Source organism: Calonectris borealis, chromosome 28, assembly GCF_964195595.1.
Source record: "Calonectris borealis chromosome 28, bCalBor7.hap1.2, whole genome shotgun sequence".
In the NCBI taxonomy this organism is placed as follows: Eukaryota; Metazoa; Chordata; class Aves; order Procellariiformes; family Procellariidae; genus Calonectris; species Calonectris borealis.
Genome location: NC_134339.1, coordinates 6238213 through 6801142, shown reverse-complemented (window position 1 = coordinate 6801142; position 562930 = coordinate 6238213). Strand labels below are relative to the sequence as shown.

The 562930-nt window shown below is 51.1% G+C and overlaps 19 protein-coding genes, 1 long non-coding RNA gene and 2 other non-coding genes across 62 annotated transcripts; 8 read left to right on the top strand and 14 right to left on the bottom strand.

The window, feature by feature from the left end:
- Window positions 1-91319: 91319 nt before the first annotated feature.
- LOC142093702 (signal-transducing adaptor protein 2-like) lies at window positions 91320-97447 on the bottom strand. Its single transcript, XM_075175097.1, has 9 exons — window positions 97331-97447; window positions 96807-96878; window positions 95898-95993; window positions 95346-95402; window positions 95086-95238; window positions 94880-95037; window positions 94202-94271; window positions 93435-93531; window positions 91320-91441 (listed from the first exon to the last, which is right to left on the bottom strand). Exons 1-9 carry the CDS (start codon window positions 97445-97447, stop codon window positions 91320-91322), a joined length of 942 nt encoding a protein of 313 aa, XP_075031198.1.
- A 347-nt stretch (window positions 97448-97794) lies between these two features.
- Window positions 97795-103408, top strand: MPND (MPN domain containing). Of its 2 annotated transcripts, none has more exons than XR_012677551.1 (13): window positions 97795-97849; window positions 98763-98989; window positions 99081-99311; window positions 99395-99557; window positions 99629-99713; window positions 99816-99912; window positions 100039-100111; window positions 100186-100262; window positions 100345-100513; window positions 100593-100663; window positions 100738-100827; window positions 100986-101164; window positions 101244-101379. XR_012677551.1 is itself a non-coding variant. In XM_075175425.1 (13 exons), exons 1-13 carry the CDS (start codon window positions 97843-97845, stop codon window positions 101328-101330), a joined length of 1470 nt encoding a protein of 489 aa, XP_075031526.1. In that variant the 5' UTR covers window positions 97795-97842; the 3' UTR covers window positions 101331-103408. The 2 variants fall into 2 exon arrangements, 1 of the variants encoding a protein (XP_075031526.1); XM_075175425.1 differs by having other exon boundaries at window positions 101072-101164; window positions 101244-103408.
- On the bottom strand, window positions 101833-131515 carry SH3GL1 (SH3 domain containing GRB2 like 1, endophilin A2). Of its 8 annotated transcripts, XM_075175428.1 has the most exons (12): window positions 131366-131454; window positions 120195-120423; window positions 118595-118800; window positions 112307-112375; window positions 112122-112194; window positions 111233-111376; window positions 109341-109474; window positions 108461-108619; window positions 107798-107901; window positions 106048-106172; window positions 105528-105584; window positions 101833-103786 (listed from the first exon to the last, which is right to left on the bottom strand). In XM_075175428.1, exons 2-12 carry the CDS (start codon window positions 120250-120252, stop codon window positions 103590-103592), a joined length of 1326 nt encoding a protein of 441 aa, XP_075031529.1. In that variant the 5' UTR covers window positions 120253-120423; window positions 131366-131454; the 3' UTR covers window positions 101833-103589. The 8 variants fall into 8 exon arrangements, with proteins under 8 accessions (XP_075031529.1, XP_075031527.1, XP_075031528.1 ...); XM_075175426.1 differs by lacking the exons at window positions 120195-120423; window positions 131366-131454 and adding an exon at window positions 120464-121294 and having other exon boundaries at window positions 118595-118758; XM_075175427.1 differs by lacking the exons at window positions 120195-120423; window positions 131366-131454 and adding an exon at window positions 120464-120993 and having other exon boundaries at window positions 105528-105581; window positions 118595-118758.
- Window positions 131516-132816: 1301 nt separating this feature from the next.
- Window positions 132817-148450, top strand: CHAF1A (chromatin assembly factor 1 subunit A). 3 transcript variants are annotated; one of them, XM_075175223.1, is made up of 15 exons: window positions 132817-132977; window positions 133392-133442; window positions 133682-134505; window positions 137103-137159; window positions 139308-139549; window positions 140155-140215; window positions 140636-140704; window positions 141124-141347; window positions 141849-142017; window positions 142217-142297; window positions 142375-142464; window positions 142716-142977; window positions 143591-144078; window positions 146358-146451; window positions 147957-148450. In XM_075175223.1, the coding sequence occupies exons 2-15, from the start codon at window positions 133394-133396 to the stop codon at window positions 148052-148054; spliced, it is 2808 nt and encodes a 935-aa protein (XP_075031324.1). In that variant the 5' UTR covers window positions 132817-132977; window positions 133392-133393; the 3' UTR covers window positions 148055-148450. The 3 variants fall into 3 exon arrangements, 2 of the variants coding, with proteins under 2 accessions (XP_075031324.1, XP_075031325.1); XR_012677525.1 differs by lacking the exon at window positions 132817-132977 and adding an exon at window positions 147462-147589 and having other exon boundaries at window positions 133036-133442; window positions 147957-148041; XM_075175224.1 differs by lacking the exons at window positions 132817-132977; window positions 137103-137159 and having other exon boundaries at window positions 133036-133442.
- Window positions 148451-149011: 561 nt separating this feature from the next.
- UBXN6 (UBX domain protein 6) lies at window positions 149012-154472 on the bottom strand. Its single transcript, XM_075175230.1, has 11 exons — window positions 154314-154472; window positions 153691-153845; window positions 153277-153338; window positions 153001-153132; window positions 152299-152396; window positions 151806-151881; window positions 151635-151719; window positions 151150-151369; window positions 150915-151045; window positions 150126-150271; window positions 149012-149616 (listed from the first exon to the last, which is right to left on the bottom strand). The coding sequence occupies exons 1-11, from the start codon at window positions 154394-154396 to the stop codon at window positions 149488-149490; spliced, it is 1317 nt and encodes a 438-aa protein (XP_075031331.1). The 5' UTR covers window positions 154397-154472; the 3' UTR covers window positions 149012-149487.
- Window positions 154473-157013: 2541 nt separating this feature from the next.
- HDGFL2 (HDGF like 2) lies at window positions 157014-168854 on the top strand. 4 transcript variants are annotated; one of them, XM_075175229.1, is made up of 16 exons: window positions 157014-157182; window positions 160136-160212; window positions 160295-160433; window positions 162315-162494; window positions 162914-163030; window positions 163199-163270; window positions 163511-163658; window positions 163881-163956; window positions 164055-164340; window positions 165025-165119; window positions 165643-165713; window positions 166084-166154; window positions 166386-166487; window positions 166585-166798; window positions 167561-167684; window positions 167912-168313. In XM_075175229.1, the coding sequence occupies exons 1-16, from the start codon at window positions 157111-157113 to the stop codon at window positions 168003-168005; spliced, it is 1938 nt and encodes a 645-aa protein (XP_075031330.1). In that variant the 5' UTR covers window positions 157014-157110; the 3' UTR covers window positions 168006-168313. The 4 variants fall into 4 exon arrangements, with proteins under 4 accessions (XP_075031330.1, XP_075031326.1, XP_075031327.1 ...); XM_075175225.1 differs by having other exon boundaries at window positions 157024-157182; window positions 163487-163658; window positions 167909-168854; XM_075175226.1 differs by having other exon boundaries at window positions 157024-157182; window positions 163487-163658.
- Window positions 168855-171709: 2855 nt separating this feature from the next.
- Window positions 171710-174443, bottom strand: LOC142093806 (perilipin-3-like). 2 transcript variants are annotated; one of them, XM_075175328.1, is made up of 8 exons: window positions 174378-174443; window positions 174127-174184; window positions 173735-173930; window positions 173391-173473; window positions 173008-173305; window positions 172675-172865; window positions 172470-172592; window positions 171710-172386 (listed from the first exon to the last, which is right to left on the bottom strand). In XM_075175328.1, exons 2-8 carry the CDS (start codon window positions 174175-174177, stop codon window positions 172042-172044), a joined length of 1287 nt encoding a protein of 428 aa, XP_075031429.1. In that variant the 5' UTR covers window positions 174178-174184; window positions 174378-174443; the 3' UTR covers window positions 171710-172041. The 2 variants fall into 2 exon arrangements, with proteins under 2 accessions (XP_075031429.1, XP_075031430.1); XM_075175329.1 differs by having other exon boundaries at window positions 174387-174424.
- A 917-nt stretch (window positions 174444-175360) lies between these two features.
- On the bottom strand, window positions 175361-179452 carry LOC142093804 (perilipin-3-like). 3 transcript variants are annotated; one of them, XM_075175327.1, is made up of 8 exons: window positions 179386-179452; window positions 178119-178177; window positions 177846-178041; window positions 177645-177727; window positions 177337-177568; window positions 176599-176786; window positions 176401-176514; window positions 175361-176103 (listed from the first exon to the last, which is right to left on the bottom strand). In XM_075175327.1, exons 2-8 carry the CDS (start codon window positions 178164-178166, stop codon window positions 175612-175614), a joined length of 1353 nt encoding a protein of 450 aa, XP_075031428.1. In that variant the 5' UTR covers window positions 178167-178177; window positions 179386-179452; the 3' UTR covers window positions 175361-175611. The 3 variants fall into 3 exon arrangements, with proteins under 3 accessions (XP_075031428.1, XP_075031427.1, XP_075031426.1); XM_075175326.1 differs by having other exon boundaries at window positions 176401-176786; window positions 179386-179449; XM_075175325.1 differs by lacking the exon at window positions 179386-179452 and having other exon boundaries at window positions 177846-178281.
- A 735-nt stretch (window positions 179453-180187) lies between these two features.
- Window positions 180188-181768, bottom strand: LRG1 (leucine rich alpha-2-glycoprotein 1). Its single transcript, XM_075175330.1, has 2 exons — window positions 181663-181768; window positions 180188-181500 (listed from the first exon to the last, which is right to left on the bottom strand). Exon 2 carries the CDS (start codon window positions 181489-181491, stop codon window positions 180478-180480), a length of 1014 nt encoding a protein of 337 aa, XP_075031431.1. The 5' UTR covers window positions 181492-181500; window positions 181663-181768; the 3' UTR covers window positions 180188-180477.
- Window positions 181769-182412: 644 nt separating this feature from the next.
- SEMA6B (semaphorin 6B) lies at window positions 182413-191246 on the bottom strand. Its single transcript, XM_075175323.1, has 16 exons — window positions 191117-191246; window positions 190578-190707; window positions 190208-190268; window positions 190051-190113; window positions 189572-189673; window positions 189316-189406; window positions 189109-189228; window positions 188917-189005; window positions 188593-188810; window positions 188325-188456; window positions 187167-187316; window positions 185768-185962; window positions 184998-185138; window positions 184669-184746; window positions 184405-184463; window positions 182413-184305 (listed from the first exon to the last, which is right to left on the bottom strand). The coding sequence occupies exons 1-16, from the start codon at window positions 191244-191246 to the stop codon at window positions 183317-183319; spliced, it is 2748 nt and encodes a 915-aa protein (XP_075031424.1). The 3' UTR covers window positions 182413-183316.
- A 39290-nt stretch (window positions 191247-230536) lies between these two features.
- Window positions 230537-238240, top strand: TNFAIP8L1 (TNF alpha induced protein 8 like 1). 3 transcript variants are annotated; one of them, XM_075175337.1, is made up of 2 exons: window positions 230537-230767; window positions 236798-238240. In XM_075175337.1, exon 2 carries the CDS (start codon window positions 236800-236802, stop codon window positions 237358-237360), a length of 561 nt encoding a protein of 186 aa, XP_075031438.1. In that variant the 5' UTR covers window positions 230537-230767; window positions 236798-236799; the 3' UTR covers window positions 237361-238240. The 3 variants fall into 3 exon arrangements, with proteins under 3 accessions (XP_075031438.1, XP_075031439.1, XP_075031436.1); XM_075175338.1 differs by lacking the exon at window positions 230537-230767 and adding an exon at window positions 232856-232921; XM_075175335.1 differs by lacking the exon at window positions 230537-230767 and adding an exon at window positions 233918-234490.
- Window positions 238241-240164: 1924 nt separating this feature from the next.
- Window positions 240165-244757, bottom strand: MYDGF (myeloid derived growth factor). Its single transcript, XM_075175334.1, has 6 exons — window positions 244196-244757; window positions 243297-243347; window positions 242509-242570; window positions 242105-242186; window positions 241428-241500; window positions 240165-241056 (listed from the first exon to the last, which is right to left on the bottom strand). The coding sequence occupies exons 1-6, from the start codon at window positions 244667-244669 to the stop codon at window positions 240977-240979; spliced, it is 822 nt and encodes a 273-aa protein (XP_075031435.1). The 5' UTR covers window positions 244670-244757; the 3' UTR covers window positions 240165-240976.
- Window positions 244758-244764: 7 nt separating this feature from the next.
- LOC142093808 (procathepsin L-like) lies at window positions 244765-249651 on the bottom strand. 3 transcript variants are annotated; one of them, XR_012677538.1, is made up of 8 exons: window positions 249296-249651; window positions 247302-247427; window positions 247028-247150; window positions 246690-246839; window positions 246213-246437; window positions 245897-246127; window positions 245641-245755; window positions 244765-245433 (listed from the first exon to the last, which is right to left on the bottom strand). XR_012677538.1 is itself a non-coding variant. In XM_075175332.1 (8 exons), exons 1-8 carry the CDS (start codon window positions 249296-249298, stop codon window positions 245334-245336), a joined length of 1011 nt encoding a protein of 336 aa, XP_075031433.1. In that variant the 5' UTR covers window positions 249299-249651; the 3' UTR covers window positions 244780-245333. The 3 variants fall into 3 exon arrangements, 2 of the variants coding, with proteins under 2 accessions (XP_075031433.1, XP_075031434.1); XM_075175332.1 differs by having other exon boundaries at window positions 244780-245433; window positions 245959-246127; XM_075175333.1 differs by lacking the exon at window positions 249296-249651 and having other exon boundaries at window positions 244782-245433; window positions 245959-246127; window positions 247302-248971.
- A 533-nt stretch (window positions 249652-250184) lies between these two features.
- DPP9 (dipeptidyl peptidase 9) lies at window positions 250185-271373 on the bottom strand. Of its 5 annotated transcripts, XM_075175307.1 has the most exons (22): window positions 271223-271373; window positions 269130-269217; window positions 266182-266284; window positions 266031-266085; window positions 263153-263265; window positions 261922-262095; window positions 261526-261694; window positions 261254-261367; window positions 260824-260952; window positions 260251-260312; window positions 259622-259722; window positions 257993-258170; window positions 257044-257209; window positions 256856-256935; window positions 255154-255306; window positions 254802-254937; window positions 253951-254096; window positions 253512-253658; window positions 253207-253359; window positions 252499-252641; window positions 252048-252159; window positions 250185-251547 (listed from the first exon to the last, which is right to left on the bottom strand). In XM_075175307.1, exons 2-22 carry the CDS (start codon window positions 269183-269185, stop codon window positions 251455-251457), a joined length of 2583 nt encoding a protein of 860 aa, XP_075031408.1. In that variant the 5' UTR covers window positions 269186-269217; window positions 271223-271373; the 3' UTR covers window positions 250185-251454. The 5 variants fall into 5 exon arrangements, with proteins under 5 accessions (XP_075031408.1, XP_075031407.1, XP_075031409.1 ...); XM_075175306.1 differs by having other exon boundaries at window positions 266031-266284; XM_075175308.1 differs by lacking the exon at window positions 271223-271373 and having other exon boundaries at window positions 263153-263290.
- Window positions 271374-271754: 381 nt separating this feature from the next.
- Window positions 271755-271826, top strand: TRNAG-UCC (transfer RNA glycine (anticodon UCC)). The gene has a single exon. It is a non-coding gene; the product is annotated as a tRNA-Gly (tRNA).
- A 286-nt stretch (window positions 271827-272112) lies between these two features.
- TRNAV-CAC (transfer RNA valine (anticodon CAC)) lies at window positions 272113-272185 on the bottom strand. Its single transcript has one exon. It is a non-coding gene; the product is annotated as a tRNA-Val (tRNA).
- Window positions 272186-305161: 32976 nt separating this feature from the next.
- On the bottom strand, window positions 305162-311130 carry LOC142093811 (uncharacterized). The gene is made up of 3 exons (XR_012677539.1): window positions 311010-311130; window positions 309656-310073; window positions 305162-307248 (listed from the first exon to the last, which is right to left on the bottom strand). It is a non-coding gene; the product is annotated as an uncharacterized LOC142093811 (long non-coding RNA).
- Window positions 311131-311322: 192 nt separating this feature from the next.
- Window positions 311323-315546, top strand: FEM1A (fem-1 homolog A). Its single transcript, XM_075175324.1, has 2 exons — window positions 311323-313661; window positions 313835-315546. Exon 1 carries the CDS (start codon window positions 311559-311561, stop codon window positions 313605-313607), a length of 2049 nt encoding a protein of 682 aa, XP_075031425.1. The 5' UTR covers window positions 311323-311558; the 3' UTR covers window positions 313608-313661; window positions 313835-315546.
- Window positions 314271-375195, top strand: UHRF1 (ubiquitin like with PHD and ring finger domains 1). Of its 10 annotated transcripts, none has more exons than XM_075175315.1 (21): window positions 314271-314349; window positions 325605-325708; window positions 326652-326751; window positions 336400-336482; window positions 337294-337368; window positions 345279-345441; window positions 348263-348526; window positions 349279-349451; window positions 349899-350114; window positions 350999-351105; window positions 351289-351475; window positions 352221-352344; window positions 352432-352539; window positions 353310-353414; window positions 354296-354402; window positions 355225-355387; window positions 355490-355627; window positions 356011-356122; window positions 356243-356400; window positions 356741-356839; window positions 357565-359039. In XM_075175315.1, the coding sequence occupies exons 5-21, from the start codon at window positions 337346-337348 to the stop codon at window positions 357709-357711; spliced, it is 2394 nt and encodes a 797-aa protein (XP_075031416.1). In that variant the 5' UTR covers window positions 314271-314349; window positions 325605-325708; window positions 326652-326751; window positions 336400-336482; window positions 337294-337345; the 3' UTR covers window positions 357712-359039. The 10 variants fall into 10 exon arrangements, with proteins under 10 accessions (XP_075031416.1, XP_075031415.1, XP_075031418.1 ...); XM_075175316.1 differs by lacking the exon at window positions 314271-314349 and adding an exon at window positions 322499-322579; XM_075175314.1 differs by lacking the exon at window positions 325605-325708 and having other exon boundaries at window positions 314281-314349.
- TICAM1 (TIR domain containing adaptor molecule 1) lies at window positions 319769-322458 on the bottom strand. Its single transcript, XM_075175322.1, has one exon. It carries the CDS (start codon window positions 322456-322458, stop codon window positions 320275-320277), a length of 2184 nt encoding a protein of 727 aa, XP_075031423.1. The 3' UTR covers window positions 319769-320274.
- On the top strand, window positions 361552-455672 carry KDM4B (lysine demethylase 4B). Of its 7 annotated transcripts, none has more exons than XM_075175300.1 (23): window positions 361555-361787; window positions 375105-375267; window positions 377413-377588; window positions 378469-378583; window positions 380679-380872; window positions 397598-397647; window positions 400773-400876; window positions 405235-405372; window positions 419212-419408; window positions 419909-419941; window positions 423940-424109; window positions 430058-430575; window positions 432121-432241; window positions 435526-435704; window positions 436855-437077; window positions 439755-439831; window positions 440017-440072; window positions 440567-440675; window positions 446500-446685; window positions 446832-446996; window positions 447791-447910; window positions 450761-450853; window positions 452602-455672. In XM_075175300.1, exons 1-23 carry the CDS (start codon window positions 361555-361557, stop codon window positions 452866-452868), a joined length of 3687 nt encoding a protein of 1228 aa, XP_075031401.1. In that variant the 3' UTR covers window positions 452869-455672. The 7 variants fall into 7 exon arrangements, 5 of the variants coding, with proteins under 5 accessions (XP_075031401.1, XP_075031402.1, XP_075031403.1 ...); XM_075175302.1 differs by having other exon boundaries at window positions 361557-361787; window positions 452683-455672; XM_075175301.1 differs by lacking the exon at window positions 419909-419941 and having other exon boundaries at window positions 361556-361787.
- Window positions 455673-477801: 22129 nt separating this feature from the next.
- PTPRS (protein tyrosine phosphatase receptor type S) lies at window positions 477802-556903 on the bottom strand. 2 transcript variants are annotated; one of them, XM_075175814.1, is made up of 30 exons: window positions 556576-556903; window positions 548259-548447; window positions 538497-538607; window positions 525532-525801; window positions 522779-523360; window positions 521756-521889; window positions 521442-521586; window positions 515150-515455; window positions 513518-513711; window positions 513050-513076; window positions 511135-511252; window positions 507017-507607; window positions 506244-506341; window positions 505487-505740; window positions 504972-505065; window positions 504528-504743; window positions 502566-502723; window positions 499605-499717; window positions 492835-492932; window positions 489993-490116; window positions 486942-487117; window positions 486239-486358; window positions 485955-486109; window positions 483663-483948; window positions 482423-482601; window positions 481344-481470; window positions 481138-481263; window positions 479896-480050; window positions 479057-479192; window positions 477802-478550 (listed from the first exon to the last, which is right to left on the bottom strand). In XM_075175814.1, exons 1-30 carry the CDS (start codon window positions 556757-556759, stop codon window positions 478482-478484), a joined length of 5535 nt encoding a protein of 1844 aa, XP_075031915.1. In that variant the 5' UTR covers window positions 556760-556903; the 3' UTR covers window positions 477802-478481. The 2 variants fall into 2 exon arrangements, with proteins under 2 accessions (XP_075031915.1, XP_075031914.1); XM_075175813.1 differs by lacking the exon at window positions 513050-513076.
- Window positions 556904-562930: the final 6027 nt, after the last annotated feature.

Here is a 562930-nt window from a genome sequence, read left to right as displayed (position 1 = left end):
GTGGGCACACAGGGACTCCCAGACCATCCAGAACCCCCACAAGCACCCCAAGACCCCCACGAGCACCCCGTGGGCATCCAGAGACCCCCCAGAGCACAAGAACCCCCAGAAGCACCCCAAGACCCTCAGGACCATCCTCTGGGCACCCAGACACCCACGGGACCACCCCAAGAACCCCCGGCAGCACCCCAAAGGCAGCCGGTACAGACCTCAGAGTTCTGCACCATCTATTTGCATGGACCTTAACAGACCTCATGCTTTCCCACAGGAGACTTCTCTCACCTTCAGCCCTCTATCTTGTGATGCGCAGGCCCGGGCCGTTTACTCGGCGTCTCCCGTCACTTTGGGGTTCCTTTAGACTGGCTTTCGAGGATTCCTTTAGCAGGGGAGCACACATAGGCTACACAGACTATAAGCAAGGGGAAAAGCAAGCACTTCAGTCACTACAATCATGCCTTACGCTAAGGGTATTTTGCAAAGCCAGTGTCTTACCAACCCGACGACCAGCAGAAAGACGAACCATCCCTACATTCTCGGATCGTCTTGCGCCGCAAACTCAGCCCCAGCAGTCGGTAGGTGCCAGCTTTACGTGGGCGTCCCCACGGAGGCAACGGTGACCTCGCTGTACACCGGCCCACTGTTCTTCGGGAAAATCCCGGTATTTATACATTTGCCAAGGAAACGGGTTTCGACACACGTGGCCAGCGGGTGCCGAAACACGCCTCAATTGGCAACTCTCAACATAGGGAGCCTACGGCGCGTGCGCTCGCCGATCGAGCGCGCTGCACGAGCCGCAGCCACCCCGTCTATTGGTTCCTAGGCCTTGTTCACGCGACATATTACCATAGTCCAGCATTTACGTATTAACCTATACTCAAGCCAACAGCAAAAGGTAACAAAGCAAGCAAAATTATACCTTGTACTTTATATTTCTTCGTTACGGCACGTCTTCCACGTCCTCCACGTCCTCCCCTAACATTTTCTCAACCTTCCTTCTCCTTCTGTATTCAGCATTTTCACACAATAGACCATGAACCGTCTGTTTTCTATGCTGACTGCCGTTTTCTTAGCTATCTATTTCTCACTCAGCGTCCAGCCACGGACCAAAAGCCCATCTTTTAACCCTTCCGTATGCGTGTGTATCTCCCGTCAGCTGCGGACAGACTAAAACAGAACAGACCTCATCGATACCCAAATCCAACTGCAAAACCCACCTCAGTAAGGCTCGTGAACACACCTCCCTTTCCCAACCAAAAGGTGCCCTGGTCCCAAAAGTTTAGAAACCCCTTCTCTTCTCCTCAACCGTCAGGGAAGGAACCCCGCTCCTTCCTGACAGCTCCTGCCCTGGATTTGCACCCCTGAACCCCCTGTGTCGCCCACTCCCCGGGAGCTGCTCTTCCCAGCTATGCCCAGGCTTCTGCGAGCACCTCCTATCTTCCACCTTCCCACACACTCTCACCTCTGCTACAGCCCCACGAAATAAGCAAAGTCCTGACGCTTATCATCTACGAGGGGCTGGCCGCAAGCTGCATCCGTTCTAGGGACAACATGATACTCTGTGGGCGAACGGGAAAGGCCATGAGCCGTTCCATACGCTGAAAGGTACTAGGCCTTATATGTCCCTGCTACTTTCTTGAACAATGCTAGAACTCCGTCTACAGATGCATACAAGATGCTCACCTCAACCCCTGCTAAATACTCTCACCATTGCTCCCATCCAGAGACGATGTCAACAGCTTCTGCAATATACAGCAAGTCTGGTGGAAAAAAAAAAACCAACAAGGTTCCATCTTCAATAAAGTCAGGAATTCCAAAACAATACAATGCACCTGGAATAAAATAAAAACCAAAACCATACTATTAACCAAAACCATACTATTAACCAAAACCATACATCTTGCCACCTCTGAACACCCAATACAAATTTACTAACCTTGGGGGAAAAAAAAAAAAAGCTGCATACAAGTGTGCTTTCTTCTACACATGCAGCTGAACCTTGACTGGTCCTGAAGCCCTTACCTTAACCAGACCCCCGCTGCTTCTCTAAATATCAAAACAAGACTACCCAAAGAGCTTAGGCAGCTCAAAAGCTGCAGTCAGCTGCAGGAACAGCAGACCACCACCTCCAGAGAAGCCCAGCAGCAGAACGAGCTGCCTGAGGAGAGGTTGTAGCTCATATACCCCGGGCCCCGCCCACCACCCTTCCCACAACCCCCTGGAAAAGGGGAGGAGCGAACCACCAGAAGCCCGGGGAACAAAACCAGATCCCCGGGAACAAAACCAGAGCCCGTGAGAGAAAACAAAGGACCATGGGAACAAAACCAGCGCCCCGGGCACAAAAGCAGCGCCCCGGGGAACAAAACCAGCGCCCCGGGGAACAAAACCAGCGCCACGGGGAACAAAACCAGAGGCCCCGGGGAACAAAACCAGAGCCCCGGGAACAAAACCAAAGCCCCGGGGAGGAAACCAGCGCCCCGGGGAGGAAACCAGCGCCCCGGGGAGGAAACCAGCGCCCCGGGGAGGAAACCAGCGCCCCGGGGAGGAAACCAGCGCCCCGGGGAGGAAACCAGCGCCCCGGGGAGGAAACCAGCGCCCCGGGGAGGAAACCGCAGCCCGCGGGAGAAAACCAGAGCCCGGGGAACAAAACCAGGGCCCCGGGGAACAAAACCAGGGCCCCGGGGAACAAAACCAGGGCCCCGGGGAACAAAACCAGGGCCCCGGGGAACAAAACCAGGGCCCCGGGGAACAAAACCAGGGCCCCGGGGAACAAAACCAGAGCCAGCGGCAGAAAACCGGAGCGCGGGGAACAAAACCAGTGCCCGGGGAACAAAACCAGTGCCCGGGGAACAAAACCAGAGCCCGGGGAACAAAACCAGAGCCCGGGGAACAAAACCAGAGCCCGGGGAACAAAACCAGAGCCCCGGGAACAAAACCAGAGCCCCGGGGAACAAAACCAGGGCCCCGGGGAACAAAACCAGGGCCCCGGGGAACAAAACCAGGGCCCCGGGGAACAAAACCAGGGCCCCGGGGAACAAAACCAGGGCCCCGGGGAACAAAACCAGGGCCCCGGGGAACAAAACCAGGGCCCCGGGAACAAAACCGAGGCCCGCGGGAGAAAACCAGGGCCTGGGGAACAAAACCAGGGACCGGGGAACAAAACCAGGGACCGGGGAACAAAACCAGGGACCGGGGAACAAAACCAGGGCCCCGGGGAACAAAACCAGAGCAAGCGGGAGAAAACCAGAACCCCAGGAACAAAACCAGCGCCCCGGGAACAAAACCAGGGCCCCGGGAACAAAACCAGGGCCCCGGGAACAAAACCAGGGCCCCGGGGAACAAAACCAGAGCCCCGGGAACAAAACCAGCGCCCCGGGAACAAAACCAGCGCCCCGGGAACAAAACCAGCGCCCCGGGAACAAAACCAAAGCAAGCGGGAGAAAACCAGAGCCCCAGGAGCAAAACCAGAGGCCCGGGAAAAAAAAAAACAGAGCCCGGGGAACAAAACCAGAGCCCCGGGAACAAAACCAGAGCAAGCGGGAACAAAACCAGTGCCCCGGGGAACAAAACCGCGGCCCGCGGAAGAAAACCAGGGCCCCGGGAACAAAACCAGGGCCCCGGGAACAAAACCAGGGCCCCGGGAACAAAACCAGGGCCCCGGGAACAAAACCAGCGCCCCGGGAACAAAACCAGCGCCCCGGGAACAAAACCAGCGCCCCGGGAACAAAACCAGAGCAAGCGGGAGAAAACCAGAGCCCCAGGAACAAAACCAGAGCCCCAGGAAAAAAAAACATTGCCCGGGGAAAAAAACCAGCGCCCGGGGAAAAAAACCAGCGCCCGGGGAAAAAAACCAGCGCCCGGGGAAAAAAACCAGGGCCCGCGGGACAAAACCAGGGCCCGCGGGACAAAACCAGGGCCCGTGGGACAAAACCAGGGCCCGTGGGACAAAACCAGAGCCCGGGGAACAAAACCACAGCCCCGAGGAACAAAACCAGCGCCCCGGGGAACAAAACCAGCGCCCCGGGGAACAAAACCAGCGCCCCGGGGAACAAAACCAGGGCCCCGGGGAACAAAACCAGGGCCCGGGGAAAAAAAACGGAGCCCCGGGAAAAAACCCAGAACTGCGGGAACAAATCCAGAGCCCCGGGAACAAACCCAGAGCCCCGGGAACAAAACCAGAGCCCGTGGGAGAAAACGAGCGCCCCGGGAACAAAACGAGCGCCCGGGGAACAAAACGAGCGCCCCGGGAACAAAACCGCGGCCCGCGGGAGAAAACCAGAGCCCCGGGAACAAAACCAGGGCCCCGGGAACAAAACCAGAGCCCCGGGGAACAACACCAGAGCCCCGGGGAACAACACCAGAGCCCCGGGGAACAACACCAGAGCCCCGGGGAACAACACCAGAGCCCCGGGGAACAACACCAGAGCAAGCGGGAGAAAACCAGAGCCCCGGGGAGGAAACCAGAGCCCCGGGGAGGAAACCAGCGCCCCGGGGAACAAAACCAGCGCCCCGGGGAACAAAACCAGCGCCCCGGGGAACAAAACCAGCGCCCCGGGGAACAAAACCGCGGCCCGCGGGAGAAAACCAGGGCCCGGAGAAAAAAACCAGGGCCCCGGGAACAAAACCAAGGCCCCGGGGAACAAAACCAGAGCCCGGGGAACAAAACCAGAGCCCCGGGAACATAACCAGAGCCCCGGGAACATAACCAGAGCCCCGGGGAACAAAACCAGAGCCCCGGGGAACAAAACCAGAGCCCCGGGGAACAAAACCAGAGCCCCGGGGAACAAAACCAGAGCCCCGGGGAACAAAACCAGAGCAAGCCAGAGAAAACCAGAGCCCGGGGAACAAAACCAGCACCCCTGGAACAAAATCAGAACCCCGGGAACAAAACCAGAGCCCGTGGGAGAAAACCAGCGGCCCGGGAACAAAACCAGCGGCCCGGGAACAAAACCAGCGGCCTGGGAACAAAACCAGCGGCCCGGGAACAAAACCGCGGCACGCGGGAGAGAACCAGAGCCCCGGGAACAAAACCAAAGCCCCGGGAACGAAACCAGCGCCCCGGGGAGGAAACCAGCGCCCCGGGGAGGAAACCAGCGCCCCGGGGAGGAAACCAGCGCCCCGGGGAGGAAACCAGCGCCCCGGGGAGGAAACCAGCGCCCCGGGGAGGAAACCAGCGCCCCGGGGAGGAAACCGCAGCCCGCGGGAGAAAACCAGAGCCCGGGGAACAAAACCAGGGCCCCGGGGAACAAAACCAGGGCCCCGGGGAACAAAACCAGGGCCCCGGGGAACAAAACCAGGGCCCCGGGGAACAAAACCAGGGCCCCGGGATCAAAACCAGAGCCAGCGGCAGAAAACCGGAGCCCGGGGAACAAAACCAGTGCCCGGGGAACAAAACCAGTGCCCGGGGAACAAAACCAGAGCCCGGGGAACAAAACCAGAGCCCGGGGAACAAAACCAGAGCCCGGGGAACAAAACCAGAGCCCCGGGAACAAAACCAGAGCCCCGGGGAACAAAACCAGGGCCCCGGGGAACAAAACCAGGGCCCCGGGGAACAAAACCAGGGCCCCGGGGAACAAAACCAGGGCCCCGGGGAACAAAACCAGGGCCCCGGGGAACAAAACCAGGGCCCCGGGGAACAAAACCAGGGCCCCGGGGAACAAAACCAGGGCCCCGGGGAACAAAACCAGGGCCCCGGGGAACAAAACCAGGGCCCCGGGAACAAAACCGAGGCCCGCGGGAGAAAACCAGGGCCTGGGGAACAAAACCAGGGACCGGGGAACAAAACCAGGGACCGGGGAACAAAACCAGGGCCCCGGGGAACAAAACCAGAGCAAGCGGGAGAAAACCAGAACCCCAGGAACAAAACCAGCGCCCCGGGAACAAAACCAGGGCCCCGGGAACAAAACCAGGGCCCCGGGAACAAAACCAGGGCCCCGGGGAACAAAACCAGAGCCCCGGGAACAAAACCAGCGCCCCGGGAACAAAACCAGCGCCCCGGGAACAAAACCAGCGCCCCGGGAACAAAACCAGCGCCCCGGGAACAAAACCAAAGCAAGCGGGAGAAAACCAGAGCCCCAGGAGCAAAACCAGAGGCCCGGGAAAAAAAAAAACAGAGCCCGGGGAACAAAACCAGAGCCCCGGGAACAAAACCAGTGCCCCGGGGAACAAAACCGCGGCCCGCGGAAGAAAACCAGGGCCCCGGGAACAAAACCAGGGCCCCGGGAACAAAACCAGGGCCCCGGGAACAAAACCAGGGCCCCGGGAACAAAACCAGGGCCCCGGGAACAAAACCAGCGCCCCGGGAACAAAACCAGCGCCCCGGGAACAAAACCAGCGCCCCGGGAACAAAACCAGAGCAAGCGGGAGAAAACCAGAGCCCCAGGAACAAAACCAGAGCCCCAGGAAAAAAAAACATTGCCCGGGGAAAAAAACCAGCGCCCGGGGAAAAAAACCAGCGCCCGGGGAAAAAAACCAGCGCCCGGGGAAAAAAACCAGGGCCCGCGGGACAAAACCAGGGCCCGCGGGACAAAACCAGGGCCCGTGGGACAAAACCAGGGCCCGTGGGACAAAACCAGAGCCCGGGGAACAAAACCACAGCCCCGAGGAACAAAACCAGCGCCCCGGGGAACAAAACCAGCGCCCCGGGGAACAAAACCAGCGCCCCGGGGAACAAAACCAGGGCCCCGGGGAACAAAACCAGGGCCCGGGGAAAAAAAACGGAGCCCCGGGAAAAAACCCAGAACTGCGGGAACAAATCCAGAGCCCCGGGAACAAACCCAGAGCCCCGGGAACAAAACCAGAGCCCGTGGGAGAAAACGAGCGCCCCGGGAACAAAACGAGCGCCCGGGGAACAAAACGAGCGCCCCGGGAACAAAACCGCGGCCCGCGGGAGAAAACCAGAGCCCCGGGAACAAAACCAGGGCCCCGGGAACAAAACCAGAGCCCCGGGGAACAACACCAGAGCCCCGGGGAACAACACCAGAGCCCCGGGGAACAACACCAGAGCCCCGGGGAACAACACCAGAGCCCCGGGGAACAACACCAGAGCAAGCGGGAGAAAACCAGAGCCCCGGGGAGGAAACCAGAGCCCCGGGGAGGAAACCAGCGCCCCGGGGAACAAAACCAGCGCCCCGGGGAACAAAACCAGCGCCCCGGGGAACAAAACCGCGGCCCGCGGGAGAAAACCAGGGCCCGGAGAAAAAAACCAGGGCCCCGGGAACAAAACCAAGGCCCCGGGGAACAAAACCAGAGCCCGGGGAACAAAACCGGAGCCCCGGGAACATAACCAGAGCCCCGGGAACATAACCAGAGCCCCGGGGAACAAAACCAGAGCCCCGGGGAACAAAACCAGAGCCCCGGGGAACAAAACCAGAGCCCCGGGGAACAAAACCAGAGCCCCGGGGAACAAAACCAGAGCAAGCCAGAGAAAACCAGAGCCCGGGGAACAAAACCAGCACCCCTGGAACAAAATCAGAACCCCGGGAACAAAACCAGAGCCCGTGGGAGAAAACCAGCGGCCCGGGAACAAAACCAGCGGCCCGGGAACAAAACCAGCGGCCTGGGAACAAAACCAGCGGCCCGGGAACAAAACCGCGGCACGCGGGAGAGAACCAGAGCCCCGGGAACAAAACCAAAGCCCCGGGAACGAAACCAGCGCCCCGGGGAGGAAACCAGCGCCCCGGGGAGGAAACCAGCGCCCCGGGGAGGAAACCAGCGCCCCGGGGAGGAAACCAGCGCCCCGGGGAGGAAACCAGCGCCCCGGGGAGGAAACCGCAGCCCGCGGGAGGAAACCAGAGCCCGGGGAACAAAACCAGAGCCCGGAGAACAAAACCAGAGCCCGGGGAACAAAACCAGGGCCCCGGGGAACAAAACCAGGGCCCCGGGGAACAAAACCAGGGCCCCGGGGAACAAAACCAGGGCCCCGGGGAACAAAACCAGGGCCCCGGGGAACAAAACCAGAGCCAGCGGCAGAAAACCGGAGCCCGGGGAACAAAACCAGAGCCCGGGGAACAAAACCAGAGCCCGGGGAACAAAACCAGAGCCCGGGGAACAAAACCAGAGCCCGGGGAACAAAACCAGAGCCCGGGGAACAAAACCAGAGCCCGGGGAACAAAACCGAGGCCCGCGGGAGAAAACCACGGCCCGGGGAACAAAACCAGAGCCCCGGGAACAAAACCAGGGCCCCGGGGAACAAAACCAGGGCCCCGGGGAACAAAACCAGGGCCCCGGGAACAAAACCAGGGCAAGCGGGAACAAAACCAGTGCCCCGGGAACAAAACCGCGGCCCGCGGGAGAAAACCAGAGCCCCGGGAACAAAACCAGAGCCCCGGGAACAAAACCAGAGCCCCGGGAACAAAACCAGCGCCCGGGGAGGAAACCAGAGCCCCGGGGAGGAAACCAGAGCCCCGGGGAGGAAACCAGAGCCCCGGGGAACAAAACCAGAGCCCGTGGGAGAAAACCAGCGCCCCGGAAACAAAACCAGCGCCCCGGGAACAAAACCAGCGCCCCGGGAACAAAACCGCGGCCCGCGGGAGAAAACCACGGCCCGGGGAACAAAACCAGAGCCCCGGGAACAAAACCAGGGCCCCGCGGAACAAAACCAGGGCCCCGGGGAACAAAACCAGGGCCCCGGGGAACAAAACCAGGGCCCCGGGGAACAAAACCAGGGCCCCGGGGAACAAAACCAGGGCCCCGGGAACAAAACCAGGGCCCCGGGAACAAAACCGCGGCCCGCGGGAGAAAACCAGAGCCCCGGGAACAAAACCAGAGCCCCGGGAACAAAACCAGAGCCCCGGGAACAAAACCAGAGCCCCGGGGAGGAAACCAAAGCCCCGGGGAGGAAACCAGAGCCCCGGGGAGGAAACCAGAGCCCCGGGGAACAAAACCAGAGCCCGTGGGAGAAAACCAGCGCCCCGGAAACAAAACCAGCGCCCCGGGAACAAAACCAGCGCCCCGGGAACAAAACCAGCGCCCCGGGAACAAAACCAGCGCCCCGGGGAACAAAACCAGCGCCCGCGGGAGAAAACCAGGGCCCGGGGAACAAAACCAGGGCCCCGGGGAACAAAACCAGGGCCCCGGGGAACAAAACCAGGGCCCCGGGAACAAAACCAGGGCCCCGGGAACAAAACCAGGGCCCCGGGAACAAAACCAGGGCCCCGGGAACAAAACCAGGGCCCCGGGAACAAAACCAGCACCCCGGGAACAAAACCAGCGCCCCGGGGAGAAAACCAGAGCAAGCGGGAGAAAACCAGAGCCCCAGGAAAAAAACCAGAGGCCGGAAAAAAAAAACAGAGCCCGGGGAACAAAACCAGTACCCGGGGAACAAAACCAGTACCCCGGGAACAAAACCAGTGCCCGGGGAACAAAACCGCGGCCCGCGGGAGAAAACCAGGGCCCCGGGAACAAAACCAGGGCCCCGGGAACAAAACCAGGGCCCGTTGGAGAAAACCAGAGCCCCGGGGAACAAAACCAGGGCCCCGGGAACAAAACCAGAGCAAACGGGAACAAAACCAGTGCCCCGGGAACAAAACCGCGGCCCGCGGAAGAAAACCAGGGCCCCGGGGAACAAAACCAGCGCCCCGGGGAACAAAACCAGCGCCCCGGGGAACAAAACCAGCGCCCCGGGGAACAAAACCGAGGCCAGCGGGAGAAAACCAGGGCCCGGAGAAAACCAGGGCCCGGAGAAAAAAACCAGGGCCCGGGGAACAAAACCAGGGCCCAGGGAACAAAACCAGGGCCCGGGGAACAAAACCAGAGCAAGCGGGAGAAAACCAGAGCCCCGGGGAACAAAACCAGAGCCCCGGGGAACAAAACCAGAGCCCCGGGGAACAAAACCAGAGCCCCGGGGAGAAAACCAGAGCAAGCCGGAGAAAACCAGAGCCCGGGGAACAAAACCAGCGCCCCTGGAACAAAATCAGAACCCCGGGAACAAAACCAGAGCCCGTGGGAGAAAACCAGCGGCCCGGGAACAAAACCAGCGCCCCGGGAACAAAACCAGGGCTCCAGGGAACAAAACCGCGGCACGCGGGAGAGAACCAGAACCCCGGGAACAAAACCAAAGCCCCGGGGAGGAAACCAGAGCCCCGGGGAGGAAACCAGAGCCCCGGGGAGGAAACCAGAGCCCCGGGGAGGAAACCGCAGCCCGCGGGAGAAAACCGCAGCCCGGGGAACAAAACCAGAGCCCGGGGAACAAAACCAGCGCCCCTGGAACAAAATCAGAACCCCGGGAACAAAACCAGAGCCCGTGGGAGAAAACCAGCGGCCCGGGAACAAAACCAGCGCCCCGGGAATAAAACCAGAGCCCCGGGAACAAAACCGCGGCACGCGGGAGAGAACCAGCGCCCCGGGAACAAAACCAGCGCCCCGGGGAGGAAACCAGCGCCCCGGGGAGGAAACCAGCGCCCCGGGGAGGAAACCAGCGCCCCGGGGAGGAAACCAGCGCCCCGGGGAGGAAACCAGCGCCCCGGGGAGGAAACCAGAGCGCGGGGAACAAAACCAGAGCGCGGGGAACAAAACCAGGGCCCCGGGGAACAAAACCAGGGCCCCGGGGAACAAAACCAGGGCCCCGGGGAACAAAACCAGGGCCCCGGGGAACAAAACCAGGGCCCCGGGGAACAAAACCAGGGCCCCGGGGAACAAAACCAGGGCCCCGGGGAACAAAACCAGGGCCCCGGGGAACAAAACCAGGGCCCCGGGGAACAAAACCAGGGCCCCGGGGAACAAAACCAGAGCCAGCGGCAGAAAACCGGAGCCCGGGGAACAAAACCAGAGCCCGGGGAACAAAACCAGAGCCCGGGGAACAAAACCAGAGCCCGGGGAACAAAACCAGAGCCCCGGGAAGAAAACCGAGGCCCGCGGAAGAAAACCACGGCCCGGGGAACAAAACCAGGGCCCCGGGAACAAAACCAGGGCCCCGGGGAACAAAACCAGGGCCCCGGGGAACAAAACCAGCGCCCCGGGGAACAAAACCAGCGCCCCGGGGAACAAAACCAGCGCCCCGGGGAACAAAACCAGCGCCCCGGGGAACAAAACCAGCGCCCCGGGGAACAAAACCAGCGCCCCGGGGAACAAAACCAGCGCCCCGGGGAACAAAACCAGCGCCCCGGGAAACAAAACCAGCGCCCCGGGGAACAAAACCAGCGCCCCAGCATCAAAAGCCGGGCCCGAGGCTCATTACCCGAGCTCCGAACAGCGGAAGTGGCGCCCCGTGAGCAGCAGAACCGGCACCTAGAACCGGCACCTAGAACCGGCACCTAGAACCGGCACCTAGAACCCGCACCTAGAACCCGCACCTAGAACCCGCACCTAGAACCCGCACCTAGAACCCGCACCTAGAACCCGCACCTAGAAACCCCAGAAGCCTGCTGTGGGCACACCGGGACCCCCAGCAGCACCGCAAGAAGGCCCAGAAGCACCCCAAGACGCCCAGAAGCATCCTCTGGCCACCCCGACAACCCCAGGAGCACCCCGTGGGCACACAGGGACTCCCAGACCATCCAGAACCCCCACAAGCACCCCAAGACCCCCACGAGCACCCCGTGGGCATCCAGAGACCCCCCAGAGCACAACAAGAACCCCCAGAAGCACCCCAAGACCCTCAGGACCATCCTCTGGGCACCCAGACACCCACGGGACCACCCCAAGAACCCCCGGCAGCACCCCAAAGGCAGCCGGTACAGACCTCAGAGTTCTGCACCATCTATTTGCATGGACCTTAACAGACCTCATGCTTTCCCACAGGAGACTTCTCTCACCTTCAGCCCTCTATCTTGTGATGCGCAGGCCCGGGCCGTTTACTCGGCGTCTCCCGTCACTTTGGGGTTCCTTTAGACTGGCTTTCGAGGATTCCTTTAGCAGGGGAGCACACATAGGCTACACAGACTATAAGCAAGGGGAAAAGCAAGCACTTCAGTCACTACAATCATGCCTTACGCTAAGGGTATTTTGCAAAGCCAGTGTCTTACCAACCCGACGACCAGCAGAAAGACGAACCATCCCTACATTCTCGGATCGTCTTGCGCCGCAAACTCAGCCCCAGCAGTCGGTAGGTGCCAGCTTTACGTGGGCGTCCCCACGGAGGCAACGCTGACCTCGCTGTACACCGGCCCACTGTTCTTCGGGAAAATCCCGGTATTTATACATTTGCCAAGGAAACGGGTTTCGACACACGTGGCCAGCGGGTGCCGAAACACGCCTCAATTGGCAACTCTCAACATAGGGAGCCTACGGCGCGTGCGCTCGCCGATCGAGCGCGCTGCACGAGCCGCAGCCACCCCGTCTATTGGTTCCTAGGCCTTGTTCACGCGACATATTACCATAGTCCAGCATTTACGTATTAACCTATACTCAAGCCAACAGCAAAAGGTAACAAAGCAAGCAAAATTATACCTTGTACTTTATATTTCTTCGTTATGGCACGTCTTCCACGTCCTCCACGTCCTCCCCTAACATTTTCTCAACCTTCCTTCTCCTTCTGTATTCAGCATTTTCACACAATAGACCATGAACCGTCTGTTTTCTATGCTGACTGCCGTTTTCTTAGCTATCTATTTCTCACTCAGCGTCCAGCCACGGACCAAAAGCCCATCTTTTAACCCTTCCGTATGCGTGTGTATCTCCCGTCAGCTGCGGACAGACTAAAACAGAACAGACCTCATCGATACCCAAATCCAACTGCAAAACCCACCTCAGTAAGGCTCGTGAACACACCTCCCTTTCCCAACCAAAAGGTCCCCTGGTCCCAAAAGTTTAGAAACCCCTTCTCTTCTCCTCAACCGTCAGGGAAGGAACCCCGCTCCTTCCTGACAGCTCCTGCCCTGGATTTGCACCCCTGAACCCCCTGTGTCGCCCACTCCCCGGGAGCTGCTCTTCCCAGCTATGCCCAGGCTTCTGCGAGCACCTCCTATCTTCCACCTTCCCACACACTCTCACCTCTGCTACAGCCCCACGAAATAAGCAAAGTCCTGACGCTTATCATCTACGAGGGGCTGGCCGCAAGCTGCATCCGTTCTAGGGACAACATGATACTCTGTGGGCGAACGGGAAAGGCCATGAGCCGTTCCATACGCTGAAAGGTACTAGGCCTTATATGTCCCTGCTACTTTCTTGAACAATGCTAGAACTCCGTCTACAGATGCATACAAGATGCTCACCTCAACCCCTGCTAAATACTCTCACCATTGCTCCCATCCAGAGACGATGTCAACAGCTTCTGCAATATACAGCAAGTCTGGTGGAAAAAAAAAAACCAACAAGGTTCCATCTTCAATAAAGTCAGGAATTCCAAAACAATACAATGCACCTGGAATAAAATAAAAACCAAAACCATACTATTAACCAAAACCATACTATTAACCAAAACCATACTATTAACCAAAACCATACTATTAACCAAAACCATACTATTAACCAAAACCATACATCTTGCCACCTCTGAACACCCAATACAAATTTACTAACCTTGGGGGAAAAAAAAAAAAAGCTGCATACAAGTGTGCTTTCTTCTACACATGCAGCTGAACCTTGACTGGTCCTGAAGCCCTTACCTTAACCAGACCCCGCTGCTTCTCTAAATATCAAAACAAGACTACCCAAAGAGCTTAGGCAGCTCAAAAGCTGCAGTCAGCTGCAGGAACAGCAGACCACCACCTCCAGAGAAGCCCAGCAGCAGAACGAGCTGCCTGAGGAGAGGTTGTAGCTCATATACCCCGGGCCCCGCCCACCACCCTTCCCACAACCCCCTGGAAAAGGGGAGGAGCGAACCACCAGAAGCCCGGGGAACAAAACCAGATCCCCGGGAACAAAACCAGAGCCCGTGAGAGAAAACAAAGGACCATGGGAACAAAACCAGCGCCCCGGGCACAAAACCAGCGCCCCGGGGAACAAAACCAGGGCCCCGGGGAACAAAACCAGAGGCCCCGGGGAACAAAACCAGCGGCCCCGGGGAACAAAACCAGCGGCCCCGGGGAACAAAACCAGCGGCCCCGGGGAACAAAACCAGCGGCCCCGGGGAACAAAACCAGCGGCCCCGGGGAACAAAACCAGCGGCCCCGGGGAACAAAACCAGCGGCCCCGGGGAACAAAACCAGCGGCCCCGGGGAACAAAACCAGCGCCCCGGGGAACAAAACCCGGGCCTGGGGAAAAATACCCGGGCCCGGGGAAAAATACCAGGGCCCGGGGAACAAAACCAGCGGCCCGGGGAACAAAACCAGCGGCCCGGGGAACAAAACCAGCGGCCCGGGGAACAAAACCAGCGGCCCGGGGAACAAAACCAGCGGCCCGGGGAACAAAACCAGAGCAAGCGGGAGAAAACCAGCGCCCCGGGAACAAAACCAGCGCCCCGGGAACAAAACCAGCGCCCCGGGAACAAAACCAGCGCCCGGGGAACAAAACCAGCGCCCCGGGGAACAAAACCAGCGCCCCGGGGAACAAAACCAGAAAGCCCGGGAACAAAACCAGAGCCCCGGGAACAAAACCAGCGCCCCGGGAACAAAACCAGCGCCCCGGGGAACAAAACCAGAGCCCCGGGGAACAAAACCAGAGCCCCGGGGAACAAAACCAGAGCCCCGGGGAACAAAACCAGAGCAAGCCGGAGAAAACCAGAGCCCGGGGAACAAAACCAGCGCCCCTGGAACAAAATCAGAACCCCGGGAACAAAACCAGAGCCCGTGGGAGAAAACCAGCGGCCCGGGAACAAAACCAGCGCCCCGGGAACAAAACCAGCGCCCCGGGAACAAAACCGCGGCACGCGGGAGAGAACCAGAACCCCGGGAACAAAACCAGCGCCCCGGGGAGGAAACCAGCGCCCCGGGGAGGAAACCAGCGCCCCGGGGAGGAAACCAGCGCCCCGGGGAGGAAACCAGCGCCCCGGGGAGGAAACCAGCGCCCCGGGGAGGAAACCGCAGCCCGCGGGAGAAAACCGCAGCCCGGGGAACAAAACCAGAGCCCGGGGAACAAAACCAGAGCCCGGGGAACAAAACCGAGGCCCGCGGGAGAAAACCACGGCCCGGGGAACAAAACCAGAGACCCGGGAACAAAACCAGAACCCCGGGAACAAAACCAGAGCCCGTGGGAGAAAACCAGCGGCCCGGGAACAAAACCAGCGCCCCGGGAACAAAACCAGCGCCCCGGGAACAAAACCGCGGCACGCGGGAGAGAACCAGAACCCCGGGAACAAAACCAGCGCCCCGGGGAGGAAACCAGCGCCCCGGGGAGGAAACCAGCGCCCCGGGGAGGAAACCAGCGCCCCGGGGAGGAAACCGCAGCCCGCGGGAGAAAACCGCAGCCCGGGGAACAAAACCAGAGCCCGGGGAACAAAACCAGAGCCCCGGGAACAAAACCAGGGCCCCGGGGAACAAAACCAGGGCCCCGGGGAACAAAACCAGGGCCCCGGGGAACAAAACCAGGGCCCCGGGGAACAAAACCAGGGCCCCGGGAACAAAACCAGGGCCCCGGGAACAAAACCAGGGCCCCGGGAACAAAACCAGGGCCCGGGGAATAAAACCAGAGCAAGCGGGAGAAAACCAGGGCCCCGGGAACAAAACCAGGGCCCCGGGAACAAAACCAGGGCCCCGGGAACAAAACCAGGGCCCCGGGAACAAAACCAGGGCCCCGGGGAACAAAACCAGGGCCCCGGGGAACAAAACCAGGGCCCCGGGGAACAAAACCAGGGCCCCGGGGAACAAAACCAGGGCCCCGGGGAACAAAACCAGGGCCCCGGGAACAAAACCAGGGCCCGGGGAACAAAACCAGGGCCCGGGGAACAAAACCAGGGCCCGGGGAACAAAACCAGAGCAAGCGGGAGAAAACCAGGGCCCCGGGAACAAAACCAGGGCCCCGGGAACAAAACCAGGGCCCCGGGAACAAAACCAGGGCCCCGGGAACAAAACCAGGGCCCCGGGGAACAAAACCAGGGCCCCGGGGAACAAAACCAGGGCCCCGGGGAACAAAACCAGGGCCCCGGGGAACAAAACCAGGGCCCCGGGGAACAAAACCAGGGCCCGGGGGAACAAAACCAGGGCCCCGGGGAACAAAACCAGCGGCCCCGGGGAACAAAACCAGCGGCCCCGGGGAACAAAACCAGCGGCCCCGGGGAACAAAACCAGCGGCCCCGGGGAACAAAACCAGCGGCCCCGGGGAACAAAACCAGCGGCCCCGGGGAACAAAACCAGCGGCCCCGGGGAACAAAACCAGCGCCCCGGGGAACAAAACCAGCGCCCCGGGGAACAAAACCAGCGCCCCGGGGAACAAAACCAGCGCCCCGGGAAACAAAACCCGGGCCCGGGGAACAAAACCAGCGGCCCGGGGAACAAAACCAGCGGCCCGGGGAACAAAACCAGCGGCCCGGGGAACAAAACCAGAGCAAGCGGGAGAAAACCAGCGCCCCGGGAACAAAACCAGGGCCCCGGGGAACAAAACCAGGGCCCCGGGGAACAAAACCAGGGCCCCGGGGAACAAAACCAGGGCCCCGGGGAACAAAACCAGGGCCCCGGGGAACAAAACCAGGGCCCCGGGGAACAAAACCAGGGCCCCGGGGAACAAAACCAGGGCCCCGGGGAACAAAACCAGGGCCCCGGGGAACAAAACCAGGGCCCCGGGGAACAAAACCAGGGCCCGGGGAACAAAACCAGGGCAAGCAGGAGAAAACCAGCGCCCCGGGAACAAAACCAGCGCCCCGGGAACAAAACCAGCGCCCCGGGAACAAAACCGAGGCCCGCGGGAGAAAACCAGGGCCCGGGGAACAAAACCAGGGCCCGGGGAACAAAACCAGGGCCCGGGGAACAAAACCAGGGCCCGGGGAACAAAACCAGGGCCCGGGGAACAAAACCAGGGCCCGGGGAACAAAACCAGGGCCCGGGGAACAAAACCAGGGCCCGGGGAACAAAACCAGGGCCCGGGGAACAAAACCAGGGCCCGGGGAACAAAACCAGGGCCCGGGGAACAAAACCAGGGCCCGGGGAACAAAACCAGGGCCCGGGGAACAAAACCAGGGCCCGGGGAACAAAACCAGGGCCCGGGGAACAAAACCAGGGCCCGGGGAACAAAACCAGGGCCCGGGGAACAAAACCAGGGCCCGGGGAACAAAACCAGGGCCCGGGGAACAAAACCAGGGCCCGGGGAACAAAACCAGGGCCCGGGGAACAAAACCAGGGCCCGGGGAACAAAACCAGAGCAAGCGGGAGAAAACCAGGGCCCCGGGAACAAAACCAGGGCCCCGGGAACAAAACCAGGGCCCCGGGAACAAAACCAGGGCCCCGGGAACAAAACCAGGGCCCGGAGAACAAAACCAGAGCAAGCGGGAGAAAACCAGGGCCCCGGGAACAAAACCAGGGCCCCGGGGAACAAAACCAGGGCCCCGGGGAACAAAACCAGGGCCCCGGGGAACAAAACCAGGGCCCCGGGGAACAAAACCAGGGCCCCGGGGAACAAAACCAGCGCCCCGGGGAACAAAACCAGCGCCCCGGGGAACAAAACCAGCGCCCCGGGGAACAAAACCAGCGCCCCGGGGAACAAAACCAGCGCCCCGGGGAACAAAACCAGCGCCCCGGGGAACAAAACCAGCGCCCCGGGGAACAAAACCAGCGCCCCGGGGAACAAAACCAGCGCCCCGGGGAACAAAACCAGCGCCCCAGCATCAAAAGCCGGGCCCGAGGCTCATTACCCGAGCTCCGAACAGCGGAAGTGGCGCCCCGTGAGCAGCAGAACCGGCACCTAGAACCGGCACCTAGAACCGGCACCTAGAACCGGCACCTAGAACCGGCACCTAGAACCGGCACCTGAAACCCGCACCTAGAAACCCGCACCTAGAAACCCGCACCTAGAAACCCGCACCTAGAAACCCGCACCTAGAAACCCGCACCTAGAAACCCGCACCTAGAAACCCGCACCTAGAAACCCGCACCTAGAAACCCGCACCTAGAAACCCGCACCTAGAAACCCGCACCTAGAAACCCGCACCTAGAAACCCGCACCTAGAAACCCGCACCTAGAAACCCGCACCTAGAAACCCCAGAAGCCTGCTGTGGGCACACCGGGACCCCCAGCAGCACCGCAAGAAGGCCCAGAAGCACCCCAAGACGCCCAGAAGCATCCTCTGGCCACCCCGACAACCCCAGGAGCACCCCGTGGGCACACAGGGACTCCCAGACCATCCAGAACCCCCACAAGCACCCCAAGACCCCCACGAGCACCCCGTGGGCATCCAGAGACCCCCCAGAGCACAACAAGAACCCCCAGAAGCACCCCAAGACCCTCAGGACCATCCTCTGGGCACCCAGACACCCACGGGACCACCCCAAGAACCCCCGGCAGCACCCCAAAGGCAGCCGGTACAGACCTCAGAGTTCTGCACCATCTATTTGCATGGACCTTAACAGACCTCATGCTTTCCCACAGGAGACTTCTCTCACCTTCAGCCCTCTATCTTGTGATGCGCAGGCCCGGGCCGTTTACTCGGCGTGTCCTGTCACTTTGGGGTTCCTTTAGACTGGCTTTCGAGGATTCCTTTACAAGGGGAGCACACATAGGCTACACAGACTATAAGCAAGGGGAAAAGCAAGCACTTCAGTCACTACAATCATGCCTTACGCTAAGGGTATTTTGCAAAGCCAGTGTCTTACCAACCCGACGACCAGCAGAAAGACGAACCATCCCTACATTCTCGGATCGTCTTGCGCCGCAAACTCAGCCCCAGCAGTCGGTAGGTGCCAGCTTTACGTGGGCGTCCCCACGGAGGCAACGGTGACCTCGCTGTACACCGGCCCACTGTTCTTCGGGAAAATCCCGGTATTTATACATTTGCCAAGGAAACGGGTTTCGACACACGTGGCCAGCGGGTGCCGAAACACGCCTCAATTGGCAACTCTCAACATAGGGAGCCTACGGCGCGTGCGCTCGCCGATCGAGCGCGCTGCACGAGCCGCAGCCACCCCGTCTATTGGTTCCTAGGCCTTGTTCACGCGACATATTACCATAGTCCAGCATTTACGTATTAACCTATACTCAAGCCAACAGCAAAAGGTAACAAAGCAAGCAAAATTATACCTTGTACTTTATATTTCTTCGTTACGGCACGTCTTCCACGTCCTCCACGTCCTCCCCTAACATTTTCTCAACCTTCCTTCTCCTTCTGTATTCAGCATTTTCACACAATAGACCATGAACCGTCTGTTTTCTATGCTGACTGCCGTTTTCTTAGCTATCTATTTCTCACTCAGCGTCCAGCCACGGACCAAAAGCCCATCTTTTAACCCTTCCGTATGCGTGTGTATCTCCCGTCAGCTGCGGACAGACTAAAACAGAACAGACCTCATCGATACCCAAATCCAACTGCAAAACCCACCTCAGTAAGGCTCGTGAACACACCTCCCTTTCCCAACCAAAAGGTCCCCTGGTCCCAAAAGTTTAGAAACCCCTTCTCTTCTCCTCAACCGTCAGGGAAGGAACCCCGCTCCTTCCTGACAGCTCCTGCCCTGGATTTGCACCCCTGAACCCCCTGTGTCGCCCACTCCCCGGGAGCTGCTCTTCCCAGCTATGCCCAGGCTTCTGCGAGCACCTCCTATCTTCCACCTTCCCACACACTCTCACCTCTGCTACAGCCCCACGAAATAAGCAAAGTCCTGACGCTTATCATCTACGAGGGGCTGGCCGCAAGCTGCATCCGTTCTAGGGACAACATGATACTCTGTGGGCGAACGGGAAAGGCCATGAGCCGTTCCATACGCTGAAAGGTACTAGGCCTTATATGTCCCTGCTACTTTCTTGAACAATGCTAGAACTCCGTCTACAGATGCATACAAGATGCTCACCTCAACCCCTGCTAAATACTCTCACCATTGCTCCCATCCAGAGACGATGTCAACAGCTTCTGCAATATACAGCAAGTCTGGTGGAAAAAAAAAAACCAACAAGGTTCCATCTTCAATAAAGTCAGGAATTCCAAAACAATACAATGCACCTGGAATAAAATAAAAACCAAAACCATACTATTAACCAAAACCATACTATTAACCAAAACCGTACTATTAACCAAAACCATACTATTAACCAAAACCATACTATTAACCAAAACCATACTATTAACCAAAACCATACTATTAACCAAAACCATACATCTTGCCACCTCTGAACACCCAATACAAATTTACTAACCTTGGGGGGAAAAAAAAAAAAGCTGCATACAAGTGTGCTTTCTTCTACACATGCAGCTGAACCTTGACTGGTCCTGAAGCCCTTACCTTAACCAGACCCCGCTGCTTCTCTAAATATCAAAACAAGACTACCCAAAGAGCTTAGGCAGCTCAAAAGCTGCAGTCAGCTGCAGGAACAGCAGACCACCACCTCCAGAGAAGCCCAGCAGCAGAACGAGCTGCCTGAGGAGAGGTTGTAGCTCATATAATCCCGGCCCCGCCCACCACCCTTCCCACAACCCCCTGGAAAAGGGGAGGAGCGAACCACCAGAAGCCCGGGGAACAAAACCAGATCCCCGGGAACAAAACCAGAGCCCGTGAGAGAAAACAAAGGACCATGGGAACAAAAGCAGCGCCCCGGGCACAAAAGCAGCGCCCCGGGGAACAAAACCAGCGGCCCCGGGGAACAAAACCAGCGGCCCTGGGGAACAAAACCAGCGGCCCCGGGGAACAAAACCAGCGGCCCCGGGGAACAAAACCAGCGGCCCCGGGGAACAAAACCAGCGCCCCGGGGAACAATACCCGGGCCCGGGGAAAAATACCCGGGCCCGGGGAACAAAACCAGCGGCCCGGGGAACAAAACCAGAGCAAGCGGGAGAAAACCAGCGCCCCGGGAACAAAACCAGCGCCCCGGGAACAAAACCAGCGCCCCGGGAACAAAACCAGCGCCCCGGGGAACAAAACCAGCACCCCGGGGAACAAAACCAGAAAGCCCGGGAACAAAACCAGAGCCCCGGGAACAAAACCAGAGCCCCGGGAACAAAACCAGAGCCCGTGGGAGAAAACCAGCGCCCCGGGAACAAAACCAGCGCCCCGGGAACAAAACCAGAGCCCCGGGAACAAAACCAGAGCCCCGGGGAACAAAACCGAGGCCCGCGGGAGAAAACCAGCGCCCCGGGAACAAAACCAGCGCCCCGGGAACAAAACCAGGGCTCCTGGAACAAAACCAGCGCCTCGGGAACAAAACCGCGGCCCGCGGGAGAAAATCAGAGCCCAGGGAACAAAACCAGAGCCATGGGGAACAAAACCAGGGCCCCGGGGAACAAAACCAGGGCCCCGGGGAACAAAACCAGGGCCCCGGGGAACAAAACCAGCGCCCCGGGGAACAAAACCAGCGCCCCGGGGAACAAAACCAGAGCGCCCGGGAACAAAACCAGAGCGCCCGGGAACAAAACCAGAGCCCCGGGGAACAAAACCAGAAAGCCCGGGAACAAAACCAGAGCCCGGGGAACAAAACCAGCGCCCGGGGAACAAAACCAGCGCCCCGGGGAACAAAACCAGCGCCCCGGGGAACAAAACCAGCGCCCCGGGGAACAAAACCAGCGCCCCGGGGAACAAAACCAGCGCCCCGGGGAACAAAACCAGGGCCCCGGGAACAAAACCAGGGCCCCGGGAACAAAACCAGGGCCCCGGGAACAAAACCAGGGCCCCGGGGAACAAAACCAGGGCCCCGGGGAACAAAACCAGGGCCCCGGGGAACAAAACCAGGGCCCCGGGGAACAAAACCAGGGCCCCGGGGAACAAAACCAGGGCCCCGGGGAACAAAACCAGGGCCCCGGGGAACAAAACCAGGGCCCCGGGGAACAAAACCAGGGCCCCGGGGAACAAAACCAGGGCCCCGGGGAACAAAACCAGGGCCCCGGGGAACAAAACCAGGGCCCCGGGGAACAAAACCAGGGCCCCGGGGAACAAAACCAGGGCCCCGGGGAACAAAACCAGGGCCCCGGGGAACAAAACCAGGGCCCCGGGGAACAAAACCAGGGCCCCGGGGAACAAAACCAGGGCCCCGGGGAACAAAACCAGGGCCCCGGGGAACAAAACCAGGGCCCCGGGGAACAAAACCAGGGCCCCGGGGAACAAAACCAGGGCCCCGGGGAACAAAACCAGGGCCCCGGGGAACAAAACCAGGGCCCCGGGGAACAAAACCAGGGCAAGCGGGAGAAAACCAGCGCCCCGGGAACAAAACCAGGGCCCGGGGAACAAAACCAGGGCCCGGGGAACAAAACCAGGGCCCGGGGAACAAAACCAGGGCCCGGGGAACAAAACCAGGGCCCGGGGAACAAAACCAGGGCCCGGGGAACAAAACCAGGGCCCGGGGAACAAAACCAGGGCCCGGGGAACAAAACCAGGGCCCGGGGAACAAAACCAGGGCCCGGGGAACAAAACCAGGGCCCGGGGAACAAAACCAGGGCCCGGGGAACAAAACCAGGGCCCGGGGAACAAAACCAGGGCCCGGGGAACAAAACCAGGGCCCGGGGAACAAAACCAGGGCCCGGGGAACAAAACCAGGGCCCGGGGAACAAAACCAGGGCCCGGGGAACAAAACCAGGGCCCGGGGAACAAAACCAGGGCCCGGGGAACAAAACCAGGGCCCGGGGAACAAAACCAGGGCCCGGGGAACAAAACCAGGGCCCGGGGAACAAAACCAGGGCCCGGGGAACAAAACCAGGGCCCGGGGAACAAAACCAGAGCAAGCGGGAGAAAACCAGGGCCCCGGGAACAAAACCAGGGCCCCGGGAACAAAACCAGGGCCCCGGGAACAAAACCAGGGCCCCGGGAACAAAACCAGGGCCCCGGGAACAAAACCAGGGCCCGGAGAACAAAACCAGAGCAAGCGGGAGAAAACCAGGGCCCCGGGAACAAAACCAGGGCCCCGGGGAACAAAACCAGGGCCCCGGGGAACAAAACCAGCGCCCCGGGGAACAAAACCAGCGCCCCGGGGAACAAAACCAGCGCCCCGGGGAACAAAACCAGCGCCCCGGGGAACAAAACCAGCGCCCCGGGGAACAAAACCAGCGCCCCGGGGAACAAAACCAGCGCCCCGGGGAACAAAACCAGCGCCCCGGGGAACAAAACCAGCGCCCCGGGGAACAAAACCAGCGCCCCGGGGAACAAAACCAGCGCCCCAGCATCAAAAGCCGGGCCCGAGGCTCATTACCCGAGCTCCGAACAGCGGAAGTGGCGCCCCGTGAGCAGCAGAACCGGCACCTAGAACCGGCACCTAGAACCGGCACCTAGAACCGGCACCTAGAACCCCGCACCTAGAACCCGCACCTAGAACCCGCACCTAGAACCCGCACCTAGAACCCGCACCTAGAACCCGCACCTAGAAACCCCAGAAGCCTGCTGTGGGCACACCGGGACCCCCAGCAGCACCGCAAGAAGGCCCAGAAGCACCCCAAGACGCCCAGAAGCATCCTCTGGCCACCCCGACAACCCCAGGAGCACCCCGTGGGCACACAGGGACTCCCAGACCATCCAGAACCCCCACAAGCACCCCAAGACCCCCACGAGCACCCCGTGGGCATCCAGAGACCCCCCAGAGCACAACAAGAACCCCCAGAAGCACCCCAAGACCCTCAGGACCATCCTCTGGGCACCCAGACACCCACGGGACCACCCCAAGAACCCCCGGCAGCACCCCAAAGGCAGCCGGTACAGACCTCAGAGTTCTGCACCATCTATTTGCATGGACCTTAACAGACCTCATGCTTTCCCACAGGAGACTTCTCTCACCTTCAGCCCTCTATCTTGTGATGCGCAGGCCCGGGCCGTTTACTCGGCGTCTCCTGTCACTTTGGGGTTCCTTTAGACTGGCTTTCGAGGATTCCTTTACAAGGGGAGCACACATAGGCTACACAGACTATAAGCAAGGGGAAAAGCAAGCATTTCAGTCACTACAATCATGCCTTACGCTAAGGGTATTTTGCAAAGCCAGTGTCTTACCAACCCGACGACCAGCAGAAAGACGAACCATCCCTACATTCTCGGATCGTCTTGCGCCGCAAACTCAGCCCCAGCAGTCGGTAGGTGCCAGCTTTACGTGGGCGTCCCCACGGAGGCAACGGTGACCTCGCTGTACACCGGCCCACTGTTCTTCGGGAAAATCCCGGTATTTATACATTTGCCAAGGAAACGGGTTTCGACACACGTGGCCAGCGGGTGCCGAAACACGCCTCAATTGGCAACTCTCAACATAGGGAGCCTACGGCGCGTGCGCTCGCCGATCGAGCGCGCTGCACGAGCCGCAGCCACCCCGTCTATTGGTTCCTAGGCCTTGTTCACGCGACATATTACCATAGTCCAGCATTTACGTATTAACCTATACTCAAGCCAACAGCAAAAGGTAACAAAGCAAGCAAAATTATACCTTGTACTTTATATTTCTTCGTTACGGCACGTCTTCCACGTCCTCCACGTCCTCCCCTAACATTTTCTCAACCTTCCTTCTCCTTCTGTATTCAGCATTTTCACACAATAGACCATGAACCGTCTGTTTTCTATGCTGACTGCCGTTTTCTTAGCTATCTATTTCTCACTCAGCGTCCAGCCACGGACCAAAAGCCCATCTTTTAACCCTTCCGTATGCGTGTGTATCTCCCGTCAGCTGCGGACAGACTAAAACAGAACAGACCTCATCGATACCCAAATCCAACTGCAAAACCCACCTCAGTAAGGCTCGTGAACACACCTCCCTTTCCCAACCAAAAGGTCCCCTGGTCCCAAAAGTTTAGAAACCCCTTCTCTTCTCCTCAACCGTCAGGGAAGGAACCCCGCTCCTTCCTGACAGCTCCTGCCCTGGATTTGCACCCCTGAACCCCCTGTGTCGCCCACTCCCCGGGAGCTGCTCTTCCCAGCTATGCCCAGGCTTCTGCGAGCACCTCCTATCTTCCACCTTCCCACACACTCTCACCTCTGCTACAGCCCCACGAAATAAGCAAAGTCCTGACGCTTATCATCTACGAGGGGCTGGCCGCAAGCTGCATCCGTTCTAGGGACAACATGATACTCTGTGGGCGAACGGGAAAGGCCATGAGCCGTTCCATACGCTGAAAGGTACTAGGCCTTATATGTCCCTGCTACTTTCTTGAACAATGCTAGAACTCCGTCTACAGATGCATACAAGATGCTCACCTCAACCCCTGCTAAATACTCTCACCATTGCTCCCATCCAGAGACGATGTCAACAGCTTCTGCAATATACAGCAAGTCTGGTGGAAAAAAAAAAACCAACAAGGTTCCATCTTCAATAAAGTCAGGAATTCCAAAACAATACAATGCACCTGGAATAAAATAAAAACCAAAACCATACTATTAACCAAAACCATACTATTAACCAAAACCGTACTATTAACCAAAACCATACTATTAACCAAAACCATACTATTAACCAAAACCATACTATTAACCAAAACCATACATCTTGCCACCTCTGAACACCCAATACAAATTTACTAACCTTGGGGGGAAAAAAAAAAAAGCTGCATACAAGTGTGCTTTCTTCTACACATGCAGCTGAACCTTGACTGGTCCTGAAGCCCTTACCTTAACCAGACCCCGCTGCTTCTCTAAATATCAAAACAAGACTACCCAAAGAGCTTAGGCAGCTCAAAAGCTGCAGTCAGCTGCAGGAACAGCAGACCACCACCTCCAGAGAAGCCCAGCAGCAGAACGAGCTGCCTGAGGAGAGGTTGTAGCTCATATACCCCGGGCCCCGCCCACCACCCTTCCCACAACCCCCTGGAAAAGGGGAGGAGCGAACCACCAGAAGCCCGGGGAACAAAACCAGATCCCCGGGAACAAAACCAGAGCCCGTGAGAGAAAACAAAGGACCATGGGAACAAAACCAGCGCCCCGGGCACAAAAGCAGCGCCCCGGGGAACAAAACCAGCGGCCCCGGGGAACAAAACCAGCGGCCCCGGGGAACAAAACCAGCGGCCCCGGGGAACAAAACCAGCGGCCCCGGGGAACAATACCCGGGCCCGGGGAACAATACCCGGGCCCGGGGAACAAAACCAGCGGCCCGGGGAACAAAACCAGAGCAAGCGGGAGAAAACCAGCGCCCCGGGAACGAAACCAGCGCCCCGGGAACAAAACCAGCGCCCCGGGAACAAAACCAGCGCCCCGGGGAACAAAACCAGAAAGCCCGGGAACAAAACCAGAGCCCCGGGAACAAAACCAGAGCCCCGGGAACAAAACCAGAGCCCGTGGGAGAAAACCAGCGCCCCGGGAACAAAACCAGCGCCCCGGGAACAAAACCAGAGCCCCGGGAACAAAACCAGAGCCCCGGGAACAAAACCAGAGCCCCGGGGAACAAAACCGAGGCCCGCGGGAGAAAACCAGCGCCCCGGGAACAAAACCAGCGCCCCGGGAACAAAACCAGGGCTCCTGGAACAAAACCAGCGCCTCGGGAACAAAACCGCGGCCCGCGGGAGAAAATCAGAGCCCAGGGAACAAAACCAGAGCCATGGGGAACAAAACCAGGGCCCCGGGGAACAAAACCAGCGCCCCGGGGAACAAAACCAGCGCCCCGGGGAACAAAACCAGCGCCCCGGGGAACAAAACCAGCGCCCCGGGGAACAAAACCAGCGCCCCGGGGAACAAAACCAGCGCCCCGGGGAACAAAACCAGAGCGCCCGGGAACAAAACCAGAGCCCCGGGGAACAAAACCAGAAAGCCCGGGAACAAAACCAGAGCCCCGGGAACAAAACCAGAGCCCGGGGAACAAAACCAGCGCCCCGGGGAACAAAACCAGCGCCCCGGGGAACAAAACCAGCGCCCCGGGGAACAAAACCAGCGCCCCGGGGAACAAAACCAGCGCCCCGGGGAACAAAACCAGGGCTCCTGGAACAAAACCAGCGCCTCGGGAACAAAACCGCGGCCCGCGGGAGAAAATCAGAGCCCAGGGAACAAAACCAGAGCCATGGGGAACAAAACCAGGGCCCCGGGAACAAAACCAGGGCCCCGGGGAACAAAACCAGGGCCCCGGGGAACAACACCAGGGCCCCGGGGAACAACACCAGCGCCCCGGGGAACAACACCAGCGCCCCGGGGAACAACACCAGCGCCCCGGGGAACAACACCAGCGCCCCGGGGAACAACACCAGAGCAAGCGGGAGAAAACCAGAGCCCGGGGAACAAAAGCACAGCCCCGGGAACAAAATCAGAACCCCGGGAACAAATCCAGAGCCGCTGGAACAAAACCAGAGCCCCGGGAACAAAACCGCGGCCCGCAGGAGAAAACCAGTGCCCGGGGAACAAAACCAGTGCCCGGGGAACAAAACCAGAGCTCCGGGAACAAAACCAGAGCTCCGGGAACAAAACCAGGGGCCCGGGGAACAAAACCAGGGGCCCGGGGAACAAAACCAGGGCCCGGGGAACAAAACCAGGGCCCGGGGAACAAAACCAGGGCCCGGGGAACAAAACCAGGGCCCGGGGAACAAAACCAGAGCCCGGGGAACAAAACCAGAGCCCGGGGAACAAAACCAGAGCCCGGGGAACAAAACCAGAGCCCGGGGAACAAAACCGGGGCCCCGGGGAACAAAACCGGGGCCCCGGGGAACAAAACCGGGGCCCCGGGGAACAAAACCGGGGCCCCGGGGAACAAAACCGGGGCCCCGGGGAACAAAACCAGGGCCCCGGGGAACAAAACCAGGGCCCCGGGGAACAAAACCAGGGCCCCGGGGAACAAAACCAGGGCCCCGGGGAACAAAACCAGGGCCCCGGGGAACAAAACCAGAGCAAGCGGGAGAAAACCAGGGCCCCGGGAACAAAACCAGGGCCCCGGGAACAAAACCAGGGCCCCGGGGAACAAAACCAGGGCCCCGGGGAACAAAACCAGGGCCCCGGGGAACAAAACCAGGGCCCCGGGGAACAAAACCAGGGCCCCGGGGAACAAAACCAGGGCCCCGGGGAACAAAACCAGGGCCCCGGGGAACAAAACCAGGGCCCCGGGGAACAAAACCAGGGCCCCGGGGAACAAAACCAGGGCCCCGGGGAACAAAACCAGGGCCCCGGGGAACAAAACCAGGGCCCCGGGGAACAAAACCAGGGCCCGCGGGAGAAAACCAGGGCCCGCGGGAGAAAACCAGGGCCCGGGGAACAAAACCAGGGCCCGGGGAACAAAACCAGCGCCCCGGGAACAAAACCAGCGCCCCGGGAACAAAACCAGCGCCCCGGGAACAAAAATGAGGCCCGCGGGAGAAAACCAGGACCCCGGGAACAAAACCAGCGCCCCGGGAACAAAACCAGCGCCCCGGGAACAAAACCAGCGCCCGTGGGAGAAAACCAGCGCCCCGGGAACAAAACCAGCGCCCCGGGAACAAAACCAGCGCCCCGGGAACAAAACCAGCGCCCCGGGAACAAAACCAGCGCCCCGGGAACAAAACCGAGGCCCGCAGGAGAAAACCAGGGCCCGGGGAACAAAACCAGGGCCCGGGGAACAAAACCAGGGCCCGGGGAACAAAACCAGGGCCCGGGGAACAAAACCAGGGCCAGCGGGAGAAAACCAGGGCCCCGGGAACAAAACCAGGGCCCCGGGGAACAAAACCAGGGCCCCGGGGAACAAAACCAGGGCCCCGGGGAACAAAACCAGGGCCCCGGGGAACAAAACCAGGGCCCCGGGGAACAAAACCAGGGCCCCGGGGAACAAAACCAGGGCCCCGGGGAACAAAACCAGGGCCCCGGGGAACAAAACCAGGGCCCCGGGGAACAAAACCAGGGCCCCGGGGAACAAAACCAGGGCCCCGGGGAACAAAACCAGGGCCGCGGGGAACAAAACCAGGGCCGCGGGGAACAAAACCAGGGCCGCGGGGAACAAAACCAGGGCCGCGGGGAACAAAGCCAGGGCCGCGGGGAACAAAGCCAGCGCCCCGGGAACAAAGCCAGCGCCCCGGGAACAAAGCCAGCGCCCCGGGAACAAAGCCAGCGCCCCGGGGAACAAAGCCAGCACCCCGGGAGAAAACCAGGGCGCGGGGAACAAAACCAGGGCGCGGGGAACAAAACCAGGGCAAGCGGGAGAAAACCAGCGCCCCGGGAAACAAAACCAGCGCCCCGGGAAACAAAACCAGCGCCCCGGGAAACAAAACCAGCGGGCCCGGGGAACAAAACCAGCGGGCCCGGGGAACAAAACCAGCGGGCCCGGGGAACAAAACCAGCGGGCCCGGGGAACAAAACCAGCGGGCCCGGGGAACAAAACCAGCGGGCCCGGGGAACAAAACCAGCGGGCCCGGGGAACAAAACCAGCGGGCCCGGGGAACAAAACCAGCGGGCCCGGGGAACAAAACCAGCGGGCCCGGGGAACAAAACCAGCGGGCCCGGGGAACAAAACCAGCGGGCCCGGGGAACAAAACCAGGGCCAGCGGGAGAAAACCAGGGCCCCGGGAACAAAACCAGGGCCCCGGGAACAAAACCAGGGCCCCGGGGAACAAAACCAGGGCCCCGGGGAACAAAACCAGGGCCGCGGGGAACAAAACCAGGGCCGCGGGGAACAAAACCAGGGCCGCGGGGAACAAAACCAGCGCCCCGGGAACAAAGCCAGCGCCCCGGGGAACAAAACCAGCGCCCCGGGAACAAAACCGAGGCCCGCAGGAGAAAACCAGGGCGCGGGGAACAAAACCAGGGCGCGGGGAACAAAACCAGGGCGCGGGGAACAAAACCAGGGCGCGGGGAACAAAACCAGAGCAAGCGGGAGAAAACCAGCGCCCCGGGAAACAAAACCAGCGCCCCGGGGAACAAAGCCAGCGCCCCGGGGAACAAAGCCAGCGCCCCGGGGAAAAAAAACGGAGCCCCGGGGAAAAAAAACGGAGCCCCGGGGAAAAACCCAGAACTGCGGGAACAAATCCAGAGCCCCGGGGAAAAACCCAGAACTGCGGGAACAAATCCAGAGCCCCGGGGAAAAACCCAGAACTGCGGGAACAAATCCAGAGCCCCGGGAAAAACCCAGAACTGCGGGAACAAATCCAGCGCCCCGGGGAAAAACCCAGAACTGCGGGAACAAATCCAGCGCCCCGGGGAAAAACCCAGAACTGCGGGAACAAAACCAGCGCCCCGGGGAAAAACCCAGAACTGCGGGAACAAAACCAGCGCCCCGGGGAAAAACCCAGAACTGCGGGAACAAAACCAGCGCCCCGGGAAACAAAACCAGCGCCCCGGGAAACAAAACCAGCGCCCCGGGAAACAAAACCAGCGCCCCGGGAAACAAAACCAGCGCCCCGGGAAACAAAACCAGCGCCCCGGGAAACAAAACCAGCGCCCCGGGAAACAAAACCAGCGCCCCGGGAAACAAAACCAGCGCCCCGGGAAACAAAACCAGCGCCCCGGGAAACAAAACCAGCGCCCCGGGAAACAAAACCAGCGCCCCGGGAAACAAAACCAGCGCCCCGGGAAACAAAACCGAGGCCCGCGGGAGAAAACCAGGGCCCGGGGAACAAAACCAGGGCCCGGGGAACAAAACCAGGGCCCGGGGAACAAAACCAGGGCCCGGGGAACAAAACCAGGGCCCGGGGAACAAAACCAGGGCCCGGGGAACAAAACCAGGGCCCGGGGAACAAAACCAGGGCCCGGGGAACAAAACCAGGGCCCGGGGAACAAAACCAGGGCCCGGGGAACAAAACCAGGGCCCGGGGAACAAAACCAGGGCCCGGGGAACAAAACCAGGGCCCGGGGAACAAAACCAGGGCCCGGGGAACAAAACCAGGGCCCGGGGAACAAAACCAGGGCCCGGGGAACAAAACCAGGGCCCGGGGAACAAAACCAGGGCCCGGGGAACAAAACCAGGGCCCGGGGAACAAAACCAGGGCCCGGGGAACAAAACCAGGGCCCGGGGAACAAAACCAGGGCCCGGGGAACAAAACCAGGGCCCGGGGAACAAAACCAGGGCCCGGGGAACAAAACCAGGGCCCGGGGAACAAAACCAGAGCAAGCGGGAGAAAACCAGGGCCCCGGGAACAAAACCAGGGCCCCGGGAACAAAACCGAGGCCCGCGGGAGAAAACCAGGGCCCGGGGAACAAAACCAGGGCCCGGGGAACAAAACCAGGGCCCGGGGAACAAAACCAGGGCCCGGGGAACAAAACCAGGGCCCGGGGAACAAAACCAGGGCCCGGGGAACAAAACCAGGGCCCGGGGAACAAAACCAGGGCCCGGGGAACAAAACCAGAGCAAGCGGGAGAAAACCAGGGCCCCGGGAACAAAACCAGGGCCCCGGGAACAAAACCGAGGCCCGCGGGAGAAAACCAGGGCCCGGGGAACAAAACCAGGGCCCGGGGAACAAAACCAGGGCCCGGGGAACAAAACCAGGGCCCGGGGAACAAAACCAGAGCAAGCGGGAGAAAACCAGGGCCCCGGGAACAAAACCAGGGCCCGGGGAACAAAACCAGGGCCCGGGGAACAAAACCAGAGCAAGCGGGAGAAAACCAGGGCCCCGGGAACAAAACCAGGGCCCCGGGAACAAAACCAGGGCCCCGGGAACAAAACCAGGGCCCCGGGAACAAAACCAGAGCAAGCGGGAGAAAACCAGCGCCCCGGGGAACAAAACCAGCGCCCCGGGGAACAAAACCAGCGCCCCGGGGAACAAAACCAGCGCCCCGGGGAACAAAACCAGCGCCCCGGGGAACAAAACCAGCGCCCCGGGGAACAAAAGCCGGGCCCGAGGCTCATTACCCGAGCTCCGAACAGCGGAAGTGGCGCCCCGTGAGCAGCAGAACCGGCACCTAGAACCGGCACCTAGAACCGGCACCTAGAACCGGCACCTAGAACCGGCACCTAGAACCGGCACCTAGAACCGGCACCTAGAACCCGCACCTAGAACCCGCACCTAGAAACCCGCACCTAGAAACCCGCACCTAGAAACCCGCACCTAGAAACCCGCACCTAGAACCCGCACCTAGAACCCGCACCTAGAACCCGCAGAAGCCTGCTGTGGGCACACCGGGACCCCCAGCAGCACCGCAAGAAGGCCCAGAAGCACCCCAAGACGCCCAGAAGCATCCTCTGGCCACCCCGACAACCCCAGGAGCACCCCGTGGGCACACAGGGACTCCCAGACCATCCAGAACCCCCACAAGCACCCCAAGACCCCCACGAGCACCCCGTGGGCATCCAGAGACCCCCCAGAGCACAACAAGAACCCCCAGAAGCACCCCAAGACCCTCAGGACCATCCTCTGGGCACCCAGACACCCACGGGACCACCCCAAGAACCCCCGGCAGCACCCCAAAGGCAGCCGGTACAGACCTCAGAGTTCTGCACCATCTATTTGCATGGACCTTAACAGACCTCATGCTTTCCCACAGGAGACTTCTCTCACCTTCAGCCCTCTATCTTGTGATGCGCAGGCCCGGGCCGTTTACTCGGCGTCTCCTGTCACTTTGGGGTTCCTTTAGACTGGCTTTCGAGGATTCCTTTACAAGGGGAGCACACATAGGCTACACAGACTATAAGCAAGGGGAAAAGCAAGCACTTCAGTCACTACAATCATGCCTTACGCTAAGGGTATTTTGCAAAGCCAGTGTCTTACCAACCCGACGACCAGCAGAAAGACGAACCATCCCTACATTCTCGGATCGTCTTGCGCCGCAAACTCAGCCCCAGCAGTCGGTAGGTGCCAGCTTTACGTGGGCGTCCCCACGGAGGCAACGGTGACCTCGCTGTACACCGGCCCACTGTTCTTCGGGAAAATCCCGGTATTTATACATTTGCCAAGGAAACGGGTTTCGACACACGTGGCCAGCGGGTGCCGAAACACGCCTCAATTGGCAACTCTCAACATAGGGAGCCTACGGCGCGTGCGCTCGCCGATCGAGCGCGCTGCACGAGCCGCAGCCACCCCGTCTATTGGTTCCTAGGCCTTGTTCACGCGACATATTACCATAGTCCAGCATTTACGTATTAACCTATACTCAAGCCAACAGCAAAAGGTAACAAAGCAAGCAAAATTATACCTTGTACTTTATATTTCTTCGTTACGGCACGTCTTCCACGTCCTCCACGTCCTCCCCTAACATTTTCTCAACCTTCCTTCTCCTTCTGTATTCAGCATTTTCACACAATAGACCATGAACCGTCTGTTTTCTATGCTGACTGCCGTTTTCTTAGCTATCTATTTCTCACTCAGCGTCCAGCCACGGACCAAAAGCCCATCTTTTAACCCTTCCGTATGCGTGTGTATCTCCCGTCAGCTGCGGACAGACTAAAACAGAACAGACCTCATCGATACCCAAATCCAACTGCAAAACCCACCTCAGTAAGGCTCGTGAACACACCTCCCTTTCCCAACCAAAAGGTCCCCTGGTCCCAAAAGTTTAGAAACCCCTTCTCTTCTCCTCAACCGTCAGGGAAGGAACCCCGCTCCTTCCTGACAGCTCCTGCCCTGGATTTGCACCCCTGAACCCCCTGTGTCGCCCACTCCCCGGGAGCTGCTCTTCCCAGCTATGCCCAGGCTTCTGCGAGCACCTCCTATCTTCCACCTTCCCACACACTCTCACCTCTGCTACAGCCCCACGAAATAAGCAAAGTCCTGACGCTTATCATCTACGAGGGGCTGGCCGCAAGCTGCATCCGTTCTAGGGACAACATGATACTCTGTGGGCGAACGGGAAAGGCCATGAGCCGTTCCATACGCTGAAAGGTACTAGGCCTTATATGTCCCTGCTACTTTCTTGAACAATGCTAGAACTCCGTCTACAGATGCATACAAGATGCTCACCTCAACCCCTGCTAAATACTCTCACCATTGCTCCCATCCAGAGACGATGTCAACAGCTTCTGCAATATACAGCAAGTCCGGTGGAAAAAAAAACACCAACAAGGTTCCATCTTCAATAAAGTCAGGAATTCCAAAACAATACAATGCACCTGGAATAAAATAAAAACCAAAACCATACTATTAACCAAAACCATACTATTAACCAAAACCATACTATTAACCAAAACCATACTATTAACCAAAACCATACTATTAACCAAAACCATACTATTAACCAAAACCATACTATTAACCAAAACCATACTATTAACCAAAACCATACATCTTGCCACCTCTGAACACCCAATACAAATTTACTAACCTTGGGGGAAAAAAAAAAAAAGCTGCATACAAGTGTGCTTTCTTCTACACATGCAGCTGAACCTTGACTGGTCCTGAAGCCCTTACCTTAACCAGACCCCGCTGCTTCTCTAAATATCAAAACAAGACTACCCAAAGAGCTTAGGCAGCTCAAAAGCTGCAGTCAGCTGCAGGAACAGCAGACCACCACCTCCAGAGAAGCCCAGCAGCAGAACGAGCTGCCTGAGGAGAGGTTGTAGCTCATATACCCCGGGCCCCGCCCACCACCCTTCCCACAACCCCCTGGAAAAGGGGAGGAGCGAACCACCAGAAGCCCGGGGAACAAAACCAGATCCCCGGGAACAAAACCAGAGCCCGTGAGAGAAAACAAAGGACCATGGGAACAAAACCAGCGCCCCGGGCACAAAAGCAGCGCCCCGGGGAACAAAACCAGCGGCCCCGGGGAACAAAACCAGCGGCCCCGGGGAACAAAACCAGCGGCCCCGGGGAACAAAACCAGCGGCCCCGGGGAACAAAACCAGCGGCCCCGGGGAACAAAACCCGGGCCCGGGGAACAATACCCGGGCCCGGGGAACAAAACCAGAGCAAGCGGGAGAAAACCAGCGCCCCGGGAACAAAACCAGCGCCCCGGGAACAAAACCAGCGCCCCGGGAACAAAACCAGCGCCCCGGGAACAAAACCAGCGCCCCGGGGAACAAAACCAGCGCCCCGGGGAACAAAACCAGAAAGCCCGGGAACAAAACCAGAGCCCCGGGAACAAAACCAGAGCCCCGGGAACAAAACCAGAGCCCGTGGGAGAAAACCAGCGCCCCGGGAACAAAACCAGCGCCCCGGGAACAAAACCAGCGCCCCGGGAACAAAACCAGAGCCCCGGGGAACAAAACCGAGGCCCGCGGGAGAAAACCAGCGCCCCGGGAACAAAACCAGCGCCCCGGGAACAAAACCAGGGCTCCTGGAACAAAACCAGCGCCTCGGGAACAAAACCGCGGCCCGCGGGAGAAAATCAGAGCCCAGGGAACAAAACCAGAGCCATGGGGAACAAAACCAGAGCCATGGGGAACAAAACCAGGGCCCCGGGGAACAAAACCAGCGCCCCGGGGAACAAAACCAGCGCCCCGGGGAACAAAACCAGCGCCCCGGGGAACAAAACCAGCGCCCCGGGGAACAAAACCAGCGCCCCGGGGAACAAAACCAGAGCGCCCGGGAACAAAACCAGAGCGCCCGGGAACAAAACCAGAGCCCCGGGGAACAAAACCAGAAAGCCCGGGAACAAAACCAGAGCCCCGGGAACAAAACCAGCGCCCGGGGAACAAAACCAGCGCCCCGGGGAACAAAACCAGCGCCCCGGGGAACAAAACCAGCGCCCCGGGGAACAAAACCAGCGCCCCGGGGAACAAAACCAGCGCCCCGGGGAACAAAACCAGCGCCCCGGGGAACAAAACCAGCGCCCCGGGGAACAAAACCGAGGCCCGCGGGAGAAAACCAGCGCCCCGGGAAAAAAACCAGGGCTCCTGGAACAAAACCAGCGCCTCGGGAACAAAACCGCGGCCCGCGGGAGAAAATCAGAGCCCAGGGAACAAAACCAGAGCCATGGGGAACAAAACCAGAGCCATGGGGAACAAAACCAGGGCCCCGGGAACAACACCAGCGCCCCGGGGAACAACACCAGCGCCCCGGGGAACAACACCAGCGCCCCGGGGAACAACACCAGCGCCCCGGGGAACAACACCAGCGCCCCGGGGAACAACACCAGCGCCCCGGGGAACAACACCAGAGCAAGCGGGAGAAAACCAGAGCCCGGGGAACAAAAGCACAGCCCCGGGAACAAAATCAGAACCCCGGGAACAAATCCAGAGCCGCTGGAACAAAACCAGAGCCCCGGGAACAAAACCGCGGCCCGCAGGAGAAAACCAGAGCCCGGGGAACAAAACCAGTGCCCGGGGAACAAAACCAGTGCCCGGGGAACAAAACCAGAGCTCCGGGAACAAAACCAGAGCTCCGGGAACAAAACCAGAGCTCCGGGAACAAAACCAGGGGCCCGGGGAACAAAACCAGGGCCCGGGGAACAAAACCAGGGCCTGGGGAACAAAACCAGGGCCCGGGGAACAAAACCAGCGCCCCGGGGAACAAAACCAGCGCCCCGGGGAACAAAGCCAGCGCCCCGGGGAAAAAAAACGGAGCCCCGGGGAAAAACCCAGAACTGCGGGAACAAATCCAGCGCCCCGGGGAAAAACCCAGAACTGCGGGAACAAATCCAGCGCCCCGGGGAAAAACCCAGAACTGCGGGAACAAATCCAGCGCCCCGGGGAAAAACCCAGAACTGCGGGAACAAATCCAGCGCCCCGGGGAAAAACCCAGAACTGCGGGAACAAATCCAGCGCCCCGGGGAAAAACCCAGAACTGCGGGAACAAATCCAGCGCCCCGGGGAAAAACCCAGAACTGCGGGAACAAATCCAGCGCCCCGGGGAAAAACCCAGAACTGCGGGAACAAATCCAGCGCCCCGGGAAACAAAACCAGCGCCCCGGGAAACAAATCCAGCGCCCCGGGAAACAAATCCAGCGCCCCGGGAAACAAATCCAGCGCCCCGGGAAACAAATCCAGCGCCCCGGGAAACAAAACCAGCGCCCCGGGAAACAAAACCAGCGCCCCGGGAAACAAAACCAGCGCCCCGGGAAACCAAACCAGCGCCCCGGGAAACAAATCCAGCGCCCCGGGAAACAAATCCAGCGCCCCGGGAAACAAATCCAGCGCCCCGGGAAACAAATCCAGCGCCCCGGGAAACAAATCCAGCGCCCCGGAAACAAATCCAGCGCCCCGGAAACAAAACCAGGGCCCGGGGAACAAAACCAGGGCCCGGGGAACAAAACCAGGGCCCGGGGAACAAAACCAGGGCCCGGGGAACAAAACCAGGGCCCGGGGAACAAAACCAGGGCCCGGGGAACAAAACCAGGGCCCGGGGAACAAAACCAGGGCCCGGGGAACAAAACCAGGGCCCGGGGAACAAAACCAGGGCCCGGGGAACAAAACCAGGGCCCGGGGAACAAAACCAGGGCCCGGGGAACAAAACCAGAGCAAGCGGGAGAAAACCAGGGCCCCGGGAACAAAACCAGGGCCCGGGGAACAAAACCAGGGCCCGGGGAACAAAACCAGAGCAAGCGGGAGAAAACCAGGGCCCCGGGAACAAAACCAGGGCCCCGGGAACAAAACCAGGGCCCCGGGAACAAAACCAGGGCCCGGGGAACAAAACCAGAGCAAGCGGGAGAAAACCAGCGCCCCGGGGAACAAAACCAGCGCCCCGGGGAACAAAACCAGCGCCCCGGGGAACAAAACCAGCGCCCCGGGGAACAAAACCAGCGCCCCGGGGAACAAAACCAGCGCCCCGGGGAACAAAAGCCGGGCCCGAGGCTCATTACCCGAGCTCCGAACAGCGGAAGTGGCGCCCCGTGAGCAGCAGAACCGGCACCTAGAACCGGCACCTAGAACCGGCACCTAGAACCGGCACCTAGAACCGGCACCTAGAACCGGCACCTAGAACCGGCACCTAGAACCGGCACCTAGAACCCGCACCTAGAAACCCGCACCTAGAACCCGCACCTAGAACCCGCACCTAGAACCCGCACCTAGAACCCGCAGAAGCCTGCTGTGGGCACACCGGGACCCCCAGCAGCACCGCAAGAAGGCCCAGAAGCACCCCAAGACGCCCAGAAGCATCCTCTGGCCACCCCGACAACCCCAGGAGCACCCCGTGGGCACACAGGGACTCCCAGACCATCCAGAACCCCCACAAGCACCCCAAGACCCCCACGAGCACCCCGTGGGCATCCAGAGACCCCCCAGAGCACAACAAGAACCCCCAGAAGCACCCCAAGACCCTCAGGACCATCCTCTGGGCACCCAGACACCCACGGGACCACCCCAAGAACCCCCGGCAGCACCCCAAAGGCAGCCGGTACAGACCTCAGAGTTCTGCACCATCTATTTGCATGGACCTTAACAGACCTCATGCTTTCCCACAGGAGACTTCTCTCACCTTCAGCCCTCTATCTTGTGATGCGCAGGCCCGGGCCGTTTACTCGGCGTCTCCTGTCACTTTGGGGTTCCTTTAGACTGGCTTTCGAGGATTCCTTTACAAGGGGAGCACACATAGGCTACACAGACTATAAGCAAGGGGAAAAGCAAGCACTTCAGTCACTACAATCATGCCTTACGCTAAGGGTATTTTGCAAAGCCAGTGTCTTACCAACCCGACGACCAGCAGAAAGACGAACCATCCCTACATTCTCGGATCGTCTTGCGCCGCAAACTCAGCCCCAGCAGTCGGTAGGTGCCAGCTTTACGTGGGCGTCCCCACGGAGGCAACGGTGACCTCGCTGTACACCGGCCCACTGTTCTTCGGGAAAATCCCGGTATTTATACATTTGCCAAGGAAACGGGTTTCGACACACGTGGCCAGCGGGTGCCGAAACACGCCTCAATTGGCAACTCTCAACATAGGGAGCCTACGGCGCGTGCGCTCGCCGATCGAGCGCGCTGCACGAGCCGCAGCCACCCCGTCTATTGGTTCCTAGGCCTTGTTCACGCGACATATTACCATAGTCCAGCATTTACGTATTAACCTATACTCAAGCCAACAGCAAAAGGTAACAAAGCAAGCAAAATTATACCTTGTACTTTATATTTCTTCGTTACGGCACGTCTTCCACGTCCTCCACGTCCTCCCCTAACATTTTCTCAACCTTCCTTCTCCTTCTGTATTCAGCATTTTCACACAATAGACCATGAACCGTCTGTTTTCTATGCTGACTGCCGTTTTCTTAGCTATCTATTTCTCACTCAGCGTCCAGCCACGGACCAAAAGCCCATCTTTTAACCCTTCCGTATGCGTGTGTATCTCCCGTCAGCTGCGGACAGACTAAAACAGAACAGACCTCATCGATACCCAAATCCAACTGCAAAACCCACCTCAGTAAGGCTCGTGAACACACCTCCCTTTCCCAACCAAAAGGTCCCCTGGTCCCAAAAGTTTAGAAACCCCTTCTCTTCTCCTCAACCGTCAGGGAAGGAACCCCGCTCCTTCCTGACAGCTCCTGCCCTGGATTTGCACCCCTGAACCCCCTGTGTCGCCCACTCCCCGGGAGCTGCTCTTCCCAGCTATGCCCAGGCTTCTGCGAGCACCTCCTATCTTCCACCTTCCCACACACTCTCACCTCTGCTACAGCCCCACGAAATAAGCAAAGTCCTGACGCTTATCATCTACGAGGGGCTGGCCGCAAGCTGCATCCGTTCTAGGGACAACATGATACTCTGTGGGCGAACGGGAAAGGCCATGAGCCGTTCCATACGCTGAAAGGTACTAGGCCTTATATGTCCCTGCTACTTTCTTGAACAATGCTAGAACTCCGTCTACAGATGCATACAAGATGCTCACCTCAACCCCTGCTAAATACTCTCACCATTGCTCCCATCCAGAGACGATGTCAACAGCTTCTGCAATATACAGCAAGTCTGGTGGAAAAAAAAAAACCAACAAGGTTCCATCTTCAATAAAGTCAGGAATTCCAAAACAATACAATGCACCTGGAATAAAATAAAAACCAAAACCATACTATTAACCAAAACCATACTATTAACCAAAACCATACTATTAACCAAAACCATACTATTAACCAAAACCATACTATTAACCAAAACCATACTATTAACCAAAACCATACTATTAACCAAAACCATACATCTTGCCACCTCTGAACACCCAATACAAATTTACTAACCTTGGGGGAAAAAAAAAAAAAGCTGCATACAAGTGTGCTTTCTTCTACACATGCAGCTGAACCTTGACTGGTCCTGAAGCCCTTACCTTAACCAGACCCCGCTGCTTCTCTAAATATCAAAACAAGACTACCCAAAGAGCTTAGGCAGCTCAAAAGCTGCAGTCAGCTGCAGGAACAGCAGACCACCACCTCCAGAGAAGCCCAGCAGCAGAACGAGCTGCCTGAGGAGAGGTTGTAGCTCATATACCCCGGGCCCCGCCCACCACCCTTCCCACAACCCCCTGGAAAAGGGGAGGAGCGAACCACCAGAAGCCCGGGGAACAAAACCAGATCCCCGGGAACAAAACCAGAGCCCGTGAGAGAAAACAAAGGACCATGGGAACAAAACCAGCGCCCCGGGCACAAAACCAGCGGCCCCGGGGAACAAAACCAGCGCCCCGGGGAACAAAACCAGCGCCCCGGGGAACAAAACCAGCGCCCCGGGGAACAAAACCAGCGCCCCGGGGAACAAAACCAGCGCCCCGGGGAACAAAACCAGCGCCCCGGGGAACAAAACCAGCGCCCCGGGGAACAAAACCAGCGCCCCGGGGAACAAAAGCCGGGCCCGAGGCTCATTACCCGAGCTCCGAACAGCGGAAGTGGCGCCCCGTGAGCAGCAGAACCGGCACCTAGAACCGGCACCTAGAACCGGCACCTAGAACCGGCACCTAGAACCCGCACCTAGAACCCGCACCTAGAACCCGCACCTAGAACCCGCACCTAGAACCCGCACCTAGAACCCGCACCTAGAACCCGCACCTAGAAACCCCAGAAGCCTGCTGTGGGCACACCGGGACCCCCAGCAGCACCGCAAGAAGGCCCAGAAGCACCCCAAGACGCCCAGAAGCATCCTCTGGCCACCCCGACAACCCCAGGAGCACCCCGTGGGCACACAGGGACTCCCAGACCATCCAGAACCCCCACAAGCACCCCAAGACCCCCACGAGCACCCCGTGGGCATCCAGAGACCCCCCAGAGCACAACAAGAACCCCCAGAAGCACCCCAAGACCCTCAGGACCATCCTCTGGGCACCCAGACACCCACGGGACCACCCCAAGAACCCCCGGCAGCACCCCAAAGGCAGCCGGTACAGACCTCAGAGTTCTGCACCATCTATTTGCATGGACCTTAACAGACCTCATGCTTTCCCACAGGAGACTTCTCTCACCTTCAGCCCTCTATCTTGTGATGCGCAGGCCCGGGCCGTTTACTCGGCGTCTCCTGTCACTTTGGGGTTCCTTTAGACTGGCTTTCGAGGATTCCTTTACAAGGGGAGCACACATAGGCTACACAGACTATAAGCAAGGGGAAAAGCAAGCACTTCAGTCACTACAATCATGCCTTACGCTAAGGGTATTTTGCAAAGCCAGTGTCTTACCAACCCGACGACCAGCAGAAAGACGAACCATCCCTACATTCTCGGATCGTCTTGCGCCGCAAACTCAGCCCCAGCAGTCGGTAGGTGCCAGCTTTACGTGGGCGTCCCCACGGAGGCAACGGTGACCTCGCTGTACACCGGCCCACTGTTCTTCGGGAAAATCCCGGTATTTATACATTTGCCAAGGAAACGGGTTTCGACACACGTGGCCAGCGGGTGCCGAAACACGCCTCAATTGGCAACTCTCAACATAGGGAGCCTACGGCGCGTGCGCTCGCCGATCGAGCGCGCTGCACGAGCCGCAGCCACCCCGTCTATTGGTTCCTAGGCCTTGTTCACGCGACATATTACCATAGTCCAGCATTTACGTATTAACCTATACTCAAGCCAACAGCAAAAGGTAACAAAGCAAGCAAAATTATACCTTGTACTTTATATTTCTTCGTTACGGCACGTCTTCCACGTCCTCCACGTCCTCCCCTAACATTTTCTCAACCTTCCTTCTCCTTCTGTATTCAGCATTTTCACACAATAGACCATGAACCGTCTGTTTTCTATGCTGACTGCCGTTTTCTTAGCTATCTATTTCTCACTCAGCGTCCAGCCACGGACCAAAAGCCCATCTTTTAACCCTTCCGTATGCGTGTGTATCTCCCGTCAGCTGCGGACAGACTAAAACAGAACAGACCTCATCGATACCCAAATCCAACTGCAAAACCCACCTCAGTAAGGCTCGTGAACACACCTCCCTTTCCCAACCAAAAGGTCCCCTGGTCCCAAAAGTTTAGAAACCCCTTCTCTTCTCCTCAACCGTCAGGGAAGGAACCCCGCTCCTTCCTGACAGCTCCTGCCCTGGATTTGCACCCCTGAACCCCCTGTGTCGCCCACTCCCCGGGAGCTGCTCTTCCCAGCTATGCCCAGGCTTCTGCGAGCACCTCCTATCTTCCACCTTCCCACACACTCTCACCTCTGCTACAGCCCCACGAAATAAGCAAAGTCCTGACGCTTATCATCTACGAGGGGCTGGCCGCAAGCTGCATCCGTTCTAGGGACAACATGATACTCTGTGGGCGAACGGGAAAGGCCATGAGCCGTTCCATACGCTGAAAGGTACTAGGCCTTATATGTCCCTGCTACTTTCTTGAACAATGCTAGAACTCCGTCTACAGATGCATACAAGATGCTCACCTCAACCCCTGCTAAATACTCTCACCATTGCTCCCATCCAGAGACGATGTCAACAGCTTCTGCAATATACAGCAAGTCTGGTGGAAAAAAAAAAACCAACAAGGTTCCATCTTCAATAAAGTCAGGAATTCCAAAACAATACAATGCACCTGGAATAAAATAAAAACCAAAACCATACTATTAACCAAAACCATACTATTAACCAAAACCATACTATTAACCAAAACCATACTATTAACCAAAACCATACTATTAACCAAAACCATACATCTTGCCACCTCTGAACACCCAATACAAATTTACTAACCTTGGGGGAAAAAAAAAAAAAGCTGCATACAAGTGTGCTTTCTTCTACACATGCAGCTGAACCTTGACTGGTCCTGAAGCCCTTACCTTAACCAGACCCCGCTGCTTCTCTAAATATCAAAACAAGACTACCCAAAGAGCTTAGGCAGCTCAAAAGCTGCAGTCAGCTGCAGGAACAGCAGACCACCACCTCCAGAGAAGCCCAGCAGCAGAACGAGCTGCCTGAGGAGAGGTTGTAGCTCATATACCCCGGGCCCCGCCCACCACCCTTCCCACAACCCCCTGGAAAAGGGGAGGAGCGAACCACCAGAAGCCCGGGGAACAAAACCAGATCCCCGGGAACAAAACCAGAGCCCGTGAGAGAAAACAAAGGACCATGGGAACAAAACCAGCGCCCCGGGCACAAAACCAGCGGCCCCGGGGAACAAAACCAGCGGCCCCGGGGAACAAAACCAGCGGCCCCGGGGAACAAAACCAGCGGCCCCGGGGAACAAAACCAGCGGCCCCGGGGAACAAAACCAGCGGCCCCGGGGAACAAAACCAGCGGCCCCGGGGAACAAAACCAGCGGCCCCGGGGAACAAAACCAGCGGCCCCGGGGAACAAAACCAGCGGCCCCGGGGAACAAAACCAGCGGCCCCGGGGAACAAAACCAGCGGCCCCGGGGAACAAAACCAGCGGCCCCGGGGAACAAAACCCGGGCCCGGGGAACAAAACCAGCGGCCCGGGGAACAAAACCAGAGCAAGCGGGAGAAAACCAGCGCCCCGGGAACAAAACCAGCGCCCCGGGAACAAAACCAGCGCCCCGGGAACAAAACCAGCGCCCCGGGAACAAAACCAGCGCCCCGGGAACAAAACCAGCGCCCCGGGGAACAAAACCAGCGCCCCGGGGAACAAAACCAGAAAGCCCGGGAACAAAACCAGAGCCCCGGGAACAAAACCAGAGCCCCGGGAACAAAACCAGAGCCCGTGGGAGAAAACCAGCGCCCCGGGAACAAAACCAGCGCCCCGGGAACAAAACCAGCGCCCCGGGAACAAAACCAGCGCCCCGGGGAACAAAACCGAGGCCCGCGGGAGAAAACCAGCGCCCCGGGAACAAAACCAGCGCCCCGGGAACAAAACCAGGGCTCCTGGAACAAAACCAGCGCCTCGGGAACAAAACCGCGGCCCGCGGGACAAAACCAGAGCCATGGGGAACAAAACCAGGGCCCCGGGGAACAAAACCAGCGCCCCGGGGAACAAAACCAGCGCCCCGGGGAACAAAACCAGCGCCCCGGGGAACAAAACCAGCGCCCCGGGGAACAAAACCAGCGCCCCGGGGAACAAAACCAGCGCCCCGGGGAACAAAACCAGCGCCCCGGGGAACAAAACCAGCGCCCCGGGGAACAAAACCAGAGCGCCCGGGAACAAAACCAGAGCGCCCGGGAACAAAACCAGAGCCCCGGGGAACAAAACCAGAAAGCCCGGGAACAAAACCAGAGCCCCGGGAACAAAACCAGCGCCCCGGGGAACAAAACCAGCGCCCCGGGGAACAAAACCAGCGCCCCGGGGAACAAAACCAGCGCCCCGGGGAACAAAACCGAGGCCCGCGGGAGAAAACCAGCGCCCCGGGAAAAAAAACAGCGCCCCGGGAAAAAAACCAGGGCTCCTGGAACAAAACCAGCGCCTCGGGAACAAAACCGCGGCCCGCGGGAGAAAATCAGAGCCCAGGGAACAAAACCAGAGCCATGGGGAACAAAACCAGAGCCATGGGGAACAACACCAGAGCCATGGGGAACAAAACCAGCGCCCCGGGGAACAACACCAGCGCCCCGGGGAACAACACCAGCGCCCCGGGGAACAACACCAGCGCCCCGGGGAACAACACCAGCGCCCCGGGGAACAACACCAGCGCCCCGGGGAACAACACCAGAGCAAGCGGGAGAAAACCAGAGCCCGGGGAACAAAAGCACAGCCCCGGGAACAAAATCAGAACCCCGGGAACAAATCCAGAGCCGCTGGAACAAAACCAGAGCCCCGGGAACAAAACCGCGGCCCGCAGGAGAAAACCAGAGCCCGGGGAACAAAACCAGTGCCCGGGGAACAAAACCAGTGCCCGGGGAACAAAACCAGAGCTCCGGGAACAAAACCAGAGCTCCGGGAACAAAACCAGAGCTCCGGGAACAAAACCAGGGGCCCGGGGAACAAAACCAGGGGCCCGGGGAACAAAACCAGGGCCCGGGGAACAAAACCAGGGCCCGGGGAACAAAACCAGCGCCCCGGGGAACAAAACCAGCGCCCCGGGGAACAAAGCCAGCGCCCCGGGGAAAAAAAACGGAGCCCCGGGGAAAAAAAACGGAGCCCCGGGGAAAAAAAACGGAGCCCCGGGGAAAAAAAACGGAGCCCCGGGGAAAAACCCAGAACTGCGGGAACAAATCCAGCGCCCCGGGGAAAAACCCAGAACTGCGGGAACAAATCCAGCGCCCCGGGGAAAAACCCAGAACTGCGGGAACAAATCCAGCGCCCCGGGGAAAAACCCAGAACTGCGGGAACAAATCCAGCGCCCCGGGGAAAAACCCAGAACTGCGGGAACAAATCCAGCGCCCCGGGGAAAAACCCAGAACTGCGGGAACAAATCCAGCGCCCCGGGGAAAAACCCAGAACTGCGGGAACAAATCCAGCGCCCCGGGGAACAAATCCAGCGCCCCGGGGAACAAAACCGAGGCCCGGGGAACAAAACCAGGGCCCGGGGAACAAAACCAGGGCCCGGGGAACAAAACCAGGGCCCGGGGAACAAAACCAGGGCCCGGGGAACAAAACCAGGGCCCGGGGAACAAAACCAGGGCCCGGGGAACAAAACCAGGGCCCGGGGAACAAAACCAGGGCCCGGGGAACAAAACCAGGGCCCGGGGAACAAAACCAGGGCCCGGGGAACAAAACCAGGGCCCGGGGAACAAAACCAGGGCCCGGGGAACAAAACCAGGGCCCGGGGAACAAAACCAGGGCCCGGGGAACAAAACCAGGGCCCGGGGAACAAAACCAGGGCCCGGGGAACAAAACCAGGGCCCGGGGAACAAAACCAGGGCCCGGGGAACAAAACCAGGGCCCGGGGAACAAAACCAGGGCCCGGGGAACAAAACCAGGGCCCGGGGAACAAAACCAGGGCCCGGGGAACAAAACCAGGGCCCGGGGAACAAAACCAGGGCCCGGGGAACAAAACCAGGGCCCGGGGAACAAAACCAGGGCCCGGGGAACAAAACCAGGGCCCGGGGAACAAAACCAGGGCCCGGGGAACAAAACCAGGGCCCGGGGAACAAAACCAGGGCCCGGGGAACAAAACCAGGGCCCGGGGAACAAAACCAGGGCCCGGGGAACAAAACCAGGGCCCGGGGAACAAAACCAGGGCCCGGGGAACAAAACCAGGGCCCGGGGAACAAAACCAGGGCCCGGGGAACAAAACCAGGGCCCGGGGAACAAAACCAGGGCCCGGGGAACAAAACCAGGGCCCGGGGAACAAAACCAGGGCCCGGGGAACAAAACCAGGGCCCGGGGAACAAAACCAGGGCCCGGGGAACAAAACCAGGGCCCGGGGAACAAAACCAGGGCCCGGGGAACAAAACCAGGGCCCGGGGAACAAAACCAGGGCCCGGGGAACAAAACCAGGGCCCGGGGAACAAAACCAGGGCCCGGGGAACAAAACCAGGGCCCGGGGAACAAAACCAGGGCCCGGGGAACAAAACCAGGGCCCGGGGAACAAAACCAGGGCCCGGGGAACAAAACCAGGGCCCGGGGAACAAAACCAGGGCCCGGGGAACAAAACCAGGGCCCGGGGAACAAAACCAGGGCCCGGGGAACAAAACCAGGGCCCGGGGAACAAAACCAGGGCCCGGGGAACAAAACCAGGGCCCGGGGAACAAAACCAGGGCCCGGGGAACAAAACCAGGGCCCGGGGAACAAAACCAGGGCCCGGGGAACAAAACCAGGGCCCGGGGAACAAAACCAGGGCCCGGGGAACAAAACCAGGGCCCGGGGAACAAAACCAGGGCCCGGGGAACAAAACCAGGGCCCGGGGAACAAAACCAGGGCCCGGGGAACAAAACCAGGGCCCGGGGAACAAAACCAGGGCCCGGGGAACAAAACCAGGGCCCGGGGAACAAAACCAGGGCCCGGGGAACAAAACCAGGGCCCGGGGAACAAAACCAGGGCCCGGGGAACAAAACCAGGGCCCGGGGAACAAAACCAGGGCCCGGGGAACAAAACCAGGGCCCGGGGAACAAAACCAGGGCCCGGGGAACAAAACCAGGGCCCGGGGAACAAAACCAGGGCCCGGGGAACAAAACCAGGGCCCGGGGAACAAAACCAGGGCCCGGGGAACAAAACCAGGGCCCGGGGAACAAAACCAGGGCCCGGGGAACAAAACCAGGGCCCGGGGAACAAAACCAGGGCCCGGGGAACAAAACCAGGGCCCGGGGAACAAAACCAGGGCCCGGGGAACAAAACCAGGGCCCGGGGAACAAAACCAGGGCCCGGGGAACAAAACCAGGGCCCGGGGAACAAAACCAGGGCCCGGGGAACAAAACCAGGGCCCGGGGAACAAAACCAGGGCCCGGGGAACAAAACCAGGGCCCGGGGAACAAAACCAGGGCCCGGGGAACAAAACCAGGGCCCGGGGAACAAAACCAGGGCCCGGGGAACAAAACCAGGGCCCGGGGAACAAAACCAGGGCCCGGGGAACAAAACCAGGGCCCGGGGAACAAAACCAGGGCCCGGGGAACAAAACCAGGGCCCGGGGAACAAAACCAGGGCCCGGGGAACAAAACCAGGGCCCGGGGAACAAAACCAGGGCCCGGGGAACAAAACCAGGGCCCGGGGAACAAAACCAGGGCCCGGGGAACAAAACCAGGGCCCGGGGAACAAAACCAGGGCCCGGGGAACAAAACCAGAGCAAGCGGGAGAAATCCAGGGCCCCGGGAACAAAACCAGGGCCCCGGGAACAAAACCAGGGCCCGGGGAACAAAACCAGAGCAAGCGGGAGAAAACCAGCGCCCCGGGGAACAAAACCAGCGCCCCGGGGAACAAAACCAGCGCCCCGGGGAACAAAACCAGCGCCCCGGGGAACAAAACCAGCGCCCCGGGGAACAAAACCAGCGCCCCGGGGAACAAAACCAGCGCCCCGGGGAACAAAACCAGCGCCCCGGGGAACAAAACCAGCGCCCCGGGGAACAAAACCAGCGCCCCGGGGAACAAAACCAGCGCCCCGGGGAACAAAAGCCGGGTCCGAGGCTCATTACCCGAGCTCCGAACAGCGGAAGTGGCGCCCCGTGAGCAGCAGAACCGGCACCTAGAACCGGCACCTAGAACCGGCACCTAGAACCGGCACCTAGAACCGGCACCTAGAACCGGCACCTAGAACCCGCACCTAGAACCCGCACCTAGAACCCGCACCTAGAACCCGCACCTAGAACCCGCACCTAGAAACCCCAGAAGCCTGCTGTGGGCACACCGGGACCCCCAGCAGCACCGCAAGAAGGCCCAGAAGCACCCCAAGACGCCCAGAAGCATCCTCTGGCCACCCCGACAACCCCAGGAGCACCCCGTGGGCACACAGGGACTCCCAGACCATCCAGAACCCCCACAAGCACCCCAAGACCCCCACGAGCACCCCGTGGGCATCCAGAGACCCCCGGAGCACAGCAAGAACCCCCAGAAGCACCCCAAGACCCTCAGGACCATCCTCTGGGCACCCAGACACCCACGGGACCACCCCAAGAACCCCCGGCAGCACCCCAAAGGCAGCCGGTACAGACCTCAGAGTTCTGCACCATCTATTTGCATGGACCTTAACAGACCTCATGCTTTCCCACAGGAGACTTCTCTCACCTTCAGCCCTCTATCTTGTGATGCGCAGGCCCGGGCCGTTTACTCGGCGTCTCCCGTCACTTTGGGGTTCCTTTAGACTGGCTTTCGAGGATTCCTTTAGCAGGGGAGCACACATAGGCTACACAGACTATAAGCAAGGGGAAAAGCAAGCACTTCAGTCACTACAATCATGCCTTACGCTAAGGGTATTTTGCAAAGCCAGTGTCTTACCAACCCGACGACCAGCAGAAAGACGAACCATCCCTACATTCTCGGATCGTCTTGCGCCGCAAACTCAGCCCCAGCAGTCGGTAGGTGCCAGCTTTACGTGGGCGTCCCCACGGAGGCAACGGTGACCTCGCTGTACACCGGCCCACTGTTCTTCGGGAAAATCCCGGTATTTATACATTTGCCAAGGAAACGGGTTTCGACACACGTGGCCAGCGGGTGCCGAAACACGCCTCAATTGGCAACTCTCAACATAGGGAGCCTACGGCGCGTGCGCTCGCCGATCGAGCGCGCTGCACGAGCCGCAGCCACCCCGTCTATTGGTTCCTAGGCCTTGTTCACGCGACATATTACCATAGTCCAGCATTTACGTATTAACCTATACTCAAGCCAACAGCAAAAGGTAACAAAGCAAGCAAAATTATACCTTGTACTTTATATTTCTTCGTTACGGCACGTCTTCCACGTCCTCCACGTCCTCCCCTAACATTTTCTCAACCTTCCTTCTCCTTCTGTATTCAGCATTTTCACACAATAGACCATGAACCGTCTGTTTTCTATGCTGACTGCCGTTTTCTTAGCTATCTATTTCTCACTCAGCGTCCAGCCACGGACCAAAAGCCCATCTTTTAACCCTTCCGTATGCGTGTGTATCTCCCGTCAGCTGCGGACAGACTAAAACAGAACAGACCTCATCGATACCCAAATCCAACTGCAAAACCCACCTCAGTAAGGCTCGTGAACACACCTCCCTTTCCCAACCAAAAGGTCCCCTGGTCCCAAAAGTTTAGAAACCCCTTCTCTTCTCCTCAACCGTCAGGGAAGGAACCCCGCTCCTTCCTGACAGCTCCTGCCCTGGATTTGCACCCCTGAACCCCCTGTGTCGCCCACTCCCCGGGAGCTGCTCTTCCCAGCTATGCCCAGGCTTCTGCGAGCACCTCCTATCTTCCACCTTCCCACACACTCTCACCTCTGCTACAGCCCCACGAAATAAGCAAAGTCCTGACGCTTATCATCTACGAGGGGCTGGCCGCAAGCTGCATCCGTTCTAGGGACAACATGATACTCTGTGGGCGAACGGGAAAGGCCATGAGCCGTTCCATACGCTGAAAGGTACTAGGCCTTATATGTCCCTGCTACTTTCTTGAACAATGCTAGAACTCCGTCTACAGATGCATACAAGATGCTCACCTCAACCCCTGCTAAATACTCTCACCATTGCTCCCATCCAGAGACGATGTCAACAGCTTCTGCAATATACAGCAAGTCTGGTGGAAAAAAAAAAACCAACAAGGTTCCATCTTCAATAAAGTCAGGAATTCCAAAACAATACAATGCACCTGGAATAAAATAAAAACCAAAACCATACTATTAACCAAAACCATACTATTAACCAAAACCATACTATTAACCAAAACCATACTATTAACCAAAACCATACTATTAACCAAAACCATACTATTAACCAAAACCATACTATTAACCAAAACCATACTATTAACCAAAACCATACTATTAACCAAAACCATACATCTTGCCACCTCTGAACACCCAATACAAATTTACTAACCTTGGGGGAAAAAAAAAAAAAGCTGCATACAAGTGTGCTTTCTTCTACACATGCAGCTGAACCTTGACTGGTCCTGAAGCCCTTACCTTAACCAGACCCCGCTGCTTCTCTAAATATCAAAACAAGACTACCCAAAGAGCTTAGGCAGCTCAAAAGCTGCAGTCAGCTGCAGGAACAGCAGACCACCACCTCCAGAGAAGCCCAGCAGCAGAACGAGCTGCCTGAGGAGAGGTTGTAGCTCATATACCCCGGGCCCCGCCCACCACCCTTCCCACAACCCCCTGGAAAAGGGGAGGAGCGAACCACCAGAAGCCCGGGGAACAAAACCAGATCCCCGGGAACAAAACCAGAGCCCGTGAGAGAAAACAAAGGACCATGGGCACAAAAGCAGCGCCCCGGGCACAAAAGCAGCGCCCCGGGGAACAAAACCAGCGGCCCCGGGGAACAAAACCAGCGGCCCCGGGGAACAAAACCAGCGGCCCCGGGGAACAAAACCAGCGGCCCCGGGGAACAAAACCAGCGGCCCCGGGGAACAAAACCCGGGCCCGGGGAACAAAACCAGCGGCCCGGGGAACAAAACCAGAGCAAGCGGGAGAAAACCAGCGCCCCGGGAACAAAACCAGCGCCCCGGGAACAAAACCAGCGCCCCGGGAACAAAACCAGCGCCCCGGGGAACAAAACCAGCGCCCCGGGGAACAAAACCAGAAAGCCCGGGAACAAAACCAGAGCCCCGGGAACAAAACCAGAGCCCCGGGAACAAAACCAGAGCCCGTGGGAGAAAACCAGCGCCCCGGGAACAAAACCAGCGCCCCGGGAACAAAACCAGAGCCCCGGGAACAAAACCAGAGCCCCGGGAACAAAACCAGAGCCCCGGGGAACAAAACCGAGGCCCGCGGGAGAAAACCAGCGCCCCGGGAACAAAACCAGCGCCCCGGGAACAAAACCAGGGCTCCTGGAACAAAACCAGCGCCTCGGGAACAAAACCGCGGCCCGCGGGAGAAAATCAGAGCCCAGGGAACAAAACCAGAGCCATGGGGAACAAAACCAGGGCCCCGGGGAACAAAACCAGCGCCCCGGGGAACAAAACCAGCGCCCCGGGGAACAAAACCAGCGCCCCGGGGAACAAAACCAGCGCCCCGGGAACAAAACCAGAGCCCGGGGAACAAAACCAGCGCCCCGGGGAACAAAACCAGCGCCCCGGGGAACAAAACCAGCGCCCCGGGGAACAAAACCAGCGCCCCGGGGAACAAAACCGAGGCCCGCGGGAGAAAACCAGCGCCCCGGGAAAAAAAACAGCGCCCCGGGAAAAAAACCAGGGCTCCTGGAACAAAACCAGCGCCTCGGGAACAAAACCGCGGCCCGCGGGAGAAAATCAGAGCCCAGGGAACAAAACCAGAGCCATGGGGAACAAAACCAGAGCCATGGGGAACAAAACCAGGGCCCCGGGGAACAACACCAGGGCCCCGGGGAACAACACCAGGGCCCCGGGGAACAACACCAGCGCCCCGGGGAACAACACCAGCGCCCCGGGGAACAACACCAGCGCCCCGGGGAACAACACCAGCGCCCCGGGGAACAACACCAGCGCCCCGGGGAACAACACCAGCGCCCCGGGGAACAACACCAGCGCCCCGGGGAACAACACCAGAGCAAGCGGGAGAAAACCAGAGCCCGGGGAACAAAAGCACAGCCCCGGGAACAAAATCAGAACCCCGGGAACAAATCCAGAGCCGCTGGAACAAAACCAGAGCCCCGGGAACAAAACCGCGGCCCGCAGGAGAAAACCAGAGCCCGGGGAACAAAACCAGTGCCCGGGGAACAAAACCAGTGCCCGGGGAACAAAACCAGAGCTCCGGGAACAAAACCAGAGCTCCGGGAACAAAACCAGAGCTCCGGGAACAAAACCAGGGGCCCGGGGAACAAAACCAGGGCCCGGGGAACAAAACCAGGGCCCGGGGAACAAAACCAGGGCCCGGGGAACAAAACCAGCGCCCCGGGGAACAAAACCAGCGCCCCGGGGAACAAAACCAGCGCCCCGGGGAACAAAGCCAGCGCCCCGGGGAACAAAGCCAGCACCCCGGGGAAAAAAAACGGAGCCCCGGGGAAAAAAAACGGAGCCCCGGGGAAAAAAAACGGAGCCCCGGGGAAAAAAAACGGAGCCCCGGGGAAAAACCCAGAACTGCGGGAACAAATCCAGCGCCCCGGGGAAAAACCCAGAACTGCGGGAACAAATCCAGCGCCCCGGGGAAAAACCCAGAACTGCGGGAACAAATCCAGCGCCCCGGGGAAAAACCCAGAACTGCGGGAACAAATCCAGCGCCCCGGGGAAAAACCCAGAACTGCGGGAACAAATCCAGCGCCCCGGGGAAAAACCCAGAACTGCGGGAACAAATCCAGCGCCCCGGGGAAAAACCCAGAACTGCGGGAACAAATCCAGCGCCCCGGGGAAAAACCCAGAACTGCGGGAACAAATCCAGCGCCCCGGGGAACAAAACCAGGGCCCGGGGAACAAAACCAGGGCCCCGGGGAACAAAACCAGGGCCCCGGGGAACAAAACCAGGGCCCCGGGGAACAAAACCAGGGCCCCGGGAACAAAACCAGGGCCCGGGGAACAAAACCAGGGCCCGGGGAACAAAACCAGGGCCCGGGGAACAAAACCAGGGCCCGGGGAACAAAACCAGGGCCCGGGGAACAAAACCAGGGCCCGGGGAACAAAACCAGGGCCCGGGGAACAAAACCAGGGCCCCGGGAACAAAACCAGGGCCCCGGGAACAAAACCAGGGCCCCGGGAACAAAACCAGGGCCCCGGGAACAAAACCAGGGCCCCGGGAACAAAACCAGGGCCCCGGGAACAAAACCAGGGCCCCGGGAACAAAACCAGGGCCCCGGGAACAAAACCAGGGCCCGGGGAACAAAACCAGGGCCCGGGGAACAAAACCAGGGCCCGGGGAACAAAACCAGGGCCCGGGGAACAAAACCAGGGCCCGGGGAACAAAACCAGGGCCCGGGGAACAAAACCAGGGCCCGGGGAACAAAACCAGGGCCCGGGGAACAAAACCAGGGCCCGGGGAACAAAACCAGGGCCCCGGGAACAAAACCAGGGCCCGGGGAACAAAACCAGGGCCCGGGGAACAAAACCAGGGCCCGGGGAACAAAACCAGGGCCCGGGGAACAAAACCAGGGCCCGGGGAACAAAACCAGGGCCCGGGGAACAAAACCAGGGCCCGGGGAACAAAACCAGGGCCCGGGGAACAAAACCAGGGCCCGGGGAACAAAACCAGGGCCCGGGGAACAAAACCAGGGCCCGGGGAACAAAACCAGGGCCCGGGGAACAAAACCAGGGCCCGGGGAACAAAACCAGGGCCCGGGGAACAAAACCAGGGCCCGGGGAACAAAACCAGGGCCCGGGGAACAAAACCAGGGCCCGGGGAACAAAACCAGGGCCCGGGGAACAAAACCAGGGCCCGGGGAACAAAACCAGGGCCCGGGGAACAAAACCAGGGCCCGGGGGAGAAAACCAGGGCCCGGGGGAGAAAACCAGAGCAAGCGGGAGAAAACCAGGGCCCCGGGAACAAAACCAGGGCCCCGGGAACAAAACCAGGGCCCCGGGAACAAAACCAGGGCCCCGGGAACAAAACCAGGGCCCCGGGAACAAAACCAGGGCCCCGGGAACAAAACCAGGGCCCGGGGAACAAAACCAGGGCCCGGGGAACAAAACCAGGGCCCGGGGAACAAAACCAGGGCCCGGGGAACAAAACCAGGGCCCGGGGAACAAAACCAGGGCCCGGGGAACAAAACCAGGGCCCGGGGAACAAAACCAGGGCCCGGGGAACAAAACCAGGGCCCGGGGAACAAAACCAGGGCCCGGGGAACAAAACCAGGGCCCGGGGAACAAAACCAGGGCCCGGGGAACAAAACCAGGGCCCGGGGAACAAAACCAGGGCCCGGGGAACAAAACCAGAGCAAGCGGGAGAAAACCAGGGCCCGGGGAACAAAACCAGGGCCCCGGGAACAAAACCAGGGCCCCGGGAACAAAACCAGGGCCCCGGGAACAAAACCAGGGCCCCGGGAACAAAACCAGGGCCCCGGGAACAAAACCAGGGCCCCGGGAACAAAACCAGGGCCCCGGGAACAAAACCAGGGCCCCGGGAACAAAACCAGGGCCCCGGGAACAAAACCAGGGCCCCGGGAACAAAACCAGGGCCCCGGGAACAAAACCAGGGCCCCGGGAACAAAACCAGGGCCCCGGGAACAAAACCAGGGCCCCGGGAACAAAACCAGGGCCCCGGGAACAAAACCAGGGCCCCGGGAACAAAACCAGGGCCCCGGGAACAAAACCAGGGCCCCGGGAACAAAACCAGGGCCCCGGGAACAAAACCAGGGCCCCGGGAACAAAACCAGGGCCCCGGGAACAAAACCAGGGCCCCGGGAACAAAACCAGGGCAAGCGGGAGAAAACCAGGGCCCCGGGAACAAAACCAGGGCCCCGGGAACAAAACCAGGGCCCCGGGAACAAAACCAGGGCCCCGGGAACAAAACCAGGGCCCCGGGAACAAAACCAGGGCCCCGGGAACAAAACCAGGGCCCCGGGAACAAAACCAGGGCCCCGGGAACAAAACCAGGGCCCCGGGAACAAAACCAGGGCCCCGGGAACAAAACCAGGGCCCCGGGAACAAAACCAGAGCAAGCGGGAGAAAACCAGCGCCCCGGGGAACAAAACCAGAGCAAGCGGGAGAAAACCAGCGCCCCGGGGAACAAAACCAGCGCCCCGGGGAACAAAACCAGCGCCCCGGGGAACAAAACCAGCGCCCCGGGGAACAAAACCAGCGCCCCGGGGAACAAAACCAGCGCCCCGGGGAACAAAACCAGGGCCCCGGGAACAAAACCAGGGCCCCGGGAACAAAACCAGGGCCCCGGGAACAAAACCAGGGCCCCGGGAACAAAACCAGGGCCCCGGGAACAAAACCAGGGCCCCGGGAACAAAACCAGGGCCCCGGGAACAAAACCAGGGCCCCGGGAACAAAACCAGAGCAAGCGGGAGAAAACCAGGGCCCCGGGAACAAAACCAGGGCCCCGGGAACAAAACCAGGGCCCCGGGAACAAAACCAGGGCCCCGGGAACAAAACCAGGGCCCCGGGAACAAAACCAGGGCCCCGGGAACAAAACCAGGGCCCCGGGAACAAAACCAGGGCCCCGGGAACAAAACCAGGGCCCCGGGAACAAAACCAGGGCCCCGGGAACAAAACCAGAGCAAGCGGGAGAAAACCAGCGCCCCGGGGAACAAAACCAGAGCAAGCGGGAGAAAACCAGCGCCCCGGGGAACAAAACCAGCGCCCCGGGGAACAAAACCAGCGCCCCGGGGAACAAAACCAGCGCCCCGGGGAACAAAACCAGCGCCCCGGGGAACAAAACCAGCGCCCCGGGGAACAAAACCAGCGCCCCGGGGAACAAAACCAGCGCCCCGGGGAACAAAACCAGCGCCCCGGGGAACAAAACCAGCGCCCCAGCATCAAAAGCCGGGCCCGAGGCTCATTACCCGAGCTCCGAACAGCGGAAGTGGCGCCCCGTGAGCAGCAGAACCGGCACCTAGAACCGGCACCTAGAACCGGCACCTAGAACCGGCACCTAGAACCCGCACCTAGAACCCGCACCTAGAACCCGCACCTAGAACCCGCACCTAGAACCCGCACCTAGAACCCGCACCTAGAACCCGCACCTAGAAACCCCAGAAGCCTGCTGTGGGCACACCGGGACCCCCAGCAGCACCGCAAGAAGGCCCAGAAGCACCCCAAGACGCCCAGAAGCATCCTCTGGCCACCCCGACAACCCCAGGAGCACCCCGTGGGCACACAGGGACTCCCAGACCATCCAGAACCCCCACAAGCACCCCAAGACCCCCACGAGCACCCCGTGGGCATCCAGAGACCCCCCAGAGCACAACAAGAACCCCCAGAAGCACCCCAAGACCCTCAGGACCATCCTCTGGGCACCCAGACACCCACGGGACCACCCCAAGAACCCCCGGCAGCACCCCAAAGGCAGCCGGTACAGACCTCAGAGTTCTGCACCATCTATTTGCATGGACCTTAACAGACCTCATGCTTTCCCACAGGAGACTTCTCTCACCTTCAGCCCTCTATCTTGTGATGCGCAGGCCCGGGCCGTTTACTCGGCGTCTCCCGTCACTTTGGGGTTCCTTTAGACTGGCTTTCGAGGATTCCTTTACAAGGGGAGCACACATAGGCTACACAGACTATAAGCAAGGGGAAAAGCAAGCACTTCAGTCACTACAATCATGCCTTACGCTAAGGGTATTTTGCAAAGCCAGTGTCTTACCAACCCGACGACCAGCAGAAAGACGAACCATCCCTACATTCTCGGATCGTCTTGCGCCGCAAACTCAGCCCCAGCAGTCGGTAGGTGCCAGCTTTACGTGGGCGTCCCCACGGAGGCAACGGTGACCTCGCTGTACACCGGCCCACTGTTCTTCGGGAAAATCCCGGTATTTATACATTTGCCAAGGAAACGGGTTTCGACACACGTGGCCAGCGGGTGCCGAAACACGCCTCAATTGGCAACTCTCAACATAGGGAGCCTACGGCGCGTGCGCTCGCCGATCGAGCGCGCTGCACGAGCCGCAGCCACCCCGTCTATTGGTTCCTAGGCCTTGTTCACGCGACATATTACCATAGTCCAGCATTTACGTATTAACCTATACTCAAGCCAACAGCAAAAGGTAACAAAGCAAGCAAAATTATACCTTGTACTTTATATTTCTTCGTTACGGCACGTCTTCCACGTCCTCCACGTCCTCCCCTAACATTTTCTCAACCTTCCTTCTCCTTCTGTATTCAGCATTTTCACACAATAGACCATGAACCGTCTGTTTTCTATGCTGACTGCCGTTTTCTTAGCTATCTATTTCTCACTCAGCGTCCAGCCACGGACCAAAAGCCCATCTTTTAACCCTTCCGTATGCGTGTGTATCTCCCGTCAGCTGCGGACAGACTAAAACAGAACAGACCTCATCGATACCCAAATCCAACTGCAAAACCCACCTCAGTAAGGCTCGTGAACACACCTCCCTTTCCCAACCAAAAGGTCCCCTGGTCCCAAAAGTTTAGAAACCCCTTCTCTTCTCCTCAACCGTCAGGGAAGGAACCCCGCTCCTTCCTGACAGCTCCTGCCCTGGATTTGCACCCCTGAACCCCCTGTGTCGCCCACTCCCCGGGAGCTGCTCTTCCCAGCTATGCCCAGGCTTCTGCGAGCACCTCCTATCTTCCACCTTCCCACACACTCTCACCTCTGCTACAGCCCCACGAAATAAGCAAAGTCCTGACGCTTATCATCTACGAGGGGCTGGCCGCAAGCTGCATCCGTTCTAGGGACAACATGATACTCTGTGGGCGAACGGGAAAGGCCATGAGCCGTTCCATACGCTGAAAGGTACTAGGCCTTATATGTCCCTGCTACTTTCTTGAACAATGCTAGAACTCCGTCTACAGATGCATACAAGATGCTCACCTCAACCCCTGCTAAATACTCTCACCATTGCTCCCATCCAGAGACGATGTCAACAGCTTCTGCAATATACAGCAAGTCTGGTGGAAAAAAAAAAACCAACAAGGTTCCATCTTCAATAAAGTCAGGAATTCCAAAACAATACAATGCACCTGGAATAAAATAAAAACCAAAACCATACTATTAACCAAAACCATACTATTAACCAAAACCATACTATTAACCAAAACCATACTATTAACCAAAACCATACTATTAACCAAAACCATACTATTAACCAAAACCATACTATTAACCAAAACCATACTATTAACCAAAACCATACTATTAACCAAAACCATACTATTAACCAAAACCATACTATTAACCAAAACCATACATCTTGCCACCTCTGAACACCCAATACAAATTTACTAACCTTGGGGGAAAAAAAAAAAAAGCTGCATACAAGTGTGCTTTCTTCTACACATGCAGCTGAACCTTGACTGGTCCTGAAGCCCTTACCTTAACCAGACCCCGCTGCTTCTCTAAATATCAAAACAAGACTACCCAAAGAGCTTAGGCAGCTCAAAAGCTGCAGTCAGCTGCAGGAACAGGAGACCACCACCTCCAGAGAAGCCCAGCAGCAGAACGAGCTGCCTGAGGAGAGGTTGTAGCTCATATACCCCGGGCCCCGCCCACCACCCTTCCCACAACCCCCTGGAAAAGGGGAGGAGCGAACCACCAGAAGCCCGGGGAACAAAACCAGATCCCCGGGAACAAAACCAGAGCCCGTGAGAGAAAACAAAGGACCATGGGAACAAAAGCAGCGCCCCGGGGAACAAAACCAGCGGCCCCGGGGAACAAAACCAGCGGCCCCGGGGAACAAAACCAGCGGCCCCGGGGAACAAAACCAGCGGCCCCGGGGAACAAAACCAGCGGCCCCGGGGAACAAAACAAGCGCCCCGGGGAACAAAACAAGCGCCCCGGGGAACAATACCCGGGCCCGGGGAACAAAACCAGCGGCCCGGGGAACAAAACCAGCGGCCCGGGGAACAAAACCAGCGGCCCGGGGAACAAAACCAGAGCAAGCGGGAGAAAACCAGCGCCCCGGGAACAAAACCAGCGCCCCGGGAACAAAACCAGCGCCCCGGGAACAAAACCAGCGCCCCGGGGAACAAAACCAGCGCCCCGGGGAACAAAACCAGAAAGCCCGGGAACAAAACCAGAGCCCCGGGAACAAAACCAGAGCCCCGGGAACAAAACCAGAGCCCGTGGGAGAAAACCAGCGCCCCGGGAACAAAACCAGCGCCCCGGGAACAAAACCAGCGCCCCGGGAACAAAACCAGCGCCCCGGGGAACAAAACCGAGGCCCGCGGGAGAAAACCAGCGCCCCGGGAACAAAACCAGCGCCCCGGGAACAAAACCAGCGCCCCGGGAACAAAACCAGCGCCCCGGGAACAAAACCAGCGCCTCGGGAACAAAACCGCGGCCCGCGGGAGAAAATCAGAGCCCAGGGAACAAAACCAGCGCCCCGGGGAACAAAACCAGCGCCCCGGGGAACAAAACCAGCGCCCCGGGGAACAAAACCAGCGCCCCGGGGAACAAAACCAGCGCCCCGGGGAACAAAACCAGCGCGCCCGGGGAACAAAACCAGCGCGCCCGGGAACAAAACCAGCGCGCCCGGGAACAAAACCAGCGCGCCCGGGAACAAAACCAGCGCCCCGGGGAACAAAACCGAGGCCCGCGGGAGAAAACCAGCGCCCCGGGAAAAAAAACAGCGCCCCGGGAAAAAAAACAGCGCCCCGGGAAAAAAACCAGGGCTCCTGGAACAAAACCAGCGCCTCGGGAACAAAACCGCGGCCCGCGGGAGAAAATCAGAGCCCAGGGAACAAAACCAGAGCCATGGGGAACAAAACCAGAGCCATGGGGAACAAAACCAGGGCCCCGGGAACAAAACCAGCGCCCCGGGGAACAACACCAGCGCCCCGGGGAACAACACCAGCGCCCCGGGGAACAACACCAGCGCCCCGGGGAACAACACCAGAGCAAGCGGGAGAAAACCAGAGCCCGGGGAACAAAAGCACAGCCCCGGGAACAAAATCAGAACCCCGGGAACAAATCCAGAGCCGCTGGAACAAAACCAGAGCCCCGGGAACAAAACCGCGGCCCGCAGGAGAAAACCAGTGCCCGGGGAACAAAACCAGTGCCCGGGGAACAAAACCAGAGCTCCGGGAACAAAACCGGGGCCCGGGGAACAAAACCGGGGCCCGGGGAACAAAACCGGGGCCCGGGGAACAAAACCGGGGCCCGGGGAACAAAACCGGGGCCCGGGGAACAAAACCGGGGCCCGGGGAACAAAACCGGGGCCCGGGGAACAAAACCGGGGCCCGCGGGAGAAAACCGGGGCCCCGGGGAACAAAACCGGGGCCCCGGGGAACAAAACCGGGGCCCCGGGGAACAAAACCGGGGCCCGTGGTAGAAAACCAGAGCCCGGGGAACAAAACCAGAGCTCCGGGAACAAAACCGGGGCCCGGGGAACAAAACCGGGGCCCGGGGAACAAAACCGGGGCCCGGGGAACAAAACCGGGGCCCGGGGAACAAAACCGGGGCCCGGGGAACAAAACCGGGGCCCGCGGGAGAAAACCACGGCCCGGGGAACAAAACCGGGGCCCCGGGGAACAAAACCGGGGCCCCGGGGAACAAAACCGGGGCCCCGGGGAACAAAACCGGGGCCCCGGGGAACAAAACCGGGGCCCCGGGGAACAAAACCGGGGCCCCGGGGAACAAAACCGGGGCCCCGGGGAACAAAACCGGGGCCCCGGGGAACAAAACCGGGGCCCCGGGGAACAAAACCGGGGCCCCGGGGAACAAAACCGGGGCCCCGGGGAACAAAACCGGGGCCCCGGGGAACAAAACCAGGGCCCCGGGGAACAAAACCAGGGCCCCGGGGAACAAAACCAGGGCCCCGGGGAACAAAACCAGGGCCCCGGGGAACAAAACCAGGGCCCCGGGGAACAAAACCAGGGCCCCGGGGAACAAAACCAGGGCCCCGGGGAACAAAACCAGGGCCCCGGGGAACAAAACCAGGGCCCCGGGGAACAAAACCAGGGCCCCGGGGAACAAAACCAGGGCCCCGGGGAACAAAACCAGGGCCCCGGGGAACAAAACCAGGGCCCCGGGGAACAAAACCAGGGCCCCGGGGAACAAAACCAGGGCCCCGGGGAACAAAACCAGGGCCCCGGGGAACAAAACCAGGGCCCCGGGGAACAAAACCAGGGCCCCGGGGAACAAAACCAGGGCCCCGGGGAACAAAACCAGGGCCCCGGGGAACAAAACCAGGGCCCCGGGGAACAAAACCAGGGCCCCGGGGAACAAAACCAGGGCCCCGGGGAACAAAACCAGGGCCCCGGGGAACAAAACCAGGGCCCCGGGGAACAAAACCAGGGCCCCGGGGAACAAAACCAGGGCCCCGGGGAACAAAACCAGGGCCCCGGGGAACAAAACCAGGGCCCCGGGGAACAAAACCAGGGCCCCGGGGAACAAAACCAGGGCCCCGGGGAACAAAACCAGGGCCCCGGGGAACAAAACCAGGGCCCCGGGGAACAAAACCAGGGCCCCGGGGAACAAAACCAGGGCCCCGGGGAACAAAACCAGGGCCCCGGGGAACAAAACCAGGGCCCCGGGGAACAAAACCAGGGCCCCGGGGAACAAAACCAGGGCCCCGGGGAACAAAACCAGGGCCCCGGGGAACAAAACCAGGGCCCCGGGGAACAAAACCAGGGCCCCGGGGAACAAAACCAGGGCCCCGGGGAACAAAACCAGGGCCCCGGGGAACAAAACCAGGGCCCCGGGGAACAAAACCAGGGCCCCGGGGAACAAAACCAGGGCCCCGGGGAACAAAACCAGGGCCCCGGGGAACAAAACCAGGGCCCCGGGGAACAAAACCAGGGCCCCGGGGAACAAAACCAGGGCCCCGGGGAACAAAACCAGGGCCCCGGGGAACAAAACCAGGGCCCCGGGGAACAAAACCAGGGCCCCGGGGAACAAAACCAGGGCCCCGGGGAACAAAACCAGGGCCCCGGGGAACAAAACCAGGGCCCCGGGGAACAAAACCAGGGCCCCGGGGAACAAAACCAGGGCCCCGGGGAACAAAACCAGGGCCCCGGGGAACAAAACCAGGGCCCCGGGGAACAAAACCAGGGCCCCGGGGAACAAAACCAGGGCCCCGGGGAACAAAACCAGGGGCCCGGGGAACAAAACCAGGGGCCCGGGGAACAAAACCAGGGGCCCGGGGAACAAAACCAGGGGCCCGGGGAACAAAACCAGGGGCCCGGGGAACAAAACCAGGGGCCCGGGGAACAAAACCAGGGGCCCGGGGAACAAAACCAGGGGCCCGGGGAACAAAACCAGGGGCCCGCGGGAGAAAACCAGGGCCCGCGGGAGAAAACCAGGGCCCGGGGAACAAAACCAGCGCCCCGGGAACAAAACCAGCGCCCCGGGAACAAAACCAGCGCCCCGGGAACAAAAATGAGGCCCGCGGGAGAAAACCAGGACCCCGGGAACAAAACCAGCGCCCCGGGAACAAAACCAGCGCCCGTGGGAGAAAACCAGCGCCCGTGGGAGAAAACCAGCGCCCCGGGAACAAAACCAGCGCCCCGGGAACAAAACCGAGGCCCGCAGGAGAAAACCACGGCCCGGGGAACAAAACCGGGGCCCCGGGGAACAAAACCGGGGCCCGCGGTTGAAAACCAGGGCCCGGGGAACAAAACCCGGGCCCGGGGAACAAAACCCGGGCCCGGGGAACAAAACCCGGGCCCGGGGAACAAAACCAGCGCCCCGGGGAACAAAACCAGCGCCCCGGGGAACAAAACCAGCGCCCCGGGGAACAAAACCAGCGCCCCGGGGAACAAAACCAGCGCCCCGGGGAACAAAACCAGCGCCCCGGGGAACAAAACCAGCGCCCCGGGGAACAAAACCAGCGCCCCGGGGAACAAAACCAGCGCCCCGGGGAACAAAACCGAGGCCCGCGGGAGAAAACCGGGGCGCGGGGAACAAAACCAGGGCGCGGGGAACAAAACCAGAGCAAGCGGGAGAAAACCAGCGCCCCGGGAAACAAAACCAGCGCCCCGGGGAACAAAGCCAGCGCCCCGGGGAACAAAGCCAGCGCCCCGGGGAAAAAAAACGGAGCCCCGGGGAAAAAAAACGGAGCCCCGGGGAAAAACCCAGAACTGCGGGAACCAATCCAGCGCCCCGGGGAAAAACCCAGAACTGCGGGAACCAATCCAGCGCCCCGGGAAACAAAACCAGCGCCCCGGGAAACAAAACCAGCGCCCCGGGAAACAAAACCAGCGCCCCGGGAAACAAAACCAGCGCCCCGGGAAACAAAACCAGCGCCCCGGGAAACAAAACCAGCGCCCCGGGAAACAAAACCAGCGCCCCGGGAAACAAAACCAGCGCCCCGGGAAACAAAACCAGCGCCCCGGGAAACAAAAGCCGGGCCCAAGGCTCATTACCCGAGCTCCGAACAGCGGAAGTGGCGCCCCGTGAGCAGCAGAACCGGCACCTAGAACCCCGCACCTAGAACCCCGCACCTAGAACCCCGCACCTAGAACCCCGCACCTAGAACCCCGCACCTAGAACCCCGCACCTAGAAACCCAGGAGCCTGCTGTGGGCACACCGGGACCCCCAGCAGCACCGCAAGAAGGCCCAGAAGCACCCCAAGACCCTCAGGACCATCCTCTGGGCACCCAGACACCCACGGGACCACCCCAAGAACCCCCGGCAGCACCCCAAAGGCAGCCGGTACAGACCTCAGAGTTCTGCACCATCTATTTGCATGGACCTTAACAGACCTCATGCTTTCCCACAGGAGACTTCTCTCACCTTCAGCCCTCTATCTTGTGATGCGCAGGCCCGGGCCGTTTACTCGGCGTCTCCCGTCACTTTGGGGTTCCTTTAGACTGGCTTTCGAGGATTCCTTTACAAGGGGAGCACACATAGGCTACACAGACTATAAGCAAGGGGAAAAGCAAGCACTTCAGTCACTACAATCATGCCTTACGCTAAGGGTATTTTGCATAGCCAGTGTCTTACCAACCCGACGACCAGCAGAAAGACGAACCATCCCTACATTCTCGGATCGTCTTGCGCCGCAAACTCAGCCCCAGCAGTCGGTAGGTGCCAGCTTTACGTGGGCGTCCCCACGGAGGCAACGCTGACCTCGCTGTACACCGGCCCACTGTTCTTCGGGAAAATCCCGGTATTCATACATTTGCCAAGGAAACGGGTTTCGACACACGTGGCCAGCGGGTGCCGAAACACGCCTCAATTGGCAACTCTCAACATAGGGAGCCTACGGCGCGTGCGCTCGCCGATCGAGCGCGCTGCACGAGCCGCAGCCACCCCGTCTATTGGTTCCTAGGCCTTGTTCACGCGACATATTACCATAGTCCAGCATTTACGTATTAACCTATACTCAAGCCAACAGCAAAAGGTAACAAAGCAAGCAAAATTATACCTTGTACTTTATATTTCTTCGTTATGGCACGTCTTCCACGTCCTCCACGTCCTCCCCTAACATTTTCTCAACCTTCCTTCTCCTTCTGTATTCAGCATTTTCACACAATAGACCATGAACCGTCTGTTTTCTATGCTGACTGCCGTTTTCTTAGCTATCTATTTCTCACCCAGCGTCCAGCCACGGACCAAAAGCCCATCTTTTAACCCTTCCGTATACATGTGTATCTCCCGTCAGCTGCGGACAGACTAAAACAGAACAGACCTCATCGATACCCAAATCCAACTGCAAAACCCACCTCAGTAAGGCTCGTGAACACACCTCCCTTTCCCAACCAAAAGGTCCCCTGGTCCCAAAAGTTTAGAAACCCCTTCTCTTCTCCTCAACCGTCAGGGAAGGAACCCCGCTCCTTCCTGACAGCTCCTGCCCTGGATTTGCACCCCTGAACCCCCTGTGTCGCCCACTCCCCGGGAGCTGCTCTTCCCAGCTATGCCCAGGCTTCTGCGAGCACCTCCTATCTTCCACCTTCCCACACACTCTCACCTCTGCTACAGCCCCACGAAATAAGCAAAGTCCTGACGCTTATCATCTACGAGGGGCTGGCCGCAAGCTGCATCCGTTCTAGGGACAACATGATACTCTGTGGGCGAACGGGAAAGGCCATGAGCCGTTCCATACGCTGAAAGGTACTAGGCCTTATATGTCCCTGCTACTTTCTTGAACAATGCTAGAACTCCGTCTACAGATGCATACAAGATGCTCACCTCAACCCCTGCTAAATACTCTCACCATTGCTCCCATCCAGAGACGATGTCAACAGCTTCTGCAATATACAGCAAGTCTGGTGGAAAAAAAAAAACCAACAAGGTTCCATCTTCAATAAAGTCAGGAATTCCAAAACAATACAATGCACCTGGAATAAAATAAAAACCAAAACCATATTATTAACCAAAACCATATTATTAACCAAAACCATACTATTAACCAAAACCATACTATTAACCAAAACCATACATCTTGCCACCTCTGAACACCCAATACAAATTTACTAACCTTGGGGGAAAAAAAAAAAAAGCTGCATACAAGTGTGCTTTCTTCTACACATGCAGCTGAACCTTGACTGGTCCTGAAGCCCTTACCTTAACCAGACCCCGCTGCTTCTCTAAATATCAAAACAAGACTACCCAAAGAGCTTAGGCAGCTCAAAAGCTGCAGTCAGCTGCAGGAACAGGAGACCACCACCTCCAGAGAAGCCCAGCAGCAGAACGAGCTGCCTGAGGAGAGGTTGTAGCTCATATACCCCGGGCCCCGCCCACCACCCTTCCCACAACCCCCTGGAAAAGGGGAGGAGCGAACCACCAGAAGCCCGGGGAACAAAACCAGATCCCCGGGAACAAAACCAGAGCCCGTGAGAGAAAACAAAGGACCATGGGAACAAAACCAGCGCCCCGGGCACAAAAGCAGCGCCCCGGGGAACAAAACCAGCGGCCCCGGGGAACAAAACCAGCGGCCCCGGGGAACAAAACCAGCGGCCCCGGGGAACAAAACCAGCGGCCCCGGGGAACAAAACCAGCGGCCCCGGGGAACAAAACCAGCGGCCCCGGGGAACAATACCCGGGCCCGGGGAACAAAACCAGCGGCCCGGGGAACAAAACCAGCGGCCCGGGGAACAAAACCAGAGCAAGCGGGAGAAAACCAGCGCCCCGGGAACAAAACCAGCGCCCCGGGAACAAAACCAGCGCCCCGGGAACAAAACCAGCGCCCCGGGGAACAAAACCAGCGCCCCGGGGAACAAAACCAGAAAGCCCGGGAACAAAACCAGAGCCCCGGGAACAAAACCAGAGCCCCGGGAACAAAACCAGAGCCCGTGGGAGAAAACCAGCGCCCCGGGAACAAAACCAGCGCCCCGGGAACAAAACCAGCGCCCCGGGGAACAAAACCGAGGCCCGCGGGAGAAAACCAGCGCCCCGGGAACAAAACCAGCGCCCCGGGAACAAAACCAGCGCCCCGGGAACAAAACCAGCGCCCCGGGAACAAAACCAGCGCCTCGGGAACAAAACCGCGGCCCGCGGGAGAAAATCAGAGCCCAGGGAACAAAACCAGCGCCCCGGGGAACAAAACCAGCGCCCCGGGGAACAAAACCAGCGCCCCGGGGAACAAAACCAGCGCCCCGGGGAACAAAACCAGCGCCCCGGGGAACAAAACCAGCGCGCCCGGGAACAAAACCAGCGCGCCCGGGAACAAAACCAGCGCGCCCGGGAACAAAACCAGCGCGCCCGGGAACAAAACCAGCGCGCCCGGGAACAAAACCAGCGCGCCCGGGAACAAAACCAGAAAGCCCGGGAACAAAACCAGAGCCCCGGGAACAAAACCAGAGCCCCGGGAACAAAACCAGCGCCCCGGGGAACAAAACCAGCGCCCCGGGGAACAAAACCAGCGCCCCGGGGAACAAAACCGAGGCCCGCGGGAGAAAACCAGCGCCCCGGGAAAAAAAACAGCGCCCCGGGAAAAAAAACAGCGCCCCGGGAAAAAAACCAGGGCTCCTGGAACAAAACCAGCGCCTCGGGAACAAAACCGCGGCCCGCGGGAGAAAATCAGAGCCCAGGGAACAAAACCAGAGCCATGGGGAACAAAACCAGAGCCATGGGGAACAAAACCAGGGCCCCGGGAACAAAACCAGCGCCCCGGGGAACAACACCAGCGCCCCGGGGAACAACACCAGCGCCCCGGGGAACAACACCAGCGCCCCGGGGAACAACACCAGAGCAAGCGGGAGAAAACCAGAGCCCGGGGAACAAAAGCACAGCCCCGGGAACAAAATCAGAACCCCGGGAACAAATCCAGAGCCGCTGGAACAAAACCAGAGCCCCGGGAACAAAACCGCGGCCCGCAGGAGAAAACCAGTGCCCGGGGAACAAAACCAGTGCCCGGGGAACAAAACCAGTGCCCGGGGAACAAAACCAGAGCTCCGGGAACAAAACCGGGGCCCGGGGAACAAAACCGGGGCCCGGGGAACAAAACCGGGGCCCGCGGGAGAAAACCGGGGCCCCGGGGAACAAAACCGGGGCCCCGGGGAACAAAACCGGGGCCCGGGGAACAAAACCAGAGCTCCGGGAACAAAACCGGGGCCCGGGGAACAAAACCGGGGCCCGGGGAACAAAACCGGGGCCCGGGGAACAAAACCGGGGCCCGGGGGAGAAAACCGGGGCCCGGGGGAGAAAACCGGGGCCCCGGGGAACAAAACCGGGGCCCCGGGGAACAAAACCGGGGCCCGCGGGAGAAAACCGGGGCCCGGGGAACAAAACCGGGGCCCGGGGAACAAAACCGGGGCCCGGGGAACAAAACCGGGGCCCGGGGAACAAAACCGGGGCCCGGGGAACAAAACCGGGGCCCGCGGGAGAAAACCACGGCCCGGGGAACAAAACCGGGGCCCCGGGGAACAAAACCGGGGCCCCGGGGAACAAAACCGGGGCCCCGGGGAACAAAACCGGGGCCCCGGGGAACAAAACCGGGGCCCCGGGGAACAAAACCGGGGCCCCGGGGAACAAAACCGGGGCCCCGGGGAACAAAACCGGGGCCCCGGGGAACAAAACCGGGGCCCCGGGGAACAAAACCGGGGCCCCGGGGAACAAAACCGGGGCCCCGGGGAACAAAACCGGGGCCCCGGGGAACAAAACCGGGGCCCCGGGGAACAAAACCGGGGCCCCGGGGAACAAAACCGGGGCCCCGGGGAACAAAACCGGGGCCCCGGGGAACAAAACCGGGGCCCCGGGGAACAAAACCGGGGCCCCGGGGAACAAAACCGGGGCCCCGGGGAACAAAACCGGGGCCCCGGGGAACAAAACCGGGGCCCCGGGGAACAAAACCGGGGCCCCGGGGAACAAAACCGGGGCCCCGGGGAACAAAACCGGGGCCCCGGGGAACAAAACCGGGGCCCCGGGGAACAAAACCGGGGCCCCGGGGAACAAAACCAGCGCCCCGGGGAACAAAACCAGCGCCCCGGGGAACAAAACCGAGGCCCGCGGGAGAAAACCGGGGCGCGGGGAACAAAACCAGGGCGCGGGGAACAAAACCAGAGCAAGCGGGAGAAAACCAGCGCCCCGGGAAACAAAACCAGCGCCCCGGGGAACAAAGCCAGCGCCCCGGGGAACAAAGCCAGCGCCCCGGGGAACAAAGCCAGCGCCCCGGGGAACAAAGCCAGCGCCCCGGGGAAAAAAAACGGAGCCCCGGGGAAAAAAAACGGAGCCCCGGGGAAAAACCCAGAACTGCGGGAACCAATCCAGCGCCCCGGGGAAAAACCCAGAACTGCGGGAACCAATCCAGCGCCCCGGGAAACAAAACCAGCGCCCCGGGAAACAAAACCAGCGCCCCGGGAAACAAAACCAGCGCCCCGGGAAACAAAACCAGCGCCCCGGGAAACAAAACCAGCGCCCCGGGAAACAAAACCAGCGCCCCGGGAAACAAAACCAGCGCCCCGGGAAACAAAACCAGCGCCCCGGGAAACAAAACCAGCGCCCCGGGAAACAAAAGCCGGGCCCAAGGCTCATTACCCGAGCTCCGAACAGCGGAAGTGGCGCCCCGTGAGCAGCAGAACCGGCACCTAGAACCCCGCACCTAGAACCCCGCACCTAGAACCCCGCACCTAGAACCCCGCACCTAGAACCCCGCACCTAGAACCCCGCACCTAGAAACCCAGGAGCCTGCTGTGGGCACACCGGGACCCCCAGCAGCACCGCAAGAAGGCCCAGAAGCACCCCAAGACCCTCAGGACCATCCTCTGGGCACCCAGACACCCACGGGACCACCCCAAGAACCCCCGGCAGCACCCCAAAGGCAGCCGGTACAGACCTCAGAGTTCTGCACCATCTATTTGCATGGACCTTAACAGACCTCATGCTTTCCCACAGGAGACTTCTCTCACCTTCAGCCCTCTATCTTGTGATGCGCAGGCCCGGGCCGTTTACTCGGCGTCTCCCGTCACTTTGGGGTTCCTTTAGACTGGCTTTCGAGGATTCCTTTACAAGGGGAGCACACATAGGCTACACAGACTATAAGCAAGGGGAAAAGCAAGCACTTCAGTCACTACAATCATGCCTTACGCTAAGGGTATTTTGCATAGCCAGTGTCTTACCAACCCGACGACCAGCAGAAAGACGAACCATCCCTACATTCTCGGATCGTCTTGCGCCGCAAACTCAGCCCCAGCAGTCGGTAGGTGCCAGCTTTACGTGGGCGTCCCCACGGAGGCAACGCTGACCTCGCTGTACACCGGCCCACTGTTCTTCGGGAAAATCCCGGTATTCATACATTTGCCAAGGAAACGGGTTTCGACACACGTGGCCAGCGGGTGCCGAAACACGCCTCAATTGGCAACTCTCAACATAGGGAGCCTACGGCGCGTGCGCTCGCCGATCGAGCGCGCTGCACGAGCCGCAGCCACCCCGTCTATTGGTTCCTAGGCCTTGTTCACGCGACATATTACCATAGTCCAGCATTTACGTATTAACCTATACTCAAGCCAACAGCAAAAGGTAACAAAGCAAGCAAAATTATACCTTGTACTTTATATTTCTTCGTTATGGCACGTCTTCCACGTCCTCCACGTCCTCCCCTAACATTTTCTCAACCTTCCTTCTCCTTCTGTATTCAGCATTTTCACACAATAGACCATGAACCGTCTGTTTTCTATGCTGACTGCCGTTTTCTTAGCTATCTATTTCTCACCCAGCGTCCAGCCACGGACCAAAAGCCCATCTTTTAACCCTTCCGTATACATGTGTATCTCCCGTCAGCTGCGGACAGACTAAAACAGAACAGACCTCATCGATACCCAAATCCAACTGCAAAACCCACCTCAGTAAGGCTCGTGAACACACCTCCCTTTCCCAACCAAAAGGTCCCCTGGTCCCAAAAGTTTAGAAACCCCTTCTCTTCTCCTCAACCGTCAGGGAAGGAACCCCGCTCCTTCCTGACAGCTCCTGCCCTGGATTTGCACCCCTGAACCCCCTGTGTCGCCCACTCCCCGGGAGCTGCTCTTCCCAGCTATGCCCAGGCTTCTGCGAGCACCTCCTATCTTCCACCTTCCCACACACTCTCACCTCTGCTACAGCCCCACGAAATAAGCAAAGTCCTGACGCTTATCATCTACGAGGGGCTGGCCGCAAGCTGCATCCGTTCTAGGGACAACATGATACTCTGTGGGCGAACGGGAAAGGCCATGAGCCGTTCCATACGCTGAAAGGTACTAGGCCTTATATGTCCCTGCTACTTTCTTGAACAATGCTAGAACTCCGTCTACAGATGCATACAAGATGCTCACCTCAACCCCTGCTAAATACTCTCACCATTGCTCCCATCCAGAGACGATGTCAACAGCTTCTGCAATATACAGCAAGTCTGGTGGAAAAAAAAAAACCAACAAGGTTCCATCTTCAATAAAGTCAGGAATTCCAAAACAATACAATGCACCTGGAATAAAATAAAAACCAAAACCATATTATTAACCAAAACCATATTATTAACCAAAACCATACTATTAACCAAAACCATACTATTAACCAAAACCATACATCTTGCCACCTCTGAACACCCAATACAAATTTACTAACCTTGGGGGAAAAAAAAAAAAAGCTGCATACAAGTGTGCTTTCTTCTACACATGCAGCTGAACCTTGACTGGTCCTGAAGCCCTTACCTTAACCAGACCCCGCTGCTTCTCTAAATATCAAAACAAGACTACCCAAAGAGCTTAGGCAGCTCAAAAGCTGCAGTCAGCTGCAGGAACAGGAGACCACCACCTCCAGAGAAGCCCAGCAGCAGAACGAGCTGCCTGAGGAGAGGTTGTAGCTCATATACCCCGGGCCCCGCCCACCACCCTTCCCACAACCCCCTGGAAAAGGGGAGGAGCGAACCACCAGAAGCCCGGGGAACAAAACCAGATCCCCGGGAACAAAACCAGAGCCCGTGAGAGAAAACAAAGGACCATGGGAACAAAACCAGCGCCCCGGGCACAAAAGCAGCGCCCCGGGGAACAAAACCAGCGGCCCCGGGGAACAAAACCAGCGGCCCCGGGGAACAAAACCAGCGGCCCCGGGGAACAAAACCAGCGGCCCCGGGGAACAAAACCAGCGGCCCCGGGGAACAATACCCGGGCCCGGGGAACAAAACCAGCGGCCCGGGGAACAAAACCAGCGGCCCGGGGAACAAAACCAGAGCAAGCGGGAGAAAACCAGCGCCCCGGGAACAAAACCAGCGCCCCGGGAACAAAACCAGCGCCCCGGGAACAAAACCAGCGCCCCGGGAACAAAACCAGCGCCCCGGGGAACAAAACCAGCGCCCCGGGGAACAAAACCAGAAAGCCCGGGAACAAAACCAGAGCCCCGGGAACAAAACCAGAGCCCCGGGAACAAAACCAGAGCCCGTGGGAGAAAACCAGCGCCCCGGGAACAAAACCAGCGCCCCGGGAACAAAACCAGCGCCCCGGGGAACAAAACCGAGGCCCGCGGGAGAAAACCAGCGCCCCGGGAACAAAACCAGCGCCCCGGGAACAAAACCAGCGCCCCGGGAACAAAACCAGCGCCCCGGGAACAAAACCGCGGCCCGCGGGAGAAAATCAGAGCCCAGGGAACAAAACCAGCGCCCCGGGGAACAAAACCAGCGCCCCGGGGAACAAAACCAGCGCCCCGGGGAACAAAACCAGCGCCCCGGGGAACAAAACCAGCGCCCCGGGGAACAAAACCAGCGCCCCGGGGAACAAAACCAGCGCGCCCGGGAACAAAACCAGCGCGCCCGGGAACAAAACCAGCGCGCCCGGGAACAAAACCAGCGCGCCCGGGAACAAAACCAGAAAGCCCGGGAACAAAACCAGAGCCCCGGGGAACAAAACCAGCGCCCCGGGGAACAAAACCAGCGCCCCGGGGAACAAAACCGAGGCCCGCGGGAGAAAACCAGCGCCCCGGGAAAAAAAACAGCGCCCCGGGAAAAAAAACAGCGCCCCGGGAAAAAAACCAGGGCTCCTGGAACAAAACCAGCGCCTCGGGAACAAAACCGCGGCCCGCGGGAGAAAATCAGAGCCCAGGGAACAAAACCGGGGCCCCGGGGAACAAAACCGGGGCCCCGGGGAACAAAACCGGGGCCCCGGGGAACAAAACCGGGGCCCCGGGGAACAAAACCGGGGCCCCGGGGAACAAAACCGGGGCCCCGGGGAACAAAACCGGGGCCCCGGGGAACAAAACCGGGGCCCCGGGGAACAAAACCGGGGCCCCGGGGAACAAAACCGGGGCCCCGGGGAACAAAACCGGGGCCCCGGGGAACAAAACCGGGGCCCCGGGGAACAAAACCGGGGCCCCGGGGAACAAAACCGGGGCCCCGGGGAACAAAACCGGGGCCCCGGGGAACAAAACCGGGGCCCCGGGGAACAAAACCGGGGCCCCGGGGAACAAAACCGGGGCCCCGGGGAACAAAACCGGGGCCCCGGGGAACAAAACCGGGGCCCCGGGGAACAAAACCGGGGCCCCGGGGAACAAAACCGGGGCCCCGGGGAACAAAACCGGGGCCCCGGGGAACAAAACCGGGGCCCCGGGGAACAAAACCGGGGCCCCGGGGAACAAAACCGGGGCCCCGGGGAACAAAACCGGGGCCCCGGGGAACAAAACCGGGGCCCCGGGGAACAAAACCGGGGCCCCGGGGAACAAAACCGGGGCCCCGGGGAACAAAACCGGGGCCCCGGGGAACAAAACCGGGGCCCCGGGGAACAAAACCGGGGCCCCGGGGAACAAAACCGGGGCCCCGGGGAACAAAACCGGGGCCCCGGGGAACAAAACCGGGGCCCCGGGGAACAAAACCGGGGCCCCGGGGAACAAAACCGGGGCCCCGGGGAACAAAACCGGGGCCCCGGGGAACAAAACCGGGGCCCCGGGGAACAAAACCGGGGCCCCGGGGAACAAAACCGGGGCCCCGGGGAACAAAACCGGGGCCCCGGGGAACAAAACCGGGGCCCCGGGGAACAAAACCGGGGCCCCGGGGAACAAAACCGGGGCCCCGGGGAACAAAACCGGGGCCCCGGGGAACAAAACCGGGGCCCCGGGGAACAAAACCGGGGCCCCGGGGAACAAAACCGGGGCCCCGGGGAACAAAACCGGGGCCCCGGGGAACAAAACCGGGGCCCCGGGGAACAAAACCGGGGCCCCGGGGAACAAAACCGGGGCCCCGGGGAACAAAACCGGGGCCCCGGGGAACAAAACCGGGGCCCCGGGGAACAAAACCGGGGCCCCGGGGAACAAAACCGGGGCCCCGGGGAACAAAACCGGGGCCCCGGGGAACAAAACCGGGGCCCCGGGGAACAAAACCGGGGCCCCGGGGAACAAAACCGGGGCCCCGGGGAACAAAACCGGGGCCCCGGGGAACAAAACCGGGGCCCCGGGGAACAAAACCGGGGCCCCGGGGAACAAAACCGGGGCCCCGGGGAACAAAACCGGGGCCCCGGGGAACAAAACCGGGGCCCCGGGGAACAAAACCGGGGCCCCGGGGAACAAAACCGGGGCCCCGGGGAACAAAACCGGGGCCCCGGGGAACAAAACCGGGGCCCCGGGGAACAAAACCGGGGCCCCGGGGAACAAAACCGGGGCCCCGGGGAACAAAACCGGGGCCCCGGGGAACAAAACCGGGGCCCCGGGGAACAAAACCGGGGCCCCGGGGAACAAAACCGGGGCCCCGGGGAACAAAACCGGGGCCCCGGGGAACAAAACCGGGGCCCCGGGGAACAAAACCGGGGCCCCGGGGAACAAAACCGGGGCCCCGGGGAACAAAACCGGGGCCCCGGGGAACAAAACCGGGGCCCCGGGGAACAAAACCGGGGCCCCGGGGAACAAAACCGGGGCCCCGGGGAACAAAACCGGGGCCCCGGGGAACAAAACCGGGGCCCCGGGGAACAAAACCGGGGCCCCGGGGAACAAAACCGGGGCCCCGGGGAACAAAACCGGGGCCCCGGGGAACAAAACCGGGGCCCCGGGGAACAAAACCGGGGCCCCGGGGAACAAAACCGGGGCCCCGGGGAACAAAACCGGGGCCCCGGGGAACAAAACCGGGGCCCCGGGGAACAAAACCGGGGCCCCGGGGAACAAAACCGGGGCCCCGGGGAACAAAACCGGGGCCCCGGGGAACAAAACCGGGGCCCCGGGGAACAAAACCGGGGCCCCGGGGAACAAAACCGGGGCCCCGGGGAACAAAACCGGGGCCCCGGGGAACAAAACCGGGGCCCCGGGGAACAAAACCGGGGCCCCGGGGAACAAAACCGGGGCCCCGGGGAACAAAACCGGGGCCCCGGGGAACAAAACCGGGGCCCCGGGGAACAAAACCGGGGCCCCGGGGAACAAAACCGGGGCCCCGGGGAACAAAACCGGGGCCCCGGGGAACAAAACCGGGGCCCCGGGGAACAAAACCGGGGCCCCGGGGAACAAAACCGGGGCCCCGGGGAACAAAACCGGGGCCCCGGGGAACAAAACCGGGGCCCCGGGGAACAAAACCGGGGCCCCGGGGAACAAAACCGGGGCCCCGGGGAACAAAACCGGGGCCCCGGGGAACAAAACCGGGGCCCCGGGGAACAAAACCGGGGCCCCGGGGAACAAAACCGGGGCCCCGGGGAACAAAACCGGGGCCCCGGGGAACAAAACCGGGGCCCCGGGGAACAAAACCGGGGCCCCGGGGAACAAAACCGGGGCCCCGGGGAACAAAACCGGGGCCCCGGGGAACAAAACCGGGGCCCCGGGGAACAAAACCGGGGCCCCGGGGAACAAAACCGGGGCCCCGGGGAACAAAACCGGGGCCCCGGGGAACAAAACCGGGGCCCCGGGGAACAAAACCAGGGGCCCGGGGAACAAAACCAGGGGCCCGGGGAACAAAACCAGGGGCCCGGGGAACAAAACCAGGGGCCCGGGGAACAAAACCAGGGGCCCGGGGAACAAAACCAGGGGCCCGGGGAACAAAACCAGGGGCCCGGGGAACAAAACCAGGGGCCCGGGGAACAAAACCAGGGGCCCGGGGAACAAAACCAGGGGCCCGGGGAACAAAACCAGGGGCCCGGGGAACAAAACCAGGGGCCCGGGGAACAAAACCAGGGCCCCGGGGAACAAAACCAGGGCCCCGGGGAACAAAACCAGGGCCCCGGGGAACAAAACCAGGGCCCCGGGGAACAAAACCAGGGCCCCGGGGAACAAAACCAGGGCCCCGGGGAACAAAACCAGGGCCCCGGGGAACAAAACCAGGGGCCCGGGGAACAAAACCAGGGGCCCGGGGAACAAAACCAGGGGCCCGGGGAACAAAACCAGGGGCCCGGGGAACAAAACCAGGGGCCCGGGGAACAAAACCAGGGGCCCGCGGGAGAAAACCAGGGCCCGCGGGAGAAAACCAGGGCCCGGGGAACAAAACCAGCGCCCCGGGAACAAAACCAGCGCCCCGGGAACAAAAATGAGGCCCGCGGGAGAAAACCAGGACCCCGGGAACAAAACCAGCGCCCCGGGAACAAAACCAGCGCCCGTGGGAGAAAACCAGCGCCCCGGGAACAAAACCAGCGCCCCGGGAACAAAACCAGCGCCCCGGGAACAAAACCGAGGCCCGCAGGAGAAAACCACGGCCCGGGGAACAAAACCGGGGCCCCGGGGAACAAAACCGGGGCCCGCGGTTGAAAACCAGGGCCCGGGGAACAAAACCCGGGCCCGGGGAACAAAACCCGGGCCCGGGGAACAAAACCCGGGCCCGGGGAACAAAACCCGGGCCCCGGGGAACAAAACCCGGGCCCCGGGGAACAAAACCAGCGCCCCGGGGAACAAAACCAGCGCCCCGGGGAACAAAACCAGGGGCCCGGGGAACAAAACCAGGGGCCCGGGGAACAAAACCAGGGGCCCGGGGAACAAAACCAGGGGCCCGCGGGAGAAAACCAGGGGCCCGCGGGAGAAAACCAGGGCCCGGGGAACAAAACCAGCGCCCCGGGGAACAAAACCAGCGCCCCGGGAACAAAAATGAGGCCCGCGGGAGAAAACCAGGACCCCGGGAACAAAACCAGCGCCCCGGGAACAAAACCAGCGCCCGTGGGAGAAAACCAGCGCCCCGGGAACAAAACCAGCGCCCCGGGAACAAAACCAGCGCCCCGGGAACAAAACCGAGGCCCGCAGGAGAAAACCACGGCCCGGGGAACAAAACCGGGGCCCCGGGGAACAAAACCGGGGCCCGCGGTTGAAAACCAGGGCCCGGGGAACAAAACCCGGGCCCGGGGAACAAAACCCGGGCCCGGGGAACAAAACCAGCGCCCCGGGGAACAAAACCAGCGCCCCGGGGAACAAAACCAGCGCCCCGGGGAACAAAACCAGCGCCCCGGGGAACAAAACCAGCGCCCCGGGGAACAAAACCAGCGCCCCGGGGAACAAAACCAGCGCCCCGGGGAACAAAACCAGCGCCCCGGGGAACAAAACCAGCGCCCCGGGGAACAAAACCAGCGCCCCGGGGAACAAAACCAGCGCCCCGGGGAACAAAACCGAGGCCCGCGGGAGAAAACCGGGGCGCGGGGAACAAAACCAGGGCGCGGGGAACAAAACCAGAGCAAGCGGGAGAAAACCAGCGCCCCGGGAAACAAAACCAGCGCCCCGGGGAACAAAGCCAGCGCCCCGGGGAACAAAGCCAGCGCCCCGGGGAAAAAAAACGGAGCCCCGGGGAAAAACCCAGAACTGCGGGAACCAATCCAGCGCCCCGGGGAAAAACCCAGAACTGCGGGAACCAATCCAGCGCCCCGGGAAACAAAACCAGCGCCCCGGGAAACAAAACCAGCGCCCCGGGAAACAAAACCAGCGCCCCGGGAAACAAAACCAGCGCCCCGGGAAACAAAACCAGCGCCCCGGGAAACAAAACCAGCGCCCCGGGAAACAAAACCAGCGCCCCGGGAAACAAAAGCCGGGCCCAAGGCTCATTACCCGAGCTCCGAACAGCGGAAGTGGCGCCCCGTGAGCAGCAGAACCGGCACCTAGAACCCCGCACCTAGAACCCCGCACCTAGAACCCCGCACCTAGAACCCCGCACCTAGAACCCCGCACCTAGAACCCCGCACCTAGAACCCCGCACCTAGAACCCCGCACCTAGAACCCCGCACCTAGAAACCCAGGAGCCTGCTGTGGGCACACCGGGACCCCCAGCAGCACCGCAAGAAGGCCCAGAAGCACCCCAAGACCCTCAGGACCATCCTCTGGGCACCCAGACACCCACGGGACCACCCCAAGAACCCCCGGCAGCACCCCAAAGGCAGCCGGTACAGACCTCAGAGTTCTGCACCATCTATTTGCATGGACCTTAACAGACCTCATGCTTTCCCACAGGAGACTTCTCTCACCTTCAGCCCTCTATCTTGTGATGCGCAGGCCCGGGCCGTTTACTCGGCGTCTCCCGTCACTTTGGGGTTCCTTTAGACTGGCTTTCGAGGATTCCTTTACAAGGGGAGCACACATAGGCTACACAGACTATAAGCAAGGGGAAAAGCAAGCACTTCAGTCACTACAATCATGCCTTACGCTAAGGGTATTTTGCATAGCCAGTGTCTTACCAACCCGACGACCAGCAGAAAGACGAACCATCCCTACATTCTCGGATCGTCTTGCGCCGCAAACTCAGCCCCAGCAGTCGGTAGGTGCCAGCTTTACGTGGGCGTCCCCACGGAGGCAACGCTGACCTCGCTGTACACCGGCCCACTGTTCTTCGGGAAAATCCCGGTATTCATACATTTGCCAAGGAAACGGGTTTCGACACACGTGGCCAGCGGGTGCCGAAACACGCCTCAATTGGCAACTCTCAACATAGGGAGCCTACGGCGCGTGCGCTCGCCGATCGAGCGCGCTGCACGAGCCGCAGCCACCCCGTCTATTGGTTCCTAGGCCTTGTTCACGCGACATATTACCATAGTCCAGCATTTACGTATTAACCTATACTCAAGCCAACAGCAAAAGGTAACAAAGCAAGCAAAATTATACCTTGTACTTTATATTTCTTCGTTATGGCACGTCTTCCACGTCCTCCACGTCCTCCCCTAACATTTTCTCAACCTTCCTTCTCCTTCTGTATTCAGCATTTTCACACAATAGACCATGAACCGTCTGTTTTCTATGCTGACTGCCGTTTTCTTAGCTATCTATTTCTCACCCAGCGTCCAGCCACGGACCAAAAGCCCATCTTTTAACCCTTCCGTATACATGTGTATCTCCCGTCAGCTGCGGACAGACTAAAACAGAACAGACCTCATCGATACCCAAATCCAACTGCAAAACCCACCTCAGTAAGGCTCGTGAACACACCTCCCTTTCCCAACCAAAAGGTCCCCTGGTCCCAAAAGTTTAGAAACCCCTTCTCTTCTCCTCAACCGTCAGGGAAGGAACCCCACTCCTTCCTGACAGCTCCTGCCCTGGATTTGCACCCCTGAACCCCCTGTGTCGCCCACTCCCCGGGAGCTGCTCTTCCCAGCTATGCCCAGGCTTCTGCGAGCACCTCCTATCTTCCACCTTCCCACACACTCTCACCTCTGCTACAGCCCCACGAAATAAGCAAAGTCCTGACGCTTATCATCTACGAGGGGCTGGCCGCAAGCTGCATCCGTTCTAGGGACAACATGATACTCTGTGGGCGAACGGGAAAGGCCATGAGCCGTTCCATACGCTGAAAGGTACTAGGCCTTATATGTCCCTGCTACTTTCTTGAACAATGCTAGAACTCCGTCTACAGATGCATACAAGATGCTCACCTCAACCCCTGCTAAATACTCTCACCATTGCTCCCATCCAGAGACGATGTCAACAGCTTCTGCAATATACAGCAAGTCTGGTGGAAAAAAAAAAACCAACAAGGTTCCATCTTCAATAAAGTCAGGAATTCCAAAACAATACAATGCACCTGGAATAAAATAAAAACCAAAACCATATTATTAACCAAAACCATATTATTAACCAAAACCATATTATTAACCAAAACCATATTATTAACCAAAACCATACATCTTGCCACCTCTGAACACCCAATACAAATTTACTAACCTTGGGGGGAAAAAAAAAAAAGCTGCATACAAGTGTGCTTTCTTCTACACATGCAGCTGAACCTTGACTGGTCCTGAAGCCCTTACCTTAACCAGACCCCGCTGCTTCTCTAAATATCAAAACAAGACTACCCAAAGAGCTTAGGCAGCTCAAAAGCTGCAGTCAGCTGCAGGAACAGCAGACCACCACCTCCAGAGAAGCCCAGCAGCAGAATGAGCTGCCTGAGGAGAGGCTGTAGCTCATATACCCCGGGCCCCGCCCACCACCCTTCCCACAATCCCCTGGCAAAGGGGAGGAGCGAACCACCAGAAGCCCGGGGAACAAAACCAGAGCCCCGGGAACAAAACCAGAGCCCGTGAGAGAAAACAAAGGACCATGGGAACAAAACCAGGACCCGGGGAACAAAACCAGGACCCGGGGAACAAAACCAGCGCCCCGGGGAACAAAACCAGCGCCCCGGGGAACAAACCTGAGGCCCGCGGGAGAAAACCAGCGCCCCGGGAACAATACCAGAGCCCGTGGGAGAAAACCAGCGCCCCGGGAACAAAACCAGGAGCCGGGGAACAAAACCCCGGGCCCCGGGAACAAAACCCCGGGCCCGTGAGAGAAAACCAGCGCCTCGGGAAAAAAACCGCGTCCCGCGGGAGAAAACCAGAGCCCGGGGAAAAAAACCGAGGCCCCGGGGAAAAAAACCGAGGCCCCCGGGAACAAACCCGAGGCCCCCGGGAACAAACCCGAGGCCCCCGGGAACAAACCCGAGGCCCCCGGGAACAAACCCGAGGCCCCCGGGAACAAACCCGAGGCCCCCGGGAACAAACCCGAGGCCCCGGGGAACAAACCCGAGGCCCCGGGGAACAAACCCGAGGCCCCGGGGAACAAACCCAGCGCCCCGGGGAACAAACCCAGCGCCCCGGGGAACAAACCCAGCGCCCCGGGGAACAAACCCAGCGCCCCGGGGAACAAACCCAGCGCCCCGGGGAACAAACCCAGCGCCCGAGGCTCATTACCCGAGCTCCGAACAGCGGAAGTGGCGCCCCGTGAGCAGCAGAATCGGCACCTAGAACCGGCACCTAGAACCGGCACCTAGAAACCCCAGAAGCCTGCTGTGGGCACACCGGGACCCCCAGCAGCACCGCAAGAAGGCCCAGAAGCACCCCAAGACGCCCAGAAGCATCCTCTGGCCACCCCGACAACCCCAGGAGCACCCCGTGGGCACACAGGGACTCCCAGACCATCCAGAACCCCCACAAGCACCCCAAGACCCCCACGAGCACCCCGTGGGCATCCAGAGACCCCCCAGAGCACAACAAGAACCCCCAGAAGCACCCCAAGACCCTCAGGACCATCCTCTGGGCACCCAGACACCCACGGGACCACCCCAAGAACCCCCGGCAGCACCCCAAAGGCAGCCGGTACAGACCTCAGAGTTCTGCACCATCTATTTGCATGGACCTTAACAGACCTCATGCTTTCCCACAGGAGACTTCTCTCACCTTCAGGCCTCTATCTTGTGATGCGCAGGCCCGGGCCGTTTACTCGGCGTCTCCCGTCACTTTGGGGTTCCTTTAGACTGGCTTTCGAGGATTCCTTTAGCAGGGGAGCACACATAGGCTACACAGACTATAAGCAAGGGGAAAAGCAAGCACTTCAGTCACTACAATCATGCCTTACGCTAAGGGTATTTTGCAAAGCCAGTGTCTTACCAACCCGACGACCAGCAGAAAGACGAACCATCCCTACATTCTCGGATCGTCTTGCGCCGCAAACTCAGCCCCAGCAGTCGGTAGGTGCCAGCTTTACGTGGGCGTCCCCACGGAGGCAACGCTGACCTCGCTGTACACCGGCCCACTGTTCTTCGGGAAAATCCCGGTATTTATACATTTGCCAAGGAAACGGGTTTCGACACACGTGGCCAGCGGGTGCCGAAACACGCCTCAATTGGCAACTCTCAACATAGGGAGCCTACGGCGCGTGCGCTCGCCGATCGAGCGCGCTGCACGAGCCGCAGCCACCCCGTCTATTGGTTCCTAGGCCTTGTTCACGCGACATATTACCATAGTCCAGCATTTACGTATTAACCTATACTCAAGCCAACAGCAAAAGGTAACAAAGCAAGCAAAATTATACCTTGTACTTTATATTTCTTCGTTATGGCACGTCTTCCACGTCCTCCACGTCCTCCCCTAACATTTTCTCAACCTTCCTTCTCCTTCTGTATTCAGCATTTTCACACAATAGACCATGAACCGTCTGTTTTCTATGCTGACTGCCGTTTTCTTAGCTATCTATTTCTCACCCAGCGTCCAGCCACGGACCAAAAGCCCATCTTTTAACCCTTCCGTATACATGTGTATCTCCCGTCAGCTGCGGACAGACTAAAACAGAACAGACCTCATCGATACCCAAATCCAACTGCAAAACCCACCTCAGTAAGGCTCGTGAACACACCTCCCTTTCCCAACCAAAAGGTCCCCTGGTCCCAAAAGTTTAGAAACCCCTTCTCTTCTCCTCAACCGTCAGGGAAGGAACCCCGCTCCTTCCTGACAGCTCCTGCCCTGGATTTGCACCCCTGAACCCCCTGTGTCGCCCGCTCCCCGGGAGCTGCTCTTCCCAGCTATGCCCAGGCTTCTGCGAGCACCTCCTATCTTCCACCTTCCCACACACTCTCACCTCTGCTACAGCCCCACGAAATAAGCAAAGTCCTGACGCTTATCATCTACGAGGGGCTGGCCGCAAGCTGCATCCGTTCTAGGGACAACATGATACTCTGTGGGTGAACGGGAAAGGCCATGAGCCGTTCCATACGCTGAAAGGTACTAGGCCTTATATGTCCCTGCTACTTTCTTGAACAATGCTAGAACTCCGTCTACAGATGCATACAAGATGCTCACCTCAACCCCTGCTAAATACTCTCACCATTGCTCCCATCCAGAGACGATGTCAACAGCTTCTGCAATATACAGCAAGTCTGGTGGAAAAAAAAAAACCAACAAGGTTCCATCTTCAATAAAGTCAGGAATTCCAAAACAATACAATGCACCTGGAATAAAATAAAAACCAAAACCATATTATTAACCAAAACCATATTATTAACCAAAACCATACATCTTGCCACCTCTGAACACCCAATACAAATTCACTGACCTTGGGGGGAAAAAAAAAAAAGCTGCATACAAGTGTGCTTTCTTCTACACATGCAGCTGAACCTTGACTGGTCCTGAAGCCCTTACCTTAACCAGACCCCGCTGCTTCTCTAAATATCAAAACAAGACTACCCAAAGAGCTTAGGCAGCTCAAAAGCTGCAGTCAGCTGCAGGAACAGCAGACCACCACCTCCAGAGAAGCCCAGCAGCAGAACGAGCTGCCTGAGGAGAGGTTGTAGCTCATATACCCCGGGCCCCGCCCACCACCCTTCCCACAACCCCCTGGCAAAGGGGAGGAGCGAACCACCAGAAGCCCGGGGAACAAAACCAGAGCCCCGGGAACAAAACCAGAGCCCGTGAGAGAAAACAAAGGACCATGGGAACAAAACCAGGACCCGGGGAACAAAACCAGGACCCGGGGAACAAAACCAGCGCCCCGGGGAGAAAACCAGAGCCCCGGGGAACAAAACCAGAGCCCCGGGGAACAAAACCCGAGCCCCGGGGAACAAAACCCGAGCCCCGGGAACAAAACCGAGGCCCACGGGAGAAAACCAGCGCCCCGGGAACAAAACCAGCGCCCCGGGAACAAAACCAGAGCAAGCGGGAGAAAACCAGAGCCCGGGGAACAAAACCAGAGCCCCGGGAACAAAATCAGAACCCCGGGAACAAATCCAGAGCCGCGGGAATAAAACCAGAGCACCGGGAACAGAACCGCGGCCCGCGGGAGAAAACCAGTGCCCGCGGAACAAAACCAGTGCCCGCGGAACAAAACCAGTGCCCGGGGAACAAAACCAGAGCTCCGGGGAACAAAACCAGGGCCCAGGGAACAAAACCAGGGCCCCGGGAACAAAACCAGGGCCCGTGGGAGAAAACCAGGGCCCCGGGAACAAAACCAGCGCCCCGGGAACAAAACCAGGGCTCCTGGAACAAAACCAGCGCCTCGGGAACAAAACCGCGGCCCGCGGGAGAAAACCAGAGCCCAGGGAACAAAACCAGAGCCCGGGGAACAAAACCAGGGGCCGGGGAACAAAACCAGCGCCCCGGGGAACAAAACCAGCGCCCCGGGGAACAAAACCCGAGCCCAGGGAACAAAACCCGAGCCCCGGGAACAAAACCGAGGCCCGCAGGAGAAAACCAGCGACCCGGGAACAAAACCAGCGCCCCGGGAACAAAACCAGCGCCCCGGGAACAAAACCAGAGCAAGCGGGATAAAACCAGAGCCCGGGGAACAAAACCAGAGCCCCGGGAACAAAATCAGGACCCCGGGAACAAATCCAGAGCCGCGGAAATAAAACCAGAGCACCGGGAACAGAACCGCGGCCCGCGGGAGAAAACCAGAGCCCAGGGAACAAAACCAGTGCCCGCGGAACAAAACCAGTGCCCGCGGAACAAAACCAGAGCTCCGGGGAACAATACCAGGGCCCCGGGAACAAAACCAGGGCCCCGGGAACAAAACCAGGGCCCCGGGAACAAAACCTGGGCCCCGGGAACAAAACCTGGGCCCGTGGGAGAAAACCAGCGCCCCGGGAACAAAACCAGCGCCCCGGGGAACAAAACCAGGGCTCCTGGAACAAAACCAGGGCTCCTGGAACAAAACCAGCGCCTCGGGAACAAAACCGCGGCCCGCGGGAGAAAACCAGAGCCATGGGGAACAAAACCAGAGCCATGGGGAACAAAACCAGAGCCCCGGGGAACAAAACCAGCGCCCCGGGGCACAAAACCAGCGCCCCGGGGAACAAAACCAGCGCCCCGGGGAACAAAACCAGCGCCCCGGGGAACAAAACCAGAGCCCGGGGAACAAAACCAGGGCCCGGGGAACAAAACCAGCGCCCCGGGGAACAAAACCAAGGCCCCGGGGAACAAAACCAGGGCCCCGGGGAACAAAACCAGGGCCCCGGGAAAAAAACCAGGGCCCTGGGAAAAAAACCAGGGCCCCAGGAAAAAAACCGCGGCCCGCGGGACAAAACCAGAGCCCTGGGGGACAAAACCAGGGCCCCGGGAACAAAACCAGCGCCCCGGGAACAAAACCAGCGCCCCGGGGACCAAAACCAGCGCCCCGGGGACCAAAACCAGCGCCCCGGGGACCAAAACCAGCGCCCCGGGGAGAAAACCAGAGCCCCGGGGAGAAAACCAGAGCCCCGAGAACAAAACCAGAGCCCCCGGGAACAAAACCAGAGCCCCCGGGAACAAAACCAGAGCCCCGGGAACAAAACCAGAGCCCGTAGGAGAAAACCAGCGCCCCGGGAACAAAACCAGAGCCCCGGGCAGAAAAACAGAGCAAGCGGGACAAAACCAGAGCCCGGGGAACAAAACCACAGCCCCGGGAACAAAATCAGAACCCCGGGAACAAATCCAGAGCCGCTGGAACAAAACCAGAGCCCCGGGAACAAAACCGCGGCCTGCAGGAGAAAACCAGAGCCCGGGGAACAAAACCAGGGCCCCGGGGAACAAAACCAGCACCCCGGGGAACAAAACCAGCGCCCCGGGAACAAAACCTCGGCCCGCGGGAGAAAATCAGAGCCCAGGGAACAAAACCAGAGCCACGGGGAAAAAAACCAGAGCCCGGGGAACAAAACCAGAGCCCCAGGAACAAAACCAGAGCCCCGGGAACAAAACTGAGGCCCGCGGGAGAAAACCAGCGCCCCGGGAACAAAACCAGCGCCCCGGGAACAAAACCAGCGCCCCGGGAACAAAACAAGGGGCCGGGGAACAAAACCAGGGGCCGGGGAACAAAACCAGGGGCCGGGGAACAAAACCAGCGCCCGTGGGAGAAAACCAGCGCCCCGGGAACGAAACCAGCGCCCCGGCAACAAAACCACGGCCCGCGGGAGAAAATCAGAGCTCAGGGAACAAAACCACAGCCACGGGGAAAAAAACCAGAGCCCGGGGAACAAAACCAGAGCCCCGGGAACAAAACCAGAGCCCCGGGAACAAACCTGAGTCCCGCGGGAGAAAACCAGCACCCTGGGAACAAAACCAGCGCCCCGGGAACAAAACCAGCGCCCCGGGAACAAAACCAGCGCCCGTGGGAGAAAACCAGCGCCCCGGGAACAAAACCAGCGCCCCGGGAACAAAACCAGGGCTCCTGGAACAAAACCAGCGCCTCGGGAACAAAACCGCGGCCCGCGGGAGAAAACCAGAGCCCAGGGAACAAAACCAGAGCCCGGGGAACAAAACCAGGGGCCGGGGAACAAAACCAGCGCCCCGGGGAACAAAACCAGCGCCCCGGGGAACAAAACCCGAGCCCAGGGAACAAAACCCGAGCCCCGGGAACAAAACCGAGGCCCGCAGGAGAAAACCAGCGACCCGGGAACAAAACCAGCGCCCCGGGAACAAAACCAGCGCCCCGGGAACAAAACCAGGGCCCCGGGAACAAAACCTGGGCCCCGGGAACAAAACCTGGGCCCGTGGGAGAAAACCAGCGCCCCGGGAACAAAACCAGCGCCCCGGGGAACAAAACCAGGGCTCCTGGAACAAAACCAGGGCTCCTGGAACAAAACCAGCGCCTCGGGAACAAAACCGCGGCCCGCGGGAGAAAACCAGAGCCATGGGGAACAAAACCAGAGCCATGGGGAACAAAACCAGAGCCCCGGGGAACAAAACCAGCGCCCCGGGGCACAAAACCAGCGCCCCGGGGAACAAAACCAGCGCCCCGGGGAACAAAACCAGCGCCCCGGGGAACAAAACCAGAGCCCGGGGAACAAAACCAGGGCCCGGGGAACAAAACCAGCGCCCCGGGGAACAAAACCAAGGCCCCGGGGAACAAAACCAGGGCCCCGGGGAACAAAACCAGGGCCCCGGGAAAAAAACCAGGGCCCCGGGAAAAAAACCAGGGCCCCAGGAAAAAAACCGCGGCCCGCGGGACAAAACCAGAGCCCTGGGGGACAAAACCAGGGCCCCGGGAACAAAACCAGGGCCCCGGGAACAAAACCAGCGCCCCGGGAACAAAACCAGCGCCCCGGGGACCAAAACCAGCGCCCCGGGGACCAAAACCAGCGCCCCGGGGACCAAAACCAGCGCCCCGGGGACCAAAACCAGCGCCCCGGGGAGAAAACCAGAGCCCCGGGGAGAAAACCAGAGCCCCGAGAACAAAACCAGAGCCCCCGGGAACAAAACCAGAGCCCCCGGGAACAAAACCAGAGCCCCGGGAACAAAACCAGAGCCCGTAGGAGAAAACCAGCGCCCCGGGAACAAAACCAGAGCCCCGGGCAGAAAAACAGAGCAAGCGGGACAAAACCAGAGCCCGGGGAACAAAACCACAGCCCCGGGAACAAAATCAGAACCCCGGGAACAAATCCAGAGCCGCTGGAACAAAACCAGAGCCCCGGGAACAAAACCGCGGCCTGCAGGAGAAAACCAGAGCCCGGGGAACAAAACCAGGGCCCCGGGGAACAAAACCAGCACCCCGGGGAACAAAACCAGCGCCCCGGGAACAAAACCTCGGCCCGCGGGAGAAAATCAGAGCCCAGGGAACAAAACCAGAGCCACGGGGAAAAAAACCAGAGCCCGGGGAACAAAACCAGAGCCCCAGGAACAAAACCAGAGCCCCGGGAACAAAACTGAGGCCCGCGGGAGAAAACCAGCGCCCCGGGAACAAAACCAGCGCCCCGGGAACAAAACCAGCGCCCCGGGAACAAAACAAGGGGCCGGGGAACAAAACCAGGGGCCGGGGAACAAAACCAGGGGCCGGGGAACAAAACCAGCGCCCGTGGGAGAAAACCAGCGCCCCGGGAACGAAACCAGCGCCCCGGGAACAAAACCACGGCCCGCGGGAGAAAATCAGAGCCCAGGGAACAAAACCACAGCCACGGGGAAAAAAACCAGAGCCCGGGGAACAAAACCAGAGCCCCGGGAACAAAACCAGAGCCCCGGGAACAAACCTGAGGCCCGCGGGAGAAAACCAGCACCCTGGGAACAAAACCAGCGCCCCGGGAACAAAACCAGCGCCCGTGGGAGAAAACCAGCGCCCCGGGAACAAAACCCGCGCCCCGGGATCAAAACCAGCGCCCCGGGAACAAAACCAGCGCCCCGGGGAACAAAACCAGCGCCCCGGGGAACAAAACCAGCACCCCGGGGAACAAAACCGAGGCCCGCGGGAGAAAACGAGCGCCCCGGGAACAAAACGAGCGCCCCGGGAACAAAACGAGCGCCCCGGGAACAAAACCAGAGCCCCGGGAACAAAACCAGGGCCCCGGGAACAAAACCAGGGCCCGGGGAACAAAACCAGGGCCCGCAGGGGAAAACCAGGGCCCGCGGGAGAAAACCAGGGCCCGCGGGCGAAAACCAGGGCCCGCGGGCGAAAACCAGAGCCCAGGGAACAAAACCAAAGCCCCAGGAAAAAAAACAGAGCCCGGGGAACAAAACCAGAGTCCCGGGAACAAAACCAGAGCCCGGGGAACAAAACCAGAGCCCCGGGAATAAAAGCAGAGCCCCGGTAACAAAACCAGAGCCCAGGGAACAAACGACAGCCTGCAGGAGAAAACCAGAGCCTGCGGGAGAAAACCAGAGCCCCGGGAACAAAACCAGAGCCCGCAGGAGAAAACCAGAGCTCGAGGGAGAAATCCAGAGCCCGCGGGAGAAAACCAGAGCCCAGGGAAAAAAATCAGAGCCCGCGGGACAAAACAGAGCCCCGGGGAAATAAACAGCGCCCGCGGGAGAAAACCAGAGCCCGTGGGAGAAAACCAGAGCCCGCGGGAGAAAACCAGAGCTCCGGGAAAAAAACCAGAGCCCGCTCAAGAAAACCAGAGCCCGCGGGAGAAAACCAGAGCCCCGGGAACAAAACCAGCGCCTGGGGAACAAAACCAGGCACGCGGGAACAAAACCAGGGCCCGTGGGAACAAAACGAGAGCCCGCAGGAGAAAACCAGGGCCCACAGCAGAAAACCAGAGCCCGAAGGAGTTCACCAGAGCCCACGGGAGAGAACCAGAGCCCACGGAGGAAAACCAGAGCCCAGGGAACAAAACCAGAGCCCGCAGGATAAAACCAGAGCCCGGGGAACAAAACCAGAGCCCTGGGAACAAAACCAGAGCCCGCAGGAGAAAACCAGAGCCCGGGGAACAAAACCAGAGCCCTGGGAACAAAGCCAGAGCCCGGGGAACAAAACCACAGCCCGGGGAAAAAAACCAGAGCCCGGGAAAGAAAACCAGAGTCCGGGGAACAAAACGGGAGCCCGCAGGACAAAACCAGAGCCCACAGGAGAAAACCAGAGCCCACGGGAAAAAACCAGAGCCCACGGGAGAAAACCAGAGCCCCGGGAACAAAACCAGGGCCCGCAGGAGAAATCCAGAGCCTACAGGAGAAAACCAGAGCACTCAGGAGAAAACCAGAGCCCCGGGAACAAAACCAAAGCCCCGGGAACATATCCAGAGCCCAGGGAACAAAACCAGAGCCCACAGGAGAAAACCAGAGCTCGCGGGAGAAAACCAGAGCCAGCGGCAGAAAACCACACCCCGAAGGAGAAAACCAGAGCCCCGGGAACAAAACCAGAGCCCCGGGAACAAAACCAGAGCCCGGGGAATAAAACTAGATCTCCGGGAACAAAACCAGGGCCCGCGGGGAGAAAAACAGGGCCCCGGGAACAAAACCAGGGCCCGCAGGAGAAAACCAGAGCCCGCGGGAGAAAACCAGAGCCCACAGAGGAAAACCAGAGCCCAGGGAACAAAACCAGACCCCGGGGAACAAAACCAGAGCCTGGGGAACAAAACCAGAGCCCAGGAAACAAAACCAGGGCCCCGGGAACAAAACCAAAGCCTGCAGGAGAAAACCAGAGTCCGCGGGAGAAAACCAGAGCCCACAGGAGAAAACCAGAGCCGGGGAAAATAAACAGAGCCCGCAGGAGAAAACCAGAGCCCACGGGAGAAATCCAGAGCCCGCAGGAGAAAACCAGAGCCCGGGGAAAAAAAACAGAGCCCGGGGGACAAAACCAGAGCCCGCGGGACAAAACCTGAGCCCCGGGAAAAAAAACAGAGGCCACGGGAGAAAACCAGAGCCCGTGGGACAAAACCAGAGCCCCAGGAACAAAACCTGAGCCCCGGGAAAAAAAACAGAGGCCGCGGGAGAAAACCAGAGCCCGTGGGACAAAACCAGAGCCCCAGGAACAAAACCAGAGACCGGGGAACAAAACCAGAGCCCGGGGAACTAAACCAGAGCCCGGGAAAGAAAACCAGAGCCCAGGAAACAAAACCAGACCCCGGGGAACAAAACCAGAGCCCAGGGTACAAAACCACAGCCTGCAGGAGAAAACCAGAGCCCGCGGGAGAAAACCAGAGCCCACAGGAGAAAACCAGAGCCGGGGAAAAAAAACAGAGCCCGCAGGAGAAAACCAGAGCCCGCGGGAGAAATCCAGAGCCCGCAGGAGAAAACCAGAGCCCGGGGAACAAAACCAGGGCCCTTGGGAACAAAACCAGAGCCCGCGGGACAAAACCTGAGCCCCGGGAAAAAAAACAGAGCCCGCGGGACAAAACCAGAGCCCCAGGAACAAAACCAGAGACCGGGGAACAAAACCAGAGCCCGGGGAACTAAACCAGAGCCCGGGAAAGAAAACCGGAGCCCGGGGAACAAAACCAGAGACCGCGGGAGAAAACCAGAGCCCGGGGAATAAAACCAGAGCCCAAGGAACAAAACCAGAGCCCGCGGGAGAAAACCTGCGGGCTCTGGTTTTTGTCCTGCGGGCTCTGGTTTTCTTCTGCGGGCTCTGGTTTTGCTCCTGGGGCTCTGGATTTGTTCCTGGGGCTCTGGCTTTGTCCCTAACCCTAACCCTCACCCTAACACTCACGGTCACCATAACCCCTAACCCTAACCCTAACTCTAACCCTAACCCTCACCCTAACCCCTAACCCTAAGCCTAATCCTCACCCTAACTCTAATCCTAACCCCTAACCCTAGCCCTAGCCCTCATCCTCACCTTCACCCTTGCCCTCACTCTAATGGCCCTAACTCTCACCCTAACCCTAACTCCTAACCCTAGTCCTCACTCTCACCTTCACCCTCACCCTCACCTTAATAGCCCTAACCCTCACTCCTAGCTACAATCATAACCACAACCACATCCCCTAACTACTACCCCAGTCATAACTGCAACCCTCTTAACTCCTAACTCCTGCCCTTAACCACAACGCTACTATAAACATAGTCTGTAACTTCTTACCCTAATCCCTAACCTTACCCTCACCCCTAACTATAACCTTAACTGTTTAACGCTATCCCTGTAATCTGATGTCTGAGTCCTACTTTGTAATCTTAAGACTGTAATTTGTAACTCTATGTGTGAACTCTAGGGTTCTAATCCTTGGACCCCGAAATGTGCCTGTTTGTTTTCCTGTTTGTTGCCTCCAGTCATGTGTAGGCTACTTCCGGTGGTTTTTAGAGTGTTTCCGATTTTTATCTGTGACTTCGGGGTATTTAGTAGTCACTTCTCATGCAACAAGTAAGACTTCCGGTCTCAAGTTGTGCGCGTCTGTTTTATTTAGATCGTTCCGGATTGTTTTCAGGTCATAATAGTGCATTTCCGGTGGATTTACTGTGACTTCCGGTATTCTTGGAGGACTTCCGGCGTGGTTGGAGGATTCTGGACTACAGAGACTAACTTCCGGTGTGATACTCTATGGTCCGGATCTCCATCTCTGTGGTCCGGAAGTCTTCCCTCTGTACTCTATGGTCTGGGAGTCCTCCCGCTGTACTCTATGGTCCGGAAGTCTGTCTCTATGGTACGGAAGACCTTCAAGTGTACTCTCTAGGCTGGTGTTTGCTCTCTATGGTCCGGAAGTCCTCCAGGTGTACTCTATGGTCCCAAACTTCGTCTCTATCGTCCGGAAGTCCTCCAGGTTTACTATATGGTCCCGAGGTTCCTCTCTATGGTCCGGAAGTCGTCTATCTGTAGGCATAGGTTTTTTTTTTAAATGTGCATTTAATTTGTACCTCTTTGTGTGCAGTAGGGAAAAAAAAAATCCATCTAATTTGCATAATTTCTTAGTTATTTTCAATAGTGTCTAGTTAATTAGTATTCTAAGTGGAGTAATGAATGGTTATAATAATCTTTTGTTTTGATTATTCTAATCAGAGATTACTCCCACTTGAAATACTAATAATTACTATGTATATGGTATAAGAAAAAATTAAAAATAATAAATCTGGTGCAGCAGTAGAAAATGGCACACTCCCTGGGAGTAATTTTTAAAAAATACTATATTTTTAAATCTCTTTGCATTAGTTACTCCCAGGGAGTATGCCATTTTCAACTGCTGCTATTTACATTTTAAATAGCAAACACACACACAAAAAACCCCACAAGCCCAAAGACTGAGACTGCTGTGCCCAAAAAATCCCACAACCCCCAAAGACCAAACCAAAACCAATGCATGCAAAAAAACCCACAACCCCCAAAGACAGGAAACTCCCTCCTGTAACCAACACAGGAAACTCAAAAAAAAAAAAAAAACAAAGACAAAACCAGAGAGAGACAACAAAACCAAAGACAAAAAACAGAGAGAGACACAAAAAAATAAAGACATAAGACAGACACAAAAAAAACCCCACAGGCGGAGGAAAAAAACCCAAAGACAAACGCAGACAAAAAAAGACACAGGAGACACAAAACAGATCAAACAAAACTTTATTAAAACTTTATTGCAATGATTTTCTTTTAATATACCTTGGAACCCTAATAAGGAGTGGTTTAACTACCATAATTAGCTCTTGCTGCAGTTAAGGTCATTAAACACATCCATATTAGCATTCCATCTTTACTGCCTAGTTTGATGTTTTTCTTATACTACTACTAAGACACAATTCATGCCTGCTAGTGTCTTATTAACATCAGTGTTTTGACTGGACATCATTTATGCCCAAGTAGTACTCTACATTTCTTTAAAACTAATCAAAGTCATTAAAAAAATAAAAGCTTTACACAACAACAAATACTTTAAATATACTTAGGAGCCAGTAATACACATGCTTTCTTTTAACATGTCAATAGCTACATTTATCTATAGGTATTGACAGCTCTCCCTCTGATGACTAATACTCATTTGAATTATCACATACAAAAGTTATTGCCGCAATAGTCCCTGAGGGAGAGCTGTCAATGCCTGTAACAATTCCTCACCACCACCACCCCCCGATCGGCAATCTTTAACCATAGGCATTAACAACACCCACTTAGCTTTGTATTTTCATTTCTTATTTCAGTTATTACTGTGATCCCAATAGGGATACATTACTGCCTGTAATTTTTTAAAAATAATTTTTGTGTTTAAATAGACCCATTGCTGACTCCAAAAAGTTTTCCAATATCATTTTTTACATTTCAATTCTGTTCCATTTTCTACACCCCAGCCAGCCACCAATACAATGTGATTCACCGCAGGTGAGGGGTTGTACTCTGTATAAAGTCCTCCAGTGTAAGCATCCAACTTTTCAGTAGACATTATGCCACAGCTAATTGGTCCATTAGTATAGATTTCTGCCATCATTTATTCTCTTCCACTGACAGACCCATTTCAATTCTACAATGAACTTTTACTACAGAGAAAAAAATTACTCTCAAGTTCATCAAATCCTTGCTATGATTTGCTAACCCTAACCCTAACCCTAATCCTAACCCTAACCCCCAACCCTAACCCATAACCCTAACCCATAACCCTAACCCCATAGCGGTGCCAGCCTGCAACACCCCAGCAGCTCTGCTCCCCCCAATACCATCCTGCAGCACCCCAACGCTCATGCAACTCACCAGCAATCGCTCCAAGCACCCCAAAGACCCCCCCCCCAGATGCCCTCCACCACCCCAGCCACCCATAACTGCTCCCAAAACCGTCCTGCAAGACCCTCCCAGACCCCGTAACGCCCCCATAGCTCCCCGTGCCCACCCAGCATTGGGCTGTACTCCCGGTGCAGGGGCTGCAGGCTGCGCTTGCTGCTCTCCACGAAATACTGCATCACCTCGGGCAGCGAGGAGCAGCGATGCTGGGGGGGACGCGGTGTCACTTGGGGACCCCCACTGGTCCCCCCTATAGTCCCCCATTCCCTGCCCACAGCTCCTAGGCCTTGGGGAGGGTCCCAGCCCCTTGGGTCCCAGTCCTTTGGGATGTCCCAGTCCCTTAGGGGCCCCAGTCCTTTGTGTCCCAGCACTTTGGGGGTCCCTGTCCTTTTGGGGTCCCAGTGCCTTGGGTCCCACCCCCTTCGGTCCCACCCCCTTAGGGGTCCCAGCCTTGGGTGTCCCAGTTCCCAGGGATCCTAGCCTTGGCGGGTCCAGATACTTGGGTGTCCCAGCCCTTAGGGGTCCCAGCACTTTGGGGTCCCAGTCCCCCCAGGGTCCCAGTTCCTTGAGTCCCAGCTCTTTGGGGGTCCCAGCCCTTTGGGGTTCCCAGGGTTCCTTGCACTGGGGTGGGGGAGTCCTAGCTCCCTGGGGGGCCCAGGTCCTGGGATGCCCAGCCTTGGAGTTGTCAGACCCCATGGGTGCCAGTCCCTTGGGTGCCAGTCGTTGTGGGTCCCAGGCCCCAAGTGTCCTAACTGCTGGGGGTCTCAATCCCTTGAATCCCAGCCCTGGGGTCCCAGCCCTTGTAGGGCCCGTCCCAGGGGCTCAGGTGGGTGTCCTGTCACCAGGGCCAGCCTAGCTCTGTCCCACGTCACTCACTGGTGGGTCCACGTCGATGACGTAGCCCTGGTCCACGCGGTTCACCTTGTAGTGCTTCAGCAGCACCGTGCTGCCACGGCGGCTGTCAGCGGGGGCTGCCACCCCTTGCACGGGGACCCCCACCCTGGGGACACCTCTCACATGGGTACCCCCCCTTGCATGGGGACCCACAGCCTGGGGACATTCCTCACACAGGGACCCACATGCTGGGGACACCCCCCACAGGGGGACCTGTGCCCCAGGGCCAGCCCTTGCATGGGCACCCACACCCCATAGGGACCCTCGCCCTAGGGCCACCCCTTGCATGGGGATCCACAGCCTGGGGACACCCCCTCGCATGGGGACCTGCACCCTGGGGACACCCCTCACATGGGGACCTGTGCCCCAGGGCCACCCCTTGCCCCTTGCATGGGCACCCACACCCCACGGGGACCCTTGCCCTGGGGGGGGACACCCCTTGCACGGGGACCTGCGCATTGGGGCCACCCCTTGCACATGGACCCAGGTCCTGGGGACACCCTTCGCATGGGCACATGCACCCTAAAGCCGCCCCTTGCATGGGGATCCGCACCCTGATGGCACCCCTTGCATGGGGACCCATGCCCAGGGGGACACCCCTTACACGGGGACCCATGATGCCATCCATCCCTTGTCCCCCCACGGGTGCCACCCACTCACCCGTTCATCTCCTGGCGCGTGGTGACAGAGACGCCCCAGCCGTGCCCCCTGGGGCGCAGCACCACGTTCCCCCCACCCGTGCTCCGCTCCAGCAGCCGCTCGGTCTCCAGACGCGTTACCTCGAAGAAGCAGCTGGGCACCCTGGGGACAGCCCTGCCCTGTCACCCCCAGCCACGTCAGGCCACCCCCAGCCATGCCACCCAAGCCATGCTGGTCCCCAGTGAGGATGGAGACCCCTGCCCCCCCCAGGTCCCCGACCCACCCGACTCACAGGGGCAGGGGTCCCGCTCCTCGCGCAGGGCCTCCCAGAGCTGAAAGACGTGGCTGGGCAGCTGCGCCACGTTGGTGGACACCTTCATCTGCGGGGGGGTGGGCACAGGGCGATGGGCATGGTGGGGTCACTTCCACCAGGACCCTGGGTCACTGCCACTGGGACCCCCCCTGGGGGCCAGCACCTCGTGCCCACCTCTGCTATGGTCAGGATGAATCCCCGCCACATCTCCTGCGCCTCCCAGCTCTCTGCCTGCCAGGAATGGGAGGAAGGACATGAGGGTGGCCTGTCCCCTGCACCCTCTGTGACCCCATACCCTTGTCCCTTGTGCCCCCCCCAAGCCCCCTGTGCCCCCCAGTTCCATCGTGTCCCCCCAGTCCCCAAATCCTGACCCCTCTGCCTCCTGTACCCTGAAATCCTGCCCCCCAGTGCCCCCCCAGTCCCCAAATCCTGTCCCCTCTGCTCTCCGTGTCCCCCAGCCCTGGCTGTTGTGCCCCCCCCCCAATGCCCCTGTGTCCCTCTGAGCCCCCAAACCCTGTCCCCTCTGCCCTTCTGTACCTGTGTGTCCCCTTCTGTGTCCCCGACCTGTGCCTCCCCCCCCACATCCCCAGTTCTCTCTGTCCCCCAACACCCCACCAAGGACACTGGGTCCCCCTTTCTGCCCGGCCTGGTGCCCTCCACGCTGTGCCCCCAAGACCCCCTGGTGCCCCCAGCCCCCCCGGTGCCCCCCCATGGGGTGCCCCTCACCTTCAGTGTCACCTCCCATCCCCGCAGCCTGAGGATAAGGCCCCTGCCCTCGGCCTGCACGGCCACCACCTCGCCCAGGCCAAGCACCTCCAGGGGCTGGGGGCACCCAAGCATGTGCCGCCCTGCCACTGCGGACATGAGTGTGCCAGGCCTCAGTCCCATCCAGGCCACCCCCACCCCTCACCCTGCCCCAGGCTGGGCTCCCACCCTCACCTCCTAGTGTCACCCAAAGGTGCCAGCCCAGGGGGTCCCACCCTGGGAGTGCCCAAGCCCAGGGGGTCCCACCTCAGGGGTCCCAGCTGGGAGGGGCCACAGGGGTCCCATCCTGGGGGAGCCCGCCCTGAGGGGGTCCTGGCCCAGGGGTGTCTCAGAGGTCCCAGCCTGGTGGAGTCCCCAATCCCGGGGTCCCAGCCTGGGGGAACCCACCCAGTCCCACCCAAAGGTTCTTGTTCTGGGGGTTCCATCCTGGGGGAGCCCATCCTGAATGGGTCCTGACCCAGGGGTGTCTCTGGGGTCCCAGCCTAAAGGGGGATCCCAATCCCAGGGTCCCAGCCTGGAGGGGTCCCAGCCTGGAGGGGTCCCAGGGGTCCCACCCTGGGTGTCCCACCCTGGGGGGGTCCTGGGCCAGGAGTCCCACCCACAGGTCCCATCCCAGGGGTCCCACCTCGGGTGTCCCAGCCCTGGGACATCCAGTGGTACCAGGATGGAGGTGCCCACCCTGAGGGTTCCCAGACATGGGGGTCCCACCCGGGGGTGCCCACTCTGAAGGTGTCCCGGCCCGTGGGCATCTCAGTCTGGGGGAATCCCACGGGGGGGGTCACAGAACAGGAGTGTCTCAAGGGTCCTGGCCAGGGCAGCCCACCCGGGGGTCCTGGTCCAGGGGGTCCCACCCGGAGGCCCCCCCCATGCCTCGCAGTCCCGGGGCCCCCCCTTAAAGGCGAGCGTGAGCCCCCGCAGCCCGGCCCAGACCCTCCGGTAACCCTGCGGGGCGGGACGGGACTGAGCTCCGCCATCGGGCACCGGCACCGGCGTCTGCGGGGGGCACCGGCACCGGCGCACCGGGCTCCATGGGGGACGCACCGGCACGGCCCCGCGCGGCCGAGGGGACCGGGGGCGGCTCGGTCCAGGTGGGGGTCAGTGCCAGGGGGTGCCGGGGCTCGGTCCGGGGGTCCCAGGGGTCGGTGCGGGGGTGCCGGCAATCGGTTCCGGGGGCTCCCGAGGTGCCAGAGCAAGTTCCCGGGGGGTGCCGGGGCTCTGTCCCAGGGGGTGCCGGGGCTCGGTGCGGGGGTGCCCGGGGGTCGGTCCCCGTGGTGTGGAGGGTTGGTCTCGGGGTGCCAGGGCTCTGTCCCAGGGGTCCCGGGGATCGGTCCCGGGGATTGTCGGAGCTCGGTGGGGGGGGTACCGGGGGTCGGTCCCGGGAGGTGCCGGCCCACCTGGTCCCGCGTCCCCCGCTTCTCCACGAAGCCCTCGTAGCTGTGCCGGGGCCGGGGCCGGGGCCGGGGCCGGGGTCGGGGTCGGTCCACCCGGGGCGGCGGCACCGGCCGGGCCATCTTCGCCCGCCGCCGCCGCAGGCGCCGCAGGTGCCGCCGGGCCGGGCCGGCCCCTCCCGGGCTGCGGGCACCGGGCAGCCCCGCCCCGGGCCGGGGCGAAGGGCAGCGGGGGGTGTCGCTGTCCCCAGCTGGGGCGCGGACCCGGTGCGGCGGGGGGGGGGGGGTCCGGACCCCGGTGCGGGTCTGTGTCCCCGTGTCCCCCCGGTGCGGCAGGTGCAGGGCTGTGTCCCCTCCCGCCCGCGCAGCAGGTTCCCGCCCCCTCCGGTGCCGGTGCCCCCCCCCCCGCCGCCGCCGTTCCCCGGGCGGGGCGGGGCGCGCGGAGCCGCCCCATCACGTGGCGCCGCCGCTGCGCGCACCGGGGGACGCGGGAGCGGCGGGAGCGGCGGGAGCGGAGCATGGCAGGTACCGGCGGGCGCGCGCCCCTCGCACGCGCGCACCGGGCACGCACCGGGCACGCACGCACAGACACACGCACCGGCCGCCCGCACACGCACGCACCGGCCGGGAACACGCGCACACGCATCGTGCGCACACACACCCCCACCCCCCACGCACGGCGTGCACACACGCACACACTCGCGCGCACACGCACATGCACCTGCGTGCAGACCCCCCCGTGCACACACGGGTGTACCTGTGCATGCTCATGCACACGCAAGTGCGCGGACACGCGAGACACTCAGTGCACGCTTGCACACGGCCGGGCACCCCCGGGGACCCCCGGGACAGGGATAGTGACACCCCAGGACACCCGTGGGGCAGGGATGGGGGCACCCCGGGGCACCCGTGGGGCAGGACCAGAGCGGGGGTTGGGGGCTGTGCTCCCCCAAGGGCCCTGTCGTCCCCCCCCCGCACCCCTCTGGGTTCAGACCAGGCTCTGGGGACCTGCTGGGCCAGGAGAGCCTCGTCCCCATGTCCCCCACCCGTGTCACCATGGCCCTTTATGCCCCAGTCCCTGTGTCCCCCAGCCATGTCCCCATATCCCCTAGTCCTCTGTCATCATGGCTCTATATCCTCACACTCCCACATCTCCCCCTATCCCCCCATCAGTGTCCCCTATCCCCCTGTCCCTGTGTCCTCCTGTCCCTGTGTCCATCCCCCCATGTCCTTGTGTCCCCTCTTCCCGTGTCCCTGTGTGCTTGTGTCCCCATGTCCCCACGTCCGCGTCTTCCAGTCCCCGTGTCCCTGTGCATCCCTATTCCAGTGTCCCCATCCACAGGCAGACAGGAGGGGAGGGACCCAAGGGTGCTCTTGGGGGAACACCCATGGGTGCTGCCCTCAGAGAGGACCCCACGTGGTGTGTCCCATCCTGCAGCGCTGGTGGCCGCCTCCCCCGGTGGGGACGAGTGCCTGGAGGAGGACGAGGACGAGCTGGAGCCAGCGCTGGATGAGGCGGAGGCCGAGCCGGAGGCCGGGAGCGGGGCGAAGGCGGCAGGGGGCACCCGGGGGGCCGTGCTCACTCGCCGCGGCATCACCCTCCGCGTCCTGCTCCGCGACGGGCTCCTCGAACCGGCCCGTGGCGTCCTCTCCATCTACTACCTGGTGAGCCTGGCCGGCGTGGGGACACGACGGGGGAGAGGGATGGGGGACAGGGGACCGGCGGGTGCCTCCCCACTCACCCCATGCTCCCCAGGGCAAGAAGTTCGTGGGGGACCTAGGGACGGATGGGACCATCACCTGGCAGGAGACAGGGCAGGTCTTCAACTCACCCAGCGCCTGGGCCACCCACTGCAAGCGCCTGGTGAACCCCGCCAAGAAGTCGGGGTGCGGTTGGGCATCCGTCCGCTACAAGGGCCAGAAACTGGACCAGTACAAAGCCGCTTGGCTACGCAAGCACCAGCCCAACGCGCCGCCCGCCGAGGAGGTGGGTTGGGACCCCCCCGGGACTCTTGGGTGCCCCCCCAAGTGTCGGTGGTGGAGTGAGTTCCAGCCCTGTGCTGCCCGCAGAGCCTGGCCAGCGAGGGTGAGGAGGAGGAGATGCCAGAGGAGGAAGAAGAGGAGGCGATGAGGGAAGGTCGGGCGCCTGTGCCAGAGCCGGCAGCTACCAAAAAACCGGAGGAGAAGAGCAAGAAGCAGCAGTGCAAGAGCCTGGTGGAGCCGGCAGGGACGGGTAAGGTGGCACGGGGGTCCCAGGGGACCCTGGGCTGCCCGGCAGCGGTGACGGGGCATTGTACTTCGCAGACCATGGCCCCCCGGGGAAAAGGCTGGAGAGCAAACCCCGGGTGCCCGTCCGCTACTGCACCCTGGGCACCCGCGACTCGGCCAGGTAGGCTGCGATGGGGATGGGGACCTGAGCCCCATGGGTGCCACCCCATGGGTGCAGGAGGGGCCGGGAGCGGCTGTGGCAGCAGGGCTGCGGCTCTTCCAGGAACCCACAGACCCTGGTGGAGGTGACGTCCTTCGCCGCCATCAACAAGTTCCAGCCCTTCAACGTGGCCATTTCCAGCAACGTCCTCCTGCTCCTGGTGCGTCCCCTCCCCAGGAGGGACAGGTTGGGACATCTCTGATGGCACTGGGGACACTTGCGGGGGGGGGGGTGTCCCCGACATTGTTTTTGGGGCCAAACTGTTGATTTTAACCTTTTCCTTTAGGATTTCCACAGCCACTTGACGCAGAGCGAAGTAGTGGGCTACCTGGGTGGGCGGTGGGACACCAACACACAGCGTAGGTAGCGGGGTGGGGGAATGGCCCCCTCACCCCCCAGCGGAGCCACCCACCCCTGTGCTCCGCCCCCGCAGTGCTGACGGTGCTGCGAGCCTTCCCGTGTCGGACCCGCCTGGGCGATGCCGACGCCGCCGGTGCCGTGGAGGAGGAGGTAAGCCAGCCCCAGGGTTGGGGGGCTGACGGGGTCCTGGGGGTCCCAGCGGACCCAGACCCACGGCATCTGCCCGTCCCAGATCTGCCAGAGCCTGTTCCTGCGGGGGCTGTCGCTGGTGGGTTGGTACCACAGCCACCCCTTCGGCCCCGCGCTGCCCTCCCTGCATGACATCGATGCGCAGATGGATTATCAGCTCAAGCTGCAGGGTAGCGGCAACGGCTTCCAGCCCTGCCTGGCCCTCATCTGCGGTAAGTGCTCGCTCCTGGGGGGGTGCTGGGGCTGCCGTCACCCTCCCACGTCAGCCCCATCTCTCCCTCCCCTTCCCAGGACCCTACTATCATGGTAACCCCGGCATGGAGTCCAAAATCGCGCCCTTCTGGGTGATGCCACCGCCGGAGGTAAGTGGTCACTGGCCCTGAGGGGGGGTGGTATTTGGGATGGGGGTGACCGCCCCCACTCCCCCATCCTCCAGCAACGGCCCAATGACTACGGCATCCCCATGGACGTGGAGGTGGCCTACATCCAGGATGGCTTCCTCACCAATGATGTCCTGCAGGAGATGGTGAGCGTGGGGTGGGGGCCCTAAAAACCCCATCACCCCAGCAGGGACAACTCCCTGACCCCATCAGGGGCTGTCTGGGCCTCCACCACCCATCCCCATCCTGCTGTTAGCCCCGATGACGGTGACAACCTCTTTTCCATCCCCGCTGTGCTGCCGAGGTCTCGGTGCCGCAGGGGATGGGGGGCCATGTGCCCAACCCCGGGGCAGCCCCAGTGCCTGCAGCCCCTCTCTACCCCCACCCCAGACGCTGCTGGTGGAGTTTTACAAGGGAGCCCCTGACCTGGTGAAGTTCCAGGAGCTGTGGAGTCAGGATCAGACCTACCTGGACAAGCTGAAGGTGAGGAGGGGGCTTTAGCCGGAGCATCAGCTCCAGCCACCCCACTGTTTTAATTAACTGGGCTGCGTCCCCCTCTCAGGGCTCCCTGGCCTCCCGCACTCCCAAAGACCAGAGCTTCACCCACATCCTGGAGCAGATCTACAGCCTCCTCAAGCTCAGCAGCTGAGGGGCCGGGAGCCCCCGCTTCAACTCGGACCAGGTGTCTTCCCAGCAGCCAGGGCTCAGCTTGGCTCGGCTCGGCAGCCCTCCCCAAACCCAAGGGGCTCATCCAGACCCGGCGCGGGGCAGCGCTGCAGGGACACCGCATTGCCTGCTGCTCCAGGGAGCTCGCCCGAGGGGTCCCGGCACCCCGCCAGCTCCTGCCCTGCCCTGGAGTGGCTGCCTGGGTGTCCCGCAGCTGCGTGGAGGGGAGGGCGGTGGTGGGAGTCTCAGCTGTAAGATGTTTGTGGAAGTCGTAGTTGATTAAAGAGCAGTTCCTGAGAGGCAGCCAGTGTGTGGCTCCGCTGGCTTGGGGACATCCAGCTAGTGCTGTGGTGAGGGATGGTGCCAGTTCCCTCACGAACTGCAGACACCATCCAGCTGCCTGGTTTTGGGGTTCAGGGCTGCTCCTCCATCCTTCCATGGCCCCCCTGGAGCCCAGTCTCACACTCACAGAGAGGATGCAGCCGTTAGAAAGAAGAAAACATTTAATACTTTCATTTAGAGATACAAGTCGAGATTTGTGGGTCATCTTTTCTTTTTCCCCCTGAAAACCAGGAGAAACCATTACAAAAAAAAGGTCTAGCAAGTTGTCCCAGCTGACAAAATGCATTTCAATCCACCTGAGCAGGAGCCGGTGTTCCCAGGATGTGACCCCGGTCCCCACCGGGGAGGGGACAGAGGTGAGGGCCCCGAGGACACGGGTCCCTTGGGCTCCCTGCGCTGCTGGGAGCGAGGGGGAGCTGCCCCATGCCCCCCATGTCTGGGACCGGGGTCACCGGTCAGCCCACTCAGAGCACGGCACGGCAGGGGATCGGACATAATTCTACATGCATGGTTAAAATCATTAAAAAGGGGCTGTGTAACTAACAGGAGCTGGGAGCAGCAGGGACAGGGACGTGCTGCAGCACGGACCCAGTGCGGAGCTGGACAGTGCTAGCCGAGGAGGAGAGGTGCTGGAGCCCGGCCAAAGAAGGGGGGAAGAAACCACTTTTCTAGCAAGGAAAACCACAGAGTCAAGTGAGAGATGGGGCAAGTGCTGCTGCTGCCAGGCCCCATCCTGACCCTCATAATAAGGAGCACGCGGGGAGGCTCTGGGCGAAGGGGTGACAGGAGCGGCGCAGAGATGTACGATACCTTTTCCCACCAAACCCAGTGGCAGGGGTCGCTGGACCCGCAAGGAGGGTCACTGCAGGGCAGAGGTGGGGGGGGCGCAGGAAAGGCACGTGAAGATCAGCCGAGCTCCAGCCCTGCAGCCGCGAGCCCTGGTCCCGCAGCATGGGGTGCTGACAGCTCCCCAAAAGCCTTCAGGGGAGAGGAACCATGACCTGCTCTGCCCCACGGTGGACAGACCCCTGGCTGTGGCCCAATTCCCCCCACCCTTCAAATTATCCCCCAGCTCTGACGGACTCGGTAGAGTTTGTCATAGGAAAAGCCCAAGGTCTAGAAGCAACCTGGCTTAAAATACTTAAAATCAAGGGCAGATGGGAACACCCACCCACTTTGGAGTCAAGCTCTGGAGGGAGGGGGCAGAGGGCTAACAGCAGGCAGGGGACATCCCTGCTCTGTCCCTCCAGGTGGGGAGGGATGGCTCAGCACCTCAGGCAGAGCTCAGCACCCATGCCACGGGGCTGGCTTAGTGTTTGATGGGTGTGTAGTGTTGCTGTGCCACAGCATCCCTCCCCTGAGCCCCCGGGAGTGGGGAGAGCCAGGGTCCTGCATCGGTGTTGGGCTGTAGGGAGGCTGGGCATCCGCAGGGAGAGGGGTAGTGTTCAATGGGGTGGGGGGAGTCGAAGGTCTTGCCCCTCGGTGAGGCTGGGGGCTGCTTTGCCCCCTACCACTGGGCCGTGCGTCTCCCCACGCTGATGCTCAGTGTGAAGGATGCATCCCGGCTCTCCCACCTGGCTCATCCGGATGCTTGACCCAAAGGAAAGACAAAAACTGGACAGGGAGAGGCCAGCGACAATCGTACAGCTGGGGGGGACCGGGCAGGGCGCGCAAAGTACCGAAGTTCAAGCACCAGAAGGACAAAAAAAAAAAAGAAAATAACCAAATTCACAGGGGTGGGGGCTGTTCGACCCTCCTGGCTTGTTCCCTGGTGGCAATCTCGCCCCGAGGTGACACAGAGATAACATGGCCCTGCTGCCAGAGAGGGCCAGTGTCAGGATGGAAGTGGAATGGAGGCTCGGCCCTGCGCGAGCGGAGAGAGGACGGGAGCGATGCCGTTTCACTGAGGTAGCGGAACCAGCACTTCCACGTAGTTGAGGGGGAAGAAGCCCGACTGGCCGTTGATCATGCCCTCGTACCAGTTTTCGTCGATCTGGTTGGTCAGGGTGATGATGTCGCCTTCCTTGAAGCCCAGCTCGCCGTCATTTTCGGGTTCAAAGTCGTAGAGAGCCTTGCAGCAGGGCTGGTCCAGAGGGGCTGCGTGGAGAGGCAGAGGGGGGAGAGGTGAGCTGGACCCCCCACACACCCCCTTCCTCAAGCTCCCGGCTCTGCCGACGCCAGGGATTCCTGCCGCTCACACTGGCGGACACCAGATCCAGACACAGCATGGGATCATCGGCTCTGCCAGAGCCGGGGCTTGCACAACTGGTTTCACAACCTGGCTGCCCTGCCCAGGAGAAGCTGGCCCTTCACTTTGCCCCCAGAATGGTAAAGCATTAACTCAGTGGCTAGTGAGTTTAGCTCATTAGGTTCCTCTGCCATCTCGCTGTAACCACGTCCTACATGGGCTTCTCCTAAAGCAGACTTCCACCTCCAGCACTCCATGCTGCCTGTTCCTGCCCAGACTTCCCCTGCTCTAAGCTAAACTTCAACCTACATTAGATTAGAAAAGCCACATTATTCCTCCAGAGATGAGAGAAGCTGCCGTGCAGTTCATCAGTTAGTCAACAATGGGGTTAGACATCAGTACGTGGTGAAGGAGGACCTCGGGGGACCCTTTAGAGAGGTCACCCCGAGCCTGAGGGTGATGGGAGGGAGAGGACTGTGACTGCCTCTCTGGGCAGAGGGGTTCAAATCAATTAACAGCTTGGTGATGCCTGTGAGGCCCCCCCCCAAAATGGGGAGAAAACAAAAGTCTCTTTCCTGCATCTCAGCTCCGTGACTTCAGCATCAGATCTCTTGACTGCAAAGGGGATATTTTTATAGCAGGGAAAGCTGCTGCTTGCTCTGTCTATGCACTAACATTTTGGGATGGGCAGGCACTCAGCTTTGGAGCTGTAGGGATCCTACTGAAAAGGGACCGAGCTAATACAGACCACTGGGGTCTGCAGGGCCCCCGTTCTCCTCCCTGTTGCTCCAGAGCCTGCAGAGCTCTGTGCTACAGCTCTTCCAACCAGGGCAGGGGGAATGGCAGGAACGGCAGCCAGCACATCTGGTCTGCTGAACATCCACAGTAAGAAAGGACCCAACATTAGAAAAGAACTCGGAAAACACCAAAAGCGGCAGCCAAGCAGGGTCATGTTTTTGAGACAACTTCCCAAAGTACCAGGCTGGTCCCACCACCACAGCACTTCCCCTGCACCAGGCTCCTCAAGTCCTCCTGCCCTGTTGCTGCACCACCATGAGCTTTCCCCATCGCGATGCCTCCGAGCCACAGACCCAGCCTGGCGTCGGGACCCCAACAGGACCCGCCCCGGGTCCCTTCAGCAGGAACGCTGGCCTGCAGACCTCACGGCCACAACCCATTCGAGGCTCCTCGCTGCCCAGCTGGGGCCACAAAACCCGCTCAGTGTGCCTAGGCTCTACCCGCTCCCCTCAGCCTTCAGCAGTGGGGTACAGGGGGGCAGCACGAGTGGGAGTGGGACAGATCCAAGCTGGGTGCTTGTAATGAGAACGGGTAATCCTCGAGACGTCTGATACCTCGTGGAAGAGGATCTGATCCCTGTGGCCTCACGCAGGACATGCCTGTGTGACGATAGCTGCTACAACTCCTCCGGGTGAGCAAAGGCCCCAGCTTCAGGGGTGGTAAATACCAATATAGTGTGGTTGTTTTAACTTGGGGCTTAGCTCAAGGCTTAGCTCAGCTTAGCACGGCTCAGCTGACCAGGCTCAGCACGGAGGTATTAGTGGCTCCAAGCGGCAGTGTCACGGAAGGAGGAGCGAGGAGGGATGCGGAGAGGTGGTCACACATCATGCAGTGCGGAGGGAGGAAACTCACGGATACTCCTGACGGAGGCCCGGGACGGCTTGTCGGATCGGAAAGAGGAGGAAGCTGCTTCCAAACAAAAAGAGACATGCTTAAAACAACGTGAACTGGAGAGAGGGAAAGGCAGGGCCCAAAGGGAGGATCTGTTAGGAGAAACAGGGCAGCCCACATGCTGTGTTAGAAACCCGCCTGCCTCGCCGGGACCAGGGAGGGACAAATGCAGCATGATGGAAGATGGGCAGTGAGTGAGAGATGCTTCATTTTTCCTATCTGCCACTGCTGGCACTGACTGGGCACTACAGGCGAGTATCCCGGGCTGGAGACCCCGCTGGGACATCCCCAAAGCCAATATAACGAAGGCTGCTGGGCCCCAAGAGAAAACAGCCCAAGTCTAGAGGCATTTCTGATACTTTCAGAGCCAGTGCAGGCACCTCCAGCACACCAGAAACATCATTTCCAAGCAGAGTAGCTCCCTTCCATCCCCAGGAGGCTGCTCCAGAGGCACCTGTGTGCACACACAGGACAACTTTACCTGAGACTTTGGGGGTAGGATTGCAAGAGAAGCCCCCGTTGGATTGGTCAGTGTCTCCAAAGTCGTATGTCTCCCTGGGTTTGGGCTTGTATTCCCGCTTGGGACGCGAGGAGGCCTCCCTCATTCTGGAAAAAGGAAAAGAAATGTGGATAAATTGAAATATGAAACAGAATATGAGGAGATCAACATGATATTTATTCTCCTTGGTGGCTACGCAGGGAAGCAAATTGGTTTGTAGACAAGAATCTGCACAACCCTCTGTGCTGGGGCATTTTGAAGATGGATCTTGCCCAGGGTTGGGACCTGGCCCTTAAGGCCACATGCCCCAGGCTTTGCTACAGAGGTGTCTTAGGCAATTCAGGCCAGCAGAGGACACTCGTGCTGCAGTTCGAAAGCTCACACTTGGCAGGATCCTCCCAGCTCTTCTTAATTCAAACCAGACACAGGATCCACTCAGCAGTTTCTTATAGGAGGAAAGAACAGCAGAGCAGCATCACCAAACCGCCCCGAGAAGTGGAGAGGCTGCCCTGGCTCTGTCCAAGCCACCCTGCGCCAGGCTGAGGAAGGCATGTCCCCGGCTCCGCAGGGAAGTCCCAGATGCAACGAAGCCACCTCTCCTTCCTTGGCCAGGGTTTGGGGAGATGCTTGCTCAGGTGAGACAGAGCAGCAGCAATAACGACTGTGCAAGTCACGGCAGTCGCGTGAACCAGCTCGATCAGTATTTCAACAGCAGTTCTGTGTTTCTTGGCACCTCAGCAGCAACCGCACGTTCCCCAGGGCTGCTGCGGAGGTCAGGCACTCGAGGAGGGGCAGGGAGAGCAGCAAGACCAGGCAGCTCCACGGCTCTCCCTGCTCCTGCGTGCCAGACACCCATCTGCCTTTCACCAACAGGCTCACGTGGCTCAACGCTCCAGAGTACACGCGGCAGTGCCACATCTGCAGCAGGGTCTACCAGGAAACTACCTTGTAAACAGAAGGGAGAGCTGGAAAATGAGGAGTCTGGTGGGGGGCTCACAGATGCCTGCCTTTAAGGAGGTGATCTAAGTGCTCTTCCACTGGCCTGTGGCCACCATGTCATCCCCACCACACTGCATTCACTTTCTGGTCTTCAGAGCAACTGGGAACCCTTGACATGGACCCTTCTGGGCCACAACCATGGCCGATCTCCACGTATCCTCCTTATCCACAACTGGAGCTAATGGCACAAAGACTCTAGGCTAGGCGGTTCCAGGTGACACAGGGTGACAGGCATGTCCAGCTCGGGACATCTGAACCGTCTGCTCCATCAGCATGATGCAACTTCTGACTTGACCCTGGATCTGGCCAAAAGGCACTTCTTGGGGGACACTCCCATGCTCAACACCCACAGTGCAAGGAGCCGTGAGTCCTGGCATGAAGGTGATTTCACCCTCCTTCTCCGCCCCTGCCAAATTCAACTCCAGCCTCTCTGGGAGCAGTACACTCCAATTCAGGCAGGGCTCAGCCCAGCAGAGACCAGCTGCCCATGCCGCAAGCACAGAAGCTTTGTTTTAGATGTCAGAAGGTGCCTGTCATTGAAAGCAGGTTGTACAGCTGGCATCGCTCCCCTCCAACCTGGAGGAAGTTTGGACTGAAGCTCTAGTGATCGCAAGAGGCAGCTTTAACACCAGGGGATAGACTTAGAGGGAGAGTCAGGTATTTACAGACAAGTACCACAGGGACAGCTTGTGGCCGTGAAAACTGAGAGTGCCTACAGCACCCTGGGACTCACCTGCGTTTCAGTTTTTCCGCAAGTTCGTCCAGGATCTGCACTGCCTGCCTGTGGTAGTCCAGCTGGGCATCCACCAAGGCTGAGAGCTGGCTCACCTGCTCGATCTGCAAACATCACACCAAGGTGGGATGAATGGCTCTCCCCAGCTGACAGGGGACTCCTGCATTGCACATGGGGGCTGAGACCGTACTGGGGAACGTGTGCGAAGGGCAACTTCCCCAGGGAGATGAGAAGAAGGTTTGGGATTTCGGACACCAATGGTCAGGCACTGGCCAAGACTCAGAGGACACCTCCTACCATTCTCTGGGCTTCACTAGCTGTTCAAATCCTTCCCAAGTAAGCTGCATTACCTGCCCAAACTTACTCCCACCAGCACACTGAGAAGAGACTTGGTTTGGTACAAGCCACAGCCTCTCCTCTGGCCAAAAGCTGCATCAGGAAGAGGGGCTACAGAAAGAATAAGAGGCCCGCCAAGCCATGTGCTGGGCATTCAGATCTGGGTATTCAGAGAGCAAAACCACACTTGCAAAAATAAGAGTGGAAATTAGTGTCTAACTTCTGCGTTCCTTGAGAGATCGCACTCTCGTGTACACAGAAACCCACAACCCACCCAGCAGCTCTCAGCCCGGGGCAGAGGAGCCGGCGCTCCCCCCATGCACTCACATCAGTTTCTAGGAGATTATGCATACTGGTCTCCGCTACTTCCTTGGACTCTTCAAATTTCTCCATGGCCTGTCGAAGTTCCTCATCAGGGATTTTGCCCTGTCGTTTCTTCTTGTAGTCAAAGTCCAAGCGTCTGCCTTCCAGCTTCTTGAGATGGTGCTGGGAAGAGGACAGTTATGAACAGTAAAGGAAAAGAAGGAAAAGCCAGACACTGGGAGCTGCCAAGCTCTCCTGCTGGGAAGGCAGCTCTAGTTACAGGCCAAGATCATTCGCCTCAGAAACCCGATCTTGGAGCACACGCTTTTGTGGCTCCCACCTTTGTTCAGACTCCAGAGAGGCTCCACGACACGAGAGCTGCAAGGCAGGGCTGCTGTGACGTGTCAGGGAAGAGCAGACCATCCAAACTCAGTTTGGCAGAGGATTACTGCAGTGGCTGCGGCGGGCTTTTTACTAAGAAACAACCCTCAACAAATTGAAATGGTGATATGATTTCACTCCTTTCCAGCTAAGAGCTGGAGGAAAACACTGCAGGGCGCAGCCTGGCTCTGTTCCCCATGCAAGCCTTTCGGGAAGATGAAGCGTTGCCCTGCTACTTTCAGCTCCCTGGGAGCGACAGGGATCTCTGGAGATCAGGAATTGGGATGCAGGTTCTGGGCATTGCATCCCCTTAGACATGGCTGTTTAAATTAGCAGTAGCAGCAGCAGTGCTGAGCAGGGAGGAAATACTAGTGAATCTGGAGAGAGAAAGCATGCACAGTGCAGGGGAACAGACCCAATACCTATGCGAGTCCTTGGTTCCCACTGTGACAGAGCAAGTGGTTACATGCACCAATAGCCAGGGGAGGCCAGAAACTTGAGGGAAAAACATCGTGGTGTTTACCTGGATCTCTTTCAGGTCTTTGTCACACAGGTTCTGGAGGGGATCAATAAAATTTTGTTTGACTTCAATATCCAGTGAGTCCTTCACTTCAGCCAACCGCTTCATAGATTCACCAGCATCAAGAAGCGCATCGCCTTCGAGTGAGAAAAGGAAGGGAAGAGCAAGGGAGAAGGGGCCAGCCAGTTAAACAGAGACGAAGTCTGTGGCGGCTGCATGCAGAGCCATTCTGCCAAGACACCCAGCCTGTGCAAGCTCCGTCCCCCATCCAACGCCTCCACATTTCTATCTGGAGCAAATCTCCGAGCCTGGCACGGAGTGAGCTGTGCCTGGCGTGAGAGCAGGCAATTGCCTGTTGGTACTGACTCCACATAAGACACTTCACTAACATGCTTCAGTTTTTTCCTCTGAAAAACAGGAACAATCTCTACCAACTACACAGAGGAAGGAAAAGGTAAAAATATTTTGAAAAGCAGTATTTTTAAACTCCCTATTAGCTCAGGGAGTCGCTGAGCTGCTAATTGGCCATGCAGTGCTCTAACCTTGCTCTGCTCCTTGGCCACTGCTGGCCACCAGGGCAAAGGCATGTTCAGTCTGATCCAGCCTGGCCATGCTTTTGTTCAGACAATTTTAAGCCCAGAGCGCTCTGACTAACTTTTCAAGTTTCCCCAGATGCTGGCAGCAAACCTGCAGCCTTTTATTCATTTTAGACACTAACCTCTACCAGGCCAACCTTATTCCTTCTCCTCCCCTCTGAATCAGAGAGCTCAAAGTCGCTTATTGAAACCTATTTAGTTTCCTGCTTTTCTAAGGCTCCTGCCACAATGATAGCTAAGCCAGACGGACTTGCAGCAACGCACTTTTAGTCTTGGCTTTTTGTTCCAGTGGAAACCATTTATGGATTAAATTATTCCTGTGCAGCTTTGGCAAACCAACCGTTTCAGCACTACATTAGCACAGGAGAATATACAAGTGAAATAGAGGGTAAAGTGAAAACGTCACTCTACTGTCCAGCTGGAAAAATAAATACACAAGAAGAGTTATTTCAATTATGATAACTCTAGATAACCTGTCCTAGGGAAGGATGCAATACTAACATAGAAATTTATCAAGTTAAGTGTTCCTTTAAAGAGAGGCTATTAAAGGAAATCAGGTTTGGTGTGTTCTTCTAAAAACTTCCTTCCCCCTTGCTCTCTGTAACAACTCCGGTTCCTGCAAGCCAAGAGAGATGCAGGGCTCGGAGTTGGCCAGAGACATTCTCGAGACTCCTTTGTCACTCCCACAAAGTAGCCAGAGCTTTTTAATTTTCCTGAGGCAAGAAGGCTCCTCCCTGCGCTGGAAGCCATCAGACAGCTGTGTACTGTACCAGGTCTGTCACGTGCACAGGCTGATGTTCTAGTGGATTAAAATTGATGTCACCGAAAGGCTTCACCCCCCTCCTCCCTGCAAGTCACACGTGGTTACAAGAAATAGCCACGCAAAAAGATTTCTTGGCTGCAGCCTCCCTATAGCAGAGCTCTAGCTGGAAACTGCACCGTAAAACTCCGTATCTCACTCAATCAAGTTTCCACGTCACCATTGTTCAGTTTAGAAGCAAGGAAGCATTTTTTCCTACATGTAAATTTACCTCAGTGTTTAATAAGAAAGCATTAAGAGGTGGTTTTGCACATAATGCCATGGATTGGGATCCAGGACACACGGGCTCTGCTCGCCCCTTCCCTGCCACCCTGGGTGGAAGCCTTTGAACCTCTTTTAAGAGCCCCCAGCACTGTTAGGTGACACAAAGGGTCATACAGCCCTTCCAAAATTTAGAATCACAGCTTGGAAATGCGGCAGCAGCCTTTGCCATCTCATCCACATGCTCCTAGGGGGAGCTGGCCTGATGGGACACTCACCGAAGTTGGAGTCCTCGCCCAGCTCCTTGCCGTATCGGATCATGCTCTCCCCCAGCAGCCCTTCCGACTGTGGGTAGCCGGGGTTCTTCACCTGCCCACGGATCTTTGACATCGTGTTGAGCATGGTTAGCTTGGCTCTGGAAGCTGGCACAGAAACAGTCACAGCCGTGTTTGCAATTACTTGGACTTGCCAGCAGCTGCTGGCCACTGCCAACTTTTTTTTTTTTAAAGCTACACCCAAAGCCAAGAAGCCCTATTGTCTTCATCTACCAGAAATATCATTCGCTACGAAAAGAGAAGTTTCTTTTCCAAGACAGCAAGCAAAAATAGTACCCCACAGCTCGCCAGTGAAGGCCAAAGGAGTTTCCCCAGCCCTCCCACAGTCCCTAGAGTGCTCTCTGAACGAGCTGGCTGGAAACATGCAGGACAGCAGGTTCCAGAGGCGATGCCTACAAAGCCAGCCACCCCTTCCCAGCCCAGAGACACCACTTTTTCTGGATATCCAAAGAAAAATGGGTCCCTTTCAGGGCCTCCCTAGGTCCAAGGCGAAAGATGTGTCTGTTCTTTCACTGTCCAACAGCAACAGCAGCATCCTACAGCCCAGGAACACAACCCAGAACAAGAGGGGTATCAGGATCTTCATCTTAGTCGCAAAGTACCAGCAAGCCAAGAGCCAGACCCCGCTAGCTCAGCCAGGACGGCCACATGTACAAGATGATCCAGCACACCTCTGGTCAAGGGAGGCAGCATGCCTGATCTCAAACGTGGGCTGGTGACCAATATCTCAGGGCCAAAAAAGTTCTCTCTGATGTCTCTCTGCCCCCTCTGCCTCTTTCCCTGGAAAACTGGGGGGCAGAGGGAAGGGAACGGGGGAGGTCCAGGGACTCACCTGGGTTCGGCTGGAGGTACTCTATTGTTCTGGTCAATACTTCTGTAACCGCCTTGCTGGTCAGGTCCACTTTCTGTAGGAAAGACAAGATGACTCAGCAATAGTGAAGTTCAGCTCAGGGCTTTGGCAAGGTCACAGAGGAGTTAGATGGGCTATTTTAGAGATTTCTCTTGTTCCCTACTCACTTTTTCCATTTCCTTGAAGTCATCGTCAAGCTTGGTCCCTTCAGCTCCTCCAACCTTCTCACTGACCAGCTGCAGAAAAAGAACAAGGGAGGAGGAATCAGGCATGGTAGTAGCTGACTTCTTAAAGCTCCTTATACCTCATGCAGTAAGTCCCTGGGACAGAAAGGGAAGAGGGGTGGTCCAGACAGCATCTGCAAGAGAACGGAGGTGGCAGGGACAGCCCAAAGCACATCAAAAAGACATGGCTCTTTGTTAACACTGCCCCACTAAAAATCCAAGCATCTCCCACCCTCCCAAAGCACAGCTCAGTCAGGATATTCCTCACCCAAAGGAAGCTACACAGCTCCTTAAATAACACCACACGTCTCCAACTCCAACGCTTGCTGGAAAAAGCAAGCAGCAGAATCGTCTCTCGACTCCATTTTGAGCCAAGGCTTTAGTTTCACACACAGCAAAATGCAAGTCAACAGGGAATGAACACACTCTGCTCACAGCAGCCAGCACAAGAACAGAGTCTGGAGAGAGCAGACACCTCTCAAAGCCCTAAACCATCACTCCTAGGGAAAATGCTGGAGGAGTTCAGGATCTGGAGCACAGGGGTTTTGAATTCTTTGTAAGCGGAGGATATAGAGATCTGCAGAAGCTACAGAAAAGTTTTCAAACCCATTTATCAAAGCGCCTCTGATGCCTGTTCTAAAACTAGTGAAAAGGTGAGATGTTTGACAAGCTGTAAAGACAGGGCTGCTTTTGGCTATTCGTGTGAAGGCCTTATCAGCTTTCTTCTAAGTATCACTTGGTCTAAGAAGAGACACCTGCTCCATAAACCTTAGCATTCAACTGCCTGAGCAGAAAGATAATAAGTGCCTTATTAAATCCACCTAAAAGTGTCCTTCCCTGCAGCCCAAATGGAGAGGAACATTTCCTTCCCAGACCCATGCTGGTGCGGCAAGGCAAGCAGCAGCGCCTGGGGATGCAGGACATAGGGATCAGCCAATATTAGTGATTATCTTGCCCCAAACTGGTCCAAATGGACAGCAAATCACCTATACAGACATCAAAAGCGGTCCAGGAAAAAGCTCTGACTCCCAAGCGCTTGACGCCTGCCGCAGGACATTGCCAGGATTTCTCCTGTTTGTAGTCAAAACTCCAGTTCTGGACGAACAATACAGATTTGTTTACTTCAACATCAAATACTTGATTTTATCAAGTCTTTCTTCCTCTGGAACCCTCTTGCTCCCAGTGGGATTCAAAATGGTTCCTTACTTTTTTGAGGAAAAGGGAGGGGAGAAAAAAGCCTTTAGCTAATCATGCAGTTTCAAAAGCACAAGGAGACAACACCACACCACCCCTGTGTGCTTGTACCTATCAAGCAGTGCTCAGTCCCCAAAAAACAAGTTACCAAGCAGGACATGCAGAAGAAATGCTTATTATTACAAAGAAGATGATCTTCAGTGTTTCAGCAAAATGCCATTTCCAGACCCCAAAAAGATAACGTGCATATTCAAAGACCCTCAGTACGCCAAGCGCCCAGCTCTGGTGCTGAGCACAAACATGGTTGCTCAGAGCACAGCCACAGCTGATAAGCTTCTCGCATCTTGGTGGGGAGACATCAGCAACTGTTCCGCTGCCGAGGCAGCGCAGACATTGCGGAGGAGAGGCTGGGGAGCACGGAGAGTTCTTCTAACCAACCGCTCAGCACGCAGCCGCGCAGCATCAATCACTGCAGGGCCAAAACGAGGGTTCAGCAAGGCTGACAAACGAGGCAAGAGCCTCTCGGGGCCTCGCTGCACCAGGGGAAGCCTTTTTTCCTCTTTCGGAGGAAGCACAGTTCAGCAGAGGACCCAAGATGCCAGACAGAGAGTAGTTCACCCTTGACATTTAGACACTGGGGGAAAAGAAAGGGTTGCTGCTTTCCTGGTTCGCCCAGCTCAGCTCTGGATTTCATTCTCCGCAGATAAGGTCTTCACAGGACCCAGCAAGAGCGTGCCAGGATGGCCCAGCCCTGCATCCTGCCATGCCGTGTCCAGTGAACACACGGAAGAGGCTCGAAGCGATATTATCTCCCCATAGCTGCCTGCAGATGGGCAACCAATCTGAGTGTGATTTCTTGCTTTTTTTGGATGCCTGCTCCGTGCTTGGGGTACCAGCACACCCTGGCAAGCTGGGTCCAAGCTGGGGAGGTGCACGTTCCTCTCCAGACACACCGAGTCTAGAAAAAAAACCCACGAAGCAGTTGCTCTGCCTGCCAGGGCAAGCTCAGCAGAGCAAAGCTTGCTCCCAGCTGCCATCGCCTGTCCCCTGCCAGAAGTCCCACAGCCTCCGCGGCCAGAAAGGGGCATGGATCGCTTTCGCAAAGGCGGCACCTCCGGAAACCTCCTTTACTCGTTAATACACCTGGGAGGGGTGCAATTATCCCAGTTAATTCCATTCCCACTTTTCTCCACCCACCCAAGGATTTGCAGCCCAGAAAGCTGCAAATAAGCCCTCTGGCAGGGAGCTCTGCTGTAGTCAGGGACTGCATGCCATGTCAAAGGCATTGATCACCACAGTGATTTTGGAGGTTTAACACCCTCCCAGAGAGCCAAGAGATGTGAAGGAGGGGAAAAAACCCTCACTTGCAGACTAATTTAATCCTCCTTTTGACGTCCAAGAAATGCTACTGGTGCCCTGCTGTGAAGGAATAATAAGATTGAGGTTCTCTCCCTGCTGGCTCTAATTAAACTGGGAGGCTTCATCATGGGAGGAAAGAAGGAGGGACTGTGTGCCATCCGCAGCAGCTCCATCCCTATCCCCACGCTCCCGAATCTGTCAGGCAGGAAGACAAACTAATGCAGATTCCCCCACGGTGCTAGCCAAGACACGAGCCAGGAGAAGCCCTCGCTGGCTCCTTGGTTAACCTAGAGCTTCACGACGTGACTGGGAGCCAAGTTTCCAAGTGCCACATCGTGCATCTCATCGTGCTGCCTGCAAAGAGCCTGTGAAGGCTGGCAAGTAGGTGGCTGACTTTCTCAGGGGAGCATTAAATTCACCAGGAAGCTCACCCTTTGCTTGCAGGATGGGCGAGGAAGGAAGCATCCGCATGTGGCTTGTAGCGTCCAGCTTGGCCCAAGTAAACCATAAGATGGTCGGTGAAATGCTGCTGGTGCGCATCCCAGCACAGCTGCCCCCAGGGAGTGGCTCGGGGGCTTTTTTGAGGATGTGGTGACAATTCTTCTGCACTTTTATTTCTTGAACAGCCAGGAGAAGACTCGGGGCATGTCTGTCTTCCCCTGCTTGGGGACCTAACCACTCGCGAATGCTGCAACCAGACGGATGTGAAGCCAGGGAAGGGACTGGCAAGGCAAGACATGGAAATCCTTAACCAAATCCAGTGGCCCAAATACTCTCTTGCAGGCTTATGTTGAAGCACATCAGCTGGCTCAGCATGAAAGATGAGAACAATCCTATACCCTCTGGTTTCTTTAATCTCCAGCCCTGCCAGGATGGGACAGATACTAAAAGGTTAAACCTGAAGCAAGCCCTGCCGCAGCTGAGAGAGACGAGCAAGGCACAGTGACAGAGCAAAAGCCCTCAGCTCTGCTGCCACAGCAGCCGAAGCCAAATGCTTCCTAGAGCAAATATTAGCACAAGGCAATACAGTTGGGCGTCACGGCCCAGCGAGATAAAATTGCTTCAAAACAGGATGGCTGTTTACCTGGCACCCCAACCAAACGACGCTGCAGGGTGGGGGAAGAGGGCCGAAGCGGACAGTGCACGCAAACTCCAACAGAGAAGCCAGGAATCAATCCCTCACTTCCCATCCATGTTTAATTAAAAGGATACTGGCAGTTAAAATATGCCCTAGATAGCTCCAGCCTGAGATCAGAGAGTAGGGAGGTGCATTCAATTCAAGGCTTGTGCAGGGCTCCTGCGCCGTGCCAGGGTGCAGCAGCTCTCACCCCAGCACAGCATCCAGCCTGCTTCATCTGCAGGAAACCTAATCCAGAGGGATGAGATACGGCCACTTCTTGCCACCGACGGGCTGCTCCCGACCATGCTTTGCTGTTTCTGCAGCCCCATTTTAAAGAGCATCAACTCACGGGGGCTTCCATCGATTTCCTTCGCAGGGGTGTGGGAACACGAACAATATCCGACTTCCCCTCGCTGTTCAAAACCCACTGAAGGGCTGCGCGTGGTGGAAGATCTTTGGAAATGAAAGACCTATTGTTTAAACTAACTACTGCGGCAGGAGGTTGGCTACAGGGAGAGGCAGGAATGGTATGTGTACACAGAGGGGGAAGAAAGGCGCGATGAAGAGGGCTTCTCTTTTACAGCTGGGAGTGGGAGAGAAACCAGGGAGGGCCGTGCAGCCGCTCCCAACTTACAATGCAAAATCCACACACCTCTCCTCAAAACCAACCATTCCTCCATCTCATCTGCTCAACTGCTGCTCAGCTCCAGGACAGGCAGTAAATAAAGAAACCTGAGAGTCCATCCCTGCTATACTGCATTTGACACCCGCACATGAACCAGATGAATCACACAGACAGGTATCAGTCATCTGGTGCTGCCCACACCATCACCGAAACCTAAACAGATCCCAAAGGCCTGGAGAAGGACCCTGACACACCCGCTCCCACCCCAAAGCTGCATTTCCGTCGTTGCTGGCCGCAGCATCATCTCCATTAACATTCCTGCCCGGAGCTGTGCCCAGCACGTTTTGCCATGTGGCAGGTGCATTTGGCCAGGATATGCCTGGATATATTTAGGAGCACAGAAGATCAGGAGAGGTTTTGTGAGCAGTAGATGAGGCTGTTCCCCAAGAAGAGATGGGCAGTCCCAGCTCGGAGCAATGGGATGGGCTGTTCTGCATCGTGGCCTTGCTGCATCGCTCCCAGGGGCTGCTGTTGGCAGAGGTGTGAAAGATGCATAGAAAAAAAGAAAAAAGAGATTTTTGTACGGCATCATCAGTAAAATTCATGACAAACTGAGAGGGAAAACGCCATCAGCCAAAGTTCCCCCAGCTGAAGAATGCCTGCAAGGCACCTCAAAACCCGGAGGAGGGCAGATTTGCAGCAAATCCCACCCTGAAGTCCTCATCTGCCCAACCCACGGATGTGGGAGCCATAAGTTGATGTCATTTTCTGCTAATAAGCAGCCTTCCCATGGGACTTTACATACCTGATTTTAATATTCTGCTCTTTAGCCTCTAGATACTTTAAAACGGGAAATTATCCCTAACTCGCTCAGCCTCAAACAAGCAAAACACACTAAGAGAAACAGAAAAACTATTTTTTGTTTTTAAAAACTTGCTTTCTTTTTCCATAGCAAACAGTCAGCCCTATTTATAACACATCAAACATACGCCATCCTTGCATTCAAAACAGTTGCCTGCAGTAGAATGAAAACCTCATCCCTCCAAATGCTGGCGTATCAAAGCCTTCCTCTTCCTCCCCACCACCCCCCGCCTCTCAACAGAAAGTTCCCTTCAAGAAATAAAAAAATCCCACAGATGAGCAAACAGACAAGCAGCTCTACCCTGGCTCCCTTCATCAGGAAAGAGCAAGTCCAGTGGAAAAAGCCAGCCCACAAAATAATTTAAAAAGGTGCTGTAAATGTTTTGAACCCCAGATGAAGAGGGCTTGAGTACAACACGATAGCCTGGTAGAGACACGTAGAAGAAGCAATTACGGAAAACCAGGGCTAACTGGGATCGCTAGTGCCCAGTTTCAGTCATGCCCAGTGGCACAAATCTATGGGCTGCTCCATAAAAGCTAAATAAAGCCATCGCCACTGCTCCAGCTCAGCAAGGCGTGACTCCCTGGCATTAAGTGTAATTTTCTGTCATCTCCATCAGTACCTTTATCATCACAGCGTAAGAGGCAGCTGGGCGGTCACAGCTCCATGGAGCCAACGTGACAATTTACTCTGTTGCTGCATGTATATGTAAGCTTTAAAATAGATGGGTAGTAAATGGGTTTAGTCACTTGGCTGCAGTCAGTGGGGCTTGGCAATGGCAGGGCTGCAGAGCCCCAAAAAAGCCTCCTCAAAACACACTCCGTTTCTAACAGCATGCCCAGGAGAGGCAGGAGCTCAGCGGTGCCGGAGTCCAGCTGCAGCACCTGGAAAACACCCGGAGGGTCCTCCCCGAGCGCCCCACACGTCTCTGCCACCGCAGAGGCTCCTGGCAGAACCAGCTTGTACTGGGAAGTGTCTCAAGGCCGATGGCAATCCCCTGCAGATGTCTGAGCTCTGATGTGCTGCTTGTCCGCACCAACACAAAGTGTTTCATTAAAAGTTAATTGTCACCTTGTAATTGTAATCCTTGGAAACGAGGCAAGACTGGAAGGTGCTGGTCCGACAGCAGACACCAGTTGGGATCCAGAGCATGCGTATGTCGTGTCGAGGCCTCAACATCTCGAGTACATCTCCAGCTCCCGGACACAAAGGCAGCGAGCACACGGGGCTGGGAACTGGGAAGAGACGACCAGCCAGATCCCGTGGAGCAGTGGCAGCTGATGCAAACCCATCGAGAGCTTTAACACCGCGCACACTGCTTTTCTCCCCAGCCAGCCTGCAGTTCTGTCTGTTCACGTTAGCTTTGTAGATCTCACTGCATTCTGCCTCCTTGGAGGCAGAATTTTTAATTAAAAATGGAAGGCATCCTTTCTTAAGGAAGGACGCTGCTGAGAGGCAGCAGACACCCCAGTTTAAGGAGAGATCAGCACGCCCACAGCAAAGCGCACGCTAATCTGAGCAACTTCTGACCTACTTTAAGGAGAAGAAAACAGATCTAAGCGTTTATTGTGTGGAACAGGGGATGAACAATTACCACTAGCTGTGTCACAAAGAGGAATGCATGTTCCCTAGCAGACCCCCATGCTCCGAACAGCTGGGGGACTGGAGGCACCCAGCAGCTCCATGATCCTCGCGAGGCTGAGCACTGTTGCACCCACTGGACTTTCTCACCCCAAAAGCTGCCACTCTAAGGAGAGAAGACTGACAAGTGCTAGAAAAGGAAAGAGTACGAGAGGAAGCGATTTGCCTACTGTCAAGAGCAGGTTAGCAGCAGAGCTAAAAACAGAAGGTGGATGTGACTCGGCAGAGACTGTCTCACCATTTCTCACATCCCCCGCTGGGCTGCAGGGCAAAGCAGAGAAAGAGGAACAGCAGCCGAAGCTCTCGCCCTCCCGCCCCTCCGAGCAAGACACTGCTGCTGGCTCCTAACATCCATCCTACCATTGATCCAACCTCGCTGCTCCGCTGGCCACCTAAGTCATCTAATCTCCCTGCTAAATAGCTCACAGGAGCATTTTTACTGTTATCCAACTCTCAATCTTCTTCTGAACTTTCTTTCCCTTATTTTTCCTGTTCCCATCTTTCATGAAGAGGGCCAGTCCCATCTGAGACTCATCACCCAAGCACCAGCGATGTACTCGTGCAAAGGCACATAGAGATGCTCCACTGCCTCCAGACACGTGCATCAGGAAAACGTGTCTAGAAACAAACCCAGCTTTCCACCCCTACACCATCCGAGATGGGATCTAGCCACTCTCCACCCAATGTCGGAGGAATTGCCTCGATTTTGAGCAGGAAGGTCAGCCCAGAACAATGAAGAGCTCCTTCCCTTCCCTCCTGACAAGGCAGAAAGCCTTCAAAGTGACCTCAGCTTGTAATCTTATCATATAGAAACCGCAAAGAAAGAGCTGCTGCATGCAAAGACAGCTTTCTAGGGAGCCACCTGTCAAATCACCTACTCAAAGCGCTATCGAATGACTCATCTCCATCCAGCAGATGGGCTCAGAGGAATGAGGACAGCATGAATTAAAAAAAAAAAAAATGTAACTTAAGCAGCAGCCAGCAGGTCACACTCGCAGAGCTCAGGCTAGAGAAGGGCATACATATGCACTGCAATGCAGCCACTCCTGTTTGCTGGGGGGGATTCGTCCTTTCCTTGTCTGTAGCATGACAGTGTTTAAAGTCCTGGTTGTGATCCCTGTTTAGGAGGCTCTGCGCTCATCTTGGTGCTCTCCAAGCCAACTCTTCCAGCAGGAGAAAGATGGTGCCTCCTTCCCTCCCCGAGCAGAAGCCGACAGCTCAGCTTACCCTGGCTAATGTCGAGCCAGGGACGGGCCAGCCTGCCGAAAGAGCACAACACTGCCTTAAAAGCAGACTCACCCCGGAGGAGAAAGGTTTCAGCCCTCACTGTGGGGAGACGCTTGAAATGTTCTTGCTGCAGGGAAGGGGGCACCTCCCAATAGTCAGCAACAGTTATTTGCATCAGATAACTTTCCTCCTATGATTAGTTACTTCTCGCATGCTCTGTACCAAATGAGACATAATTTCTATTCAGCTGGGGAAAAAAAAAAAAATGGGTCAAGTTAACAGGGAAAACAAAAACACTAAGGAAAAAAGCAACAGCTCTCTCCCCTGGCACTGCCCTTCTCCTCACCCACTTGCAGTGACTACAGCAATTCAGAGGAAGTCCACTAAACTGAGGGGAAATGTGGAATATTTGCCTTGCATCCAGATTTCCTGCCCAACCTCCCTACATCCTATCTCGGAAGAGCTTTAGTGAACCACGGCCTGACTTCTGCAAAGCTGCTGAGCCATCATTCCTCAGCAACTCCGCCCAACCTTTGCAGACCCAGGGGAAAAAGACGAGCGGCTCCTCGCATTTGAGACTTGGAGCTGCTCATTAGGTGCGATATGAAAGTACAAAGCACTAGAAGTGCCTCCTAGTAATTGCAATCATCAGTTTCCTCTTCTGCAAAGCTTCAATGACAAATTGAGGCAGAGCACACAGCAGTCCTGTCCTACAGTCAGCATACTGAGAATCAGTCCCAACCGTCCGCCTGCCGCTCCTAGAGATTTCACAAAAAGCAACGGGAAAAAAAAAGGAACAGGAGGGCTTATGACATCTGTACGTCCCTGGGGAAAACATAGGACAGCTTGCAAAAAAGCAGCAGACAGGATTTCTGCTCCCCATGCAAACCAAGACAGACGAAAAAACACCTCCCTGGGGTGTATGACACTAACTGGCATCACCCAGAGAAAAATCTTGAACAGCAACAGAGCCCAGAGACTATCAAGGAACTGGGAAGGAGGCAGAACCACCTCCAGATTTGCAGGGTGACGAGAGCAAGCCGGGTTGATGGGACACGTAGAGCAATTACCTAAAAAATTTAGTCATGGCTGCATTCAGTTTTGGGTGGCAGACAGCGTTAATGAGTTCAGGGAAGAGTGAAAGTGAGTTCCCAGGCAGGTTTACAGATAAAAGGGAGATCAAAAAAAGATGCTGAGCTCAGCTCCATCAAAGGGAAGGCAAAAAACTCTCTTCCTGGCTTGGAGGGGGCAGAGGGAGCCCCATGCAGAGCATGTTTAACACAGACAGCGTTGGCCAAGTGAAAACTCCAGAACGGACCTAGTGATATCTCAGTGTACACAAACATCAAAGAGGGAGAGAAATAATTGAGAACACTATAAACATGCGTTTTCCTCGTTAATTTGAATACTAGGAAAAGCTTAGTGGCTATCAGACCAGAGCACAGCATCCTAAGGAAAAGGAGAGAGGCAACGAGTGAACACATGTCTGTAAGATCGCCGGGAGCAATCTGGCAACGGCGTGCTGGACCGGATCAAACTCCTGCTCCTGCATCAGTTCCTCCAAGAGCTCTGTACAGGGGCCATCCCCACATCCAGGTACTCTATCATGCTTCCAGCCCATGCAGGATGATGCATCATTTTTCTTACTGTGCATCATTAACACTTGCTAATACTCATTTCAGAATGGTTTAAATGTGAAAAAATCCCTCCCAATGCTTTGCAGTTTGCTTTTACTCGGCGGATTACATTATCGATACATCACTATTGCCTTTCTGCCCTGCAGCCAGAGCAATAGGTGTACCAGAAATTCCAGTAGATAATATTTAGATTATGTTATCCCTGTCAAGCACAAAAGTGGAGACTCCCTTGGTCTTTAAAATTCACCCAATACAATTAGGAGGATCTTTACTATGAGAACAGCTACACCAACATCTGGTGCTCCAGATTTGTGCCTGCTTAGTGCCCCCTAAGACCACTCAAAAACATGTGTACAGACACGTCAGCAACAAACAAGATGTTTTCTAAATGTTCCACCACGGAGCTATACAGTGAAGAAAACAAGGGAGAAAAGAAACGAACCCTTTTGGCAAGAACAGCACCTTCTTACTCAGTGGATTTGCTTCGTACGTAGATAATTGTTCACCATTTTTCTGCCTGTTTTCATCATGCAGGTGGCAAGATTAAGTTTAAATATATCTAGTCCTGTTAAGCCAAAACAAATTTGTTCAAGAAAGTGTTAATAAATTATCATTGATGAATAAAGTCTGGGCCAACAAGAAGATACAGCCCGGTCTTCAAGCTCTAGGATCAATTATGAAGCATTTTCTCAATTAGAAAAAGCCCTTTAAAGCTTTAATCATGCAAATTTTATCTTCTGTCTGAAAGACAGAATTTCATTATGGAGATGCATTTAAGTTTGGTTTTTTTTTGAGCAGAAAAGCAATCTAATTAGTGACAGTATCATGAACTTTATTAATAGCCAGTTAAAATGAGATACGAAGATTCTAAAATTCCCAGCAGCTTCAAAAGAAAAAAAGACTAGTTCTATCAATAAGGCATCGGCAACAAAGCTAATTACACACACCATGGGCTAGGTGGCTTTTCTTGGAATGATGAGCAGCCGGGGTTCTCTCTTGATGGACTCTCCATCCGCTGCAAGAGGAGCAGCAGGGCAGGTCCAGGACCTCAGGGGGACTGTCACCCCCCAGGACAGCCCCAGTGCAACGGGGATGCCCCTGCCTGCGCTCCGGCAGGCTGGGGAGCTCGTCAGCACCCCCAGGCACTATCGGCAAGCACACATTCAGCAATGAAACCATGCTGCTGCTGGAGAGGATCCCAAAAGCAGCTTGTTTATCCCTCCAGCTTGAGCGCTTTCCTGTCAACAGGAACCCGTTCCTGAAAGCCATGAGATCGCCGACTAAAGGGACGGGGGGGCCGAGGGGAAGAGGAAGAGGAAACCTTTTTAAAAAAAAAATTAATTATCGCTTTTATAATCACAGCAAGAGGCCAAGAGGGGCTGAATCTTGCATTAAGTCATGTCACACAGCAGCTTATGAAAAGAGAAGCTAAGCGATGCTGCGGGGCTTTCCCAGCCTGACAAGCTCGGATCCTTCCCCATCCGCTTCGGCTCTGCACAGAGACTGACCTGGGGGGAAGGCTGGGACACAGCCATGGCAGTGGGGGGAAAGATCTGTAGGAAAAGTCACCCTTGCTGACAGGAGCTCCAGCTCCAGGCCCCTGACTCCACAGCTCAGGCTGATGATTTAATCAGCGCAATTAAAAAGATGGAAAGGACCACAAGCGCAGCCCTCTGCAACGCGGGAGTCTTATGAAACAGCGTCAGTGTCTAGACACATCACTGAGTTTCCATGTGAGCGAGTTCAGCGGGCATTACAAACCCAAGACCTTCCGGATTATGGATTTATTTCATTTCTGGTCTTTTCTGTAATTCAGCATCCTGCTTGGGAGCAGTGCAAACCAGCAGCCTTCTCTGGAAGGGACAGCAACATCCATGCAGCAGGCTCTGGTCTTGTAATAACCCCTCACATCCCACTGCACACAGATTCCCTCCCCAAGGGGCACCAAGCCCGCCAAGGCAGCCCGCAGTTTTGATTTTTACATCGGTATTTCTGCAGTCTCAGGCAGGAGAAGCTGCCGGCTCCCAGCACGGGCTGCTGTCCCTCCAGTTTCACCACCTGGGGCTTGGAGGTGGCTGCGAGCCCTGGCAAAAGGCACTGGCATATGTAGAGATGGGGGAGAGAAAGAACAAAAATTAAAAAAAAAAAAAAAAAAAGTGCTAAAGAAATGAATCAGCTTTTACAAGCCAGCCTGCCTGATCTCATCCCTATTTTGCTCTTTCCCAGGAGGAAAGTATTGGCAGGGAGAAGGGGGAGGAAGGATTTCCTTCCACCGCGTGCAGAAACCGTCCCCCTTGGCATCGTCCACTTTCAATAGTTCACCTGTGAAAACAGATAGTTAGATAAATAATTTTAGACAGAAAGCCCCGAGGCAGGCGGGCAGGCATCACTGCACAGAATGAGATGACAACAAGGAACCAGCACTCCTAATGCCGCACAATCCCCCCCCAGCCCCGAGTCACGTATCCGCGTCGCAGATTCCCCCAGTTGGATAACACTTTCCCTGTTTGACATTAGAAATAAGGAGAGGAGCAAACAGAGCAGGGTATGGAGAGCTGGAGTTTTCCACTTCTGTTTTCTGTCTTTGCCTTCCAAGAATCTGAGTTCTCCTTACTATTAGAGCCCAATAGCTGTGAAAGTAATCTTAAAAGGAAATAAAAAAGCCACATTAAAGTAACTGATGCAGAGACACAAGCCATCCCCTGCCTGTGACTCCAGATAGGCTGAACAATACTGAGAAAAGCTGAAAACTGCTCCGTTACGGGGCTGCTCAGCTCTGACAATGATTAACCAGCTGAACAATGTCGCCATGCCAGGCGTTTCATCGACGACAAATCATGCAAGAAAAGGGAGTGAATATGAAAATACCCTGCATGCAGTCATTTTATCTAGACGTGACAGCAGGCATCTCTGCAAGTATTCAGTCATCATCATCACCCAGGCTAGGAGTGGCATGTGCTGAAGCCTAGTCCCCTTCACTCAGAGGTTTGCTGAAAGCAGAGTACATGCGTCCCCCTCCGCCTTTTCACCTGCCACACGTGGATCTGCAAACACATGCATCACCGAAACACCCATCTCCAGCAACAGCAAACTGCTCGGGGGGCTTCAGGGTGTCATGCGAGGACGACGGCTACTGCCGAATATGACTCCCTTCCAGATGGATCCCGGCCGGCAAGCTGAGCAGGCAGGACGTCACACCGCGCTTGAGCAAATCCAGCTTTCCTCCAGCCTCAGGAGCAGATTAATATTGAAAGATAAACTAGGGAGGCCGCAGGGTACTCCAGGCCAGGTTAATATTAATAGAGCAAAACACCAGGTGCTGTGGGAGGGAAGGTCAGGCTGGCAGGAATCAGCAAAATCCCTTGACTCTCCAGTCCAAATTCCCATTTATAGATAAGGAACTTAGAGCCCGACCCTGCCAATGACATCCCCCAGGAATTACCTGTTCGCCGTGTCGTCGTGCCACCCAGTCCTCATTCTGCCTTTATCACCAAAGCACAGCCTCCACCGTAGCAGAAAAGCCAAGGAGCGACCTGCTCCTGGCATCTCCTCCTGCTCCTCAGACCCTGCTGCTGAGGGACGGGCTGACTCACTTGCCGGTGGCACAGCACAGGTGTGCAAAATTCATCAGAACAGCTCAAAAAGAACACGTGAGCCCAAAATAGCACCTCAAACTCTCCTCTGGGCAGCTCTGGGCACCCTCCCGGGTGAAGTCTCAGCCCCAGTGCACCAGCAAGGGCTTCCCCAGGATTTCAGCCCCGCTGCCCTGCCCAACTGCTGCCTGCAACACGCTCACACCTCTCACCTTGGCTTTCTGCGAAAGCAGAAAAGCTACCGCATAGAGCATCTCAGATCCACTATTGGTTTTACTAATTGCTGGAGGATTCAAGTCAGCATGAAGTTCTGATGCCACTGCAGAGCAGAGACTGGCCTGTCTCGGGGGGCTGTGCCCTCCTTTAATGTCTCTGGGCACTGTCACTGTCCTAAGAGCTTCAACTCGCATCCACTGGCCAAAAAGCTGCGATAGGTGAAGATCTAATAGATCTAGAAGATCCTAGATAGAAGGAAGAAATTTTTTACAATGAGGGTGGTGAAACACTGGCACAGGTTGCCCAGAGAGGTGGTAGATGCCCCATCTCTGGAAACATTCAAGGTCAGGTTGGATGGGGCTCTGAGCAACCTGTTCTAGAAGATGTCCCTGCTCACTGCAGGGGGTTAGACTAGATGAGCTTTAAAGGTCCCTTCCAACCCAAACCATTCTGTGAGTCTATGATCTCTCTGCTGCTGCAATAACTGCCCTGCAGCACCGTCGGCAGCAGGAGCACGACCCTCTGCTCTCCTGGCTCCACAGCTCCTCTCCGGCCCGACACCATCCACTGTTTAAACTCTGGCAGCGGCGAATTGGAGCAAAAATGTGCAGACGAACTCGGGGTGTGTCAGTCTCCACCAGAGCGGGAGCAGGCTGGAGGGCAGGCACAATCAAAACCATCTGCAGCAAGACAGGGCACCAACAGACAAGCTCTGGCCAGGGAAAGGGGTCTCGTGGGTTTGGTTTTCCACGTGGAAGGTTATCCTGCATGCTGCGCTTCTCATTTCTCTTCCAGCAGGAGATCCTGTGCTGCACAGTGCACCTGCGATGTCCTGAGAAACCCATCCTGAGAGCCCAGCCGCATACAGAGCAAAGGTTGCAAGCAGAAAGGCATCTCATGCCTACAAGAGAAAGCCAGATGCTAGGACTGACTTAACCTCAAAAAAAAAATCCAAAAAAGGTAGCTGTTAAAAGGTATCATCTGGGAAAGGGAGTAAAAAAAACACATTTGAAAGCACAGCACAAAGCCACCGCAGAAAGAAGCTCACCCAAAGAGAAATAAAGGAAATCCCAATCCAGCATGAGCAAGAGCAAATGACCACGAAGGCCAAAAAAAAAAAAGGAGAAATGCTATCCCTGCCCGCCAGCTGCGCTCTGTCCCCCGTCACCAAACGGTCCCTGTGCAGCGCATCTAGGAGCAGATTCCTCTGCCTCAGCCTTCTGAGCAGATGCCATCGCGTTGCAGCACCTGGGTGCCAAGCTGCAGGGAAGGAAGCTCTTAGAGCTCATTAACAACTGGCCGGAAAGCATACATTGCCGATGTACGGAGCTTGGGAATTGCGTGGTCCTCCTGGGCTGAAATGGCTGTCGGAGGCTACAGAGCACATCCCAGGCTCTTGGGCCAGGCAGAAAGCAAGCAGTAGCTATTCACATTCAAAAATATCTTCAGAAGCCTTGAGAGCAGTCATCAAACTCAAGAAAAAGCATGCATGTCAAAGGCTTGCTAGTTTTAACTAGCACTCGCCTCTCCCCTTCTTGGAAAATGGCTTTTGTACTTTGCATGTGGAGGAAGAGGTTGCTGGTTTGTGTCTCAGGCCAGGACTCGCTAGGCACAGCAGGGCATGAGCCTCCGCTTGCTACCCCGGTTCCTAAGCCCAGGCAGGCCTAGCAGGGTTTAGGCTTGGACCACACAAGCTTTGGGAGCACGTTAATCCTGTTCAGGATGACAGCGGTGCCCAGGGCTGAATACTAGTCTGGTTTAAAAAAGCGATGCAGCCTTCCCTCGCTCACCCTTGCTTGGGCTGAATCTGCTCCCCGAGCCGAACCGCCAGCATACAAAAACATGTCTTGTGCCCCCAGAAAGGCCCTGCTGTACCTAAAATGACAGTATTTGGCAAACTCATTCTTGCTGTACCTTCGTCAACTGCTGAGCCACAACTGCCCAGAGCTGAGCAGCTCATCTGCCCGGCCTGGCAGAGAGGGACGCTCCCCATGCCGGCTCCTCGCATCCACGGGGCAGCACCCAAAGCAGCCGCACCGGGAGCCATGGTGATACCACACCAAGGTGGGCTGCGGATAAGGGCACCGCACACCATTCCCTGGATCAGACTTGTCCCCAGTGAGCAGGCTGCACTGCTTCTCCTGCCTCCGCACTGTCAGACAGTGTAGGACAGTCCTGCTGTCACGGAGGGAGGGGACACATTTACCATCACCGTATCACAACAGCAGTGCCTCCACCCTAGGGCTTGTTCCTTCAAACCAGCAGCTGATAAACCTGCTGGTGCCAGGCAGGGCTGCTGCTCGATGTGCAAGTAGTGACAAAGCCACTTACACTCAATAAGTATCAGATTCGTCCAGGAACGGCACAGGCAGGCGCCCTGCTTGTGCAGCCCGCCCTATCCAGTGGTTAATGGAAAGTTTTACAGGCTTTTAGGACTTACACTGGTCTATATAAAAAGCAAATGGTGCAAATGAAGCCATTTCTACACCACAAAGTTTCTGCAAATTTCTGAGTGGATGCTGATGGATCAAGGCTGGATGGCGCCTGGGATCAGCTGGTCTCATACCTACAAGCAGGGGCTGCACCGGGACTTCCCACCCTGCTCCCAGCTCGCAACACTGGAGCTCAAAGCTGCTGCTGTTGTTGTTTCTCCGTCTTTCTTTTGCGAGACTGTTTTCTACAACTTTTTTTTTTTTTTTTTAAAGAACATTTTGCTGTGAACTAGCAAAACCTGTTCTGGACACATACACAGAATTGCTCACCGTCTGCAGCATTTGCCAGCATGATTTTTTTTTTTTTGCAGGATACTATCTCGGCTCTCTCCCTGCGTGTGGGCGCCCGGCTGCCTCACCCAGGGAAGACGTGGGCTCGCAGGAATCAGACCGCAGAAGCCCACGAGTCAAGCCCTGCTCCCTCGGGCTACCGAGGAGGCTGAACTGGCCCCCTTGTCGGGCGGGGAGGCAGGGGGGATCCCAAACCTGCCGCTCCAGTGGTGCCGAGGTCCTTGCAGACCTTGGTCCTGGCTCCGTTTTCCTTCAATTAACAACAGACGTGGAATGAAACACAACATTTTAGGAAAGATCTTCCACATGTTTGGTTTTGGCAGCGTCTGATAGCTTTAAAGGAGCCAAAAAATAACTAATCCTCCTCTCCTTCAGCCAAGGGGCAGCTGAGGAGTGGGACCGGTGGAAGGAAAGGGAAGGAGGGTGGAAAGGGAAGGGAGAGGATGAGAAGACAGAAAAAAGACTGAACTGGAACCAGTCACTCCCAGTTTCCAGATAAAGCATCTCTAAAGCGTAGATACCTTCCTGCATCCCAGTCACCCGGGCGCTGCAAAGGGGATGGCAGCGCCTCCAAAAGAGGACTGCATCCCTCTTGTCCCTGCAAAGCGAGTCGCTTCACCGATATTGGTGGAAAACTTCACACAAACACGGCTTCTTTGGATTAAACCAGCTCCCAAAAGCCTGCAGCAACAAGAGCTGTGGACAAACTCACAATGCAATTGCAAATACACCTTATCTCCCAATTTAATAGGCCACCAAACACAGTCTAACCGCTCGAGTGAAGTATGTGCACGCGTGCGTGAGAGGTGAACAGGCCACCAAGTCGGCATGTTGGGCAAGTTACTTCTCCCTGGACAGCTGCACTGCATTTAATTTTTTCACAAGCAGCTAAAATGGTTCCTTTTAAGAAAAAATACACCTGTAACAAAAAAAAAACCACCAAAGACGACATATAACTTCACTTTACAATAATTCCTCCCAAGAAAGGTTTCATCAGGTGTTTTAAAATGATGTTTTTAAAGGCTAGAAACACGGTACTCCTGACTCATCGATGAGCTTTCACCTCTAATTGCCCTGCAACACCACCACAGCACATCCACACTAGCAAAATCCTCCTACACTGAGTTTTCAGCACAACCTTCCCCCCACCCGAAAGTCGTAAAAAACCCCACGATGCAGGGGTTTGTGAGAAAGCGGGTGAGGGAATGACTTAAGGAATCTGGTCTTTTGCTTTGCTGTTTAAGCAAAATGCTTTTTTTTAAACACAGCCAAGAAAGGAGGCAACACACGTAGCAAACATACTTGGGCTGAGCTTAAAGGGGTTTAAACTTTGTGCCTGGAAAACACGGTCTGTTGGTAGAGCTGTGCAAAATTCATCTTAAATTTAAAACAGGGGCAGAAAAGTGGCGACTGGGGGAAGCAGAGGAATATTTGCAATTCCAGAATCGTTCTAAAAATACATTAAAAAAAAAAAAAATCCCAACTGTTAATTTCAGCGGCGTTGGCAAGCAGCAGGAAGGATAACTCTGCTCGGGGAGATCAGGAATGGCCACTCCTCACACAGAGGGTGAGGGAGAAGATGTTCATGAACCCTGTTAGAAGCAGATTCCCACATTTGGGGGTAGAGCTGCAGCGCCCCAAGCTGCGAGGAGCCACACCTAACCTTAGGTTTAGGACGACATAAACTCCCTGTTTACTGCCGGAGCAATCAATTACGAGATCAATTTTTGCTTGGCTAAAAATCGCACATCTGACAAGTTTTTTCCGAGGTCCCCATGCCATTTCTCATGCAGGCCGGGGATCCAGGCTCCCACGCCAATCCCAAAATCCTGCCGCCAGCTGCTCTCCAGGAAGCTGGAGCTTCCCAAGGTTGGACTGCAGCTGCCCTCCGAGGGTAACGGGGCTGGTGACTTCCAGCTACGACCTCGAACCGTGCACGGCTGCCACCTTCCAGGTTTTTCTCCTAAAATCCCCACTCTGCTGAGGAAGTCCAAGGACATCTTGGCTGTTGAGGTGCTTCACCGCTGCCGCAGTTCTGGAGCTAAGCAGGATGGATCCGCGTCCCCGCCATGCTGCGGACACCGACCATTTTTGGGGAAGGTGGGACAGCACACCTCCACCCTGACACCCACCTGGACCTCGGGTGCAGCCAGCACCCAAACCCTGGGACCCTCCGGTCCACAGTGGACGCGTTTCTCTGTTGGTGTCCCTCCATCAACCCCGGCCCGGAGGAGTACGGGACTAGCCCCGGGACTCCCCCCGGCTCCCCCGAGGGTTTGGGGAGCATCCGAGGGGGCCACAGCGGGGACCCTGGGGTACCCTGCTCTGCTGGCAGCCCACGCAGGACTGGTCCTGACCCGCCACGGACGGACACCGAGCCCCAGGATGGTCAGGAGTCCCCGGGAGGGGGAAGCAGGGGGGGTGTTAGGGGACATCTGGAGAACCGGGCGCTGGCAGGGAGGTGCGAGAGCGGGATAATGGGGGATGCCGAGCTGGAACACCGGGCATTGGTGAGGGCCCACCGGACAGGGGTACCGGGGCGGGGGCGATGCCCGGCGGACACCGACCGGGATGCCGGGAGGGGATAACGGCGGGTATCAGGGCACCACCGAGCCGGCCCGCGGCCCGAGCAGACGGCAGCGGGAGGGCGTCACCGAGGCGGAGCAGCGGGCGCTGGTAAGGGAAGGTCGGCCGCCCCCGGGCCGTCGCGGCGGTGGGAGAGGTGGCAGGTTCCCGGTACCTCACCTGGCTCGCCTTGTAGAACTGCTTCTTCAGCCCCGCCACCGACATGCTGCCGCCGCTGCCGGCCGCCGAGGGACGCCTGGGGGCGGCGGGACGCCTCGGCACGCAGCAGCCCGGCCCGGTCGCTGCCGCTTCCGCCGCTGCCGCCGCCAGGAAGCACCCGCCCCGCCCCGCCCCCTGCCGGCCCGGCGGAGCGCCGCCACCGGCACCACCGAGCAGCCACGCTCGCGCCGGCCGGAGCGCCGCCTTGCCCGCCACGTGGTGCCCTCGCGCCCCCTGCCGGTTAGGCGATGCCGTTGAGATTGAGCCGCGGGCGGGGTGGGGTGGGGGACGACCCTGTCGCGACAGCGGGGGCGGCCGGTCGTGCGGAATCCTGTCTCTCCACCATAGTCACATCTTTCTCCTGCAAGTTGGCGCCCGGCCAGGCTTGCTGGGCAGCGGGGCCGCAGGGCTGCCGCACACCGCCATCGTCCCCGGCCCTGGCGGAGGCCCCGGTGTCGCCACTCGGTGTGTCACAGCGCGATCCCCGGCTGTCACGAGCCCGCTCTGCGTGAGGGGTGTGTGAAAAACACCCTTGGCAGCTCCGCAGCTGCGAAGCAACATCACTTCCCACAGAAAACGGGTACCCGCCGCCCGTACAGAGCCAGCCCGCCCTCAAAAGTACCCTCGGTGTGGGGGTAAAGCGCTAAACCGGCAGGAGCTCCGTCCCTGAGGAGAGGCAAGGAGCGAGGGGAGAGGCGGCAGCCGCGCCGCAGGCAGAGCTGGGGACTCACAGCCCAGGGGGGGACCCCGGCCAGGCTGAGGGGCCCAGCACCGCCTGAGCCAGGGCTGCAGGGAGGGGACAGCGTGCGGGACACGGCAACAGCCAGGCCGAGGAAGGACGCGGGCCGGGCGAACAGCCCGTGCCCCGCCACCAGCAACCGCCATGGCACCGGAGAGGAAATGGGCGCGACTACCACTCCCAGGGGGCGTCGCGCCGCCACCGAACTACAACTCCCAGAATCCCTCGCGGAAGGCATCTGCGCCTGCGCGCCGCACCGGCTGTCGCTCAATGGCTGGCGTCGCTGCCGCCATTTCGCGCCCTGGCTCGGGCTCCTCAGTGGCTCAGCGCGTTAGGCGGCTCCGCCCCTCTGCCCGGTGCTGGGGACAGGCTGCCCTGACCTCTCCGGAGCCGGCCCCGGGCCGCACCGCCGCTGCCCCGGCTTCCGCCCGGCAAGCAGGCAGGCCTCGAGCCCAGGCGTACGGACCCAGCGGCACTCCGTCGGCCCTCACCCAGCTAACCAATCAGCGCCTTAAGCGGGACAGACTGACAGCCGCCGCCGCCAGTCAGCGACGGCCGCGGCACTAGCCAAACGGAAGGCAGCGGCGAGGCCGGGCGCCGAGCCTACCTCTCACCCTCCTCGCGAGACGCGGGCGGGAGGGGGGCGGAGCGGGCGGAAGGGCGGGTCACGTGGGGCGCGCTCCGCCTATCAGCGCGGTGAGGCGCGGGGTCGCCCCGGCTCCCGCCAAATACGAGCGGGAGCCCCCGGGGCGGGACCGGCCGGGACCGGCCGGGACGGGTCGGCAGCTGCCGCCGCTGGAGGAGCGGCGGGAGCCGCGGCGCCCGCCGTGGCAGGTAGGACCGACCTGAGGTCGCGGTGGGGCCGGGGCGCCGTGTGTTTCCGGCGGCGGTTGGGCTGCGGGGTGCGCGAGGCCTTCCCGGGGTAACAAAGGAGGCCTGGAAGCCGCTGCCGCACCCCGGAACCAGGCCGGGGCCTTCCCCGCCGCTTCACCCGACCTCCCCTCCCTCAGCCTGGCCCCAGCGGGGGGCCCGGTGTCCGGCAGCCTGAGGCCCGGCGGGTGCGGAGATCTCCTCAGCCTGAGGGGTGCCGGCGGGGTTCGCCCCGACCCCTTTGTCCGGCCTCGCTGTGCCCGCGCTCCGCCCTGGGGAGAGCTGGCGGGCGCTGCCGCGGGCCGGCTGTCTTGGGGAAGCACGTAGCTCACCGGGAATACGTCATGAGTATTTATTTATTATGTTTTTCCCTCACAGCCATGGAGTGCAGAGACAAAGCGGCCGTTCCTCCTCGGAAGCTTGTACAAGGTAAGGCTGGAGAGGGAGTGTCTGTCACGCGGTGTGGCTTTAACGCACTGAGAAGGTGTCAGACCTGATTTTTGTGAAATATATTGGTTTTGCAGTAATAAACCGGCCCCAATTGGCTAATCTGTTTCAATTCTTGTGCTTAAGAACTAATAAAATAACTTGGTATTTGATTCCCCCCCTTCTCCCGTCCCCAGTGACTTGTATGATATGATTAAAATAATAAAACATTGTTGTTTCAGCTCGGTTGCCGTTCAAACGCTTGAATCCTGTACCAAAGGAAAAATACGATGCAGATTCAGAAGTCAAAAAAGTAAAGAGCTCACAAAGTGGGTTTGGCCTAAGTAAGGATTCCTCCCTAGATGCATCGCATGCATCCCTGGACAATGTGGAGAATGACTGCCAGCTGGATTCGGATGTAAATTTTTCTCCAAAACTTGTTAATGGAAAGGGTCCGTTAGACCATTTTATACAGAAAAACACAAAAGATAACACAAACGAAACTGTAATTGTTATTGACCTGACAAAGGGCTCTAGCCATAGACTAAGTGATGACATAGACCATATTAATTTTGATTCAAAAGCATCTTCATCCATAGCTATAACTAACAGCACGTTAGGAAAAGAGAGAAACCAGTTGAGTTGTCTGAATTCCCCTCAGAGTAGCCAAACAGATGATTCAATGGAGACTGATGTGCGGCGTGAAACTGTAGTGAATAAAGATGAAAGTTTGGTAGATGGAATCCAGCCGCGTTCCGGGTTAACAGAGTGTAACAACGTGGAAAACAGGAAAGTAAACCAGAGCGAACTGAAGGATGTCATCTTTGAGGGGAAGATGCCTATAGTGCTCCTGGAGGATATTATGACTGCAAAATCTCCCCAAGTCGCTTCTCTGGATGGAAGCATCACATTGGAAAATGAGACCATGGAATCATCTCACGAAGGAGACTCTGGACTTTCCAACTCCTCACTAAGCTCTCACTCTGTGAGCTCACCTGAGGCACAGCCTGCTGCAGAAACAAAAAGAAATACTAGTCCTTTAGCTGCCTCAACGCCTGTTAGGAAGGTTGGTCTCTTTTCTTGGGGTTCTTTTAAAAGCTCTTGTGTTGCAGATAGGTTGTATGGTTTCCTGTGCTTGTAGTGAAAAGGATGAATAGGATATTCACAAAGATTGTGAGAAGTGTATAGAAGGTGGTGTTGATTTATTAATAACATAACTGAATTATTGCCCTTTTGAATCTTCCTCTAAATCATATAGCTAAAGAATTTAAATCTTGCCTGTTTTTGAGCTGCTGGCATATTTGCATCATGTGAATGTAACTTTAAACTCTGTTACAGGTTCATTTTATATTTTTTTTATGAACTGCTCATGAAGTGCATGCCCTGGGACTTAGCATTTTGGTAATTGGGATGAGGACAGTGTCCAAAAGCAGTTTTGTTGTTTAAGTGATGTTTTAAAACCTCTATTCTGTCCTCGATGAAGCTGCTGTAATTACTGTGAGAGGACGTTACCCCAGTACCTGTCAGCGCAGACACTTTTCAAGTTCTGAATTTCTGCAACTGTGGCATAGAAAATGCTTTAAGTTCAAACTACAGTGCATCAGTGGAACTACAGATCTGCACGTGAGGATGGAGGACGAGTCAGACGAGCCTCTGTCTCTCCGAACTGGGTGTACAGAGCTTGTGCTCTCAGCCATCTTGTTACAGGAGCGCAGGGAGCTGCTTTGGGGAAGAGTCACCGCACGTCCAACGCTCCTGGGGATGTGCGATGCTGTTGGGCGGTGAGGGCTGGAGCGCAGAAGGGAACACCTCAGAATTATCTCCGTATGAGCTGGTTTATTGTGATCTTAGTTCCGGTTTAGTAGCTCCGCTCCAGCAAGAGACCCCAAAACATTGTGATTTTTGGTGCTGTATTGAAGGGGAAGCTTCTAAGGACAACAGTATCTGTGCAGGTGGCTGAAACATTCATGTTGAGGCTGTTCACCGCCTTTGGGGAAGGGATGAGCGGAGGTGTAAGGTGGGGATTTCTCTGGGGGGGGCACAGTCACCCGTGGTGAAACCTGTGAAGCAGAACAGTCCTGGTGAATGTGCTTGGGCGCTGTAGCTAAGCCTCACTTGTGGTTACGCTGGACTACCAGTGCATTTGTTTTGCTCAACTACATTATTAGAGGGGGAAAATGAGGAAGGTATTGAGGAGTGGGTCGATGTTGTGCTGCCAGAGGTGGAGAATTGAGTCTGTGGCTCAGGTAAATGAGGGTGAAGGGGTGGAGTGGCTGGTAACCTTCCTGCTTATGCCACCCTGAGCTTTTTAAGAAAGGTTTTCACCAACTATTCCCCCGGGCTTTAAGGAGAGACTGTCCCACAGGTGAGCAAAAACCTCGCTGGCCTGGAGGAGGTATGGATGAGTTAGCTGGGGCTTGGAGCTCACGATGTGATAGGTCTTCTATTTCTTCTACTGTGTGCTTATTGAGGAAAATGATCAATTTTTGCACTGCTGAAACTTGCAGTCTTTCATCTCTAAAATAAATACATAAACTCAAGCAGGCATGAAGTATTTCCAGTGTAGCAGAGCAAACAAAAGAAGTACTTGACTGCTGATGTAATATGATAATGCAAACAAGTTATTGGTTTCCCATGGCGTGAAGTAAGGTGGGAACAGTTCATGTGCTGCTTGCCAAAATGGGAAGTCGGCACTTCGACCTGTACTGGTGTCTGTCCTGGCATGTCTGTTTTCCTAGGTGGAAATAGCTCTGGTAAACTAAAGCTCCCAGTTGAAAGAACTCATATTTTGTGTCAGATAAATACAGAATCTCCTGATACAGCTTTGCACTGTGTAAGCTTAAATGTCTGTGAGTATAGAAAATAAAGCAGTTGGTCTGTGTTAGTCTCATCACAGGGATGAACATGGTACCTTATACTGCGAATGGCAGGAGAAGGAAGAGGGGGATACAAGAAACTGAGCCACAGTATGCTGAAATATTGACAAATTAAGCCTTTGACCAGTCTATGAACAATGCTCTTAAATATAAAATACCTTTTTTCCCTTATAAATAACAGCTTTAAGAGAAATGAGAAGTGTGACCTGTTGGGAACTTAGAGTTGATGCGCTGGTACGACGGAAGAGCAAGAGGGCTATGATTACAAGAAGAAAGAGTATTAAAATATGGATAAGAGTCCTTGTATTCAGGAAGTTATATCTAAATATCATAGCAAGAGTAAGTGGTAGGATGCAAAAAAAAAAAAGTTGCAACTTGAAGGAAGTGACTTTGCTATAATTAAATGTCCTCTGTTGTGCTCTCGTGATTTGGAGCAGCTCTAGCTTCTGTTTGGTTTTCTGCACGTGATACTCCGTTGCAAATGATACTTCAGAATGGAGTAGACTAGCGGGATTTGTTTATGCAAAACTTAGTAACATGAGGACTTAATGTAAACTGAAGCATTTAGATGTATTCAGACTTAAATGGAAATCAGGGAGATTAGATATGCTTGAACTGTATTCTTCTATTCTATACTGAAGGAATACTTAAGTTGCTGAATATACTAATCTGCAAGAACAATGTTAATACAATTCAGATGAAGTTTGCTGTTCTTTTAGTAAGAGTTCTAGTGCCTCGTGGAAAGGGAATGATGTAGATCTCTAAAACTTGCATTTTGTAATTGCAGGTATCTCAGAAATTCCACAAAAGTTCGGCAGAGAAGGAGAAGCTGAGATTGCAAAGAGTAAGGCATTTTCACTGACATAGAAAGTTAACCTGCTGTGCTTTTGCATTGAATAGTAAGCAAAGCCCTTTGCATTTCATCTTAGTCCACTTAGAACATCTCTTTTCCTGGTTTTCCTCACTGATGAATATGGAAGAATCTTAATGCACGCAGTTAAAGCACTTGGCTTGTTCCAAAGCTTCTTGCTGCATATGTAATGAAGTGTGGGTGGCCTGCACTGCATTTCTGTGCACTTTGGTAAGAGATTAAGAAACTGTAAACGTTGCTGACTGCTTGTCAAGATGCTTTTGAGAATTTTTTTTCAAACCCTTCCTGAAAGGGTAGGTGCAGCCTGCTAAGTGGACAGATACAAGTGAAATCTTCAAGAGCCTTCTATTTACAGCTGGTTCCTGCTTCATCATTCTCACCCTTCCCCCTTTTAAGCCACAAAACATAGGGTCTGTTCTTCATTAATAAGTGAGGTAAACGGGCCACTGTGTTTACGGCTTGCTGAAGAACCTGTTGGATGTCGCTGCTGGAAAGGCTCAACGCTTGGTCTCTGTTTTCTTGAATGCAACTAGTCAGCAAACTGTTCCGTAACAAATCGGCAGTGTGATAATTTTGCTGTCCATTCTGCTTTCAGTCATAAAATGCTAAATATAAAGGAGGCTGATGGATCACATGGAGTTTTTGAACAGTCAGTGCTATATGAGTGGGCTTTGCCTGCTGGAGAACTGAGTGTTATTTTAACTGCAGTTGGGAAGGCCAGTGCTTATGAATTCTTATTGTGTTAGTAACTAGTTTATAAAGTTGGTAGGGGATTGTTGTGGGTTTTTATATAAACTATATGTGGTTGAGCTTGTTCCCAAGATGCTTGTTTTTTACAGTGCCCCATATAGAAGTCCAATCTGTTGTGGTCTTCTATTCTATATGTATGTTAAAAATAGCAGTAATATGAGGGAGAGATGAGAATGGAAGCTTTATTATGCTAAAAATTAAATAGACCCGCCAATCTTGCTGTAAACTTCACACCATTTTCCAAACTACCCAGTAGCTTTTCACTGATTACCATGACTCAGGTCTGCCAATATTGGTTTTTTTACCATTGGCACCATTTTGTATGTCGGTTGCCTTCTGCAGTTAATTGTACATTGTGACGCTGTTCAGTAAGTCTTGATGCTGCCAAGAAGAGATGTGAAATAAATAAAAAGAAACTGAAAATACACAGTGAGGATATTTGTGTGTCTGAGCACAGACATACTCTGGTTTCCTGGTGAAGCCACCAATGCCTGCAAGGTAGGGAAGCTCTCTTTCTTGAATTTGTCATTTTTTAGTAAGCGTTCCACATTCTCCTTTATGTGTCAGTAGACCCATAACGAGAATTTCAGTTGCCTTGGGAGGAAATAGTGTGAACAGCAACATTTTCAATGTAATCTTCCCCACATTGTTCCCATAGTGCCCCCTAAATAAGCTTAGAGCACCTGGTGTTGTCTGGCTATCTAACATGGACTAACAGAAGTGACAATTTTTTTGCGAGCTCCAGGTCTTATAAAGCAGATGCGCAATTCAGAGTTTGGAGACTCGCATTACTGCCTGAGATAGTGGAAAAACATCGTCAGAAAATCCTTATGGGTTTATAATGCAAAATCAGATCAAATTCACTTTTCAAACTTATACTATGGTAGCCCTACATTGATATAAAAGGATGAAAGCTTAGCTCATGAGGTATGTATTTCCAAAGAAAGTATTTTGGAAACAATCTGAAATCTTATATTAAATTAAAAACCAATATTTTTAAATTCCCATATAATTTTCTATAATGCTGCATTGGTAATGAAGATGACTCAAATATAAAGCAAGTAGAATACAAAGCTTTCCTTGATGCTTAGAAAATGGAAACGCCTCCATTTGTTAGGAGAAAAGAACAATTAATTCCTTTGGAGAGGCAGTACCAGGTGGCTCAGCTGGCTGAGGCAACAGGTAGCTGCAGTTTATAACCTTGTGTCCTGTGATAGCTAGAAATGATGCTGCAAGCACTGGGTGGGTGCAAGAATCTACTCTAGTATCTCAGCTGAAAAAATGAAGTCCTTATTTTACTGAAGTTTTTATGCCAGGAGCTATTACTGTGTACAAAAAGACAACTTGCTTAATGGCTTCTTTCTGAACCAGGATCAGGAGCGTGCAGACAAGCTGCAGAAGTTGCAAGCAGAAAGGGAGGAAAAGGGAAGGCTGAAAGAAGAAGCGAAAGCCGCAAAAGAGCGAGCCAAGGAGGAGGCAAAGAAAAAGAAAGAAGAAGAGAAAGAGTTGAAAGAGAAAGAAAGGAGAGAAAAGAAAGAAAAAGAAGAAAAGGAAAAAGCTGAGAAGCTGAGAGTGAAGGAGGAGAAACGCAAAGAGAGGCAGGAAGCTTTAGAGTAAGTGGCTTGGTTTCTGCCGGTCCTGGGGAGTAACATGTAATGATGTGAGCACCTTTCCATACCCACCTCAAGTGTCCCTTCTAGAGGCTATACTGGTCAAACAGCATGTGCTGCTTTGTCACGGGATATATTTTAAGTGCTTGAAAGACTGTGTACACCAGACCCCAGTCTCAGCAGTACTTTTTGCTTGCAGGCTGACCTGGGCTTCTGTTTTGAAATGGCTGAAAAGAGCTGTCGTGCTCCACTGAGTTTTCCCTTCACGATCAGTCTTGCTTGTACTTTTGCAATTTGCTGGCACTGGTGCCCTGTCTGTTGAGGAAGTTGCCTGTAACTTGATAATACCATAACTACCCTTTCCTGGTATTGAGGGAAACTTGAAGCAGCCAAACTACTTTGTGGCTAAAACAGGTCAATATTTCTCTAGAAGGAATGAAGAGAATCTTCTGTAGGCTTAACCAAGTATGGTCCTTGACTGAATTAATAGATTGTCTTCTTGCTTAGTGTGATAGGGACTTAGTCAAGGTTTGGGGCTTCTCACCTCTTCCTCAGTGCAAATAAACACTTGATGATTTGTGATGATTAACATGGGCTTTATATTAAAGGGCAAAACTTGAGGAGAAGAGAAAGAAAGAAGAGGAGAAACGGTTAAGAGAGGAGGAAAAGGTAAATGCTTTTTCTAGCTTGTCTGTAAATTCTTCCGCTATGGTGAAGTGGTGTTAATGGACTCCCTGGCACCCTGCTGACAGCCGCTGAGCCATTCACAACGGGGCTCCCGCAGCTACTGCGGTTCTCCAGGCAGTGTACCCTGCCTTAGTGTCTTTGCTTTTATCTGTTAGTCTTTTCTGCATTTGTTTTTTCAATGCCCGTGAGTGAACTCTATCCTTTGTCTTAGCAATGACACTGGAACCCACATAGGTGTGTTAGAGAAGACAATTTTTTGTTGAGTCACAGGAGCTGGCAGATAACTGAACTTTGCTTTATACCTCACTAGATTTGAAGTTGGGTCATGCATGAGTTCACCTTGAATTATAAGGCCTTGTCCTACCTTTGTTTTTATAATTTGCATTTTGATTCTGATTTCAGCGTATTAATGCACAGAAGGCAGAAATTACGAGGTTCTTCCAGAAACCAAAGACTCCACAAGCCCCGAAGGTGAGGTATTGCTATTCCTGTGTTTTGTTGGTCTTTCATTAGTTGTCTTCTAACAAATATGCTGATTTCCTTCTGATCTGTCCCTTAGAGCTTCTTAGGTGGACAAAGCATTAGTATTTCTTACTTCCTAATTTCAAAAGTGTAAAGGATTAAAGAAAAAAAGTCTGTGATCAGAGCAGAGACTACAAAAGAAGTTTGTAGTTGCTGTAGTAAAAATCTGAGCTCTGTCTTCTGCTGCATTGGCTGTAAAGACTTAGATTCCCTTGAGAAGATCTGGAGTCTCAGATAGGAAGGGCTTAACCTAAATCTTCACTCAAACATCAGCACCTGGTATTGAGGTTTGCTGTATATCTTGAATGTGCTGGTACTGCAGTTTCTCAGGTGTTCAGATCCTAATGAATCCTCACTTAATATTTCAGATTCTTGCTGGCTCTTGTGGAAAGTTTGCTCCTTTTGAAATTAAGGAGAACATGGTCTTAGCTCCCCTCTGTCGTATTGCCCTGGATCCAGATGACTTAGAACAGCTGGATAAGCTCCTGTGTGCACAGAATAGTGAAGTTTCTTTCTTGAGGGATCTAAAGTGTCGTAAACCACGTAAAACTGGACCTACTTTTGTCAGTAACAGTGCTGACGTAGTAAACAGGTTAGTCTGTGTTTTGGGGGTTTTCTTCACTTTTTTTATATAATGAACTGCAGAACGGTTTCAAGGTAGCCTTATTCTAAGCTGATGGGAAGGAGATGATGGGAAGATGGAGCTTTTCTTTGAATACTCTTTTTGTATTGAAATTGTTTCCACGGGGAGCAGTACATTATGGTGTAGATTTCCCTCATTCCATACAATGCTTCTGAAATCCTCCGTGGGAAATCTTGCGCTTCAGGCAGCTGCCTTTCAGCACTGGACACTACTGGCCCTTAGTGGTGTTCCTCTGATAGTTTTAAAAAGTAAACATACCGATAGCTAAAACAGAGGTGCTATTAAGGAGGGAGGTGGCTTGTCTGGAATTCATGCTCTTGCAGAAGAATTGGGAGAGCCTGTTCTAATCTGGGTTGGTACTGTGGCTGAACTGAAGTTTTCTGTAAGATGCTTTCCTGAGCAGCAGGGGCATGTTCTGTAAGTGCTGAAGATGGTCTCTTGTTTTAACAGTGACGTGGTGGTAGTGGATAACTGCAAAACACATGCTGTTCCTGAAAGGGGGAAATTTGGTAGAATGAAACTTCTGCAGTTTTGTGAGAATCACCGTCCTGCGTACTGGGGCACGTGGAACAAGAAAACCACTATGATCCGTCCCAGGAATCCTTGGTCAAAGGACAGTGTAAGCGGCAGTGTAGTTGGATTCTTTTCTTTCTTTATGCTCTTAAAGTGAATATGTGGTTGGCCAAGTTCACTTGTTTTCTGGAATTTCTGATCCACTTGCATGTTCCCTCTTGCTACTGAGTTTTGAAACCCTGAATGGGGTCTAGCGTCGTGCTTTCAAATTATTTACAGAAGTGGCATGTTGGCATTTCTTCTAGAAACTACTGGACTACGAAGTAGATAGTGATGAAGAATGGGAAGAGGAGGAACCCGGAGAAAGTCTCTCCCATAGTGAAGGGGTAAGGATCCTGCATGCTGAAATGAACCAAAATTACACTTGTCAGTGTAATTTCTAATAAGCAGAGTTTATTTTTAGGATGATGAAGAGGAGGGAGAGGATGAAGATGATGATGATGGCTTTTTTGTACCCCATGGGTATCTATCTGAAGATGAAGGAGTGACAGAAGTAAGTGAACTGGGTGTCACTGCATTTCCATCTCTGTTTCCAATGAATCACGTAATAAATATTGGCAGAGGAAGAAAGCGCGTAGTCTTGGCACCTAAAGTCAATCGTAGCAGGTTAATCGCACATCTCAGATCTGCATGGTTCAGGAGCAGACTTCTGTAGCTCAAGGAGCACAGTAAAAAGCTGGGCTTAAAAAGCTTTTGTTTTTCCTGGAGTGGATGTATCGAGTTCTTTCTCACCTGTGGCTTTAGGAGTGCGATCCAGAGAATCAGAAGGTTCGTCAAAAGCTGAAAGCAAAGGAGTGGGATGAACTGATGGCCAAGGGGAAGAGGTTCCATATTCTACAGCCTGTGAAAATTGGCTGCCTCTGGGAAAGTGCAGAAAATGACAGCGGCACAAATGCAGACCTAAAGGTTCTTCAGCAGTTCACAGCGTGTATCCTGGATTCACCTGTTGCAGAGGAAGAACAGCAGATACAGAAATGTAGCAAAAAAAGAGCAAAAGATCAGCAAAGTAAGACCTGAAGGGCTAAATGTACTATGCACTGTTGTACTCTGCTTTGGAGAGAATAGATTTTTGTATTGAGTGTCGACTTCAGAATGATCTGTTTGTGGCAAGTCTGAAATCCAAGGAATCTCTATGAGAGTTCTTGGAAAGGAGTTTTCCAGCATTGTGTCTGGTATGGCCTTAGTTACGCTCTCCAAAAACTTTTGCTCTAGATAATCTAGGAAATAAAGCCAACAAGACTTCAGTAGACTCAAATTTAGGACTGCTTACTGGAAGTGCTTGAACCATTGGCCGGTTTATTGTTCAGGGGGAAAGGATTTAGTTTGTGTGATAGTTTTCAGTACTGAGTATCTCCTGTACCTGATTAACACAAGGATGTGAATAATGCACATAAAGGCTAGAACAGGGGTTGAAGCTTTCACTTCAAGGTGTCATTATTATTGGGGGTGACTTTTCTACATCAAATTTAGCTCCTGTTACAATCCCATATCTAAAATTAATCTCAGCCTACTTGTCTTCTTTCTGGAGCGTGTGCACTGATAGGTTATGTCAGCCTGGCTTTTCTTGACCTTTAAACAGTTCTTCCCCACAATCTTTGTGCTTCTTTTTTTCTCTGCAGTCCTTGGCCAGCTTCTGCCGCTGCTGCATGGCAACGTGAATGGGAGCAAAGTGATCATCCAGGAATTCCAGGAGTGCTGCCGGCAAGGACTGTTCAGTGATGTGACTGCAGCTGCCGACTGTAGTGACACAAGCCCTGCGAGCCCCCATACGTCCCGGCCGCAGACGCCTGTTGGTGAGGACAGCAGTGTCCCTTCCAAAGCCAGGCTAAAGCGAATCATTTCTGAGAACTCTGTGTATGAGAAGAGACCTGAATATAGGATGTGCTGGTACGTCCACTCGGAGGTGCTGAAGAGTTTTGATCAAGAGCATCTCCCTGTCCCTTGTCAATGGAACTACGTCACACAAGTTCCTTCTTCAGGGAAGGAGGAGGGTGGCAGCGTGCCAGGCGTGGCTGTCCTGCAGACTACCCCCATGTCGGTAAAGAGGAAGTCCACCGGAAGCATGTCCATCACTAAATTCATGAAAAGGCCTCGGGATGCTGAACAGGTGAGTTCCTTTCGTGGTGCTCTTCCCCCATAAAGAACAATGGGAATGTAGCTGTGCATCTTCAGTAGGCGAGCATCCTGGCACACCTCCCAGATTGGCACAGATCTGCCATAAGCAGAGTCAAAATTTTAAGGTACAGATCTTCGTACAAAAAGACCCTTTTTGTGGGGAAAGGAGTGAAATTATGTGACTCTAAAGAGATGGGTTTCTTTTGTCTCTCTCCAGCTTGGACTGTCTGTTCCATTTGAAATGTTGCTCTCCTGCTGTTCTTCCATTTTCTGCTATTTGGCAGTGATTGCATCCAAGCTGTGAATAGTTTCTGAGTGTCTGCTTGGCCTTGGTTTTACGGCTGTATATAATTTGTATGCAGGTTTTTATGTGTGTGTATGGCTGCCAGATGTATAGCCTAAGCTGGTGACTTACATCAGTTGCATGTGTACTGATTAAATGTGGTTCATAAGTGCTGCAACTCAACCCGTAATAGTCTGTAAAGTCTCTGGCTTATACTGTCATACATAAAGCTGAATTTCAAGAGCTGGTTTAAAAAACAAAAAATTCATAGGAACAAAATGAGGTGGATTTGGAATAGTTGCTACTCCAGCTCTAAGCTTTGTTGCGGTCTTACTATTGTTTGCTTCTGCTTTTCAGGGTAACCACAGGTAGTATTAAGAGCTTAATCATCCAAAAGGATGACTCAAAAGTATGTGATCGTTGTTTTAGCTGTGTGGTGCTCTGTGCCTTTAAGACAGTAAGGCTTTAGGTCCTGAAGCTTGGTGTTATCAACTGTTTGCTTCCAAACCTGCACGTAAGACAGGGTTTGCACTGTCAGTGGATTTATTCCTCATCCCCTGTGGACAAGGGGGAGGAAAGAAGCCTCAGACAAAGCTTTTTATGCTTTTTCTTCCCACTTCATTCTTGCCTTTTTTGTCTTTTCTACTGAAAAATCTCTGCATTCAAGTATTGATAGAGATCAGAGACTTGTGAGAAGCCGTTCAGCCCCCAAACTCCATCTGCTTGGGGTTTTTCTTATACACTAAATAAAGGCAGAGATAAAAATCTCTGCTTGGCACCAACTGGAAATTCTGCTTATAACTGACTACTTGAGCAGAAATAGCGAAACAAAGGTTTTTAGTAGAATTACATCACCGGCCTGAATTCTTCAAAGCTCTCGAAAGCATCTTAAAGCTGTCCTCGTGAGGTGTGGCGCAGTGCAGCTCAGAGCAAAGGTGTCAAGTCCTGAAAGCCTTTCATGCCTGATATCTAAATCAGCACTGCTCAGGTATTGAGATCCCGTCCTTCCTGTCAGTAGGTTGGTAGGTCAAGGCTGCCGGGTTCTCTGACCCGGCACGTGTTATTCTGCCATGAAGCTCATGCCAAGAGCTTCAAGACTCGTGTAAGTAAAGGTGCTCTTACATAAACTGTGGAGAGAGAAGAACTTGGTACTGAAGTGCGCAGTACCTGCACACATGTAGGAGGGGAATACTTAATCTGAGAACTATGACTTTAATGAAAGATATAAATTCAAAATTTCTTCTCTTGGAACAGCTTGTAGGGGGTGGGGACCAGGTTCTAGGTCTGAGATGTTCATTCCACCATTCCAGTTGGGCGGGGGGCGGAACCAAAAACACTTGCAGCTGTTCAATGCTGGGCAACTTCAGTTTGTATCACTCCTTGTATTCATTTTCTCGATTCAAAATGAGTAGTTTGTGCTGCTCCCATGGCAGAAAATAGGGTCACCAAGGGAAGAACTGTCACCCCTCCCTGAAGAAAAGCTAATTGGCAAAGATGAGGAGGAGTCAGGGAGAGACCACGCTTCAAACTTGACAAGCAAAAGCCATTTTCCATCTTCAGAAGGAAGAAAGCATCCAAAATAATCAGCAGAGGGGGGAGAGATTTCCCTTCCGGGGGGGGGGGGGGGGGGAGGGGTGCGAACAAGAAAACTGAGTCAGATTTCAATTAAGGTTTGAACTGACTTTTCGATGTGTAGACTGTTCATCGCATTGTGTAATAGTGAAACATCTTGGAGCAGAAGCTTGGCGTGCTTCCTGCTGTACATGCCATTGCAGATGAAGCCTTTTATCAAAAGTCAGTGTCTGTTGAAGCCAGGGGTTGCTTATTTTTCTTCCCTACGAATATGCCCAACTGATCAGACTGTGCTGTGAGTCCTAATTGTGAGGAATGCCCACGGTAGTTCTTCACGGCACTGGCTGTGCTCAGTCTCACGCATTAGCGCCGTCAGCTTGCTGATACACGGCTGGTACCTTTTTTTTTCCCTTAAGGCTGAAGCTGCGGAGATGGATGGATTTCAGGCAGACACCGAGGAAGATGAGGAAGATGATGACTGCATGATTGTGGATATACAGCCAGGCAGAGGTGGGAAAGTAAATTGATAGCAGTCTCTTGGCAGATGCTCGCTCCCACAAGGGAGAGTACGACAGAGTAGGAACAGTGTGTGGCTAAACTTGTTGCAGTTTTTCTGTCACCTTTTTCACCGAGCCATGTGCTCTTCTTTCTAGATGTTTTATTTTAGGTACTTCGCTGCTTTTTATGTTTTATTCTAGATGCTTCTTTGCTATTTACAGTCCTCTCTAACCTGCTCTTGCCCTTTCTTCCCTTCTCCCTCCAATCGACTAAATAGAGCAAAGTACTTGTGACTAGCATTTGACTGTTGCTGTTACCATTTTCTTTCTGGAAAGAAAAGTGAACATTGGGGTCAGTATCAGCAGATTCACTAACTATTGGTAAATGTTGCTGAGCAGGGCTGGTCTCTGGGGTGTGCATGCTTGCGTTCAGAGCCCTTCCAGGACTGACAAGGTCTGGAGTGTAACTTCCCCTTTGCTGCCTTCTTGAAGTCTTAGGTGCAGGCTGAATTGTCTATTCTGAAGAAAATAACATCAGATAATAATGAATGTTTGACAGGTGAGGGCTCTGATCAACACTCTGTGCTAGAGTCTAAGCAGTTGCTTATATTTGTCCCAGTTATCCCCTGGAGAAGAGCTTTCAAAGCTCCACTGCTATAGTGCATCCTTTCAGGCTGTGGATTCAGAAACAGTGGGATGAGGATGTGGAGCAGCTCCTTTCATCTCAGTGAGGTTTTAACTATACATATTTGATCATACAGATCAATGACTTAACACCAACCACATGGTGTGCATTCAGCTCCTCTAAACCGCTTTCAAAACCTCCGAGCCCTTTCTTAGTGCTCTCACAATAGCGCTTTTTCACAATGCTACTGGCACAACCTGAATTAAGGAAAGTGGGTTTTTTGTGTTGGGCAGCTCCTCTAATTGATAGATAAGGGCTCGTGCGTATTCCTGAAGCCTTGCATTCTATAGAGTGTTTGACCCATTCTAGACATATCTGAGTTCTCCTTTCTATCTCAGCTGGTGCTCCATTCCTCCTCTCGCCTTCCATGACAGACAATATAACTGTTTGACAAGAAGATTTGCATTTAATCTTAAGCTGCTTTTGCTTATTACAAGACTGCAGCGAGATGAAAGCCTTGCTTCAGGTTTGTAACCTCTTGTTCTGAGGACGGGGATGCTATTCAGTAAGTTGCCTTCCTCAGGCTTTGTTGACATGCATGCAGCGGTATCTGTTTAAGTCTGCCCAGGTCGAAAGCACTGGAAAGATTATGAAGATCCTTTTTAAGGTTGAAGTAATTTTATTCTGGATTGATGATAACCCAATATTAAAACCAGTTTTTAAATAGTATTGAAAAGGAGACTTGCAACACACATGGGCAGACAAGCTGAGACAGATAAAGCATATGGTAGTCAAATTCTAATACATTAATGAGGATATTTAAAAAAAAAAAACACACAAAAAAACCCCAAACAAACAAAAAACCCCAAGCCAACACATTTTCTACTTTGCAGATTCTACATTGGCAGTTACTGAAACAGCTTCAGAATCCAGTGGCACAAGAGCCGCTCAGCAGGACACCAGCATGGTCAGCCCATCTAATTCAGTTTGAGACTTAAATGCCTACTAACTTCTCTGTATGTATGTAGAATGAGTTAGAAAATTTTAAACCTTGTGTATCTTTGAACAAGATACTTGAAAGTATTCCACATTTCTTGTAAAGAGAAGACAGCACTTTGTTCTGCTTCAGACCAGATGGAAGCTTAAATTTTTAGTTCTAGTTTTTAGCTTAAAAAATACTGCATATTAATCTGTCCTTAATAAAGCATTATTGAAATTTTGATACTTCTTTGTAATGGAAAGTATCTAAGTTATCTCTAAAACTAGTGGAGGGATTTTGAAATAAGCTTATTGTGATGCCACTGGGGGAATTACTCTGTTCATAATGTTGTATAGCATGGCCTTGGGTATAAATGATGTACAATTATATTTGAATTTATGCTATCTATATCATCCTGTTTGTGGTCTTACTTGCTACAGAGAACAGCAGCAGGGCTTTACCTTTGGAAAAGAAAAAAAATGCACCTTTTTTCTCCTATTTTGGGATAGGCCAGTATTAATTACGTATCAGGGGTAGATTATAGGTCTCCTGTACACGTTGCTACAATAGAAGCTGTATACATAAAAGCTGGTCTCTTTTAGAGACCCCACAGAAAAACTTTGATTGACATATAAAGGACTGCACTAGCATCAAACTTGTTTATGTATGTAACAAACTTGCTGGGCTTTTAACTTTATATGGCTTGTGCGTTGATGAATTAGTTCCCTAAAATACTGGCTGTAGTTTGAAGCTTAATTGCTTGCCAGTGAGCAGTATAAATAGCTGTTGCCTATTGTTCGTCTCCTGGTCTGTCCTCTATTCTGTCTGCGGGTGCCATGAAGTGAAAAGGTGGGTAATGCCACAGGTGCACCAGTAACACCAGTGCCAGCCCCAGCACTGACTGGAGCTCATCTGCATTTCGCACCTCTAAGAGCAATGCAATGCAAATAACTTTGACAGAACTGAGTCTTTAAATATTCCATTTAATCAGACTAAGCATAATTGTATCTAAATATATTCTCTCCAATAGGAGTTACAGTGCACACAGAAGCAAAAGGAAAAGCTGAGTTCTAAGCCCAGCCTGATATCCAGGCTCAATCGATTGGTAATCCAGCCTAGTACTAGCACCTAATCCCTCCTCCAAGGGAGGAGAGTGGTGCTTCATCATGGTCTTGGAAACAGCTCAAGCAGTCACTGCTAGAACTTGATTTTTAAAGCCATTCAGAGCAGTCCTGTCTTACTGGGCAGGTCTGCCTTAGCGTATGGCTACTGGAGTTGTAGAGGTGACCGCAAGGTTGGTGTAACATGGTGGAATCTAGACTCCCACTCTGCAGAGCTAAAACAAAGTCATTTCTGAGGTCACATAGCTGGAAGCTCCAACAGTCTGTATGGGAAAATGAGGGAACAGTCTAAAACCACCAGCACTGAATCCACTCCCCTTTATTTCATAACAGTGTCTGGACTCTGGAGAGAAGTTCTGGTTTCAGGGGGCTTGCTGGCTGCTCCTCTCCCAATGCCTGGATGTCTGCCATGACTGCTGCGTCCCAGGCGAGAGTCAGGAGGGCTGAGGGCACCTGGAACAGAAAAGGCTGTGTTACTAAGCTATAGCAATGTTATACTTTGACCTCGTAACATGCTGTGTATGTTCACAGACCTGGAAAAACTTAGCAAGAGCACTTCAGCTAAAAAGGACAAGTGTGGATTTCTGCAAGAAGCTCCTTAGGGGATGCTGCTTTGGACTTTCCGCTGGAAGCCTTGTGCTAGAGCTGCGCTTGTCTCAGTTGCTGCCTTCCCTGTTTTCCCAGTGTGGATGCTAACCCTGCAATAGAGCTGCTGGCAACTACTGCAACCTGCATTTGCTACAGGAGGTGGGTCCTTGCAGTTCCTTCCAGACAGACCTCCTAGCCTTGAGCTAGAAGCCTTCAAGCAGTTACTTCTTTGCTTGAGCTTAAAAAGAAGGGGCCAGAGCACAACTCGCAGCACTGAGAGCAGAAGACACAAACTTCTCTAAGTTATGAGCAGCAGATGACTCTGACAATGTGAAGACCCGTGTGGAAGGTACCAGCTATCCTTTTTTACTCACCAGCCCACATTCATTGAAGGCCAAGTTCTCATCAGTCAGCTTGAGACCTCCGGGTCCCAACAGCTCAAAGGGCAGCCAGTCATCTCTGAGTGCTTCTCTCACAAAGTTGTAGAGCACAGATACTGATTCTCGCGCATAAAAAGTCCCTGCCATGAGAAAACAAGGTGAGATATTGAGAGAGAGTCTGGCATTTACCAAATCTAACCTTTTGTGGTAGGTTTCGTGGGGCTTACATACTGATGCTAACTTCATGAACTACTTCAGTGACACAGAAACAGCCTGAATCAGCTGAGAAGTATAAAAGCAGAATCCCCAAAGAAAAATATTACTTCAATTGTTGCAAGCCCCTGCCAGCCTGTAACAAAGAGTTGGGAAGGCCTGAAATGATTTCCAGAGTTCTACTGCAAAATTTGAAGAGGATTTATACTGTTGTATAGCCTGACACCACACAGGCAAACTCATGCTGGTTACTATAACAGACTGCTCTAATGAGTCCAGCTTGCTCGCAGTAGCCTGGGAAGAGCACACTTTTAATTAACAGCACCTTGAGATTCTCCCCTCTTCACTCAACCTTGGCTTACAGTCCTGACCCTGTGCAGGTGAGGCAGGTGGAGGGCTCGGAGATGGGAAGAGTTCTTAGAGAAACGTTACCCTGCTCTGGTTTTTGTTGCTTTATTCTACCAGCTGTGTTCAGCAGACCTCAAGCCTGCTTACTATTCAAGCTCTTGCACTACAAGTATTCTCAGAAGCTTTTGGGGGCATACAAAGAAAGGGTAAGAAGTCTTTTACCTTGGAGGATGTATCCATCGGGAAACCGGACTCGCACCAGGGTGTAGTTGTACTTCCGCATTTCCCTTTGTTCTTCTTTCTCTCGCATGGCTCTTGTCCTCAGCATCGAAGCCTTCTCCACTGCTTCCGCCCTTTAGAGAGAAAGCAATGTTTAGCATGAAGGAGAGCTACAAGACTGTTAGCAGGCATCATGTGCTCCACAGGCAGTCAGGACCCTCCTTCTGAGCCTACTCACCGGAGCCGTTGCTCTCGTTTGATCTCTTCCGCAGTGAGGTTGTAAAAGTCGCTTGGCAGCTCAAACCGAGCAGCTTCAGGGGATGGTTTAAATACACAGAGCTGGCGATCCAGCTGGGCTCTCACAGGCTCAGAGCTTAAAAGCTGCTCTTTGTAGTCCTTGAGGTCTTCCAACTTGGTCAGCATTTCTTCTTTCAGTACATAGTACTCCTCTGTGGTCTCTACAACCAAAAGGACAGGGACTTGAGTCTCTTGTTCTTTACACGAGTAACATATGAAATATAAGGGCAAGGATCTACAGAAAATATAATGTCTTAACAGGGAAACTGCAGGGTGGGCGGCTGTTTTTGTCACAGCCTTGGAGTAACAGCCTGTGTTACAGCCTGTGGAGCTCTCAGCAACCAGTGTTGCCTCGCTAGCCTCCCCTGGGATATCCCACCATCACTCAAACTCCCGACTCCAGTTTAATACTCTTAGATTTCTTGCCTTGTCCTGGAACAGGCAGTGTTTTTGTCTCAAACCCAATAGCCTGGAAAAATCTGTGTATCCCTTCCAGGCAGCTTATCCTTTCCTGGAAGAAAAGGGAAGAATTTAGATGTAGTTTGCTTCAGGCAAGGACCTTCCTAGGCAGAGCACCTGGAGGAGTCTTGACCTCACCTGGAACACTTTGTTCTGCAGTTTGATTTTCTGGTACTTCTCCTCCTCTGGATGGAAATAGATATTATCCAAGTATCTGCAGGAAGAAGAATACACTCCATGGATCAAAGCAGGCACTTCAGGACATGCTACCCCAAGGTGTAAGAAGCACACTGCCTGAGAGTCCTCACAGAATTTCTCACAGATATAAGAGAGCCGAAAAACTGAGGAAGGTCAAATACATCAGTGCTTCATGCCCAAGTCAGACAGAAGATGGGGGTGGCTGATCTCAACCAGCAGCTCCCAAACCTCTTGGACTAATGGACCAACTCTTAAAACACCTCTGAGATGCTGACCTTATTTCTTAACTAACAGTTAAGACTGTTCGAGTGTTTGGCTTTGGTTTTCTTCAGACTTTGCCTGGAGCATAGCAAGAAAACCCACCTGCCTGCTAGCCTTGCAGGGAAAGGACAAGCTACCTGTGTACTCCATCCTACTAGCGCAGCCCACTTACTTGGCCATGGTCTCCACACCCACTCGTACTTTCTCCCGGTCCTTATTGAAGGTGTGAATCTCCATGATCGAGGCAGCCACCGGGTCTACGGAGAAATACTGGAGGAGAAGGAGAGAAGATGGTCATGAGGGAGCTGATGCTACTCTGCACAAAGGGATGTGTGGATCCGTTGTGGTTTAACCCCGACCAGCAGCTCAGCACTACACTCATTCCCCCACAGTGGGATGGGGGTGAGAATTGGAAGGGTAAAAGTTGGGGGGGGGGAAAAAAAAACATGGGTTGGGCTAAAGCTAGTTTAATGGGTAAAGCAAAAGCTGTGCACACAAGCAAAGCAAAGGAATTTATTAATTACCTCCTCGTTTAGCTGTTTCCAGCATGTGATCAACCCTGTTTTCATCACAAACCTAAAATACAGCACCATCCCAGCTGCTATGAAGAAAATTAACTCTATCCCATCCAAAACCAGTACAGGGCCAGAGTTCCCAGTCCCAGCATTTCTCACAAGCTGAAGGGAGGGTGCTCAAACAGACTTTGTACAGCTACAGTAGAACAGAGTTGCTCTTGGGGAGGCAGTGGAGATTTTACAGGGAGAAGATGGTGGGTTGGAGAGCTCACTGCTGCTGTGCTCGAGGGGGCCCACACCACAAAACGAATTAAAACAGGAGGAAGGGAAGCCGTGCACCTGGCAGATTTGGCACTTACCGACTGGATGGCTTCTCTGATGTGCTTTTCCTTCTTGTCTTTCCTTACAACTGCACCAGTCAACGGGCAAATGAAATAGACCCCTGAAACAGAGGGGGCAGCTGCCCCTTCCTGGTCCAGGGATGCAAGGTCCTAAAGGAGACAAAACCGGGCACTGAGCTGAACCCAGGAAGGTTTTGTGAGGTTTTTTGGTTTTAAATACCCTGGCACGTCTGCACAGGACAGGGACAGCAGCACAGAAGGGTGCTGATCAGGGAACAGCAGCATCTCTCATACCTCTTCCTCCACGGAGAGCCCTTTCTCGGTTGCAGCTGCCTCAGCCATCAGCTCTTTTCGCACTACAAGAGAAACCCAGGTGACAGCGGCGACGGGGCGAGGGCTTAGCAGATTTCAGAGGGCTCTGGACCGCACCGCGCTGCCCCGGGGAAGCGAACGCCTACCTGGGTGCTCTGTCCCTGGCCTGAGAGCCCATGGGTGAGCGTGACCCCCGTTTCTACGACACTCAAGCAGTCGCAGAAGCCAGCTGCGCCCCACGACGTCCATGGGAGCTGCACCCGAGCAGTTGCCTACCTGGAACCTCCCTCTCTCCGGGCTCAGCTTGGAGCCGTGACCATCCCAGCCAGCCCCACCGTCTGGCTGCCCTATCCCTATGCCAGTGCGGCAGCTCCGCACCCTCCAGCCAGCTCCTACCCTGGTTCTTGATGGCGTCCTGGGAGGAAAGCAGCTTGGCCTTGGGCTTCAGCTCCATCCGGGCCAGCGCTGCAGCCGCCGCCATTTGCGCTTCGTCGGTCGGTCCCTGACGAGGCTTCGGCGCCGCTTCCGCTTTCGGCTTCTCCTTGGGGGCCCTGGGCAGGATAGAACAGCAGAGCTCGGGAGGAGACAGCCACACCGACACAATGACAGCTCCACAACCGTGCTGGCCCGGACACGTAACAGCAATTACCGGCCCGGTGCCGCCGGGGAGGCAGCTGGGGAACCGGCTGCCCGGGTGCAGCAGCATCGCTGCCTGGTGAGTGTCGGCTCCCCGCGGGACGGGCGGCTTGGGCACCACGGTGAGCGCCGGCCACTGGTCCCCGCAGCCGGCGATGTCGGTACCAGCCCGGTGTCCCCGGGCAACCTCGGCCCGGCTCCCTCCGGGTACCGGGTGGCACCGGGCCCAGGGCAACCGCGGAGCCCATGGATACCGGCAGCTGGGCAGAGCGGGGCCGGCTCCCGCCCGGTCAGCCCCGCTAGCTGCCGGCAGCGCCCCGACCCGCCCGGGAACGGCGTCCTCCTCCCGCTGGGCCCACCGTTACAGGAGGGTCTCTCCGTACCGGGACGGCTCCGAGAGCTTCTGTCCGGGCCCCGCGGTCTTGAATTTCAGGTCGGCCTTGATCTCCTGGAAGAACTTGCGCATGGCGCCGGGACCGGGACCGGGACCGGGACCGGAGCCGCCGCGCGCCCACAGCGCTTCCGCCCCGCCCACCCCACCGCCACCGGAAGGGGCGTGTCCATCACGCTGGCCCTAGCGCCGCTCTAGGCTCCTGTCACTCTATGACCCCCGCGGTCCTCCAGGGCTGAGGTCGTGACGGGAAGGGGGGGCCTACGTGTGACCGCGGGCCCGGGCCCCCCGCGGCCCTCAAGCCTGCACCTACGGACCCTACGGACCCCAGGCCTGCACCCATGGACCCCAAGGCCCCCAGGCCTGCACCCACAGACCCCACGGATCCCAGGCCTGCACCCATGGACTCCACGGCCCCCAGGCCTACACCCACAGACCCCAGGCCTGCACCCAAGGCCCCTAGGCCTGTACCCACGGCCCCCAGCCTCCCCCAGGCCTGCACCCACATCCCCTGCTCTACAGCCCCTCCCAGTGCCCCCGGGAGGAACCAGAACTGAAACGGGCCCTCCGTGGCACCGGAGCAAACCTCACCCGGCCCCGGCATGCAACCTGGGCTGAGGGAGCCACCGGCTGAAACACAGGAAGGTTTTCCTCTTGCTTCTGCCGGGGCCCACGGGTAGGGGAGGGGGCCGGGGGCCCTCCCTCACCTGCTGGCCCTCTGCCTGCCCCCCGGAACGGGCAGGAGCCTCGCTTCCCGCCCCACAAAACACGTTTGAGACTGGCCGAAGGTCTCAAACTTTGGGGACAGACAGTTTCATAAGATTTATTCCACAGCACAACTCCTCCTCCTCCTCACGAGGACAGGGGACAGTCACTGCTGAGGAAGAGGCTGCCTCATCCCCGCCTCGGGGTGAGCACGCCGTTAGCAGGATCGGGCCCGTCCACCCGTGCAGGCGGCAGCAACTCAGCCAACAGCCCGGCATCAGCACAGGGACCGACGCCTGGGCCACCGCAGTGGCACTGACAGCCAGAAACACGTGGATGGAGGCCGCACCCATGCCTGTATCACTAGCAGGCACTTGTGAGCCACCAGGACCCCCGTGCCCACAGGCAGAGGAGATGCCACGGAAAGCACAAGAGTCCCCCGAGACCTGCACGGGAATGTTTTTGCTGTCCCAGCACCAGTCATACACTGCAGGCTTTGCACGGCAAGCAAGCCAACACGCAGCCCGGTGTACAGCACAGTCTGCGATGCAGCACAGCCCAGTGTATGGCACAGCCCGGTGTACGGCACAGTGTGGGATACGGCACAGCCCAGTGTATGGCACAGCGCAGGATACAGCACAGCCCGGTGTACGGCACAGCCCGGTGTACGGCACAGCGCAGGATATGGCACAGCCCGGCAGTCGCTTTCAAGGTGACATGGAGAAACACGGATTCCCCCCTGGACCCGCCTGCTCCTCGACACCCCTTACTTCAGGAATTTCCTCCCGCAAAGCCCAGAGAAATTTCCCCGCCGTGCCGCTGGCTGCACACCAGACACTGCCCATAGCTCATCCCCGCTCACCTCCCCCCAGGGCCACAGTCGCCCTGGAAGTAATTTCTCCCCTGAGCATGGGTTGCATTTCGGACCCACTTGGCTCTCGCCAGGAGCTCCAGCTGCCACCAAATCACACGCAGCCGCTTCCATGTCAGGCTGCAAGCCCGGCGCGGGCAGTGAACCGTTTGCATTTCCATGACCTCACAGAGAAACTGGTTTGGGTTAAAAACCGGGTTTAAAAATCAAGCAAGCTTCCAGGCAGACTCCTTACACCGTTCTACTCCGGCTTAGCTGGACTGAGCTCAAGTTTTAAAACCAAAGGCAGGTAAAGCAGGTCTAACTCGCCCCGGGCAGCTCTCGCTGGTGGCCCTGTCCTCGTCTGGGGGATACTTCGTGCCCACCCCAGACCAGATGGGAAGTCCCACAGGGATGACCCCCTGACCCCAGGGGAAGGAGCCCCTGGCTGCGGCGAGGGAGCCACGTCCCCAGGCTGGCAGCCAAAGTCGGGGCGGTGGATGGGCCAGGGGGGGAGCTCACCTGCCCCGGGCCTGGCTTGTCCTCCCTAACCCAGTTGCTCAGCCTGGCCCCCACCCCACAGCCCCCTCCATATAGCCCTGTCCCTCTCCCTATAGCCCTGACCCACACCCTTATAGCCCTGTCCTATAGCATATAGCCCTGTCCCCCTTGTTATAGCCCTGTCCCCCACCCTATAGCCCTGAGCCACACCCTATAGCCCTGTTCCCCTCCCTATAGCCCTGTCCCATATCCTATAGCCCTGACGCACACCCTATAGCCCTGTTCCCCTCCCTATAGCCCTGTCCCATATCCTATAGCCCTGTCCCACACTCTATAGCCCTGTTCCCCTCCCTATAGCCCTGTCCCCAACCCACAGCCTCGTCCCCCCCACCCCAAACACGACCTCCCACGGCCCCAGCCCCGACGCTCGCGCCCCCCCGTCCCAGCCCTGGCACCACCCCCGGTCCCGGCCCCCTCCCCCGCCCCTTCTGGCCACGCCCCTCAGCGCCCCCCACCTCGGCGCCTCTGGCGGCGCGGCCCAATCCCGTTATCTCGCTGTGCCCTCGCCTCGCTCCCATTGGACGAGACGGCGGAGCGACGCGGCTTCGAGCCAACGGGAGCTGGCGCCGCGGGAGGGGGCGGGATATCCTGCGGACCGGGCCGTCCCCGCCCCGCTGCCCGGTGCTGCCCGCGGCCTGGGCCTCCGCCGCCGCCGCCCCGCCCCGCGGCCGCCATGCCGCACAGCTTCAAGCCCGGGGACCTCGTCTTCGCCAAGATGAAGGGGTACCCGCACTGGCCGGCCCGGGTGAGACCGCGGGACCGCGCCGGCGGGGGGTCGCACCGGGGAGGGGGGACGCGCCGGGCCGGGCCGGGCCGGAGATCCCGTACCGGGATGGAGGTCCCGTACCGGGATGGGGGGCCGCTACCGGGATGGGGACACGTACCGGCTCCTGTCCTGGGGTGGGGGGCCCGTACCGGGATGGAGATGCCATAACGGTACCCGTACCGGGATGGGGACCCGGTACCAGCACGGGGTGTCCCGTACCGGGATGGGGGACCTGGTACCAGCATCTGTCCCGGGATGGGGGCCCGGTAGCGGCATGAGGGACTTGTACCAGCACCCATACTGGGATGGAGGTCCCATAACAGCACCCATTCCGGGATGGGGACCTGGTACTGGTGTGGAGCATCCCGTACCGGGATGGGAGGCCCCATACCGGGATGGGGACCCGATACAGGCATGGGCTGTCCCATACCGGGATGGGAGACCCATATCAGTACCTATCCTGGGATGGGGACCTGGTACCAGCATGAGGGGCCTGTACCAGCACCCATACTGGGATGGGGAGTCCCGTACCAGCATCCATACTGGGATGGGGAGTCCCATCCCAGCACCCGTACTGGGATGGGGAGTCCCATCCCAGCATCCGTACTGGGTTGGGACATCCCATATCAGGATGGGAGCTCTCATACTGACACCTGTACCGGGACGGGGACTCGGTACCAGGACGGGGTGTCCCGTACCGGGATGGGAGCTCTCATACTGGCACCTGTACTGGGATGGGGACCCCATACCAGGATGGGTTGTCCCATACAGGGATGGGAGGTCCCATTCCAGCACCCATACTGGGATGGGGACCCAGTATGGAAATGGGGCGTCCTGTACCGGAATGGGGATCCCATGTCGGCATCTGTACTGGGATGAGGGCCCAGTACTGGGATAGAGATCCCCTATGGGCAGCCATGCCAGGATGGGAGCCCAATACTGGAATGGGGTCCTGCACTGGGTGGGGGTGTCCCACACCAGCACCCATACTGGCACTGGGGTTTGATTCCGGGAAGGGGGTTGTCATGTTGGCACCTGTACCAGGATGGAGAAACCCAGATCAGGATGGGGGTCCAGGACTGGAACTGGGGTCCCATGCTGGCACCTGTACTGGGAAGGGATCCGGCACCAGGCTGGGGGTTCCCATACTGGCACCCACACTGAGGGAGAGAGGGGTTTCCCCACACAGGTGCCTGTACCTGGCAAGGGATGGGGAAGACCTGGGGGACCACTCACCATGAGGTTGTTTGACAACCCTGTGCAGGGGGACCTGGGACCCTCCTCCTGCTCCAATGGCACCCTGAGCCCTCCCATTGGACCTGCACCGAGGGCAGACCCTGACCCTCTTGGGGTAACCGCACGGGGCCTCAGCCCTGCTTCACCCACCAGGACCCCTGGCCTGGGGACCCTTTCTCCTGCTGGGGTGACTCGTGCCACCTCCCTCCCCTGCTGCACCCCGGGACCCTGGCACTCCAGGCACCCTGACCCCATGGGGGTGTCCCTCACACCCCACCCCATGCCCCAGCACCTCGAAGGAGTCCTGGCCCTTGCCCTCCATCCTCATCCTCCCACTGCCCAGCAGGGCCCTGCTCCTCCAGAGACCCCCATTCCCCTTCCCAGCCTGGATGTCACCCACCCTCTGTCCTGCACTGGGGACAGCAGCAGGAGGCCTGAGTTTGGGAAGGGATGGGGGACAGAGCGAGGGTCTGGGGCTGTGTCCCGTGATAGGGACAGGGGGGACGCATATGCTGGGGACAGCGCCTGGGTGTGACACGTGCGGGGGGCTGTGGCTGAGCACTCGTGAGGTGCAGGATCGGAGGGTGCCAGTGCAGTTTTGGGGGTGCGGATGGGGCGATGGAGCGCACGTGGTGGGGGACAACTGGTCCCGCCGGCCAGGTGACACCGTTGTGCTGTGGTGGTGCCTGGAGGAGACCCAGAGGAGCGGGCAGAGTGGGGGCCGGTGTAGGACGTGCTCACCGGGGGAGCGCGAGGGCAGCTCGGGGGCTCGGACAGGGGTCTGTGGTGGTCCCCAGCGGCAGCTGAGGGCGAGGCAGGTTCATCCGCTTGAAGATGTCCGATGGGAAGAGACTGGCAGGTGGAAACCGTGTGGGATCGGGGCCGGTGGGTACCGGGGAGGCTCAGGGTGCCGGAGACAACGATGCTTGGCTGCACCACACCGTGAGATCTAGGATGCCATCCCCGCGCTGTCATGGCTGGCCTGGCGCCGAGAGGACTCGGTTGTTCCAGGAGAGCCCTCGCGCTGCCTGCGTCTGCAGCCCCTCTTGCTTTAGCTCGCTTGCTCTTTTGGGGAAGGCTTCCCCCTGCCCCGAAGACCTCCCCAGCACACGGGGCAGCCCCTGTGCACCGCGAGGCTCCCGCCTGCGGCTCTGCCCGCAGCCCAGACCACGTGGAGCGGACAGATGGGCGCTGGAGCTGCGTGTGGGAAGAAGACGGGGTGGCCCGCGCGTCCCGCTGTCAGCGGGGCTTTTCCTGCGGCCGGTCTCCAGCCAGGAAGGACCCTCAGGCCGCCCCATTGGAGCAATCGCCCCCCACCCCGGGCTGGAGGGGGCTCGCCTCGGGCATCCCCCCCCGAGGCGGCTTGTGCGATGGATCTCTGGGGAGTAGCACAAGGCCCGCATTTCCCTGGGTGTTGAGCCTGGCAGTGGAGAGACGACCTCGCGCCAAGCTCTAGCCGTAGAGCATCCGTGCCGGATCCTTTCTGTTACTCTTCTAGAGATCCCGCCGGGCCCTGACACCGCAGTGGGACTCTTGTGCGTAGCAAGGTCCCTGTCCGGGGGCTTTCTTGCCGTGCTTGCCTCCAAGCGGGTGCGGGTGCCGGATGCCGACGCTGCTAGCCGGGGCTGATGTGCCTCGCAGAGGACGTGCTCAAGCCGCTCTCTCTGACCACCTCCTGCTTTGGGTTTCCTTTCAGATCGATGACATCGCGGACGGTGCTGTGAAACCCCCACCGAACAAGTATCCCATCTTCTTCTTCGGCACCCACGAGACGTAAGCGCTGCCTCGCTCCCCCTTCTGGGCTTTTGCCCTGCTGCCTCTGCTCCGGGCTCACCTCTGCTTTGTTTCTCTCCAGCGCCTTCTTGGGCCCTAAAGATCTCTTCCCTTATGAAAAATATAAAGACAAATATGGGAAACCAAACAAGAGAAAAGGCTTCAACGAGGGATTGTGGGAAATCCAGAACAACCCTCACGCCAGTTACAGTGCCCCTCCGGTGAGTGCAGGCCTCGCGTGGCGGGGGGGCAGCGAGGACATGGGCTGCCGGTGCCTCCATCTCTCCTTTCCTCCGAGTCGCTCTCCTCCTTTATCTGCTTCTCATTGCTATGGTGCCTACGCGCTTCTAGCTCACAGATTGGCTTTCTCGGGGTTGAATTAGCTTCCCTTCCCTGCCCTCTCCCTTCCTGAGGGAATCGGCCCTCCTCCTCTGGAGGAAGATGCCCCATCTTCAAGGTGGAACTGGGGATGTGCTTTGTGCCGCTTGCCCAAAACCATGGAGGATTTCGTTGTCAGAGCGAGAACTTGAGGCTTGCTCGTCCCCGGCTCCCAGACCTGCGTGTGGAGTGTTGAACAGTCCCCCTCTTCATCCATTTCTGAGGTCCTGAGCCAAAAGCCGCTGGGCTGCTCCTTCAGCGGGCTTCAGAGCAGGCTGGGAGACAGCTCTTTGCTGTCGATTGCTTGCGTGGGTATTTCGTAACCATAATTGTGTGATACAATTTATTGTATAGCGATCTTCAAAGAAGGCGTCCAAAGCAGCTTCATAGGCAGTTGGTCTGAAGAGGCAGAGGAAGGTTTTTAAGGTGAGCTACAAGGACGAGGTGGTCTAGAGGTAGGCAGGCTCAGGGAATGAGCCCTGCCGGCTGTGCCGCTGCCAGTGCAGGAGAGAGGATGCGGTTTGAGTAGCCATGGGAGATGGTTGGACCCAAGACCGCAGACATAGGGTAAGGTGAGACCATGGAGATGCTTGAAATCCTGGAGAACAACTTCAGCGGCAGGGCGGGAGGTTGGTGATGGTGAGGGAGGCAGCATCCGCTTTGTCCAGGGATTCCGCTGTGAACTCTCAGCAGGGGTAAAAAACCTGTTGGTGAAGGGCCTGCTGCGATTGAGGGACCGAGGTGACGCCAATGGCCCCAGCCAGGCTGTGGGTTCACCCACGCCCACTGCGTTTTGTGGCCAAAATGCCTGGAGGAGCAGAAGAAGAGACTGAAGTAGAGGTCTTTTTTGATTTTGTGATCTAAATGAAGGAGGTGCCAGGAACAGTCAAGGATGAGGAGAGTCTTTCCAGCAGGAAAGCTCCAGCATTGGAAGAATCCCAGCTCTAGGAAGCACCTTGGGTGCGATGTCCTTGCATGAGGAACCTCATGATGGGCTGGTGAGAAGCCAGGAGACCTTCTCTACGTGGGAGTGAGGGAGCGGGACACAGGAGATCCCAACTGGGAAGAGTGGTGACCGCCACGCTGGACTTCTTGTGTGGACCTTTCCTGTGGAGAAGGTGTGCGATGTGCTGTGGGGTGAAACCATCTGAGAAGGAAGAGGCCTGACCTGAGTTGAGGGCTGGTGGCCAGCCCACCGGAGGAGAATGGCTGCTCCCTGACGCCGAAGGAGAGGCTGAACCAAGCCACCCAGCCGTGCTTGTCTGGCGCCATTAGGGCAGAGGAGGGCTGGGGTCTGCTCACCCAGGAGGGGCTGTCAGGTCTAGACTTCTCCAGGGGTCTTTGGCAGAGCGCGGGGATGGGGGTGAGAGGGCAGCGAGGCGGCAGCAGCGGGTGGAAGCCGAGCTGGGGGATCCAGAGGGAAGGTGTTGCTGGTGGTCTCGGGGTGGTGTGTGAAGGGCCTTGGGAAGGGAGTGCAGGGGAATTAGAAGGGGATCAACTGAGCGTCCTTGTTGAAGGGCTGGTCACATTGTCCCCCTGACCCAGAGCTACGCCAAAGGGTTCTGTGCTGGGAGGGAAGGCTGCCCCACACTCCTCTGCACGCACACCTCTGCTCAGCGCTGCTGTCCATCGCTCGTCACCCTTTTGTGCCCCTTCTCCTCTCCCCCCGATACACCACAGGCCCCTTGGGACGATAACACAACCTTCATCTCCACTGTCTTTAGCCTGCGAGCTCCTCGGACAGCGACGTTCCCGAGAATGACCCGATGGGGGGAAGTGATGCAGGTGACGATGAGGAAGACGCTGCCATGGCTGCAGTCGCCGCGGAGAAAATGGAAAGCGATGAGGACTCGGATCAAGGCAGCGACCATAGTGGGCTCAAGCGAAAATCACTGGCTATGAAAGTGAGTGTGGGCTGAGGCGGTTCCATGCAGCGGAGACAGGAGGGTGTCCTGGTCAGGAGGTTGTTGGGTCCACCACTGAGCTTTGGTCCACGATGCAGCATGTCAAACCCACAGTGGCAGGAGGTGTTGAAGAAAACAAATCCGTCTGGATTCTCTGGTGGGAAATGGGGTTCAGTGCATGTTTGGGGGTCTCGCAGCTGTCTCACATTGTCTGTGAGATGGTGGGATGGCCAAGTCCTGGTGCAATTTGCAGTCAGGAGAAGAGACTAGAGTTGTAGATCTCTTCTGAGTGCACATGGTTGCTCTTGCAGGGCAGGTCAGGAATAGTTGGGCAAAACCCCTTCCCAGCAAGCGTTGGCTTTCTGTGGTGAATGGAGGGGGAGTGGGCTTCTCTCACGTTGTCACTTCTTGGATATCAGATGCCGGTGGCAAAACGGCCTCGGAAATCCTCCAGTGACCTGGACCAGGGCAGCCCCTCCCTGACAGAAGAGGAGAACTCGGAAACATCTTCTGAGTCGGAAAAAAACAGCGACCAGGTTAGATGGTTTTGGAATACGCTTGTATGGAGGCTGGCAGAGTGATGGGGAAAGGGCTGGAGGAAGAGCATCGCCGTCTAGGGGGGCAGTGGCTTGGGGGAACCTGACTGGCTTCTGAAACCATCATGAGACTGGTCCCCATTTCTTCATATCTGTGTTTTCCTCCAGGACTTCACTCCTGAGAAGAAGCCAGTGGCCAGGGCTCCCCGGAGGATGCCGGCAGGGGGGAGGAAGAAGAAGGTAAAAGACCCCTAGTCTGCAGTGCAGCGGGAGGGAAGCTGGAGAGGAGTCTGGGGTCTGCGCTGCCTGGAGCGGGGCTGGGAGGTGGCAGGGCTCTGCCATGGGCTGGGTGTAGGTTCAGTGCTGGGAGGGACCTCGCTGATGCCTCAGTGACCTCGTTGTGCCCCATGCTGCTGTGTTTTGGGGCACGCTGCTGAGCCGCTGTCACCCCCCCAGTCCTACCCCACTCTGTGCCTGCAGAAAGTGGAGTCTGGCTCCGACTCAGACTCCAAAGTGGACTCAGATTCAGAAATGGGAAACGCGACTGTGGACATGGCCAAGTCGGACTCCAACTCCGATTCAGACTCGGATGTGTCTGTGAAGAAGACTTCACGGGGCAGGAAGCCAGGTAATGCCAAGGAAGCTTCTTCTGCCACTGCTGGGCCACTGCTGGCTTACTCAGAGGACTGGAGAGCATCTGAGGTTGGGGGCTCCCGAGGCTCTGGGGTCCCTTTCTCTTGTGGACACCTTCCAGCCTGTATCTGAACAGCCCTCTGCCCCCCTGATTTGGGGCTGTTTTAACAGAGGGACAGCCAGGGCTCCTGCTGAACATCTCCCCGTTGTCTTGCAGCTGAGAAACCCCCTCCCAAGCCTCGTGGCAGGAAACCGAAGCCCGAACGTGTCCCAACCAGCTCCAGCAGTGACAGGTGAGATCAGCTGGGACACTGTCACCCTCGGGGCTGGGCTGGAGGGTCACTTGCCTCCCCTTCGCACAAGGGGTCCAAGCGTGCTCTGTCCTTTGCAGTGATAGCGATAGCGACGTGGACCGCATCAGCGAGTGGAAGAGGCGAGATGAAGAACGACGGCGGGAGCTGGAAGAGAAGAGGAAGAGGGAGCAGGAGGAAGAGATCCGTCGACTCCGGGAGCAGGAGAAGGAGGAGAAAGAGAAGAGGAAAGAGAAAGTGGAGAAGGGCGAGGAGATGCACTCGGACTCAGACAGCAGTGCAGAGGATGAAGTGGCCAAAAAGGGCCGGAAAGGTCGAGCCAAGGCCCCGTCCTCCTCGGACACTGAACTGGAGCTGGAGAAAGAGGTAGGTACAGAGCCGTGGGGAGCTGGGGACAAACAGACAGCCCATCCTCTTGGGTGAGGTCAGCAGGGACCTCCAGGAATGGCAGGGACCTGCTCTCGGTCTTGCGTCACCCAGGGGTTGCCTACGCAGCACTGGGAAGGGTTGTGTCAGTAGGCACATCCATGCCTTGTAAATGGGAGCTCTTCTCCTGGCCCAGGACGCCCCATCCAGCTCTGGGTTTTGCATTTCCATGATGCTCTCCCTCCCACCACAGTCATCAGATTTGCTCCGCTGCCCTCCGCGGAGCCTAGAGGAGCATCAGCTGGATTCATCTGAAGCACAGGGAAGGGTTGCAGAGCGTGGTCAGAGGCAAGGTTGCCCTTTTAGCCTGGCGAGTTCCTCCCTGAGGAGGGGGAGCCAGGAAAGCAGCCCGAAGATCTTGAGGTCTGGAAGGACGTGTGAGTCTGCCAGTTGGGTGCTGCAGGCTGGGTGGGCCACTTTAGGTACCAGGATATTTATTTTTGGAGCAGGACACTGCTGTGCTGCAACCCGAGTACTTTTTTATCCCATGCCCTTGCACCCAAACCGACTTGCAGTGGTGGTGTAATGAGTGCTGGGTCATGCCCAGCCGGGGCCGTGGCACTGTCTCCCTCCCGCAGTGGGGAGGGCTCTGCTGCTCTCGCCTGCATTGTTCTCTCCTCCAAGGTAAAGAAGCCAGCGAAGAAGCAGCCCTCGGAGTTGTCAAGGAAACCGAATCAGAAGGATAAGAGGGGCCGAGCAGAGGAGAAACCACGGAACAAGTCAGCATCTCCCCTCCTCGCGTCGGCGCTTTCTTCCTCTGGGGACGGGACCGTTCCTCTGCTGCTGCCCAGCCCACCCCGGCTGACACCCCAGGGTGGGGATGAGGCTCCCCGTGGAGCTGCCCCTGGGCCAGCAGCGCCTGTGGAGGGGCTGGGCTGTTGTTTCCTCCCCTCTTGTCTGAGCTGAAGGGGAGGAGGTGTTGGGGGCACCAGGCTGAGCTTCCCTGGTGTTTTCCATCTCGTAGGGGAAGATCCTTGGGGTATCGCTTTGGGGCTCTGCCTTTCTGCAATCCCGGGAAGCTGGGCCATGGGGGAGCTGCTGTCTCAGGGCTCCTGTCTGCCTGCGAGCTGGGAGATGTGTGTGAAAGCGTGGGTGGAGTGTGGCAGGGCTCTGCTGCCTGGCTTGCGCCGTCGGGCAGGCCGGGGGGATGCACTTGTCTGTGCCGTCACCCTTCGCGTTAGCCCAGTGGCAAGCGGGTGTTTTCACCTGAATGATCTTACCTCTTTCCTTTCCCTCCCACAGACCTTTGAAAGTGGAACGAGGCCGGAAGAAATCTGACCTGATCCCCGAAAGGAGGATGGAGAAGAAAAAGGGTGAGAGCGCCGTTGCTCATTGTCACAGAGGGGAGGACAGGGAGAGAACGGAGCCAGGGTTGGCTCCCCCATCCCAATGAAGAGCAGGGATCTTTCCCATAGGGCCCTTCCCAGCACTGCTGTGGTCCTGACATCATATTGGAAAGTATTTACAGGGTGTAAAAAGACAGTGAGCTTCCCCACATACATCCCCTCCTGATTTTGGCACATCCCAACCCATCCTCTTCAAAGAGGCCCCTGGGACTGTGTTTGACCTTGGAGATGCAGGAGGAAGCCAAACCCTCGCTGGGGGAGAGGTCCCGAGCTCCGCGCAGTGCCATGCTCTCCTCTGGTGGCCTGATCTCTCGGCCTGTCTCTCTTGCTGCTCCAGAGCCCACAGTCGAAGAGAAACTTCAGAAACTTCACAGTGAGATCAAGTTTGCCCTGAAGGTGGATAACCCGGTGAGTGCCCGAGAGCGTTGGCCTGGCCTGGGAGGTCCCTGCTCATCCTGTCCTCAGCCACTGCGTCAGCCTTGTCCAGCTGCAGTACCTGGGGGGGCTCAGCCCGGCTGAGCCTCCTCTTCACTTTTGGGATGCTGGGTGGCGTTAGGGGACCGTGCTCCATGCAGCGCTGCCCCGGCTGCCCACAGGGAGACTTCCAGGCAGCTTCTGATCTTGGTGCCATCCTTGCAGGACATCAAGCGGTGTCTGAATGCGCTAGAGGAGCTGGGCACGCTCCAGGTCACCTCTCACATCCTCCAGAAGCACACTGATGTGGTGGCTACACTGAAAAAGGTAGGGCAGAGGGATGAGTCCCTGCCTGGAGGGAGCGAGGAGCGTGCTTGGGTCACCGCAGCTCTAAGGGCGTCCCTCCTCCCTCTTTCTGGTGCAGATCCGTCGCTATAAAGCAAACAAGGATGTGATGGAGAAAGCTGCTGAAGTCTACACCCGGTTGAAGTCACGCGTCCTGGGACCAAAGATGGAGGCGATCCATAAAGCCAACAAAGCCGGGTCTGAGAAGGACAAGGGGGAGGCAGAGAAGGGCCAGGAGAAGCTGTCGGGTGGGGAGACACGGAATGAAAAGGGGGAAGAGGAGACGAATGCTGGTAACGCTCCCTGAACGTCTTGGGGCGGTTCCCTGCTCTGTCCGGGCACGTAGCGATCCTGGGGCCCTTCTCTGGGCATGGCACATCCCACTGGGGACACGAACAGGGACACAGCACATCCCGTTGTGCACTGGGGACATGAACAGGGGTGGCTTTTGGCCTCGGCAGCAGAGGGGATTGGCAGCCATGCATGGCACTTCCAGTCCCTTGTTCGCTGGAGTGCCAAGAGTGGGAAAGGACTGAATATCGAACGCTCGCAGCAGTGAGAACAGAGGGCAAACCTCGACGCCCACGCCTTGGCTTTGGGTGCCTCTGGGCTGATTTTTGGGCCAGGACGGCTCCTCGCTGCCAGCTTGAGTGCTGGTCCAAGGCACGGGGGAGATGGAGGAATGCAGAAACGCCCTTGAACTCTGGCTCAGGCTCTTGCGCAGGCAGCTGGTGACTGGGATCTTCCACCATCGAAGCCGGGTCCCTGCCTGCGGACGTCCTGGTGATGCTGCAAGAGCCTTCCCCGAGGAGCTGATGGGGAAAATCCGCTCTGACGCCTGCTTCTGGGCTTGGGGGATGGAGTCTTTGGGGCTCTTCTGGTAGCTATCGGGGTCAGGCCAGACCTGGGGTCCCCTCAGTCTCGGCTAGGTGTCCCTTGCCTGGATGGGGACAACTTGTGGCCCTGGGTCCTTGGCTCGCCCAGCCCCTCGTGGGTCAAGATGGATGAGGTCCAGTGTGAGCACCCAAGTGTCTGAGCCTCTCTCTTCCCTTTAGATCTGTCGGGTCCTGTGAATGGTGAATCCCTGTCCCAAAAAGCAGAGGGCACAGAGGAGAAGGACAAAAGCCAAGGGCTGGGAGCTGGAGAGCAGGAGGTATCTGCGGAGGAGACCCATAACAAGTGAGCGTGCGAGGGGCAGATCTGGGGGCTTGGGAGCTTCCCTGGATCTGATGCATGTGCAAGCTGGGCTCTTGTGTGGATGATTTGGATGGTCTCCATGGGTTGTGTTGGGCTTTTCCCGGCTTGGGAAGGAGCCTGGGGCGCAGGAGAGGGGCTGCCACGGGCAGGGGAAGGCAAAGACGGGCAGGGAAGACACTTGCTGAGATGCCTGTGCTCTCCCCCAGCAGTGTGCAGGACTATCCCAAGGCCGAGCGAGCCGGGCTGGAGCGGGAGAGGGCTCGTGGGGAATCAGAGGCTGTGGATGACGCGGAGGAGAGCTGAGGAAGCGGCTCCCGCCCGGAGGAGGAGGCGGAGGGGCTATGAAGGGAGACCGGCCTCTGCCTCGTCCCCTGCTTGAGTTACTTCACTAAGTCACACAGTAGCTGATGTCCTAGGTCTTGTCCTGTGCCCCCGGCCCCCGCAAAAGCACCGACCGCAGCGGGGGCTGTGCTGGTTGTCTGTATTTGTCCCCTCTTTTTTTTTTTTGTTATTTTGGTTTTTTGTTTTGTTTTGTTTGTTTTTCCCTCCTACCTAATTTCTTGTGATTTCAATCAACATGAAATGAATATAAAGGGTTTTTTAATGAAAAACACAAAGGAGCCCTAGTGTCTGTTTCTTGAGGCATTGCTGACTGTGACAAGGGGAGGGCAGGAGCATCCCCCTGCCCGGGGCCGGGACTGGAAAACGCCCCCACGGGTCCCCCCCTTCCCTCTGGCCCTGGCCCACCCTATGAGCCAGGACCAGGCACCCATGGGTGTCCCAGCCGGGCCCTGGCAAGGGGAACGGGACAGCCAAACCGGGCTGCTTTCTGCTTGATTTTCCGGCGCCTGTGCTGGGCTCTGCCTCAGACACGGGGGTTCTCCCTGTTCCCCACCATCACCTTCTCTCTGGCCGGAGACAGCTGCTGGAGCCAGATCCCTCTGCTCCAGGGGAGGCAGCACAGCTGGGCACCAGCTTTTGGGTTAAAAACAGAGTAAAAATTGTCTATTCTCTCTCTCCTATCTCAGCCAGGGAGAGACTGAACCGTGGCAGCATCCTGCCTTGTGCTGGGCAGCATCTTTGTCTGTCTGCTCTTTTGCAAAGATCCGAAGCTTTTGTACATGTAAAATAAAGATGTTCCCAGCTCAACCAGCCGCTGCGTCCTCGAGTCCTGTTTGTGCCGTGGCGGAGGGAGGATGCCCCAACCCTGCTTTGAGGCAGCTGTTGCTGTAACTCTGCCCTGGGGAGAGGGTTATTTTTTTTTTCCAGGGCTGATTTCATGCTCCAGCCCTCCGTAAACAAAACCCAAATAACTCCCCCCCAAAAGAAAAAATGCCCCGCGTGCCTCTTGCCCAACTGTCGGGAAGCGGGAGGCAGGGGGAGAGCTGGGGGGAGATAGGTGCTGCTGCCCGGTGCAGGGCCAGTGCTCAGCCCCATCCTCGGACTGGGGAGATGTGGAGAGACGCGGGGGCCAACCTGGACCCTGGGGAAGGTGGATGGGGACACGGGGACATGTCACCGTGCCCCAGGAGGGGCTGGTTAAACCCTGCACTGCCCCAGCAAGGTGTTTGTGTGAGCCCCCTTGCCTTGGGACATCACCCTGGGGCATGGGGAATTTAAAGGTGGATATGAGGGCTGTCTCCCACCCCCCCAACTCCCTCATTGCCTTTGGCTGTTGCAGCCCTGGGGAGGTGGAATAACGCCAAGACACAGACATGAACGTGAGCAGAGCCATGTTGGTGCCACCGACGACGCAGCAGGGTTTCAGACCCTTGCACAGCCTGGGGCTGGTTAAATTTGGGGCACCCCTAGGTTTGGGGGTGCGGCGGGGTGGTGCGTGGTGCCGCTGTGCCGGCAGCCTCGCCATCATCCTCCAGCCATGGCACCAGTGGGTGCTGGAGCAGGAACACCACCAGCCCCTCCCAGGCCTGGGCCACCACCTCGCGTCCCTGGGCCACCATGATCCCCAGCAGCTCTTGCAGGGACCCTGCCTGGCTGAAGGCACCATGGAGCTCAGCCATGCCACGCTGGACTCGCCGTACTGCCTGCTGAAGCAGGGCTGGCAGCTGCCCAACCCAAACCTGCAGCTGCACCAAGGCGTCCTGCAGCTGCTGCGCCAGCATCCGACCCACGGCCACCTGCCGCGGTGCCATCACGGGGGTCCCGCACCCCTCGGTGCAGGTGCCAGGACAGGCAGGGTGTGGGCAGGGGTTTGCCTGCGCCTGGTTCCTGCATGCCCACATCTCCTGGTTGTTGCGGAGCGGCTCCTCCAAGCCTTGCTGCGTGGCCTCCGTCTGTGGGAAGAATGGCACCGTGGGCACAGGGGGTCCCAGGCACAGTGGGGATCCCCCCGCCCCATCCCCAGTGCCGTGAACCAGTGGCTCTCACCACGCTGAAGATGTGCTGGAGCTGGGCGAGGTGGTGGGGGGTGTCCAACTGCTTCTGCCAGAGCTGCTGCACCAGGGCCACGGCTCGGCTACTGGTGTCACCGGAGAGGGAGCCGAGGGGAAGGAGGTGGCGGTGCCGGAGAGCCCCGGCCGAAGCCAAATCTGGCCCTGCCGCAACCCCATCCACTGCGGGGGAAGAGGGACTGGAGATTGGATGCCAGGGGTCCTGGCTCGCAGCAGCACCCCAGGGCAAGGGGGATGTGGGGACCCCCAGCAGCACTCTGGGGTGAGGGGGACATGGGGATCGCCAGCAGCTCCCCAGGGTGAGGGGGACATGGGGACCCCCAGCAGCACCCCAGGGTCTCTTACCTGCCTGCCTCTCGCCCAGGGGCAGGTAACGGTTCAGCCACTGCTGGGACGTATCCAGTGCCCGCTCCATGCTGTGGAGGAAGAGCCGACCCACCGTGGGGCCCAGCAAGGCACGGAGGATGGTGGCCACGACCAAGGGGATGCTGGTACCAGCGTCCTTGGGGGCTCCCTGTTGCGTGGGGGGACCCCCTGGGGCAGAGCCTGCAGCAGCCTGGGGTGCACAGGGGCTGCTGTCAGACATGGGCCCCTGGGACACCGACAGAGTCCCCCTCCAGGGACCCATGGGACTCCAGGCAGGGGCACAGCCCCCAGCGCAAGGGTACCTGCTGGGATGGCTGCGGGGTGGTCTCATCTGCAGGGTCCTGCGCAGCTCTGCCTGCAAGGCGGGGGGAACAGTGCTGACACCCAGGGTGCAGGTGGGTGCCGCGGAGCCCCAGTGACATCTCTGGGCCCAGCCGTGCCCGTGGGGTGGCCGGGGGAGCCCAGGATGGGGCCCATGTTGGCCTTGGTGCCCGTCTCCTCTGTGACACACAGCGGGGCTGCTGGCGGGATGGGTGGTCACCCAGCTCATGGCAAGCTGTGCAGGGCAAGGGGCTGAGCCACACTGGGGGGGCCTGGGGTCCGCCTCAGCCCCTGCACCCAGCCCCAGCTGCCAGCACTGCAGCCCCGAAGATGGTGCCCCGAGGCCATCATCACTGGGGAGGGTGTGACACCCCTGTCTGGGGGGACAGAGCAGGGTGCCACCACATGGGATGCAGGACATGGGGTGCTGCCCCTCACTCCCAGCAGGGTGAGCAGGTCCTGCCCAGCACCCGCCCACACACACTGCCAGACCCTGCTGCCCTGAGCCCCCCAGGATGGGGCTGGAGGGACCCTGCTCCCAGGACAGCCCTGGTCCCACCTCCTGCTCCTGTCCTCCCACCCCTGGTCTCACCAGGGCAGGGATCAGGCCGGGGGGGGGGTCTCCCCAGGCTGTGGGATGGGTGGGGGGCCAAGGACATGGGGGTCCACAGAACTTGGGGGGAGGGGCCCTCTTTGTCCAGAGCAACCCCTCCACTCACCCTCAGCCATGGTCTCTGCTCACGAGGTGAGGGGAAGAGGCTGGTGTCCTGGGTGCTCAGTCCCCTCCCGTGACTCCAGTAGAAGCCCCAGCCCTGTGAGGGCATGCAGGCCTATGACATCATCACTTCCTCTGAGCCCCTGCCATAGGGGCCCCCCAATACCACCCCCCTGTCCCAGAGAAAGCCTCAGTCCAGTGCAAAACTAACCAGAGTTTATTGCTTCACAAGCCGTCCCCGACCCAACAAGACCAGGGGCTTGAAGGCACTGAGGACAAGGGGACATGGGGGATCCCGCCAGGGGCTGCAGGTGACCCCAAGAGGTACTTGGGGGAACAAAGGCACGTTACTGCACGTCCCTGACACAGGTGCCAAGGGACAGAGCTGCACTTGGGGCAGGCAGGAGAGGTCCCTTGTACAGGCAGGCACTAAGGTTACGGGCAAGATGGGCCAGGCAGGGGTCAGTAGATGCTCCTATTGAGGCTTAGATGAGGGAGGACCAACATCACCCCACCCCAGAGGATACTACTGCATCTCCAGGTCCACCAGGCGCTGGCCTGAGGGGGCAAACGGTCCCACCAGCCAGGTCAGGGGGGTGTTGTGGGCCACGTGCTCCACCAGCTCATCCATCAGCTGGCGAGCTTTGGTTGCACGGGCACGGGCTTGGGCCAGCACACTGCCTGTCACGTCCTGGAGGGAGGCGATGGAGGCAAGGGCTGCCCGTAGCTCCTCTACGTTGTGCCGGACCTGCCCCGCCGTGTCCTGGATGCTGGCAGGGAGGCCCTGGAGGCTGGACACCAAGGGCTGGCAGGAGCTCTGGAGCTGCTGTGTCAAGCCCTGCAGCAGGGCCAGTGCGCCCGACTCCACCGGCTGCAGGGAGACAAAGGGGTGGTAAGGGGTAGTGGGGGACACACACACCGAGTGACCCCAGGGACCCCCTGCTCTTCATCTACCTCTGGTGGCACCAGGTCCTTGCCACCACCTGGTTGCTTCTTGCTCCACTCCAGCCACATCTGCTGCAGCTTCTCCTGTCCTCCCTGCAGCTTCTGGTCCATGCCCTGCTTGAGGTGCTCCACCTGGGAGGAGATGCAGAGCCTGGTGTGGGTGGTCTGCTGCAGCCCCAGGGTGGCATGGGGGGAACATGGGGATGGGTCCTACCAGGTCGAGGGTGTGCTGGAGCTGGGCCAGCACATCCTGGCTGCTGCGGCGGGCGCTCTGCAGCTTGCCCAGAGAGTGCTGGAGCGCTCGGTGTCGCAGCTTGGTCGAGAGGGAGCCCAGGCGCACAAAGTAGCTCTGTTGCTGCTTCTGCTGCTCTGTTTCAAAGCCCTCCACAGCTGTGGCCAGGTTGGCTGTGGGAGAGGAGCTACTTAGGTGGTCCCCCCTCCCCCACCACATAGAGCCAGTATCGCCCTGCCCAGGCTATACCCACCCCTCTCCAAGGGGAACCCCAGGCCATGACGCATCTCCAAGGGGTTGTGATCAGCTCCTTACCCAGCTCCTCATCGGTCATGGGCAGGTAATGGTCCACCAGCTCCTCTGACTTCTCCAGCACAGAGTCCATCCCGCTCACCACCATCTGGCCCACGGTCGAGCCCATGACAGTGCTGACACCACTGCTCACCGCCGACTTGGTCAGCTCCATGCTGCCCTGCACGGCCCCTTTGGTCATGTCCATCACACCCGTCACCCGGCTGGTCACCGCGTCCTTGGCCCCAGCCACGGTGCTGGTCAGGACATCCTTGGCCCCCGTCACCGTGGATGTCACCAGCTGCTTGGTGTCTGAGATGAGCTGGTTGAGGGGCGGACAACCCTCTGTTAAGCAGCACTGGGAGGGGACCTCGAGCATGTTCGCCCACCCCACCCCACCCCACTACCTTCTCTGTGGGTTGCTGCAGGATAGGCAGCTTCTCCTCCAGCTTATCCAGCCCCTTGCAGGCGTATTCATTGGCAGTGGAAACTACAGACATAAAACCAGATGTTTTAATATCCTGATGACTTGCAAGGTCTTTGCTAAGGCCCCAAAACTCATGGGGTGCTGCCCGCCCCAGCTTCTCCTCCAGCTTATCCAAGCCCCTTGCAGGTGTATTTGGTGGTGGTGGAAACTAGAGATGAGAAAACAGCTTTTCCCTACCCTGCTGTCTTGCAAGAGCTCTGCTAGGGCCAGTTTTTGGGCACTCCAAAACCCATGGGGTGCTGCCCCACCCCCAGCCCCACTCACTCTGTGGCTCCAGCTTGGTGAGGATGGGTTGGGCCCCGCTGACCGCCGCCGCCGTCAGCGTCTTCACCCCCTTTTCGGCGGCATCGCAGACAGACTTGACGTAGGGGTGGCTCTCCTTGGTGGAGGCGTAGGCAGTGGAGACCATGCCATAGGCTGAGCTCACCAGGGGCAGGCTGGCCACCCGCGTCCCAATGCTCTGGGGGGGGTCAGGATGAGTGTGGGGGGGTGATGGAGCCCCAAATCTCATAGGGGATGGGGGACACCCCCGAGGATGGCTTTGGGGTACTCCAAGGACTCTCCAAGCCCACCTAAGGATAACTCAGAGCCCTGTCCCCAAGCAGGGACCCCCTGGACACCCCCACCCCAAAACACCCCCCTTTGCCCCCACTGACCTGCTGCTCCTCTGCCTTGGGCTGCGCCGTCCCGGGATCGCTGGTGGCCATGGCGGGGCTGGGGGGGGGGGGGGGGGGACGACGACGACACCGTGAGTGGGGTCAGACCCCCTCCAACCGCCCCCCACTCACCCCCAGGATGGGGACTCCCAAGTTACCCCCCTCCCTAGGACGGGGCAGCCCCCACCCGATTGGGACCCCCCCAGGACAGGGGGGCTCCCGGCTCCCCCTCCCGTGCCCCAAACACGGACCGAGCTCACCGCCGGACGCTCAGCTAAGCTGCAGACTCGCCCCGCTCCCTCCCCGCAGGCCTTTATAGCCCCGGAGCCCGGCCCCGAGCGCATGTGACCGGGACCCGCCCTGCCGGGGCCGGCCCGGGGCGGTCCGGGAGCACCGACCTGCTGAGAGCGGCGCGGCCCAGGGCTGGGATGCAGGGACCCCCTCCGGGACCCCCGGGATGGGACTGCACCGACCCCCCCCACCCACCGGGCCGGGCTGGACCGACCCTCCCAGGATCGGATCCCCCCTGGACCGGATCCCCCCCGGGACCGGGCTGGACCGACCACCTCGGGACCCGATCCCCCAGGACCGGACTGCACCGATTCCCCCCGGGACTGGATGCCTTGGGACCAGATTGCACTGGACCTCCCCCCGCCCCCCCGAAACCGAATCCTCCCGGGACCGGGTCCCCCAGGCCGGGCTATGCTGACCCCCCTCGGGACCCGATCCCTTGGACGCCCCCCACACCCATCCCCTGGGACGGATCAGGCACTCACTCCTTCCCAAAACCCACCCTCCCCTCGGGGGGATCCCCCAATACCGGGCTCCCACTCTTCCCCCCCCCAGTGGAGAAGGTCTGACTGGTCCCAGTGGGTGCCAGTGGCAGAAGGACGGACAGTCCCGAGGGACCCGGTGCCACCCCCCCGGTGCCGTGACCGCGCTGCACCCACAATGTGGGGTAGACCCCAGGCCCAGCCCTGCCGCAGGACGCAGTGGTGATAACTGGGACAAAGTTCAGTGCCACACGGCTGCGGTTCACAGTCCAGCCGCCCCAGCACCCTGCCTGCACCCCCCACCCCAGCACCCCACCAACACCCACCCCACTCCCCCCACCCCAGCACCCCACTGGCGAAACCCTCCCCATGGGGTCACCCCCACACCCCCGGCTCTGTCGCCCCTGCCGAGCCCCCCCAGCGAGCCCAACACAACATGGTGGCTCTGGTGCAGCCGGCGCTACAGGCTGAGAGTCATTTTAAGGCCTAAAAAGTTGTTTTCTTCCTTTTTAAAGTGCTTTGAAGCTGCTGCTAAGAGAAGAAATCCCGACGGTCCCCAGGCTCGGGGACACTGCGGGGAGCTCCGGACCCCGCATGGGATGGGACGGGCTTGGCACACGCTCTGTCCTTGTGTGCCACCACCCTCTCCCTCCCCGAACGAGTCCCCGGCTTGCAGCATCAGGGCTCCCACGCCGGGTCACCGAGTCCATCGTCACCCTGTCTCCGAAGGGGTTCGCTGCTGCGGGTGGGCGGGCACTCCCCCATTTTGGCCGTGCCGGGGCTCAGTGCTGGCTGCAGAGCCGCGGGGGAGTGGCACCCGGTGCGTTCCCCCCACGGTGACGCAACCCTCCCATTTGGCCATCTCTATGGGGACATCCTCCGGATACTCCACCAGGGCGGGGGCGAAGGGTCCCACCAGCCAAGGCAGGGGCGCGTGCTGTCCCACGTACTCCAGCAGCTCGTCGATGCTCAACTGTGCCCGCATCACCGTCTCCCGGCTCTGCGCCAGCACCAAACCCGACAGGTCGTGGAAGGAGCGGGCATGGGAGAGGGAAACCTGCACGCCCTCCACGCCGTGCCGGACATGTCCAGCCGTCTCCTGCATGCTGCTGGGTAAACCCCGGGCGCTGGTGGCCAGGCGGGTGCAGGCAGCATGGAGCTGGCGCAGGAGCCCACGCAGCATGGCCAGCGTCCGCGCCTCCACCTGCAAGGCAATGGCGGCCCTGGGGTGTGATGCTCCCCCTGCCAGTCTGGCCCGGAGCCCCATACCTTGGTGTCCTCCACGGGCATGGTCCCCCCACCCCATGCCTTGGTGTCCTCCACAGGCATGGTCCCCCCACCCCATGCCTTGGTGTCCTCCACGGGCATGGTCACCCATCCCATACCTTGGTGTCCTCCATGGGCATGGTCCCCCCACCCCATGCCTTGGTGTCCTCCACAGGCATGGTCCCCCCACCCCATGCCTTGGTGTCCTCCACGGGCATGGTCACCCATCCCATACCTTGGTGTCCTCCATGGGCACAGCATCCTGTTGGCTCCACTCCAGCCACATGTGGTGGAGATGCTGTCGGGCACCGTACAATGGCCCATCCACACCCTGCCACCCCTGCTCGATCTGGGGGAACAGACAGCGAGGTGGGAGCACACTGGGGGGTGCCGGGCTGGGATGGGGCTGGCACGGTCCCCACCGCATCCTTACCAGCTCAAAGATGCGGTGGAGCTGGGCCAGGACCCGCTGGGTGCTGTGCCGTGCCTGCTGCAGCTCACCCAGCGAGCGCTGCAGGGCTCGGTGCCGCAGCTTGGCTGAGAGCGAGCCCACGCGGACAAAGTAGCTCTGCCACCGTCTCTGCCGCTCTGGTGAGGCCACCTCGACACCCGCTGCTGCCGCTGCAGGGCCAGGTGGTTAGAACTGCATGGCTGGACCATCCCCATGCTGGGCACTGGAGCATCCCGGTGCTGGGATGAGCCCCCCCAAGCTCTGCACCCTGTTGCGGGGACACAGGGGTGCCCACCCACAAGATGCTTGGCCACCGGGTCATGTGGAGGTGTCACCAAAAAGCCAGGTGGCCTCTCCGGTCACCTCTGCCGTGACACGGGGCCGACTCTGCCCACCGCTACCCTGTGCCGAGCTATAAATACCCAGGGTGGGTGGCACAGGGCTATATTTGCTTTCTGGTTTCCAGGTGAGAGTTCACCCACTGCCGTACCGCGTTCCCCGGCTTCGGGTTCCCACCGGGTGGGGACTGTCCCCTGCGTGGGGCTTGGCGGTGCCCTGGCACTGCGGAGCTGCCCAGGCACCACCACGGGGAGCTAAGAAGGGGCACTGGGTGCAAGTGATGCTGGGGTGGTGCTGAGCAATGGGGTGTGGGTCCCAGAGGGGGGCTTGGCACCCTCAAATTTGGGAGATGGTTTCCGGCGCGATGTGGTTGGTGCTCACCCAGCTCCTCGTCCATCCCGGGCAGGTATCGCTCCACCAGCTCCTCCGACTTCCCCAGCACTGTGTCCACCCCCATGGCCAGCAGCTGGCCCACGCGGGAGCCCACCATGGTGCTGACGCCAGTGCTCAGCGCCGAGCGCGTCCTCTCCACGCCGCCCTGCACCGTGCCGCGGGCCAGCCCCACCGCACCGCTCACAGTGGACGACACCAGCTCCCTGGTCCCTGCCATCACCTGGGAGGGGACAGTAGAGGGATGCCTTGTCCCACCACCTTGCCCAGGGCTAGACCCTCCCCAGGGTAGACGTTACCCTCTCCGGGGGCTGCTGCAGGATGGGCAGCTTCTCCTCCAGCTTATCCAGCCCCTTGCAGGCGTATTCGTTGGCGGTGGAAACTAGAGACGTGAAAATAGATGTTTTTTAATACCCTGCTGTTTTGCAAGAGCTCTGCTGGGGCCAGTTTTTGGGCACTCCAAAACCCATGGGGTGCTGCCCTGCCCCAGCCCCACTCACTCTGCGGCTCCAGCTTGGTGAGGATGGGCTGGGCCCCGCTGACCGCCGCCGCCGTCAGCGTCTTCACCCCCTTTTCGGCAGTGGCGCAGATGAACTTGACGTAGGGGTGGCTCTCCTTGGTGGAGGTGTACGCCGTGGAGACGGCACCGCAGGCACAGCTCACCAGGGACAGGCTGGCCACCCGGCTCACCACGCTCTGCCCGGGGCAATGATGGTGAGCCAGGGCCCCCAGCAATGCCCGCAGCCCCCCCAAAGCCCTCCTTGCACCCCTACCTTCAGCTCCTGCTGGTCCTCTGCCGGTGCAGTGTTTTTGGCTGACATGGCAGCGGCGGCTGCAGGGAAGAGAAAGATCCTGGGGTGCCATGGGTGGCTGAGCTCGGCATGGACCCCTGCAGTGGCTGAACCCCATGGCCACCCCTCACCGTGCCGAGGAAAGCAGCACATGGTGGAGCTGAGCCCCCCAAGCACGCACCTCCGCAGCCCCTACCCCTCCGAGGGCTGAGACCCACCAACTTGTGACATGAGTGGGAGGCAGCTGGAGGCTTCTGAGCCGCTCGAGGAGGCGTCATGGGGGGACTGGAAGGGATCAGGGCTGAGCTCCTGCCCTGCTGGGAGGCGGTGCAGTTGGGTTCCCCATCCCTGTTTGGGTCCCCCCATCCCCGCTTGGGGCCGGGGAGGGTTTTTGGGTGATTCAGCCGGAAGCTGGGCTGGATTCGCCTTTCGCAAGCCTGCGCTGGGGACGTGCCACCCGCCACCTTGGCCAGGGCGGCCCCAGGACCCACCGCAGGCAGCGGAGCAGTCCCCCCTCGCCCCCCCCGGCAGCATCTCTGCCCTTTGGGGTGTTCCCCCCCGCTGCTGCACCCTGGATCGCGTGGGGGACAGGGCAGCGTTCTGCCTTGCTGCCCCTCTCAGCCGGCCCTGTGCACCCTGGGGGGCAAGTCCTGGGGGGAGCTTTGGGGGGGACCTGCAGGCAGGTCCCTGGGGGAGGGCAGGTCCCCTTGGGTCCCTGGGGGCAGGTGCCTGTGGGGGGGCAGGTCCCCTTGGGTCCCGGGGGGCATCAGGTCTCTGGGGGGGCAGGTCCCCTTGGTTCCCGGGGGGTGTCCCTTTGGGTCCTGGGGGGCAGGTCCCTGGGCGGATCAGGTCCCCTTGGGTCACGGGGGGCTGGTCCCTGGGGGGAGGGGGGGGGCAGGACCCCTTGGGTCCCTAGGGGTGTCCCCTTGGGACCTTGGGGGGGCAGTCCCGGGGGGGGGGAGGTCCCCTCGGGGTCCCGGGGTGCTCCGTGGCATCCATCACGGAGGGGGGACAGGCAAGGGACACCCGGGACCTCCCCCGCTCCCGCTTTCCTGAAGCCGCAGGGCTCTCGGCAGCCCGGGCGGGCTCTGCCCCCTGTCAGCCCCCGGAGCCCCCCCGGGCCCTGCGGGGCCGAATCCGGGACCCCCGGGATCCCCCGGGATCCCCCTGAGCCCCCCAGGGAGCCCGCGCCCCCCCCGGCCCGCTTTCCACCCTCCAACTGCCGCCAGGTCCCGCGGACGGTACTTACGGGGCGGGGGGGCGCTATGTCGCAACCCCCAGTCGTGATCGCGATCCCCGGTCGCGATCCCTGATCCCCGCCCAGCGTCGGATTCATAGTTGGCGGCGGGAGCCAATCAGCGAAGGGGAGGGGCGTGCGGCCACCAATTAGGAGGGAGGAGTGGGCTGGGGGGGCGGGCTTTGGCCGGTGCCGCCACGTCAGGGCCCCCACGTGGGGCCGCGGCGGGGCGCGGGGCCCGATCCCGCCCGGGGATACGCGCCACGTCCCGCGCGCCCGGGGACACCTGCGGGGACACCCCGCCCCGGGCGGGCGGCCAGGGGCCCCGAGCCACCGCCCCACGGCAAGGGTCCCACCCCAGGTGTCCCCTTGCCACGTGTCCCCACGCCAAGTGACCCAACGCCGGGTGTCCCCACCCCCGGTGTCCCCATGCCAAACATCTCCATACCAAGTGTCCCCTTGACATGTGTCCCCACACCAGGTGTCCCCATGCCAAAATTCTCCATACCAAATGTCCCAAAGCCAGGTGTCCCCATGCCAAGCAGAGCCCCACAGGGTCCCAGGCCTCCCCCAACCCCTGTGGGTGCTCAGGCCAGGGGACAGCAGTGTCACCCAGTGGTGAGCAACACCTGAGGGTGGCAGAGGGTGGTGGACAACCCCAGGGGGTGGCCCCGTGGGGGAGCAGGCTGGTCTGGCCGGGAACGGGCACAGGCAGGGGACACAGTGAGTATGGGACAGGCACGGCCAGGGGACATGGTGCTCGTCCCTGCCTTATGCCCGTGGACTTCACAGGACAACACACAGGAAAAAGTGTGATGGCTCCAAGTGACGGCATTTAATGTGCTCTTGTGGCATGGGGACAGCAACATGTGCCAGGTGGGGTGGGGACAGGGACGGGGGACAGCCTGAGCCAGGTGGGATGGGCATCACAGGATGGGGACAAGTGCCATTGGGCTATGGGGACAAGGGCCATTGGGCTGGGGACAGCTGCAGCCCTGCTCTTCCTGTCTCGGTTTTCCCAGGAGAGCTCATCTCGGCTGGGGACAGAGTGGCAGGGTGGGAGGTAACATGCCCGGGCACCTGGGGTGACACCAAACTCCTTGCCTAGGGGTCTGGCAGGTGCTGCCCGTCCCCCTTGGGCTCACAGCCTGTGTCCCCAGCCCAACTCACGGCGGCCACCTCCTGTCCCCGGTAGTGCGTGGGGCTGGCGCAGAGGGTGTCGCGGGCGGCAGTGAGCCGCGGGGCCACCCGCCGCAGCAGCGCCAGCAGTGGACACTCGCAGACCCAGGGGTTGCCCGAGATATCGAGGTCCAGCGTGGGGCCGGGGGGCCGGGGAGGCAGCTCCAGCGCCCGCAGCCGGTTACGCGCCAGGTCAAGGACGCGGAGATGGCGCAGGGGGACGAAGATGCCAGCGGGCAGCGCCCGCAGCTCATTATCTGGGAGGAAGAGGAGGCGCAGGGCGGGCGTGGGCGCGAAGGTGGCGGGAGGCAGCGTGCCCAGCCGGTTCCCCTCCAGGTCGAGCCGTTCCAGCGCCCGCAGCCCGGCCAGCGCGCCCGGCGCCAGGGATGCCAGGCGGTTGTGGGACAGATCCAGGCTACGTAGGGAATGCAGCGGGCGGAAAACCTCCGGCGGCACCTCCGCCAACGCGTTGGCAGCCAGGTTGAGCCAGCACAGGTGGAGAAGGTGCCGGAACCATGCGGGCTGCAGCACCCGCAGCCGGTTCCCCTGCAGCACCAAGTGCCGGAGGTGGCCGGTGCCGGTGAAGATGCCGGCGGGGAGGTCGGCCAGAAGGTTGTCCGTCAGGTCGAGGACGCGCAGGGTGGGCACGGGGCGCAGGAGGGCTTCGGGTAGGGTGGCGAGGCGGTTGGAGGAGAGGTGGAGCTCCTGCAGCCGGGGCAGCCCGGCCAGGGCTGGGGGGAGGAGGGTGGCCAGCACCGTGAACTCTACCGAGATGGCCAGGGTGGTGGGGGGCAGCCCAGAGGGGAAGGTGCTCAGAGTGGGCTCCGTGCAGACGAAACGGGTGGCGTTGGGTTGGGGGGAGCACGGCGCAGCAGGGCCGAGTGGCAGCACCAGCAGCAGCAGCAGCAGCGGTGGCAGGATCCGGCTCGGTGGCATCATGGTGCTGGCCTGTGGGCAGGCAGCCATCATCACTCGAGAGTTGTGCAAGCCTTGCCGCTGCCGGTTCTCCACCCCAGGGTGGGCAGGCCATGGCTGCAGGCAGGGAGATGCCCGGACCCCCAGCTCCCCCCCTCCCAGGCCCCCCAGCGAGCCCCCCAGCCCTGACCTCACCTTCCCAACCGGCCAGCGAGGCTCCTCAGGGACCGTCCTGTCTCCTCGGTGGCTGTCTCCCCGGGAGGGGGTTGGTGGCTCGGTCTCACGTGCCGGTTGGGAAATCGCCACCTTCGCTGCCAGCTCGCAGGGTGCCGGCATCCGGGGCAGGGTCAGGGTGCTGACGTTCCCGCATCCCCATTGTGCCCTGCGGCTCTTGGGGGACACAGCATTGACACCCCCCCTTCCACCCTCGCTCCTCTCAGGGACACAGGGGACCTCAGCACCCACTGTGCTGTACACCTGCATGGCTCCTGGGGAAGCTGAGGCATAGCACATCATGGGTGCTGGGGAGTGGTGGGACCCTGTGTCACACCCACTGCCTTGTGGCAAAGCCCCGTGAGTGGCTCCGTGCCACGATGAGCCGTGGCCGGTGGCTGCTGCGGGCTGAGCACAGAGGAACTCGTTGCATGGGAGAGGGGCTGGGAGTGGGTGGGTGGGGGTGCTGGCAGGGGGGTGCCTGGTGGGGGGAAGCATGGGGTGTGGGTGCCTGGGGAGGGGGGTGAACACGGATGGGTGCATGGAGTGGGGGTGTGAGCACGGGTGGGTGGGTGCACGGGAGGTGCTGTGTGCGCACTGGGACTTTGCACACCGGGACTCCAGTGTCTCCCCCCAACCCCATGTCCTCCCATCACCCGCCGCCAGTACCCCCGTGCCCAGCACCCTGAGGAGCCCGGCTGGGGCTAAGAAGGTGCCGAGGCAGCGGCGGGGGAGTCGCCTCCGGTAAACGGGCGTTTATTGGGGCCGCGGGGTACAGACCGCGGGCGGCCGCATGCATGGCCGCGGGGTGGGGGGGCACTCGCTGCCCTCCACCCTATTTACAGCCTGCCACCCCCCCAGGGACCCGCCACCCTGGGGCTGGGCAGGGGTGGCACCGAAAGGGCACCCTTTGCCAGCAGAGAGTGGGTTCGGTGGGGACCCCCCCAGCCCCAGCAGTGCCCCCGCACCCTGGCTGTGCTTTCCAGGAGTGGGATGCTGGGTGGGGGATGGACAAGCCCCCCACCCCCCCAAGCTGGCACTGGGCAGGGGTTGACCCCAGGCCAGGGTGGGTGAGTGTGCCCCGTCCCCAGATAACACACACATTTGGGGGCCCTCCACCCCCCTGCACCCCAATTGTTCACCTTGTCCCATCACCGCAATCAACGCACCCCGGTGGCACTCCCTGGCTGGGTGTCCCCAGGGTTCTGGCAGCACCCACAAGCCCCCCCTTGGGTGCTTGGACATGGCCAGTGGGTCCAAGGGGCTGTGGGGTGGGGGGCACAGCCCTGCTCTGCCTCAGCTGTGCCTGTGTCCGTGCGTCTATCCTGCTGCCTCCCAGGGATCCCCCTCCCAGGGTGCTGCGGTCCCTGGGTCCAACCTGGGGAGGGGACGGGATGGATGGACCCCTCCCTGGGGACCCGGGCAAAGCAGCTGGAGCGTGGGGCACTGCCCCACGCCAACTGGGGACACCCCCAAACCCCATCCGGGGGCACCCAGGGGGTGCCTGTCCCCGCCCTCCACCCATGCAGCATCTCACCTCGTGCCCACAGCTCCTGTCCGGCCACCCCTCCCTGTCCCCAGGGAGCCGGGGGACCCCATCGGTGCCCTGGAGGGGGGGGACACACATGGTGAAACCCTATTTTCCCGAGGGAGTCCGCTCCATGCCATAGCGCAGGAGGTGGTGCAGGTCCGTCAGCGCCCGCGGGGGCCCGGTGCCGGGTGCCCGGGGTGCCGTGCCGTGTCGCCCATAATCACCCGCTGGCACCTCGCCGCTGTTGAACGTGTGGTTCCTCTTGAGGTGGGCACCAGGGCGGCCTGTGCCATTGTTGGCGTTGAAGTTCAGCTGCTCGGGGTGCCAGGGTGGCCCCTCAGTAAAGTCTCCCCCCTCCCCGCCGGGTGCCGAAACCACCCGTCGGCGATCGGGGCTGGGGTGCGGCGTGCCGGCGAAGTCGCCGTAGGAGCTGCGGGGTGGACGGCGGGTGTCGGCGGGTGGGTGCTGCCGGGTGTGGGGACCCTCCTGGGGATCCCGACCCCAATGCCCGTCACCCGAGGAGTCGCTGAGTTCGGCCTCCAGCTCCTGGTCCACCAGGATGGCGTGGCAGGAGAGGGGGATGCCACGAGCCGGGCGGCTGGAGCCGGCGTGCAACCGACTGGCACCGGTGGCGCTAGTGCCGGATCCGCCGGGGTCCCGCAAAGCGGCGTTGATGATGTTATGACTCTGCTCCCAGGTGCAGTTTTGGAGAGCGCCGGGACAGCGTTTCTGCTGCAACGGGGTCTGCTCCGGCGTGGGCAGGACCCCCGAGTCCAGGTCGTGTTGGGTGACCTTCCCCAATTCCTTGGGCCAACCGTTGGGCATGAGCGGGGCCAGCAAGGCGCCGGGTTGCCCGCCGCGCGCCCGCCGCTCGCCCAGTCGGCTGACGCTCACCACTGACTCGCTGTGCGCCAGGATGGTCTCCTTGTCCTTGCGGCGCGCCAGCTCCTTGCGGTCCCGGTGGCCGATGAACCAGCAGACGCTGAAGCCGGAGATGACGGCGCCGATGACGAAGGCAGCTACAGAGGAGATCACCAACAGGTTCACCGATACCAGCCCATCCGGCTCATCCACGAAACTCTCCGTCACCAGCCCTAGGTGATGGCGGGGAGGGCACGTCAGGGGATGGCTGCGGTGGGGACTTGGCGGTGCCACCGCCGTGTCCCCGAGCCCCGTCCCTGCCCTGTACTCACCCTCGCACTCGCCCAGGTGGGACGTGCTGCCACCAGCGATGTCCTGCTCGAAGGCCACCCTGGGCGGGTTACAAATTGTGGGGTGTCAGCCGGTCACAAATAGCATGGCAGAGGGCTCCCAGCTTGCTTCAGCAAGCGATGAGTTTGCTGGGTCTCAGCAGTAAGGGGGTTGCAGGAGCCGATGCTCTCTGGGGAGTCCCTGAGACCCCACTGTCCCCCCCCTCTGTGTCCCCCAGTGTTCCCCCCCGGGCCTGGCAGCGTTACCTGGGGCTGGGCTCCAGGAAGATGCAGGAGCCCTCAGGCGTCCAGCCGCAGTAGGGATCCCGGCTCCCGAGACAGTTCCTGGCAGGAAGCAGAGACGTCAGGATCAGCCTCGACATGGAGGGGACGACCCCTCGGCCCCCACGAGGCCCGGCACCACGCCGTGCCTCAGTTTCCCCTGGCTGTGCTCCCAGCCATGCTGAGCCCTTCCCAGCCAGATCGCGGTGCAGGGTAAATTCCTGGGATGTGGAGGTAACCCTTCTCTGCTCCTCGCATGCCCCCCCCAGCCAGCCCTGCCCACCCCGGGGGGCAGCTGAGACCAGCACACTCACTTCATGCAGCCTGAGTGCTGCTGGCAGCGAGCCACGGGCACCCTGGCCACGCACGGTGGGAAGGCCAGCAGCAGGGACCCCGCTGCCTTGTCCAGCTCCAGCCCCAGGAGCCGTCGCTCGTCCTCCGTGTCCCGGCCACACCTGGGGATGGGGCAGAGCTCACTGTGGCCCCGGCCCTGGTCCCCGCCTGCCCACCATGGAGCTGGCCCCAGCACAGGCTGGTCTAGAGGAGGGCATCTCACCCATTCTCCCCACTCCATTCACCCACCCACCCCTCTGACCCACCCCCCCAACCCTTGCATCCCTCTGACCCATCCCCTCCAACCCTCCATCCATCTCGCCCATCCATCCATCCCCAACCACCTCATTCATCCTCCCCTGTCACCTTGCAACCACCAATCAATCTCTCCCTAAATATCTCATCCATCTACCCATGCCCCCCACCCACTCATCCAACCACCCCTCATTCATCCAGCTCTCCAACCACTCACCCACTCACCCACCCACCCACCCATCCATCCACCCACCCACCCACACATCCATCCACCCACCCACTCACCCACCCAACCAATCACCCATCCACCCATCCATCCATTCATCCACCCACCCACTCACCCACTCACCGAGCCACCCAATCATCCAAGCACCCACCCACCCACCCATCCATCCATCCACCCACCCACCCAATCATCCAACCACCCATCCATCCATCCACACATCTGACCACCCCCACCCACCCCTCCCCTTCCTCCTGGCACCCCAGCACCCACCTCCCGGGGTGGTAGGTCTCAAACTCCTCCAGGAAGACGCTCTGGCTGCCGGGGGCGGTGGGCGCAGGGCTGGCGCTGGCATTGGGCTGGATGAGGAACTTGAGGATGGTGCCCGTGCTGGAGCCCAGGAAGACCACGGTGTGGTTGCCCCATGGCCCCGCTGCGTTGTCGACCACAATCTTGCGGAGCTGGTACCTGCGTGGTGTGACCGGAGTGGGCATTGGGGCGTGTGGGAGCTCGCGTGGCCCCAGGGAGGGGGAAACTGATGCAAGGTGGGGGGGCTAGGATCCCCCCGTGGGGATGGACAGGCTGCAGCTGGCCCAGAGCAAGGAATCCCCGGAGAGCACAAGGAGCCATGCAGATCCCGAATGGAAACTAGTCCAGATCCCGGCCAGCACCCAGCCCAGGTCCCACCCAGGAACCAGCTAGACCCATCCCAGATCCCCCCCACGACTCATCCCAGATCCCACTCAGGATCCTGCCCACACCCAGCCTGGATTCCAGCTGGATCCCAGCTGGGACCCAGCCCAGATCTCCTACAAGGAACCAGCCCAGACCCCCCCAATCAGCCCCACATCCCCATACCCAGTCTCGAGTTCCCGTCCCTAGCCCTGCATCCTTGTCCCCAACCTTGTGTCCCTACCCAGCCTCGTGTCCCTACCCAGCCCCGTGTCCCTGTCCCCAGCCCCGTGTCCCTGTCCCCAGCCCCACAGGCCCATCTGCAGACTTGTGTCCCTGTCCCCAGCCCCACAGGCCCATCTGCAGACTTGTGTCCCTGTCCCCAGCGTCACATCCTCAGCCCCATGTCCCCAGCCCCAGCCTCGTGTCTCCAGCCCCAGCCCTGTGTCCCCAGCCCCAGCCCCGTGTCCCCAGCCCCGTGTCCCCAGCCTCATGTCCCCAGCCCTGGCCCCATGTCCCCAGCCCCGGCCCCGTGTCCCCCTCCCCAGCCTCGTGTCCTCATCCCCAGCCCTGTGTCCCCATCCCTGTGTCCCCATCCCCATCCCCGTGTCCCCATCCCCGTGCCCCCAGCCCCAGCCTTGTGTCCCCATCCCCGTGTCCCCAGCCCCAGCCTTGTGTCCCCATCCCCGGCCCCATGTCCTGAGCCCCAGCCTAGTGTCCCCAGCCCCAGCCCCATGCGCGCCCCGACTGCCCTGCCGGCAGGAGGCTACGGCCTGAGAGCGCCGCTTGATTAATTCCCCATCAAGCAGCAATTAAGGCAGATTTAATTAGGATGAGACAATCTCGACTGCAAAGTTTATGAGATTTATCAGGTCTCCTGGCGCTCTCCCGGCGCTGGCACACAACGCAAGGGTGGTGTGAGAGGCTCCGGCCAGCACCCACCAGCACCCACCGGGCCCTCCCACCCCTCCCCAGGCCGGATCTTGCCCCAGGCGCTCACCGGCTCATGGTGCGGAGGATCCAGGGCGCGTTGCCCAGGGACGGCACCGCGTCATCCATCAGTGGGTGCGTCTTGACGAAGTTGAGGATCTCGTCGGGGAAGGTGCTGGAGGAGTTGTAGCGCATCCCCGGGGACGCGCAGCACCCGGGCCTGTGGCCGCCGCACGGCTCAGTGTCCCCACGGCCACGCTGGCCTTGTCCCCAGCCCTGCTTGTCCCCAGACCTGCCACTACCAGCCCTGCCTGTCCCCAGCCCTATCCCCAGCCCAGCTCGTACTAGCCGTGGCTGTCACCATTCCTGTCCCCACCCCTGTCCCCAGCCCTGCTGGTACTGGCCCTGGCTGTTCTCAGCCCTGTCCCCATCCCAATTCCCATCCCCATCCCCTCTACCCTTCCTGCTGGTGTCAGCCCTGACTGTCCCTGTCCCCATCCCTGTCCCTTTCCCCATCCCTGTCCCTACCACTCTCCCTGTAGGTACCAGCCCTGATCATTCCTGTCCCCATCCCTGTCACTGTCCCCATCCCAATCCCCATGCCCCTTCCTGCGGGTACCAGACTGGCTGTCCCCATCCCTGTCCCCAGCCCTGCTGGTACTGGCCCTGGCTGTCACCGTTCCTGTCCTCATTCCCTCTACCCTTCCTGCTGGTGTCAGCCCTGACTGTCCCTGTCCCCATCTCTGTCCCCTTCCCCATCCCCACCACTGTCCCTGCTAGTACTAGCCCTTGTCAACCCTGTCCCTGTCCCCATCCTTGTCCCAATCATCAACCCCGTCCCCATCCCCACCACCCTTCCTGCAGGTACCTGCCCTGATCACTCCTGTCCTCGTCCTTGTCCCCATCCCTGATCTTATGCCCATTCCCATCGCTCTCCCTGCAGGTACCAGCGCAGGCTGTCCCTGTCCCCATCCCTGTACCTGTCCCCATCATCGCCCCTGTCCCTACCACCCTCCCTGCAGGTACCAGCCCTGATCATTCCTGTCCCCATCCCTGTCCCTGTCCCTGTCCCCATCCCTGACCCTATGCCCACTCCCATCGCTCTCCCTGCAGGTACCAGGCCTGGCTGCCCCTGTCCCCATCCCTGTCCCCATTCCAATCCCCATGCCCCTTCCTGCCGGTCTCAGCCTGGATGTCTCCATCCCTGTCCCTGCGGTGTGTCACTCACCGGGGCTTTGGCACCATGTCCTCGGGCACGGGTGTCCAGATGGATTCGGGCGATTTCTGCTCCCGGAAACGTCCCTCGAAGACGGCGGCAACTTGGGTCATGTCAAAGGCACAGACGGCTGAGCCAGGGATGCTGAGGAGACATGGGCACGGGGTGAACACCTAAACCCATCCCCCATGTCCCTCATGTCCCCTACGGGCACTGGAGTGCATGGAGGGGTCCCAGCCCTGCCCCAGGGTGTCTCAGCGGGGGCACAAGAGGGTCCGACCTGTTGGCAGGCGTGGAGAAGACAGCCAGCACCACGGGGCGCCCGTCCAGCTCCAAGATGTCCGTCACGGCTTGGATGACGTTGAAGTAGAAGTGCGAGTCGCCCGGCACGGAGCAGTTGAGCCGGGCCTTGAGGAAGGAGGTCCACTGCTTCTCCAGCACCCGCTGCGAGCCCCCCATGTCGTTCTTGCACACCCGGGCCACCCGGGACACCACCACCTATGGGATGGACACCCATCACCATCTGGTACCCAACCCCAATGACTGTCTCCTTGTCCCTGTCCCCACCCTGGGTGTTCTGGGCCACCGTGGGGATGTCTCCCACCTTCTCCAGATAGTTGAACTCCATGGCAATCTCCCGGAAGAAGAAGTAGACGTGGCTCCTCCATTCCACGGCGTGTACGAAGTAGGGCTCTGCAGGGACAGTGGCAGGGTCAGGGATGTCCCAGGATCGTGTCAAAGGGGACGGGGACCGGTGCTGTGTGGCACATGGTGGGTACCACGCCACGGCAGGCACCTTTGAACCATTTGGAGTCGTGTTTGACGGTGCGGAGGGTTGGGCTGTCCCCCAGGCTGCGGTAGATGACGGCATCGATGGCCAGGAAGTCTGTCACCGTGGCGGTGAAGAGCATCCCCCCTGCGCGGGAGAGGGGCATCAGCTGGGCGCGGGGCAGGGGATGACGGGCAGAGCACCTGGCGCGGCGCTGGCGGTGCCAGCACTGACCTGTGAAGAGGGCCACGTTGGCGTGCTTGGGGTCGTAGGGACACCGGGCCATGCCGCTGATATTGTCCCCGATGGGCTCCAGCGTGTCCATCTATAGCGGGTGAGACGGGGCCGTGAGCAGTGCCACGTGGGTCCGGGCTGCCTTGGTGGCGCAGGCAGGAGCACCCACTACTCGCGGAGCCGATCACCCAAACACAGAGAGGGTGACACGTGGGGTCCCAGGTGTCCCCATCCCGGCAGGGGGTGGGTGACTCACGCTGTAGTTGGCGCAGACGGGGTTGAAGGCGTTGGTGCCGCAGACGAAGAGCAGGCTCTCGTTCCGCACCAGCAGCACCTTGACGAAGTTACGGCACTCTGCCTGCGCCAGCGAGAGGGGACCGTCACCCCTCAGCACCCTCTCCGCCCCAGCCCACCCCTGGGTACTCCCACCCAGGCTCCCATCACTGCAAGGGTCTGGCTTGGGGGGGTGTTTTCACCCCAAAATGGCATTTATGGAACCTGGAAATTGGACTGCTGGGCTGTGCCTGCTCTGCTCCATGGGCCCGAAATAATTAATTACAAACCCAATTATCTAAGCGGCCGATAAATGATGGAGACACAACCGCTGGCAGGGAGCGGGGAGGCGGAGGGTGACACCCCGGGATGGGGTGGCTTTGTCCATGTGACACAGGGCGCAGAGGGTGTTCACTCTCCACCCAGGGAGGGGTCGTATGGGATGCGGACCCCCCCCCCTACCTCGTGTTTCCCCTTCATCCGGCAGATGCTGATGTCGTGCTGGTTCGAGCGCCATGTCAGCTTCTGGGGGGGGAAGAAAACCCAGCATGGGGCTGGGGTGAAGCTGGCAGCCCTGCCACCCCGGCACCTCCCCGGCACCCAGGGGCTCAACACTTACCCGGTGGTAGCGCATCTCACCGGCACCGGTGGGCTCCAGGCTCACGCGGTAGACATTGTCCCTAGGGAGGGGGACACGGGTGTCACCACCCTGCAGGGCTCCCAGCTGCGATGCTGGGGGCACCCCAGGGATGTGCACCTCAGCGAGGCATGTTGGAGGGGGGTGCAGGATCCTCTGCCAACCCCCCAGGGAGATGTGGGGTGCTGGGGTGGGTGATGAGCCCCACCAGAGCTCCCCTGGGGTGCCCCATGGCAGATTTTGGGGTGCCCCAGTACAGGTAGTGGGGTCCCTCCTCAGCAAAGGGGGTTGGGGTGGGGTGTCAGGTGCCCACCCCCATCAGGGGGTGGCTTTGGGGTGCCGCAGTTCTGACCTGTCCCCGATGAAGAGGGTCCGGTTGACCTTGAGGATGCGCTGGATGTTGAGGCGCTGGGTCCCCCCACCCTCGGGGCCAGCCGGGCGGCTCGTCCCGTGGCCCAGGAAGACGGTGTAGTGCTTCACGTCTTGGGGGGACACATGGGGGGGTCATATGCTGCCAGGGCACGCCCACCCATCCCGGTTCCCCCAGCCAGCCAGGGGGACCACCCTCACCCAGCCCTGCCCATGGGTGCCCCCCCTCCCGCCTTCACCCCGAAACCCTTTCCCATAGGTGCCCCCCCTTCCTGCCTTCACCACAAACCCCCTGCCCATGGGTGCCCCCCTCCTGCCTCCACTCCAAAACCCATTTCCCATGGGTGTCCCCCTCCTGCCTTCACCCCAAAGCACCCCAAAACTCCTGCCCATGGGTGCCCCCCCTCCTGCCTTCACCCCAAAACACCCCAAAACCCCATCCCCTCTCTGTGCCGAGCCACACTGATGCAGCACCCTCACCCCCACCCTGCACCCTCGGGGACCCCTTGGGTGGGCACTCACAGTCCTCGGGGGCCACGGCGATGGGGCCGGGCTCCTCGGGGAAGGTGCCACGGGCCATCCTCTCCACTGCGAGCAGGAGCAGCAGGACGAGGGGGACGTGGGGGGGTGGCCCCATGGTGTCCCCTGGCATGGGTGGGCACCCACCACACCTGTGGGCACAGGGAGAGGTGGGAGGGGGGCAGCACCCACCCGGCTGCCTGGGTTCCCTCCCCATTGCGTGCCACTGACCCCCCCCTACCCCATAGCTCCCACACTCTAAACCAGCCAGGGTCCGCGGGGGTCTCAGGGGGGGTGGATGGGGGGTTTAAGGCGCTGGCGCTGGGCCAGTGCCAGCGGCGAGGGGCCGGCACAGGATGCGGCTGGGATCAGCAATAGGGAAGCGAGTCCTTCCCCAGCTGAAGAATTTCAAATATGCTGGGAAAAGCTGCCCCCACGCCCCCGCTGAGTCGCCCCCTGCGCCTGCGCGACTCTGTACTGGGGCTACTGGGCCCAAACTGGGGTTTTACTGGTGGCTCACCACCACCAACCCATGGGGGAACTAAGCCAGTGCACGGTGGCATGGCAAGGCTGGGGACATGGGGACATGGGGGAAGCCAGTGAGACTCTTCCCCCATCTGAAATGCCATCGGGATGGCTCAGAAAATCCCTGGGGACACATCGGAGCACCACGTGCTATGGCACTCCCGCTGCTGGACAGCCCCAATGCCACCGCCACCATCACCGTCCTGCCACCCATCCCCGTGGGCCAGCAGGGACGGGGGTAGGGCTGGGTAATTAGCAGCCAGGCAGAGATTTAATTGATTATCAATTCCGTGAGAGCAGGGAGCGGGTTCAATCGAACCGTCGCCCTCCTGCCGCCGTGTCCCCTGCGGCGAGCCAGGGGGGTGACATTGCGCGGGGCTGCGGGTCACGGCGCCTGGATGCCAGGCGGTGCCAGCGGGAAGACTCGACCTCATCCCCTCCGCGGTGTCACCAGCCCCGGGTGAGACCCGGCACTGTCCCCATCCCGGTCCCCTCTGTGATGTCACAGCCTCTGGGGACGTCTGACCCTGACCTCACAGCCCCCAGGTAGGACCTGACTCCAGTGGGACCTGACCCTGGTGTCACACCGCCTGGGGACAACTGACCTGGTCCACACAGTGTCATGGTCCCCAGGGACACCCAACCCTGTCCCCATGGTGTCATGGACCCCAGGGACAACTGGCCCCATCCCCACGGCGTCATGGACCCAAAGGCCACCCAACCCTGTCCACACGGTGTCACGGCCCCCAGGGACAACTGACCCTGTCCCCACGGTGTCACAGCCCCTGGCTCCCCTGGCTCCCCCGACTCTCCCCGGGTCCCCCAGTGAGCCAGGCACAGTCGGACTCACCTCCCCGGGGCCGGGATACCCAGCCACGGAATGGAGCCGTGCCTCAGTTTCCCCACCTGCCCAAGGAGCGAACGGCACCGTCCCTTATTAAATTTTTTTAGATATTTCTATTCAAAATAACCGATGGGTGCCTGCAAGGGCAAACCTGCCTCAAAGTCCAGCACGGCCGAATTGGCGGTGGCGGTATGCTGTGGGTGACAAACTGGCCGGGATAGGTCCCATCCCCTGGGTGCCAGCTTGGAAATTCCTATTTTTTAATCTATTTTTTGTGCCTGGGCTGTTTTATAAAAGCCATTAACAATTTAATTGCTGTAATTAAAATCTCAGAGGCTTTTACCACCTGAGCTGAATGAGGGGGGTCCCCCAACACCCCCCTCCCCAGGAGCTGCTGGGGGTTCCGAGCCCAGCTTCCTTACCTAAACAAGCCATCCTGTTTGGGTAACGATGTCCCCACGCCGTAACTCCCTCCCAAGCCGGGTGACACCAGCAGCATCCAAAAATCACCAAATTTAAGCATCCCCGTGGGGTCCCCAGAGGGAGGGGAGGACCCCAAAAAGCAGCCCAAGGGAAGGGCTCAGTGCATATCGGCCACTTGAGAATCCACCCATGCCAGGTAGGATTTGGGCTGCGGGGAGGTTCGTGTCACTGCCTTGGGTGCCAGTAACCCCAAGTGGGGGATCCGGTGTCACCGTCCCTGCAGGCTGTGTGGTGACAGCGAGCGGCCGCAGGGTAACCAGAACCTCCAGCGACATAAATGCCTGCGATTGTACGGGCAAAGAAAAGGCAGCGCAGGCAGCGGGGCGGAGGGGGCCGGCAGGGAGAGGAGCACGGCGAGGGGACGGGTGACAAACAGGGACAGTGGCGGAGGCAGTGGCGGAAGAGTGGGGATGGTCACCGTGCTGGTCCCCAATATGGCTGTGGGGAAACTGAGGCAGCGAGTGGAGACAGGGCGGCTGTGCCGGGGATGTGGTGGGTGGTCCGGGGGGCGGGATGGGGGGGTCTCCAGCCCAGATGTCTCCGACACCGAGCAGCTGAACAGCCTCAGCCATATCCCTTGTCCTTGTCCCTGCCGGAGCCCCGTGCTCCGTGCCTCAGTTTCCCCATTTGAAAGCACGCTCAGCCCTCACCCTCTGCATGCAAAGCTTGGAGGGGGGCAGCCACTCACCCTGTCCTTCTCCCCCTCCATGTAGCATCTCCCCCACCCCTCCACACAGGGGTGATGGGGAGGAAGTGGGGGGCAGCCCCCCATTTTTGCCCCCCCATGCCATAATTTCCAGAGGCTGATAAAGGGGGACTGCAGTGATCCCCAAGCGCAGTGGGGTTCATGTGACCCCAAAGAGGGGGCTGCCAGCCCCCCCCCCGCCTGCCGGGGGAGGGGTATGCTTGTCCCCATTCCCCTCCCAGGGATGGGAGCCCTTCCCCGTGGCGACTGGGCATGGCTCCTGCCCCCCCCCCTCCCCAGCAACCCACTCTGCCCACCTGAGCTCCGCCGGCCGCCTTCGCCGCTGGCCCTATGGCACGGCCACCGCTGTCCCCACTGCTCCGAGGGGGGGTCCCGGACGCCTGAGTCCCATAGCTGGGGGTAGGTCTCGTCCCCCCCCCAGGACGCCCCAATGGCGCTGGGGGCTCTGGCCTCCCGAAAGCAGCTCAGCTGTCACGTAATCCCCCCTCCAGGGACCCCCAGGGGAAGGGGGCCTGCGCCCCCCACCCGCGCCAGGTGGGAAGGTAGGGCTGATGTCACCGTAACCAGAGCCACCACCCCCCCCAGCAGCTGTCACCGCAACCGGGGACCCGGGGGGGGGGGCGTGTTACCCATGGGACACCCCGAATGGCACCGCGACATCCCCACCCAAAGCATCACGGGAAACCACCGGCACAAGCCCACCCGGTGACACCCCAGTAAGACACCCCCCCCGCCAAGCCACGGTGGGGACCGCAGTGGCCTCCCTCATCCTCACCGGCCATCGCCACACCCGGAGCTGATCCCGGCTTGGCTCATTCCCATGGGATCCCAGATGCCACCCGCACCGGCTCAGCCTCAGAACACGAACCCATTAGAACGGCACCGGGAAAGGGGGGGGGACATTGGGAAATGTGGGGGGACGACACTGGGAAAGTGGGGGGACACCAGCCCTGAAATCCCTTAAAATACAACTTTTTTAGGGAATAATGGCGGCGGCAGCCAGCATGACCAGTCACCAGCCCTTAATTAACCAGGGTTCATTAGGAGGCATCTGATGAGGGGCGTGTTATTCAAACCCCTCCCCGTACTGGGGGGTCATGGTGTTATCTCAATATCTAAATCCCTTCCCTTTTCACAGGGATTTTATTTGCTGTTTGGGGTAATTTCCTTTAGAAAGTACCTAGTGCCAATAAGCGATCAGCAATTAGATATGCTAATGAGGCCCTTAGAAGCAGTGTTAAGGAAAATGCCCCCCCACCCGCGAGCCCCCGAAATATGGCACCCCGTCCCCAGAGCATCCCTTGCTCGACAGGATCACACGTGGGGACATCCCCCAATGCCATAGAGGGGGTTTGGGGGTCACCAGTAGTAGCCCCCCCGCTCCGAAATGGCTGTGGGGACCCCCTCCCATCCCCAACCCAGCTGCTGCTGCCGCCAGGGCTGAGGGGCTCAGCCCCCCACCCCGGGTTTCCGTTCCGGGGCCGGTTCAGATGGCAGAGCCAGGAAGCAGCTGTCCCCACGGCGGGGACGGAGCAAATGTCACCCCGGCCACCTGGCACCGCGGGCTGGCCCTGGCCCCCGCCATGGGTGGCCCCCCCCCTTCAACACAGCGCCTCCCGGGGTGGGGGGGCTGCAGGCAGTTTGCACCCCCAGAACTGGGGGTTGCCAAGAGGATGGGGGGGACCCCAGCATTGGTGGGGTCCCCATGCAGGTGACAGGGACGGGGGGCCACGGGCATGGTGGTGGAGGGGGGACACCCACCACCCACCATTTACCTTGGCGCTTCCGCGGCCCCGCCGGTAGCTCAAATGTCCCCCCGGGCCTCCCGCTCCGGTTACCGGCTCCGCTTACAGCTGCCGTTTATAGCCCCCGTCCCTGTCCCCATCCCTGTCCCCTCCCCATCGCCCACGACCCCCCCCCGGGTGGGGACCCAGGTGTCCGGGCCCCCCGGAACATCCCCAGGCACCAGGGGGGTCTGACCCCCTGACACGGGCTCTGGGGATGGTGGGGACCCCGTGGTCAATTTGGGTGGCTTTGTCCCCACACCCATCACCCACCGCGGGTGCCCAGGGGTGACACGAGCCGCTGGGTGCTGTCAGCGCCTTCGATACCCACCGGGTGACACTCACAGGTGTTGGGTGCCCCCCCCACGTCCCTTCCACCATGCCAGGGCAGTGCTGGTGGCCGGCCAAAGCCGCATGGTAATTTGCATATTAAATACATACTCATCTGCATATTAAGGATTGTTTCCTATCGAGGAGGCATCACATGCCAAAATAAACCCCATGGAGGGGACAGTGGGGTGCTGTCCCCCCTCAATTCACAGCCCTTGTCCCCTGTCCCCAAGCACATGGCTGTCCTGTCCCCCCCAATTCACAGCCCTTGTCCCCTGTCCCCCCAGGGCACATGGGTCCTCCTGTCCTGCTGGTCCCCCAAAGGCACTTGTCCCTACAGGCACACATCCTGCCATGTCCCTCCTGTCCCCCCCAAGACTGTCACCCCCCTTGTCCCCAAGAGCACTCATTCCCTTGTCCCCAAAAGCACTCATCCCTCCTTGTCCCCAAAGGGCTATATCCCCGCCATGTCCCTCCAAGAGAGCCATCCCTCTTGTCCCCCTTGTCCCCAGAGTCACACATCGCCCCTTGTCCCCAAAGGCACCCTCCTCATCTTCCCCATCTCCTGTGCCACCCCAGGGGCTCTGCACCCTCACCGGGTCCCCTTGGGCTGCCAAGTCTCACCCCGGCACCCCACTTTGGCACCCACATGGCCCCAGGGCCACCCCGGCCGTGGGCGGCTGCAGACAGGTCCTGCCGGCAGGAGCAGGTCCAGCTGTTCTGAGTCACTGCTTCCAGCCTTGTGCCTCAGTTTCCCCTCGGTATGGGAAGGGCGAACCCCCTGCTCCCGGTCCGAGCCCGGCCACCGCTCCCGGGAGCCCCCACCCAAAGCCCTGCCAGCTCCCTGGACCACACCTCCCCTGTGCACCCCACGGTGCCCCGTCCCAGGGAGCTCATGTCCCCAGGGAGCCACATCCCCATGGAGTCCATGTCCCCCCAGGGTGTCTCATCCCCAAGCAACCCTGTCCCCAGGGTGCCCCATGCCCGGGATGCCCCATCCCCAGGGATCCCTGTCCCCAGGGTGCCCCCAATCCCATGGAGCCCATGTCCCCAGGCTCTCCCACGCCCAAGGAGCCCCGTCCCCAGGGATCCCTGTCCCCAGGGAGCCCCAGCCCCGAGCGGGCAGAGGGATGCACAGCTCCTGGTTCAATCCCACCAGCCAACAGGCATACCCCGCTCCACATGGGAGACCCTACAATAACAAACCAGTGCGCACAAACTCCGCTCCAGCTGCAGACCCTACAATAACAAACCGCTGTGTTTACACCCAGCTCCAAGCAGGAACACTGCAATAACAAATGAGGGCATGGAACCCCATCATTAACTGGACGGGAGGTTGCTGTACACACCCACATCTGTCAGAAACAACCCCAAAAAAACCCCAAAACAACCCCAATCCTGAGAAGGCAACCCTACAATATCAAACCCACAAATCCCAGCAGCCGGGGAGAAACAGTGGAGCCGGAGGAGGTGCCAGGGGAGGCTGGGAGCGAGCGCCCAGCCCCTGAGCCTGCTCATTTTTTAAGCCTTAATAAAGTTTAGGTGGTGGTGGTGGTGGTTTTTATTTCCATTTCGGGCTTCCCCATGCCGGCCGCACTTGGCTGCTCTGCTCCGGCTGGGAAAATGGGGCTTTTAATTGCTCCAAGCCCAGGCTCTGGCACCTCAAGTTCATATTCCTACGCTCCAAAACACTTATTTGTAGTTAAATAAGATTAAATATCTGCTCAGACAAACAGCATGGAGAGGGGCGAGGGGTGTGGGTGAGTGCCGGGGGGGTGCAGCCGCCAGGGTCCCCGCAGGTCCCTGCTGCGTCACTGTCCCCAGCATCATGCTGTCCCCAAGGTGATGGTGGCTCTGGAGCTGCCGCCCGGGGTGTGTTCCCATCCAGGGCACCTGCTCTGTGGCCCCCCCTCTCCCTCCTCCGAGGCACCCACCTCCTGGGGACACCAAGGGATGGGGACCCCTGTGGGGACAGGAACCACAGCCACCCCTGGCAAACCTGCTCCCGTCGCCGCCGGTTCCCGGCAAGGCCGGTGTGCCAGGAGGGTGGGAAGCAGCTGCTGGTGCCAGGACGTGGGCCACAGCACATGAGCCCAGCCTTCGCCCTGTGGCCTCCTCCTCTTCCTCCTCCTCCTCCTCCTCGCGGCGAGGCTGCAGGTCCCGGTGTGACCCGGTGTGACCCAGCTCCATCCTGCTGTTTTGCAGACGCCAACTTCAAAGGCTTTGGCGCTGCCGGGTCCCGCTCCTGCCATGGCCGGGGACAGATGGGAGCCATGGGGGGTGACACCCAGCCCCCCTGCTACCGCGAGCCACCAGCACCCTGGCACGGAGGCACCCCGAGCCCCAACAGGGCTGTGGAATGCACTGGGCTAGTGTGGGTGCTGGGTGCTGGCACTGCGGCATGCTGGGGTGTGGGATGGGATGCAGGATGGGATGTGGGATGCAGGATGGCATCTGGGATGCAGGATGGGATATGGGATGCAGGATGGGATGCACGTTGGGATGCAGGCTGGGATATGGGATGCAGGCTGGGATGCAGGCTGGGATGCAGGTTGGGATGCGGGGTGGGATGTGGGGTGGGATGCGGGGTGGGATATGGGATGCAGGCTGGGATATGAGATGCAGGATGGGATGCGGGGTGGGATGCAAGTTGGGATGTGGGATGCAGGCTGGGATGGGATGCAGGATGCTGGATGGGATGCGGGCTGGATGTGGGATAGGATATGGGATGCAGGATGGGATATGAGATGCTGGCTGGGATGTGGGGAGGGATGCAGGATGGGATGTGGGATGCAGGATGGGATGGGATGCAGGGTGGGATGTGCGGTGGGATGCAGGCTGGGATGCAGGCTGCTGGATGGGATGCAGGCTGGGATACGGAATGCAGGATGGGATGCCGGCTGGGATGTGGGATGCTGGATGAGATGCAGGATAGGATACGGGATGCAGGATCGGATGTGGGATGCCAGCAGCGCCGCGGAACAAAGGGCCATTGTTCGTGGGTGCGCGCCCAGCGCCACTGCCTCCGCCTCGCCGGAAGGTCAGGTATTTCCTCGCTGCCCTCGAAACAGCTCCTTGTTCTCCTGCCAGCGCCAGCAAAGCCCGCTCGGCCGCGGGCGCCCACCAGGCCAGCACGGCCCCAGCCCCACTGCCACCGCCACCGCGTGCTCCCGGCCACCGGCGCTGCAAAGCTCACGGCAGGACAGGTGACAAAGGTCCCCATCCCCTGGGTGGCCCTGCCAAGATATGCCGGATGTCATCTGTGTGTGGGCGTGTGCGCATGGGGTGTCACATGTGTGCGGGTGTGTATGCGCACCATGTGTCGTGTGTGCGTGCAGGTGTCGGTGTGTGCAGCAGGTGTCACATGTGTGGGCACCAGCTGTCACATGTGTGCAGGTGTCAGCATACGCACTGGCTGGCACATGTGTGCAGGCATGTGGGCACCAGGTGTCATGTGTGTGTGCTGGTGCATGTGCACTGGGTGTCATCTGTGTGCAGGTACGTGTGCACCTCGTGTCATGTGTGTGCAGGTGTTGGCGTGTGCACCAGCTGGCACATGTGTGTGCCGGTGCATGTGCCGGTGTTACCATGTGCACTGGTGTGTGCTGGTGTGTGTGCACCACGTCATGTGTGTGCAGGTGTTGGTGCGTGCACTGGCTGTCATGTGCATGCGAGTGTGTGTGCACGGGGTATCACATGTGGGTGGGTGTCTGTGCACAGGGTATCACGTGTGAGCAGGTGTCTGTGCACAGGTATCACATGTGTATCATGCATGTGAGGGGTGTGCAAGGACAGGTGTGCACAGGAGTGGTGTGCGTGTCTGCGCTCACAGGGCTGGGGGTGTGTGTGTGTGCGCGCGCACACGTGGGCTGTGTGCGTGTGGCTGTTGTGCACGCATGGGGACACGCACACGTCTGTGCGCAGGGCTGATGTATGTGCGCACGCATGTGCATGGGGCTGTCATGTGCACGTGTGGTGCGTGCAAGCAGCAGGGGCTGTGCAATGCACCCCAGGGTGCTGTGGGGTGCTGGGAGCAGAGCACCCCAATACCGGGGAGGCCCGACAGCCCCTCCCGGCGCAGCCAGGCCGGATCAGGCCCCGGGCCGTGCTCCCAGGCTATTCTCAGCACTGACCTCACGCCGCGCCAGCTCGCTTCCTGAGAGGTGACATGAAGGATAGGGCGCAGCCGGTGCCGGGGCAGCTGCCGGGGTTATTTCCAGCTCTGCGCTCCCTACCTGCTGCGCCAGGCAGGATCCAACCCCGCGCCAGGCGAGGACAGATCCCGGCTCCCAGCCTCCCAAATTGCCTTCTTAAGGCTTCCTAATTTCCCAGCGCTTTATCTCGGGCGTCCCCCAGCGGGAGATGATGGATGGGGCTGATAATAAAAGCCAGTTATGTTCCCACCGCCCAAACCGGGGCCGGATCCAGTCTCTCTGGTGGGTACGTGGGTGCTGCCACTGCTGCCTTTTCCCATCCCGCCCTCCTCCACCGCCTTGGATTTGTTTTCAGCGTTGGGGAGGGGGGTGGCTGCTACTGCAGCCACCAGCTACTGCAAAGCCACATGCTGTCCCAGGCTCCGTGCCTCAGTTTCCCCATCTGATGCCCGAGCACCCCACAGGCATCTGCAGCCCCGTATCGCCCCGCCGAGGATGCGCCCACAGCCGCCGCTCCCCCAGGGCCACCATGTCCCCCTCAGATCCATCCGGCACCAAACCTGCCACCGAGCTCTGCCACAGTGCTGCTGGGTTTGATGAGATTATCCCAGCGGGCGGGATTACACAGGGAAGAGCTGGGGATTAGCCACGGCGCATCGGCACGCTGCCGCTGCCACAACCACAGCCTCAGCCAGCCTCGCCGCCAGTGGGCCGAACTGGGAGGAACTGGAACTGAGGTGTGACTGCCGAGTCCTAGGGCTGGGGTCTCCTGGGACCTCCTCCAGGGACCAGTGGCTTCACCAGCCGCTCTTTAATTAACCGGCTGCTGGGAACCAGCACAAAGAGACGAGAGGGATTTTTTTTCCCCTTCTTTTTTTTTTTTTTAAATTTGACAAAATTGTAATTAAATAGGGAGTAAAATCCTGTTAGCACAAGGCAGCCCGCTGGGATCTCCACCGCGCCAGATGATCGCTCTTCCTCTCCCTCCTGCCTTCACAAAGGGAATCGAAACCTCCATCAGCCCTTTTGGGGGATGCAACCGAAGCCCAAAGGTCCCTGGGGACGAGCCGGGGGGGTCCCCAGAGCCACAGGGTCCCCTCTGCCGCGGGGATACGGCAGCATCCTTTTGGGTACCACACTCTGGCAGCCACTTCCATCACCATCCTGGGGATGAAGGCATAGGAAGAAGAGACCTTGGAGCCCCCCAGGATGCAGCACCCGGGATGCCAGCGGTGATGAGGTGATGCTGGCAGCGATGGGGTGATGCCGGTGGCAATTGGGTGCAAATGGGTTAAGCAGGTGCAGCAGCACAGCCCAGATGGAACCAGGCTTGCTCTTGGTTTTCTTTACTATTGTTTATGTTGCTGAACGCATGCCGGATGCCACCACGCCGGCACCACCGCGAAACCATCCCGCCCGGGCCGGTGGCAACCCACTCGGCCAGCACAGCGAGAGATGATGGCACAGGGAAAGCCACCGGTTCGCACCCAGTAGGAAAACCTTACCGAAGGCAACGCCGGGAAATAGATACGGCTGGAGCGGCCCCGACACGGGAGATGTGCCGAGGGGCCGCCGCAGCTCAGCCCACTGAAAAATTAAATCGCATCCAAACTGGCAGGTTTAATTAAAAATATTCGAGCTTGTCTAAGGATAGAAACCGTGTCCGGCACTGCAGCAGGGATCTGCATCCAGCTCTGGTACCCGGCGAGCATCACGCTGACACGGGCCTCATGGCCAGGCTGAACCCTCCCAGCACTGGTACGGCAGAGCTGGTGGGGAGGGAAGAGCCCTCCCAGGAGCCACTGGTTTAACTGGGAGCCAAACCATCACGCGGCATGTGCAGAGCAAGCTGCAAGAGATTCTGGCTCTGAGGGGGCGTGCGAGGGGGACGGTGACACCCAGCCTGGCATGTCACCACCCTGCCCCGTGACTTCGGGCTCCTGGCAGGGCTTGGAGGGCTGCAAATCCATCGAAAATCCCCTGGTTTAGGGAGAGCACCGGGGTCCCTTCAACCCCCTGCAGCTGCGGGCAGCTCCACCATGGGGAGCGGCACACCCACACGCGTGCACACACATGCACACACATGCACAGCCACCTCCAGCCCGCTGCGGTCACCAGGCAGCATAGCCCGGTTTGCCAGCGGCTTTGCTGCTGCCGGGGGTTGAATTTGGTGATTTCCCTTTGTTTATGGGAACGGCAGCGAAAATATCTTGGGAAGTGGCTCTCAGGGTGGGGGGAAAGGAGCAGTCTCCCCCGAAACACCGGTGGCATCGTCACCTGCCCCCCCCAGCATCCTCAGAGCCCGAAGCCCACCCCCCCAGGGACCACCTCCAGCCCCCCCATGCACAAAACCTTCTCCCTCCCCTCCCCGCCGCAGCCACGTGCCCCGGTGACAGTGGTGACCCAATTCCTGTGTCATCCCGGGGACGCTGCAAAAGGGGCATCGCTGCCTGCGCTCACCTCAGCACCTGCCTGGATCCGGCCCCCAGCACCTAGTGGGGACACGCACCTGCAAACACCACCCCATGGATCGGTGGGTGGGGGACACCACGGCCGTCACAACGGGATGGGGGGGGCTCAGCCATCCCCCCCCTCCGGGGCACCCGGATCTGAAGAGATTGGGGTGAAGGTGCTGGAGTGGGGACCCAGGACGGGGGGACACAGTGGTGCCACATGTGCCACCATCGTCCCCACCTCTCCCAGGCGCTGGGGACAAGCAGAGGTGGGTATCCCCGAGGTGGGGATGCTCATGGCAGGTCCCCCCTCCCACCTTGCTCCCCAGGGTGGGTGGAAGGATTGGGTGCAGCACCCAACACCAGAGTGGAGGGGGGTCCCCTCGGCACCCCCCTGCAGCTCATGGCCTCGTTTGGCAGAGGGGAAACTGAGGCATGGTGGGAGGCAACACTCACCCAAGGTCACCCCGAGCCGACAGCACAGCCCCGCGGCCCCCCCCACTCCCCTGGGGGTGCTGGGCCCCCTCAAAGCCCCATGCAGGGACGGGGCTCCCCCCTCCACTCACTCCCATGGGGGGGTCCGGAGGGGCCCGCCAGGGCAGGTGGGGGCTCGGGGAGGGCCAGCACCCTGGCTGCTCTGGGTTATGTGGGAGTGAGGGAGGCCAGGCCTGGGGCAGCCGAGGGTGGGTGCCGGGGTTGGGGGTGCCTGGGGCACCCCAAAGTGAGGGCGACAGGGCAGGATTCGGGTCAGCCTTAGCACTCCCCACCCTGCATTATTTTAGGGTTACCCCTCCCCAAAATCCACAGAAGGCGCGATGGTGCTGAGCCCCAAAAGGGGGGGATGGGGCCCCCCTAGCCCCGCAGGCACGGCCTGCCCGGGGCTGCCCGGCCCTGCCCTCATGCTGGGGGGTGCCAGCCCCCCCCCACACTTCTGGATGGGGTGTGCCCCACTTCTGTGGGGTGTCCCCCCTCCATCCCTTGTCTCCACCATGGGAAAAGTTATGGCTCCAGTGAGACGGAGCCGGGCACCCCCCCAATTTGTGAGGGCTCTGCCCCCCCCAGCCCTGCTGGGTTATTTGGGGGGGAGCCCTACCACCAACCCCCCCCAAGGCTGAGCCCTCATTGCTCCCCTCCACCCTTTTGGGGGCTGCATTGGGCAGCCCCCCCCAACTCAGCCCCTCCGCCCCCCCAAGCCCAGCAGAGGCTGCAAGGGGGGGGCCCACACCAGCCCCCCCCTTTTTCTGCCCTCCCTCCCCCCCCCCCCAAACCACAAGCCCTGGCTGCTTCCCAAAGAGGCAGCAGAGGCAAAACGGAGCCCGATGAAACAGGGACCCCCCCCATCTCCATCCTCCCAGCTCGGGGGGGGGGGGGGGGAGGCCGGCCCCTTAGAATCTCGCGCCGATCACCATGTCCCAGGGCTGGGGGTCGGGGTGCCAGCCCGGCGTGCTGATGGGTGGGATGGGGGCGTGGGAGGGGATGGAGGGTGGGACTGGGTGCTGGGTGGAGGGGATTGGGGGGGGGGGCGGGTGCGGGATTGAAGTGCTGGGGGAGGCTCAAGGGTGCGGGGGGGGAGATCAGGGTGCTGGGTTGGGGAGAGGGGTGCGGGATCAGGGTGCTGGGGGGAGACGGGAGTGCGGGATCGGGATGCTGTGGGGGGAATAAGGTGCTGCGGGAGGGAACAGGGTGCTGGGGGGGACATCATGGTGCTGGGGGGGGGGACAAGGGTGGTGCAGGGTGAGGGTGCGGGGAGGGTCTCCGGGGTTCCGGGGGTGGGCTGGGGATGCAGGATCAGGGTGCCAAGAGGCTCGCCGAGGTGGGCTGGGGGTACGGGGGGGTGCCCAGGGTGCCGGAGAGGGCTGGTAGGAGGGAGGATTGGGGTGCCGGAGGGGGCCCCCAGGGTGCCGGGGTGGGGATGGGAATGCAGGATGGAGGTGCCGGGGGGGGGTGGAGCGCTGTGCAGGGGGGCCGCAGGGTGCAGGGAGGGGGGGCAGAGGGGTGCGGGTTGGGGGTGCTGGGGGTACTGGGGGGTGCGGAGGGGCCGGGGGGGCCCCTCCAGCCCGTGACCCTTCAAGGTTCCGCCCGCTCCGCCCGGAGAGCCGCTAACAAAAGCGCCGCTTCCCAATGCAGCAGGCGGCGGCGGCGGGAGGGGGGAGGGCTGGGGGGGGCACCCCCCGTTCCCTCCCATCCCCCCCCCCCCCCGGTCCCCCCGGGGAGGGGGCAACCGATGGGGGGGGGACAAACCGGGGGGGAGGACCGGACCGCATCGCCGGGGGGCGGGAGGGGGCACCGGCCGCGCTCTTACCTCCGCCGTCCCGAGGGCGGGGGGGGATCCAGGGGGGCCCAGGGCACCGCGCACCTGCGCCCGCCAGCAGCGCGGCTCGGCCCGGCCCCGCTCCGCTCCGCGCCGCCGCGGCGGGAGGCGCCGGGGCACCGGAGCCCGGAGCCCGGGCGGGGCGGGGCCGCGGGCGGCGCGGGGGGGGCCGCTGCCGGGGCCGGGGCCGGGGCCGGAGCCGGGCCCGCCCGGTGGCTGCGGCTGCACCGGAGCCGCTCCGGCAACAGCGGCGCTGAAAGAGCCGCCGCCGCCGCCGCTCCCGGAGCGGCTGCGCCCCCCGCCCTGCCCCCGCCCCCGCCCCGGGGAGGCGGCCCGGCCCGGCCTCGGGGCCCCCCCGCCCCCAGCGCGGAGAGGAGGGGAGAGGCGGGGAGAGCCGTCCCCGCCTGCCTCGGGCCCCCCGACAAAAGGGCATCCCCCCTCTGCCTTCCCTGGCACGGAGAGGGGCTGGGACCGACCCCCCCACACCCCCTGCCTCAGTTTCCCCCCTTTCCTGGCACCGGGAGGGGCTGGGACCGACCCACCCCCACCCCTTGCCTCAGTTTCCTCCCTTTCCTGGCACGGGGAGGCAGTGGGACTCCGTCGCCTGCGCCCTGCCTCAGCCTCGCACCCCCCAGCAAACGGGTTTCCCCACCTTTGCTGCCGAGCACACCCCTGCCTCCCTGCCTCAGTTTCCCCCTGCGAAAGGGCTCCCCCCGCCTCCCTCTCCTCCCTGGCCCTGGAGAGGTGGCACGGCCATGCCCCCAGCCCCCTGCCTCAGTTTCCCCTTGCACCGAGGGCTCAGACCTGCTCTATGCCCCACGGGTACTGCCCAACTGCAGCCAGGGCAGGCCAAACCTCCCCACCCCAGGGTGCGGAGGATGCCAGGGTGGGTGCCGGGGCGGGGGGCACGCCAGAGTCTGGGGCTGACACGCAGCGTAGGGGTCGAGCGCAGTGGGAGAAGGTGCTTTGCTTTCGCTGCTTCCATGCCTTACCACCGTTTTCCCTCCCGCCATCTGCTTCCCCAGCCCGTTTTAGTTGAACTTTCCTCCAAAAAACCCAAATCAGGGGAGTCAGAAATAAACCATCTGCCCCCCCCCACCCCGGGCAGACGCTCGGCATGGGAAATCTCAGCTCAGCCCCCAAGGTGCCGGGGTGTGCTGCCGGCGATGGCACTGACCTCCGGCATCGGTGTCCCGGCTCTGCAGTCGGTTGGGTTTCCAGAGAAACAAAGCACAGATCCCGCAGAGCTGCCGGAACCGTGGCAGCATGTCTCCTACCTGCCTCGGTGTCATCAGTGCACTGAATTGTGCCCAGGGCTCAGCCTGCCCTGGCAAGGAGGTTTCTCACGCTGCCGGTGATTCACCTCTTCCTGTCTCTCCTCTGGTCCCTCCCGGTCCCCGGGGCGGGGAAGGGGACAGCCACCCCCGGGGGGGGGACACTGGGCTGCCTGCGTCAGAAAGGGGGGGTCTCCAGGGGAAGGAAACTGCGGCTGTGACTCAGCGCCTGAGTCACCGTCCCCAGGGGGACACCGAGGGGACACTGCCGAGCCCCTTGACCTATTCACACAACCCCTGGTCCTCAGCTCCCCACGCTGGCCAAACTTGGGCTAATTAAGGCTAATTAACACTCCTCTGAATTAATCCCTCCCCAATTCTCGTGTGTCCTCCAAGCATCACTGAGACGCTCTTCGCCGAACATCACCAACATCCTGCGGCACCCCGACATCCCGCAGTACCCTAACATCCCATGGCACCCTAATATCCCATGGCACCCTAATATCCCGTGGCACGCTGCGGCCATGATGGTCACAGGAATCCTCCCAGGCATGGATTTTGGCCATGAATCTGGAAAACCGCAGCTCGGGGAGGGCTATTCTCGTCCACAGCCTCCGTATCGAGATTTATTCCCGGGCTGTGGGGTTTATTTGACCTTTCAGAAATAGAGCGAGTCGCAGAGGAGCTAATTGGCAGCTGCAGCCACACGTGTGATGAGTGGTGCCATTCTCTGGTGCAGGGTGGGGGGGGTCAGGGAGGGAGGTTGGCCCCCTCATGCGTGCACCCCACCAGCCTCGTGCATGCCGAGTGCGCAGGGCAGCACGGGGTGGAGCTGCAGCCCCCAGGCCTGTCCCAGCACGCCTGCCGTGTCTGGCACGGCTCGGCACGAGATCCCATGCCACCCCCCCCACTGGGCCCCCCCAGCCCCCCAAGCCCTGCTGGGGCCCAGGCAGGGGTTTTGGGGAGCGGTGCCTTCACAGCAGCCCCCATTCACAGTGGACCCCCCCGGATCAGGGTCACCTTCCCACCCACATGGCGACATCCCCCCTGGCAGCAGCCTGCCCTCCTTCCTGCTGGCGGGGAGGGCGCCTTGGAGGGCAGGAGGATGCAGGGCTGGTCCCCAAAAGGACCTGGGGCACAGGGGGTCCCCAAGGACAGGGACACTGCTGCCCCACCAGCCCCGGGGGGGCCTGGCATGGAGCATGGAGGCTCGGGGTGGGTGTCAGGCTTGGGGATCCTCTCCTCCCCATGCTCCCTCCATGGGTGGGAACCAACTGTCAGCACCATTTTTTTGGGGACATCCCCTGCACCCAGCCCCAGGCATGTCCCCCCATCCGCAGCCCTCCCCGGGGGGCTAGGGGGACTAGGCAGGGCACCCAGCTCTGTTCCTGCCATGAAAACTACCCTGCACCCACTTCCAGCCCTGCCCTCAGCAGCGAGCTTAACCCCGGCTAATTGCCTTGCTCCTAATGAGCTGCTGCTCCTCGCCTGCCTGCACCTGCAGGAAGGCCCTACCTTGCCCAGCAGCCCTCTTAATGGGATGAACTGGGCAAACTGGAAATCGTACAGCATCCTCCCAGGCTGACCCAATCCTCTCCCCTTGGCCGGGTGCCTGCAGCACCCAGTGCTGGGTGCTGGCTTGGGGATGCTCCGGGTTACGGGTGTTGCTGGTGATGCTCCGGGTTACGGGTGTTGCTGGTGCAGGGCAGGAGTTCATCCCCCAACCCCTCTGTGTGGTGCCTGGGTGGGGAGAGTGCGGGGCAGCGCAGGGACCCATGGGTGCTGCATGCGGAGCGAGGTGGGGAGGGTCCCAGTGCTCAGGGCGTTGTGGCTGGGAAGGTGGGGAAACTGAGGCACGAGGGGACCCAGGACAGGAGCAAGGTGATGGGGAGAGACTGGGGCAGGGCTGAGTGCACACGTGTGTGCGTGTGTGTGTGTGCGCGCATGCCTGTGCTTATGTGTGCATGTATGCATGCGTGTGTAAATGTGTGCATGTATGTGCATGTTCATGTGCATATGCACGTGTGTACATACATATGTGTGTGCATGCATGTGTGTGCCTATGTGCATATGTGTGTGTGTGCCTGCATGCACATGCATGTGTATGCCTGTGCAGGCATGTATGTGTGTATGTGGCATGCATGTGTGTGCACACCCTGCGGCACAGGGAGCGCATCTCCCCGGGCATTCCAGCTGCAGCCGAGGCCGCTGGGGCGGGTGCCCGGTGCTGGCTCGCTGCCCCTGGGCTCTGCAGCGCTGGGTGCCGGCAGCGAGGCCGCTCTGGCAGCCCCGGTAGGCAGGCTGCCCGCACACAGGCCTGCCTTTCAGGCACCCCGCGCCGTGCCAACACCACCCACCTGGGCCGGGAGCTGGGCACCGCACCACAGAGCCGCCTTTGTGCCATCGTGCGGGTGTGCATGGATATGTGCACGTGTGTGCGGGCGTGTGTGTGTGCGTGCACACACATGTCCGGGCATTCGCTCAGCTGGGAGCATTGCAATCGCCCCCCAAACCTCCCCAGCTGGCACCGACCCCCCCAAAATATGCCGCTGGGTCCCCAGCACCTGCTGCCGGCCGTGGCTGTGCCCAGCCCTTTCCCGGCACGCCGTGGCGCTTGGGGGAGAAAGAGTGGTAATTAAGTTAATTTGCACATGCAAATCATCCTCAGTTTGAATCTGTTAATTTTATAATTTGATGTTTAATGTACGTATCTGCTGTGTTTTCTCAGCCAGAAACCCAACATTTTCTGGGTGCTAATGATGGGGGCTGTGCTCCGGGGGCGGGGGAGAAGGACCCCACGGTTGCACAGGTGCTGATGATGCACCAGAGATTAATCACCACCCGTAACGAGTGCACCCTGCGATGTGGGTGCCCGGCGGGGCCGGGAGAAGGGGGCTCACCCAGTGCCCGGCCGGGCTCTGCTGTCTCCCCACAGCCCTCGCCCACCCAGCACGGCAGCAGCCGGGGCCATGCCGCAAACCGGCAATTTGAGTTGGGTTTTAAATATCTACAAATCACTACCTGTCAGCAAGGCTGATGCTGTCAGGGAAAAGGAGGGAGATGCTGTGTACATGTGGGGCAGCCCCAAAAATGACTGAATTTGCCCCATTCTGGAGGCAGCAGGAGTCCTTTCCATCCCTCCTGCCAGGGAGTTGTTTGGGGATGTGGGTGGTGGTGAGCTGAGACCTGGCAACTCGTGTCAGCCAGCTGCTAGCCTCCAAGGGACAGAGGGATGCGCTGGCCGCTGGTGGCATTCACAGCAGCACCCGGCTCCCTGGGGAGCCCAGCGCCAGCTGTCAGCACCTCCAACTGCAGGGCCCATGGAGGGCACAGCGTCCTCGCCCCTTCCCGTCCCACCCCTGAGAGCTCTGCCAGCACGTTCCCATCCCCGAAAGTCCTGCCTGAAGATAGGGGACTGCAAAAACTGGGGCCGTGTGTGGGGTGTGCTGAGGCTGAGCAGCACCCTGAGGCCAAATGTTGCCCCGGGGCTGAGCATCACCCCGGGACTGAGCATCACCCCGGGGCTGGACATCACCCCATGGTTGAGCATCACCCTGGGGCTGAAAATCACCCCAGGGCTGAGCATCACCCCATGGTCAAGCATCACCCGATGGCTGAGCGCCATCCCATGGTCGAGCATCACCCTGGGGCTAAGCATCACCTGGAGGCTCAGCAGCACCCTGAGGCCAAGCATCACCCCAAGGCCGAACATCACCCCGAGGCTGTGCGCTGCCTCGTGCCACAGCAGCCGCGGGCTGGCAGAGGCCAACAAACCACGTCCCTGTTTATCTGCGATGCCGGCTGGGGTTTTGCATACACAGGATTTGTAGGTTCCCTTTGAAGCTCCTGCTGCTGCCGGCCCCTCATCTCTGCCTCTCTGGCGGAGATAAAGCGGTTCCCCACAGCCACCCAGCTTGGGAAGGACGTTGTCACCCGCCTGCCTGGGGCTGGATCCGGTCGGGTGATCCCCGGATCCTCAACAGGGCAAGAAGCAGCCCTTGGGGAGCAGGGGAGGGTGACGCCACCTTTCTAATGAAAACTAATTGCGATTAATCCCATCTCATTGTTTACTCGGGGCTGATTTAAACACATTTCAGGCTAGACTGAGCATTTGAACATTTCTAATGTATTTTTCTTTCTGCTTTAATGACCTCGTTCCTGCCACTCTGCTGCCATCTCCCTGCTCCAGGAAACAAGTGGTAACTTAATCAAGTTCATTCAGAAAGAGAAAAACACCCTGTGGCTGCGTCGGGGGTGGCCGGAAAGGAACTGAGCCCCCTTCGCCCCGTGGGGACCCGGCTTAGCCCTGTGCTGGCTGGGACAGACCCTTGTGCCCATGACCGTCACCCAGCCATGGCCATCATCATCGCTGGGCTCTCCCGTCCAGCTGTTCTCCAAGGCCAAAACCAGCTGTTCCCGTTGCTAGCCCTGCACAGCCCCTCTGGCTGCTCTCCCCATGATCCCAGGGCTCGCCCATCCAGCGGTTGCCCGCCCGACCCCATTCGAGCTGTTCCCATTGTCATTCCTGTGCTCTCCCATCCAGCTGTTGCCCCCCCGACCCCATTCCAGCTGTTCTCATTGCCACCCCAGGGTCATCTCATCCATCTGTTCCTCCATCACCCCCCTCCAGCTGTTCCCATTGCCATCCCAGGGCTCTCCCACCCAGATGCCCCCCATCACCCCATTCCAGCTGTTCCCATTGGCATCCCAGGGCTCCCCCATCCAGATGTGCTCCAGTGAGCCCAGCCTCTCCCAATCCAGTTGGTCTCCCCCCCAGCCCACAGCCCCTTCCTCCCAGCCATCCCCAAACCCCAGCTTGTCCCCATGTCCCCCTCAGTGTCCCCCCAAGCTGGGGCTATTTTTAATCTCCCCTTCAGCTCTCTCCTGCTCCACGCAGAGCCAGCGACTTTTGCAACCTCCTTTTTCTAACCCAGAGACTTTCTGTTCTCCTCCCTCCCTCTGGAGATGAAGCAATACCAGGGGGGCCCAAGGAGGTGCCCATCTCCTCAGGTCCCTCCTGAGGGGCTTTGTCACAGTCACCTTTTCCTCAGAAGAGCTTCACCCGTCCTCGCTCCTTCGCAGCCTTTCCCCTTTCTCCCCACTGCAACAGAATCCTTCGGGTTTCCGTATCCTGCTGAGGAAGAGGAGCAGAGTGAAGGCTTTTGGGGTGCGCAGGGGGGGATTTGCCCACTGGGGTGATAACGTAATGATGGGACAAAGGAGCATGTCCCCCCCTATCCAGCCTCCAACACCATTACATCCCCACGTCCCCCACTTTGGAAACCTCTTGCTTCCACTCCGTGCCTCAGTTTCCCCAGCAGCCCAATGCACTGTGCCCAACAGACCCCCCCCCAAAACCCAACCACCGGTACCAGCACCCCCCCCCAAGAAGCGGGCTGACCCCATGGCAGGCAGCCAGCATGGATGCCCCCCATACGGATGCCCTTTGGCAGAGCGGCTTTTGCCGGGGAAGAGCCGGCCCCGGCAGCGATTGTGATTTTCCCCTCAAGCGTGGCTAACGCTAGCACTCGCCAGGCGGCACAACCGAAGCCAAAGCATTTCCCCCCCCACCCCGGGGTAGCTCAGGCAACACCCGCTGCAGAGACGAGGCTGGGAGGGGGATCCCCTCCTACACCCAAGAAAAGAAATCACAAGAATTTGACGCAAAATAAAGGCATAAAATCGGAGCATGCTGCTGAACCCATCCTGCCATTTATTTGGATTTTTTTTTTTTCCCTCTCCATCAGCTATTTTCCAGTTTTCAGCTCAATCCTGAAGCTCTGATGTCCCTGGGAGAGGGACATAACCCTGGAATAAAACCCTGGGAGCAGGGGAGACGCACGGGGGTCTGTTCCTTGAACAACGACCAAATTCACTAAACTTGAGGACAATCAAGAGTTGAAAAAGCTGCTTTTTTAAATTATTATTTATTTATGCTATTATTACAGTGAGTTAGGAAAAAAAGATGCACTCCCGGCTTTGAAGTGGAGCAAACAAACTGCCCTAAATGGTTAAAAAACCCCAATTAAATGGTGAAAAACCTGCCCTTCCTCCCTGTCTAAGGATGGGAGTTAAGGTCAGCTCTTTCTTTTCCTTAATCTGTGATTTTTTACCTTAAAAGCAATTTTCCCTGGGCTGCCAGCCGGTTGGTAAACGGCCTCTTTTGTCTTTAGCCCTTCCTTTTTTTTCAGGAAAATGGAATCCTATTTTGTTATCGGTGTGTTATTTATATGCTGGGGGTGTGGTTCCAATATCATGAGACGGGAGTGATTCTCCGGTACCTGCCGCGTCCTGAGCTGGGGGGTCAACCCACAGTGGGTGCCATGGGAGCAGCAGGGCTGGTTGCTTTGGGCATCAACCTGTGGCTTGTTTAATGTTCCCGTCTGTCACCGCGAGTGTCCGGGACATGGTCCAGCGAGCGGTTTGCGGCCGTGAAGTGCCAAGCCAGCACGCCATGGGCGCCTGGCAAGCGTGGGGAGGTTTCGTTGGCGTTTCCCATGGCCGAGCATCACATCGTTGCGTGTCCCCAGCCCCAGCATGCTTTGTCCCCAAAGGGGTGTCTGTGCTGGTGGGGGGTGTCCAGCACCTCTGCGGATGCATTGCACTGGGAACACTCCCCCCTTTGGTTTCCAGCCCCTGCATCCCCCTGCCCGGGGAAGCCTTCAGCCTCGCTGCTGCCCAGGGCTTTGCTCCGATCGATGCTCCAGCCTCTTTTAACACCTCGCAGGGATCGATGGACAAGGCAGGGAATTGCCTGCACCAGAGGGACATGGCTAATCCCCCTGGCAGGGCTCTGCCTGCAGCCACTTGCCTTAACCCTGCCTGTGCCGTGGCGGTCACCAGGCTCTCCAGCAGCGTCACCCACCTGGTGACCATCACCATGGCCTCTGGGCACTGCTGCAGCGCTGCATCCCCAGGGCTCTGCCTATTTTAGCTGCCTGCTCCTGTCTCTGCCTCTCCTCTTCTTCAGCTGCAAAGAGCTCCCTGAGGACACAGTAGCCGAGAAAACACCCAAATCCACCAAAATCTCCCCAAAACTGGAGCCTGCTGGTGGCACCGGGGCCATATCCCTGGCTGCGGGGACACCACCGCCTGTCGCTGATTTTCCCCTGCCAGATCCCCTGCCAGACCCCACACCCCATTCCACGGAGCAATTTAATCACTAAAAGGCAATTTGGCACCTTAAAATCACTCTCTGCAAATGGATGTGGGGTTGCCAATGCTCCCATGGGGCTCCCAGGTGGGTGCACATCTCCGGTGGGGTCTGGGGGGCTGGGAGAGGGCTCCCACACTGCAGGGATGGTGCTACGCTGCACTGCCCATGTGCCTGGAGCACTGGAGCATCCTTAAATGGGAGCAGGAACCAGCTCAGCCAGTGCCAGAGACCTGCTGAGCCCTGTCACAGCTTAGCACATGCATGAGTTCATCACAAGCGGGATCCAGGTCCCCAGGGGGCGGCACAGCCGGGGATGCCGGGGACCACAATGGCCCGGTGAGGAGCTGGATCCCATCCTGGGAAGTCGCTTTCGAGGAAAAGCAGTGTGGGGAGAGGGAAGAGGAGGCTGGAAAGGCTCCAAGACCAGCAGCGCTGATACGAAACCATAAATTATCCTCCCAGCTGAGCCGGCTGCAGGGAAAGGAAGCCCCTCCAAAAAGCTGGGGAAGCGGCACAGCCGGCACTGACCCTGGCATCGCCGCCATCTCCGTCGGCTGCAGCTAAATCGAGGTGAGCCGGTTGCCATCGTTAGCGGGAGCTGCAATTTCTCATCAATCCAATAATTAACGGGCGCCTGTGGCCAGGGCTGCTCCCCGCATCCATCATGGCACGCGGCCCTGCAGCCGGCAGGGTTGGTGTCAGCTGTAAATCACCAACACGGAGGCTCTGTGCCAAGGCATGCTGGCCGGTAACCCCTATCCCCGGCCCCCCAGCATAAGTTGGTCCCTCGGTGGAGCAGAAACCCTCCAAATTTTGCAGGGGGCCGGGGAGCATCTGCGGTGGGACGGGCAGTGCTGGGATGCGCCAGTTGGGCTGGGCTGGCTCCGGTTCCCTTCATCCCCCTCCGGTGAGGGTTAGCCAGCGCCACTTCCCGGCATCCCCGCGATCTAATTACACCCAAGATGAAGCAGGGAATGATACCTTGCCTTTAATTAATAACTCCACACAGCTGAGAGCACGAACGCCAGGTGCTGGCGGTTCAGGGCGCCCAGGTTTTGGGGTGCAAACCCCCTGCACCCCACAGATCCCCACAGAGCCCAAACAGGAAACAGGAGCTGCAAAACGACATTTAAATAATAAATCCCAGCTATTAAGGGGAGGCTGTACCTGGGAGAGCCGGCCAGCGCCGGCGGCCAGCCGGGTAATTAGACCGCAGCTGAAATGATGAAAAGATATTTGCAGGCTTTGAGGCTGAGGCTTTGAAGCTGTAAATCCTGTGAAGGCAGCATCCCCACGCGCACCCCCTGGGAGACATTTATCCGGGACCTGCTTTCCACATCCACGCCGTACCGAGAGCCTAGAAAGAAAAGTCCCCCCTCCGGGAGATGCTGAGCTCAGAGGGATGCTCCTGGGTTTGGGGTGCATGTGGGGCTGGGTACCCTGAATTCTGCACATCTTGCTCTGGGGAAAGGCAGCCCCGGTGCTGGGAACACACCAGGTACTGCAATGGCACGGCAGTTCAGCCGGAGGTTAATCCGGTGCCATGAGCGGGGCTGCCTGTGCCGGGGAGCACTGGAGCCTCGTCCTGCGGGGAGCCAGTGGCCACTAATGAGTGTTAGTGCTGCTGGGATTAAGTAAAAGGCCCCGGTTCAAACCAGGGGATGGATGGGTTCAGCAAGAGGGAAAAGCCAGGGAAGGGCCGGCGTTGTGGGGCATTCCCTTGACCTGGCTGGGGCTGCTCCTCCAGCATGTGGAAGGACCTTGAATTAAAACACCCCCTCATTGGGTTTGCATGTGCATGCACCCACCTACACACAGGCACCCCTGCACACCCGTGCATGCACCCATACATGCACCCACCTTTGCACGTGCCCATGCATGCACACACCCACCTCTGCATGCACCCATGCATGCACGCACCTTTGCATGCACCCGAGCATGTACACACCCCTGCACCCTCACCCGCTCCTGCACCCACTGCCCACGTGCTCCCCAGCACCCCACGATGAGCAGCAGCGAGAGCAGCGCAGCCTCCCCGGCCATGGGTCCTGCAGCCGGACGCACGGACAAGCTCCTGGGATGCCAACACACCGCCCCACACCTCCCCGGCCGTGGAGCTGCCTCCACCAGACTCACCAAGGCCAAGGCCACCGGGGGATGGAGCCCATCCCTGGGAGCTGCCGTATGGGCACCCTTTGGTCCTTAAACACCAGCCCGGCTGCGGCCCTTCACCCAAAGGGTTGCGACCAGGTCCGTGGCGGAGCCAGGAGCATCTCGGGATGCGGGTGCCAGAAGGCGCCTGCCCTCGGAGAGGGCACCTGTATGGGAAGACCCTTGGATTTGGCCTCCATCCACCCCATAAACCCGTGGCACTGGGGGCTCGGGATGCCGTAAGGGATGCAGGTGGCATCCGTATGGCCAGGCCGGCCAGCCAAACCCCAGGGGTAACGAAGCAGCAGCTCAGCACAGGGGTAATTAGCAGCTTGTGATTCCAGATCCTCATTAGGGCCTGGCACCCCCCGCTGTTGCGCTCTGTGCAATTAGTCGCTAAGTAACACGCGGATATTTATACCCCGGCAAGGAACTGGGGCCGGCACGCTGCCGGCATCGCCAGGATGCTCTGGCTGGGGTCCGGCCAGCATGGGGACGGTGACATTTTGGGCCAAACAGCCCATCCTTGTGGGTCAAGGAGCTGAGATCAGGGTCCGAGGGGCACCCTGGGGTGCTCAGCGGTCGGGGCAGCACCCTAGGGTGGGCACCCACAGAGATACGTGTGACATCATCACCGCGGGGAAGCCACAGCCCTGGCACCGCCGTGGGGGACCATCTGCTCCGAGAGCCATTTCTATAGGGAAGATGTTTTATCTTCCCTCTCACCCCACCCTAATTAATTGTTTTAATTAAGGAAATGCCACTTCCACTCCCGACTGCCATTTGCCTGCAGAAACGTTGCTAATTACGGTGAGGGAAATGCGCAGTGGCTTGTTAAACCCATTTGCAGGCAGCTGGGAGGGGGGGTTGCGTGCGTGGGGGGGGTGCTAAAAATATATGGAAAAAGGGAAAATAAATGAGCTCTAAGATGTAAATCACTGTCCAGGGAGTGGCGGGGGTTCAGGGGTCCCCTGTGAGGGAAAGGGGTGGCCATGGTTCTGTGGGGATGCGCCTGGAGCTGGAGGTTTGGTACCTCCATCCATCACCTCTGCCTGGCAGCGCGTGGGCCCTAATGAAGCCTCCTTCGTTTCCGTGTCACCCAGATGGAGCCTGGCTTGAGAATGGGGATTTAACCCCTAAATTTGCAGATGTACGGAGCTGTCACCAACACCCCCTTCGCCAGCTTTGGCAGCAGCAGCAGCCAGGAGCTCACGCTGCTTTCTGCTTTTTAACAGGTTTCATGAATTTTAATGTGCAGTTGCTGCCGGGTTTCTCCTTCTCTTCCCATTGCTTTTCGCACCCCGCAGCCCTTCAGGTCACCCTTCTCCTCCCCAGGGCATCTCCGGGCTCACGGCCAGCCCTTGGCATCCTCTGAGCCCCCCAAAAACCTTCCCCAGGAATGGAGATCTCTCCCCAAAGGCACAACCGTCGGTGCGGGGCGTTCGCCACGGTACTGCCAGCACAGCGATGTTGCTGCTCTGGCCAGGGACTCCGGGCACCTCGGTGGCTTTTCCCGAAATTCAATGTATGTAAAAGCCCTGGAGATGCCACTTCAGAAACATCCGTCTTTATTAGCAGCTGTTTAACGCCTCCCCGAGGGACCATAACAAAGGAAAGCAACTTAATCACCGTCATGCAGCAAAGTGCGGGCGAGCATGTCTCTCCCGGCCGCCTGGCCATGGCCGTTCCCACCACCCATGCTGCCACTTCCCCATGGCTGCGGTGTCCTCAGGTGCTCCCCTGGAGACAGTGTCCCTCCTGGTCCCACTCAGCTCTGTGACAATGGCCCTCCTGGTGTCTTCGGGTGCTCTGATGATGTCTCTCCTGGCCCCGTGCGACAGCATCCCTCCTGGTCCTGAAGCCTTGTCCCTAATGGGCTCTCCAGGTTCTCCTGGTCCCTCCTGGCCCTGTGATGATGTCCATCCTTGTTCTCCAGCGATGTCCATCCTGGACCCACACAATAATGTCTCTCCTGGCCCTGAGCAATGATGCCCCCCTGGTCCTCCTGGCCCGGCAATGGTGGTCCCTCTGGTCCCTTCTGGTCCCTCTTGGCCCCATGCAATAACATCCCTCCTGGTCCCTCCTGGTTCCACAATGATGTCCCTCCTGGTCTCTCCTGATCTCTCCTGGCCCTGTGCAACAACATCCCTCCTGGTCCTGCAATCACATCCCTCCTGGTCTGTCGTGGTTTAACCTGGCAGGCAGCCAAATACCACGCAGCCGCTCACTCACTCCCCCCACCCCCAGCGGGATGGGGAGAGAATCGGAAGGGTAAGGGTGAGAAAAACTCATGGGTTGAGATAAAGACAGTTTAATAGAACAGAAAAAGGGAAAATAATAATGATAATGATAAAATATACAAAATGAGTGATGCACAATGCAATTGCTCACCACCCGCGCTGACCGATAACCAAGTAGCGATCGGTACTTCCTGGATCACGCCTACCTTTCATATACTGAGCATGACGTCACATAGTATGGAATACCCCATTGGCCAGCTGGGCTGGCTGTCCTGATTATGTTCCCTCCCACCTTGTGTACCTAGCTCAGTCAGTAGGCACAGGAGCTGTCCTTGGACTAGGAGGGCACTTAGCAACAACTGAAAACATCAGTGTGTTATCAACATTCTCCTCATACTAAATCCAAAACACAGCGCTAGGAAGAAATTTAACCCTATCCCAGCCGAAACCAGGACATGGTCCCATGATGACAACCCTCCTTGGTCCCTCCTGGCCGAATGATGACATCCCTCCTGGTCCCTCGAGTTCCCCTGCTGCTCCCGGGCAGGGGATGCTTCAGGCAACCCTCCCCTCGCAGCGCATCTCCAGAGCCCACCGCCGGGCCATCACAGATATTTCTCAGGGAGGGAGGCCGGATCCTGCCCTTTCCCCCGGGGGATTTGGGGTGCAGGGCCAGGGCGTTGCAAGGCCAAGGGGTTTGGGTTTGGGTCTGCAAGGGGAAGGCCATGGGGCCATGGCTCCCCAGACCACCTGCCCCAGGGATGGGGACACTGGGGACGCTTATCCCAGGGATGGTGGCACCCCCTGAGCACCCACCACGGTCCCACAGCAGAGGGATAACGTGGAGGTGTGGATTCGGCCCCACTGACTGCCAAACCCCAACACCCCTCACCGCAGCTCCATCCTAGCTCCTGTGGGATTTCCAGGCACCTTTGGTCCCACCCCACAGCACCGGCCCCAGCTCCACGTGGGACCCCAGTGACTCTCCCCCACCCTCGGGCCACTGCCCATCCCACTCAGCTGGATCCTGCACGAGGGGCTGGGCCAGGCTTTTGTCCTTCCCCACCTCCTTTATATTCGGGTCTACTTCCGAACACAAAGCACTGCTTCGAAACGACTTGTGGTTGCTGAAGTGATCAAAATAACATTTTCTGGCGAAGATTTCGCTTTGTTTTTTTAAAAACATTGCTTAGAAATCACTTGGCGCTGTCGGTCCCTCCCCTGCCACCACCAAATCCCCGGAGATTTTGGAGCTGAGCCCGTCTGGCTCCGAAATTCCTCTTTTTCTGCAGGAAATTTCCTGGCTCCATCTTCACCCCCCGCCCCGAGAGCCGGTGTTGGACCCGGGTGAGTTTTGTGAGGGTTGGAAACAAGCCCGGGCTGCCGGCGGCTCTGCTTGGCTCCCTGGGCTGGGAAAAATCTGCTCCAGGAAGGGTGTGTAGGAGCGGGGGAAGGAGCGGGAGAAGCTGGATCAATCCCCCCCAGAGCTTCTGCCGGGATGCCGAGCCGGGTACCGCTGTCCCGGCACGGTGGAGGGACCATGGTCCCACTGATAAGTGTCTGTCCTCCCATCTGTCATCATGGAACTTCCCTGCCTGTACACGGGGAGGTGGTGGTTGTGGCCATGGGGAGGTGGTGGTTGTGGTCATGGGGAGATGGTGGTTGTGGCCACAGGGGCATGGTGGTTGTGGCCATGGGGTTTCATGTGCATCAGGTGCTTGAGTCTGCAACCAGCCGATCTGTCGCTGAGAGGGCAGGATCAAGGTCCCATCTCCTGTTTGGCAGCCACGATAGGTGATGCAGAGTGAAAATGGGCCAAAAGGGGAAAAATGGGAGGTGCAGCAAAGGGAAGCTCCTTGCCGACGGTACCTTTGCTAGAGGATGCAGGTATTCCCTGGGCTCCCCATCGGCCCTCCCCAGGGAGGATCACCATCACCCCCAACCCTTCCTTCATCCCTCATCCTCCATCTCCATCACCCCCAGCCCTTCCTTCATCCCTCATCCTCCATCTCCATCACTCCCAGCCCTTCCTTCATCCCTCATCCCCCACCTCCATCACGCCCAACCCTGCCTTCATCTCCACCGCAGCATCCCCATGCCCGGATGCTGTGGCTGCCACCAGCTCCCGCATCCCCGCGAGGTGAGGGAAATGGAGAGGAGCGCAGGGAACTGGCGCACTGAAGATCAAGAGGAAAATGATCAAAGGAGGGATGTGGGTGAGCACTGGCAACCCCGTCACCCTGGAGACGGGAAGCAAATATTTGGGCTAATAGCGCTCTTGGGGAGCGGGGCCGGGCGCTTCCCATTGTCAGGCAACAATAGCCATGGGCAGCCGCCCCGCTGATCTGCTGCAGGCCTGGCTTCATTAGACATCTCTGGTGCAGGGGCAGAATTTGGGATATTGGCAGGTTCGTTAAGGGAATTGGCCATCAGCCAGTGCCGGGTGCTCCTCCGGGGGATGCTCGGCCAGAGGGATACTCGGCCAGAGGGATGCTCAGCTGGAGGGATGCTCAGCCGGGGGGATGCTCAGCCGGGGGGATGCTCGGTCGGGGGGATATTCGGCCGGGGGGATGCTCGACCAGGGAGACGCTCGGCCGGGGGGATGCTTGTCCGGAGGGATGCTCAGCCATAGGGATGCTCGGCCAGGGAGATGCTCAGCCAGAGGGATGCTCAGCCATAGGGATGCTCGGCCGGAGGCATGCTCAGCCAGGGAGATGCTCAGCCAGAGGGATGCTCAGCCATAGGGATGCTCGGCCGGAGGGATGCTCAGCCGGGGAGATGCTCGGCTGGAGGGATGCTCAGCCATAGGGATGCTCGGCCGGAGGGATGCTCAGCCGGGGAGATGCTCGGCTGGAGGTATGCTCGGCCGGGGAGATGCCCGGCCAGGGAGATGCTCGGCCAGGGGGATACTCAGCCATAGGGATGCTCGGCCGGAGGGATGCTCAGCCGGGGAGATGCTCGGCTGGAGGGATGCTCAGCCATAGGGATGCTTGGCCAGGGGAATGCTCGGCCAGGGAGATGCTCGGCCAGGGAGATGCTTGGCCATAGGGATGCTCAGCCATAGGGATGCTCGACCAGGGAGATGCTTGGCCGGGGGGATGCTTGGCCATAGGGATGCTCGGCCAGGGGGATGCTCGGCCAGGGAGATGTTCGGCCAAGGGGATGCTCGGCCAGGGGGATGCTCGGCCAAGAGGATGCTTGGCCAGGGAGATGCTCAGCCAAGGGGATGCTCAGCCAGGGGGATGCTCGTCCGGGGGGGATAATCAGATGGGGAGATGCTCGGCTGGGGGGATGCTCGGCTGGAGGGATGCTCGGCCAGGGGGGATGATCAGATGGGGGGATGCTCGGCTGGGGGGATGTTCAGCCGGAGGGATGCTTGGCTGGGGGGATGCTCAGCTGGGGCGATGGTCAGACGGGGGTATGCTCGGCCGGGGGATGCTGTTGGCGGCGGGGAGGGCAATGGGGCCATGGGGATGATGCTTTCCCGCAGGGGCACCATGCTACAAGGCCAGCAGCACCGGGGGTACCACCAGCCCGGATCTGTCACCTCCCCCAGCGTGCGGCTGTCTGTCACATCCCCAAGCTCAGCCTTTACCCACTGACAGATATCCCAGCTGCAGCGAGCCTTCCTCCAGCCTTCCTCCCGCAAGCCACAGCCTCCCCTCCTGCTTGCCCAGGGGATGCTCCTCCTGCTTACCCGGGAGGGAAACCGAGCCACGGAGAGCTCAGACAGGTAGCAAGGAGCTGGGAAGGGTCTGCAGGAGCTGCTTCAGCCCACTGCGGCCGCATCCTGCAGCTCAGCACCCAGCAGCTCCTTGGTGCAGCTGCCCCCCACCTGGAAACCCCCAGCCAGGCTGGCAGGATGCGGCCCCCAGCCTCCATCTTCTCCCTGTGGGTGCTGGGTGGGGATGGGGCCAGAGCAGCCCCAGCGGTGGTCGCACTGGGGGGACAAAATATATGTGTGTATATATATACACACACACACACACACACATGCACTTTTATATATATATATATTATTTTTTAATGTGTTTTTTTTTTAATAAACTCAAGCATCTGGTTGACCACAGAGAAGAACATGTTTTTTTAAGTATAAATACATCTCCACATATCTCCAGTTTTAACCTGATGGTGCCCTTGTAGCCCACGTCCTTAAGGCAATGGGTTAGGGAGAGTAGCCAGGCTGCCATCTCCCACCTGGGGACACCCTACGGAGGTGACAGCACGGCCCTCGGTGGCCCTGGTCCATCCGCTTGCTGGCAGCTGTGCCAGTGCCAGCCTGGGCACCCACGGGTCTGTCTGCACCAGGCAAGGCAGGGAGGGCACGGCCCGGTTTGGTGCGGGGTCCTGGAGGGGACAGGAGGAAGGTAATGACTTTAATATTAATATTAATAATAATATTAATATTGTTAATAATTATATGTGTGTGTTCTGTATTTATATTATAATAATGTATTTATATTTATTTTACATTCTTTATTTTAATAATAACATAATTGTAATGATGATAATAATAACAATCATTATAATTATTATTATTATTGAGCTGGCAAAGGGCCTTTGGCTCATGCCAGGAGAAGAGCAGTCCCTGTCCGTCCCCATGGCGCGGTACCTGACGTGCCGCCTGCCCGCTGGTTCCAGGAGCACGATGGAATTGGAATGACATGGAGGAAAATCAATCTGAATGAATGAGGTCACCTGCCTTATAAATAATTCATCAAAGCCGCGTGTTAATACACCTCTCCCGTGTGCCGCGGGGGGGCAGGCGGAGGAGCTGCGCAGCTGGGCTGGGTGCTGGGTGCCAGGGCTGGGTGCTGGGTGCTGGGTACTGGTGCTGAGTGTCAGTGCTGGATGCCAGCGCAGCACAGCCACGCTGGGTGCTGGGTGCTGAGTGCTGGATGCTGGTGCTGGGTGCTGGTGCAGCACAGCCATGCTGGGTGCTGAGTGCTGGGTCCAGCACAGCCATGCTGGGTGCCGGGTGCCAGGTCTGGGTGCTGGGTGCTGGTGCTGTGTGTTGGTGCTGGATGCTAGTGCATCACAGCCATGCTGGGTGCTGGGTGCTTCGTACTGGTCCAGCACAGCCATGCTGGGTGCTGGGTGCCAGGGTTGGGTGCCAGCACTGGGTGCTGGTGCAGTACAGCCAGGTTGGGTGCTGGGTGCTGGGTGCTGGGTGCTGGGTGCTGAGTGCTGGTGCAGCACAGCCATGCTGGGTGCTGGCATTGCACAGCCGTGCGGGATGGGGCCCAGCACCAGTGAGACTCAGGGTAGGGGTGCCACGCCATCCCGGGGAGCCTGGTGAGTCCTGGGCCCTGGCGCTTCTCCTGGTGCCGTGGCAGGAGAGCCCGGCACAGCGGGAGAGGTGGCGATGCCACCGGGGCTGGGACCTGCAATTACCTTCAGCGAGGGGAGCGGGGCCGGATCCTTCCCTCAGGCAGGAGTGTGGCAGGACCCTGACCTGGCTGCAAGAAGCCACGAGGTCTCTTAACAGCCCCCCCATGGCACGAAGTCCCCAACTGGGGCCACCCCTCACCGGGACGGAGGTGACCTCCCAGCACCCGGCTGCTGCCACCAGCTGCCACGAGCACGTGCCCCGCCGCGGCAGCGCTGGCCAAGGGGGTTTTGTCCCCTGGGACCTGCAGAGAGGTGCCGGAGGTGCCAGCAGGAAGGGCCTGGGATTACAGCGGGAAGAAAGCAATGCAGTGAGAGGCCAGCAAATGTTTTAATTCCCTTTAATTCCCCGGTTGCTGCGTGACCCTGTGCTCGGCCGCTGCCGCCAGGGTCATCGTCCCCCGCCATGCACACAGGGCTCTTCCCAACCTCCCTCCGCGGAGCTGTTTTGGAGGAAGACGAGCGAGGGGGCCCAGCAGCACCAAAATGTTACAAAAGAACATTTTGAAGCCATTCTGCCATCTGTTGTGCTTTCAGCGCAATTAAGCAGGCAGCAGCCGTGCCAGGCAGCGGGGAGCATCCCTGCCTGCGACATGCATCCCCCCCCACCCCGCCAGGCCTGGGAAATAACCCACGGGGGACGGCTGGTGGGTTTTTTTGGGTGCTGAGCCTCCCCCCCCGCCAAACCCCAGCTGGTGCCGCGGTGATCGGGCGGCCGGGAGCGAGCGCAGACGACCTGGGGTTTGTTTGCTTGGTGGGTGCAGGCAGGGCCGCCTGCAAGGAGGCAGCTCCGCTCTCCTGGCTCGCCAAGGCTGGGTGCCAGCCTGGGTGCCCCTTTTCGGGGGTCAGTGGGGTGCTCTGGGTGATGAGGGGTTCATTTTGGGGTGCAGGTGGGGAGTGGGACGGGGATGGTGGCGGTGGCACCCTGACGGAGGGTGCTGCCCGCCGGGGGCTGCGGCACCCCAAAACCTCCTCTCCTGCCAGATTCAGGGCCTGGGGACACTTTGCTGGGGGACCCGGCTGTCCAGTGATACCATGCACCCAGCGAGGCCGTGAGAAGCTGCCTTGGACAGGGCTCGGCGCTGGGCTGAGACCTGCCCAGCTTGTGTCACGAGCCCCGAGCTCCTGCTGACATCCCACCAGGCTCCACTCGGTGGGGGGATTCGCCTCCGGAGCCACGGCTGCTGCCGGCTCGGGGCTTCCCTCAGCTGCCACCAGCATTAACTTTCCTGGTAACATTGGTTTATCCCTTTGATCTTGATGGGAAATGGGGGTCCCTGGGGAATCACTGCTGCATGCACCGAGCTTTAATTAGGGATGGGAAATCTCTGCCGACAACCGCGCGGGTAAGCGAGCCCAGCGCTGGAAAGGATTAGGACCAAAATTAAATTGTCTCCTCCAAAATAGTGAGCAAAATGCTCCCAGCCCAGATCCCAGTGATGCTGTGGGACCAGTACCACGGGTACAGATTTGGGGAGCAAATCCGCAGCCCCCCAGCCACGGGGATCTTGGCAGATGATTGAGACAAAGCAGCAAAATGCGGGACGGATACGGCAAATGGCAGCAGCTGCAGTGAGGACGGCTCTGGCGTCAGCTCAGATGGGGATGGAGGAGTTGGTTCCCAACCCTCTCTGCCTGTCCCCAATCCGGCAGGCAAGTGGCCCCGGGATGGCCCTGCCGGGACCCCCGGGCTGGGCTGGGGACAGTGGGTACGAGGCCACGCAAGTGGCCTAAGATGCTCTCCTGGGGGGTAACGTCCCCACGGGCAAGGTCAGGGCGATGCACTGCGCAGGGCTGGTCCCCAGCACCCTGCACCTCCGTGGCACGGCCACCGGTGCAACGGTCCCTCCAGCCGGGGACACATGTGGGGGACATGCATGTCACCTCCACCCGCATAGCCCAGATGGCACAGAGGCTGGTGGTCCTGCCGTGCCAGGGCAAGTCCCGTGGTGACACCCACCAGTTTTAGGGTGAAATCCCACGGCTTTTGGGTCACCAACGTGCGGATGAAGCCATCACCCAAGCCACATGGACGGCAGCATGGATGCAACCATTCTTTTCTGCCGGCAGCCGGATGCCCTGGGCCAGCGCGGGGGTCCCGGCACACCGGCGCAGTGGATCCCGGCACAGCGGCACGCCAGGGCAGCAGAAGCGTGGGGCGCAGTCGGCCTCAGCAAACCTTCCGTCTGATTAAATCTGCGATTACGGCTCTTGCTGCTGCCGCGCTCTCCTGGCAGCTCCGGCCTCAGCTACCGACTGCGCCGCGATAACAGGCTCCATTAGCATAAAACACCAGCTCCGAGCCCGGCTGAGGATGGGGAGGATTAAGCAGCCGGCTTCTTCTGCTAATTAATAATCCACTTGATTAAGAATTGTCAGTCAATATGTCACCAGCGCAAGGACAGGCTCTGCAGCCGCGAGCTGCGGACACCGCTCCATGGGGCCGGCATCTTCCTCCTCCTCCCCCTCTACACCCTGGCCAGCCCCTGTGCCGCTCCAGCACAGCCTGCCCAGACCCCTCTCTCTGCCCTCTCTTAATTGCCACTGTCTGATGTCATTGATCATGCGGATGATGTCACCAACATCGTGCCTGTCCCCACACCTCCCTGTCCTCGCTGCCACCACCCAAAATGCTGGGGCTGCCTCTGTCTGGCAAGGCAACATAACAAGGGCCCCCAAATGATGTCATTTGTCATGCAGGCTCATCATGATGTCACAGGCTCCCACATTCATCCCAGGTGCCACCTGAGTGGGATGTTTCCACTCGACAGGTTGGGCAGAATTCAGCCATGATGCATCCCGAAGCCTTGAGGTGCAGCAGGGCACTCCCAAAATGTGGGGGGAAAGCCGGATCCATCCTTGGTGCTAAGTGAAAGCATTGTCCCCACCATCCCAAGCAGGTGACATCAGGGACGCAGCATCCAGCTGGGCTGGGGACCGCGTGTTTTGGGGGGCAACATGCTCCCCATCCTTCCAGCCTGAATCCCCCCAGCGCTGCAGCGGAGTACGGGGGCAGGCAGGGAGGGCACAGTGTCCCCCGGGGCGGCTTTAGCACAGGGAGAGCTCGGCAGGGAGCGATAATAACATCTCCCCCAGCCTCTGCGCAGGAATATGGAGCAATTAGCTAATTGCAGTGGGAGGTTGCAGTGGGCGCCTGCCCTGGCCCCCTCAGCGCGGCCGAGTGGGCTCCGAGTGTGGCAGCCGCATAGCTTTGTGCTTAACCTACATTTGCTTTTGTCCCAGCCGGCGCAGCCGGACCATGCCCGGGGCCCTGTGTTTGGCTCGCATGGCACAGCACAGCACGGCTCAGCATGGCACAGCACGGCACGGTTTGGCATGGCTCAGCACACCACCCTGCACTGGGGTCCCTCTCAGCAGCCCCCAGACCCAAATTAAGCAGCCAGGGCTCAGCTTCGCTGCCCCTCACGGGGCTAACAAGCCCAGGTAAGCGGGTCACCCTCAAGTGGAGGCGGTGACACGGTGACACGCCATCAGGCCGTGGCATGGTGTCCCCAAGATGGGGACGGTGTTTCGCTTCCTCCTGGGAGGGGTAATCGCAGGAGCCCCTTCCCCAGGGCGTCTCCCCTGGAGCATCCTCCTCCAGCCCCTGCCGGGAGGACGGAGCGCTTGCAGCCTCTCGAGGAGCGGCACTCGCTGACGACAGCTTCGACCGAGCTCTAATTATCTAATGAGTCTCAGCGTTCACAGCTGCTGTACTGTGAACAAACAGAGGCAGAAGGCACCCGCTCCAGCTGTGGCACGGGGGCCAGATGTGCAGCGGGCGGGGGGGAGGAACGCCCAGGCGGGGTGGCAGGGGATGCTGCTCAGAGGGGACTGCCCTGCTGGGGGATGTGGTCCTGAGGACCCACAAAACCCCTTTGCTCTGAGGTAGGGGGGGTCTCAGCAAAAAGGAGCACCAGGAGCAAAGGGGTTCAATCCCTGGGTTGGGGACTGGCCCCCAGTGTTCCCCCAAAGCATGGTTACAAGGTGGTATTGGGGTGCAGCTCATATGGCCATGTCCTGCTCCACCCCTGGGGACACCCCTCAGCACCCAGCCCATCACCCTTCGTGTCCCATTGAGCAGCACCCCTCGGTGTCACCCCCTCCGGCTCAGCAGGCCCTGGGTCCCCATTTAAAGCCCATCCCTGGAGGGCTGCCCCCTCCCCTGCCGCTGCCTGGATCCGGCCCCGCAGCCGCAGCTGCCCCTCGCAGAGCTGGTCCTTGCAGTGCCAGCTCCTTAAATCTTCCAAAACCAAAGCACAAGCCCTTTAGGGGAACTCGCCAGAACTTAGCGCACCTCCAGCCCTGGGAAGAGGCTTCTCCGGCCCTGCACCCCCAGAGAGGACCCACGGGATTGGGGTACGGCTGTAATTACCGACGGTGAGTGCTCACGGGGGCCCAGGGACCAGCAAATCCCCAGGGTGCAGCGAGAGCAACACCTCTAATTATCCGAAGTGTTAACGGCAAAACTTCCTACTGCTGCTACCAATTAGTGGCTCCCGGGGGGGCCATACACTGCCATCCCCGCACCCCTCCATGGGACCTGCCAGGGTGGCAGCTGGTCACACCGATGGCACCGGGATGCTCGCAGCAGTGCCGGACTCTGCCTATTTTTATCTTTATTTTATTTATGGTTGGACTCGATGATCTTAAGGGTCTTTTCCAACCTAAATAGTTCTATGAAATGATTCTATCTCCTCCTTAACGAAGTTTGTTGGGTTGCTTCCATCCCTAGAGAGTTTAATGACCCCGGATGGGATCCGCAGCCTTTCAGGAGGGGCTGCGGGAAGAGCTTGGGGGATTCACCACCCCCGAGGGTGTTTCCCCACCCCACACATGCCCCAGTGACAATAGGGGCTTTATGGGGAGCAACGTGGTCCCCTGTCCCAGGAGCTGCTGGGCTCCGGCATATGCTGTCCCGATGGAGCCACGTGGGTTCTGGGGACACCCCAACCCCACCCTGTCCCCCTGCACAGCCACGGGCCAGCCCCGCTCACCCAAGCAGGGTGGTGATGATGGGTGCTGGGGTGCTCCTGGGGATCTGGTCCCCTTGGACCCCCAACTGTGCCACCAGCAACTTGCTCGCAAGGCTGATGGAGATGGGTCCTTGAAGCAGTGTGACAAAGTGACGCTTGGGGACAGAGGGGAGGACAGAGAGCAGCTCTGTGCCCTTCCCAGCGCTCCTCTGTGACCTGGTGGGCAGCAGCTCCTGTTTCTCTTGCTGAGCTCCTGTGAATTATTCAGGCGCTGCCTCTCTGAGGATACCCCCCCCTCGCCCGGAGCAGAGCCCCCCTGCACCCGGCCGGTGGCCGCCGAGGTGGGGAGCAGCCGGGGCTTGTGCCGCTGGTCATGTGCCAGCTGCCGAGGCGGGATGCGCTGTGTGAGGGATGAGCCGCACGATCTCCCTGAGCACGGGGCGATGCTCAGCGTGCGGGAGAGGAGCCCCCGCGAGCACCATTTCATTTCATTGAAGGGAGGAGAGGAGGAAAGGGGGGAGAGAGGCAGCACGTGAGCTGGCCCAGAGCCTGTTTCTTCTCTTTTTTATTCTCTGTTTTCGGGCAGCGCCAGCTCTCAGCCCCCGCTGATCGGCAACGGCTGCTCCATCCACCCAGCACCTGGTGCCACCCAGCAGGGATGGGGCTTTGCTGGGGTGAGCCCCAGCATGGCCCCCAGCCGAGCACCACCCTCAGCCGCTGAGAGGGTTTGGGGTCTGGCTCTGGGGGTGAGGTAGAGAGCTGTGTAATGCAGGGGACAGTCCCCGAGATGCTCCCGGGGAGGGGCAGGAGACAGGGAGTGGGGGTCTACATGCTGGGCACACTGGGGGGTGTACTGGGGAGAGCAGGGTGCCCCCCACATGCCCAGTCCATCACCTCTGCAGCACCTTCAGCAACAGCCTGAGCGGGGTGAGCATGGTGGCTGAGGCTGCAGGGATGTCCCAGCGATGGGGACACGGGATGGGACAGCAATGGGGATGCAGAACAGGGCAGGAATGGGGAGACAGGACCAGGCAGTGATGGGGACACAGTGCTGGGCAGAAGCCAGCCCTGCCAGCAGGAAGCCACCACGTTCTGCCGGTGCTTCCCCCGCTCCATTCACCGCCTGCACCCTGATCTATCACCATCTCCTTAGCCCGCAGGCCTGAGCCGCGGTGCTCCTGGCTTATTTCCCATCGCTGCAAGTGGCCACCAGGAACAGATGAGCCCGGGAGGGTGATTTATGCCAGGCAGGTTGATGCTGCAACTGTTCAGGAGAGCGGCAACAGCTGCTCCGGCTGTTCTGGCATGACGTGGGGTCGGGAGCAAATCCTCAGCGGCGGCAGGAGCGGGAGCTCAGGGCGGGCGATGCCCCGGGGGTGGCGGGCATCTCCATGGGGCGAGGGGACAGCAGGGCTGGAGGGGGCTGGGGGGGAGCTGGGGGGGCCGAGGTTCATTTCCCAGCCACTGCGTGAGACCAAGATTCAATTCAAGGCTCTGGTTAATCCAGACTTTAATCTGCTCTAAATCCCACCTTTAATCTGTTTAATGCCACCTTTCGGAATTAGGATCCTGTGCGGTGGCTCCTTCCCATCAAGCCGGGAGGAGGAGGAAGAAGAGGAGGATGCTCCAACAGTCCCGACACTGGGGATCTTGGGATGGGGGTGCAAACTTCAGCACGGCTCGGGGGGACCGCAGGGCTCGTGGGGTTCCCAGCACAGGGATGAGCTGATGGCCACGACCCCCTGGTTGCTGCACCCCGGCCTAAAAACCCCTCCCCATGGCTGACATCAGCCGGCAGCGGGGCCCGGGCTGCCCGGCTCGGGGGGCTCCTGTGACACCCTGATGAGAAGCCAGCCCTGCCACCCACCATGGGGGCTGCCACCGCCCACCACGCCGGGCCCCACGCTCCCCCAGCCAAGCAGAGGAGATGCCCGTCCCCGGTTTGTGCTGGCAGTGGTGCGTGGATTGGGGGCCGGGTGGGGGTTTTAGGCTCTGGGGGCTGCCCCCCCCCAACACCTACCCAGAGCCCCCCACGCAGCAGCCACCTGCACCCCCTGGCATGCTGCTCCCGGCGAAGGGTGGGAGTGGGGCGGAAAGGGGCCCAGTGAAAAGGAGATGTTGGTACCGGCGCAGGCATCCCGCGCACCCCCACGCCGTCCCCCCCTTCCCACGGCTGTCTCATTCCCCTGGCACACGCCCCCCACGTGCGGGCGAGAGGGGACTTCGTGAGACCCCCCCGGTGCTGCCCACGCTCAGCCCGGTCTACCAGCGCCCTCCTAAGTTCTTGCTCAAAAGCGCTCCGGCACCCGACCAGCATCCCACGCCGTTTCCACGCGTGACCCTCTCACCCACGCGGGACCCCGTCACCCACGCGGGTCCGTACAAACCCGAGGGAGGTCCCCGTGCACGGCACCGCCGTGCCTTGATCCACGTCGCGCTAAAGGGACCGGCCCACGCACGCCGGGTGCGCACCCACGGGCCAGCACCGCGGCCGCCCCGGTCCCCCTCCCACTCCCGGGGGACCCCCCGCCGCGCGCTCCCATTGGCTGCTTCATAGCAAGCCCCGAGCCGCCATTGGCTGGCCCCGCCGGCGGGCCCCGCCCCCGCTGCCGCCGCCGCGCCCGGCCCCGCTCGAGACTTCGCCGCAGCCGCGGGCGGGAGGCCCGGACCCGCCGGGCACCGGGCACCGGGCACCGGCTCGGGGGCACCGCCGCGCCCGGGCAGGGAGAGGCGCCAGGGGAAGCGAAACCCCCCCGCCCCGTCCCGTCCCGTCCCGTCCCGTCCCGTTCCGTTCCGTTCCGTTCCGTTCCGTCCTGTCCCGCCGGGGGCACCGGAGGAGCCCCGGTCCCGGCGCCGCGCTCCCCCGAGGCAGGCAGCAGGTAAGGGCCGGCCGGGCTCTGCTGCCCACCGGTGCAGCGCTGCCGGGATCGGGTCCCCCCTCCCGTTCCCCCGGTTCCTCCTGGTTTCCTCCGGTTCCCCCGGTCCGTGGGGGTGGGGGTGCTCGGTACCGGCCCGGTTCGTGCTTCCCACTCCGGGACCGGCAGCGAGGCGAAGCCTCTCGTCCCTGGAAGCGAGCGCATCGTCCCCGCCCCGGGGCATCGGCCGTGTGCCCCCCGGTGTCACCGGGCATCGGTGGCCCCGCCCGGCCCGCGGGGCAGCGCGGCCCCTGGCAGCCCCGGGACGGGACACCGAGGGTTTGGGGAGCCCCGAGGGGCGGGAACTGCTGGGTGGGCAGAGCCCGGGGCTGCTCCCGGGCATCCCTGGCCGTGCCTCAGTTTCTCCAGGTGGGTAAAACACGGGGAAAGGGCGATCTTCCCCCAAAACCCGGTGGGAAAACCGAGGGGGAGGCTTGAAATGCCACCGCGTCCGGTGGCCAACGGCTAACGGGAGCTTGGAGAAGGCGCCGGAGCCCCCCGCCATGGGGACATCTCCAGAGACCACATACGACGGCAGGGAAGGGTGTCCCATGGCAGCGCTCGGTTTGCGCATCGCCCCGTCCTTCCTCGGCACCCAGCCGCTGCCCGTCCCCTGGGCTTTAATGGATGAAATTCCTCCATTCCCGGAGAGATTAATCCTTTTGGCAAGGCCGGATCCTGCCCAGAGCAGCAGAGTCGGGTGTAAAACTTCCCAACTCCCACCAGCCAAAGCTTTATCAGCTCTGGAGTGGTTTTTAGGTGAAGAATTTGGGCCATAAATATTCTTTGCCGACCCCAAGCCCAGCACTGGATCAGAGCTGTCCCGCGGAGCTTTTCTTCCCTCCCGGAGCAGCTTTGTCCTCGCCGATCCTCGGGCAGGAAGCATGTGATGCACCAGGGCCCCCGCCGTGGGACAGATGGACAGACGGACGGCGGTTTGGCCTCTGTTTTCCCCCCTCGCTCCGTTTTCCACTTCCCCATGAGTCTCTTGAGCCTCCATCTGCTCCGAGCGAAGGAGAAAGGAAGTTGCTGCCAGAGAGAGCGGCTTGGTGGCAGCTGGATAAAGAAAAGGAGGAAATGGAAGGCGAGACAGATGCTCCAAAATAACCCCCCCTTCCTCCTCTTCCTCCTCCTCCTCCCCATAAAATAACCACCACTTCCTCCTCCTCCTCCTCTTCTTCTCCCTGCTGCAGCTGCCTCCCCCCCGGGGCACGGTAATCACAGGGGGATTCCTTGATACAGCACCGGATCAGCTCCCCCATCCTAAATCAGCACCAGGGCAACACCCCGGGATTGTATCACCGCGCCGTGCCGGAGCACCCGTGGTCAGCACCCCTCCATGTGCCAGGATCCCATTCCCACACTGTGCTGGCAAACGAGAAGTGCCGGCAGGATTCACCACCCACACCCGGGATTGGCATTGCCGGAGCCCCCTTGGATCGGCCGCCCGGCTCCTTGCACAGACACGTTGGAGTTGCCAGGGCGGATCGACGTTCCCAGGCATCGGTGCACACCGGATTTGGTGCAAAGGAGAAGCCAAAAAGCTTCTGCTCCTTCCCGCAGGTGCTCACGCCGGGGCTGTATTCGCAGCCCTGGCACAGGCACCTACGGAAAGGAGGTTATGGGATAGGGGAATTCAGATCCTGGTGCCAGGGATAGTGGGGACAATTATGGGACATGGCTGAGTGCTTGGCAGCACCGCTGGCACGAGCGCCAGGAGCGAGCGGAGCAAGATGCACCTTGTGGTGCCCGGCCGAGGCGATTCCAATGCTCCAGGCTCGTGCCCGGCTGCAAGGAGCCGCAGCGGCCGCGGTTTTTTGCCGGCCTTGCCAAGAAATGAGTTTTTCCTCGGGTGAGGTGTTTACTCAGTGGCTTCCTCTCTGGCCTCACACGCGCCAGACCCGGCGGCTCTCGGTGCTGTTTGCACCCATGGCAACATGTGAGGGACAGCTATTGCAAAAGGCGGCGTTGCTCCTTCCTCCTCCTCTGCCACCCCAGCGCGGGTAAAATGGGGTCTGGAAGCTGGAGGGGTCATGGATGGTGGGGGACGGGCTGGTGACGGTGGTCGGGCTCTCCGGTTACCTCCCTGTGCCGCTCCGGTGCTCTGACCTGTCTCCGGTAATCTAGCGCGGCAGCGGGGTTTAATTAATTTATGGGGATTGAAGGCGCGGGGAGCTGGTGGAAAGTGATGCCACAGGACTGAGAGCGGAGCAGCGGGATCCCATCCATCCCGCAGCATTTGGCCAAGGATTCAGGGGGACCGGGGATGCTGGGGTGCGGAGCAGGAGTGTTTTCCGGAGCAGTGGGAGGAAACAGCACCGCGGGATGGAGGGAAAACCAGGGACATCTCTACCACTAAACATTTGCTTTTAGTGTTGGCCCTGGCTGGGAGACAATGCTTCTGTGTCGGAGGAAAATTGTAGCAAGAAGGGGAGCCCGGGATTGTTAATATGGCCCCGGTGAGGAAGAGGAGGAGGAGGAAGAGGAGGGGAAGGTGCCTCTGCTCTCAGCTGAAGCTTTGCGGAGCCCTCCCCTCATGCCGCACGCGTGCTCCGTGCTGCCCCATAAATTATTTAAGTGCTTTTGCTTTCCTGCATGAAATATTCAGCCCGCTGCTGAGAGAGCTGGGGGGGCGGGCTGAGGGGCGGACGAGCAGACAGAGCCGCTGGTGGGTGCCGGTAATTGGGGCGGTCGGGGGAGAGGGATCTTTGGGGCAGGTAGAGATAACCCTGGGACCGCGTTGCTGCTGGGTATGGCCCCTCTGCCTTAAATGAGCTGCCAGCCAGCTGCAGATGGGAGCTTTAATTGATGCTTTTTAATGAGAGGGCTGGACTCTGCTCTCACTTGCCCCCTCCATGGTGTAGATGTTTTACGGGGGGTCCTCATGGGATGGGGGGATGAAGCTGCAGCTGGGCGTTGAATGAAGTGCTCCTGGGTGCTGGCCCGGCAGGGAGGAATGCCAAACCTGCCCGCAGAGGTGCTGGCAGGGCTGCCTGTCCTCTGCCAGCGCTGGATTTGGCCTTCTGCTCCCCTGCCCTGTGGTGGTGCGGCCGGGATGCTGCTGTGCCCAGGCGCTGGCACGCATCCGTCCCCAGGGCAGGGACTGTGGCTGTATCACCGCATCCCCACCTCGTGCAGGACGTCCAGGTGTCCCAGCCTTCGGCCGAGCCCTCACACCACCGCTCAGGGCTGCAAAACCCCCCCAAAACCTGCAAAATGGGTGGAAGAACCCTCAAAAAAGGGCTGTGACTGTCCCCAAAGCCACCGTTGGGACCACAGCCCTGCTGCGCTCTTCTGGAGCAGGGAGGGACTCGGTGAAAGCAACGCCTGGTTGCTCTTTTTTGGTGGAAGAAGCTAGTTTTCAAGGGCGTTTTCATTAAAAAGAAGAAGGGGGGGGGAAAAAACAAGCCCTGAGCAGGGCTGGAAACTTCAGCGACAGGAAGGAAATGGGGTGGTTTATTTCGGTCTCGAGTTTGCTCATCGGGGCAAGGCTTGCCTCTTCCGTGTGCCGATAGCAGCCCCTCCGTGAACAATGGGGTCATGGGGCCCTTCCTGGCAGGAAAACGGCTTGTTCTGGTGAAATTTCCCAGTTGGTGCTGAGTCAGCAGATCCTGGTGGGACAGAGCGTGATGCGGAGGGTGCCGGGTTAACCGGCCCGGTGCTGAGCAGGAGCAAACGCGCCAGGAGGTGAGCTTGGGTTTCCTTGGGGTTTGCAGCGAGCGACCTGCAAAACAGCCCACGGGGGTGCTGGAGAAGGAGCACATCGCAATTTTGGGGTCTAGGAAAGACCCTCCACCACCTCTTTCTGCCTCAGTTTCCCCCCATGAGCGATGCTCATCTCCCCAGTCCCTCGGCAGGAGACGGGCAGCCAGGCGTTATTCAGTGCCGGGAGCGGAGGGTTGATCTGTTATTACAGTCACTAATTGGGAGCCATGGGCACGCGGGGCAGCTCGCAAGAGCCAGCAGTTCCTATTTTTTATGGGCTCCGTAGGTGGAGTTTGCACTCGCTTTATGGCTGCGGTCGCCCAACAGAGAGCTCAGGCGTGGGAATTCCTATTTATCCAGGCACCACTCCCGGCAGGGAGCCCAGGACACCCTGCAACCACCGCGGGATGCAAGGGAGGGGACTTCCAGGGCACCAACACCACGGCAAAGCCCCGCTCCTTCTGGAAGAGGCTGCCTGCCACAGGCAGAGCGGGTCCCCCCTTACAGCCAAGGGAGAGAAGATGGAGCCGCGCTGCCTCTGCCCATCCTGCCCGTTCCTCTGGGCTCAGCGCCAGCAGTGTCTCGCGCGCGGGGCCATCGGCATTAAATGAGCCCGACCCGCCTGGGAGCTGCCGATGGCTCTGCGAGAGCAGCCTCTGCTTTGTCATTTCTGTCTTATTAAGTGCGAGAGCCTCAACTTGAAGCTCAAGCTGGCAAAAATCAATGTTTTCACATCAAAGGAAATACCTACAAACCTCTGTGTTTTTCCTAAGGGCTGTAAATAATGCCACATGCAGCAGCTCGCACGGTGACAGTGGCTCTGTTACCGCTCACTTAATTCACGCCCTCGTAGAGCCTTGGCCCCCCTCGGACTCGGGGAGCTGGTGGCTGGAAGATGCCTGGGAAGCCGGGGCTCAGCTTGCACCATCGCCCTTGCAGCATTGCTCTTGCACGACCGGAGTCATCTGCAGTCAGATGGAGCCTTGGCCACAACTGGGTATCTGAGCCCCGCGGGAAGCCGGGGTTCGCTCCCAAGAGCCCAGCATGCACTCCGTGGTGGTAGGAGTAGGATCGAGAATCCCCGGAGGGTGTCCAGGACTGCGTGACAGCCCAGCCGGGGGCGGTCCGCAGGGCTGCCCGCAATGGGGATGGACTTGGTTCTGCACTAGAATAACCAGTGGGGCTGCAGACAAGAGACTCTTCTCTCCATATCCATGGCCAATTTATCCCCATCCATTCTCACACCAGCAGCATCCTTTAGCTTAAACAGCTCTTCTCCCCTCCCTGGTGACGTATCTGTAGCGCGATCCCATCCCTTCCCTGCTCTCGCTTTGCCAGGCTGACCGTGCCACGTGCAGGCTCTTGCATAAGCAACCCCCATCTCTGCCCATCCGTCCTGGTGTGGGAGCCGGTTGTTATCATGCTGTTCTCACCTCCCTGTGATTTGCAGCTCTGTGATTTCCCGGGGCAAAATGCATCTCCAGGGTCAGTGGCGTTTTATTCATTCACAGCAGTTTTTAAAGCCGTAATCTGCCTGAGATGATTGATTTGGTCCCACCGGGATGCGGGGGGTCGGGCTGTAGGTGAGCAAGGGGTGAGTTTTCTGGCTTGCTGAGTTATTCACCTCCATGTGATGCTTGTGCCAGCTCTGGAGGAAGCCGAGACGGTGGCAGAACAAGTCCGAGCTCCGATGGGTGTACCAGGCGGCATGGGTGTACCGGGGCGGGCAGCACCGGGGAAAAGGGTTTCAATGCACGTTGGTGGGTGCTGCAAATCGTCTGTGCCATCCTGGCCTCGGCAGGCACCGGGCTGTACGCCAGCACGTGGCTGTGCCGGCTGCGGTGGGTGACTCAGCCATGACCTGGGTTGTCCCCAACTCACCCTGCAGGAAATGAGTCAGGTTTTAAGGAAGAAAAATGTTAAAATGGTGGGGCAAGAGTCCTTCCTGCATGGGGAGGAGGGCGGCGCTGGTTGCAGGAGGGAGATGGAGATGGAAGGTTGCAGGCAATGCTCAGGTATGGAGACTTCGCTTGCCGCTGATGCTGCCCGTCGCACTTCTCCCCAGAGATCGGGGGAAGGAAGGTGGGAACACCCTGTAACTCATCCCACCAACAAAAACCCAGGGCATGAGCTCAGCTCTCGCCTGCCCTGGCACCCAGGAGCTCCTCTTGGTCTTGCTGTTGGCCAGAGATGCTCTTCCTCCTCCCAAAAGGCTGCGTGGGGAGGAGAGGGGATGGGGACTGATCCAGGGCATGGGCTGAACTGTGTGTGTCCCTCTTCCCCCTGCAGAGATGGACACCTTCAGCACCAAGAACCTGGCCCTGCAGGCCCAGAAGAAGCTCTTGAGCAAGATGGCTACCAAGACCATAGCCAATGTCTTCATTGACGACACCAGCAGTGAGATCTTGGATGAGCTCTACCGGGCCACCAAGGAGTACACCCATAACCGCAAAGAGGCCCAGAAGATCATCAAAAACCTCATCAAGATCGTCATGAAGTTGGGTGTGCTGTACCGCAACGGGCAGTTCAGCCCCGAGGAGCTGCTGGTGATGGAGCGCTTCCGCAAGAAGGTGCATACCTTGGCCATGATGGCCGTCAGCTTTCACCAGATAGACTTCACCTTTGACCGCCGGGTCATGTCGGGTGTCCTTACAGAGTGCCGGGACCTGCTGCACCAGGCTGTCAACGGCCACCTGACAGCCAAATCCCACTCCCGCATCAACCATGTCTTCAATCACTTTGCGGACTACGAGTTCCTCTCGGCTCTCTACGGGCCATCTGAGCCCTATCGCACCCACCTGAAGAGGATCTGTGAAGGGGTTAACAAGATGCTGGAGGAGGACAACATATGAAGTTGGCCGAGATGGGCCATCGGCAGTGACTGCCGGACTCTGCCTCCTGTGAGACCGAGGACAGGACGTAGGCCTGTTTTGACCATCACCAGGCTTGATGTCCTCTTCTCCTCTGTAGTGCTAACTCATTTTCTCCTCATTTCTACAAAAGACTGAACCTCTTGACTTTGTCTAACCCTTGCCTGGGGTCTGCAAACCCACCCTGTGCTGGACTGAGTCCTTTCCAGGTGATCCTGGGCTTCTGCTGTACAGTTTGATTTCCTTTGCTCACCAAGTGCTCTTAGCTCAGAGTCCAAGGAACTGGACTCCTCACCTTGAACTCTATCATAACCCTCCTGCGGGAAAACCAAACCAAAGACTCACGGTGTGTAACACCTCTAAGGCGCCTCTGAGCGGGTGGGCAGTTGGTTGGATGAATGGTTGTGCGACTCTATTACCGGAAGGTTGTGGAGCCCCATGGTTTTCTTTCAGCAGCTCCATGACATGATGGGAGCAGATCATGGTCCAGACTTCCGCTGCCCAGGGTAGGAAGGTGCTTCTGCACCTTGCAGGCTAGCATGGGCTTTGAACTCCTAGAAGACAAGTCCTTGAGACCAGAAGGATCCCACTTCGCTTGGGGCAGGGAGGGAGCCGGAGGGACCTGCTCCTTCCCTGCATCCCAGGTACACCCCTTCATCCAAGACCCAACTCCCCCGCCAGCCTCCCGCAACAGTGCGACTGTGATGGCTCTGATGCCTTCCTCAGTGGTTGTCCAAAGCTCTCCCTGGGATTTCATATGTTTCACGTGTCCTCCACTGAGTTATGGTTGTTATTTTTTAGCAAACGCTGTAGCCCTAATGAGTTATTTAAATAAACTCACCTGTTTGGCCTGGGTGCTCCATGCGGTTGTTACAAAGGCGTCTGACAGTGATAAAATGAGCGCTGGGGACAGTTGGTTTTGTCTTCTAAATGACGATTGCTCTCTGCGACCTTGGGTTTTAGTCTCCATCCCCGGGCATCGCTGCCAGCCAGGCTGCCCCTGCTCTGTGGCCCAGCATTTCCAGGCTTTGCACGGCCAGCGCTGAACTGGTGGGAGGAAACATGGTGCAAAACCCAGCGCAAACCTATAGCAAAGGTCTGGGGTCCCAGGGGGAGCAAATCCTGCTCCCACGCAGACACTTGCACGTGCTCCTCTGCATCCCTGCGTCCCCTTGCTGCACAGCAGGAACTAAAAAAGCACAACCCTGACAGCAGAAAGCCACGGGCAACGTTGCAGAATTCAATACTGTAAAAGCGTTGTGCTCTCAGAGCATGGATGCACCAGCCATGGCCTGCTTCCAACATGCTGATCTCAGCTTTGAACACCAAAAATTGCCCTTTTAGCGTACAAGATGCCGCACAACCTCAGCCGGCCTTATATCCTCAACCTTCTTGTGCCTCCTGTTCCATGGGATGTCTCCAGGCACAGGAGGCTGCCAGCACTGGTGGGCAGAGCAGCTCCACATCTCCCATTCACTGCTCCCTTCCCACCGCTGGCTCGAGGCACTGATAACTTTCATCCTTAAAGATTAAATAAAAGAAATAAAGCCCCTATCTCCGTCATTTCATAGGCTTGGCTCCAGCTATCACAGCTAATCTAATTGCACGATGCAGCTCATGGGGGGCAAAGCACATTTACAGGTGTGCATGGAGGAGAACACGGCCAAGACCCGCTGAGGTGTTGGTCCCTCAGGGAGGGCAGGGTGAAGTCGGTCTTTGGCGTGCGGCATTTGAGAACAGACGTTCCCGTCCCCCCTGGGCTGGCGGCAGCTGTCAGGTATGTGCTGAAGAGGAGCCGGAGCTGGAAACAGCTTGGTGGAGTTATCAGCAGATGCGGCAAGCAGGCAAAGCGGATCGGGGCTGATGGATGCGGTGGCAGCGGCTGCTGTGCTGACAGCCAGAAACGCTTCGCTGTTCTGTTCTCGAGGTGCCTGTCGGCACCAGCTGCAAGATGCTCCTTAATTGCATGAAACATCTCTGCTCAGATAAGCCCCAACTCACGGCTGTTCCCTTTGTCCCTGGGGTTTCATACATCCCAGGGCTACACTTAACCCACCAAATGCCTGGCATCAGCTTTCCTTCGCATACAGGTGTCTAATGTGAAACTTCTCCCCCACACCCCACAGCAAACACCCACCTCGTTCCCAAACTCTTGCCTTTTTGTCCCAGGGAAGCCCTGGAGAGCACACTCTCTGCTAGAAGAGCCATCTTATGGCCTGGGTTTCCCATCCCAGCCCTGGCTGTACAAGTCTAAGAAATGAGTCCCTTCAACTCCCTTTGGTCTGGTTCTGTCCAAGCGACTGGTTAAACAGGGAGAAAGGTCAGAGACCTGCAACATCTGCGCCCTCAGACCTCAGGTAGGAGCACACTAGGGACGCTCCTGGGCTCTGCAAGTTATCTGCAGATCCAGAAGGAGCCGCACAGTAGAGAAAGAAGCATTTAGGAACAGCCTGGAAAAGAGAGCTTGTAAAATTCCCAGTGCAAAGCACCCCCACTGCCAAAAAACAGGGAACTGCTCCCCAAAATGGGCAAAGCAGCTATCAATGACCACAACCATCACCGGACGTCAAAAGCACTTGTCATGACAGTGCTGGGTTACGCAAACTTACAGCTGGAGTCTTGTTCTCACGTGCTGGGACTCCTCTTGGGTGGGCAGAACCCCCGTAAACCCTCTGCAGCCTCCAAACTCCAGTGTGACATCTCTGCTCGTCCCGGCCAAGCAAACGCCGAAGGCCACTCACTGGGCATCCAGTTGAAGAGGGCAGGAGTCACAGAGCAGAGCAAGCTCAGGCCAGAGCATGATGCTTTATTTCTTTATTTGTGTTGTATTTACACAGGAAAGGAATTCCACATTCCCTCACTGTTATTACTCTAGATAAGAAAAAAATCACTTCTGTACGTAGAAAGTAGTCCTGCAATTGTACTGAGACATGAAAGTGTTGCTTGGATTGATTCCTGGGTTGTGTCAGAATAAGCAGCTCTGCCTGCCCCATGCCAAGTTATCCCAACCCACGCTCTGCACTAGGGCAGCTCCAGAATATCCTCCCCAGCGAAGCCAGCGATGGTTTTCAGTATCCACACTCAACAAGGAGTCAGATAGCTTTGGGCAACTCTATCTCTTCCTTCCCCACCCCCCCTAATTGAATTATTTCCCCTTGTCATGCTCGCAGTGAGAGAAATCCTGTCTCCCCTCCAGAGACTACAGGGTTAACAACTTTCCTTTAGCAAACCCTGTTTAAATCCAGTCACTTATCTTTCCGCATTGCTCTTCCTAGCAAGGGAGATAAGGAGCCCCCATTTGAGGGGAGCTTTACCATATTCAGCAGATCAACCAAGCAGAAAGCGGGCGACAGAATGGCTGGCTGCAGATCAGGAGTCTCAGAGGAGGTTTCCAGCTGCAAAGCATATTGTTACTCTGACACAAGACAGAATGCATCTGTCTTAATACCTCCAAACCCCACTTGTGATGGACCCTAGCACATTTCAATATGGAAAACATAAAAGGTTTGGCCAACCAAAAAAACCCGCAGTTAACAAGGAATCTTCTTTATCTGCCATGCTGTCCCGGCCAAAACCCTGCCCAACACCAGCCTCAGGGTCACAGCTCGTCACGGGGTGTTTTTGCTACGATCATGAGTTTGGACAGTTCAAAACGGAATTTGCCTTCCCTGTGAGACACTAGAAAGAGAGAAAACAAGCACAGGATAAACAGGTGGTAAGACATGAACAAAACAGCCCTGATGGTTCCTTTCCAGGACGATAAAGCCAGCAAGTCGGGCATTGCACTTCCTTTTTATGCACGCAACAAGCATGTTGTGATAAACCCGTTCTTCCCCCATGCTAATTTAACATTTACACTGGAACGGGACCTGCAAAATCCTGCCGCCAGCTATGGATCAAGAGCACTATACCCCCCACTCTGTAACATGCTCTGTTCTCCTATACATTGTCACCTATCTGCATTAAGCTTAAATACTCGTCCCCTGGGAGACAGCCAGGCTTGTGTCCCACTCCAGACCCTTTCCCACATAGTTCTCTCAGTCACAGACCTGTCGTTTCAGAGATTTCAAATTCTTCCTGTTTTAAGGGGATGTCGCTTTGTCCACCCGCTGCAGCTTGAGACTGAAATGGGAAGGAAGAATGTTTAAGCAATTGAGGCAATGCAAGACGCTACCGTATTTAAAGCAAACAAACAAACAAACAAACAGCACATTTTGAAGAATGAACTTGTGTTTTAATAGTGTGGAGTGAAAGAATTAAATCCACAAAGGAAATTTGAAGGAACATCTCTGGCTATTTTTCCATTTCCTATTAAACCACAAACTTGTGTCCTTTGGGTGACTGAAAGCCTCACCACTGAAGACTGGGAAATGGAAGAATGAACCAGACAAAAGCACCAGCAGAGGTTTTATTTACTTTGTCACATGCAATTCGGTAAGGCAAACCAAGCCTCCCCTTGTGCAGTGCACCCTGGCAGGACGGTGTCTTTTGGAGTCACCGATGCCAGCAAAGCCAGCAGCAACCCGATGGCTTTGAGAGAGCAGAAATAAAATGGTGCAGGAGAGCCTACCTGCAGCCTCTCTCTTGACTGCCACCACTCTCTAATTAAGGACGTGGTGGAGTACATTTTTATTGCACAGATGTCTAACAAATATTTTCCATGTCCAATTCATGTTTTATAGCAGCCTCCCACACGCCTGCTTCCAAGTGATCAGCTGGGACTTACATAAGCCATGGCATACTCTATCTTGGCTCCTTTCACTTCAGCTTTAAACTGGGTAAAGAAGAGATAAGACTTCCCTTGGGGCCTGAAACAAGAAAGCAGAGTCTTTGACATCGGCAGAGAGGGTGGAGGTGCAGATGAGTTCAGGAATCCCTCCCTCCACAGCAACCTCTGGCTCTCTTGTAGCTCCATCTAGTGTAGAGGGGGGAGAGGGGGGAACACAGCACTTATCAACCGCCGCACGGCTAAAGAGCCCACCCAGAGTCACAGCATCTCTTGGGAGAGGAAAGCCCTCCGGTGCTGCCCTGCAGAGAGGCAAACCCAGCCAGGAGGCAGGGTCCCTGGCCCAGATCCCACCTGCCTTGTTGTTGCTTTTGCCTCAGAGAGTTTGGAGTTAAAGAACATACCTCCAGACAGAGCAGGAGAAGAGCAGGTTGTCTTCACTGACTCCAATGTTCATCTGCCATTGCTGCAAAGGGGAAAGGTCCAAACAGTTAATGTGGGTACGAGCTTCCCACTTCCCACTCACTCCTGAGGCCAGTCACCTCCCCTCCCAGCTGCAGGCATGACAAGTTTCAGCCACTCTAAAATAACACAACATAACTACACAACACTTGCTAACAGCCCTTTTTACTTTGTGTTGCACAAAGCTCAAGGCCTAGTTGCCCTCTCCTCTCCGTGATTTCATTAGTACAGTTACAGAAAAGAGTTAAAGTCTCATTTCCCTTTGCACTAAAAGAAAAGGACCTGATTCTAACAGGACTTGCAGATAAGAAAGCACCAACTGTGTATCTGCACAGCACTTACTGCAGCAGCAACATAAGCTGCAAAAACCTTCAAGCCTCCTAAAGAAGGCAGGAGTTACTCCTTCGAGGTCCTTCCTACCAACTAGGGTATGAAAATGTCACTCCCTGTTCTCCAGAGACAACCAGCCCAGAGATTTGTTAAGCCTTGCAAATGTCACGGCCTCGCAAACCACAGCATCATTGCAACACACGAAGGACACTTCCGTTCAGGGAGCAAATCCAACAAGTTACTTTTGCAAACATGCAGCGTTGGAAACAGTGCAACCACCCTTCCTCACAGCTCCCGGTCCCTGGAATCAGCTCATCACAAATGAAACCATCCTGAACAGCTTCTCACTCTGTGCAGAGACCGAGCATAAGGGAAACACTTGAAGGTTTAGCCAACTCACCTCGTTTGTTCCTCCCTGAGCTGAGTATGTGAAGGTGCAGGTGTAATCCCCCTGGAAGAAGAGAAGATGACGATGAGCAGCCTTGCTCAAGCAGGACTTTCTCTTTGTTCACCATCAGCCGCTTTTTGGCGATGACATCAGATCTGGGGACACCCGAGAGAATTACCGGGGCTGCGGCACAGTGCAGCCCCCCGCGGACTCACTCTGGGGGTGACCAAGGAGGAGCATACACCACGTCCTCGTCCAGACCTCGGTGGAGCACAGACAGAGCCAGGGGTGTCAGCAGCACCCCGTGGTGCTGGGGTGGGGACCCGTGTTCCGGGGGCCCAGGGACTCCTAGCTGCCCTCTCCATAGGGCTCCTTACTCTTCGTGAGCCTCCTTTCCCATGGCGACCCTCTTTTTTCGAGACCCCCCTCCCCCTGGCGACCCCTCCCTCCCCGTGGGGTACCTCCTCCCTTTGGAACTCCCCCTTGGGGACCCCCTTCTCCTTGGGGGGCATTCTCCATGGCAAGCCTTCCTCCCTGGGGACCTCCTCGCCATAGAGACTGTCCCAGCTTGGGGAGCCATTCTCTTTGGGGACCTCCTTCTGCTGGAGACCCCCCCCCTTGGGGACCCCCTTCTCCTTGGGGGCTCCCTCCCTCCTTGGGGACCCCCTCCTCTCCCTGGGAGCCTCCTGCCTTTGGAGACCCTTCCCCTTGGGGACCCCTCTCCCCCTGGGGACTCCCTCCCCTGCCTCTAGCAACCGGCTCGGATCGCCCCCCCTCGCCACCATTTCGTCCCGCCTTCCCTCGCTGGCTGGCAGCCAATCCCCATGGCGGTACGCGGGAGCGACGTGCCGTGGAGCCAATCAGGGAGAGGCGCGTACCCTCTCCTCACCCCCTCCCTCCTCGCCTCTCACCAGGCTCCGGGAGAAGGAGTGAACCTCCCCGCCGGGCCGCACGTCGAAGTCGGCCGTGCTCAGTTCCTCCGCGGCCCGGGCCGCCAGGCATAGCAGGGCGGCGGGGACCAGTGCGGCCCACAGCCTCCGGCCGCTCCTCCCGCTGGGCGCCGCCATCTTGGAAAGGAAGCCCGAACTACGGCAGGCGGGAGGGGTCAAGGCCGGCTGCGGCGGCTCAGCGGGCGCCTCGGCGGCCATCTTGGGTGTGGGCAGAGAGCCCGGGCGGGTTAACCCTTGGGGGGCCGCGGTGGGGACAAGAGACCGTGGGGACAGGGGAGCACTGGGACAAGGAGCCGTGGGTAGAAGGGGCATGGGGACACTGGGATATGGGACAAGGGGACATGGAGACAGCAGACTCCCCCCAGCCAGTGCCCCTGGGGCTGTGCTCTGCTGTATGGTTGCTCCCAAGGGGGATATGGGGCAGCTATGGGACATTTTGGGGAGCCCACGCTGCCACGGGCCATGCCCCGTGTCCCTGCAGCCCCTGTCACCCTAGCCTGGCCCCCACTCACCTTCTGGGCTGCTGGGCTGTGCGTGGCACTAAATCCCCCAAATGATTCACGACGGGGAAATAAAAAGCAGGCCGGGGGAGGAAAGGTTCATTTTCTGCCTTGTCACACACGTTTAATGGGGTAAAGACTTCTATTTTAAAGCGCTTGGCATGCAGGGGCAGCATTGTTGGCTCAGCCCCTGCAGGGTCAGGCAGAGCTGTGGCCACGGCCAGAAAATCCAGCCCTGGCCGGTGGCCTTTGGGATTCAGCTGGAAGGAAAAGGAGCCGTAGGAGGGGAAAGAAGGGAAAGAGATGGCCAGGCTGGGAGGAAAGGTGCAGAGAAAGAGCCTCTTGCTGAGCATCGTGTGGAGGGAGCTTTGCCTTTCCCACCAGGAAAAAGACTAGCTGTATCAGCCATGCCTTGGCCACCTAACCCTGCCTGGCCGCCATTTGCAGGCGCAGAGCAATTAGCTCTGCCACTTTTAATTGCTTCTCACTGCACACAAACAAAAGCCCCTTTCCAGAAGGAAACAGCCGGTGGATCCACAGCGAGGGCAGGGAGAGATGCCCGGGGAGGGAGGGATGTGTTCTCCTCCTGCAGCCCTGGCTCACAGCGCGGGGAAGCTGGCCTGGTTGGCCACCCCGCACTGGTTGTCGGCACCCTTCAGCAGGCGGATGTAGCCCTGCTCACCCCACACCTCCGACCAGCTGCAGGAAGAGATGCAGAATGAACATATCCGCATTCCCACGCACACAGAGACCTGGCCCCGCTCAGGGAGGGCGAGCGAGACGGGGCCGGGAGCTGGAGCACCTAGTGGGACAGGGATGCAGCTCCGACCCCGGCAGGAGTGGGGGACAAGCCATGCATGGGGGTGGAAGGGATGGCAGGTTTGGGGGAACACCTTCAGCCCCTACCTGTTCTTTAAGATCCAGTAGCTCATGTTGTGCCCATGCTCCTGGCTTGTGCCGTAGCCCACGGCCAGCATCCCGTGGTTCACCTGCTGGCTGCAAAACAGGCTGCTGAAGATGCCTGGGAAGAGCAGAGCGGGGTGAGCCGGGGGCCAGCCCCGATCACTTCTTCTCCGGGTGAAAGCAGGGTGGTGGATCCTATTCCCCCTGGGCTGGGTACCCTGGGGAAAGTCTGGGGCTCAACAAGGGCTCAGCAGCTCACCCTGCCTACGAGGCAGCCCTGCCTCAGTTTACCCTTCCACGCCATGAAAAGCGAGACAGTACCCGACTTGTAGAAGTGGAATTGGAAGCTGCTGGCATCCACTGCCACGGACACGGGGCCCACGGCCGCCACTGCCTGCTCCAGCGCCACCTCGCTGCCCTGGGCCACCAGCCAGACGGTGGAGCAGTTGGCTGCCCTGTCCCGGGGGTTGTAATGGCAGCTGGAGGTGTCCTGAGAGGATGGAGAGGGTCACGCCAGGGCTGGGACCTGCCAGCACCGCTCTGCCGTGTCCCCAGGGCCGCCCGCCGTCCCTTACCGTGGCCATGTAGGGGTAGACGTGCTCCGAGTTCAAGCCGCCGTTGTCGCGCACGTACCGGAAGGCGCGGGTCATGTAGCCGCCGTGGCAGCCGCTGTTGCCCAGCTTTCGGGAGCAGTCGATGAGGTTCTGCTCGCTCAGCACCACTAGCTTCCCTGTCCAGTTGAAGACAAGCCCCTCCAAGGCGCCTGTGGCACTGAATGCCCAGCACGACCCACAGTGCCCCTGGGCGAGATGGGGATAGCAGAGGAGGTCATGGCATCGCCCCAAAACCCACCAGAGAGGGATGCTGTGACCCCCCGATGCTGCTCTCCAGCTCCTCAGCTGCAAAACTGCAGCAGCCAAGACTATGGAAGCTGCTTCTTGGGGTTGCCCAGAGGTTTTTTGGTGCTTGGGAGGATGCTGCTGCTTGTTTCTGCTGCCCAGACTCCCGGCACCCATTGCGCAGCCCTGGCCAGACCCCCGCCCCGTGCCTACCTGGTTCTTCACGGGCGTCACATAGCCCTTCGCCCGCCAGTCCACCTCCGCCGGGGTCTTCAGGGCTGCTGAAGCCTGGAAGAGCAGCGCCGGCTCCTCCCGCCGCACCGGGGTGAAGCCATTCAGGAGCCAGTTAAACTCCTCGTCTGTCTGCAGGTCGCCAAGGGAAAACTCGTGTGATGCCACCAACGCCCGGCTGGTCGACCCCCAGGAAGCTGCCCAGCCCCAGGGGCACCTGCAGCTCCCAGCAGAGCAGGTTGGGGGTACCCGATCCCCGGATCAGGCCCTGGGTGCAGGGAGGGGTCCCCGGGGAAGGTGCCAGGCGTGTTGGCAGGTACCAGGTCCCCGTAGTGGTTCATGGCCAGGCGGAAGGCATGCTGCCCCTGCGATTCCTCCCGGTTGTGCTGCTGGATGCGCTGCAGGTTCTTCTCCCAGACCTCCCTCCGGGCGGCCTCGGCCTCCTGCCACGGGGCAGAGCAGCAGCAGGGTCAGAAACATCCCCCGGGAGCACGGGGATGCGGGATGGGGTGGGTGCACACAGGTAGCTCTGGGTGAGACCCTCCCCGAGCGGCCCTGGCACGTGCCGGGAGGCCTGGGGGGAGCAGGACCTACCCTCGGGTACTCCTTGGCGTGGAGGCTCTTCCACCCTTCCCAGGCCTCCTCCAGCGCAGGATCCCGCACCGCGGAGCAGCCCAGCAGGGCCAGCAGCAGCCCCAGTGGCACGGCCATGGCACCCAGCTGGGGGGAATGGTGAGAGCAGGGTCGGGGGGGCCCGGGCTGAGCTACCAGCTGAGGCCATGGGCTGGGAGCAGGACGAGCATTTCCAAGCCCAAATTAGAGGTGAGGAGGAGGCAGAGAAATGCAAACAGAGCAGCCGAGCCAGGGGGAAGAGAGACACGTTGGTTCCTTCAGCTGGAACAGCTTTTGCGGGGCTGTGCTGCTGTTTTGACAGGAGCTTTAGGAGGTCTTAGCCGTCCTTTGGGTGGCATTTAGCTGTCCTTTTTAGACAGGAAGAAGGAGCTTCGCAAGAGAGCGGATGGCAGAAGGAGGCAAACGCAGATGAAAGGGCAGCGAGAGCGGCGGGGACCGTGCTGGCTCTCCCCGCTCCCCGCCCCACTATGCTCCCTACAGCCTCTTCCCACTCTTTTCATTTGCAAAACCCCACTGGTTTTGCAAAAACTTTCTCCCCCCTTCCCACCGCAGCATCCCCCTCCACAGCAGCTCTCCCTGCACCATCAACAAGGAGCACAGCTAACTGCCCCTGCTCGGGGACTCAGCACCCAGCAGGATCAAGCCCCAAGCAAAAGGATGAGCAGGGAAGGCAGGATCATATCTGGACCCCTCCAGAGCAAGGTTTGCCTGTTGGCTGGAGAGAAGTCAGCCTCCGAGCTCCATCCCAGAGCAGCTCTAGGACTCAAGGCAAAGCAGAAGAGCCCAGCGGAGCAAGAACCGCAGCCGCTGGGCCAGGACAAAGCTGTTTTCACTTGAAAGCCAGCGGAAATCTGCACCAGCAGAAATCTGCACCAGCCTCCAAGCAAGGGGCTCGAGCTGGATTCGGAGATAGGAGGTATTTCTACAGAGGTGGGGAGGCAGAGGAGCTGCCGCTCCACACCAATGACTGAAGCCTTGCATCTGTCCCAGCACGAAGGTGGGATGCTTCACCAAAATCCCTCTGTGAGGATTTTCCAGTATCAATTTAAACCCTTTCTTTTTGCCAGCATCCACACACAGCCCTCTCCCAGTCCCAGCCTGGCCCCCATCACCGCCAGCCCGCCTCCACCGCAGCCATTTGTCTTCCTCACATCGCCACTGCACACCCCACACCTTCTTTGACGGAACCTTCAGTTCCGGAACTGACGGAGCAACTTCAGTTATTTGAGCATCTTTCAGGGCAAGCAGTGGCTTTTCTGTGCTAATTTTTTAGCTTAAGCAATGTTTTTGTTTTAAAAATAAGTCATCAAGAACATCTGTTCTCCCTCCACATCCTCCGCCTAAAAATAAAGCCCCACATGTTGGGTTTTCATGGGAGAAATGCCTCCCAAGGCACTCTCATGCTTAGTCCGAATTCTTAAGGAAGAGTCATTTTTTGCCCGTTTTCCCTGGCACCCATTACAACGTCCGCCACTTCCTCTGACCGTTACCGCTTGCTCAGGAAATTAACTCAACTTCATGCTACAGCTGCAAATCCTCTATCTGAAAGAGATACCATGAACCCAGCTGCACCGTGCTTCATACTCCCATTGCATTTCCCGCAGGACAGCTGGGTGGGGGCCTCCCACATCATTTGTATTTCAATTCCCGACAGAGCCTGTTCCATATTGAAAAGATCAGGATTGCGGTAGGTGATTTCCCAGTTAATGCCTCTCAGGATTCTCAATCCTCAAAAGAAGAAAACCAACCCCTTTTTATGGTGTGAAATAATCCTACAGCTTCAGAAGCAAGCTTGGAGGATCAAAGCAGCTGACGGATTTGTAAACTCTTCTAGACAAGAGCGTTTTAAGAGTGCACTGCAGACATTTTAAGAAATACTTGCTCTTTTGGGACAGGAAAAAGCAGTTTAAATTAAGACTGAAAAGAAAGAAACCCTGCAAAATAAAGCTTCTTACCATCCACTGGCACCCACCCGGCTCTAAAGAAGGCAGGGAGAAAGGGGAGCAACTTTTCTGTCTGCAGATTTCTCTCAAGGAAACTTCAGAGATAGGAAACTTCAGAGATGTGCAACTTCCTCCATTACGTCCCCTTCCGCCCCTCCAACCTCAAAAGCTGCACCAGGGGTTACTCAATGGGGTGCACAGTAGAAGTTAAACACAACTGCAATAGTCAGGACAATTATTTGGGCACAGGGACAAGAAGGGGGCAACAAATATGCTCACAATCGTATTCAGAAAACAAAACGCTCCAGCTGTAAGATGCTTTGCATTTAAAACAGAAGCCTCCAGCTTGCATCCTCAGGGCATTTAATAGCAGTTTAATTAACACCTGACTCTCATATAGAAAGGAAAACAGCAAGGCCAGGTTTTGTAAGCTTTAAGCTCCAGAGAGGGCGAGCATAGGCAGGCCCAGCACCTGCAAAAAGCAGCTCAGTGTGTCCTAGCGTGGGATCGGAGCTGCAAGTGCTTGGAAGTGCTTGGATCAGAGCAGCTGCAGAGCAGTCGGAGGGAGTCGGGGCGCTGGGTGAGGTACCGACCTCCAGTGCCGAGGCTGGTATTCGCAAGCACGAGATGTCTGACTTGCTCAAGGTCATGCAGTGCCTTAATGGCAGAGCCAAGAACACGGTCCAGGATTCCCAACTCTCCACCCTGCATCTTCAATTGCTTGGATCATGCTTCCCCCAAGGAACATCAGGGATTTAATATTCTCTCCACTGCTCGGCATAGAAACTGAAGAGAGCACTTTGCTTTTACCACAGACACGGCTTTGGCTATTGTGAGCCAGCTGCCATTTCCTCCCGAGCCCTCTCCTGCACTCCAAAAACAGGCACAAATGCCAGCCAGCTTGTCTCTTTCCAATATTTTAATGAGTCGCTACATCTTACACTCATAATTATAAAAGAATAAGAATCCATAAAAATATTTTCTTTTCATAATACGCACTTAAAATACTCCAGGGCAAGTCAACGTGGTTCATTTGGGTGGGTTTTTTTTTTTTTCTTTTTGCCCCTGGCAGAACCCTTGGCTTGAGGGGGGTATGTGCTCCCCTGAGGTGCGATTGCTCAATCCCCCCTCCCCAGAATTGCAGTTCCTGTTGACCAGGTAAATAAAAACCAGAAGAGAGCATTTGCGGAGTAGACAGGCAAGGGGAACAGTCACTGACCTGCAGAGAACTGAAGCACAGCCAATTTCAGTGCACATCTGAAAGCTCAGGGTGTCGGGGAAGGAGAAGGTGGGATCAGGAGGCAGCACAGAGAATGGAAGAGGGGAGGATTGCATAAATATCATCCATCTTGTGTTGCAAAAACCCAAATGCTGCTGTGATCTCCGGAGAGATGATCTCTGGTTGTAGCCAGCTGCTTCAGCTGCCACGCTACCTGTTGGCACAACTCTGCTTGCGAGCAGCCATTAGAGAAAGGTATCAGAGGTCGCTGTTACCGACCCCAGCCACTTCCTCCATCAGCTCTGCAAAATTAAACTGAAAAATAGAAAAGACTAGTGTTGCATGCTTCTGTAGAGCTCTCTTCACATCCCAGGGCTCCACATTGTCGCAGCAGGGCCAGGACACAGCAGCAGCAGCAGCAGCAGCAGCAGCAGCGGATCAGCTCCCCTGGGACTTAACAATAGGTAGTTCTCTCTTCCCTCCCACTCCTGGCTTAAGGCAGCTTGCTGATTCGGCTCTTCCATTTCCAACACAGGCACTGAGTTCTTGCAGGTAAGAGTATGGGAACTGCAGAGGTGCAGTGGAAGGGGAAAAGGATAGGGGAGAGAGAGATGGACACAAGCCTCAGCCTCGGGAGACAGACCACTGTCCATTGATTCCCAGGATAGAGGGAGTAGCAGCAAAAAAAGCATTAACAGCCAGGCCGGAGGAGAGGGACAGGATGAGCAGCCGAGCAGGGGCAGACCTCCAGCTTGGAAAGTGAGAGAAGGTGGCACTGTCCAAAGGGAAGGTGCCCTCCACCCTCCCCCCTCGCTCGGGGGGACATCCAGCCCGACGGGGGCACTCAGCCATTTGTGCTCTGGGTTAGATGGCTGTCGGGGGAGTTGGTAGTGGCAGGGCACAGGAGGGGGAAGGTGAGCTGTCAGTGTCCAGTTTGCAGAGGCTTGTGCTCTCAGAGGTATTCTTGTAGAAAGTGCAGCAGCGTGATTTCATAGTGCTCTCCTGACTCAGGGCACCGAATACTGTGTCTCTCGTTGGGGTAGATCTGCGCAGAAGCAGAGAGACAGGGCAGTTAGCCAGGAGCAGCTCATTCAGCACAGACAAGCCTCCCTCACATCAGCCCTTTTCACTCAATCCAGTCTCCATCGGGGCAAAAAGGTGCCAGGGAAGGTATAGAACACCAGCCCCTCTCCCTCATTGCGCCGGCATGTGCTGCTAGTCTGCTCGGCAAGTCAGCCACCTCTGCTGCCACCAGCCAAGTGAGACAGCAACAGTTCAGCGGAGAAGGAAAGTTCCAGGCCTGAGGGCAGAAGCCCTGTTTGCAAACGCTTTTAGATACTGGCCACATCTGCCAGTGATGAAACAGCCACAGTGCCACCTCCCGGCCACCTCTTGGAGTCAAACTAGGCATTTACTGTCATCTACATTGCAATAAGATGTGGGAGCACCTACCTCCACCTTCTCCCACCCCCAGAACACACAGCAGAAAACTTTTTCTCTTTCCAGATTTAAGGACTTTTCCCACTTCACTCTTCTTCCTCCTACCTGCAGCTGGTAAGGTTTTCCAGCCCGGATTAGCTGTGATACCAGGAAGTTGGTGTGAAAAAAGTGCACATTTTCATCCAAAAAGCCATGGAGGATCAGCAAACGATTTGGCCTGGAGATGGGATGAGAGATAGGATGAGAAACCACACAAAAAGCTCTGCAGTGGGTCTGAACAAAGAGCTGCCAATCGGCAAGCCAAAACTGAGCAACAGACAGGCATTCAGAATAGCGTAAGGCCATGGAACGCGGTCCTCAACCCCCCCCGGCAAAGGGGGCTAGGGGTACAATGGCCCCATCTTGCTGCAGAAGGCATCAACCAGCCACACGAGTTAAAGCTAAATGGGATCAGAATCCATCCATTCTTTTGGGATTCAGCAGAGGTGCAACTGGTGGCACCAAGCAGGACCCGGGAGCAGGTTTTTAGCAGATCACTCAACCCCACGGTACTCACTCATTGGGAAGCTTTTCTACGTGTAATGCCACAGAGCCAGCCTCATAACCTTGCTGGTTGTTTTCTGGGATATCCATGTACCGCTCAGTATACCCGGTGTCATATGCCATCCAAACTGTGACAGGAGCACCTGCTATAGCAATCTGTCAAACAAATAGGTGGCAGGAGACAGCCTCAATTATCACGTGCTAAAGAGTTCAAGTGTTCCCTGTTTTCCTGAAGAGGCAGAAAAAACAGGCTCTGGACTGTTCTGTCACTCAGACCAGGATTCTTCTACAGCAAACCCATATAAAACCCAGACTCCTCCTCCTGCTATTCCTCCTATGGTCACAATGGGGCAAATTCCTGCATATCAGCACTAAAGGCTTCCCCTTTTAAGGACTTGTGGAATGATCCAGAAACCATGCTGGGGACTTGGGAAGGGGATTAGGAATAGCGCATCAATTATCTCATTGGATGCTAGGCTAAGTCCTCCATTGGCAGTCACTGGGGAATCACCCTATCCCAGAGACCCCCATCCTCATCAAGCCGCAGACAGATCTGTAAGCAAAATGCAGGACTGTAGCCAGGAGCTACAGGCAGGACTGAGAGACATTTTCACCCATCCATCAGAAACATCAAGCAAAAAAAGCCAACTCCAGATGCCATGAGTTACAGAAGCTGAGAACGCTAAGTGTCCCAAGATGACAGCCCCACGTCCAGACTTACCTTGAAGACATTGGGTTTACAGATAAGGCCCATGAGGGAGAGAAAACCCCCATATGACCAGCCATGTATGGCTACCCGACTCAAGTCGATGAACCCGTATTTTTCTGCTACATAATGTAAACCTTCCACCTGGTCCTCTATCTCCACCTGACCCTAAAAGGCAACACGAAAGCTCAAGTCAGTGGCTTTCTAAATCTAGAAATTTGAGACAGAAAAGACAAGAGCAACACTCACACAGGAAACATGCAACCAGGCAGCCTTAGAAAGAGCAAGTGAGCAGTGATTCATTAACAAAAGTACATCACCATTTGGTTTTTCAGGGCCCCTTCAAATTTGAGTCCTCGCTGGCATGAACCCCTTCCATCAATCACTACCACAGCATAGCCTAGTGACGCTAGTGTGTTTAGCCGTAAGTACTTGATTCCTTTGAAGGAGTTATTCACTAGCTGCACCTGCAGGAGGAGGGAAGAAAAGTTTTTGGAGGCCTTCCAGTACCCTCCTCTGTCTGCCCCACTCTGTAGGATCCTGAGCTGGAGAGCAGCCACTAACTGAGCTATCAGAGCCATGCAAATCAGACTGAATGCTGAAAAAATCACCTGAGGTTTGAAGCAGAGATCAAAATAGAGATCCAGTGCCCACTGCTAAGCAAAGCATAAGTCTTGATGCATGACTGAGCTACACAGAGCTCTGCCCTGGACAGCAATCCCATGGCCAACAGCAGCAGTCAACAATCTGGATTATTACCTGAGGGCCTCCGTACACAAAGAGCACTGTGGGATGCTTCTTCCCAGGTTGGACATCATGAGGTTTGTAGACCATTCCATAGAGCTCGACATCTGACTGAGTGCGGAAGTGAAAGATCTCAGGAGGGATGTAATCTGGGGGACAACCTGCAGAAGGAAATTCAGACACTAGCAATGCAGTAACTGGCAGCAGGCTCTGCCTCCTACCCCGCCTGGACTAGCTCATTCTGACCCTAGTCAGGGCTCTTTCAATACCAAACCGTACCAAGCCTTAGCAATGCCTCTCAGAGAAGCCTCTCCCTGGGAAACAAACAGCCTTTATACGGCCTGCATATGGCAATTGGCCATATAAAGAGTGAAGGGATCATCCAAGACAACATCATCAGCTGAGCATTCCTCAGAGAAGGCATGCTATGCCACAACAGCAAGATGTGGAAGGTTATGAACAGGGACAGGTCAAATGGAGAAAACATTTGCAGGAGGGGTTCATGTGCTACTGTGAGCTGTATCTAAATCCTTAAAGGCCTTGGAATGAAGTAGCCACTGCATCCCAGATACTTGCCCCTCTTCAGACAAATTATGAATAAAGAAACATCTAAACCCACAGACATCTAAACCCTGCACCCTGGAGCACTGCTTTCATCCAAAGCATGAAATAGTAACATCTTAAAAGCCCATATACCATTTCCTGGGTGAGCTACCCTCTAAGGATATCTCCCCCCTAAGATAACACAACTTATTTTCCTTTACGGTGAAGTTACTTGGGCCACTTCCCTCTCCATCACCTTTGCCTACCACTAGTAGGAAGAATACCACAGACAACCTAGCATTGAGACGTGCTACAGGACTTACTGGCTGCCTCCATCATGCTAGCCCAAAACTTGGGCTGCTTGTGGAGTGGGTCGTCATCAGAGCCACTGAGTTTGTAGACATGCACGCAAGGCGGAGTGCTCACGCTGCTGTAGTGGCTGATGAACATGTCAAAGTTCTACAGATGGGAGAGAGAAGAATTAGGGGAACAAGGTCTTTCATTTCCCACATCTAATCTCCTCCACGCAGTTCTCAGACAAGAGCTCCCACATCTCAAGGAACCAAGACAAAGAAGCCCTCAGGACTCACTACAGGTCATGATTCATTACCATTCCTAGTTAGGACCCCTGTCAGTCAGGAGACGAGAGTGTCTTCTATCTAAGAAACAACAAACCTGGCTCATTGAACAGCTGTGGGAGAAGCCCGGAGTGGTGAGTCGCACAATTTCTCCGGGAGACTCATAGCTGACTACGTAGAGGTGGTGCTCCAACGGGGTGTCCTTTGTGCCTTGGAAATACACCAGCTTTGTAGCCTCATTGACCCAGATCTGTGTGGAGAAGAGAGGGCTCAGCAACAGAAGGATGACAACTACTGCTCCTTTGCCAGTTCAAACAGTCTGGCCCCAGGCAGAGTCAGCTTAAAACACAAATAGACCATGACAGACTGCTCGTGGCATTAGGGACCATACACAACGCCTGTTGATATGACAGGCTAGAGAACACATGTGCAGCACATATGGAGAACTGCATATAGTCCAATAAAGTAACAAAAAGCGGTCACTCAGCTTTTTTGAGAGACTCAAAGCATTTGCTTACTAAGGAGCATAGAAAGTTGGGCTCTGTTCCTCATAGGTGAAACTAGGAAGATCCTGTGCTTAAATATGGCATCTTCCCATAGTATGTCTAGATTATAAGGGTATAAGCATATTTTTTCCAGCAATCATCATAATGAATTCCCATCTGTGGAAGGATCAGTCTAATAGCTCTAACAGTACCAAACTTCAAGCCACATTAAAGTACGTTTTTAATGTCCAGATAAAGCTGCTTCTAAAAACCACCTGGCCAGCCAGGAATAGAGGCTATAGCTTTTAAATACTGCATTGATCCAGTAACAGTAACTGAACTGTTTTCCACCTTACAGTTTCCAAATGCTGAAGCTCAAATGCTATTTCTGACTAACCCACAGTTTGAAGACTGCTGTGGACAGTAAAGGGAAAAAAATATCCAACTCAATTGGCCAGGAAAACCAGGCAGAGCCCTGTGGAGCAACAAATGCATCAAAATAATTGCTGCTAACACAATTTTAGCCATAACACATGCAGGGAAGAGCTGTGGCCAAAATCAACAGCATGTACAGTAAGAATCCACATGGGGAAGGACAACAGGTTAATTGCAGACTAAGGAAAAGCAGCAGAAACCAAATGCATGGAGCTGTAGGCCTTTTAAAAAGCGAGAAGTGAAAAATCCAGATTAATTGGAAATGACAGACAAGGTCTTTATTTTGACAGAAATCACCTAGGAGCATTAAAGAGCAGACTCAGACTTAATTCCTGAAGCAAAAACGGAACTAGGTTTCTACAAGATTAATAAAAATTCATTTCTGGCTATTCTGCAACCAATAACAGATAGAGTTTCTCCATATTCTAAATTGCTTTATACTCCCTAGCTGCCTTCTTCCTAAAGGCTCTACTGAGGGATCAGCTGGAGACCAAGAGTTCACTCTAAGCGCTAGGACATATTTCCAATTCACCAGTACTTATTGGGGTTAAAATGCTCCGGCAAACGCAGCAATCCCAAGCTTCTCCACAAATAGTTCTTTGTTGCTCTTGAACCTCAGATTTGTGTCCTTTTTTATGGCCTGACTCACTTATGAGATTTACCTAAGGAGCAATCTGAAGTCTGATTAAAAAGGCAATCAGTTCAATGTGCACTGGACTATAGCACTTCTGGGGAAAGCAGAGGCAGCAATAAAAAGAGAAACAAAATGAAGCTTAAGTAGTTCTAGCTGTCCCAAGCGTAACAGAGGGCGTAGGCCAGGACCATGGGCAGACAATGCAGAGCTGTAACACTGCAAAAGAAAATAAAAATAACCACTACCTTCGATCCATGCCTCGCCAACACCTCCCATTCCCCACCAGTCAGGGCAATCTCCTCTTTGATAGCACATTTGAAATCATCTAGAAGAAAGAACATGAGAATAAGTCACTGTCTTCCCCAGAAGACAACACAAGCAAATCAGAGAGGGAGCTCCCAAAGCTGAAACGCTGACAAAGTGCAGCTCTTACCCTCACTATGGACATATGGCTGCACCCAGTCATAGCTGCCTTGCTTTAGGACTGCTGTGACTCTGTACAGGTGACAGAAACCTGTTTTGCATTCGTTGGCTCGGATAAAGCAGAGTTCTTCCTCCCCTCCCTCCGGTTGGATGAAAGGATAGAAGATATCATGAACCTGTCACACAAAGCAAAAGACCCATGAGTGATTATTATTGAGACAGCAGAGACATAGCCAAGGGAGTCAGTGCTAAACCACTGGACTTCCAAAGGAAAGGAGAGGTGGGGAATATCTTAGAGGAGCAGCTAGTGGGAAAAAGCCATTCCATACTTTCCTATTACCACAAAGAAACTTTGGGCCCATGTAGAAGACCATGTGCTCTGGGCTTTCCATAGCTACCACCGAAACCAGCATCAGTCTTGCCTCTGAGCTAGACGTTTCAGCTACATGAGTCCCACAAGGTGGCTGCTATTCCAACACCTTAGGAATGCCACGGTGTGAACTTCAGGCCCCTTTGTCAATTCAGTACCAAGATGCTTAATCTTAGAGACTGAAGTTTATTCCCTGTCCTCTATGTCCATCACTCATCTAAATAAGTACAAATTCAGGGGTTAGGGTTGCTCATGCTTCAGGAAGCCATTTAATCTTGTAACAAAATACCTCCAAAAGAATGGCAGTGTTACATCCAAAAGTGTCAGTGTTGAAAATGCCTGTGTTCACTGAGAATGTTAGCAAGAATTAAATGAACAGCTCCAACTGCAAGGAGACGGCAGGATCCTCATCTCTTCCAATGCTGACTGCATGAAAGTCCTTCTCATGGCTTTATCAAACCCCCTGAATTAACACCAAATCTGGCACTACTGAGCATGGACTAAACTGGACACACAGCCAACACAAAAGTGGTTAACTGGGGGGAGGAAGGGGCAGCCTGTGTTCTCCTCCCACCCCTGAGCATCTTACATTTATCCACACATCAGTGGTTTCTTCATAGATCACAAATGGCTGGACGTTTTCTGGCACAGTTTTGGCAAATTCAGCGCGCTGCTCCTCATTTTCTGGGACTGGAATAAAGAGTGCTGGAGGCAAAAGGATTAGCTGCAGCCGCTGCTGAGGTCTGTCTAGGAACATAGCCCAGGCACTGGGGAAAGAAGTTGGAGGTGAATGTCAGTACCACAAAATAGATGTCCCTTTCTAACACTCAGAACACGCAACCCTTTTTCCCCCCGCCGGCAGAAAGCATTTAGGCATCTGAATGCAAATCTTTTCTCATCATTGCTGCTTTCTAATCTCCTGGAAGCTTTGCCAACAAACATGTATTGCCAGACATCTCTGGTATTTCACAGGGGTATCATTCAGACAAGATGTCTGACAGATTTGCCAGAGCGTCTATTCCAAGGGAACACTGTTAACAGAACCCTGTCTCCAGAACGTAACTCTTCCTTGGACAGTTCCTCCATCAGGAAGCACTATTTGTTTTCTAGCAAGCTCCTAATGAGCTGAAGTGATCACTCTCAAAATGATCCATTCATAGCTTCCTCACTGCATGCTGCACTAGCAGGGAAAGGCACAGACCTAAGACAACTGCCAAGTGAAGGAGTCGCTTCAGTCTCAGCCTTGTTCCTCTCCAAGGAGAGTCATTTGAAGTGGTGCTGCACTGCAGGCCTCTCAACATGACAGATGGCAAGCCACCGCTGCATAGTGCGGCTACCCCGAGGCCTGGAAGTGCATCAAGGGAAGTTTCATCATTAAGACAGACTCACTCTCAGTGACTGTAGATTTCATGACTGTGGATTTATCTAAATATTCAGCACATTTAGGTAAGCTCTGGTGCAGAACATAAGAATCACCTATGGAATTACCTTCTGTAAAGCTGTATGAATTTACTTCCCAGAGCAGAAAATTAATAATGAGTTACAGAATGCAATCTTCAAAGACAGTTAAGTCACCTTAACTTTATCTGGACAGAAATTAGTTAACAGTCAAGCAAGCTTTTGAGGGGAAAAAAGTAAGAGCTTTAAAATTTCAAACCAATCAGATTGGTGTAAATTCTGTAATTCTTCAGGCAAGACTGGCCAGCACAAGACTGTGTATCACATTTGGAGCAATAGCCAGCTATGGGAGCACACCGGTCACAGAGCAATCTTTCCCCTCGTACACACTGCGTGAAGGAAGCGCCACACAAACTGCCCACTTTCCCGTGATACGTTTGGCATTGATCACAAACTGGACCAATGAACAATGATAAAACTGCTCACAGTACATTCTCATTTTCAGCAGGAAGCATATTGTACTTGTGTTAAACAACTTCAACGCAAAAGAAATCCCTGGGACTGCCCGCTTAATATATCAATGTCATTTAACTTTGTGGTTGTGACTTAAACTGCCCAGCTTGTCACTCTGGTCTACATTTGATTAATTCCTACTTTTAGGTATTTATAACACTGAAGAAGCCAAATACTCATGTGCCGTTTCTGGCACTCATGGCTTTAAAACCAGGTCATGACTACAATACAAAGCATGTCGAGGGCCTGCAGTAGTTCAGCCAGGGAAGCCCTTGGAAGAGTTAGTTCAGAAGAAAAACTTATGTACTATCTGCCATCTCGGGTCCATCCAGCACGGGCAATGTACTCCACAGTCGGAAACAATGCAGCAAATGGTTGCACCAGCTCCTTGTCCTGAGCACACACAATCTGCAGCAAAAGGAAGGTCCAATATCAAATCAGAATGCTACCAGACCTCCCCACCTCCTCCTATGGAAGCTTAGTGGAATGGGAGAATAAGGAAGTTTAACTATTGGCATCAGCAAGGGTCAGGCCAGGAGAAACAAGCCTTTCTACAAATGGCAGGAAGAGAAGGGAAAAACAAGCTTCAAAGCAAAATGATTTTGGCATTCAGCCACAGAAAAGGATACAGCCAGGGACTGAAGCCCAGGATTAGATCGGGCTTCAACCTCCCTGCCAATGTGGTATACCAGGCTAACCCTACTTCTCACTTCCCTCCCCTCTCCCAGCTGCCTCTCCACCAGAACAATACTTTTCAGCATTTTTAAGTTTTTCTGTTTCTTGGATAAACACATTATAGAACCAGGTATTACGAGAGGATGAAAACAAAGGCTAACACTATCTAGGATTTCTCAGTGACCTTGTCTTAATTCTAGGGAGCTTCAGAAGCAGTCAACCCTCCTGTGCAATATCCCATTCTGAGTTGTTATCACTTACCTTACCCTTGCTGTCTGTTTTAAATTCTGCCAGTTTTAATGTAATCTTGGGGTTTTTGCTGCCTGCAGAGAAGGAGTGAAAGAATACCAAGATGACCAACTTGAACACCCCGCAGTTATACATAATACAGCTTCTAGAAAAGAACTGACCCCGGTCCTACTAAAATGCCTGTGTGTGAATGTACAAATATCAAATTATGTATGAGAGCAAACACCACTGTAATCACAAGAGTTATTTTGGGTATGGGAAAAGTTTGCTTTTGCCTTGCCTAGTTGGCTGTGCATGTTCTCAGGAGGGAGAGGAAAGACAGGATTCAAAATGTATTCCACAATATGCCACCAGATATATTCCATTTTCTCAGCGACCCTTTCATTTAAGCTGAACTTTAAATCCCATTCCTTTCTTGCAGCAGATTTTAGGCTCAGAGACTCAATTAGGCCTCAACATTTACAATCAGCTTCTATATCCTAGTAAGTGCCTAGATTAATCATGCAAAGTTTATAGCCCAAATTCCACTGCTTCTGCCAGCAGGAGTCAAGAGTTGCATTAGCAGTCCCGCGATATTTCACTTACCTGTTCTGGGGTACCGATAGGAGTCTGTTTTTCTCTCCTCCAAGGCAGGTGAAGGAACATGAATTATCTCTACCTCTGACTCATCCACTTCCTCATACAAGATCCGCAGTGTTTTTAAATCCTCTGAACCTAGGAACAGATAGTAAGGATGTTTGCTACAGTGTTTTCCAGCTGTTTCTGACTTGCCTGGAGCACTGCAGCAGTACTCTGGGGCAACAGAGTGTAGATCTCTGTATAGCCGGCAGCTCCTAGTGACCACCTGCAAATACTCCTCAGAACATAATCATAATCCCTCAGTGTTTTGTTCTTTCAGGTGGCCTCCCCAGAAACAGACCAAACCCAGGCCAAAGGAAAACTTTGCTCAAAATATCATTCATAGCAGAGGCTGGAGGCAGTTACAGTGTCAGAATTTGATAAGCAGAACACTGACCTTCTGTGGAAGCTGTGGGACACCACCAATAGCCCGTGAACCGATCAAACTCCTCCTGAATAACAAAAGTGGCTACACCAGCAGACTTAGGGTCATCAAGAACATTGGATAAGCCTGGAGAGGAACAAACAGACTGCATTTACATCTCCTTGGAAAAAGCTGATTCAAAAGAAGAATGTACTTGTAAGAAATAAGCCATGAAGACACGAGCCCTTCAAGCCCGATTTGTCAGAAGGAATTTCCTTTTGAATCTGGCAAGAAGCACCAGTTACCTTTATGGCAGTATGTCATCCGCTTCTCCTCTCCCGTCTCAATATTTGCTACCCACAGATCATTGTTATTAATGAATGAAAAGAAGGCAGGGTCAGCAGGGCAGATCTTGGGATCCATTCGTGGCCCCGTGCATTGAGTCTTGATCTCCAGAGGCTTCATTGGAGACACCTACAGCAACAGACACACAAACAGCTCTGTAGCAAATCAGCTTCCAGCTTCATATTTAGAGACTTAAACCACAGATGCAGTACAGCCCATGAAGTGATGGCAAACATAGCCCTGACAGGACACAAGAGAAATGACCATAACCAAACTGATGCAGATGTGCAGCCATCTCCAAGCAAAAACATTAAGACCATTTCAGATGATATTCATAAAATCATTAGCAGACTCACCATGAAACCATTCTTGCCCCCATCTCGACAATGAAAGAGGCTGTTGCTGGCCTGGAAAAGGAATAGGCCACTCTCACTGTGGAAATCATAAGATGTTATACCAAAGACACCAAGTCGCTTGCGTTCCCTCAAGAGTTCCTCTTCTCTAGAATACATCCCATGATGAGGGGTTGCCTAGTATTGAAGGAAAGGAAAATCTGAAAGAATCTGCAAGGAGAGAAACTTTCACAGAAAAGGAATGCTCCAAGACTGGCACCACATAGTCTGTGAATACCCAAAATACAATCTAACAGACAAAACCAGTCAGCAGTCTTACCATACAGGTCCATAACTACTGTACTCTAGGCTACAGGTGTGGCCCAGGAGGACTAAATCAATCACATGCCCCAAAGTTCCCTCTACATAAAAGGGATGAATTGTGAATCTATCATTTCTGCAGCTGGCACTTTGGCATGAACTGAGGACAGCTGCACTTGCTCTGCTTATGCAAATCAGATGTAAGCAATTAACTTAATGACGTTATCTACAGCCTTCACAAACAGTTTCCATGTCAGACACTGCAAACAGAAGCTCTTCCGGGAATCTTGAATTATCCTGAAGGGGACTAGCAATCCAAGTGGGGTCAAGACAGCTAAATTCTTTTTCACCAGGAACCTTTTTAGCAGGGAAGAAAGACCAACACCCTCCAGTTTCTTCTTCATCAATGCTGTTAGTGACAAAGGACATTAAGATACTGAAATCAGGGAGTGGAAAATTCACCCCCTTTCTGGTTCACTCGCAATAGAATGTAGGGCAGAAGCAGCAGTTTAAGTTCAACTTCCCCGACTTCCTTAAAAGCAGGAAAGATGACACAAGCATTCCACCAAGCACATTAACAAGCATGGCAAGAGCCCAGACAAGATACCCAGAAGAAAGGTGCGCTGTCCTGATAGCTTATAATCTGAGGTAGACTACATGCTAGTTTACGGAGTCCTCTTTGCTAGGTCAGCCCTTTGCTTGCCACTTCAACTGCTGTTTTGCACTCGCTGCCAGCTTCATTGCACATGCATTCATCTTCCATTATGAAGCAAAGCAATTCTCAATACAACATTCCTACCAATACCATTCTCCGTGTCTTATATGCTGCCATGCTATCACCTCTACGGTTCAGCAGAGTAGTACCCACTATACCAGCCTCATCAGCCAGTTTTCCCAAACACTGTCAACCCTGGCTCTTCACACTTTGGCTTACCTGAAAGTGATCCAGCATCTGTTTCCACGATAAGAGTAGCAAGGCCTCCTTCCGTACCTTTTTGGGAATCTCTGAGTAAAGAAGGGAATTCTCTCTGCTACCATATGGCATTCCTATTAGGAGGACAAAAGCATCATTCTACTTAAGATTAGTTAGCCAGGACAAAGAGGACAAAGAGCAAATTGAAAAAAAAGTAGTCTTTGATAACAGAGGGGTTGGGGCTGTCCAGAGGTTTTCACCAGCTGTCATTCCCAAGCAGCTCTCACTTCAATCACAGAATAATATCTAACTTATTTAAATTTAGACATTTATTTATTTAGAAATTTCCCTAAGCAAGATTTAACACTGACCAACCTCTTCAGAATTGGTTACATCCAACTTTCCTCTCTGTGGACTGTTCAACCCACGCCCTAGATCCACTCTAAAAAAGCCACTCCCTGAATGGGTGACTCAACATTACTCTCCACGTTTCTCAGCCAGAAATTTGCTACAGGGACCTCATTGAGGCCAACGCACCAGCCTGCCAGAGCTGGAAGAAAAAGCTTGGAAGCTCTAGAGAGCCCATTCAAATATGAAACAGTATATTACATGGTCAAAAAACCTTGTCATTTCCCATACGCCTTTGACTGTGGTTATCAAATAAGCTGTTGGCCTTCATCCAATTTCCAAAACAAGCACGAAAAATAAAATATCCTGACACATGACTTTGGCAGTTTCAACAAAATCAAAGACCATGAACTTGCCCTCTACGTATGCTGTAGAGGCTCCCTAGATCAGAATTTCACACAGGGAAATGTGCCCTGATATTGTCTACTCTGCACATGTTCTGGGCAGAACAGAAAGATTTCTGAGCCGGTTAACCCAGCAGTACAGTTACTTAAAATTAAAACTGAAATATTAATAAATGCTGAGGAAGCAAAGCAATATGTGAGCATGTAATCCTCAGAGATAGAGAAACACCATAGTGCTGGGCATGTGGTGTTTAATATAAGCAGCATCTGCCATGATACAACATAAAATTCTATGGGGACAGCCCAGGAATGATTTAAGATGTCCAAACAGAAAAAACTGCAGACAGGAGTAAATTACTATATATACACACATTTTACACTCACGCAACTGTGACCTGGACTTCCCTTCTCCTCATTATATTAGTACTTTCTGCAATGACCTCAGGCTGACTACAATCAATCAGCATTTACAAAAAAAAGTATCGCCTTCCTCCCCAAAAGACATTATACTTTGCTCCCAAGTGAAGAAAAGTATTCAACCTCTACAGCAAAGTTCTTCAGAAGTCTTCCTCCTACTCTTCAGCATACAGTCACTAACAGTATTCACACAAAAACTTGAAAATGTTATTTAACATTGGGACAGTAATAGCACGCTGATTTTAAACACTTATGAACTGTTGAAATGGGTTCTGAGTATTTAACAGCACATGGTATGCAATTCAAAAGATGCTCGTTATGGGAAAAGAAAGAATCAAGCGTTTACCCTTTATTAGGAATGTCTGAGAAGAGGTACCCCAGTATTACCTGGCGGACACTAATCCTAAATGATGGATCAATGTGCTCTATGCCCTGTACATTTCCTTAAGGAAGAAAACACTGAAAAGACAGTGTATCTTCATTCCTGGTTCTAGCTCCTGTAACAGTAACACCCATGCAGAATACCAACCAGCTGGTAGCTGGTCTGGTTGCCATTTCATACAATAGAGGAACACTAATTTTTTTTTTTTTAAAATTAGCCACTTAGACCCTTAGTTCTTTAGTCATCTAGATCAAAAACTGTATCAAAGTCAACTTGGCCTTGAAATGCATTCAGCTTTAGACTCAACTAGAAAAATATGCTAACTCTGGATACTCCCCTTTATAGTAGCACTTCTGTCATAAGAATGTATGAGGAACTATAACAAATCAAGTCACTGACACACAGGAGCTGCTTGATGACAAAACAAATCAGTCCCTCAAATCCAGCATCCTATGTCCTACAGTGAATTACACTCAACAACTCAAAAAAAAAAAAAAAAGCAGGGTCACTTCAGGAAAGCAGTCACTGTATGGAGTTGCACATCAGGCAATTTCTTTACTGGCCCAGTAACGATCAGCTCATGCCCCAAAGCATAACAAACTCTTTATAGTCTATAAAGCTTCCCATGTTACCAACCACAAAATTATCCAGTTACTAAAATCCAACCACTCTGTCACTAATTACATTGTGGCTCCAACTATAATGAGGGACCTGTACAACACAGCATTCTGCTGTCTCTCAATCCTTCTGTAAGGAAGAGGATATTTCCCTGTAAATACCATTAATAGTTCATTCCCACCTAATCTTTCCCCCACCTCCCCACTCTTGAAAGTATTGTACCTACATGGTTATTAATAAAGGGAGATACCACCACCCCACCATTAATACCTAGAACTTGCGACATATAGTTAGTAATTACTGACAGCAAATTCCTTGGAAAGTCAGTCTGGTTGATCAACCAAGTAAATCCCATTTCTCCTAAGCTACAGAGGCGCAAGATAATCCTGAATTTGAGGAACATCCCTTCTCTTGCCTCATCACCTAGACTGACCTGGGTTGCCAAAGGACGCTGCATTCATACCTCCGTCACGAGGTAGGTCTGGCTAGCCAACACTTCCCTTGTCGCTAAGCAGAAAGGCTGCGATTAAAGCGCTTCTCTGGGACTGGAGAGGTCTCTGCTCAATTCCAGCCTTTGCTACAGATTGAGCGTGCAAACCTTCAGCAATGTTACTTACTCTCAGTTTCCCCAACTCATAAATAGAGATACCGCCCATCCTTTTCCTTGCCTGTTTAGATTGGAAGCTCTCCTGTAACATTTTCACGCCCGGTGTCTGGCATGCTGGCTTACCCAGGTAATAAAGACGATGAGAGTGCGGGCTGGACTCTTCTGTTTTCCGGACAAACTGGAAATCATGGGGAGCTTTGTTCACTATCATGCCCGAATACTTCCTGCTGCTGTGAATAATGTCACGCAGCCCATCCCAAGAATGCTTTTGCACCTGGAATTGGGAAGGCACATCCTCCATCTCGACCACTTCAGAGCTGTCCGATAGCGTGTCCACTGCAGTCATCCTCTCTTCCCCTTCAGAACTGGACAAAAAACTGAGGGAGGAGTTGAAGGAGAAAATTAAGCCATAAAAATCAAGCAGGCACATTTTGTTGCTTAGTGAAAACTCTAAGCGTGCAACAAGCTTAAGAGAACAGGCACTCCTTAAACTACAGATCCTGGGATTCTCTGCACTCAAAGATTACATTTTAAACATACATTGACGTATTGAAAGGAAAAATTCATCTCCCATATCGAGTCCTGTAAATGAAGATATTAATCTCAGAAAACTCACTCTCCCAGGACCAGTTCTAGAAATAAGCTGCTAAAGGAAGTACAAGCAGCAGATTCTTGTGCAGAAAACAATCAGCTTGACTCAAAGGAAAACCACCCCAGGAATTTGGATGGATAAGTCATCAAAGCTATGACCTATCGTAAAGGCACATAAACTTCTACCCTGGAAGACCACAAAAATGAAGTCCCCTTCCTGCCCTAAAGAAAAGCCTGCTCATCGCTTAGAGAGAGAGAGGTTTAAACCCAAGCATAGCACCTCACTTACCTGAAGAGCTATTGCAGCCAGGAATGAAGTAGGAGATGGCAAAACAGGAGGAAAACAGTGCAACTGTCTTTGCTAACAGAAAGATGACAGCAGTAATAGACCCTGGTCGTATCCTGCAAAATGTGGCCCACATTCCTCATACATTTCCAAGTTAGCAGTTATTGAATGAGAGTCTACAAAAAACGCCTCCACATGCTACTACAGCAAATGTTAATTTGAGGAGAGGTGGACTAACAGACTTGCCCAAGGTCAATGATGTAATCTGTTGCAAAGCAGGAACGAGCCTAGGACTAGGGAAACCAGTTTTTGTCACCCCATTCGAGAAGCTGGATTTCCCTCCATAAGGACATTTTAGTTGTTTTGGGGGTATCCGGAAAAACGTTACAAAGAATTTCAAAAGAACTTCAGTTTACTGAAAAATTAGGCCGGAGAAGTTTGCTCCATGGAGACAGAATCGCTACCTTTGACACAGCATCAAGAAGGCAAAACAACGACTAAGGATTACACCAAAAAAGGCCTTGTTCTCAGCAGCCCCAAAATTTACATTTTCAAATTAGACGTTTCTTGAATGCAGTCTGTCATTTGGGACAGTGACCTGCATTCTGACAGGAGACCAGCTTCTGAGATGAAGGATTAAGCAAGAATTACACATAAACGAAATCTTGAAGACTTCAGCCTCAGCAAGATGCACGATGAAAACTTTCCCAGTGGAGGGAATCAGGGGAAAAGAGAAGGATAGTTATTTATATCACCACAAGAAAACACTCCCCTCTGCCCATTTTCTAGTCGGAATATTTTTCAGAAGAACCGAGTGTTCCTTGAGGATTCCCCAGGATTGCACTTTCTAACAAACTCTCTAAAAGGAAGTTCTCACCTAGTTTGACATCTTATGCAATTACAACAGCAGATGAGAAAACCTAAACCAAAGTACATCTACAGGCACACGGTACAAGGGCTGTAAATATAATCATATCTTCAAATTGCTAAGTCCCTAAATTGTACAAAATGTGTGAATAATAACAGAAGAACAAGCTTCTGAAATAAATCTCTAGGTACCCCTGGTACCTACTGCACAGCAGTAAATCCACAGCTTGAAAATTAATAAAGAAGAGCATTTTCCAATCAAAGCCAGGCAGGAAGCCCAAGTGAAACCACAAAAGAGAATGTGATGGGATATTCTAAGACTGCGAGAGCATCTGTGGCCTCTACTGCCTATATCCAGAGTCTCCATTGCAGCAGCTAAGATCACATCTGAAGGCAGAAGTGTTGCCTATCAGAAACGCATTCCATGAACTGGCTACAATTCTCTCAACTCAATCCCGCTGCAGGTCAAGTCAGTCAATTAAAATAATCTGGCTTTGGCTCAAGATGCCTGACCCTTAGTAATAATACTGGTAACTGTCCCAAATCAAACTGGAGGCTGAAGTCCCTTCCAAACTATATTGCCATGATTTTATGATTCACTAGGGAACTAAAAGGCACAACTTTTAGTTTGGTACTGCTCTCATCCTGGTGATTTTGACACTAGAAGAGATAGAAGTGGGATAAGCAAAGTTACGTGAAAGTGTTGGGAAATACCACTATCATGGCTGGAGTGTGGTGGAATCTCACAAAACTTAGGTCCTGACACGACACAGAGTAAAAGGAAAATCCAATGGCTTCATCCATCGCTACAGCCATCTCTTGGACAACATGTAACAAGTGTGTGGTCACACCGTACACATAGTAAACAAGTATAAAGAGTAACTTCTCTAATTGAAATTGTAGGGTGAATTTTGGGATGATTCAAAGGTGAGTTGGATCAGGACACCAATTTTAACCATCTTATTCTTAGACAGTCTTGAAACTTCCACATCAATATAGCACATTTGAGATTTACACCTTACTGGAAAAAGGCTGTCCTTTACAGTCCTCATGCTGAGCATTGATTTAGATGGTTCAGTGTTGTTGCAGAAGCACTGCTAACCCCGCTCCCCAAAATCTAGCTATCCCCTGGAGGTCTTTTTCATGCTTTTTCTGCCCTGCCTGGCCAGGTTAGATGGATCAAGCATACATCCAGCAAGCCCTCCTTCAGGGGGAAGGCATTAGTCTGAAGACCACAAGCAAGCACAGGTGGGACATCAGAACAGGAAAAAGATTGTAAAGCTTGGAATTGGAAGTCAGCGAAACAAATTATCTTCCTGAGTCACTTCCTGACCCACAGATCCTGACACAGAGCTCCCCGAGCAGAATTATATACTTGGGATTCTTCAGAAACCTCATTCACTCCAAGAGGTGATTATTGCTCTGTCCCACACAACCTAAAGGTCAACAAAGGCCCTGGGAGTAACTGGGACACATACCTTCTCCAACTTCCTGCAGTCTCGTTTTCCAGACGAACCCTCTTTATCTTCTGCATTAACTACTCAGCGAGCTGGGCAGGACAGGAAACTAGGAAGGAAGAAGAAAAAAGCAAATTTCATGTAACTGCAGTTTCCCCTGTCATAGGAATAAGGCTGTAGAAAAGCATCCTCCATAGGTCACATTTCCAACCAAGTGTGGAGGCACAAACAAAATCCTTGGTTTGCACTCTACAGTCCAAATCTGTTCTGCCAGCACATGCTGGATATTAACAACCCAGATAAAACCGAGAGAGACTTCTTTACCTGAACAATGGAACTCAGTGAACCTCTCTCTCTCTTTCTTTCCTTCAAAATTCTTCTTAAAATCTGATTCTCAGTACTGACCCTTCCTTTCATTCCCCTCCCAAAATCCTAAATTTTCCGAAGTATCAGGGACTAAGAATTGAGAAAACAGAGGTCTGGTCCATACACTTACAGGCAAGAGTCAAACAAAGGACACCATAAGGAGCCAGAGTGAGGGTCAGCAGCCCCACTACCAACAGCATCACAGTCCCACCTGGGACATAAAAATCACATTTGTCTTCCAAGCCAGATTGCTGCTCCCCTCTGCCTCAGCCTGATGCCACAGAGGAATGCTGGCTCACCCACGAGCCCATTTTCCACAAGCATAAGAAGGCGCTACCTTCACTATCGTCCTCTCTACCCAAGAAGACTAAAGTACAAAGATCTTTGTGTCCTCTTCCAGAGAACTCTGAATCACAGACACACCCGAGAACTGCCACTATCTTTTGCTGAGGCCCCTGGTCTGCCCAACAGCCACTTCTCCACCAAAACCGCACTCACAGAGGATCAGGACAGACAAAGCATCACAAAGAAGCGCCAGCAGTGAAGCTCCTAAACTGCAGAGGAGAACAGAGAGGGACGAAGTAGCAGCATCCAGTAATTTAAGGGCAATTTTCGATGCAATCATGAAGGGCAACAGGAGCATGCTCAGGAATGCTGAGTAACCTGGTCTGATCTCACAGCTGACCCTGCTTTGAGCAGGGGGTTGGACTAGAGGCTTCCCGAGGTCCCTTCCAATCTCAGTTATTCTGTAATTTTAATGATTTAGAGGAACATCTCACCTTCATCCCACCCGCCACAGCTCACACAGAGAAAAGGAACAATAACATCCTCTGATGCCGAATCCAGAGAAGAAGAGATGGAACAAAACAGACATGAGACATCAGAAATCCGGCACGAATCATGATACTCATTTGCCCACGAGACCCCGAGGGGCCTGCTGGTGCATTCAGGAAGAGCCAAAGCAACACAGTCACCTAGAGAAGCCCTTACAAATGTGTCCCTGTCATGGCCGGGAGCTTTAAGACCTCTTTCTCAAAAAATAAAAGCAACTGAGGGTGGAATAAACCACTGGGGCTTTCTCTACAGAAGGACGAGGTCTGGCAAAAGCTGCCAGCAGCCCGTGTCCACCTCTGCACCCGTGTGAGTGGAGCTGAAAGCCCTGACAGGGAGCTCCAGCCCTTGCTGCAGAGGGAAGGCCGGGTCGGGTTAGCAGGAGAGGGGGGAGCCCAGGGGATGGGGCACCCTGTCCCCTCACCTCCCTCCACTGCTGGAGAGGGCTCTTTGCCTGTGGAAGAAGAGGAGCAAGCCGCTTCTCACCTACCCGGGTAGAGCATAGGCTGCCGGGGCGGGGAGGGCCAAAGCCTCCCCCCCGCCCAGGGCAAGGCGTCCCGCACCATCACCTCATCCCTGGGGGGGCACGTTGGGGGGGTGAAATAGAAACAACTCCCTCGGGGCCGGGCGGCCCTCCCACGCCTGCAGGGCAAACCGTGGGAGAACAACACCCCCCGCCCCCAGGACAAGGGGTGGCCGCCCTCCGCGCCCTGGACGGGGGACACAAGTCACGGGGGGCCAAATATACAACCCTCGCCTCCCTAAGAGGCCCTCCCCAGCCCAGGAATGCAGCCCACGGAGGGGGCAAACGCTCCCTCCCTGGGGTCAGGGCCCCCAGCTCCCCCGGCCGAGCCCTGCCCGTACCCGGGGCGGGGGGGAAGCCGGTCCCAGGGAGCACCCCTCCCCTCCTCACTCACCCCGGGGCGCGGCGACCTCCCCCTGACAGGCGGGGGGGCGGCTCCTCTGCGGGAGGGCGGGGGGGGGGCGGCGGCGGCTCCGTCACTCCCGCTCCATGTCCCGGACACTGGGCAGCCCCGGAAACGGGGGAGGGGGGGGGGGGCGGCGGCCTGCCACAGCGCGACCTTTCACCCGGCGGCGGAAGTGGAGGGAGCGCGCGGGGCGGGGGGAAAGTACCAACTCGTAGGAGCGGGGGCTGGGAGGAACCACTGCGTGGGAGGGGGGGATGCCTGGGGGAGGACGGAACTATTCTTTCTAGTGAGGGGAGATAGAGAGAGAATTGAGGCTGACAGAGGGTAAAAAAAGCGCAAAGAGAATATTCTTTCTCCACCCAGCCTCCGAGACGGGCCCCTAATTCAGCATTTATTGCCGCTCGGCAATAAATGTGGTGTTATTCTTGGCGCTCGCTGCGCACCCCCGCCGCCGCTGGAGGATGGTTGGGTCCACGCGGCCGCGGTTGCTGAGGGAGGCCGGGCAAAACGCTTTCGCCGGGCGTTGGTGGTATAGTGGTTAGCATAGCTGCCTTCCAAGCAGTTGACCCGGGTTCGATTCCCGGCCAACGCAACGTTGGTTTTTCTTCATTTATAATTTTTTTTTCCCTCCGCTCTCCACCGATTCCAAAGCAAATTCTGAACGCGCCTGCACGCGAAGCGCCCCGCCCGGCTGCGTTTTACCCACCCGAACCCCGGTGGTCGCCAGCCAGGCGCGGCGGGACGCTGGCGCTGCCCACCCGTGCGGCACATGGTGCCGTTACTTCCCTCCCAGCTCGCCGAACCGTCGGGGGAAGGTGAGGAAATAAATAAAACCGAAGAAAAAAAAGGAAAAAAGAAGATTAAAAACAAAACCGAGATGTTTCCGCCCGGGATCGAACCGGGGACCTTTCGCGTGTGAGGCGAACGTGATAACCGCTACACTACGGAAACCCGCCCTGCAACACGTTTGCGGGCGGCGCGTGATGTTCGCGCCCTCCCGCGCGGCGGCTGAGGGGACGCGTCTGACCCTCGGCGTGTCTCTCGCCTCACGGCAAAACAAAACCTACCCCAAACGCTGAGAAACGCCGTGCGGGATTCCAAATGATTAGCGTTAATGAGTAAGTAGTGCTTCCCGAGGCCTACTTACCTCACAAGGCGGCTGAGGTGGGTGTCCCTGGGCCGTGCTCGGCTGCATTTTGGTGGTGCTCCCCTCAGAAAGGGGACAGCCCCAAAAGGAACCTGCCGCTTCCCGCTGAGGGGGATGCAGGAGGGGCTCACCCCAAACCTGCACGGCCTGGCCTTGCACCCTGCTCCAAGCCACGGGGGCTGCCGGGAGGCCCGGGACTGGCCTTACCCTCCAGGCCCGGCCTGACCCTCCAAGCCTGGGCACATCCCCTGGGCCCACCAGCCGAGCCCCAAGCCAGGCGTGGAGGCCAGGCGCGGGTTAAGGAGGTCAGGACATGTGCCAGCGCTTGGGCCACTTTCAAAGAAACTTCTTCTTAAGGCAGCTGCCACCAGATGTCGGTAGAATAGTGGCAACGGGGAGTGGAGCTCCTTGCAGAGCTGCTCGGGAGGGAGAGGATCCAGCCCAGGGGAGAAGAGCTGTAAGAGGACTGGCCGTTTTCTGGGCAAAAGGACAGATCCTTGGTGGTCCCCCTCCACTGCAAGAAGTTTTTCCTCCCTACAAATTAAGCTTCTCTAGTGCACAATGGGCAAGACTCCGTTCTCATCACCAGTGTCTCTCCAAGGCAGTGGGAGCTGTGCAAGAGGATGGGAGCAGGGTGTCATGATGCCAGCATCACACTGTAGTGAGTTTCCCGTCACTGAGGTTTTGGGTAAAGTCCCTCTTGACAATCCCAGATGGTTCTAGGAATATGCCAGTTCCTCTTCTTTTATCTTAATGCGGTGTTAACAACTCATACACCCATGGCAATTGTTCTTTTTTTGGTAAAATCTCAGCCCTTGGAATCAGGTGGTAATATGAGAATTATTTTTCCTGTTTTGTTTGTTGAAGTGTGTTTTATGTTCTGCTGGCTGCAGAGAAAAGCTTAGAAGGGAGAAATGAATCATAAACCCAGATGAAAGTGAAAAGAACCTCACTTTTAATAAAACCTACTTTTAATTTTACAGCTAATCTCTTGATTTGGGGCCAAGAGGGATAGAGAGGAGGTTGTCCCATGTCTTTGAACTCCAGGACTTGCCAGTACTTTATTCTGATCTGACTTGCAATAAGGATTAGAACATTACATTAAAGTCCATGACAAACGTGAAGCCGTGGGACTTGTTTGCTTCATGTTGCTGTTAAACATCCCGGTGTTGCACTCTTGCCTGCAGCTGGCAGAGCAGGCAGGAGAGGACTCTGGTAGCAACCTTTGCACTGTGCAACAGCTGAGTGTGCTGGGAGCAAACCTAATCAATAGCTGAGGGCAAAGTCCTCTCCCTAGAGCAGGAGGAAGTGGATCTGTAAGTGTCCCAAGACCATCAATGGAAAGATTCAAATGCTTCGGGTTTTATTTTCTTCCACAGACCTCTTTCAGTCTGGTGATCAGTGGAGAAAGGACAGCTGCAGACCAGACAGCCCCAGGGAGGAAGCTCTTGGAAGGTACCTGTGGGAGGCAGAGGTGGAAATTAGATGAAAGACATTGTGCTGCCGGTGTTAACACCCAAATATTGCGCTGGTTCTTCGTTAAGGCAGCACTGGACTCTGGTAGCCTTGAGACATGCTGTGTAGATGGGTCATGGGCTCTAGATCCTCCTCGCGTGGGCAACTCTGGCTTTGAGGACCCAGACAAAGCTCCCTCTTCGTGCTGGTTGCCGCTTGCTGGAACGGCTCCCGGGGATGTTCTCGCTTTTCTTACAAAGATCCATTGTCAGTGACTGCTCAAACTTTGCCCTGCAGGACAAAGAGACTGGCAGCATTTCAGTCGCCCCTCCAGCCCCTGACCTATCCCACTTCCTCTGCTCCCAAGACTTACCACCCCTGCGGCACTGCTCATGCATGAGAGCCCCCTCTGCCTCACCCCCTTTCCCAAGGACAGTCTCCAGAGCGCTAGGAAGGACTGTCACATAAATACCCAGGAAAAAGAAAGCAGGGGGCTTATTTGGAGGTGAAGGGTGGATATTCTCTACTATTATCACCAGCATCTGCCCTTTCTGAACAAGGGAACCCTCCCCCAGCCTGCCTTTTCACCAGTGCGCTGAAGGCGGCCATGCTCTGCTTTGTTTGCCTGACACACTGCGATGGCTGCGGAGTCCCATTCTCCCCTTTTCCTCCCTCCACTCCCTAAACAGCCTGCATGGCTGTTACAAGAGAGGGGAGCTCTGAGCACGGTCGAGCAGGAGAGCTGACAATCAGGGCTGGGAGACAACGCCGCCTTGCACAATACCCCCCCAATTAGCCATTCATTTCTGCTACCTCTGAAATGGGGAGCACAGCCCTTGTGCTGGGAGATAAAACAAGAACGGCTTCAATAGCACTGATTTAAATTAGGTCAGGCTAGCTTTTGTGTGGCAGGGACCACACAATAGCAGTCACACGACTGTGCAGGGGAGCAGCATAAAGGAAAAGAGGCCAAGCAAGTGGCACAGATGCTAGGAGTTGGTGGGTGCTGGGAGATGAGGGGTGTATGTACGTGAGTGATAGCAGAGGGGCAGACACTCCAACCAGCGCATGATGCTAATACATAAAAGGGGGCACACGGTTAGCAGAGGACAGAGAGGTCAAATACTGTCTCCGCAGAAACAAAATTATCAGCTAGTTCTGCCACACCAACGGGTGCGAAAGCACAGCCACGGATCCTTGGAAATTGGTCTTTAATCATAAGTGGTTATGAGGCAAAGCAGTGACAATGATGTTGACCCATAACGTCTTCCCCGAGCACTAGTGGAAGCCCTGTCGATCATACAGGGGGGAAGGGGTCAGAGCCCCTCTGGGGCCTTTGTACTAAGGGACTTACTTCTGGTACCTCAGGCCCAGAGATACTGCTCTTCCTCTTGGCAAAAAAAAAATTAATAAATTGCAAAGGGACAGTAGTTTTTCTGGAGCACACAGCAAGTCAGGGGATGATGAAGCCCCAGAGACCTGGGTTGCAATCCCCAGCATTGACCAGGGTTTGCAATTTCTTTCCCCTCATAAGTTGATCGAAAGTCCACACCCAGCCTGAACACCTGAAATGCTATGAAATCCTACACTCAATTCTTTATCAATTGGTGGGTTTGGGTCAGAATCAGCAGCTCTTTCAAAATGATCTCTTAACCCAGGTTCTCAAAGACATCTGAGTGTCTGACTGCCTTCAGAGAGAGGTCCTGGAGACAGTTGCCCAGGAGAATATAAGCACTGGAGACTAGTCCCAGTTCTCACCCCAGTATCATTAATATTAGTATTGCTATTATTATAATAGTTATGCAGATGTTCGTGTTTATCTGGCAATGGGAGAACATGAGAGCAGCATGCTTTCTTTAGCAATAACAGTGTGCTCAGAGCTATCAATAAGAGCCTGATCTTTTCAGGTTGGGCTGAGCAAGCTGTTGTCATGGTCTAAATGAGTTTATCCATACGCAAAAGAAGGTCAGGTAAGTTTAAAAGCAAGAGTTCACCCCTGTATGTCTCCCAGACAGAAACTGCTCTCATTGAATTGTCTTTTGTGACCCAGATTGGACTTCTACAGGTAACACTTTGCTACAGTTGGCCAAAGAACTACTGATGGGAGAACATATGGGTGTGGAAAAGTTGAAAGACATAATCAACAACTTAATATGGTGTTCCTCAGCCTTTTTGAACCAAAGGACAACCTGATATTCTGTGGCAGTTGCAAGAAAAAGTTGTAAGCAAAGACAATTTTTATCATTTAAGCAAAATGTTTATTGTATTATAAAGTCATAATTTTTTTGCTAGAATTACAAGCATGATAATTTCAGCTACTGCCAGTGAAAAAGTAGGTGAGCCAAAGAACAAAGTGTGCCAGCCAGTGCCAAAAGGAGGAAACTAGGTTAAACTTGGAATTATCAGTTATTCTTATTCTCCTTCATTTGTTTATTCACACATGAATGACTTTTTTTAAAACCCAAGACAACTTGGAGTCATTCTGTGGGCTGTCTTCTGACCCTCAATGGCCTACGCAAACCACAGGTTGATTTAAACATACCGCTTCCTACATGCATACACAGATAGTAGAATATTTGGTGGCCAGAAGCTGATACTGGAAAGATATACACTAAAAATAAGTTGTCCTTTTTTAACAGTAAGTGTAATTAAGTACTGAAATAGTGCCTGTTGTAGGGAGGTGGCCCTGAAGGCACCAAGCCAAAATGAGACATGTTGCTAAAAGGTATGTTCGCGTTCAGCCAGATGGTCAGAGTTTTGATGCATGAAGCACCAAGTGAAATTATCTACCCAGTTTATGTCGGAAGCCCGTCTGGAGCAACCGTAATAGCCCTAATTTCTCTCAAAATACAAATATATGGTTGCTTGTTTTCACTGCTTTACTGCTATGCTATTTGGCATATTTTTAGCCTTTTAGTTGTGAGAACACAACTAAAACAACAGAACAGCAAAGTCCCACTTTGTTTTTCATTTTGGTTTATTTTCTAAAGCCCCTGTCCACGCTGCAGTGAAGAGTGGGGGTGCCCAGATACCTAAAGCAGTTTAACTGTGGTAGTACAAAAATCTGCGTTATCCGATTTGTTCTGCTACTTTACTCTGCTCACTTGCACCTCTGGTGCCTCTCCCTGCACACGGTGCAATACGGAGACGGCAGAGGCAAGACTCCAGGTCTTATAGAAAACTTACAGATGTGAACCCTGTGGGTTCCGAACAAGATGACATAAAAATTATATATAATCATGTTAACAGTACACACATCCATATATATAAATAAATCAGAACTATACAATTAGGTATATATAGCTAGAGATCATTATTTTCAAGCAAATGGCATGATCTGAGGTGTTCCTGAGTTGCGATTTTACAAATCCCAGTATTAGTGAGATGGAGTCTATAACCTGAAATGATCATTTGAGTCCTTCAGCTCTCCAGCAACCCAAAAACCAGTGCAGAAACAAATACGTTTTACAGAAGGCTGGTTTATTCCCTGCATATTTATTTGCTGGTTTGGGCTGGTTTTTTTTTATTATTATTATTTGTTTTGTTTATTTCTTCTTCTTTTATCAGCTCCAGCTGAGACAGGAGAGGGTGGGAGGAGTGTTTTGTTTCTCTGGAGATAACAGGAGGCTGTGTCTGTGCAGCCATGGTGACAAGATCCAGGGCGCTTTCTGGCTTCCAAGCAATTTGCTCCCCACCCCTGGCTCCCAAGTAAAAGTGGGGCAGAGAGAGAGAGAGAGGAGCTTTTGTTTCTCAAGTGCTTCAGCTGTTGCTACTAATTAAGCAAAGAGCCCTAGTGCCTTCCCACCTCCCAAGCCTAAGGAGGGTCTAGTTGGGGCGAAAGGAGAGTCAAAAGGCTGTGCTGCTGCTTCTCAGCACCCTGCTCTCACTATAAGGCTCTTCTGTTTCATCCTTGCTCCGCTACAGCCTTGCTGGGTGACCCGTGGCCAACCCTATACCTCAGATTCCCTGGCTGCAGGGGGGTAGAAAAGAGACAGACCAAGCTCAGCATGAGACCAGATGGAAACGACCACCCTGCTGTTCAAGGTGTTATTATCGGTTTAATGCAATATGTTCCCAGCTTCTCAGACAGGCTGACTATCAGCAGATTGCTCTTTCCTTCTCCAGCCTTCCCTGGATGTCATCCCCTTCTCTTCCTCTCTCTCTGAGATGGCAGCCCCTTCCCTGAGCTCTTACAGCATTTGTGCAACCTTCCCAGTGTGCCTCTTTTTAACCCCCTCCAGTGACACCAGAATGTGCTGGAGGAGCCAGATGAACGGTCAACAGCCAGGTATCAGGCAAATGGCCTTTGCACAGGACAGTTGTGCTTTTTTGGATGAGGGGAGCAGGATGGGTAGAGGGCAGAGTTAGCAGCAGCTGTGAGGGCTGCAGGGGAACTACATAGCCTCTGCTCAGTTCTGCAACAGGGAACACATACGGTACCAAAGCATTGCATGTAGGAAGGACTGCAGAGAGGAAAAGTGTGGAGAGAGAGAAAAAAAATTAATGTCGGGAATACGAATGCTGCAGGCATCCAACAGCCAATCAAATTGAGGTCCGAGCCCTGGTTCAGCTCTGCAAGATGCCCAGTCACCAGGGACTGAAGTAGCAATCAAGGTCATGGCTGCTCCCCTGTGCCTCTCCACCCATTGAACTCGGTTGGATATCTTCAGCCCAGGATCTCACAGGGAGAAATTTAGGGCCTCACTCAGGAACAGATGGTCTCCCTCTTGGGCCCCATCTGCCAGGCAACACTGGAGCAGTTGGTCTCTGCAGTGCTGAGCAGAATCTTGTTTACTTTCCCCTCATGTCAGCAAGGTGATATGTAGGGTAGCTCAGCCCTGCTGTTACAGGCCCGGATTTCCAGTAGTGGCCAGGACTCAAAGGTGCAAGAGCATAACCCAAGAGCCATCTTTGAGAGGCCCAGGCAATGTGGCATCAACCAGCCGTGATCTAAGTCAGAGTCCAGCCCGAGAACAGGGCTGTAGTTGCAAGGGGTCAGGATGTTGTTTGGGAAGCCCTTGATTCACATGCAGGAAGAAAGCATGTGGGCGAAAGGAGAAATCCAGCGTAAAGTTTCACAAGGGGCAGCCTGCAAGAGAGGTGCCAGGAGCAATGTCCGTGATGAATTGGTTAGTGCCCGGACTGCTGAGAAACACACCATGTGTTTGGTGGAGGTCTTTGGCACTGACCTTGCCTGGAGCCAAGTTCTGAGCATGCATTCACAGTTCCTGAATTGAAGGAGGGGGAATAACAAGGCGGCATCAACCTGCCTTCTAAGACCCAAGTAAATGCGATTTTCAGGATGTCTTAGTTATCTGGAAATCCTAGTGAGCTCAGCTCACTCAACCTCACTGTTTCTGGCCAGGCAGAAAGCTAGTGGCTGCTCTGGAAAAGTTCAGCCTTAATGCTCGGAAATCTCTGGTAGAAATCCTTATCAGCAGGAAAGCCAGGGCCTGAACTGGCCCTCATGCTGGACTCCTCCCTCACCAGCTTTCAAAGATGAGGCTGGCTAGACAGAAGGGGTTGGAGAGATGGACCAGCACCCTACAGCTGCTCCTTCTGTCCCTGCTCAGGGCATAAACAGTCCCCATCCACTAGAGATGTGGAAAAGTGTCTCTAGACACGATTAAGTACACACAAAAATAGCAAGTGAGACCAGCTCCTCTTTAGCAGCACCAGCCAAGTTTGTTGCAGCGTGGCTGATAAAAGAACTTTACTTACTCTTTTCTGAAGCCCAGTATCAAGGACTGCAGAGGATATCACGCATCCGTGCACTAGCGCATGTTTTCCAGAGACCTTGTCCCCAGAAGTCAGGCTGGTGAAGTCCTGCTCTCTTAGGTTGCCCGGTTAGGCAGTCAGTACTCTAATGGTACTTGGTTAGCAGAGGGCACGGAGCATTACTTTATCCCCTCCCCTGAGGGTTCCCATCCATAGAGGCAGGATGCTGCCTGTGTCAGCTCCGCAGTAATCAGCCCAGAGGCAGAAAGTGGAAACTTTCTGGTTGCAGCCACTTAGTTTCATTAGGAGTATCAAAAGAGAAAACAGGCCTCAGGTGAGGCAGTGAGAGGCAGAAACATGCAGGAGGTGGGGGAGAGGGGATTTGCAGCTTTGTTTTACATGTCAGTCAGCAGGTGAACTTCAGGTAAGGACTGGAGAAGAGAGGTAGGAAAGACAGCCTGAAGCTAGGGCCTGTCACTCATTGTTCAAAGAGCTGTCAGGAGATCATATAGCTCTGTAAAACCTGCTCTAACTCTGTTTCATGAGACCAGAAATAGGTTTGAGCAGAAGTCCCATCCTGCTGCCCCTAAGGCTCCCTCCCTGCGTCATGTCCCTTCTGGAAGAATTTTGTCTGAATTTCTTTTTAAAATTGTATCCCCTTCCCAGTGCCCTGTTCCAGGACTTAATTGTCCCTATCACTGCAAAGAATTTTCCCTGATGTCTAGCCTAAGTCTTCCTTGTTCAACACAAACATGATACAGTTCAGAGGTAGAATATTAAGGGCTGGAGTTGCTACCATAATAACGTATTGATTTCAATGAAGCTGAGCTCAATGGAGAGGAGTCCGCCCAGCCTTGCTCCATCCCTCTCGTGCCCCAAGAGAATGTTTTGTGTTAGACTAAATGCCTCTGTAAGTGCCTCTCAGCTTTGCAGTCAATGTGAGCCATTCTGCATAGACACATTGAGGCAGGCGGGGCACAGGATCAGGCCTGTCATCACATTTCCTTTTGGCAGTAGGGATTTTATCAGCCCCGGTCTCCCTGGTCAGTTTGAACTGTCTGGCTGTAGGCTCTCCTGAGCAGACCTCCTAGCCCAGCCGGGCAGGAATTCTTTTGCCAGTAGCTGCCCTCTACCCCTCGCCTCCCATTTCATTCATGTCCTCACCCAAGAACAGAACTGAATTCAACTGCACACCTCTAAGCCCTATTTCTCCCTGCTTAGATTTTTCACTAAGTCATCTCAAATAAAGCAACACATGCACCCCAGTGGCTTTGGGAGGGCTTTGGGAGTAGGACAGAGCTGTGCACATCTGGTAGGCAGGTAGCGGTTGGGGGTTTGCTCACTGACCAGAAGCAGCAGCTGGGATCTTGAATCAGGGAAGATCCATCACTTGATCTTCTTGTCTCTTGTGGTTAATTCTGCCCTGCAGTATCTCCGGAGCTACATTCTACATCCAGCTTCCCTTCCTCTGTGGGTAGCAGCATCTCTACCCTTCTTTCCAGCTGCGAAAGGGATCTCTTTGGCTAGGAGGGGAGCACAGGTGTTAACAAGATATCGTAGGTCCTGAAGACCAACATTTGCATCTCTAGTTCTCACTGCCTCTATAACAGCTTTCCATAAGATTGAAAAGGAGAGATGAAGGTCTGATGATGGCCGTGACATAGCAGAGCTGTGACTGAGCTTGTAGTTGAACTAAAATTACTGAAATAGAAGGCAGGGCTCAGAGTGGGGTTGTTAAATTCTGCTTCTGTTTCCACCAGTGATCCTGGCCAGATCCTCTTTAAATTTCTCTTTGTTCTGTAGGAAAGCAGGGATCTGCAGCCAGGGAGCAGCACCTATTTCAGTAAATAAGGCAGGAAAAAGTGACCAAGAGGTCCCAGAAGAACAGATCCCAGATTCCTGAAGTCCCACTCGTGAAAAAGTATTGCCTCTTGTTTCTGGTCTGTGCCTAGTTTGTGGACACAGATGTTCTATTATTCTCACATGGATGAGCAGTTGTTTTTATGTGAGCTCCTGTCCACGAGCTGCGCATCTTCTAGTTAGAAGGGTTGGTTTGTTAGCCTTGGAAATTTCAGCAGAAATAATCATGTTTGGAGACACCTGCACCATTCTCCAGAGAGCTCTGCCCTGAGATAAAGAGGGGCTTGGACAGGGAGCCCAGTCAGCCAGGAGATGGAGCAGCTTGCCTCCTCAGCATGGTGCAACCAGGGGACTAGGGAGAGAAAGCCTGGGCCCTTAGCAGGGCTCTTCTCTTTGATGAAGCAGATGTGACTGCTTTTTTATGCCACAACCGCTGTGTGTTTGCAAAGAAGCAAAAAGGCTCACAGATTTGTGGCTCGGGGCTGGGACATGGGGCCTTTCATTTTCTTCAAGGGCTCTTGAGGAAGATCTCATCATTCCTGCTTGGAATTAATTCTGCCAATCCCCGTTCTGATCACAGACTCCCCATGCTGGAGTTCAAGAGATGCTTTCCATTTTCTTTCTTCTGTCTAGGACAATTGATATCCTGGACAGAGCTGCATCAACAGCCAGGACCTGATTCTAGTGAAGGCTACATGGGCCTGGCTTGGACCCTCCAGGAAACAGATTCTCCAAGTCTCCCTGCAGCAGCTACTGGCTGACAGCTTTGTCCCATTCCCCGATGCATATCCTTGTCCCCCAAGCCCAAGGACCCCCTCTGTGCCCCATCAGTAGAAAGTGCTGTTCTGTTTGGAGCTACCTCAGAGCTGCTGGCACAATAAAGCTGTTTTGTTTTTGGCTGAGCGCTCGGCATCTGAGGTCTCATGTGGTTGGAGCCCATTTTTTTTGAAGAATGAAAACAGTGGATTAATAAGCTGCTTGTGGCTAATGTGCAGGGTTTCTCAGAACTGGTGCTATTAGAACCCAGCGTCATGTAGGAGGTAAATGGCAGCACATGGTGAATAAAGCAGTGATATAATAGGTTTAAGTAGTCCATTTCCCTTTGGAGTGTTACTGATAACATGCCCAAATGCATACAAGACCATTACCTTAATGAATAAGACCGCTCTCTGGCAGAGCACACACTGCAGCTTCTCACAAGGGGTTTATTTTTCATCATTTTCATCCAAAAAAAGGCTTGGGTGTTTGAGTTGGAGTGTGGTGCAGGGAGGGTAGGACAGAGACAGAGGGGAAGAGAAGGGCAGAAGAGAAGAAATATGGATGAGAGTAGAAGGGAAAGAGAAATGAAGAAGGGACATGAATAAAAGCAGAACAGGCATATTGTAGTTTGAATCAATACGGTCTCCAGGAACCCCAATAAGAGGAACTCATACATACACACAGAGAACAATTACCAGACATTTGATCTTGTATATTGGAAGGGACATGTCTTTCTTTGGAAGCATCATTGTTCACTGCCAGAAGTGAAGTACTCTGGCATACGGACATCAATGGGCCCCTATTCTATGTTTTAGATATTCCATGACCAAGCATTGCCATTTGCCTCTGGTAGTCCCAGTCAGTTCAGAATTAGTATCAGTTTATGGTAATTCTACCCACATCAGTGGAGTTTCTCAGGACTTAGCGTCTCTGATCACACTGTGCTCTCTAATTGCCAGGCTAATGCTGCACTAGTTAAGCATCTGTCAGCTTGCTGGAGATACTCCATACTGACACCACTGCATGTGAGAGCAGAATTTGCCTCTACATCTTTCCTCGTATGCAGTTTACTTTTCTCCTGGGATGGGCATGTGGAGCAGCATTGCCTGAAAAATCTCTTCGAAGCACAATGACCACATGTTTTCTGAATTTGCTTCTAACCAGTGTAGTGGGATCTGAATCGACCTGTCTTGTTATGCAGTAATATGTAGTCTCGTGCCAACTAAAGCCTTGTTTTCGCCACCTTCTTCTAGAATCTCTCTGCAGAAGGGACACTGGGTTCAAATCCAATGTCAAATGATCCTAAATTAACTGTTTGGAATTTACCATATGATGTGAGTTCCATGGAGGTATAATTCTGTCAGGATCTAGGGGCAACAGCATCTAATTTGTAGCAGAATAAATGAGATGAGGATCACTAAGGATCGAGGTTCCTAAGTGATTGATTATTAAGATCCTTCTGAAAGCCTAAACTGGTGATTCATGGTATGTTTAGGAATATAAACATGGTCTGACTGATCCACTGCAGACACGTCCTTATCCCAGTGTACTGGCCCTGGTAGTAAGTAGAGGAAGATACTTAGGACAGTGTACAAGGGTATATAAAGGATAAGGCCTCTCCTACCTGTAGTTTTGTAGCTTCCAGCAATCTGCAAGGACTGCCTGGATGTTGCATCCAGACTATTAAGTTTAATCGCCACTGATAGACCAAACCTCCATAAACTTGTCTAAAACCTTTTGAACCTATTTATACTTTCAGTCTACACAATATCCTGTGGCAAATGAGCTCCAAAATTTAATTATCTGCTGTGTGAAAAAGCACTTCTTTTTGTTTGTTTTAAAGTTGTCTGGTAATTTCACTGGGGCACCAATTTCTTGTATTGTGAGAAACAGCATCTAAAATATCTACAGAACAGAATCCCAGATTTTATAGAAAGGTCATGTGATTTCGACTTCTAAGTGTTAAAACCACTTCTGAAAATGGAACATAGGTTCTACTTTTAATGCTTATGAATATATTGCCTCCGGTGCTCTTGTTTGCTTTTCAGCTTGTTTTTGTTTATTTTATTTTTCCCTTTACCCTCTGCTTACAAGCTGCTCTAGCCCCTAGCTGCTCTAGATCCAGTTCTCAAGCTTCTTGTTTACTCAGTTAGCATAGGCTTTATTTTTACAATATTCTCCTTTTAACTGCTTCAGCAGCTGAGAGTCTGTTGCTCAAGACATGAACACAAACTCAACCAAGGACAGGCAAGTTTGTCTGAATGACCTCTTTCTCCTCATATTTGTGATGGTCTCAATGTCACAAGTTCAAGTACATGCACGTGGGGTTTAATACAACACAGAGATAAAGGCGGGGAGGTAGACTTCCACACTCTCCCCTGAGGCATGAACGTACTCTGCTGCTACTTGATTGTGCCTTTTGCAGACACCTCATTAAAAGTGTGTTCATTACACATAAACATACCCTTGTACTTTCGCAGGCATGCATGCTCACACACATCATTTGAACATGGTGAGAGATAGCTCACCCTAACACAAATATGTCTGATTTCTTATGTACGCTCACACAGAGACCTTGGCTCTAACAAGCAGTTGTTCATTCATAGCCTTTTCTGCCCTCCATGGAGTTGTATCTTCCTGGTTGCATTGTTAACTTACACTGTCTTATATGCAGTTTTGAACATGCCTCCTCTTGCTTAAGCCTTTGAGCTTAGTCCAAATAACATTTCTTCTCAGTCTGATACACCTCCTGTATCAAATGTTCTGATGTGGTGTAAAACTGAGTCAAGGGGCAGAGGAGCCAGACCCTTTGAATCTTTCTCTTCCCATCTTGTAAATCCAGTTTGCTACATGAAGCCATTCACATCTTATATTCTGCAGGCACATGCTCTGGTCTGGAAGATTAGATAAAAGATAGTGGATAAACATCTCCTGAAAGCAGTTTGATTCAGAGAGTTAGCGAGGATGCATTACCTTCCTGGGAAAAAGGAGAAAGATTTTGGAAGGTAAGGGGTATGAGGAAACCGAGCATGTTTGAGACATGTTTCCCTGAGTGTTCATGTCCTTCAGCAATGCAAACCATTGTGTCAGCGGGGATAAATCAGTTTTGCTTTACAAAAATCAGTTGAATGAAGCTGATTTTCTGCTGCCAAGGATCAGATGTATGTGAGATTTGAATGGAAGGTCTCCTGGCACAGCACTAGCAACCTCTGGAGCCTCATTGCGGCTAATGCTTACCCCATGACTGACAAAACTGGAGCAGCATTAACAAGCTTGGGAAGTTACTGTTAGAGCACACAGGGCAGATATACACCCTCCATCATAATGAAAGGGAAAAGAGGAAAGACAGGCTAATATATTTGGAAGACTGGTATTACAGAACAGTGCTACTTGCCAAGTCAACTGCATTTGCTAGTTCAGGGACTTTATTTTTACTGCCAAGAACTGCTGGCCTGTGTACACATGTATAGCACATGCTAGGCTTGTGAGACAATGCAGGTACAACCCCTGCAGCTACAAGGAAGGGGAGGAGGGATGAGGAGGTGCACACTAGCAGAAGTCCCTGTCAGAGGTGTCAGGGTATGCTGCTGGACATCGAATGTACATTTATGGATGCACGCACAGGAAGTGATCCTGAGATGTGCATCACTGGCTGCGTGCTCAGGATTGCGAGGAGCATGGAATAAAAGTGTGAGTGTGTATGCACATGCATAAGGGTGTCTCCATCTGTGTGCAAACAAGCAGGAATGTCTGCAAACAAGGATGTAAGTCTGCAGAAGTGCGTGCACAGAGGGAAATGCCTGCAAGTAGTGCAGAGTGTGTGCATGTGTAAGGACGTGTGTCTAGAGGGGAGGTGTGAAGAGCGGCTGTGCGTAGGCAGCACTCTGGCTGCGTGTGCGGGGAGAGGGATTTGGGGGAGGGAGAAGATATTGGTCTATGTGGGAGCTCTGTGCCAGTCCACATAGGTAGGCTGGATCTGTGTGTGCAGTGGTGGAAAGCTTTCTAGGGGATTGGATCTCTGTCCATAAAAGTCTCTGTAATATGAAAGAGAATTTTCAAACACACCTCAGGAAAGGTGTCTCAAATGCATGCTAGAGCTCCTCTGGGAAAAGAGGAAAATACACGGGGGCTGGGAGCGTGTCTCTGTTAGCACGTAGCTGTTGTTTTGTTTGTGATGTGTCTTTGGTTTCATGGGGCATATGTAGAATTGTGCATGAACGATGCGTGCGTGGGCTGGGATAGGTGTGCAGCAGCTATGGCTGTGTGCATAAGGGAGGGTGTGCAGGAGAGAATGGTGGGGAGGGCTGAGCAGAGGCAGTCCCGTGACTCGGGGATTCGAGCACGCACCGCAGGACTCTGCTCAGAGGGCTTTGTCCGAGCTGCTACGAAGCGTCACTAAATTCAGTGCAGGCGCTTTCTATTTTGGGTGTTTCTCCGTACACCTTTGCTCCCGTCTTCCGCCCGGCTGGGCGTCAGGCCCTCCAAACTGCCGCTCTCCCGCACTTGTTGAGGAGCATCGTCAGGAGAAGGAGCGGTTCCCTTGGAAACCTCTGGATGCCCAGCAACAAGTCGCTGGCAGCTGCCATGTGACCAGGTGCATTAATCAGACATGTTGTATGAATCAGGTCAGTTGGGGCCAAAGTCCAGCTCGCTCCCCCTTCACTTCGTTGCTAATTACCGAGCCACGAGGGCTGCTCTGAGTAGGGGGTGGAAAACAACTTGAAATAATTAAATAAAACAGTGACCTTTCCTGTTGTGGTTTCTAAGTTCATCCCAGACTTTCTCCACAGGAAAAATCTGTCCAATCCCCTCTTCCACTTAAATGAACCTAGAACGCAAACGAGTGAGGCAGAGGAGTCTTGCAAGGTGGAAAAGCCAAAGAGAATGAATCTGCCATAGATGCAGTGAGTTTGCAGGTCTCTTCTTACAATAAGCCCTACATTTCAAATGCATCTTTTGAATGAGTAGCTCAGGCTTGAGACAGTTTGGTCCTGACTCGGGAACAGCTCATGTTCACAACTCAGATCCCTTTGAAAATCAAGCTTCTGAAGTCTCAGCTGAAATTGCTGGCCAAAATTCCTAGTTAGATGGCACAGAGAGGACTTGAGTACAAGTTCCTGCCCAATACCTCTAAAAGAAAAGGCTACAGTTCTCAGGAAAACAGGCAGTGCCTGTACACTTCTCGTCCTTTGTGGACTCACCATGTTACAAAATGGCTGTTCTTCATAGATATGCAGCTGGAGGGCTTATTCTTCAGCATTCCTTGTGACCCATTTCCTTAACCTCAGTGTGGCTTTTCTGCATTTGACTCAAGAGCAGAGGACTCAAAGGCAGAAGCTGGAGGAAAATCGAAGATGACTTTGTAGCTGCAGCTCTGGGCCAGGGGATAGCAGCAGTTACCACATTAAGACTGAACTGAGAGCAAATTTGGAAAGTCCTGGTGAGCAAATGAGGTAAAGAGAAAATTAAGGATGAAGAGATCCAGCTGGGGTAATAACAGCCGTAAGCACTGGTCTCAGTGCCTTACTCTGGGTTTCCTGCGTAGCAGGATCTTCTAAGGGAATTAGGTACCTAAGTCTCACTGTCCTTTTGATGTATGTTCTGGAGGGACTTAGGCACCCCTCAGCATTTTCCATAAGATGCCATTTACAGTTTCAGCTCCCGTCCTTTTCATATTTCCCCCAAATTCCTGCTTTGCCTGGATAAAGCCAGAGCAAAGGCTTCCAGATTTGGCTCCTGAATGAAAATCTCTCACAGACACACTTTCAAGGCCAGGCACTAGCAAGGCTGTAACATCTTCTTTTACCCATACACCAGTCTACGTTCTTCGTGCTGTGACTAATGGATTGCAAGGTCATCGGGTACTGCTCAGTCTCCATCTCCTCCTTCAAGAGATCAGCGTTTGAGCCTCCCAGGATATTCACTGATTCATGTTGAACACAGGTACATTCTGCTCAAAACCATCTTTTATCTTGGGCAACAACAAAAATGTCACAGTTGCTGGTCAGATTCTCAGCTGATATAAGCCAGCCAAAGGATTTGGCCCATCATCCACAATGGTACTGAAGACCAGAAAAAAAAAAAAGAGTTGGAAACAGAGCGCCTGGCTTTATTCTAATCATGCTGTAATTTGAATAGCATCCAATGTCACTTGAAAATGGGCTCCCTTCATGTCATCTGCTTTTAGATCCAGATCTTAAGAGCCCAGTATTTACCCGCAGGAGATCTGTTTGTAGCAGGCAGCAATTTCCCCAAATCCCATCTGAATGTGGATCTCAAGTATTACCTAGACCAAGCCTTTAACTTTGGACCATTTTGATTTCTATCTAATTAATGTTACAATCAATTATTTTTCCTTTGCTATCATGTGATAATATATCCTGTGCACAGGATATACCAGAAGCAAAGCTTTACCTCAATGTACTGACCACCTAGGACAATCTAGGGCAATGTTGAAGAATTGATGTTTACAACCTGTGTATTTGCAATCTAAGAGGCGCAACACAAATCTATCCCGGCTGACACCCTCCAGTCAAAGTCAGAAACATGCGTGTTCCTGGATATACGGGTTAGGAAATAAATTTGTTTTCACTGGCGAGCAATTTGTTCTTTGGCACACTCGAGGGAACAACTGTCTGACCTCCTTGCTCTAGGAACATAAGAGAACCAAATGGATGCTAAATACTCAGATCTGACTCTGCAATTCAGCTCAGTATCTCTGGGAAGAAACGGAGGGCTGGGTTTTTCTGTAAGCTCCAAAACTAGGATGAGAAGTTAGGGTGAAACTTGGCTTGTCCGTTGGGCTGGGAAATCAGAGGGTATGGGCAACAAAGGCCGAGGGACACTATGGTAGGATGGAAAGAACAGGCTGTTTAGGCTTTGGTCCTGGGAAATACTGAGCAACTTACATCCACAAAGCAAAACATGCAGGTCCTTGCTCAGACTGAAACACACGGAAGAATCTCGTTGCCTCTCCTGGCAGGCTGTCCTACCTGTGCATACACATGTGTCCCTCATGGGGACAGCTCCTTCACCCACTTCCCCACCGCTGCCCACTTTCCAAGGGGTCCAGGTGTCACTACTCCAATGGACAGACCTGTTGCTGTCTGCCATCGCTCCTCTGACCCGCCTTTACGCGAGGAGGAGACTTTTACACTGAAGCGCAGGCAGCTCTCCATGATGTAATCTGTGCAATCTGTGCATTTGCAAGGAAAAGCAGCCTCCCGTTGGCCAAAGCGAAGAGTGCCCGCCCGGGTGCTCCTCCCGCCGCCCCCCCAGTGGCTCATAAAAGCCCCGAGGCAGAGGCAGGGCAGCTTTCCCAGCCCCTCTGCTTGCAAAGGTGACCCAGGGACAGGTGAGGTCCGGCAAGGGTGCGGAGGCAGGCTCGGCCGAGGGCGGAGAGGGCTGGGCTGAGCCAGGGATGCTGCAGGTGCCCGGGGGAAGGCGAGGGGCACCCTGGCCACCTGTGGAGCCGGTCCCACCTCTGCCAGGGAGCCGGACAACTCCTCCAGCGGCGGGTTCGGCAGAGGGACCCCAGCCAGGGTCCGGGGGGGCTGCAGCGTCCGGAGGATGCTCAGGGGAAGGGTCCGGCCCTTGCCGGCCCTTGCCCTGGGGGCAGCCGGGGCAAAGGGGAAGGGGAGCGGGGGGAGGCGGGCTGGGCTGCCGCGGATCAGCACCACGGACAGGGCCCGAGCGGCGCGTCCCGCCCGGGGCCCCGGGGCGGGCCCCGGGCACCGGCACCGGGCTCCAGGCACCAGCACCTGGGCCGGCAGGTCGGGGCAGCACTCTCCCCGGGGGGAGCGCCATCAGGTCCCCCTCCCAGAGCCTGCGAAGCGACGCTGGACTGCTCACCGGGGACGGACGGGGCCGGGGTGAGTCCAGTCCCGGCGGGGACAATAGCACCGGAGGGGACAATAGCAAGTGGTCTCGGGGGGGAGAAGGAAGGCGAACTGGAAACGAGAGCGGGCACGGCCCCGGTCAGCCCGCACGCTGCTCGGTGCTGGGGCAGAAACGCCCGTGCCGTTTCACGGTCCAGCTGCTGCCCAGGCAGGTACACACAAACGCTGGAAGATCATTCCACTGCACCGAGAAAGGAGCATTCGGGAGGCAGGCTGCAGTCAGGAAAGTTGGGATCTGGCTGAGAGCCAAGGGCTCAATGTGCTGGAAAGGGAGATTGGAAAAGATTTAGCTGCGTTTTCCCGAATAGCCCTGACAGCCCCAGGTAAGGTACGCTCATAGCTTCAGGTTTGGGGTAGGGCAGGGACCGAAATAATTCAGGAAGATGAGAATGACTGTATGAATCTGAATGTAATCTACACCAACCACCTACTCCAATATCAAAGCTTTATGCTGAAAAACTCAAAATTATTGTTGTGAAAATGTGGCTGACGGGTGTATAAAGTTGCTCTTAAGATTCTCTAGTTTATAGGAGAAATAGGATATTTCACCAAGATGCTGTTGGGAGTAAATTCTTCAATGAACAGTTATTTGAAAATATTTTTCCTCAGTAGTTTATTCTATCTAAGTACTCAAAATTTGTCTTGCTTTAGTGGTACATTTAGGGTCCATTGACAGATTGTCTTATATTTAAGAGTTCAATGGCTATATCATAGCGGATTTTCTTACAAAATGCTTACCTCCAAAAAAAAAAATCGAGTGGGATCAAATTAAACAAAGTTTTTCTTTTTTAATTTTGAAAAAATTAAAACAACGAAGTATTTAACTCTGGCTCAACTCAGAAATTTGAACAAAGCTGAAATAAAATTTTTTTTTCCTGTTTAGATTATTAAACGACAGATGTAATTTAGAAAATAAAAAATATAAAATGTTAAAAGTAAAGTATTTGAGCACTTTGGAAATAAAGCATTTCATATCGCTATTGTCAGATGAAGTGATTTGCTGCATTTGTTTTATCTCCATATTTGGAAGCTGAGACTATCTACTATATGAATCCCTATTCATTGAAAATTCTCACCCAGCTCTGTTAAACATATGTTTAAATACTTTGCTAAACAGAGGCTCAACAAGGCAATATAATCCGAGGCTCAGACTGTCCCTGTCTCCTGTCTTACACCTGTATTTTTCTTAAGTAATGTTGGTCTCTGAGACGAAAAGGAAGCAAGCTGTTCTCCATTTTAAGGAAATTCCTATTTGCTGTTTCAGAATTAAATATTTGGGAAAAAAGAAAAACACTCGAAAAGAAAGTTGATACTTCCTTTAAGGCCTTGAATGTACACACAGCCTTCAGAGATATACATTATATACATTGAACAAACTAATGGTGGAAATGCTTGCCTATGGAATTCGAATGGAGAGATATCTTTCTGTTATCTATCTCTAAATCTTTTAACATCTTCCATCAGTTCTGTGTCCGCATAGTGACTCAATTTGTGGTCTCTCTTCAATGCAACATAATGCTGAGGTTCAGTTTTTGTAATGCCTTGTCTCTTACAACATCAAAATAAGGTCTTTTCCCTTTGAAGTTCAACTGTAAAATAAGGGCAAGAAATCATGTTCTTTACCTCCTGCCCCAACACAGGCATGCAAAAGAACTTGAGGAGAAGCCAGAAAATTATATTGCACCAAATACCTATTCCTGCTTTTAGGGGTTTATCTCCGCATTCTGGGAAATTGCCTAATCAGATTTCATATTTAATATAAAAAAATATTAGGACAGATGATATCATATTCTCAAAGCTAACTAAATTTTGTATTGTGCAGAGTGTATTGCTTAATCAAAGTCACATTTCAATTTGTTTAAGGCATATTTTGTCACCTTTTTTTACTAGCAATTTTCTGTAGATCTCAGAACAAACACATTTCATAGAAGGATACAATCCTATCTCTTTTCTGAGAAATCCTAACACAGAGGTCTCTGAAGAACAGGGGATTCAGGGTAAGATCTGAACTTAATTCAATTTAATTCCTGACCCTTAAGTATTTAGCAAAATGCTGGAGGTTACCACATCGCCTGCTAGAAGGAAACATTTTAAGTTTTGATAGAAATAAACACTGCATAGATTTTAGTTATTTAATTTTGCTAAAGGCAAGATCCTCCTTCCCCTTTCCTCCTCCCATCAGAGAGACAATGTGTTCCAGTCTCTGGGCTCTGTATGCCTTGCACAAATATTTGTCTGTGCGTCGCCTGCCACTCCAGTAATGAGCTGCTTTTCCACTGCAATCATGGCATCTGGTAGGGTTTCAGGCTGTGAGTAGCTGGGAGACTGGGAGGTGCTTGAGAATCTCAGCAGGAAAAAGAGAGTGGATTTCAGACGCAAGATCTGCAACAGCTTTTGAGCTTGGATAAACGTGTCGAGGTTCTTCTCTCTTTGGCAGAGATTTGTTCCACCCCAGACACCTGAACCTGGCATGCAGACCTAGGCATTACGCCCGCTCCAGACACCCGCACTCACATGCAATTTTGCATTCACATGCAATTTTACATTCAGTCTCTTTCGAACACCTGCATACTTGCGCATTAAATGTGTGTGTGTCTGTGTGCGCCATGGTCCACTACTGCACTGCGACACAAGCCTGGTCCTACCTAACCTGATTCTCTCCACTGGGCAACAGGAGGCAAGGGGTTCTGGCTCAGCCAAGCATTTAGGCACACACTTCACTGTAAGCACCTGCATCCACCCCAGTTCAGCAAACACTTCAGCAGGATTTAGGTATGCAACTAAATCAAGGCCAGAATGAGATCTTAAGGAACAACTCTGAGCAAAGAATTTGGCTTTTCTGCTTGGTGAAATCAATAGGAGTTGTCTCTGTTAAGATACTAAATTCAGACCCCTCCAGAGCCATCCATTACTAGGAAAGCAAAAAAAAAAAAACCTCCCATGGAAGTACCCTAAGGTCCTGATAAGAACCCAAAGCACAGAAGAGATGAAAAGCAGATGATAAAATTGATGTAGACATTCTCTATGGGCAGGCCTTCCCTGTATAGGCTGTTCTGATCGTTGTGTGGCCTCAAAGTGCATCATTGTTTAACACCTCTTTAAAACTGAATGAGTTTAGAACAAACGTTAGCGTCCTGGTGGGATTTGTAAAACAAGTCAGCATACACCTCACCTGAAAATAAGTAGGAGTGGGGTTCCAAATTCATTGGTAAATTCTATTTCAATGATCTGTGTTTAGATGCTGAAATATCTTTGTAAGTCCTGTCCTTAGTAAAATAGATGCTAGGGTATTAATTTAATAAAATTTCCTAAATTTAAGCCTAGAGACAAAATAGGAAAAGAAAAAAAAATAGCTAAGGAACAGTTAATACAATATTCAATATTGATATTTGTGTTTGAGCATCCTAAGGCTGCCCAGGATATCTAGAATCTTCAGCACTCGCTGAGATTAAAAGGAATTGCCCTCCAAGCAGCTTTGAAAATCCTAGCCATAGTTCACTGCTGACAAATCAGGACTGAGCATGCGTTATCCTGACTCCTGTATGCACAGAAAGCATCCAACACTGCCTTGAAAGCAGCTCACTCTGTAGTTATAGGTTTGACCCTGCAATAGGAAAAAAACCCTTACTGCCACATTTTTGTTTGACTCAGCAGAGCCTTAAGCACGGTACTAGCTTAGTACTTGTTATACTGCTTGCATGAATAGGGCTATTCACATTCTACAATCATTACACACTCACGCCCTGACTCCAGTAGCCCTTATTTACAGAGACCAGATGGCTCCTGCGAGTTTCGATTGTGAGATATGGCCCCCTTCCTGGTGTATAATGAGTATGGAGTTTTTAGTTTTACCTTGTTTATCAACAGACTGCACAGTTGTGCATGTAGTAGTGCAGCTAAGGGTCAATACCAAGATTTTGCCTTCAGCAGCCTCTGAGCTGTAAGGGGAGGCTCTAACAAGTGTTGTCAAGCAAGGATTTTTCAGATGGTTTGCTGATTGACAAGGGGAGGAGCTGGGTGGGTTTTGTTTGCATGATTACTTGTTTGCTTGTCAAGTGCATGTTTGCAGCCATGCAGAAGCTTGTATTAATTCAAGCCCTACAGCTACATCACCATGGCGAGCAGCCCGGCTGCATGAGACTGTAATCTCTTTGGGGCATGGATATCTTGTTCTGTGTTCAGCACTTAACACAGTCTGTGACTCAGGCTTAGGGTTTTTATGAAGTGCAAAGAATAGACATTTCATGGTACAGTCTGTGTCTCTGCATGTGAATGCATGGACATGCAGAAGGACACACGCCTTGTGTGTCCTACTCAGCATCACACTTCAGGATAGAGGGAGGGGAGAATTTTGCCTTTTGTTTTGTTTTCATTTGGAGACTGACTCAGGAATTTTCATAAAACAAACCTACAGTAACTTACACGGTATCAGGCCCCACTTCAGGAAAATACAAATGCACTTGCAGAAACTTCAGCACTTAACTCCCACAGGAATCAAATACATGCCTAAAGTTAAGCACTTGGCTGAACTGAGGATTAAAGGATGTTTCCATAATATTATGCAAAGATCTTCTTTTTATCCTGTGTTACTTAAGGCTGTACAGTCTTCCCAAGTCATGTTCAGAAACAGAACACCCCCCTGTGATTTTCCAAAGCATTTAGTGTTTTCAGGTGCCCAGCATGACAGATTTCAATTAGTCCTGATTTTCAAGGACTGCTAAGCACCTGCCTCTCTCGTAATTGGTCCCCTTTCAAAGTGTCTCAAACACAAATATAAGGTATCCAAAATTGCCAACTTCTTTTGAAAATCTAGAGCCATGATGAACAGTCCACCTACAAGATTCCAGCCCAGATGAAAATTGCATGGATTCAAGCCCCCCCAAATCAGAAGCAATAGTCAGTACCTGCTACCATAAGATGACAATACACCCTGCCATTAAAGTAAAAAGGAGAGTTTCTCTTAAGAAGAAGGAGAAAATTGCACAGTTCCCAGGGAGAACAATTGCAAATATTTTCAGTTAAACTCACAAAATTACTAATCTTGTGGTCTGTAATTCTGTCTAATCAAATATTCCGTTGCTCCATGTTGCCAGTTGAATGTACATGGAGAAATCAATGACACAAAGCGATAGAAAACTTTACCTAGGACCTCCCACTCGGTTAAAATGTCATCATCTGGAAGGCAAAGGCTCCAGAAAAGGGCCCAATGCTTTGCAGGCTGCAGACTCAGACCTTGGACTGAATCTAGCAGAACCAATGGGAATTCTCCCGAGCAAGGAGAGCAAAGGACAGTTCAGACAAGCAGCCTCTGAATTCAGAAAGCGCTGTCATAGTCCTGAATGTTTAACGAGCTTATCAGTTCCTCATGTAGGTTGTTTAGATTTGCCTAGAAATAATCTATATCCTGAAAGCATAGGGGACAGAAAGAAAGTTACCCTGATCCCATCGACAGGTGCAACCTCTGCTCTCCAGATCACAACATGATAAGGGAGCAGAAGGAGAGCTGTGCCGCCACAGCAGCTGCATCTAGCTCTGAACGCTGCCTGGCTCTTGTGACAGCCAGTGTCCCCAGCTGGTGACAGGAATAGGGACACACTCTGAAGGAGAGGACAAGACTCACTCCCGCTCTGGCTTGGCTGTGCAAACAGCATGGCAGAAGCGAGTTGTGAAAAGGTGGCTGTAGCTCTCTGATTTTACCAGCTTGTCTTCAGTGTACCATACTGCCCGAGGCACAGTGATAGCTAAGAAGCAAACCAACAAAAGAGAACAGTCTGGTTGATTTTTGCAATCCCAATCTTAAACTTAAACCTATTCCTAAGCAATGCACCTCAGATCCCTTTTCTGTAAAAATGGACATTGTGACACCCATTTCACAGGGGTACCAGAAGACCAAATTAAGCAATATTCGTAAAGCTTTGGAGATCCAAGAGCAAATGGAACTAGAGAAAAGAAAAAACGTTATTATCTTGTCATGTTTGTCCTGGGAGGAAGATTATCCATCTATCTTGCCAGACGTATTTATCGTCTTATTTTCTCCTAGCTTATCTTGTATCATCTTTCTAATCCGCTCCATCTAATTCAGCCAACATTTTATTTTAGCACAGTTCTCACTACATGCTGATGAAGGTGTGTTTGGCAACAGAGGCATGTGCAGATTTTACATAACCTGACAAGGTGCAACACAGGTAGGTAGAACAATAGATGCTGACTAATGAGTTCACAACTTTTAAAAATAAATTAGCTGGGTTTTTTTTCTTAGAAGACAGGCATTATATTTTTCTGTTGGCCTATCAATGAGGGCACGGGTTTGAAATAACTCCTCTTCCTGAATTTTGACAGCATGGATTCCATTCTGTGTAACGGACACTGATCTAAATAATGCATATATGTTCTACTCCCTGTGACATATGTGTTTGATACACACACATACACAAAATATGTATTTAAGTGGATGTAACGTGTGGAATACGTTTGTGATGGGAAGTACCGGGATGCGCAATTTTAATCATGCAGGATTCTAAGATAAATTCAAGGTGGACTATGTTTTTCAAGTATTGCTTATGATTTCGCTGAACTGACTCAGAGAAAACAATGAAGTTCAAGGGCTTCCAGTCCCTTACAGGGTTCAACAACCAAATCACAGCATGCTGGAGATTTTTCTGAATACCAAAGCCCCTTACATTTTTCCTTTTCATCTATAATCAAACAGCACTTTCCCCCCCTTGTTGCTAGTGAATGCATTAGGGTCTAAACTTTATAATCTCCAGAGCTGTTTCCTGGAATAGATGCAAGCTGAGCACTTGGTTAGGGACAGCCAGGAGGCTGGGAGAGATGATTACCTTCAGGCAGTCTCAGCGGAACATCCCAGGGTTCCTACAGGCACAGCCTAATGCGGGACTTACAATGCTGAACAGACTTCCATTATGGGGGCTGGCTATGTTGATGCACATCCACACATAGAGAGCTCCTTGTTAAAATGCACACCAGTGGCTCCAAAATACAGCAGCTCAGTTGGGGTTCATTAACAGCAAAATCATTCCAAGGGACATTGTTTCAGAGAGGAAAGAATTTCATTTCTGTCAGGATTGGTTTTTAGTTGCATATAGCCTGGAGATTCTGCTAAGGATTGTGTTGAAAGTCTACTTAGACGGAGACTGGAGCTTGGTTGTGCAGCCACGCTGAAGGCTTTAGTAGGATTAACTTGAGATGTACGTGCAGCATCTACCGCAGTGGGACCCCAGCTTACAAGGTGGGGCATGTTAAAATAAATTTGTATTAAAGAGGTGGCTTTAAAGCATGTCTGTGCTACAGGAATCAGTAGTGATGTGAGAATTGCTCAGCTATGTGTCATAGACTCTGCACTGCTAATGGAGGATCTCTGCCCATGACAGTAATGGGAGAGCAAGTCTGCTTTGTTCTGCTCTCAATATTCCCTTTCAGCAAGCACACCAGCAATTGCCCCAGACCTGTACAGCTTTTGAGATGGTGAAGGGCTGCTGTGATGAGGAAATCTAGTCCATTTTAATCAGCAGGTATTAAATAAACAAAAGAATTATCACTAATAGATACAAATGGGTTGCCACACAGCTTGACCGTCAACTTTCTCTTACTTGTTTACCAGGGACCATGCACTGGAACATACAAGACATCTAATGGTTTGTAATACACTGCAAGTAAACTTCTAATTACCAGGTCTAAGAGGGGAAGGAATAAAAAGCAACTAGGATGAAGCTATCAGTCATCATAGCTTTGATTTCTTGTATGGAGTCTTGCATGAAACATGCTGGGAGCTCTCATCTCACATGTATGCCATTGCTTCTCAGGAATAAGTCTGGTGCCTGTTCATTCAAAGCTCAGCTCTGTTTTTAAAATCTACTCTCTCTGAAAGGGCTGTCTTTAAAAAAACCAAAAAATTGTACAGCAAAAGGGACAAAATTGCTCCTCAACAAAGGGGGCTATCAACAGCCTGTCAATAATGTGCCAAAGGCCAGAACATGCCTTTCAGAGAGGCTCTGCAGCCTCAATGTGTACTTTGAGAGCAATTAAGGGACGTGAGCAACATGATGATTATCTCATGGGTGACATTTTCATTGGCTCTTTGGGAAAAGAGAGAGATGGGTTTGAGATGGCTGTGATCAATGTTCATCCTAGTCCCACATAAATGGCAGGAGAACATGTGGTAGATGGGCCTGGAAAGCAAAATGCACAAGGAGCGGGGGGAGGAATAGATGATGAAGACAGAAGGATTTTAAAATCCTAGAAGCTGAAAGAAAGAGCTACAGTGAGAAGTAGAAGGACACAACCTGAGAAAAGAGAGTGGGAACATCAGGAGGGCTGGCAGGTCTCCAGAGGCTGGGGAGGGCAGGAATAGGAGACAAAGGGACTGCAGGATTCCGGGTGGAGAAGTACAGGAAGAAGAGGGGAACGGATCCCCCTGAGAGAGGAAAAAGTCCAGAGAAAGTGACATAGACATGCTGTGCTTGCACAGGGAGAAGTCTCTTGTAGGCACATCACCATGCTTCTTCCTTTTCCCATCACAGACCCTGTACCAATGGGCAGCATTGTCCCAGACCAAGCCCATGGTGTCATGCACCTCATTACTTTATCAGGTCACAGTTGCACTCCGAGCCTAAGGAAGAAGGAACAGAACATTCCCAGACAGAGACTAAAGTGATGTCTTAGGACAAAAGTGCAATTATGATTACTCTGCTTTTTTACCAGCATATTCCCATCAGTGTTGTCCATCTATCCTTCCTTCACCTCTTCTGTCTTTGTGCTGCAGGTACCAACAAAAGCCCAGAGCTGAGAGCAGATGGGAATGCACAGAGGCAGGCTGTGCTGGATGGGAAATAAATGCCATTCGGGTGCAGAGACATGACTACACGTAAGAACCCCAGCGCAGTGTCTGAGTCTCATTGCGTGGTTACTAATGCCCAAAGGATAAGAGGAGCCTGGCTACTAACCCAGAAATACAAGCTGGCTCAGTGGCATGAATGCAGAAGAGCTCAGCACAGACTGTATCCCGCATGGACAGTAAAGGCAGAGCACGACACTGTATTGCCCTCTGGCATGAACACCGGTGCATGCAACGGGGACCAGTACAGAAGTGAGTGCCAAAGAGAAGCCCAGATGTTGCACATGCCCAGCTGTTTTAGAGCTAGGCAAAATGTTTCATGGAAAAAACATATGCAAAAATGCAGATTTGGTTATACTATTTCCCCAATTTGCTGAATTGCTTGTTTAGGAAAACAAACAATTTTTGCAGAAGAAAATGTTGCTTAATTTGCTATAAAACAATCTCCTTCCTGCGTTTCATCTGATGAAAAAATTGAAAATGTTAATGCTGAGCAAAATCAAAACTATTTAAAAAAATATTTGGAAACCTTCCCTGTCCCAAAAGATACTGTTACATTTCCAGCTCCTATCTTTTCCAGTGGTGCATGTATCGGCACATATAAGCATGTATCTACATTTCTATGTGCATTGCTATTTATACACAAGTGCATGTTCACATGCTGCGCAAACAATTTCAAGCAGATCCGACAGATGTAAGCTTCTGCTCTGCATTCTTCAAGATTGTCTTCTGAAGAGGATCTTAATAATAAAAATAATGTTACGTTACTAGTTAAACATTGGGAATAACTCTCCATCATAGGCTGTGCTGAAGACAGAAATCAACTGACGTGTTCACTCTGGAGGACTCCCCCGGGGTACCAGCCGAATGCATTAACAGTGCATTTCTTCAGTGAGCTGTGATGGGAAGAGCAAGGAGCAAAAAAGAAGGTAAAGTGGTTAAAAACAACTTGTATTTTTAGACCCCAGTCTCCCACAGAAATCTTTGGAGATGCTGAGCGCTCCACTTCTGAAAATTGGGCCTCTTATTTGCAAGCAGAAATAATGTTTGAGAAGCCCAGCTGAGACTCTTGTTTTTTTTTAAAACTGCCCATAATATTTTTCTCTAGACCAATTTGCTGTCCTGATAATTAATCTAGCTAATGGCTGGGTTTTTTTTCCTTCATCAGCAATTTTGCTTTTTGTTAACACAAGCAGAGAGAACATGAAGAAACAATCTCTCGGAGGATACAGACTGACAGCAGTATTGCCATCTGACTAAAAAGAACTCAGACATACGCATAATCCTCAGGAAAATTCATCTCCACTCTCCCAACAGACCCTGGTGAGAGCCCTTGAAGTGGTAATTAAAGTCTATTGAGTGGCAACTGCACCTGTTTAGAGAAGGAGAGTGGGGGTAAGAGGTGCACAAAGGGAGACGAGCAGCACGGAGAGGGAGTGCGTGAGAGGAGCTGCTGGAGGTGGGGAAGAAGGGAACTGGAAAGAAGGAAAAAAAAGTGTTTGTTGGAGAAGTCAATCCAATAAGATGTGCGTTTCCCATTCTTCCCTTTATTTGCCTTCTGCACCCCTTCACACACGCAGCCGGCTTCCACCCCACTCTCACACCCACTGATAGAAACTCCAGGGGGTTTTCCCCAGCCAGCCTGAGCCCTGGACCAGCTGCTCTTCTGGTGTAAATCAACATAGTTTCACTGAAGTCCTTGTGGACTTACAATCAGCCAGTGCTCATTTACGCCCGCTGGAGATCTGTCCCAGTGACACTCATTAACAGTCACTGGGCTTCTCAGACGGGCAGCCGGGACGTGCCAGTTCTTGTCTTTTTTTCCCTAGAAGAGAGCACATCCCTTTGTGTCGGCTTTGTCACCCCGGTGCAAATCCTACAGCACCTGGGAGGAGTAAATCAGAGATGTTTCTAGATTTCGGCAGACGTGTCTGAGAGCACAGTCTAGGCAGAAACTGAGGGAAATGGAAGAAACTAGAAAGGTGCAATGCCATGTTACCAGTAAGGCTGCTGGTTTTGCATACATGCATGGCTCCCAAATGTTCTGACCCAGTGTCACTTCAACCGTTCCTGGGGTCTATAGGTGAAGCCATGCAAAATGGACTTATCCATAAATACTACTATCTGTGGATTTTTCCATGCCTTTGCAGACCACCACTGATCCAAGGGCCACAACTGGGGAACCACTGGTTGTGTCCAGTGAATTCACAGACAGACTTGAGGGCCAAATTCTGTGGAACCACAGGAATAGGGCACTTCTGCTAGCTTCAATAGACAGTGCTGACTTGTGCCACTAGATAATTGCACATTGGTTTGCTAATGGCACAAACCAGCAGATTAAGTGGTAATACAATGTTGAAAGAAGGACACACAAAGTGGTAGAGGGAAATCCTCCAGTGTTTGAGGAGGAGAGTAGGAAAGAGAGGACATTCTTTGGTATAGAAATCTGGACTGCCCTAGCAACCAGGGAGCCAGAGACCAGCGCTGCACAGCGATCTAGATGCATGGTCTGGGGAAATCGTCATCTTGAGACCCGCAGATGGATAGCAGAAATCGTGGCTCCTTCTGCCATAATCTCAGCTTCATCTCTGATGCCAATAAGCAGGGTTTCATGCTGTTTGCCCTACTGGACATTTCATGAGGCTATAAAAACTTAGCACATCGCCTTTGCATTAGTCAAAGATCCTGACAATAGCTTTTTTTTGTAGAAGTAAATGATCACCCCTTATACTCTACATATCCATACGCACTACTGAAGCCTACTCATTTAACTCCCTTTATCCAACCTAAAAATGGCTCGCTTTCTGTGGTACTACGCATTTACAAAGGCCTTATAGTAATATAAACTATCCCTTGTCACTACAATTCTGTATGTGCCCCAGCAATCAACTGGACTAAACCAGGATTCCTGGGGTGAGAATAGAAGAGGAAAGAGTTTCATCCTGAGAGCACCCTGAGGCTGAGCTGAGCAAATGATTCAGGCAGAATAATTTGACTGGTGTTTACAAAATTTTCTCTCTCACTGGACCTGATGGCAGCTAGTCCCCTGTGAATCCCTGACCTTCATACTCTGCAGGTTGCCTGGGATGGCTGACATAAACCACAGGACTTTTTTTCCTGTTCCCCGATTGTCAGAGCACACAACAATTCTGGTGTAAATGTTGTTGCATCTGCTTCCTACAAATACTACTAGCAATGCCTCTGTAGCATGCTCTCCTGATAGCTGTGCCAGGAAATGCCTCCTCATGAATGAAGATAGAAAGGAACATGCATTCAGCAAAAGCCAATTCCTTTGTCTGTTATGGGTGGGATTTGCAATTAGTTGGGTATCTGATCCAACCATTCAGCTACAGTTAATAGAGACAGACAGATATCTCTGGACAACAAGTCAACCTACCAGTCATGTCCTGTCTCAGGGTGACTGCAAAGGGAGCCTACATGACTCACTTAACACTAAAAGCCTAACTGTTAATAGGCTAAAGTTACATGAGAAACATCATAACTAAAATACCTTGCTTGCCTCCTAAATTCTAGCCTTGTGCATTAACAAAATCATTGGGTAGATGGATACCATGTGATATATTGCCTCATTTCTATCTTTTTGCTCCCAAACACTCCTTTCATTTTCTCCTTTCAGCCCTCCTGTTCCTCTGCCTTTTTCTCTTTCCACCTTCTCTCTGATTGCTGAGCAGCTTTTTGACTTTTCTATCAATAAGTCTAAAGAGCATTTGAACCACTCTGTTTCCCCCTTCTCTCCTCCCTCCAGTTCCAAGTCAGGCAAGCTCATCGATCAGAGGAGCTCAGGAAATATCTGGTGTTTTGTTGTCAGGATGATAATAACATTGCAGTTGTGAATGGGCTGCTGCAGGCCTGATCATGGACACCTGCAGGGTTTGTTTAATTGCATTTAATGACAAATCCTATACAGAGGAGCATTGCCAGAGAGATTTATTATCCACCAAAGAGGCAAAGCACAACAGCTCAAAATATAATTTGCACTGAGCATTTTTCCCCCTGCCTCTCTTTAAACCATTGTAATAAATAACAAATCGGGTAAAGTGGGCACCACCAGTCTGAGAAGGAGGTGGGGACAGAGGACAGAGATTGAAACCAAAGGAAATAACAGCAATAAGGCCACACTGTTCTTTCTACCATCCCTGTGGTCTGGTATATAGGAAATACTGTTTGTTTAATTTACAGCCTGGAAGTGCAGCTGGGGATCTCTCCGTGATGAGCCAGCCTCTTCTAAGATAGCTGGAGGCTAAGCTCTTGAGTCCCCACTCTTTCTAACCAGGCTTTTTTTCACCATGTTCTGTAGCTAAGTTTAGATCCTATCTATATAAACAATTATAAAGAAACAACAGCAGCCTCTCAGCACCATGGGGTTCATCTGCCACTGTTACAAGGAGCCATAAGCTTCCACACTGTTGAAATCTCTGGGACAAACTAGAAGTGGCAGATCCCATCCTGAAAAATATCACATTGAGAAATACGGCCCTACAGAGACATATCACGCTATTTGAAGTCTAGACAAAAGTCTCACACACCTCTGAGCCTGGAATTTATGTTTTCTACTAAATACCTTGCTCCAAAAAGGGAATGCATGTGTGTAAAAACAGCAGAGGACCTCATCCCTTGCTCAAGCTGAACAGTTACTTCTTCTATTTTGATTATTACATGATTGTCTAGCAATAATTTGGACCTGGTGTATCACTGTGCTGGGCAGCGTTGTTCCAGAACAAGGACTGTGTTCTTGTCACCTGAAATTACAGTCCAGGATAGCACTTCAGAAACTATCTTCTTTCTCTCAAGTTCATTAATCTTTACAATTCATTGTCTCTTCTAATTATCCTTGGCAGAATACTGAATTGTCCTGGGCAGTTTATTTCTAAAAATTGTCTCACCCCCCAAAGCCTTTTCATTTGATACACTCTGTGGTAGGGCAGAGAGGAAAATACATGATGTTTTAGAGGAACTGCCTTAGTTTAGGAAATCCAAGGCCAGGAACAGGCAGGTATCACAGTAAAGCTGTATTCAGTGTGAGCAAGGGGTGCATGCTCACCACTGTTCCACTTTATATTCAGATTAAATTTTGCACTTTAAACCGTGCACCTCGGGAAGTTTGGGGATGATGGCAATCTTGTATGAGAAAATATCACCCTTCTGCAGTGTTTGGTCTCTATTTTAAAGTAGGTAGCAATCAGCAGTTGGCAATGTCATTACACAAACACGGTGTAGGGTAACACCTGGACTGCAGTTTTATCTGATTTCCTGGACAATGGCAGTATCACTAATACCCCCTGTTAAATAAGACCACCTGGACATCTCCTGGTATCAGCTCTAGCTATCACAAACACACTTGCTACCTAGGCTAGCACAATGGACTGTTATCTCCTGAGCAGCACAAATCCCCAGACTGAAACAACCCATCTGGAGTTTGATTAAAGTGTCCATAGAAAGCACATATGTTAAAAAAAAAAAAAAAAAAGAGAGAGAGGGAGGGAGGGACTGGACTGGTCTCCGTGAGCTTGCATGGGGCACAACCTCTGTCAGCAGCAGCAAACCCTCTCCTTTTGCTGAACACTCTTTCTCCTTCTATGAAAAGAGCCTTTCACCACAGCAGCTCTGCAGAGCTGAGGCTGTTGAGGGATACTTTTGTTTCTTTCCCTTTTTTTTACAACTGCTTACAAAAGTACATTTAACAGGCTTGGTTTGAAGACGGGAAGGATGCCGTCCCTTGTTTGATTTCAGTGGCTGAGGTAAGTAAGCCTCACTCGGACAATGGTGGTCAAAAGGAATAAAGTAAGATCCTTTCCATGGATGTGAGCCAGCATTGTCCTTTCACACCTTATTCATGCCATATGCAGGTATTAACAGAAAAAGGATGGGTAGTGGAAGCAAAGCTAAACCTGGGTGAAATAAAGATTGCTCATCAACAAATTCAGAGAACAGGAAACAGCAAAAAGGTTTTGTTTTTCTTGCTTAAATCAGCCTCTCAGTAGGATTCCAGGAAACTCAGCACTATCATTATCTTTTTCTTTGCTAACTGATTCCTTTTCTCTAGCATTTTGGAGTATGTATCGCATTTGCTTATTTTAGTCAGACCAAAATACAACTGAGAGATAGACAGGTTGACAGAGCACTCCTAGAGAAGTTTATCATAGGGTAAGGAAAATGTAGACCCTGCTGAGCCCTGATATCCCTGAAAAAACATTATCCAAATTTTTATAGGCATATATAGTCTCCTGAATGAGAAAATGGAGCAGAAACTCATAGATACAGTCACAAAACTGGACAGACGATTATAGTGAGATTTGACACGGTCTCACAAAGAACAGTATTTTTTTGCATTGCAAAAGGGCAGCATCCATCCCTGAAATGAGAAACAAGTGCGGGAAGAATGAGAACAACTGAGGAAGGATAACAGAAGAAGACATGCAGTAGGACGTCCCTAAGGAGGAAGCGCTGCTCTCGGTGGTCTGGCTCTGTGTGGAAGACTAGTGATTTTGTTGTTCTCATTTATGAAGGTGACAACAAATCATAGCCTGCCATACAGCACAGACCTGCACTCTCGCTGGCAGGGGAAGAGCAGCGGTCCAGCTGCCCACGGAGAGCCCTGTCTGCGATGCAGCCGCTCTGGATCTGAAAGCTAAGTATGTATTTAAGTGCTTTGGTATGCTGGAGGTCGTATTGTGACTTACTCTGCTCCTCATTTCCCATCCCCTTGAAGTTAACCAAATTTGGGCTCTGAGTGAAGCAACAGAAGTGTCTATGAAGAACCAAACTGTGGGGCTCATCCTGCAGCCCTGAGCAGCCCTCCCTTAGCACGGCACTCACCCCTTTTAACTTCAAAGTGATTTCGCATAGAAATCAACTATCATTATCTTCATATTGTGGATTGAGAAAAGTTAAGCGTCTCGCTCAAAGACTCCACAATAACTCCGTGGCAGAGTTAGGACTCAAACACCAGCTGCTGAGAGCACGGAGGTCTGCTGGGCACTCTGAGACCTGCTTGTACCTTGATGCCTGGAGGGGATTGTTTTGAAAGTCTAGCCCTTTGCTTCCAACAGGGTTTTAAAAAATGAAAAGAACAAATTTTCAATACCACCCAGAGCCTCTATTCTGAAAGGTATTTAGGTGTGAAAATGAAACTCCTGAATCCTGCCGAGGCCAGTGGTAAAAGTAAGTACTGAAATGTCTTTAATAATTTGGGTTGTTGGTGCTGTCGAGCATTTTCTTTCTCTCTTTTTTTTTTAACCTAAACAGGATATGCTCAGCATTGCACACTTGCCATTGTTGTTATGGCATATGTGATTTAGGAACTTAAGTCCTTTTGGCTTTACCTTCAACTAGGTCACTTAGGTTGAAAACAGAACCCTACTTGGACAATTATCTGTAGAGCTGGTGCAGCAGAGCACCAGAGCATATTACAGCAAATGAAGGTGAAGACACTCCACTGACCTCCAAATCTCTGTGCTTTGTAGTTTACAAACATACTTTACAGTCCTTGAAGCCAGTCAATAACATCCAGGTTCTTAGTGGGTCCTAATACTTCTTTGTTTGCAGCTGGTATTGAACAGGTTCTATTTCCTACGTGTCTATCGACCTGTTGCAACTTCTTATGCCAGTCTTTGCCTCATTGGTGCCTCTGTAAAAGGAAGCAGTGATTCTTGCCTGTTAGGAAGATGGCTAACTTAGTTTTCTGTCTGTCTAGAAGTCTGTATGTCCCTCATTGCTTTTGTATTTGAGCACTTTATTCCATCACAACTCCTACAGGAGAACTGTGGCAGGGGATAGAGGTGATAACTTGCTAAAACACACAAAGGAAATTGGTGGCTCCACAAAAGCAAACTGAGCCTAAGGCTTAGGTCCAAATCTGATGCTCTTGCTACCTTGCCGTTTGCCTCAGAGCCAGTCTTCTGTCCTTTCTGGAGAGGGAGGGATCCAAAGATACCATTGCTATTATCATCTTAGGTAATCTGTGAGGCAGGAGCAGAGCAATGCTTATCCCAGGAAATGTATTGCCAAAAGAATTTAACAACTGTATAAATCGCTGTCCTTTGATGATGCATGAAAGAAAAGATCCATGTATCATAAGCAAGAACGACTCACACTCCCCCTCTCTTTTACTTCCCCACTGATATATTAAATCTACAAAAATTCAGAGGGCAGCAGTGCAACCATTAATGTTGAAATTGCCAGGCTGGTGTCTAATGTAAATGAAACTACATTGATTTAGTGTTACCCAACATGCCTCTCCTGCTTGTTCATCTTCTGCAGTCTGATCAAAATCCTTCCTTCCAGGTAGCTGTGGCCTCATGCCCTATATAAGCACAGAAAATAATGTCATCACAAGCCTTAATGATGAAGGTAGTTATAGGACAAAAGCCCCTGCAGCAAGTTGGGTATTGGGTCATTGTTCCTGCTAATGTCATGGTGCCATTTCTCGCTATTTTTAGAATCGTTCCTTTTGTACAGCAGATTTCTCATGTAGTTGCTTAACCACATAGAAGATCTTGTCTTTACTGGACGTAGTAGCAAGAAGCCATCTTCCTCTGACTTCTGGAAATCAGACAAACCCCTAAAAGCTGAAGAGATTGATAAAAACTTGGTACACAGCTGCCTGCAAACCTGAATTTAAACTTTGAAAAACCGAGGATCTCGACTCAGTCTGCTGCTAACCCTTAATGCAGGGACTGAGTGAGCACTAAGACCTTGCAGAAAAATTTTGCAGGCATCTAAATTATCTGCTTACAGTTTCAGAAGTAACTTGGGGATTCAGTAAATCAGCATGGACCTAGTTCCTAAATTATTTATATGTTTTTGGAACTCTTAGCACATATCTAAACTTCTCCACATTCTGAGGGAAGAGATGTGGAACAACGGGTTAGGAACTTTTGAGCCTTTCATGCTAAAAATGTTCCAAACTATATATCCAAGCCTTTTATTGTTTTCTACTTTGTGTGTTATTGTTGTCTCAGACACCTTAGCATGAATTAAAGTTCTTTGGCTTTGGTTGTCCTATAAGCACAGAAGATGCAACCTGTAAATTCTGAGTTTGCAGTCTAAACAAGCAAGACAAAGAACAGTTATTATTCCCATGTTATTGGCAGGGAAATAAGACATACGAAGACTAAATGACCAGCCCAAGGTGGGGTCTCAGCCTAGATTTCTTAAGTCTCTGCCCAATACTTTAGCCACCCATTCACTTGCTTTTTTAAGTACTCTGTCATTATTTCTGTGAAGAAAATTATGCAACTCCTCCAGCAGCCAGTACTGTGTAATTCAGCTTGTCTGAAAGGGAATAAAGAATGGCAGTTTCAAAAAAATTTAACCCTCCTGCCACACAATCTGGCAGCCCTGTCAAAACGTCTCATTTTTTATCTTCTCTTCCTCTGGTGGGTACTTAATTTCCCTCTATATTCTCAGAATACTGGCTGGAGCTTTATCTGCATTACCCTACAAAACCTTCACAGAAGTCTCCAGGGCCTTGTGGAGGACGTATTCTGTAGACAAGGGATGTGATAGTTTTGAGCCCTTCATTTCTATCCCAGGTGTTCAGATCCACCCTGCGTTACCCATAGCTGTCACTTGCATAGGAAGGTTTCCTGGCAGCTTCTCTGACAAGCAGCAGTAGCTCGAGCTCTGCAGGAGGACACGGGAAGCACCCCTGTGTACAGTCCCCCATGCAGCACTGCATCACTCAGCCACGCTTTAGATGGGGTGTTACACACTGGCAAATCTTTTATTCCTGATTGCCGTGTCAATGGAAGTAGGAGCTGCACCCCTGATGCCTATCTGGTTCAGGAGAGTCTCCACCTTTGGGTGATGTCTCCATCACCCTGGTGCCCTGGTTTGGGACACTAATTATTTCGGTGGTGACCTCAATAAGAGAAGCCAAAGGACGCAGAAGAACCAAAGTGACAAAGGAATTTGATCAGGACGAAGCAGGGTGCCTCTGGTTTCTGCCCCTCACAGAGTGAAAATCCTGCCCCAGCCCTTTCAGGCTGATGCAGTTACAGCCCATCCGCTCCAGGCAAGCAGCGCGGCCGCCCCCACGTTCGGCTGTCTTTGACTTCCCAGACCAAATAATCCATTTACAGCTGGGTCGGGGGCGAGGTATTGAGGCTCGAGTACGTTTAGTATTCACGGATCTACAGGGAGAGGCTGTTGTGACACTACTCCTTGTGCTCTTTCTTCTCTTTCTCATTACTAAGCAATTTCTTTATTCATGGAAAAAACATTTTCATCAGCTGCACTTCTACCCTGTGATGTTTCTGACAGCCCCCCCAGCCTGGGGGCAGGCTCCGTTAACAATTTGGGACCTAAAAAGCCTACCTGGTGTTCCGGTGAATTCCATATGCATTCTACGGAGGGGAAATTAATAGGAAACTTTAGTTAATAGATACTTCAGATAAAAGTGTGAGTGCATCTGATCACCATAGCAACATGAAAGAGCCAGCAGGGAAAGGAAATGTCACTGTGTCTTGCCTTGACCTGCAGCACAAACAGCCTAAGTGCTGTGAATTTCACACATGGATGTTTGCAAGTGGGGACAGAGAGGTGTACAGGTACACACCCCCGCATGCACATAGCCTGCTCACGCATTCGGCGATTAGATATTTGCACGCAGCGAGCTGGCGCACACAGGCACGCACATGAAGGCTGACAAGTTAATATTAAAATGGACCACATGTGCCCAAACTCATCGCTGACAGCTATTTACTTACGAGAACACGATTTTTAGCTTGTGACCATAGGTGCGTATTTGCACATCTGTGTGCAGAGGGGACATGGGAATACTCCACCTAGCCAATATTCCAGCACACGCAGCTGCTCCTCCTGTCCCAGCACGCAGGAAACTGCACTCGCACAGCATGGACACACTGGAGATGCCCAAGACACCCTTGCTCCTTTTCTTTTCAAGCATGAAGCCGCTGTGTCCCCAAGCACATCGCACACGTAGATGACGCACATCGCGCGTGTAGGTGACACACTCGCATGCACAGTCAGACCTTGTGTGGGAATTCTGCCACGGACACTTTGTCTCTGGCTCTCAGGAGCGCTGAGCACCTGCTGCTCCCGTTGACTTTAACAGCTGCTGAAGTGAAAATTAGGCCCACGCTGTCTGTTATGCAAAAGCAGTTTCTTAGCAACAAAAATGATATTCTGTGTGAAGGCAACATGCATTAGCAGGATAATCCTAGGTAATTCCAGACAAGACCTAAATGGGTGGATGGATGGATAGACTGAATAATAACGAGACAGAATAATAATAATAATGGAAATAACGAGGCTAAGCTTATTTCCCTGGAAAGGAGAAGAAACAGCTATAAATAAAATACAACAGGAAAAACCCTGTGCCAATTCCCCATACAAAGATTAGAGCCACTTAAATTCAACTTATACCCTAAAAATAGGTTCTGGTAACTAAAGCTTTGCTCATCTAAGCTAGGCTATTTATTGCCTTGAATATTTTTCCCTTACTCCAGCCATGTATTACCATTCAGGAACAGAGAAAGCCGTACATCTTGTCCTACGGCAGGGATCAAAGGGAATAAATCTGTGTTTGCTGTTATGGACGAGGCTTTGCTACCTCCAGACTACCTTGCCCTAGGCAGAAAAGCTGTACTTTAAAATGCTCTACCAAACCCAAATGATTCACTACAATTAAAACCACGACAGACTAATGCTGTACTAGCATGCTGTGTAGCTATTTTGAAGTTCAATCGGTTCAAGGCATTTAACAGAAATAAAACCTCCCATGAAATTTACACACGCTGTAAAGTTATAGAAAAACTTTTACGGCCCAGGTCGCATCTGCTTGGCACAGAAAGGGAGATCCCGGGTCACCTTTCCCGGGCGCCCTGGCACAAGGACCAGGGTCTCTTTCCCGTCCCTGGGCCCCATCTCACTCCTGGCTCCGCTCCCTCCCGCCCGCCCCGGGCCCGAGTCCCCCAGTGTCCGCGGCGCCGGCCCGGGGGGCAGCCAGGCCCCGGTCCGGGCCAGTCTTGTCCCCCTGCGACAGCCGCGGCCGCTCTGGGAAGGAGCGGGACAGGGGACGGGGCGAGCCCTGCGCCCCACCTCAGCGCCGCTGCCGCAAGGGGCCATCCCGCTCCTTGCCCCAGCAGCCCTTGCCGTGATGCGGCGCGGGGCGCGCTGGGAAACGCAGGCTCGGCGCTCCCGGCATCCCCGGGGAGGGACCACCTTCTGGGGACAGCAGGACTACACTTCCCAGGGTGCCCCGCGCGGGACTGCGGGCTCCGCCTGCCGCCCCTTTCCCGCTGCCTGCCGGGAAACCGAGTCTCCGGGGAGCCGCCCCTGCGGGGCCAGCCGGGCTGGGCCGGGCGCGAGACTACATTTCCCATCGTCCTCCTCCCGCCCCGCCCCTGGGTTCTTCCAGGCGCCATTTTGTTTCGCGTTACAACCTGAGATGGCGGCCGGGCGAATAGACTGAAGGTTGCTGTGCTGAGGTGAGGGGTGTCTCGCCGGGCGCCTCCGGCTCCGCAGGGCTCCTCCCCCTCGGGGGGCCGCCCTCGCCCGTCCCCTGCCTCGGGCCGAGCTGAGGGCGTGGAGGAGCAGCCGGTCCATGGCCAGGAGGTGGCCGGTGCCGTCGCCGCGGCCCCCGTCGCCATGGACCTGCGTACGGCTGTGTACAACGCGGCCCGCGATGGGAAGCTGAAGCTGCTGCAGAAGCTGCTGGGCAGCCGGAGCCGGGAGGAGCTGGAGGCGCTGACGGCAGGACCCGGCGGGGGCGACGGTCCCGGGGGAGGGAGCACCCCGCTGCTGATCGCCGCCCGGCACGGGCACCTGGAGGTGGTGGAGTACCTGCTGGATCACTGCGGCGCCCGCGTGGAAGAGGGAGGCTCAGTCAGCTTCGATGGGGAGACCATCGAGGGGGCCCCGCCGCTCTGGGCAGCCTCTGCTGCCGGGCACCTGGGGGTGGTGCGCAGCCTCCTGGATCACGGTGCGTCAGTGAACCAGACCACGCTGACCAACTCCACGCCGCTGCGGGCTGCTTGCTTTGATGGGCACCTGGAGATTGTGCGCTACTTAGTCGGGGAGCGTGGGGCTGACCTGGAAGTAGCCAACCGGCACGGACACACTTGTTTGATGATTTCTTGCTACAAAGGGCACCGGGAAATTGCACGTTACTTGCTAGAGAAAGGGGCTGATGTCAACCGCCGGAGTGTGAAGGGGAATACAGCCCTGCATGACTGCGCTGAGTCCGGCAGCCTGGAGATCCTGCAGCTATTGCTCCGCTCCAAAGCCCGCATGGAGAAAGATGGCTATGGCATGACTCCTCTGCTAGCTGCCAGTGTCACTGGTCACACCAACATTGTGGAGTACCTCATCCAAGGAGGGCTGCAGCAGGAGGAGGAGGAGGGTGCAGGGAACCAAAATGGGACCTGTGCATCAGGTGGGAGCCATCAGAGGTGCTGCAGCGCTGACAAGGAAACTCCTCAGGGCTGCGATGAAGAGGGCTGTGAGAGATGTTGTGCCTCAGCTTCCAGTCAGGATGAGCAACAGATCCCTAACGTGTTCTGCACTCGAGAGGCTGCTGTGGAAGCACTGGAGTTGCTGGGTGCTACATTTGTGGATAAGAAACGTGATCTTTTGGGAGCCCACAAGTACTGGCGAAGGGCAATGGAGCTTCGGTGTGAGGGCGGGCAATACCTGCCTAAACCTGAGCCCCGGCAGCTGGTGTTGGCCTACGACTATTCCCGGGAAGTGAGTTCGCTGGAGGAACTGGAAACCTTGATTACTGATCCAGATGAGATGCGCATGCAGGCACTGCTGATTAGAGAGCGCATCTTGGGTCCTTCCCACCCAGACACTTCCTATTACATCCGTTACCGAGGGGCAGTCTATGCTGACTCTGGCAACTTTGAACGCTGCATTAACCTGTGGAAGTATGCTCTGGACATGCAGCAAGGCAACCTGGAGCCTCTCAGCCCGATGACTGCCAGCAGTTTCCTTTCCTTTGCTGAGCTTTTCTCTTACGTGCTTCAGGACCGCTCCAAAGGCACTTTAGCTACCCACTTGGGCTTCTCTGACCTCATGGGAGTACTGAGCAAAGGGGTCCGGGAGGTGGAGAGGGCGCTCGTGCATGGCAAGGACCCTGTAGTTGACTCGGCGCAGTTCACCAAGACACTGGCCATTATCCTCCACCTGGTCTTCTTGCTGGAGAAGGTGGAGTGCACCCCGGAGCAGGAACACCAGAAGCGCCAGACTATCTACCGCCTGCTAAAGTGCAGCCCCCGGGCCAAGAATGGCTTCACTCCTTTGCACATGGCTGTAGACAAAGATACCACAACAGTGGGGCGTTACCCCGTGGGCAAGTTCCCATCGCTCCATGTTGTGAACTTGCTTCTGGAGTGTGGGGCTGACCCAGATAGCCGTGACTATGACAACAACACCCCGCTGCATGTTGCTGCCCGTAACAACTGCCCGCTGATCATGAGTGCCCTAATGGAGGCTGGAGCCCATATGGATGCCACCAATGCCTTCAAGCAGACTGCTTATGAGCTGCTGGATGAGAAGCTGCTCACCAAGAGCATGATGCAGCCCTTCAATTACATCACCCTCCAGTGCCTTGCTGCTCGCGCCCTGGACAAGCACAAGATTCCCTACAAGGGTTTCATCCCCGAGGAGCTGGAAGCCTTCATTGAACTGCACTAGGGCAGGAGAGCTGAAGTCCCCAGCCTTTCCTGTCACCTGTTTCACCCCGCAGAGGTAGTGCAGCCTGGGATCTCAGGCCATCCTTGCCTAGGTGCCGAAGGCCATTGCTGTACCGAGACGGGCTGCAAGCTTTGTCCTCATCTGTCACCATCAAGCTGGTGTGCACAGGGATAGGGGAGGAGGAGGCTCGAGAGCTCATGGCTGTCTCTCACTGTTGTCATCTTCAGGTACCAGGTATCTCCAGCGCACTGTATCCAGAGAAGGCTGCAGCCCCTGCCCTTTTCCATGCCAACTGTCTTGTCCTGAGAAGGAAGGAAAATGGAGATCCCTGGGACCTGCTGCCTCTCCCATTAGTGCTGGATTAACTCAGCGTTAAGCTTTGGAGCAGCTACACATCACACATGTGCTCTACCCCTTCCCATCCTAAATACCGAACAGATAGGAATGCAAGTGAGGAATAAAGTATCTTCCAACTAATTCTTTCCCCACCCCCTCTCAGATTTGGTACAGTATGAGTCTAACAGCCAAGTGGCCTGTGCTCTGCTGAGGTAGTTGCCTTGCATGGCAGTAGGGCTGGGTATGCTGAGGATGTTTTTTTTTCTCCCTTGGTTGGCCAAGTAGCCAGTGGTGTTAAAGGCCTGAGATTTCAATGGTTGTGCATAAAGCTGGGTTATTTTTTCTCTTTTAGAGCCAGGCCCTATCTATGCTGCAAGACTTCTTCAATCCTGTAACATATAGTAAGGTCAGTTCTGGTTATATAGTTTCATCAATAGATGTTGGTTTTTATGAATGGGGAGGAAAAACTAGTACCTAAAAAACAAAATACTAATGTGGCGTTCAGGCCCTTAGCTTGCCCATTCTGCCCATGTTCACTCCCTTCCCCACTCGGAGGTCCTTTAGCTCCAGAGGTCAGCAGGGATTGAGCTGTCCAGGGTGGATATGGCCAGGTTTCAGGGCCAAACCAGTGCACTTTGAACCGTCTTTGAGGATGCGCTCTTGCAAGCCCTCTAGGATGGGAGGTACTTGTAGCGTGGGTGGTGCTTGGGGGGTTATTAAAGCAAGTGAGTGTTGGTGGCATGTTTGCATGAGGGTGGTCTGAAGGAGGAAGCAAGCAAGAAAAGAAATTTAAAGGTGCCTTCTTGTTTTTCTGAGGTTTATTAGTATCAACCGATTGGGCTCTGTTAATTATCCCATTCTGAAAACCTACGTGGAGTGGGTTGTTAGCATCTGGTTTTGGCTTTTGGTTCTTTTTGTAACTTTACTGAGGATGGTGCTACTTGGAAGATTGAATTTGAAATCTCATTTGGCTGCTATTTGGGCAAGCTCCTTTCCTTAATTAGGATCTGCACACAACTTGTTTTTCTCTTCAAATCCATAGTCTCAGGGTAGGTATTTGCCTCCATTAGCAGAACCCTCCTTGGTGATAAACAGTCAGTGTTGGTAAACATGATGCTGTTCCAGCAGTTTATCTTCTTGCAGGGGGAGTGACTGGGCTTTGGCAGCCTGTGGCTCATTTCTTGGCCCTGGGCAGAGGGAAAGCACAGTTGGGGGTGAAGCAGCTGCCTCTGAGCTTTGGGAAAGGTCAAGACTGGGAGAGCAGAACCCTGATAAACAACCATGCACTATATGCTACTGAAGCTTCTCTACTTGTATTTATAAGCCAGCATATCCTTATGCCTCAATAATGCAATGCTCACTGCCCCTTAAAGATACTGTAGATCTGCCATTACATTTTTGCAGTGTTAACTATAACATTTATTTATAAAGCAAGGAGGTTTAACTTTTATTGAGATGTAAAGTGCAGAGTTAGTTTAGCTACATTCTATTTTTTTTTTCCTTTTGGCTGAAACCTGAACTAAACTGCAGGAATGGAATTTGTTAATTTGTGAGCTGATGAGCGCCCTTAACTTTAAATAATAAAAACAAAAAATGGCTGCTACATTGCAAGTGCCTTGGACTTCTTGCTGGTAAGCCTCTATTTTCAGCTTGTTTCCTAGGGATGGTACACTTGTGGGTACAGAAATACTGGGTGTTTGCAATCCACAGATGTGATTGTTTCATTTCATCTGAATTTACTCCTGGGAGAAGCTAATCTGTATTGCAATTGCAAACATTTCCCCTGAAAAAGGGTAACACTGACACTGAAGTGACACCTTTCTTTATATACTTTGCCTTGTCTTTTGATGTAAATGCAACAGTGTGAAAGGATGCTACTCTGTTGACTTAGATATCACCAGCCTTATATACAGTTGGGACTGTGGGCACTGCAAACAGGAAGAGGGATGCAGTGTGGCTATCATCAATTTATGTTTTTTGACCCCAGAGCGGTCAGTGGGAGGTCAAAAGCAGACAGAGGAATTAAAGGTACTAGAGTTAGTTCCACACAAGAATTTGGATTTCCAAAAAATGATCGGCCTTCGCCAGGGAGGATGGGAGCAGATTGATAAAATATTTGAATGTCCCTTCATTGATTGCTCCATCCTCAAAAAGAATTCCTCATGGTTTGATCAATGTTGCTGCCTTCTGTTTCCTTTGAAAATGCTAGACATGACATTTAAGCAGTGTCTGCAGTTCTGTGGGACATGCTTCTCCTGTGAAAATACTACTGCTCTGCTATAGGCGATCTTCAGGTGTGCAGGTGAGCAGCTGCCACTGCAGGTACAAGGAACCAGATAGCCTCAGGACTGAGGCAGCGGCTGATCGTTCCTGAGTGTGGTGCTCTCTGACTGCAATCCCATCCCGTATGCAGAGCTGCTGTGAGGAGGGAGATGAGAAGGGAGTTCTTCCACAGCTGGGATGGGGAAGCAACTCTGGAGCCACAATCTTGTGATCAGATAGCTGGGGGATCCAGTCATGTACAAAAGCCTCAAGGAGGAGAATACTTTGTGTGATAGAAAAGGGCTTTAAATTTTTTCTTTAACGCATAAATACTCTGTAATTAGATAGTAAGGACCCAGCAATTAGATGTTAATAGTAATTACTGGGTGGGAGAAATCACTGCATGAATTCAGGGGTAATTACAATGAACGGTCCTTATTTCTTGTAGGTGTGGTCTGGGCCAGCTCCAGTATGTGGGGCAAAACAAGGAGTTGTGGGGAGCAGTGAAACGTTTCAGTGATGATTTTGTTATTTGAGTAATTATCTTGGACAGAGTGTGGAGTTTTTTTTTTCACTGGGGTGGCTACAGACCCTCCTGTAGCACGCTGCTCTCCAGGAGCCCTTCTGTACACTGCAATGAACAAAATGTCTTATTCCTTTCTAAAAACCTGAGGTGTGCTCTTCTCTCTCTAATACTGGTAATTGGCCCTTGACAATAAAGCCTCCCATACAGGTTTCTTTAGAAATGCAAAAGTGGTGAGAAATTCACGGGGTTTTCCTGGAGCCACTTGCTGGTGCCCTTCTGTGGAGCCTCCTAATGCCGTAAAGTGGCCTAGAGCATAAAGATAGGGATACCGTGTCAGCCTTTCCCAGGTTCCCAGAGAAATTGGGGAAGAACGAGGGGGTCACAGGCACACGTGCACTCTCCTGGTGAAAACAAGGCCCTGGTGGCAAAGCTTCCTCTCCAGGGTGAGCAACAGCAAAGAGGGCCCTGAGAATGTGGGAAGAGTGAACCTGCCGCTGTGGTTAAACCAGGGCTGTGGCTCGTAAGTGGAAGTTGCTCCCAATAACCTTTGAGCCTCTTGGCCCTCCACACACTGTACACTTAAAAGAACCCCAACCCTACAATGTTTTACAGTCTGCCATGTCTTTCCCTCTCCCTTTCTCCAGTCCAAGCAAACTTGATGTGACTATGTTAAGGTTGTTTACAAGCTAGAGCAGCTTCCAGTTGACTAGTTTTGCATGACGTTTATTTATAGAAAGCAGAAGAGCTGGGGCAGGAGGGATGTATATGTTTTCTTCCAAGGGGAGGGACTGTCCTGGTGGCTGCACAGCAACAACTGCAGTGTGACAGGAATTGCAGTAACACAACACCTATTCGAACAAAGGTGACGTAGAGGAGAGAAAATAGGGAAATAGAAGGAATCCAAGCCCTTGGAGGATTCCAGCAGACTCTATAAAGAGTAAATGAGTTAATCCATTGTCACTGGGTCCTTCAAAGTTAAAAGCCAAACTGTTTCAAAGCTGGAAGCCAACAGCTGATGGCAGCTTTTAAATAGCAGTGCTTTTATGTGGTTCTTGTTCTGCTCAGGACAGAGAAGGCTTTGATTTGTCTGAGCCTGTTGTCTTGTGCTAGTTCTCAGCCAAGGAGGTCCAGGAAGAGCTAAGCCTCCTTGAGGTGGGGGGGATGGAGGCAGAGAGACCAGACAGATCCGTGAGAAAGGACCTGCGGCGTCTTAAGGGGAAATTCTGTGGGATTTAAATCCAAAACTCTGACAGCCACTGCTCTGTGGCAGTTTAAGAGTAGGGGCACGTCAGCTCTCGGCTCCTACATCTGGGGGTGCCCAGGAGCTCCAGAGCTTGCACTGAAGTTCAGTCAGTGCCCAGGCTCTCCAGCATCATTCTGCAGACATCCTCGGCCCTTCCTGAGGGACATAAGCTGCTCGAAAACAAAAAGGCAGCAGTTGCAGCTTTCAACACAGGGCAGGTGGAGGGGACTGTCCTCCTTTATACCGTTACCTGCTATCCTCTGAGGAGCCAGGACTAAGGAGAGACTCCCATTCTGTTCTCTCCTCCATGCTGGCGATTCATGTCTCAGTAGTGAGCTTTATTTAGTAGGTTGGTACTTGGTTGGGAGGGCGAGCTTGGTGCAGAACGAGCTTGAGGTAGATTGAGCCAGAGAGGAAGGGTGAGAATTGGACAGTCTTTAGCCTAGTGACCAGAGTGCTCCCTGAGAGGGGATTAATGTCAACTGAACAGTCTCTTCTCCAAGGACTTATTAATGTCTTTCTTATGCAGGTGTTGGTTGTAAAGCTTGGATGGTTCTTAGACAAAGGCTGTAATCCAGAATTAGGCCCTGTGAGTGCCCAGCTTGGCAGGATGGCCTGTAGGAGTCCTGCACTTTGGCTGCCAGACTGTGCTGGCTCCTCTCGATTTGAAGCGTTCTGGGACAGCTATTCAGAGTGACACGAGTGCACGCACATTTGTAGAAATACCCGAAACGGAGTTGCCTCCCCTGTATCAATCACACTGGCCCTCGAGGTCCACTCTAATGAGGACTTGGCAGCCCTCGAGCTCTTTCCTAGGGTGAGGAGTAGGGCTTGCATTGCCCTGCAGTTTGCAGAGGCCCCAGCACAGGGTGAGTTGACTCTAGAGCTCAATGCTGTTGGCTGGGCTCTGGTCCATAGAGGGAGCAGTCCCATTTCTAGTCATCTGGTGTCTTTGGGCTGACCTCTACTGACAGAGCAGGCAAATGGCCACGGCAGAAGCCATCGGAGGAAGACCGTGGGGTCTGGGGCTTTGCTTCGGATGCCCTGCTTGTGTTAAAAGCTCAGTAGAGATCTGCGTGGTACAGCCCTCACCCCGGTCCTGCAGAACACCTCTCCCAGTCCTGGCCTTTGTCCACCCCTCTCTGCTCAATGCTTTTGTTTTTCCATCAAACTTTTTCTTCAAAGGCAATAACATAAATAGGTGGAGTAATCTCTGTAGGGAACATTTCTCTGTGCAACAGCCAGTCTAACAGGGCCCTGGTCCCACCTCTGACTTCCTACAAGCAGGTAAGAATGGAGGAGTGAACACTCAGCTTCTGCCTCCTCAGACTTTCTCCGCATTTCCCCCCCCTCATTCCACCTTCATTAATTTTTTTTTTCCCAAACACAGCTTTACTGTAAGGATTCTTATTTAGCCTTCTAGGTGGTGTGTAATCTCAGTTCTTTAACAGAGTTTTCTTAAATACAAAAATACTTCCCTTCAAGCGATGCCTCCAGGGCCACATGGGAATTTTGTCTTTCACAAACAAAAAATTTCTCTCTCTGTAGTTTCAGAGGGGAACTGGGAAAAGTGATCTCTTGATGCCTCAGCCCAGAGGCCCACAGCCTCTCAGAAGGCTGTGAAGCTGATTTCCTGAACCTTCCTGTGTGTGAAGCAAGAGGCTTGGGGGAAATGGCTGCTGGTGTGCTGCAGCAAGGGGAGCGCGCCATGCACGCAAAGTAGGTGTTGGTGTGAAAGGCCAAGAGGATACTGTGCGACCCTGAGCAAAGAGGACTGGAAGAAACAGTGGGACCTCGTGGTGCATAGCACCTTGACAGGAGGCCACAGCGACTCCCCAAAGCACCCCCTGAAGATTTTCCCTCAAATGATTTGGTCAGCAGCGGATTATGAAACAGAACCCTGGTGTGCCATCTCCCAGCCCCCTCCACCCAGAGGTACAAACATGCAGAACAGTTTTCCTGATATCCCTGACTGCCCCTTTGCTAATTCTACAGGAAAGAACCAGAGAAACACAAATAAATTAATTAAGATTTGTTTATAAAATCTTCCAGTAGCTTCAGAAAATCAGGAAAAGAGTTTACTTGAAAATAAGCACAAGGAAAATGGTCTCAAGAGATTGCAACCTCTTTTGTCCAACAAAAAAGAAGGTAATTTTCTCCTGTGCGCCAAGAAAGTGGCACCTTTTACCCACAGTGAAATAAGAATAGTCCCAGTCCCAACAGAATCACTATAATTTAGGATTTGAAACTAAGTGTGATGTCTCTGGCCTTGGCTGACCTGCTGTGTCTGATCAAGCATTCTACCTGGTTTCTTCCTCGCTGCCCTGTGGACCTGGTATGACAGTTTCTACCTGCATCATGTTGTGGTTCCCAATCTGAACCATTCGAGCGTGTTGAATGATGAGGGGCGGGACGCCTCCAGGACCTAGCATCATGTTGTAGTGGCCTGATGGGAGATGAAGTGGTTGGAAAGGAGGGGGACCCATATGAGCAGGCATGGGGTGACCAGTGGGGGGAGGTGGGTATGTGGCAGGAGGGACAGTTGAAGTGGGGGGGCACCACTGTCGGGGTGATTGCTCCAGCAGCTGTGGATGTGTTGCTGACGGAGGCACCTGGGGAAGGGAGCCAAGGTTCAGAGCAGCTAATTTCTGCACTGTTTGATACCTGTTTGATTCCTGATACAGCTGTAGTTTTCTTCTCTGCATCAGGTCCCACATGGCTTTCCTCTCATTGATCCTGCTGGTGGTAAAGGTGTTCTGCACTGTTCTGGAGAACCCAGGAGAGTTCTCATCCAACGGTGTCAGCCCACCGAGCATGCTGGGAATCTGACTCCGCTCCAGGGGGTTCTCCTTGGGTACAAAAGGGATGACTGAGTCGCGCTTGGATGGTGTCAGGATGGACTCCATCAGAGCAGTGTTTGTCTGAAACATACACAGGTCGCATGGGAAGTTCTTGGTCAGCAGAAGGATAATGAAAGCAGAGTTTTCCATAGCATCCTGGAAACAAGTCAGATGGCTGCGTCCGGCAATGAAGAAGTCCTCACAGAGCGTGGCACCGTTGGGAACCCCCATGTTCTCCAGGAGAGACTTGATCCGATGGGCAACAATCTCATCTTCACTAGCGTGCAGGACAACAAAAGTGAAGAACTTTCCCCCATCTGGCTCTGATGTGGGCACTGCTGCTACAGGAGGAGGAGGAGGCCAGGCTGGAGAGGGGGATGAGTGGAGGGGAGGGGGATATGATAAGTTGGAAGGACCTTCCCGAAGAGGAGGGGGAAGGGTTGAGGAGAAGGAATAGGTAGGAGGAGGAAGGGAACAGGCTGAAATGGAAGCAGATGCAGAGTTAGAAGAAATGCCTGCTGGAACATAGGAGTCCTCCATAGACATGTGGGCAGGACCAGTATCCACTGTAGCTCTTGAGTCAGGAAGACCTGTAGATAATTGCTTTTTATCTTGCTTTTTGTCTGTGCTTTCTTTTGGTGCATGAGGTTCTGCTGCCACTGTGCTGGAAACATCACTGCTTTCGACAGGTTGGTTCACAGCACCCAGCGTGGGCAGCTGCATTTCGGGAATAGGGAGAGTTGGATGACATGAACTGACCTGCAGAACCTTCTCCGGTCGGGGGACTGGGGCACCTGTGTCCTGACCGGTATGAGAGTTGGGTCTGCTGGCCCAGCTTGTTTCCTGCAGGCCATGGCTCTGTCTGTCCCCATCAGGCTGTCCAGCACCGCTGGTGCTCCCTTCGCTCAGCTGGCTGGGCTGGGGGACACATTCATGGGAAGAAGGCTGGGTGTGAAAAACAACTGTTGGCGATGCACTGATCTCAAAGTGACTGGGCAAAGAGGGACTCCCCAAGGAGCACAAGGTCTGTGGGCCTGAAAGGTCTGAGTTGCCTCCAATCTGCACTGGGGAACTTCTCACCATGTAGTTTGGGCTAGCCATCTGGAGAGGTCCAACGCCCACATCAGATCTCAGCGTCTGAAATTTGTCACCTGGGCCCACGCTGATAGCAGAGCCATGTTTTTCCTGGTCCTCAGCTGGGATGCAGTTGAGCATGTCCTCCTGAGTTTCCTTGCTGGCGTTGCAGGCTTTGGTGGCAGCCTGGCAGGCTTTGTCCATGGCTTCATGACTGCACAGTTTTTCCTCCACCAGCACTGAGTAGATCTGTGCCAGAAGCGCCATGGCACCTGCATCCAGCTGGGGAAGCTGCAAATCCTCCCCATCTTCCTGCACTCCTGCAGCACCCAGTTTGGTCTGGTGGACGTACTGGGCTGCCCGGTTGTCTCCCAAGGCATCCAAACAAATTCTTGCATCCACTTCTTGCCCCAGAGTAAGAAGGACCATGGCTTGCAGTAATATACTGCTGGGCCCAAGTATCAAGTGCTTCAGTTTATATTTGAGGCTAAGGAGTTTATCTTCTGGGATCTGGGATAGAATATTAAAAACGTCCTCAAAGCTTGGCTGGAGCTCGGCGCTCTGTGCCATCTCATCAGCTGGTGGCCCAGACAATGGACTGAAGCGGCATGGATGGAAAAAGCATATTACAGCACTTGGAGTGAAGGCTTGTTCCCCTGCGGTGCTCTGTGACGGCCCGGTCACGCTTCAGGTACTGCACAAGTGATAGCTCTTTGCTGCTCAGGGGCTCATCTCAGAACCGGGATATCTTTGTCCTGAGGAACCTGCGAGAAGAACACAGGACAACCTTCAGAAATGGTGATGTAGGGAGCTGGGGGGTCCTCACAAGGCTTGCGGAGCTCCTGGGCTCTCCCTCACAGCTCTCAAATATTTTTGCATCTATTCAGTGCTTGCAGGTCTGCCAGTGCTCCACGCATTGTTCCAACTCTGTTATTAAGCAAAGAGCAAGTTCTTTGCATTAATTTCACATTAATTACAATTGTTTTAAAATAATTGCTGAACTAATAATGTATTTAGATAAATCCAAGTGTCTGTCTCCTCCGGGCAGCCAGTTCCAGTGGCCTAACAGGCTCCTTGTGATGGGCAGTCGAGGAATAAAGCGCGCTTAGAGGAAGCCCTTTCAAATTGCTCGTGCCAGGAGGGTTGGTAACCCGCACACATCCAGTGTCAGGCTGCCTAATGTAATTGTGGACGTTATCTCCATCCACATCTAATCCCTGAGCCCTGCTACACCCTTGCACTCACCAGAGGCCTCTGACCGGGGTTAAATTAAACAGCAGAACTTGTCCGGAGTGGAGGAGCGGGTGCCCGGAGGGTCCACGGGCAGCTGGCAGGACACTGCTCACAGGCACTGACTGAGCTTGGTGGAAAAGCTTTCCCTATTTAAAGGGAGCACCAGAAAATGCCCCAAAATAGCTCTCAACTGGGGAAAGTTTATAATTTCAAACTGTTTTTTTTTCTATCTCATAAAAATCCTCTAATTGCCTAATCAACGAGCTCGAGCTGAACCTGAGGAAGTTGCTGGCACTTCCCACGAAAACCTCCGATTCAGTGAAACGGCGGCAGGAGGGAAGGGGAGGCGAGGGCAGGCGCTCGAAACGCCAGCCGAGCCCTTTGCAGCTTGCCGCCGCCCTTCGGCCCGCTGACTCACCGCAGCGCCGGCTCCTCTCCCCGGTGTCCGCTGCCTCCGTCGCCCGCCCGCAGCCCTTCAGCCTCGCCTCGAGTGCCGGGAGCGGTGCCGGGCCCCAGGGGAGCCGCTTCCCCCGCTCCTCCACCCTCCCTCGGCGGGGAAGGGAAAGGGGCCAGCCTACCTCCAGCGTCGTCCCGCTCCACGGAGCCCCGGCCTCCCCGCGGGAGGGATTGGTGCGGCGGGGCCGGCTCGTCCCGGTGCCCGGGCCGGCGGCAGGCGGAAGCGGGGCCGCGGGGACCGCCCGCCCCAACGGAGCCTGCTGGCACACGAGGAAGCGGCGGGGCGGAGTGGGGCACGGCCGGGGCGGAGCGGAGCGAGGGCAGCCCGGACCCCGCCCGGCCGGGGCCGAGGCGTGCCCGGCGGGCAGGGCTGACCGGCCTGGAACAGTGCTCGCGTGTCTGTGGCGGGAGCGTCTCGGCCCGGGTGAGCTGCCGCCTTCCTCCCCGTGGGAAGGGTCCCCCTCCCCGGCACATGGCCGGGGCCCTCCCGCTGGTGGTAGAGGACAGCCCAGCAGTGCGCTAGCCCCGACCCTGGTGCCAGGCACCGGCTGTCCGCCACAGAGCGCCTGAAGGTGTTAAAGCCGAGCCGGCGAGGGTAGGCTTGATCTGGGAATGGACGTTTCCCTCTAGTGAGAGACTGTTGGCATTACCTCTGTAAAGTGTCAGTGTTGGTATGAGTGGGGCTAGAAACGTAAGGCTTCAGACGCATCTGGGTGTAGGGTAGAGCTGGAGAGTGAGGAGAGGTATAGATGCAGCTCAACCTCAGGAGTACGGGCATAAGCCTTAGGGACCAAATAGTAAAGATACTTTTCTGCTGAAGATTGAGGGAGAACATGGGACCTGCTAAAATAATTTATTTTTCTTCCTCCAGCAAGATTAGGGAACATGCAAGTTGCCCAGAGAAGTGATTTGTTAAATACAAGCTTCTTGGCAACTCAGGCTGAAGGAAAAACGTAATGCTGCAGCTTTAGATATACACAGGAGAGAGGTATTTCTTTGAACGCAGGTCACACTTTATTCTGAAGTCTGCTTGCCGTTATTCCAGCCTTAGCACAGGGACCACGCCAGGACATAAGTTACCGAAATAAGTTACATGACAAATGATTACAAAGCATTGTTTGCTGGGAAAATAACCAGCACCTACCTCCCCTATTTTAGTAACAGGATATCCTATTGCCATGGCGGAGTAACTCCTGGCAAAGCTGTCTCGTTTGCCAGCTTCTTAATGGCTGCAAAAGGTTTCATGCATGGAGTTACTCACACTCAAACAGATGATCCCCGAATTCATTTATATGACTAGGAAAGATAATCCCACTGCAAATTGGCATGCTTAAAAGAAAATGCCACCTTGCTAAGTGTTGCTCTATGAAAGAAAAAGCGTTTGGCTTATCCATAAAGAGAAGTCTCATTTTGAGAAGCAGCCTCTTGCCCCCAGCTGTTCCTGGTCTGCTGCAGGGCTGAGCCTCACCAATAGCACAACAGGCAGAAAGGAAGTTGTGTCTGTAACACGTATTTTTAAACTTGTAGAAGGAGGGAAATGGTATCAAAGGTCAAGCGCTTCATCCTCTCAAGATCTCTGCCGCTTGGATGAATTAAAAACAAATCTAACATTAAAAATAAGTTGAGACCACTTCTCTCCCACAACTTGTCTCAGCAAAAATTAGCCATTCACACATATAGGTGGGCTGACTTAAAAAGCTGAAGTACAGGTCCCCATCTTCCCTTTCAGTGCAGCAGCATGATTTAAAAAAACAGTAAATTAAGATATGGAATCGCCTCACTGTGATTATCAAGTCTCCTTGCAAACTACATCTTACTGTAAACTCAGCCTGAGACAGGGATAGAGCAGGGGGCACTCGTGGCACAATTGGCAATTGGACACACAATTGAAAGATAAAGTGCTGTTCTAGCCAGGGAGCCTTGGCCAGAAGAGCTGGAATTTTTCAGAGATCTTCCTCTGGTGCATTAGTTTTTATCTCCTTTGCAGCCAGTGCCACCTCTGTGTCTTTCTCTGCCTTCTCTTCCAGCTTCTCTAGCATTTCACACCCTTCCCCCAGGATCCTGTTTGCTCTCTTCGGTTCTTCGGGTGTCCTAGCCACCTCCTTTGATGATGTAGTCTTTTCCAACACAGGTGATTTTATATCAGTCACTATATCTTTCTTCTTCTGCTTTCTGCTATCCTGTGACACTTTAGCTATCGCCCTGAAGGGACCCACAAGCCAGTTTAGAGGGGTGTTCCGAGTTACATACTCAAACAGGTCATCTAGGGACCTTCGGGCTTCTGCCACACAGTCCTCGCTCTGGGTCAAGGTGGTCCTGGAGAGATCCTGGAAAGACATAGCATTAGAAAAAGAACTATGGAGCTTGTGGATATTTTGAGTGGCCTGATACACAGCTTCTTGGATGTTGCTGGGGAGGCCTTGGATGCTGGCTTTCAGATTCTCATAAACAGGTTGTAGCTGCTGGGTGATGATACGCAGCATAGCTAGAGTCCGTGACTCTACCTGCTGGGAAAGAGACATAGCTCAGTTACTAGAGCAGATGAGATGTACACCATCCATAAGAGGCCTGATTAAATAAGCCCTTCTAGGGATACCTCTGGTTGGGAGGCAGTTTTAACTTGGTTTCCTTTGGGTTGGGTCAGGCTCCAATCCACCCACAGCTGATGGAGCTTCTCCTGCCCATCCAGAAGCTTCTGGCCAACCTCTTGTTTCACAGATTCAATCTGATGGGAAAAAAACAAGAGGAACAGCTGTATTGCAAGCAACACAATCAGAGAAGCATGAGTGCTTCCCTCCCAGGGAGGGATCCAAGATGATGTGCAGCTGGTACAGGATGGAGGAAGAGCTTCCATCTGGATAGTAGGGCAAGAAGACTACAGACAGGAGGAAAAAGGAAAAAGTGTGTTTGTACCAGTTTTATTGCCAGCTGTAGTCGTGAGAGAGTATCCTGGGTGCTTTGCTTAACACGCTGCAGTTTGTTCAGAGAGTGCTGGTAGGCTCGGTGGCGGACTTTGTTAGAGAGGGAACCCAGACGAACAAAGTAACTCTGCTGCTGTTTCTGCTCCTCCACAGAAGCCACACCAAATCCCTCGACAGTGGTGGCCAGTTTACCTGGAGGAAACAACAGAGATGCAACTATGCTCCACTCCCCCAGCTGTAAGGGGGGGAAGAGGTAAGATCACCTATTTAAAAACATGAAGGCTGAAGCTTGTTGTGTAAACAGTAGAGGTTTGCAGTTGCTCAGACATTAAAGATAGGCTAATCCCTGCTCAACGTGTTCTTTTCAGCTAAGCAGACTTGACAGATAGGTTGAAGCATGCACCCACGTGTTTATTTGCCTTAAGGCTGATGGGTAAGGACCAGCTAGCAAATGCTTGAAAATTGTCCCATACCATGTGGCAAGTCAGTGTTGACAATCAGCCAACTTGGTGACAAATTCAGAGCTACCTGTCTACTTCAGAAGATGAGTCTTGCAGTGTCAGGTGCTCTCTAATCATGTGGGAAAGGATTTGCATTTACAAATGCCAGCGAAGTATTTTCTCACCTAGTTCCTCCTCTGTCATCGGAAGGTAGTGATCCACCAGATCTTCTGATATACCCAGGACAGATTCCACACCACCTGCCACTGCTTGGCTCACTGCCTTGGCTTTGCTTATGCTGTTGGTCACCACTGAATTAGTCATCTCCACACTCTCCTGGATAGCCTCTCTGCTCTGCTCCAAGGCTGTATTTATTTTGCTAGTTATGGTGCCATATGCAGCATCCAGAGCTGTATTGACTGTAGAAGTGACCATTGATTTGGTCTTCTCAACACCATCCTGAACAGCCCCTTTGGTTAGGTCCATTGCTTCAGTCACTGTGTTGGTCACAAGATCCTTTGCACCCTGGGCAGCCCCTACAGCAGCAGTAATAGTAGAAGCAACTGCAGACTTGGTCAGTCCGACACTGTCTTCCACAATGTGTTTAGTGAGATCTACTGCCTCTGTCACCTTGTTAGTCATAAGGTCCTTGGCACCCTGGGCAGCCTCCACAGCATTGACAATAGTAGAAGCAACTGCAGACTTGGTCAGTCCGACACTGTCTTCCACAATGTGTTTAGTGAGATCTACTGCCTCTGTCACCTTGTTAGTCATAAGGTCCTTGGCACCCTGGGCAGCCTCCACAGCATTGACAATAGTAGAAGCAACTGCAGACTTGGTCAGTCCAACACTGTCTTCCACAATGTGTTTAGTGAGATCTACTGCCTCCGTCACCTTGTTAGTCATAAGGTCCTTGGCACCCTGGGCAGCCTCCACAGCATTGACAATAGTAGAAGCAACTGCAGACTTGGTCAGTCCAATGCTGTCTTCCACCATGTGTTTAGTGAGGTCTACTGCCTCTGTCACCTTGTTAGTCACAAGGTCCTTTGCACCCTGAGCAGCCTCCACAGCACTGTTAACAGTGGAGGTGACCATTGACCTAGTCAGCTTGACACTGTCCCCAACAACATTTTTAGTGAGGTCCACAGCTTCAGTCATTTTATCAGCCATTGCTTCCTTTGCCTCACAGGCAGCATCCATAGCAGATGTCACTTTGGTGGAAACCAGCTGCTTGGTGTCTGAGATTACCTACAATGGGGAGAGGCACAGAAAGATACATTTTTTTTCTGAAATAGGTTTTCCCTCCCTGAAGTAGCTTTTCCATATGGCTAAATTGCGCTTGCAGTCTTGTGGGAGTGCTGGGGAAGTCAGTACACCTGTATTTACATGGATATGTTCACTTCCACATGCAGAAGGCATCTCTCCAGCTTTCATCAGCTAGCAGTGCCTCCTCTAGCCCATACCAGGGACTGACCTCACACAGCAGTGATGCTGAAGTTTATTTCCCCATATTCTTCTGTACCCATAACAGTTCCATCAAGCAAGAGAGCAAGTCATGGCTTCCCCAGAAAAAGCCTTTACTTTACCTTATCTGCTGGCTGTTGAAGAAAAGGCAAGCTCTCCTCCAGTTGATCCAGTCCTTTACAGGCATATTCATTTACAAGTGCAACTAGACAAGACAACACGTACCAGTTTATTCTTCAATTTGGAGAGGGGTTTTTGACCCTACAATGGCCAATTCAGGATATACTCATGAAAGCAAGCCAAAAAAAAAGTCACTATTCTGGGTTCTGGGGTGGTGTGTATAGGGGATGTCTTGTTAAAAAGTGAACAAACCCTACAATTTGGCAGGTTCAAATAGTCTCCATTTTGCCTTCCCAGCTTTCTAGCTATTGGCAGCACATTGCTCCAACTGGAATGTAATACTTGCCCCTGGTGGGTAGGGCGATTGGTTTAAAGAGTGGAAAAGTGTTGGGATGAGGCAGACTGAGCTATATCCAAGATGGACACTGCTACTACCAGTTGGGATGCTCATAACTTAGAGTCATAGAGAAAAAGCAGAGAGTTTTTGCTTAGTGACTTAAAGAAACCACAGAGGCCAAACTTTGTTTCTGTGAGTAACACTTTCATGTCTATGAAATTCAGTGGGTTCATTGAGCAGCTGGGAGCTGCTGCGTAGAAGACTCAGTGCTACAATTAACTAGCACAGTGTGCTATAGGAGATGGATTTCACCCAACAGGCACATGAAACTCCCCTCCCCACCTATTTCTCTGTGTAGAAAGGGTCACTCCAGCCTCTTCACTTACTTTGTGGCTCAAGTTGGTTCAGGATGGGCTGTGCCCCACCAACCATGCTACCTACTGCGACAGCAGCCACAGTCTCAGCCATATTGCAGACACCATTGAGGCAAGGATGCGTTTCCTTGGTATAGTTGTAGGCAGACGAGACCAGGTTGAATGCAGAGTTGAGCAAAGGCAAGCTGGTTACCCGATTGACAGCACTCTAAAACCCGAGACAAATAAGTGACATTAGAGGCCCAGCCTCAAGCTGGTGAGTGAATACAAGCCATGTGTCTATCCAGAAAGGTCCTAAGGGGACATCCAGTCGATCTCATTCTTCTTAAACTCAGAGTTGAAGGGACTCATCTAAAGACTGCTAGACAAGCCAGGATTAAAAGTTCAAGCTCTGGGCTCATCAATTCTGAGTCACACTGGGTTTCAGCACCAAACCCAGATGTGGAAATAGGACCTATAACAGCTCATGTTTCAGAATTACTTGCATTACTTGAGCCAGCCCTGAAGTTTTCTCTTGAGCAAAAAAGTTACCTTCTGTATTAATTGAGTTTAGATTTAGCCACAGCTTCATATGGTTAATCTTTCTGCTACTTCCAGCCTGGTTTTGAGGTGCTGACAGAAGTTAGTTTACTAGCATATCTGTCAGCAGGTAGTTTAACTGTTGCATATTAGAGTACTAACTGCCCTGGCACCTACCACTTGCTGCTGTTCCTCAGCCTTTAGCAGATCTTTTTTTGTGGTCTCTTCTGATGCCATACTGAATTCAGCTGCAGCTAAAAGGAAAAACAAGAGCATAACAGCATAAGTACAACTTAATTTCCTCCAGTGAATTAAAGTCTTAGCAAAACTGGTGAAAAGCAGAGGGCAAAGTTGGGATCCATCATTCAGCATGTCCTAGGAACATTAGTGTGGCATCACTAATCTTTCTTGCAAGGGTGTGAAGATATTTGAGAGGCTCCATGATTTATGATGTGCAAATATTTATGTAGGACAAGGAGTGTACTCAGTCACCTCCCTCAGTCCCCAAACAGCCAAATACTTTAAACTAAATAACCATCCTACTTACTTTAACGCTGATAACATTTCACTGGCTTCAAAGCTGCAGGTTAGAAGTGGGTGAGACCTATCTTATCTGTCATGCATTTTCTCTGCTAGAGATACTTCTGGTTCAGCTTCCCGCTGCACAGGCTCTTTGCTGGCCAAGGACTGGAATGCTTGAAGGAAAGATGCACCCTGAAGAAGCAGGGCTAATGGCAGGAATCACTGAACGTTGTCTCACTCAGTCGCGACAGATTACTGTCCTTCTAACAAGCCCTGCTGAAATGCAGCTGCAGCAGGGCTTATTAGGACAGTAGTATAAGTAATTTTTTAGTTTCAATTTTTAAAATGTGGCAAGCTCAAACAGTTTAATAATGGAGTTTAAAACCAGAAATATTTATTTTGAAAAAATTGTCTGAACTTGCTTAATACCCTCTAAGGGGGAAAAGCCCTCAGATTTCCTCAAGTTTGTCTGAAGTAGAGATGGGTTTTACAATGGCTTAATCCATTGTAATCCAAAAAAAAAAAACAACCGAAAAAAGAGGCTGGCAGTCCTTCAGCTCCTCTCCAGAAAGGTGTCAGGGCCAGAGACTGAACAGAGATGCTGAAACAGCAACAGGAATACTTTACCTTCTTAAAAAGTGTTCAGTGTTCATAGCACCTTTCCTCTGAAGGCTCACTCTGGAGTATCCTTTGCAAAGGACACTGAGATGAGAGTTATTTTAGAGTAGTCCCACTATGCCTGTGTTCCTAATAGAACTACTTTTATCCGCTTCCCCACCACTGCCAACTCCAGCAACACTGGCAATCTTACAGCTCTGGGAAGGATATGAAAATCCTTCGAAGTTTTCCTAGAAGAGTGAGCCAGGGTTCACAGCTGCAGCATTCTGGCTGGCTACCTTGAAACTTCTGTTCCCATCCTATTGACCAGCCATGCAGGAAATCTCTCCTCCCTTCCTGTGAAACCAAGTCTCAGAAGTATTCTCGTTACATAATGGGATTAAAGAAACTCAAGTATAATAGTTGTGCAATATCTTGAACATGTATTGGTTTCCCTAGGTTGGTATCTGGACACTCCAATATTGTGTGATAAATCCAGGATTACTTTTCAGCCTTAGTCAGGCGCACAGGGACTTCAGCATATTTGTTCTTCAGTGCAGTGTCTGCTTTTCTCTCCCTTGCCCGTTAATTCCTATTCTTAGAATTGCTATGGCATTTTCCAGTGGAAAACTCCCAAACCAAAATTCCTCACAAACTGTATTCCCAAGCCAGGCACTGCTCCAGGCTCACTGGCAGGCTCTACCCAGAAAAACTTGCCGTCTGATTTGTGACAGAGACCATTGTCTTGTTTCTTGTGTTCTTTGACTTGTGTAAGGTTTTTATTTTGCTTTGGAAACAGGAACAGAGAACTGCAGAAGCAGCAGTAAAACAAGCATTTGTTAGCCCTGAACTGACTATGGATAGAACTAGGAGAGACATCTCAGGAGGTAACTTGGCAGGATGTCAAATATTGCTGCATTAACTGTGCAGTTAGTCAGCATTTTAGTATGATTCAAGCAAGGCAGGGATGCAGAGTGCTACATGTCTACAGCAAAAGTTGTCACAGAAGTTGGGAGCTTCAGCCTCCCAAGAGAAAAGCTGTGAGCCAGCGCTCTTCTGCCCATTCCTGGTAACCGCCCTGCCCAGGGGGCTGCCTAATTTAACAGCACAGCAAAAATACAGCTTGAGCTTTATCAGCCTGGGAGGACTTCTAGAAAACTGCTCCAAACAAAAGCAGGGTTTGAACATAAAGTCTCAGTCCCAAAGTCCATAGGGTTTGCTCAGTTAGTGGTTATTCCTCTTGCTCTGCTTTAGGACAAGTTTGTTGGTTTTTTTGAAGCCAAGTAGGCTGAATCAGTCTGCAGCCCTGTCACAGGGCAAAGCACAACTGTTTCAACACCATTACAAAAAACCCCTTTGCTCATTTATTTTACTTCTAGATGGGTGGGAAAAACTCAAACTGCAGAGTTTCTTACTGGCCTTGGTGTCAGGGTTAGCACATAGAGACACGCTGCAGCGAAAAAAAGAGGAGAGGACTCTTGTTGCTAGCATAAGTCAGGAGTAACTCCTTGGCTGATGTAAAAACTAGTATAAGTTTAGAATCAACCCCTGAAGTACTAGCAGCCCATCTTAATTATGGATGCAACTGTGTCAGTGACAATCCTTGCAGCACAGTCATGTTAGAACATGGTTTGCTCTCTTCCGCGTAGCAGGAATTGGGGTGTGTTGAAACACCAGTATTTGTGGTGTGGGGAAGTCTTCATGAGCCCACAGTATGGTTTTATTTTCTCCTTTTACTCTCTCCTCTGCAGAAGTGCTGAGCAGACCTTGTTTTACTTCAGAGATTGCAGGGAAGCACAGTGCTTAGCAACTCTGGGTCAGTTGTTTCAGAATCCTTTGGAGAAAGGCACAGCTTCGAGCCAGGGTAGTTGCAAGTAGGAGTCCCAGCAGGCAGACCCCACGCATGGGAACCACCAGGCAGAAGAGCAGAAGAGCACCATTTCCTTTGGTTACAGTTTGCTTTGTATGAAAATGATGATTAGATGATTTCATACCATTGCTACATCAGAAATATTAGGTCACTGCTGGAGAAAGTTCTTGAGACAGGTAGTTTCAGAAAGATGAAACTCTTCAGTGCACATTTCTAGCATGGCACAATAGCTTCACTGCTGATCATTGCCCAATTTGGCACAAGTCTGAACTCAGTGAAACAGCAAGGGCAATGGCACCAAAACTGCCAAGCTGCTATCTGTTTTCCCTGCCTTGGTCAGACTGTCACAGCCAGTGCAACATGCTAGCCTGGCAGAAGAGCAACTACTTTCCTGCTGGGCTAAACACCTCCCTTGACTTCTGTCACTCTGACAATGACCAGCATACATAAAAGTAGTTATTTAACTTGTGTAAGGTTATTATTTTTCCTGTGGAAGGAAGCTCTGCCCCTTGGACACAGCCTGCTGTTATGTTGTCGTGCAGACAGAGAGGTAGGGTCTTGTTCAGGAAGCTTTTCTCCCCTCCAAACGTGTTTTACCTTGGGAAGACAAATTGAGCCATAGCTAGCATGCCTGATTCAATAGCTTAACTGGCAATTCCTTAATGCCCATTTAGGAAAACAAAGCTAAATTTAGTGCTTTAGATATGAGCATGGAGGGCTAATCAGGGCCGAGGTATTAATTTGTGGTTAAAGCACTTATTTACATTCTTTTCAAGATTTGCCACTGATACCCCGGTTACCATAAATGCACTCAGCAGAACCGGGTGACAGGACGTCTGCTGCAGTGGGGAATGGCACTGCCCGCAACCGAGGGAGTTGTTTGCAAATGTTCTGAGGGCACAGTTAGGTTTAGGAGGATCAGACGATTTTCAGCTTTGACCTTAGGACATCAGTTTTAGAGTTGCTGGCAGAAGTGCCCATCTAACCTGATGGAAAAGCCATCAGCATTAGGGAACCTCAAAGATTAAAGCCACTTCTGCAGATGGAGGCAGGGTTTTCCCCCCACACCTCCAATGGAAATTAAGCACCACAGCCATTACTAGGTCATTACTAGGTCAGTAACTCTTTCGGATAGTGAGTGTATAAGCTATCCAAGCTACTAGAATTTGGAGATGTTTTAAGAAAGAGGGGAGTTTAGTTAAAACAGCTTCTGGGTTTTCCAGTACTTTCCATTTACCAATTTTTCAATGAGGACAAAACTCTGAGTTTCAGATGGAAGCTGTAACACACGTTTTCATCTGGAAGTTTCAGCAGAACCAGCTTTAGTAATTGAAGTCCTTCACAGCCACGCACAGTTTCAGGTAGTCACGACCACATTTAAGAACCCTGTTAGTCTTGAGAAACACTAAGCTAGTTTGCCAAGTGCTGCCTCCAGCAAGCTGGCAGAGCCATGCATGGCTGCAGCCTCCATCTGCAGGGACAGTACTCTTGAGCAAGAGAGAAGTTACCTTGTCACTCAAGCCACCCCCTTCGTTAACACTATTATCATGCCTACACCAAATGATCATGTGAAATAGCTACAGGCAGGTCTGGCAGCACTGTCAACAGGAAGGGAATGCCCAACTGATCTGTCTGCCTCCTGAGGCATGTACTGCTTCCCCCAACAACAACACAAATCAGCGGTGCTGTCCGGGGTGCACACAACGTGCTGTCCCTGCGTGCCTGGGTGGGAGAGCCACCTTCTGCTGACCCCCTCCCACAGCTTTGATCTTCACCATACAACAAGCAGAAAAGAGCTTTCAGAACTGAAGCTGCTCAATCACAAATCAGAGACCCATAGTGTTACCAAGAAGTCATCTCAGGGCTAGAAAGAAGCCTTTAGGGAAGGATTTGAAGCCTTTCAGCTCTTCCCCAAGGTACAGCAGATGCAGCATGACACCATAAGTTGTCACCTTTAGCCTCAAAAAGCCAAGACACCTCCCACCCACAGATGGGGGAAAGCAGCAGAGACACAGCACACGGCTCTGTGCTTTCCCAGGGAGCTGGAAAAGCCCCACGGGCACAGCTGGGGGAACACAGCCCCTCAGCAGGTACATTTTAGCCTTAGTGCTCCCCAGGGCCAGGAGCTCGTAGGGATGGAGCCAGCTCCGAGCCCAGCCTCCACCCTCCATCCCTGGGAGGGCTGTAAAGAGCCACCCGAGGCAAGGGGCTGCAGAGCCCCTGGGGAAGCAAGGGGTAGCCTTGGGGAGTCCCCCCCAGCCCCGAGCCAAGCCACAAACCCCATAAACACCCTCCCACCAGCCCTGCCTTACCTGGCTCCTCCACTCCCCAGCACTGACAAGACAGGTCGTGCTGTGCCTCGCCCCACATAAATACCCCAAAGGCCTGATGAGCAGCTGAGGGAGCCAATCGGGATGCTGCAGGTGCTGGCCTGGCCAATGGGGAGTGGATGGGAGGGGGAGGGGTGGGAGGTGTGAGTGGGGCAGGGTGAGGGAGGCAGGTGGGGGGCTTGGGGGCCCCTCCAGGGACCTGATGGCTGTGGGGTGTGGGTGGTGCTCTTTGTCCCGCGCCAAAAGGGACACATACCTGCCAGGGCATCTCCCTGTCGGAGGGCGTCCATCCCCGAGTGCTTTGGCCTTGGGGCCATGCCGTGTGTTGCCCCATAGCAGCTGTGGACAGGGATGCACCCCCCGGCATGGCGGGGTGCTGAGGGACACAGGCGCTGCGGAAGTTTATGGGGATCTGCCCCGTGGTTGCGAAATGGGCTCAGCCCATCTGCCTGCAGGCACCGCAACTGTTCCCATGCCCTTGCATGCCCATTTGGCTAAGTCTTTGAGCTGGACGATCCTGCTTGCCACCATCTTGGCCCAAACGCACTGCCAAGAAAGGCCTGGCCAGAGACTGAGCTATTCCTGCAAACCCTGTAGCAACGCCCTGTTCACGAAAGTGTGTCTGTGCTACTAGGGATGTGGATTCAAGCATGGGCCTTGCCCGCCATCCACAGTGTGGATGTGAAACACGTCCTCAGCCTGGGTTTAGCCGTAGCGCTGGAGCCGGTTGGAGGGAGGGTGCTGGGGCAGGAGTTCAGCCCCTGTTCCCCAGGTCAGGGGACTTGTTGCCCACGTGGGCATGTGCAGGATGCATGCCAGCAGGCAGCTTGTGCTTGGCTTTTTCCAAAGAGCGGCTGCGTTAGCAGCCAGTAGCACAGTTGGAAAGTCCATGCAGGGATGGTGGGGCTCAGGATGCTTATGCCTGCTCTTGGGCTGCTCCTTGCGTGGCATCGCAGACACTATCAAGAAGCCCCTGACAAGCAGGATGTGGAGTCTGTGATGTGAAAACATCACGCTGAGTGATGTTTTCCTGACAAATCTCCCCTACCCTGCAGCATGGGTGCTCTAACTATCCAAGGAGTAAGACATGTTCTCCCTCTCTCAGCCCTTGCCTGGCTACAGCAAGTACGTGATGGTGAAATGTGCTGCTTCTCAAGTTTTCTGTGATTTTCAAGACAGGAGTTGCCTTTTATTGTTACACTTGCGGAGGACCCAGCAATGCAGGACTCAGCCTGGCTGGGGGCAGTTTGGGCTCTTTAATAGCAATAGCAAATAATGAGAATTTTAGTTAATGCTTTGCTTTTCCATTTGTGCCTTTTCATCTTCAGATCTCAAAAACTGGTTTGAAACCATCAATTATGCTTCCTGTTGTCTGTTTTCAAGATCCGTGGGGGAGGAAACTGAGGCACGGGTAGGAATTATCTGAAGTCTTCTAAAGCTATTAAACTGATTGAGTCACCTTGTTTTTGGCCGGTGAATGCAGGAGAGACCTTGGGTCTCATTTCTGTATTGCCCACAGAAAGCCATGAAGGCAGTGGGAGCAGGGGGTTGTCAATGTTTTTTGAAAATGTGCTGTTAAGCTGACAAAAATGTAGACAATTATCACTTCTCAGCTTTGAGGTTAAAAGAAAACCTCTTCCTTACTTGAGTCAGACTTATCATGGAGTCATTGGCTGAAAAGACCTCTGGAGCTCAGGTAGTCCGACCTGCTGCTTGAGACAGGACTATTAGCAATGCCAGCTCAGGTCAGCTGTGGGTTTTGTTTAGCTGAGTCTTGGAAAACTCCCAGGGATGGAGATCTCCCACAGCCTCTCTGGGTATTAGATCCAGTATTACATTATGCTCCTAATGAAGAAGCAGTTCCTAAGGTCCGCTCTGAACTTCCCCAGCTACAAATTGTGGCTTTTGCCTCTTGTTTTACCACGTGCACTGCTGAGAAGACTTTTTGTGCATTTGTCTGTGTGACATAAGCTTCATATTCTAGCATCACCTGCAAACCTTTCATCTAACAAACTCCCTGGCAGCGCATGGTCCCTCCTTTGATCTCGTTCCCTTCACAGGGTAAATTGCAGTTTTCAAGTGTTCAATGTCTTGTAATAACACTTAAGCTGATTAGCAGGTGTCACATGGTGGCTTTTCTAGGTTGTGATGTGTGTAGGGGAAAGAATGGATGTTCTTGTCTGTCCTCTGAATATCTGATGATATCTTTTTTTTTATTGCAGGAACCAGGAATCAAGAAATTAGTCCTATGTTTTTCTGAATCTTGGCCTGTATATGGACAGTGGCTGCGTTCTCAGGTAAAGTGTCAATTAGTTCATGGGTGTGAAAAGACTGAGTAGGCCAGGCCAGTTGTGGTGGTGATGGTGAAAGTCTCATGAAACACTGTATTTCATCACCTAAGTGGGTAAAACAGCACTATCTGCACGATACACCTTCATGTGGCTTGTATGTGGCACAGACGAATGTGAGCAGAAGTGGCAAGTGGTTTTCTTGAGATAACATCGGTAATTATAATTAATGAGACAATGTTTATTATCTAAAGTGTAGCTTTAGATACTAGGTCAAAATACCAATGCTTGGAGCTCCTGCTCAGTGGTAGACCTGCCTGCAATGTCAGAACACTGAAAATTTGGAGATTGCAATTTCAGAGCAAAGGTTTGCGTGATCATTTCTGTGATTCTTGTTACTGTATAAATGCCACATACTTAAAGCAGAGATAAAATCAGTTCTAAGAAGTTTGGTGGGCGTGGGAAGGGTGTAGGAGGAAGCAGAGAAACATGTTTGGGGAAGAGAAAGGGAGTCATGTTGGCTGGAGTGAACAAGCCCTGTGGCACTGGGCAGCGCTTCCCAAAAAAGGCAGCATCTCGTCAGTAACTGCAGCCTTTGTGCACATGTTGCATCATCAAGACATGGGGCAGAATCCTTCTGGTGATCCTCAGACGTAAACCCCCGTCTTCCGTGCCTGTCAGCAGCCAGGAAACCCCGCTCCTCTGCAGCCCTGCTGCTAGCTTAAGCTCTCGTTTCAGCTGGTGTCTGCATGTGGACCAGGCCTCTCCAGCTACCTGCTTCTCAGTTGTCCCAGTCCTGTTTGGATTTCTGTTGAGAGGAAAGCATGCTGGAATGTGGAGAATTTGGAGGATCAAGCCCTTACGTTGAGTCCCTGCTGTTAGGCCCAATTCCTTTCCCTGCTCCGGGTGCGTCACAGCTCAACATCGTCTCTTTGGGGACCAGAGGCCACATGGGACTCTGAAGCACCCCATCTGCAAGTGTTCAGCTACTACAGAGGAAATGATCTTGTTGATCTTCCGTGGCATTTACTCCATTAGTAACCTGCCACGATGCCATGGTCACCTTCCCCGGGGCTGACACAGGCACGAGAAAAGATGATTCAAGAGTGAGGCATGCGTTGCTTTGATTTCTGTTCCTCGGTTAAGTGAAGCAAAGCCCTTGGGCTTCCAGCAAACTGCTTGAGAAGCTCTGATCTTGAGAGCTCAGGTGTTCCTCTTTTAGGAGCTGCACTGCAGCATTGTCTGGAGCCCACTGAGGGGACAAGTCAGCCTGTGGTCTTTGCCATTCGTTGCTGTGCAAGGTCCACAAGATGTTTGCTGACAGCCCCATCTGTCTCCACTGCCCAGAGACTCTGCTTTGTCATGTTCCTGTCTTCCTCTCCTCCACCACTTCCCCTCCCTGGGAGTGAGCAGTCCTTGGGGTAGCAGTAGCAGAAATAGTTTCAGCTGGTAACATTAACTCAAAGCACTCTTTCCCCCTCATGTTCTAGCTTCCTGTCAGCTGCAGCAGTTGTTGGGGCTCCTCACAGCAGCATTGTCCAAGGCCACAGTCTGAAGGAACGTTGGGTGTCCTTGAGCTGGTCCTGCAGAACTGGGTGTCTGGTTCCAGAGCAGTGATGGAGGCAGGGCTGTGGCAGAACAAGACTCTTTGCTGGATCCTGTCCTACACTACCCATCTGTTAGTCTCTTTTACCAGTCTTTGCATGACAATCTCTAAAGGCAATGGCCTTCAAAGTGCTGTGGCCTTCTGAAAACAATTCTCCAGTGAGGTACCAAAAGCTTCAGCCCAGCTCTTGCCTACCAGCAAACGCCCCTGGTCTCTCCAAATCTTCAAAGTGGTTCAGGGCATGCTGCAGCTCTCTGCTGCCCTCACCCTGCATCAGCAGAAACAGGACTTGCCTGTCTCCTGCTGCCTGGCTGCCCGTCTCACCTTGAGGGTTTCCCAGCCCCTACTTCCCTTCCAGCAGCTTACCTCCCCTAGCATAAGGGCAGGCGGCGGCAGCTCAGGCAGGTTCCTGCCTTAGCCCCAGCCGGCTTTGCCCTCACTGCAGAGAACAGCCTGATGGGTTCTTGGCTGTTCTCCCAGTCTTCCAGTTCACCCTTCTGCTGGTTTTCAGACTGCAGGCTGGTTTTCTACACACCCATCTGCTTCTCCCTCTACTGCTGCACTCTTGCCTCATACCTTAGGTAGAGGTGGGGTGGGTTAACATAATGCTGGTTGTTTTTTGAGAGATGAGAGAGTGGATGTCATCTAGGCCTGCTAAGTGTGTCCTCTCCATCTCGGGCTATTGCTGAGACCCCTGTTCTTGCTTCCCCAGTAATCAGAAACACAGGCTTCCTTTGCACTCCCCAGTCTTGGAGTTTGGCTAGCTTTACCCCAATTATTTTGGAAATTGTAGGAGCATTAAGGAGGGTGGCATTTGTCCTGGACTCCAGCATCATCTCTTCCATTTTGGTCTTCCAAGAAGTGGTGAGGATCTCATACAGGACAACTGAGTGCAAAATAAATAACACGTTTTAAATGTATTTGCTTAACCTGTTGTCAATATTTATTGTGCAGACAATGGTTTCACCAAGGGCAAATACGTTTTTCTCTAGGGAAATCTGCAAAATCTCAGGGCCTCTCTGCTGAAGAAGCAGAGAGAAACTGCTTCTTGTTCAGCTTCTGTCACCTAAGAGCGTTGCATGGAGGGAGAGGTAAACAAAGTCTGTTGCTGGATGCAGCATGACTCTCTATCTTCCCAATGCATGTGGAAACTTAAACACACCCACTGAGACTGCTTGACCTTACATACGGGCCCTGCTATTTAACCTAGGGGAAAGTCTCTCGCTGTGTTGCGTGTGACACGACTGCATCGTCACTAGTCCTTGTGAGCAGCTATGCAAAGAATACATATTTGCACACGTAAAAACAGAAATGTTAGCACCTGCAAGGAAGGCCAAAAAATGGTTAAAAGCAGTATGTTCTAGCTATCTTGATTCTCTCTGACCAACTGTCCCAGTTCAGGGAGTCCTGGCTCTCAGAGCACTTCCTCCGGCTCAGGGGGTTAAGCCATACAATCTATCATGTGCTAGAAGAGAAACATAGTGCAAACCCCAGGACAGAGATGGCAGAGTTTAGTTAGGGTGTCACTTAAACACTAAGAGAAAGAAGGTTCAGCAAAGTGAAGGAAGTTCATGGATGTTGAGTAGTAGAAAGTTAAGGCTCTAGATAAGAACACGAGAACTGTGTGTCCCCAGCTCAGATAGTTTTGCTTTGGGACCCATGTTTTCCTGCACTGGTTTCCACATCTGAGCATTGATTTCCAAGCTCCATGAAAACCAAACTATTTCTCTTAGAAAAGGTAGAAGGGAATTAAGTTATCTGCAAATCAAACGATTTTTTACGAGGACATTCAACTATTAGTGATGGGCAAGCCATTGAATAGCTAGCTGGGGCAAAGGGTCAGTTCTTGCCATTTTTTCTGCCTGTGTCCTGTAGAATACTCTGTTTTCCTTACCTGGACTTGCATGTGTCCTTCTTGATTGCCAAGGGATTCTTGCAACAGTAAATGCACCTTCTTTACAGCTGGGATGATTTCAGAGCCACAGGAAGTCCCTCGGACAAAACAGATGTGGCCTCTTTAGCTGGTGAGTGTGGAGGGGAGCCAGGGAGGTTAGCTGAGGGAGAAGTCAAAGGTGCGCTTTCCTGAATCCAGCTGGCCTTCTGCAAGCTAAGCAACTTGCTGTCACCACGAGCCTTTTAAACATTTAGGGTGTTTGTACCTCTTGTGATGCTTCTTCTGGTTTTATGGGAGCAGCCCTCCTGCTATTTTTCCCAGAAAGTGCTGTAAAGACATTGTAAGGGATGGACTATGAATCATAGTAACTGTAACGGGGAGACTGTGCTGCCTACCAAAGAATAAATTTGGCCCCCTTGGAATTGATAAGACCTGCTATCAATTCTTCTTCATCTAATACTTGTTTTAGTGATGTTTATCTGGTGGTAGTTCTTATGTTCACACCCAGACTTTCATTTCTCCTAAAACCTTGTGCCAAAACTTCACTTTGAACAGTATTTCCATGGGCTGGGAGACTGTTAGGGGTTTTGTCTTGCTAACTGCATCTTTTTGCAAATTAATTCAACAATGCTTTAAGTTTTCATAAATTGAACTGGATATCCCTGCTGGCAGGAGAACCGAGATATTGTTTCCTCACAGCATGGGGCATTTGCCAGATGGCAGAACAGTGTTTTCAATCAGAATTGTAACTGCAAAAAAAAGAAATGCCTCAAACAATCTGAAAGGGAGGAAGCTAAAACTCATCAGCCTCTTAGATATCTGCAATATAATCAAGTCATGTTCTTTTTTTCTGACAGTCTATGGAAACCTGAAGCTCCAGAGCTTTATCTCACTGACACCAAGTTCTCTGTAAGTTACTCTGGCAATGTCCTTGTTTTAATAGAAGACGTTAAAAGGGGAGCATACATGATTTAACCTCTAATGAAATCAATGTTCCACTACTAGAATGATCTAGAATTGAGCCTTATTTTAAGTGATTTGTACTCTCAGCTGAACAGTGTGTAGGATGCAGCACAGTTTTTGCAGTATACGGATTCACTGAATGAGTAAAAGTTTGTCTAGAAAGCGGGCTCCTTGTTTTCTGACTCTGCTCGTTCTAGGGATGCTACTAGTCATATGCAGCAACTGGCCGGAGCCTTTTCCTTGAACAGTCCGTGTTTTACAGTAAGACTACGTTCCCTGCGCTGTGGTGGGAACCGCCAAGAGCAAAAAATTTGTATTACACACTTGGACGCATGTATATATAGTTCTTAAATGGACATGGGATGGGATCCTAATGGGGCATAGGGTAGGGTCAAATGCAAAGCAATAAGGTGCTATCAGAAACATATTTAGCATCCAAGTGTGTGTGACATGAGTGGCTAACTGTTCAAATACACAATCCTTGTACGTCAGCCTAATGGGACACAAAGTACTCAAGGAAAGAAGGGTCAGGTCTGTACCTTAAAGTGGCTTTTTTTCAGGTTCTTATGGCTCTTCTATAGAGATGTAAGTGATGCTGGAAAAAAGTCTGAAAGAGAGTAGTAAAAGTCTGTTGTTTAACTGTCCTGCATCTGGAGGTCATGAGGGATGTGGGTTCTCCACTCCTCTGGAAAGGGGACTTATGGGAGTGACAGAATATGAATCCAGGTACGCTGGTAAGCAACACTAATTTGAACTTTAGCCTAGGAGATCCAAAACCGAGATGCTTTAGACATGCGACCAGTCCTTACACAGGTGAAAATAGTTTTTCCAACACTCAGCCTTCCCTCCTGCTCCCTGCCAGGTCTGTAACACCTGAGAACCCTCTCAGGCTGTGGGAAGGGCTTGCTGCTGTGGTAGGTCAAGGTTAAGGCTCTAGTGCATCTAGGAGGGGAAAAATGACTTTCTGGCAAAGCAAAGCCTTCAGATCTAGGAGGAAATGAAGCCTGACTGCTGCAGGTCGCAGGTCAGATTCAAGGCTTTTGTGCATTGACACATGCCTAACCTTTGGTACTAACCTAATCTAGGCCAGTGACTTTCAACCTGCGATCTGTGGCTTAGCTGTGGGATCCCCAACAGATCCTAAGAAAGGAGGGGAATAAGGAACAGGCGCACGCTGCTTAGGAGGCTTTCGCATGCTGTATGCATTCTCTACAGCAGTCTGCAAATCGGGGGGGTTGAGAGGCTGCTACATCCCTCTAATTTTGTATTTTTTAATGTCAGAGGTTAGCTCTTTGGGTGCAGGAGGGCTATAACATGGGAAATACTGTTTCGCGTTTATCTTCAGTGCGCCTCGTGTTCTCTTTGTCCGTAGAGGCAGGACAGCGGCTCTGCGGGGCCGCAGCAGGTTGTAGTGTTGGTGGAGCTATTCTGGCAGCGCCGAACCCGCCGCCATTCCCACTTTCCCACCCCGGGGTCTCTCCCCCCCAACCACCAATTTTCATGCTTTTATACTTCTTTTGAAGCTGGCTTTTCTTAGCAACCTCTTGATAATCCCCTGCTTACAGTTTACTCCATCTGATGGCCGTCTTAAGCAAACTTTATCATTTTGAATTTCCTCGTAGCGTTACTAGTTTGGGGGAAAAACATCCTCCTGGACCAGCCCTTTTTGTCAGCTCACACAGCCATGCGCACGGCCCTGCCGTGTCACCCAGGCCACGTTTTCATGAGAGGGCCGTACACGGGCCCCAGAAGCGACCTGGAGTTAACGGCCTGGGGAGTTAGAGGCCTCTTGCAGATTACTCGGATTATTCGAATTATTCGCATCACAGCAGGGCCCGGAGCTCCCCGGGGAACACGGGACCCCTCGGGTGAGGAGGTGCATTGGGAGGGCCGCTGTCAGAAGGGACTCATGCGGGTGTCCTCTCCCGCAGGCTGCTCGCGGGGCTATCCGTGGCCCGGTTTTTAGAACAATAACCTGCACAGTGGCCGCGGCCGCGGCTGGCGAGGGGCTTTCCCGGCGGCGGAGCCCGGGAAATTGGGGGGAGGGGGGGAGATTTGACCCCCCGGCAACGAAGCGGGGGGCGCCGGGCCGGGCTGCCTGCCGGGGATCCCCGGTGCCGCCCCCGGGGAGCGCCGGTTCAGCCGGGTGTCGTGTGTGTCGTCCCCCCCCGACCCCCGCGGCGCGGCGCTCCCGGGAGGCGGTGGCGGCCCCGCCCCGCCCGCTCGTTCCCGCCAGCGGCGGCCAATGGGCGGGCGCCCGCCGCGCACGGGGCTTTTCCGCGCCAAACTCCAAAGCCGGGGGAGAGCGCGGGCGGCGGCCGCGGGGCGCAGCGCGGCACCGGCTCCAGCACGGCCACGCCGGTGAGTCCCGCCGGGCCGCCTCCCCAATCCCCATCCTGCCGCGGGACGGGGAGCGGCCGGTGGCACCGGGAGGGGGAGGATGGCGGGGGGGTTTTGCCCCACCGTGTCCGTGCCGGGGGCGTTGCGGGGAGCGGCGAGGAGCGGCTCCGCGGCGCCCGTGCCGGTGACAGCTGCCGGGGCACGGTGCGCCGGTCCGCTGCTTCCCCCACCCCGGCTCGGGGCGGGTCTCCCCGGGGGGTGAGCGCTCCGGTGCCGGTCGGCAGGACGCGTCGCTCGGGGGCTGTGGCAGCGGGACCGACCCCCCGCCCCCGAAACGGGACCGCGGGAGGGGAGCTGTGACCGGGAGGGGTGGTGACTGGCGGTGGCGGTGAGCGGCGGTGGCGGGGCGCGGCCCAGCATCGCCCCGCTTGGCTTTCGGGGCTGATGCAGACGGGGTTGGGGGCGCCCGGGCCGGGTCCGGGGGTGGCGGGGTCCGCTGACACCCCCCGGTTTTTTTCCGCGGTCGGAACGAAAACGATCCCCCTCGCCCCGGGTGAGTGTGCGGGTTGTGGGGCTGCGGCCGCCGGTGCCCTCCGCGGTGTGATGCGCAGCCCCGCTGTCCCCCCGCGCCGCGGGGAGCTCCCACCGGGCCGCGGTGGGAGGGTGGGGGCCGCCGGCTGGTGACGGCCCCTTTAAGACCGCCCGCCCCCCCTCATCTGCATGATCGCGCGAGACTTCGGCCGTCGGCTGCGGAGGGCGGGGGAGTCCCCCGCGAGAACGGAGGGAGCGTTTCAATTGTGGCGCGAGATACAGTTGGCGCGCGCCGCCCGCCCGCGAGGCGGCAGAGAGGCACGGGCGCAACCAAAGACGTTAGGCTCAGCGTCGGAGGGGCGGGACTAAGCCTCCAGTAACCAATCGGTGCTGGAACCGGCCGGGCTGTCGACCAATAGCGCGGGGGGGGTAGAGGGAGGGCGGGCCGGCCGGCTGGCTGGCGGGCCGGGCGGCGGGGCCGGGGCGGCGCGGTAGGTTGAGCGGTCTCATTGATACGGTGCCCGGCGGGCCGGACTCCGCGGGTACCGCCGTTTAACGCCGTTCGCTCTCTCCCGCTGCGAACAGGACCGGCGCCATGTGGATCCAGGTGCGCACCATGGACGGGAAGGAGACCCACCGCGTGGATTCGCTCTCCAAACTCACCAAGGTGGAGGGGCTGCGGCTACGGATACACGAGGTTTTCGGTGTCGAGCCTCACCGGCAACGTCTCTTCTACCGCGGCAAGCAGGTACCGACGCGCGGGGAGACGTTTGACAGCCCCAGCCCGTCAGCGGCGGGGGCGGGCGGGGGGGCCCGCAGCCGCGGCTGCGGGCCCCCTCGCCCGCCCCCGCCCCCGCCCCCTCTAACTGTCCCCCCGCCAGCTGGGGAGCGATATTTTAATTTTTTTTTTTTAATTGCGTGAAAGTGGGATGTTTTGCTGCCATCTAGTGACTCCCGGACTCCTTTCCGCGCTGCCCGAGCGGTGGGTCTGCAAGGAGAGAAGTCAGCAAGATAGTGGGCTTTTTTTTTAAGTTGCAAGGGGTTTTTTTTTTTTTTTCCTTATTATTTTTCGTCTAGCGTGTTGCTTTTCTGTCTTGACACGGCCTTTGCGAAGTCTCTGAAAATACAAATATTACCAGGGGTTTTGTGGTCCTAGCGCTTTAACTTTTTGAGCCTTGCGGGTTTTACTGCTCTGAAAGCCGTAAAGATCCCGTTTCCTATTTTTCTTTGTAAATTGGAATAGCAGCTCGTGATTTTTAGGTTATTCTGCTCTTATATCAAAATCGCGTTAGGTACAGAACTCCATGTAAAATCTTAACTGGCTCGGTAGTAATTATGATCTCGACAGTATGTTGACTATTGTAGTTGTACGACAGCTATTTTCTTCCACGAGTTAATAATGTATCTAAATTAGTATTAAAGAAAACTGAAACTGTTTTCAAATACTTTTTCCATATCCTGCATAGTACTGCACTTCATGCTAAAGAAGCTTCTGAACCAGTGGTTGGTTGTTCAAAGAAATTAATTTCAGAAATAGCAGGCTACTTTAGACTGCAGTTGGAATACTGTGAGGTGGGTGGAGTTAGACAATTTCTTCTAGTTGCTCTTTTCCACCTTTCCCTCCATTTTGAGATGACTAGAGCTAGCAGTACATCATAACTAGCAGGTGTGACTGTGGGATATGGAAATACAGATGGGCTAGCTTTAATCTAACAAGGTTGGGTACCAGTAGTAGTAAAAAAAGAGGCTTGTACAGAAAGGAATATGTAGCATCTCTGAAGGGCTTGTGTCGCCTCGTTTCTCTTGTATTTGTGTAGATTGTGCAGTAATTACCCATTGTAGATAAAGTGATAAGGGAGGATTGGTCCAGGGTACATACCAACTGTCAGCCTTGCTTACGCTGAAGTCTGCGCAGATAACTAAGGTTAAACAGACTTTCAATGGAAGTGATAACTTTTTTCAGTAAGGATGCACTTGCCTTACAAAGATAATTCCTCCTGGTAATTCCAGTAGTTCTTAGTTTAGGCGTGGTCTTAGACAGAAACATTTATCTAGTGTGATCTAACCTCTCTTAAGTCTGCTGCGCTCACTTGTGCTTTGTCTGGCTTTTTTGATCGTTAGAAATGTTCAAATTCTTATTAATTCAAATTTTAAAATGGTGTTAGGAAAACACTCGTTAATTAAAAAACCTGCCTCCTTTGTTAGAGGTACATCTTCGGATGCTGGCACTTCTTTCAGACTGTCCTTTGAACTCCTGTGGTTTTGGGTCCTGTTGGTGTTCCCTGCTCTTCCATTTGTTTGCACCTGTTGTCACTTGTGTTCCTTGGTGATAACTGCTGTTGATAATGATACCAGATTTGTGATATTGTCTCTTTGTTAAGAAGAAACAACTGATCCCTGGTTTGTTCTTGTGTATCTCGATGGGTTCTCATCTCTAAACCCGAAAAAATCCAGATCACTTCCTGTGGAGTCAGATATCCAGGGATTGTTCCATAGATATTTTATGCCATAAATCAGAATTGAATTATCATAGTGATTCCTGTAAAGTGTAAATTTTTGTGGTTTTGCTCTGTTTCCCACTGATACAGAACAAAGCTCTGGGGATTGCTTTTTCTGGTGGTTTGGGCTGGAAGGGGACAATCATTTCCTGTATAATTTCTTAGTCAGACCTTAAATATGTGGTGAAGCCTGTCTAAACTTCCAACTGCACTGCGGGCTTGAGTGCTACGTTTTAACTCTAAAATGGTAGTGCTCGTCAGAGTTCTTGAAAGGTAATTGAGAGGCCTATTTGGTCCTGTGTACTTCTCCTACTTTTTGCAGGGGTAGGATCTTGATTTGACTACATATAATGCCAGACTTGCATAATAAACTCTTAAAATTAGAGAGGGTGTGAAATTAGGACGTGCCTGGCTACGCTAAAAAGTGATTGGGTAGTTTCAAGTTGAATTGAATCTTTTTTTATTTTACTTTCAATGGAAAAATTGTGTGCTTGCCCAGAGAAAAGTAGGTGATTAACTCTTTGGCTTCTCTTTAATGTTGCATTTAACAGAGCCATGCTGTAACAATAATCTGGAACGTACACAATTACAATATAAAGACCAGTTTGTGTTAAAGTTCATGTTATGGGATGTGTCTGAATTAAGGAAGAAAGAACTTTTGAGTTTGTAGGTAATGTGGAATTATCTTTAAACCCTGATAGGAATGTAGGGGATCTGTAGTTCTTTAAGTCCTTCTTCCCAGAATTGATATTTCTAGGGAATGTACTGCAAACGTTTTCAGACCTCCTAGAACGCAGTGGCTTAATCCGGGTAGCAAGTCTACCGCAGCATGGAAGTCTTGTTCTTCTAGCTTGTACAGTCCATTGAAAAAAGAACATTTTAAATAGTAAGAATAACGATCTATAAGTAACTGTGATGCTGAAGAACTGCCAAGTTCCTTGATTGTTAATGGTTTTCAAGCAATGTGGTCTTTCTTGGCACATAGCGACAATTACAGCATGATGGGTGGTTTTGAATTGGAAAACCTCTGTTGAATGAAATAACCAAATTATTTTGATGCTTTCCCTGTAGATGGAAGATGGTCACTCCCTTTTCGATTACAGCGTTGGACTGAACGATATCGTTCAGCTCTTGGTCAGACAAAGCCCAGCAGTGCTTCCTGCTGTTAGTAAGGAGAAGGATTCTGAACTCTCCGACACAGACTCTGGCTGTGGCTCAGGCCAAAGCGAATCTGACAAAAGCTCTCACAACGGAGAAGGTGCCATGGAACTGGAGGGACAGCCGAGCACAGCGGCGCAGCCTGACTGGACTGACCCGGGATTTGGTCTCTATAAGGTGAGTCATTAAAAAACTAAGATTACTTAAAACTGCACGTCAGGAGGGGAGTTGTTTCTCTGTAGTTGGGAATTTCTGAAAGTCTTTCATGCCCCAATTGTGTGGGTACTTTTTTTCTTTTTCTTAAACCCTCCAACAACAAACAAAAAAAATACCAACCAACCCACAAACCAATTAAGTGCAACATGTTGTAGGTCAAAATATTTTATTTTTCATTTTATCCTTTTAACTGAAACTACAATACATTAATTGATTTTTAAAAAAAAAAGCATTCCGAGTGCCTGTTTTGATTTAAAAAATTTTCCCAATATTTTTGCTTGGAGTCATTGCATTTATCAAAGCTGAAACTTTCTTGAATGAACAAAAGAAAATCTCAACCAGCTGTTTGGAGTCATTTTACTTGTCTGTTTCAATGGATTTTATTACAGATCTAGTGATGTCTTTGCCAGACTATGAGCAAGACAGTTCTGAAAGTCTGTTACAGACTAACTAATAATGGCTTGTACTAGATAGAAAGCTGTTTGTACACATGTTGGTGTAGAATGGATTTTTTGCCTTAGAGGTTCAACCTGAGAAGACTGTAGGGGTGCACAACAGGATCAGGAGGGCAAAGGAAATCTTAATTTTTAAGATGATCTGTTAAATATCTTGATAATGAAGTTCTTTAGATGGTTAAATCTTCAAGTAGACTTGGAAATTAACGCTTAATTTCAAAATCCATTTTGGTGAGCTGTATGCTTTGCTTTGTGTAGATAAATGACTTGGTCGATGCTCGAGATATGAATATGGGAGCATGGTTTGAAGCCCAGGTTGTAAATGTAACCAGAAAAAAACCTACAAATGAATCAGCTGACAGTTGCACAGATCCTGATCAGCCGACAGCCATTCCTGAAGAAGATGTAATATACCACGTGAAATATGAGGAGTGAGTTTTGTTACCTTCTTGGCTAATAAAGTCATTTGGATCATGATGTTGATGGGAAATTTTATTGTAGAGATCCATAAAGTGAAACAGAACTGCGCTGATGCAGTAATTACATTACTGAGCCCTGTTAACTGTAAGTTTTTCTTACAGTTGGAATTCCAAGTGTATTCCAACTGGAATTCCAGTGGGCTGGAATAATATTTTTAGAAATATGAAATGCCGTTATCCAAGTTTTAAATGGGATATGATAGTAGCGAAGTTAGACTGCCCGATTCTGGCTGTGTCTGTGTGGGAGAAGGAGATTTTATTCTTGATTATATTCTTGTACGTTGCGCGGCATCAGTTCTTAAATCGACCTGTCTGGATAAAATCTATCCCTTACAACAACTTGTGATGTTGAATCTGATTTTTCTTCTCTGTCCCTCCGTGCCTCCCTTCTACTTCAAGTTATCCAGAGAATGGAGTTGTAGAATTGAGTTCGAATGATGTACGGGCTCGTGCACGGACTATTTTGAAGTGGCACCAGCTAGAAGTAGGACAGGTGGTGATGGTCAACTATAATCCCGATGAGCCGAAAGAGAGAGGTTTTTGGTACGATGCGGAGATTCTGCAAAAACGGGAAACAAAAATGATTAAGGAGATAAATGCAAAGATCTTACTTGGGTAAGCAAATTCATAATGTGGAATAAATTGAATTCCCCAACTCTACTTAAACTTTCATGACGTCTGAGTGACTCTGCTGAAAAAAACGATGCAACAAAAATGGTGCAACAGAAGTGCTGGGGAGAGATGAGAAGCTGGGCTGTCCTTTTTGGGTGATTGACTTCGTCATACTGCACTTTTGATGAACTTCCACTGGAGGAATTGGACATTTTAAGGAATCACAGGGCACACTGAGCTGTGGATTCACATAATGCTGTGAGGATGCAAAGCCCCGATTTCACTAAGAGGCAAAGAATTGTTTTCTGTTAACTATCCATAATGGGTTTACAAAAACTTCAGTGTAATATTTTGTGCTAGATATGATAACGTAGACTGAACACTCACTTTATAAAGATGATGAAAAATTACTCCAGTTCTCTCCTAATAAAGGAGAAAATGAGCCTATGTATAAGAGACTCTCAACTTCAGGGGAAAAAAAAAAGGTGTGGTGTTTTTTTTTTAAAGTTTCAGGTAAAAGTTTCACAGAGTTGCCAGAATATTTCCCCCTTTTTCCTCTCACCATAGTGATTTTGACTTTTTAACTGTAAAATATGAGAAGAGTTGTCTGAAAGAGGGAGAACAGTTACTGATGATAAATTGAATGCTACAAGTGTCTGGATTCTCATTGAGACAGGAGGGTACACTTTAATTGCATGAAAATGATTTGGTTTTGGTGGTGCTGTCATGCCACTGTCCCAGATCATGCAATGCTATAACAGGTTTCTTGTGATACAGGACTAATACCAGACCAGTCTGCATTACCGATGTACGTGCACAGCTGTGAATTCATAATATGATACTTTCAAAGTATGATCTTGTTGACTTTTATCAACTTCTCCTTATAGGGATGCTGGTGATTCCTTGAATGACTGCAGAATTACATTAGTGGATGAAATTTATAAAATTGAAGAACCAGGCAGTGCTTGTCCAATTAGTGCCAGTCCATTAAAACGTGAGTGTTGCATAGCTCTTGCATGTCTCTATCTTACCCTGTGATATTCTGCTGATTGGCTTTGTGAGGATCAGAGGTCTAAGAGTTCCAAAACACTTGTAGTTGTGACTCCTTTGACCATTTCCAGCGTATCTTGGCACTTTCTGGAGTCTGAAGTAGACTATGGTTTCTTTTTGCCAACAGGACAAAATGGACCTGTGTGTAAAGCTTGTAAGGACAACCCGAACAAGACCTGCAGAATTTGTGCTTGCCATATCTGTGGAGGTAAACAAGATCCAGATAAACAGCTAATGTGTGATGAGTGTGATATGGCTTTCCACATCTACTGCCTCAACCCTCCCCTTAGTAGTATACCAGATGATGAGGATTGGTAAGTTCTAAGTATGCGTGTGTGGTATTGTAATTACCATCTAATTAGGAGCAGAAAGTGAGGTCTAGGGCTTCATGGTGCCCTTAGGTGGCAATATTGTGACTGTACGAGGTGAAGAAAAGTTTGTGTGTGTTTTGGTTTTTTTTTTGTAGGACTTCATAGCTTTTCTTGAGCGTCAGTTTAGTGAGAGTATGTTTTAAGGCAGTGGCTTTCAAACTTCTCTTCCTAGTTTTGGGATATATACGCTTATTCAGAGAGAAGTGTGTCTACCTATAAACTGAATGCAAACCTGATGCCAGGAGGCTTAACTTGTGTAATGGTTTTTATGGGTCACTTACAAGTAGTCCACAGGCCCCATCACCATATTAGGCTGGTGATATATACTGTTTTATATGAACTATATATGGTGATAGATATATAGAGATATATATAGATAGTGAAATATATCTATCTATATACATATAGATAGTGAAGTACACTGTTTTATTCCTTGTGTCCTGTTTCAGCGTTTTATACAATGATTTTTATGATACAGCTGATTTCCTGACACATCTGCAATGGCTTAAAAGATTGTGCGAGGACACTAGCTAATACAGGTCTAATTCCAGTATGGAGAGTTGTTTCAGTGTCCTGTCTAGTTTCACACGGGGAAATTGTAACATTATAACTCAGTATGCTTTGAGAAAATTCTCTTTTAATTTAAGGCTTTACTACTAGTTAAATTTTCATTGACTGGTGACTTTAGGTATTGCCCTGAATGTCGAAATGATGCAAGTGAAGTGGTTTTAGCAGGAGAGAAATTAAAAGAAAGTAAAAAGAAACAAAAGATGGCATCTGCTAATTCATCCTCGCGGAGAGACTGGGGCAAGGTCAGTTCAAAAGCCGTTTCATTTTGAAGAATACTGCGTGTTAGTTCCTTGTAATTCTTGGCTGATTGGTCTTGCTCTTTGAAACAGGGCATGGCATGTGTTGGTCGCACAAAGGAATGTACCATTGTCCCCTCAAACCACTATGGACCAATTCCTGGGATTCCGGTTGGCACCATGTGGAAGTTCAGAGTTCAGGTATGAAGCTGAATCCTGGCCTGAGCCACTGTAGGGAAAAATGGGAATGATCCAGCTCTTAAGAGAAACCTGAAACAGTTAATCTTGGCGTGTATGTCACTGGCTATGTAAGTGCAGAAAGGAAAGAATTCTGGCTTTGTCTAGACCAAGTGTTCCATAACTAATGCTGCATTGTCCAGGCATTTAAAGTGTTTTTTTCTTTAGTGCTTTTTTTGGTAACTCAAAAACCCCAAACCAAATGTATTTGTTTCCAGTGGTTTGTCCTGGAGATGTGTAGTATCTCCCAGTTGTTCTTCTGGTAAGGGTCTCTCCCAAATATCTAGATACATTAAACAGAAGGTTTTCTCATCCTGTCAGAAAGTTGGGGAAGAAAAAGCACTGACCTATCCAGATCTTGTTTTCAAGTATTAGGTGAAGGTTGCTATTGCAAGTCTTTCAAAACCAATCCTCTTATACAAACATTTAATTCTAATATCCATATTATTCTTAAATTCCTGGAGCTTTTGAATAAGCAATCTCAGTGAGAAAGATCCAAATTTCTAAATTCACATCATAAAAAATATCTGGCTTATTTTTTAAAAGCATTTTTCTTTTTCTTTCCTCTACCTGGAGCTCTTTGGAGGATAGTGGTGAGAACAGTTTCACCCTGTAATGTATGCAAAACAAATCTGAAATAGTACTATTAGTTAATTTAGTTCCAAGACCAATGGGTAGTCATGTTGTTCGTAGCCTGTTGACAGCAGTTGCCTAGCAAACTTTTTTTTTTTCAGGTGAGCGAATCTGGTGTTCACAGGCCCCACGTAGCAGGTATACATGGCAGAAGTAATGATGGTGCCTATTCCTTGGTTCTGGCAGGAGGCTACGAAGATGACATAGTAAGTGAATCTTGATTATTTATGCCTGAGAACCAATCTACCTTGTAGTTAAAACAAAGACTTGGCCTTAGTTACTTTTTACACTCTCTATCGGACATTTCCCCACCTTGATGATACTTAAGTTCTTCAGAAGAAAACTATGCAAAGGCAAACTACAATCCAGTAATATGTGCCAACCTGAGAAACAGGATCATCTAAATAAAGCTTAATATCCATATGTCACCTTTAATCCAAGAGTCCTTAGCTGCCCTTTCAGGGTCTCCATTGCATCCACAGTTTGAACAGAGTCTCACGGTATATGCTGCTGGATCTTCCTGCATCAGAAGAGTGTTCAGAACAAAACTAGGGACAGAGGTCCTACTTCTGAACATGCTATTTGGTTCTGCTAGCCAAACCTAACCCTTGCTAGGCTGCACCAGGCTCTACTGCTCATTCTTCTTGCAGGTCACCAGTGCATTGCTAGCCTGCACCCCCTTACCCGAATGCCTGTTAGAACTCATGTAAAACAGATAGGCACGAATCTCAGTAGTCGTTTTAAGACTTAATTCTGCCTGCAGGGTCATGTACAGTGTAAGTACTGAGGCACAAGTTACGTTATCCTTATCTGGAGCATGCCCCTGCGCTTCCAAGCAGATGCTGTGCGAGTGGGGTGCTGCTCTCTTGGCAGAGGTCTCTGCACTTAAAGTGTGTGACAAGGCAACAATTGTCACCCTGACTCTTCTCTTGGCAGTATAAGAGAGGACCATAAACTGAGTCTGGGAGCTTAAATGGAGGAAGCATCTTTCCTTTTTTGAGAATACCGTATTAAAGCTACCTGATTAAAAAACTCTAATGCTTTTACTGAATTATTTTTGTGAATGTGTCGAAACCATCCGTTTCAGGATCATGGAAATTCCTTCACATATACAGGGAGTGGAGGGCGCGATCTTTCTGGAAACAAACGCACAGCGGAACAGTCCTGTGATCAAAAACTCACCAATATGAACAGGTCAGCACCATTCACGCTCTGTTCCTAGCCTTAGTCGCTGGCAATTTGTCAACCTGAAAAATTGGTTGTCCTGTTTGTATCAAAAGAAACTGGCTAAGTGGAAAAACTGTCAAAATTAGGTTTTGACTGTGTTGTAGGCTGCAGATCAGTTGCACAATGGAAATGCTTCTTACAGTGCACTATAAATGAAACAGAATTGTAAATGGTATTAATCTCACAATTAATATTGACTGAAACTTAAGGAACAGAGTAGTAAATTAGTGTAGAAGTCTTCATACTCTCTCCTGAAGACCTTTGCAGCCACTGGTCACCTTGGGAGAGCAGATAATTTGTTATTCTGAACTGTTATTCTTACAAATCGATGTGGACTTGTGTGGAGGAGGTGTTCCATGCAATTACATTACGGTAATGTAATGAATAATCAGCATATTTTAAAATGTCGTCCCCAGTCAGGAGGCTTAATTACTATTTCCCAGAGTTCTCCGTTATACAAGATAGTTGAAAGTGTTACTGTTTAAGACAAACAAACAAAAGCCAGGCTACATCCTTTTTCCTTGGAAGAGATTCAGAAGGGGCTCCTTCTGTATCTGCAAAGAGGCCGTAGCTTCCAGTTTTTTGGTAGCCATTGCTGTGGTTCAGCACAATGCTGGTATGCCGCTACTCTTAGTATTGTACTCAACTGTATCAATGTGTTGCTCTGAGTAAAATAGTATATTTTAAATTTATTGCTCCTTAGTAGCTGGTTTACCATGCAAGCTTTGTTTTGCTTTATCCTCCCTCTGATTCTGAAGAGTTCTAAGTTGATTGGACTTTCTCTTACAGAGCTCTGGCTCTGAACTGCAGTGCCCCCATCAATGACAAAAATGGAGCTGAAGCCAAGGACTGGAGAGCTGGGAAGCCAGTCCGAGTGGTGAGGAATGTAAAAGGAGGCAAACATAGTAAATATGCTCCTGTAGAAGGGAACAGATATGATGGAATATATAAGGTAAGAAGGATTTGAATTTGCCTACTGAATTAGGGAAAGATAATTTGGTTATGGCCAAGGGGTTTTTATAGTGTATGATGGGCTTGCATCTGACTTTTTTAGGTTGTGAAATACTGGCCTGAGACAGGGAAATCTGGATTTTTAGTGTGGCGTTACTTACTTAGGAGGGATGATGAAGAACCTGCTCCTTGGACCAAAGAAGGAAAGGACAGGATGAAAAAGCTTGGCCTAACAATGCAGGTACTCTTTTGGAACATCATCAGGGTTACCATGGACAATGAACTTAATGGATAGCAGGAATTTTTCTATTATACGTTCTTACTGAGGATGATCCCTGCGTAAGAATCAAGACATCCCCCTTAGACTAAGGGAGACACAAGTGCTTTCCGTCTTGTGGGTTGTTTGTTTTCTTTTTACATCAGGAGGCTAAATGGACAAAACTCACTTTCTTGTATAGAATTTCTACAGTCTGAATAAGTGTTTTGCAAAAGCAGGGATCTCTTGCTTAAAATAGAGAACCCCTGGAGCAGTTCTCCAGAGGTCATTCTTCTGATCTGTAATAGTCCATAAGTATGAACTGGCGTGTTTGCACTGGATGCTTTTTGTCTTGTGTTTTCTTGTAGTATCCTGAAGGATATTTGGAAGCTGTTGCAAACAAAGATAAGGAAAAAGAAAATAATGGAGATGATGAGTTTGATACCCCGGGGAAAGGAAAAAGGAAAAGGAAATCAGCAGGTTTGTGGAGTAGGCAAGTGGATATAGAAAGCCTTGTAGGTTTTTGTGCATTTTACCTAGTTACTCTTTTCTGGTTGCTTTTTGTTTGTTTGTTTAAAAAGTTGTTGTGTTTTCTTTCAGGTGGGGAGGAAAAACTCATTACCTCTCCTACAGGGACTCCAAAGAAAACTAAAGTTGAGCCATACAAGCTGACATCTCAGCAAAAATCTCTTATAAAAAGTGATGAAGCCAATGAAAAACTGTGGAATGAAGTACTAGAAGCTCTCAAAGATGGACCGGTATATCATGCTTTTTTTCCCCCAGTAATAAAGTGACAACTAACCAGTGTACTATCCCTAGACACAAACCTCTTGGCTGCATTAAGGAAACAGCCTCAGACCTATAGCGTTTTTTTAGCGTAGACATCCACAGCATAACTTTAAAACACTGTATTTGAGGTCAGTAAGAAGAGTTATCAGAACTTGTTTAATGTAACTATTTTTTTCCTTGTTGAGCTTTGTAGAAAAACTTTCTATGACTAAAGTAAGCCCTTGCATTTAACGGGAGGTGTTTGAGTTTTTTTGGCTGTATCTTTCAGAGGGTAGTAGCAGTAAGTTGATTCAAATGTTGTCCTTACAGAAATTTCTAAGTAAAGTTGAAGAGGCCTTCTTGTGTATTTGCTGTCAGGAGGTTGTGTTTCGGCCAGTCACAACTGTATGCCAACACAATGTGTGCAAGGTGAGTAAATGATAGAACTGCTGTCGAGTTCTGTTGAGCCAACGAGCTTTGAGCTGACTTGTTTAGTGGTGAGAGAGAGGTGGGGGGGTTGGTTAGTTTGGGTTTTTTTGCCAGTAATTAGTCTTTGTCCTGGTTTCGGCTGGGTTTATATGTGAAAACTTCATGATTTGATGAAAGTTCTTTGGCATAGAAAAGTCTGCTTTAAAGAAAGTTCCACTATTGTATGGCTACTATCTGATTCTTTTAAAAGATGACAAGAGCTTCTCTGCAGGCTCAGTAATACTGCTAGGTGACACTGATGGATTCGACAGTGTTACAGAATGTATGGGGTTTTGCTTTGTTTTTTGAAGAATGACGTGAAGTGTTTTTGCAGAAGCTCCAACAGTCTTTAACAGCTGCGGGGGAATTCTTGATCTTTAGAAATGCAATTGAATGAAATATCTCTACCATATACCTAAATATCTCTACCTCTACCTAATATACCTAAATACTGTGTCCATGACTAATGTGCTCTGTTGAAGTGCACGTGCTATTGCACGTAGTGAAGGAAGCTTTCTCTCCAGCTGCCAGCCTTGCATTGCTCTCGGCATTTCTCAGCTCTTGTCAATACCTGGGTGAACTAGGATGTAAAAGGAATCTCATTCTCTCCAGTGGGGGCTTTGTAGAATAAGCTAAACTGTACATCTCTCTTTCTTAACCAATTACTTTTTTTTGTCCTTCACCAGGATTGTTTGGATAGATCCTTCAAAGCTGATGTGTACAGTTGTCCAGCCTGCCGCTATGATCTTGGCAAAAATTATACCATGCAAGTGAACGAGACACTGCAGACCATTCTAACTCAGCTCTTTCCTGGATATGGCAGTGGACGGTGATTCTGTAAAGCACTTCTAATTTTCTTTTGTTCAAACTTATTAATGGGTTTTCAATGGGCTTAATTTAAAAAAAAAAAGTAGTCTGTGTTCTCCCAGACCCCTAAAAAAAGTTTAAAGTCTTCCTTGTTTTTAAAAAACTATAAACTTCAAGGAATATCCTTTTGTATGTTCGTGATTTTGTTTCTGTTCTAAATGTTGAACTTTGCAGTTGTTTCCCCTCCTCAAAACTGCCATTCATCAGCACAGAATTATTTTTTTAAATGGACTTACAAAGTGCTTCCGGTAAGGCTGCTAATGACTATGAAAGTTCTTAGAGTGCCCTCTGTGCCCCCTCTTTTTTTTTTTTTTTTTTTTTTTTTAATTTTTTAATTCAAAAAAATGGCTTGGTTGCTAGAACAATCTTCAATGTTTGGGGATTTGGCCATAAAGGTATAGACTTGTGCATCCCTTGGCAGCATTTTGATGCTCAATTTGTACAAGATGGTTCCTGGCTTACGATCTTTTTACCACAAATGGGTATTTGCTATTTTTTTCAGGAACTGTTTTTTATACATTTGACAAACCTATCAAAAGCCATTTCCTGCTAATTTTGTATTTCAAAAAAAAAAAGCTGCTTGCGTATAGCTAAGTGGCTGGAGCAATATGAAGTACTACCTCAGCTGGACTTCTTTCTTATTACGGAACTATTTGTTCAGCCAGGTGCTGTCTTCTATCCAGAAATGCCATTGTGGAATATACTAAAGCCATTCTTAAGTGCCTTTCGTCCTTTTCTGAAAGACTGGGCTCTGAACCACCATATATATATTTTTCATAAGCACTGAATTGTTTAAACTTGCCAACCGGATTTTATTCTTTGGGTAAAATATAACACTGTAGCTGTATATGATTAGCATGGATTTGCAAACTTTCAGGTTTCCTCCTAATGCTAGGTGTATTATGGTAACATGACTTTTTTTCTTTGTTTCGCTGCATTTCTACCTGGAAATGGAGAATAACCAATTCTGACTTTTTTTATGAAACATTTTGTTTATTGTACATGACACCGAGAAGGCTTACTTTTGTGAATGGGTTGTCTTTTTCTTACATTACCAAAGTTTGCAGTTTAATACCTCAACAAGACAGGGATGTTTTTAATCACACTTTACTGCAGACAGACTGGAACAAATGTGCCTATTTTTGGTTTTCTTAACTCTTACCCTTTTTAAAATTATAATGTTAATATGTTAGGGAAAAAAAAACAACGTTTTATAGGATTTTTTCTGAATTTGTCAATTTTTTGTACAATGTGCAAGTTGAAGTTCTCAAAATAAATATCTTTTCAGATGAAAGTGACTGTTTTCCTTCAATTCTTTTTATCTGAAGCAGGTTTCCAGACCTAATTGCTTGTGCAGGAATTTGTAGTTATGTTCCGTTATGCCAAACTTTTATTTTCTAAGGCCTATAATTTTCATTATGATTTTTCACTACAAAGAAATTGGGAAAATACTAATTTGATATTCTTGTTTTCAAAATATTTGCTTCTAGACACTAGTGAAAGGCATCTGTTACGTTCAACTAAAAAAACAGAAATTCCCAAATTCTCTCTCTTTTGGGGGCATAACTTATGTTAGATTGCCACAGTACTAAAATCCAAATATCAACTGGCAACTGGAATTGCCTGCACATCTAATGAAGACCAAAATTGTTAGAACTGCCATGTCATGCATCATATTGGAGGTGTTTATAGCAAGTAGTGTGAGCATCTCCATCAACTTACCAAACCAGAGAAATAAATTAAAACACTGAGGTTTTCATAAACAAATGCAGATGAAGAAAACATACAGGCATTTAAGATGTTAAAAACAAAAGCTGTGAAATTGTGCAACTGCTGCTTAATCTGCCCTCTTTAAAATAAGTTTATTTTAAGATTAGTGTTAACGTTAAACACTTTCAATTTCAGGTATTTAAATTTCATTGAAAATGTCCTTCCACTTTTTATTCTATATTGTGATGAGAAGAATTTGGGGTGAGTGGGCAAAACTGAGGAAGTGTGTGTGTATTTAAATTGAAAGAACCTATTACTATGACTTCCTTAGTATATTGTTTTTGTTATTATTTGGAATTTGGAAAACAAACTTTATTTTCCTACATAGGTTTCAGTGTACTGTTCTGGGTTTTAGTCTTTATTTAGCATGAATTAGGATTTCTCTGCAAATTAGATCTCAACCAGGAAAATTACTGTGCTATAAAGTGAGCTGGTGTGTGGCTTTGGCTATGAAGGGATTGTGTGTTTTAATGGTAGAAATCATTAGTAGGACGATGCTTCATTTCCCGTACGTACTTGTGTACATTTGTGTTGTGAAATTCTGGAGTAAAGATCCGATATGTGATTTGGTAAAATAAGTGTTTAGTGGATAAGGAATTGGGAAGCAAGAATAACCATGTTGTAATAAAACAACGCAAGGATCTTTCTTCTATTTTGGGAATTCTCATCTCGCTTCCCAGCAAGTGTACAGAATGGATCGTCTGCACAGTTTGATTGAGCACAAATTACAAAATGTGCCTGATAGTTCTTCATCCTGGCAGGCTTCCATGGTCCTGTAACTGCAGCCAGCTTGAAAAGTTACCTGTTGTGTGGTGATGGTGAGTGCTGGAGCTCAGGGTACCGGTACAGGTACTCACCACGACCTGTGGCATCTCTGCAGGAGAATGGGGACATGGCAGCTCTGGGTCAGGTTCTCTGGCAGGAGAATGCCACCCGCAATCTGTCCGAAATCAGGTTGTCATACTAGCATGGTACTGCTGTAACTTCTGGGGGGGAAATGGGAATGACGCGTGGGTAAATCCCACTGCTTTTAAAGAATGAACTGGTGGGGGAGGTGGATTCGGTGCACTGTCAGTAGATGATTGTTAATTTTTTTTTTTTTTTTTTAAAGCTCTAGCTCCTGGAGCCATGAGAGATGGGGAGCCTAAAACTACTACCTGGATATTGTGAGAACTTGAGCATGTACCAGCTGAACACCTCATCTCATTTTTTTATGTTCACGTGCTGTGGGCCCTCAGGTCCCGCTGGGGCTGCTCATCCCTTCAGGACTGGCTGTCTCAGGCAAAAGAGAGGGTGCGGGGCTGGGGCTGGTCTCCAAGCTCTGCCCTGTGTGATGAGCTTGTTGAGAAAACCCAGTCTGGCTGGGCATTGCTGGCGATTTGACTGTTTTGCTGTGAAATATCTATGTGCCATCTTTAACACCTTGTGCTACCCCTGCTCCAGGTTTTCCTCAGGGGCAGAGTAACGCTGGCAGCCCTGAGGGCCACGGCCAAGGTGCAGCTTAGGCCTGTGTGGGTCCACCTCAGGGTAAGCCCCCTTCAGGGTGCGATGCCACGGCCCCGAGGCATCGCCTGGCGGAAAGACGATGGACTGGGACAGCAGGGGAAGGTTAACCGTGCTCCTCGCCGGACCCCGCGCCCACCTGCCCGGCCGCCATGAAGCCGTCACAGGCCGCGGGGGGTAGGGGGGCGGGGGCGGTCCCTCCCCGCCCCATTGGCGCAGGGCGCCCGCAGCCCCCCCCCGCGCGCTGCTGTGCGGCTCCTCACGTACTCACCGCCCCGCGCCCCCGCCGGAGCCCAGAGCTGTGGGGCGCTGACGGGCACCTCGCACCGCCTATCGAAGCCCGCCTTATCCCTCTCTCGCCCAATAGTAGCCGAGGGCGAGGCGCCGTCTCCCACAGGCCGTGTTCTATTGGCGGAAGGCGACTGAGCGACGTGAGAGCGACCGGCTGCCCCGCCTGTTGGTGGGCGGGCCGTTACTCGGCGCAATCCGCCAATCAACGGATGCACTCGTCTTGTTGTTCGGTGACCGGCTCCGCCATGGGTAGCAACGGCCGCCTCTCACCGGCGATGCGCCCAATCGCTGCGAAGGTGGTGTCGGCCGCAGCCAACGAGCGGGGCGAGGAGGCGGGCGGCAGGTGCTGGCCGCGGGGTGCTGCGCTCTCCTCGCCGCCCCCCTTCCGCTCTGCCCCCCGCGCCGGGCCGCTCGGCGCTCTGCTGACGGGCAGCCCGGGGCCGCCGCCGCCGCCGAGGGGGACCGCCCGCGGGCTCAGGTACGGGGGCGGCCGGCGCCTGCCTCTCCCTCCCTCCCCGCGGGGGCCTGCCGCCGCCTGCGGCTCCACCCCCGGGACCGCGGCGCCGGAGCCCCCGCAGCTCGGCGCTGCCCACCCCCCGGAGCGCCGGGCTCCGTCCCGCCGGCCTTCCCCCTCCCTTCCCCGGGCCGAGCCCCTTCCCCACTGCCTCTCCTCAGCGACGGGCCCCGGCTTTGCCTCTCGCTTCCGGACGGCGGCCCACCGCGCCTCCCTCGGCCGGCCGGCCCTCCTCCTCGCGGCCCGGCCCTCGGCCGCCGCCGCCGGGCCCCGGCCCCGGGGGGGACCGGCCTGTGCAGCCGGGGGACGGGACGGGCCCGTGGCGGCCTGCTCCTCCCGGCCCCGCCGCCCGCTTTGTCTCGGGGCGGCGCGGTGGGAGCCCCCCCCAGCCGCCCCCGTACCCGCACCCCGCTGTGTCCCCCTGCCGTACACCCTCCCCCGGTGCTTCGGACCCCGGCCCGGTGTCCGCGGAAGGCTCCGCGGCTGAGCGCCGTGTTTCAGCGCAGGATTTTTGGTGTGGAGGGGGGAGGCCCCAAGTGGTCTCTTACCCCCCCCCCCCCCGCGGGGGTACCGGCAGCGGGCGGCGGTTGCATTCACGGCGGTTGTTCCCCGCGGTAGGGGATTTATTTGTGCGATGGGTGACAAATGGGCCGCTCGGCGATTTACCGCGGGGTTCCGCTGGGTGAAGGGAGATGTTGGCGGCTCGGAGCTGCCGATGGCTCTGTGGTTCGGTGGTTCGTCTCAGGCGGTGTGCGGCAGGCCCGGGTGTGAGAGAACCTGGTGGCATGAACACGACACCGGCATTTTCTCTCTCTCTCTTTTTTTTCTTTTTTTTCTTTTTTTTTTTTCTCCTCCGTCTCCAGAGACTGTCAAAGCCTAGGGCCAAAACTAGGATTTTTTTCCTTTTTTTTTTTTTTTGTAATAAGCCTGACGTTAGACATAGCCATAGTTAACGCAGAGGTCCTTCCTCTTGCCCCTCGCCAAGCAGCCTTGAGCACAAACGTTACAGCGTGAAAAAGTGAGATGATCGGCTCTGAAACAGTTGCTGTCTGCAGAAATTGTTTGTCCGGTCATGCTTTGGTGACTTGCCCTGGGTTTTAGCTGCTCAGTTTGCCCTTTTTTAAGCAATAAAGAGGAGATGTATTAGGCTCTTTTGGGATGTAGTATGTGACGGAAGGGGAAACTATTCAGGAAACCCTTCATCTAAAGGTGGTACTTGGCTTTCCTTTAAAGCTGGCTTTGATTCTTATTCTTGAAGATGGTATATATAGCTGCTTGGGAGCTAGGTATATTGCAAAAAGACTGTTTTGGACCCATTTGTTTTAAAGGGTTAAAGTCACAAATTAGATTTGGTTTTATACACCTTCTTTAACTTTCGTACTTTTTAATAAAAGCTGCTGTAAAGAGGGGGTGCTGTTCAGGGGCACAGACTGTTTTCATGTTGCTGTTAAGGCCTAGAACGTGGGCGTTTTGCGATGTGGCTCAGTTGTCTTTGTGCTGGGGCAGTGCAAATACATTATCATGTTGTATCAAGCTTGACTCTTCCAAAGTTAAGTTCCCTTTAACCAAAACGAGTCAATTGTGTGGAACTCTGTTCATCAGAAACCTAATAGCGTTTTTTTCCCCCTTTTCACACATAATAAGTCACATCTTTCTTACGAACTTTTCCTTTTTCCTGTTCTGTTTCCTTTTCCTGTTTTGTTAAAATTCACGTAATCACTAGAAATGTTAAGAGTAGAATTGAAAACTTACAGTTACATTTTGGCAATTACATAAAATAACTGTTGATGTAGGGGTCATTGCTTTTTGACAGTAAGTTCCTAATTCTTGGGTTCCCCGGGAATAAGTGCAAGAATTGGAGGCAGGTAGCCTGATTCCTCCAGTGCCAAAAGGAATCGGCGGCTGTTTCTTTCTCATTAGTGGTAGGAGTTACTCCTATGCAAAGTATATGTAGGTTGATTCCTTGTTACAGAGCTACTGTTCACGCCTAAGATGCTCACTGAAACATCTTTTGACAGAAAAATGCTGTTCAACACTCAGTAATGTATTACTCTCTCGCCTACTTGAAAAGAGATGATTCACTTAACCGATCCAGTGGGACCGGAATAGATACAGTCTTGTACATTAGAAGTTAGTTTTCTCAGCAAGTTAGAACACATGGGCGCAAGAACAAAGTACACAGGTCTGATATTTGACTTTAGGGTCAACATAGGCTTTTATAAGTCAGACCTTACATACATAAGAGGTTTCATCAGCTTTTGATGAGAAGTTGATAGCGAAATGCACTTTCAGGGAGAATCCCACCTATTTCCTCTAGATAATGCTGGTTATTGCTCTGAGGCAAATACGGTACTCAGAACTACTTACCGGCCTCTTAAACTGAACTGTTGGAGCAAAATGAAGTGAAAACTATTTCTAGTGATACCATCCACTCCTGTCATTTAACAGATAACATAGAGTGGTTGTTTTGCAGATCTGCAGGCACGAGGCGTTTTAAATTATCAAAAATATAGACAACTTCTGAAAACTTTGAACTATTTCCATATAAGAGGTCTCAAGAAATTTTATATGAGTTGGGAAAACCAGTTTGTCCAGACGTGCTGGATAAGCGTGTTAGCTATATGGGGTTTTTTTGTACATCTATCAAGAGTTTTGTATTCTTATTTTCTACTAGGATGTCCAGCTGTAATACAATAAACTATGTGTTGGCATTCAGGTAGCTGTAATTAGCCTTCAAAGTTTACATCTAATTTCGATGAATAGGGAAGTTCACATGTAAGTAGAAATAATAGCTCTGTCTTGCTGAGACAGCCATGCATCAGTTAACGCGTTATGAAAATCTCTTTGCAGTCCTAAGAATTAGAAACTTTATTTCCTTTTAATTATTTCTAGGCAATATAGAAGAACTGCGGACTGGTGAATTTTGCACCCTTTCTGACTCACTTTTTAATGTTTTACCATGTGCCGTTGAAAAGGATTTGCAATGCCTGTTACTGTCTGTCCGTTCGTTGTCTGCTTGTGCTATACGCAGCATTACTTGGAATATAGCATCTGTTAATATCAAAGATGGATGACAGCTAAATATGTCACTGCAAGTGCAGGATTTGCTTAATAGATTTGGATGCCATCAGGATTCTCTGTGGCTGTGCAAGGCACTGTCTGAAGTAATTATTTGTCATCTATTTAAGAATCAAAAGATGGTTTGTCCGTTTGGTGCACGAGCAAACTGAAATCCTTGAGAACTGCGAAATATTGGCAGAAATCTTGTCATTGTACATAGGTTTAGTGATGTTAATGTTGTGTTACCGTTCTCAGTATAAAATCATTGTGGGGTAAGAAGGGTGTTCTCCCATTTTCAGTACTTTTCAGTAAACTGGTCATTGCTTCGTAAGATTTTTTTTGTCTTTGTTTTGGACCAAATATGTTGTGTCTTGTCACAACTTATGGATATAGTCACTTATTACCATGGCTTAACTAAGGTACTTATTTTCATTTATCTTTTCGTGGAGTAAATTATTCTCTTTTATAAATTAAGCAGTTCCTCAGTTATGTTCTTACTGGATGGCTGATAACACGGGAGAACGCATTTGTATTCTGTTGCAATATTTTTGTGTAGTATAAGGTCCTTACTTGGTCTGTGTGTGCCTCAGTCATGGCAAAAGTAACCTGCAGCTTAATTCTTTTTTTTTTTACCTTTGCTGTTTCGGAAGGCTCATGAACAAGCCACAAGTCCCAATTTCTTGGAAAATATAGGATTGTTCTTTTGTTTCCTAAACCTATTTGATAAAAATACTGTATTTGATTATGGCCTAAGAAGACAATGTTGGAAGTTGGTGGTGTGTTAAGGTGATTTCCTGAGGTGTTCTGATATTCCTTTACAATTTCTGATATGCATTCAGGGTAGTGAGGAGGATTTTGGTGAGCCTCTGTGGGTTTTTTTGTTGTTGTTGTAGATAAGAACTTTATATGAAGTTTGCCATATTTGTTCTCGGTTCTGTGTTGGCAAAACAAGCAGTGCAGCTTTGGCTGTGATGTATGTGTTAAGGTTTGGAGCTGTAGCTTCCAGAGAGAAAAACGGGATAAAACTGAGCTGGGAGAGATTAAAATTGTCTAATGTTACCTTGAAGCTGATGTGAAACTAGCTTTTCCTAGGTTTTCCCCCAGGTTTTGCTTTAGTTTAGGTTTTAAATTCTCTCTCCTTTCAGTTGCAATTTTGGTTTTAAATTCTCTCTCCTTTCAGTTGCAATTTTGGTTTTAAATTCTCACTTCTTTCAGTTGCAATTTTGGTTAAGAAGTGTGAAATGGATATGAAATGAGATATGAAATGCTTAACAGAAGACTGTGGGCTTCCCTCCGCTTCTCTCTGTGACGGTGAGGATTTTAAGTGATTTACAGGTGCAACTGAGGTTGGGTATTCCTGCTAAAGCGCACTTCTGGAGCTGTATGAGCTATGTTATACTTCTTGGTTCTGTTCTTCCGCCTGCTGGCTTTGCTTGTTGCTCAGTCTCTTCCTGAGAAGATAATTTTCTGGCAATGCAGCTGCTCTTAAGGCTGGAATCTGGGTCAGTGTGTCACACCCACTCTAGGCAGGACCTAAAGCACCTTGTACAAAAAATGCAACCAAGATTTTGATTTTACATTGGCAAAACAGTCACAAGCACTTACAACAATCGCATTTGTTGCAATTCTGTTGTACAAAAATCTGAAGCAACCTAGAGAAGTTGAACAAGTTGCTGAGAACATTGCTGCAGGCTTGTAGTTCTGATAGGTTTGCTGAAGGAAGACTGTTGTTGGGAATTAGTCCTCATTAAGGTATTAATCTGATCTAGGAATTGCCTTTTTGTACAAAGCGGTAATCAAGTTTTCTGAAATGCATATGCTTTCTGATAAGAATAATACACTATGGGTTCCTTTACAATATTTTAAGGTTTGCAGCACTGCTGCCTTGGAGTCAGGTGTTATGGGTTGAGACTTTGAATTCTTGTTCAGACTGAACAGGAATACATAAAAAAGTTGTACTTTTTTTTTTTCCTCAACTGCTCCAGGTCCGGGCAGGAGGTTTCTCCTTTCACTGTGGTCTTGCAGTTCAAAATGATGAGCTGCTAAATGCTGTTCTTCATATTCTAGCAAAGTGAACCCAAAGTAGTTTTGTGTACCTGGCATCAAAGATCCAAAGTCACAGCAGAGCTGCCGAGAAGAACCAGTCCAGCTGAAATGCCTTTTTTTTTTTTTTAATACTTCTGTAGCCTTGCAGTAAATATAGTGAAGACAGTAAAAGCAAAAATAACTATCATGTCGTGCAGTAAACTAAAGTTCATAAGATACCAGATACCTGGTTATAGATTCTGTCTCAGTAGTGCTATGCTGATTTGTGTGTTTTTAGTATGAGTTTGTCTTGCATATTCAGTAAAACAATGTATTTGAGGGGGGAGGCAGTTGGGTGCTGATTCTGAATTTAGTCAGAAATAAGCAGAAGGCTGTTGACTACCTTGCTTCAGGCAATAATGAACTGTTCTAATTTCTTACGGATTTATTGCTCTTAAATCTAAACACTTTTTCTGCTTTTAAATGCTGTTTGTGACTAAATTTTGCTGCAGTTTGAAGAAATGTGTGAGTAACTGTACACTTACATAGCTAAGCGGATGTTTTGAGGGAAAAATTTATTTTACTTTAATGAGCTACATATGCTGCTTGATTTCAAGTACAGGAGAATCTGGAATTCTCGAGAAGCCTTGTGGCGTGTAAAATTTAATAGATGATACTCTAATTTGTCAAATCCCAAGCACTGTAGATCTTTATTCGTTGGGCTCATGAGTACTCGCCGTGCCTGTATGGGAATGTTGTCTCCCTGTTCCTCTTTCTCAAATCTTGTGTTATATTTACTTAGGCCTTATGAGGGATATACAAAGCTCAAAGCAATTTGGAGGTTAAAAATGTTACGAATTGAATATATAAATAATTTTTTGGAAAAGGTGCTAGTTTAAAATTCTTGCTGTAATCTTACAGTCATTTAAAACTGGGCTGAGCAACACCACAACGAACTGCAAACTTACAAATTTACGCTTACTTTGTCTAAATGCTGTAATCTGATTCTTGGGAATAAAGGGGAAGAAAGTAAAGTTGTTGCAGCTATGCTTGCAACATATAACTCTTCTCTAAAACTAGTGATATATGAATGCCTGTTTAATATAGTCTTGATGTTTTGCAAAAGTTTGTTTTTTGTTCTACTAAGAAACTTTTGATAGTGCCTGATCCATGAGAATCTGGATGTAAATTTGAGTATAATGCGTTGGCTTTCTGAGAAAGGAAGTAAATGGAAATAGAAGAATTTGCCCTCTAAGTTCCAGCCTAATTCATCAAAAAAATGCCATTTCAAATAAACACATGAGGTTTCCATTAATATTTGCGCTAGGTACTTTGTGGTCAAATAATGAGTTAAAAGTAAATTTAAAGATTTTTTTCATGAACAGGGTTCTTAGCTTATTGTATGTGAAACGCTTCAGAAATACTGAGTCAGAACAAGAAGTTAGTTCAGGCACACTTGAAATCTGTATTTTGTTGTTCTTTTGTTTCATTTTGTAACTTTACAGTATTTTCAGTTGAGGATTGGCTTTTTCCCCCCACCCTTAAACTAAACTTATTTTCATTTCAAGTTTGCCAGGGACTTGTAGTAGACTTGGGCAAAATTCACAGCCCGCAAGCTTTCCTGTTTTCCCATCTGAAGGGATGCAGCCCAAGCCCAGTTACAGGTCTGAGCCTGGGGACATGGTTCCTAAGGCAGAAGTTCCCCCGTAAGCATTTCTCGGAGCCCTTCTGGCAAAGAGCAGAGGGAGGTAAAAACTTGCAACAAGGCTGTGAATCCTGATTTCTTGTGATGCTGCTTGGCTGTCTGATTGACTCTGTACAACATGTTTTTGTTTTTGCTGAGAACAGTGCGCGTTACTGCAGGCGAGGGAGGCTGCTCTGCCTCCTCCCACACTCCATCAGTGCCCGGGTTGGCCTCATCTCCCGGAGAATGGGCATAAAACCAACCCGATTGACAGTTTAATTGAGGACAGTGAGATAAATGACCACATTTAAGTCCTTTGCTCAGTTTTTCAGTTTTCCAAGCACTGACAGAAGTAGTTGTGTTAAAGTTTTGCCCATGCCTGTGGGAAAAACAACGATGTCCTACCAGCCTGGTCTCATTTGAAAGAGGAGCTCTGGGTACAGCTGCAGAGACAGGGCACTGTGAGGTAAGCGATGAGGTAAGGATGGGTTTCCAACGCAGAGTTTCCAGAGAGTGCACGGTGGTAAATGCACAGTAGCTTGCTTCTCAATGACGGTGAAGTAAGGTGCGTTGTGTTGGCTGGTGGGGACCATGTCCAGGTAATGAGGAATTCTTAATATGCTGTCCAGCCTGCCCTAGGATGAGGAATCCTAGGATGAGTCAAACCTCTCTTTTTCTAGTTGTTATTGAAAGGGCGAGGGAGGTTTAGTAGGTGTATTTGGATCAACAGACGTGAGTTTTCAAGGGAAATTGCCAGGTAAGGCAAGAAGACAGAAGGTTGAACAATTTGGGTGTTGAAACAAGATTAGAGAATTTGTTACCAGTGATACTTGGTTTCCTGTTGTGTTACGCAGTGCTGCCAGGCTTTGGCTGTGCTCAGATACATCCAGAGAGTTATAATGAAAAATGGAGGGGAAGGAAGGTTTTAAGATTTTGTTGTTATGATTTAAAAACCTTGCTTAAGATACGGCATCTTTCTTTATCTTTCTAAAGTATTAAAACAGTAAATTATTTGCCTGATAGCAGCTCCCTCCACTCAGGAGTAGAATGCACTCAGAATTTCTTGGCCAAAGAGTGAGCTGCTATGTTTTCAGCATTGAAATGAATAATTAGTTATATATTAATTATTTTTGTCCTTTGTGCTGGATACATCTTCTTTATGTCTTCAATTATCTAAGCTATTTAGATGTGCCTCATTTAGATCTTCTCATTATATCTCCTCTTTTTTTTTCCTCCTCAGTATCTGGGTCTTATTACACTTTCCTGGCTTGGTTTGGCGTGCATTGTCCTTAGATGGTCTCCTGCAACGGTGTATAATTCACTATCCTTACATAGTGTAATGAGCTGTGGAACTTAATTTTCTTAACCGCTAACAGCAGTTTTACTGGTGTTACAAGTGCAGTGATGTTTGTTGTCTGCATTGATTAAATTAAGAGTTAGTAGGTTCAGTGTTCTGTAATAAAAGGGCAATTTGACTGAAGAGCACCAGTAACCCTCAATCCATTTTTAGGCATGTACAAACTCCAGTCTATGTAGGAGATAACAAGCTCTCCCGTTTGCGGAAGAGAGACTATGTTGTAGGAGGAGCATTTGTTATAAGGGTGCCTTCTAGAAAAGTTTAATCCACTAAGACTTTTCGTATAACTGTTTCAGATGTTTGAAACTCTTTGTTGCGTGCTGAGACTGTGGTTTGAGATGGTGGCTTTGCACTGTTGCTGTAGAAGTCCTACCTCTGCAACCACACGCTTGTTTTAAAGCACAGCCATGTAACCGGAGTCAGCTCCCTGATCGTTTTGCACTGTGGCACCACAAATCATCATATTTGGCACAGGAGAAGAACAAATGGCCGTGGATGGGAGCTCAGTAGCTCTGCAAGTTGGTACTGCTGTGAAATTTCCTCTTGCTTCAAACTGTGGCCAGTGCTTTGTTTATTCTGTGAAATTTTGATGGCTGTGGTTCTTTTTTCCTTCAGCAGGGTGTGATACCGGTGCCAGCGTGTATGCCCACCACCACTGCACGCAGGCTAATGTGTGTGTTTTCTGCTCTGAGTTGGCAGCAGGTTGCAGGGTGGGCTCGGGAGGATATTTCCGTGTGTCTTTTCAGCCCCTTCCAACACAACCCAAGTGAAATCTTGTGGAGTCGCTGTGGATGCTCTATATCCTCTTTTCACACAGTTATTTTTGCTGCCTGTGGCTTCCATGCAATGGTCTTGTCTACCAGATTTTGAACACCTACTTTCTCCTTTTTTGCTATAGGCATATGTTCCACAGCGCTTTTTCCTTCATCTTTTTGAATTTTGGTTGTCTGCCTTCAAGGCCTTTGGGAAAAAGCTAGTGGGAGTTTTTGTGAGGTTGAGGGTGGAAAACTGCACCTTTGGAGAGACAGGAGGTCATTCAAAAGTGGTTTTGCCAGTTGTATACAGTGTAACGTACATGGTAATAGGGCATACATCACTTGGGTAGGAGTTTACCTTTAGACCTGATGCCTTCTTTAAAGGGCTCTGAAGGTACATGCGTTCTGGTTTATCGAAGAAACCGATAATCCCAGAGAGCATATTAAGTTTGTTTAGCAAGATTAAAGATCGTCTTCTACTGTTACTGTATTGTGTCCTCTGTGATAAATTCTGCCGTGTTTTTACTGTTCAAATCCGGATTGATAACGGAGGATAACCAGCAGGACTGGTTTGTTTTACATTTTCAGGCGTGTGCCCTGGGTGTAGGTACAGTATTTAGCTCCAGCGCTGGTGCCCGAAGGCAGGTTTGTTTCCGCTAATAGTCACTACCTTCAATCAAAGTTACCCCCTGACTCAAAAGCAGAGGAGAATGAGTTGGCGTTATCCACTCCTCCAAGATCAATAGCAGGGGAGCAGTGGGGAACTACTTGAAAGTCCCAAGCCTTTCCCTGGAGGAAGGATTCCTGGTCCTGTAAGTCCTTTAGCAAGCACGAGTCATTGATCTCTGCTGGCTTTCTTGGGCTTTTTCTCTGCTGTACAAAGGTTTCAATCAACAGGTGTAGGATTTCAGTCACAAAAGTGTCTTGGTTCACATCAGTTTTAGAGGGAAAAGTCTCATGTAAAAGTCACTGAAATTAAAAACTCAGCTCTTTGGGTCCACCGAGATCCTCTCTCTGGAGACAAGTTTTAGTGTTTCCTTAGCGCAGTTGCAAATTAGAAGGTTTTCACAATGTTTCAGGTTGTTACTCTCTCTTACAAAGAAACAGAATGCACCCAGCTGAGAAAAATAACTTAAAACTTCTTTTCAAGAACTAATAGGGGGCTTAGACCCTTTCTGCGAAATCATCCTTTTCAGTATTAATAGTGAAGAGAGAAGAGTTTGTTCACATCGTCACCGTCCACCCTGCTGCACAGCACAGCCGTGAATGAAAAATGCTTTCAGTGTTCTCAGAATAGTCAGCTTCTGCTGTGAAATCTTCTTCAGTGGTGCTGGCGAGCTTATTACAGCACTGTTTTATTGAGGCTGTCTCCTGAAAATCGCATAAGGAAGCTGCAGTGTGGCTGGGCTGCCATCGCAGCCCTGGGCTTGTCCCGCTGCCTTGGCCTCTTGTTCTCCATGATACTGGGAGCTGGGAAGGAGGTAACAGTAAATACTGCCACTATTTACCCAAAATACATTAGTGCTGCTGTGTGCAAAGTAGTTAAGAAAGAAATTATTTTCTCCTGAAGCTTTCCTGTGGCTTGGGTGTTTCAAGCTCCTTGGGGGGAAGCACGTACAGGCAGGGGCTTTGGACGCTTCTCCAACTGAAGTAGTTGAACTGATTCTCCCTTCCCGTGTGCTCTATGGCTATTTTTTTGTAGTAGCCTAATTAGTTTAGTTAGATGAACGTACATTGCAGGAAACATTATCTAGGGTAGGTGTTAAGGTGTTCCTTAGGATAAAGAGATGGCATTAAACATGGAAAAATCTGTTGTGCTTTGCTGCCTCTGCACTGCAGAGTTCCAGAGTGCCAAGCAACGTTGCTTGTATTGAGGCAGGTAGACCCTTTAATTGATTGATTAAGCTTTGCATGAAGTAATTTTTGACACCCCTCCCCCCCCCCGCTTCTTGGAGCATGTATTTTGACTCTTCGCTCCCAGTTCACAGAATAAAGATTGGAATTGCTGGAGATGATCGTGAGGAAAAGATGGGATAAAACCTGGCTTTGACTATTTTTTTTTCCCTGCTTGTGACTAAAGCTGCAAATACTGGGAAGGCATCCCTGGAGCAGATGGTGCTGGCACGGATCCTCCTCAGGACAGAATTCAAGTTCCTTTCCCTGAGCCAGATACTCCCGATCAGCCGGTGCGCAGTGCTGTTGCAGAGCGTGACTTGGTGCTTCCCGCTCAGCTGAACTTTTGTGGCATTTCTAGACCCAGTTTAAAAATAGCAGAAGTATTCTCAGTAAGATTGCATTGGAATAGAAGTTTGGGGATGGCTTCTGTCTGCGTCCCACTTCTCCAACAGTCACTTCTCGTTTTCTTCCAACTCTTCACCAGGATCATCCGTATTTTCCTGGTGAACGATGGTTTTCTTCAGTAGTTTGGAGGAAACCTCCGGCAGATGGATGCCTGGAGCTTATCAGCTCCTGTGGTTCGTCTCGAGGACGGAGATGCTGTTTCCTCTTCTTGTATTTCTGCAAAACATTTGTGTAGTAAATTGTTCTTGTGGGTATAGATCAAATATGTTTCTTATCTTAAAGAGCTGACCCTGAAACATAGCAAATTTTTTTTTCTGTATGGCAAGGTTGGAAATCTCTTCGGGCAGGGCCACCCTGAAGATGGGAGGGGTTGATAAAAGGGTCTTTTTGTTTTAGGACTGCAACAAGTTCCTTTAGAAATGCAGTTGTTAGAAGTATCTGTAGGGGTGAAGGGAGTGAAATGGTGTCTTTTTTCTCAGTTGGTTTTGCTCTGGGATATTGTGCAATATTGGGGTTTATAGTTTGATTTTATTATGGAGTGTGCCTTGCATCTCTGGCTCCTGACTTGCAAAGAGCTCTTCTGACATCGCCTTTAGCTTAGAGGTGCAGTAACGCTGCGGTTGAGGAGGCACTAGGCAGATGCTAGAGGATAGGGCTGCGATTTCATGCATGAAATTCCTTTAAAGACGGCGTTGGCGAAAGGCTTAGACTTGCAGACCACTGTTTTGAAATAAATTTTGCATAAAAGTTACTCTGAAAATTTCTAAAATTTTCTATTTTCTAGAATTTCAAGTCAAAACTGTTCATTTGCCTTTGAAATGAAAAAAATGTTTTACCCAGTTAAAATTGTAAAGGAAACCTTGGTGAGCTGGGTGTTGAGCCTGTCCAAATGAATGTGTGATGTTGTTTTTAATTGTAGGATGCAGACGAGACTATCTGCTGTCTCATTGGAGAAGTATGAGTTTTGTGCCATGCTCACTGATTAAAACACTGATATAGCAGTATTTCTCTGTTTTGTTTTGTTTTTCCTAACACAAAGAGTAATTTTAGTAGCATCTGGAATACTTCTTGGCTAGTTCGAAATAAATTTAAATCCAAACATACTTTGCTTGCGATTTAGAAGTCACGTTTGACATAGTGTTGCTGCACCTTTTATTCCTTAAAAGCCTTGTACTGCCCTCTTGTGATAACTTGAGCATATTGTATGTGCTGTAGCTGCTTTTCTGACATGGAGAATATTTTTGTAGTTATGTTTGCAACTGAAATGCCATTAAAACATTTTGTTTGCCTTATAAGTTTCCAGCATAAACTTACAAAGGTCCATTTTAAAAATTGTGATTTCATCCCGAATTGTTTTGGTTTTTTTTTTCCCCTGCAAATTTTGAAGTAAATTGAGCAATTTTGCTTTTCACATCGAAAAATGTTTTGAAATTGTGCAGCTACATTTCTTTTAAGAATTGTCTGACACTTTATTTTGTCTGTGTACATGGCAAATACAATCAAAATGTAATGAAGCTACATTTTGAAAAACTAATTTTATGATTTTTAATGCAGCCTAGCGTATGGAAAAAACAGAAGAAATAATAACTAATACATTGGCCAAAGCTGTTGGTTTTGTAACTAAATATAGAAAAGGATCAAGCATTTGTGGTGGAAAATGTCGAGGGGCAGCTAGTTCCCTACAGGCACTGAATAGATGCTGAAGGTAGTGAGAAGGTTGTTGTTCGCGAGCGCCATTCTGATGAGACGCAACTTCATACGATGAATGGAGGGGGCAGCGTTAAGTCTATGATCTATATTTAGGCCTATCCGATCTCCCAGATGATACTGGTATCAGGAGTTCGCTGATACTTGACCCTTCGTAGGGCCCTGCTAACAAATAGACTAAGTGGATTTTTGGTCAGAAGCTGTTCATATCCACGTTAGAGGATAGTACTTACAAATCCTTTCTTGGGCAATAGGGGAGAGAAATGAAAAATATATCCATGCCTTTCTGTGAAATTCATTAAAGCATGTAGAAAGAAAACAAAGGTTTTTAACCAGTATTTTTTTTTTCTGCCTCTCTTCTTTCTTTCTCCCTTTTTGTTTCCCCTCTTCAGGCGCTGCCGCCATACTAGAAATATGGGGTCGGAAAACCCAAGTCCGCAGAACCCTGGCTGTAAGATCATGACCTTCCGTCCCACCCTTGAGGAGTTTCGGGACTTTGGGAAATATATTGCTTACATGGAATCGCAAGGAGCTCACCGAGCAGGGCTTGCCAAGGTGAGTTGCGCTGGCTTAGGTAGTCGAAAGCTTCCTGAAGGCTGCCTTCCCGAGGCTCTGCTTTATGTAAGGTGTCTATGAAGTTCTATCACTATGAAAGCAAACGTAGTCAAGCAGAGTGTATTTTTGAAAATTGTACTTGCTGTCTGTTTCGGTTTACCGAGAGAGGAGAGGCAAAGGAGTTGCAGGCCTTTCATAAGAGTGAAAGAAGGATGTCTTTTCCTGATCCCTAAATGGAAAACGAGGACATTCCCAGCCCTCGCAGAGATGGGTTAAGGGTATTTCCATGCCCTGATTCTGTTGCTGAGGGGATAGGTTGGGGTAGCCGTGGTCCTCAAGGGCTGGAGGCATGAGGTTTTCAGCTCCCCCAGAGTGTAGGGTAAAGGATCAAGCTTTTCAAGTCTGCTTAGGTTTGGATGGGGAAGAGGGCCTAAATCATGTCTATATGAATGGCTGCGGACTTTTTTACTCTTACATTTTTAATGTTCTGGGCTACCACCTTATGCTGACTTGAATCTAGACCTGCAAATGTGTCCTGTATGCGTGTGCAGTTCCCAAAATACCTGAAAGCCTTTTTGACCTTCAAGAAGCAGTTCTCCAGCCAGCTCTGAAACATCTTTCTGCTTCCTTCCGATCCACATCTTTACACTGAAACTGATTAAACATTATGAGAACTCTTCATGTGAAGCTTCTAAATTCCAGTACTTGACATACAACTGTTTGGAAAAAATCAGGACTAACTGATTAGAAAGAATATTTCTGTGGCTGTGTCATGTTGCGCCATAGGCTGAGAGAGATCATTTGTTCTGACAGGGTAGTTGTTACGCATGGTATTTAGCAGAACTTAATAGAGCACACAGATAAATAAAGCTGTTAGGCATGAAATAATTCTTATTTCTTCTGAAACATAGGTCAATTACTGTTTTTATTACAGTTCTAAATAGAGCTGGGTATTGATAAAAAGCTCTCTGTGAAATGTTTCCTTGTCCACTCAAGTATACTAGCAATTACATTCCATGAGTCTGCTAGGGTGGATTATTTTAATAAAGGTTGTTGGTGAATTCCAGGTGTTGTAAAGAAATTACTCTACTTGTAGGACTAAATCTGAGCATTCCAAGTTAATTTTTGTGTCTCTCTTGCAACTGCAGTTCAGAGCCTTGTAATGGAAGTAGAGCTCATCATATCCTGGAGGAACCAGGCCCACAAAAATCAATAACTTGTCCTCCAGTTCCTGTAACTTTTTTTGGTTAATGCTTACACCAAATTAGATTGCAGATCCTTTATTTTTTCATTCCACATGCCTGCTGAATGTCCTACTGATTGTTCTCTGATCTTGAGCCTAGAATTGTTGGCAGCTCTTCTGTTTAAAATTGTAGCTTTTTCTTCCAGATTCAGCACTGCTTTGCAGCAGTTTTTTTGCACAGCCTCCAAGAGTGAGAAAAGAGTTCTGGACGCGTTCCCCACGTCCTTTTGTTCTTCCCTACCTCTGCCCCTTTTCATTTAAGGAGTTGGTCCCTGATGTGTCACCTACAAATACAGAAATATCAACAGCAATAATGCAACAGGATTTTGAGCCTTCCTGGTTAAAAAAAAAAACAAATCCAAACAAACAAAACAAAAAAACCCCCACCTCCTCAAGAAAAGCCTAATGTAAGTGATCTTCTAGATAGAATAGTCGTTTAGACCACTATAAAAGGTTATGGACTTGTAGAGATGCAACATACTGATAAAGCTGTTGGAGTCTTCATGCAACTTTGTGGAATGGTAGGTGAGAGAGGAATGCCATTCTGTAGGGAAAGCACGTGCAGTCCTTCTGGCATGCAGCGTATTTTCTTGGTATAACTATATAGCTTTTTATCATCACTGGCCACCTTCTGTGACACTGTACTGATGGGACTGCTAGCAGGCGTGTCAGCTAGTCCTGCACTTCAGCAGATGCAGAACAGGTGTCTTGTCATCTGTGCTGGTAATTTGAGATGCTGCTGTTATCTGATAACCTGCAGCAGCAGGATGAAATACCTTCCACTTCAACAGTTTTTTCTTCTGTAGAGGTTGTGTTTGCCTGTTGTGAAAGTGAAGTGTTTTTTTTTCTTTCTTTCTCCCCCCCCCCCCCCCTTTATTTTTTCCCTTCTTTTCCAATTCTAGGTGATTCCTCCCAAGGAATGGAAGCCCCGAAAAACCTATGATGACATAGATGACATGGTTATCCCAGCTCCTATTCAGCAGGTGGTTACTGGACAGTCGGGGTTATTCACCCAGTATAATATACAGAAGAAACCTATGACTGTGGGAGAATACCGGCGTCTGGCTAATAGCGAGAAGTATGTTTGTGTTAAGCGATGGGCTTACATTGTGAATGGGGAGTTGTGCAGAAAGCTTTTCTTTCTAGAAACAAGCTGGAAAGAAAATGCAGCCTTGTTAAATAGGAAGCATTTCTGAGGAAACAGCTTTTTCTTGAAAGCTGACATCCAGAATCTCAAACAAATTTGTAACTTGGCGGCTTTTGGTGTATCTTAGATCTTTTTCTGGGAGTTGGTATAGAAAGATTCTTCGAAGTCAGTATTTGGCTAAGAATCTGCCTTAAAAGAATGGCTTGGGCCTCAAAGAAGAGCTCTTGGTGTATTAATGGTTGTTCTGGAAAATGTGTTCCATTGCTGAGGTAGAAATACAAGTATCTTGGAGTGCCTGAGGTAATATTAATAACATGAGTGTCTTCCGAAGTGACTGGGAACTTTGCAGAGCGTTTCAGTTAGCTGGGAAAGCCAACTGATACAAGCTGCAGTTGCATCCTTTTTCCAGAGTCACTTTCCCAGAGCTCTGGAGTACCTCGGGTTTTAACTCAAGCATTACTGACATCATGCAATCAACTTTCAAATATTGCTAATACAGCATGTACATGAGTGCTTTACCTGCCTTCAGCTCCCTGTGTAATAACTTCATCTCATGCATCCTTAGGATGGGGATCTGGTGCTTCACGTAAGTGCACCTCCTGTTTGTCAGTATGCACTAAAGGGTTTTGTAGAAAGATTTGAAAGGCAGTAAATTATATAAACCTGAGTAGAATTAAAAATGAAATGCACCTTCAGTAACTTTCTGAGTGTGCCTGCTTTGAAATGCACGCTTCTTTTCAGTTGTTTATCTGTCTGTGATGAGTGTTCCTTAGGACTTCTTACATCCTTATCTTTTCCATGTTCTTGTCAGGTATTGTACTCCACGCCATCAAGATTTTGAAGACTTGGAGCGCAAGTACTGGAAGAACCTCACATTTGTTTCACCAATTTATGGGGCTGATATCAGTGGCTCACTATATGATGCAGTAAGTGAAATGCTCCTCTTTTATTTATTTTAAATATGGATACTCACTTCCTTATTGCTCTTTTCTCATTAAGGAACAGTAATTCAGAATTTATTTGATTTAGCAACCTTAAAAAAAAAAAGGCAAATAATATCTTTATTTTTCCCTCATTACAAAAGTGTGACTAAACTTCCCACCTTCCCCAGAGATTCAGGATAACAGAGTCAATGGAAGCTGTGAAAAGCTTAGTTTTACTAGAAAAATGAGGAAGAAAGTGATTTAAACAAGTTTTTTACGATGTGCATGGCCAAAAATTGTGTATAGCTTGCAGAAAAGGTTGTTAAAGAAAACTGGACTGGTATCATAATGATATGCCCAGATATATGTGATGGTATGCAGGTAGAGTAAAAGTAAGCTACTGATGCTGATCTCTATCATGCTAGGGTTTGATTTTTTTTTTTCTTTTTTTTTTAAGGGGAATAAAATAGAGATTTCTGCTGAAGCACCTTAGAGAGCCAGAAAACAGCATTTCAAGGAATTAGGTCCTTCATCAAAAATATTTTTTTTGATTCTTAACACAGCTAAAATATTTGCATTTGGATTTTTTCTTTGTAGGCAAGTATATTAGGATACGATGCACCTGCGTGCTAAATTGTTTTACAATTCACATTGTTTAAGCTTTTCCTTGGTGAAATTGCATCCTATGCTTAAAGTAATTCTGTTATGGTTTCTTCTGCTGTAAATGATAAAGGTTGGTTATCTTCTTACTCTGTTTAGGCAGCTAATTTAAAGCAGTGGCCTTCCTCTGTAGTTTTCTTTTGAGTGGAAAGTGGCCTTTTTGGAGTGTTGTCTGATTGTCTGCAGTATAAACAGTGTTAATGTAAAAGTGTGTTTTTATTCTCAGTATGGTTTAATATAGAATTAATTGGAATAAACATAGATATCTGAGGTCTTCACAGCCATGGACAGGAAAGTTATCCATAGTATTTGGTGCTTTGATGCGAGTATCGCATTCTTGTCCATGGTATGATTGGGGAAGGTGACATAACCAGGCACAAATACAAGCTTTAGGAGAAGTAGCTACTGCAATGTACTGAATATACATTGTGCTTCCTTCAAGTTCCTATAAGCAGAAATGAAATAATTGAATTACCAGTCACACCTAAAGAACATTTCCTATTCTCCAATTACTGACATTGCTCCAAGCATTGAGGTGTCAGAGTCATGAAGAACGTTCTCCCTCTGTTCTCCTTTTCATCTTGCTTTTCAGCTGCTTCCTTTCTTCAGCCCTTTCCTCCCTGCCCCTGTGGGTTTTTTTTCACGTTGATTTAGAAAGTTCCAAGATTGAGCAGGTTGAGTTTCTCTGTCTTGCAGTTAACTCCACCAAGCAGCACAAAGCTGGGATTGCTTGCATACCTATCAGTTACTTGCATGTATATTAAGTACACTGGGGAAAAGGGGTGTGAAGGAAACTGTTTGTTTCCTTTTTGGAGATTGTATTACTCTTCAGGCAATCTCAAGGTTAAAGATTTGTACCAGTTTATGTGACTTTTTCTATTTCACGTTGAAGTAGAGAAAACCAACTATCAGATTTAGAACTTCTTTTTATTGCTCTTTCTGTTTAAATATTGGTAATAACCAAACTGCCTTCCCCTTCTTCTTTATCTGAAGCACTGAGCTGATATAGAGACTTCTGCCACTTTGGCCACGTTGAAGTCTAGTGTTTCTCATCAGCTGATACATGTTCATCAGGTGAAGAACGTCTGGATGGAATATGTCATTGAGAGAAGTGTATTTTACCCTTAGTTTATCTTATGTTTATTAGTAGAACAGGTACTTAATGGTAGAGTATCACATAGTATAAGTGCCTCTTCAGAGAACACGTTTAGTGAGGAGCTAGTAATCAATCCCTTTGCCACAAAGTAGTGGTAATGCATCCTTTTCATGGTTATTGATGAACACTAAAAGTAAGCTTTCTGGAAGCAGGTGGAATTAAATTAATGCAGATAACACTAGGATATCCACATTTTGAGGCATTGAAAGGAAGCTGTGGGCTATTATTCTGCTTAGCGAGTCCCGATATATTCCAGTATAAAACATTCCTTTTGAATTACAGGATGTGGAAGAATGGAATATTGGCAATCTGAACACCCTCTTAGACATGGTGGAACATGAGTGTGGAATTATCATAGAAGGTGTAAACACTCCCTACCTCTACTTTGGGATGTGGAAGACAACGTTTGCTTGGCATACAGAGGACATGGATCTCTACAGTATCAACTACTTGCATTTTGGGGAGCCAAAATCCTGGTAGGTGATAGAGTACCAATAGATGGTGACTATGTAGCTTTGCCCTCACTTACCCTTTTCTTCAGGTCTACCTAATTCCATCAGGCCTACTTAGTGTCTAACTTCCCTTTTTTTTCTCTCTCCTACTCTACATTTGAAAGCAGTTTTACTTTCTTTCATGCTGACTGGCTTGGAGGCCTAATTCCTGACTTTCTAGAAAAGTAGCAGAATTAGGGAGACTTGTTGAGATTACAAGTGAAAACAGATTTCAGCACTTGGGGCTTTTTGGAAACTAATGCATAGGAGAGCTCTCCCACTAATGTGGGAGAGCAAATGGTGATGGGAATGTGTGGATGCTTCAGATGCACTTCAATACTGAAAGACTGTTGTTCTTGCATTGTGCTGTAGGCAGGAAACATGTTACTTTAAAATTTCCATTTTTTAAATATGTAAATATGCTTACAACTCTGGGACAAGGTAGGTCAAAGGGTTATTTTTTCATGGTCAATTCTTAGAATAACGATAAGCATTTTTCAACACTGTTGATGCATAGACCGGTTGGAAATAACTTTCCACAAAAATAATCAATAGATAAGGATGAAATTAAAAAGCTAGGAAATCTGGAATATGTTACCAAGTCTGTCGTCTTTTTTCTCAACCTATTTAAAAGTATAACTAGAGAGACTTAGCAACCCAGAAGAGCTTTACTGAAGATCTTGATGTGGCTAATAAATATTGACATTTGCGTGCAAATTAGAGCTTAAATGTCACGGTGAAGCTGCTGTCATTGTGCCCTGGCATGGCAGACAAGATCCTCCCATCTCTCTGCAATATGAGTCCCTGGTGACACCAAGTATCTCCAGGCTGTTAGTGCCAGTGGGCATATAAAAGCTACCAACAGCAAAGAGGCTGTAATGAATGGATATAGTGTTCTTTTACAGTCTTGAAAAGGAGTGGAAGGAGGGGCTGAATCTGTAACATTCAGCTATAGTCTTAATGTGAATTGTAAAAAACTTTCCAACATGTCAGAAAATCTGTTTCCCCAGCGTACCCGATTCTCAGTCTCCCTCTTTCAGGCAGATGCAAAAGGATTTTGCGGAATCTCTTGTGATACCTCTGTTAAACAAGCTTGATCTCAAGAAACATATCTCTGGATTATGAATGGAATGTGACATGCTCTCATTTTAGATACTGTCAATTTTTTCCTTCATCTTCAGAAGCGGTTCATCAAACCCGTTTTTATTCGGTCCCTGTCTCCAGTAGGTGGTGACACCAGCACATGAGAAGCTCTTACTCTCCTTTGCCCATAAAGCTCAGTGACCACCAGCAAAGCCGATGCCTTCTTGAGTGTGGCGGTTTCAGCACGTCAGCACACAGGAGTTGGCTGCTCTAAGAGTTGTACGAGCAACTGACCTGAGGTTTGCGTTAGGGTCATGCGATCGTGGCTCTCTCTGACCGCTCCTTTCATGCCTGTGTGTAACCAGTTCTGCCTCATCTGTCTTCGGCTTGCTTTTTGTTCTGAGCCCAGAATAGAAGGTTATCGCTTTCAAAAAAGTAGAAATAAGAGCAGATTACCTTGAAAAGAGAAGCTGGTTACAGCTTCAGAAATAATGGCTGTTCCACAAACTCTCACATTGTGAGCAAAAGGTAGAGAACAGATGTGGTTTTTTTGAGTATTGTAGATACAATATGTGGATATCCACATACTGTGTATATCATAAGGATGAACTCATTGCATGAAGCTGTTGCCTCATCTTTGCTAAACAGTGGTTTTTCCTTATGTCCTTATGTTTGCTGTTGTTTCTGTGGGAAATACGGATTGCATAGTAGAGAAACAAACAAAACAAATCTCCAAACAGTAAAACCCGAAACACCTTTGTGTAGCGTGTTTGTGTGAAGAGGTTAAGAATCAGAAAGAAGTGGAAATTATAGATGGGAAATTGTGGCAAATATCGGATCTTAGAAGTTCTTGGTAGCTTTTATTTCTGTCTAATCTTCTGAGGATTTTGGGGAGATGCTGAGGAACACCTAATATTCCCCTAAGAGGGGTTTCAGTTGTTGAAGAGTTCAGTCACTGTTGCTTATAATTGGAATAGAAAAGAGAAATCATAAAATCTTTTTGTAAAGGAGCTCAGGTGTTGCTGGTTAAAAATCAAAGCAGGAACATGCTCTGCACCTGGTTGGTTTTTGGTTTGTTTGGTTATTGGTTTGGTTGTGGTTGTTTTTTTTTTTTTAGAAGGTGCTTTTACCCCACTTAAAAAGGAGGGGAGGATTTTTATCCAGCCATTCTATGTTTCTATAGTTCTTTTACAGTAACTAGCTCTATAAACCCTACATGGTTGGGGGAAAATGAGGATTTTGAGGACAGACCATGTTTCGGGCAAAACATTTTCCCGTTCAACTGAGTTTTCTTACATAGATGACAGTGTGTAACACAAAACTAGATGTATTGTGACAGGATGCCACTGCTGGTTTGGCAGGCCTCCCTGCTGTTCCCTTAAGCATAAGGCAAGAGTATGCCACTTGCCCAAGTCATTTCTTCCTTGTTCTTCACTATGACAGCTTCTGTTAATGAGTTCTCAAGCTCTTCTGTGAACAAGCATTGGCTTCTGAGGAGTAAATCTGAATACCCCTTTGAGCAGACCTGGAACTTTCCCCATACCCGAGCAATCGCCCGTCTTCTGGTTGCGATTGCAGTCATCCCAGAGCTCAGTTGGGGGAGCTCTTGGACTTCAGTGATGAAATTCCAGTGGTGCAGCCTGGCTTTACTCAAAGATGGCTAAAATGTTAGTTCTGTTTTTCTGGCACCACCTCTGTGGAAATTTCCCAGCTTCCTTCATCCTTTTTATAGACTCTTTGACTCTGACAGTGATCATCTTAGAAGCACCTCGGGGAATAGCGGGAGTGTGGAGAGTTACGAAGTCTACCAGTTTGGGGTTGAGCTCTAAAATAAGAGGCAGAGTTATTGTTGGGTTGTCAGAGATATTTATATAGTGAAACCAAGGACTCTCTGCATTGGTAGTATTCTGCCTCAAAATTGTCTGTTAAAAACCATAACTCTTTGTTCATGTCTCTCATAAGTTATCTTAGGCGACTTTAATGCAGGCTGTGCAACCAAAGCCCCGCTTTGCAGGGTAGCGCGTAGGAGCAGTGAGAAGCCACCAGCTCTGTTTCCTTATGAAGGCAAGGTGAGAAGGAAATCGAGCCGATTGAGGTTGCGTCCCAGACCTCATTCAAGTGGGTTCTACAAGAAATCTCTATGTTTATTTGCTATGGAAGAGGTGAAGTACCTTCTCGTGGAGGTCTGGATGATATGGTCAGACCATGAGAAGCCACCTCAGTGGACAAAGATAAGCTGAGAAAGGAATCTGTCTCATGGATCAGGGAGGATGGTTACTGAAGTATTATTTTGTATGTATCTTCCATTTCTGTCTTTGGAATTTTGGGCTATACCTCTTACAAAACGGGTACTTTGGGGACTGTTGGGATTAGAGTTAAAATAAATGTCTGAGGCTCAACAACTGAAGATGGCTTCTTTGTACAACCTAATGAGCATCTGCTTGGTCATACAACTCCTTGATTAATGTGTGTCTCTGTCACTGCAGAGAAGTCCTGCTGCCAATGCCTTCGTGTACTGTTTCTTTTCCATAAGCAGAGTAGAACAGGCTGCAGCAATATGAGTTGTCTACACAGTTGTGTCACTGGAGATGCAGGTTGAAAAATTGTTCAGCACTAGGTGAAGTACTTGAGCACTAAAGGGTCATCCAGTGATGAGGGAGAGGAAAGGGGTTAATGGAACGCAGCTTTTTTCCTGTTTCCAGTCTCATTAAATGATTTATCTACGCCTGTAGATTGCAATGCATTTATTTCTTAAATTCTGTCTTGTTGTACCAGGAAGAACGAGCACTGTTACATGTCTTTAGCCATAATGATTGCTGCTGCAAAGATATCCGTACTGCCCCTTTCAGGTTATACTTGCCTCATATCGAAGACGATCATCTTTTCTGATGCGCCGTTTCTCGGATGTATGCATCTGGTCTACATTGTAGTCACCCTGTTGTTTTTTACTGGAAAATCAATCTGACAGGCTGAAGAGGTAGCATAGAAGGTGCGGGCAGTTTCCAGCAAACATACCAGGAGTTAGGAGCTGTTGTGTAACTTCACGTTAAGCTTCTCAGGCAGGGAGCTGCCACATCGAGTCTCTTGCTTGCTTGTTTCTCATATTACAATAAAACGTCCCTCTCCCATTAGCGGTTGTATAATTACAACCTTTTCATAGTCTGTCTTCAGTTTTTTCAAAAGTTTGAATGTATTTCATTTTGCAGCCCTGTATTAAACCTCTTGTGGTAGGAGTTTTTACTGTATCAATTATACATATTATGTATAATTACCTTATACATTCACATGCTGAGATCTAAAATAGAGCATATTGTCAAATGATGCTAACAGAAGACTGATTTTTGTAATGACAGAAGCAACAAAACTGAATGCCAAGCCTCATACTTCATGGTTATTATGGCATTTTATTGAGGAATGTATGCATCTCAGCCCTTGCAATTTCAAAAACGTATTTTTAAACACTGTGATACTCCACCATTACTTCGTTTCATCTCTATAAAAATGTGCAATACCTACCTTGAGGGCTTCCTGTGGTAGGGAAGTGCCGAAGGAAGCTTTAAATCTCAATTATGTGAATTTGATGGATACACTTTGGAGGTGTAATGTCTCTATCTTGTTTTGTCAACACTGTAACACCTGACTGGGTAATAATGTTATTTTTCTCAGATATTTTGTGACTGATCTTGCTATATAGCAACAATATCTAATATACCTTCTGTAAGTATTAATGGGATGTTATACTGTATTCTTTCTCTCAGAAACTGCAGGTGTTAAACCAGTGACACTAAGGACGGTAATTGATTTTTATAAAATGTCCCTGTTTCCTTATCATGATGGATGTTTAATCCCCTTTAATTAAAATAGGGAACCAGCTTTAGCTTTTAAGTTATATGGTCTCCTCTCCAAAATGTTCCCTTGCTGAAAGTGGATCATGCCTAATTTGTTTGACTTTGATATCACAAAGTACATTTTATGCCAGAACAGCAGTTTATGTGGAATTAAGGACAAATTACCAAAGGAACTTTAAAATAATTACGATTAGTTGAAAGCACTGGTCACGGATACAATTACATTTTAAAAAACACTTCTGGAATTCTGTCTTGTAGAAGTCGCAAGACTGCTTACTTGAAAGAACATAGAGATACCTGAAAACTTTGGTTAAAGTGTTCTAGAATTTCTGCTTTCTTTCCTCCAAGGGTCTGGCGAGGTGCCCTGTGTAGGGTGAGTCTGTCTGTAGGAATTGAGGAAAACAAGTCCACGGGAGGACTTGCTTGTAACATCTACAATTTAATAAATTTGTAGTATCTGTAACTGATGCCACCATCAATAGGGAAACCTTACATTTTCTAACAGATATGATGGGGAGATTTAAAACAAGCCATGATTTTTCCCCTGGGAGAGGATTGTAAAAGGAGCCCTCTTTATTCTTGGCTAAAAGCATATACTAAAGCAGCTGCAGATAGGAAGTGCTGAGGATCTCACTGCTGATGTTATTTTTCATTGTTGTCTTAGGAGCATTGCAGCTGTCTTAGTCAGAACTGCTGTCCTATCCTCCCCCCAGCATAGAAAATGTTAATCCCTGGAAAACTGTCTCGGGGAAAGACAATAACCTAATACGGTCATGGAGCTTAACTCTTGCAGCTTCTCTCCGTCATCATTTTCAGTGCAGGGTGCTGGTCCTTATCCCCATTTCCCCCATGTGGTATTCTGCGCCATCCCTCTGCTTTAACACTCTCACATATGTTGCCGTTTGTTGCGAGTTTGATGTAATCTCATTCAAAGCAGCTGGGTTTAATGTTTGATACTGAATTGTGTGGCAGCAGGGGAGAAGGGCATTTGTCCCTTGCATCATTTATTGCCTTCTAACTATTACATTCCCTTCGGGGGCCATTGCACAAGGTGGTTGGATTGCTGAATTGATCAGATGTGATTCTAAGTCTTGATTATTGGGATCTCAGTAACCCTTGCACCCTGGAGGTCCTGTGAGTTTCTTAAAGCTAGATTAGCTGGAATCACATATGCATTTTGCCCTTGAGGGAACTGAGGATGCTGAATTTCTTACACCATGACTTTCCATATTGCTCAATACAGAGAATTTTTTTTTTTGAGTTTTACTTTTCCTGTTTCTTGGCGTTAGGGAATTCAGAAGAAGATTCTGCAGCCTTTCCTCCCTCGATCCCCAAAGTCTGCATCAGCCTTCCATGCGAAGTGTGTGGGATTGCGTTGCTCTTAAATGTGTGCACACATCTGCGGTTTGTGTGTTCCACTCCTGACAGTAGAGATTTATAGGCTTGTTGGGGTGGAGTGGGAGAGAAAGGATGGGCAGGGGAAGGCCATTTGGCCGTGATGGGCTCCTTGCAGCTCACAAATTTCCTTCCTGCCTCTGCTAACCCATGTAATCTGTTTTACAGCTCTGCACTTTTGGATGGAGAAAAAGTCGAATTTATGGTGATGGTTGATTTGTAGATTAACTGCAACACCATTTGCTCTCAGGCAGATTTGGCAGAGCAAGACCCTTTTCTGTTGATAAAAGGGACAGAGGAAGGAACAGTGGTATTCATTAAAAGACATAAAAGGAAAGTGAGATAAAGTATGACCAGGTAGAACAGCTTTTCACTCTCCTACCTCTTCCAAAACTGTTAGGTGAAAGCTGCTTTGGAACAGGCTTTCTGCATTGAGAATCCGTGTGCATGTTGATTTGCTCTGAGATTCGTGAAAGGAGTGATATATTGAGATGCAGAGTTGCATCCCCCTGTAATTCACTGATAAATGAGAGCAGTGCAGCAGTGAGCTATTAATACAGCCTTTCAAGCTTCATATACCACAGTCATTAGTTAATCAATACAAACCACACCATACTACTAATATTCAAACAAGCCTTCCTCCAGGCTCCCCTCAGGTCGGAGGGGTACTGTTTGTCCTGGAGGTGGTGCTGTGGGTGAAGGATGGTGTAAATCTCATTAGAGAGGGAACGATGCTAGCTGATAGTCTGCTCTAAAAATCCAAGGGATCGACATACTGTACAGAGACTGAATCTCAGGTGACTGGAGTGGTTTTAATGTGGTTAAGTCATCAAATCAAACTATATGAAGAGTTACGAGCTCTAACTTGTGTTATGCAGATTATCTTCCTAATCCGGTGCCTGCAATTGGAATAGTGGAGATTTTTCTTTTTAATAGACTTAGATTTTTGTTGTGTTTCATTACGGTGTTGTAGACAGATTATTAAAAGAAAATTTTTCTGATGCAGAGGAGGCACGGTATTCTGGGGAGGTAGGACTTGCGTGTTGCCTTTCTTCATTCACCCTCATTTAACTTTGAGAGAAAATGCCATGAAGATCAAGCCAGACTCTCGGACTGATGGGATCCACTACGGAACTGGTCCGAAGAGGGACTGTTGCTCTCTAAGAGAACAGGTGAAATGACCTCAGCCAGCCAGCTGGCTGCTTGTACCCATTTGGTCTCCCTCCTCCTTTCACTTAGCTCTGTTCTGTATATGTACTTGCCCCTCCGAAGTCCTCTTTCTGTTTCTTATTCTTGCCTAAATCCACTGCAGAAGACATGGTATTAGTAAGTACATTGCTGCCATTTTAGTTTTCAGTCTGTGCGTTTTATGTCCATCTTTACCGGGCCTGTCCAGTCAGTTTGTTAAAATTATGAGCTCTTAGAGGTTGGGGTTCATCTGTGAGTTGTTGTACCTAACCTAGCAAAGTGGAGATCGTTCCGATCTGTGGTTTGTCTTTGTACCTTTCCGTCATGATCTTGGAAGGTGGGAATGCTGATCTGTGATCACATCCTCCTTTTTACAGCAGTGTCTTCAAGTGGGCTCCTGCTCCACTGACACAGTGTTTAATGGTGTACTGCTGTTTCCGCCAGCACTAATAATTCATCACAGCTCAGTAGTCCCAGTCTGGATTGAGAGAAGCATGTCTTTGATCCAAGAAGGCTCTTGCGGCAACTCATTCTTGCGTTTTGAAAGTGTCTGCTCAAAGCTCAGGCCTGATTTGAAATGAAGATCTATGGAAGTCTGACAGGATCACAGATTGGTTTTAATAACTGAGGCTTTTGAACAGTGCACTCTGCCACTGAGACAAGATGGGAGGGAGATATGCTTCCATGCTTCCTCTAACTCTTTCAGCCTGATCTGACTTGGGCCCTGTGGGACAATGAGCTTGCAAATTCTGGCTTGACATAAGCAGGGATTGGAAAGACCAGAAGGAACAACAGTGGTACTGCAGAGCTTTGTCTTTATTCACATTTTGTTAACACATTGGCAGAAATCAGCGGGGATTTTTTCTTTACTCAGCAGAGAAAATTGACGTTGGGTGATGCCAAGTGCAGTACAAGCGTAGTTTAAAATAACAGAAGCCTAGGGTAATGACAGTACTTAAATAGCACTCTGCATTGTCTGAGTGCTGTGCAATTGTTAACTAGTTAGTGTTCAAAGTAATACATATGCTGGGTTTCTATCCACTTCATTTCTAACTGGCCAATCAACATGACAAAGGGGATCAAGTAGAAGAAATAAAGGAAACTTTACAAACTGTGTCGCTTATCTTTATCAAATCTTAGCTATAACACTTCTAGCTTTGATGCTGACAAGAGCATAGGCCTTAGCTTCAAAGTAGTAGCTGTAGTTTGAAACAATGCAGCTTGATGGATGAGGAGCATTAAACCTTTGGAATGTTTTTTCCCCTCAAAAAAGAAAAGTGTGTGTGTGTAGAGGCATTGCACCTCTAGCACAAGGCGTTTCCTAATCCAAAAATACCTTTCATTACTAGTGAGCAGATTTCTTTTGTTCTGCTGTAGGCAATTATCCCTATTTTTTTCCAAAAGCAGTGAGCAGGAGCGTACATGTGCCTGTGCCCAGTAAACGAGGCAGCTCTCACAGGCCAGTTGGTACAAGATGGGAACATCTGTGATCTCCCCTGGTTACATTTTTTCTCCTTGTTTCTTGAGTTGCAATGAGGTATTTTTTTAGAATATAAGGTCTTTTGAAGCATAATCTTTGCTTTTCTTTATATTCGTACAGTATCCACTATAAAAAGCAACCAGTAATTAATAATCTGATTGCCAGTTTTGGGAAATAAATCTGATGTGAACACGTTCTTCAAAACAAATAATGGAGAATGGCAAGGGGATGAATATTGTAGTCATTCATCTCTGTTGAATTGTATACTAATTATCTTCTTGGCCAAACTGAATGAATAAATGATTTCATAACATTTTTCCCAAAACACCTTTTCTTAGCAAAGTACTGCTCGCTCATTGCATGCAGAAGCAGACTATGGGTTTATTTTGTATGTGTGGAAGGAGAGTCGCTCCAATGTGATTTGTAATTTTGTGCTTTGTGTCTGGCATTTGTTGCTATGAAATTGACTGGACTGGTACATTGATAGTGTTTCCAAGAGCAGATGGTTGTTCATATTAAACTCTATTTTAAAATAGTATTTAAAAATTGCATATGAGTTCTGGAAAAATCTCATTTTTGTATTCATTGAGTTTTGGGTTAATGAAACACTGCAAAAGTAGCCAATTGCTCAGCTGTTTTGTGCAAATCTTGTAGTTACGAGTTCAGGTATACCTCTTGAAAATTCATACTGCTTTAAAATCAGAATTTTAAAAAGCTGCTGTCTAACGTCATTTCCTGAAACTAATGCCTCTTTAATACTATTTCTAGCTCTTGGCAACTTTAAGGGTTAAAAAGTCTTTTAGCAATATGCAATTGGCACAAGTTAGGTTTGATGCTGATCTTCCAATAGTCAATCCATAAGGATTTGATCCCAGCTCCAGAGTGACCCGAGATATTCTGCCCGTCGTTACTGGAAAACAAATGGAGAGTTTGCAGTTGCACAGACTTTAGTTTCTTAAGGGAAGGAGGAAGTTTCTCATCTTGCTTACTGTTCTGTTAGCAGCAAAATTGCTTGCCATTTCTTCATATTGTGCTTGGCAATGAGGTTGATAATTAGGCAACTATGTGCCAGGAAAAGAGATCTTACCGAGTGAAATAGGCCCTGTGGTGTAAGTGCTGAGAATGCTTACTGCTACCCAGGCCCTTTGTGAGCAGGTTTTGTCCTGATTTTCTTCCTGCGCCGGTTCCCAAAGGATTGTATTTGAGCAGTTGTCTGCAGAGCTCATTTTTCTCTGAGCTTTAGAAGACAGTTTGATTTGGTGTGTTTGTAATCTTGTTCTGTCATTACCTGTTTACTCCTTATTATGGCTTTTTGAGCAGATACTCCCCAGCCTCTGTGTTTATCTTTCTCCCTGTGTGTATTTCAATAAAAATGTCATTATTTGAAATCATTGACACTGCTGGTTAAAGATACTGAATTCCATCATCTATTGTCGTGTAAAATGATCCATTAAAGATAAAACTGCAGACACTCGATAAAGGTTCTTTCCTAGGAACAAGCAGCTCTCTGATCTGTGTGCGATCTTATCTCCAGAGCACATGTTTGCGTTCTTGATGTAAAGGAGGCACAACAGAAGGGGACAGACGAGGGAGGCTGGCGGTTTTCCTTTCCAAATGGTGATCCTGAGAGGGGAAACTGGATACTTAGAGCAAATTCACTGTGGAGTAACCTCAGATATTGATGAGGAGAAGAAGAAAGGGAGTTGGTTTCTGTCTTTTAACAAACTGGGAGGGAGAGAGGGATGAAGGGAGGTTAAACACGGAGGAAAGTAAAGGTGAGGAAAAGAGATGTGGCCATGAAAGGGAGGGAGATGACAGTGCTATTGACGAAGGAGTAATCCATTCTCCTGGTTGAAATGCCTTTTTTTTTCATAGAGGCTGCAAAACAGCTTAAAAATAGTGTGGAAAAACCAACTTTTGTTGCTCTTAGCTTTACTTTGACACTGCTAGGAGATGTAGTATTATAAATACTTTACCTTGTAGCAAAATTAGGCCTTCGAAGCAGGATATGAACTTTGCAAATGAGAGACTACCCTGAATGTAGTGCTGGTTCCTAATGGGTTCTATTGGGTGATAAATATTCTTGATAGACTAAGGGGTTTTCTGTGGAGGCATTGCTGCTGTCATGGAGGCTAAAGATGTTGAAGGTCAGGGTTCAGATTATGCATTTATGGATACACTTTGTCTTATAGAGATTGAAATAATAGCTTTTTATTCTGCCTGTCATGACTGAGAGTAGGTTGGCATTTGAATCTTCAAAGGGTCAGTATTCTTGGCACAACTAAATCTGCTTTGAAGACAGATAACTAACCCCCAAGTTGACACATGGTCTTGGGCATTTTAAATGTGCTGTTCTCTTTTTGTTTCTGTTCCTTATTTCAGTAATTATAGCATGTTAAACTGTGTGGGGCCTGTTTGGCCAGACCTTGTGCAGACACTGTGAAATTAACTTTCTTACCTTCTCACATGAATTGAAGTGACATTTTAAAAGCCTCGTGGCTGAACCTCCTCCTGCCCATGGTGCCCAATCTCTAGTAGAGAGTGGGTGCGTGAGATTTAGTAATCTAATCACTGCTTAATTGCTCTGTGTTGGTGCAAGGAGAGGCTGACATGTAATGAGGTGAGGAGGCAAGGTGGTGTAACTATCAAAAACTCTTGTGTGTGTGTGACAACTGTAGCAAGAAAAGGACTTGGAAGCTTTGGGGGGAGGTTGAGCTACGGGACAGGATGGTCTGGTCCTCTGCCAAAGCTAGTGATAGCTTCAGGTGAGAACAGCTCTTCTTCAATGGAGAGAAACCAGCGGAGGATTGCCTTTGTTATGGATAAAGTTTTTAATAGCTTTCAGTGGCCAAGAAGACAAAATTGAATTGCACCCCCTTTGAAGAAGCAGCGGTGCGGACAGAATCTGAGCTAGACTGGAAAGTCCCTGAAGAGCAGCTGATGGAAACTGTTGCAGCTATAGTGAATTCCCCATTATGTCATCTCTTAATGGCTTCTAAAATGGTCCTTGTATCCCGGGATGGTCTGTCTGCTCTTTTTTACTGACACACTCATTTAATTCTTAACTCACAAGACATTTGCTTATTCTCATTGTTCCTGATAATAATTCTAAGCCATTAGAGGGGAAAATTGTATTCAAAAACGCTGTTTCACACTTTATTTGTTTGATGATTTAGAGCGATGGAAAATAGCACATTTGCTGGCTTTTATAGTCTGATAATTATCCGCATCCATCAAGCCATTCCAGGGGAATAAACAAAACACCAAGAAAATTACACTATTAATGACATCCTTTATGGCAAATAGAAAGGATCTTTCTTTTATGTTAAGGATAAAAAGGCGACTGTCCAGTTAAACTTATGGTAACAACAGCAAACTCCCACTGTAGGGAAATGATTATCTAACACATTTTTAGCTTTGGGGCAAATACCTTCTGGACCCGTGACCCTGATGGCTGATAATTACAGTCAGAATCAGTTTTGAAGGATACTTGAGAACTCAGAAAATTACATGGAAGTAGAAATCAGAAATTCTGGAATTAGGTTTCCTGAAACAAGTTTGGAAGCTGAAAGTCTTTCAGGTAGAACAGTAAATTCCATATTTGTAGAAGTGATACTTAATCCATTTCAGGGACCTGCTTTTGTTTTGGTAGAAGGAGTAGAAGAAGGTAATTTAAAAGCATCAGTATATTGCTTTCAGATTGTTGACTTTGGGGTAAGATGACATTTGAGTCATATAGCTATAACTTTTTTTATCTTGAGATTTTTTTTCCCATTCTGTAAATCTCATGTTCCCTGGCAAAACGTTATTCAAGCTGTAATCCGACAAATTGCTGAGTGTCAGGTTTTCAGGTTAAGCTTGGCCCTTTGTCTTGGTCAACCACTGCAAGGCTGACCCTTGGAAGTATGTACTTAAGGCATTAGTTCCTTGATTTGTTTCTAAGCCCGGTTTCTTGGAAGTTTGCTGTATCTTAAAACAGTTGCTGGCGTAGCACTATTTATTTGCTTTTATTGGGGAAGCAGGTTGAACCAGCAGGGACAGATTCTGCACTTGAAGCAGCGGCTCAAGGTCAGCTTTTTTGGCACTGTTGTGTTTTCTGTTGGCTGCTGCAGATGTTTTCTCTGAAGCGGAAGTAGTCTATAAAAGGATGGTTCGTAAGCAGGGCTGTTAAAATATTTATGCTGCCACCACCACTTCTCTTCAGTTTAGGTTGTTTGGGGCAATGGAAGATCCTTGCTCCATCTTTGCGGTGGTTAAAAGGAAAGTGTCTGCTCAAGGCTGGATCAAAGCTAGTCCTGCTCTACTCCAGTTCAGATTTCCCCAGGCAGAGGGGTGTCATGGAACTGCTTCTGTCAACAGGGGTGAAGCATCGGGCAGTTCTCAGTCTGATAGTCTCGACACAGCCCAATTCAAGATCTTTCATGGATACTGTAGTCTATTTTGGCCAATTGATATAAAACTGGTATTTTGCTTGTTTGGAGGTTTTTTCTTCTCTTTCCTTGTCTTTGTGGAATGCATTTGTGCTATGATCTGAATGGGACAGAGAAGGGAAGCAGCTTTACATGTGTTTTGATTATGGAAATTGTGAGTATGCTTTACCATGCATAATCTTGTCAGTTGTCTCTGGAATTAAAGATATTTTGCTGTTGATCTGAGCCCCAGCCTGTGGGTGCAAGAGGGATGGTAACAAATCGTACTGAATGACAGTATTTTGTCAGTTCCCTCTGTGAAGGATTTTTGTCCCCAACGAGTGTCTGGCCGTTTTTCATAGTGAAAGCAGGAGGATGGTACCATAAGGTCGTACACAAAAGCCAGCCCTTCGTGGATGTTTATACGCTCAATAACAGTACTCCTTTGATTGCAGCAATTTCTAATCTTTCCATGTCGCCTCCATTGTTATTCTACCTTGTAATCAATCATTTTATGTCTAGATTGAGCTAGCTAGCTTAATCTGTGCAATACTTGTAGAAGCCTTCTGTTTCTCTTACTGGTTTTAAATAGCAGCCCAAATTCTTTCTTTATTGCCTATCTTTATGTAAATCAGTCAGATTAGGGAGTGCAACTTAAAGCAGAATTTGACCTACTTTTAATTCTCTTCTGCATTTAGTTTCATGAATTCCTAGGAATAAATGTATAAGGATGTATGGGCTCTGCTTCCTAAAAGGCTGGCCCAAACAACAAAGTTAATTTCTAAAATTGGAGTCAGCTATTGCCAAGAGGCTGTTCTGTGGTAGGGTGTTCTGATTTGTATATTATTACATACAGTTCTTTTTTATAAGCTGGAAATTCCTCCTGTCTTGCTGGTTTCTATCCAAGCAAGTCCTTTTTCTTTGTCTCTCCATGGACCGTTCTCTAAAGCTCAGCTTGGCTTTTTGCAGTCTGCAGTTTCAGATAACACAATAACCATGTTCCAATGTATTAAACTTTTAACATCCTCAAGATTCAATTAATCTTATCTTTACAACTCCCAATTACAGGCACTAATTAAGTGAAGGTTGCATTGTAGACTGGGGATATTACATTAATCATCGGCAGCCTTGTAGCCATAAATTAGTTCTTTCCCAATCCTTCAGCATTTTTCCCAGAAGGAATGGAATGTCTCATTTCCCTGTTTTAAGGGACATTAATCCTACAAAGGAGCTTTGGATCGGGATTAGTTTTATCACATTTATGTAAGTGATGAATGGTCTTTGTAAAATGAAAGCTACTAGCTTTGTCCCAGACAAATGAATTGTTTGATAATTATGCAATTTAAGGCACTGTCAAACTTTGGTCAGAGAATGTTGGGAGCCCATTGCGGTATTTATTATTTTACAAGATTTTACAAGATTGGCTACATAGTGTTTTCCCTTAGGTTTTTTTTAGGCCATCAGTTTAAATCGGCTTAATGTCTAAATCTTGAAGCATCCTATGTATGATTTCTGTCTTTTGTTATCCTCTCTAACCTGCTAGACCACAACAGGTACATTTTGGTTTTGTACAAAAGCAATACGGGATATGACTTCTATCTATTTTTCTTTACGTTGTCGATAAACTTTAGACTTGAAAATTGAGAAGCTGAGCAAGGTGACTGGCTGAAAGTCCTCTAAAATCAGGTGTATTTTGAGAGATCCTATCATAAGCAGAGCAATACTGTTTACCTGTTGTTGAGATCGTGCAGTTGCCCACTACAATATCCTGTTTTCAGCTTGTTATAATGAGACTTGATGGTTTTGACATCTTTATTGGAAGTAACAAAAATAATGCATTTTTTATTATTCACATTGAACAAAAGTTATAGCTGGCAATAAATGTCATTCTCACAAATGTAAATTTTTAAAATTCTCTGTTACAAAAAATGGCATGAGAGCCACATTTAATTTGATGCAGTGTGTAAACAATAATTTACAAAATTCCATTGACATTATTATGTGTGTCATCATCTTAAACATGTTTAAGTGTATCATGGTATTTATTTACCTCGTTATAACCTGAACACATAAAATCTTCGTTGCCTGATTTTTGCTTCTGTGAATACTGAGGTAGTATAACTTCAAAGTAGTAAGGTAACTAAAAACTTTTGGGGAAGAAAACCAACCATTTGACACTTTTCTGATTTTTTTTTTTTTTTTTTTTTTACATAAACATCACACACAGTACTGTTTCTGCAACTATTAGAAGCTTTTTTGCAATTTTTTTCAAGCTGTTTCTAGTCTCTGCATTGCATTAAACCACATTGAAGTGTCCAAATTGCCTGTAAGAAAACAGGAATTTCTTGTTCTTAACTTTCTGAAGTGGACTGAGCACGTATGCAGCAGTCATCAGCGGCTGCACACACAAATGAGCTCAGTGGAAGTGGTAGAAATGAACGGTCTTCGTTTTTCTATAACCTAGCGTATAATCTCTTCACATGGCAAAACTGTTTCAGAAGTAGGACTCCGTTGCTGTTTTCCAGTGATCACAGGAGAATATCGCAATTAGGCTTGTGTGTGACTTCAGGCGGTTGATTGTTTTTCCAGAATTATGTTCAATACTTTGCAGTTGTGGAAAAAACCACAAAAACATTGCAATCAAATTATTTACCTAATTCTGTTATTTCACATTAGACTATACAATCCATAGATATAACCAATACAAGCATAAATATAAGGATTGACTACTTCAGTTATTATGAAGACTATTTACTTCTTTGAATAAAACAAAAAAGATTTGCACAGACTTTTCTTTGGAAAAAACTATCTTCGTTCACTGTAGATATGCCAATGTACACAGACCCTCCTTCACACTTTCTCAGCCCATCCAAAATTTCTTGTGTGTTAATCTTTAGCACAGCCTCCCGGTTTTATTTTGCAGATCTCTTTCCAGCGGAAAACATACTGCTGTTCCCTGTACTGATTTTTTTCCAGTGCTGTATCATCACTTTGCCTTCTTCGTTCTCCTTCTACCTTGTGAAGGCCTGTGATGCTGTTCAAAAAAAATTGCAGGAAAATAACACACATTATATAACACGTTTAAGGACTTTTATTACAATCCTGGCTTTCTCCCATGTTTTATAATTATGTGTTACTGATACCTTCCAGACTTCTAAAATTCTGATTATATTTCCAGATGTTAATTGTGAGTGTGCTGTGCTAAAAGTTATTACCACACTTGTTTCTACCCTTCTTTTTCTTTCACTGTTTTCAGGTTATAGTGTGATTTTAATTTTTTTTTTCTTTTGTGTTAACTTTCTCTTAGGTATGCCATACCTCCAGAACATGGCAAGAGATTGGAACGCCTAGCAAAAGGTAAGCTTGGCTTCCTCCTGTGTTTGGAAAAACAGGTGGGTGTGTTCTCAGTGAAAACTGAAGCATCCCAGGGCAGAATCTTACCCTTGATTTTTAAATGAATTGATAAAGAATTTACATTGAATTGGCTGTTGTAATTTACTCTTGCAAGAGCTGCTTGATGAACCTGCTGCATTGGTATAACAGCTTCAGAGTCAGAAAACTTGTCAGTGAATTTTCTTACTAGCGCAACTGTTTTCTCAAAACCTCCATCTTCTGACACATCGTGACCCTAACTAAAATTGATAGAAAAAAACCTTGAATTTTGAGGCATTGAGACCAAACGCTTCTGTATCTGGGAAATGGGTTTAATAAGAGACCCATCATTCATCTCCGTGTGTAACATGAGGTTTGTCACAGTGAGGTGAGAACTGTTGCTCCAGCTGTGTGGAGTGCAGCCTGGGGGGTCTTCCTGATACCCCCATACACACCTTCTGCAGGGAAAAAGGGCGGTAGGAACTATTCTTTCTTCCTGAACTATAAATGTTACATATAAAGTATTAGCATTGATTACTTTCAGTCTTCAGTAGGAAAGTGCTTGCAAATTTAGCAACAGCATTCACGGAGAATAGCTAGTGGAGTTCTCACTTTGCTCTATAATGATACACACTGTATTTGGTCGCTTTCCTTTTATTCCAGCCTCATCCTCCTTTGTCTTTTCAGTACAGTAAAGGCCATCTTAGGGAAAAAAGAAAAAGAAAAAAACAAAAAAAGGGGGGGGGGGGGAAGAGCAGGGCTAGCTCCAGCTGTGATAAACTTCCACCTCTCACCAGGCTGTCTGTAAATTGTTGGCCTTACAAAACGCCAGCCTCAGCTGCTGAAAACCTTGTGTATGAGTTCTTGCCTGCCTACCTGCCAAGGTCGTCCGGCAGGCGACTGCCCGTCCCCAGCACGAGCAGCAGGCGCAGACTTCAGCGTCCTGTCCTTGGCATTTCTGCTGATTTCCAGTTGGTAACACTGGAAGCTTCAGGGAGGATGTCTGACTGCAGAAATAATATTTTTTAAATTTGTTGATGTTGTGTTTGGGTTTTGTTGCTATTTTCGTTCACTTGCGAATGTTCTAAGCGCTGCCCAGCTAAAAAAAGCTCCTGTCCCAGAATAATTAACTCAAAATGTACATGTTTCATCTTCAGTGAGGCATACTTTAATGATTTAAATCTGTTGTTGAAGTTAGTGCAGCAGAAGCAGGCAGGAAAATCTGGAAGACTGTATTCTGAGGCAAAATAAAAAAATGTTCTGATACTGTTTTTCTGGAAAGTAGACAAATCCATAGTAATGGCATTTCTTGCCGATAGTCTGACATTCTATTGACTGTTTCATACTTGAATAAAAAAGGGGAGGGTGTTGAAGGGAGCAACTGGTTGTGTAGGATAAATGTAGAATAAATGGGTATAAATGTCCTACGGCATGGTAGTATTGTTCTCCTGTGCACTGAGAGCCATGATCCCTAATACAAATAACATTGAAAATTGCTACTCAGAAATGTTGCATTTCAAAGCTACAGTTCAGTTTAGTAATTTGCCAGGATTTAAAAAAAGTTACTTTTTCATCTATTAAAAGGTCAGTAAATCCAGGTGACCTGTGTCTTGTAGGATCTGAAATACTAAGTCTCTTGCCGTTTGTAACTTATTTTTACTGATGATAAATTTTTGAGACACATCGATGGTTGGCAATGTATAAACTAGAACCAAATTAGCAATGATCTTGTTTTTATTTCAGTTTTCTGTTGCTTAGTATCTTTTGGAAGTTGGGATGGGTAATGTTTTGAAACTACAATGAAGCAGTATTGCTGCTTGCGCATTCTCCCTGTCCTATGCATCAGTGGTCTATACTATGAAGAAGTTTACTTTGGAGAAGTGAGTGTGCAATTAATATGGAAAATGAATAGCTGAGCTGTAAATGAGCTCACTGGGAGAGCTATGGAGCCCAGGGAGAGAATGTTAATGTTATTGGTGCTAATCACTTAAAATGTGCTTCTTTATTAGTAGCTTTAATGAGAGCCACTTAAACTGTGCATTAAAAAGAGGAACTGCAGAGAGGGACCACAGACTGGGTAGCAGACAGTCATAATTTTAATTGAAATGCTTTTAGTACAAAAATATAAGAAAACCTGGAATCCAGTAATCCTTTTCACTTTCTGAAACCCCTTCCATTATGTCTCATCAATTAGTTTTGTTTCCAGAGCTTGAGTTATTTATTTTCCTAAATGGTGATGTTTTTTAATCTGTATAAACACATAATTTGTTATTGAATCACCCACTTGGAGTGGAACACATGGTCTTGAAGAAAATGGTGTTACGTTGGGTGAGCTGACATTCCTGGGAGCAAAGTGCTGATATCAAGGGGTTGGTTCAGTTTTTACCACAATTTTAGTATTTTTAATTATTTGTGATTTGTTTTACTAGCTCAGCATGGATCTTGTAGCTATGGTAGAACTAAACACTTCACGGTGCTGAGATGCTGTCTGAGTCAGATCGTACTGCCTCTGCCAGACTTGTTAGTGACCACTGTGGCCAGTGGATGAGTGTCCCTCTTTCCATTGCCTTGTGATGGATATGTTTTGTTTCCTTTCTTTCTTTTGACTGAATATTAACATCTGCATGCTTATTTTTTCCTTTAGAGGGTGGTATGTAGGGCAGATTGGTCTTGAATCTTACAAGTTGTATTACTTTCCCAGGAATAATATAGCTGCCCATCAGAGAAGGTATAAAAAGAACATAGCAGTGTTTGGAGTAGATGGTGCATGCTTGTCACTTTTTTCTTGTCCATATTCAGTAAAAGGATGGCTCACGGTTTAGGGTACTAGCCAAAACTTGAGACAGACAGGTTTTGTTTCGTGGCCAAGTTGCTTATTCCCAGACATAGAAGACTTAGATGCTCAACATGCAAGTTTTTGGTACAAAATTTATCTGGTATTTTAAACAATGAGGGATGTACTAATTACTGACATCTTCAGTTGTACACCTATTGTTTTGATCTATATAAAGTGTTAAGGCAGGTTTTCATTTTGTCAGCTTGTCTCTGCTTAAATAATGATTCGATATAATATTCCTGTAGTGATACTCCTCTTTTCAATGTCTCTACAGGATTTTTTCCGGGAAGCTCTCAGGGATGTGATGCTTTCCTCCGTCACAAGATGACCCTCATTTCACCCTCAATCTTGAAGAAGTATGGCATTCCTTTTGACCGGGTATGTACAAAGGATGCATTGAAGACACTGGCAAGTTGTTGAGGTGCACAAAGCACAGCACCCCTCTTTTAAGGAAACAATTCATTGCGAGCTGCTGGGGAGCAATTTGCTTAATTTCTAAATGCATTATTATGCTAAATGTATCCTATCAGTTTAAACCAGGTGGCTGCCTGTAAATGGGGATTTCTGGTTTGGCTAAGACACTTCCTGTGAAGTGCTGCTCTTCATAAAGGCTTTCATTAGAACTAGCTTCGTTAATTAGGGAGCCTTTCCAGGTAGAGAGGGGCAAACTGTAATACAGATGCTGTGGCTTATCAATAGGCAGCATAACTCATTGGTAATTCTTGAACATGGACTTTTTTCCTCCTGGATCCGGTATGAACCAAAAACTGGAGTTAGACGTGCTGGTTCTCTGTTGTGTAAGCGTTCTTTCTACGCTAAGCCAGTAAGGATCCATGAATCTCTTAAGTCCTCTTATTTGAAATGAGAGTCATGTTTATTTGGTATGATCGTTTTAATATGCTTATTCTTAAAGTCTTCTGGCAAGAAGTAAATCTCCTCAGCCAAGCATGCTTACCACGGATTTAGTATCTGTGCAGAATCGGTGAAAGAGCTACTGCTGCTGTGTGTTACCGGCACACAGAGCCTGTTCTGTCAGGATGTCCTGCCTTTGGATGTGAGAAAAGGAATTGAGTTAGAGGTACCAGGACTCTTAACTCCCATGGGAAGTGTCAAAGAATGCCTGATTCAAACTGATTTCATCCTTCCCCATCCCCTTTGCATCATCATCTGTAGACATTATGGCCATCTTTTTCTAAGTAAGAACTCTTGAGTTCTGATCTTTTTTTTTTTTTTTTTTTAAAGCATGGTTTTGTTAGAGTTAGTCCACCTGAAACAAAGTGTAGCACCTATTTGATGAGCCTGGTGATTCTTTGAGATGGAAGTAAAAGATCTTGACTCTTTTATAGCATAAAAACTATTAATTCATTCAATTTACTGCTCCAGAGACTATTTCATTTTTTTCGTAGTGGAAGGCTATGATGAATGAAATTTGAAGTGTGATCATCTGGCTTGTCAGATGAGCTTGCTGTCAGTGCAGGGGAGACTTGCACGAAGCAGTGTGGTGCTTCTGGTTCAACATCAGTGGCTAGACTTGGCCTAGTTTGCACATGATGGTTGATATTAAATTGTTCACAGAGAGCAACAAACCGTTTTTCTTGTAATTCTATCTGCGGAACCTAATTCCCAAGTGTGAAAACACAGTTACCTGCTACACATGGTTGAAAATAATAATGAAAATACCTAATTGTGGGATTGGAATTTTTTGGTAATGATTTTCACTTTACCAATTTCGGGCAAGTGGATGTGTGGATTGGAATATGGGAGGCATCTCAGTTTAATGCATAAATGCCCCTCTGAGAAATGACTCTTCGATAAAGGATAAAAGACGTTCTCCATCCCGACCATATTCAGAAAAGAGTAAAAACCTGTAGCCACTACAAGCTCCTGAAAAACCTGTCTGACCTTATCTTTATTTATTGGCCTAAACTGTAAAGTTTAAGGATTTCTTCTTACGCTTCTTTCTGCTTCAGTATCAGTTGAACGCTGTGTCTTGCTGCTTCTTGCGATGTTTTCCTTATGAAGTTGTTTTAACCAGAAGCCGTAAGTGGTGCAATAATTGGCTGATCAGAGCCTAAAAAGCGTGCACTGCTTATCTAAAGAAGAAGCTGAAAATAATAATTTTGCAAGTTCCTGTTTGTGCGCACTAGCCATTCTAAGTGAAGTTTGCCATGCGATCCTCCGGTGATATCCAGTCCTCCTGCAGGATGGAGAATAAGAAAAATGAATTAATTTCTGCTATTTCATTCAAGCAGCATGTTTGAGCTCTTGGGTCTGTTAGAGGTCGGAAAGTGAAGGAAATTCTTGCAAGACTGCAAATGTTTGAATGTTGTAGGCGGGCATATTTTTCTCCAGAATAATACATTGTTGTGCGTTTGCTTTTCCATCTGAGGAAAGTGGCGTTGACTGGTAATTATAGGCTAAGTGATTTCTGATCAATAACCAAGCAAGAGTTTGTAAAAAGGCAGTAGAGGAAAACTTTCCTTCCAAGGTTATCCCAAGTCAGCTTTACTGAGCTATATGGTGATAGGGATGGGATACAGAGTGGTTTAATATGGGAGTTTCTAATTTATTGCTTGGTAAAAAGTCTTTACCTGCTTAGCTAGGCTTCCCACTATGAATCTTTTGATTTGCGACATGAAGATTTTTTGCAGATTGATGCCTGGTGTCTCCTTCATACTGAGTATGTGTAGAAATCTTAATGCTAAGGGTCTGATTTTGTTTCCCTATTTTTTACAAAAAAATAGGGGACACCAGTGTACACATAGAGGACAATATTACTGTCAAAACCAAACTTTCTTTTTTACAGGAAGAGGGATTATTAACATGTTACTTAAATATAATTCCTAATCCTGATTAGAATGTGGGGGGGAAGTGTGTTTTTTATGATAGCTTCTCTCTTCTCTATGGCACTTGCTGGAAGGATGTTTTTAAATGTAAAAAGGAGGAGGAGATCTCTTCAGTCTGAGCAGCCTATATCTGAATACCTCCTATCCTGAAATAGTAGCTTTTGAAGGAGGATCACTATTATTCAGAAACAGTGAATGTGTGCCATTTTTCTTTAGAAACAGAGATAGGATCCCTTCATCTAAATTCATGGCAGATTTCAATGAAGTGAATAGGCACGCATTTATAAATCTCTATAATGATATTTACTTCTGGAAAAAAAAGAAACAGATCAATACTAGAGGTTTTTAATAATTAAAAATGTGTATTTCTGTAATCTCCTATTGATTTCTCCATTTGTTCTTCAAGAGCTTGCAGAAGTCAGTAAATTTAGGGCTTTCTCCATGAGTGGCAGTTTGTGCTGGCTTTCCTTCAATAGTTATTACTTTTCTGCATGGCCTATCCATCATCTTGAGTGCTTTCTAATTTATTGTAGGGATAATGTTGACAGCAGTGACGTGGAGGACATACACTGTGGGCTTGAAATGAAGACACCAGGATGTAGATTTCCTGACAGAAACATAATCTTTTCATCTTCTGAAGTTAGCAATCTACCACTCTGCTTTGATTTAGGGGGCTGGATGGGAGGGTGCTCCATGAAGCTGGGTACAGACCGGACTTCAGCACCCCTCATCCAGACATACTGCAGAAGCTTCTTGTATTATCATATCAGCTTTTATTCTCTTTTTTTTAATTATTCTGCTGATGTCAATAACATTAGCAAGTTTAGGTGTTAGTCCAGCCAAGCGAGTAAATGTTTTAACTTCTGTCTGTTTAGGTTTTCTATTTGGACCCATCCTTGTGTTTATAAGTGTAAGCTGTTTGAAATCTCTGTAGGCTCTGAACTGCTATGTTGTGAGTTACTGCTGGTGGGAAGGAATCCAAGTGGAGTTGCTTGGCATATGACTGCTATGAAAGGTCTGTCAGCACTTCTGGGTTGGAAAGACAGGGAAGGTCAAATTTTGCCTCTTTCCTAATCCACAGAAGGGAGGTGCTGTCGCATGCTTGCTAAGCTAGGGAGCTGGACTGGAAGGATGGTTCCAAGTGCTCTGTATCACTGCCAGTTGCTCTTATGATCTGTGCCATACTCCAAGAATTAAATTCCTTTTTTCCCCAATGTCTTCTCTGCATAAGATTTAAAAAGAGGATTTTCTAGAAGCATCACAAATTGATTGGCCTCTGATTACAGCTGTAATCTGCAGAGTTTTCACACCTTATATTAATAATGTCCATAATGCTTATTGTTTTAATTTTAAATAGACAAATGGTGGGCTGTAATTTTTACGTTGTTTGACTTATGGGTGAACAAATGGGAGTAATGGGAGTGAAGAAATAAATACAGTGAAAGGTAGCGTGTACTTCAGTAGGACCCTGCAATGTAGAGTGCATGTTAGGAGGGAAATCCAGTTTTCTTGGCTCCACTAACATGGTGGTGGGAGTGTGGATTTGAACTTACTGTGAGCTAAAGTGGTCACAATCTAAAGATTTACTGATCTTTTGGAATGCTGCACCCTGAGACCTTTGTTGTAACTGGAGCCTGTGAGTCTAAATAGTTCAGATCTTGTGACCTCTGCCATCCATTGTACTGTCTTTTTTCCGTAATAGAAATACTTCAGTATTTCTACAGTTAACAAGAAATGGTTCTAGGTTTAGCCAAGAGCTGGCAATGACTGTTCTGCCTACCCTCCAGTTGAGAGAGGTTTAACCAGTGAATTTTTTCGTAGGTCTCTGTTCTCAAACTGCTGTGTCAACTGATCTGTGGGGTATCTCTTCCTTCTATTTTTGTTTTTCAGATCACCCAGGAAGCTGGAGAGTTTATGATTACGTTTCCTTACGGTTACCATGCTGGCTTCAATCATGGCTTCAACTGTGCTGAGTCTACCAACTTTGCCACTTTGCGATGGATTGACTATGGAAAAATGGCAACCCAAGTAGGTGTCTATTTGGATGAAGGGTTACTTAAAACCGCTAGCTTATGAGATACAAAGGAATGAGAGTGGGAGACTTAACCTTAAGAACAAAAGGGAAAGTGCCATTGTTTTGACAATGTGCTCTTTCGTAGTGCCATGTTGCTGTTTTATGCCTGTTGATAATTTGTGTCATTTTGAAGGCATAGTAATGACTTTCTCACATGCTAGATGTTACATACACCTTGTGAAGAGGTTGTTTTGAGACTAGTAAGTTAGGATTAGTTTTCTGATGCATCTAAACTGCATTTCACAGTGAACACAGTGACTGATGTAACTGAATACAATTCATTAGATACACATTGAAGGGGAAGGAATAAGCTGGAAGTACTTTTAAGCTTTAGTAAGACTGTGGTAATAACCTTCTGAAAACACCTGAATTTCTCTATGCACTGTACGAAAGCTCTCAGTTAAGTCTGAAGAGGAGAGTCATGCTGGAATGGCTTTGTGTGGCTATTTCTCATTAGGGCAAATTTCTGGTGTGTTTTGTTACTTTTGACAGCTCTGAAGTCAGCGATGGTTTTCATGGCAGCACGCATGCTGCATTCTCTTGTTTTGAAGTGTGAAGTATGACTATCAGCTTAACTGATTCAATAGGATCTGTGAATTTTTAAATTAGGGTTCAGTTCCACATAGTTCAGGTCTCTTGGGAAAGGAGAAATGATTACAGTGGGGTGGCAGTTTAAAATTGCCTCAGATGTTCCTTTCCCGAAAGGCAGACTTAGTTTTCATTCTAGAATAGCGTTTATAATATCTCCTTCACTTATTTTTCTTCTATCAGCTCAGCTTGACTCTGTAACTTTTGTAATGCATCCTAATGCTTTGTTCTGGGCAAAACCAACACTGTTCAAAATGGACTGCAAGTACATCTGTGTCTCAGTCTGGAGTAGCGATGTCCATTTTTCCTTTACAAAGGTTTATATTCTGAGAGTAGCACAAGGGAGATGATTATTGAATGGCGTCATTCTCTTCTCCAGCTTTGGGATCCTGGGGTCCTTGACAGCGCCCTTTTTAACCCTTTACCTTCTTGCTGTAATGCCTTCGGCCATTTTTGAGCCAAGCTGAAACTTTCTGCACGGAATTATATTTGGTAGCAATCAATGTAGAGTGTTAATCAGTGGCTGCTTTGTGACTAATGCAAGTTCACTTTTTTGCTTCTGGAGGCTAGTGCTGTTTCTGGCACTGCAGGTTTCAGGGGATCTTGTAGAGTCACAGAAAAACCCCATACTGTTTCTTCCTATTTTTCCTTTTTAATAAGTGAACATCATTAACCCAACTAGAAAAGGAAGATGGTTGTCACACTACAGGAGCTTTTTTCCTGCTTTTTCCCCTCTTTAGTATTCTTTATCCTCCCCAGCAACTGCAGGCAGGCAGTCTTTGGCTATCCAATGGCACCATACTTGATGTCTGAGAAGTTCATCCCACAGAAAGCAAGATTAGCCCTTTAGGTTCCTGAAAGGCGAAATGTCTGTCTTGTTTGGTTTTTTTCAGTAATAGCCATCCCATGGTTTCAAGGAGTCTGCCATTAGGCAACGAGTTTGGGATCTGAGCTCTCTCCTTTTCTAAAAGAAACAAATAGATTTTATTATTTCATTTCTGAAACTACAGTGGTGTGAAAGCATCTTCTGCTAGGTGTGCTAGTGGCAGTGCCGTGAAATATAAAATACACGAACTCACTGTGCCAGTGGGTTAACACCTCTAAATTGCTAGTGATGGCAACTGAAATGATTCTCATAACAGATAAATCCTCATGCTGAGAAGTTATGTATTTGTCCTCTCTATCCCCCACCAGTGTTCACGTAGCGAACCCTACGTTGGTGTTTGTAATCTCTTATATCCCATCAAGTCTGTAGACCAGACTCTGTGGCAGTCATTGAGGCTCCAGGGCCGGGTGGAGGCTGGAGTGGGGGTCGTACTTTTGAATTTGTTCTGGATGGGGAGGGATGGTAAGAAAATCTAAAACCATAAGAGGTCTCAAATCAGTATTAAGTGTCTCAAACTTAAAAATAGCCAAGCAAACTTGGTTTGAAAATTTTAAAAATCGTGTTTGTCTGCTGTGACCTTGTATACCAGGTTTATCTGTAGCAAATGGTCATGGTATTACACCCCAGAAAATGGGGTTTATCATAGAAATTCTGACAGACCCTTAACTACAGCAGTGCCAGCAGGCACCACTCTAATATTAAAAGCAATTTTGGGTTCAGCCATGTGTTCACAAACAAGTGACATTTGGGAAGTGCAGTTTTAGATTGAGCCTCCGTGCTTACATTGTTAAGCAGCGTAGCGTGAAATTACTGAACAAGCAGCATGGAGAGCTCTGAGCAAATCTAGGGAGAGAAAGTTGAAGTGTAGAAGGAGACGCCCAATTTATTTCCATTGCACTCAGTGACACTTGTCTGTTCAGAGATTTCCATTTAATATTGCCTAAACCACGCACTGCATACATGTTAATTAACCCTTTGATACCTTACTATCAGGTTCCAGATGAGGTATGAATGCTGTTACACTGTAAGGGCAAAAGGTTTGTTTAAATCTCATTTTAAGTTAAACAGGGACTTAATGAAATATCAGCTGACTGTGTACACTCGAGCTGCCTGCACGTTTGTGGAGAGAGATATCCTGGAGTGTGTGATTTTTGGTTAACGACTGCAGATTTACTAAATTTAAAAAACAGCTGTATTGATTTCTGTGCTCTCAGGCACAATTAGATTATTCTTGCCCACGTCCAAGGAGGTTTTTTTTTTTCTTGTCAAATACTCGTTTATAAAGTTCTTGGAAACTCTCCATTGGCGGCACTCTGCAGGTACATACTCTTACTGCACTGAAACCAGTTGGCTGGAAGGTGATTCTTCTCATTTCCTTAGGTTAGCAATACGGCTATCTTGTCCTACCAGTACTCACGAGATTGGTGACAAGGTAAGGTTCAAAATTAGCCAGTTGTAATGTTCTTCTGGACATTATCCTGGGGATGAAATTTGGATTCTGCTCTACTGAGAGCAATATATGTCAAAGGCATAGCGTAAGAGAGAGCTCACCTAGGAAGGTAATTGCTCACCTTGGAGAAACGTAGACAGAGCCGTGCTAATTGCCTGCCAGATGGATGAAATGTTCTGCTAACCACAGCAGAACCTGCCTAGGCTGTAAAAAATACATAATAACCAGACTGAAGTTTAAAGATCAGCTTTTTAGGCACTGGTTCTGCTCTAATTGTAGAACACAGCATCAGTATTAGCAAAAAAAAAAAAGCAATGGCTGCACAGTTGTGTAGGAAACTAATAATGGGTAAATATGCTTGTATCTTTGTAAACTGATAACCAGGATGAACAGATGCTTAAAAAATCAAGTGGCAATTGATTTGGTGAGTACCCAAGTGATTCAACGAGCTGTCCTGTTCGGTTCAAAGCTTTTTGAGAACTAGTGAGAGGTTTTGGAGTCTCTTTCAGAACTGCTTAGGAGAAGTTGATGTGAGGGAACTGGAAGGGTGTATGTATAACAGTAACTAGGGCGTGATGCTGGATTTCGTGTCTTTAGATTGAAGTTGTAACCATTGCTGACAAGTAGCTTCTTACCATAAGAACAAATTGACCAAAACATCTTTATTAACTAAACATAGGGCCAATACACAGAGATAAATTTGTGTCTTCATCTGTATCAGACGTCTCTGGTATCTGTTTAGCATGTTCCAGGCTCAGGGTGGCAATTTGAGAGCTGATGGCTTTTGGCCATTGGTAACATGGGTTACCACAAACGTTCAGCAGAATTCTCTGCTTTCTCTCTTTAGGTTTTCCCTGGTCTTGTTTCAGCTTTTAAGTTATAGCAGGCGCTTGCCTCTTAAGTCTGATTTGCTGATCCTTCTAATAATTGCTTCTCTAATCTCAATGCTGAGTGCTGGTATGTGAGAGACAAAATTCATGTCATCTCTCATGTTGTGTTCTGCAAATGTCAATCCCCTTAGATTCAGAGCAAGGGTATAACATTCTCCTTTACTTCATGTCTTTAATTATATGGTGGTGTACCACTGGGAAATAGATGTCTTCCCTACAGCTGGACATTGTGCCCAGAAGTGTAAGAATTAACTGTTATCCCATTTATTGTCAATGTAAATGTCTCCATCTGTCCTTAAGGAACCTTGTGTTGCAGCTGACTTCTTTCCAGTCAAGGTGACTTTAAGGCCAGCCACAGCTTGTTTATTCCACCTAATCTGTGTGAAAAGCTGTGGTTGAACAGCACATCTGTCAGTTACTTGACTAGGGGTGGGAGAGAGACCTTCAGTTAATCTTGGGGCTCCCATAGATAATCCTGGTGTGCTGTCACTAGGTCTTTCCAAATACGTGATGGGAATTCATTTCAGCATTCTTTGCTATGCTGCATGGGGAGATCAAACTCTGGCAGGGAATGTTTTTTTAAGACGCAGTCCTATTTGACTAACATGAGTATCAATCTGTCACAGTGTGCAAAGCAAAAGGAGATCCAGAAGAAATGAGTTAAAGGGGTTTTTCATAGTGTTAGAGGTACTGGCACAATATTTCAGGAGTCAGCTGTAATCTGAATACTCTGCTTTAGACCTTAACATTACTGATTAAATAATAACACTTGAGTAGGTATGGTTTTATTTGTATATACTGTGGTTAATGTTTACCTGCATAGGCAGAGCCTAGAAATATTTTCCTTTGTACTCCATAGTTCGAGTTCTGTGGTCATTTGTCTTCCATTAACTCTTTGTCATGGTCTTTTTTCTGTTTGGTTGTTGAAGAAAGCCTGGTGCATGAAAGGCAGTGCATGATAGTTTTCATTCCTTACCATCAGTTTTTTTTTTTCTTTTTGTTTTGCTACATGAGCCTGCAGTTCCTTTCTGCGTTACTGTTTTGATTTGCTTTGTTTCTGAAAACTCTCGGATGCAGCCATCGACAGACAGAGGGTCTTATTACCTGTGTATTTAAGGCTTTACCCTTTTAAAGCCAAGTGGTTTAGTGTAGTGTCCTTCCTGAAGTTGAGGTGGCCTGTAAGTCTCCTGGTATTCAAAAAGGCACTTTTCAGAGTGTACAATTTTATAAGAAATTCAAGTGTACCTCACAGGTCGGCTTTTCTATTTCTTTTACAAACTGGACTGGAAATAAGTGGATAGGAGGGGAACAATTTCTTGCACTTTCCTTGATATTAAAAGCAGACGCTCCTGGATTGTAATGTCTGTGTTACTACGAGTTGGCTTTTCCATACCTTCATTTTATCTCCTGTTTACTCCAGAGATAGTGCTGGAATTATCTATCTTAATATCAAATAGGTTCAAGTTGCCTTTCCTTCCCAAATCCTACATTTTTCCGTTCTGAAATAGGTAGCCTTCATTTCATCCTGCACAGAATTCCCATGCAGACCTCCGCTCCGGTGCAGTTCAGTCCTGCTCTGCTGCTTAGTCATTTCTCTGGGGAGAAGGGGAAGACAAGTGAGACTCTTCTGTTTGGATTTTACTGGTACATAAAGGCGTCTTGAAGAGAGGTGCCTTTTGGATCTCAGACTGTGGTCTTTTACATAGCTTATTGCTTCTGAACCCTCTCCTGCCATGTTTGGGTTTTTTTTTTTGGTATAATATTGAAATAACAGATCTCGAATTTACATTTGGAGTATTTGTGATTTAAAGTTGTCAAGCATATAATTTTTGTTGTAAAATTGAAGCTTTCTTCTTACTATTCAGATGTTAGTAGGTTTTCTCTTAAAACATCTCCCTATTTTCCAAGAAAATAAAAATCATAAGGTTTTTGCAGAGACTGTTTGGTAATACTGTAAAATTGGTCCCTGAAATAAGGGAAATCAGACTTGTATTTTTGCAGTACTTTGTATGTATGCCTTAACTGACTCTAATTAGACCTTTTAAGCTTAGAATATTTTTAAAAAAAAGTCTAGTAAGGAAAATAATTTCCATAGTTTATTTTTGTAAGACAGATTCAAAAATTGCTCTTGTACAAAATCTTCCGCCTTTTTTGTGCTTTTTTTTTTGTTTTATTTGTAAACATCCCTAGTACCTTACTCTCCACAAAGCCCTGATTCTGTGCAATAAAGAGGAATTTTTACAGTGTTTTTCATGGTAAAGTGGAAAGGAGACAGTTATTTTTCTGAAACTGTCTCGGAGCTTCGTTTTATCAGCTCTCTTCCGAGATCCCCTTCTGAAGGTACTGATTGGGAGGTTGTTTGTCATCGTTTTTGTTAATGAAGGAAGAACACTTACACTTCTGTCAGCAGAAAAAATACACCCCGGAGGTTTCCAGGATTTCAGTCCTCGGGATGCCTGGCTGCTGCTGGACGCAACGGCTGACGTCCGTGAGGATGGATGGGTGCTAAATAGGTACCTGGCCTGCCCCTTCTGGATGTCCTACCCTTGAGAAGGGGCATCTGAGAAACTAATTTTAAATCCAGAACGTAACTATAAACTGTTCAGGACTTGATTCACAGAGGAAATGGGACATTTCTACCTCTGGGCAGCGATGGGAGCCGCGATGACTTCAGGCAGCTTGCCTCCCTCTCTCTTCAGTGTTTGGTGTAACCCTTAGAGCACTGAACTGGGGAGGATCTGGGTTTTTTAAACAGATTTTTTTAAACAGATTAGTCCTATTTATGCTATTCAGCCTAATTTACTTTAGCTTAATTACAGCAAGGTGTAAAGCATGCTGGTTTTGACTTTTTGAATGCTGCTTAGTAATGACTTTGTCAACTCAGGGTGACTCTCCAAGAGCCTGTGATGGAAACTGCCGGATCTCTGGGATGGAAAGTTGCCCTGAACCTGTGGAGTCCTGATGTTGCTGGCTTGACAGAGTCTCCCATTCTCTCTCTGCCTTGCTAACCCTGTGATTTATAGTGTGGAGGTTGTGGTGTGCTTTGTGGCTGCGGTAAATAACGATGTGAAGAATGTGCTCCCTGCAGCTTATTCGTTCAGCTTCTCTGTCACACAGGAGTCCATGATAAAGTCTACCAGCCCCAATCATTCATGTGTCAGAGCAGAGGCTTAAGAGTCATCTGGCTTTGAGGGTGCTCGTATGGCAAGGCCATCAAAAATCCCTTTTAAAAGTTGCCTTAGCATTGTGCTTTCCTGTGCAGCTGGTGTTGCTCCATTGGAATTGCTTCAGGAGTGACACATGGGGGCGTAGACATGAAGAAAGAGCAGTCTTACATTCCACCTAAGAATAAATAACTAAATAGTGCATTATGTTCACAAATTGCAGAAAGCTCTGAAAGGCAGTATAAAAGTGTGAAGTAGCTGTGAATTGCCATTACACTTTCTCATCAGGTACCTTTCCTTTGTGATGTCCTCCAGAGAAATTCCTTCAGTGTACTGAAAGGCAACATTTTTTACCCTTCTGCCTCTTCACTTTGTGCATGAAGAACACTTTAAAAATAAAGCCCACTTTTTATTATAGATTGCTTATGAACAGCCTTTTAATTTTTTTAACTCTATTTTGCTTTATTATTTGTCTTTTCTGATAGCCGTGCTTCTAATTTTCTTCCAGCTTGCTTCCCTAGGGGCCGTTAGCAGTTTCAGGGTTTTTGTGGTGTGGCTCATAGCTGGACGCTTCCTAATCTCAGTCATCAGGATTTAGATCTTGCTTCTACCCAACTCTAACTGCTTTGAAAATATGTGCTGGTGGGTCTAGATTATTACAGGAAAGAGACAGAAGCGCTTCATTTGGTGTGGTTTTCAGAGAAGACTTGATTGCTGTTTCCTTTAGGATTGATATACAATGTCTTGCCTCCTTTATTTATACATCAACCCTTCCTTGATTCTATCTTGTAGCATTTGGAGTTGCAAAAAATACATTTTCAGCTTCGTATCCTTTTGAAAAATGTTACTGAAGAATACTCGTTATTACCAGTGGAAAGAATTTCATAGTGCACTAGAAGCAAATCTTGGGTTCTCACTTTAGATACCGACACTTCATATTCCTCCAAACATAATTATTCATGTTTCTACAAACTGCCTATAGATCTTGGTTGTCATACATGGGATACAAAATGCTGGATTTTACTACTTCATCTGTTGGTTTACAGGTGTGTAATACAGCACAGTATTCGGCTTTCTTTTTAAAAGAAATGAATAAAAAGCAGATGATCAAACGGGAGGATAAAAGGATAACTTCACTTACTTAGTAAGAATTGTCTAGCGTGTCTGTCACCTCAGAGCTGTAGATCTTCGCCAAGCTACATCAGTTCATGCTCGCTGCTTGCTCAATGCATGAACACAAGGTGCTGACCTGCTGAAATGACATGTTTTCTGTGATCAACAGTGCTTGGTGGTAGACTGCTTTCACCAACTGCAAGTCTTACGATGCAGAAGAAATAATACCTTGAGATAACCTCAGAATGATGTTCACTATAGACTACATGATAACCACTGGATAAAAGTCTTTATTTTGTTTATCCCTTGTACTGGAATGAGCGTCAAAACAGAAAGGAAGTGGTACTTCATTGAATCCCTTTCTTGTAGTGCTGCTGAGAGCACTGCATTTCCTTATCTGTCCTTTCAGCCTTATCCGAGACATGTAACTTGGGACCCCACTGAGGAGGTCTTCCCCCCTGACTGACCTTTAGCTGTGGTTGTGTTCGTCTTGCAGGAATGAGGATTTGCGTATATTTCAGATTAGATTCAGGTGTAGTCGGCATCCTTACAAGTGTAGTCTACAGAATAGTAAAAGATAAAAAAGAATTCTGGCAGAGAATTTGCCAAAAGAAGAAAAAAAAAAAAAAAAAAAAAAAAAAACCCAACCCACCAAAAAAAAACCAAACCAGGAAGAAAGCTCCTTGTAATGTATCAGCAGAAGCCTGATGCCAGCTGGAATGGGTTATTATTTTATTTGCCTAAAATGAAGCATATCACATAGCATTTTATATTATACCTTGAACCAGAATCCTCTTATTACAAATGGGGTGGAGCAGGGTAAATCTGACTCCCCAGCTAACACCACTTGCCACTTACCCAACTCTTCTACCCACGAAAATCCACATGGAACCTTACGGAAGCAAGTTAAGGAAGCATGCAAGGAGAAAGTGTGCCCTGCAGCCAGGGACCAGGGAGAGTGCTTGGAAATCTTTGCCTAATTGTTTTGTTTATGAAACTCTCTAGAGGATTTCAAGTGGGTTTCCTAATGAACTGGTTTGTTGTTGAGACTTACGCCAATGCTGGTAATTACACTAGAAACAGGGGGTCAAGAATCATCTTCTTTCCCACAAGCTTTCAACTACCAACCATTAAACACACAAACTATGCATTTTAGGTTTTTCTCCTTCTTCTCAAAGTTTAACTCCTTATTTACTTGCAGAATACGTGCCACTCATCTTTCAGGCACATACTTGCAATCTATGTGCCTTTGTCACTTTTGAAACCTTGGCGATCTGTGAGAGCATTGCTGTACAGGGTCTGAGTGGAAATGTAGCTTTGGACTGAGTGGAAGGAAAATTAAACTGGAGCCCAAACTAGTTTATTCTGTCATATTGGATGAGTATTAACTAGGTCTCAAGTAAGAGACTTAATTATCTCTGTAATCCGATAACAAATTGGATAGCTGTGTAAGAGTATTATATTGGGAGGACTTTGCGTTTCTCCCAAAAGCTGAAACTTTATACCTCGTCCTGGAAATTTATGGAGAGAAGTTTAGGAGCATTGCCTGTATTAGCAATATGTGTTCTTATAATACACTGCAAGAATTTCTCAGCTGCGTTTTGAACGTAACCATCTTTCTTTCCCAGTAACTTGCTTTTATGCTTCATTGTTATGAAAAAGCATATACAAAAGCTTTAAGCAAAGATTTTGGTCTGGCATTTAATGGTGACATAATAGCTGAAAGAACTTAAACTTTGAGTGTGTTGGGTTTTCTTATATTTAAATTTCCATTAAGGCAAAGTGGGAGGCTAGCTGAGTCTTAAACAACTGTGCAGTGGGCCCTGATTTCACCTAAATGTGAGGGGATTTTCCATGAGAACCAGAGGTGCCAACTTAAATATATCATTTTTGTGACTGTTTCTACGTAAGGAGAAGGGTTATTTTGCATTAACTTTTTATATGTTATGGAACAGATGGGGTTCAGTTTAGTGTTAATAGCAGGGAAGTGAGGGAAATGTCCTTACAAAAATGATGCTGAAGGTTGAGGTTGAATGAGGCTGCATTTTTCCATATATCATTTCATTTTATTACTGCAAGGAGAGCGTCTTTTTATTTGACTGTTATTTTATATAGACTTATTAGTGTTTTTATTTTAAAAAATGTAGCAAGTAAGATAATGGTTACATGTTCAGTAGCCAATTTCCCACTATCAGTCTTCAAGTTATAATTGGTGAGACAGGGTTCCTGGTGTGGTCAGATATTTTACCACAGTCTCCAAATTTGAGCAGCAGATGATAAAATGATAAGTAGAGGAAGAATGTTGGTTTTCTGTGTTTGAAAAGTGCTTCATTCTGTGTATTCCCTTATAGTATTTTTGCATGTGCTTAGATTGCAAGTTGCCTTTGCATGTTTTTATCCTGTATGGGTAGCAAAGCCATTAGCTTATGAAAAAGCAGAGATGAGGCTAGGAACAGCCTTCAGAAGATGGAACAAATTAAGTTCCTGCAGATTTGGTGAATATAGAAGCTCCTCTTTTCTTGTTGCTGTCTTGGGTCTCAGATCCCCCGTAACCGAAGGCAAAGAGCTAACCCTAAAACTGTTATGATTTTTGTTTTGTTTTTTTCCACCCCCATTTTCAGGACTTGCAGTTGGTCCTTGGAGATCCAAGTTATGAATATTCTGTTGTTTGATCTGTCGCTCTGACAGCCTTGCTGTTCCCGAGCAGTTCGGTGTGGCGGTCTGGCTACCAAATGGGGAACAACAGAGGAGAGACAGGAAGATATTTGATTAGATCTCAGAGTTCCTTAAATTTCTCACCTGTCATTTTGACATGACAGGCGTATCCTTCATGGTGCCATTTAGTCATGGCCTGTGCTTTGGGTGACCATATCGCTCTTAAATTTTTCACAGGTCTACTGGTATGTAGGAGTTCTGTGAATACCTGAATCGGGGCTTTGTGGTTCAGTTTTGGCTCACATAAAGGAAACAAGATTTCGTATCTCTCCTTAGTGGTGATGTTTAAGTGTAGACATGTTAATTGTTTGTTTGTTTCTATAAAGTTTAATAATAATGGAATATGAATGTGTTAAAATTTGGGGGGGGGAAATGGAATATGGAAAGATATGTTCTGGAGAAATTGGGATAGGGAGAGGCAGAAGTGGGGGGTGTAGGCATATCTCTTAGGAAATACATGTGTTTATGACCGCAATTAAGTACTTGGAGAGAAATACGACTCTGTGTATATGGAAGGGGAGGCAATACATGGAAATGGGTATCATTGACAGGGAAACACAAGCTTGCTATTTTTGCTGTGCTCTAATGGAATAGAGCAGGTAATTAATTGCAAAGGAAATTTCTTGCCCTTCTCTACCCGCAGTCGCCTCCTCTGATCTCCTCCGTTCTCCTCCCTCTCTCGCATCTCACACACACATGCACATTCCCTTTTGCAGTCGTATTGGAAGCATCTGCTGTACTAAGCAGGATCTCACTGCTGAGTCTGAGGGAAGGGTATGGAAAAATGCCCTGGCCGTTATGGGAATGTGAATGTGACACAACTGCAGCAGCTGAGGAAATATAACTGTATGGTCTGGAAGAAGCCCCAAAGGAAAGAGGCTTTGTAAATTATTCATGCTTGCTAGTGTGAAAGCAATAAAATTAAATTAAAATTGAAATATAAACATACATCATGTTAGATTTGTGTAGAGAAAGGAACTTGGCTACTGCAGGCTTCTGGTGTTGCGGTATGCTGGAGATTGCAGCCCACGGTGTCATTTCTCTGAATAGCAGTCTGAATAGCGTCCAGATAGCTCAGTATGTGTGTACTTTACATTCTTGTGAGACTCTTAAGCTGACGGTGGTTGGAGACCATACTTGAGACCTTTAGACCCCTCTGACTCAGGATTTGCTCCGCTTGACTTGAAGGAATTGACATCTGTGTGCTGCAGCATATTGGTTCTAGGTTAGGATCAGAAAGTGGACTCTTCCCCTTTTAAGCCATTTTTCATACTTTGTAGAGGCAGAGGAGGTTAATCTCCGTAGTTCGTTGATGATGTGTGCTGTGGGGTGCTCTTCTGTATTCCTCTTTGTAGCAGTGCACAGGTGCTTTTAAAATTTCTTTAGGAAAAGTGATTGAAAATGTGCTCAATACAATTCCCTTAAGCCAGTAGCGATGGAGGTGCTGGTGAGAAGCTTCTGCCTGGCCAGGAATTTGAAGCATGGGTACCATCTGTGTTCTGCCGTTCTTTGGCCAAATTGCATTTCCAGCCTTTCTGTCCCGCGCTATTTTTCATTAAATGAATTGAGTTTTCCTGAAAGTGCCTGTCCATAAATACTCCTTCCCACTCAGCACACTCAGGTTATTACTGCTCTCCCAGTCAGAGCAGAGCAGAAGGTAGCCAACGGTCTTTGCAAAATGAAAAACAGGAGTTGGAAGGGAAGTGGGAGAGCCGAGAACTGTACAGAAAGACTCTCTTTTCTCTCTCTCTTAACTATGGCCATAAATCTTTTAATAATGCTAGTGAAAAATGAAAGAAGAAAGGGGAGAAGCAAGTTTAATTTAATGCATTTCTGCTAAGAGAAAGGATAGAATAGTTTTGAAAAGGTGTGGAGGGAGGGTGAAAAACAAGTCCTGCAAAGTGGCTATAATTACCTCATCCTCAATTTGAAGTTGAAAAGCAATTTAGTACAAGTGCATACCAAGCAATGCTTTGCACTGTGGAGCAGAACTAAAAAGGGGGCTCAACTTCTCACACACAACAGCAAAGCTGTAGTTGCAGCTCCCCTGAGGCAAGCGGGTATTGGTGTGTTGCTGTGTCCTTTTCAATCCCGTAACTTCTTTTGAGTTAAAAGTTGAAGAAGACTCATTCAGTCTGTATCTGTGTCCTGGGTGAGAATCCCCTTGCTAGACTCCGTCTGTTAATTCTCTGCTTCATCAGAGCAAATGGATATCCAAGTAAAAACGCCTGTAAGTAGTCTTTGTGTAGGCACGTACAATGGCAAGGGTGTAATTCCAGAGGTTAATTTTAATGAGCATGTGCTAGTTGAAATGAATAATGCACATTTTCTTTGGCTTAGGCATATGTGGTTTAGATGCAGAATGTAGTTATCGTGGTAGCCTTTTTTATTTCTCTACAGTCTTGTGAAGGATTTATGTGCATGTATAATTATGAAGCTTAACTGCCTTGTTCACTAGGTTAGTCTTTTGTCCCTTTAAGGCTTTTTTCAGTTATGAAGTGATATTATTAATCTCTTTTCAGCCTGAGAAGATCCGCAAGAGACTGGCTAATGGGGGGAGCATAGGTTTGAGGTCAGCCTCAGACCTGGTCTACATCGGCCAAAGTTATTACTGTCTAATGACTGTAAGACAGTAGATGAGTAGTAGTAACCGGTGTCAGTTACCAGAAAGTTTTAGCCTGGTTGGTGGGCTTAGAGGGAGAAGAAGATTCTTGGGAACAGAGTCTTCAGCTACCCTCAGAGAGCGTGGCAGCTTGTGCTGTCTCTGGTTTTGCCGAGGGCGGGTAGAGTCAATGCTTTCCATTAAGCTGAAATACCCACGTATACATCAATGCGATTCCTAGCATTGACCCGCTCTAGTAACCCACCACAGGCCTTAGAGACAAAATGGGTAGAGTGTTAGTTTGCCTCTGGAGAAAGGCAGCTGACGAGAAAAGAAAATGTTCCTCTGATCTGATGTGGTGTTGATGTCTGGATCTCTCTTGCAGTGTACTTGCCGCAAAGACATGGTGAAGATTTCCATGGATGTCTTTGTGAGGGTTCTGCAACCGGAACGTTACGATTTATGGAAACAAGGAAAAGACATTGCTGTCCTGGATCATATGAAACCCACAGCTCTGACTAGCCCAGAACTAGATGCCTGGAATGAGACGAAGGCAGACTTGAAGGCTAAATTGCTTCGCAGGTAAAGAGGGAAAAAAAAAAAAGGAAAACAGTTGTGTCTGAGCACTGTGGTTGATTTTAATTGCTAAGATTTTAAACACTATAATTCTTATTTTGAGATAGTTTGAACTCTTCTTTTTTTTTCCCCCTCCCCCCACCCCCTTTTTTTTTAATGCTTCCTCTTGTAATTTTTCTTGGGTAATGTGCTCCCTCATTGTTCTGTTTCCTTTAAATGTTATAGAAGCACATGTTTTCTGAAAGTAGGACGCTGTGTGCCCCCTCACATCTCATCTCTTATCCTGGAAGACAAAAAATCTATAGTAAACATTAATAGCTTTGCTTATCAGAAAGCAGGAGGGAAAAAAAAACGTCAGTTGCAAAAGGGATTTTATGCATGCCTTTCTGTGCTTCCTTTGATCTCTGTATTAATTTTCTACAAGTTTGTGGGTTTTGTGTGTTACAGCATGCTTGAATTGAAAATTTGGCATGCTAACCTTTTACTGTTGGAATCTTGCTTTATAGGATAGGAGATGAGGAAGAGGACAACAAACACCGGTATGTGACTTCCCTCATCAACTTAAATGACTTCATTCTTTTTCCTGTCAAGTTTCTTAAAATAGTAACTCTGAAGGTGTTTTCCTTTTTCAGTTAGTTTTTTGTGTCTGCTTCCTTGAAAGGGCGCAGAAAATCCTTGGGCATCGAGGTTTCTCAGACTTCGTCTTGGTTTTGTGTGGTTTTGTGAGATCTCCTCTTGCATCGTTAGAGAAACTCATTTATCTCGTGCCCCTTCTGGTTTTCCATTCTTCAGTGTGCAGTTAACCTACTGAATTAGTAGTGATGTGTAATGATGTGGATAAAGCTAACTGGTCACCGAAGCAGATAGTTAATAAAACGCTGCTGCTGTCTCAGAAAGTGGAATTGAACTAGAGTGTGTTAGACATGGGCTGCCAATGGGAGAACTTTCCTTCGTCATCAAGCTTGCTTGAAGAATGAGACTCTATATTATAGGAAATCAAATTATCATAGGGCTTTAATGTACTCAGATGTAAAGTGTGTGCCCTTCCATGTGCTGCCTTACCCTTCTTTTTTTACATCATTCTCATTCCTGCTCTGCCCAAAGTGCTTGCAGTGTAGCACACACAGCTTACTTCTTTTTGCTCTCATCTAGTATTTGTTGAATTTCTGGTGTGAGTGTTGGCAGTCTCTGGAAGTTGTACCGCTTCATCCATATGTAATATTCTGCTTGTAATTTCAGTTCCAATATTATGTCTTTGAAATCCAGGAAAAAAGCTTTAAAGAGATGTTAGGTTTCTGGGGCCATCTTTGATAGGGATTTTGAGTAACAGTTTAAAAACTATTGACCTAATAATTTGATGATAGCTGATTTATTCTATCAAAGAAAAAGATAACATACTAGTAAGTGTGTCTCTCTTTCTCTAGCACTGGTCTTTATTGTCTTCCAGTTTTCAGTCACCTGCTGTTGCTTTGGACTGGTGGTCCTGTGTCCTGCGTTTTCTACGTGAAATGATTTGTCCGTTATTCTACAAATGCTGAAGTGGGAAAACGTGTTTCCCACTAAATCCGTGCTCCAAAAGACATAATAAATAGGGTATTTTGGCAGATAACTGACCTCTGCAACGTTGTTCCACTCCAGAGATTATATTCCTAAAATGTTTTCAGCTATTCCTTCTGTAGTGAGCTTCAGGAGAAGCAGTCTGAGAGTCAGAAGTTGCGATTTATGCTCTATGGACAATGACTGTCTGAACTCCAGTGGGTCCCTGGATCTTTTTCTTCCACATCAGGAACTTGGGAATCTCTTTACTGCCTATGGCTACTAGGGGTTGCTTAGCTATATGTAATGTTTGCACAGTGTAAGGTATTATATGAACACCGAGGATTATTTTCCCTCTTTGAGCTTATTGCTTAGCAGAGGAGCCTCTCTCTCAACCTGAGCTATTGCAAAAGACTTTTTTTTCCCTTATCTATTCATTGTTTCCTAGATTATTTCAGTATTATCCTGAAGCAGTTTTGACTACTGCTTAGCAGTAGTCTCTCTCCTATGCTTATGTCTTGGAAAGACATAATTTTACTTGAAGACTGACTTTTCTCAGCAGGATGGACTTCACTGGAAGAATGGGATTCACCTCTGCCCAAACCTCTTCGCAGTTGTATCTACTTAATTTAAGTCACTTTGTGGTCTGTTCTTCAAAGAGTTTTTAGCTGCTTTTTTGCCAGCTCTCTTGGAAAATGTAGCTTTTAAACTCGCAGAGAGGTATGTTATTTCTTCTCTAAGGTCATTCATACTTGGTTACTTTGAAAAACTCAACTTTGTTTACTTTGTGGCTTCAGCGAGAGACTGTTTTAGTCTAGTCCACAAAAAGCCTGTTTCTGGTATGTGAATAATGTCAGATACAGAACATCTTCACTTCTGGAAATGTACAGCCTTCAGCTTGTAATTCTGGAAGCACAGTTTCTTTATGTGGTGTGTTTTCTGCCTGCACTGCAAAAAGATCTTTTTTATCTACTGTGAGTATAAAGCTTTGTGATTTAATTTTTGCCTGGCATTTCTACACCATGGGAATAAAACACACACTTTACTAAAAATAGCTTGTAACACTTGATTCTACTCCAGTGCTTTCTTGACCAGCTGTGGAAAGTTCCAGCTGCAACAGAAAAGTCTTACAGGTTTATCTCCTCCTCCCACCTTTCTTTTCCCCCACAGAGAAGGTGGTGTATACTTAGAATATGGGTGAAAAGAAAAGTTGATCCTTCTGGGTTCAGCTGTGTGTTCCTGCTAATGAATGTCTTGCAGGTGTGAAGTTAGCATTTATACTTGGGGGGGATACCACACAGTTAGCATCTAGCAATTATAAATTACTGTGCATGTAGATCAGCTTTCTTTTCTATTAATCATTCATCTCTGGTTGAATTTTTTTCTTCCTTCTTTGTTGGTTACCTGATGAAAGCCTCTTAACTTCATTGTACTCCAAATCTAATTAGCAGCTGAGTTTCTGGGCTCTGAGGATGGGAAGCTGAATTTCAGCTTTTGTAGAGTTTTGGGCTGATGGATGCAGTGTGATTTGCCTTTTACAGTTTGTTACATGATGGTAGATGCAAGGGCCTGGAACAGGGAGGCCATATGGAAGATGCTGCTTTCAAAATAATCTCTACATGCTAAAAATGGTGTAAAAATTGCAGGTCTCTGAATCAGTCTCTTTTGAAAAAGAGGTTGGTAGACTTAAACCCAACATTCAAGCAGCTATTTGATAGATCCTTTAAAAAAAATTGTACTTGGTCCGGCTGGGATGGAGTTAACTTTCTTAATTGCAGCCCACGGGGCTGTGTTTTGGATTTGTGGCTACAACAGTGCTGATAAGGCACCGATGTTTTGGCTATTGCTGAACGGTGTCAAGGCTTTATCATTTTCTCACTCAGCCCCCTGCCCACTGACTAGGCTGGGGGTGGGCGAGAGATTGGGAGGGGACAAGGCTGGGACAGCTGACCCAAAGTGGCCAAAGGGATACTCCATATCGTGTAACGTCACGCTGAGCGATAAAAACTGGGGTCGGGAAAGGAGAGGGGGGGTTGGCTTCCAAGTTGCTTGGAGACTGGCTGGGCATTGGTCTGCCTGTGGGAGATGATGAGTGGATATCCTTTGCTTATTTCTTTCTATTTTTATTCTTTCTTGTTTCCTTCACCTATTAAACTCGTCTCGACCTACAAGTTTTCTGGTTTTTGCCCTTCCTGTTTTCCCTCCCTGTCCCACTGGGGAGGTGGGGAGTGAACGAGTGGCTGTGTGGGTGCTTGGCTCCTAATACGGTTCCTAACCAAAATACATTATCCTGACTTCTGAATTTGCATTTGCCTTTGCATTGTGGCTACTGTAATCTCTTTATCTTAGTGGCATTGACTCTTTAGAAAAAACAGCATTGCTATTGGCTTGTTCGTATTAGTCTGATCATATTAATACGCACTTTTTTTAGTTAAACTTCTTCATAGGCCTTGGACCCTGTGAATTATACTACTGAAAAATCATAGACTGCCTATTGATTATGCTATTAGCATTCATTTTTTAGAAACTAGCAGTGCTGGGTAATGTTTCAGAGCTGGAAGATGATGCTTTGCAGACTTCCAGCAGTTTGCCAAAGGGAAACACGTACAGAATGAAAGAAATGATGGAATGGAGGCAGACGATGAAAGGAAGATTTATAACAAGTTTTCATCTATACTTTGAAATACAGGCAGAATAGATTTAAAATACAATTAAAATAATTTTAACTGCAGCTGGTGAGCTTAATTAGTAATGGTGGTAAAAAGCTCTTCAAGAAACCCAGCCAATTAATGGCTTCTGTGAATGGATCTTAAATGTTGTGTTATGCAAGGTTCATCTGTTTCCTTTCAGATACCTGTTTTGCCCTGTAGCTATTGTTAGCTACCTTGTGTTTTCTGTCCAAAGAAGATCCTTTTGTTTTGTATTCAGGTTTTTAAGTCAGTGATCGTTTTATATATTGAAGGCTGTTTTTTTATGTCAAATCACACTTCTGTACTTCTAGGTCTCACAGAAAAAGAAGTCAACCCAGAAGACATAAAACAGAGGATCAGAAGTCACTTGGGGATGTGATGGCTATTGAAACTGTCTTGGAAGATGTGAAAGTAAAAGAGGAGCTGAAAAGAGGGCCAGATCTAGAGGAAGACGAGAGAAACAAAGTGATTGAGACAGAAGGTGAGGGCCCTGCTCACTGATGGCAGATCACTTCAGTGAAGAACTGGGGCAAGCTATCTCTCTAAAACACATTTGTAAATAACTTGTCAGCTGTTGTTTATTTCTGTTGAAATATCAGTGGAGTCTTTCCCAATATTAAATCTATGCTCACTGAAATACACCATCATTTACAGCAGCAATTGATTTTTCCCTCTCTTTAAGGATTCAGTCCAAATAGCTTTCTTGTCAGGGCTTGAAATTTCTGCCAAAACTATTACAGGTTTGTAAAAATATATATTAAGGGAGGAATATTTTAAAATATTTCATAGAGAAACAAATAAATATATTTTGTGTACTGCTCTGAAAAGGAATGATTTGTGCACTCCCTTGTGCAATTAATCTTTTCCCTTTTCCCTTCCTTCCTCCCCATTTCTTACAGAGGCTGAATAAAGTCAGCCTTAGGTTATGTGGGATCCATAGCTGCTGCATGAGTGCAAGTTGCAGGTTTGGTTTTCTTCAAGTCTAGGAGAGAAGCTTTTCAGCTTTCTTGCATGGCTGAAGTTAATACCAGTCCATGACAAGTCCCAGTCCTTTATGATTTCTTCTGCATAAAAGCACAGGTTGCAAACTGTTTAGGAGAAGGCAAAGAGGAATAGGAGCTGATAAAACAGAGCTGTTTTCCACAAAGCTGTGGCTAAATTTATGTGCAGCCTTTGCTAAGTCACTTAACCTTTCTCTGTTCATTGACACATCTGTACAGTGGACATAATATTTTTTAATACTATGATCCTCCTGTAAGAAACAGTGTCTGTAAAATTCTTTGAAGCTGTTTGTTGGAATACACCATGACTTAAGGCAAAATATAACTGAAGGCGTGTTGCGAAAACAGAGAATGTCTTGGTCTGTGTTTTTTGTGTGATACGTTCCTAATACATACGGTTAGTCCGAAGGCCTGAGCTCAGCCATCTTGCTGGAGGCTTTTTTTGTGATACTGTATTTTCTTGGCTGTGTATGAAAGGTTGGAATTCTTGCTGGGACTAAGCTGCTTTTTCTTCCCTAATGTGTGTGGTTAAGTAGTTGATGTGTCTGTTATGATGCACGCTGTCTTTGAGCCACTTTCGAGCATTTCATAAACACCAGTGAATTCATTTTCATATATTGTATATATCCATTATTTGTTTAGCATTTGGAGAAAACTGATGCTGCAAACTATTTAGAGAACCTTGATAATGATCTTAAAGGAAGTCTGTGGAAGCTCTGGGAAACGAATTCAGGTTTTTGTTCAGTTCCAGAGTCTCTTAGCTAGACAGTGTATTTTCTCTTTTCATGGGAAATAAGGAGTTTGAAAATCATTGTTGTACAGAGCAGGAGTAGCACAGTGCAGATAGTTAATTCCTATTGCCCTAAGCTTGAAAGTGTCAGCAGCGTGTTAAATTGTATGCTCTTAGCTCTTGCACAAGTTTAACAGTTGATGCTTGTAATAAATGGCCCGAAAATGATAGCCCTTTGGAGATGAGAGATAAGTGACAAGGACAGATCTGAGATCCTTAGAATGGCAGAGGAACAAGAAGGACTGTGTTCTAGCTGAATAGGTTCCAAATCATACACTTAGACTACATGTTAAGAGCTCTTTAACTGTTAGCACAGGAGGCAAAAACTTATTTTCAGCACTGTTGCAGAAGGCGCCTCTAGAACTAGATGATTTGCTTTGCAGTTTCTGAGGGGTCTAGCACTCAGTGTGGCTGTTAGCAACTATACAGGTTTCTTAATGCAATATAGCAATTAAATACCACTAAATTCTCTAGTTTTCTGCATCCTACTGTCTGCATTACCTCTCACAAGTGTCTTACAGTTTCATCTTGAAAAAGAAAATAGCATCTATTTGGATGGCCCTTCTCATGGCAATTTAGCTTCCTGCCTGCTTTCACTTACTTTTTCTCTTCCTCTGGTTTTAATTTGGCTTGATTTCCTACTTGCACCAGAAAAGATGACTTTGAGAAGGAAAGGAGGAAGAATGAGATTTCAAAGTAATCATTGGTAGTTTCAAAGTAGGTCTTATGCTTCATGTTGGTTATTTGGACTAGCCGAGTATTAATAACTTGAGGTTTTCGGGATTTCTGACCCAGAGGCCTTAAGGTTTTCTTTTGGCTTTTATCACTCAGCTTTATATTCATAATTTATTATGTTGCTGTTAATGCATTTAGAATTCTTAGCAGGTTGTCTTGGGACTTGAAATGAAAAAGGAGACTCTTTAAGCTCTGCTCTTCTCTGGGGGTGCTAAGCAGCATAAATACATCCTGTGAGTCAGCTGGTGTTATCTGCGATGCTGTGCCTGTTACGAGTCCTGCAGATGGGCTACAAACCATGTATCTTACAGAAGGATTTTTTTTTGTTTTTGTTTTTTTTTTTAAATAATGTGAGAAGAAGCAATGAGATGCCTACTGCAAAATAGTTGTGTGTTATTTTCTGCCACATTGCATTAAATGGCATTCCCACATATCCTCTTAAGTGTTGCAATTGTAAACTAAGTACATAATTACATGAAGTAATACTGTGGTCAAGATGCCAGTAAACCAGAACTGAAAACTTTTCTGCTGTTAGCTGCATATAATAGCAAATTGGTGCATAACTGATTTTTAGATGACCATTTGCTACATGAGGATTTTACTTCAGGCAAGATGTCAATAATTGGCCATTAGCCAAGTGGCTTGTCTCTTGCTGATTTTTCTCCAGTGTTGTTTAAGCTGGCAATGTAAAGTCATTAAGAGATGAGACTGTTTAATGTGATGGAAGGATTGTCATGAAACAATGTCATAGCACAAGAGTTTGTCCTGGAGACTTTCTGGACTTTTCTAGCATCATGTAGAGAAAATAGAGCCTTTTCAGAAATCTGCTAGCAGTCGCTGTGGCCATCTACATATTTGTAGTATGTGCTGTTTGAAGTTCTGCTGACAACTGAGCAGACACAACGCCTAGAAGCAAGTAGAAGGTGTTTTCCTCTACTTTTGCTTTCTGCTTTTGTATCAGTCACGTTTGCATCTTCTGTTAGCATAGGTGCTGTAAGGGATATAAACACTGAGCATGTAGGCATTGCTTTACGGTAATATTCTCTTCCTAGAAGTAAGTAATGCTGTTTAAGTGAAAACGTGAACTCGGTGTTTAGGAGGAACTTCAGGATGGTGGAATAGTCTTTGTGATTACTTCATCTACCACACAGTCTCCTACGCGGTTGAAGAAAAACCCTTGAGTGCGACTACTGCACAAACACAGACATCTTGAAGGATGCAGTGCTGTATTAGAGGGATGTACTGGCAAAATTCTGCATTCTCCTGTGTTTAGTTTCATCTTATTTCTGTGCTTGTGCTTCTGCTAGATTAATAAGTCTTAATTTACAGTTGCTTTCTGAGCTGTTGGCGGTACAAATTAGTTAACTAAAGTTGTGGCTAAATTACTGATGCTGAAGTCCATTTCTAATTGTCTTGGCCCAATACTGCTGTAGCAGATGAAGTTCATACTCTTGTAGCAGCTTTTTATAATCTTATTGTCCAAAGCCACGCTGTATGGTCCTATGTACGTGGTTTGATTTCCCCACCAACACCCCTTCCCCTCAAAAGTATTGTATACCTGCAACTTCAGCGAACTCAGTATAGTATTTCAAATTATCTCTAGACAAGCAAGTCTTCCCACCATGAAAAACCATTGTCATACTACTGTTTTCAGTGTGTACTAGCTCTACTACTTGTGCCTTTCTTCTTCAGCGGAAGGACAGCTGATAGGCATTCCTCTGTTAACCTTCCATACTGATTTGTGCATAAAGATCCTTTTCCTTTCTAGAAGTATTCATGATAGCCAGGTAGGGCCTTTGAATTTTACCTCGCTTTTTTCCTGGCTTCTGATTTTATAGATTCACTTGCAAACTAGTTTGTTCATCTTAATGCAAAAACTTCTAAATAAAGTTCTACATGCCAGCTGCTGTCAAATTACCCATTTAGAAGTCAATAAAGCTGGTGAATGGTATTTATTTTGTTGTTGGGTAGAGAGTTCTCTGAGTGTATAGAGAGTAAATATGATCTGGTTTTGTGCAACTGGGGAAAAATCCAATTTGCCTTTCATTCAATATGTTTGTTTCTCGAAGAAAGTTCAATATTCCTTTCTCTGTGATAGAACAAACCAGTTTATCTGAAGGACTGCCTAAACAAGTACAACAATAACTATTTGGGCTGGACTTGTTCCCTTTTTTATAAATTAGTGTAAATAAAGTCATCCGACCAAACTTCTGGGAAATGTCGAGGTTGAGGTATCCCCTACTAGATTTCAGCAGGGATTTTAGCACTTTATCTTATTGTGGGATTATTCATGTTCTCTTTTCAAACCCTTCCTCCTGCAGATACCTTGTTACTGTGTGATGTTTTATCTGATTTTGTTTACAAGGTTTGGCTGGTTAGCTTCGATTTAGTCCTTAATGGAGGATTCTGAGTAGGTTGGCATTAGTGAAGCATCATTATTAGGGTGAATAGTCTTTCTCTTGTCTTTTGTGGTCATCAGCCCTCCTTCTAGTCATAGCATCTGCAGGTGAAAAACAACCTCTTACGAAATACATGGAGCACTGGCATCTGTCTGTGGAGCATGTATTATTTAGTTTCCTTTGGGTAAACTGATAACTTCATTCATGAAGGGAGGGAAGAGTTGGGCAAAGGGAACACGCATCATTTTAGATGGAATAAGGCAAGATGTGAAGGCATCTCCTGTCCTAACCTAGAGACACGTTCTCAATGGCCAGTAGGAGTTTTAAGAACTGCTGTAAAATCAGACTGTGTGGATCGTTTAACAGAGTTATGTTGGGAAGATAGGTGGGGAAGACTTTTATGGGTCGTTACTGCCTCTGGTAAAAATATTGAGACGTCTAGCTGTTCAAGAAGTGTTTTTGTTGTAACAGCCATGTAAGAGACCTGCAACACCATGCAGATAAGATGAATGACAGTAAGCTAGGAGAAACAAGGACAAATGGAGCAAGTGTTAGGAAAGGATATCTCAGTAACCAGTGCCAGCATGGTGTCTGTAATAGGCTTAGTTCAATGCTGTGCTTGATTTATGCTTTAAAGGCATCTTTTTAAAAGACCTTACAGTAGAAATCTCTAGGTAATAATGATTCAGGTATCCTTGTTCAATTCTTCATTTCCTAGGGCTGTTGAATGCATTGACACACAGTAATACTCAGATAAGAGCTATGCTTGCAAATGGAGGGAGCAGTAAATGGGGATGGTCTAGAGGTTAGGGCAAACTAATGATGTAGAATGGTGGTTTCCAAGCTTTTTTGATTGCGCCCCCTTATCAGCAAAAAAATTTTGAGCACACATCCTGATACATGTATATTTCTTTATAAAATCTATATGTGTATTACTGTGCTAAAATATTATGTACATTATAAAACATACACAAAAATAGAAATTTTTAAAAGGATGAAATAAAGATAAAATACTATTTTAAAGATATATTTTATTTTATTTTATTTATTAATGGTACAAAAATATTTTCTTCCTGCACCCCAGTGGATGGTTTTGCACACCCCACTTTGGAGACTGCTGATACAGGAAACTTGAAATATGGAGTCAAGGCTAATGTAATATATTATGTGTTTTTTGGCACAGTGTCCAGTTTCTTAGGGGTTTAGATATTTTCCCTCCAGGCAATATTCATTTTGGTAGACTTTCTGTTCCAGTCAAGAATTAAGTAGTCCATAGAAATGACACAAGTCTTTTCTTTCTAAAACGGACTTCTCTAAGTCAGTGCTAAAGTACAGCTGAATATGTCTACATCTTTCAGTCTGCCTGTTTGAAAGGAAGAATAATACCATAATGTAATATGTTAGCCAAAGCCAAAAGCATTGGAGCTTTCTGATGAAAGGAGAATATTAAATGCTCAGAAATCTTGGCATATGAAGCTAAATGTTGCCTATTATCTTGAAACAGGTGACTGCAAAGTAAAGGCCCGTCCTCCGAAAGTAAAAGGTGAGAGGAAGAGGAAGCACCTTTTCCATCAACACCAGCACCATCTGCAAGCACCTCAGCCTCCTCTGCAGCAGCAGCAGCCACTGCTGCCACCACCGCCTGCACCGCAGCAGCAGCTGGCAGAGGACGAGGCGCCAGCAGCACGGCCACCAGTGCCCCCAGCAGTGCCCACACCGTCCACAGCAGAAAAGAGCTTGCCCCCAGCTCCCCTGAACATTATCCAGCCCTCGGAGGCACCAGTTGAGGAAGATGACTTTAAACCTCGGCCGATCATTCCCATGCTTTATGTGGTTCCACGGACCAAAAAGGTGGTGTTTGACAAGGAGCGCATGTCCTGCCAGCAGGCGTTTGAGCAGTTTGCCACTCAAAAGAGTCCAAGTTGGCGGGAACAGACAGTCCCTATGGAAATCCCTGTGAAGGAGGAGGAGAATGCAGAAGCAGAAAATACAGAGGTCGCTACAGAGGTCGGTGATTTACAGGTATGCGTGACCAAGGAGGTGACTATGAGATTTGCTAGTTTTAAGCCACAAGTTGAGGACTAAACTTGGAATGAGAGGAGTCCTGCATTGTGCCTGAGCCTCCAGTGGAATAGTGCCATGTTGGAGAGCCATAGAGTGCTTTTACAGGAAGAGATTGATTATTTTCTCATAGTTCAGTCCATCATTGCATTGATGCTTGCTGATTAATCAAACTTGATATTGTCTTCAAAAGATAAAATAGAGAATCTCTTTTCCTGCTACTAATAGTACAGATAATACTGAAATGATCATCCCAAGCACTAGGCAGGAAGACCCAGCACAAGCAAATGGCTGCTGCAGAGCAACTATTCTGAGAGTGGTAGAACCAAACAATCCCAAGGGGAACTTTGATCACACTAACATTTCAGTAATTCTTCCCCCTTGTTTCTGACTTCTCCAGCTGATAGCATGTGCTTTATTCTTCCAGGTGTTGGCCTCTGTTAATCCCCTGTAGGGATCTTTTCCATCATGAGATTTAGAATTGGAAAAGTTGGCAGAAAATTTTTTCATGGACAATACAGTTCATGGCATGTAGTCTGTCACAGGCATCTCTTTTCCTTGGAGAGCGCTTTCCTGAGGACAGCTTCCAAAAGAGGAAGGAGGAAAACGTTCAGGAATTAGCAGCAAGTCAGAGCAATATTACGTAGCTCTGTTTCCCTGCATAATGCAGGAAAGAGCCAAGGGAATGGCAAAGCACTTTTAGAAGTTGTGGGCATAGGGGGGAAACGTGCATTGGCGTACCGGCGTGGCACAATTAGCATACCTTCATGTAAATTTTTCTAAGATAATGGCTCCAGACTAGAGAGGAAAAAAACGCTATGCTATGCTATGCTGGGCTGGGCTGCTGTAAGTACCTTCATCTCTGCTTACTCCTGTGTAACATGGAATGTACCTGGATTTCATTCTTAATGCTGTAGCACTGCTGCTTGTCTTCAGGTTTGTGAACCAAAGCACGCGGTACTGTCGATTTCTGGAGCAAAGTAACTCACCTGTAATGCGTTCAGTGCCCATCACCAGAGAGGACTGTAAGCCCCTGTGATTAGGATGCATGCAGTATTTACAATGTTGGGTGGCACACAGGGCAGTGGGTACAGTACAATATAAATATACTTGTCATAAAATGCACTGTAATGTTCTAGTAAAATGTTTTTGGTCTTACATGCTCCGTAGATAATGTTCGTGCTAGAGTTCCTAGCTGTTTATGTGATTGACCAGACTTTTCATAAGCTGTTGGAATTGGCAGACTTGAAGCTGTTCTGAGGCTGTTCTGATTTTAAGAAAACACTATAGTTACCTTTACCCGATGTCTTAAGAGAGCATTGGCTTTATCTGCTTCAGTAATTGGCTTGGGAGGCGTAATTGATTGCAGCAAAAAGGCAGTGAAAAGTTTGCTGTGTAAATTCAAGAACACTTTATGACAAGGATTCTGCCTCTGTTGTCTTGTAATCTCCTTTGCTTACCTATATATTTTGGGGTTCCCATCTAGCTTGTTCTGGTTTGTTACAGACTGCTTCTGCTTTTTCAAAAATGAAGATGGAGATAAAAAAGAGTCGTCGTCATCCACTGGGCAAACCACCAACCCGCTCCCCATTGTCAGTGGTTAAACAGGAGACCTCAAGTGATGAGGGTGAGTGCCCTAACATTAAGAATGCTTGTATGTCTTGTCTGATCTGAAAAATTGCTGAAGCCGTTAATGTAACTGGATGGCCTCAAACTTTGCGTTACACTTAACTGATAGAAAATGCAGCGTGTTCCCATTCTGATAACCCAGCTGGAAACAAAATTGATCTGTGGGAGGTGTCGCTTCCCACATCCCACCCTTTTTTTCTGTCAAGAAAAATATTTTGCTGGCTGCAGAATGAGGCAGCGTTTGGGGCAAAGGGAAAAAAAAAGTTTACAGAAAATAACATCTTAAAGTGAAAGCTCCTTCTTAGATATTGCATTAAAATGAGAATCTGTTCACCTCGGAGGGTGGTGCAGGTTAGGTCTGCTGTTACGTGTATGGGGAAAGTTAATTCTAACTTTTTGGTTGGCTTTTTAATTCATGTGAATGTTGGGGTCCAACTTCTTTCGGCAGATCCAGGAATGAGAATTAGGAAGTCTGTCAGTGCTTAGCTGTACATTACTGATTTTTCTTTTCCCACATTCCAGTCACTGTGAATGCCATAACAGTCTGGACCAAGAAAAAAAAAAAACAAAAGACTCCTACCTCTCAATTCTGTTGTGTGGTGTAATTTACACTTTTGGGTCTTGCCCACATTATAAAGTACTCAGAATATAGAGAAGTCCACAGTAAGAAGCTTTTGCATGCTGGGGCAGGTACGTGAAAGTGTAGTTGGCAGTCCCTGCTTTCAAGGTACTTACAACTTTATATTCAAAAGGACAACATCTTTCCTGTTCACTTTCCTTCAGAGAATATATCCACTGATTTTAGAGAAACTTTGTGTGGGAAGGGGATATTTTGTACATACATAGCTCCATTTCCTTACCAAGGATGATGGCGTTTGATATCTTGCATATGTGTAATGTGGAGTGAAGCGTTGAAAGGCAGTTGAGACTAGTTATCTTGTTTTGGTGTGAGACCGTCCAGCAAACTTTGTGTGGAAGGATCCTCATTAGACAGGTTCTTTTCACCGTTTTGACTTTTTGGATGGTGTACAGGGACTTTGCTGGCTGACTCAGGAGCAACTTTCTGTGAAAGCTGGCATTTCTTGGGGACAGATTTACAGCACTGTTGGGCAAAATCTGATCAAACAGATTCCTCTCTTCCCTGACAGGGAAGAGAAGCAGCTCTCTGCACTCCCTGCTTTTTCAGGGCTAATGTGTAAGGATGATCTGGAGGCTGCAGGAGGAAGAGTGAGCATGTAAATTAAAAGAATGCATATGCTACACTAAGATCCAGTTGAGACAAATTGTTAGCCTTTTCTACTTGCGTATAACTTGCTTGAAACGTAGGAGCCATCCTGAATGCTGTGTCTCACCTAGAATCCGTCCGGGGATGAGTGAAGGTGATGATAACATGCAACAGTCATTTTCTTTTTTTCTCTCAAGTCTGTCACTCTGGATTATGATGCCGGTTTCATTGATTTCACTGGTATCATAAATCCTTGCCTGTCTCCTGATGTGCTTTGACTAAAATTTGGAGAAACGTGTGGTTTTTGGCTCATGTGTTAAAATGTCATTAAAGGTGCTTGATTTCTTCAAAAGGTGAGTGGTGAGCTCGGTTTTGAAAGTTAAGACATCTTGAAAGTATCAATCTGCATACCCGAGGTCACTGGCCTTTTAAAATTGTGTCTGTGCCTTACACGAGGTGTGGACTCGTAAGCACGTTTAGCTGAAGTTTAAGACTGTAGAACACATCCTTGTGAATCTGTTTTGTGATGAGGGCCAGCGCTGAACTGGCAGTCAGCAGGAGCAGTCAGCGTACTGAACTGGCAGTCAGCTCCTGGCATGAGCAGTATCTTCCTCTAGGAAGGAAAGCTTAGGCAAGGCTGTTCCTGTTTGTCTTCCTTTGCAGCAGAATCCTATGCAGTGTTGTGGAAAAGGCGATGGTATTAGCAATTATTGTTAGCCTATGGATACCAGTTTTAGTAAGAAAACATAAGAAAGCAAAGACACTTTCTAGGAAGTAACCCTCATTTGAAGCATGTCAGGAGATACACAGACAGTGTTCGTCATCTCAAAAAAGGATTGATTAATTAGACACAACAAAATTTACCACATTGTCTGGCAAATATATATCAGATTAGTTGAGGGGAACATTTAAAATCTGAGATGTAAACTGAGCCATTAGTGTTTTACTACAAGTTCCTTTTATCCTTTTTGGTAACCTAAGAGCCTGAAAAATTTTAAAAGGGAAGTAGAAACGGGGAGGAGGCTTAGACTTGTTGAGAGCAGAACATTAACTGCATATTTCCATTAATTAACAGTGAAGCAGTGAGCAGTTTGGTTTAATGTGCTGAGCTCTGGGGATAATGTTGCACCACGATGTTTTTGAGTTCCCCTGGCCAAAGCTGTTCTTTTGGGAACTTTGCAGATTGACAATGCAGTGAGTGATTTATACTTAGTCTTGTGTGGAAAATTTCTTTAACATTTATAGTGATTCAAAACTCCTTAATAAGGAATGGTCAGAAACTTGGACCCCCAGACTGTCACAAATGGATTCTGCGGTGGTTTAATCATAAAATGCCAAGGGCCTTAAAGGTTTTGTAAAAACAAAGAATTAGCGAACTAATTAGCACGAGCAGTACCAGAGCTCTGGTAGAAGACGAGGTGGTGGTGAATGCAAATTGAAGGCTTAGTGGAGCGCGCTTGATGGAGGTAGCTGTGAAGCAGCTGCAGAAAAGTAAAATGAAAACTTGAACCCAGGATATCTCATGGCCAGGATTTCTGTTTGCAGAAACAGGTACGGGATGCACTTTGAAGAGAAGGTTGAAACAGACTTGCTGCTGACGGGTGGGAATTGGGAGCTGGCCTAACCAAACCGGCACGAACTGCACGCGTGTCTTCCAGAGAACGCAACTCCCAGTTGGAGAAAGGAAAGGGGGATTTCCTTTGCACCTGCATCATGCATTTTGAACTTGGCTTCATTAAAAAGATGTTGTAGGTTTTCACAGCTAGAAAGTGGAGAGAGTTATGAAGGCAGTAAATCTAGATTCTCTTCCTTCTTCTTCCTCATGGCCAGTTCCATTAGGTCATTGGTGTCTCTGTCTTGTCTATCCTACCCACAAAGTGGAGATTACATCCATTTAAGGAAGCGTTTGAGGCATACACATATGAGGAACCATGGATGAGTTGAATATTCTTATTTACTGAACTTCTTGTGTTGTCGAAATGTTAGCTGTTGAACCCTACCTTGCTGCGTTTTGCCTCTACTGACTATCCATTGTTTTGGGATTTCTTTCTTTCTAGAAACATTTCCGTTTTCTGGGGAGGAAGATATGAGTGACCCAGAGGCTTTGAAATCTTTACTTTCCCTCCAGTGGAAGAATAAAGTGCATAATTTCCCAGCTGAAAGAAAATTCAATGCAGCTGCTGCCCTGAGTGAGCCATACTGTGCTGTCTGTACCCTCTTCTACCCGTATAACCAGGTAATTCCTGACGCTGCTCAGATGGACGTGTCAGTGGTGGCTACTGTGTAAGTTATGATGCAGACCTTTATAATAAAGGAAGAAGAGTCATACAAATTTGCACACCAAAGAAGTGTGTTTAGATTTGGCAGAGGCAGTGGATGGAGCCTTTTTTGATATCTTTCCTGGCTTCTCTGGCTTTCTCAGCTTTCATTTTTTAAATCACACATGAAGAGCTTTGCACTGCAAACACTATTTCATGCAAAGAATCAGTGCCATATTGGGCATGTGATCACTTTTGTTTAGATATGGGCCCAGACTTCTGAGTATATGCAAACAAGCAGCAAAATAAAAATTTACTGAGTAAGCACATACATAATTTTTTGGAAATTACCAATATGCTTTGGCATATGTTATAAGCAGAAAGGCAAAAATTAATCAGATGAATTAGTTATTTGCCCAGTTGTGCATTGATTTGTTCTTGTATGCTTATAGAGCCAAACCTGGCTTTGTGTGTCCACTAGGAATACGTACCTTAGATGCATATATATGTGTTAGAAGCTTTTTCTGAGAAAAGCAGAACCCACCTCCCCCTTCAATAAAATCTCTTGATTTATTATACAGATTGAAAATAAAATATCTGTTCTGATTGCTGGATGATGTTGTATAGTGGTTGTAAGGAAAACTGGCTACAGCTGGACTGTTTAAATCCGTTGTTTTTAACTCTGGTCTGCTACCAGAAACCTTGAAATGTCCTTCTGGAGAAATTATTGCAGAAAGAGTAGGGAGGGATGCCAAAAGGATGGCAGAGGGAGAGGGAAGGTCTTGCTTTTATTAATATTTTCCTTTTTTTTCCTTTCCTTGGTGTTTTCAGCTGCAATTTAGGAATTTAGATTTTTACAGAAGAAAAACAGGGAGAACTTCTCATTATTCTAATGCTTCTTTGAGCTTTCAGAATAAATTACAGATCCCAGTTCAGGCCTAAGGAAGAGAGAGAGGAGCAAAAGCAGGGGTGGGGGTGTGCATGAGAAGACAGGATTTAAAGTTCATTATTTGTGCTGCATGGCGTCAGGTGTTGGATGACTTATTTTGCAAGGGGAGCGCTCTGACTTTAAGGTAAAATTGTGACCAAGGAAGAGGCGATTCCATATGATGATATTTTCTCGCTAAGTCCTTACAGATGGATAAAGAAGCTGTCCCAGTCTCTGTAGGGGAGACCACCTCTTTCGTCCACCTTTCTAAGTGCGGACAAAAGACCAAGCCTCTGATCCCGGAGATGTGCTTTACCTCAAGTGGAGAAAACACAGAGCCGCTTCCTTCAAATTCATATATTGGAGAAGATGGAACCAGTCCCTTGATATCCTGTGCCAAATGCTGCCTGCAGGTTCATGCTAGTGAGTGCTTCCTTCTTCACCAAAGCGTTTTGGGTATTGAGAAACTCACAAGTTTCTTTGTATGTTGCCTATATTTGAATTCCTTCTGGGCATGCTTGCTATGCCTGTCACTCCCACTTTTTCCTTTTCTGGTACTAGTATGTGTATATATTGGAGTCCGTCTTGGCAGTCACTGGTCTTAAAAATACACACAAATATTATTTTTACTGTTTGTTTTGCTGGCTGATTCTGCTCTGTCTCACAGAAAAGATTCTTTCTTTTGTTATGTTTCATTTTTTTAATAAAGCAGAAATCACAAAGCTGATCGCTCTCTTTTCGCTTGTTCAAATATTGGTCTGCTGGGTAAGGTTGTATTGTTCTTCCGTGCATCAGAGATTATGGAGTAGTTTCTGAGATGTATTTTATTAGTGTCTGTGTTACTGTTTGTAGGAATGGCACTTGATTAAAAAAAGGAACATATGTCTGTTTGTTTCCCTGATAGTTACGTCTAAAAGAAGATCTGATTAATCCTGGTAGCGTGTACCTTCACTGTAGATTGTACGACATCTAGTTAACATTTGCACTCGTACTAGGAGATGTGACGAATTACTGTTCAGTCATTTGATCTTGACAGATGGGAAAACTTATTTGACTTGCATCAGCTGGAATTACTTTTGTCATTCCAATTTTATAGTCCGCAGGTCACCATGCAGCTCAGCATGACTGTCTCTGGTGGAGAACTAGAATGCAACTTTTGTTTCTGTACTGCATCCATGATTATGGTCACTTCTGGCTAATAAGAGCAGAGTTGCAGAGTGAGTGTGAGGATAAAGACTGCTTTCGTACTTCACAAATTGCGGTCTCTATAGCGATCAGAACAGAGATGCTACATCTTGTACATTCATGTCTTCCATAGACTAGTCTATCAAAATGGTTTCCGTGGCCAAATTCTATTTAGGGACAGGGATGTGGGCAAAGTGATGTTAATCTGCAGTCTCAGACAGGGTGTAGAGAAATCCAGCTTTCTATTTTGGCTGTGCTCTACCCTTGAGGATAGGACAGAAGTTAAATCTAGTCTGATGTGGTCTCCAGTGTCGTCTTGTTTCCTTGTCACTGTTGGTACTTCTAGAATGTGATATCCCTTTGACTCTGGTGCAGAGAATCCAATTGCTTTTATTATAGGATTGCAGTGTTGAGGTGTATTTTTGTTAAACTGGCAGCATGCTGTAAAACCAGTTGGCAGTCTACTTGTTATGGAGAAGTGCCCTCACCCAACTGTGCCAGGTTGTGACAACAGCAAGGACGTACAGAGAAGAAAGCTTTTGCGAATATTTCTGGGCTTTTAAGGTGTTGACAAAATCCATAAAAAGAGCACACTCTTCTTTTTCCATTAGGATCATTGTTACGGGATGATGTGGTGTTCAGTAAGCATGGCTATTTCTCCCCTCAGATCCCATACTCCAGCTACCTGTGGTCCTGAAGCAAGAAATCAATGCTGAACTTTCAGCCTGTTCTATACCGTTTTGAGCTCCAGCAGTATTTCAGTTAAGGGTGTCTGTTCCTCTTTCAGCTCAGTTTCCAGATCAGTTTTTTAGACTCAACACCCCTGCTCATTTTCTAGGACTGGGTTATATCTGCTTTCTTGATTTGCCATATGATGAAAAGAGACTTCAGGTGTGGAAGACAGCTGTGGATCTATATTATTGACTTTTTTTGACATAATGTTTATCTAGTTAAGTAGATTATTTTTATAAATCAAGTTATTGTGGCAATCTCAGTGCTTTCTGAATAACTTCTTTTAAGTTTAATTCAGTAATTGGAGACTCTCCAGCTGAAATTTTATGTTCAGTTTTGTTAGGATAGGTAAAGGTCATGGGATGAACTTTGTGTTATCCAGGATGCTGGCCAGCAATTTGTGATATGTTTAATTTTCTGCTACAGGCTTTCTTTGCAAGCTTGCGGGAATCATGTAGATCCAATTTTTCAAAAGTATTTGTATGTCTTGTACTCATTGTCTTCGGTGGCAAATCTCAGTGCCTTTTACAGAATTTTAAGAGCTTTTTTGGTGTTAGTTCCCTGTCTTTATAATGAATATAATACCATTTTCCTATTTTGGTGCTGCAGAAAAGTATGTAGGAGGATTTGGTGCTTGCATATTACAGTCATTGATGCTCTGTAAAGTCAGATGTTTCTAACACTTCATATAACCAGAAATTAGTGTTAGTTTAAATACTGTTAAATATGTGAAATGCATGTATTTAATTTCCTTGCAATATTAGTGGTTTTATCCTTCCTCATCACTTAGCAAAGATGACTGCTTCAGTCACGCTAAAATTCAGTGGTCTTAACTGTTTTGATGTGTGAGTGCATTCCAGCAGTAGTAGCATCGCTTTTGACCCCTGTTCTTGCCTGAAGGATCAAAGTACTGCTATTGTAGTCCTTACAAAAGAGAAAAAACAATGTTGAAGGTTACCTGTGTGTGGTTTTTTTGTTTGTTCGTTTTTAGACCTGCTGGTCCCAAATTCTGCCCCCCTTCCCAAGGATGACTTTACAACTTTTGTCTGAGCCTAGACCATTGAATGTAGTTATTCAAACGCGACACCTGGTTTCAAAGATGCTTCTGAATTGAAAAGTCAACAAGTCAATACTTACAGATATGTTAGCAAAACTCTGAAGGGTATAACTTTGTTTCTTTCAGGCTGTTACGGAATACGTCCAGACTTGGTGAATGAAAGTTGGTCTTGCTCACGGTGCTCAGCGAATGCTTGGGCAGCGGTAAGCATCTTCTGGAGGCAAAAGAAAACTTATTGTGGGAATTAATTAGATGCTTCAACAGAGATGGGTGGTGGGAGGGTACGGTTTGCCTCTGCATCCCAGATGTGGTGTAGTCATTTTTTGGGAAAGGTAGGCAGTCTAGCAGAGCTTTTTGGTCCAGTTCTGAAGGAGTTTTGTTCCTACAGGAATGTTGCCTGTGTAATCTCAGGGGAGGAGCTCTTCAGATGACCACTGATGGGCGGTAAGTGATGTTTTTTAGTATTTTTTCCGTCCATACTGCATGTAATCTTCTAGTGTTGTGACTTTGGTCTCAATGCTCAGTGTAGCAGCTATTTTTGGCATTATGGAGGCAACTGCTCCATAATGTAGCAGACTCACTGACTTGGCAGGATGAGCTTGAGTAACTCTGCTGTCTTACACTCTGCACCAGGCTTCTCAATAGCAGAGGTATCATGGCTCTGAACACTTGTTGAATTTGGTTATTTCTCAGAGAAAAGTCTTTTCAGAGAATGTTTAGTATCATGCAAGATCAGATGCATAAGAAGGTTGATCCCTGTTGTTCCAGAGACATCTACCTTGTGCGACCATGATTAACAATCAAGTAATGTTGCCAAGGCTGCCAACCACCATAAATATGCCTTGATACTGAGGGAGTCAGAGAAATGTTAACTGCTCTCTTGAGTATTTCATTCAAATAATGGTAGATTCTGATTTGTCTCTTCGCTTTTTTCCCAGGTGGGTCCATATAATCTGTGCTATTGCTGTCCCCGAGGCCCATTTTCTCAATGTAATAGAGCGTCATCCTGTGGATATCAGTGCTATTCCAGAGCAGAGATGGAAACTGGTAGGTGTCTTTTACCTGCAGAGAGTGTTTGTGAACAAGAGCCAAAAAAAAAGAAAAAGAAAAAGGCTTTAACTAGACAGAAAAATATTGTGTGGGATCATAAAGTAGCTGAGGTTGGAGGTGATGTTCTTGTTCTTATTTCCAACAAATGCACCAGGAAGCTGTATCATTTGGGTGTCTTCTGAGGTACTGTCTCAGTGCTTTGACACACAAACAAGTTGTGATTTCCGTATCTGCCTTTACTCTCTAGGAGTGTGCTCGTACCCTGGGCAGAGCCTAGGACGCTTACCCACCTGGCAGTCAAGTCTAAACTACCTGAATGCTTCATTTATGAAAGTACTGCATAGCGGGAGTGTGAAGGGACGTGGTAACTAAAAAGAAGCTGACATATTGCTGACTTGTTCATCTGTAATTTGATTCGTCTTTCTTTACAATATTTCTCTTCTTCTATCCAGAAATCTCTTGTAAAAATTAATAAACATTTCTTTGTGACCATGACTGCAAGGCAAGACTCTGGAAAGCTTTTAATAAAAGTCCAGCTACAACTTGTTATTTAGTTGCGTAGCCTCATCTGAGGGGTTAGTAATGGATGATTCATTAGCTCAGAGCAATTAATCTTAATGTTAGTTAATGCCCCGTCACTATACTATATTATTGCAAAATAAATTGTGCTTTTGCTGCTTTTTTCGTACAGAAGTCAGCTGGGCAACAGTTGGGAGTGTGATACATTGGTTAGCAGTGATGTATTTGTTAACTGCGCAGCTATTTAGTGCAGGCAGCCCAGCCAGGGCCTGGAGGAGAGATGAGGAAGAATATCTGACTGCTTCCAGAGTTATTTCTTTGTTGTGCAAATGGGTTTTGTACACAAATGTGAATGTAAAAAGCATTCATTATTCAGGTGGAGTGATGGAGCAGTGTGATATGAGAGTGATAAATCTTGCAGCAGTGGTTCTTTATGGATCATCTGACATTTCCAGCATGCATCCACTTCATTACCAGCACTTGTAATGATGAACTAAAAATCCTTTTACACAAGACTCACTTTTATTGCTTAATGGAGCCTCACAAGGAAACATGACTTAATTCTTTAACTCTTCTGTGGCTACCTTGCAATCCTATAGAGCCAGGGCAGTGTTAATGTACGTAAAACTCTGTTGCTTCATTCTGCTCCAAAGCATTTGCTATGCCATCCAAAGCCTCTGCACAGACCTACTACACATTTTTCTGTTTTGTTCCTGAATTAAAGCTTGATAGTTTTGTTCATTTCTTCAGCGTTGTATTCCATTTACACCTCATGTTTTCTTCATGTCTCAGGAAAGGTAGAGAATTTTTATATGAAGCACCTGGACTTACAAAGTCTAATGATGTGATTTACAGGCACCTATTCCTTATGTTGAAGTTAGCAAGAGCCTGGCTTGTAGCTCAATTCTTGTCAAAGCCTGGCTTTAAGCACTTCACTTGGAAAGTGTTAGCATGGATGGCACTGCACGCTGCTTCATCATAATCAGAGTAACTTTTCTAGAGGCGTAATGCTGTTTTATTTCTGCCAGGATCTGTCATGACTCTGCCAGCAGGGCATGTTGGCTAGTCCAGGTGGCTTTGGACACGGGTTCAGGTCTTGGTCTTGAGTTTCTGTCAGCATGCCAGTGTGATCCCTCTGTAAGATGTCTGGTGCCCCTATACAGCTAGCCCAACTGTTAGGATGTAAGAAGTAGACTTTCAGCCTAATTACTCTGTGTTCAAGAACGTCATCAGGTAAGTATTGTTGTATTTAGACTGACTATAAAAATCTTTCTACTCTGTTGGTCTATACTTGTGAACACCTTTACAGTATGTATGCACACACCGTCCATGTCTGCTGAAAACAGTTGGTGGTGTTACCACATACATTGTGGCTTTATGAGTCTTGTTTGCTACAGGAAAGAAAGCAAATAAATTATCTTGAGCTAAAATTGAAATGGGTTTTAGTGTTATGAACTAGGTAAAAGATTAAAAAAAAAATTAAGGGAGATGCATTCTTCCCTACTTCTGTGCAACATCACCCCACCCTGACGGGGTCTGCCCCACATGTATACGAAATAAGTCAAATTCACTTCCTGTGAATTAACTGGAGTCAGTATGTTTACACCAAAGATTAATTTGGCCTTTTTACTTAAACTAACAAAAGCCAGGAAATTCAGAGCCAGAGCCTGTGAATGTGAAGGCAGTGGTGCTTATAGCAGCAGCATTGGTGTAGTGTGTGAAGAAGTAAAAAGGAAATATAAATTGGACAAGATTGTGTGGAGAAACACACTCATGAGCCATCGTGGAGAGTTTTAGGATTCTTTATAGGAATTTGGAGGTAATTCATGGAGCCTGTGAGGAGTCAGTGGAGGAGTTGGGGGGGTGTCTGTTTTTTGGAGGTGTGCAGCTGCATTTAGGAAGATAAACTCAAGGTGACTAAAAGGTGGTGGTGGTGGATCTGATGACTTTGGCAATGACAGAGTTGATGCAGTACTAGATAAAATTGGAAAGATGGCCTTTGTTGCTGAAAAAGATGGAAAAGGAGAGAAGGAATGATGTGAAGGTTGAGGACAGTTGAAGTGAATGGATGAAAGTAATGAAGGAAAGAGGGGGGTAGGGGTTATCTGTGATTTTTTTTTTTTTTTTTAATGTTTGTATTGTGTTGTGAGAGGGCTGAGGTAACAAGCAGTTGCAGTGATCTGTTTGAAGAGTATCTCCTGTTCTTTGAGCATGCACCAGGCTTCCCCTTTCAAGCATAGACTTTTCAGTCCATTTGGGGGTATTGCATCATTTTAAAGAATGCAGTTTGCATGCTTCCTGATTAATCGTGTATGACGGGCCTGTTCACCTAAATTATTTATGACGTGGAAATTTGGAATAATTAGCTGTCATTCCTCAGTGGAGTAAATGAATTGCAGTGTTCATCATGCAGGAGACAGCCCATTTCTTACTCTCGGCTATGATCTGGCTCTCCGGTGTGCATTTATTCTGAAGATTTTTCTCCTGTGCTTTAGACCTCTCTTCCTGCTACCTCCCCTCCCACAAAAAATGTCTTTAAATCTGCATGTGCTGCTTTACCACAGCACTTGACACCGGTGCTTCTGTCCATCCCATCTCCCACGCTTCCAGATCTTACACATTTTCACTCCTTCCACCATCTTCTACATTTCCGTCTCACTGTAGCTCACATTTTTCTTTATCCTTTGATCATATTTGCTCTGAATATTCCATTGGTGTAGCTCTTCTGCCTGTCACAAGGAGTTTGTCTTGCCACTGGGGTGTCATTAGATGCATGCTAATCCTTCTGGCTTGGAAGAATCCTGTTTGCATCAATAAAGGCAGATTCCTGATACTGGAGGGTTAATGCTCCCTTGAGAGGCAGTATTGAGCACACTGTATATCAGCAGTTGTCCCTGCTGGCGGGAGAATAAGGTATTGACAGTTTAATAATGAGATCTCATTGCTATTGACTTGCTTCCAATGCCGCGTTCCTGCTGTGCACTTTGCTGTGGTGCTTATCTAGCTTTTGAACATGGTCTACAGAGCGATAAAGGCATAACTTATTAAATACTAAAAAACCACATTCTGGCAACACTAAGGCTCTGGCTCTGAATTTCCTGGCTTTTGTTGGTTTAAGTAAAAAGGCCAAATAAATCTTTGGTGTAAACATACTGACTCCAGTTAATTCACAGGAAGTGAATTTGACTTATTTCGTATACATGTGGGGCAGACCCCAGTCAGGGTGAGGTGATGTTGCACAGAAATAGGGAAGAATGCATCTCCCTTTCTTTTACATGTTTTGCTTTCAAGGAAAAGAGCAATACTTTTTGGAGAAGGAATGGTCTTTTATTTGGCTTGGCAATGTGTTGTAGTAGCACAGTGGGGCCCTGGCTCTTAGATATGATAACACAAATAAAACATAACATTGAAATTTGGCAATTCTTATTTTGCATTTACTGGATAGTTTATAATATGATACCGCCCTTAATATTTTTGAGGGTACACTTTTAAGTCAGCTCAGACCTAGAAGCAGAGTGAATTTGTACTTCTGGGGGTTGTATTGGCTTATTGTGTGATCTCGGGTAGCTTATGTTACATTTCTAATCCCGTGGGATGTAGCAATTCATATAGATCTTAAAATTTAGGTCATGTGTTCTGTAATGTTGCATACTTTGAGCACTGCTTTAATGGGAGTGAGGTAAACAAGAGGCCATGAAGAGTGAAAGAGGGGAATAGGGCTCTGTTTAATATCATGCTGCAGAGAAAAAGAATCTGTCATTCATAGTATCATAGTATGTTTATAGGACGTTATGTTTAGGTGATGGATTGGGAGGGAGGCAGGCGGTCAAACCTGGGGGGCAGTGGCTGGAGCAAACCAGTGTAATGTGCTTTGGAGACGGTCATCTGAAATGGGCACTAAAATTACTGCTTTCCTCTGTTCCTCCTTATATGTGGAAATTATTTCTTTGTAATAAATAAATTACATAGCTGTATAGTCTGATTCATGGGCATATAATATCTCTCAGGATTTTATTTATATCAGCCGTTCATTCTAACAAGTAAAATGCATGTTCATCTCTTGGCCGTGGTATTAATTTTTCCCTGATTTGCCTTGTCCAAGCCTCAGCTAAGGTGAAGAAGCTGCCATCGATCAGTGACAGATTTCCTAGACTTAAAATGTTAAAACCTAAGAATGGTGTTTCCAGATAGTTCCTTGGAAACATTATGCAAGTGTCCAACTTAAATTCCTTTAGACTGGGATTCCCAAAACCTGGTTTTCTGTATTTCTGAGGGGCTGGAAAGAAGAATTTGGTGCTGTTAGGGAATGAGGAAATGTATCTCTCTTCCCACTGACACCTAATGCTTGCTGCCAAGTCTACAGTGCCATAAGACTTATGATTTTTAGCTTTGAAAAAATTTAGATTTCTTTTTAAAGTAGTCACACATCTTAAGTTAATTACCTGTACCCCCTAAGTGCTGTCTGATTAGATTAGCCTAATAACTGGATCTGCTTTGCAGAAAACGAGTTTTAAAAGTACTGAAAGATTTCATACCTTTTTCCCTCTCTAATTCTGGTGTTTGGTACAATGTTTTTATTTCTTCTGTTCGCAAAACAGAATTATCTACAATAGCTAATCTGACATGGATACCAATAAAATATTTACAGTTGGTATGTTTGTGTGTAAAATAAACACGCAATATTTTTGTTCCATTATATAAAATTATATTCTATTAGATCTAATAGGTATAATGTTCCATTAAATATAATAGAACAAATTATTACACAGTTATTCCGTGTTCTGTTCTTTCAAAAAATGAAAACATTATTTTCTAGGAGTGTATCTGTGAAGATCCAGCTGCTGTTTGAATTAACATAGATACACTTCATATATCTAAGGAGGATGAGTATTGAGCTGGAGCAGTTCTCAGTAACACTGATGTGTGTTTGCCTGTTATGCCCTCCCTTTCTCTCAGCCCTCCCGTGAACATGGTCTCAAACTGGATTTAAGTCTGCTTCGCTGTCCAGCATGGTTCTGGAGGGCTGAGTTACTGGTAGATGTCGTCATGTTCAAGGGAATGATAAGTTAGTACCTGCTGTAGTTTCTTGGCTTACGAGTGATTCTAGGCAGGTGTATGTAGGCAATTCTGGAAACGTTGGACCTGGCCTCTCAGCAGCAAACATCACCATTTTTGGTGTGGCTTCTGGGCCCCAGACACTAACGGTACGGACTTTTCCACCATGCCAGGTAACAGGGTGCCATACGTTGTGTTAAAGCTGCTGTTGGCTGCCTGCGTAACGCGGACCTGTGTTTCTTTTCAGAAATGTGTGTACTGTCGGAAACGGATGAAGAAAGTGTCTGGTGCCTGCATCCAGTGCTCCTACGAGCACTGCTCCACATCCTTCCACGTGACCTGCGCACACGCAGCCGGCGTGCCCATGGAGCCGGATGACTGGCCCTATGTTGTGTCCATCACTTGCTTCAAACACAAAGCAGCTAACCAGAATGTATGTGTTTTGGTTGTGGTTTGGGTTTTTTGGTTTGGTTTGGGTTTTGGTGTTGGTTTTTGTAGAGCAGTTTCTCTGCACCTGTATTTTTGATGCAGCTTTTATGATTGCGAATTGCAAATTATTCCCTTTTCTCTATAACACAGATTCAGTTTCGAAGGGAGGTGACTCTTGGACAGACTGTGATCACAAAGAACCGGAATGGACTCTACTACAGATGTAAAGTGATTGGCATGACAACACAGACTTTTTACGAAGTAAACTTTGATGATGGCTCATACAGTGACAACGTTTACCCAGAAAGCATTATTGTAAGCAGTTCTCTGTGGAGACTATTACCGTTACAGATGTGTACAAAGTGTAATGCGTGCATTCATCTTCTATGCGCTTTGGGGTGGAACAAAGAAGTAAAACTTAAAAAAAAAAAAACAAAACAAAACAAAAAAAAAGTAAAGCTGCTGCTTGCGTAGAAAAACTCATACTGCTCTTCATTACTGTTCTTGTTTATGACGTTATCTCATTTCCTTTTTTCTGTTCCTTTACAAAGATGTGATTTTGCTATATGCAGATGACTTAACAGAAAGCAATGTTTGTTTTAAGTTGCATCCTATTTGTTTTGTGGTTGAATAATCTCTTATTTTTCAACTGACAAGTGTGATTCATGGGGGAAGCAGATTGTCTGTAAGCACTTCTGGTTCAAAATAGAGAATTCACTTAATAGAAGGAACGTCTAGAAGAGGCTGACTTGTCAGCTCATGCATTCTCTTCCTGATTGTGCCATTGATTCACCATGTGAAACAGAGCAGGTCACCCCGCTTGTTTTTGTTGATACAGGAGATCTGATGTTTTGGGATTTGTAATGAGAAATTCCTTAGAACGGAGAACTGTCACCAGAAGGAGGTGCAAGTGTTTATTTCTGTTCTCTCGCTGGTTAATGGTTTTGTTTGAGATGACTGAAATTAATCACAAGTGCAGAAACTTTCTTATACTCAGTTATAGTGTTGTCTAGCAACTTCCTTGAGCAGTGATTTTAACACACCTCTTTACCTAGTTCTTGAGCTTTGTCTGTGTTGGCTGGCTGACGTCTTTCACTCTGTGTCTTCAGAGCAGAGACTGCATCCAGATGGGACCCCCTCCAGAGGGTGAGTTGGTTCAGCTGCAGTGGACGGATGGAATCATCTATAAGGCCAAGTTCATTGCAGCCCAGATCAGTCAGATTTACCAGGTGAGTGTGGAAGAGTACCCACATACTTCATGTCAGCATATCTGATTGTTGCTCGAATTGTGTAACCCACTGGTGTTGAACGCTTGCTCTGGGCATGAAGGGAGAATTTGCCTTCTGAAATGAATACTGCTGGTAGTCTAAAGAGAAATATAGTGTTAAAATAGGATCAGGGTAAAGGTTTTCTGTGGCAGAGAGTGGATGTATGGATAGACATATGTCTAGATTGTATCTGCTTTTAAAATATAAAAGAAATTTGCCCTTTTCCTTATAGCTCAGATCCGACTCACGTCAAAAGTGACCTACTCGAACTACTCTCTGATGGCTGGAGCTGAGCTTGTTGTCTGTAGTTCCCCATGAGTCAATACCTACATAATTACAACTTTCCTTGACGCTTTGAGAGGAAGTAAGGGAAACGATGGGTCAGGAGACTACTTCAAGGCAGGGAATAATCCTCTGGTCATGGGAGGGTACTTTGTGGAGCAGCAGCAGCATGTGGGAATAATGTCCTGCTGCTCTTGTGTGAGGAATTAGAAACCTTCAATCTCTAGTCTCATACACTCTCACCATCTCTGTTTTTAAGGTGAGAAAAACAGCAGCCAGGTTTTTTTTGTCTTTGAGTCCGTTCCACGTATGGGATTTTTGTTTGTGGAAGGTTGTAATAGTCAGTAAGGGAAGATTTAACCTGGTACACAGTGTTAGTATTTCAGCACAGAAGGTTTTATAAAATGCAACACATTCATTTGATTAAATCCTTTTTAAATGGTAACAAGAAGTTGAAAATTACAGTGATTTGGAAAGTATACTTTGTGCACATCCTTTTGAAAAACATATGCTGAAATTTGCAGATAATTGTTATTTTTAAGAGATTAATGCCTCTGAACAAAAGGCAAAGGAAGTCCCATATCTTGTATTTATTTGAAATGGGGTTCTGGTTTCTGTCCTTTCTACTCAGTGTGTTTCATATCTCTGTGCGAAGAGCACAATAATCCACCTTGTCAGTTAACAGTCTTTTTGGTGTGTATAATGGATGTTAACTGCTTCAGAGAAAACGTGATCTGGGGTGACCCTGGTTATGAATAAGTACAATATATAGTTCCATAAAGATCTATTGTTATGCATGCTTTCCAGTTTAATCACAGTATAGGAAATTGTCATTGATTTCTCGAAGGTACAATAATTCGAAATAGTCTATTCCACTGATAGTGCCAGATGACAGAAAAATATGCACGAGGAGTCTGTGTTTTTCAAATCATGCAGTTACCTATAAGTAAAGCTCTTCTCCATGGGGAAAATAGCCTGAATAGCTTTCCATATTGGTTCCCTATGCAGATACTTTTTCAGTGCTTATAGTGCATCTCTTTTATCTATTTTGGAATAGGATTATCTTTAAAAACACAGAAACAGTTTTGTTATGAAGTAAGTGTGTTCATAGGAAGACAGCATGGATTAGCTTTTGCATTTTAAACTTGTCTTATTTTGCAGTAGCTTCCCAGTTCACATCTCTAAGTCTGTATTTTGTGTGCTAGGATTAGATGTGTATATTTTTAAAAAAAATGAGCCCTAATGACTGTCTTGCAACTTGCGCTAATGTGTGTTCATAACAGGGGTTTAACCCATATCAGTAACTTGGAACTTAAATAAACAAGGTCCAACCTCTCTGTGGCAGTTCAAGATGGCACTGCCCTCAGTTGCAAATCCTGCCTTTCTACTAGAAGTTGAGCTCATGTAGTGGAAATGGCGGACAGCAATCTGCTTGTGCCGTGGCTATTGAACTTCGTAATTCGTGTTCACTTCTGACTCTGTTATGGTGGTGGTGCTCTGTAAAACTAGAGAGTAAATGGGACCAGTAGCATCTTGAACCACTTCAGCAGGGCTCAGCAGAGCTCATCTTTCAAAGCCTGTTCACCCATCTGCGCAGTTATTCCAGCTGATGCATGCGCTCAGTTGAGGGACCTCAGCAGGCATCGCTGAGCTTGCATAACTGATGAGCTGCAAGACCTGGGCAGCGCAGGAGGAGGAGTTCAGGGCACAGATGCTTTCTTCCTTCTGAATTTGTTCAGTCTGAACCTGACATCCCATATTAAGCTGTGGTGTTTGTCCTTCTGCATTATCCAGAAAAGCGTAATAAGTCTTGAGTGAAGGAAATGAGAATCTCTTTAAAAACTTTTAATAGTTATAACATTTTTATATGCACGTTTCCGTAAATAAACATTCCTGTAACATCTGATGCATAATTCATGATATAATCAGTGCTTAGCAAAAAACGTTTGATGTGAGGAGTTGCTACTGGTTTTTGTACCTGGCTGGCTATTTCTGCTTGTTAAAATACAAATGTATTGTAGTAGCTGGAGTTGTTTCTTTATGACGTGTGAAAATGCTTTGTTTAAGATGAAAGAAATTCTTATTACCGTATTGGCTGAATACAGGGCTGCCTTTTATTGTAAGTGAAAAGTTTCTTTTTTTCAGGCTTTGAATCAAAAATTAGTGGAAATCTCTAAGGCTCTGTTTGGCAGGAGGGAGCAGAGATGCTGGTCCAGCTGTAGTATAGACATTTTAGGATCCACAGGAGCACTGAACGAAACCACTTGGGCCAGATAAGACAGGGGTGCCTGAGCAGCACTGAAACCAGCGCTTTTTGGGTTCAGCATCCTTAACACAGCTTAGGGATGCTCATTCTACAGCAATCCTAGAGACATGCAGTGCCAAGAACAGGGGATCATCCGTGGGAGCTGGCCCCTGATGCTTCCTTGGTATTCCCATGAAGGGACCATATGTGGCATAGTCTGGGAATGGGCTGTTGAGGTACTGTAAACGTAGAGGCCAAGTTCTTATTTCATCTTCTGCCTACAGGTCGAGTTTGAAGATGGTTCCCAACTAATGGTAAAGCGTGGTGATATTTATACCTTGGAGGAAGAGCTTCCCAAGAGAGTGAAGTCTCGCCTGGTGGGTATCAAAATAACAGAAACAGTAGAATGGCTGTGACTTGCAGTACTCATTCACATTTTCTTAGCATATTGTTTAGACATTAGGTGAAGGCAGCCTCCAGTTTCTGTGGCTGTAAAACCACTTGTCACTCACAAAACGCATAGAATAGAAGAAATCCTTGATGTGTAAATGCTTGAGAAGCGTTTAAATGATTTTCCCTTTCACATGTTCAGATCTGATTTTTGTTTTGTCTGGTAAAAGATTATGTTCGTATCATTTTACACCATATGAATTTAGTTATATGGACTGTCATTCTGTCTGAATACTGCCTTTCATCAGAAGTGAGGTGAATTGGTCTACAGCTAAGTGGTACCAAACCCCCGTTTCTCACCAAATAGATTTAGAACATAGCTCTTACCTATAAAGCTGTAAATCTAAAAGATCGGGCTGTCTTTAACTGCATACAATGGAATTACTGAGCCTAGAAAATATGAGGGATTTCTTTGATAGCTTTTTTGGTTCCAGACTTGCTGGGTGTTTTCAAACCTGCTGCTTTAACCTTTAAAGCCATCTCATTTAAACAAATGATGAGACTCATTTCTACGCAAATGGAGAATATGCAGTTTTCTTCTTCATTCTAAATGTCTGTTATGTCAGCTACTGCAGGACAGGGATAGATCCACAAAGTTAACCTGTGATAAGGTTGTGGGCTTCTGTTTCTTTTACAAGACAAAAACCTTCCCTTAAGAATACATGAATTGCTGTGCCAAGTTAAACCAGAGATTCAGTGACCCTGTGAATCTGTGGCCACTAGCAGAAGTGCGAGATGCACATCGTCAAGAATGGCCTTTTGACAGGCGAGTCTGTGGAAGAACTGATGACAATTTGGAGGAAACTTTTGTTTGCTCATGCATGAAATCTTCAAGGGTTTTACCCAAAAAACACTTGTAAAATGCTTTCTGAAACGTAGCTCTGGATGGCTTCTCCATCTTATTTGAGGTTGTTTATCTCAATAAGACCTCATGGCATAAATTTTAGAGGTTAATAGTAATTTGCTTTGTTATTCTTGAAAGACTTTTGGTGGCAAAGAAGCACATGTGGATGTGCGCAATATTCCAGTCTATTTAAGCTTGTCTAATAATAAAGTCAACATATTGGAGCCCCGAAATACAGGATTTGGAAGGAAACGTATTCTCTGCAGTGGAGACATCAGGCTTTATAACAGTTCCAGAGAAAGGAATGCAAGCTGGAAAGTGAATAGTTCAGGTCTGGTTGAAAGCTAAGGCTTTTCTCATGCGCTTTCTGCTGCCAGAAGTGTTAGACTGTAGAAGTGATGCTCACAGTGTTTTAATGTAGAACAGCAGAACAAGGCGGTAGGAGATGATAATTTCTACCAAGAAATGCATCTCATTTGAGAGTGTAAGAGCAGGACGAACAGAAGCAATTGTTTGCACAGTGATCCCCAAATGCATTCTTCGGGTCTTTTTTTTTTTTAAATTTCCTCTGTGCCTTCTACTAGGAATGAATACCCTGAAGAGGCAGAGGAGGATAGGAGTAAACGGAGAACTGACAAGGCAGGAACCGAAGTGAAAGATATTCTGAAACAGAAGGAAGGCAACTCGAGGGTTTCTCTTTCCAGTTTGGTTTCAGAAGCCTAGAATTTTTAATTTCACCTGTGTGCTTTGCATGTTTTGGAGTTCATTTTTTCTACAGCAATACTCTGAACCAAATTGTTCACTTGCTGTCCCTGCTGTCTTGTTACGCAGGCGTGCTCCATGGTTTGCACCCGTGACTCTCCCTGTTTTCCTCCTGTGCCTCTAATGATTGTACTTTCGTGTCTCCTGCAGTCCCTCAGCACTGGGGCCCCTCAGGAAGACGTATTTTCGGGAGATGAAGTGAGAGCAGCCAAGCGCCCCCGGATGGGGAATTCAAGAAATCCCGAAGAATACGGACAAAACCCAGATTACTTGGCCTTTATGGAGAGCCTGTTGCAGACGCAGTACCAACCTGGAACTCAGAGCAACATGTTTTAACCAGGATTAATAAAAATATTAAATTAACCCTTTTCAAGCCTGCGGAAAAATAACCAGGAAACTGTGGAATAGAAGACCATCCTTGTGCAATAGCCTGCTGTGAATTCCTTTCATCTACTCTTGGTTTGGACGGCAAGAAAATCCTGTCTGGCTGCACGCTACCTCTACTTTGCCAGACGTTGCTGACCAATAGGAGCTTGAAAAACCTTCAGACAGCATTTCACACGGAGACTTTGGAAGAGTTTGTACTAATGGAGCTTTGTGACTGGCTCCTTTTTATGAGGCTTGGAAAGGGTTAAAATTTGACAAAATGACTTTTTAAAATATGTCAAACTCTTTTGTCTTTAAAGGTGCTATTACATTGACTACTGAAGCAGCCTTTGGAATTGTGTTTTCTGTACATAGGCGTCACCTTTGTGAAGTTTTCTATAAATGAGCATTATTAAAAAAAAAAAGCAAACAAAAATAGGAAAACAAAAGTTTCCACAAAACATTTTTCTAGATTATGGCTTTAAAACAGAAAACAAACAAAATCCTCCCCCCTCCCCCCCAAATGAAATGTGACTAATATTACAGCGGGGAGAGAGAGAGCAAGAGCAGATGTCCTGGAAAGTTCTGGGTTCTTTTTTGTAAAAAAACACTATCTTCTTTGTAAGCTGGGGAAGATGGGGACAGAAATGTTTCATAGCTGGGATGTTTCTTACCGTTAGATCTCTTAGACGTGTGATAGATATGTGCATTTCTGCCATGTCACCAGGAAGGGACTTAGGGAAGAAATGACCAGGTTTGGGTCATTCTTGTCATCTTCCTTCCCCATCTTTGCCATCACAGTTGCTTTCTAGTTAAAAATCAGCATGGCTTTCAGTTGCAATATGCCATTCAGTTTTGGCAAGCGTTCTGTTGCTGCTTCTTGTGTTAGTTCCTTTACGAGCCATCCCCCTTCCCCACTGCAGACTAGAGCATTGAGGGGTTGCTCTAGCTCTCTGGTAGGCATGTCTCCCATAGGAACCTTCTTCTTTTCTTTGGCTTTTTTTTTTTTCTTTTTTTTTTTTTTTGAGTTGTGCTCCTTACAGTTGTGAGAATCATTCCATGACAGAAGCCTGGGAGGTGTTTGTATGATTTTCTTTTATCCTATTAAAGAAGAAATTCCCCAAACGTCTTTGATTGTTGTGACATCCTTTACTTAAGTAAAGACTGAGCCTTTGAGATACTCCCGGGGAATAGGAAGGCAAACCCTTCATTTGATTGGACTCAGTTCACTGAGAATGGAACGAGCATTAAAGGCAAAAACAAATCCTAAAGTATTGAGTGGGCAGCTCCCACTTGAACACTTGAAAATCACCTCCGGTCGAAGAGCTGTTATGGAGCAGTGTTTTGTAAAAGAGCCTGATCCCAGACCCTGCTGAAGTCACTGGAAAGTCTTCCACTCTCTTTGGACGACCTCTGTCAATTCAGAGGGAAAGAAAAAGACAGCCCTAGTACAGAGTTGGGAAGGGGACGTGGCTTCCACGATGTCTGGGTGAAGGGGGGCGAGGGCGCATCGTACCACTCACCTCAATGCCTTGGCCTGGCAGAAGCCGCTGTGAGATAGCAGAGCTATCCAGAACGCTGCACAGCAATCTTTTCCACTTAATTCCCTGAAATTACTGGACAGAAAGAGACAATATTCTTTCTCTTTTTTTTTTTTTAAGCCCCTTTGCAAGGTGGTCATTGTTCTGTGGAGAGATTTTAAGCAACACTATAGCTGGATCTTTAAGGGAATAAGTGGGAAGGATTTGTGGGCTAGCAGATGGTAGATTAGCATCTTAAGAGACTCGATGGGTATTAAACTGTCCTAGTGAAAGAAAGGAGATAGAATAAAGCAATTTTTTTTCATTTTTAAATTTTGATTTTTGTTTTCCCTTGAGAGAATTGGAGTTCTCTTTATATCTTACTGCCTCTGCTACGGGTTATTTTCTTTGTGTGTGAGTGTCTGTGTGCGTGTGCACGCGTGCGTGTTTGTAAGACGTTTGAAACAGAGTTTTTTTTATTTCTGAGTTGTTGACGTTTTCAGTAGATGTCTCCAAGAATAAAAACAAACTGAGACTAATAAAAGTTTTAAAAATTGGCAAGGTTCGTAAAAGCCTCGGTTGTTACTCCTACCTAGCTGTCTCCTGTCGGTTAAGACATGATTTAGTAGAAAACTTGCTTGTATAAAAGAATAAGAATGTTGCCAGGCCACAAGAGAAATATTTAAAGCAATTGAAAGAGAATTTAAACAGCAGAGGATTTTTTTTGGAGGTGGGAGGGGAAGGGTGGGATGGGATGAGTGGTTGTGAGCAATGGGGAATTTCCTCTGCATGTTAAAGTCCTGACTGAAATAGCACCATTACTGTATTCATATGTCGTACCTTTTTAAAATACTATTTATATTGTAAAAACAAAGTGTGTTTCCTCACCCCATATTCAGATGATGAGTTATGTTTAAACGTGAACCTGGAACTGTAGAATGCCCTTCCTTGTTGCAGGGGTTCTCCCTTTTTGTTTATTTTTAAATCCCTCTTTTTGGTTTAGAAATGACTTGTGCAAATTATCTATAATAACCATATGTGCATCACACTATTGAAAAGGAAATAGGAAATGCACATTCCTACCCTCCCCTTCCTCCAGTGAAATATATTTGTAAGTGTCTGATTATGTGCTATAAAAATAATGATTTTTTTTTTCTCCCCCTAGATTAAGGATGTGATGTATTTTTGCATATTTTTTTTCTCTGCCTCTAGGTTCATAATGAATTAAAGGCTGTTGAGCACTTCAGAATTACACTTTTTGGGGGGTTGAAGTCTCTTCATTTCTAAGTTTAAAGTCTTTTGTGCTGCAGGAGAAGGTGGCTCCCAGATCTGGTTGGTAAAGCTGGTAAAACTGAGCCAAGAGAAGCTGAGACTGATGAAGAGCAACGTGATCTTTTCCTTCCTCTCTGTTAACCGTGCAGGAGAAGAGGTCTGTCATTGCACTCCTTCCCAAAATTAAGAACCCAGCTTGCAATGCATTTTTGTCCAAGGTCCAGGATTTGCTCTAGCTGGCCAGTTCATGAGAACCGTGGTTGCTAAATAGCCAGAGGTGGTTCTAAAATCCTTTATTTTTTAAATCACCACTTTTCTACTTCCTTTTTGGAGTCTGCTTCATAGCCTTCCAGTAGCCTTTCTTTCTAGCCCTTGGGGGTCGTGCTGACATTAAACCTCTTAAAATAGCATCTTCCTGAACCTTCATTTAAACATCTTCATTTCCTATCCTGAGCCCTGATACTTTTCTACAAATTCCTCCCCAGTTGTTGCAGTATGAGGCTAATGCTGCAGATTATGTGAAAGAAAAGAAATCTCCAACTTCCAGTCTTTTGCAGCTTAATAGTTTTTCTTGAGATAATCTGAGGAATCATACTAGTGGGAAGAAGCTGCTGATACAAAGTCCGTTGGAATTTACACCCACACAAAGCTTACCTTTGAAGTTAAGGTCTGCTATATTGCTGTAATAAGAACTAATATAATTTTAAAGATGTCTTAAGAAGCAGTACGTACTTCCAAGTAACTGCCTGGATTAGTGATCAAAAGGCAAGGATGAAACCTCTCCGTCACTCAGTCAGGGCCTTGCAGGGTGGAATAGACATTTCCACACAAACCCACCTAAGTCACCGTGGGTTTCTGTTACTTGCTGAGATTGCTACGCTAAAATACAGATGATAGAGGGTTACAGGAAATTATGCTGTGCCCAGGGAGTCCTCAGGGAGACGATGTGAATACTATAACTGCTGTAGTGAAGAGCTTTGCTTCCTATGCCTTCCTCTGCCTAAGCACTGTTCAGGGCTGGATGAAAAAGTGCAGATGAGCACAACTCATTAGCCTCTTCTTCTAACCTCTGCATCTTTCTCATCCCTGGGGAAAGTGTATTTGTGTGTATCTCTTAAACCTCTGCAGCTGAGCTGCATCTCTTACTAAAGCATGCTTCGGTTTCATCCTTTTGCTTTTCCACGCTCTCCGTTTGTGCCAGCTCCGTCCCCTGGCGTTCCTGCCGCTGCGCTCCTCCAGCCCCGGACAGCACGTTCCTGCGCTGGTACCTGCTGTGCAGCTCCCTCCCGCCAGCCGTTTGCCTCTGCTCCTGCCCTGCAGAGTGCTTTGCTTAGGACTCGGCCATTAACGGACCCGAGCTGCCAAGGTAGGGACGAGAGGCCCATATGTGATGCTTTGTCTCGCGCAAAGGACTGCAGTTTCTTACTGCTTTGCAGAAGTCCATCTCGCTCAGGCTGGTGAACAGCAGGGTGCATTCACACAAGCAGATGTTTTGAAACCTGTAGCATAGAAGCTGATAAAACTCCCTGAGTCAGTGTCACCAACTGTCACATGCACAATAAAGCCATTTTGTGATAATTGCTGGCAGCAATGAGAAGACGGGGACCAACAGGCTACTTATTCCTGCTCTGAGGTCAGCAGAGATTTTTGCCGTATGCCTGGAGAGTAGAACAGTGGCTGGAGATTCATTAACTCCTTGTCTGGTTGGAGAAAAATCTTTAGCTTGGTGAGAAGAAATGGAGGAGATGATTCCTTTTTTTTCTTTGTAAAGGACAGGATTATTTAGAAAAGTAAAAATAGCAGTGTCGATTGGGATGAGGCTATTTAGTGCTGGGGCTGAGTGGACAGCCTCAACTTCCATAAAGCTTGGTTAGATGTCTACCACTTTGTCCTTTGCTGTGTCATGGTTCTCTCACTCTGGGCAACTTCTTGTGGTAACTTCTAGTCCTGTTGAAACAATTCTTCTTGCAAATGCGTTACTGCAAATCTTCAGCGTGCAAATCTATGTGAGCATGTTCACACATGGTATTTTGTGGCTTTCCCATTCACGGCCTCTCTTTCTGGCTTCCAGCTCCGCTGCTTGTACGTGGGAGGACATCACAGGCTTTCAGGCACTCCCTCTTTGGTGTACTTGCTCCTTTCCTTCTTTGCTTTACTTTTGTGACTGTTCAGTTTAGGAAAAGAGCAGATGATGGAAAAAAACCTTGTCACATGCTGTAGACAACTGTGCTTTGGCCAGTTTTGCAGAACTTCTATTTCTTGAGGTTATTCTGTAGGGATTTTTCTCTGTTCCTCTTCCCTCGCTGTTCATATTAGTTCTTCATTAGTAGTTCTCCTTCAGCTTGAACAAATTGCACCAGTTTAATAAAACAACTCATTAAGCAGGTGCAATTCCCTTCTGGAAGAATGCCCTTGTTTTGGTTGGAGTGGTTTACTCAGGGAGTTTTAGCTTAAGGTAATCAGGAGCCGTTTTAACCTAAACTTTGCTTTGAATCTGGGCATGCTGTTTTAGTTTAATAGCAATTTGAGTTGAACTAGTGGAATTTCTCATGAGGGCATGTCTTCTGTGGTGGTGGGCATCATTCATCTGAGGGCTCAGAGGAAAACGGTGGTAGATCAGCACGTTGCTTATGTCAATTCTCTTTCGGGCTTGAATTTCTTCATACTGTAAGGTGAAGCCTTTCCTGCAGTAGGTTCCTTTGCTAACGCTGCAGTGGGCAAGTCCTTGTTAGTTTTCTTGTTTGGGCTTCTTTTCCCTGCCCTACATATAGCTAAATGTGGTCTAATAAGCTTTTTACACCCTTTTTGAAATAATTAAATGATTCCAAAGTCCTGACCTGCAAATAGACCAAATTGGACAGAGCGCAGGTCTGTAGAAGAGCTTTTTCAGGCATGCGATTGTAATTTGACCGATTAAAGCAAGGAGCAACGCTGTCTGCGTGGAACCTGCTGAGTGCCAGAGCCGTCCCTCTCACCAGGTAGGTGTGATAACAGCTACGTACAGCTACTTCCACGCTCTCCCGTTGTCTGGCGCGTTGCTGCTGCGTCCCGGGGCTCTGGCCTGCATGTCTGTCTGCAGGGTGCACGGAGGAGCCCTGTGACGAGTACCTCTTGTGATCCTTGTTGTTTCCCGTGGCATTAGTTTCATGTTTCTTGGAGGAAGGACAATTTCTCGAAGGACAATTCGTCGCTTTATCTCATTACAGGTTAATGAGGAGACCCTGCAAATGAGTTTAACCCCGTGAAATTTTAACAGTGTCTGCTTCAGAGTACCTGATACAAGTGATACCTGCCAGTGCTCCTTGGGCTTGCGCACAGGAATAAAGATTGAACAAATTGCTTGAGATCCCAGCAGAAACACTCCGAACGAGTTCCTGTGGGTTCCTGATTTCCAGCCCCACATTTAGGTCATCTCTCTTGCTTCTGGTCCCATGAACAACTGCACTGGCACACACACACGGGGAATGGCGGGGGGAAGGCAAATCAACTTTGGCAAAATACCAAGACTCGAATGAGTTGGAGATGTTGAGCTAGAATTATTTGGCAGCTTTGGTAGCAGAAGAAGATAACTACTTGGTTTACTTGCACACCAATAGAAAATTACTGGGAGTTATTTATTCGGCATTAGAGGAGCAAAACAATTACATTTTTTGTTTCCAAGAGGGGAAACATAAAGGTCACTGTGCAAATATTATTTGGAATTACATAGCGACCACAGCTTAGCCACATTTCCTGTGGAATAAATAAGAATTTGGCTGTGTTTCAGCATAGTTGACTTTGGCTTACGTCTATACCCTAGCCTTGCCATTTCAGATGCCAGCTGCTAATATCCCCCAGCAAATGAGCTCGTGGCCAAGCTGCCTCTGAAACAGGAGTGATACCCTCCCCTGTGCCCCAGAACATTGTTTAAAAATAAATAAATGGACAGATCCACTGCTCATCTGCTTCATTTAATGGAGCCATCTCTCGAAAACACAGCGAGTTTTCTTTGATTAGGAATGAATGGTCAGTTACGCATGATACAAGCCAAGATGCTGCTGCCATTTAGAATAGCAGGGATTCATTTGCCTGACTAAAAAGATCAAATCTGAGTTGATTGTAGCTACAGAAGGGTCACTGGACAATTTTCTACGTGGAGAAGCAGTGAGATGGGAAGAAGGGCTGTTGTGCAAGTCCGATTTCCTTGTGTCTCTGCTTAGAGCTGCGGTTCATTTCCTTTTGGTTATCTTAATAGCTTGGAGCCACTAGAGAATATCTAGACTGAAAAAGTGGTGCATCTGATTAATCTGGGATTCAGATATAACATAGAATTAACACTGCAATCCAGTAGTTTTGTGTCCTGCGTTGGGTGATTAGCGTGAGATTTTTGTCAGCGTATAGTGAAAAATCTGCCTGATTGCAACTGTTTCTGTGAGATCCCACTGCTTAGGGGTGTTTCTGTTTTACAAGAACAATTTATCATAACATTTCTTACTACTCCAGAGGCATAGACAATTGGCTACTTATTAAATGCTATGATTTCTCTCACTTCTGTGATGTTCTCGAATCAAGGACCTGGTCCATTTTGCCCAAATTAATTTCTCTGTAGTTTTTCTCAGTAGTAAGAGATGTCCTCAGTTTTTTTCTAGCTGGGATTGAGGTGTTCATGCTCAGACCTGAGTAGCTAAGTACCTGCAGATGACATGGTCTTCATGGATCTCTGCGATGAGCAGCAGCGCACTGACTTATTACAGTGGCCACACTGAAGTTCCCTTTGTTGAAAATTGCCTGGGGATTTCCCAACCACCATGTGATAAAGCTGGGAAGGGAACCCCCGACGTGAAGCCTCCCAACCCCATTGCAGTTTATGCTTGTAGATGCTTCCCTTGACTTCGGACGTCATTTTATGTTTTTAAAAGATTTACTCTCAGCACTACGACCAAACTTCATGTCTAGTTGTAGCACTGCTAGAATCATTGCAGTATTTCACTCTCAGCAGGTGGTTGGCTGCAAAGAGGGGAAACAAAACACTAACTATTTCCTTGGCACACTGGGTTTTTCCTTACGCACTTTCCATTGCAGCCTGGGCTCTCTCGGCGGCTCCTGATCCTAGACCAGAGTATTTCTATCCTCACGCTCCTACCTCCCCCCCCTCACCAAAAGCCCAGTAAAAGGGAACATCCCTTGGGTTTCTTTTGTCAAGACCACGGCGTGACTGGGCCTTGGCAGTCCCCTGATGCAATATGAATACAGCCTGATGTATGTCAGTGACAGTGTCTTGTCACCTCTCTCATGTGCTTCTATTTGCCGCCATAATCGGCGCCCCTGAAAGGCAAGGCTGTGCTGCCGCTATTAGGTATAATTGTCATTGTGACAGGTCCATTGTGGGGGAGAAAATTTGTGCCTTTCAGAGCTGTCTCTCCGATAAAGAGCAGCAGGAAAATCGGAAATGAATCCCCTGGCGCAAGACTGTCGCGGGGATCAGGGGGTCAGCACCCATGGCTGCGGGCAGGGGCTGCCCCCCCCACCTTCAGCTGGGGTCTGCGGAGCCATGGCCGCTCCCCGCAGCCCCCGCGCTGCAGACAGGTTTTCTTTCCTCATCCCCTCTTTGAATCGAGAAAGGCAAAGCATTAACCGTTCTGTTGTTTACTCCTCTCTGCAGATTTGCCCGCCTTGGACGTGTTGTGTTCCCGTGGGGGACACCCACATGTGCATGGACCCCCCAGCTCTGCACAGGGCAGGGACAACTTCCAGGCTGAGCCTGGGACCGCCGGGCAGGTGAGTTGGAACCCCAGAGAAGGTGCGCTTGCACAGCCCCAGTTGCGGGTAAGTTAATTCTCTCCTGCCACTGAGCTCTTGGGGGATCCCTTTTGGTCGTGTCTGATGGATGTTCCTCGCTGAAGAACAGGAGGAACCCATCCTCCTCTGGGGACCTGGACTGAGGCTCTTCCCTCCCAGCACGGCTGTACGACCTCAAATGATGGCGCTTAAATTAAAGGCGAATTGCCACAAGCTCTCGGTAGTTTTAGAGCTACCAGAACACTAATTATAGTAACCTTACAACCCTCTTTTAAAGCTGTTTATTGCTACATGAGAAAAGTAGTAGTGAAATGTCTCGTGATTGTGCGTGTAAGATGCATTGCACCTGGAATACTGTGTTCAGTTTTGGGCCCCTCACTCCAAGAAGGACATTTTGGTGCTGGAGCGTGTCCAGAGAAGGGCAACGAAGCTGGTGAAGGGCCTGGAGCACAAGTCTGATGAGGAGCGGCTGAGGGAACTGGGGGTGTTCAGCCTGGAGAAGAGGAGGCTGAGGGGAGACCTCATCGCTCTACAACTACCTGAAAGGAGGTTGTAGCGAGGTGGGGGTCGGTCTCCTCTCCCAAGTAACAGTGATAGGACGAGAGGAAACAGCCTCAAGTTGCGCCAAGGGAGGTTTAGATTGGACATTAGGAAAAATTTCTTTACTGAAAGCGTGGTCAGGCCTTGGAACAGGCTGCCCAGGGAAGTGGTGGAGTCACCATCCCTGGAGGTATTTAAAAGACGTGTAGATGAGGCACTTAGGGACATGGTTAGTGGGCATGGTGGTGTTGGATTGACAATTGGACTCGATGATCTTAGAGGTCTTTTCCAACCTTAATGATTCCATGATTCTATGATTCTATGATTCTATTTTGGAGACAAATTTTGATGAAAATCAATTTGTCTGTTGGTTTTCCTCTCCCAACTTCTGCCTGGATACAGCTGAGCACAAAAAACCCCTCAGCTGAGAAGTTTTTATAGTTGCACCAAGATCTCTAAAACAATTTCTCCTAAAATATTCAGGCTTAGTCACCAGTGTGAAGGAATAGCGAACTTCTACGGTTTTGGAGCTGCGTGCCAACACAAACGCGCAAAACGCCTCTGGCATTGCACCTGGGACGCGAAGCCCCTGTCAGCGCAGGGGTGAAAACGAGAATAAAATTAGCTCCTGGGAGGCCCAGCCGAGCTCCGGAGCAAGCCGGGCGATCTGCCCCGAGAGCTACTGTGTCCCGCTGTAGTTTCCTGACGCCGATATTCATCCTGCCGTTGCCTTCTGCCTTAAGTACAGCATCTCGCTCTTCCGTGCCTCAGCTTCTAAGTCTGTATGGTGATGATTATAATCCTGCCATCCTTTTCCTTCTTATTTTTATGTCAGTTCTCAGTAGGGGAAGTTTCTCCTTTTGAACAGCCTTGCTTTCAATTTAACAACTCTCTGCTTTCCTGTAGAAAATTGCAATTCTTCCAGCTGCTTTATTCCTACACCAGGTTAATTTCTTTCCTCGGGGCTTGACTGCACTGTGTTGGGTGAGGAGGAGGAAAGCACTTGCCAGGAGCAGGCTTTCAGTGCTGAGGCGCTCCTCCAAGCTCCTGGTATTTCTCTTAGGGCTTCCTCCAGTCCAGAGCAAGGAAAAAAACGTTAAAATCAAGGTAGTGGAACCCAACACAATAATTTACACTTGTTTGTTAACTCAGTATTTTCATGATTTATTAACACCAAAGTAAATCAGGGAAATTTATTGCACTGCATTTTTGTATTACGATATATCCTGCATACATGATGGGATTAAGACTGTATGATATAGGAGTAATAAAACACAGTTAAGACAGGCTTGTGCCCTGGAAATGGTTTGCAGTCTCTGTTGGGGCGATACCACAACTCTGTCTAGGACACAGTGAAAAAGGATGACGGTGAAAATAATGGGAACATGTGGTTCGCTGTACATACAACAGAGTGTGTAATTACGAGCCATCTGGATATTGTATTTTAGTGACACGATAGACAAAGAAATAATAAAGCATGAATGAAAACTTGAGGCAGTTTGCCACTGCTAATGTGGTAGTGGTTACTCTTATAGAAGGATTTGAAGTTTACAATTTCAGGGTAAATTTGGGGCAAGAAGAAAGAGTATTACGTGGTATTTCTGCCACTCTTTGCAGCTGCCTTCTCGTAGTGACATGCACCCAGCAGTAGGGTGGAATGAGATTATGAATGGATAAACTTATTTGGAATGCTTAATTTCTTTAAAGTGATTATTTGTTTCCAAATTGTCTTTGCTATGCTCTAAACGTACACTGCGCTTCTGAAGAGGTGGATAAGCTCAGAAGAAAACAAAATAATACAGTGAATTTTTTTGGCATCTTAAATGTTTCGCTAGTTGGATGCCGTCTCAGATGTTATGAGCTGAGGTGTAAAACCAGGTTTGGCGTAGATCCAGCATCCCCCCCTAGGAAAGGCATGAGAATTACCCGTGAGAGAGACATCAAATGCTCAGTCAAGGCTGGATCCTGCTGCCACTAGAATTCTCTGAGAGAGAAACCATTTTAGACTTTTTTTTTTTTTAAAAAAAGTAAAATCCCTGCGAATTATGCAAGGCTACTTTGAAGTCTCGGAGGGAGCTGATGTTCATTCTGCATCCCTCCTTGGAAAGGGGCTCGGGTGAGAGCCAGCTCCCGCAGCGAGAGGCCAAGGAGCCAGCCCGGAGCAGAGCCCTCGGCGATTCCTGCGTGGCAGGAGCCGTGCGCCCCGGAGCTTCACCCACGGAGCCCCAGCCAGGCTTGGGGGAGTTGCTGCCTTCCCCGACAAACAGGGGAACAGACAAAAGCCGCCAAGATCTGATAATAAAATCTGTTTGGAACAGCTGTCTGCTGACAAGTATAATAAACTGTATTAATGGTGTCATTATTATTCCCTAATTAAAAGCTAATAACTAAGAGTTAATTGCCTTTAAAAGATGAAGCAGTGCTATGGCAGGGATTTATCTCTGTTTTTCTTTGCTTGCCTGGCTGTGCTGATATTTTCAGGCTAATTAATTGAATCAAATCTTACTGAAAACTAATAATCTCTCTATATTGATTCAACCGATTGAATTAAAAGGTGTTTGCTGTGTGCTCGTTTTAAAAAAATATGTGTGCTCTTTGCAACTAGTAACCTCGGGTGATGATTGTCAGCAGGGCTTAGTGTGGCACAGAGTACAGAGGCTCTCGGTGGCAAGATGTTTTGATGGGGAAAACTTTCCCCTGATGTTAAGAGGAGAGAACTGGAGCATCTTAGGAGCTGGAGGGATCCCACTGCCTCTAACTCGGTTATTGCTGAATAACTGTTCTAGTGTAGATGGACACAAAGCACCTGCAGCCTTAATAAATGGATTTTATCCAGAGACAGCAAAAAAAAACCCAAAACAAAACTATCCTGAGATTTTTGTTCAGATGTTGATTAAGATTTTTGCAGTCAGTGTGGGATGAAGTGTTGTGTTAGAATCTGATCTTTTTTCATCTGATGGGCGAGAAGCCATTTACAAGTCTTAAGTCTTACAAGGGCTGGGACCATTTGCAGGCACGGGTGTTGGTTTCTGCTGCCCCCGTTACCCCTCCATCGCTGCTGTCCCGTCTGGGACTGTGTTTTGGGGTGTAGGTACAGCCACAGACGAGCTGTGCACCACGTTCTCTCCTACCTCGAAACTCCCATCCCTGCCCCAAAAAGTAACACTTCAGCATCCCCCTTATAAGCTCCTGACGGTTGTGTGATGCTAATTGAAAGGAACCAAATGTTCTCTTTGAAAGTTCACTTTATCAGTGTTAATCTTCTATGTAGAGTAATTTTATTAAAGTTCCCCAAAGAGCAAATTGTAAATTCATTAGTGCCCATTTTGGACCGCACCCTCCCTCATTTTGGGTAAAAAAGAGATTAGAAGTCATCTGGGCTCCGTGATAATTAAAAAGAAGATGCTCAAACATAATTCTTAATTAAACAGTAATGAGATAAGAACTGTGTAGTCTGCTTTTAGTCTGTTGGAAAGATGCAGAGGTTCCCATTGTAATTATGTGATTTATGATCTTCCACACAAAGATGTAATTAGTTTTTTCCCCCCTTTTTAAAATTTAAACATTATTTAGATAAAAAATTGCGCAGCCATTTGAATCTGCTTTTCCTGGTGGAATAGTAATTTGGTTTGATTTATCTTTAGGTTTCAACCTAAAAAATTCCTCCATAGCTAAGACATGATTTCCTAAAATACAAGACCCCCCTGCATGTCTGAGCACCCTGAGGAGAGGGAGGCAGGTTGTTGGATGCGGTGGGATGGCAGTGGGAGATGGCGAGTGAGACATTTGAGGCCACGACATTGCGAAAGCATTTCTTCCTGCTTAAAAAGGTGAAATTTGTGTTTCCAGATGACACCTGTGGAACGCTTCCCCCTCTGATGCCGATCTGCCGTACTAATTGGATCTGAGGATGGTTTGTTTCTGCCTCTCTCCGCTTCTGTGAAGAGACGGAGCGAGCCCTCAGTGAGCTTTTGCAAATCATCGCCGGAGAGTTTGAACACATCTACCTGTTCAGCCTGGAGAAGAGGAGGCTGAGGGGAGACCTCATCGCGCTCTACAACTACCTAAAGGAGGTTGTAGCGAGGTGGGTGTTGGTCTCTTCTCCCAAGTAACAGCGATGGGACGAGAGGAAACGGCCTCAAGTTGCGCCAGGGGAGGTTTAGACTGGACAGAGGAGAAATTTCTTTACTGAAAGCGTGGTCAGGCCTTGGAACAGGGAAGTGGTGGAGTCACCATCCCTGCAAGTGTTTAAAAGACGTGTAGACGAGGCGCTTAGGGACATGGTTTAGCGGGCATGGTGGTGTTGGGTTGACGGTTGGACTTGATGATCTTAGAGGTCTTTTCCAACCTTAATGATTCTATGATACCTCAGTGGAGTTACATAAAGATTAAAAACATGCATATAGCTGCACGTTAAATGGCATTCTGCTCTACAGGAAAGCATGCCAAAGGTGGGCAAGTTGTTTATGATTTCTTTGTTTAAACGCCTGTTTGAGTCTGCTTTTGAAGTTCTGCTCTCTTGGACAAGCATTGCCCCGTGGCTCATCTTTTTGTCCCAAATTCACCTAATCCCATTTCACTGCGGTATAGGCCATGCATACCAACCACGGTGGAAAAACCACCTCACTGGCACAGGAAAAAAGGGCACGGTGGTTTACGATCAGATTGGTGCCTGAAGGGAGAATCTATGTGGAAAACAGTGAGAAGAGCTTGAGGTCTCACCTGTGGAATAGATGTCCAGGTTAGCGGAATATGATTTCTAGACCTTGCTGCTTCACCAGAGCAACGCTAAATTGGCCTTAGTAAAAACAGAATAAAATAACTAAGACCAAATCTCCACTGTGCTTTGCACGGCTTTTGCAGAGATTTAGCTTGAAAGGACAAGGATCAGGGCAGAGGTGTTCGTCACGGAAACGTAGAGAGTGGGATTGGGTCAAAGGCCTGTTGTTGGTATAAAACTATTCTACAGAAGGGATTTCTCACATATTGCATCATCTGATGAGCCATGAGGTCCCGCATCCCGCTCTCCTTGGCAGTGGCACAGATGGTTTGTATCGTGCCCTGTCCAGCTTAACCTGGCGGCCAGACTGTGCTGGCACCGAGATCCCCCCTCCCTCCTCTCAGCACCTTCCTCGCTGCCGTGCCACAGCCATGGGATTTCTTCTGTCACTTCTGGCACTTTCTTAGCTTGGCTACGAATATTGTTTGCAGTAATCACCTGGTCACCTTTGAGTCCTGTTCTTCAGGGGGAACGGGGACGAAGGGTCATCCCTCCTTTCCTCATAAACAGCAGAACATCTCCGCTTGACAGAAAAACAGTTCTGTGAGTGGTGTTAAAGTATCTGGGAGTCTGAGCAGCATCTTCTGAACATAACAGCCTCCAAAGGGGAGAACATGACGGTCAACAACCAGTTTTCTTTTAATTTTGGGAGCACAGTTTTCTGGGAATTGTGTTCTAAACATTTTTAAGATCCTTTCTTTTGTGTGACAGCTGTCACGCAGCTGTCTTCTCTTTGCTTCTCTTTCAGTTAAAGAAGCAGAGAAAAACATCAATTCTTTTGTTCGTGGCTAGGAAGGGGCCGTTAGTGCCACCCAGCTGCTTCGCTGCCCAAATCATACACACCTGATGCCACTTTGCAGGACCTCCCCTCCTGATCATTTCTAGTCCTGCTTTGCTCCAGCTCGCTGCTTTACCCTGCATGTGCTGGTCCATGGGTAGGAGCTCAGTGTCACCGAGAGGCTTCGCTTTCCCGTGGACGGAGGTTAGCTGGTATGGGTGAAGGTTAGTCGTGTTTGTGTTGCAAGATGTGGTGGATCTGCAGCTACAGGTACTATCAGTTTCTCAGCAATAGTCCTCCCAACTTGTTCTGCTTTGACTTAATCCCTTTTCCCTCCTCCATCTTCTCCCAAGACATTTTCGCCTTCCCGCTGTTTGTTCCCCCAGCGCGGGAGGGCTGGGGATCGAAATGTCTGCATCTCGCCCCCCAAATCGATGTTGTTTGCTGGTATGTCTGTGTCTTGCACCCCAAGTCGTTGCTGGTATGAAGTGCCTGGGCACCAGCTGCTTCAGGAGGCTGTGAGGGGGTTTTGGTGGTGCTGTGGAAAAGCTCATGTAGCTCCAGCTCTGTCCCGGAGGTGGTGGTGACCACATGTCATCCAGGGAGACCCCCCAGCACCCCCATGGCAAACCCAAGTCAAATGGAGCTGCCAGGAGAAGGAGAAGCAGGCACCGCTCGCCCTGCCTGCTTCGTGTGGCTCACTGAAAGTTGGCATCGCTTCTCTGAAGGTGGCTCTTCAGCATCTCCGCCCCAACCCCTAAAAATATCCCATGGGTTCTATCTGCAGGGCATTTGCATTTTTTTGTCATTTGCATTGTATTTATGGCTGTGTGATTCAGCGAGGTGCCGTACGCTTTGACTGTCATCTCCAGGCCAGTCTGTAGGAAGGATTTGCACCTCGCCCCCAAGGCAAATGCTCCGCCAGCTTCATTCCATTGTAGTGTTTTGGAGGAAGTGAAGATGCATGCATATTATACTGAAATTTCACGATCTCTTCCTCCCCCACATTTTAGGAGAATATGTATAAATCTCTGCTGTGTCCTCTTCTGTCTGTTAAATCTAGCAGCATGGAAAATGTTATTTCAGTTTTATCTATTTTAAAATGATTGTATGGATTAACAAACCACGCAGAAGGTCTCTGCTGCTGTTTAACTTGCTACGTCCTTTTGGAAGACTCATGGCTGCAGGTCACTGGCAAGCGCTCGTTTGTATTTCTGCTTCCCCAGATGTTGGAGGTGCCAGTGCCGTCCTGTTTGCAGTAACAGCTTGGTGGGGTTTGGAACATAGTGGAGATGCCTTCAAAAAAAATCTGGCCTTGTTGAGGTGTCTTGATGCGATTGAGCCATGATGAGTTGTGTTAGAAAGCCGTGGTCAAGTTTTATTAAGAAAAGTCCCTTCGGTGTCTGGCAGAAATGAGTTAGGTTGCTGTAAGGGACTGAATTAAAAATAGGAACCACAAACGCACATTTCCACTGGATTGCTCTGTCCGTCCCTCGTTGCTGTCTGGGTTTGCCCAAGGGAAGTGAAGGAAGTTGCTCTGGGTGTTGCCGTGAGGGTGAGGAACAGCTGAATCCAAGCCAGGAGCTCGTTAGCAAAACCAGACCCAAAGCATTTGAGATGGGTTAAATAAACTGCACAGCGAAGGTCTCACAACTCCCCTTTACCCACCCCTGTCTTTAAAAGTGAATTTTTTATGTGAATTTTATTTTAATGGTGAATCCTGGAAATGCAGGAAGTCAGGTGGAGCCTGGGGGCTCTGCGGTCCCCGGGCCGCAGCTGGGAGCCGTCAGCGTTCCTCCCCTCGCAGCTGCCCCCTCCAGGCACCTCCACAGATCCCAGGAAGGCACTAGAACCACCCGCCCTCCTTCTCCTGAGGCTTAACACATAGACAGACACCCCCTGAGCCTTAAACAGGGCATTTATTGCCCTAAAAAAAAAATATATATATAGAATGAGTCTGGCTCGTTCTTTGTTCACAGAAATACCAGTGTGCCGTCCCCATCCGCGCCGTGGGGCTGTTGGTTATTCTGCTGGGAAGTGCTTGGCTCTCCCAGCCAGAAAGAGATGGGAGGAAGGTCCAGTGGAAGTGGAACTTGAATTAGTAATGTTGAGCAATTTCCTGAACAACACCTTACATGCAGCTCAGGCAGACTGTTATGTATTTGAAGGAAAGAGATTTTTTTTGTTGTTTTTTTTTTTTAATCATTTGGACACAATTTTTTTTTTTTAGAGGGGTTCATTATTCTCAGTAAGCCTGGGATAAAACCCTTGTGTAACCTATTAATCTAGGATTGCCATCTGCATGTACGTGTGTGCTTGTATGTATGCATCGCCGTATACATACACAGATGGATGGAGCCCCAAACTCTCTTAATCGGGAATCTCTCTTTAATGACCGGAAGGGAATTATGTGTGTCGGTCTTTCGAGAGATAAAGGCGTGATGAGATAGTAACAGCGGCGTTTGATCCCTGCACAAATTGCAAAGGGATTTAGAGTTATCGCTCTAGTGTATGGATGGATGGATAGATAAGTAGACAATAGAAAAATAGGCAGATTAAAGATGGGCTGGGATGAATACGTTAAATGGCTGGAGAGAGCACACTGTTAATAAATAGAAATGTAGCGCTGCTGCTCAGGCTTCAGCCATCTTCCTAGGTTTGAACCAATCTATTTAATTTTGTTGTGAATAGTTAATGCAAGCGCAAGAGGCAGACACGGCTCTATGCATGGGTGAAGTTTAGAGCAATCGCCGCCTTGTTTTAACTGCGTATGGCTGCATGGTTATGCCCTGGTTAGTCACCAGGACAGTGTTTTCTTCAACTTCTTCATAATTCTGTATTCTTTATCTGCTGTATCCTAAACGTGACTTTAAAATATATGCCCTCCCTTCCACTCCAGAGATGTTTCAAACAACAGTAAAAGCAGAGGGGCTGTGCCTTACCCTCCTCCTTGGCCTTCCTCACGCGCTGGTCCTTTCCGAGGCTGTTTAATACCTCCTGTATCATCTCTAACAAGAAATTACAGGTCAAGCAAAAGCAACACTTGGGATTCAAACTTAGATTTGTCTTTTGGATCTCCACTGCTGGCAGAGCTGAGTCCCAATCCTGCTGTTAGCCGAGAGGTCGGTGTGTGCAGAGTGAGGCAGATGTATCGTCTCCGCTTCCCTGGTACAGATGGATTTGGTGATGGGGACATGGGGACGTGCAGTGGATCCATCCCAACTGAACCCAGCCCGATTCAGGCAACGCAGCACCATCGATGCCTGTCAGCCCATGAGGGGAACATCCAGGGCATCACTTCTGCACACTTGGGGTGGTGAGCCAGGGTCCGAGGACTGCCCGTGGAGTCAAAGGTGCCAACGTAAGAAGGGTTTCACTAGTGAACAAGGCTCCTCTCCAGGCTGATGGGGTGTTTGGCTTTATAGGAAGAGCACCAGCTGCCACGTGGATCTGGGATGGCTCTGGTTGTGCCGGGAGTCGGTGTTGGACGGGCTGAGGGTCGTGCCAAGAGCAGGAGGGATGTGAGCAGCTGGTGGCAGGAAAGTGGGAGCCAGGGGTGGGCTTTTCCTTCAGATCCTGCAGAAGTGACTGAAGCTCGGATGCGAGGAAGGAAAGCTGTGACGGTTCTTGGGCTGCAGCTTCTGTCGTGCTCCAACAAGGGGTTTGCTCCAGAAAGGGGAGAGGGGGCTTCTGTGCAGCCGTGGGCGCAGAGAAGGGGTGGTGGCATGTCCCTTCAGGTGCCCATTGTGACACTGCAATAGAAGTGATTGAACTTGCTCTGGTTTCCTTCTTAGGAAATCTGGGAGCAGTCTCCCCGTATCCCTTTCCCAACGGATGAGCTTGTTGCGATAGTAAGGCAATTTTCTCAGCGCCTACGAGGGTATTTACTTTTTCCATTTCAGTTCTACATCTGTTCAGTTACTGACTTGGAATTTGCAACCATCTTACTTAGGAGAAGGAATTGATTTCTCATTCCGTTACTGCTTCTCTTGGTATAATTAAAGCATATTGCAACATGAAGAATTTCTCCCAGCCTGGGAACTGGTTTGCCACTTGGGTAATTCTGTAAACCAAGAAAGGCTTTTCCTTTTCCTCTGGAATGTAAATTACAGTTACATCTACTTTAAAGTCTTTGTTCTGCTGCAGGGGACTGAAGGGGATCTTGGTTTAGGTTTGTGCAGAGGCGTAGGGGCTTTTGCAAGTCAATCCCTTAGTGCTTTGGCATCCAGGCCGTTACAAATTAAGTCTGATGCACGAGCTGGTTTTGCCCAGCGTGGTGTAAACGAGAACTGGGACAAGCCTGCTCCCTCCAAGCCCCCGAGAAGGGCTCTCTTCTGCCGAGCGCTGTCTCTGCTGCTCTGAGCTGACCCGCCGGCCCATTGCTGTGGGGAGCTGCAGCTTTGTGCGGCAGCACCCGGTTGCCGTGGGGGGCCAGGTGCCCCCTCTGCCCTCATGGCCCCGGCAGGACGTCCCATGGCAGATGGAGGGACGGACATGCAGCGTCTCCGCTGCCTGGGGCTGGGGGTGAGGGGTCAGGCTGGACTGGGCAGGGTGGGATTGCCACGTGCCAGGACGTGGTCTGGGGTCTGCAGGTGGCCCTGGCGAGGGGGGCTCGGGGCTCGGTGGCCTTCCAGCAGCTGCGCTCGAGCAGAGAGAGGGTAATTCAGAATTGACCTTTGGATGTAGCATAAATAGAGAGTTATGTTAAAGGGAGAGGAGAGAGGGAGGCCTTGGAGACATTTATTAAACTGTGAAAAGAATCGGTTCAGGATTTGCATATAAATGATGTCAGAAATGCCTTGGGATCCACCCGCTGCCGGGGAGGGCTGGGCAGGGGTGGGCGCTGGCTGCAAGGGTACAGCGAGGGGCTGGGGGGGTGAGCCACGGTCTAAGGCAAGGCGGGTGCTCACCCTGGGGGTCCCTGGTGATGGGACCAGCGTTGGCCAGGGCCGGGGTCAGCTCTGAATCCTGCCGGGGCTGCTCCTGGCTGAATCCGCTGCTGTGGGATACTGCTCCTCGGAGCAAACACTGAAATATGCCCTGGATGCTCTCTGCATGAGGAAAACCTGTGCTGCAGGCTGTCCTGGAGGGATGGATTTGGCTCCATTCTTGATGTCTCTCGCCTTTAATAAAAGAGGGCTCTGCAGCTGAGATTCCCTTATAAAACCACTATCTGTGCTTTAACCCTGATCCTCTGCAAGGAATTGTATCAGTGTAGATCTAGAGCCCTGGTGACAGTCCTTTTCTGTAAAAATATTACCTGCAATGATTTACTCCTTCCATCGTGTGCTGGCATTGCTAATAAACTTGCTGTCAAAGCTGTCTGTCAGAGCTCATATTAAAGAAAAAGAAGAGTGAAACAGAGAGATTAAAAAAAGACCCTTGGATCAATAAGAAACAAGAGCCTTCCCTACTGCCCTGCTGAAAATGGGCATTAATGGACCATCACTTAATGTTTAATTAAAATAAAAGGAAAGTCAGCTCCGTGTGCCAGGTTTCAGGCTGGTGCTGTCTGGCAGAGCAAGCCCTGAAAGACTGAGCTTGTAGCAAGAACTCCGATTTCATTTGCTCTTTGCAGCAAGGACGTACCACGCACATCCTGGAGCCCGGAATCATTTACACTTAATCACACCACTAGCACATCGGTTTATCGCATTCAGAAACCGCAAGTTGGAATGTAATTTCAGCAGCTTACGAGCACCAGTACAAGGCTGTGTCAATGGGACTGTTACGTGCAGATTCTTCAGTGTGTTCATGGTGCCCCGGCTGAGACTGAGGATGTCCTGGCCTAAAGCAGAGACAGAGAGCATAAAACCTGCTGGTGATCTTCTGTGATAAAACGAATCTGTGAAAAGCTTTGTAGTATGAATTACACTGAGCTAAGTCAAAGTAGCAAGTGTTCCAGCTAGGAGGTCTTTGTGGAGCTGAGATGCAGGTCCTCCGTTATCCCTCTTTGCCCTTAGGAGCTTGTACGTGGTATCTGCTCTTTGCCTTATGGTCCTTTTGGCTTTTCTGCTGTGAGCAGGTATCTTTAGGTATCTAAAAGTGCAAGGACCAGTGCAGTTTGGCTCTGATGGTCCGAGTCAGCCCCTGCCTGGCCCTGAGCAATGTGACCACTGAGCACTTTGTTTTGGTTACCTGCGGTACATCCAAACCAGGTGTCCCTGCCTGTTCTGGTTGCAGGGAACCACAGAGGTACTTATTGGCAATGGGCGTCCAGCTCCCTTCCTTGTCAGTGGGGGTTTCTCTGGATGGCCAAATGAGGACACCTAAGATGGGTTTTTCTGTGCCAGAATCGTTCTCCGGTGCATCCATCGGCTAAGGACGGAGGGCTCTGCTGCCTCTTTCCTTCCACGTGCTCTTCCTGATCTTGTGGTGTGAGCAGGAGGGAGCTGAGTTTGTTACCGCTGCTACAGACTCTGCTTAAATGTCTTCTCATGTGTTTTACGTTTTGCACGGAGTGATGCAATGGAAATCAGAAGGCAAAGACAATAATGGGATTTTCCTAGCAATGATGCTTGTGTTTCTTGACCTTCTGAGAGGAGCTGTTGTAGGACCATCACCACTGCTGTAGGGTCAAGGCGGACTCAGCGTCACTGTAAGTCTTTGCAGCTTTTGTAAGCCTTACTTTTGCGCCAAAAAGATTTCATTTTGGATTTGCTTCTCGAACTGGCTTCCTACTGTATTGGTCAGGGTTTTTTGGAAAGATGTCGTTAGTTCCCAGCTGTTGTTCCAGTTCTCTTTGTCACTCACCTTCCTGTATTCCATCGTGTTTATTTCTGTTCTGTAAGGGTTTTGCATCTCAAAAGGGTTTTGCATCTCAACACGGGGGTTGGTCATGCCAGCTCAAAAAAGGATAGAACAAAAATAAGCGGAGAGCAGTGATGAGAGTGATTAGCGTCACAGAGAGACAAGAATAGTATTGCGGAGAGTGCAGGAGACCAGGTAGGCACAGGATGGAGGTACGGAGGCTGATGAACAGAGCTTAGAAGAAAAATCATTTTTTCCTTTCTATTCTTCAATGATAAAAAAAAGGGATCATCAAAATCAACACATTGATTGATGCAAGGTTGATGAAAGGTGTCTGTCCTGTGTTCTACTGCTGATCTGTAGAGCTCAGTGCTACAAATTATCTTTATGAATCCAGGAGATTATGAAGAGTCAAAAATCATTACTATTCATATAACTCTCTGTAGGTACTCATGTACATGAGACATAATTATAAAGCAGGAGGTTTTTTTTTTTCTTTCTCCTTTTTTCCTGTGCCATCAGGTTGTTGCTGTTCGATGTTTGTTTGGCTCCCCACCTGATCCATCTATCACGTGGAGTAACAACATTTTGAAGGTGATGTAATTCCCTGGGTTCACAGCTCACCTGATGTTTGATCACGGTTCTATGCTAACTTGCTTTTTTTTTTTTTTTTTTTTTTTCTTTTTTTCCCTCTTTAAGCTTGAGCCAAAATGCTGGTGGTGGTGTCATTCCAGTAAGGAGACGGTTTGTGCTGGCACAGCCCATCTGTAAAGGGGAGGGAAAAAATACCTGATGCAGAATATTCCCATCATCCTCCTGCTGCTGCTTCCAAAAACCTGTGTCCTCGCCAGCCTCTCCCTGCTTAGCTCCTGTCTGCCTTAACAGGGGTGAAGTGGGACGCTTGGCCCGGACTGAGCCTACCTGTGAGTAGCATCCACTGTTACCACAGAGCTGCTGAAGACTCTGGTTTAGCTTATTAGGCTCTGGCTCAGCTGGACAAGGATTTTTAAGCGGCTCATGTTGGCATTGAGGAGGCAGCTAAGTTGCCTGCTTTCAGCTTTGCCACCCCATTGCGTTGCAGGTTATGGCAGCGCAAGGCACGGGCTTTCCCAGGCAGCGGAGGAGCTGTGAGCTGCTTCCTCCTCCTGGACTATTCCCCTCAACACAGACACGGGAACCCCCGGCAGCGTGACAAGGGAGAGCTCCGTCTGCCGTGGCCACGAGCTTCAACTGGGACCTTTGGCTTTCGCTGCCTTCTGCTGCGGGTAAGTGCATTTCTTGACTGAGATTTTTACTACTTTTTACTACTGCAGGCTTGGAGCCGTCCCCCGTAGCCAGGACGGCACCTGGACTAGCTCAGGCGTGTTGGCAACCACTTCCTGCCTGGACTCCAGGCTGCGCAGGCAGGGGGACAGGATCTGCTGCTTTTGAAGCCACTGTCCCACATAAGGGAAACACAGACAAGTCAGCAGAAATGGAGATCGCCCAAGGTTTTTAAGCCTCAAGGTGGGCATAACCCATACACCCGTGGCTTCTTGGCTGAGCCATGGTCCGGGGTGCACTCATGCCAAAGTCCATGCTACTATACCTAAACTAGCAGCAAGCTTATGCCTGCGACACTGCAGCTATTTCGCCAAAAGCTCTCCAAATGAGCTTGTTTCTTTACAACAACATGTTCGGCTTGTAAAGGTGGCCTATTTTTAGAAGGAGCATAAGCAGAGCAGAGGGAGAGCAACCTGCTACCCGGCCGTGGCCGCCAGCGAAAAGGTTTTTGCAGTCGCTGCGTTACACAGAGCAACTGCTTCATTCATTGCCCGCTCCTACCAACAAACAGATTTGCAGTCAGGCCTTTCAGACAATCTTCCTTTAATACAAAGTCAATATATCTACATACACAGTGGTATGAAAACCACTTTCTGTTTCAGTTTGAAATAACAGTGTGAAAGCAACAGCACTTTGCTCTCATACAAAGGAAAAAACCTCCCCGCTCCCCCCAACTTGTCCAGTAAGATTTTGCTGCAACATACTTAGAAATTTGGGCAACTTTCACACAAATAAGAAGTAAAATCGTGAAGAAGCCTTTCGTTCATTTTTTTTTTTTTTTTTTTTTTTAGTTAAAGACAGGAAATAGATTGTTGTGGGGTTTTCTGGGTAGCACTTGATGGCCATGATTACCCCTTCTAGAAAAATAAAAAAAGTCACAGGCAAGCAGTGTTCAGAGCAGTGCGTCTTTTCCAAGACATGCTGTCCTCTGTGCACTTCTGCAAGAAAACTCCTTGTCACGTACACTTGCAAGAGCATTATATCTACAACCCAGCGCACGGACAGACTTGGGCTGTTACCTACAATACACCTTTGATGTTAGAAAAAAAAAAAACCTGTGTGCGTGTTGATGTGTGCCATGGCTCTGAAATCGCTGTCTTTCTGTCTTCAGTCCTTGTAAGACACTGGTATTGTTTAAACTCCCAGTTCACCCCTGGCCCTGTTTGTTAAGACCAGGCAACACGGCCACAGCTGAATGGGAGTGGGTTGGCACTGCCACCATGTCTCGGCCTGCCTGCTCATCTCACACCCTTCCAGAGAGACCTGATATGTCTGCGATTTAAAACAAAAGAACCCAAAAAAAAAAAAAAAATCCAGAAAGGACATTTGTTCTTACATGAGCAAGGTAAACCTTTTAAATGGTAGAAAAGCAGTATGTAGAAGTAGCAATTTGCACTGCATTTTTATATATCACAGCCATTACACGTAACATTTCTACAGTGAAAAAATAGACTGTCTTTGAACATAATATGAACAAATAAGCAAATTTTTCTTTTAAATTCATTGACTGATATTCTTTGTGTTTTTTTTTTAAAAAAAAAAGGAAAAAATACACTATTTAAAAAAAAGGTAATGTCACTTGTTACAGTTACATCGATACTTTAAAGAAAGCCACTCACAGTATATGCCATTGAATGCATCTTTCTTGTTCTTTCCCAGTTATTTATACAGCTAGGGCATGTTCGTAGCTGTGCCGGTGGGCTCGGTGTGACGTGGTACTGGGACAGTCCTGAGAGTATCGGCATCGCTCCCGGAGAGCCGCTGTGTTCAGAGGTGAGGGGCTGGCAGCAAGAAGCGGTTGGCTATTGGATGTACATTTCTTAAGGGTGCTTCTCGGGCTCCTTTCAGAGAGACGCTCCTGGCCTTCTGCGGCAGGCACTGGCAGGGCAGCACTGCTGCTTGCAGCAGAAGTGGGGTTGTGTGAATGTGCAAAGAGAATGGGAAAGGGGCTGCCTTTCTTTGCGGGGTGTCCCACCACTGCTCAGATTAATGCCTTTGTGTTAGCTGGATGTGCTGAAAAGGGGGAACAGAACCAGCAGTCAGCGAAGCCAGCCCAGGGGAGCTGCCACCTCTACCTGTCCCACCGGTGTGCAAGGGGAGGGGGCCACATCACACAGCCAGGTCTGGGTTTTATATTTCTCTCTCTCTTTCTCTATAATTTTAAATATCCTAAAAAATAAATTTTGGAATTAGAAGAAATGAGGAATGTTCCAAGTATTCAAAATGTGAGCTATAAAACCTCTCGCGTGGCAGGGGCATTCAGTGAATGCTGTTTGCAAGGTGCCTGTAAGCCCAGAATCATCTCAATGTTGATACTGAGGTTATTAAGACTCCAGCTAGAAGAACTCCTGACCCTAAGTTTGCCTAAATGTTGAGATTTAGTTCCTTTTCTTATCTTTTACAGAACACCTTCAATTCTGCAAGTGACTTCCTTTAAAGACTGCCAACTATATTAGTAAATAAACTGAACTCTAATGATGTAACCAAAGTCGGTTTCCTTCCCTTCTCCAGCGGTAACATTTCGCAAGGCGTGTTTTAGCTTTTGGATCTGTTTCATGATGTCCATACGTCCTCCACAGCGAACACCACTTGAGGTAACAAGAGCAGTTCACCACTTAAAGCAGTCCTTCAGCAATCTCCTGAGCTGCCTCTTCATGGTCCAGGTTACAACATGGAGTTCCTGAAGGGGTGTTCCTTTCAATCCTTCCTCCGGCTCCCCAATGTATTGTCCAGATGAAAAGGTACTTCTGATTCAGTTTTGTAAGTTCAAGCGCTCCTCCTGGGTCAAAAGAGGCCTTCCAGGACTTAAGTGGTTGGTAGAGTCTGCACAACGGATGGCTTTTTATGTTGCATAGTGATCAAAACTTCCCAGATACTCCAGAGCTGCCTGGTAACAGAACTGGTACTCATCCTGCGAACAGTAAAGAGAACCAGCTTCAGAGGTTTGAAAGAGCTCGTCAGGATCCCTGCCCTGCTTTCCAGCTAGCACATACCTGGGCAGGAACCATGCACAGACTCTTTTATTCTCAAAGAGCTGTGAAATACTGGGGAAGGAAATCCCTTCCCTTTATTGTTTGTGCATCTCGTAGATACCAATCATGCCACCACTAACCTTTCTAGCTCTGCAGCCAGCGTGGGCTCTGTTTAGGGGCAGGGATGAGAATCAGGGCTGGCAGACTGGGATGAAATCTTTAAGAGACTTTATGACAATGGGATTTTTTTCTTTTTTTAATTAGTGAAGTAAGATCAGCAGCGCAGCCTGGGCTTGCTTACTCTTCAGGTAAGGTTTAGTGGTTAGAAAGGCAAAACGCCCGCTCCACTCAGGCAGGGCAGCCGAGGGATTGGTCTGCAGCAGTGGTGCTTGGCTACTCAGTCCCCTGAACTGTGACAGAGGATGGCTTCCCCACGCTCCCTTACCTCTGTTTGCACCATAGCAGGTCGTTGTGTTCGCAGCATCTTTACTGTCTGGAAAATATCTACAACACCCTCATAACGCATTCTTTCCAGGACAATACTCAATGTGATAAACACTCCAGTTCTGCCCACGCCAGCACTGCAGGAATGGGAGGAAAAAAAGGAAACTGTATGTTAAAATGTTCAAATGCTTTCCTAAACGCTGAGGTTATGGCATGGTTGAGCTAACAGCCGTGTCTTATGAACATGTTAGAACTGGAGAGCCTCAGTCAGTCCTCCAGGAGGCAGGAAATAGTAAAACTGCCAGAGTGTGTGACGCAAACAAATATTTGAGAGACCGACATAAAAAAATCAAAAGCTTTGGGTAGTGGTAAACAGCATTCAGTGTGAAAAATTATTACTAATATGTAACAGTAGGCTTTTTAAATTAAATAATTGGAAGAATGCATTATCTTCTGCTGCCCAGGGATAGGGAGGTACAATTCTTGCTATCAGCAAACACAAGGCAGCAGTGTTAGAGGTGCAGAACCAATATAAAACCACTTCTAATTCTGCAGGTCAAATGTTGATTAACACTGTGGTTCCCATTTCCTTCAGAGTATCAGCATTTCATAGCTCTCCCCTAGATAAAAGGGTCAAAGGCTTAGTGGGCAGTGCTCAGGTCTGAAGGGAGATGAGTTTGGCAGAAGCAACAGTGCTTGGCACCCCCGCCTCCAGCCACCCCCAAGAAATCTGCCTGGAAAGATGGGGTGGGAAAGGAGGGAGATATCTGCAGGATTTTAATTTCTTCTGCTCTTTTGCATCCTCAGATAAGTTAGATGTTTCCATTCACACATGCCTACCTGCAGTGGACAGAGATGGGGCCATCCTGGCCAAACTGTTCCTTGGTCTTGTGTACCTGTCCAATGAAATCGATAAAACCTTCTCCTGATTTTGGCACACCTTGTTCTGGCCAGTCAGTGAACTGGAACTGACGAACAGTTCGTGACTGACCGTCCTGGGGGAGAAAATAGTAATATTTAAAACATCCTGTATTTGTGGTACGAAATATAAAAGGCAAAAAAAAACCAACCCCATTTTGTTGTTGCTAGTTCATGAAGGGGCACAAATAGTTGAGCCAACTTTGTGTTATAATCACATGAGCATATATATTTTATATATACGTATAATGATGCAGCTGCTCATGTTGCAGTTGACATTTCTGGAGTCGGCTTGTCAGTACAGCTCCATACTCCTGGCAGGTGTGCTGAAAGCTCTGACCACTGCAGAGACTGCACAGATGGAGTCTTCAGCAAAGGAACATTCAAGGTGAGGTGGCCTCTCTATCAATCTTGAGGAAGAGTTGCCGTAGTGTCAGAATTACAGCTGACAGGAAGATAAATCTTGTTCTACCAGGCCTGATGAGGCATCCTCCTTCTCAACCTTGCAAATAGAATTATCAGGTTCTACAATACTGGCAACCTCAAAAGCAGAGGACTCCACTCTGAGAGTGAGGGTTACATTTGCTAAACAAATTTCAGAAGGTACTGAAATGTTCCTTTGGAGGAGAAATCTGACATTGAATCTAAGATTATTTGCGTGAATGTGCCTCTTCAAATATGAGCAAGGGCAGTTCCTCTTAAAGCCAGAGAAGCGTACATTTTCTGTAGAGTGCAGAGTATCCTTTGCAAGTCTGGTTTTTTATTAGCTGTTTGGGGAGATACTATTTTCTGCTTTAATCTCAAATAAGCTCCAGTTAAAACCAAAAGCCTGGTACATCTCTAACAAAGTGACTCACTGCTGTGATTAGTGAGCAGAGGTTAGAAAACTACTTTCAATTTGTAAGAAGATGTATTCCAAGTACAATCTGTGTTTGTGTGTTCTATTTCTCAACACAGCTAAGCTCTCCTCCACTGATGATAATCCCAGACTTTCAGAGAGAAAGTGTTTACACCTCAGTCCTTCCTACAGGAGCCCAAACATGCCCAACTCCCTTTTTTTTTTTTTATGTAAGCCACTTTCTCTATTGCATGGGTTTGAACCACTCCAGCCCAGCCCCAGCTGTAACCCTCGCAAGCACAGACTGCACGTTGTGCAGCACTTACTCTGGCATCAGTGACCTTGAATTCTCGCAGGATGTACTGAGGCATGTTGTATTCAGCCATGGGATCTACTACAAAGTACTGGTACCGGGCAGAGCGCTCCGCTGGCCAGTACTGATGGCACTTTTCCTGCCAAGGGGAAAGAAAGGTCTCTGTTAGTCCTTGTGCTGCAGGCTTCCCCCCTGTGCTTGTCCTTAGTGCGCACTTACCCGACCCATCTCCCGAAGCTTAGTCAACATCACGACAATGGTGGAGTTGTTCTCCCATAGCATCCGCCAGAAATCTTCAGTGGTCTCTGCCAGCGGCCCTTGGGTAGCAATGTACGCCTTCTGTTGTCTGAAAGAGGGCACAAAGCCAAGGGGTGGGTCGAGGGGGTGTGGAGAATTGTTTGGGCAGAAGCTTTGGGAAATGCATACGAAGGCTGATGAGTAGGAGAACAAATGGAAATGCTGGGGAAGAACTAGAACACAGTGCAAGGTCTGAAGGGGCGGGAGGTGACTTTGGTGCTAATGGCTTAAAAAAAAAAAAAGCCAATGGTGAAACTTTCTTTAGATACTGTTTCCAAGGGGTAAATCCAGATTACTCTAGCATGATGCCCTATATGGAAAAAGGTGTAACATGCTGCATGCCGGATTCTTGGAACCGGATTCTTGTTTTCTGGGCCTGAATAGCACCAAGAATTCAACTGCCAGGCATGGAGATGCCCTAACCGCAGGTGGTGCCAGGGCCAGGACTGCTGCATGCACCTGGAGGTGAGGAAACGTGCACGTGGGGTTGCTTTGTTCCCTCAGTTAGGGCTCAGCTTTAGCCGGCCAGCCTCTGAGCACACCAGTGGAGGGCTGCAGCTCCTAGGGCTGGAGTACATGGCATGTATTGCCTGTGGGAAGCTGTCAGAATTGCAACGTCCCCAAATCACAGCAGTAATAAAAAGGCTAATCTCTTTTTAGAAACCTCCCAACGGCAAAAATTCACCCTCTCACTGACACTCTATGTTTAGGACTTGCAACTGGAGAGGGGTTTGGTTTGCTTTAGGGGATAAGTAATTTTAAGACCACAGAGAATAAAGCTTATCAGAAGTCTGTATTTGAGGCTATGTGTGGGTTGCTGGCGATCAGCAAGAGGGAATTTCCCTCTAGGACTGCACCACTCTGTGCAGTATAGTTAGGTGAGGGAACAGAACAACAGACTACCCATGTTAAGACCTAATGCATCCCTTAGTCCTTCTGCATCCTCAAACTCATGCACAGAAGACTCCCTGACCACAGCAGGGCAGCGAGGTGCTGTTTACCTGTAGCCATCAATAAAGCTGGCATTGATGTAGTCTGACCCTTCCACTCCTCTGATGGGCTGAAGGCAGACCCGTGTGGTCTCGTATGGCATGATGTTGACAAGGCGATTCTTGAATTTGTTGCATGGGAGGTTAGCGCTGATGAACCTGGAGGTGTGGGCTTTGGAGTTTGCGAGTCGCTGAAGGCAAAAGCAGAGTCACAACCATTTGTTCAGCCTTCTTTTTTTTTTTTTTTTTTTTTTTTTTTTTTGCTTGAGCCCTATGCCAGCCCACTCAACTTGCCCTCCATGTTCCACCACATTGTTCTGCCTTGTGTGCCCTCCTTTTTTTTTTTCTTTTGGAGGGGGGGTGGGGACAGAGTCTGAGACCTTTCCACCAGCAAAACTTTCAAAGAAAGAAAGGAAGGAAAAGAAGGAAAAAAAAAAAAAGAAAAAAAAAAAAAGCTTAAAAACCCAACCTAAAGAGTGAGCAAATTCAATCTGGATTTGAAATGACCAGCCAAGCCTCCTGCAGTGGCAGGTAGGTCTCCCCAGGGAACTGCGGCAGCATAAGGCAGAAAAGTAATTAATTCTCTAACATGGAACCAAAAAGTTCTCATCAGCCTTATAAAGGCTCCCTGTCTGCTTGTCCCGGTTTCGGCTGGAATAGGGTTAAATTTCTTCCTAGTGCTGTGTTTTGGATTTAGTATGAGGAGAATGTTGATAACACACTGATGTTTTCAGTTGTTGCTAAGTGCCCTCCTAGTCCAAGGACAGCTCCCCTGCCTACTGACTGAGCTAGGTACACAAGGTGGGAGGGAACATAATCAGGACAGCCAGCCCAGCTGGCCAATGGGGTATTCCATACCATGTGACGTCATGCTCAGTATATGAAGGGTAGGCGTGATCCAGGAAGTACCGATCGCTACTTGGTTATCGGTCAGCGCGGGTGGTGAGCAATTGCATTGTGCATCACTCATTTTGTATATTCTGTCATTATTTATTATCATTATTCTCCCTTTTCTGTTCTATTAAACTGTCTTTATCTCAACCCACGAGTGTTTCTCACTCTTACCCTTCCGATTCTCTCCCCGTCCCACTGGGGGGGCGGGGGCAGTGAGTGAGCGGCTGCGTGGTATTTGGCTGCCTGCCAGGTTAAACCACGACACTGCTACGCGTGAATGCCAGCAGAACAAAGCTCCTGTGAGGAATACAGAGCCCTCCCCAGTGACTACTGTCCCCATTCAAGCATCTACCATTACCTTGAACTCCAGCTCCATGCCTGTCACGTGCTCTCCGACTTCAATCTGTGCCAGTTTCTGGATGTAGGTGTAGAGATTCCTAGCTGGGACCTCTGTGTTGCCGCAAGCAACAGCCTCAAGCAAGGCATCGTGTATAAAGCTGTACTGGTCTTCTGTCTGTACCATGTAGTTGCGCTGTGACCTCATGAGGGTGACGTGCCCATAAATGTCCACTGTTTTCTCATGTTTTATCCTCTCTAGCATGGCATCGATCACAATGAAGCAGCCGGTCCGTCCAACACCCGCACTGGAAAGAAAAGGGAAAAAATGAAGCCATGGACTATTCTGCCACTGAAGAAAGATATTCCAAAAGGTCACCCGCAAGTGAGGATGTTTCCACTGCCACAAGCAGCAATACACACAGGCTAGAAACAGATGCACAGGGCAGAGAGCAAACAACAAATGCACCCAGTGACTGGGAAGAAACCAAGCCCTTGTGAACACAGCTATTGATGGACTGAGGCAAAGGAAATCTTGGCAAACGAGCCAAATGTGTGGGTCCAGCCATTTCACAAACAATGTTGAATTAATGAAACTGGTGCTGGTGAGTGCTAGTGCCCACTCACCTCTGTGTGTTGCTCTTGATTGTGTTGGAGGGTTTGGGACAGTTCTACAGTGTGCGGAGGAGGACAGTGGTGACAGCAAAGTCACTGCTGCTCCGAGGCACTGGTGCTCTAGTGCGTGAGCACAGTGCTGCACTGGGGCCAGTAAAGCCTGCACTGGAACCTAAAAAGCTCTTTATCTGAGCCCCACCTGGGCCAGCACTGCCACAATGGCAGGGAGAGGCTCCTGGATCAGAGCCAGCAGATGGAAAGGTCCCTTCATCTTCTGTGCCCATCTGTACGCAGAAGCACTCAGGCTTAGACCCAAAGAGTTTGCAACATGCAGAGGTTTGCTTTGAGCCTTGGCTCAGTTTAGCAAAAACTTTAACAACCAAGTTTGGTCTTATGTCACCCAAGGACAGGACAGAAGATGAAAAGCTGCCTCTGGTGATATGCCTATTGCCTCTCCATACTGATCTGCCCCGTTTCTCCTGCCTCTTCATCTGTGACATCCCCAGGACAGGGGAGCTCTCCTGGCAGACACACAATTATGACAATTCTAGGAAGGGGGCTCTAGGCTTGAACAAAAGGCTGGCATGATCTAAGGGCTTAAAAAGCATGTTTAATCACTCAGATCTTTCAGCAGCTGAGAAACTACTGATGTTGTAATGAGTAACATGCGTGACCTCTTTTCCTAAATATTTTTGTGCATTGAGGTAACATCAAACTTGCGTGTAATGGCATTTGTGAATCAGCAGGGGTCTGTGGGGCTATGCATTTGCCGCTGCTAATAAAGGGTTACCTTCTACTATTCCAGTGCAGTCCCTTTTCTCATAAAGCCCCCTTGATCTCTGTTAATTAGACTGCCTAACACCCGAACCAAGCAGGTGACTAGAGCTTTGGCACGAATTTAGCAGCTGATCTGGGAGCAGGTTCCTGAACGTTGTGAGCTGACAGCTCTCTCTATTCATTTTCTGAGGTGCACGATAATTGCCATCTGCAAAGTTAGTGATAAGTTGCCCACTTACAATGACTATTTAAATGGCATCCTCCAAGAGAGGCAGGATTAGCTCTCCCCAGCAGCCTGTAAAATTCAGATGTCTTTCCTCAGTGCTGAGGGACCTGCAGGCTCCTCCACACCTTCCTGAGGAACACAGGGATTTATCTAAGTTGAGGCTGCAAGCATTCCTCGTCGGGTTGTAAATTGAATTAGGGAACGCTACCTGCCCATAGGGGCCTTCAGTTTGTCATTATCAGAATGACTGCAGCACTCAAAAAAACCCCTCTTTCAATCACTGTCAGCTCTTCCTTTGACAGCTGAGGCAACTCTGCCTCCCAAACACCCGATGCAGCAACACCAAGCAGCTTCCTAAGTTGCACTTGATCTTCCTCCTTTCCCGCTGTGACAAGAAACAACCCCTACACACAGAACCAGACAGCAGTACAGCGCAGGGTGCTTCCCGTGGCTAACAAGGTCCGAGTGATTTGGTGCAAACTAAACCACTCATCATCTCAGGAAATTCTGCACTCAAGGAAAATCCCAAGTCTCCTTCTCAGATGCTGGCTCAGAATCCACTTTACAGGACAGCTCTCGCCTCCTGGGTCCTCGCTAGGAGACTGTACACGTCTCCTAGGTGCAAATCAACATCCTTCTGAACTTTTGCCTCCCTTGAAGATGGCCCCATGCAAGAGTTAGGAAGGAAATCAGTACCTGCAGTGCACCACAATGGGACCAGCATCAGGGGGGTTGCAGGTTTTCACCCGTCTCAGAAAAGCCAGGAATGGGGTGGGGTACTCAGGTACACCGTGGTCAGGCCACGCTGTAAACTGGAACTGGCGGACCTCCCGCTTCTCACTGGAACCATTCTGCAAAGTCAAAAGAGCACCAAGAGTAATGTGAGGTACCAGCACACTGCCATACCCTGCCTGTGCTGTGTACGGAGAGTGTGCCGTAGCCCATCACCAGGGAAAAAACAAGAGCGGGAGAAAGCTTACCTTATGAAGCGAGAACGTTCGAACACAGAATGTGGCCAATTCAATGGTGTCGAGTAACGTCACTTGAATCATCCCATAGGTGTCCGTACCTCGGCCCGGCCAGTACTGGTCACACTTTATCTGGAAGACAGGAGGCATTGCTCGATGCTGGAACAAACCCTACGCTGCAGGGGAAGCTCGTTCCAGAACTGCCCTGATGTTGTCACATAAGTGAAGCTGGCCAGGTCGCAAAGGGCAAGGAAGGTGCAAGAAACGTCTTTCCAGAGCACCATGATAAGGAGGGACCCGGCATGAAAAGCTCCTACTGACTAAGCACAGGCTTTGATGTACCACATCAATCATGTAGACAATAGGCTGGAATGATCCTGAAGATTAGACTGAATGTACTGAGGCTTGTTAAACAAGAGAGCTGAATGTGAAACTTGCCACATGATTAACTCTGAGACACACCTACAAAGCATGCAATGGGATTGAGTGTCCTCTTCTCTTGGAGTTGCAAAGGAGGCTGCAGCTTTCCAGGGTGAATGGTTTGGGTTTTTTCAAAGCAATGAATCACTGAACTTTCAGGATGCTGGCAAAGCAGGCAGAAATCCCCCACTGACATGAACGTGGGCTGCAGATCAAAGGGATTTGCTGTTCCCCAACCCTACCCTCCAATCCCCCAGGATTATGACTAACTAGTCATCCCTCTCGTGCATCTTACCCGTGATTTCTCCTCCAGCTTAGTCATCATAACAATAGTAGCTGAACGCTGCTCCCACACCATCCTCCAAAAGTCTCCAAAGGTCTCCGGCAGAGGCCCCTGCGTGGCAATGTAGGCATTCTGCTTCCGGTAGCCATCAATGTAGTTGGCGTTAATGTAATCACTGCCCACAATTCCTGTATTAAATCAGCAAAAGCAAGTTAGTGAATTGCACAGGACTTATATAGTTGGAAGCATGAGGAGATCTTCACAGGAATTTTGTTAGAGAGAATTCCCCTGCAAAAACACCAGAGCCTTCATGGCTTGGTGGGTTAGAATCACAGCTGGGAGTAACAAGTTCTTTGCAAGTAACAAGGCTCTTTGCAAGTTCTTCCCAGCTGAAGCTCCTGCCTCGAAGGTCTGCATTGCAGGGAGAAAAATAACTTCTTGCAAAAGATATTAAAGAGACCGAATATCAAGCCTTGAAACCATGGTCTTCTTACTGGTGTTGCTAATAGGAGCAAAATTCGTGGCCTAGGGCTCTTGCTTTGCTGGTCTCAAATAGGACAAAACCAAGTCCTTGTCCCAGAACGCCCAGAGTCTGGGCAGCAAACGCATGGTCGATGCACTGTGCAGTCCATCGTCTAATCCCAGGCAGTGAGCTACAGCCAGTAAAGGCTTTGAAATTACAGGCTTTGACTTGCTTTAAATTGTCTGCTGTCATTTTTAGGAGTGAGGGTTTTTTGCTATTCACATGAGTTACAGGCTATTGAGTTACAGCTGCTTGCCTGTGTCCTTGCTTGAGGGGTTCGATATGAGTGGCAGGAGGTACTGCCAGAGTGAAGAGGGTGACTGGGACATGGCAGGAGAAAACTGCTCTGAAGTTAAAATGGACACTGGCAAGCACTGATGTTCAGGTTCAGCTTTAGAGAGCCTCTGAGATTGGCATGGAAGATCCGCACTGTTTGGCGATTTGGCCCATTCCTAATTACAGCAGAGCGGCTGGCAAGGTTGGCAGGTTTCTGCTAACCTATGATTAACTCGGTACAGAACGCTTAACTCCTGTCTCGAGGGGGAGCCAAGGGTAGGGAGCAGTACCAATATGAAATTGGGTTGCTAGTCCTCATCCTGCTGTCACAATAGACATTGCTTCTTCTGTTGGCAAGGTGCAATCCACGCTGAATTGCCTGCCAGTCCTCAAGGGTACTTGGTAATTTCAGCTGCTGGTAGAAATGGCTTTTGATTAAATTCCTGGAGGGTTCCCTGCCCCCATTCCTTCCCAATCTGAAATTTCAGGAGGGAAGGCGGCTGTGCAGCAGCAGCAGGAACGTGATCAAGGCTGAGCTTCCGGAATTAATCTCCTCTCCAGCCCCCTCGGGTCCACTCTGTAATTTAAAATGGTGGCCATGAGCTCCTGCAATGTTTCGCTCTGTGACAGGCCCAGTTACAGAGAAGTCACGGAATTAAAGCCGCTACTTCTTCCTGACCAAGCAGACGGTGACAATCTGCAGCCTTGACAAATCCAGATTTAAAACAAAGAGAAAGCAACAACTAATTCCTCCAACTCCTTTCATCTTCCACCCTGGTAGAAAGAAACACATAAAATACAGCCTGGTAGAAAGAAACACACCAGCCAAGACATGTTAGAACCTCTCGGATACTTGAAAATTAAACCTTGGCCCGTCATACTTGCACCATCGGTCCCTCACGATGCCACCTGGGCAGAGTTAGGACTGCTGCCTGCATCCAGCCCCGTGCTTCTGCTTTCCTAAGAGCCAAGGCCAGACCAAAGTGTCCTTCATTCCTACACTTGTGTTCTTCTCTTTTCCCTTGAATGACAAGGCAACTTTTAAAAGACTTTGCTTTCCTTGGCTCATACAATATTAATCTCAGAAGAAAAACAAGCCAGAACACAGTCATCTTCACAATGAGAAATGTTTAAAATCCTCTAATGGCAGACAAGACAATCCAGATTTGTGCAGCTTTTTGGCAAATCACTATGATCTGGTGTTACCCCAGGAACAGCTCTTCCACTTCCCCGCATCCCTCAGAGTTACCTCAGCAGAGGGAGATTATTCTAGCAATTCCCTTGTCACGAAGGCTTCTGAATTAACCTTTACATTCACCGGGGGTTATTAGGACATCCCATGTGCCCTCTGCTCAGACGATCAGCTCTTGGCAATGCAAGACTGGCCTTAAATGCTTTATCTGTACAGCACAGCCACACACAACCCAAGACAATAAAACTCAAATATTATCTCAGCAGCAGCAACCAAAGCAGGTGCCCTATTAAACTCCATCTCCTCTCCACCAAAAGCCTCTCTTATCCTAGCGTGCACCAAAGCCACTCTGTCAAGAGCCACGAGTTGTGAAATTTAATGTTAATTTTCTGACTGCACCATCACTCACGTAAGCAGCTCAGGGAACAGTTTATGACCTACCAGGCTAACAGTAACCCTTTCTTATTCTTAGCCTTTTAGGGGCTAGGACTGCAGCAGGAGCTGCATATCAAGTAATCTTTACGTCTGGTCAACTCAGCAGCCACATCTTTGCTATGTTGCTGACACTCACATATGTACAATTAGCCCTGTGCTTACTTCTCATTCATCCGCCGTACGGATACACTCCACATCCACTGCCACATCTTTGCTATGTTGCTGACACTCACATATGTACAATTAGCCCTGTGCTTACTTCTCATTCATCCGCCGTACAGATACACTCCACATCCACTGCCACCCACTGCCCTGTTCCCGCTCTCTCTAAAGCACTATGTGGTCTGAATTCTTCCCACTAGTCAGAAACATATTGAGCAGGGATCTCCAAGTAAAGGAAAGACAGGTTCTTGATAAACCAGCCCTTGAAATGAGAGATGGCAGCTCCAGGGAATATGTCAGTCATCAGAATTTAACAAATGCGTGGTTTACGGAGGCTTGCTAAACTCCCAGGGAGATGCTAAGAGAAGAATATAAATGGAGGGTAACAGGGAAAGGAGAAGAGCACGCGCAGTATGTTTCCCTGCAGCAACTTCAGCCTAGCACTAACATGTAGGAGTAGAGATGCTACAAGTACCTTCAATGGGCAGCAGGATGACGCGCGAGTGGTCGTAGGCAATCACGTTCGCGTAACGGTTTTTGGGCTTGTTCACTTCGAGGTTGGAGTGCTCCCAGGTGAACTGCTGGCCAGGGTCAATGGACTGGAGGAATTGGGAAAGAAAACAGAAAAGTCAGAGAGGAGAAAAGCAGCAAATCACGCTCTGAATACCTTGTTCCATGTGGGACAGATCATGGCTCTGAAAATCTACCTGAGGAATGCAGCATTCACCGTTTGCTTCCCTCGAGAACCTATCTTTGCTGTGGGAAAGCCCCAGCCCAGTGGCACAGCATGCTCACGTCCCGTCTCCCTTGGCCCCAAGCGCACCCAGAGCGATACCTGAGATAATTCCCCCTCTGGCACGATGCAGTGCAACCCGGTGGCAAAAGCATCAGTGCAATTTCAGGCTGCAATACAGAGGCCCTGGATCATACTGCTGCTGAGGCTGCACGGGATTAGTTACAGCCCTGCGTTACTGACACTGACAAATGGCCGGCAATTGGGAGAGAACAGGAACAATCACATCAGGATGTGTTTATGAAATGATGAAGAGGCTAAATCTGTGCATGGTTAAACTAAACAATGATTAAGAGAGCATAAATATACCCGTGTCTTGGTGAGTACTAATACCTGGAGAAGAAGATATTTAAGCTAGGACAAGGTTTATAACCCCATGTGCAAGAGGGACATGAAACATCACAGAAAAACCTTGCTGTCATGGGCAGCAGGAGGGGACCAGGCTGCTCCAGGAAGAGCAAAGACGGCATGACTTGGGACACAAAGTCTCAGTGCCGAAGGCCTCCCAGGTGCGAAGGGGGGAGTCTGGCAGGGGCAGGCACCTGCCTGCTCAGCAGGGCGGGAGGAGTGCATCTCCCCGGACAGAGAAGGGGTAAGGACCCTGGCCCTAAGAAACGGAATCAACATGGCTTTTTCCTAGAAGGGATGAAGAAGTAAACAATGAAATGCACTGGAGAGAAAAATCCTCTCTCTCTGTCCTGGTAATTTATGCCAGGTTTGGTGGTTGGTTTTTTTTCTTCCTGAAGTCCAGCTGTCCCAGATATGGAAATTAGGTTAATTACGTTTACCTCTAAATCCTCAGCCAGAGAATTAAATAAAACAAGGGCTTAATTCCTTCATCATTCTGCAGAGCCTTAGGGGTTTGCCTCAATTGGAGGCTTGGCAGGAGCGTGCCAAGTTGTGTTTCCCGCTGTTCGCTCTCCCTCTCCCTGCCTGCAACTCCTGGCTGGTGGGGACAGGGTCCTGCACACGCCCGCCTGGATTCGTCCCTTTGAGCTCGCAGGGGTCAGGCCTTGCCAGGCACCCGCTCCCGCTGTCCTCCCCTGCCTGTGCCGACCCCAGAGCCCCCCGAGCACAGCTCAGCTGGTACAAAACCACCCGACACCAACGTCCTCTTGCACTCTCGCTGCAGAGTGTTTCTAACTAATGGGTATTTATACTGTTGTAATGTGTCTGTTTGCTCTCTATCCCTCTAATCTCGCCTCGCGTTCATTTCATTAGCGATGTTTGTTTAGCTCTGGCTCTCCCACTGGAGGAGGTTGTGCTGGAACGAAGCCAGGGCACTTGGGATATTGCATTATGCAAATCAGTCTTTGAAATCTGGGTAGAGCATATTAACAGGCTGCTGCTCCCCCCTCACCCCAACGTGGGGTGAAAGACCCCAGCAGAGCAAATGTGCCTTCTCCAATGTGCACCCCCTCCTCCGTGGGTGCGGAGCTGTGAGTACAGAGCTGCTTCACGCATGCTGATGTTTGCAACCCAGACCGGGGAGAAAGCATCCCAGAACCAGTCCTTTGTTCAGAAAATATCCCCTCACTCTCTGCCTGCAAAAAGAACTAGACAGTCTAGACTAGTTGTTAGTCTAAAAATATTGGGGCATTTTATGTCTTTGAACAAAAACAAAAAAAATTCAGTCATATGTTCAATCTGCAATGAAAGCAACCTGCATGCCGACGGCCCTGGCAGCACCGGGCATTCGCACTGGGATTTAACCAGTGCTGATGCAGCCGCAATACCGTAAGCGGACAGGAGCAGGTTTGTGCAAGCACAGAGCCCTTCCCCGTCGGGCGACAAGGATGCCATGCTATGTAGCGGCAGCAGTAACGTGGGGGCTACGATGCTCTTCGCCTTCCCCCCTCAGTCTGCCCTGGGACTGGCCCAACCCGTCAGCCCAGCAAGGTGGGACTTTTACAGTCTGGGATAGTCATTTGAAATGCAAGTCCAGCAGCCACAGCTGGTCGCCTGCAGGAGCCCATCTGAGTAACCAAACATTAGCAGGAAGGAGAAAAAAGAGCGCAAAAACCCCAGACAAGACAAGAAAGGCACAAATCATCCTGTTTTCTCAGCTTTAGCTCTTTTGGCTGCTGATCACGTCAGCTGTGACTACTGTTCATCTCGCCTAACTTCAGCTATCTAAAACTGGGTATCGCATGCCTTGGCTTGGTCCTCTCCGTGTTCAGCAGCACGACAGAGGCACCTGCAAGGACAACACCCCATCCCATGGGTCTGGCAGTCATCTTCCAGAAATGCATCCCCCTTCATGAAGGAAGCCCAGACCCTGACCAAGGTGCCCACTCTTTGGACAGGAACAGCTCATGAATCAAGCCTCTTTCTTTTCTATGACCTGGAATCGAACCTAGCAAAGCACTGAGCAAGTACTTAATTTTAAATACATAAATAGCTTTTTTATTTCAACTAACCAGATCCTTAAAATGAAGCTATGTTTATTTGGATGAGGGCCTGTCTGCATTTCCTAATTCCCTGGCTCTGCAAACCCATGCACAGCACTCACTCTTGCTCATACCTCATACTCTTGGGACAATTTCAGGTTATCATTAGCTTTGAGATGCTCTGTGTGTTCAGCCAGCTCGGAAACGGGGATTGGTGGGTGGCTGAGCATACCTAAAAGACAAGACATCAGGAAAAGAATCTCATTTAATAATAACTAAAATTCACAACTGTTGCACATTTTATAAGAAAGAAGAAACAAGAAAAGAAAAAAAAATTACAATGTAAGATCTGCAATGAAAGTAGGGAGGTTAGAAGAGAAGAATTCAGGGCTCGAAATTGTGTCCTTGGAAGTAAAAAATAAAAATCCAGGAAATTAAAAAAAACAGTAAAATGAGAGTGTTCCCGCGATGGCCCCATTTTCAATGTGTAAATCAGAGCAAAACAAAAAGGAAAATCCAAAGAGCAGATGCATGTTAGCGATTCCAATAGTGGACTTAAAATGAGCAAACGCTGCCAGAGGAACCTACGCAGCAAATGTTACAGCACTCGCAATGATCATCAACAAACTCCAACACAAAAGAAGGGAAGGGGCAGGGATCCAGCCAACCATGGTGATGTGGGGCAGGGGAAGGTAATGCAGATGTGGGGAAGCAGGGGAGCCTTTTCAGGAATTGTCCTTTGCACATTGCTCTGTAAGCTTCTTGGTAAGCTCATGGACGCAGCAGTCTAACCTTCATTGCTCCAAGAGTGCAACCAGGTATGGAAATGTCAAGCACTGGCTCCTCTTCCCACTCATGGCCGGTGGATGATGTTCCTTCTAGAGCACGGCCCGCAGATGGCCAGCGCTGCTCTGTCCTCACCCTCCCTTTTCCACCGGCGGGGTAGGCTGTACCAACCCCATTGTAGTCTCTGCTGGGGATGTCATTACCTTTTGTGATGGAGAGGCAAAAGATCCTCTTGCCCCTTCTCAGTCTCGGGGATGGGAAACAATTTGCTGGGGAGACTGATGCCTCATGACCCTGGTTCACCTGCTGCCCTTGCAATTCTCACCAACACTTAGTCGTGCTTGTACTGAGGCAGACAGAACTGCCAGAGAACAGACTCGGATCTTCTCTGAGATGTACTGGTAGTGGGAGAGCAATGCTGCATCAGACTGGGCAGACCGAAGGCACATCTCAGCCACGAATGGGGCTGAACAGCAAAGGCAGACTCAGTTTTCGGTCTGAAGTGTGATTTGCACATCCTGCTCCAAGAGGGGCAGCTGGAGCTCTGGAAAGAGCAGGGATCCTTCCCATCCTATCATCTCAAATAGCTACGCTACAAATCGAGGTGGAAAAGCGCTCCTTGCTTTGCTCATCTGCATTGGATCATGTTTTTCCAAAGGCTTCCCATGCTGTCTGCCAGCCGATCCCGCTACAGCGGACAGGCAAGAACAGCAGCATGCTGAGAAGCCCTGGGCAGTGCCCCCAGTGAGAAGGACAGGAGTGGAGAAGAGATGGAAGCCAGGGAGAATTTCGAGCCCCGTGGTGTTGGTGTGTGACAAAGCAGCGGCGGTGGCAGCAGCATGGTCAGATACTCTGAAAACTCAGCACAGAGATGGCAAAGCAAGCATGACATCCTCAGTTTTACAGTGACTTCTAGAGAGATGCTGCCTCCCCCAGGCCTGGGGACAGGACGAGTCTGCCACAGAGTGGGGATTTGAGCCACCACTCCAACAGGTTTCTCCTAAGCTAACTAGACATCTATTTTCAGCACAAGGAAGTCTGGCTGAAAATAGAAGGTGGGGGGGAATAGCTCACAAAAACAATCCTGAAGTATTCCCGAGGCTGCGCTGGCTTCATTCTACTCTGCTGAGGATCAGGGCAGAAAGTCTCTCCCGGCCCATGTGGAGGAGAAGCTCCTAGTTAATCTTTTGCTGTCCTGTACCCATTGCACCTGGAGAAGGATTTCTCCTTTGCTTCCCACCCTGGACTGGAAGGTGGCTGCCATCCACCCCAGTACCACAGCAGTGGATGCAGACTGGGGGCGTTTGAGGAACTGGTCCTCTCTCTGCCCGCATAGGATGGGAGGGCCACGCTGGCCAAGAAGCCCGAGATCAGAGACCAAGCCAAGTTAGAAGAGAAGTTAAACGCTTAAGTTAAACGCTCTTCTCAGTGTCTGTTGTTCTGCCTTTGAAAGTAAGGGCTGAAGAGGGCAGCAAACATACCTTGAGCTGTAGCATTACAGCAAAGCCAAACCCTACTCAGAACACTTCTGGCAACTCAATAAGCTGTCTCCAGATCGCTGCAGGTCACCCCCTCACTGACTTCTTCCCACCTGGGCTGGGAGGCAGCCAGGCAGCTCTCCGCCCAGCTCCCACCACTTGACTCTGCCGCAAAAACCTAGAGATTATTTGCTGAAGTGTGCTTAGAAACACAGTGCCGTAAATGACATCCCAAATGATGAACACGTAGGTTAGAAGGAAAAAAATAACAATCAGAAAACCCAGTAATAATGAGCAAGCAAGAAAAAAAAACCCAGATTCTCTTTGGCTTAGAAGTCATGGAACAATATATATCATTCCCTCTGAGTGAGTGAGCTGCATGGGAAAGGCCCACTGTGCCAATCTGGAACAAGAAGTCACATTCCCCTTGAAGGCATTTCACAAGTTTCCTTCATAAAAGCTCCAGGAAAAATCCTCAGTGTGACTGGTTCCTGAAAACCAGCTCTGTCTCTTTGCTAGTGAACATCCTGCCCTCACCTCCACCCTGCTATAAACAGACACTGGCTGAGAGCACATGGGAACTTGCCTTGTTTTGCTGCTGTTAAAGACAGAAATCTCCTTGTCAGATCGATTTCTAGGGCTCTTTATAATAAAAGAAGACCAGAAACCTCTGCCGCGATAAACACTTTCCTGGTCAAAATGCCAAGTGCATCAGGGTTCCCATTAAGATCCAGGAGGAGTTTGGTATTAAATGAGCCAGGAGCAGTACTTTCCAGTGGTACCAGCCAGAACTGCTGTGTCAGCTGCAGCAGCTTCTCTTTTGTCTGCTTTAATTCAATAACTCTTATTTAGACATGAAAGGAAATGGCTCACCGATTCCTCTGCTCAGTGGCCTCCCGGCTACCTGCGGGGCTGCCACCCAGGGAGACCTCCCGCAGCAGCGAGGGTGGCAGAGGGAACACTGCCGTGGGCTGAGGTGCAGCCAGGGATCAGTGTGGCTTGAAAAAAAACACACAAACCCCCTCTGTTACAATAAGGGGGTTGAGGGGGGGTGGCAGGTAGACTGGGGCAGTACTGACAGGAGTATTCAATACCAAAGAGACCAATATTTGCATTAAACTATTCAGAAAAATATCCCAGCCCTCACATCTCCAAGCACAAGCAGCATCTGTGATTCTTCACATTCGTCAGCTAAAACCTCACGTCTACTTTTCTGCATAAAAAAAGAAAAAAATCAAACCCAAAACCCACCCAGCAAAGCTGGGATCTTGGCTTCTAATGGGGATGAAGTCTTTCAGAGCCCGTCTCATCTAACGTTTCAATCACTTGAATCTGTCTAATCTTACCACAAAAGACTTGATTCTCTGTACACCAGCCAACTCACAAGAAACGTCACCCTAACATCTGTTACATGGGCCAGAGCCCATTTATCCTTGCAAAATCACCACGGCTGGATGGCACTCCGCATGAAACCCAGGGGATGTGGAGGACCGTGAAGAGGCCTCTGGTCTTTGTGCTCCTGGAACAAGTTGATGCCAAGGAACAGACACCTGCCACAGATAGGAAATGGCCCTTTTCCTCATCTGACATGAAAAGGTGCCTGTGCGGCTCTCTCCAAAGAGCGAGGGGACTGTCAGCTGCAGCTCCATCTTTCTCTTTCCCCACATTACGAAGCAATGAACACAAAAACACAGGCACGCACACATACAACGCTCACACACCGGTGCACAAAAGATTGCTTTCTGCCCATGAATAAGTATGAGGGACATTTAGCCAAGCTTCAGAAATGAAACATCTTCGACAATGGGGAGAAAAGGAAGCCTGGAAAGCCAGGTCTTTCTCCTGGGACAGCAAAAGAGACACAGAAGGACGGACAGTGTCCCACGCTGCTACCAGGGACTCTATTCTGCTGCTGCTGCTACTACCCTTGTCTTGCAAAAGGCCTGTTATTTGATACTGTAAAACTGGAAGCGCAGTTCAGACAAACAGATGGCACAGAAAAGGGATGAGATGGGCAAACACCGCAGGAATACAGAGAATTCGGCAAAAAAAAAATGGTAACAGGAACGAAACAGAATTGGAAAGGAAAGCGACAGAAGAGAAAAAAATAATAATGGAGGGGGGGAAATGAAACCAACAGGAACAAAAACACACAGGAACTAACTTTCAAAGTCAAACTCAGGGTCACTGAGAGGGCTGCTCAGACCAGAATCTGCAGAAAACAGTAAACAAAAAATAAATAAAATATACAATTTTTAAAAAATTTCATGCTAATAAAAAAACAAAAAACAACATAAATCTAAAGAGGAAAAGAAAGTTATTTTTTGTGCTGATTAGGCTAGGACAGGATGTCTAAGATGTGCTATGTTTTCCCCTCTCTGAGCTGCACAGATGCTCACGCACACTCCCATTCCCACGTCCCCCCCGTTTTGCTGCTGGGGACAGGATAGAGACTCTGCTTGCTGGACCCTGGGTCACCTGGCTGGAGAAGAGCCTACAGGCCCTCTTCTAAACCACAATATCTTTAATTCAAATGGCTTTAATTCAGACAGCACCTATGGAGTCTTCCCTGCAAATTGCACCACAATCTCTCCATCATCACCAACACACTTCAAGCTCTTATTTTCCATCCATTTCCATTTTCACCCAAATGTTTGCAAAATTCTGTGGGAGGCAGGTGACCAACTCTCCCAAAGTCTTTAAAACCTTTTACTGTTTTACAAATTATATAGCAGAATAAACTAGCTAGATAAAGTCTTTGGCTAGATAAACAGACAGAAAAGGTGGCAGCATCTTTCTAAGGCTAGACCAGACAAAGCCGGGCAAACCTGCCATTAAGGCTCTGCATGTCTTAGCTACCTTTTACAAGCCTCTTAGACCAAGAATTCAGAGGTATAGCATGACCAAAACAGCAGGGTCAACAGAAGACAGACTCACTCATCTATCAATCACGTTAACTGAAGCTCAGAAGTGCCCTTAGCTGAGTTCACTATCCTGTGGGGACAGGGAAAAATACCCAGTAAGGGAAACACATGAAAGAGCACTCCCAGCTGCTTCTCAGCACCCAGGCTAAGCTGGATGGCCACAACCTTTTATCTTTACTTTTGTCTCAGCATAGGTTTCACATGGGGGGTGCAGCTCTCTCTCTTGGGTCTTCATCACCACCTGGAGCACCCACAAGCCAACCTGAACACTTCCAAAGGGAGCTCCTGTTTGCACCCTGTATAATAACACTGAGCCCAGACAAACGCAAACTGCTGCTGAGCTGCAGCTGGGGACACTCAGAAGAAGCTGCTTATACAAAGGATGAAACAGTTGGGACAGCAGGATTCTCTCAAGCTTTCCAAGCAGTGCCCTGCTCAGTCCCTCACATGCTCAGAGAGGCAGCAGACTGCTCTCCTACTGCAGATCTCAAACACCTTCAGACTCTCCTGCAAGAGCACCACTGGGTAAGAGCTGATTTAGCGACCTAACTGCAGCTGAACTGCTCTGCATTCAGTCCCTGCATACTCGATTAAACCTGCTTCCATCCCTCAGCTGAGACTTAATCATTCCTAAGCTTGGGCTGATACCAATGGGTTGTTCCTAACTCTTTTTGATATGAAACCCTCAGCTCACTGCTGCCTTTGTGCTTCCCCAAAGATCCCTGCCCTCTGGGTACCTACTGACTTGCCAACCTCACCCTAAGAATACTCAGACAACGCTAAGGACAGGACTGGGATGGGAAGGGGAAACAGGAGCTGCAGAAACATTACTAACAAGCACAAAACAGCAAAAAAAATACAAATAAACTGAAAACAACAGCTAGTCCCCAAAAAGCGCAATAAATTCCCTTCCAAATCCTCAAGCGCCAGGAACTCAGAGGCAGAGGTGTGTACCAGTGCGCAGGCACTGTTCGGCATCGCCAAGTGTCTGTCTGCGTGAGGACATGCCCATGCTGGGCCGTGTCAGTGTTGGCTTGCAGAGGTGCCATGCAGGCAGCTTAGACATGCATGTACATGGGGACACACATGTACAGAAAGGAGGGTGCACCGAGCTTCTCTGCCCAGGAGTTAAGTGCAGTGAGACACTAGCTCAGCGGCTGTTCGCAGTGATGGCACCTGCACTAAGTGAGGAGACGCTGCCTCGTCTGCACAAAGCAACCAGCTGCCTTTCTCTCTCCCCCCAACCCAAGGGCCAGGCCTGGCTCCTCACATGAGTGTTTTGGCGTGTAAGCAGAAAGCGCCAGTTACACATGCGGCTGGAGCAGATCCGCCCCTGGGGATCTCCCAGCACAATGCACAGTGCTGCACAGCAGCACTGGTGGTCTGGCAAGCTTGGCACGGCCATGCCACTTGCAGTTGCGTACTTAGCCCAGAATGCACCAATTCAGCGGGGTATCCAGGAAAGCCCTTCTTCCTGCCTTGCTGGTGCTGGGTAGAGCCTGTGCAAGGTCCCTGAGGTTTCCCAGCAAAGGTTTCTTTTAGCAGTCTTGCTTAGCATAGACAAGGCTTTGAGGTTCCTTGGCTGCATCCTAGGTTAGCACTAGGTCTCAAAGGCAGCACTGCAGCAGCCTTCACGCAGGCAGGAAGGGGCTAAGGAAAGGGCAGTTGCTCCACTCCTGCCTTCCCAGTGAGAAGGGCTGGTTTGCAGCTGGTTACCTGGAGTTTGGAAGTTGATGCGCCTCATTTCCACAGGGTCCTTAGGGTGGTGAGGGGTGATTTCAGCATTGTTCAGGAGGCACTTCGTCCGTGGCTCTGAATCTTTCCGTTTGCTTTAAAAAAAAAAAAAAAAAAAAAAAAAAAAAAAAAAGAAAAAGAAAAAAACAAAAAGACAAAGCATCTTAGCTTACGGGCCTTTTAGTCTTTTCAGCTACTCAGGCCATGTTCAGAGCCGAGTATAGCTCCCACTGAAATCAGGGCCAGATGCAGCCAAGGATGCAAGTTACATAAAATGCATCAGAAAAGGGATGAAGTTTTGGAAGGTTTTGTCAGTGCTGTATTTGATAGGTTTACAATGGCCCAGCAGCCCCTCAGCAGCTTTCAGACAAGTCTGGAAGCTCCTCCTTCTCACAGCAGAAGTACAGACAGGCAGCAAGGAGCAGCTGAGGTGCTGTGAACTCACACCTCAGCCCCCCTGCACAGACAAGCCTGCACTGAACTCTGCAGAGCTCTGCAAGCAGAAACCTTCCAATTCTAGCCAAGCCATTTTCAGCCTGAAAGAACCACAGCCAACATAATCATTTGGAAAAGTACAGAATCTCCTGGCCATGACCTTGGACATGAAGTACTGATATTGCTCTGTTGGCTTGTTTAGGAGCTCTTAGTGCCTTGCTGCAGACAGAGAAGTCAGAGCAGTGGTTTTCAACCTTTTTTGATCTGCAGAACCCTAAAAATCTGGGTTCAAAAAACAGTGTAGACACATCCTCTCCCATCACAGCTGTGCCTGCTGAGATCTGTCTCACCTCCTTGCCAGAAGCTGAAGCCCGCTCCAACCTGCCAGCTGAGCTGCACATGTAAGTGCTTCCTAATATATTTTGCTCAAAATGGGTTAGGTTAGCTGAGGCAGTTGAAAAGTCTTTGCTGACCTGGCTCATTCTCCTTGAAAAGAATTTGGAAGCAAAGCCCAGTACTGATCCGAAGATGTGATAACCTCTGGCAAGGGAACAGTGACAAGCTGCTGGGAGCAGAACTTCTCCAGCAAGCAGAGAATGTGTACCCACACCCTGAGGCTTGCAAATATTGTCCTTGCCCTTCTAGCAAGATGGCTGTAGAGCTCTTTGCCCCTCCTGCTTGGGTTGCATAGAAGCCTCCAATAATATCCGTACAGCAATAATGGCAATTACTTAGACAGAGAGGAGGTTATTCAGTACATTTTTGGCTGTTTCTTAATGTCATTAATAGCTAGAAAAGTGGCATGAGCCCTGCCAGCATTGCATGGGGCAACATTTTGGAATTACACCACTTTGCAGTTTGGGAGTAGTTTATTTTTGCTGCAGTTCTGAAACCGCTGTTAATAGTTCATTGGCTAAACCCATCAGTTACTTCCAGTGAAAGCTCTCCCAGCCTTGGAAATGGTTTGAAATAGTCTCATTTTTGCAGTTGTAAACGAACTCTGTTAGAAATCCCTGGCTGATGGGGCAAGAACAGCTTTTGCAATGGGGTGAGGACAGCTCAGCTGGTGACATTCTGCTTCCAGTATACCAGTGGCTCAGGGACAGCCTGTACGGAGCAGTCAGACATAGAGAAAACCTGCTTTCACCTCTGACTGCAACACAAACGGGTGTTTCTCTGCACCATTAACCCAACATTTTATGAGCCGTTTACTGTCAGTGCTGCTCAGCTTGAGAAAGGGCCATTATATTTAGGAATGGACAAGCAGGAGAAAGCTGGGCTTTCTTTGCTTTTTCTGCCCTGATTCAAACATGGTCCCATGCTAGTCTGACACAGGGTGTCTGTTAGGACAGATCTAATGGTAGGAACTATATCAACAAAGCCCCATCACCACAGAGAGTAAACACTCTAACACACAGCAAGAAAGAACCTAAGTAAACGGCAAATCTGGTGCTCTTACCTGTCTGGCTTGCTGTCCAGGAAAGCAGTAAGTGGAGAGAAGACAAGACAAATGTTCAGGTTAGAAAGGACTTGCATTTGGGGAAGCATTTGCTCAGCTCTAACCCTGGTAACACAGGTGGAAGGTGGGACCAGCAAAGATTACTCATTTAGATCAGTGCTAATGAACAGCAACAAGGACCACCTGAGTCCCTGACTCCAGAGCACTTGTGTGTCCAGCAGCTTCACACAGACTGAGATGCAAAAGACACACCCATGTGCATAAGCAAACGCACCTGTGCAGATGAAAGATGGAGCAGGGTTAAGAGAGTTCCCTCCATCCTGGGTACTAGGTGTCCCAGCTAGGGACACCCCTCCATTGTCCATAGCTGCCATCCTGCCCCTGTTTCTTGATCTATTTTGCTCAGCATCTGCTTCCTTTCCTGTCCTCTTTCATTGCACAGCGTGGCCTGTGTGTGCTCAAGGGGCACCCATTCCCATCCACGCACCATGAGCTGCTCTGAAAGCCAAGGAAAAGGGAGAGATTTCCAGGGGTTGTTCCTTCCTCTCTCCTGCAGACTCACATTACACCCTGCTGCTGCTGCTCTTGTCTCCCAACTCTGAAAACCAGTTTGGGAACAATGGAGGTCTCTGCTGATCCACAGCACAAAGGTGCTTTCTCTGCATCACCCCCACTGTGCATACACACACACAGCGCGCACAGGAAGCGGAGCCCGAGGTGTGGCTGTGAGCAGCTCTTCTGGAGGAGACGGGTGAGACACCTGACAAACTCACTGCGCACATGCCACAACAGACTGTCTACAGACAAGCACAGCTTTACTGAGAGTGCCATGGGCTAGACTCTGAAGCAGCAAGTCCCTGCAACCCACGGCTAATCTCTCCTGTGCCAGTCAGACCCTTCCATTTCAGCATTTGTGCCTCAGGGCTCCTCTCTCTGGTGCTGGATTTGCCCTCAGCTGACAACTATAGGACCAAGGAGGAAATTCCTTTAGGGGCTAGAGCTGGGGACATTCAGAATGGTCACAGGTCTGGGCAAGAAGCATCTCTTACTTTTTGTAGAGTAGAATGGCAATGACAATGCAGATGATGAACACCACGGCCAGGACGGGCCCGATGACCCAGATCAGCCCCTCCTCTCCATCAATGATCGGCTGTGGATCAGGGTTGTCCAGCTGGATGGGGTCGGAGAAAGGACTAGCAGCAAAAGTCTGGAAAACATGAAAGATTGTGGAACAGAGTTCAGAAATGGCATGGGGACTGAAAACAATGGGCAAGCATACAGTACTCCACAAGAGAAATTGCTTGAGAGGGTGTGAGCTTTCTGCAGCACATAACCAAATAATAACAGAGAAAATGCCCTCTTCAATCTATAGAAAAAACTCCTGTCTGTGAGCATCCATGTGCTAGGTATCTTCCTCCTCCAATGCTCCAGGCAAGAAAGACCATTGAAAGATCACATTCACTTGAAGTTGTAGACTGGCTTATGCCGATGGCTCACCTAATCTTGTAGCCAGGAAGGTGCTTTTAGAAAACCAGTTGACTATGCCTCTGTTCCACCACATCCCTGAGCCCTCTCCACTGCCACAAACACTTTCTCCAAGCTTTCATGTAACCATCTGGATTCTGACAGTCAGATGGGATTACAGAGAAAGAGGGAAGGGATTAAAACAAGAATTAACGCTTAGAAACAGCCTGGTCTGTGACTGAAAAAAACCAACCCTTACAGTTAAATATAAATTAATAAAAAGTATGTCTCCTCTGCTCCCTCTGCAGTGAGCTGGGCTTTTGAGGAGAATCAGAGGCACATTCAAACCCATCAGAGTCCTAACTAATGGGCATCGCCTGCTTGTTCTCATGAGTGCTACAATCTCCCCACCCCAGGAAGGCTTCATTCCCTCCCATCTTACACTACAGAAACTACAGAAACTGAAATGCATAGTGGAGAACCAGCATGCCCTGATGTGAGTGAAAAGTCTGGGACAGGACAAGAACAGATCTGGGCTCTGGGTCCTTGAACTCTATCAGCTCTCACCAAGACTGAAAAACTGCTACATGCTTGGGAGCTGCTGTGAATCCAGGCCGTTGTGAGTGAGTATGCAGTACCTTGTTCTAAAGCAGAAATTACCACAAACTGCAGTAATCCGATTGAGAAACCCATTCAGAAGCGTGTCAGCCTAATCCTTTAATATCAAATACACAACTAAATATTTATTTGAGGAAAAAACCTCTGAAAATCCTTAATTTCAAATAGCTCCCTGCTGTAACTCCATAGGGGGATTTAAAAACAAAAAAAGTATTAGACTGTTTCCTATTGTGCATGAGGGAGGAGGCAGGTAAATATTCAAACAGTTGTTTTCATAAAGCCAAACACAGCACCACTGAAATCAACAGAGGTGCTGTAGTGGTAAAAAGAGCAGAAAGCACATGTAGTTTTCCATAAAAAAATGCTCCCCTCTCTGCTTGGCGGGGAACTTAGTGATGACCAGGGCATATGACATGCTGCTCTCAAAGCAGGATGTCTAGGGTCACTGCTCTAAGGAATACAAGGACAGCCTTTACAAGACATTACTCTTTGTAAAGGGGTTTGACCTGGGGATCTCTGAACTCGAGTGTAGTCCTGAGTCGATAGTTCAGTACTCCCCATTCTGGATTCAAATCTGGAGCCACAAGTGTAGCAAATCCTGCCTATGAAGACTGGCAAAACGCAGAAGCAGTGCACAAGATGCTTGCGTCATTTGCCTGTCTGCCTGGAAGAGCACGTTTGCTGCATGCAGACACAAGCACAGACAGCTCCAACAGCCACATGCAAAAGCTCCACAGCTGGACTGGAAGGTCTTCACAAAGAAAAAAACCTCAAGCTCTGGCACCTGGTGGGAAAGTGTTACGGAGAATGCCAGGAGGGCACCAGGGCTGCTGGCAGCTCTCGAGGGAGCAGCTGCTGTCTCTGGTCGATCATGGGGACAGAGGGGCACAAGCATCTGAAGAGGGCAAGAGAAAGCAGGCAGCACTTACGGCCTCGGGTTCCTGGAGCACTGCCAGGATGAAAACGACATATTTCTGCCCTGGGTCCAGGGCTCTGTTCTCGAAGTTGTCGTAGTGCTTCATGTCCCCCAAGATGAAGTGGGAGGGGAGGGAGCGGAAACGGGCAGCAATGTAGGGCTTGGGGAAGTCCAGTTGTCGGGAGTGACGCAGACTTCGGCGTCGGAGCCTGGCAATGTCCTGAACGAGCTGGAGGAAGCAAAGGAACACTCTGAGCCCTGATGCCTTCAGCATCATCAGGGAGCAGGAAGGAAGGAGAGCCAGACCATCCCACTCAGACTGGCCACACCTTAGCTACTCAGAACGTGGAGCACAGATACCCCAAAATCACCCTTCCCAGGCTCTCAGGTCACCATCCCATCCATTACAGATGTTTGCCCTCTCCCTACAGCTGGCTTCAGTTTCACCCACACTCACCTCCTCCAGGTCCATCTCCTCAGGGCTGCCCAAGGGGTTGAGGAACTGTCCTCCCCGGGACTTCCTTAGAGGCACCACCACAATGTAGTAAGCCCTAAGAATTGGGAATAATCAGAAGAAATAGAAGGAATTAATCTCCTCCTATGAGCCACAGAAGAAGAGAGTGCACACACTAATGTGGAAGGCTAGGTTTGCCCCAACAGCCCCACTGGCCCAACCCAGCAAGCCCCTTATTTTTAATTTAGCACAGTTGTTATTGCTGCTCCTGGAACAAGCCTGGATTCAGTAGCAGCCCCACATTACATGTCTCCTCATTTACGCCCTTTGCATTTCTTTAGCACCCCCTGTTAGCTCTAGGACGTAGCTCCAAAAGACAACAGTAAGCAAAGTTAACAATGCAGGGAACACACCCCCTGCCACTGCCCTTGCGGGTTTCTACTGTGGACTCCAGCCGTCAGGGCTGACCTCCACAACATAAACTGAGCACCCACATCTGCAGTTTAACAAAAACCTACTGGACAGGCACAGAGCTCTTCACATCTGGGAGAATCACCACCACGTTGCCATCAGCATCAGGCTTGTGGGTCACCTCTGGCTTCTTTGATAACATGTCAGCAGCAGTCCAGGCAGCGACATTCTGCTGCAAGCCACCCATGCTATTGCCCCGGTTCATGAGAACGAAGTTATAGAACGTGCGGGGCTTCAGGTTGGTGATCAGTTTCTTGGTGGTGCGGCCGTCCACATCGACGTTCAGCCCATTGTACTGGATCTGTGGGAGGCGAACAAGCAGCAAAGTTGTACCATGAGCGAGGCTGATACTGTTCAAGCAACCAAACTCCTTCCTCCCCATTGCTTCGGTTTGCAGAGAATGTGGGGCACTCAGCTGTGCCATGCTCCACCCAGCTCTGCCAGAGCTGGAGCAAACACAGGAATAGTGTTTGCCACATTTGAGTGGGAAGCCCACTGCACAAGAGGGTCCCCAAATATAAGGCAGATGCAGGACAAAGCCTTGAGACTTCTCTGGGAAGAGAAATTTTTATCTGGAAATGGGTAAATTGTGGTAACTTGCCTAGGGAGGCAATGATTTGGTAACAGAGGTGGGAATGCAAACCAACAGCCCTGATTATCAACCCATCTCCTTGATTAACCATTATCTGCCCATATCTGAGAACTGAATCCAGAATTCCTGCCTCTTACAACCTCTTATTCAAAGGGACAGACAAGACTCCCAGGAAAATGAGAAGGGAGTTCTGACTCCTCCCTTCCACTTGCCTTGTATGGGGTGGGAGAGTTGTAATTCTCAGGAAACTCCCAGCTCAAAAGGACAGATGTCTTTGTCACCATCTTCACCTTGAAGTTTTTGGGTAAAACTGCTGAGAGAAAAGTGAGGAGGAAGGGGAGAAAGGAGAAGAAAAGGCAGCAGAGGGAAGGAAGAGCAAGAAAGAGAAGGAAGAGAATGTCAAGCACTGGCAAAAGGGCCTGCCAGTCTGGGTCTGGCTGCCGCTGCAGGAATGGAAGGGCTCGCTCCCTCCCTCACACTTTGCTTGAGTTTTGCCAAGGTCCATCTCCCAGTGCTCCCTGTCCCCATGCCTAACCCCAGGGAGGGGTAAGGGAGGGTGCGTGGCTTTGCCCACACATTTATGGGTCTGAGTGGCTGCTGCAGGAACAAGGTGCTGGCTTTCTGAGCATGCTCAGGTGAGGAAACCCATTCCAGGTCACGTTTTGAGGTTTTTTGATTTTTCTGTTTTCTTCTGGCTGTTTGCAAAAGCTGAAGAAAATGCTCTTCCCACCTTATAGCGACTGGCCCCCCACTTCAGGTGCCAGTGAAAGAAGGATGTCCGGACTTAACTTAGAAGAAAGTGGTAAAAGGGACTTACCTGGCACAAGGCAGAGAGGAGCTGAGGGACTGAGTGTGAAACCAGAGTGCTTTGCATTTACTCACGAGCCTGGCTGAGCCTGGCTTGGCCTCTCCAGCTCTCTGCCTCCCGGCACCAGCCCCGGTTACAAGGAGAGAGAGGGAGAGAGAAGAAACCGGTAAGTCCTACCTTGATCCAGCTGGAACGTCCGATACTGGACAGTCGGGCTGTACGGCCCGGGGCCTTTACTGGTGTGAGCACGGATTTTAACATCATAGGCGGTGTTGGGTTTGAGGCCGTTGAGGGTGTATGAGTTCTCTGGGGAGGGGGGCAGGTCTTTTTCCAGTGGGTTGCCGGGAGAACCGGCTTCCCTGTAGGCCACGGTGTATTTGATGATGGCTCCATTCCTCTCGGCCAGCACGGGCGGGAGCCAGCCAAACTGGACCGACATGGAAGTGATGTTGCTCGCCTCGAGGATTTGGGGGTAACCCTTGGGGATGTCTTCAGGGGTGGTGAGTTCCTGCACAGCTTCCTCCCCAAAGCCAGCCCGGCTTTTCACGGCCAGCTTGAAAACATACGTGGCGCCCTTGTGGATGCTGGGAGCGGTGTACTTATCCTCCAGGGCCGTGAACTCCAAGGTAGCCAGAGGGTCGACATCCTTGCGGCCAAACTGGAGCCGGTAGCCCATCACTTGGCCTTCCGCATCCAACGGAGGCTCCCATTTCACCAGAAGAGTGTTCTCCTCTGTCTGGTGCACAGACAGGATGGGCTTCCCTGGGACTGGGAGAGAAGAGGGACACCTTCAGTCAAATGTGGGACAGGGTGGCTGGCGGAGACTCTTAAGCTGCAGCAACAGGTTCCTCAAATCAGTGGCAAGGTTTCAGCTTGACTCTATGTACTTTAGTGTATCCCCCTGTAGACCGAGCTGCTGCTGCTACCCACCCACTGTACAGGTGGACAGTCTCTATCAAGTTTAGGAAATGAGGTGCATTGCCAAACTGTCAGCTGTCAGGTGCTGACACATTTCTGGAATTATTTTCTTCTCTTTCCTCAGGATGGAAAGGTGTGCACAGCTCCTCCCTTATCACTGGATCACATACTCTCCCACAGCTGGGAAGAACAAACTCAGGAATCCTGACTCCCAGCCTCCTATCCTAATCACCCGAGCAGATTGCTTCCCAGGGCAGAGAAGAACAAACGCAGAGTTCCCCAAACTCCTGTCCTCTCTCTTTCTCTCCATTACACAGCACAACTCGTGCAGAAAGAGACTGGAACAGATTGGCTCAGGCTGGGAAGTCCAGAGCAGCTGAGGGTGAAGTAATGAAGGATGGGAAAGGAAGTCTGGGCAGCTCCAGGTCCTGAGCAGCAGGCACAAGGCCAGCTAAGTGAGTCTGGCAGGCATCTGATTACCCAGTTGGGTACAGAAAGAAGGAAGCACACAGAGAGTGGAAACAGAGCCCAAAATCTGTGTGAGGCAGAGGGTAAGGACAGTTGCTGCTTACTCTGTGTAGTTTCTCTCCTCTGGAGGAAGGGAAAAGACAGCTGAGTGTTGGTGTGTTTTCAGTTACTCCCTCCTTAACCTGTCAGTTAGTTCCTTCACATTTGGGGGGATATTGTAGGAGCTAAGCAGTGCCGTGCCTCTGTCTAATGAGCCCTGGCACTGCCCGACTGCTAAGCAAGCCCACAGCCACAGTTAAATGACATGTGTAGGCCCAGTGGTTCCTGAAGCTGGAGAAACCAGAGCATTAATTCCACCAGCTCACGCGTCATTTACACTTAACTCCACTATTAGAGATCTAATTTCCTTCTCTCCGCCTTGGTATTTCTTCTGGTTGAACAGGAGGAGGAGAGAGAATGGAGTTAGGAGAGATCCCGTCCTGCTCCCGCGGCACGAGTCCGACTGAGGGTCGGCAGGTTGGAAAGTTGTAGTGTGGCTCACGAAGCGAGCAGGAGGGAGCCGGCAGGGAAGGATGCTGCCTGTGTCAGGGATCCTGGCAGTCAAACTGGGAAAACCACTCTGCCTGCTGCATCGACTGACATCTGAACACAGGAATGAGGGGTCGTCTCTGAAACAAATGCTTTATTCATTTCAAACTGCCAAAGAATGGCTAGGGAACAGTGCTGGGAGAGCCTCCCTTGGAAATGCCGAAGAAACACATCAAAGAGAAAAACAATGCCATTACCTTTATGTTTTGGTTTTTATCACAAATATTACTATAATCAGCTGAGCTTGAAAATATTACATTTGCACAACAAATATAGTTTGGAAGAAAGGTGAGAAGAAAGCGCAGAGTGGGGAGGAGTGTTTTATTTTGCAATTGTTTGGACAGTAAAGGAGAAAATTGGATGTATTACTGTATTTAAATTCAGCCCCTAGCCCTGAATGATAGAGAAAGAAATCTCTCCTCTCAGAAGGTATATTGACTCAACACTGCAAAGAAGATAAGAATGTTACAGAGCCATTTGAAAGATTTTTTTTAAAATAGCTATTTCAAGTTGGGGGAAATTGAGTTTTGGGTAATAGCTGCTGTGCTGGAGAAAACATCCCTCTGTGACTGATCACCTGCACTGCAAATCCTAATGGGGAGAGATGAGGGAAGGTGACAGGAGAGAGTGACAAGGCAGGAAGGGAGAGAGAAAGGCTCCGGGAGAGAAAAATGAAAAGGGTAGAGAGCCTCTGGAAGAAGGAAACGAGAAGAGAGAACCAGGGAGCTAGTGAGAAGAAACATGGGCAAAGCCGGAGGGGAAGGAGAAGAGGGCCAGTGAAGGAAAAGGCTTCTGACAGCGCACTGACACTACAAGGCATGAGGACAGGAGCCTGGATGCTGACATCCAAAGGTACCCTGCTGTAACATCTGCAAGAGTTGGTGTCCTGGACACCAACTGCGTACTGCTCTCTTAACTAGGCAGAAGAGGCAAGAGGGGAGAAAAAGGCTGAAATCCCATTCACTTGTCTGAACACAAGAACATAAAATGAGATGAAGATGTGAGTTAGGACAGGGAAAAAGCAAGGGCATGGAGGGCAGCCATGGCTCCAGCTCTGTGTGTTCCAGGCCAGGGCTCCTGAGCCTTCTCTGTCCTTTGCACTCGACTGAGTGTCTGTGCTGCCTCCAGAGCCTGAGCAGAGGTTTCCAGGTTAATTACGCTGCACTGACCGAAGGCCTTCTATCCCTGCAGAGGCAGAGAGCAATGCTCTTCCAGGAAAAAGGGATGATGTCAGTTTATGCAGCTGCTACAGGCAGGGTGAAGATGACTGCCCCAAAACTAAAAAGAAAATGAACCGATAGCCAGGGTTGGGAAGTTAGTAGAAAAAGAAAAGAAATGAAAAGGGGATAAAGCCATCATCTGACAGCAGGAACAAAAGAAAGAGCACAAGCAAAATGGGGTGAGAGAAGGTAACCACAGTCCAACAAGAGACGGGCTGGACGAGGGACAACTCCAGGTCTAGGCACCATAGCTTTCCTCCACTGCATGAAACCCTTCCCATACTGCAGAGCAGTGGTTTAGCCATGAGAGCAGAAACCACAGGAATGCAGGTGCTGAGAGGACAGGTGGAGTGTGTACCTCTCCCTTCTGCCTGCAGCACAACAGCATACCCTGTTGCCCTTTGTCATTCCTCTGTTTAGGCCCTGCCATCCTAGCTTGGCACTGCATCCTCTGTACTGAGGCTGACAGACACTTTGCCACGAAGAATAGGTCAAAGGGAGGAATGAATCTGGGTGGTATGCGCAGAGCCCTGGTCCCAGAAATGCTTGCAAGGAAAGTTCAATGTTGTCAGTACTTTTCCCTCTGCTAGTCCTGAGCAAAGAAGGGATGTATATTCAGAAATGATACTAGAAGAAGAGTGAGCAGCATAAGCCACCACTGTCTTCCTGCTGCTATTCAGATCTTTGAAAGTCAACACCATGACAGCAGACCTCTGGCTCTCCTATTCCCCAGGGTACCTGTGTGCGCCAAACATCAAAGCTACACAGCCTCAGACCAGGCAGAGATTCTCTTTACTTCTGGTGCACTGGAATTTATAGTACAAGAGATTACAAGCAATCAATTCATCCTCTGTTGCATTTCTGGGTGTGTCTGGGCTTTCTGCAACACTGGACAGAAAATTATGTCATTTAGTGAGGGCTACCTGTGAGGAATGAAGGGGTTTCTGCCTTACAAGAAAAAATTTTGTCTTCAGGGCAGCATGGCATTTGTTCCAAGTCTGTCCTTCATGAAGGGAGTGGGATGAAAGAAGCTCAGTCTGGAGAAAGAGCTTCTTGGCTTAAGGAAACCTGAATCCCAATGGTTCAGGAAGAGACTCTTACCTGCACCCTTCGTGGTGACCACTTTCGGTTTGCTGCGAGCACCATCTCCCTTCATGGTGTAAGCAGCTACGGTAATGGAATATGCAGTCTCAGGCTGGAGCCCAGCAATGATCATTTCCTGTTTGCAAGATTCCAAAGGAAAATCATGTAAATATTCAGGTACATACACACATGTAGATCTCTCCTCCTTGCAGGAGTCTCAGCCCTTTTCTAGCATGCAGGAACATTCACTGAATTTGAAACCACAAGACACTCTGGGGCAACTGGGTAGATGTGGCAATTGGCAGGAGGATGAGCTCCACGTTCCCTTAGCGAGAGGCACGCAGACCCCGGCTGGAAACAGTCCCTCTGTAAACACAGCATGTCTCTGCAGGGCCCTGGTTCAATGCATCCTCTTCCAGATCTTCCTCTCACACATTCCCTATCTCAACACAAACTGCTTCAGCCATCAAAATGCTGTTGTGCTCTTCAAAGTGTTCCTCTTCGCTATCCCGCCTCAGAGGAGGTTTCAGCAGTTTCAAGGAGATTACATTTTTTTCTCCATTACCCCCCTCCCATCTCTCCTCAGAGATATTTTTTAGTGCCTTCATAATATTAAAGGGATTGCTTTAACGCAAAGTGCAAGATGACTTTTTCTGCTTGCACGCTAAAGCTCTCTGCTAAATCCCCAATACCCTCCTTCCTCCATCCTCTATCAGCCTCACCACACCTGGCTCCCAAGAGCTTTTGTTAGAAGACTGGCCTCAAGAACAGCCCTTCCCCGTGAAGTATTCAGCCCTTCAAAGGGCTGCGTTGTAAAAAGGAATACCCATGCTAAATCAAACAGGATGAGAGCATATGCAGCAGGGTTTTCTCCAAGGCCCTGAAAAGGAGGGAGATGTGAATGTTGTGCACATTTTATGGCCTTCCTCTCCCCTCACCCCAGACTTGGTGCTTTCAATATTAAATCGGAAGGCAGCACTTGGGAAGAATTTGCTGGTCCTGAAAATATCTGTATTGCCTCCGGAGCTGAGCCGGGAGTGGAACAGCAGAACATCAAAACAGCGGGATTTTGATCAACAAGTTTGGAAGCCAGGTCTGTCTTCTAGAAGTCAAGAAACCTGTCCTGCTTTCACACTTGCCACTGAGTTTTATTAAGATTTTGGGCAAGAGACTTTGCCTTTCATGTGACTCAGTTTCTCCATCTGTAAAAGAGAGGTCCCTCACTTTTGTAGGGCACTTGGCAATCTCCAGGAGACATGAATACATTCAACTTAGTAGTGCATTATCTTGGGACCCTGCCATTCCAAGAAGGAAATGCTTTTTCCTACTGCTTTGTAGCTGTAAGATCACGGAAAACATTTAGCATTTTAGCAGAAGTAGCAAATGCCAAACAGCCAAGCTGATTTTAACTTCTACTTAAAAGGTAAAAGCGTCAACAGGGATTCAGTGCTTTGTATCAATGAGGATCTAAGAATCTTGGCCCTTTAAGGGCACAAAGCATTTGTTCACGCCCTGTTAGCTTAGGACTTACGGGGCTTTGAATACCCAGTGCTTTTCAGCCTAACTATGTTTTTCAGACACAAGCCAGAGGTGCTTGCAGACCAGCCCATCTTTAAGCATATGTTCAAGGTAGTCCCAAATTCAATGTCCCATCTGTTTCCCCACGGAGGAGCAGCGGACTCATCTTTCCTTCAGAGCCGAGGGGAAAACCCTGCAGTATTGCTGCGTGCTGACAAACTACACAATCACACAGGGTTGCAGAGCAAAGTGAACAGGGTAGGGACAATGCTTGGGAACGCCAACAACAGGCTTTAAAACAGGCACACTGGCACTGCAAAAAAATAAAGGAAAAGGAAAATATCACACCACAACAGGAAGTGGGAGAAGGGAAGGGACAGAACCAGGATGGGAGGATTTTTACTTTTTTACTTACGTATTCAGCAGTGTCATCTGTTTCCCACTGGGCAGAGAACAAGAGAGGTTTTGCACATGAGAATAGAAGAGGGGAAAGAAGGGAAAGACAGAGACACAGCATGAGGAAGGAGTCCCTGAGCAAGCAGCCACACAAGGTCAGAAGTTACCAGGCCAGCATGAAGGAAGAAGTAGAGTGCGAGAAATTAGTAGATTCCACTGTTGCCTTTGCCTGTCTTAAAAGACTTCCCAGACACAGAGAGGATGGATGGTATTTAGTTCAGTGCTGGGACAGCAGTTCTCTTCCACAATAGCTATTGTCTAGGAGTGCAAATGAACTGCAGAAAGACAACATATACCTTGTCATAGAGACACTCATCTACTTTCTCCAGCATTATGTTGCTTGGGATGAGACAAGGTGCCGGGAGCACCCACCCTCTCAAACCTTCCACGAGAGAAGAGGAGATTGGAGTAGGAGGGGAGTCCTTACCTGGGCATCAGCCAGCATGATATCCTTGATCTGGGGCAGCCCCCTGGCCTCTCCGTTCTCCATGCGTACATAATGGACCTGGTAGCCGCGAATCTGGCCATGCTGGCGGTTCTGGACTGGAGAGCGCCAGAACACTTGGATTGCAGTTGAGTTCAGCACCTCCACCTCTACTTTCCGAGGCGGCGCACTGGGCACTGTGAGGAAGGGAAGAAAGTGGTAAGAGTCACTTGGGGATTTCTATCTGGAGCCTGTCACTTCAGCTATGGGACATATGCACACTGAATCTACAGCTCCGAAAGGAGAGGGAGACTTAACAAACTAGATATCCCATCATCTGTTACTGGCCTTTATTCAGTGAAACAGGGAAGCAGTTCTGGGGGATCTAATCTGCATGGCTCAGAGATATGCAGGGAAACAGGTCCATCTCATAGTCCAGTCATTCTTCCATAGGCTCCCTTGTCCCCAGTTTGCTCAGATGGAAGAAACCATATAGTTCCAGATCACATTCTGAGGGCAAAGCCAATTTCTAATGAACCAGAAAAGCTCTGGTCCTGCCTGTGGGATGTTAGGGTGGAAAGGATGCGGAGGGGGAACCCGCCCTGGAACCTCTCAGGCAGGACAGGTGGGTTGGTGGTTATAGCCGCTGCACAATCTCAGGACAAGAAACGTCTTGGATGGAATTTGCGCTGAATTTTTTGAAATTATGATGATGATGATGATGATAATAATACAGCGCATGACAGCTTCATCTGGAAGAAAATCATACTTTCTCTGAGCAAGGTATTCTATCCATTTGGATGTGGGCAGATGCTCAGGAAAACAGGACCCACACTGGGGACAAACCTATTGCTTTTTTAAAAATTCTTTTTATTTGGGATGGAAGAAGAAAGCCTGAGAAGTTTGGATTTTACTTATGTTATTTACTTGACCTATATTATTTGAGGGTCTTACCTCACCTTCACAGTGAGGGTGGTCTCCCTTCATGGACACATTCACATTTTTCCCTGGTTTTATTTTACTGTAGAAATACCAGGAAAGTTCAAGTCTCGTTGTCCATGTCTGTGCTAAAAGTCTCTGAGCTGGACCACTGAACTGGAGTCTAAACTGTTTGTCACTGAAGGTTTTCTGAAACTTTGAGATTCTTCCTTTTTACCACTAACCAAAACTTTGACTTAAAGAGGAGCTAGTAACAAGGAATGTGTGGGAAGAACTCTTAATATTTTAAAACAGTTTCTGGCAGCAATTGTCTCCTCTTCTCTGATTTCATTTCCTTGCTGCCTCAGCTGCTTCTTTGCTCAGTAAGAGCATCTTTTCAGGGGAAGTGGTGCAGTCAAGGCTCAGAGGCTTGACATTTAAAAAACATCCAGAAATAAAAAAAAAACCCCAACCCCAAAGCAGGGAAGGACAACCCTACAGACCCCATTGCTCAGAGGGGCTTAGGGAGATGGCAGCAAAGGATGCTGCACGTCTTGGACCGGAGGCTGTGTTGAGGCCCCGTTCTGGCTTTGCTCTTGCACCACACATCAGCCACGAGAAGGGACTCAACGTGTCCTCCCCAGCGTGGGAAAAGCCCACTCCAGGGACATGTATTCACCAGGGGACTCGGAAGAAAACCAGAAAAAGTGCAATTACCATCTTCATCTGTCCGGACGATAACCGGCGAGCTCTCCGGGCCCGGCCCCACCTCCGTATGAGCCACGACAGTGATGCGGTACTCTGTCCACTTCTCCAGGGACTCCAGTAGGATCTGACTGGTGGTTGGGGGGATATCATTCACCTCCTTAAGCTCCGTGTCCTCAGAGTCCAGCGCTCGATAGTAGACGCTGTATCCAGCCAGGACGCCATTTTGGCTTTCGGCCGGAGGCGGCCGCCAACTTACCAGAATGGCGGTGGATCTGGTGCTGACGCATTTTACGTCTTGAGGGGGGGCAGACGGTTCTACGAGGGGGGAAAATTCAGGAGGGAAAGGGAAGAAGGGGGAAAAAACAAAAGATGGGAAAGATAAAAGAAAAAAAAAAGGAAAATGATAACAAAAAAATCTAAAATAAAACATACAAAAATTTGGTTTAGGAAGATAAAATTAAAAAAGAAGAGAGCTTTTTGTTGTTGTCTTTTTTTTTTTTAAATGAAAAGAAAAAAAGCCAACGGAAATTAAATGGGGCATCAAAACTGAAATGTTATAAAGCAAAGGACTAAAACAGCAAGCGGGCTAGCCAAGAGGGGTCCTGCTGTTTCTAATAAGTGTCGCTGGCACAAAACTAAGCGCCCAGCTTCACCCTATAAAAGGCCTTTCCTTGAGCTCCCTGTTTTACAGCAGTCTGGCAAATCCTGCCCTGGCTGGTAAAGCACTTGTTTCCAAACTGCAGTCTCTGGGATCTTGAATTTCTTTGAAGGGATCTGTTAAAAGTAAGTAAGAAAAGCAAATCCTTTGCCAAAAGGCTTAAATTTAAGAGTCTGTACCTCCAGATGGAAGTTATTAGTTGTCCACAGACTGAAGGAGGTGAAAAACCATGGTGGTAATGCCCAGGATATTGCCAAGCAATGAGCCCACAATGTGTTTAGATAGGAGGGTTTTAGAGAAAAGACTTGCAAAGGAGCGAGGTAGCGGGTTTGACAAAGTATTCAGGTACCCAGTGGGATTTTCAGCAGCAGCAGCAGGTCTAACTCAGAAATACGTTCCATATTTCTGAAAGTCCTAGGAGGACACCTTTGGAAACGTGGCCCTACGCAGCCTCATGTTCTCACGGTGGCAGCAGACAACTGTCTAAAGGATTTAGATTTTCAGGAGACGGGGAAGGTGTAAACCACAGCTTTCTAGTGCAGGGCTGCTCACTTTGGAGCTTACTGAGCTGCAATAGGTAATTTTTAGCGTGGTCTGCTCAGTAGGAAGCAGGACACTGACACCAGCTCCGTCAGACACTACGTGCCGCGGCACACGCTGCTATGCCATGGCCGTGCTGAGATACAGGGAGAACTGCAAGAAAGACATGTTTGTCGATGGAGATGCCACAGATCTGAGACCTTGAAGAAGTCTCGACAAAGAGTCTGCCACTTCTGTACCCCAGCTGTAACCTGGGCACTTCAGGAAATCTTAAGCCAGACTTCTTTCAATCACTAATTACAATCAATTAGCCCAGGTAAGCAGAAAGAGTGATACGTTTTCCAGGCAAATCTGCAAATCCAATCTCACCCAATACAGTCAAACTGCAATAAATAGCTTTTAACTCTCTGCAGACACTGCCAGAAACTGGGGTGTCCTTATAAGCCCCCAAAGCATCACCTGCAAGAAGCAAGAGAGTAGATAAATGCTGGTGACCATTTCTCATTTCTCTGTTGCTTTTCAATCAACAAAAAGCTCTTTTACTGAGGAATGATTTTTTCAAACCTCTTACTCCCATCCCTGAGTCACAAACAGATGTTTAGGCCCAGCTTGCCTTGAGGACTCTGCTAAATCAAGTCACACTTTTCCCAGTTCACACTGGAGTGAAAGCCACACGCTTTGTGTGTGCCCCCATCAAACAGAAATCAGAGGGTTTTGCAGAAAGGGTGAAGATAGTCCTTACACTGCAGTGCTGAGCGCTCTGTCCACTAGGACATTTTGGGTGTTGTCCTCCTACTTTCATGCTTTATTGCTATGCTTTGGTTGTATTTAAAATGGCAGAATGAAACCCTTATCCTCAGAAATCCCACTGCAGAGGGTGATGATCCCTGGCCATGGCTAGCCACGCAAAATAATACAAAATATGTCAAACAAACAAAACCAAAAGTAACAAACTGGAAAATAAAACATAAATCAAGCCAGTAATTTAAAATAAAAAAAATCAGAAAGGAAATCGTAATAATAAAATAATACCGATATAAAAAGTGACTCCTTCCAGAACATTCCCAGTCTGTTTACCTACCTTCCATGCTTCAACTGCTAATTTATAAGACTTTCTTACGAGAGAACAAGAGAAACTGAGCTACGAGGCCAGACCAAGCTCCTGGTGGGTTTCTGCACATGACTGGCTTTTCAAATGCCACCCTGCCGCACTGCTACCTCCCCCGAGTTACTCCCCCGCTGCCGTGGAACCCTAGCTATTGCAGTAATGGCAATTTTGGACCCCAATCTATTCTCTTTTGCTAAGCTACCTGTACAGAGGTACCGCCAGAGAGCAGGGCGGCAGATTCCCACTGATGGATCTCCTTCACCCTATAGCTCTCTCCATCTGCTGTGATCAATGCAGCACCAACACCTCCAGAATGGAGGTGCACTGCTCCTTCCCACACCCCAGAAGTAACTCAAGTCCCTTTCAGGGTATGGAGGAAAAGACTCAAAAGACTCTTCCAGTGCCTGCCATGATGCTGTTCGCGTCTTTTTTCTCCCCATCAGGGGCTGGTACTGTTAAAAGCCACCTTTCCTGCTTAGCAGTCCAGCCAAAGCCACCACGGCTGAGAAACCCACTGCAGAGAGGGTCTGACCTGACCTACCCTTTCCATCCTGAAACTCATTATGAAAGCCCCAGTAAGCAGAGCCGGAGCTCCAGCTGGCACTTGGGTTCAGTGTTTGCACTGGCAGCTGCTGCGCGTGGTCACGCTCGCTTGCTCACTCACCCTCTACGCTCCAGCACAGGGACCTACCGAGAGGCCCTGGAGTGAGGCCTCCTTTTGGGGTGGTTTGCACTTTCTCTGGTCAAAAAGGTGGGGTGGGTGGGTGATGGGGGAGAAGGCCCAGATCCCACCCGGACCCCGTCCCCATCACTCTCATCGACCACAGCACCTGGATGAAAAGAGCCACCAAGTGCTGGCTGGCCATACTGGAGACGCATCTGGGGAGTTCATGGCACTGTGAGTTTCCTTCACAATCCAGCCCAACCTGCGCGACCCTGGAGACGTGCATGCGCGTGTGGGGACAGCATTGAGAAGGTGGGAGCTGCGTGCAGGAGGCAAAGTACTGCAGCCCAAACTGGAGGCTGTGAGCTCACCTCTGCAACCAGTCCCTTTGCTGGAAAGGGAGCCACAGCCCAGGCAAGAGCCTCACAGCCAGCAGATCATCATCTTTGTCTGCTGGTCTCTCTTTTTACCAGGCAGACAGCTCTTTGGGAACCCCTCCCCACCCTCCCAGGGGCTCCAGGACATAATGAGTGGGTGCAGACCCACGCACGTGTGTGTGAGCCTGCAGCGACAGGGTGGACTGTATTTGTGAATCCGCTTGAGACCAGCCAGTACTCACCTGAACTGCATCTTTTACATGCTTTAAAGTTGACTGTCCAAGCCACAAGAATGACCCTTACTGACCTTGTACAATACAATGTTTTTTAACCCTTTAGGTACCATAGACTTTGTATAAGTTTCATTCACTTCATATACTGTGAGGAAGGGGGAAGGGAAGGAGAGCAGAGCTAATGGGGGGGGAAACATCCTTTCTTAGGAAGGAACGGAGGGTAAGAAAGCCCCGTTGTTCCTCTACACCTGCCCATGCAGCCTCACAGCACCCACCCTGCCACCCCTGTCTGTTGACGCACGCTTTGTGCTCTGAAATTTCTGAGTAGGAGAGTTGCCAAGGAGCCCTGGGAAGGTCATGGCTAGTTAGAAAGGGCAAAATAGCTTCCTCCAACCATGAGATTCTGTTATTTTTACAATCTACGTCTCTGGTACTTGAAGAGTTAAAACCCAGCTACTTCAAGAAGAAAAAGATACTTTACCTTTAGTTTAATGGATTTTACTTTGGTTATGATGCTCAGGAGGAGCCACCCTGACAGGGAGGTGGAGGGTGTTGTGCAGAAAGGTGTGCAATGCAGGGAGGGCTGCGGCATGCAGGCACATGCTTGCCAGCTGAGCTAGGAGGGGGAGAGCACTGAACGTCTCAGCAGGCTGCGGGAGGACGAAGGAGGCTTTGCCGTTGCAGAGACAAGATGCCATCGTGGTGTGAAACCGCCCAGCAAGAGACAGACAGACAGAGAGCAGGGAGCTGGTTTCATCGGGCTGCGAGAGCATGCAGGCAGGCAAGCAGACAGCAGATGAGAAAAGAAAGAAGAGCCATGGAGCGGGCCAAGGAGGAGCTGAACGGAAAAGGAGCTGCAGAGGGAAGACACAAAAGCCTGTCCCGAGCCAGAAGGTCTGTGAGCCGAAGGATGTCACCCGGACCAGGGAGAATTGACTCGTTCCTCCAACAGCCAGCCAGGAAAAAATGTTTCACCATGTTACAGGACACTGACAGCTCCTAGCTGATGTTCTTAAGAGCGTTAAATTAATGAAACTATCCCTATGAAAGCTGAGCTACAGAGAAATAAACCAGGCCTCATTCTGGGCAGGTGCCAAGTTAGAAAAAGCCCCAAAGCCTTCCCCTTTCCCAAAGCCCCTTATCTTCACCCTTTAGGGAAAAATTTTCAGCGTCACTAAGCCCTACTGCCATCAGCTCCCACACCCCTCTTCCAGTCTGTTTTTATCAAAACAAAAAGCACAAATCCCAGACCCGCTTTTCCTCCCATCCCCACAAATCTCAAGGAGGGAAACCCCTTGGAAAACAGAAGCACAGTGCAAGTAAGTTTGACACTTATTTTTCAGGTCCTTTAATTTTCCCCCACCCCACAGTGATGCTCCCTCTGACAGTACCATACTGGGATCAGAACCAGCAGATTTGCAGCAGTCAGGAAAGGATTTTCTTTCGATACGTAGAGCGAGTAAGGGGGGAAAAAAAAGGAAAAAAGGGGAAAAACATTTGAAAGAAAGAAGAAAACAAAATATCTTTGAACGGACTGGAGGCCTAAGAAAGCCCCGGTAAGGAATTCTGTCTATGCAGAAACAGACTCCCCTTTCCTCCCACTCCTGGGGGGACAGAAAGAGAAAAGAGGCAGGGGAAAGAGAGAGAGACAGCAGGACGTTACAATTAAAACGGAAAGATGGGGCAGGCGCCCAGCCGAGAGCCCGCTGCTCTCCCTTGTTAAGGACTCTGAGAGATGGGAGCAGGCGCTCTCTCTCCTCACACTGGTGACCAGAGCCATTTCTGAGTTAGTTCTGCTCCCGGCTACTCCAAACTGCAGCGGAGTGATTTAGTAGAGATGAGAGGAGACAGAAAACACAAAGAACAGCTGCCACAGCCACTCATGCAGTGAAAAAACACCTCATTTAAAAGCAAAGATCTGTGAAAAGCCCAGGTTGAAATATTGCCATCCAGGGTTATTGTCCCCAGGGCAACAGTGAAGGGAGACAATCCATTAAACTAAAACCAGCACATTTTGGTTGCATACGCTCCATCCTGGTGTCATTAATATCCCCCCCACAGCCTCCACATGACTCCTCTCTCCCGCTCTGTGGAGCCCAAATGGGACCGTTCCCAGCGCTCGCTGGGCCAGCAGGCCTTCCTCCCCGCGGCTACAAAGTCGCTCATGGAAAAGAGCATAAGGACTGCTTTCCCAAAGGCTGGTGAAAACGTTGGACTTTTGATTAATCACCTTCCCTTCTCCTCTTCCTCCCGATTCCCCCACCGTCTCCCTGCTCCATTGCTTGTGCCCCCTTTCCAGACAGCTGCTGCTCAGTTTCTGCTGGTGGACAGGCAAGCTGCTGCGCGGCGGTGGGCTGCCGTCCTCCCTGAGCATGCTCAGCACCAAGGGCCAGCGTGGCCCATCCACAAGCTCTTCACTGCTCCCCACTCCATCAAGTGGATGGTGCTAACTGGCCTCCCATCGTCCCCCCCAAAGCATGCACCAGCCCCGCTCTTTGTTCACATTTCGTCTATCTGGGTCAGCAAAGGGAGAAGGCAGCAGGTCCCAGAGGCCCCCCCACCCCCCGCCGCTGCCCGCTTCCCTGCAGAGGAACCCCAGACGTGTGAAACGCCGCAGCACCGCAAACATCCGCCCCACAGCTCCGTACCCCTGTGCCCACCATCTCTGGCTCCCTGACTGTCTTCCCCTCAGAGAAGGGTGGGAAAAGGAGAGACACCTACTAGACTGCAAGGTGCGCTCTCTGACCTCCGGGGTGAAGGCCCCCAGGCCCAGAGCCGAGCGGGCGGCCAGCCGGAAGACATACTCAGTGTTGGGCTTCAGGCCTTCCACGGTGAAGGAGGTTGTTGGCTCGAAGTTCTTCGGCACCTGAGATGGGTGAGGGGGAAGAAAAAAATAAAAACAAACAAAAAGGAGCAGAGGCAAGCCCTGCCCAGAGACACCTGCCCTGGTCCCCTCTCTCAGCCACCTTGGGGAACGGAGGGCCGGGATGCTCCTCAGGGCCCCAACCCTTTGTGCTGCTCCTCTCCGGACTCACCTCCCTGCCATGGTCTCCTTCCTTATAGAGGAGCTCATACTTCACTATGATCTCCTGGCGGGGAGGGCTCCACGACAACACGATGCTCGTCTCCGTCTTGGCTTCTGCTCGGAAGTTCATCGGCTGCCCAGGAACTGATACAGAGAAGGAGCCAACGGGGCAGAGGAGGCAAGATGAGAGACAGGCAAAACCACATTAACTTGGCTGATTACAAGACTCCTACCCTGCTTTCTTCAAAGCCTGTGTGTGAAGAGCATGCCAGCAGCAAAATGCCACACTGCAGAGTGGGCAGGCCCTTCCTTTAAAGCAGTGGAGGGTTAAATCCCACTGCAGGACTCAAGCATGTCCAGAGCTGCTGAAGATGGAAAAGTCCTACTGGATCGTATGCCTCTTTCTTGGCAGTGCACAATACAGCCCTTCCCGCTAATTCCCAGTATTGAAAGATTCTGGAAGTGGGAAGCCCATGAGCAGCCCACTGGGGACACAGGGTTTCCTCACCAAGCACCCCACGCCACAAACAGAGCACCCAAAAGCATGCTGGGTGACAACCTGTGATAAAACACCTTTTGTTCGCAGATCAACACATCTGCGGTGACAATTAGGGCTTTGTTTTGCTCCCCTTTTAAAAAAAGGCAAAATAAGGCTCATTCCCCACTCATCTGGAGAAGGTAGTTTCCAGGTACTTTAAGAAGAGTTAAGCTTCACAATTGCCTGGACAGCGAGTGTTTTTAGGACTATTAAAGACATTTATAAACTGGAAGCAGTAAGAGACCTCGCTTGCCTCACCCGTTTAAGCAACAACCTTGCCGAGAAAAAACAGATCAGAAATCATGCACCAGGCCCTCTGGCTCCAGCCACTGGACCGAGCTTCCTCCCAGAAGGTTACTTCTATTTTAATCAAACCGAATCAATACAGAAAAAAATGCTCTGGTGACACAACAGCCACAGCCGGATAATGCTATAAGCCAACACCTCTCCCTCCTGCAGCCCAGTGTATCCAAGGTTAGTGACATGGGTGCTCACCTCCTTGCTGTGTCTTAACCTGGATGGGGTCAGAAAGAGGCCCGTCTCCCACGGAGGTGAAGGCCAGGACCCGGACTGTGTAGGTTTCGTCCTCAAGAAGGCTGCCCACCGTGGTCAGGAGGCTGTCGTCCACGTTGTGCTTCTGCCAGTTGCTGACAGGTTGATCAGGCTCCATGGTATAATATACACGATAGCCACGGATCTGCCCATTGGGCTCCACCGGTTCCTCCCACTGGATGATCATGGTGGTGCTGCTCAGCATTCGTCCCTGCACATTACGGGGGGCACTGGCCGGAGCTTGTTCCCCTGTGCGAGTGACCACTGACTCGCTGGGAGGCCCCTGCCCGATGCTGTTGACTGCAGAGACCCAGATCTCATACTCAGAGTTGGGGCTGAGCCCCCCAATACTGTAGCGTGTGGTGGTGATGTCCTCTTTGATCTGATATGGTCCATCCTGGCTTTTAGACTTGTACTCAATGACATAGTAGGACACAGGGTCTGGATTTCCAGAGTCCCAGGTGATGGTGATACTTGTTGCTGTCGTCTCTGTCACCACTGGCGTCCCAGGAGCCTTGGGGAGTGCTGAGAATCAGGAAGAACAGACATTTAAAAAAAAACCACATATGCTGAAATGGTGCCTAATTGGGCTAGTTAGGGCTGTAGGAGCCAGAGGCACAGTACCAATCACAGTGCGGCAGTTCAGAAAAGTGCTGCTGAAATGTTATGAACCTAGTTATACACTCTATTATCCTCCTTAAACTGCTCCATCAAAAGGAAAGTGTTCAGCTAAACATCTGGAATCATTAGCACAGACTTCAGCTGCACATCCGCCGGCTCACACGGCAGTAAGAAAAAGCAGTTTTGCAGGAGCTCCTTCCGAGCACGTAATCAGATCTTCTGAAACAGCCCTGGCAGCCCGGCTCCGGCACTGCTGAATCTCTCCATGTGTAGTGTGCAGGTAATGGTACAGTGAGGACTGTGCTCTCCAGAACTACAAAACTATAAGTACTTGGAGTGCTTCCTCTCAAGCCACAAACCTGTGTTAATACTCATCTCTTTTGTCCCTCATCCAGAAGACTACCTTTGGAGCTTGCTGGAGACTGCATGCTAAACATCGGCCACCTTTAACAGAAAGCTTTACATGTTTTCCTCACTACACATTTTAGACCCTTTCCAACCTCATCGTCTCTAGACTTGAGCACCTCTAAAGCTCTAACTTTTCCTTTCATGTTCTGACTGGGAAAGACTGCAGATGCTTACATGCAGGAACACAGGGGGAACAGAATACAAATAAAATGACAAAAGGCAGAAGGTACCAGCAGGGCAAGATTCCCCATCTGAGGAGGTAGGATAGTTCGAAGCAGAACCAATGTATCTTACACAGCAGCTTTTTAAATTAATAGTCTAAGACAGGGAAAAAGGGGAAGGAAGAAAATACTCAGGAAAATAAAGAGCACCTCAGTCCAGCCCCAGGCATCCTTCTGCTAGTACGTGAACCCACTCCCTGTGCAAAAGCTCAGGATGAGTGTCATGTCAAGATTCACTAGTTCCTACTAATTTCTATTGTCAGACCTTCCTTAGTCAGATGCACTGATACAACAGGATTGTTTTTCTTTAGCCCTCCTCTTCTCCGAAGAATTTCTCCTCCTCTCCTCCACCCGCCCGCATTCTTTCCCACCCCATCTCCCCCCACATCCCTCATGGGCAATGCCAGCACTCAGAGCAGACACCAGCTCATACAAAGAGCTCTACACTCACCCAACCACAGGGGCATCCTGCTTGGGTTTTAATACTCCCCTGCTGAGGACAGAATAAATTGAAGATTGCACCCGTGCTCCTCTTGGGAATTGCTAGCTGGAAGCCGGGGTTATTCCCCCTCTTGCTGAGGCAACAACGGCCACTAAGATGCTGGAACTAGGTTCTACTGCAAGGGCACACATGCCAGAGATCCTCAGGGCCTTGGCTGAATCTCTAACCCTGGAACAGGATGGCATGCAGGCTTCAAGCCATCCAAGGCTCCTTGCAAACTGCCCAGCCAGCCTCATATCCCAGGACAGAAACAAGCATGCAAGAGTGTGAATCACGGTTTTCTTCATAACAAACAGCTCAGGTGTCCTAAAGTGAGGAAAGACCTCAAGCCACCAGCTTCCCCTTCACTGTGGATTTCTTTGTGTGTGGGATCCCCAAAAGATGCATGCACAGATCCCAGCACATGGCACTCGTGGTGCACAAGTTTGTCTTCCTGCTCATGCTCACATACCTACGCACGTACATACAGGCTTGTAACAACAAGGACTTACATACATGCAGTCAGGCATCCACATGCCCATACAGCCACGTTGCTCCTTCTTCCATGCACACGCACTCATGCATGACTACCTTTTTACATGCATAATTGTGTCCCCACGCTCCTCATGTGCAGATCAGACAGTCACAAGCTCACCCCATGCAGACAGACAAAGACACAAGCAGAAACAGGTACCCACACAGTCACACAGTGATATTCCCACTCATGCACCGGTGAAAGCTGACAGGCACGACCACATATCTACAAACGCTCACATGCATAAACATGACACGTGCCCACATTTGCTTTGCACAGACGTTCTGTTACGACCATGCACCCAACACGTGTCTTGCACATATATACACCCATGCGGCAGCTCACACGCTGGTGCATGCACGCTCCTACAAACATGCACAGTCGGGGAACCCACGCACTCGCTCACGCAGGCGTGCTCACACTCTCTTACATTTCACCGTGATCTGAGCAACGGCTTCTATGACTCCCAGACTGGACATGGCCACACACGTGTAGTTGGCTGAGTCCTTGACATCTGTGAGCTCCAAGACATTACGGCCCACAGGCATGTCATCTTCAGGTGTCAGGTCCTCTGCTCCCTGCATCCATTTGACGTATGGCATGGGCGAACCCACGGCCACGCAGGTGATGTTGACGTTGCCACCGGGCATGATTTCATGGCTGACGGGCAAGATGGAGAAGCGAGGGGCCACACGGCGAACTGTGGACGAGACGCACAGAGGTAACAAAAAACAAAACAAAAAACAAAACAAAAAAAGAAAGAAAAGAAAAAGAAGAAAAGGGAGAAAAAGAAAAAAGAGCAAAAGATAATTTAAATATAGATGGGGTTTGTCATCATTTATTTTCTTCCTTCATTAAAAATAAAATGAAACCCAAAAAAATTAAAAAATCAAAAACCAAAAACCAAAAAAATTAAACTTCAAATAAATTTTTACTTCACAAACAATATATAGAATATAGACATAAAAGCGGTATTTCATAGCAACAGGGTTCCATTGATCAAGATTAGACCCATCACAGCACAGATAAGTACACAAAAATTTATTAGCAATTTCTCATCTTTACTGGCAAGAGCTGGCATGGCGAGCATCGAAAAATCTCCTCCACAGCCGCTGGGGCCCCCAGCTCCCCGCTCCGCGCCCCGGGAAACCTGCTCCTCCCCTTTTCCAGTGGAGTCCGACTCTCATATCACCTTCTCCCACGGCAAAACGCAACAGCCCCTCCACCACCACGGCCTGAAATGGTCCAGGTGCCTCCTCCATCTCCAGAGAGGGGCCCTCTCCCACCGGCCGCTCCATGCCCGAGGGATGCTGCAGAGGTGGGGGGGTGCTGAGGAGAAGGCTGGGGTGGAGATGGAAACTTCTCAAGATTTTGCCTTGTTGGACCCAGAGAATCCAACAAAGAGAGAAGTATCACATCCCCAAATGCCAGAGAGACACCACTCGAAAAGTAAAGAGGCAAAAATGTAAAAAAGGGAGGAGAGGGAGTCCCCGGAGCGGGACAGAATTTAGTTAGTGTCTGTGTGTGAGAACCGTCCAGGGGGAGGCAGTCCCCCTGGAGCGAGAAGGAGTGTGGAAAAGATGAGAAACTCTAATGAAATTTTTGTGGTTTTCGGGTATAGAAACCCTAACGAAGCCTCTTTAAGATCTGACACGGTTCCATCGATAGATGCAGCTCTCAGAGTCACAAACATCATGCAAAATAGGTAAAAAAGAGAGAGAGAAAAAGATAGAAAGAGAAAGAGATAGGAAAATGCAGAGAAATATAATTTATGGGCGGCTAGCAAATGCCCACATGGATACTGAATAGAAAGAGAGCAACAGAGAAAGAAAGGAAGACAAGGAGAAGGAGAACAAGGAGGGGAAGGGAGAAAGAAGAGAGAGAGAGGGAGGGAGGGGAGGGGGAAACCCACTTTAATGCTGCATACTTTTTCTAGCTGATGTGACCCAATGTGGTGGCTCACATTGTCACATCTCAGCCCTGGCGGAATAATAAATATAATAGAATTAATAAGAAAAACAAGGTAATGAAACTTTAACGTTGAGAAAACAGTGACATGTTCTGTGCATCTCCTTAGCAGAGAGGTGGATGCAGCTTCCAGACCTTAGACAGTAAGAACATGGACGCAAAGGGGAGGGTGCGGTTTCCTTGGCTCCATTTTCTGAACTAAACTGGGAAGCTGGATGGCCGAGGTGGGTGCTCTTCCTTAGGGGTGAAAGCAGAAGAACAGACAAAGGAGAAACGTAAGCAGATCAGAGAGGCCCTAGGGAGGGAGCTGAGGGCAAGGTCCCATCCCACAAGCAAAACCAAAAGGATACAGACCCTGAGAAGTTGCAGGCACAGCAGCAGCCTAAGGAGAAAAGGAGCGCAGGATTCCTCCAGCTTCAGAGACAGCCGTGCAGTAAACTCCCCTCAGGCAGGGTGAGTGAGGGGGCAGGAGAGTTAGGAGTGCTGGGGGCCTGAAAAATACCTGTCCCTGCTGTTCTATTCCCAGTAAACTCTCTGAAGAACCTCTCTAAAAAATCAGCCGCAATTGCATCCATGCAAAAGCAATGCAAAGGACATCAAAGCTTAGCCTGGTGTTGCTCTTCCTAAGTCCTAGTGCCTTCAGATATCCCCCAGAACTGATGTCTTGGGTTTTTCTAGTATTTATCTTCCAGACCACTCCCCTGGCTGCTGCTCAACATTATGGATCTTTTCAGATGGGAATGGTGGTGCCAGGAGAGATAGTGGCTGTTTTCCATTTAGTGGGGCTTTGTTAAACAAAAGCCTCCTCCTGCAAGCTGACAAGGAGATGTCTTCATAGAAAGGTGTATTCTTCCCATCGTGCTATCAGATCCTTTTCTGCACAGTTACCAGTAGTCAGGAGCCAAAGGCAAGGAAGGGAAGACTTCCAGATTTGTGGCATTAGGAGCTCAGAGATGTCCAAGGAGAATTCCTGCATGCATGGATTTGCAAAGAGAATGGATAGCATGCCCTCACCTCCAGTGCAGCTGGGGAAAGAACTGTAATGTGGAGGGAGAGACTGCAAACTCACCTGGACACTAACACTAGATGACTTTCTGCTTAGAGAAAGGTGTAAGGAGAGTACCACGGTATTTGCACAACCTCAGGCACCAGCACTGGCTCAAGAGAGCAAGCACCATGCTCCTTTTCCCTCCTGTCACACTGCTACAGAAGACTTTTAGCCCTAGACATGAGGGTACGTCCCTGTTGCCTACTCCATCCTTCTTCCCACTGCCTGCTTCAGGAGGTACTGCATTTCAGAAAATGGAGCCACGTGAAGACCACACCGGTCACAATCTGAGACAAGATGGAGAGAACTTGAAAAGAAACAAGTTGGGTCAACATGCAGACAGATCTGGGGTGGGGATGGCTCTTTTGAGGAGGGACTGATATGTAACCTTTTGGAGAGGGGAGGCAAGGTGGGAAGAGGTGAGGAGAAATGGGGAGACATATGCCGGACAAGATCCGGTCAGCAAACAGCATCAACAGCAACAAACAACGGCAGGTGGGATGCAAACACTGAGTTGTCATGGAAACAGAACACGACAATTAATTCAAACGGAGGCTAATCACAAAGAAATAAAACTGAACTGAAAGAGAAAGGGAAAAAAAAAAAAAAGAAAAAGGAAGAACAAACCAGAATTTAATAACTGAAAAGCATCATTTGATGTATGGTAGAGTGCTGAGAATCGGAGTCTGAAGGGAACAGACTGCTGCTGTCTGCGTGGTTTTGGGCAGGGAAGGGAAGAGATCCACTCACAAAACACAAGCTCAGGGCCACGGCGCCGGAGCTGTGCAGGGCACGCTCACAAACAACTGCAAAGCAATTCTCCCCACCTTAACGGCATTTGTCACACTTAACTAATGGGAAGCAACCAGCACATCTGGATGCCAGCCCAAAACAACGCGCATTCTGTGAAAAGGGAGAATTTGGATTACGGTTAGCGGCAGGCTAATGCAAGACCAAAACAGGCAGTAGCACTCCTGTTGTGCATCCTGGTTTAAAAAAAGCTACACGCTTCTGTGTGTGCACAAATATACAAACATCCACACACCAGTCTAGGATGTGACAATAACTCCAACGTTAAATGCTGGAGACCTCAAACAGTCCCTAGATACATCCCTGCTGGCTCAGGGCTGTGACAACCGCATTTACTGTAACAGGAAATTCTTATAGGGCTCATCTCTGGATACCAAGAACCATCACGCTGCTGTTTATTTTAATTGCTATACCACTCTGATTTGGCTGTTGACATGAGATTTGGCAAGCTGATAATCTCCGGGTCAGTGTTCAGGTCAGGGCCTAGGAGGAGGACAGCGGTGGTAGGAAGAAAAGTTGAAGTGCAGCTGGAGATTGAACCAAGAACAATTTCAGCTCTGGGTCCAGCTGGGTTTCACACATAGCAGCTGAAAGAGCGAAATTTTACATGTAAAAAATGTGGTGAAGAGATTCTGTCTATTTTTCTATCCAACACATTCAAAGGACTGGAAAGAAAAGAACTGCCCTCTCTGGAAAGGAAAAGTTGGGATGGGGCTGTCAGGGCTCTGCTTCATAGACACTTATCTAATACTTTTACCAATTTCTGGTTTCAAGAAACTCCTTCCCTGAGTTTCAGGGATGTTTGGTTTCCATGACAGCTTTGTCAGACCTGTTTTACGAAGCCGACCTTGCATGCATACACATACGTGCATGCTCCATGTACATGTGCAACATCTCCCGATATAAACATACAAGCAGGCACACACAAACACACATTTTCAATGGCCAAAAAAACTCTCAAGAGCTTTTTTCAAACAAGGATACAGCTTGTTACCGACAGAACCAGATTTCAGAACTGGAGCTATTTTAATTGCTATACCACTGTGATGGAAGTCAAATTACTTCAATGCAGAGAAGCCATTTCTGAGGCACAGAAAGATTTCTTAAGTGCAGTTAGTTATGAGTCTGTTTAATATTGTCTGTTGGATAAGTATTTCACACAGGCAAATCTGCACCCCAAGTTCTGCTTAACATAACTTTCATTAGAAACTGAACAGATCCGTAACTTTTCACACCCTTGTAAAGCCAATTGGTTTTGTTGCTGCTCACGGAAGCAGAGAGGGTAACCCAGTTTGTGTTCTGTGAGTGGCCTCTTCGGTGCATTATTCTTTTCAACGAGAAGGTACCAATCAACATCGCTAAGGTTCCCCACCACCACCACTCAGTTAAAAAGAGAGCTGGGGTCCACAAGGTGAGAAATGTTTTTGAAAGGGACAGATTTACAGACCTGATTGGAAGAGACACTGGGAGATCCAGGGTTGACTTTTGCAACACCAGAATCCATCCTTAAAATGTGTTCCCAGGATGCTGCTAGTGAGAAAAATCTGAGGACCAACCAACCAGTTTGTGCTGAGGAAACCCACCGGTTCCACTTTTTAAGCCCCTTCGAGATTAGCTCAGGGAAAAAAATGTCGGAGGAGGAGTGAGGTGGGGAAAGGAGAACGTACTAGACAAGAACCCGTCACTTCAAACCCCGATTCACATTAAACCAACTAAAAGATAAACATATTTTATATCTTAAAGAATAAATTAATTGAAAAAAGAAACAAAAGAAAGTGAAGTGACTGGTTGAAAGCACCAAACAAAACCAAATGGTATTAAACATTTTGACACTCAGCAAGCTGCTGCTCCAAATGAGGTGAGAAGGCGGACATTATTGGCCATTTTGGTGAGACAGGAGTCATTCCGTCTTGCTCCAAAATGAGGAGGGGGTAGGGGAAAGGGTGCCAAAATAATGTGCAGCCTCTACATTATTAGTGAAGCTTAGATTACACCTGTCCTCCCCTCCCAAAAGGTGGTCCGTCCCTGCCCCTGTACTGTCCATGCAGCCGCCTCTGCCTTCTCCCTCTCCCATTCCAATTGCAAGTTCATTCCGCTGGGGCGAGACGCTGTTCGGGTTTGGATTTCCGACCTCCGTCCCTCCAGAGGACGAGATACTTCCCTCCTCATGCCCATCTCCTTCCTAATTTCCTTCATGGTGAATAAAAATAAATAAGTAAATAGGTAGATAAATAAAGAATGAGACCAAGGCTTGGATTTGGTCTGGAGGAAATCCATTACCTTCCCAATCATTGTTACTTTTCCACTTAAAAAAACACATTAGTTGAGTGACAGGCTGGCTGAACATCTCTGGTCTTTTGTAATTCTTTTTTTTTTCCTGTTGCTTTTTACAGGATTGAATACAAAATAATCTGAACCCAATTGTTTTTCAAGCAGCTCTGTAACATTAAACACATACTTTACTACTTTATTTTTGTTATTTTAATTTGACAAGGTGTAATCTAATTTTTTCCCCTAAAACAAAGAGAACAGCGATGCAAAAGGTGTAAGAGACACAGGCAGGCAGAGATTTCGAGATCAGTACAGCACAGTGTTCCTGCAAAGTGCCCTCTATAGAGAGAGATACATATATATAGATATATATACAGTTTTGATTTTTGGGGGTTGGTTTTTTTTTTTTTGGGGGGGTGGCTTTTTGTATCCATTTCCATTTCCTGATACCCTTGAGAAATCCTTCTGCAGAAACACAGCAAAGTTGTTTGTTTGCTTTGTTTGGTTTAGAATTTCAGAGCTGAGGACACCCCAAACACGGACAGGGCGCTCCCCCACCCATCGAAGTGCTAACGCTTAAAAATTGTCACAGAACTCTAAATTCCCGTGCCTGGAAAATGGCACTACAGGGGCAGCTGTACGAACTAGCGGTGGTTCTGCCTCCCTCCTTTTCCATTAAAGAATTTATCACTGCTAGTCTAAAAAGGTATTAAAATTTCTGTATTTTAAAATATCAATGATTGTTTTGACCTTGTGGCTATTTGTTAAATCTATAGTGCAAGTGAAATTATTTCCTTCTAACCTCGACATGGCATTGAAAGTGAAAAGCTTAGCAACCATTCCACTTGTCTATTGAAAGATGGGCTGAGCAACCAGCAGCTCTGGTTTGACGGTCAAATTACACGAGCCAAACTTAACCCAGAAGCAGCTACAGGCTAAATTATTTGTTAAATTAGTCACATTTTAATATATTTTGAAGCTTTATTTCCTGAGGACCTAGGCACACTATTTCTGCGTTTTCTGTTTTTTGTTTTAATTGATTTCAACTAGTTTTGCTATTATGTGTTTAGCCCTGGCCTGCTTTCATCTTCGGTCTCTCAACAAGTTGAGGTTTTCCAGAGAGCCTTGAAAAATATTTGAAATATTCTCAGCAGGAACTGGGCTGCAGAACCCAATTCTGGGTGACTAAGCACTGTGTTTGACTCCCGCAGCAGAAGAGGCAAGGCCTAAGCAGGCACAGCGAGTGCACTGTGCTGTTTTAAATGCCTGCTGAACCATTTAAAACTCCCTGGGCTTGAAAAGAGCAGAGCAACAAGAAGCTCGAGCAGAAGGGAAAAAGGATTATCCCTGCAACGCCACAACTGCTGCCTTTTGTAACTCCTGAGAGGGCACCACTGTGTGAAATGGAAAATTTTTAATTTTGGTAAATGCAACCATGACAATCTGTCCTGTACCAACAGCAGCAGCTCTGCATACTCAGAGGTTGCTAAAGCACAGCCCACACGGCTCTGCGGTGCATTGTTCATTCTTCCTTTCCCTTTGTAATATGGAAGTGCATGCAGAGACACTCAGTCCTTCCATACAGTGCTCTATCTTGAGCCAAGCAGCTGGCTATTTGGATCAAAAGAGAGCAATCGAGATGCAAGTCTGAAGCTTTCAAAATTAAGAGGAGAACTACAAAGTGCTCCGTTTCAAGGGAGCAAAACAGCTGTGGCCATAGATCCTGGACATAGATCTCTGGGGCAAAGCCTGGACCCTGCAAGTGTTGACTCACTGACGCTTGGAGAAAAATACCATCAGGCATGAGTGATTCAACCTGGTTTTATCCACCAAAGTGGAGTAAGCATCTCAGCTCTTTTGGGCAAAATTCAAAGCCTCTTAAAAAGGCCAAATATGTTTCCCTTCCATCCGAGCTGAAAGAAGGCCATGCAGCTCTCTGCATGGATGCCATACACAGACATTCGCTTTCTGATTAGCTATGAGAATTGCCAGGCTCTCAAACCAGCCTCCCCTGTGCAAGGAGAGGCATGAAGCTCTCAAACCCCACCAGTGAGACAGACATCTCAATACACAGGACTTCGAATCTGTCCTTTACTGCAATCACTATGGCCAGAAGTTTGATAGTATTTGTGTCCCCAAGGATACAGAGAAGCATCCAACGAGACTTTTGAAAGCCAGGTGAGTTGTATAGCTCCCATAAAAATCAGCATGCCCATCTTAAGGTGTGCTGACTTGCCCGCTAGAACTGTGTCTTTCTTTTCACTGCCTACAGGTGAAGTCTGGACAACGGGCTCAGACTAGAAACTTTCATACACCCTAGGCTGGTCGCAGAATTCATCTCACCTGCTTCTGATCTGCTTTTGTGGGTCTCCATAAAGATGCTTCTGCATTTTGACCTTGGAAATTCCCTGTTAGCAGACTCTTTGTTATTTTGGACCATGGCATGATCTGATCTGTAATAATACACAAGGCAAACCCTTAACCAATAATTTCAAGACCATGCCCATAACTTCTAGCAAACCATATGAACTCTTTTAGCCAGATATCAAGTCTCTATTTCCTTGCCCAGTGTCATTCCAGCCTACCATGACTACATCCAATTTAGCTTTAGTTTATTGTTGTTGATAGTATTATTATTTTTATTGGCTCTTAAGGAAGAATTTAATCTTAAAACCTTCTCAGATCACAAGAGATTCTAGCAGCAGCAGTGCAGTTTGGACATGTTAGAAATACTTTATAAAAGATAAAATAAACAAATAAAAAAAATTGTGTATAAATCCCTTTTTAATTGCACCTAAATCCTGGAACTCAAACTCCTATTCATGAAGGAAAATCTTGTAATTAGTAGTGATTATCACCTTTTAGTCCTAGGCAGGAGGGAGGTGGGATGGGGACACCTCATTTCAAATACTATTCCTTCTCTCTTGCTCTTTTTAAATAGAACAAGCCTTTTTTTCTTCTTTTTTTTTTTTTCTTTTTCTTTTTCTTTAAATAGAGCATTGGGGCTGGGGGATGTCTTTTGGCTATTGTTGGCATCAAAGTTAGAAGAGCCACAGCTGGCCGCTTCAGAAAGACATTATCAACAGTGCAGCATTTCGGAGTGGTACCCTTGTATCTAAGGGGAGAGGGGGAGAGACTTGAAAGAGGGAGGGGGGAATACCAGCACTGAGGGTCCGAGCACTGAAATCTCAGCATTTTAAGAAAAAGAGAAGGACAGACAGAGAGAAAGAGAGAGAGAGAGAAAGAAAGAGACAGATACTGTGTCAATACTGCACTGGATTTCTCAAAATCACACAGCTTTAATACCTGTACACTAGGAAAGCCACTCCTTTGGTAGATTATTGAGTAGTCAGGACTGATGGGCAGAGGGGAAATGCATTCACAAGGAAAGAAAGGGCATTCAATTCTGCAAAGGGCAAAAGCACCAAGCGCCAATGGCACAACTAACACACTGCAAAAAACCCACCTGTTTACTATCCCATGTGGCTCACCCACTCAGGATGCACACATGGGAGGCAACAGAAGCTTAATGGGGATAAACAGGGAGATGAGAAGAGGGAAAAGAGGCATTTTCAGCTAGAATGTAACTTGTCAGATTTCTTGTTGCTGTTTGCAACAGTGATGCAGCTGCCAGATGTGTCCCAGCAGCCTCTTTTGTGTCTACTACTGCTGCATTTCTCTCTCCACGTTCCTTTAGAAAGGAGGGCTCTACCTTCTCTGGATCTGGCTGGTTTTCAAGGTGCCTGTAGCCAGGCAATAATGGTTCAATGACAGGGAAGAAAGAGGGTAAATGGGGAGAGGCAGAGCCATGAGACCCAGCTACCCTTCTGCAGAAGGTGGCTGGCTGGCTGCCCTTCACTTCCGACACTGCAAGGACGAGGCTTCACCCTCCTACAAGGGAATCTGCCAAGTTCTGCTGATGAGACAAGGCACTGCCTGATGATGGGGCTCTCCACGCACATCTAGGAGCTAAAGGAAAGACAACTGCGTGTGATTCATAACACAACAGGAAGCTTTCTGTCTTTACCCATCCTGGGCTGAAAGCAGATTAGCTCCCGTACGCAGTGTCTTAGGTGTTACCGGAAGGAAATGGCCAGTTACCAGTGAGTGAGTTCTGCATCGCTGGGGAAGCCCTTCAGAGCAGGGATCAGGGTTTTTCTTTGTGTGCAGGATGTGGAACAAGAGCCACACCTCCAAGAAATATGTAAGTAATAATGTGACCCAGGGTCTGCTCTAACTCTTGGAACGACACCCTGGATTCTTACCGTCTTTTCCACTTCCCAGATCCCTCCCTCCCCCCAAAACAAAGGCTTGTCCCAAATAGCAGGGCTTCCATGGACAGGCGTTAGAGCTGTGTGACTCCTTTCCTCCTGGACGGATTGAGGAGTTCAGTTACCACCGGGTGGGCAGGAACACTGGCTTCTCACAATGCGTTTGGAATAAACTACAGCACAGCATAACCAATCAAAACTGAAATAGGAAATCAAGAGAAAGCAAAAAACCCAACAGAACTAAAAATTTAGAAAGTAAGAGTAAATCCACTTCAAATAAACCAGAATTGTAAAAAAAAACTATACATATTTATATATAGAAAAAATAATTCATAATTAATTTAAAAAGTGGCATGCAAAGAAGATTGTTACATTCTCCTATCATGCATCAGGCCCAATGTCCAAACGGCAAGGTAACCATGACGACAAAAAAGTGCAAGAACTCAGCAACATTACCAAAGGATGCATAGAGAGGCCCACAATGCAACTCAACTCATCTCTGCGAGACCCAGGAACGGGCGGGTCTCGCTCATCTTAAAGATTTCTTGCTTTTTCTCTTTTTTTTTTTTTTATTTTTTAATTTTTTTCTCTTAAGAATGTAAAAATGTGGGTAAAGAAAGTAAAAAAGAAAAAAACCACACCAACCTTCTCGTAGCTCTGAGGGATGTTAAGGGGGTTTGATGCAGAACACAATGACATGAGGAGAAGAGAAAAATAGGGGAAACACAGAGAGAGTAAAAAAAGGCCTTCTCAAGGCTGTCAGCTGCAAATTGATTGTTTTTTTCTCTTAATCAAAATAAAAAGAAAGGAAAAAAAATGAAGATAGTAACGACCCTCTTTCCTGCCTTTCTAACTTTCCCCCTCCCATCCAGCTAGGTACCTTTTGTTTAAGAACAACCGAGCTCTGTACAGAGGTCAGACTGTGAGCAATCCTAGTTCAGAATCAGCACCCGACAAAGGTGCCAACCCCAGAAAGGAGTTCTCACTTCTTTAAGTTCATCTGCTCTCTAGAGAAGGGGGAGCGGAACCTGTACCAGGCAGAGAAGACCCGATACAAAGGAGATCCCAAGCTGGATATCCGCTCCCCCAGCCCGCGCTCCCACCAGCCCCACACCCAGCCCTGCTTGCACTAACTCCACAACGGGACTGAATAAGGAAAAAGAAATAATTAGAAGAAGAAAAGAAATGCAAAACAAAACCAAAACATTTCCTTGCAATGTTAAAACTTACAAATCCTATCCCAGGTGTTCTATAGAGACAAGCATGTTATGGAAGAAACAAGTCAATTGGAAACACAAGAGTGTTCAAGACTCTCTTAAAACAAAAAACGGGAAGAAAAATGTGCATGAACTTTCCCTCCCACCAAAGCAAATCCATTTCAGAAATTTGTTACCTTTCCACGATATTAACACACAAGAAACAAGGAATTAAACAGCATGAAAAACACCCAAACCACAGGCTGAGCTTGCTTACACGGTGTTTTCTGCACTCTCTCGGCCGGCTAATGCTGGCTTTGTTTTTCAGGCAGGCCTCAGGTACACATAGGCTAACTTGGATAGAAAGAGGGCTATCCACCTGGAGCTGACTCTTATCCAGGTGCGGAGACCGGCAACTCCATGGTTACAACCTTTGTCTCCTGGGTAGTTTCCGAGTGGCCAGAAAGGTAGAGGAAATTTATAAATAAAAAAATAATGAAAAATCCCCACATTTTTTCCTGTTTCTTTTTTTTTTTTTTAAAAAAAGAACCCAAAACATTCCAGCTAAGCTGTCTGCGAAGGATTTAGCCCTGAATTAATATCAGATCCAGATTTACGTCCCCAAAAGAAGAATTTCGGGGCCCAGGCGACAGGGCAAATTTCAAACGCAATTTTCCAGCTGGCCACAAAAGGCTATTTAAAAATTTAGCTTGGAAACATTAAATTATTAAAAGCCTTCTCTCCATGTGCATGTGATTTAGTGAGCGTGAGACACGAGAGAGAGAGAAAGAGAGAGAGAAAGGAGTGCACACAGGAGCATGGCTCTGCATTTGACTGCAGAGTTAACGTGAGTGTAGGTGGGAGGCGCTTCCTCTGTCGATGGGATGGAAATGGGAACAGTTTGCTGGGATGTAACTTTTCTTTTTTCCTCCCAATGGTATTTTTCTTTTTTTAAAAAAAGCGAGAAGGACCAGCCTTGCTCTCTCATTACCAAAAGGGTTTTGCTGTGGAAAGATATTAAACCAAAGCTACACACAAAATATTACAGGTCAGAGAGATTAAAATAAGATAACAAAGAAAGCAGAAAGGCTATTGCCCCACTGGATGTGAGAACATCGAGGGGGCATCAAGCAGAAGTCAATCCCTCTGTCATCTGTTCCCCATCCTACATGGGTGAAGGAATCTGTCACTGTGGCAGAGATGTCTGCTGGCCGTCTCCAGCTTTCTGTGAGTCTGTGCCCACGGCCAGCGTTCATGCCCAAGGAACCAGTGACAAATTACTGCTGGCAAAGGGAAAACCAGCTGGGACTTAGGCGAGAAGTGAGAATGCACCCTCCTGTTGCAATCTGGTAAGATCCAGGCGACAGAGAGCTCAGTGGAGGGGGCTGAGAGGGTCCTCCCCTCCTCTCACACCCACACCAGTAGAACTGAAACCTTCCCACTTCCAGAGAGCAGGGATCCTTTGGGAGAAAAGGGGATTATGGCCTCTTTGCAGCCAAAGCTGTTCATTCCCCTCTGGGCCCTGCAGACTGACGCTGGCAGATTCTGGGGCACGCTATTTTGGGTCACGCTTGACTTCACTGTGGGGGACATAGCCTTGTATTGCTGCTCTGCAACTCTGGTGCAGTAGCTGGAGCCACCAGCAATGGCGAGGAAGTCAGGGTGCACCAGGATCCCCCTGCAAGCTCAGCAGCGCACTGTAAGGATCCAACTGATTAACACCAGTGCTTCCCCTGCGCTCAGGGACAAGACTGAATCAAACAGCTGGGGACAAAGGAAGGCCATGGGGAGGGAGATATTTGCCAGTGTTGTGAGCCGATGCGCTCCCTACCTCTCACGTAAAGGTTAGCAGGGGAGGAATAGCGCACTCCAGCGCTGTTGCTGGCGACACATTCATACTTCCCCTGGTCTGTCTCTTCGCTGCTTTCAATCTGCAGGCCACCTGGGAGGAGAGAAGAAGACCGCAGCAAAGACACGATCATCACCATTTTGTTTTGTTTTTAAGAGAGAGCAATAGCATCAGTGTTTTGCTTTCTCCTCCCCTTGAGCTAATACACACTGGGACACTCCCTGGGACTCTTGGGCTACGAGTTCTGGAAGTACTGAGCCCTCTGCTGATATCAGCTAATGCCTGTGCTCAGCCTTACGGCTGGACATGTACCCAACAGGAGGAGAAAATTTAATACGCCCCCCTCTATACTAAGTGTTACTCTCCATACTGAAATGATCAGCAAAAGTATCAACTTTTGTGGCTTCTGCAATGCAGGCATTCTGCACCAGAACTCATGAAATCAACTTCAATAATCCATATTACTGTGATCCCCAGAAATCTATCAGAAGGCAGTTGACTTTCCCTTGCTCAATTTGAAGCAGTGACCATAAAAGTGAAAAGCTTTGTCACCCACTGCCTACGATCCCTGGACCATTTTTACCACTGCTGCCTTTGTTTTGTGCTTAAATACCTGATTCACAGGAAGCCTGCAGGAGATAAAAGTCAGTGTGAAAAGCACCTTACTGATAGTGAATTTTGCCAAGGGAAAACCTTCTAAATACTGCATTGGAGCTTTGAAATTGCCTGTGTGGTATACACTGACTGGGCCAAAAGGATTAAGGTACATTATTGCAGCCTGTAAGAATATACCCAGAGCCCATACTAAACACTCCTGTAAGCAAACATGCAGAGATATGCAGCATATAACTACATGGAAGAAAATTGCCTCATTTACCTCAAAAGGCTTCATCCCTGCAAAATTCCAGTTAAATAATTCAACAGACTATCAAATGTTTTATGTATTAGGAGTACATGATTATACTACAGATATGGACAGAGCTCACATGTGGTAAGACTCTTAACTCCCACCTCTGCAAAAAACCCCTAAATATGAAAACCAAACGATTCCAGATCAGGGAAATATTATTGAGAAAAGTGCAAATGATATCAGTGTTGGTTGCAGATACAGCCTCTTCAGGAAGGAAGAACCAATGTGTTCACATGAGGAGGACACGGAGCTCATGTTCCTCTGTGTGTGCACGGGTGAAAAAGGATGCTGCGTGGGAAGACATGAGGCTGTGAATTTATGACAGGGATGGGGTGTGATAGTGCGACTCCTGCCAGGATCCACTGTGCCTGGTAGCTCCCAAAGGCAGAGCAGATAGAATTAAAAAACAAAAAAACCTAACCCAAGCCACTAAACCAAACTGAATTGATTTCAATCAAATCTGTGGGTATTTCAGTATAACAGGAGTTAGAAACCAAATAGACTGAAGCTTCACATTGAGACACCAGCTGAGCATATTTCATACTGAATTACAGCTCAAGCATGCTCTGTCATCTGAAAGCTCCACTTCGGTGGAAAGCTGGTCAATGAGTTTTCCTAGAAATTTCTGTTCATTTGGACAAATCTATGGGTTGCTTCCACTGGTTCCAGACAAATTTTTTGTGCTGCTTGTGAGCACTGCTTGTCTGAGCGTACACCAGAGGAGATGAAGCCACACTGCAGAGCAGGAACAGAACCATGAACTGCAGGCAAGCAGCTTCGCCAGGGGAATAAGGACTCACCCCTTTCATCTTGACCACTGCAGCTTTGCTGGTGAATGCAATGGTGGAAATTATACTGTAGAGAGGTCAATGAGTTTTCAGCACTTGTCAGGAGCCAATAGAGATGATGTGTGAAAAAGTAAATCTCACCTACAGCACTTCCTGTTGCTTTTACCAGCAGAGAATTATGGACTTTTAAATTCGCCAGTGTAGATAAAGCCAAAGCAGGGTCTTCCGAGGCGTGCACACCCAATTCCTGCTGACTTTCAATGACAGCTTGAGGTCTAATATCTTTTTGTCTTCATTCAAGAGACAGTGCAGAAGCTACTTACCATGGGTATCTTTCCCAGAAAAACCTAAGGGTAAGAGAACGGGGAGGAAGGGGAAACAAGGCTCTGAAGCCAAACAAATGAGTACGCTGAGATGGTAAGTGCTGAAGGTCTGACTGAGTAAAGGATTGGAAAACTTTCACCACCTTCAGTGGCTCGGGAGCACTTTGCACCAATTAAGAGAAGGCCCTAAGTATTTACCAAGCTTTGATAGCATTTAATGCTCAAGATAAACTTCAGTCCTTCACAGTCCTGGAGAGATTAGCTCTTAAAATTCTGCCATAAATCTGAGGCAGTACCGCCTGAGACGTTATTAGAATAACAGTATCAGTATTACCAAGTGCACCCAGCAAACAAAAAAGGACATTATAACCATATATAAAATAAAGACAGGTATAAAAAAGAAATATCCAGAGGTGAAGCAGGACAAGAAAACAACAACAACAACAACAAGAAGAATCTGTATTGAGCACAGGTCAATGAAACAGGAACTGAGTGGAGAGAAGTGTTTGGAGAGTGGGTGAGTGAGTGAGTTGGGGGTGTCTTACCTCGGATTGGTGTACCTTCTGCAAAGAAAACAAAGAAATAAGTGAAAAGACTGTAAAACCCCAAACACCTGGACTGCCGTGGGAAAAGGACCTGAGTCAAGGAAGACAGTTCCCAGTAGGAAACTTCCTGCTCTACCTCATCTTAAAATATAGGGACAGACTAAAGAGGGTTCGGGTACTTAAGGTGGGGATGCCCTTTTTAAAGCAGTCCAATTCAGCTGGCTGTTGACAGAGCCTCCATGGCACTTGGCTTGAAAAGTCTTAAGACTGCCTCCATTTTGTTGCTAAGAAAGTCTTCAAGCTCTCAGCTAACATTACTGTTTGCTACTTGCAGAACATATGATGAACCTGCATTTATATTCATCACTCCTGGGGAAAAGGGTCGGCATTATGGTCATGCTAGCCCAGACAGGGAAAGGGACATCAAGGTACCTTGCATCACATTAAGAGTTGCAGGTTTGAACCCACCTTTGCTAGCAAATTCCCCATTCCAAACTTAAGTTACTGGCACAAATGTGTGAGGAATTCAAGGCATGTCCTTATCGGGCCTTCAGTTACCCTTCAGTGGCTCCGCATAGAGACTGAAGCCAGATGCTCTGCACTAAAGAAGGCTATGCTACTGCACAAGTGCAAGGGCTACCTCACGCAACTGCTCTGAAAGCCTGCCTAATGCCAGTGCAGGAGGGGGGTTGTATGGAGAGAGAGGAGTCCTGCTACACTTGCCTGTACACTGCATCTCCCTTGGGTTATTTTTATTTAAACCCCCTCCAGTTGTCTCTAAGTGCCTAACATAAGTCTTCTGCCTAGGCAGCTCTCACAGATGAGAGGAAGTGACATTGTGGCTGGTGAACCATGCTACAGTCAATGGTAAAACCACTGTCCCCCTGTTTGACCTCCTGAGGTTGCAACCATCTTCCTTTGAAAACACAGCAGGTCCTTTTGCTCACGGTGGCATTCAAACTTGTCACACAGCTTATCAAAGAAGGGGTTTTAGTTGGTTGATTTTTACCCCAATCCTGAGAACAGGGCAGATTCCGCAATTACAAGTATTGCTTCTTATCAGGGAGAAATGCAAGAGCTTCTCTGCAATGGTAACAATGCCGTCATTCTGCAGCACCTCCCAGCCAGGGCTTGTATAGCACATTACATGATAAATATCAGCCTTACACTCTCTCCTCTCCCACAGTGAGGTACAGCAGCATTATTACCCCCACTTTACAGATGGGGAAACCGAGGTAGAAGTGAAGCAACTTGCCCAAGGTCACAGAGGGAAGTCTGTGGCAGAGGCAAGAACAGGAGTCAAAGCCTCCTGCGTGCCAATCTTCTGCTTTAACCACCAGAAAGCCCCTTCCCTTCTTATCCTTCAGCCCTGTTCATCCTTCTTGTGCTGTGGTTCAATCCTCCATTCTCAGGATAGAAGGTAAAAATACATAGATACTGATTACAGTTCACCTTTATTTTTCAAAGGAGATGAGGGAAGAGAGGTATTATAGTGTTAGGATATTAGATTCTAGTTATATTCAGCTTCTAGTTAAGAGGTTAGGTTATTTGCTAGAGAAAAGTTAGCATCTAGTTAGGGTTAGGAACTAGCTAAGGTTAATAAAGCAGGTTGGTTAGCTATCAGGACAAAGGTTGGAGAGACAGTGCTTGAAAGAGGAAGAGGTGGGGTGAGCGTGTACTTGGGCAGATCTCCACACAGGAGATGGCAGGAAGGTTTTAAAAAGCGAGCGAGAGACAAAGCAGCAAAGGGTTATAGTTCAATTCAGTGGAAATAAAAACAGCCTCTGATACATCTTTCTGTCTCAAAACTGGAGTGAAAATCTGCCATCTGTGGCACAAATCTGGAACAAGGCTAATGGGAAAAGGGTAGAGGAGGGGAAGAGACCCCAACATCACCCACCGCTATAAAGCTTCTTTGGCCTTGGCTAAGCCTGGCAATTTCCTGCAAAGGTTCACTCTGTTTGACAGGAGAAACACACTGAAGTTAGAGCTATGTAAGCATAGATACAACAGCAGCCGTTACCTTCTTGTGTCATTGTAGGTTAGTTATTCCCTGTTCCCTCTAAGCATCATTGCTGCCCGTGGAAATAGGCTGTCAGCACCTCTCAGAGACAGACTGTCTTGGAGACAGTGCTCTTGGAGAGCAAAATAAGCCAAGCAATGCCACTTTGGTCTTTCCAATTCTAACTCTGGCACACGGGACATAAAGGTGAGGAGGAGCAAAACATGTTTTGCAAGATGCCCCATACCAGGGATGGAGGGGACAGAATTTGAATCAAAATGAGATCAAGTAACTTGCAAGGAAAGAACAGTAGTTTGAATGGTGGCAGGGACACAGATGGTAGATTTCCACTGTTGGAGTTTCACATCTAACTAGCTTCATATTTAATATAGGGGGAGCAGGATGGTGCTAGAAGAGGATATGAAATAGATTAATTATTCTGAAGAACTTTGACAGGTCCTCTAAGATTTGGTACGGGGTCATGGTGGTGGAGGGGAGGTACTCACGTTCAATAGCTGGCTTGCCTGGTGTCCTGAACAGTGCAGGAGCAAATGCACAAGGCTAACCACTGTCCAGGGCAGAATAAGGGCACCAGCTTTGCAGGAAAACTAAAGGAGGAAGAACTCGCACTGGATGCTGACTTTCCGAGCTGGTGAGCAAAAAAGCTGGTTTTGAGATGCCACGTGCAAAGTATTCATACTGCCTTCCACAGGCTCCCAGGATCTGGAGATCTCCCTGTTTAGGGCAAATTTTAAGGCTGCATGAGCCCAGACGGCCAGCCTAGTGTTTAGCAGCAGAGGCAAAAAGCAGCTTAAAGAACTTGCCTCTGGATTATAAAGGACCAAGACGGTGCCAGGCAGAATACCACGTGCAGGTGTCCCCCTCTGTCACAGAGGATCTGCTCTTCCACCATCCCTTCCTCTGACTTCCCACACAGCAAGCTGCCTACGGATTCTCCAAGCCTTGAAAACAGGGAGAGGAGGACAGTCACCATTGCCATGGCAATGACAGAAAACACATCCCCACCTTCTGTCAGGCCACGTGTGAGAACATGTGTGTGCTATGCTCCTCTCCCGAGGGCTGGAGAGAGCTTTCTATTCTAAACAAGCAAGCAATCATCAAGGGTCTTCTGCAATTTTAAAATGCCGGATCCTGGCTGACAGCTGCAATTGCTACATCTCTAACAACAAAAGGGGACTTGGCACACGGCGGAAATGTGACTTGAGTTCTGCAGACAGGCTCCTGGCTTCTCAAGGGACAGAGATGAGGGGCTTTTCCTTTGCTTAACCCTTTCCCATAGCCTGTGATTTACAGCGCCAATTTGAAAATGTTGCACCCCCACCTCTCCCTTCTGAAAATGCCAATAACCCTGTTAGATGTGAAACTCCAAGACCTCCTGCAGGTGTGAACACAATTATCACAGTTCCAGGGTACAAGCTATTGTGTAATTGGGGAATTCCAGGACAACTGTTGCTAAGTTACAAAAAAAAAATCTATCCAATGTTAGGAGGTTCATATATAGCTGTTATCTCTTTATACAGATATATTAATTAGGATGATTATTATTCTTTTTGTAGCCTGCAATACCCCTGCAGAAATTCATTAAGAGGGCAGAATATCCCTACTGAAAGAGTTAGTAGAAGAAATGCATAGCATGCCTCTCAAGAAGCTGTACAAAGGAATTAGTTTAAAGGGCAAGGGTTACAAATCTGAACATTAGCAGGTTTGGGGTTTTTTGGTTTGATTTTTTTTTTTTTAATTGAACAAACTTACCAAAAGTCTCTGAATGTTAAAAAAAGGTGAAAAAAAAGAAAAAAAAAAGGAAAAAATAAGTTTGTTATAGCCAGTTATTTAGAAAACAGAAGACAACAACAAGACACAAAAGATTTTAGTGTTTCTATGTGAGAAGGTGGCTGCAGGCTGCCTCCCGTTATCCCCCCTAGGTGGCACGGCTGAGCAAAGGACATTGGCTTCTACTTTAAATGTCCTGAGACTGCTCGCATCGGGGTTAAGCAGAAATATCCATTTCTCTTCCACCACCATGAGCAATTAAACTCTTAGACAACATGGGTCTCTAAGGCTCAGATGTTCATGTACGTCTAAGGGAAGCAGGAGCCTGGACAGAGGTTCTTCCCATGCTCCTTTGATTGACAATTCCGCTTTTCATTCAGTCAAACCCCCCAAGCATTAAATGATTTCCAGTTACTTGGAAAGTTTATCTGGAGATGGAAAGGAGAAGAAGAAATACTGGATAGAGAAAACCCTCTATGATTAATGACATATCACCTGTTTCTCAATTATATTGAAGACCCATAAAATAATGGGTCCACGGGATGATGTGAATATAATGACCATGGTCTCGAAGGCCCATTTATATTGCCAGTGAAACATTCAGGTTTTTTAATATAAATGAGAACCAAATCTGGACACAGCTACCCAATTTTGCAGAGCTCTATGTATGACATTTCACTTGTACCTTTTAATGGGCTAATTTGCATGTTTGCCATTGACCCATATATTAATATAAATTCAGTTCTTAACACCCTTCGTAATAAAGTAGCATGGCTGCTATCCTGATGACTTTATCTCCAAGACAGAATCTGGGTGGCTGTCCTGTCCTGCTGCTCTCTCAGCCTGTCCCAGTCTCCATCAGGGAGCAATGCACAGCCAAGTCTTCAGAGACAACACAGTCGCTGGCTTCTATGCTAAGCCTGTTAGCACGAAGTGCAGAGATGAAGTTGTGATTTAGCACCAGGGTCACTCCTCCTCCCTGCACTCCTGTTCACAGAGGGCTTGTCAAACACCTGTTAGTTGGGTGTAATTGTTTATCCCCAAGGAGCTGGGCTGGAGTCATACTGATGACCTGTGAGTGAAAGACACTGAAGCTCATTAGCAGTGTCCTGAAGCATCCAATGCCCTAACGTGTGCTAGTGCGACACTTCTGGCAGCAAAGTTTGTTTTCTGGAAAGATAAATGTATTAAATTAAGTTCTGACTTTAGCAGCATACGCATCATCAGCGCTCAAACAGGCATCGCACATCACACTCAGGTTAGAAATACACACTTGAATCTGCTCTGCCTTGGTCTTAAAACAACTCCTTTCCACTGACTGAAATACTACCACAGTACAGATGACCCTAACGTTCGTATGTTTTGCATTTTCACAGGCCTTTGCATCACAGAACATGCAAGTTTTGAAAGGCCATAAAAGCAGATGAAAGAGGGGAACTCGGAAGACCGTCCAGGAATCTGCAATCCCTTTCACACAAACAACAGGTTTCCACCCCTAAGGACAACAGGGATGCTTCAGGGTTTCACCAGCTTACTAATTCAAAGCAGCTGTAAATGAGATTAATTCTCAGCAGGTATCTTCTGATTTATCAGAAAGGTCAAGGGTTCACTCTGAAGCTAACCAATTCACTGGAATAAAAATGCAGCACTCAGGTGGCTTTAAAGAAAACACCAGATCAAACCCAGTTAAGGAGCATAAAGGCATTCTAGCAAGATGATAAATGTATTAAAAATAATCTGCCTATGCATTACTCACACTTCAGATGGTCACAGAAGCATGATATAATTCTAGTTTACCTCTCATTATTTATGCTGAATGATTTTTTTTATTTGTATTTGCCTCAGCTGTTATGATAAAACAGGGAGGTCAATCTCATCTGTGTATGTGGGATTCAACAATCCATTCTAATTCAACAAAGCAGTTTAAGTATCTGCTTGTAGGTTTGCTTCACTGAATATGGATGCATTTATGCAGGTGTATAAAAGCTACACTGAACTGGAACTACACTGAATCTTTTCCACTAGTGGCCCACAGAACTAAAAATCTTTATACAGCATCTTTGCCAAACAAAGCAAGAGAAAAATCAGGCAGTTACATTCTCTGATGTTCAGATCCAGCATTACAGTAGTCAGAACTGATTTCTTCAGAGCCAGCAGAGGTCTGGGCAGAAGTAGTCGGCTATCGCTTGACTAGCTGACTTGTAAAATGTCTAACAGGAACAGAGCAACCCCAGTTGCTTCACTGAAGCCTCTGCTTTCCCTTTGCCTGCAACAAAGCCATTCATTTGCCAAAAAGACTCTTGAAAATGCTCCATCTCTCTTGGCCAAAGGAATGTTATGAGTAGCTGAAGTGACACTGGTGCTTGCTAGGTCCAACCACACAGACACATTTTCTCCAGGCTGGGTCAAAGCACTCAGTCTAAGCAGTATTTGAAAAGGATTATTTCTTGGGTTAGTTTTTGTCAAAAAGGTAAATGAAGAAGCTTGTTTCATTTTTGCAGCTATCAATGGAAGTGCTTTATCGGTAGTATTCAAAAATAAATGCACCTGTGCCCTCCTTGTACGCATACACACATTCTCACACAGTAAACTGGCAGATTTAACAAGTATAAAAACAGCTCCTGAAACGTGAACATTAAGAGACATCACATTGACACACACACAAAACAAACATAAAACAAACAAAAGAGACAGATGGACAAGCAGATGGGGAAAGACGGAAAACTGACAAGAGCCATGGAGCTGGGGTACATCTGTTGATGGAGATCCACTCCATGGGCACTGCCACTGAGCACCAAGGGGTCACTCCAGAATGCTCACAACTGCTCTGCAGCGATGACTGCAGGGACTTGAGGCCAGAGAGATCCTGCAAGAGTGTTCCTCAGCGCCAGCTTTGAGAGGCTCAATTTACACCAACAGGATCACGTTTTCACAGTCAGAGGCTGCCTGAGCTATGGACCCTATACCAGATGCATGTGGCCTAAAATGCCATGTCTGCTGTAGTGGTTTTCTTTCTTCCTTACCCAGTTCGAGGAAGAAACCCTCAGCTCCCATTCAGTCCCCAGTTCCCCCTGAGCTGGAAGAGTACCATTATCCAGTGAACTAGTTACTGCGTCTCCTGGACGGGAACCAGCTTCCCTGCTGTGATTCCCTTTATGTCAACTAGGCAGTAGGGAAGGCCAGGAGGATGGACTGGAGGGGAAAATACTCCAACCACTCCCTGAGTAAGAACACGAGTCCCAAAACCAAAGAAAAGCTAATGCCCCAATCCACACCAGTGGTGCCCATGACTATCAACCCTCTCTTCTGCTTCAGAAACCTCTGAGCAGTCTCTTCACGTCTCTATCTAGGTCTCAATTCCTCTAGTCTCACGCAGAGACCTTACCTGATCTCAGTTGTTTTATTCTCCCATTGCTTGCGCTGGGGTCGACAGGCAGGAAATCTTTAAACCAAGTGATCTCTGGGTCCGGGTTCCCACTGGCCGCACAGAGCATTGTGGCTGTTCGTGTCCGCTCCACCACTTTCAGCTGGGGCCCCATATCAATGTTTGGGAAGCCAGGAGGTAACTGGTCCTCTGGTGGTAAAGAACAAAGGAAGAGTGGTTAAACACGTACTAGGAACTGGGGCAGCTGAAGGAGCTGTTCAGTGGAATACACCAAAGAAAGCATCAGGCAGACCTGCTGCCCAGTACTCTGTGCAATGCAATTTAAAACAAGGCTACAGTAAATCATCCAGAGATGGTTTGTGAAAACACATTATACAGGAAAATTTACCAGCTTGTCCATTTCGTGTGACTATGCTAAAACCCACAAGAAGATTCTATATTTAAATGCAATCTATTAAAACCCTTTGGGGCATGGGAATAGTAATTTCAAAGTTTCTCCAGGTCTTGCACTGAATCCCTCTGTCAGGTAAGCGACTCGCACTTACTTGTTTTTACAGCAGAAGCTGTGCACACATATGGCAAAGATCGCTGCACTGCAGAGTACAGTCTATACAGTCTCATTTAAAAGGAGCCATTCCTCTTCCCTCTCCAAACCCTACAGTACGAAACAAACTGTGCAAGAGAAATAATGAAAGCGACTACTTGAAAAGGCCTGTCAAAGACACAGTGGAAACTAGGAGAGAAAGGAGAGGAAAATATCATCCAGCTGCAGTTATCAGAGGGGACACACATAACAACAATAAGCCAAGTGCTGTCAGACAGGGTGTGATTTTTAGATTTATTAATTCAGAATGCTGCTGCCCTAGAAGAAGAGGGACATGGCACCAGCACCTAGAAGACAGGCTCAACTGAGCTTCCTGCTTCCTCTCAAACTTGCCTTTGCCTTCACTAATGAGGGTGAGGAGGGCAATCCTAACCGATGCTGACTAATTTGTGATAACTAATACAGAAGGCCCAGTGCTTCCCTCATAATCTTTGTCACGACCTCCTAACTCATGTGGAAGAGAGCTGTCTTATGCTGGCTGATACAGCTCAGGAACATGCCATTGTTTTCCCCCAGAAAATCAGTCTTTGGGGGAGGGCAGCCTGGAAGGAGGATGCAAGCACCAGAGTGAGACTTTGTAGGGATTCTCCATCATTTTAAATGAGGCATGTTGAGGAATCACAGCCTCGGAAATCTATGGCATTAAATCTATCCCAAAAGCAGGTCAGGGAACAGAAGGGAAATAACATAAAGGATTTTTAAAAGGTGGGATTTTTAAAAAAGTAACATACATCACAATCAGCCCCCCACTGAAACCAGTGGGAGCTCTCACAACGGCAGCAGAGATGGGCTGGAAACCCTTGCCTTGGTTGGGAAACATCCCTGCCAACTGCAAACACAGCAAGAGCTCATTTCCTACTCTTGGCACATTACATATCAGAGGCAATGGAGCCAAACTACGTGTGGCTGAACCCAGAGACAGTGGAACAAGAGAGAAACCCAGTGGCCTTGCTATGGTGGGTGTCTTTTCCTGTAAGAGCAAAGCAGAATCGCCAGATCCCAGTACTGCTCTACGCGGGCTCCAAACACACATGATTTGGGTAAGAGCTATTCCACACTGCTGTGCCTCACACTCAACTTCTAAAAATCTATGAAGATCATGAAGGCAGAGCTAAAGGTTTGTGCGGTGCTCTGATACCCGAAACTCTTGTCTAATACCGTTATTAGCAGCACACAGCTACCGCAGAGAAGAAAAGGGTTTAAATGCCTCAATTGTGTGTTTAAAAATGTGCATTGTTTCCTTCCTCTGGCCATTGTTGAAGAGTTATAAAGGATCTATTGTGACTCACTGGAGAGTGAAATGTATTAACCACACCTCTCCTCATATATCAAAGGAATCTGACCACAAACAAAAACATGTACCGTTTTATAACTGCTAAAGTAATACAGATCTCCTAGTTTGGACAAACTTACAGTTGTATAAAGGCGTAGTCATTTCAGTGCATCTGAAGCACCTCTAAACCAGGGCATTGCATTCTAAATAGAAACATAAACATCTTTAACTAGGGACTGAACCAAACCTTTGAGTTCTCAGTTCACCAGGCTGTGCTGGGGTCTTGTAGGAGTCTCCAAACACCATGTGCTCTTGCAGATCACGTGTGCTACAAAACTCTAGCCCCCCGCAAGAGTGAGCTCAGGACAGAGGGGCCCTGGGAATTGCTTTGCCTTTGCACAGCTTTCAGCCAGGCTTTTAACGTCTTCTCTTCCCTTCTGCTATTTAACCAGGCGGTGGTGTGTTGTTAAGGAGCCGCGGAGCTGCTGCCGCATTGGCTGCAGATGACATCATTATTGATTACCGCTTTTATCCCGCTCCCTGGTGATGCTACTCCACCTGGCTCAAACCTGTGTCTGTTAATTTCATGAACCAATTAATCCTCAGAAAGAATAGCCCTCTTAACTTGCAGGGTTAGTGCGTGAGTGTGTGTGCACACATGTGTGTGTGTTGGGGGAGGCCTGGTACAACTATTACTACTGAGTGTTTCTAATTAAACAAAAATGTTAATCTTGCAGCACAATGTGCAGAATTCCTCTGAGTTTAATTAAAACAACTGCGACTAGAGGCGTGATCAGATTTGAGGATCAGATCAGCGGAGGAAGCATCACTGAACATCACATATTGCACTGATTCAAGTGCTCAGATTTCCTTCCTGCCAGGAAAGTGGAACTGCCTTCATCCCCTAACAGCTGGATTCCCTGAAATAATGCAATTACAACCTCAACTCAATCCCCACAAAACATGCACACACATGCCCTGCCACCCTCGCCATCAATCCCCAAACACCAGCCCAAACCTGATACCAAATAAATAAATAAGGGATGGTTTGGATTGTGAATTTTCTTTCTAAAAGCAGCCCAGGCAACTGAAAGAACAAAGAATCAAGATGCAAGCTGAAGATGTTCAAGGGCACATCTAGGCAGCTTCCTGCCGTTGAAAATCATGCTAGCTTACGCAGGCAAATGTTTTCACGTGTTGCACTTGCCATATTAACAGAGCAGCCCAAACACCCCATTCATACCTGCTCTTAGACTGAGTTGTTTGAAGACCCCCCCGATGAAAGGCTAGTGAATTATCTCAAGGCCACTGAACAAAGTAGGGTGAGAAAGAATAGGGGAGGAGGGATGCAGGGAGGCAGAGAGAACAGAGAAGAGCACTTCAGCATTCATTTATAATAAATCCTGCCAGAGGACATGCTCTGTGCTGGGGGACATGCTCCGAACCAACCTGGGCGCATGCGCTGACACACACACAGTCATACAGTAAAAGCAAGGATCGCCAGCTACAGCAAAGGGAGACACTGGTGCTCGCTGTCTCCTTGTCGCTCTAGAAGGTGGCAGCTCTGTATTTAGATAATTAGCTGTGCTAGAAATGAGGATGATAAAGGAAGATAAAGCGGGTGTTGCTGCTGCTCTTTTTCCCGCAGGGTGTGCACAGTTGTTTAATAATTTAGAGAAGGAGGGTGTGAGCACATACAGACACGCTACGTATTGAATGCAGAAAGCCACAATGAGGATGCTGCTGAAGTGGAGTAATTTCTCGCTCTTCTCTGGAGCGGCCCAGCTCATGGATGCTGGCTGATCTCTAAGCAGTCAACTATCCTCGCTTCACGGTGGAAGAACCAAGAACAGAGAGATGAAGCAGCTTGAGTGACACTAGTTTTAAGCAGAATCAGGATCAAAATCCAGCACTCCTGAAACTTATCCCTGTTCTTTTCATTAAGTTTATGAACGCTTACAGCTGCCCCCTCCCCAACAGGTATCCTGGCATTACGGACCTTGTGAAATTACATTGACAAGTTATTTCCATCAATGTGTATGTACTTGTGTCTTAGTTAACTGTTCTTTCACTGCCAAAGACAATTTTAATACATGGAGGAGTCTCGGTAACATGCTTTGTCTGTTGATTCCATTTATTTTGATCTGAAAGTTTTATTATGAAAATAGTAATAGCCTAACAATGTTATTAAAAATTTGCAGGCTTATAGACAATAAATACACACTTAGATATGTGTGTTGGACCCCGTAACAGTGCAGGCAATACACTGCCTTCCCTGCACTAATGTATCCCTATGTACCTTCCTTATAAAGGCACCTGAGTTAAAATCGCTCTGACATTAATCATAGAACTAATCTGCTTTCAACATGGCCTGATTTTCAGGTCACTATAAGGAAAGCAAAACAAGTCAAGTTTGAAGAAAGTCTGCCAAGAATTTTTCAAGTGGCAAGGTAACATTTCAGAGGGGCCAGCTTCTCTTTAATATGTGCTCCTGTGGGACTCGATGCTTTCTGCTGAGCATCTAGAACTGATTTTTGTTTACCTTTTGCTGATCTAAAGCCAACAATTACAAAAAACAACAAAACAGCAGGGATCTTGCTAGAACTTTATACATGCCCACACCAGATGTCCTCTTGGAGTAGGAAATATGTGAGGAAAATTTCAGGCCAGAATTGTTAAGAGAAATGTAAGAACACTTCATAAAAAAAGAATCAACAGGGAATCATTAGAAAGAAGTTCTGAGCCTGTCCATAGCAGCCTGAATCATACTCTGGCAGTAAGTACCACAGATCTTACGTTCTAATATCCATTTTTCCTCAATTCCTTCCAGCATGCAGTAATCCTCAGGAAAAGATAGCATTGGCCAGTATGCAGCGAGCAATATATCAGGGCACAGTAAATTTTGTTCCATTACATTTAACTGGACCAAGCATGTATGGGATCATGCTGCATTTACTAATGATTCACAAAGGGTAACCTCCACGGAACTCTCTCTATCAGCTTCAACAGAGCAAAGAACTAAGCCCATCTGGCCTCTGCTTGAAACCCAGCCTGTGCCTCCCAGCAGCGGAGGCAATGCAGGCAGAAAGTTGCAGCCAGGCCCCCGTGTACTCTCAGCCCACTCAGCTGCTGACAGCGTAGGACAATCCTTTGCAGCACGAGAATCTCTGTCTCAGGCTACTAAAGAAGTGGAGGGAGAGTGTAATCTGTATACAGGAAGCAATAATAATAATAATAAAAAATATGTATATCCTTCCTGGGAGCGTGGAGCTTAGAGAAACTGCACCAACCTGTGCCAATTAGCTTCCTTTCTGCCTCAGTTATAATGAAAAATGACAGTGGCTGGAGTCAATAATAACTGGAAAATGCTTCCCAAAACCACTTTTTCTCCTTTTCTTTGGGCTCTGCAGGAAGCAGGTTTGCAGGCACTATGTCTAGCCAGCTGTGGAAAGAACAGCAAGTCTCCACAGCCCTATCAAAACCTAGATCCCTTGAGAAACAGAGCAGGAAGGACAAACAAGCCAGCAGAGCTGGTGTTAAGAGACTTGGTATAAGTTGAATGCTGTCCATCACAAGCTCTGCTTCTCAGAGGCTCCCAGAGGTTTCCTCTCCTGCAGCTTCCTGTTTTTAAGTGAATGCATGTGGATTTCTATCAGGGTCTGATCCAGTAGTCATCATGTGCATAGGCAAAAAGGGGTTTACTCTCAATCCCTTCAGCAGCTGCATCTAGTAGGGAAGAATGTATTATCTGTTTCTCTTCTGTTCATGAGACTGTCTGCACTGGTGTTGAGGAAATCCCGTAACTGTTCATGCATGTGTACAGCATGAAGGTACATACATGTATTTCTAACAGTGATTACAACAGCACAGCCAACAGGCTGCAGAATTACTACAAAGCCCATCCTGCAGAGTTTGTGACAGCTGGGGCCCAGGTTTCCATACGTCACAGCATACCAAGGTAACAGCTTCTGCAAATGACAGCTCACATTCATCTCCAAGCTGTGGAGCAGCCCCCATCTTTATGCTAAGCATTAGTTCTAAAAGTGAGAGAAGAGAGACGGAAAGGAGGAGGAGGCCTTGCAAGGAAAGATAGAGAAAAGACAAACAGGAGAGTGGGTGAATGCAGAAGCAGGGAGGAAAAAGAGAGGAGTAGATGCCAGCGTGCTAACATGGTGGAGATTAGTGGATTTGTGCTTGGTCCTTTTAACTTTTCCAGCACTTAAAAATGCGGATAAAGAGGAGACAATCTTTGCTGTGTGAAAGCTAAGGAAAGATTAGAAATGGAATAACTCCAACTGAGCAGGGAAAGAGAGGGTATGCTATAAAAACTGCTTCCTTGATGCTCTTCAACAACATCTTGGCCCAGGCCAGCTAATTACTGCTCCCCCAAATTTTGTGAACTGGGTACCCTAGCTGCTCTTGCATAGTCAGTTAACAAAGCTACCAAATAAGGTCCTGTTAGGCAAACAGAATAGGAGTGCTTGTGAAAGCAGCACAACACAGGAGCAAAGCACACAGTAATAATGTTCTGGTGGGATGAGCAAAGTGCATAATTAGTCAGGCAGTGGGGAGATGTAGCTCCTGTTCTGTCATCTGTCTCTCTAGCTGACATGTGTATGATGCGGATACCGGAAGGAAGAGCTGCAAAAAGACATGTACAAAGAACCTCGGTCCCTAAGGACAGTCACTGAGCTCAGCTCGTCATTTCCCATACACTGCAGCTTTCTTTTGGTGGAGAGTGCCTAAAAAACACAGTGAGAATCCAGGCAATTTGTGAGGGTAGCAACTGGAGGACAACCTTCTCTCTTGCCACTGCTTGTAACTAAATTCAAGGGGTAGTAATTTTGAATATGACTGCAGGGGCACTTCTCCCAAACTGTCACAGCTCCCAGGGAATATATGGGAATCAGTGCGAAGAATAAGGCTCCCAACCCTCTGGGATAACCAGCTAGACATACCCTTGTCATAAAGTGCTGTTCCAATCTCCTGACAGATACATCCCACCATGTACTGCTAATAGAAGGTTAAATGCCATGCCAGGCAAAGGAGCTACACAAAGATTTAAGTGCACCTACCGTGGGCCCACACACTCAAAGGCAGCCAACATTTTGACAACACAGAGCCTGCCAGGTGGGCAGGAGAAGGGATATTCCCCGCTACAAGGGAAGGTCAAGAGCTTTGCCATGTGCCCTTTATGTCTAGTCTTTATTTACTGCTGTACGTTGGGGATTTGCACACAAATTACACTCTGCGCTATTAGGGATGTGCTCACTGTCTGTTCAAACAAAAGGATTTAAGATGCTCTTGGAGAGAACACTGAAATTGCTGAAGAAAAGGCAACTGGCGTACAGGCAGAGCTACCACTTGGCCTTATGAGGACCACACACTGCCTGGAGCACCTAAAACTGTTGTTAGCAATGCTCACTGCAGAAATAATGGCTCTTCCTGCAAGTGCCCCTACTCAAAAGCCCATGGCTCTTCTATAGTATCTCCTGCTGATGGCTTCATCAACAGCCAATGCTCCCAAGCTAAACTCCCTTCAGGAGTTCTCAGGCAGTTATCCACCTCACCCTTTTTGCCAGGATCACTTGCACTGCCGTGTGGTTTGAACAGAGGCCACCGCGCATCTTTTCCCCTAAAATGGGTCAGTTTTAGCAAGCAGCCTAACTTAGTGTAAAATAGAAATTTTACAGATCTCTAGGGTAGTAACAGTAAACATCCAGAGGCATCCACAGCAACAGCATATTGTTCCCTCCCCCACATCAAGTTCAGGGACCATACTTCAAACAGATGACATGTTAACATCCTCCATAATGGAGACAAGTGAAAAAAAGAACCAGAACAAAATGGAGAGGGGATTTTCTTGGAGAGTGCATGAAGCAAAGGACCTCTGGAAAGAGGAAAGATGCCCAGAAGAAGGGCAAAATAGGTATCTTGCACAAGGGAAGAGGCTGGCATTGCTACCAACGGCATGAAAGCCCATGCAGATGCATCACCATCTTAGCCTCAGCCCATTAAGTGATTCCTCAATTGAGAAGGTTTTCTTGGGTGTCTGGGTGAACGGTGCCATGTTTCTGAGGAGAATGATGGGGAGTTTCTGGTCCTGCTCATAAACCCGGGGAAGGAATCTTTACTGGAGGGGAGGGAAGATCATAGAGTCATAGGACAATTCAGGTTGGAAGGAACCTCAGCACATCATCCAGTCAAACCTCCTCAAGTGGTCCAGTTTTAGCTTTGTTTCTTACATAGCAATTTTATGATTCTCTGGGATAATAACAGCAAACAGATCTGACAGGTCAGAACAAACCGAAAAAAGGAGGACTTTGTGCCTTGGCCGTACATTTTGTGATAGCCTTCCCACTCATCTCAAGGAAGGGAGAAGCTGAAGAGTCCCTTCTCCCCTGTGACACTGAAACATGGCAGGCAGACACGCTCTTTACCTCGGAGGACGGTAAGCTTGGCATGGACGGTGACCTCCCCATGAGGGTTTTGAGCAACACACTCATAAATGTTCTCATCCCGGGGAGTCCGGAGGGGCTGGATCCTCAAAACAGCACCTGCACTTTCATCAAATTCAATTGTCTGGGGGATAAAGGGAAAGAGAGACACGCACATAGTAAGCATCCTTGGGCTGCAAGTAGAAGGTTCATTCCTGCTTCTAAAGGAGGCACCAGCATATATACAAGCACGCACACTCACAAACACACTTCAGCAGCTGCCCCACAATCCCCTATATATAACCGACATAGTCAACTTGCCTCTCCACTGACCTCACGGTGACAGAGAACTGTCCCATGCCAAGCCCTGTCCCTGACCACTGACCCACCGAAACTGCTTGTACATTTCAAATGCTCTGAAAGAATGAGCCATGGTGACGGTGTGTGTGGGGTGGGTGTTCAGAGTACAACTGTGATGAAGGAGGAGGAAACAGACCAAATGAAAACAAAATAAAAATGAACCCCCGCCTTGCTCCTCCATCTGCATGGGCAGCTGACACCACAAAGCTCCTCTCAGCACACAGCTGCCTGGCAGGGCTGAGTCCCACAGCAAATTCCACAGGATGACCTCCTAGTCCTTGTTCCTCCACTCTCATTTCTATCTAAACAATGCCAATTGCTTGGGTCTGGTTGCCAGCAACTGTAATGTTTACTGCGGGCTGTCCCACGGTTAAAATAATGAGCCATGGATGGGTATGAAAGGTGCATTTACAGAGCTGAAGAAGTACCAGCTTAGTTGGGGTTTCTTAGGGAAGGAAGAAGACAGCTTTATATCATACCCCAGGAGGGGAAAAAACCCAACAAAACAAAAGAAAAAACTCCAATAACGTAAGTAAGCCAAGTTCTCTCTCGCTTTGGAACAAACCCAGCTGTTGACATGGCCAAGAGCTTGCATTTCACTCCTTCTGCTGTTAAAACTCCTCCCCTTCCAAACCTCCCTTTATTATCAGGTCTGAGAATGGCCAAAGAAGAGCACTAGCTGCTTTGTGTCAGTCTCTCTCTCTTTATACATACACAGATACAAATTTCAAGGACATCTCTTACCTCAAACCTCTGAGAGTTCACTTTCTTCCCTTTCTTGTTCCAGGTGACCCGTGGCTTTGGGTCTCCAGTTGCTTGGCATACAAAGGAGGCCACCCCTCCCGACACACCAATTTGGTCCACAGGTTTTTTAATGAACACAGGGGGACCTTTAAGAAAAAAAGTATCATCATTGGCACAAGGAAAGACAAACTCTAATAAACACTCTTTGTAATTAATAGCAGCATTATCACTGCTATTCGCTAATCATCCCAGATGAAATTAAACCTCTTGGCATTTTAGGAACAAACAATCTTTACCTCCATTTTACATACGAAGAAGCTACAGCACAAAATGATTAAGGGCCTGATCCTACAAAGAGATTTCAATGCAAGGATGTTGCAAAGCCTCTTTTACTTCTGAAAAGTGGACTTTTAAACTGTTTTGCACAGGAGAAATTGCCCTTGCAATGCCCATCTAATGATCATCACCAAAAGCTGGCAGAGCTGAAAACAACATCTAGAAACACTGAATTGCACTCCCCGGATCCTAGCAGATGACCAAAACACCAAGGAATGGGGGAGATTTATACAAACGTACCCAAGGCAGGGGTAAAAGGTGGGAGAAGGACCATGAAATAAATGGAGCAGGCACTTGGCACATAGAGATCTTGAGGATGATGGTGTGAAACAGGCTGATGCCAGTGGCTTGTCGTGGTTTAACCCCAGTTGGCAACTAAGCACCACGCAGCCGCTCGCTCACCCTCCCCCCCTCGGTGGGATAGGGGAGAGAATCAGAAGAGCAAAAGTAAGAAAACTCGTGGGTTGAGATAAGAACAATTTAATACTTGAAATAAAACAAAATAAAAATAAAATATTATAATAATAATAACAACAATAAATTGTAATGAAAAGTAAAACAAAAAGAGAGAGAGAGAAGAACAAAACCCAGGAAAAAAAGAAACAAGTGATGCAACCACTCACCACTCACTGAGTGCGCCCAGCCAGTCCCTGAGCAGCGACCGCTGCCCCCCAGCCAACTCCCCCCAGCTTATATACTGAGCATGACGTCATATGGTATGGAATATCCCTTTGGCCAGTTTGGGTCAGCTGTCCTGGCTATACTCCCTCCCAGCTTCTTGTGTACCTCCTCGCTGGCAGAGTCTGGGAAGCTGAAAAGTCCTTGACTTAGTATAAACACTGCTTAGCAACAACTAAAACATTAGTGTGTTATCCCATTATTGTCATGCTAAATCCAAAACACAACTACTAGCAAGAAAATTAACTCTATCCCAGCCGAAACCAGGACGTGGCTTTAGGATGTGAAACCTCCTTGGCTTGCAGCACCTCTATTTTCATCTGCAAATCTTTCCTCTGGCCCTCACTGGTACATTTACACAGCAATAGGTATGCCATCCTTTGGAACAGGCAAGTTGACAGGATACAGCCCAACAAACGAGAAGTCGTGATCATTTCAAAACAATGCAGTTGTCAAGACCAAAAGCACGGCAGCCAAGTCTGCAGTCTGCTCCTGCAGTTCCCCCTTCCCCTCTTCTCACCGTGAGACAACTGAGAAAAACAAGGAATTCACACTGCTAAAGGAAGAAGCCAAAGCTCCTCAAACTCCTCTCATAACCAGATGCTCAAAGGTGCAGTGATGCCTGAACAAACACACTCAGAGCCTGGGGCTGCTTTTTAGCCAGCCTGGACCTAAAGGAACAACACTTGAGCTCGCAGCACCTCTCCCTCACTCCCTGCCACTACTTTCCATCCATGTCTGACTGCCTTCAAGAGCACCTCTGCAAGGAGTGGAGAGGATGCTGGGATGGGCTTTCTGACCAAGGAAGGTGTCAAGTGCCTTCTCATGAGAGGAAGACGAGGCCAGAGGTGCTCGTGCAGAGCCCATATTGCCTCTACCCTCAGGGAATCCTCCTTCCATGTCTAACCTGTTTTCCCTGCACAGCTTCCTCTCATCTAGTTAGTTTAAAATTTATTGAAATATTTAAATCACAAGGCCACAGCTGTGTTCAAATAAAATCATTCAGATCATAAAGTTGCCGTCTGTTATTCTTGAGAAAAGTAGACCATGTGACTCTGAAATGTGTATATTTATATGTACATACGCAGAGTCTATAAAATAAGATGTAAACAGCCTACCAAAGAGCTTAAGAAGCGGGCAAATGGTAGCTAGAGAGAAGTCTCCAGGGTCTTTTAGGGGTCAAAAGACAAAAGGAAGCATTCCCCCCTTTCCTGCCTGGTGTGGCCAGCAGTATATAAATAAAAGCCACTGAGCAAGCTCATGTGATGCAATCAAGCATTTGTTTCCATGCTGGAGGTAAATACAATTTGCTGGAGCTGTTTACGTCCTACTGAATGCTGTGTGTACAAAGCATAGGATTTATAAATATCCAAATCTATATTTAGAGGTCAGAGTCATCTTTGCAATGTTACAGCTAAAGGTTACCAAGCAAGTCCCACTGGAGGTACTGGCACTGGGGAATCTGTCTTCCATCTGGGAAAGGCAAAACCAAAACTTTGCTTCAGGCTAAAATATAAATGCTCACTCTGCCTGCAACTTGACTTCCATCCTCTCTTCTCCTCAGTTCAATATGTGAAGAGTTTGCAGAAGTCAATTCTGAAGGTACAGCCAAAAACATCCAGGGCTTTTAAGAACACTTTATTGATGCAACTTCATTTCCTAAAATAAAAGCCCCTAATAATCCCTAATGTCACATATACATTTAAATGGGTGCAAGCAGTATGATGAGAGCACAGCTGAGAAGAAAAATAAGGTTCTATTTCTGTCCTGAAGAAGAGGACGGTGCTCCAAAAAATAGTGAACTTGGAGTCATTGCTCCGCATCCTTTTTTAGGGACCTCTGTCGACTCAGTGTGTGGTAACAGGGAAGCCGAGTCGGTCTGTGAACACTGCTTTCCTGAGCTCACTGCAATGCTGAACTGCCTACGATAAACTCACTCTTAGACAGCGAGAGACAAAAGAAAAGAAACCAAACAAAAATCCCTACCAAACAATCTATTAGATTTTGCTACTCACTTGGAAAATTGGTGAAAATCAAAGCTAAATTGTTGATTTTAAAATTGCCCAAGCCTCTGAGCTCCAGACTTTGATACTTCCTCCCCTGCCAAATCACCCCTTGCACTCTCCACCTATGCACCCCTAGTCGCTGCAGCACTTGTCATTCAGCCCACGCCAATCGCAGAACAACCCTCTCCCTCTGGGAAAGAGAAAGCCAGCGCTATCTCAGGCAAGGTGGTGATGATACAAAGCTGAAACAAATTCCTATGTGCTGCGTAGGACTACCACAGCTCTGCCGTGCCAGGTCCAGCTTGCAGTGAAACAGGCAGTTAGAATTCAGTCTTCAGCTCTGCAAATCGCTTTGAAAGCCTCCAAAAGCAGGAACAAGGTGCCATGGGAAAGTGAAACACTATCAGCCCACTCAGAGGGGCTTATGTGTTTCCCCTCATTTGCTGAGATTGCAGGACCTCCGTTTTAAATAAATAACTAAAAATCACAGACAGGCATTTTCCAGATGACATACTTGCAACCTAGGAGATTTTATATCACTTCACCAATCTTCCCTTATGGAGAGCTAAGAACAAGTCAGTCTTGGAAAGACTGAGTTTGAGTTCCACCTAGGTCCAGTGGTGACAAGAGATTTTTCTTTTTTCCCTTTCTCTGCTTGCAAAGTAGCAGAACCTGTTTTTTTGCAGTATCAAAACAGGAATGGAAAAACCTGGAGCTTAAAAGAATTTTCCTACTATGGGAGGCTTCCTGCAGAGTCTGGGTCTCCAGAGAGAAAGCTGAAAAGACCAGATGGCTGCTGTGTACCTGTGATTCTTCTCTACAGCTTAATGGAAAGCCATCAAGTCAAACTGAACCTTGCACTCCTGCCCACCACCTCCACACTTCCCAAAAGCAACAGCCGGGGCAAGCGACATGCTGGATAGTTGCCACAGACTGTAAGGAAGAGACACATATTCACCATCCATCCCGTGCTCTGTGATTGCATCCACAAAGACGATCAGCACACACACTGTCTGCCCTCTGACCTAACCTCTGCCATTCTTTCCAGACAGCTCTGCTCCTGCCCTGCATCCCCGATTGCTGTCGAGGGCAGCTGATGGGACCATGCAGTCATCCTCCTGGTCACCCCTATGCAGACAACTTCCAGTTGGCTTCACTTTCCAAAGCATGGGGCTAGAGAAACACGGGCGGTGCCGGCATCTGTGCAGAAGGGACATGACGCACATTTGCTGCTGGGATTTTGTGAATTCTAACGCAGACTTTGAGAAGAAGCTGCGAGGTGGTAAGGGTGGGGTCTCCTACTCATCCCCGAGGCACACGCACTAGAAGACATCAGCCCACGTACAAGGGCTGCACAGCAAGGCAGCTTTCCTCACAGAAGAGGAAAATGCTGCTGCCTCACCTCTCCTTCCTTCCTTCTTTCATGTGACACCAAAGCAGAAAAAGTTCTTCAAATGTAGTCATGGAAAAAAAAATCCAACATCTCCCTGCTAATGATACACAGATGACAAAACAGTCTAAGAAGCTTTACGGCAAGGAAGCTTGAAAGATATAGGAGTGGGGAAAAGGAGGGGACATCTCACCCTTTAAACCCAAATGTCCCTCAGGAATTGCTGCCATGGTGAATAGCGGATGATGGACGAGGAGTGAGGGAGGCAGGCCGGCCACCATATGCCTGTCTGAAACATCAAAAGCCAAAGACAGAGAAAGAGTTGGAGAATCCAGAGGTGGTTTGAGGGGTGGGAGAGAGGCAGGAGCACAAACGGGTTTAACATATCTGAGCTGACAGCTGAAGGAGAGCAGGGTGCAGGGAGGAGAAAAAGAAAAAGCACAGTTATGAACTTGCACCATGGATCCTTCTTCCTTGCCTCCTGTAAGCCTGGTCTCCAGACTGAGATGGCTGCCCCTCCTGCCAGCACTGCAGGTGGGTTTATGGAGGGACAAGGAGGTCGGGGATGCATTTAGCCTTGCAGACCACACCACAGGGTAGGAGCAGCTTTCTTCACACTACCCCAGTATGCTCCAGCCACAACATGGGAGACAGCCTGAAAAGCTGAGGGGAAAACTCGCACCGGCTCAGCTAAGGCAGTCGAATGAAGGCCTGGCAGTGCAAAGGGCTGTGTAAAACCAGTATGGCAGCCACCAGCCCACTTCCCGGCTCTCTGGGTAGTTTCACGGAGGGGCGACCGGTTAGCCCGAACAGGGGGAAGGAGAGAGGCAAGTCATAGTGGGGA

Bases quoted from the DNA above. Each gene is read 5' to 3' on its own strand.
- LOC142093702 (XM_075175097.1), bottom strand. From the start codon at position 97,447: ATGGCCCGGCCGGTGCCGCCGCCCCGGGTGGACCGACCCCGACCCCGG. The intron at 95,403-95,897 runs GTGAGGGGCACC...CATTCCTGGCAG, and splicing joins GATGGGAGGTGACACTGAAG to GCAGAGAGCTGGGAGGCGCA. The intron at 94,272-94,879 runs GTGAGTGGGTGG...CCGCCGTGGCAG, and splicing joins ACGCGCCAGGAGATGAACGG to CACGGTGCTGCTGAAGCACT.
- MPND (XM_075175425.1), top strand. The intron at 100,263-100,344 runs GTAAGCCAGCCC...TGCCCGTCCCAG, and splicing joins CCGGTGCCGTGGAGGAGGAG to ATCTGCCAGAGCCTGTTCCT. The intron at 100,664-100,737 runs GTAAGTGGTCAC...CCCATCCTCCAG, and splicing joins GGGTGATGCCACCGCCGGAG to CAACGGCCCAATGACTACGG.
- SH3GL1 (XM_075175426.1), bottom strand. From the start codon at position 120,566: ATGCAAATAACTGTTGCTGACTATTGGGAGGTGCCCCCTTCCCTGCAG. The intron at 108,620-109,340 runs GTAAACACCACG...TCCTCTTCCCAG, and splicing joins AAGACCTGAAAGAGATCCAG to CACCATCTCAAGAAGCTGGA. The intron at 103,787-105,527 runs GTGAGTTTCCTC...CTCTCCACGCAG, and splicing joins GGCCTCCGTCAGGAGTATCC to CCCCTCTGGACCAGCCCTGC.
- CHAF1A (XM_075175223.1), top strand. From the start codon at position 133,394: ATGGAGTGCAGAGACAAAGCGGCCGTTCCTCCTCGGAAGCTTGTACAA. The intron at 141,348-141,848 runs GTTAGTCTGTGT...TTGTTTTAACAG, and splicing joins AGTGCTGACGTAGTAAACAG to TGACGTGGTGGTAGTGGATA. The intron at 142,978-143,590 runs GTAAGACCTGAA...TTTTCTCTGCAG, and splicing joins AAGAGCAAAAGATCAGCAAA to TCCTTGGCCAGCTTCTGCCG.
- UBXN6 (XM_075175230.1), bottom strand. From the start codon at position 154,396: ATGCGCAAGTTCTTCCAGGAGATCAAGGCCGACCTGAAATTCAAGACC. The intron at 153,133-153,276 runs GTATGAGAGATG...TGTCTCCTTTAG, and splicing joins GGCTCTCCGTGGAGGAAGAG to GACCTTGCATCCCTGGACCA. The intron at 151,882-152,298 runs GTAAGTGGGCTG...TTCTTCCTGCAG, and splicing joins GGTGTGGAGACCATGGCCAA to ATACTTGGATAATATCTATT.
- HDGFL2 (XM_075175225.1), top strand. From the start codon at position 157,111: ATGCCGCACAGCTTCAAGCCCGGGGACCTCGTCTTCGCCAAGATGAAG. The intron at 160,213-160,294 runs GTAAGCGCTGCC...GTTTCTCTCCAG, and splicing joins TTCTTCGGCACCCACGAGAC to CGCCTTCTTGGGCCCTAAAG. The intron at 166,155-166,385 runs GTGAGTGCCCGA...CCATCCTTGCAG, and splicing joins CCCTGAAGGTGGATAACCCG to GACATCAAGCGGTGTCTGAA.
- LOC142093806 (XM_075175328.1), bottom strand. From the start codon at position 174,177: ATGGCCACCAGCGATCCCGGGACGGCGCAGCCCAAGGCAGAGGAGCAG. The intron at 173,474-173,734 runs GTGAGTGGGGCT...TTATGTCTGTAG, and splicing joins CACCAAGCTGGAGCCACAGA to TTTCCACTGCCAATGAATAC. The intron at 173,306-173,390 runs GTAGTGGGGTGG...CCCCTCAACCAG, and splicing joins TGCAGCAACCCACAGAGAAG to CTCATCTCAGACACCAAGCA.
- LOC142093804 (XM_075175325.1), bottom strand. From the start codon at position 178,254: ATGGGGTTCAGCCACTGCAGGGGTCCATGCCGAGCTCAGCCACCCATG. The intron at 177,728-177,845 runs GTGAGTGGGGCT...TCACGTCTCTAG, and splicing joins CACCAAGCTGGAGCCGCAGA to TTTCCACCGCCAACGAATAC. The intron at 177,569-177,644 runs GTAACGTCTACC...GTCCCCTCCCAG, and splicing joins TGCAGCAGCCCCCGGAGAGG to GTGATGGCAGGGACCAGGGA.
- LRG1 (XM_075175330.1), bottom strand. From the start codon at position 181,491: ATGATGCCACCGAGCCGGATCCTGCCACCGCTGCTGCTGCTGCTGCTG.
- SEMA6B (XM_075175323.1), bottom strand. From the start codon at position 191,246: ATGCCAGGGGACACCATGGGGCCACCCCCCCACGTCCCCCTCGTCCTG. The intron at 188,811-188,916 runs GTGGGAGACATC...TCCATCCCATAG, and splicing joins AGTTCAACTATCTGGAGAAG to GTGGTGGTGTCCCGGGTGGC. The intron at 184,464-184,668 runs GTAACGCTGCCA...TAACCCGCCCAG, and splicing joins TTCCTGGAGCCCAGCCCCAG to GGTGGCCTTCGAGCAGGACA.
- TNFAIP8L1 (XM_075175337.1), top strand. From the start codon at position 236,800: ATGGACACCTTCAGCACCAAGAACCTGGCCCTGCAGGCCCAGAAGAAG.
- MYDGF (XM_075175334.1), bottom strand. From the start codon at position 244,669: ATGTCCCATAGCTGCCCCATATCCCCCTTGGGAGCAACCATACAGCAG. The intron at 242,571-243,296 runs GTGAGTTGGCTA...TCCCCTTTGCAG, and splicing joins CTCAGGGAGGAACAAACGAG to CAATGGCAGATGAACATTGG. The intron at 241,057-241,427 runs GTCTGTGACTGA...CTCTCTTTCTAG, and splicing joins TGAAATCTCTGAAACGACAG to TGTCTCACAGGGAAGGCAAA.
- LOC142093808 (XM_075175332.1), bottom strand. The intron at 246,128-246,212 runs GTAAGGGACGGC...CCATCCTCTCAG, and splicing joins TCTACCCCTACATGGCCACG to GACACCTCCAGCTGCCATTA. The intron at 245,756-245,958 runs GTACTGTCTCGC...TGCTCTTCCCAG, and splicing joins ATTCCACTTCTACAAGTCGG to GCATCTTCAGCAGCCTGTTT.
- DPP9 (XM_075175306.1), bottom strand. From the start codon at position 269,185: ATGCAGAAGATAAAGAGGGTTCGTCTGGAAAACGAGACTGCAGGAAGT. The intron at 262,096-263,152 runs GTAAGCCAAAGT...CTTCAATACTAG, and splicing joins AGATGCTGGATCACTTTCAG to GCAACCCCTCATCATGGGAT. The intron at 254,938-255,153 runs GTTTGTTGTTTC...TCCCATCTGTAG, and splicing joins ACAGCTGTTCAATGAGCCAG to AACTTTGACATGTTCATCAG.
- FEM1A (XM_075175324.1), top strand. From the start codon at position 311,559: ATGGACCTGCGTACGGCTGTGTACAACGCGGCCCGCGATGGGAAGCTG.
- TICAM1 (XM_075175322.1), bottom strand. From the start codon at position 322,458: ATGGCACAGAGCGCCGAGCTCCAGCCAAGCTTTGAGGACGTTTTTAAT.
- UHRF1 (XM_075175312.1), top strand. From the start codon at position 337,346: ATGGACAGTGGCTGCGTTCTCAG. The intron at 337,369-345,278 runs GTAAAGTGTCAA...CGCTGCGAACAG, and splicing joins GACAGTGGCTGCGTTCTCAG to GACCGGCGCCATGTGGATCC. The intron at 356,840-357,564 runs GTGAGTAAATGA...GTCCTTCACCAG, and splicing joins GCCAACACAATGTGTGCAAG to GATTGTTTGGATAGATCCTT.
- KDM4B (XM_075175300.1), top strand. From the start codon at position 361,555: ATGGGTAGCAACGGCCGCCTCTCACCGGCGATGCGCCCAATCGCTGCG. The intron at 380,873-397,597 runs GTAGGTGATAGA...ACTTTCTCTTAG, and splicing joins TTTGGGGAGCCAAAATCCTG to GTATGCCATACCTCCAGAAC. The intron at 450,854-452,601 runs GTGGGTATCAAA...CTTGTTACGCAG, and splicing joins AGAGAGTGAAGTCTCGCCTG to GCGTGCTCCATGGTTTGCAC.
- PTPRS (XM_075175814.1), bottom strand. From the start codon at position 556,759: ATGCTTACTATGTGCGTGTCTCTCTTTCCCTTTATCCCCCAGACAATT. The intron at 521,587-521,755 runs GTGAGTCCGGAG...CACCCATCTCAG, and splicing joins AAGGAGACCATGGCAGGGAG to GTGCCGAAGAACTTCGAGCC. The intron at 492,933-499,604 runs GTAACCAGCTGC...CTTGTCTTTTAG, and splicing joins CATCAACTTCCAAACTCCAG to GTATGCTCAGCCACCCACCA.